The following is a 576,716-nucleotide window of genomic DNA, read 5'->3' on the forward strand; positions in this document are numbered from 1 at the left end:
AAATGGCGCCAAGCGCGTCATACGAAACGCGACTTTGGCGCGAAAGTCGCGTACCGCATGGCCGACCCCACACAGGGATCGGGTCGGGTTTCATGAAACCCGACTTTGCCAAAAGTCGGCGACTTTAGAAAATTACATTACACCACATGAAGAAAAAAAGGTGATATAGCGTCACTCTGCACAGTAACAGGACCGTCCCCCATTTAAAACAGTATACTCAAAAAATAAAATAAATAAATCACTGCAGTAATAATATCCCTTAATTAGCCCCTATGGTAATAATATTCCCCATCCTGGCCACCGTGTGTCTCATTCCTGGCTCCAGCCATATGTTCTCGCATCCTGCCCTCATGAGTATCCATTCTACCCCATATGATCTCCACATCCTGCCCCATCTGTGTCCATCGTATCCATCCTGCCCCATGATCCAATCCCTCCCCATGTATTTTATTCTGCCCCGTGTCTCCAATCATGCCCCGTATCTACATTCTGCCCATGCCTCCAGTCCTGCCCCCAGTGTGTCCAGCATATTACCCCTAGTGTGTCCAGCAATCTGCCCCAGTATGTCCAGCATATTGCCACAGTGTCCAGCAATCTGCCCCAGTGTGTCCAGCATTGCCCCCAGACAGTGTGTCCAGCAATCTTCCCCAGTATGTCAAGCATATTGCCCCAGTGTATCCAGCATTGCCCCCGGACAGTGTGTCCAGCAATCTGCCCCAGTGTGTCCAGCATTCTGCCCCAGTGTGTCCAGCATTCTGCCCCAGTGTGTCCAGCAATCTGCCCCAGTGTTTCCGGCAATCTGCCCCAGTGTGTCCAGCATATTACCCCCAGTGTGTCCAGCAATCTGCCCCAGTGTGTCCAGCATATTTCCCCCAGGTTGTCCAGCAATCTGCCCCAGTGTGTCCTGCAATCTGCCCCAGTATGTCCAATTGTCCACAGTGTGTCCAGCAATCTGCCCCAATGTCCAGCATTGCCCCAGTGTGTCCAGCAATCTGCCCCAGTGTCCAGTATTGCCCCAGTGTGTCCAGAAATCTGCCCCAGTGTGTCCAGCAATCTGCCCCAGTGTCTCCAGCATTGCCCCAGTGTCTCCAGCATTGCCCGTGTCTCCAGCAATCTGCCCGTGTCTCCAGCAATCTGCCCCAGTGTCTCCAGCATTGCCCCAGTGTCTCCAGCAATCTGCCCCAGTGTCTCCAGCATTGCCCCAGTGTGTCCAGCAATCTGCCCCAGTGTCTCCAGCAATCTGCCCCAGTGTCTCCAGCATTGCCCCAGTGTCTCCAGGAATCTGCCCCAGTGTCTCCAGCATTGCCCCAGTGTGTCCAGCAATCTGCCCCAGTGTCTCCAGCATTGCCCCAGTGTCTCCAGCATTGCCCCAGTGTCTCCAGCATTTCCCCAGTGTCTTCAGCAATCTGCCCCAGTGTGTCAAGCATTGCCCCAGTGTCTCCAGCATTGCCCCAGTGTCTCCAGCAATCTTCCCCAGTGTCTCCAGCAATCTGCCCCAGTGTCTCCAGCAATCTGCCCCAGTGTCTCCAGCAATCTGCCCCAGTGTCTCCAGCATTGCCCCAGTGTCTCCAGCATTGCCCCAGTGTCTCCAGCATTCTGCCCCCGGCCCCAGTGTCTCCAGCATTGCCCCAGTGTCTCCAGCATTGCCCCAGTGTCTTCAGCAATCTGCCCCAGTGTGTCAAGCATTGCCCCAGTGTCTCCAGCATTGCCCCAGTGTCTCCAGCATTGCCCCAGTGTCTCCAGCAATCTGCCCCAGTGTCTCCAGCAATCTGCCCCAGTGTCTCCAGCAATCTGCCCCAGTGTCTCCAGCATTGCCCCAGTGTCTCCAGCATTGCCCCAGTGTCTCCAGCATTCTGCCCCCGGCCCCAGTGTCTCCAGCATTGCCCCAGTGTCTCCAGCATTCTGCCCCCGGCCCCAGTGTCTCCAGCATTGCCCCAGTGTCTCCAGCATTCTGCCCCCGGCTCCAGTGTCTCCAGCATATTACCACCATAGACAGACATAAAGAAAAAAAAAAGTTAAATCCTCACCTCTCCCGTTCCCAGCGCAGGTCCGGTGCTCAGCATCTCTCCGGCTCTGCAACGCTCAGGACAGAGAGGCTGAGGGCGCAGTGATGACGTCATCACGCCCTCTGCCCTGAGACGTCGCAGAGTCAGAGGGCGCTGAAGACGCTGCAGCTACCGCGCAGCCACAGGAACCAGGAGAGGTGAGTATAGAAGGGGGGCCCAATGCCAGCGATGGCACCGGGGGGGCCCTGGTCGGGGGGGCCCTGGTCGTGGCGGCAGTCAGCGCCGCCCGAAGATTTAAAGGGCCCGCGTCTGTTTTTTTTTTTTTTTCTTTTTCCTCCTCCTCCCTGGGTCGGGGCCCACCGGACATTTCACCGGTATTCCGGTGGGCCAGTCCGACCCTGCATATATACACCTTTTACGACTGGCATATTATAATATTACAATACCAGCGTGCTCTTACCTGCCTAAGGTATCAGTTTGCAATACTGTGATTACTCCTTTGCATTATGTATTTATTCAATGTTTTTCTGACTGGTGAGGTTATTGTTTATGCCATTGTGCATTTTGACTTGCGCAACCTCGTTCCATACATTTGTATTTAGCATGGCCACGTCCGCTGGACATCTGTGTCAGTAGATGGGGCGCGGCCTCGCTCAACACAAGTGTATAGAAGCGAGGCCACGCCCATTGGACGGGTTCTGGTTGGAAGTATGTATAACACATACATACCCTCCAGTTCCGGCTCAGAAACCGTGGAATCTCCGCAGCACACAGTGCGTGTGCTTGGGGGATTCATAGGCAGGGCTGTGGGGTCAGTAAGCCAAACCACTGACTCCAACTCCACGACTCCACAGTCTACCTCACTGCTGAGCATGTACATAAAGTAGAAGAAACCCCCCAAAAAATGGACACTAGAGCAAACTAAAAATTCTAAGAGTTTATTACCAAGTATTAAAACAAAAAATAATAATACATATTGACGAAGACAAAAAAATAATTAAAAGTGAGAGGCGGCATCAAAGTGCCACGTCAAGGCAGGAGGTATAGAGAAAATTAGCAGCAATAAGCAACAGTGAGCCAGTAAGTCAAATAGTATAAATATATCAATCAAATAAAGTGCAAACACTGATACAAAATTGTTTTCTTAGTAGTGAAGGCTATATATAGAAAGTCATTTAGTATCCATTCATAGTGAAAATAACACATATACATCCTCCTCAGCTATAATTAGAATGCACGTATATACAAAGGCATATAGTAGCATAGGCTCAACTAACTAATCAAATTACAGCGAAGTTAGAAAAAATACAATAAAGTGCGTAATGCATTAATGTGATCATCCCCTGAAGTAGCAGTGTGCGAAACCCGCGTTGGGGTCCCCTTCCTTCCACGTCAATAGCAGGTTTGTCTTAGCTGTTTACACCCGTTTTCTTACTTTTTGCCATTTCATCAATTGCATGCGGAGTTTCTTTATTCAGTTGCAGGGCCTTTGTCTACACTAGGCACTTTTACTTACGTGTACATTCCCTCTGTGCCCTCATTTGGAGGATTATATATGCTACAAGCTAATTGAGGCCATATGACAGACTGCATTATAGCACTATGCACTTCATTACTTTAATGCACTATGCACAATTTTTAGTTTGCTCTTGTGTCCATTTTCTTTTGGGTTTCTTATTCATATTTATGGCAGAGCCTGTGTATTTAATGGCTCCTCTTTTGGTTTATTGCATGTATATAAAGTGCAGCACCGATTCATCTCAATTCAAAGCCCAGATCCTTACATCAGGAACAGAACAGACATTTGTATGACATTTCATAACTTTCCCAAATTCTTATGAAAAAATGTATTATACATCCCGTATTGAACTACTGTACCCAATGTATTATATATTTTAGGAGTTCATAGTTCTGTTCGTAAGTCTGCAGACTTATCGATTTGGACCAGACAACCCCTTTAAGGTATTAACTTACAATGCTGTGACTATTTCTGCATGTACTTTTTTGCATTGTTCTATGCCAAAAGGGATTTTGACATTAACCCCTTAACTGTCCTAGACCAATATGTTTAACTCTTTCCTTAGGCTGAACTACTTCAGATGCAGCCATTCAATTCTTCACTGTTCCAAACCACCATGGTTAACAGCGGCAGATGTTCAGGGCATTGGTCATTCAAGAAATGTTATTTGAATCTGGTGGTGATTATCAGCGGAGAATTTCCTGTACATCGTCTGATTCATTTGTTGCATTGAAACCTACAACTTGTAGTATAACAGTTAAGAAAAGGTCACCATGTAAAGTATCAATCATCATACTGGAATACTGGTAGTAAAGTATGAGCCATGCAGATAAAATGACGTGTCCTGGAGGACACAAAGTTTGATTCTTGGTTTATAGCGGTCATTGTAATTTTACATGTTAAAAAGTCTTGTAATGACATCACAACAGCGCAGATTGCTGCTGATGATGACGAATTTTGCTAAGGATATGTGACACTGTGCAGATACACTGGAGACTTTGTCAGTATTTTGCATCCACAGGTTGCATGTATAACATTAACCTGAAATGCGAGTGTTACGGTACATGTCCCTTTGCATAGGGTGAAATCTGTGACCAAATTTAATGTGAAACATTGGTACAAATTCTGCAGGGAATCTGCAAATGGATTTTTCCTCCTCTGCAGTTTACAGCCAGTGTGCATTTGATTCAGATGTTTAGGGAGTGCTGCCGCTGACCCTATAATGTATTGATTGCTATTTTACAGCTTGTTAGGTGCAGTAATGACCGTCCCTTCTATATGACGTAGTCCAATCCAAGTTATCACTGTACAGGCGATACAATGACATGACTGCATTATAATAATGCAGAATAAGCCATCTGTGGCAGAAAGTGAGGCTCCTAATGTAAGAAACGAGATACGTGCATCGCTGGCATTACACCATCAGAGAGTAGAAGAGTCTGCAATACCCTGGAATCTGCCTGAGTCAGGACAATATTCAAGGAACAGACTTCCAGACAGTGGAAAATGTTTGCCAATCTTGCAATAATTCCTTGTGGTCTCAATGATGTAAAAGGGAATTCACAGATCGGTCGTGGGGATGATGAATAAAGCAGGAATGTTAACCTAGAAGCCAGCAGACAGCACTGGGAACCTCTGCTGAATTATGATAGCTCACGGGCGATATAAAGACGGGATCCCTGGCTGTAGAGGTCTGTTACCATACACACAGCAATGGCTCCAAACACCCACATCCCCTGTGCAATGCTGCAACGTGGTACCTGGTCCCACCTGGTATATGTCAGTGATGGTCAAAATTATATCCTGCAGTGAATGACCTATATACCCTGTACATGAAAACATTTACAGCACATCCTTAATTGAACTACTGTACCCAATGTATTATATATTTTAGGAGTTGGTCCATTTTATACCGATTCCACCAAAATGGAAACCGACTCCACAGCTGTGGACTGCCCGCTGTACAGTTTGGTGGAGGAGGATAATGCTATGGCCTTGTTATCAGGGCTCGGCTTCGGCCCCTTAGTTCCAGTGAAGGTGACATTTTATTCTTCAGCACAAGACATTGTGGACAATTGTAGCTTCAGCTTTGTGGAAACGGTTTTGGGGAGGGCCCTGTTCTCCATGACTGTGCCCAGAGCACAAGCTCCATACAGACATGGAGACTGGAAGAACATGAGCGGCCGCACAGAACCCGGACCTCAGGCCCCCCAACATCAGGGTCTGACCTCACAAATGCTCTTCTGGATGAAGGGATCAAATTTCCCACCGACGCCTCCAAAATTCAGTAACAAAAACTTGAAGAAAAGCGGGAGCTGTTATATATGCAGCAAGGACGACTCCATATTAATGTTTATGGATGAAAAAAAGAAAGTGAGAAAAGCCCCCAGATGATGTGTGTGTGTGTGTGTATGGTGTGTGTACCATATGTATTATTTTTTTTACAGTACATTGTATTATGGATACGCTGATAAATAAAGGCCTATCTCCTGTGTTTTGTAACATCTGTGAACACTTTATATGAATGGGTATACAATCCTGCCCTGTCATATTTTCTAATGCATGTTGTGTGGCTAAAGTTCAGTTTTTCAGATATGGAGCCTCCCTTCCTGCATGCGCAGAGAATGCATTTGCAGAAATCTAGTTAGGCTACGTTCACATTGGCGTTCCGCCAATGTGCGTCGCTGTTGCGCCGGCGACACAGCGGCGACGCAGCGGCGACGCAGCGGCGACGCGCCCCTATGTTTAACATAGGGGACGCGTGCGTCGTTTTGGTGGCGTTTTTCGCCACGTGCGTCGTTTCCGACGCTAGCGTCGGACGCAAGAAAACGCTACATTGTAGCATTTTCTGTGTGTCCGATTTTCGTCAAAAACGACGCACGCGTCGCAAAACGCGCGCGTTTTTGCGCGCGTTTGCGCGCGTTTTTACGTGCGTCGCGCGTTGCGTCGCCGACGCAGGGCGGCGCAACGCTAGTGTGAACCTAGCCTTACTGACCTGCTTCAGCTCTCCTGCGCAATGCAATGTCAGTATATATCTGACTCAAGCTATAAAAAGTGAAGATCTCCATAAACTGTTTATGAAAGATAAATGCTTTGTTCCAGTGTTTGTGTTTGGTGGCCGGTCATTGCCAATGATCTTATGAATACATCTGACATTTCAAGCTTCAGAAGTTAAAGGGGTTGTCCACTACTTTCAGTTAACCCCCAATGTACTGTATCCCCCCGGGGCCCCTAATGAAATTGTGTAAATACCTTCCGTTGCCGTTTTCACCTGTGAGCGGCGCTATGCTGGCGGCTGAGCCTGGGTCACGTGACCCCCAGGCTGCAGCCGCCGCTAATTTCCGCCGGCGTCACGTCAATTTCCAGACTCTGGAATTTGATGTGACATCAGCAGCAGGCGTGGTCCAGCCTCCACAGACAGCAGTCACTCATCAAGAGTGACTGGGCTGTGGGCGGCGCTGGGGGCTGCAGGGCGGGGGTGGGTGGGACAAGGCAGGGATGTGCGGGGCGGGCGCCGGGGGTCTGCGTGCTGGCGCTGGGATGTGCGGGTGCCGGTGGTCTGCGTGCCGGTGCCGGGGGTCTGCGTGCCGGTGCCGGGATGTGCAGGCGTCGGGGATCTGCGTGCCAGCTCCGGGGGTCTGCGTGCCGGTGCCGGGATGTGCGGGCGGTGCTGGGCTCTGCTGGGGGTGTCTATTGGTGTGTGTGTGTCTCTGTGCAGGCATCGTCCGATGGGACTACAAGTCCCATCGGACTTTGCCTGCTACAGTGAAAGTGAGTGACACATTAGCCAATGATGGGACAGTAGTAGTCCCATCATCCTGCTAATGTGTTGAATGTAAAAAAAAAAAAAAAACATACACACATATACAGTACATACAGACATACACCATGCAACATGTGACATCATGCGACATGCAGCATGCGACATTTGACAACATGCGATGACATGCAGCATGTGACATGCGGCATGCAGCATGTGACGACATGTAGCATGAGACATGCAGCATGCGACATGTGACATGCACTGTTATGAACTGGTGGTTTAGGAGCAACATGGGACGAGCTCTGAAGGAGGTGGTACCTGTACTGACCGCAGTCCCTAAGCTCAACACAACACTAGAAGTAGCCGTGGGATGCTCCTGTCACTCCCTAGGCACCTCCTCACAGCCTGAGAACTAACTACCCCTAAAGATAGAAACAGGAAAACTATCTTGCCTCAGAGAAAATCCCCAAAGGATAGATAGCCCCCCACAAGTAATGACTGTGAGTGGAGAGGGAAAAGACATACACAGAATGAAACCAGGATGTAGCACAGGAGGCCAGTCTAGCTAGATAGATAAGACAGGATAGAATACTGTGCGGTCAGTACTAAAAATTACAAAAATCCACACAGAGTTTACAAAAATCTCCACACCTGACTAAAGGTGTGGATGGTAAATCTGCTTCCCAGAGCTTCCAGCTTAACAGAATTAATCCATACTAACAAGCTGGACAAAACATAGAATGCACAGAACGAATAAGTCCACAACATGTGGACAGAAAAGAGCAAAGCAAGGACTTAACTTTGCTGAACTGGTCAGGATATCAGGGAAATCCAAAAGAGATGTGAATCCAACCAGGAACCATTGACAAGTGGCACTGGCTGAAGGAAGAGCCAGGCATAAATAGCCGAGCAGAAAGACAATCAGTGGAAGCAGCTGCAGACTGCTAAATCCAAGGAGCAGCCATACCACTTAAAACCACCAGAGGGAGCCCAGAGCAGAACTCACAAAAGTGCCACTTACAACCATCGGAGGGAGCCCAAGAGCGGAATTCACAACAGTACCCCCCCCTTGAGGAGGGGTCACCGAACCCTCACCAGAGCCCCCAGGCCGATCAGGACGGGCCAAGTGAAAAGCACGAACCAAATCGGCGGCATGGACATCGGAGGCAACAACCCAAGAATTATCCTCCTGGCCATAACCCTTCCACTTGACAAGATACTGAAGCCTCCGCCTCGAAAAACGAGAATCCAAAATTTTCTCAACCTCATATTCCAACTCTCCCTCAACCAATACCGGGGCAGGAGGATCAACCGAGGGAACAACGGGCACCACATATCTCGGCAACAAAGATCTATGGAAAACATTATGAATGGCAAAAGAGGCTTGAAGAGCCAAACGAAAAGACACAGGATTGATAATTTCAGAAATCTTATAAGGACCAATAAATCGAGGCTTAAACTTAGGGGAAGAAACCTTCATGGGAACATGACGAGAAGACAACCAAACCAAATCCCCCACACGAAGCCGGGGACCAACACACCGACGGCGGTTAGCAAAACGTTGAGCCTTTTCCTGAGACAACGTCAAATTGTCCACCACATGAGTCCAAATCTGCTGCAGCCTGTCCACCACAGAATCCACACCAGGAAGGTCAGAAGGCTCAACCTGCCCAGAAGAAAAATGAGGATGAAAACCAAAATTACAAAAGAAAGGTAAAACCAAAGTAGCCGAACTAGCCCTGTTATTAAGGGCAAACTCGGCCAACACAAGAAAGCCACCCAATCATCCTGATCAGCAGACACAAAGCATCTCAAATAGGTTTCCAAGGTCTTATTAGTTCGCTCAGTTTGGCCATTAGTCTGAGGATGAAACGCCGAAGAAAAAGACAAATCAATGCCCATACTAGCACAAAAGGCCCGCCAAAACCTAGAGACAAACTGAGAACCTCTGTCAGACACAATATTCTCCGGAATGCCATGCAAACTAACCACATGCTGAAAAAACAATGGAACCAAATCAGAGGAGGAAGGCAACTTAGGCAAAGGTACCAGATGGACCATTTTAGAGAACCGGTCACAAACAACCCAGATAACAGACATCTTCTGGGAAACCGGAAGATCCGAAATAAAATCCATGGAAATATGCGTCCAGGGCCTCTCAGGGACCGGCAAAGGCAAAAGCAACCCACTAGCGTGGGAACAGCAAGGCTTGGCCCGGGCGCAAGTCCCACAGGACTGCACAAAAGCACGCACATCGCGCGACAAGGAAGGCCACCAAAAGGACCTAGCAACCAAATCTCTGGTACCAAAAATCCCAGGATGACCAGCCAACACTGAACAATGAACCTCAGAAATTACCTTACTTGTCCATCTATCAGGAACAAACAGCTTTCCCACTGGACAGCGGTCAGGCCTATCAGCCTGAAATTCCCGAAGCACCCTCCACAAATCAGGGGAGATGGCAGAAAGAATCACCCCTTCCTTAAGAATGCCAACCGGCTCAGGGACTCCAGGAGAATAAGGCAAAAAACTCCTAGAGAGGGCATCAGCCTTAACATTCTTAGATCCCGGAAGATACGAGACCACAAAATCAAAACGGGAGAAAAACAGGAACCATCGAGCCTGTCTAGGATTCAGCCGCTTGGCCGACTCGAGGTAAATCAGATTCTTATGATCAGTCAAGACCACAACGCGGTGCTTAGCTCCCTCAAGCCAATGTCGCCACTCCTCAAACGCCCACTTCATAGCCAACAACTCCCGATTGCCGACATCATAATTGCGTTCCGCAGGCGAAAACTTTCTGGAAAAAAAAGCACACGGTTTCATCAAAGAACCATCAGAATCCCTCTGAGACAAAACGGCCCCTGCCCCAATCTCAGAAGCGTCAACCTCAACCTGAAAAGGAAGAGAAACATCCGGCTGACGCAACACAGGGGCAGAAGTAAATCGGCGTTTAAGCTCCTGAAAGGCCTCAACAGCCGCAGAGGACCAATTCGCCACATCAGCGCCTTTCTTAGTCAAATCAGTAAGGGGCTTAACCACACTGGAAAAGTTGGCAATGAAACGGCGATAGAAATTAGCAAAGCCCAAAATTTTTTGAAGGCTCTTCACAGATGTGGGTTGAATCCAGTCATGAATAGCTTGGACCTTAACAGGATCCATTTCCATAGATGAGGGAGAAAAAATAAAACCCAAAAAAGAGACCTTCTGAACTCCGAATAGGCACTTAGACCCCATTAAAAAATAAAGCATTATCACAAAGGATCTGGAATACCATCCTGACCTGCTTCACATGAGACTCCCAATCATCGGAAAAAATCAAAATATCATCCAAATATACAACCATGAATTTATCAAGATAATTGCGGAAAATATCATGCATAAAAGATTGGAACACAGATGGAGCATTAGAGAGCCCGAATGGCATCACAAAGTATTCAAAATGGCCTTCGGGCGTATTAAATGCAGTTTTCCATTCGTCACCCTGTTTAATACGAACAAGATTATATGCCCCTCGGAGGTCAATCTTAGTAAACCAACTAGCCCCCTTAATCTGAGCAAACAAATCAGAAAGCAAAGGCAAAAGGTATTGGAATTTGACCGTGATCTTATTAAGAAGACGATAATCTATACAGGGTCTCAAGGAGCCATCCTTCTTAGCAACAAAAAAGAACCCCGCTCCCAATGGTGACGAAGACGGCCGAATATTCCCCTTCTCCAAAGATTCCTTAACATAACTCCGCATGGCGGCATGCTCTGGCACAGACAGATTGAAAAGTCGGCCCTTAGGGAACTTACAACCTGGAATCAAGTTAATAGCACAATCACAGTCCCTATGAGGAGGAAGGGAACTGGACTTGGGCTCATCAAACACATCCTGGAAATCCGACAAAAACTCAGGGACCCCAGAAGAGGGGGAAGAGGAAATTGACATCAAAGGAACGTCACTATGTACCCCTTGACAACCCCAACTAGTCACAGACATAGATTTCCAATCCAGCACCGGATTATGTTCCTGTAACCATTTAAAACCCAGTACAACAACATCATGCAGGTTATGCAACACCAGAAAACGGCAATCTTCCTGATGTGCTGGAGCCATGTACATGGTTATCTGCGTCCAGTACTGAGGTTTATCATTGGCCAATGGTGTAGCATCAATGCCTCTCAAAGGAATAGGGCTCTGCAAAGGCTGCAAGGAAAAACCACAGCGCCTGGCGAATTCTAAGTCCATTAAGTTCAGGGCAGCGCCCGAATCCACAAACGCCATAACAGAAAAGGACGACAATGAGCAAATCAGGGTCACAGATAAAAGAAATTTAGGCTGTACAGTACTGATGGTAACAGACCTAGCGACCCTCCTAGTACGCTTAGGGCAATCAGAAATAACATGAGCAGAATCACCACAGTAAAAACACAGCCTATTCTGACGTCTGAATTCCTGCCGTTCTGTTCTAGTCAAAATCCTATCACATTGCATAGGCTCAGGACTCTGCCCAGAGGACACTGCCATATGGTGCACAGCTTTGCGCTCGCGCAGACGCCGATCAATCTGAATGGCTAGAGACATAGATTCGCTCAAACCAGCAGGCGTAGGGAAGCCCACCATAACATCTTTAAGGGCTTCAGAAAGACCTTTTCTGAAAATAGCAGCCAGAGCATCCTCATTCCATTTAGTGAGCACAGACCATTTCCTAAATTTCTAGCAGTATAATTCTGCCGCTTCCTGACCTTGACACAGGGCCAACAGGGTTTTTTCTGCATGATCCACAGAATTAGGTTTGTCATACAATAATCCGAGCGCTTGAAAAAATGCGTCTACATTCAGCAATGCCGGATCCCCTGATTCAAGGGAAAATGCCCAGTCCTGAGGGTCATCACGCAGCAAGGATATGATGATTTTTACTTGCTGAATGGGATCACCAGAAGAACGGGGTTTCAAAGCAAAAAACAATTTGCAGTTATTTTTAAAGTTCAAAAACTTGGATCTGTCCCCAAAAAACAAATCAGGAGTAGGAATTTTAGGCTCCAAAGCCGGAGTCTGGACAACATAATCTTGGATACTCTGTACTCTTGCAGCAAGTTGATCCACACGAGAAAATAAACCCTGAACATCCATGCCAGAGCATAAATCCTGAACCACCCAGAGATCAAGAGGAAAAAAAAGACAAAACAGAGCACAGAAAAAAAAAATGGCTCAGAATTTTTTTTTTCCCTTTTTTTGAGATGCATTTATTAATTCATTTTTGGCCACTTGTACTGTTATGAACTAGTGGTTTAGGAGCAACATGGAACGAGCTCTGAAGGAGGTGGTACCTGTACTGACCGCAGTCCCTAAGCTCAACACAACACTAGAAGTAGCCGTGGGATGCTCCTGTCACTCCCTAGGCACCTCCTCACAGCCTGAGAACTAACTACCCCTAAAGATAGAAACAGGAAAACTATCTTGCCACGACGATCTCCTGTGGAGAGCAGCAGCATCAGCTGATGTGACTGCTCTCCAGGGGCTCCAGGAATACAATGATGGAGGGTATCCTTCCTCAATGTATTCCTCACAATGTATTCCTACGCCCCTGTGAGAAAATAGTCCCTAGTCTCACTTTTGGCATTGCTGTGTGAGAAAATTCCCACGCAGCAATTGCCATAAAGTGAGACTTTGAACTCTAGTAACCTCTCAGTGATGCACTGCAGGAGCCATTGTCTCCTGTCAGTGTGTCACTGAGGGTCCTATAGAGCAGTGACATCACCCGATGTCACTGTTCTATAGGGGAGATCATTGTGGGACACTCGTTATTAATTGGACTACGTCGGACAGGGAGTATACGGTTTATTATTTTACGTTTTTTGCAGTCGCTGAAGTATGGTGAAATTAAGAATATTAAAATACTTTTTTCTGGCTGTGTCTTTTTTGTTTTTAACTCTTTCACTACTCTATGATTAATAATGGATAGGCGTCTATTTACAATAGCAAGGTGACATTAACCCCTTATTACCACATATCCCACTGCTACACGGGAGTGGGAAGAGAGGGGCTAAGTGCCGAAATTGGTGCATCTCACAGATGCGCCCTTTCTGGGGCGGCTGCAGACTGGTATTTGTAGCCTTTCAATATCCATGGCCCCTCTGTAGGCTATGAATATCAGCCCACAGCTGTCTGCGTAGCCTTTCTGGCTATAAAATATAGGGGGACTCCACGTCATTTTCTTTTTGGGGTCCCCCTATTTTAATAGCCAGTAAAGGCTACGCAGACAGCTGCGGGCTGATATTCATAGCCTGGGAGGGGCCATGGGTATTACCCCCTTCCCATGCTACAAATATTGGCCCACGGCCGTCCGCTTTCCCCCTCTGGCGTAGAAAATTGCGCGGGAGCCCACGCCATTTTTTTTCCGTTTTTTTTAACTGAAACATATTGTTCATTAACCCCTTTCTGCCAGCTGATGGAATAGTACGTCAGCTGGCAGTATCCCCCGCTTTGAGGTGGGCTTCGGCGGTGAGCCCACTTCAAATCCGCAACATGTCAGCTGTTTTCAATACAACAAAAACATTTACATGATTGCTAAACGGCGTAGCCAGAAAGAAAAGGCAAAATTATGGTTTTTTTGGTCGCCGCGACATTGCATTAAAATGCAATAACGGGCAATCAAAAGAACGTTTCTGCACATAAGTGGTATCATTAAAAACGTCAGCTCGGCACGCAAAAAATTAGCCCTCACCCAACCCGATATCTCAGAAAATAAAGACGCTAAGGGTATCGGAATATGGCACAATTATTTTATTTTTTTAATCAAAGTTTGGAATTTTTTTTCACCACGTAGATAAAAAAATAACCTAGACGTGTTTGGTGTCTATAAACTCGTAATGACCTGGAGAATCTTAATGGCAGGTCAGTTTTATGCTGTGTGCACGCGTTGCAGATTTGGGTGCAGAATTTTCTCCTTGCAGAAAACACAGCTGCGTTTTTTATGCATTTTTTTCACATTTTTTGCGCGGTTTTGAAGCAGTTCTTGGTGCGGGTTTTGGTGCGTTTTTGCGCGGTTTTGATTCAGTTTTGATGCAGTATTTGGTGCGTTTTTTTGCATGGTTTTGATTCAGGTTTTTGATACTTTTTTATGCAGTTTTTGGTGCAGTTTAGATGCGGTTTTTGGTGCGGTTTTGGTGCAGTTTTGATGCAATTTTTGGTGCAGTTTTGATGCAGTTTTTGGTGCGGTTTTGATGCAGTTTTTGAAGCAGTTCTTGGTTTCAGTTTTTGCTGCAGTATTTGGTGTGGTTTTTTTGCGTGGTTTTGATTCAGGTTTTTGATGCTTTTTAATGCAGTTTTTGGTGTGGTTTTGATGCAGTTTTTGCTGTGGTTTTGGTGCAGTTTTGGTGCGGTTTTGATGCAGTTCTTGGTGCAGTTTTGATGCAGTTTTTGGTGAAATTTTGATGCGTTTTTAGTACAGTTTTGACGCGTTTTTGATTCAGTTTTTGGTGCGGTTTTGATGCAGTTTTTGATGCAGTTCTTGGTGCAGTTTTGATGCAGTTTTTGGTGAAGATTGATGTGTTTTTAGTGCAGTTTTGATGAGTTTTTGATGCAGTTTTTGCTGCGGTTTTGATGCAGTTTTTGGTGAAGTTTTGATGCAGTTTTGATGCGTTTTTTTTCCCTTTTTTTGAGATGCATTTATTAATTCATTTTTGGCCGCTTGTACTGTTATGAACTAGTGGTTTAGGAGCAACATGGAACGAGCTCTGAAGGAGGTGGTACCTGTACTGACCGCAGTCCCTAAGCTCAACACAACACTAGAAGTAGCCGTGGGATGCTCCTGTCACTCCCTAGGCACCTCCTCACAGCCTGAGAACTAACTACCCCTAAAGATAGAAACAGGAAAACTATCTTGCCACGACGATCTCCTGTGGAGAGCAGCAGCATCAGCTGATGTGACTGCTCTCCAGGGGCTCCAGGAATACAATGATGGAGGGTATCCTTCCTCAATGTATTCCTCACAATGTATTCCTACGCCCCTGTGAGAAAATAGTCCCTAGTCTCACTTTTGGCATTGCTGTGTGAGAAAATTCCCACGCAGCAATTGCCATAAAGTGAGACTTTGAACTCTAGTAACCTCTCAGTGATGCACTGCAGGAGCCATTGTCTCCTGTCAGTGTGTCACTGAGGGTCCTATAGAGCAGTGACATCACCCGATGTCACTGTTCTATAGGGGAGATCATTGTGGGACACTCGTTATTAATTGGACTACGTCGGACAGGGAGTATACGGTTTATTATTTTACGTTTTTTGCAGTCGCTGAAGTATGGTGAAATTAAGAATATTAAAATACTTTTTTCTGGCTGTGTCTTTTTTGTTTTTAACTCTTTCACTACTCTATGATTAATAATGGATAGGCGTCTATTTACAATAGCAAGGTGACATTAACCCCTTATTACCACATATCCCACTGCTACACGGGAGTGGGAAGAGAGGGGCTAAGTGCCGAAATTGGTGCATCTCACAGATGCGCCCTTTCTGGGGCGGCTGCAGACTGGTATTTGTAGCCTTTCAATATCCATGGCCCCTCTGTAGGCTATGAATATCAGCCCACAGCTGTCTACGTAGCCTTTCTGGCTATAAAATATAGGGGGACTCCACGTCATTTTCTTTTTGGGGTCCCCCTATTTTAATAGCCAGTAAAGGCTACGCAGACAGCTGCGGGCTGATATTCATAGCCTGGGAGGGGCCATGGGTATTACCCCCTTCCCATGCTACAAATATTGGCCCACGGCCGTCCGCTTTCCCCCTCTGGCGTAGAAAATTGCGCGGGAGCCCACGCCATTTTTTTTCCGTTTTTTTTAACTGAAACATATTGTTCATTAACCCCTTTCTGCCAGCTGATGGAATAGTACGTCAGCTGGCAGTATCCCCCGCTTTGAGGTGGGCTTCGGCGGTGAGCCCACTTCAAATCCGCAACATGTCAGCTGTTTTCAATACAACAAAAACATTTACATGATTGCTAAACGGCGTAGCCAGAAAGAAAAGGCAAAATTATGGTTTTTTTGGTCGCCGCGACATTGCATTAAAATGCAATAACGGGCAATCAAAAGAACGTTTCTGCACATAAGTGGTATCATTAAAAACGTCAGCTCGGCACGCAAAAAATTAGCCCTCACCCAACCCGATATCTCAGAAAATAAAGACGCTAAGGGTATCGGAATATGGCACAATTATTTTATTTTTTTAATCAAAGTTTGGAATTTTTTTTCACCACGTAGATAAAAAAATAACCTAGACGTGTTTGGTGTCTATAAACTCGTAATGACCTGGAGAATCTTAATGGCAGGTCAGTTTTATGCTGTGTGCACGCGTTGCAGATTTGGGTGCAGAATTTTCTCCTTGCAGAAAACACAGCTGCGTTTTTTATGCATTTTTTTCACATTTTTTGCGCGGTTTTGAAGCAGTTCTTGGTGCGGGTTTTGGTGCGTTTTTGCGCGGTTTTGATTCAGTTTTGATGCAGTATTTGGTGCGTTTTTTTGCATGGTTTTGATTCAGGTTTTTGATACTTTTTTATGCAGTTTTTGGTGCAGTTTAGATGCGGTTTTTGGTGCGGTTTTGGTGCAGTTTTGATGCAATTTTTGGTGCGGTTTTGATGCAGTTTTTGGTGCGGTTTTGATGCAGTTTTTGAAGCAGTTCTTGGTTTCAGTTTTTGCTGCAGTATTTGGTGTGGTTTTTTTGCGTGGTTTTGATTCAGGTTTTTGATGCTTTTTAATGCAGTTTTTGGTGTGGTTTTGATGCAGTTTTTGCTGTGGTTTTGGTGCAGTTTTGGTGCGGTTTTGATGCAGTTCTTGGTGCAGTTTTGATGCAGTTTTTGGTGAAATTTTGATGTGTTTTTAGTACAGTTTTGACGCGTTTTTGATTCAGTTTTTGGTGCGGTTTTGATGCAGTTTTTGATGCAGTTCTTGGTGCAGTTTTGATGCAGTTTTTGGTGAAGATTGATGTGTTTTTAGTGCAGTTTTGATGAGTTTTTGATGCAGTTTTTGCTGCGGTTTTGATGCAGTTTTTGGTGAAGTTTTGATGCAGTTTTGATGCGTTTTTGGTGCAGTTTTTGGTGGATTTTTTGGGCAGTTTAGATGTATTTTAATTTTTTTTGTGTGTGTTTTTTTGCATAGTTTTTGTGCGTTTTTGTATGCGTTTTTGAAAGCTAAATAAAGATGTATTATTGAACAAAAAAAAGATTTGTGATGTCATTATTGTCCAACCTCCTCTTACATTTGTCCAACCCACACTCCATTACACACACAGATAGACAGATAGATGATAGATGAAATGGATAGACAGATCTACATATAGATAGATCTATAGATGCATACATCTATCTATTCATATATTTATCTATAGATATATCTGGATAGATATATCTATTGATAGATGTATGGCAAGTGTAGGGTGCATGTCCTCTGTCCGGATTACATCCGAATTAACTGCAGATTGGATTCTGCGTACTTGTAGTCCCATCGGATGATGCTTGCACACCCCCCCTAAAAGATGCCCCGCACACACCCGAACAGTCCCGCACACACCCGAACACATCCGAACAGTCCCGCACACAACCGAACAGTCCCGCACACACCCGAACAGCCAGGCACACACCCGCACATCCCCGCACACACCCAAACAGTCCCGCACACACCCGAACAGTCCCGCATAGCGCCGCACACATCCGAACAGTCCCGCACACATCCAAACAGCCCGCAGACCCCGCCCGCACACACATACACGCACACAGTCACCGCCCACAGACTTCCATCCTCCCGAACTGCAGCGTTTCTCTGACCAACATCCGCAGCAAAACTGCAGATGTTTTTTACATCTGCGGTTTTGCTGCGAATTTGCCCGACTCAATGAAAGTCTAAGGGTGCAGAAACGCTGCAGTTCGGCACAAAAGAAGTGACATGCTGCGGAAAAAAAAGCTGCGTTTTGGTGCTGCTTTTTCCGCAGCGTGTGCACAACAAGTCTGTGGCTCCCATAGACTTACATTGGTTGTTGTGCACTACACTGATTTGATGCAATTCTGTGCAGCAAGAAACCCTGCGGATCTGGAATCAAATCCGCAACGTGTGCACACAGCCTTAGAATTTAGTGAACCTAGCAAAAAGCCAAGCAAAAAACAAGTGTAGGATTTGCACTTTTTTTGCAATTTCATCGGACTGAATTTTTTTCACATTTTCTGTTACAGGACATGGTAAAACCAATGGTGTCGTTCAAAAGTAGAACTTGTCCCGCAAAAAATAAGCCCTCACATGGCCATATTGACAGAAACATTATGGCTCTGGAAAGAAGGGAAGCGATAAACAAAAAAAGCTCCAGGGGTGAAGGGGTTTAGAAACATGGATATGGACATATCTATGTAAATAGACATAGATATATACCATAGATACATATCTATCTATTATCTATCTATCTCTATCTAGCTATATCTATCCATCCATCCATCTATCTGTGTGTAATGGAGTGTGGGTTGGAAGAGGAAGTTGGACAGAAATGACATCACAAATCTTTTTGAAAATAGAGGGGGAGAGGAGGGAGGGGTTTGGTTGTGTTTTGGAGTGGGTGTGGTAGGTTCGAGCTTAGTGGCCAGTGCAATGCATCATGGAACTTGTAGTATTAGAGCACATTAACTCAGGAGAAAGGAAGTTGTCGATTAACCCTATGAGAGCTGGATCCAGCACTGAAGATGTGCTGCTACAGCATGATAATAGGTAATATTGCTAAAATAAACACAGTGGATGTTTTCAGTGGCACATAATAGCAAGATTCATGAAAAAAAAAAAATTTTTTATTGTAGTGGACAACTTCTTTAAAATACTACATTTTTTTATGTGCACGTTACACAGTGTCAGAAGCAAGCGTTGATCTATCTCATATGTCAAGGTTGGTTATTTTGGGGTAATTGATGGCTACAGTGTGTAGATTGTAGCATATGCACTGTGCTGGTTTGTGGCATTAGATTGTGCCACGTCCACTCTCCGATCACTGGAAGACTGAGTCTCGTGCCTGTGGTGGCATGTGAACATGGAATGTCCAGGGAACGATGGTGACTCTTGATAGTCAGGACTTTTTTCTTGAATAATGTGAAAATGCAGTTTCCAGGAGAAGCTCTGAGATCCCAGGATGTGAGTAAATGTCATGTAAATGTTTAACAACACAATCTGGAAATAAGGCCCCATTACATGGAAAAGTTATTATAAGCAGAGGTTATGGAAAATCCTCTTACAATGGAATGATGCATGTTACAGGGGAAGACATTTTATCCGGAGTAGATGATGGATAGAGGATACAAATAATCATAATAACATCTGTGAAGCCCAAAAAAAAGCATGATTAGCTCACATGGTCTTAATTTGCCATCATGGTTTTTTAGGCCTGGCCTATGCCGTCTTTATCTTTGTTGCCTTAAGAATTTGCAATTCAGCATACTTATTCTCTGCTTATATAATTGGTGTGTCGTTATCCCTTTTACCTGTGTCGAAGTATTGTGTCAGCGTATTATTGTGTTGACGTGTTGTGTCATCCCAATCCCCCGAGTGTTGGCGTCGAAGGTCCGCACCCCAATTGTTGACATGTCGTCCCACGCCTAGTGTGTTGGCGTGTTTTCCCATCATCGAGTATCGATGTGTCATTGTCCCATTTTCCCAAATGTTGTTGTGTCGTCACTCGCCCCAAGTGTCCAGTGTGTCCTTGTTCCGCTTCCCAGGTGTCGGTGTGTTTTCTCGCAACCTGAATCTCGGCGTGTCCTGGTTCCACATCCCAGGTGTCGGCGTGTTGTCTCGCACCCCAAGTGTCAGCATGTCATTTTCCTGCACCCAAAGTGTCTGCGTGTCATTGTATCACTCCCTGAATGTCAACATGTCATTGTCCTGTGTCCTGAATGTTGGAGTATTGGCCAACGCACCGTGAGTCAGCATCTCGTCCAACACCCTGAGTGATGGTGTGTCATTGTCCCATACCCCGAGTGTCGTCCCGTACCCCGAGTGTCAGCATCTCATTTTGCGCCCTGAGTGTTAGTGTGTCGTCGCACACCCTTGAGTGTTGGCGTGTCATTGTCCTATTCCCTAGAGTGTCTGTGTGTTGTTGTCCCATATCAAAAGTGTCGGTGTGTCGTTGACTCATTCCCCCAAGTGTTAGCATGTTGTTGTTCTGTGCCTCAAGTTTCAGCATTTTGTCCGCTCCCCAAAAGTTGGTGTGTCGTCTCACGCCCATAGTGTTGGCGTGTTGTTGATGCTGACCCAGAGTGCTGATGTGTCATTGTCCAATTCTTTTGCATGTTGTTGTTTTGTTGCCCATCATCCCAAGTGTTGGCATGTCATTGTCCCACACCCCGAATGTCAACATATCTTTGTCCTGCTCCCAGAGTGTTGGCGAGTCGTTGTCCTGTCAAGAGTGTCAGCATCTCGTCCTGCACCCTAAGTGTTGGCATGTCGTTGTCCCATTATCAAGTGTCTGTATGTTATTGTCTCATTCGCCTGAATGTTGGTGTGTCGTTGTCCCACGCCCCAAGTGTTGGCGTGTGGTCTCACACTCATAGTGTTCACATGTCATTGTCCCTGACCCCGTGTGTTGGTATGTCATTGTCCCATTCCCCAAATGTTGTGTTATTGCACCACTCCATGAGTGTCAGCATGTCGTTGTCCTGCGCCCCGACTGTCAGTATCTCGTCCCACGCTCCAAGTGTTAGCCTGTTGTTGTCCCATTCCCGTAAGTGTTAGCATATTGTTGTCCATAGAGTTGGCACGTTATTGTTCCTCATCCCCAGTGTTGGCATGTCACTGTCCCATTCCTCCAAATGTTGTTGTGTTGTTTCACGCCACGAGTGACATTGTGTCTTGTTCATATTCCCCGAGTGTAGGCGTGCCGTTGTCCCATGTCCCGAGTATCAGCATCTTGATCCCATGCCCAGAGTGTCTGCGTGTCATTGTCATTGACCCCGTGTGTTAGTGGGTCGATGTCCCAGGCTCCGACTGTCATCATCTTGTCCCATACCCCGAGTGTTGGCTCAAGCCCATAGTTTTGGGGTGTCGTTGTTCCGGACCCTGAGTGTTGGTGTGTCATTGTTCCATTCCCCCGAGTGTTGTCATGTTGTTGCCCCACACTCAGTGTTATTGTCCCATCATCGAGTGTCGGGGTGTTATTGTCCCATTCCCCTGGGTGTCGGTGTGTTGTTGTCCTACACCCCAAGTGTTGATGTGTCGTTGTCTCATTCCCCCAAGTGTTAGCATGTTGTCCCATGCCCTGAGTATCAGCATCTCATCTTGTGCACTGAGTGTTGGCGTGCGTGTCGTCCCACACCACGAGTGTGTCATTTTCCCATAAGTGTGTAATTGTCCCCTTCCCACACATGTTGCCTTGTTGCCCCACCCCCAAAGTGTTGGCAAGTTGTTGTTCCACTCCCCGAATGTCGACATGTCATTGTCCCATTGCTTGAGTGTCAGCATCTCGTCCCCCAACTGAGTGTTGGCTTGTCGTTGTTTCATTCTCTCTTGTGTCAGCATACTGTTGTCCCGTGCCCCAAATGTCAGCATTTCCTCCCACTCCCTGAGTGTTGGCATGTCGTGTTATGCCCATAGTGTTGGCGTGTCATTGTCCCTGATCCCGAATGTTAGCATGTCGTCCCACACCCAGAGTGTTGTCGTGTTGTCCCATCAGCGAGTGTTGATTTTTCATTGTAGCATTTCCCCAACTGTTGTCGTGTTGTTGTCCCATGCCCCAAGCATTGGTATGCAATTGTTCCACGCCACGAGTGTCAGTTTTGTCATTGTTCTACCCCCTTAGTGTTGGCGACTTGTTGTCACGCACCACAAGTGTCAGCATCTTGTCCAACACACAGTCTTTATGTGTCATTGTCCCATTCCCCCAAGTGTCAGCATGTTGTTGTCCCACATTGATGTTGGTGTTTCATCTCACGCCCATAGTGTTGGCGTGTTGTTGTTGCTGTTCCCGAGTGTTGATGTGGCATTATTCCATTCCCTAAAATGTTGTTGCGCTGAGTGTTAGTGTGTCATTGTCCCATTCCCCCGAGTGTTGGCATGTCGTTACGCCAACAATCGGGGTATGGAATGTCAAATACAAATGCCACTAATGCATATCAGTACAGCCTATTTTTAGGGAAAACACCCTATAATGGACCTGAACAGTAACAGGGAACAACTCCACTGTGCAATAAATCCTACAGAAAAAACTCTACGGAGTATCAAAAAACCCAAAAAGATGTAAAAAGCGTAACAAATTTTATTGAATATCATATTCTCACAAAAATAACAAAATTACAGACAAGGGACACGTATAATACATGTACGGCCGGACACTAACACTGCACGTAACACCACGGATATAAAGACAGGGCAATATCTCAACACTGGCTATGAGGAGCACATAGGTCCATAACTAGCTAATTAGTAAAGTGCATAGTGCTCCTAAAGTGCATACATATACCTCCTATCGCCATATAACTATCTTAGTTACACCTAAAATAGGTAAACACAGAAATAGTCACGGTTCTGCCCATCTTACCCAAAACTTGATGGTGCCAGTGTGTGTCCGGAGGCCCCGACGCGCGTTTCGCGTAAGCTTCCTCGGGGGGTCATGTTTGTGTGCCTACATGGGGTGGTATATAAGGACATGAGCACAGCTGCAGCGACTATACCGCATAATCATTGGCGCATGCGCACCGCCATAGTATGGGACGCTCCTAGCATCATCCCCGGCACTTCCGGCGTGCAGAGCAGGAAGAGGGAAAACCCTCCAGACGTCATATCCTGCTCCGCCGCAAAAGGACGCCGGGGACAATGATCAGTAAGTCTCATCGTGGCGCGCATGCACGCGTGCGGTAGCGGCCATTTTACTTATGGGAAGAGCCGATGGGAGCACAGGAAATCCCGATCGTCTTCGGTATATATCATTGTGGGATAAATCAGGGTGGTGAAAAGAAGAGGGGAAGGAACGAAAGAGGTGAGGGGAGGGGAAAAAACAAAAGGGGATAAAAAATATATAAAATATGTATCCCACAGATAAATATGTGCAAACAAACAATGTGGAATTAACATTAATATATAATGTCCTCTATGAAGATATCGGGGCAAACTGGGAAATGTATATATCCACATCTTCCCAGTATATGACAGTAATAGTACAGGGAAACATCCCTCACTCCCTACAATGCATCTTCAGGGAACTAAGTGCAAAAAAAGAAAAGAAAAGAAAAAGAAAAGATGAAGAGAGATACCAGTGTATATCACTGTGTGACACTGAAAGTGTATATGGTGCACATACCTTAAGTTTAAAAATCAAGACCCACAGTGTGCTAAACACATGTCAGTCCATATATGTAAAACTAAGCAACACTTCACAATAGGTGATACACATTGAACAAAAAAGTAGTGTACTTATACATATATAAATCGCATTAAGTGTACAACTATAGACACAGAATAAAACAATAATCCCACATGTATTCCCGCTGCCATCCAACCCCATAAAGCGACGGATGGAACATATAAATACATGATAACTAATTGAGTCCTTCTCCGATCTTTCCAGCCAACACGATGCGCTGCTGTGGAGATGTCCAGATGTAGCATACCACGTCCAGAAGAACATACCATGATGAAGATGGATACGTACAATACAGGTACTACAAATAAACAAAAAATAAAAATAAACATAAAAACACACAAAAATAAAATCCAAACTCGGAGAGCTATAAAGACCCAGCACTTATTGAACTATAGAAACGACGCAAAGCTCAGCTGTTCATTAAGGCCGTATGGGGCCATAGTGCCCAACACAGAAATCCAGCGGCATTCCAGCTGAGCCAACTTTTTCTTTAGATCCCCACCTCTTATTCCACCCCTCACATGGTCTATCCCAAATACTTTGAGGTCCTTGGGATTACACTTATGGAACTGCCTGAAATGTCTCGGTATAGACTTCAAAGGCACATCATCATCCACCTCTTTCGCTGCCATAATGTCTCTGATGTGTTCCCGGGTCCTGACCCTCAACTCACGTGATGTCAGTCCGACATAGGGAAGACCACATGTACAGACAGCCATGTAGACCACAAATGTGGTGCTACATGAGATATAGTCCGTGATTTTAAATTCTTTTTTGCCGTCAGCAGAGGTGAACGATGACGTCCTAATATGGTTACGACATGCCAGGCAGTCACCGCAAGGGAAGAACCCCCACTTTCTTTTCTCAGTACCAAAGATAGATGGAGTTTTAGAAACATAGTGACTGCTGACTAAAATGTCTCTCAGATTTTTAGATCTCCTAGCCGTCATCAAGGGTTCATCCGAGAGACATTTGGCCAGCACAGGTTCTGTTTTCAAGATGGACCAGTGTCTTTTCAAGATGCTTCTCATTTTCCCCCATTGATGGTTAAATGTGGAGATATATCTGATTTTCCCATCATCCTTCTTCTTCATTTTAGGTTGTTGGGAGAGAAGGTCGCATCTTTTCTGATGTTTGGCCCTAGTGAAGCCCCGTTTTATGCTCCTATTACTATACCCACGTGATCGAAATCTCTCCCCAAGGTCCGCAGATTGTCTCGTGAATGCCTCCTCTGTAGAACATATCCTCCTCATCCTCAAAAACTGTCCTATGGGAATGGCTCCAATTGTGGAGCCATTATAGGATGAGGAGGCATGTAGGAGTGCGTTCACCGCGGTTTCTTTTCTGAATACATCTGTACCAATGGAACCGTCAGGCTGAATCTGCAACATGACATCTAGGAAGGGGATGCACACCCGACTAAAGTTGTATGTGAGCCTGATGTTGAGGCTGTTACGGTTCAAATCCTGTATAAAAACGTGAAGTTCTTCAACCGGCCCTTGCCAAATAAACAAAATATCATCAATATACCGATACCACCCCAGTACTTGGGGGGCGGAGTGTGCGCCTCCAAACAGGGTTCTCTCCCAGTATCCCAAAAATAGATTTGCATATGAAGGCGCACACGCCGCCCCCATCGCGGTCCCGCGACTCTGGAGGTAGTATCGGTCCTTAAAAGTAAAACAATTATGAGTAAGGATGAACCGCAGGAACCTCAACACCAGGCCCACCACATCTGGGTCAATGTTACTTGATTCCAGATAGAAGGTGGCAGCCTCCATCCCATCCTCATGGTGAATTGAAGTATATAATGTTTCGATGTCAGCTGTGACCAGTATCATATCTGGTTCCAGCGACAGACCATCTAGTCTCCTCAGGACGTCCGTAGTGTCCCTGACATAGGAGGGCAGAGTCTCAACCTGTGACCTCAGATAGTAATCTATGTATTTGCATACTGGGTCACACAGCCCCCCTATGCCAGAGACAATCGGACGCCCCGGGGGATTCACCAAGTCCTTGTGGACCTTGGGGAGAAGATAAAACGTGGGCATAATAGGACATTCCACTATTAGACCATCGAATGTTTTTTTATTAATGGTACCCTGATATAGAGATTCCTCCAAGATTTCCATCAATTCCCTCATAAATTTAGGTAGAGGATTATGAGGAAGCAGGGTATATGTGTCTCTGTTGCGTAGCTGTTTAAATGCCTCTTTTTCGTATTTATCACTAGGCCAGATAACCATGTTCCCCCCTTTATCGGATGGTTTAATAACCACATCCTTCATGTCCCTAATTTCCCGTAGCGCCTTTCTTTGGTATTGTGTAAGATTGTCTTTCTTATACCTGTTACTGATGGTTTTCAAGTCAGCAGCCACAAGATTGGTGAATATTTCTACCTGAGGGCACAAAGACAACGGGGGGAACGTGGTTGACCTGGCATAAATAGGTGGAGGAGGCATACCTGTGGGAGGGTAGGCAGATTCGTTTTCCAACTCTTCCAGGATGTCAATAGTCTCTTGTTCAGAAACCAGAGTTCCCTCAGACGCAGATCGGGAGTGAAGTTTTTTTAAAACGAGTTTTCGTGCAAATAAATTCAAATCTTTTAATGCTGTAAAGTAATCATAGTTATTGCATGGGGAGAATGAAAGACTGAGACCCAGAACCTCACATTGAGTCTCTGTAAGAGTGTGTTGTGACAGATTTATTACCTCAAGTGTATGGAATGTCGTCTCACGCCCATAGTGTTCATGTGTCATTGATGCTGACCCCGACTGTTGATGTGTCATTATTCCATTCCCTTAAATGTTGCATGTTGTTGCCCTACTCCCTGAGTGTCGCTGTCCCGCGCCTCAAGTGCCAGCATCTCGTCCCACGCCCCGAATGTCAGCATCTCATTCCACACCCCGAGTGTTGGCATGTTGTCATTCCATCACTGTCAGTGTGTCATTGTCCCATTCCCCCCAGTGTCGGCATGTCGTTGTCCCATTCCCTCGAATGTTGCCTCATGCCACGAGTATTGGCGTGTCGTTGTCCTACATCTTGAGTTTTGGCATTTTTCTGTCCAACGCACCGATTGTCAGCATCTCACCACGTGGCCTGAGTATCCGCATCTCCTCTCATGCAGCAAGTGTTGGCTTGTTGTTGTTACTGACACCAAATGTCGGTGTGTGATTGTCCCATTCCCCTGAGCGTTGTCTTGTCATTCTCCTGTGCCCCGAGTGTTGGTGTGTCGTTGTCCCATTTCCCTAAGTGTCAGCATGTTGTTTTCCCGTGCCCCAAGTGTCAGCATCTCGTCCCGCTCTCCGAATGTTGGTGTCATCTCACACCCATTGTGTTGGCATGCTGTTGTCCCTGACCCCGAGTGTTGGCGTGTCATCGTCCCATTCCCCAAATATTGTTGTTGTTGCCCCATGCCCCCGAGTGTGAGCGTGTCGTGTTCCCGTGCCCCAAGTATCGGCATGTTGTTGTCCCACACCCCGAGTGCTGGGCGTGTCATTTTCACTGACCCCAAGTGCTGGTCTGTTGTTGTCCCATTCATCTGAGTGTTGCCGTGCCATTGTCCCATGCCCCAAGTGTCATCATCTTGTGCTATGCTTTGAGTGTTGGCGTGTCATCTCGCGCCCATAGTGTTGGCGTGTCTTTGGCCCTGACCCTGAATGTCAGCGTGTCATTGTCTCTTGTCGGTATGTTGTTGTCCCATTTCCTCAGCATGTTGTTGTTCCATGCCCCGAGTGTCAGCATCTCATCTTATGCCCTAAGTGCTGGCGTGCCATTCCACACACCAGTGTTGGCATGTCGTTGTTCCATCATCGAGTATCGGTGTGTCGTTGTTCCTCGCCCTTAGTGTTGGTATGTTGTCTCATTCCCCCAAGTGTCAGCATGTTGTTGTCCCCTGCCCCAATTGTCAGCCTCTGGTCCAGTGCCCCGAGTGTTGGCGTGTCGTCTCACAACAATTGTGTTGGTGCGTCGTTGTCCCTGAAACTGAGAGTTGGTTTGTCCGTGTCCTATTTCTCCAAATGTTTTCGTGCCATTGCCCTATTCACCGAGTATTGGCATGTTGTGTTCGCACGCCCTGAGTGTTAGTATGTAATTGTCCCTGACCCCAACTGTCCGTTTATCGTTTACCCATTTCCCCGAGTGTCTGTGTGTCATTGTCCCACTCCACAAAGTGTCAGCATGTTCTTGTCCTGTGCTCCGAGTGTCAGCATCTCTTCCTGCGCCTTGAGTGTTGGCGTGTCATTGTTCCATCATCGAGTGTTGGTGTGTCATTGTTCTTTTCCCCCACAAGTGTCAGCATGTTGATGTCCCGTGCCTTGAGTGTCACCATCTCGTCCTGTATTGTCATATCACCGATTGTCGTTGTGTCGTTGTCCCATTCCCCAAGTGTGTTTAACCCATGCTCCCAAGTGGCGGCGTGTCATTGTCCCGTGCCTTGAGTGTATGTCATTGTTCTGCAGGGACCGAGTGTAAGCGTGTCATTGTCCTGAATGCCGAGTGTCAGCTCAGCATCTCATCCCACTCCCCAAGTGTTGATTTGTCGTTGTGCCTGACCTCATGTGTTGGTGCCTCGTTCATTCTTCCGAGTGTCGGTACGTCATTGTCCCAGGCCCCGAGTGTCGGTCTCATTAACCCTCACCCCGAGTGTCGGCATGCCGTTGTCATAAGCCCTGAGTGTCCGCTTGCTGAGTTCTTACTGTATGCCTGTATGTAACATCCACTATATATTGATCGTCTTCTTAACGCCATTCTTTTTCAATTTTCTGGTTTAATGTACATGACACCATTTGTTCTGTATTCTCTAGTCTAACCACGTTCCCGTCCTCGCTGCTTTGGTTGCATCCATTGTAGTGAGCCCACAGGATAATCTTCTCTGTATAGAGAATGTGATTTGGATGTATTTGATGGCCCACATCATTTTGGTCTCTGTTCTCTTATGATCCTGGAATTTGATGGCCGCACACTGGTAGAAAAGCTTATTGGCATCACCATCATCATTGGCGATGTGGCAAGCAATTAGCAACCTATTGGAGCCCCTTTCCTTGTCATATAATGGGTTAAAGAACATTTTGTGGTTGATTCATTTTTTGGTGGGAAGCCAAAAGACGTCTTGTGAGGGGAGAGGTGGTGAGTCAGTGGACGGTCATACTTTCCCACTGACATCACTTAGAATGGTTTAGATCTACAATGAGCGGAGGGGGTGCTGGGGGGGGGGGGGGTAGCTGCTGTTTCTTCTGCTAAGTGAAATCAGACGCTTCCTCTGACGCCTCCTCTTCTCTGCTATAATTTTATCATTTCTTTCCTGGCCTCTCATCCAGATGTTTCCCTGCAGAGAGCCCCCATCCATACATAATACCAAGGGCGTTAGTGGACAGGAAGAGCCGCGTGGCAGTGTGGAATGGCTGCACAGAGGAGGGGCGCCCGGTCCTTCTTTGCTGATTGCTTACATACAGACTGGGCACCTCTGATTGGATAGTGGGTTTCCTGGCACTTGGTCATTATATCTTGGGGGCAACCTCAGTGCAGTGACAGCAAAGATCTGTTCTCTGAATGCAGAAGAAGAAAATATAAATGTCTCCACATTAATTACTGTACAGTGGCCATAACGTCACATGTCGGTCTGCCAGTTAATTAAACCTCCTTCACTGTTCAGTAATATGTATGTAGTTGTATGAATCGTAGTTACCAGTTACCAGACATACAGTATTTATTCATCTCGCTTATATAGCAGCAGAATATACCACAGGGCTGTATATACATCATCATCAGAATCGTTCTCTATCAGAGTGCCACTAAAGTGTGGGAGGAAACTGTATGTTCTCCCCATGTTTGCATGGGTTTCTTCAAAGTCCTTGCAGATGTCATCCTTGGTGGGATTTGATCACAGGACCCCAGCTCTGCAAAGCGTTCATATCCACTGAGCCACTGTGCTGGTAACAACTAAGCCACCGTGCTCCTAATCATAAAACGTCTTGTCAATGGGTCAGATTTGGCTTTTAGAAGTAGGGGCCCAGGGTGATTGTAACTTTTTTAATGTCCGCTTACTGAGCCGACATGCAAGCTTTTTCACCTCATAAGGCTGAGACTACAGACAAATTTCTTTCTTCTACTGAGGACAGTGCATTATTGCATCTAAGTGCATATATGAATTGTTATATGCGACTCTGCAGCGCCTCAATGTGGTCACGAAAGGCTGAAAACTAGACTTCCTTACAATGTTCTGTGCAGAGTCTTGTTCATTTGCTCTTCCTTCCCTCCTAGTAATATACAGTGTGTGTGTGTGTCTGTGTATATGAGTGTGTGTACATACTGTACATATGTACAGTACAGACCAAAAGTTTGGACACACCTTCTCATTTAAAGATTTTTCTGTATTTTCATGACTATTGTTTAATCTGAGCTGCTGTTATCCTGCGATTTCTGAGGCTGGTGACTCGGATAAACTTATCCTCAGAAGCAGAGGTGACTCTTTGTCTTCCTTTCCTGGTGCGGTCCTCTTGTGAGCCAGTTTCTTTGTAGCGCTTGATGGTTTTTGCAACTGCACTTGGGGACACTTTCAAACTTTTCCCAATCTTTTAGACTGACTTTCATTTCTTAAAGTAATGATCGCCACTCGTTTTTCTTTACTTAGCTTCTTTTTTCTTGCCATAATACAAATTCTAACAGTCCTACTGAATAGACTATCAGCTGTGTATCCACCACACTTCTGCTCAACACAACTGATGGTCCCAACCCCATTTATAAGGCAAGAAATCCCACTTATTAAACCTGACAGGGCACACCTGTGAAGGAAAAACCATTCCCGGTGACTACCTCTTGAAGCTCATCAAGAGAATGCCAAGAGTGTGCAAAGCAGTCAAAGGAAAAGGTGGCTACTTTGAAGAACCTAGAATATGACATATTTTCAGTTGTTTCACTTAAGTATATAATTCCACATGTGTTAATTCATAGTTTTGATGCCTTCAGTGTGAATTTTCATAGTCATGAAAATACAGAAAAATCTTTAAATGAGAAGGCATTTCCACCACTTGGGTACTTAGAAATTTATTTTTGCAGATATTTTTTTTTCCTTTTTGGTGTTTACACATTCAGATCAGTAAGGCCACAGTCACACGTTCAGTATTTGGTCAGTATTTTACAATTTTACATAAGCATCTGTAAGCCAAAACCAGGAGTGGGTGATAAATACAGAAGTGGTGATGTGTTTCTCCACTCCTGGTTTTGGCTTATAAATACTGAGGTAACATACTGACCAAACACTGACCATGTGAATATGGCCTAATTGAGAAAGGTCTGAGCTCAAGGTAATTAAGGCTATGTGCGCATGTTGAGTATTTGCTTGCAGAAATGTATGCAATGTTTCTGCATCTCTTGGCAGGAAAAACACAGCAGAAAAAAAGCACGTTTTTGCTGCAGTTTTGGCGCATTTTTGTACATTCCTTTGCATGCGTTTTTGTACAGTAATGAATGCTTTTTTGAGCTAAATAAAGATATTTAAAAAATAGTTTTGTGATGTAATTTTTTGGTTTTAACACCACCTTTTTCATGCTGATGCAGTGGCATCAGGGTAATGGGATTAGGGTTTGGTGTCAGCAGCTGTCATTGACACCTAGCTCTAGTCTAAAGGTACCTTCACACATAATGATTTCGTTAACGATATCGTTGCTTTTTGTGACGTAGCAACGATATCGTTAACGAAATCGTTAAGCGTGACAGCGACCAACGATCAGGCCCCTGCTGGGAGATCGTTGGTCGCTGGGAGTGATCAGGACCTTTTTTTGGTCGCTGATCACCCGCTGTCATCGCTGAATCGGCGTGTGTGACGCCGATCTAGCGATGTGTTCACTGGTAACCAGGGTAAATATCGGGTTACTAAGCGCAGGGCCGTGCTTAGTAACCCGATATTTACCCTGGTTACCATTGTAAAAGTTAAAAAAAAAAACCAGTACATACTCACATTCCGTTGTCTGTCACGTCCCCCGGCGTCAGCTTCCCGCACTGACTGTGTCAGCGCCGGCCGGCCGTAAAGCAGAGCACAGCGGTGACGTCATGTAAACCAATAATTTTAATTGTTGGTTTACATAATCTAGTAACTCATGTCAATTTAACTCTCATCATGAACACTCAATGTTCTTAGTCCCCCCCCCTTTTTTTTCGTTTCTCTTTCTCTCCTTCCCCTTTCTATTAACCCGAATAAAATTGAGTTAAATTGTTATATATTGGGTTTATACAACTATGACAATACCATCAAGGATCTACTCAGGGCCGTATTTGCCACTAGGCACGTGAGGGCACGTGCCTATGGCGGCGACATTGCGGGGGGCGGCACCTGAGCAAGGTGTGTTTTTTTTTAATTTTTTTTTATAAGTCCCGGCCCGGGTCAAAAATGCGACTGACGGCCCCGCCTCCGAGTCCCCCCCGCCTCCGAGTCCCCCCACCTCCGAGTCTCCGAGTCCCCCCGCCTCCGAGTCCCACCCACCCTCCTTGAAGACGATACTCACCTGCTCCAGCGATGCCTGGTCTCAGCGTCTGTAGCGCGTCCTGAGTGAGCGGTCATGTGGTACCGCTAATTAAGGTCATGAATATGCGCATATTCATGACCTTAATTAGCGGTACCACATGACCGCTCACCCAGGAAGAAGGCGCTGCGGCGGGACAGAGCCGGAGCCGGAGGGATGTCGGCGCGGCGTGTGGGACAGGCAGCTGACAGGTGAGTATGAGGGATGAGGGGCGGGCGGGGGGAGGATGGTGAGCCACCCACGCCATGCAAGATGGCCCAGGAGAAGGAGCGGGGGAGGGGGTGGAGAGATGAGCCATGCATAGGGAGGGGGGGAAATTATGAGCGCCATCAGCCATGCATAGGGAGGGGGGGGGATTGTGAGCCATGAGCCATCAGCCATGCATAGGGAGGGATGGGGGGGGAATTGTGAGCCATCAGCCATGCATAGGGAGGGAAGGGGGGGAATTGTGAGCCATCAGCCATGCATAGGGAGGGAGGGGGGGAATTGTGAGCCATCAGCCATGCATAGGGAGGGGGGGGGTGAATTATGAGCACCATCAGCCATGCATAGGGAGGGGGGGATTATGAGCACCATCAGCCATGCATAGGGGGGGGGAAATTATGAGCGCCATCAGCCATGCATAGGGAGGGAGGGGGGGGGAATTGTGAGCCATCAGCCATGCATACAGGGGGGGGGAATTATGAGCCATCAGCCATGCATAGGGAGGTGGGGAATTATGAGCCATCAGCCATGCATAGGGAGGGGGGGAATTATGAGCCATCAGCCATGCATACAGGGGGAGGGGGGAATTATGAGCCATCAGCCATGCATACAGGGGGGGGGAATTATGAGCCATCAGCCATGCATACAGGGGGGATAATTATGAGCCATGCATACAGGAGGAGGGGGGGGATATGAGCCATGGCCATTATACAATATGGAGCATCATGTGGGGCCATTATACAGTATGGAGCATCATGTGCGGTCATTATACAGTATTGAGCATCTTGTGGGGCCATTATAAAGTATGGAGCATCATGTGAGGTCATTATACAGTATGGAGCATCATGTGCGGATATTATACAGTATGGAGCACTGCGCGGTCATTATACAGTATTGAGCATCATGTGAGGTCATTATACAGTATGGAGCATCATGTGCGGTCATTATACAGTATTGAGCATCATGTGCGGCCATTATACAGTATGGAGCATCATGTGCGGTCATTATACAGTATTGAGCATCATGTGGGGCCATTATAAAGTATGGAGCATCATGTGCGGTCATTATACAGTATTGAGCATCATGTATGGCCATTATACAGTATTGAGCATCATGTATGGCCATTATACAGTATTGAGTATCATGTGTGGTCATTATACAGTATGGAGCATCATGTGTGACCATTATACAGTATGGAGCATCATGTGGGGCCATTATACAGTATGGAGCATCATGTGTGGCCATTATACAGTATGGAGCATCATGTGCGGTCATTATACAGTATTGAGCATCATGTGGGGCCATTATAAAGTATGGAGCATCATGTGAGGTCATTATACAGTATGGAGCATCATGTGCGGATATTATACAGTATGGAGCACTGCGCGGTCATTATACAGTATTGAGCATCATGTGAGGTCATTATACAGTATGGAGCATCATGTGCGGTCATTATACAGTATTGAGCATCATGTGCGGCCATTATACAGTATGGAGCATCATGTGCGGTCATTATACAGTATTGAGCATCATGTGGGGCCATTATAAAGTATGGAGCATCATGTGCGGTCATTATACAGTATTGAGCATCATGTATGGCCATTATACAGTATTGAGCATCATGTATGGCCATTATACAGTATGGAGCATCATGTGGGGCCATTATACAGTATGGAGCATCATGTGTGGCCGTTATACAGTATGGAGCATCATGTGCGGTCATTATACAGTATTGAGCATCATGTGGGGCCATTATAAAGTGTGGAGCATCATTTATGGCCATTATACAGTATTGAGTATCATGTGTGGTCATTATAGAGTATGGAGCATCATGTGTGACCATTATACAGTATGGAGCATCATGTGGGACCATTATACAGTATGGAGCATCATGTGGGGCCATTATACAGTATTGAGCATCATGTGAGGTCATTATACAGTATGGAGCATCATGTGTGGTCATTATACAGTATTGAGCATCATGTGGGGCCATTATAAAGTGTGGAGCATCATGTATGGCCATTATACAGTATTGAGTATCATGTGTGGTCATTATACAGTATGGAGCATCATGTGGGACCATTATACAGTATGGAGCATCATGTGGGGCCATTATACAGTATGGAGCATCATGTGGGGCCATTATACAGTATGGAGCATCATGTAGGGCCATTATACAGTATGTGGAGCACTGCGTAGCTATTATACAGTATGGAGCACTGCGTGGCCATATTTTTTTGGTTTTAATTATTGTATATGAAACAGTGTGATCAGCAGTGCTGAATGGGTGTGGTTGGGACTTGGATATGGGTGTGATTAGTTGTGAAATGGGTGTGGTCAGAGGCGTGGCCCAAAATTTGCAACCTTTACACCTTTTTCCCTTCTTCAAAAGTTTGGAGGTATGGTACCGCATTTCCCAGATCACAGCAAGTACCGCAAATCCCATAGGGAATGAATGAAACCAAACGCAGTGTTGCCGTAAGTGATCCGTTACGTGGCAGATGCAGAAAAACTGCCCCGATCTACTGCAAAAGGCGACTTTCACAACAGCGATTCTTGCCAAAGTCACTGCGGATAGTGTCATACTCACCAATGGGGGAGGCAGCACTAAAAGTGCCTAGGGCAGCAGAAACTCTAAATACGGCCCTGGATCTACTATATAATTGTCTAAGGGTCACTTCCGTATTTCTGGGCAATATACTACGTGGCTGGGCAATATACTATGTGGCTGGGCAATATACTATGTGGCTGGGCAATATACTATGTGAACTACGTGGCTGGGCAATATACTACATGGTTGGGCAATATACTACGTGGCTGGGCAATATACTACGTGGCTGAGCAATATAATACGTGGTTGGGCAATATACTACGTGGACATACATATTCTAGAATACCCGATGCGTTAGAATCGGGCCACCATCTAGTATTGTATATTTCTGCTTCTTAATCTGTCATATATTTCTCCGTGCAAGGGAATCCTTGAATTTTGCAATCTTTGTTTTCCAGGTTTAGGCTATGCAGAAAGTGTGCAGAATTTTCCTGAACAAAACCGGACTTTTTCTGCAGGAAATCCGCATGCGTTTTTATCACTTTTTTGTGCATTTTTTTGCGGATTTTTTTCGTTTTTTTTCTGGAGCTTCCCAATGCAATAAATAGTGGTGAAAACTTGAAAAATGCGCAAAATTAATGAGCATGCTGCATTTTTTACCTCGATGCGTTTTTTTCACGGAAAAAAGCGCAGCATGTGCACAAAAATTGCGGAATGCATTAAAAATGATGGGATGCGTATGTATGTGGGTTTTTTTAGTGTTTTTTCAGTGGGAAACGACCGAAAAACGTGAAAAATCCTGAACGTGTGCAAATAGCCTTAATGATGATGTTTTCTGAAATAAAAACTGTTGAAACTTAGAGGAGTTCTTTTGTCAGGTAAAATATTTCACTGACTGTTTTGTGATCGCCTGCTGTAATGTCAGTATTGTCTTTTGCTTCCTCCTCTGCCCAGGAGATGTGGTATGCTCCGTCCACGGTCAGACACAGTCAATTTTTAACCCCTTTACCCCCAAGGGTGGTTTGCATGTTAATGACCGGCCAATTTTTACAATTCTGACCACGGTCCCTTTATGAGGTTATAACTCTGGAACTTTTCAACGGATCATGGTGATTCTGACATTCTTTTCTCGTGACATATGATAGTGGTAAAATTTCTTTAATATTACTTGCGTTTATTTATGAAAAAAATGGAAATTTGGCGAAAATTTAGAAAATTTTGCAATTTTTCAACTTCCAACTGAATTTTCATACCCTTAAATCACAGAGACATGTTACACAAAATACTTTAATAAGTAACATTACATCAACACAATTTTGGAACCAAAATTTTTTTTTGTTAGGGAGTGTCACGGATCCCTTCTCCGTGGTGTCACTTATTCATCACGTGCCTGCTCTCACATGTGACTTGGGGTTGTGCCTGCAAGGGTTAATCTATCTCCCCACTCTCAGTCCAGCATTCAACCTCTGTCCTATGCTGTAATGGGAGCATAAATCACACACCAACCCAGGCAACACACCCGCTCATACACGCTGCCACCACTCACCGAATACACGGGCGATGAGTCCTGGAACTAATAATACTAATAATTTCTATCACTCATAAGGCTCACACACCTTAGGCTATGGATTCTTTTAAAACAATCAAGGTTCAACTTGTTAAAGTTTTATACTTTAATAACAAAAGGTTCAATGCTTACAATAAGAAAAAGGTATAAAATATGATCATAAAAAGACATACAACTTATGCAAAACAGTATAAAATAAAGAGGAGAAACTTACAGAAATTATCTAACTGGTAGTTGCTTTCTGCTCCCTGAGGGTAGGACGATGTAGATTGGATCACACCAGCTTCTCAGGCTGCCCCCATCATGTGAACACAATTCTCTGTCTGCAGCTTAAATTTATAACTTTGGTCTGGAGGTCAGGTTTCTAGACCGGCCCCTCAGGTTAATATCATAATTGCTGGCTTTCTGATTGGCCACGGCCGCGCTACTAATGAATATATTATTTTTCTCTTGAGACACATGTGAAAAGGTTCTCAGGAATAGATACCCTCAGGCCGCAATTAACATCTCCCCTCCAAGACCTAGGAAGTGCCAAATGTTACCTTTCTTCTTGGCCCTAGCTAGACCTCCTGGTGAGATATGGAGACACAATTTCCCATGGAAGTACCTATTAACACCTAGGTGCGACTTGCCTTCAGGACAGATGTTACATTATCACTAGTCACACATATAACCCTGGACATATTTCACTACACACATATAGATATATATATACACATATTTCACCACAGGGAGTTATAAGGGTTAAAAGTTGACCAGCAATTTCGCATTTCTCACTTTACATCAGCACAATTTTGGAACCAAATTTTTTTTTGTTAGAGAGTTATAAGGGTTAAAAGTTGACCAGCGATTTCTCATTTTTAGAACACCATTTTTTTTAGGGACCACATCACATTTGAAGTCACTTTGAGGGGTCTATATTATAGAAAATACCAAAAAGTGGCACTATTCTAAAAACTGCACCCTTCAAGGTGCTCAAAACCACATTTAAGAATTTTATTAACCCTTCAGGTGCTTCCCAGGAATTTTTGGAATGTTTAAAAAAAAATGAACATTTAACTTTTTTCACAAAAAAAATTACTTCAGATCCAATTTTTTTTTTTATTTCACCAGGGGTAATAGGAGAAATTGGACCCCAAAAGTTGTACAATTTGTCCTGAGTATGCTAATTCCCCATATTGACTACTGCAACATCCTTTTCTGCTGCCTCCCTGCTAACACCCTTGCACCTCTCCAGTCCATCCTTAACTCTGCTGCCCGACTAATTCATCTCTCTCCTTGCTACTCCTCCGCTTCTCCCCTCCTCAAATCTCTTCACTGTCTCCCATTCCCTCAGCGTATCCAGTTCAAATTACTAATACTGACCTACAAAGCCATCCATAACCTGTCTCCTCCATATATCTCTGAACTAATCTCCCGATATCTTCCCTCACATAATCTCCGGTCCTCGCAAGACCTCCTTCTCTCCTCCACACTTATTCGCTCCTCATCCAACTGCCTCCAAGACTTCTCCAGAATATCCCCCATCCTCTGGAATTCTCTGCCCCAACACGTCCGACTATCAACCACATTCGGATCCTTCAGACAGAACCTGAAAACCCATCTCTTCAGGAAAGCCTACAGCCTGCACTGACCCCGCTGCCTCCTCATCACTACCGGAGATACCGCCTCACCAACACCGGAGCTCCTGCAACCCTCAACCTATTGTCTCCTTCCACATAATCCTGTATAATCCTGTATAAGTCTGTCATTGTTAGTTTGTTTACTGTAAGTGATATCTGTAACTTGTATGTAACCCATTCTCATGTACAGCACCATGGAATCAATGGTACTATATAAATAAATAATAATAATAATAAACCACTTTTTGGGCGCATGGCAGAGCTCTGAAGGGAAGGAGCGCCATTTGACTTTTTCAACATAGAATTGACTGGAATTAAGATCAGACCCCATGTCGCGCTTGGAAAGTAGACACCATGAGGAACTTATCTAGATGTGTAGGGAGCACTTTGAACCCCCAAGTGCTTCACAGAAGTTTATAATGTAGAGCTGTAAAAATAAAAAATCATATTTTTTTCACAAAAATGATCTTTTTGCCCCAATTTTTTATTTTCCCAAGGGTAACAGGAGAAATTGGACCCAAAAAGTTGTTGTGCAATTTGTCCTGAGTACGATGATACCTCATATGTGGGGGTAAACCACTGTTTGGGCACACTGCAGAGCTCAGAAGGGAAAGAGCACTGTTTGACTTTTTCAATGCAGAATTGCATGGAATTGAGATCAGACGCCATGTCGCGTTTGGAGAGCCCCTGATGTGCCTAAACAGTAGAAACCCCCACAAGTGACCCCATTTTGGAACTAGACCAACTAAGGAACTTATCTATATGTGTGGTGTGCACTTTGAACCCCCAATTGTTTTAATAAAGTTTATAAAATAGAGCCGTGCAAATTAAAAAATCATTTTTTTTCCACAAAAATGATCTTTTCGCCTCCAATTTTTTATTTTTCCAATGGTATCCAGAGAAACTGGACCCCAAAAGTTGTTGTCCAATTTGTCCTGAGTACGCTGATACCCCATATGTGGGGGGTGCACCTTTTGGGTGCATGGCAGAGCTCGGAAGGGAAGGAGCGCCATTTTGGAATGCAGACTTTGATGGAATGGTCTGCGGGCGTCACGTTGCGTTTGCAGAGCCCCCGAGGTACCTAAACAGTAGAAACCCCCCCACAATTGACCCCATTTTGGAAACTAGCCCCCCAAAGGAATTTATCTAGATGTGTTGTGAGAACTTTGAACCCCCAAGTGTTTCACTAAAGTTTATAACGCAGAGCCATGAAAAAAGAAAATCTTTTTCCACAAAAATGATTTTTTAGCCCCCAGTTTTGTATTTTCCCAATGGTAACATGAGAAATTGGACTGCAAAAGTTGTTGTCCAATTTGTCCTGAGTACGCTGATACCCCATATGTGGGAGAAAACTACTGTTTAGGCACACGTCGGGGCTCCGAACGGAAGAAGTGGCGTTTTGGAATGCAGACTGTGATGGAATGGTCTACGGGCGTCACGTTGCGTTTGCAGAGCCTCTGATGTACCTAAACAGTAGAAACCCCCCAGAAGTGACCCCATATTGGAAACTAGACCCCCCAAGGAACTTATCTAGATGTGTTGTGAGAACTTTGAACCCCCAAGTGTTTCACTGAAATTTATAACGCAGAGCCGTGAAAATAAAAAAAAAAATTCCCACAAAAATGATTTTTTAGCCCCCAGTTTTGTATTTTCCCAAGGGTAAAAGAGAAATTGTTGTCCAATTTGTCTGTCTGAGCGCTCATCGGGGCTCGGAAGGGAAAAAGTGGCGTTTTGGAATGGAGACTTTGATGGAATGGTCTGCAGGCGTCATGTTGCGTTTGCAGATATGCCTAAATAGTGGAAACCCCCCCAATTCTAACTCCAACCCTAACCCCAACACACCCCTAACCCTAATCCCAACCCTAACCCTGACACACCTCCAACCCAACTGTAGATGTAATCCAAACCCTAACCCCAACTCTAGCCCCAACCCTAACCCTATCTTTAGCCCCAACCCTAACGTTAGCCTCCCAACCCTAACCGTAACCTTAATGGGAAAATGGAAATACATTTTTTGTATTTTATTACTTTTCCCTAACTAAGGCGGTGATAAAGAGGGGGTTGATTTACCATTTATAGCGGGTTTTTTATAGCGGGTTTTGATGTTTTCAGCGGTACCATGTTTATTTATATCTGTCTTTTTGATCGCGTGTTATTCCACTTTTTGTTCAGCGGTATGATGATAAAGCATTGTTTTTTGCTGATCCCATGTGACGTACTATCCCGTGGAGAGTCAGATAGGCCCAGGTGACCTCGACGGGATAGTACGTCTAAGGTCAGAGGGGGTTAAAATGAACTTTTGTTCGTGGGAAAACACCTTTAATGTGACTGGCTTCCTCTGCCTGTAGACACGTCGCGCATCTGCCGCCAGAATCAGCTGAATGATTCACTGCGCCTGCACGGAATTTGCACAGGCGCAGTCAATCAGACTGCCGCCATCTTTGCGCAGACAGATAGTGGCGGTCACATTAAAACTGTGCATGCGCTCCTCCTGTACAAAGATGGCGGTGGTCAGTGCATGGGCGCTGCTATCATGAAGCAAGTTGAGCACTTTGCTTCAGGCGGCAGCTCATCCCTCAAGCCAGGGGGCGGCAGAGCGGCAGTCAGAACACGTGGTGCTGTTGCCGACTCTCCCTGTAATCCCTGCAGACCCTTGCCTTGCTGGCACTCACAACCTAACTGGCTGCTACGGTAGTGCTACCTTACCAGCAGCAGTGCCCTGTCTCCCGACCCTGGGGACACACATTGCTGATTGCTGGGACTCGCAGAGCAGTAAGTAAACATCTCCTGACTCCTGCCTAGGCTCTGCTGCACGGCTCCATGACTCCGTCATAGTTCACCGCTTCTCTCCAGACTGCCCAGCCCTGTCTCTGCCTGTGTGCACACAGCAGGCAATGTTTGCTCCCACTGGCATCCTGCCCAGCATCTCTACATGCTGCTGCACTGTGCATGTATGTGTATGTAATATATAGCGCTGTTCACATGCACAGGATTATATCTCGGAGTTGCACACTACTTATACAATTGTGTAGTGATACAGCAGCTGTGGGTCTGCCCTCTAGTATATCTATATACATAATTGTCTTAGGGGTACTTCCGTCTGTCTGTCTGTCCTTCTGTCACGGTTATTCATTCGCTGATTGGTCTCGGCAGCTGCCTGTCATGGCTTCCGCGACCAATCAGCGACAGCCACAGTCCGTTTAGTCCCTCCCTACTCCCCTGCACTCACTGCTCGGCGCCCGCTCCGTAATCCCCTCCGCTCACCGCTCACACAGAGTTAATGGCAGCTGTAATGGCCCGCGGTGTAACGCACTCCGTTACCGCTGCTATTAACCCTGTGCGTCCCCAACTATTTACTATTGATGCTGCCTATGCAGCATCAATAGTAAAAATTTGTCATGTTAAAAATAATAAAAAAAACCTGCTATACTCACCCTCCGCCGCCTTTCTCGCTCCTCGCCATGGATGGTAAGTATAGCAGGACTTCAACGGGCTATAGGTGAGTATATGTTTATTTATTTTTTTAAGTCTCTATACTACGTGGCTCTGTGCTGGGCAATATACTACGTGGCTCTGCTATATACTATGTGGCTCTGCTATATACTACGTGACTGGGCAATATACTACGTGGCTCTGCTATATACTATGTGGCTGGACAATATACTACGTGACTGGGCAATATACTACGTGACTGGGCAATATACTACGTTGCTGGGCAATATACTACGTCGCTGGGCAATATACTACGTCACTGGGCAATATACTACGTGGCTGGGCAATATACTACGTGGCTGGGCAATATACTACGTGACTGGGCAATATACTACGTGGCTCTGCTATATACTATGTGGCTGGACAATATACTACGTGACTGGGCAATATACCGTACTACGTGGGCTGTGCTATATACTATGTGGTTGGGCAATACGTGACTGGGAAATATACTGCGTGGCTGGGCAATATACTACACGGCTGGGCAATATACTACGTCACTGGGCAATATACTACGTGGCTGGGCAATATACTACGTGGCTGGGCAATATACTACGTGGACATGCATATTCTAGAATACCCGATGCGTTAGAATCGGGTCACCATCTAGTGTTATAGAATTGTAATGTAACTGTAAATACTGGATGTTATACTGAGGTATCCATTTTTTTCTCCCACCCATAGACTAGAATGGGTGAGTCATTCAATTGCAGAGCCAAATCGCAGCATGATCTGAATTTCTCACGCCGGATCAGTTTGAGAAAAAAAATGTTTCTCTGTGTGGCCCCATTGTATAACATCGGTCAGTGTGCTATCTGATAAAAAAAAAATCATGCCCGATTTATACACTTGTTTGCACGAGCATTGGAGTACTGGATTGTCATTATTGGTTTATTTTCTACATTCCTATTAATATAAAAATACCGCAAGTCATGAAAAACCTGTTTAAGGCTACGTTCACATTAGCGTTACGCTAATGTGCGTCGCTGTTGCGTCGGCGACGCAGCGGCGACGCGCCCCTATGTTTAACATAGGGGACGCGTGCGTTGTTTTGGTGGCGTTTTTCGCCACGTGCGTCGTTTCCGACGCTAGCGTCGGACGCAAGAAAACGCTACATGTAGCATTTTCTGTGCGTCCGATTTTCGTCAAAAACGACGCACGCGTCGCAAAACGCGTGCGTTTTTGCGCGCGTTTGCGTGCGTTTTTCCGTGCGTCGCCGCTGCGTCGCCGACGCAACGGCGACGCGACGCTAATGTGAACGTAGACTAAGCTATCTCAAATTTGGAAGTTCTCCCCTATCTTCTGGATAGGGGATGACTTTCTGTTTGTTGTGGACAGGGCCGCCATCAGGGCATTACCGCCGTGACTGGCGTATGGGGCCCGGTGAGCAGAGGGGGCCCGCATCGGGCCCACTCTTACCTGCTCACCGGGCCCCTACCGGCAGCCGGCGCTACAGCTGTTTAACGCTATTGACGTCATTGTCAGTCGCCGGCGAGTGCACGCTGCAGCTGCAGGGAAGGGGGGGGGGGGTTTGCCAGGGCAGTAAAGCAGGACACAGGGGGGGCAGAACGCTGGACACAGAGGGGACAGAAAGCTGGACACAGAGGGGGCAGAAAGCTGGACACAGGGGGGGCAGAACGCTGGACACAGGGGGGGGGGGCAGAACGGTGGACACAGAGGGGGCAGAAAGCTGGACACAGAGGGGGCAGAAAGCTGGACACAGAGGGGGCAGAAAGCTGGACACGGGGAGGCAGAACGCTGGACACAGAGGGGGCAGAAAGCTGGACACAGAGGGGGCAGAAAGCTGGACACAGGGGGGGGCAGTAAAGCTGGACACAGGGGGGGCAGAACGCTGGACACAGAGGGGGCAGAAAGCTGGACACAGAGGGGGCAGAAAGCTGGACACAGGGGGGGCAGAAAGCTGGACACAGGGGGGCAGAACGCTGGACACAGAGGGGGCAGAAAGCTGGACACAGAGGGGGCAGAAAGCTGGACACAGAGGGGGCAGAAAGCTGGACACAGAGGGGGCAGAAAGCTGGACACAGAGGGGGCAGAAAGCTGGACACAGAGGGAGCAGAAAGCTGGACACAGGGGGGGCAGTAAAGCTGGACACAGGGGGGGCAGAACGCTGGACACAGAGGGGGCAGAACGCTGGACACAGAGGGGGCAGAAAGCTGGACACAGAGGTGGCAGAAAGCTGGACACAGGGGGGGCAGTAAAGCTGGACACAGGGGGGGGCCCAGGGCAGTAAAGCTGGACACAGGGGGGGCAGAAAGCTGGACACACCAGAGGGGGCAGAAAGCTGGACACAGAGGGGGCAGAAAGCTGGACACAGAGGGGGCAGTAAAGCTGGACACAGGGGGGGCAGAACGCTGGACACAGAGGGGGCAGAAAGCTGGACACAGAGGTGGCAGAAAGCTGGACACAGGAGGGGCAGAACGCTGGACACAGAGGGGGCAGAAAGCTGGACACAGAGGGGGCAGAAAGCTGGACACGGGGGCAGAACGCTGGACACAGGGGGCAGAAAGCTGGACACAGAGGGGGCAGAAAGCTGGACACAGAGGGAGCAGAAAGCTGGACACAGGGGGGGCAGTAAAGCTGGACACAGGGGGGCAAAACGCTGGACACAGAGGGGGCAGAAAGCTGGACACAGGGGGGCAGTAAAGGTGGACACAGGGGGGGGCCCAGGGCAGTAAAGCTGGACACAGGGGGGCAGAAAGCTGGACACACCAGAGGGGGCAGAAAGCTGGACACAGAGGGGGCAGTAAAGCTGGACACAGGGGGGGGGCAGAACGCTGGACACAGAGGGGGCAGAAAGCTGGACACAGAGGTGGCAGGAAGCTGGACACAGGAGGGGCAGAACGCTGGACACAGGGGGCAGAAAGCTGAACACAGAGGGGGCAGAAAGCTGGACACGGGGGCAGAACGCTGGACACAGGGGGCAGAAAGCTGGACACAGAGGGGGCAGAAAGCTGGACACAGAGGGGGCAGAAAGCTGGACACAGGGGGGGGCAGTAAAGCTGGACACAGGGGGGCAGAACGCTGGACACAGAGGGGGCAGAAAGCTGGACACAGAGGGGGCAGAAAGCTGGACACAGGGGGGGGCAGTAAAGCTGGACACAGGGGGGGCAGAACGCTGGACACAGAGGGGCAGAAAGCTGGACACAGAGGGGGCAGAAAGCTGGACACAGGGGGGGCAGAACGTTGGACACAGAGGGGGCAGAAAGCTGGACACAGAGGGGGCAGAAAGCTGGACACAGGGGGGCAGAACGCTGGACACAGAGGGGGCAGAAAGCTGGACACAGAGGGGGCAGAAAGCTGGACACAGGGGGGGCAGTAAAGCTGGACACAGGGGGGGCAGAACGCTGGACACAGAGGGGGCAGAACGCTGGACACAGAGGGGGCAGAAAGCTGGACACAGAGGGGGCAGAAAGCTGGACACAGGGGGGGCAGTAAAGCTGGACACAGGGTGGGGCCCAGGGCAGTAAAGCTGGACACAGGGGGGGCAGAAAGCTGGACACACCAGAGGGGGCAGAAAGCTGGACACAGAGGGGGCAGAAAGCTGGACACAGAGGGGGCAGTAAAGCTGGACACAGGGGGGGCAGAACGCTGGACACAGAGGGGGCAGAAAGCTGGACACAGGTGGCAGAAAGCTGGACACAGGAGGGGAAGAACGCTGGACACAGAGGGGGCAGAAAGCTGGACACAGAGGGGGCAGAAAGCTGGACACGGGGGCAGAACGCTGGACACAGGGGGCAGAAAGCTGGACACAGAGGGGGCAGAAAGCTGGACACAGAGGGGGCAGAAAGCTGGACACAGGGGGGGCAGTAAAGCTGGACACAGGGGGGCAGAACGCTGGACACAGAGGGGGCAGAAAGCTGGACACAGGGGGGCAGTAAAGGTGGACACAGGGGGGGGCCAGGGCAGTAAAGCTGGACACAGGGGGGCAGAAAGCTGGACACACCAGAGGGGGCAGAAAGCTGGACACAGAGGGGGCAGAAAGCTGGACACAGGGGGGGCAGAAAGCTGGACACAGGGAGGGCAGAAAGCTGGACACAGGGAGGGCAGAAAGCTGGACACAGGGGGGGCAGAAAGCTGGACACAGGGGGGGCAGAAAGCTGGACACAGGGGGGCAGAAATGCTGGAAACAGGGGGGCAGAACGCTGGACACAGAGGGGGCAGAAAGCTGGACACAGAGGTGGCAGGAAGCTGGACACAGGAGGGGCAGAATGCTGGACACAGAGGGGGCAGAAAGCTGGACACAGAGGGGGCAGAAAGCTGGACACGGGGGCAGAACGCTGGACACAGGGGGCAGAAAGCTGGACACAGAGGGGGCAGAAAGCTAGACACAGAGGGGGCAGAAAGCTGGACACAGGGGGGGCAGTAAAGCTGGACACAGGGGGGCAGAACGCTGGACACAGAGGGGGCAGAAAGCTGGTCACAGGGGGGCAGTAAAGGTGGACACGGGGGGGGGCCCAGGGCAGTAAAGCTTGACACAGGGGGGCAGAAAGCTGGACACACCAGAGGGGGCAGAAAGCTGGACACAGAGGGGGCAGTAAAGCTGGACACAGGGGGGGCAGAACGCTGGACACAGAGGGGGCAGAAAGCTGGACACAGAGGGGGCAGAAAGCTGGACACAGAGGGGGCAGAAAGCTGGACACAGAGGGGGCAGTAAAGCTGGACACAGGGGGGGCAGAACGCTGGACACAGAGGGGGCAGAAAGCTGGACACAGAGGGGGCAGAAAGCTGGACACAGAGGGGGCAGAAAGCTGGACACAGAGGGGGCAGAAAGCTGGACACAGAGGGGGCAGAAAGCTGGACACAGGGGAGGCAGAACGCTGGACACAGAGGGGGCAGAAAGCTGGACACAGAGGGGGCAGAAAGCTGGACACGGGGGGCAGTAAAGCTGGACACAGGGGGGGCAGAACGCTGGACACAGAGGGGGCAGAAAGCTGGACACAGAGGGGGCAGAAAGCTGGACACAGAGGGGGCAGAAAGCTGTACACAGAGGGGACAGAAAGCTGGACACAGAGGGGGCAGAAAGCTGGACACAGGGGGGGCAGTAAAGCTGGACACAGGGGGGGCAGAACGCTGGACATAGAGGGGGCAGAAAGCTGGACACAGAGGGGGCAGAAAGCTGGACACAGAGGGGGCAGAAAGCTGGACACAGGGGGGGGGGCAGTAAAGCTGGACACAGGGGGGGGGGCCCAGGGCAGTAAAGCTGGACACAGGGGGGGCAGAAAGCTGGACACACCAGAGGGGGCAGAAAGCTGGACACAGAGGGGGCAGAAAGCTGGACACAGGGGGGGCAGAAAGCTGGACACAGGGAGGGCAGAAAGCTGGACACAGGGAGGGCAGAAAGCTGGACACAGGGGGGGCAGAAAGCTGGACACAGGGGGGGCAGAAAGCTGGACACAGGGGGGCAGAAATGCTGGAAACAGTGGGGCAGAATGCTGGACACAATGGGGCAGAATGCTGGACACAGTGGGGCAGAAATGCTGGACACACAGTGGGGCAGAATGCTGGACACAGTGGGGCAGAATGCTGGACACAGTGGGGCAGAAATGCTGGACACACAGTGGGGCAGAATGCTGGACACAGTGGGGCAGAAATGTTGGACACACAGTGGGGCAGAATGCTGGACACAGTGGGGCAGAATGCTGGACACACAGGGGCAGAAATGCTGGACACAGTTGGGCAGAAATGCTGGACACAGTGGGGCAGAAATGCTGGACACAGTGGGGCAGAATGCTGGACACAGTGGGGTAGAAATGCTGGACACAGTGGGGCAGAATGCTGGACACAGTGGGGCAGAAATGCTGGGCACAGTGGGGCAGAAATGCTGGACACAGTGGGGCAGAAATGCTGGACACACAGGGGCAGAAATGCTGGACACAATGGGCCAGAATGCTGGACACAGTGGGCCAGAATGCTGGACACAGTGGGGCAGAAATGCTGGACACACAGTGGGGCAGAAATGCTGGACACAGTGGGGCAGAATGCTGGACACAGTGGGGCAGAAATGCTGGACACAGTGGGGCAGAATGCTGGACACAGTGGGGCAGAATGCTGGACACAGTAGGGCAGAAATGCTGGACACACAATGGGGCAGAATGCTGGACACAGTGGGGCAGAATGCTGGACACAGTGGGGCAGAAATGCTGGACACAGTGGGGCAGAAATGCTGGACACAGTGGGGCAGAAATGCTGGACACAGTGGGGCAGAAATGCTGGACACAGTGGGGCAGAAATGCTGGACACACTGGGGCAGAAATGCTGGACACACAGTGGGGCAGAATGCTGGACACACAGGGGCAGAAATGCTGGACACAGTGGGGCAGAATGCTGGACACAGTGGGGCAGAATGCTGGACACAGTGGGGCAGAAATGCTGGACACACAGGGGCAGAAATGCTGGACACAGTGGGCCAGAATGCTGGACACAGTGGGCCAGAATGCTGGACACAGTGGGGCAGAAATGCTGGACACACAGTGGGGCAGAAATGCTAGACACACAGTGGGCCAGAATGCTGGACACAGTGGGGCAGAAATGCTGGACACACAGTGGGGCAGAAATGATGGACACAGTGGGGCAGAATGCTGGACACAGTGGGGCAGAAATGCTGGACACACAAGGGCAGAAATGCTGGACACAGTGGGGCAGAATGCTGGACACAGTGACAGGGGCAGAATGCTGGACACAGTGACAGGGGCAGAATGCTGGACACAGTGACAGGGGCAGAATGCTGGACACGGGAAGAGTGTGAGACCCGGGGGCAGAATGCTGGACATTGGGGCAGAATGCTGGACATTGGGGCAGAATGCGAGACACGGGGCAGAATGGAGACACGGGGCATGATTGGAGACTCGGGGCAGGATGAAAGACATGGGGGCATGACTGGAGACAGATGGGGGAGGATTGGAGACAGATGGGGCAGAATGGAGACACAGGGGGCATAATTGGAGACAAGTGGCAGAATTGCAGACACAGGGGCATGGTTGGAGACATAGGGGCAGAATGGAGACATGGGGCATGATTGGAGACACTGGGGGCAGAATTGGAGACAGATCGTGCAGGATCATGGGGCAGGATGGATATGATGGAGACAGATGGGGCCGGATGGAGAGATCACATGGGGCGATCATATGGGGCAGGATGGGGAGATCATATGGGGCAGAATGGATACTCATGAAGGCAGGATGGGAGAACATATGGCTGACGCCAGGAATGAGACACACGGTGGCCAGGATGGGGAATATTATTACAGTGATGTATTTATTTTATTTTTTGAGTATACTGTTTTAAATGAGGGGGCGGTCCTGTTACTGTATAGAGTGATACTATGTTGCCTCTTTTTCTTCATGTGGTGTAATGTAGAAGTTGTGAAAAATTAAGTAATGTATTCTACAAGCGGAGCTCGAGATAACTGTGTTATTTCCTGCAGAGACAAGTCCTGGCTGGATGAAATGATGGCGGTCTGTGCTGGATGAAAGATGAAGGACTTCACCTAGAGACGTCACTGGTGAGTCAGTGTGTTACCTATACACTGACACTATACACTGTATACTATATACAGAGCTCCTGTGTATAATTTCACTAGTGATCACTGTATTATCTGTACACAGACACTGCATAATAAGTACAGATCTCCTGTGTATAATGGCACTTATGGTGATAGTATTGTGCTTTTTTTTAATTACTGATCAGAATTGTAGTATTCGGTCACTTTGTGGTGATAATATGTGGTCTGGTCATGGTGTTGTGGTATTTGTTCCTTGTATGTGATATTATTCGATCACTGTGGTGGTAATATGTGGTCTGGACATGGTGTTGTAGTTTTTGTTCCTTGTATGTGATATTATGGGGCCCCAAAATTTCTAGTGGCAGCCCTGGTTGTGGACCTTATTGCGGGGACCCCCATGATCCTGAGAAAAATAGCTTTGAAGAGCACCATGTAAACGGAGCTGTGGGCGATCATACACACTGCAGCACCATTCACATGTGGCTCTTAAAATATCTCCTATAAGAGAGTGGTGAGGGGCATGACAAAGTATAGCAAAAATTCACTGATCTGGGGTGGGATGTGTTATAACGTGTTATGTGGGCTGGAGGGGTTTGTGTGGCAGGGCTGCTTTTTTGTCCCAGTCCGGCCCTGCTACAGGACTACCGCTCTGCAGCCATCATTGTCTGTCTGTATGCTTGTGCCAGGCCCGCCATTGCCATTAATGATCCTTGTTCTGGATTCTTCTGTGTGGTTCTTGTATGTACGGTGATGGCGCTGATGTACCGTATTTTCTGGTGTATAAGACGACCCCCAACTTTTCCATATAAAATATGGAGTTTGGGATATACTCGCTGTATAAGATGGGGCTCGTCTTATACGCCCAGTCATCTTATACGGCGTGTGCGGTGCGGATGGTTCCCAGGATCTGAGGAGAGGAGACTCTCCTTCAGGCCCTGGGATCCATATTAATGTAAAAAAAAAAAAGAATAAAAATAAAAAATATGGTATATACTCACCCTCCGACGGCCCGCAGCTCTCAGCTGTGCAAGTGGCGGCCTCCATTCCTAAGGATGCAATGAGCAAAGAACCTTCGATGATGTCACGGTCACGCGACATCATCGAAGGTCCTTCGCTTATTGCATCCTTAGGAACGGAGGCCGCCACTTGCACCGCTGAGAGCTGCGGGTCGTCGGAGGGTGAGTATATACCATATTTTTTATTTTTATTCTTTTTTTTTTACACGAATATGGATCCCAGGGCCTGAAGGAGAATCTCCTCTCCTCCAGATCCTAGGAACCATACAGGACCGCTCCCTGCACACGCCGTATCCGGCGTATAAGACAAGCCCCGACTTTTGAGATGATTTTCAGGGGTTAAAAAGTCTACTTATACGCCGGAAAATATAGTACTTGTGTTCGGACATAATTTTTTCTATTTCTCTAAATTCAAATGACCACTATTGCACAAATGTTTACAGGATAGAAATAAATCTGTATGAACCAGATTAATTTCTACCGATTTAAAAAATTTACTATGGGGGGGGCGCCATTTTGCAGTTTGCCTCAGGCGGCAGAGAGGCTAGGTTCACCCCTGGGTCAGTGAATCATTCGGCTGATCCCGGCGGTGGCGTGTTTGCGACAGTGTTCCGCTGTGTTGCGCTGGTGGTACTACGTAAGAGGCTGCGTACGGCGTATACAGTGTGTGTGTGTGATGCAACGGTGTATACAGTGTGTGTGTGGTGCGATGGTGTTCCGCTGGTGGCACCACCAGCAGTTTCCATATTGAGACACCCATCACTTAGGTGTCCGAATATGGAGGTTGGTGAACTTCCGCTGCTTGGAATTCTGGGATCCGGACACATCTGGACAGAACAGGATGTGAAGACATTACAAGGTAAGTATATATTAAGATGTTACTATGCAGGTCTCAGTGCAGGTCACCAGAGCACAGAGCATTATGGGACTTACTTGCAGTATTTATTTGCACATATTTTGGAGCTCCCACAAAATGTAAGATTATTTCATGGGCGCCCTTATGGTAAAATGTTTGAGAATTACTGCTGTGAGGGCTGTAGAATTGTATGTGCACCTATGGCTGTAACTGGAGCAGAAAACATGATGTAGCTCAAAATCATGAAAATGATTAACATGTTTTAGCTTCTGAAGGATTTTGTAGATTTGTACAGTGAAATGTCTGTTTGTACTTTACCTTATGGAGTCTCCTCTGGACTGTGCTCCTAGGAGCGGACACAGTACTCCTGATTGCATTTAACAAAATTGTGGCGTTTTCAGTGGAAATTGCAGAAATGGATCCAACAAAGTCATTGCTGCTGTATATTAGGACATTTTTCATCTGCATGTTATCTGAACTTCCAAAGGCCCCGCCGGAGTCAGGCAGAGGTCACACAGATGGTTTTATAGCAAAAATAAGTTTTTGTAAACCATGGCGTAGAGGTGTCTGTGAGGATCCCAGCCTAATAACAGAGGTCCTATGTCTGCTGGGACGCAGAGGATTCATCTCTTCTGCTTTCTGTAATGAGCTTTTCTGTTCCCAGCCAGCAAACGCACCAGGACGGAGCTGCAATCTAATACAGCGGACGGCCAAGGCTTTTATTATAAGCAACTCGTTATTATCGGTCTTCTCTGTGCCAGGTTTAAATTGATATTTCTGATTATAAGGATTGAGATATAAATTGTGCCAACACTGCGTTATGCGCGACAGCCTAGAACTCCTGGGACGTGACAGTCTCTTCTGGTCCCCTTTGCTTCTGGACCATCTGTATAACTGATGTGCAGGTAGATACACAAGGACACATTGTGACATTGTCATATTATAGTCAAAGACATTACACGATACCTACCTCATTGTATCTGCGGGAATCGGTGATGATCACTTCATACATTTTAAAGCATTATGTTTTTAGAGAAAAACATCTACCATTCAAATAGCTCCTTATTATTGGGTCGTGTTTGATAAACTAGTGATAGTTAGAATGTAAGTCCGCAAGGACAGGGTCCTCTCCCCTCTGTACCAGTCTGTCACTGTAAATTTATCTACTGTTAATGATATCTATAATTCTGTATGTAACCCCTTTCTTATGTACAGCACCATGGAATTAATGGTGCTATATAAACAAATAATAATAATTTGTTGGTAATTATTTGTATGTATTATGTATATACCGTAGTTAATCCATAACATTACAGGAGAGTGATGCTGCCATCTAGTGTCACTTCTGTAAGTTACATTTCATTTTATGTCCTAGATTGCAAATTGTCTATTCAGAGAGGAAGAGGACTAGAACTCTGGTGACCCGCCTCTCTGAAGAGACAATTTGCATATTTCCCAGAGGAGCATTGCGGTTTTAAGTCTCCTCACATCGACATGCTTAGCATGTCACTCTCCGCAAGGAGAAACGATACTTCTTGGATCTATGTCCTAGAGTAAATTAAAAAGCTTTTTCAATGTAAAAATAGGATGTAGAGGTTAGATAAAAGCTAAAATGATACATATCCTCTCTAACCCTTAGGTTTCAGCATACGAACCTACCTATCTAGTATGTGACGGTACCTTTAGTGTAACGGTACCTTAAGGCTTCTATTTGGCCATGAATTGCCATGGCAAACATCAGGACCACAGAATAATGATCTCAGGGTGCCGATGGAGATAAAGAGGAAGTCCCCACACTGTTAACCATTTATGTGATGTCACTATTGACAGCAGCATCTAAGGGGTTAAACAGATATGGACAGTGCAAACACTGATCGTGGCTGATGCAGCAAGTTGTCAGCTATAGTGGACAGCCGACAGCTGCTGGATGGTCTCCTGTATGGGGATGCTATTCTCTTATATCTCAGGTCAGTAAAAAGACATATTAGTGGTCATTAACCCCTTAATCCCATATGACATACTATCCCATCAAGGTGACCTGGGACTTAATTCCCAGTGACGGGATAGTACGTCATAGCGATCGGCCGCGCTCACGGGGGAAGCGCGGACGATCGCGGCCACGTGTCAGCTGACTATCGCAGCTGACATCGGTACTATGTGCCAGGAGCGGTCACGGACCACCCCCGGCACATTAACTCCTGGCACACTACGATCAAACCTGATCGCAGCGTTCCGGGGGCATAGGGAAGCATCGTGCAGGGAGGGGGCTCCCTGCGTGCTTCCCTGAGACCCTCGGTACAAGGCGATGTGCTCACCTTGTACCGAACGTCTCCTCCCTGCAGGCTCCATATCCAAACTGGCCGCGGGGCTGCATCCGGGTCCTGCAGGGAGGTGGCTTACCAAGCGCCTGCTCAGAGCAGGCGCTGGTAAGCCAGGAGCAGTGCACGTCAGATCGCTGATCTGACATAGTGCATTGCAAAGTGTCAGATCAGCGATCTAACCTTATAACATGATGACTCCCCTCCCCCCCCCCCTCCCCCGGGGAAATGGTATAAAGTACAAAAAAATATTTAGATGTGTAAATATATATATATATATATATATATACATAATTGTCTAAGGGGTACTTCCGTCTGTCTGTCCTTCTGTCACGGTTATTCATTCGATGATTGGTCTCGGCAGCTCCCCTGCACTCACACAGGGTTAATGGCAGCGGTAACGGCCCGGTGTAACGCACTTCGTTACCGCTGCTATTAACCCTGTGTGTCCCCAACTATTTACTATTGATGCTGCCTATGCAGCATCAATGGTAAAAATATGTCATGTTAAAAATAATAAAAAAACCTGCTATACTCACCCTCCGCCGCCTTTCTCGCTCCTCGCCACGCTCCCGGGACCGCTCCATTGCAAGCGGCAGCTTCCGGTCCCGTCCCAGGGCTGGTGTGCGACAAGGACCTGCCGTGACATCACGGTCATGTGACCGCGACGTCATCATAGGTCCTGCTCACACCAGCCCTGGGACCTCAAGCTGCCGCTTGCAATGGAGTGATCCCAGGAGCGTGGTGAGGAGCGGCAAAGGCGGCGGATGGTAAGTATAGCAGGACTTCAACGGGCTATAGGTGAGTATATGTTTATTTATTTTTTTTTAAGTCTCTATACTACGTGGCTCTGTGCTGGCCAATATACTACGTGGCTCTGTGCTGGCCAATATACTACGTCGCTGGGCAATATACTACGTGGCTGGGCAATATACTACGTGACTGGGCAATATACTACGTGGCTGGGAAATATACTACGTCGCTGGTCAATATACTACGTCGCTGGGCGATATACTTCATGGTACATGGCTGGGCAATATACTATTATATTAGCTATTGAACCCGTTCTACGCCCGGGTGGCGAGCATTTATATTGGTATATGGTCTCCATCCTGACATGTGCTGCTCCCATCCTGCGCCTCCATTCTGACATGTGCTGCACCCATCCTGCGCCTCCATTCTGACATGTGCTGCACCCATCCTGCGCCCCCATCCTGTCATGTGCTGCTCCCATCCTGCGCCCCCGTTCTGTCATGTGCTGCTCCCATCCTGCGCCCCCGTTCTGTCATGTGCTGCTCCCATCCTGCGCCCCCGTTCTGTCATGTGCTGCTCCCATCCTGCGCCCCCGTTCTGTAATTTGCTGCTCCCATCCATATGCCCCATATGCTGCTCCATAAAGGTTTATGGCCCCCATAAGATGCTCCATAGTATATGCGCCGTACACTGCTCCATAAAGGTTTATGGCCCCCATAAGATGCTCCATAGTATATGCCCCGTACACTGCTCCATAAAGGTTTATGGCCCCCATAAGATGCTCCATAGTATATGCGCCGTACAAAGCTCCAAAAAGGTTTATGGCCCCCATAAGATGCTCCATAGTATATGCCCCCATACACTGCTCCATAAAGGTTTATGGCCCCCATAACATGCTCCATAGTATTATATGCCCCGTACACTGCTCCATAAAGGTTTATGGCCCCCATAACATGCTCCATGGTATTATGTGCCCCGTACACTGCTCCATTATGGTTGATTGCCCCATTAGATGCTCCATGGTATTATATGCCTCCGTCAGGGCTGCCACTAGAAATTTCAGGGCCCCATACTGGCAAAATTTCCGGGGCCCCCTTGAGACTCCGCCCAGGCTCCACCCCAGCCCCGCCTCCATGCTCCACCCCTGTACCTGTCCATAGTCCCACCACTCTTTCTTGGAAAAACTCCACTTCTCACCTATCACACATTAACAGTTCCCATCACCAGATCACACATATAGCCGGCAGCTTTTGTTTTGGCCAAAAGATTTTTTAAGCCACCAAAATGACAAGGTAGACACTTTTGGCTAGGCCCTACTCTACTGTAACCTATTAAACATTTGTTAAAATATGCAATACAATTTAGGTATATTTTTATTTATTTTTCAATTTTTTAAATGACCTATAATACCACATACAAGGAACAAATACCACAGCACCATGACCAGACACCATATCACCACAGTGACATATAATACTATCTACAAGGCACAAATACTGCCACACCATGACCAGATGACATATTACCACCACAGTGATCGAATAATATCAAATACAAGGAACAAATACCACAACATCATGACCAGACCACATATTACCACCACATAGTGACTGAATACTACAATACTGATCAATAATAAAAAAAAACACACTACGATCACCATCAGTGCCATTATACACAGGAGATCTGTACTTAGTATGCAGTGTCTGTGTACAGGTAATACAGTGATCACCAGTGACATTATGCACAGGAGCTCTGTATATAGTGTATAGGTAATCCAGTGATCACTGGTGACATTATACACAGGACCTCTGTATATAGTATACAGTGTATAGTACAGTGTATAGGTAACACACTGACTCACCAGTGACGTCTCTAGGTGAAGTCCTTCATCTTTCATCCAGCACAGACCGCCATCACTTCATCCAGCCAGGACTCGTCTCTGCAGCAAATAACACCGTTATCTCGAGTTCGACTTGCAGAACACATTACTTAATTTTCCCAACTTCCACATTACACCACATGAAGAAGGCGACATAGTATCACTCTACACAGTAATAGGACCGCCCCCCCCCCATTTAGAACAGTATACTCAAAAAATAAAATAAATACCTCACTGCAGTAATAATATCCCTTAATTAGCCCCTATGGTAATAATATTCACCATCCTAGCCCCCGTGTGTCTCATTCCTGGCGTCAGCCATATGTTCTCCCATCCTGCCCTAATGAGTATCCATCCTGTCCCATATGATCTCCCCATCCTGCCTCATCTGTCTCCATCGTATCCATCCTGCCCCATGATCCTGCCCCATCTGTCTCCAATCCTGCCTCCAGTGTCTCCAATCATGCCCGTATCACCATTCTGCCCCGTCTCCAATCATGCCCCCGTGTCTCAATTCTGCTCCATCTGTCTCCAGTCATGCCCCCATGTCTGTCATCCTGCCCCCTGTGTCTCCAATCATGCCCCGTTTCTCCATTCTGCCCCTGTGTGCAGCAATCTGCCCCTGTGTCCAGCAATCTGCCCCTGTGTCCAGCTTTCTGCCCCTGTGCCCAGCTTTCTGCCCCTGTGTGCAGATTTCTGCCCGTGTCCAGCTTTCTGCCCCTGCGTCCAGCTTTCTGCCCCTGTGTCCAGCTTTCTGCCCCTGTGTCCAGCTTTCTGCCCGTGTCCAGCTTTCTGCCTGTGTCCAGCTTTCTGCCCCTGTGTGCAGCTTTCTGCCCCCCCCTGTGTCCAGCTTTCTGCCCGTGTCCAGCTTTCTGCCCGTGTCCAGCGTTCTGCCCCTGTGCGCAGCTTTCTGCCCCCCCGTGTCCAGCTTTCTGCCCCCCTGTGTCCAGCTTTCTGCCCCCCCTGTGTCCAGCTTTCTGCCCCCCCCGTGTCCAGCTTTCTGCCACCCCTGTGTCCAGCTCTCTGCCCCCCCTGTGTCCAGCTTTCTGCCCCCCCCGTGTCCAGCTTTCTGCCCCCCCGTGTCCAGCTTTCTGCCCCCCCGTGTCCAGCTTTCTGCCCCCCCTGTGTCCAACTTTCTGCCCCCCCCCCGTGTCCAACTTTCTGCCTCCCCTGTGTCCAACTTTCTGCCCCCCCGTATCCAACTTTCTGCCCCCCTTGTGTCCAAAGTTCTACTTACCTGCCGCGCTCCTGCTCTCTCCACGCAGCTGAGGCGTGCACTCGCCGGCGACTGACAATGACGTCAGACGCCGGCGACCTGCACGCTGCGGCTGGTGGCTGTTAACTATTGACGTGACGTCAATAGCGTTAAACAGCTGCAGCGCCGGCCGCCGCTAAGGGCCCGGTTCAGCCTGCAGCTGCCGGTAGGGGCCCGGTGAGCAGATAAGAGGGGGCCCGATGCGGGCCCCCTCTGCCAGTCACGGCTGTTATGCCCTGATGGCGGCCCTGGCCCCCGTACACTGCTCCATTATGGTTGATGGCCCCATAAGATGCTCCATGGTATTATATGCCTCCGTACACTGCTCCATTATGGTTGATGGCCCCCATAAGATGCTCCATGGTATTATATGCCCCCGTACACTGCTCCATTATGGTTGATGGCCCCATAAGATGCTCCATGGTATTATATGCCCCCGTACACTGCTCCATTATGGTTGATGGCCCCATAAGATGCTCCATGGTATTATATGCCTCCGTACACTGCTCCATTATGGTTGATGGCCCCCATAAGATGCTCCATGGTATTATATGCCCCCGTACACTGCTCCATTATGGTTGATGGCCCCATAAGATGCTCCATGGTATTATATGCCCCCGTACACTGCTCCATTATGGTTGATGGCCCCATAAGATGCTCCATGGTATTATATGCCCCCGTACACTGCTCCATTATGGTTGATGGCCCCATAAGATGCTCCATGGCATTATATGCCCCCGTACACTGCTCCATTATGGTTGATGGCCCCATAAGATGCTCCATGGTATTATATGCCCCCGTACACTGCTCCATTATGGTTGATGGCCCCATAAGATGCTTCATGGTATTATATGCCCCTGTACACTGCTCCATTATGGTTGATGGCCCCATAAGATGCTCCATAGGATTATATGCCCCGTACAATGCTCCATTATGGTTGATGGCCCCCATAAGATGCTCCATGGTATTATATGCCCCCGTAAAAAAAAAACCTATCGTCGCTGGGTGCCGAGTGCTGTGTGGGTCAGGTGCCAGAGTTGCCTCTAGCTCAGGCCCCCGACACTTGCTATATTCACCTGGCCCTGATCCAGCGCTGCGTCTGCTCCGTGTTCCGGCTCCTCTGGCTGTGACTGTTCAGTCAGAGAGCGGCGCGCATTAAGCCCGTCATCGCGCCCTCTGAACTGTGAACGTCACAGGCAGAGGACCCGGGAGACGGAGCCGCACGCAGCGCTGGAACGGGGGACAGGTGAATATACTTACCCTCCTGGCGCGTCCCTGTCTCTCCGGTGGAGATCACGGTGTGCGTTCAATGCTTACGCATACCGCGATCTCCTGGGAGCGTCACTCTGTGGGGTCCAGACTGCGCCGGCGCTTGCGCAGTCTATAAAGTTTCGGACAGAGTGACGCTCCCAGCGTTATATTATAGATATATAAAAATTCCTAAATAAAGAAAAAAATATATATTGTTCCCATAAATACATTCCTTTATCTAAATAAAAAAAAACTATAAAAGTACACATATTTAGTATCGCCGCGTCCGTAACAATCCGACCTATAAAACTGTCCCACTAGTTAACCCCTTCAGTGAACACCGTAAAAAAATGAGGCAAAAAACAACTATTTATTATTATACCGCCGAACAAAAGTGGAATGCATGCAATCAAAAACAGATATAAATAACCATGGTACCGCCGAAAATGTCATCTTGTCCCGCAAAAAACGAGCCGCCATGCAGCGTCATCAGCGAAAAAATAAAAAAGTTATAGTCCTCAGAATAAAGTGATGCAAAAATAATTCTTTTTTCTATAAAATTGTTTTTATCGTATAAAAGCGCCAAAACATAAAAAATGATATAAATGAGGTATCGCTGTAAACGCACTGACCCGAAAAATAAAACTGCTTTATCCATTTTACCAAACGTGGAACGGTATAAACGCCCTCCCCCCAAAAAAAGAAATTCATGAATAGCTGGTTTTTGTTCATACTGCCTCACAAAAATCAGAAAAAAAAGCGATCAAAAAAGTCACGTGCCCGAAAACCAATAAAAACGTTAACTCGTCCCGCAAAAAACAAGACCTCACATGACTCTGTGGACCAAAATATAGAAAAATTATAGCTCTCAAAATGTGGTAACGCAAAGAAATATTTTTTGCAATAAAAAGAGTCTTTTAGACTGTGACGGCTGCCAGCCATAAAAATCCGCTGAAAAAACGCTATAAATAGTAAATCAAACCCCTTTCATCACCCCCTTAGTTAGGGAAAAATAATAAAATTTAAAAAATGTATTTATTTCCATTTTCCCGTTAGGGCAAGGTCTAGGGTTAGGGCTAGGGTTGGGGCTGGAGCTAGGGTTAGGGCTAGGGTTAGGGTTGGGGCTAAGGTTAGGGTTTGGATTACATTTACGGTTGGGATTAGGGTTAGGGGTGTGTCAGGGTTAGGGGTGTGGTTAGGGTTATGGTTGGGATTAGGGTTAGGGGTGTGGTTAGAGTTGTGGCTAGGGGTGTGGTTGGGATTAGGGGTGTGTTTGGGTTAGGGTTTCTCTTAGAATTGGGGGTTTCCACTGTTTAGGCACATCAGGGGCTCTCCAAATGCGACATGGTGTCTGATCTCAATTCCATCCAATTCTGCGTTGAATAAGTAAAACAGTGCTCCTTCCCTTCCGAGCTCTCCCGTGCGCCCAAACAGGGGTTTACCCCAACATATGGGGTATCAGCGTACTCAGGACAAATTGGACAACAACTTCTGGGGTCCAATTTCTCTTGTTACCCTTGGGAAAATAAAAATTTGGGGGGCTAAAAAAACATTTTTGTGGGAAAAATGATTTTTTTTATTTTCACGGCTCTGCGTTATAAACTGTAGTGAAATACTCGGGGTTCAAAGTTCTCACAGCACATCTAGATAAGTTCCTTGGGGGCTCTGCTTTCCAAAATGGTGTCACTGGTAGGGGTTTCAATGTTTAGGCACATTAGTGGCTCTCCAAACGCATCATGGCGTCCCATCTCAATTCCAGCCAATTTTGCATTGAAAAGTAAAATGGCGCTCCTTCCCTTCCGAGCTCTGCCATGCGCCCAAACAGTGGTTTACCCCCATACATGGGGTATCGGGGTACTCATGACAAATTGTACAACAACTTTTGGGGTCCATTTTCTCCTGTTACCCTTAGTAAAATAAAACAAATTGGAGCTGAAGTAATTTTTTTGTGAAAAAATATAATAATCATTTTTTTTAAACATTCCAAAAATTCCTGTGAAACACCTGAAGGGTTAATAAACTTCTTGAATGTGGTTTTGAGCTCCTTGAGGGGTGCAGTTTTTAGAATGATGTCACACTTGGTTATTTTCTATCATATAGACCCCACAAAATGACTTCAAATGTGATGTGGACCCTAAAAAGAAACAGTGTTGTAAAAATGAGAAATTGCTGGTCAACTTTTAACCCTTATAACTCTCTAACAAAAAAAAATTTGTTTCCAAAATTGTGCTGATGTAAAGTAGACATGTGGGAAATGTTACTTATTAAGTATTTTGTGTGACATATCTCTGTGATTTAAGGGCATAAAAATTAAAAGTTGGAAAATTGCAAAATTTTCAAAATTTTCGCCAAATTTCCATTTTTTTTTACAAATAAACGCAGATAATATCAAAGAAATGTTACCACTATTATAAAGTACAATATGTCTCGAGAAAACAATGTCAGAATCACCGGGATCCGTTGAAGCATGTAATATAACTTATTAAAGTATTTTGTGTAACAGGTCTCTGTGATTTAAGGGCATGAAAATTCAGTTGGAAGTTGAAAAATTGCGAATTTTTTGCCAAATTTCCATTTTTTTCATAAATAAACGCAAGTAATATTAAAGAAATTTTACCACTATCATATGTCACGAGAAAACAATGTCAGAATCACCGTGATCCGTTGAAAAGTTCCAGAGTTAAAACCTCATAAAGGGACAGTGGTCAGAATTGTAAAAATTGGCCCGGTCATTAAAGTGCAAACCACCCTCGGGGCTTAAGGGGTTAAGGAGTTAAAATGTAAGCAGCCAGTAGCCTCCCCTGGGATCCCTACCTAGTATGTACAGTTAAAACTTAAGATTGTATTCCCATCTCCAAGATCCTATCCCATTATGTAGTAGGTGTAATAATTATATTAGCAAATACCTCCAATTAGAAATGTCCTGTAGTTTTTCTGATTCGCTGTGTCTCTTTCATTAGGTGCATCCATTGTAGGACCTTAGGTATCCATGGTTATGACCACAAGCAACTACCTAACTGTGACTATATTAGTGGTCGTAACCATGGATACGTAAGGTCCTGCAATGCCTACACACAAGGAAAGAGACATAGCGAATCAGAAAAACTACGGAATATTTATAATTGGAGGTATTTGCTAATATTATTATTACACCTAGTACACATTGGGATAGGATCTTGGAGATGGGAATACCCCTTTAACCAGCCTTTCGCATCCCCAAAAATTATTAGTATAATCCTAGGCTGACCATCAAGCAGAATTGCTCTAGTGTCCCATCAGTAAGCACAAGACAGGCTGTGCTAGAGTGATGAGGGTTAGAAATTTGAATATGCATACCGTAATTTTATTATTTTTACTCAATCCTTGCTTATATAAATCTGTTTAATGCTTAAATCGCTGTGCATTTCTGAATAATTTATTTTTAGAATTTATTCACATAAGAACTTGAAATGTCAATGGTAGTGATCATGAGTTACCCTGTATTATACTCCAGAGCTTGCACTTTCTATTCTGCTGGTGCTGTCACTGTATGCGAAGGAAAAAATACCAGCAACCGCTAGGAAAAAATTACATTAAATCTAAAACATCACATTTATTTGATCCATTTAAAATCAGGGAAAGTGAATTTAAACATACATGAAAAGAAAGTGAAAATTACAACATGTCTCCGTGTTCTTGGTCAGGACTAAGAGCTATGGTGGCTCAAAACGCTTAGACCTGGTGTAATTTTCACTTTCTTTCCATGTATTTTTAAATACGCTTTCACTGATTTTAAATGGATCAAATAAATGTGATGTTTTAGATTTAATGTAATTTTTTCCTTGTGGTTTCTGAAATCTTTTCCTTTGTTCATGGCTTAAGCTGCTCAGAAACCTGCCTGACGCTTCCGTACACCGCACCCCAATCTATGGCATTTCCCACACTGGGGAGCCAATGTCAGTTAATTTTTTAACTTCACTGTCACTGTGCACATACATTACTTATCCTGTACTGATCCTGAGTTACATCTGTATTATACTCCCAGAGATGCACTCACTATTCTGCTGGTGCAGTCACTGTGTACATACATTACATTACTTATCCTGTACTGATCCTGTGTTACATCCTGTATTATACCCCAGAGCTGCACTCACTATTCTGCTGGTACAGTCATTGTGTACAAACATTACATTACTTATCCTGTACTGATCCTGAGTTACATCCTGTATTATACCCCAGAGCTGCACTCACTATTCTGCTGGTACAATCACTGTGTACATACATTACATTACTGATCCTGAGTTACAGTGGGTACAGAAAGTATTCTGACCCCTTTACATTTTTCACTCTGTTTCATTGCAGCCATTTGGTACATTAAAAAAAAGTTCATTTTTTCTCATTAATGTACACTCTGCACCCCATCTTTACTGAAAAAAACCCAGAAATGTAGTAATTTTTGCAAATTTGTTAAAAATTAAAATCACATTGTCATAAGTATTCAGACCCTTTGCTCAGTATTGAGTAGAAGGCCCCTTTGGAGCTAGTACAGCCACGAGTCTTCTTGGGAATGATGCAACAAGTTTTTCACACCTGGATTTGGGGATCCTCTGCCATTCTTCCTTATAGATCCTCTCCAGTTCTGTCAGGTTGGATGGTGAACGTTGGTGGACAGCAATTTTCAGGTCTCTCCAGAGATGCTCAGTTGGGTTTAGGTCAGGGCTCTGGCTGGAGCAGTCAAGAATGGTCACAGAGTTGTTCTGAAGCCACTCCTTTGTTATTTTAGCTGTGTGCTTAGGGTCATTGTCTTGTGGGAAGGTGAACCTTCGGCCAAGTCTGAGGTCCAGAGCACTCTGGAAGAGGCTTTCATTCAGGATATCTCTGTACTTGGCTGCATTCATGTTTCCTTCAATGACAACCAGTTGTCCTGTCCCTGCAGCTGAAAAACACCCCGATAGCATGATGCTGCCACCACCATGTTTCACTGTTGGGATTGTATTGGGCAGGTGATGAGCAGTGCCTGGTTTTCTCCACACATACCGCTTAGAATTATCACCAATTTTGTGCCTTGCGCAGGCGTGTACTACGGAGGACAGAGAATGAACTCCAATCCAATATTGCGGCCAGCATGCAGCCAGCGGGTAAGGAAAGGGTTAATCAAACACCTGAAAACTCCGCTCATATGACCAAAAACCGGTCCCGTCAAATTCAGGTGACAGGTTCCCTTTAAGCAGCGTTCTTCCTGCCAACACATTAGGAAATGCAGCAGAATTTTCTCCTGCAAATCCTGAACTTGCGCACATTGCCTTAGTCCCAGTCCTGTGTCCGCCCATTCATTATAAGTCCTTCATAGCATCATAATGAATTTGGGGGTGGGAGAAGACGCAATCAGGACTGAGCATCCTCCGCCACCTCCCAATTCATTACAAGTCCCTGACAGCGTCTCCTCCTACCTTTCAATTAATTATAAAGGGTCCTATGCACCTTACCTTCTCCTCTCCCACTCCGTAATAAATTGTAAGTCCCCAATAGCATCACAATAAATTGTGAGATGGATGAGGACACTATCAGGGGCTTAGCACCCTCCTCCACCACCCAATTCATTTTACATCCATATCTAATGTCCTCCTATCCCTAAGTCCATTATAAGTCCCCTTCCCCATCCCAATCCCCCACATCCCTCATTGTTCTTCTTCCCCATCTTTGTCCTCTAACTCCACCTCTATCATTGCCTTCCCACCTCCCTCACCATTGCCCTCTCCCCCACCTCTATCATTGCTCTCCCCCACCTCCCCCCAATGTTTTGTTAAAAAAACACACCGCCACACACCCCTCCATCTGTTACCCTGCAGCACCATCGTCGCTGGCAGCTTTTTCTCTGACACAGGAGCACGCTGCTGCTTGCTGATGTCATCCAGCTGCACGCCTGTGAAGACAGAGAGCAGAGGACAGATCCCTGCAGTTCAGTCCGCTGCCTTCTGCCATTTTCTTCTGTAGGCAGCGAAGCTGCAGCCACCCGCCGCACACGAGGGCAATCTGTCCACGGGCCCCATGGAACCTCGGGCTCCGATAAACCATCCAGATTGCCCTCAGAATTAGCTGCCCTACAGGGGCCCCCCTCCACCTTCGGGCCCCGATGCAGCTGCATTGGCGGTATGTCCGCCCCTGTTAATTTCTTACTGTTCTTGAGTTATTTCCTGTATTCTCTGTATTCTACTCACTTCGCTGTCACTGTGTACATACATTACTTATCCTGTACTCATCCCGAGTTACATCCTGTATTATACTCCAGAGCTGCACTCACTATTCTGCTGGTGCAGTCACTGTGTACATACATTACATTACTGATCCAGTACTGATCCTGAGTTTCATCCTGTATTATACCCCAGAGCTGCACTCACTATTCTGCTGGTGCAGTCACTGTGTACATACAGTTATATGAAAAAGTTTGGGCACCCCTATTAATCTTAAGCTTAATGTTTTATAAAAATAGTTTTTTTTGCAACAGCTATTTCAGTTTCATATATCTAATAACTGTTGGACACAGTAATGGTTCTGCCTTGAAATGAGGTTTATTGTACTAACAGAAAATGTGCAATCTGCATTCAAACAAAATTTGACAGGTGCATAAGTATGGGCACCCCACCAGAAAAGTGACATTAATATTTAGTAGATCCTCCTTTTGCAAAAATAACAGCCTCTAGTCGCTTCCTGTAGCTTTTAATGAGTTCCTATATCCTGGATGAAGGTATTTTTGATCATTCCTCTTTACAAAACAATTTCAGTTCAGTTAAGTTTGATGGTCGCCGAGCATGGACAGCCCTCTTCAAATGATCCCACAGATGTCCAATGATATTCAGGTCTGGGGACTGGGATGGCCATTCCAGAACAGTGTAATTGTTCTTCTGCATGAATGCCTGAGTAGATTTGGAGCGATGTTTTGGATCATTGTCTTGCTGAAAGATCCATCCCCTGCGTAACTTCAACTTTGTCACTGATTCATGAACATTATTGTCAAGAATCTGCTGATACTGAGAGGAATCCATGTGTCCCTCAACTGTAACAAGATTCCCGGTGTCGGCATTGGACACACAGCCCCAATGCATGATGGAACCTCCACCAAATTTTACTGTGGGTAGCAAGTGTTTTTCTTGGAATGCTGTGTTTTTTGGCACCATGCATAACGCCTTTTTGTATGACCAAACAACTCAATCTTGGTTTCATCAGTCCACAGGACCTTCTTCCAAAAAGAAATTGGCTTCTCCAAATGTGCTTTTGCATACCTCAGCTGACTCTGTTTGTGGCGTGCTTGCAGAAATGGCTTCTTTCGCATCACTCTCCCATACAGCTTCTCCTTGTGCAAAGTGCGTTGTATAGTTGACCGATGCACAGTGACACCATCTGCAGCAAGTTGATGCTGCAGCTCTCTGGAGATGGTCTGAGGATTGTCCTTGACTGATCTCACCATTCTTCTCTGCCTTTCTGATGTTTTTCTTGGCCTGCCACTTCTGGCCTTAACAAGAACTGTACCTGTGTTCTTCCATTTCCTTACTATGTTCCTCACAGTGGAAATTGACAGGTTAAATCTCTGAGACAGCTTTTTGTATCCTTCCCCTGAACAACTATGTTGAATAATCTTTGTTTTCAGATCATTAGACAGTTGTTTTGAGGAGCCCATGGTGCCACTCTTCAGAGGAGATTCAAACACGAGAACAACTTGCAAGTGGCCACTTTAAGTAGCTTTTCTCATGATTGCATACACCTGGCTATGAAGTTCAAAGCTCAATTAGGTTAGAAAACCAAAAAAAGTGCTTTAGTAAGTCAGTAAAAAGTAGGTAGGAGTATTTAAAACAAGAAAATGATAAGAGTGCCCATACTTACGCACCTGTCAAATTTTGTTTGAATGCAGATTGCACAGTTTCTGTTAGTACAATTAACCTCATTTCAAGGCAGAAACATTACTGTGTCCAACAGTTAGGCTGCCGTCACACTATCAGTATTTGGTCAGTATTTTACATCAGTATTTGTAAGCCAAAACCAGGAGTGGGTGATAAATGCAGAGGTGGTGCATATGTTTCTATTATACTTTTCCTCTATTTGTTCCACTCCTGGATTTGGCTTACAAATACTGATGTAAAATACTGACCAAATACTGCTAGTGTGATGGCAGCCTTATTAGATATATGAAACTGAAATAGCTGTTGCAAAAAAAACAATTTTTATAAAACATTAAGCTTAAGATTAATAGGGGTGCCCAAACTTTTTCATATAACTGTACATTACATTACTGATCCTGTACTGATCCCAAGTTACATCCTGTATTATACCCCAGAGCTGCACTCACTATTCTGCTGGTGCAGTCACTGTGTACATACATTACATTACTGATCCTGAGTTACATCCTGTATTATACTCCAGAGCTGCGCTCTCTTTCTGCTGGAGAAGTCCTTATGTACAGTGTATATGTGTAAGACATTTCTCAGATCCTCTTGTATCTTTCATGTATTGTGTTAATTCATTTCCACACTGTAATCTCCTATAACATTGGTTTACCTTGGCACGCAGCCTCATAGAACTATCTGACCTATTTACTGTGTTGCCAAGATGAATGTGATGTGCCTCGTCTCATTGACCGATCTTCCCTCAATATTATCCACTGATGTGAAATCTTCTCATGTTTTAGACGTATTGAGAATTTGGTGACATTTCTCCGGGTGGACTGTTGTGAGTTATGTATCCGCCCATATCTGCACAGCCATGTTAGACTGCCTTTGGGCCATATGCACACACTGGCTATTTTTCACTGTGAATGTCTTAAGGTACCGTCACACATAACGATATCGTTAACGATATCGTTGCTTTTTGTGACGTAGCAACGATATCGTTAAGGAAATCATTATGTGTGACAGCGACCAACGATCAGGCCCCTGCTGGGAGATCGTTGGTCGCTGAGGAAAGTCCAGAACTTTATTTCGTCGCTGGATTTCCCGCTGACATCGCTGGATCGGCGTGTGACGCCGATCCAGCGATGTCTTCACTGGTAACCAGGGTAAACATCGGGTTACTAAGCGCAGGGCCGCGCTTAGTAACCCGATGTTTACCCTGGTTACAAGCGTAAACGTTAAAAAAACAAACACTACATACTTACCTTCCGTGTCTGTCTCCGGCGCTCTGCTTCTCTGCACTCCTCCTGCATCCTGTGTCAGCGCCGGCCAGCCAGAAAGCACAGCGGTGACGTCACCACTCTGCTTTCCGGCTGACCGGCGCCGACAGTGCAGAGGAAAGCAGAGCGCCGGAGGACAGACAGCGGAAGGTAAGTATGTAGTGTTTGTTTTTTAACGTTTACGCTGGTAACCAGGGTAAACATCGGGTTACTAAGCGTGGCCCTGCGCTTAGTAACCCGATGTTTACCCTGGTTACCGGGGACCTCGGGATCGTTGGTCGCTGGAGAGCTGTCTATGTGACAGCTCTCCAGCGACCACACAGCGACGCTGCAGCGATCGGCATCGTTGTCGGTATCGCTGCAGCGTCGCTGAGTGTGAAGGTACCTTTAGTCTTTGTGAAATCTCATTTACACAAGTTGGGTTGTATCTTAGTTGTAAGTATTCTGTGTGGATTTCACAGGACAAATCTGCAGCCATTTCTCTTGTGATCTGGTAGCTCAACTGGTGGAGTGCTGTGGGCCTGGTTTATTGACTGATCAATCCAGAATGCAGGGCTCGTGTGTCTCCTGCTATTATACAGTGGGGCAAAAAAGTATTTAGTCAGTCAGCAATAGTGCAAGTTCCACCACTTAAAAAGATGAGAGGCGTCTGTAATTTACATCATAGGTAGACCTCAACTATGGGAGACAAACTGAGAAAAAAAAATCCAGAAAATCACATTGTCTGTTTTTTTTAACATTTTATTTGCATATTATGGTGGAAAATAAGTATTTGGTCAGAAACAAAATTTCATCTCAATACTTTGTAATATATCCTTTGTTGGCAATGACAGAGGTCAAACGTTTTCTGTAAGTCTTCACAAGGTTGCCACACACTGTTGTTGGTATGTTGGCCCATTCCTCCATGCAGATCTCCTCTAGAGCAGTGATGTTTTTGGCTTTTCGCTTGGCAACACGGACTTTCAACTCCCTCCAAAGGTTTTCTATAGGGTTGAGATCTGGAGACTGGCTAGGCCACTCCAGGACCTTGAAATGCTTCTTACGAAGCCACTCCTTCGTTGCCCTGGCGGTGTGCTTTGGATCATTGTCATGTTGAAAGACCCAGCCACGTTTCATCTTCAATGCCCTTGCTGATGGAAGGAGGTTTGCACTCAAAATCTCACGATACATGGCCCCATTCATTCTTTCATGTACCCGGATCAGTCGTCCTGGCCCCTTTGCAGGTAAACAGCCCCAAAGCATGATGTTTCCACCACCATGCTTTACAGTAGGTATGGTGTTTGATGGATGCAACTCAGTATTCTTTTTCCTCCAAACACGACAAGTTGTGTTTCTACCAAACAGTTCCAGTTTGGTTTCATCAGACCATAGGACATTCTCCCAAAACTCCTCTGGATCATCCAAATGCTCTCTAGAAAACTTCAGACGGGCCCGGACATGTACTGGCTTAAGCAGTGGGACACGTCTGGCACTGCAGGATCTGAGTCCATGGTGGCGTAGTGTTACTTATGGTAGGCCTTGTTACATTGGTCCCAGCTCTCTGCAGTTCATTCACTAGGTCCCCCCCGCATGGTTCTGGGATTTTTGCTCACCGTTCTTGTGATCATTCTGACCCCACGGGGTGGGATTTTGCGTAGAGCCCCAGATCGAGGGAGATTATCAGTGGTCTTGCATGTCTTCCATTTTCTAATTATTGCTCCCACTGTTGATTTCTTCACTCCAAGCTGGTTGGCTATTGCAGATTCAGTCTTCCCAGCCTGGTGCAGGGCTACAATTTTGTTTCTGGTGTCCTTTGACAGCTCTTTGGTCTTCACCATAGTGGAGTTTGGAGTCAGACTGTTTGAGGGTGTGCACAGGTGTCTTTTTATACTGATAACAAGTTTAAACAGGTGCCATTACTACAGGTAATGAGTGGAGGAAAGAGGAGACTCTTAAAGAAGAAATTACAGGTCTGTGAGAGCCAGAAATCTTGATTGTTTGTTTCTGACCAAATACTTATTTTCCACCATAATATGCAAAAAAAATGATAAAAAAAACAGACAATGTGATTTTCTGGATTTTTTTTCTCAGTTTGTCTCCCATAGTTGAGGTCTACCTATGATGTAAATAACAGACGCCTCTCATCTTTTTAAGTGGTGGAACTTGCACTATTGCTGACTAAATACTTTTTTGCCCCACTGTACTTCTGTGCAGATGCACAGTGTACACTGTAGAGTATCAGGCAGCACAAGAAGACACAAACCAGCATTTATCCACCCAATTTCCTATAGATCTTCTCCCGGGAATCCATCATTGTGCATTACTTCTCTCTTTGCCCTGTCTGCAGCTGGGATGACTGGGTGGACGTGCTAGTACAAGTCTAGTCCCCTCCAGCTGTAGCCCTCTAATATACAGGGGGCAGAGAGCTGCTTAAATAAATGAAAACTTTCCAGGAATATCCACCCTGTACTTGAAATACGACACGTTCCATCCGCTCGATCCCCCCTCCATTCCAGCGATCTGTCATCATATTTTAAACTATTCACCCCGACAAATGTATGCTGAGACACATAGCTGAGGTTTCTGAAAGTCTGCGATTTCCAGAATATATAGTCTTATTAACCCACCAAGTGCTGGCACTGGATGTAGGGACATCACTGTTGTTTTAGAAGTATCAGCTGCCTGGGTTATCCTTTATTATTGTCATGGACACTCATTACTCTGCTCCAGCTAAGGCCATGTTCACACAGTGCGTTTTTTACCGCGGAACCGCGGCGGTTTTGCCGCTGCGGTTCCGCAGCTGTTTTCCATGCAGGGTACAGTACACTGTACCCTACCTATGGAAAACAGGACACACTGTGCACATGGTCCGGAAATTGTAAAAAAAAAGACGCGCTGAATAGCTCCCGGAAAAAAGAAGGAGCATGTCAATTCTTCTTCCTGAACCGCAGCGGTTCTGCACCCATAGACCTCCATTGTGAGGTCAAAATCGCAGTAAAACCCGCAGATCAAAAATATATCTGCGGGTTTTACTGCGATTTGATGTGCAGAACCGCTGCAGCAGGAAGTGCGGGGGAGCGGGCGGAAGTGCGTGGGCGGAGTGTGGCTGCCCCCCCGTGCTCCGATCCCGCCCCCCCGTGCTCCGATGCCCCCCCCGTGCTCCGATGCCCCACCCCAGTGCTCCGATGCCCCCCCCCGTGCCCTAATCTCCCCCCCTTATACTTACCCGGCGTCCCGGTGTCCGTCCGGCCGTCTTCTCCCTGGGCGCCGCCATCTTGCAAAATGGCGGGCGCATGCGCAGTGCGCCCGCCGAATCTGCCGGCCGGCAGATTCGCTCCAAAGTGCATTTTGATCACTGAGATATAACCTATCTCAGTGATCAAAATAAAAAAATAGTAAATGACACCCCCCCACTTTGTCACCCCCATTGGTAGGGACAATAAAAAAAATTAAGAATTTTTTTTTTTTTTTTTCACTAAGGTTAGAATAGGGTTAGGGGTAGGGTTAGGGGTAGGGTTAGGGTTAGGGGTAGGGTTAGGGGTAGGGTTAGGGTTAGGGGTAGGGTTAGGGGTAGGGTTAGGGGTAGGGTTAGGTATTTTCAGCCATTTTAGCCCTAAAAAGCTTCCTAGGAAACACACAGTAAAAAAAGGATAAAAAAACGCATCAAAAAACGCATCAAAAAACGCATCAAAAAACGCATCAAAAACGCATCAAAAACAGACAAAAAAAGGACCTGCGTTTTCTGCCAAGAGCTGCAGTTTTTTAAAAAAACTGTCCTGAAAAAAAAAGGATGGAAATCCTGAACGTGTGAACATACCCTAAGATATCTCTGTCACATGTGGTTCTTTCCTTCTCCTATGGAAAGTTACATGACGAGATTCTCATATTAACCAGAATACCTCATTTCTCTCCTTTAGAACATGGATTTCATGCATTTACTGTAAGAATTGTCCATCCTTAAGGTACCTTCACACATAACGATATTGTTAACGATATCGTTGCTATTTGTGACGTAGCAACGATATCGTTAATGAAATCGTTATGTGTGACAGCGACCAACGATCAGGCCCCTGCTGGGAGATCGTTGGTCGCTGAATAAAGTCCAGAACTTTATTTCGTCGCTGGACTCCTGCTGACATCGCTGGATCGGCGTGTGTGACACCGATCCAGCGATGTCTTCACTGGTAACCAGGGTAAACATCGGGTAACTAAGCGCAGGGCCGCGCTTAGTAACCCGATGTTTACCCTGGTTACCATGCTAAAAGTAAAAAAAAACAAACACTAGATACTTACCTACAGCCGTCTGTCCTCCAGCGCTGTGCTCTGCACTCCTCCTGTACTGTCTGTGAGCCGGAAAGCAGAGCGGTGACGTCACCGCTCTGCTTTCCGGCTCACAGCCAGTACAGGAGGAGTGCAGAGAAGCAGAGCGCAGCGCTGGAGGACAGATGGCTGTAGGTAAGTATATAGTGTTTGTTTTTTTTTACTTTTAGCATGGTAACCAGGGTAAACATCGGGTTACTAAGCGCGGCCCTGCGCTTAGTTACCCGATGTTTACCCTGGTTACCGGCATCGTTGGTCGCTGGAGAGCGGTCTGTGTGACAGCTCTCCAGCGACCAAACAGCGACGCTGCAGCGATCCGGATCGTTGTCGGTATCGCTGCAGCGTCGCTTAATGTGAAGGGGCCTTTAGAAGACTGGTCATACAAATCACATATGTATCTCCTGACCTCCCTCCTACAGAGATAACCACTTATCTGTCCAGGCTATGCTGTTGGGACATCCTCATATCTGTTACCCATTGGAATGGGCAGATTAACCAGATGTTTGTCTCACTTGTAAGATCATCTCAAGATAGACTTACGACAATGTTAATGACTGAAACGAAAAATATCCAAAAGTGACGTAATATCCCCCCAAATGCTGCTGCAGGAAAGCCATAATATTTGGGCATCAGTGGGTAAGATTTCTGTATACATCACCCTTCCTTCTATACCTGTTAGGTTTCTGCCCACGATCGGGAATAGTAGCATGTTGGACCCAGCGTATTTTCCTGCATCCAAAACTTTGCGTTCTACATTAACACTTGCCTTTTAGAACTTCTGTATGCGGATTTAGCGCATATAATGACAGACTATTCAGGGAAAGTACACAGAGGAGACAAGCGTCTCCGCTACAGAAATTAACATGCCGCAGCTCAGAAACCCGCACCATAGGTCAGTTTGTGCAGTGTTAAATAGAAGCACAGTGAGCATGGGCTTTCTATAAATCCTATCCACTGTACTTCTAATGTATAACGCAACGTTTTGGACGCAGTGAAAATTTGTTGCTTCCAAAATGCTACTATTCCGGATCGTAGGCACATAGCCTTAGGAAATAGTGCCTTTTGCTTCATAGGCTCTGGATACATTGCCATCAGCTGCCCATTGGGATACAATGATTGTGTACTACATTTTATGGTAACGTAAGCCCGTGTGTGTCCAGCAGGTGACAGCAGAGTAGCACATATACCGGAACACAAGGCTGCTGTGTACAGTCATGGCCAAAATTTTTGAGAATGACACCAAAATTATATTTTCACATGATCTGCTGCCCTCTGGTTTTTATTAGTGTTTGTCTGATGTTTATATCACATACAGAAATATAATTGCAATCATATTATGAGTACCAATAGGTTATATTGACAGTTAGGATGACTTAATGCAGCAAGTCAATATTTGCAGTGTTGACCCTTCTTCTTCAAGACCTCTGCAATTCTCCCTGGCATGCTCTGAATCAACTTCTGGACCAAATCCTGACTGATAGCAGTCTATTCTTGCATAATCAATGCTTGCATTTTGCCAGAATTTGTTGGTTTTTGTTTGTCCACCCGTCTCTTGATGATTGACCACAAGTTCTCAATGGGATTAAGATCTGGGGAGTTTCCAGGCCCTGGACCCAAAATCTCTATGTTTTGTTCCATGAGCCATTTAGTTATCACCTTTGCTTTATGGCAAGGTGCTCCATCATGCTGGAAAAGGCATTGTTGGGCGCCAAACTGCTCTTGGACGGTTGGGAGAAGTTGCTCTTGGAGGACATTCTGGTACCATTATTTACTCATGGCTGTGTTTTTAGGCAAGACTGTGAGTGAGCCGATTCCCTTGGCTGAGAAGCAACCCCACACATGAATGGTTTCAGGATGCTTTACAGTTGGCATGAGACAAGACTGGTGGGAGCGCTCACCTCTTCTCCGAATAAGCTGTTGTCCAGATTTCCCAAACAATCGAAAAGGGGATTCATCAGAGAAAATGACAGTCGTCAGCAGTCCACTCCCTGTACCTTTTGCAGAATATCAGTCGGTCCCTGATGTCTTTTCTGGAGAGAAGTGGCTTCTTTGCTGCCCTCCTTGAAACCAGGCCTTGCTCAAAGAGTCTCCACCTAACAGTGCGTGCAGAAGCACTCACACCAGCCTGCTGCCATTCCTGAGCAAGCTCGGCACTGCTGGTAGTCCGATCCCGCAGCTGAAACAGTTTTAAGATACGGTCCTGGGGCTTGCTGGTCTTTCTTGGGCGCCATGGAGCCTTTTTGACAACAATGGAAGCTCTCTCCTTGAAGTTCTTGATGATGCGATAGATTGTTGACCGAGGTGCAATCTTTGTAGCTGCGATACTCTTCCCTGTTAGGCCATTTTTGTGCAGTGCAATGATAGCTGCACGTGTTTCTTTAGAGATAACTATGGTTAACTGAAGAGAAACAATGATACCAAGCACCAGCCACCTGTTAAAGTGTCCAGTGATGTCATTCTTACTTAATCATGACTGATTGATCGCCAGCCCTGTCCTCATCAACACCCACACCTGTGTTAATGGATCAATCACTAAAACGATGTTAGCTGCTCCTTTTAAGGCAGGACTGCAATGATGTTGAAATGTGTTTTGGGGGTTAAAGTTCATTTTCTGGGGAAATATTGACTTTGCAAGCACAGTAATTGCTGTTAAGCTGATCACTCTGACATTCAGGAGTATATGCAAATTGCCATTAGAAAAAATGAAGCAGTAGACTTTAGAAAAATTTATATTTGTCTCATTTTCAAAATTTTTGTCCATGACTGTACTTAGTCCATGTATACTGGGTGAGATTGATTTTTCAGAACATTTGTGCTCTGGGTGGAATTTCATTTCTTCTACTCGGCAGACATAGATAAATAACCTGGTACAAGTCTTACATTTATGATGTGAATTATCTAGTATATTGGTTTTAGGTTTGCAATGATGCAGTGTCAGAGATGTTTTATGCAAATAGTCTCTTCAGAGAGGAAGAGGACTAGAACAACTCTAGTGCCACCTATTGGAAGTAGCAATCCTAAAAGTCAATGTTGACCCTTTAACGAGCCTTGTCACATGACTTGGGATAAAAGCCAAACCAGAATCTTAATTTGCAGTGTGTTTTGGGGTACTGTCCGTCATCAGTGCAAAGTGTGAGAGCTGGTTTGGCTGTGTGAGAGGCATCTGACTGTGATCCAAGTCGTAACATTTCTCCTTGCGGAGAGTAAAATGTTAAGCATGCCAAAACTAGGAGACTTAAAGCTGCAATGCTCCTCTGGGAAATATGCAAATTTTCTCCAGAGAGGAAGAGGACTAGAAGAACTCTAGCGCCTCCTATTGGAAGTAGCAATCCTAAAAGTCAATGTCGACCCTTCAACGAGCCTTGTCATATGACTTAGGATAAAAGCCTAACCAGAATCTCAATTCTGGTTTATTCCCTTGTGTAATGGATTTTGTATCTGTGGCTGCTCTTCACTTCTGGACACCAAAGTGCAATATTTTCGCCCTTTAAAGCCAGCTTCTAACCAATATCTGCACATCCACTTCATAGTAGATAACATTTTACAAAGCCTTATGCAAATACTGCATAGAATATGTGGAGTAAAATTGACATGTCATGCTAACTTATGCTAATTTAACCTATTCATAGCACAAAAAAATATGTACATCCATCTCAAATTTCAACTTTGCAATGATTTGTCCTTCATGGCACCAAATATCATCAGTAAGGTCTAAGTTTGTGAAATGAATAACAAGAAATAAGCCCTAGTGGAAAGATACTGGTTCCAAAGACGTTTACTTTTGCTGAAACATTTGAGACCTATTTTTGTAACGGGACTTGGGCCTAGAGCAGAATCCCCTGCTGTTCTGGTGAGCCAATTCAACCCTTTATTATACAAGCCAATGGACCCCTTTTCCAAAAGTCTCTTTTATTAGATGCCTTTCATTGCTCCAATTTAGTGCTTCATGTTTATTTCTGGGTCTTGCATCTTTAATTGGTGACATATGAGGGGCGTTTATTAAAGATTTCCCCTGACCCACTTTCTGTGGAGTGAGAGCAATGAAACTTGGTGCAGTTATTAGTCCTTCTCTACATAGGTGCCATCTAGGGACACACACTTCTCCCATCTCTTTAAGCAACTGTAACCACCTCGCTTGTACAAGTCGACAGGTTGCTCCAAAAGCCACATTGTGACTTTGGAAATCAGAGTTTCATCATCTGGAAAATGCTTACCCGTCAAAAATAACTTCATTGTTGGAAAGAGGTGGAAGTCCGATGGTGCTAGGTCAGGTGAATAATGGGAATGTGGTAGAATTTCAAAGCAACATGAGCATGCTGCCATTTGGGCAACATGTGAATTGTGAACTGGTGCATTGTCTTGCAGAAGGCTCATCTTTGGGGAGCATGCCACGTCTCTTGGTTTTGATGGCCTCCTGCAATTTCCGCAGCAGTGAAGCATAGTATGCCACAGTGATCATGGTACCCTTTGCTAGGAAATCCATCAATACAACTCCGTGCTGGTCCCAAAAGACTGTTAGCATTAAAATGCCTGCCAAGGGTTGGGCACGTGCTTTCTTTAGAGGCGGTGAGTCATGATGCTTCCATTGCATCGACTGGACTTTAGTCTCAGGATCTTAGTGATGGACCCAGCTTTCATCCTGTGTGATCAATCGTTTGAAAATGTCCTCCTGGTTTCCATGTCACATTGTCAATAGAGCCTGAGAGCATTCAACTCTTTCCTGCTTCTGGAAAGGTGTGAGCAGCTGAGGAACCCAGGGAGAGGATACCTTATGCATGTAAAGATGGTCTTGGATAATTTTTTCCACGGACCCCACGCTAATCTTGACAGTTTGGGCTTGATGGCGAATGGTTAAGTGGTGATTTCCCAAAATGGCGACCTCCACTTGCTGGATGGTGTGATCATCAATAGCAGAGTGGGGTTGCCCTGGAATAGGAGATGTTTGCACCGAAGTCCGACCACATTTGAATTGACAATGTCAGTTCTTGACTACATCATATGATGGGGAATCATCACCATAAACCTCTTTCGTCTCATCAAACGTCTCCTTTGGTGTGCGACGTTTCAAGTAAAGGAACTTGATGACTGCTCTGTATCCCACTGGGTCCACTATCAAACCTCACACCACTTCAGCACCTGTAAAATCAAGACCATTATCAGTTCTGAGTTGCAAATTGGCACGTAACCTATAGAGACTTACCGTATATACTCGAGTATAAGCCGAAATTTTCAGCCCACTTTTTTGGGCTAAAAGTCCCCCTCTCGGCTTCTACTCGAGTCATACCCAGGGATCGGCAGAGGAGGGGGAGCGGGGGCTGTCTAATTATATTCACCTACTCTTGGCGCGGTCCCTGCTTCTTCCTGTAGTGAGCGGTCAAATGGTACCGCTCATTACAGTAATTAATAGGCGGCTCCACCTCCCATAGAGGTGGAGCCGCCTATTCATTACTGTAATGAGCGGTAATGGTGACCGCTCACTACAGGAAGAAAATGCGGCGCTGGGGAACAGACGTGCAGGGATGGGGCCAGGAGCAGGTAAGTATGACGGGGCAGTGCACGATATTCACCTGTTCCTCGTTCCACCGTCAGCGCCGCTGTGTCTTCCGCAGTGACGCTCAGGTCAAAGGGCGCGGTGACGTGATTAGTGCGCGCCGCCCTCTTCCTGAACGTCGGCGCAGAGGATGGGGAAGACACACCTGCGGTCAGCGGTGGAACGGGAAAGGTGAGTATAGCAAGTGCCGGGGCCCGGAGAGGTGAGTATGTCATTTTTTTATACAAAAGCATATGGCGCAAATATCTCTATGGAGCATCTTATGTGGCCATATGCAGCATTATATGGGGGCAAATATCTGTATGGGGCATCTTATGTGGCCATGTGCAGCATGATATGGGGCAAATATCTGTATGGGGCCATGTACAGCATGATATGGGGGCAAATATCTGTATGGAGCATCTTATGGGGTCATAAACAACATTTGTGGAGCATTATACGGGGCAAATATCTGTATGGAGCATCTTACGTGGCCATGTGCAGCATTATATGGGGCAGTTATCTGTATGGAGCATCTTATGTGGCCATGTGCAGCATATGGGGCAAATATCTGTATGGGGCATCTTATGGGGCCATGTGCAGCATTATATGGGGGCAAATATCTGTATGGGGCATCTTATGTGGCCATGTGCAGCATGATATGGGGGCAAATATCTGTATGGGGCATCTTATGTGGCCATGTGTAGCATGATATGGGCGCAAATATCTGTATGGAGCATCTGTATGGGGCCATGTGCAGCATTATATGGGGGCAAATATCTGTATGGAGCATCTTATGGGGTCATAATCAACATTTGTGGAACATTATATGGGGCAAATACCTGTATGGAGCATCTTATGTGGCCATGTGCAGCATTATATGGGGCAGTTATCTGTATGGAGCATCTTATGGGGCAATAATCCATATTTGTGGATCATTATAAGGGGCAAATGTCTGTATGGAGCATCTTATGGGGTCATAATCAACATTTGTGCAGCATTATATGGGGCATATTTTAATATGGAGCCCATCAAACTGTATGGATCATTATATGGGGCTCCTGATTCAATATGGATATTCAAAAACTTAAACTACTGATGTCTCAATTAATTTTACTTTTATTGGTATCTATTTTTATTTTTGAAATTTACCAGTAGCTGCTCATTAAGTTTTCCCAGTTTTTTTGTGGCAAAATTAGGGGGGTCGGCTTATACTCGGGTCGGCTTATACTCGAGTATATACGGGTATATCATTACACGTGCAGTTTCAGTGTCGTGTGATAAATAGAAGTGGGTCATGGGAAATCTTTAATGAACGCCCCTCGTAGATGGATAGATGACTAGATGGATTAAGGAGGCCATCAGTTTAGCTGTACATGTTGAAGCTTTAAGCCCTTTCTTAGGTCCATGAAAGGAAATAAATAATCTATCCCTTCTCCAGGCTTCCGTACCCGACAGATGTTTAATCAGGCATCTCTTCACGTCTAGAATATGAAGCTTTTCCTCTTTAAGATTTTTAGAATAAGTATAATAGGATGGAAGGACTACCTCATGAGACCTATGGAACCGGGAAGCTATTTTAGGCAAATACTAATTTTAAAACCAGACCGGGCCTTATCTTCCTGGATTTCTGTGAAAGGAGGGCCTACTAAAAGGGCCTGGATGTCACTGGCCCTGAAGGCTGATGTTAAGGCTACTAGAAGGGCAGTTTTTAATGAGAGAATCTTGAGCAATACTGACTCTATGGGTTCAAATGTTAAATCTATCAGGGCTGTTAAGACCAGATTCAAATCCTGCGTTGTTAAATTTTGCCTAAGAATGGGTCTAGAGTAAGCCCTAATAAACTGAGAAATCCAATGATTACCTGCCAGGTCACAATTATATGGAGCCCCAAGAGCCGATACCTAAACATTAAGGGTGGTTGTGGAAAGCCCTGTTCTAGACCCTTGAAATAGCATTAACTGGTACCCCTTCTTCCACTTTTGCTTCAGAAGTGTCCAGAAATTTCCTCTAGATTCTACCATAAATTGTGGTGGTGGATGCCTTTCTACTCTGAAGCAGGGTGGAAATTAAATTAGGAGAACATCTTTTATCTCTTAATAGCGCCCTTTCAAATTCCATGCGATTAAATGTAGACTGAATGGGCTGAAAGGTGGCAGATGAGGTTTAACAATGATAAATGTAAGGTTATACACATGGGAAGAAGGAATCAATATCACCATTACACACTGAACGGGAAACCACTGGGTAAATCTGACAGGGAGAAGGACTTGGGGATCCTAGTTAATGATAAACTTACCTGGAGCAGCCAGTGCCAGGCAGCAGCTGCCAAGGCAAACAGGATCATGGGGTGCATTAAAAGAGGTCTGGATACACATGATGAGAGCATTATACTGCCTCTGTACAAATCCCTAGTTAGACCGCACATGGAGTACTGTGTCCAGTTTTGGGCACCGGTGCTCAGGAAGGATATAATGGAACTAGAGAGAGTACAAAGGAGGGCAACAAAATTAATAAAGGGGATGGGAGAACTACAATACCCAGATAGATTAGCGAAATTAGGATTATTTAGTCTAGAAAAAAGACGACTGAGGGGCGATCTAATAACCATGTATAAGTATATAAGGGGACAATACAAATATCTCGCTGAGGATCTGTTTCTACCAAGGAAGGTGACGGGCACAAGGGGGCATTCTTTGCGTCTGGAGGAGAGAAGGTTTTTCCACCAACATAGAAGAGGATTCTTTACTGTTAGGGCAGTGAGAATCTGGAATTGCTTGCCTGAGGAGGTGGTGATGGCGAACTCAGTCGAGGGGTTCAAGAGAGGCCTGGATGTCTTCCTGGAGCAGAACAATATTGTATCATACAATTATTAGGTTCTGTAGAAGGACGTAGATCTGGGGATTTATTATGATGGAATATAGGCTGAACTGGATGGACAAATGTCTTTTTTCGGCCTTACTAACTATGTTACTATGTTACTATGTAGACTGGCCACTTGAGGCTGGTGCACCGACCCCTAGAAGAGAGTATATGGATTCTCCGGAAGCACCCAAGGTTGGGTCACCAATATTACCCTTAACCAGGAAAACCACAGCCTTCTGGGCCAGAAGGGAGGTATCAGGATAACTCTTGCCCTGTTCTCCGATCTTCCTCTAGACTGCTGGGATTAGAATCACTGGTGGAAAAGCAGAAGCATGGGATTCAGGGAACAAAATCATTTCACCCTCCTGTTTTGTTTGTTTGCAAACAAGTCAATGTCTGGGAGGCCCCACATATTTACAATCTGGTTGAAAACTGAATTATTCAACACCCATTTTCTTTGTTTTAGCTGATTGCAGCTCAGAAAGTCTGCTTTTCAGATCTCTTTGCCCTTTACATGAAGAGCTGAAAGGAAATCATAATTTGCTAACAAATATGGGATTTACTACCTCCATCAAGGACCTGGACCGGGTTCCTCCTTGACGATTTATATAGGCCACCAACACCTAATTGTCCAAGTGGATTCTGACATGGTGACCTTGTAGGGACAATAGTATCTTTCTTACTACTTGTTCTATTGCTACTAGTCCCTTCATGTTCGACAAAACTGCCTTCTTTCTCTGTTGCCCTGATCCCTGGACCACGAGACCTCCGAAATGAGCCCGCCATCCCTTGGAGCTTGCATATGTGGTAATACATTAAACCTTGTTCACCCAAGGCACCCCTCTGGCTAGGTTTTTTATGTTTAGCCATAAACGGCGAGAATGCGCTGGCATCAGGGATAATGTCATCTTCCCTTCTAGGTAACCCTTCCAGGGTGATCTCATTTCTCAGAACGTCCCACTGCAATTCCCTGGTATGAAACTGGGCCCATAACACTGCTGGAATGCATGAGGTCAAGGAACCAAGCAGGGACATGGCTTTCCTGAGAGATATGGTAGGAAACGAACACTTGTGATATCTGGCTGCAAATTTTTTCTATCTTGCTCTCTGGAAGACGACATTCCCGTTTCTTGGAGTCCAACAACAGTCCTAAAAATTCCTAGTCTTTTCAGGGTTCTAATCTTGACTTCTTTAGATTTAAGAGACAACCTAAGCTTTTTAAGGTAGAGATGACCACTTAACTGAACACTGCAGTGGATTGAATTGCCTATAACTAGGAAGTCATCTACATAAGGAGCCCCTAACATGTCTTTTTCCCAAACTTGAGCCATTACCTCAGCAATCCCTTTTGTAAACATCCGTGGTGCCATCGCTAGACCAAATGAAAGAGCTCTGTACTGAAAGTGCCCAACAACCCCACATATGGTTACAGCCGCCCTGAGGAACTTCTGGTATTCCTTGTGTATGGGCACGTGATAATATACATTCTTCAGGTCCAAAGCTGCCATAAAACAATCTGGAAAGAGCATTTTAATTGTTCATTTTATAGACTCCATCTTGAATAACTGAACCTTTAGGAATCTGTTTAAGCTTCTCAAGTGGACTATAGTCCTGTAAGTTCTATCTAGTTTTCTTATTAAAAAAAAAAGATAGAAAACCCCTCCCCTCCTTCTCATATAGGGACCTAGGAGCATAGCCTTTCCACCAGATCCAGGACTTTGGATTCCAAGGCCAGTTGCTCTCTTGGCCGTGGTGGGAGTCAGATTAAACTTTGACGGACTGACTGAAATTCTAGCCTTAGACCTGTTCTTATTAGGTTGAGAATCTCGTTGCTTCTGGATATTTTTTGTCAGGCAGGGAAAAAAAAGGGATAGCCACCCACCCGGGAACAGGAGTCACTGTGAAGATTTGTTACTGTCAAGGAGGAGAGCTCGAAACATAAAGCCTCTGCCTTTTTTTTTTTATCATCCCATCTATCCTGATCTCTGGGGGGTCTTCTCTCTTAAACCTCCTTCCAAAAACACCTCTTATAGGCAGGAATGGACAGATGAGGAAACCCTTTTTTCCGGTCTCCTGCTTTCTGCAAAATATTGTCCAGAGCTGGGCCAAATAGATATTCCCCTTCAGATGGAATAGAGCACAACTTTGATTTAGCCTGAATATCTCCCATCCAGCAATTAAGTGAGAGCCCTACGGCTACATTAAAAAGTGCTGCTGGCCTGGCCGCCAGTCTCACTGAATCGGTTGAAAAATATTTAGAATTGAGAGTCCTCAGTGGTTGATACCTTTTAATGGCTAACTGAAAAGATGCTAACAAATTGCAAGCTTTCGAGACTACACAGGTCTCTTCATCAGGCAAAGACTAAAACAAATTCTGAAGAATCACATATTTATGCACAACATAGTATAGGAAAAAAAAAAGAGGGGAAAGAAAAACCATGGATAAGCCAGGTGACATGTCACCTGGCTTATCCATGGTTTTTCTTTCCCCCATTAAAAGGTATCAACCACTGAGGACTCTCAATTCTAAATATTTTTTCTATACACTGGCTAACACGGTACCAAGATATATTTCTTTCCTGAATCGGTTGAAGCATCCAAAAGGAATGATGCTACCCCCCCTCCCGCATTAACAGAATTGTGGCTAAAACGTTGTCCATAGCCACCTTATCTTTTAGCCGATCTTCTAAGCGATCCAAACGGATCAAAGACCTCACAGTACATACTGCTGCAATTGCTGGTTTCAAGTCCCTAGCTGAAGCTTCCCATGTACTTTTTAAGAAAGCGGTCTGCCTCAAGGGGGATCTTTAGCACCCCCATATCCTCAAAAGTATTTTTTTTTAAATGCTTTTGGTCTATCCACATCTAACTTAAGAGCTTTATCAAAAGAAGATGACAAGGCTTCATCAAAAGGATATTTTCTTTTAAAATTGTGAAGAAAAGGAAACTCCTTTCTGGTTTCTTCCACTCTCTCGACAAGTGCTTGAATCGTTTCGTTTACAGGAAATATTTGACGATTCCTCTTCTCTAGGCCACCAAACATGGTATCCTGCACTGATTTTGTGGGTTTTGGAGCAACCATACCAATCGTGGATCCAACCACCTTCACTACCTTGTCGGTATCCTCTTCACACTCTGTTCAATACAGGACTGACAAAGCCTTTTCTGCTAGGAATTTGACAACACTTCTTTACAGAGTGTGTTTAGATTCCGTTACACATTTATTTCCCTGCCAATAAAATGACAAGAAAGGAACCTGATTATAATGTGAACTTTTCACAAATATCACTTATCACTCGGAGGTAATCAAGGGTACCAAATTTGGAGGAGGAATCATATCAGCTGGTAAATCCCCTCTGGAAGCTGGGGATTCATCCACCTTACTGGAGCCGCGGTTCTTCTGCCACTTGTAGTGCCAAGTCTTCCCTCCGAGCGGCCACCGCTGCCGACCTTCCACCTTCTCTTGGAGCTTAAGGTACCTTCACACATAACGATATTGTTAACGATATCGTTGCTATTTGTGACGTAGCAACGATATCGTTAATGAAATCGTTATGTGTGACAGCGACCAACGATCAGGCCCCTGCTGGGAGATCGTTGGTCGCTGAATAAAGTCCAGAACTTTATTTCGTCGCTGGACTCCCTGGAGACATCGCTGGATCGGCGTGTGTGACACCGATCCAGCGATGTCTTCACTGGTAACCAGGGTAAACATCGGGTAACTAAGCGCAGGGCCGCGCTTAGTAACCCGATGTTTACCCTGGTTACCATGCTAAAAGTAAAAAAAAACAAACACTAGATACTTACCTACAGCTGTCTGTCCTCCAGCGCTGTGCTCTGCACTCCTCCTGTACTGGCTGTGAGCCGGAAAGCAGAGCGGTGACGTCACCGCTCTGCTTTCCGGCTCCCAGACAGTACAGGAGGAGTGCAGAGAAGCAGAGCACAGCGCCGGGGACAGACAGCGGTAGGTAAGTATCTAGTGTTTGTTTTTTTTTACTTTTAGCATGGTAACCAGGGTAAACATCGGGTTACTAAGCGCGGCCTTGCGCTTAGTTACCCGATGTTTACCCTGGTTACCGGCATCGTTGGTCGCTGGAGAGCGGTCTGTGTGACAGCTCTCCAGCGACCAAACAGCGACGCTGCAGCGATCCGGATCGTTGTCGGTATCGCTGCAGCGTCGCTTAATGTGAAGGGGCCTCTAGTTGCTGCTGCTGCTGCTCCTCTTCTGGCACCATACTGTCTGGAGGGACTGCAAGAGCAAAGGGATCCGCTCTACTGGTGGTCTAACCGCATTTTAATGCAGGTCCCACCCTTTTATCCTGTAGGTTTCCTGTCCTTGAAGGGCGGATACCCTCTCCGAGGTGCTGTCGTGGGTGACTGAAAAATGTCCTCATAAAACCATGAGAAAGAAAGACACAGAGACACCACAACCTTGAACTTGTATTTATAAACGCTCGTTCTGTTACAATTCTAATACCAGTATTCATCAAGAAAATAGTCGGATTTCCAATGCTTTTCATGTTGACATTAAAAACGTGTGCAGAAGTGATTCACAGTAAGACCGAGCTGAGCAGAAAGGCAATAATCACATGAACACAGCGTATAGATAGGGCGGTAGGGACAGGAGCCCACGGATACATAGCGAGATCATAACCAGAGAGCTCCAGGGAAGCTGGACACAGATGTCGCCCAATGAGATTCCAGAGCAAAACATCGAGGTGTTGGGGGACCAGTCAAGGCCATCTGTGTTTTAGACTTTGAGGCGCCAGCAAGATTTCTCTCTGATTTTAATAGTGGAAATGTAATTTGTAAACATTCTGTTTGGCCGGTTTCACACTAGCGTTTGTGTCCGCAGCGTAGGGCTGCGTACTTCTTTTCTTCAGATCCGCATCCATCCTGCGTACCTATATTTAACATTGTGTTCGCAGGGACATGCGTTGTATGCAGACGCGTCCCCGTGCGTCGTTTTTATGTGCCTGCCGAACACATGTTGCATTCGGCGGGCATGTCAAAATGACGCACGGGGACGCATCCGCATACAACACATGTCCCTACATACACAATGTTAAATATAGGTACGCAGGATGGTGCGGATCTGAAGGAAAGAAGTACGCAGCCCTACGCTGCGGACACAAACGCTAGTGTGAAACCAGCCTTACGCATGTCTTCTCTGCAGATTTTGTGCACCAGTTATTAAAAGGTTGCATTTGGAGCAGGTGCAGTGGAGGTAGAATTGATGGCAAGAACTTTAAAGAGAACCTTTCACTTTTTATTTAAAGAACCCTTTTATGCACAGTATTACTTTCATGAATATCAAAAGGGGTTTTTCGTTATGAATTTACTAGGTGGACTCTAACTTCTTCTGTAGTGCCCTCCCAATCATTCCAAGAAGGAAAATGAAACGTCTTTTTCAAACTAGTTAATCACTTGATACATAGAATTCTGTCAATGCCAACAGATCCAGAAAAGTACCAGGATCTCTTTAAAGTCTTTAAAAAAAAGTTTCTCTATGATTTTGGTATCATGAGCATCAGCTCAAATACACACAATGGTTAATGATTCTCTGCTGCCATCTTGTGGCCTGTTTTCATTATAACAGAAAAGTGAAAAAACATTCAAACACTTTATCATATTCATGTCACATTAAATGTTGCAGAATCTTGACTGTTGGATTAGGCCTAATGGACTTAGATGATTTGTATACAGATATATGAACAATAAGAAAATAAACTCAATTCATGCACATATGCCACAATCTGATCACTGTTCACCTGCAATGGCAGCCAGATGTCACCTGATAAGAGTAGTACTGATATCTTGGCGTTTGCAGAACATTGAGGAGACTGTATGATCGGATTGTATCAGCAGTTGCCTAGTGACAACATTTTAATTGTTAAAAGTAATATTCTTTCAAATTCTGAAATCAAAACCATAGACTTTGCAACCTTTAGACAGAATTGGCGCCCCCAGTTGTCACACGAAGGCTGGGGCTACATCGCGACATGTGTCATGCAACGACATCAGAGCTTAGTCTTTGCTCTAATAAAAGATAAAATGGCCAAATTGCAGAAATATCACACACGAGTCACATGTGACAGGCATTAAAATTTATAGCATGTCGGATCGAATCGCAACAGAAATTCTAACTCTTTTGGAAACATTTGCAACTGTCGTAGGTGACACAACAGAAGTAGAATCGATTTTACAATGTGACACCAGTCGCCGTGTAGCCTTAGCCTAAGAAGCAATAGTTTGCACATGGTGATGTAGCATTGACGTGGCCCGCTCTCATACAATACTGTAAAACTGCGACACACCCAACCGCACAAGAATCCAGAACACGTGAAAGTTGATACAAAACTGATACAGAGGGATAAAGGTCCATCCAGAATACAAAAATAGATCTTCTTTTAAACTTTGCTGATACAATAGATTTTTTTAATCCTTTCTATGTTTTTTTTTTTTTTACTGTTTTTTTGTTTTACTTTTGTAATACACAACTTTTATTTCATTTTTTTTTTATTTATACATAATATCACAAGAACAACACAAGAAAATTCTCATTGCTGGTGTTCCCCAGAGCGCTCTTTATGGAATCCCCCAGAGTCCTGCTGCATCTCAAAATCGATGCTTTATGCTCGAGCCGGGCGTTCACCCTCTACGGAAATCCTGCTGTACAGCTGAGTGTGCTGGATCCTGTGCATGTGTTATTCCCTATTAGCACATTTGGGCTGTGTGCACAAGTTACGCTTGTTTCGCGTTTTTCCGCTGTGAAAACGCTTACTAAACGCACCCCATTATTTTTAACTGAATTCCGTATTGTTGTGCCCATGCTGCATTTTTTCCGCGAAAAAAAAAACGCATCGCGGAAGAAAAACGCAGCATGTTCATTAATTTTGCGGAATTTCAGCGGTTTTGCCGCTATATAATTGTATTGGGACGCTCCGGAAAAAAGCGCGAGAAAAACGTGCAAAAAAACGCGAGTGGATTTCCTGCGAAAGGAGTCCAGTTTTGATCAGGAAAATTCTGCAATGTGGGCACATAGCCTTAGGGTTGTCACATGTTACAGCATCATCCGCCCGGACAGCTTTAGGCCATGTTTACAACTCCAGTTGTGATAAGCTAGAACAGATCCAGCAGCAAATTAGTTGGCAAAAAAGTTCTGCAGACAACTTTTTAGTCCGTTTTTAAATAACTGATCTCTGCTGGATACGTTTTTTTTAACATAGTAGTCTATGGAAAATGGTTCTGTTAATAAGCCATCCGTTTTTCTTTCATTTGTAACGGATCTGTTTTTTGCTTACTGGATCCAGTAACTGATTGCTACTGGACATGTGAGCATAGCCTTACTCTACTGGGTATGAGCATAGGTCCTGGCTAAAGTACATGAATTTTTCTTCTCTTTAGTTTCTGGTTCTTGTTCTGTATCTACTACGCTGGGTGGAGGAAAGCCACTGATAGAACTACCAGGTGAAACCAACATAAATTTACTCAGCTGTGCCATCAGCATGTGCGAAAGCAAATAAGCAATTTATGTTGTTCCATGTGGGAAAAAAAATCACAGCATGAACGTGTAGATCTTGTGTATATGACGGTGTTAATTTCAAATATAGCAAACAGCATGGCATCTGTTCTCTATGGGCACGAGCCCAGAGCTGCATATTAATGCAGTCATCTCCCAGGTTTATCTGGACATAGCCCAAAGGAGCATGTATGTAAACGGATATCTAGAATGATTAGGTATTAGGGATTGTTGCAAATATCATTTCTGCATATTACAGATGACTACACTTCCGCATATCATTATCCACTAAAGTTTTTTTTAAATGGACTGTGTCAGCACAGAATGACTGTTCAATGCGCTCTGTGCTCCATGGGGGCGGCCATTCATGTATATCCACCTTCAAACATGCTTGTTTTCCCATCTATCCCTGCCCTCCTCTGGTTCTATGAAGACAGGGCTGCCAATCAAAGAAGAGGAGGTGAAGATAGAGGGGAAATGAGTAGGAGAAGGGGCACCGGGCTCCAGTACTTGGGATGAACAGTTATTCTGGGCTGACAGAGCCCCTTTAAAGATGAAAAGGTTAGTATAAGCTGAAAGTACACGGACACCTTCCCTGGCACTTTATTTTTAAAACTTTGGATTAAAATGTATGTTTGCAGTTGTGTTTCATTTACAATGTTGAATACCTTAGCTTTAACAGGACTGTATGCTTCACCTTAAATCACCTCCTGCAGAATGAGTTACCTGAGAAATTGCCGGCGAGCTCTTTCTGATGGTGGAATTTATAGCTCATATTTGTCAGCCTCCTCAACTTTGATATGGTCTCATGTCAATGTATCTCTAGTTATTTTATGACTCTTCTAAAACAAAGCAGCAATAAAGGGGTTACTTAAAAAAAAAAAAATCTGTCCAGAGGAAATGTACACAGCCTCCAGGGTGAAGTACAAATTACACAATTTGGGGTCAGTCCAACAAACTGGCGGTCATTGTCCCTGTAGGCATTAAGGCAAGGTTTTCACATGCACAGAGCCGCTCCATATGGGACAGGATCAGGCTTGTGGCTGTGACTGCACCAAATCGAAGAGGACTTTCTTAAGTGACATGGCTGCATCAGTAAGGCACTGAACGATTAATAGATTCACACGTCGGCTGTAACCGCACACAGGCAGGACAGGAGTAGATGAAGGGGTGGTTACCTTCAGATTTTGGGGAGCAGCCACTGTCTAGGTTTTTTTTTCTTTTTTTAAATCTGCTATGACTCCCAAAATAATACTTATAATCTTGGGTTTTTTTTTTTTGCTTTTTCTTCCCCAAAGTTTTTCAACAATGTGTACAGAACATAACATAATGTAGATTTTATTACTCTTTGCACTCAAATATCTGCACAAATCAGCTTACAATTCCTGCCCGAACGGAGCTGTAAGAACGGTAACTTCGTATTTGAACATGGTGCCATGATTTATATTTTTAACTTTCTAGATTTGTTTGTTCGCTGAATAGGAGGATTTGTGGGTTATGATCCGCGCTGCCAGCTCATCCAGAACAGACAAAACGTACAATTGAACAGTGGTTTATTCTACGCGTTTCGGAGTGCATACGACTCCTTCTTCAGGATGATACCAGTCATATTGCACTCGGAAACACGTAGAATAAACCACTGTTCAATTGTACCTTTTGTCTGTTCTGGATGAGCTGGCAGCGCGGATCATAACCCACAAATCCTCCTATTCAGCGATTTAGCTACGGTCGCGTGTCGACCGGTGGATCTGTGGCAGCTGGCACTATATGCCTATGAAACTTCGACATCGGGTGAGCAGTTACATTACTGGCGAATCTTCTTTTAAATTGTGAGATAAGACACTATCTGCGCTTTTTCTTTCCTACAAGGTATATTACTAGTATATTTGTTTGTCAGCATAAATGGGTATTTCCTTATATATGGGGAAATATATTGTTACTAGAACAAGGGATTGGGGCAATGGCCTAATATTTTGTATGAATCCTGCATTGATTGTCTCAATGTAAAAGATAGTTTCTGTCATGTGATGTATTAGGGGGTTCACGACTGTGGGCTAAAATCACCAGAAGGAGGGCACAATGCACCAGAAGGAGGGCACAATGCTGCTCGACCTGCTATTACTGTGAGGAGCACTTTCTGTGACCTTTACAGATGCATCACAATAAGGTATTCTCAAGTTTGGGATGGCGGATAACTTCCCAACCACTGAAACCGCCACGGAACCCAAAAAGTGGGGCTCTGAAGACCCCTACCTGAATTTAGTGAAGGTGGATCATGCTTAAAAGGACCACAGGAGATTGCCAAGCGTTGTGCTTAGCTGATCTTCGGCGCTCTCATTGAAATGAATGTGCACATAATAATGGAAAAGGCAATAACTAAGCCCGAGAATATCCCTTTAACTACCGATCTCTGGTAACTGTGACATTTCCTATCCACTGAATGTAATGTGTTGCTGACATGTCTGCTGTCACTTTGGATGTCAGCAGAGGTAATGAACGCCCGGCTCTGGTTGGGGGAGTTCCCATGATTTTCCCTGCTTGTTACGACTATATTAAAATAAGCAGAAGAGGTATAACAATGCCATTGATAGCGCTTGACCAGTTGCAGGTAAGAAAGGGACAGGCGACGGGAGGCTTCACAGAAGCGTGCTTTTAGCATTGGCTCAGGTTCTGAGTAACCTGCTCTCCTGCAGAACAGAGAGCGACAATGAAGAAGAGAGAACAAGATTCTTTGGAAAATATACATAGACTATTTTATGCTTTACAAGAAGAAACAAAAAGGCCCGAGTGCAGACCTAAGACAGAAGCCGCTGGATCCCCCTACCCCTCTTGACTGGCAGTATCATGGGCTCAACTCTTTCAACCTGGTTCGTCTATAAATCCAGAGATGCTCAGGTAGCAAAAACTACAAGAGGAAAAAAAACAAAGCGTCCTCTGGTTTCATCTTGGTAAATACAAGGCGGGGACCATCAGTCTTTATGCATATTGATAAATTCCTTAGGATGAAGATTGAATCTGCACTTCCTACAAATAAAATGTTTAACCTTCTCAAGAGGATGCTCAGATCTGCAGCCTACAACAACGGCAGGTAAAAGATAAAAGGCCGAGATGATTAACCAGCCGCAGGGAAGGTGGACCCAGGATTAGAATCGCTGCATAAGAAGTTGTGGTTTTGGTTGTGTGGATCTCGTCTGTCTGAGATTCATGGACTACTGTAATTTCATACGAAAATAATGACTGGGATTTTCTGTCTCTGCCTGTCCCTTCTGTGACTAGAGAGGTTAAGTGATGCTCTAAAGCCCCCTCTAGCCCAAAAAGAATATTGAAAACATTGGACAAAATCCCTGAATTCTACCCGTGATACCCAAAGAGTCATTTTTATTTTTGCTCTCTTTTGATACTGATATTTTTTTTTTCTTTTTTAATATTTTTAGTTTTCTATTAAAGAGGCAGTAAATCCCAGTCTTTGGGCTTCTAAAATTTCTTGAATACATAAAAACAAAAAATTCATTTAATCTGTAGTGCCTTGTTCCAAAAGAGCCTTAATACAAGCTAACCAATCACCCAAATGGTTCTAAAAAAGAAAAACAGGCTGTGGCGCTACTGTACGACAAGCAATTACACCACAGGATAAAACAGTCCACACATCATACTCTCGCCGTAAAATGCAGGTGAGGGGGCACGTGACCAGCTCCGCACCGAGCTGTGCTGTGAGATATGTGGCTTTTTTTTACAATGATTAAGGCCTAACATCCGATATCCCACCTTATAAACTCCACCTGTGGAATAAACTCCCAATATCGTGAGCCTGGCTGGTGATGGACTGTTGACGGCGATGACCCAGCTATGAAAAGGATCAGTTTTTCACAATCCTTGTTCATCATATAAATTCAAAAATAAAAATACATTCACCCTCACAAATCTGTGCGGATTTTCCTGGGGCCAAAAGTTACCAATAACAGCGACCGAAGCTTCAGCAGCAACAACCAAGCCATCTGAAACAAAAACAGAGACCTTTGGGGCGAGCCCGGCCTGTACACATCCCAGGCATCTGTCACTGGATGCTGTTAATGACGGGAGAGCGCACTCCTAGTTCTGCGGATGGACTAAAGGCGCACATGTAACATAGGATGAGGGATCCTGGACGTTTTCTTTTAAGTGTGGAGGGACCACAGTGTCTCTGGAGAGCATCCTATAAGAAGTCTATTGCCCTCGGCACATGGGGACAAACAGACCTTGCTTCTCTTAAGTCATTTGATGAGGCGCTTCCAGCATCTCCATTAAGAAGGTGTCGATAGGTGTGTCTCCTATTAGCTTGAAGAAGAAGAGGTGTTCCAAGCATTTGAGGCCGATGGATCGGAGAGCAGGCAGACGCAACAAAAGCTTCGCAAACCTGAGAAAAGAGAATATATAAAAGTCACAAACTAAAATAAAAATATTTGCATTTAATCACTTTAGTTAATGCTCTACAGTTAGGGGGTTAAGGGATTAGCACCACAAAAAAGGAAAAAAGGGCTCTCACACCTTCAGCATTACATTAATGTACAGGTGCACAAATACGCTATGAGGCCAATATACAAAGCCCCTCCAGGGGTCAGTACCCTTATCCACCCATCTTTTCCATACGCCTCTTTTTTTCCACTCTCCATTCAGATGAGGCCTAGTTTGGCGCATGGAAAGGTAGGACATTATTGATCGGGACCATCCATATTTAGATACACTTTGACATGCTTGGGGCCTTTTGCGCTCTTTGATCAAAAAATGCTAAGTACCTTACGTTTTTAACATTTACAGCAAAATTGGAGTTCATGCATTCATTAGTCACAATGTGCGGACGCATCGTGTATGTATATGTGGGATTAGCACTGTCCCCAATTATCTGTGGCTCTTTTTGGGATATTGTATCCGTACTGATGTATAGTCATCGATGACAAGGTTTATTGGTAACATTGATGTCCGATCTTTTAGGCTACAGCTGGCCAGAGATCTGACTTGGAAGAATAACTTAAGCTTCTTCTTGTCACGGTGCAGATGGTTCCTTGCAGATCCAACTTCCATGAGTTCTGAAACTCTTTAATTGTTAACTCGCTGTCACTGGATCTGAGCCTTTTTTTTTTTTCTATATTTTTTTTTAAATATTTTTCTCCCTGTCATCAAGCAATAGACGTGGTCAGGAGAAAAAAATAAACCAAATCCTTTTACAGATTGGAAACAGGCCAAAGAAAGGGGATCATTTCTGCTGAGTTGTTGAGAATAGAAGTCCGAGCGCCAGGAAAAACAAGACTTTCTGAACGCCATCCAGGAAGCACAACTATAACCTAAAACATATGATGGCCGGGGGAAGGGTCCCATCTCTGTCGGTGCGGAGGCTAATTCTCCTGGTGCTTCCTCGGACAGTGTAGGAGGGAGAGAGGATTATTTTTTTTAGCTGATCATTAATATACTGCTATTATTATATAAACTAGAACAAGACATGAATGAGAACATGGATTAGTGCTTACAAGAAAAAAGTGTTTAGCATACAGATTCATGTTTCTTAGGCCATGTTTACAATACTGAGGGCAAAATACGGTACATTACTTATCTTGACCTGAGTAGATAATCCTGTACTGAGGACCTCCATGTGTTTTCCACCATGACGCTGTTGTCTCTGCCTCTCCAGAGACTAGATACTTTCTACCCTCTCCACACTGGAGAACCGTTCACAGCCCCCTCAGAGGAGGGAAGGCGAAGGTGCTCTGATGGCTTTCTAACATTTTTGCATCTAGATAAAGGGCTTACAGACAGCAAAAATATATATAAAAAAAGATTCTGTCCAGAAGAATGGTATCGCTCATGGATTTAATCTGTGTGCAAACAAAAATGGACTAAAACATGGCGTCACTCATGTGATCCCTGGCACTCAACTGTTCACATGGGGCATGTTTAGTAGCCAGCAATGTCCCTTTATGTAACAGGCGCCATATAATCCAGGATTATTATCTGTGTACTGCACGAATGTTAGTAATTTGTAAGCTAGAAACTTGAGAAAATAAAAACAGGAATATCATCCATATTAACGTTAGAACCAGTGAGTGACCTGAACAGATTGCCTGGATGTATATTGGAAGCAAACCTTATTATATATGAAAAAAAAAAGTTCCGCTGACCCCTCAGCATCCTTGGACAGCAGGATCCACACCGTCACACGGTGCCGCCCTGGCCTGGCGGATACAAGTCCAAACACACAGTCATCTCCAGCGATCTCAGGCAGGAAGGGAAGTATAAAAATGATGCCTTTATTTCTTTCGTTAAAAGAACACATTACAGGCAGTGGATGGTAAAAAATCCGACACGTTGATCATGATTAAGACTCTTTTCAGTTGAAAGGTGTCAGATTTTTTACCATCCACTGCCTGTAACATGTTCTTTTAATGAAAGAAATAAAGGAATAAGTTTTATGCTTCCCTTCCTGCCTGAGATTACTGTGTATTTAAGCTTTATTATATCGCTTGGCATGTGCTGTGATTCCTCCAGTATGAGGTGTTCGTCTGTCCGCAAAGTGGCTGTACGTTTTCTACATTACCAGACAATGTGGTTTATTGTTCCAGTGCATCTAACATCACAAATAAGCAACTTGTTTCTTTTAAAACTCAAGACCGTTTGTGCCTACAGCTCCTATGCAGAGATGTGTTTCCATGGTTACACATCCGGGGTGGTTTGGTCCTGCAGTCCTCCTCCCTTCCATCACTACTTCTCAATAATCCATGGAAGTTAGTTAGGTCCAGGACCAAACTACACAGGGCTTTTTTAGCTATCACCATGGAGCTGCATAGATCTGCATAGGAGCTGTAGACACAAAATGATAGCTCTTTGATTAGGTCTATTTGCAATGATGCTTCACTTCGTATGGAACAAGTAAACGTATTTTAGAGACGTTAACCTTTTCCAGACGTAGAATCGCCCCCTTTTCATTTGTTCGGTTGTGTTAGTAGCTGCCATATTGGTCGTTTTTCAGCATCCAATGTCTCTACTGGTTTCCTGTTCTATTTTTGCATAGGTTGTGACAAGAACTTGACCAGCAGAAAACAGACCAGACCAAAAATACTCCACCTATTCAGGATTTCCTGCCGTGCAGACTGTGAGCAGTGAAAAGTACAGAGAAAGCACAGAACCGTCAGACGAGGGACGGCAGGGACTCACCTTCCCGGCTGCTCCGGGTACTTGTGTTTGCAATAAGCTTCCAGCGATGCATAGACCTTCTCACGTAACGCCTCCACCTCCGAGGGGTTGGAGAGACCTTTAGAGTCTGCACAAAACAGCATCATAGCAGGTTAGATGACACTTCCAATAGAACAGATTTTACCGCTCTATGAGATGCGCAGCTTCCGGATTGGGAAGGATTTCTCCTCAATCACAGAGATAACCGCTCTCTTATCAGATCCATGCAAAGCGGGAGAGAAAGTGACCAGACGCTGAAGCTCCTGGCTAGCTGGAGGACTGTTCAGGTCATGTGGTCAGTCACACTCCTGGGAGGATAAATGTGGTAAGGCATACCGTGTGCGGTAATATATGTGAATAATATACTGACAACAGAGCTGTGCCCTCCAAATTCTACCCAGTTTTCTGCTGTACAAACCCAGGGTGCATCTTATGTCTGAAAACTAGAAAACGATGTCAGGATTTCACAATTTGCGAGTTGGCATAAAATAAAAGGTGAAAAGGAAAGAAATGAAACCTCAGATCTGTTTTCTGTAAATGTTGATACAATAAAACGAGGAGCTGATTGACATGATCTGATGCCGAGTTGGCAGCAATCTCCATGTTGGCTGCATCGCCCGCGCTCTAGTGCCAGTAGAGATGGTGTAAGACCCCTTCCCTTCCTCCCTGTATCACACTCCATATTCGCGCTAGTTCTGCAGACGGCCACGGCTTCATGTTCACGGTTTTTGGCCTCTATTAGTAAATTAGTATTTTTACCTGGGTTGAATAAGACAATCGCTCGTAAACAGCCCAGCTCAGTCTTGTCCATTTGCATATCCCGCATTTTGGAGACCAGTTCTGTGAGGACCCTAAAAAAGATAAAGCGGCAGACGGATTACATATGGGATGGAATTTGTGATGATTTGTAGCACATGGAAAGATCTGTAGTGTGTGACCCAACACTCATTTGTCTATATGAAAAAACAAATAGCAGATTGAGGTTTGTTTTCGTTTTCTATTTTACAGATTTTTGTTTCTAATTATTTCCATTATGATTGAGCTTTTTGTGTGGGGAATAAAACTTTTTAAAATATACAGATGTCATTCTGCAAATCAATTTCCCCTTCAAAAATAAAATTAAGATATACATATTTGGTATGGCCATCTGCCAAAAAGTTTAATCTCAGAAAGAAAAAGAGGTTTGTGATTTCCGTGCTTGCTGATCAATGATGAGACATATATCCCAGATTGTCAAACGGATATTGGCTGATTCTACGCGTTCCAAAGTACAAAATACTTCTAAGACCACAAGTTTAATCTATCAATACATATTACATTAAATGCTGAAGAAAAAAAGAAATTGGAAAACATCTGCCCCCCCAAAAAAAAAGTTTGATTTTTTTAATACAAATTTGGGATTTTTTTTTCAATGCTAAAATAAATAACTAAAAAACTGAACCCCAAAAAAAAACATTGGTGCAATATTCTTTGCAATTTCACTGCGCTTGGATTTTTTTCTGTTTTTCCATGCATTGTATGGTAAAATGAATGGGGCCATTTAAATCTACAATTCTTCTCACAAAAAAACAAGCCTTAATACGACCATGTCATTGGAAAAGTAAAAAAGATACTGCTGTTGGAACAAGGGGAGAAAAAAAACAAAAGTGCAAAAAAAAATGAAAAAATTCCTAGCCATTAAAGGGTTAAGAGGGGATTGCCCAGTAGAGGACAACTCCTTTAAGAGGGAAGCAGAATGTGATGCTTTATGTATAGATACCAGCTTTTTTTTTTTCTTTTGCAGAAATTTTAGTTCATAACGCTATATAGATTTTTGCGGATCAATATATTATTAGATTTCTGTATCGTGGGATACAAATGATTTTTCTTCCTAAACAATTCCACCAGTTCCATCACTATATTAAGTCCCGATATTCCTCAAGTCACAAAATAACAAGTAATACTGTACCGGTCAAAAATTGCGCCAACTCCTGCACTGTGCGCACTGTTGCGGTGGACGTGCAGACCAGTAGCCAGAAGGATCCCATCTTTGACAGCTATTGATCGGTGGGAGAAGGAGGCGATGAGGAGCTCATTCCAGCCTGCACACAGCCAAAAACATTTTATAAGACAGACAGTACCTCCACCACCGTGAGGAATAATTCCCGGCCCATCACACGAGCACCGCACCCGAGACACACTGATCCTAGCGCCTCATTCAGACCTTCTTGAATCACATACGTGTTCGATCAGTACTTTACACAGGGCACGCACCCATTATAATCTATGGAACTGTTCCCATGACGATTTTTTTTTGACGGACTGTATGTTCACAATAAAATATTGGAGATGTCAGCTTTTGATCTGAGCCACGAATCAAAATTATCTATACTAGTTTATGAGTCTGTGAAAAATCACTGATGCTCAAATTGCCAGTGATTAACATTGTAACGAACGGGAAAAGCTTTGCAATTTATTTATTTTCTCATTGACCGAAATTACGGTAAAAACTGACACACCGAGAAAACGGACATCTGAGTCTCATCTGGATTAAAAGAGGCATGAAAACTGACAACCACATTTGTGAGCCTGAACTACGCTCACAGCAGCTGTCACTTCCCTTCCCCCGCTGTTGGCTGATATAGTGCCTTGCGAAATCATTCATCCCCCTGGAACTTTTCAACCTTTTCCTACATGTCATGCTTCAAACATAAAGATACCAAATGTAAATTTTTGGTGAAGAATCAACAACATGTGCAACACAATTGTGAAGTTGAACGAAATTTATTGGTTATTTTAAATTTTTGTGGAAATTCAAAAACTGAAAATTGGGGCGTGCAATATTATTCGGCCCCTTTACTTTCAGTGCAGCAAACTCTCTCCATTGTGGATCTCTGAATGATCCAATGTTGTCCTAAATGCCTAATGATGATAAATATAATCCACCTGTGTGTAATCAAGTCTCCGTATAAATGCACCTGCTCTGTGATAGTCTCAGGGTTCTGTTTGAAGCACAGAGAGCGTCATGAAAACCAAGGAACACAACAGGCAGGTCCATGATACTGTTGTGGAGAAGTTTAAAGCCTGATTTGGATACAAAATGATTTCCAAAACATTAAACATCCCAAGGAGCACTGTGCAAGCGATCATATTGAAATGGAAGGAGTATCATACCACTGCAAATCTACGAAGACCCGGCCATCCCTCTAAACTTTCATCTCAAACAAGGAGAAGACTGATCAGCGATGCAGCCACATGATCACTCTGGATGAACTGCAGAGATCTACAGCTGAGGTGGGATAGTCTGTCCATAGGACAACAATCAGTCGTACACTGCACAAATCTGGCCTTTATGGAAGAGTGGCAAGAAGAAAGCCATTTCTCAAAGATATCCATAAAAAGTGTTGTTTAAAGTTTGCAACAAGCCACCTGGGAGACACACCAAACATGTGGAAGAAGGTGCTCGGGTCAGATGAAACCAAAATCAAACTTTTTGGCAACAATGCCAAACGATATGTTTGGCGTAAAGGCAGCACAGCTCATCACCCTGAACACACTATCCCCACTGTCAAACATGGTGGTGGCAGCATCATGGTTTGGGCCTGCTTTCCTTCAGCAGGGACAGGGAAGATGGTTAAAATTGATGGGAAGATGGATGGAGCCAACCACAGGACCATTCTTGAAAAAAACCTGTTGGAGTCTGCAAAAGACCTGAGACTGGGACGGATATTTGTCTTCCAAGACAATGATCCCAAACATTAAGCAAAATCTACAATGGAATGGTTCACAAATAAACGTATCCAGGTGTTAGAATGGCCAAGTCAAAGTCCAGACCTCAATCCAATCGAGAATCTGTGGAAAGAGCTGAAAACCGCTGTTCACAAACGATCTCCATCAAACCTCACTGAGCTCGAGCTGTTTGCCAAGGAAGAATGGGCAAGAATTTCAGTCTCTTGATGTACAAAACTGATAGAGACATACCCCAAGCGACTTGCAGCTGTTATCGCAGCAAAAGGTGGCGCAACAAAGTATTAAGCTAAAGGGGCCGAATAATATTGCACGCCCCACTTTTCAGTTTTTGAATTTCCACAAAAATTTAAAACAGCCAATAAATTTTGTTCAACTTCACAATTGTGTTCCACTTGTTGTTGATTCTTCACCAAAAATTTACATTTAGTATCTTTATGTTTGAAGCATGATATGTGTGAAAAGGTTGAAAAGTTCCAGGGGTCGAATACTTTCACAAGGCACTGTACAAAGCAGCATTGAAATACAGCAATATGCTGCTGTTCAAGAGGCTAGAAAACCTGGGTGACAAATCCTAGACTTGGTGGCCTTACTTTGCTTTCCCTCAACTCAGCTGCCAGAAATGGCAGACTGGAAGTCTCAAATATCTTAAAAGAAGAGGGACCCCTCAAGGACGTCTATTTACTGGAAGGTCTATGTGACCCCATACATTTTTTTCAGGATTTATTGAAAAATCGTCCACAGTAATTCCTCCACAGATGAATAAAGTATCGATCACTTTTATCACATAGGGTCAGGCCGTTTATACAGAACGCCATGTGAAATTTAGGCTGAGCGAGACGCCTCTCCCCAGTCCTGCTTTTCAGCACGTTTCCCATGTCCGCTCCATTTTCCCTGAAGTGGCGTTTCATCTCCTATTAGAAGACGCATGAGTGGATTCAGCTGTACCGCTAGCTGAATGTTGGGCTGTTAATGTTTCATGTGCGGTCAATCCCTAGAGTCTGTTCCCAGCTCTCAATAATACATTAAGTCACTGGTAAAATCCTGCAGGGAGGTTATATAAAGCAGTGGGCTCCGTGTACTGGTGGGACTGGATCCAGGAACTGGGTTTACAATCCACCAACTGCCTCACAGAGTTATATCAAGGACCGAATATGTGGGTGCCACAAAGAAACTGATTAATCAGCACCAGCGACCCGACTTACCTGCACGGAGCAGAATTACTTGGTCGTCCAGTGGCAATTCTGAGAAGTGGGGGATTCGTTTTGCCCATTCAACCAAAGTGAAGAGCTGCTTGTCGGCTGCTTGGCAAATGTTGGTGACTGGATCGCTGGGCTGGAAATACCAAAAAGTCTGTTAATTATATAGTTTTCTATACCTTGCTGAAGCCTGGTGAGAGATTTCACTGCAGGACTAGCTAAATTTGGAGAAATCTGCTGAGAATCTAAAGTCTGTCTTATACATATATAAAATAAGCGGGGTCTGCAGATAAATATCTTGTGTGTATGGTCTCCTTCCCACCCAACGGATGTGGGAACTATGGTATAAATGCTCATCCCAAGAGAAACGTGTGATACAAACATATTACTGATGTGCAGACAAAGTTTCCATCTCCAGACCTATCAAGATAGATGGAACGAGACCTCGGAGAGATCTGCACAGCACATTTACTCATGCTGAACCGCACTGCACTATTTACTTTTACTGTCACCTCGCAGAAGAGGAGGAAATCCAGCGTGTCACCGTCCTGATAAATTATACAGCACCTCGCCTTTAGCTCAGTCACTGCAACTTCTAAAAATACATGACTGCGTGCTCCATACAAGCTGCACGCGTCTGTCCGTCCCCCGAACACAGAATAGATTCCAATCATACTCGAGCCCTCAGACTTTCTCCATTGGCTAAAGATACAGAAACAAACTGTCCTCTCCTAGCACCCCCGGGGGTGCTATCACCTCTGAGGACAAATGGATGGTTTTCTGCTTTTAACCTTCTTTTCTCCAACCTGGAAGGTTGGTTTGTATCCCCAAATAGGCAGATTGACTGTTCTTTACTGTGTATTGTGGCCTTTATGCTCCAGTCACAGCCTGAGCAAATGGGAAATCAGACTGCTGTGCAAGACAGGTACAAAGTCTACATTTCCCAAAGTCCACCACAGTGGGGTACTCCTTGTACAGACCATGAACTACCAGAGGAGGTGGGCATTCCTTGTGCAGACCATGAACTACCAGAGGAGGTGGGAATTCCTTGTACAGACCATGAACTACCAGAGGAGGTGGGAATTCCTTGTACAGACCATGAACTACCAGAGGAGGTGGGTATTCCTTGTACAGACCATGAACTACCAGAGGAGGTGGGTATTCCTTGTACAGACCATGAACTACCAGAGGAGATGGGAGTTCCATGTACAGACCATGAACTACCAGAGGAGGTGGGCATTCCTTGTACAGACCATGAACTACCAGAGGTGGTTATTCCTTGTACAGACCATTAACTACCAGAGGAGGTGGGAATTCCTTGCACAGACCATGAACTACCAGCGGAGGTGGCACTTTTCATTATATGATTATCACAGGACATGTAGTGACAAGAATACCAATCCAGGAGCCAGACTCTAATTCATCTAAAATCACACACGCTATCCCATCAGCACCAGTGGTAAATTTCTATTCTTTGGTCTGCCAGTAACATATACAAAGAAAGCCAAATGACACCTTCAGATCTACAAACTAGGGTACCCTGATATCTAACATTCTGCCCTAAGTGCTACTTACAGAATTAGGGGTGAGGCCCATGTTGGCCTCAATGTAAGTTTCTGTTTTTGGCTCCACCGCCAGTTCGGCCTCCAGGATTTTCTCCACTGGCATGTCCTCATTGGCGCTGCTGGTGCACTCTACCTCGTTCTCATTGCGGTCTTTCCCTCGCTGCCTCTCCTCCTGCACAGCTGTGCGAAAAGTAACAGAGAAGATGCATGAGGAATAGTGAAGTGTGAAGAATATCAGACTATTAATTGGTAGCAAATATAACAGAAGAACGAAGAACCCCCCCAGGTGCTGATGATGCCCCCTAGTGGGGAGTCCTGAGCGTTACTGTACTTCAATGCAGAATATCACAGAGAACGCAAACCAGGAAAATGAGTGCAGACAGCAGGTGAGCGATCTCTCGGTGAGGACCCTCGGCTCGCTGACTCCCCTACTGCTCACCGGGAGTTCAGTGAGCATCTTTCTTGCATTACATTCTGGAGGAAGTGTGTCTAATTGCATTGAGCATTGTTCTTTGTACCATATGCTGTGACCGTTGTTGATGTTGCGATGCACGCAAGCCAAAGGCTGTTCACTTCTCGCACATATGAACCAAGGGAAAATCCCAGCGCTAGCTGCCTTTCTAGAGACAATCAGCAAATTCCAGTCCTCCCAATTATTTAATAATATGATTACATTTTTGGAGCTGCAGTGCGCTCAAATGGGAGGTTTTTTTTTTTTTGCCTGTTGGGAAATCGTCTGCCAAAGTTCACGGCCTGCTGATAGTATTGGGAAAAGCACGGAGAACAAACACTACATGCTGTAAGATCCAGGAAACAAAATGCAAAAGGGCAAAACTGCTTTCATGTAGCCCAACGATCAAAGTTACCCGGTAGAAGAGTTAAAAGCTATAGTCGCCATAGAAATGCCCATAGAAAACTGACAACGTTTCTAAATACTTTACTTATCACTATTGGCTGTAAAGTTACCCAAAACCTGTAATGGCAGCAGAGAAAACCTTCATAACAGAACTGAAGTAAAAGCAATGTCGGCCGAATCCACAGATATCAACAGTCTAATGTGTTTGGGAGCTCAGGAACATTAATTGTCGCGGGAGGTAAGGATTCGGCATGTGGAATTCAGACTGCAAATCCTTGTGTTCTCTGTAAGAAAAGTCATGGCCAGACATGTCCAACAGCAGCTCCCATACAGAATACAGCAGGCGTGCTCCTGGGCCTGGGGGAGTCGGGTGAGATGGCCACGGGCCGATCCATCGTTCTGCCAACGATGTGTGAGGGGCTTCAGTTGTCTGTCTACAGCTCATACACATGAGCTTTTTATCCCCCATGACACCTCTTTTCCATGGCCAGCAGATGTGTCAGACTTTGTAGAGTCTCTATCAGTTTCTAGAAGTCATCTGTCCAGATAAATAATGGAGGTTGGAATGATGCATGATTGGAGACATCTACACATATCATTGGATATCATATGTGATGAGACGATGGCCGCCGTATTAGGAGTTCATTGTTGGGATAACTGAAATCCTGATCATTTCTATCCATTGTGAAAGCACAAGTCCCAGCAGGTCATGAGAAAAATGACCCTATCCGTGCAACTGTGCAAAACAATTCCCCTCTCATCACACAGAGATCACTTTATCACCAATGTATAATTACACAGAAGCGAATGCATTGACAGAGCCATGTACAAGAGACGAGTCATGCAAGATCGGAAACCTGCCGCTGTTCATAACATGCCAATTAATATTCTAGAATGACATTTCTTGTGCTCTCATCCCTAAAATAAAAAAAACAAACTACATATCATTCAAGTCTCAATTACAGGGTAATATTCCCATGTAGCATAAATTCAGAGTTTTTTCCGGCTTCTTTTTTTTTCAGTAAATCTGCAACGTTTAACAGTTCAAGCTAAACAAATGTGATTTCATGAAAATTCATGTCCACTGCGTTTAAAGATGCTCACCCCCATATGGGAAGCCTGAAATAAAAGATGCAATTGCACTTTTCACATATGTTAAGTGCAGAATCCCAGCATTTGTGTATTAAAAAATGCTTCAAAACTGCATTTAAAAAAAGGAAAATATGTAAAAAGATGCAGCAATAGTCAGATTTCTATTGCCGTTGTTATGGATGGTGGCTGGGAAAAGACCAGCAGAGAAAGAAAAATGTTTTTGCAACTGGGAACAAGTCCTAAATGATATGGGCAAACTTGCATTCATTTCATTTTTATTGTTAATTTGATTACTAAATGCTAAATTGATCTTTAGAAAAATAGTCATCATTCTCTAGTATTTTACAGCTGTAGGGTCTATGCAACTCCAGCATATATCTGGCTGTGCTGCCGGTTATGGCAGGATATCATGTTGCTCCTATGACATACTCCATGTTCCAAATGATTATGCAAATGACATTTTTCTCGGATTTTCCTAAATGGTCGGTGCAAATGACAGTCAGTCTAATAAAAGTCATCACCCGTTAGAGTATACATCAAATTTTATTGAAGAAACCTCCCAACCTACTATATAATTGTCTAAGGGTCACTTCCGTCTTTCTGTCTGTCTGTCCTTCTGTCTGTCACAGATATTCATTGGTCGTGGCCTCTGTCTGTCATGGAATCCAAGTCGCTGATTGGTCGTGGCAAAACGCCCACGACCATTCAGCGACGGCTACAGTCCGGCGGCAATATGGCCACTCCTTCCTCCCCGCAGTCAGTGCCCGCTCCATACTCCCCTCCAGTCATCCAGTCAGCCTTCACACAGGGTTAATGCCAGCGTTACCGGAGCACGGTGTAACGCACTCCGGTTACGCAGCTATTAACCCTGTGTGACCAACTTTTTACTATTGATGCTGCGTATGCAGCATCAATAGTAAAAAGATCTAATGTTACAAATAATAATAATAATAATAAAAAAAAAAAAACGTTATTCTCACCCTCCGACGTCGCGTCCTGTCCGGCGGCAGGTTACGGTGCTAAGGATGCAATACGAGAAGGACCTGCCATGACGTCACGGTCATGTGACCGCGACGTCATCACAGGTCCTGCGCTCATGCCAACCCTGGACCGGAAGCTGCCGTGTGCACCGCACACAGGTGACAGGACTACAAGGCGCCCTCGGAAGGTGAGTATATGTTTCCTTTTTATTTTTTAACCTGTTACATACGTGGCTGGGCAATATACTACGTGACTGGCCAATATACTACTTGACTGGGCAGTATACTGCATGTCTTTGCTGTATACTACGTCGCTGTGCAATATACTACGTGGCTGGGCAATATACTACGTGGCTGGGCAATATACTACGTGACTGGGCAATATACTACGTGGCTGGGCAATATACTACGTGGCTGGGCAATATACTACGTGGCTGGGCAATGTACTACGTGGCTGGGCAATATACTACGTGGCTGGGCAATATACTACGTGGCCCATTGCTTGAAACCTGTGGTCTGCGTAATAATGTGGAACATCATTTTTAAGTAGTTTTCCTTTAATTAGAATCACCTGGAAAACTAATTATCACATGTGTTTAAAATTGATTTCAGTGATCCATTGAGCCCTGAGACACAATACCATCCACGAGTTTATTTGAAAAACAAAACAATTAAATCTTTATGACACTTAAATCCAATTTGCATAATAATTTGGAACATGTTGTAGTTGCATAGGTTGAAAAAAGACCTAGGCCCATCAAGTTCAACCTTTCTCCACCAATTGTACCTTTTGTCACTAATTTAACTATAACCCACAATGTTATGTGTATCAAAGAAATCATACAGCCTTTTTCTAGAAGCTGTTATCGTGTCAGCAATTACTACCTCTTGTGGTCGGCATTTCACAGTCTGACTGCTCTAACTGTAAAGAACCCTTTCATATTTGGCTTCCGGTACTCGCCTTTCTTCCACCTGTAATGAGCGCACCCTGATCCTTAGTATGGTCTTTGTAAGGAAAAGGTTGTGTGCAAGTCCTCTGTAAGGACCACAGATATATTTAGACATATAAATGAGATCTCGGCTGATATAATCTGCTTTCCCCCTCTCTTCTCAATGTTAGAGATGTATCCAGGATAGCAGAAGGTGGTATAATTCAGATAAGAGAATAAAGAAGGGGAAAGCAACCAAGGCTTCACAGAGCCTTGTAGTTAGGGAGGAAAGTGAGTGTGCAGATCATGTATGAACATAATCAGAAGTCAGAGAATCCAGTACAGATACCGCATGGGAAGGCGATGAAACCTTTCTCCGCATCGGTGTCTGTGAGTACAAGAGAGAGAAGACCCTTCATGGGGCAGTAGACCTAGGAATGACGTGCTGATAATACATAAAAGTGAGTGAAGACAGCAGCATCATGGCCACACAAACCTCACATCTTGCATCTGGGATCAACATAATTGCATGAAAAAGGGCTGAAAATGGGAGCAAGTTGTAAAAATGAAGGAATGGGTAAAGATTGGAAACAAATTTTCTGGAACTTTAACCGAATGCGGCTATTAACATGTAAAAATCATTTTAACTTTTTAAGGTGTGAGCAACTGTTGAAATGATCAATAGACTGTAAGCTTGCGAGCAGGACCCTCATTCCTCTTGGTATCTGTTTTGATCTGTGTTTATTGTTATGCTCTAATGTCTATTCTCTGTACAAGTCCCCTCTATAATGTAAAGGTCGGCGCTATAGAAATAAATGTATTATTATTATGGAGGAGACACGATGATTGTGGAAGAGTATCACAATGCTGAATCCTTTAATCATGTTTTATCATATTTCTATAATCTAATTTCTCTATTTTTCGCAGATCTCTCTTTTCCAATAAACTTTGTACGCTGAAGCCGCTGAGAAATCTGGGAGCCACAACTTCCACAGTGTCGCAGCAAGTATGGTAGGAATGTGATAGGGCAAGGCCTTGGAAGCCGGCCACCTTCAGCAGAACACCGAGATCCTGCTGGTGTCTAGGAGTGAGAAGGGAATTCCTCGCAGATGCTTCCTCACAGGGGTCCTGTCAGGAATTAGCCTTGTTATATTGTCACAGACCCCTAATGGGAAGTGACTCAATCCACTCTTATCGCCTATGAGACATGAGGAGCTGCAGTACAAACAAGCGTCTCAGTGTTAATTTACTGTGGCTGACGGCGCAGAGACCTGTTCCCAGACGAAGATCCTTCATTTCGTTGCCCTCCAACCACAGGAGGGGACAAGAACAGTCAGTGTTATTCACATAAAGCAAAAATGATGGAAATCACAGACAGTGGATATTACGGCTGCATCTGGAGGTGATAGGACTCGCTCACTTGCCACCTCTTGTGCGCAGCCACAGACACCTCACCTCACCTGATAGTGAAAGTCGCTATGGACAGGGCATCTACAACGCCTTCCGCTGCAGAAGTGAAAGGCGCTGGATAACCCTTTACTTTCAGCGCAGTCCTTCAACTGCAACTCTGAATTTGATATTTTCTGCTGGCTGAGATTGGTGAAATTCCAGTCTTTAATAATTCCCCTTCAAGCGCCAACCAGAAAAGTTCCAACATTTGTTCCAAGGTATATGGGGTAACATTTCTCATTGTGGAGAGTGACATACCGCTCCTGGCATGCCAATGTAAGGGGGCTTATTCGCCATACAATGCCCCTCTGAGAAATTTGCCTCTTCAGAGAAGAAGAGGATTTGAACTCTATAACGCCACCTGTTGGAAGCAGTCACTATCAACCCTTTAACGGATCTTGCACTATGACTTAGGATAAAAGCCAAATCATGATCTCAATTTGCAATGACAAGGGGCAATACCCCCAAAAAATGTGCCTGCAAATTGAGATTTGACTTATCATAATTTACATTGTAAGACTCGTTAAAGGGTCGATAGTGACTTATAGGATCGCTGCTTCCAACAGGTGGCACTATAGAGTTTAAGTCCTCCGTCTCTGAAGAGTCAATTTGCATATAACATTTGTTCTAGACATTACTCTAATATCTGAGGCTGCATAAGGGCAAAAATAGAAAAGCCCTTGTTATTCAGTCGGGAATTGTGAATATTGCATCCTAGGAAACCTAAGCCACATAGAACCAACAACCTGCAATGACAGTCTGGGTCCCTGCACCACTCCTCACATGATGCTAGACACCGCAAGTCTGCACAATGCTTCCTTCACTCCTGCCGTGTCCATTATTCAGCTGACACTGTGGTAGTGTACGCTCAAGCTCACAAGATCTGACTGGTGACACAAAGTAACCGCAAAGAGAAAAATAAAAGTCAGCAAGAAATGGTCATCCTTCCTCCTCCAGCAAACACATCCAACTCCCTCTCCTCCCACAGCAGCAGCTCTGGGCGATGTGGTCAGTAGGAGAACCTCTAGAGAAATCAGTGAGAACAGCTTCCCGTTTCGCTCCACGCTTCCAAGCCCATTGTCACTTTACTTCATAAGGCAGAAGCTTGGCTGCTGCACCCTAAAATAGGTGGGGGACAGCGGCCTGCATGTGACCTCCGCAATGACTACCACAAACTCATGGCCCCTCGTGTGACTGGGACCACAGACACAGAGAAAAAGCAGCTCCCACTAGAAAACTCAAGTCACAGGCGACCAGAGTGGATGAAGCCTGAGGCAGGGGAGCACCGTCCACAGCAGCAGGCCACATGGCCACTATGTGGCCCAGTGCTCCCCACTCCCACCCATCATCCCAAATTCAACAGCATCTCCAGGATGTAGATACCATGGAATAGAATAGTGTAATGGAGACGGTTGTCTCTTCGATGCCCCATTCAGCAGGCGCAGTGATCTTACCAGATCGTGCCTTCTGCTCAGTCCACACACATCACATGTGTGCTGTGCCGTGGAATAGGTTGGTGCTATAGAAATAGTGATTTATAATAACGATGCCTCCCCTTGTCCTGATAAGGAGTACCTACACGAGATTCTGTACAGACCACTGTCCCTTCTCCCTGAGTATACAAGGAAAGGTGGGGAAGCTAGCATTTCTTTTCTAGAATATACCGTAATTTACTTCTTCACAGCAACAGAGCTGAGGGGTGAGGGCCGACCACCAGACTTCCCTGGGGCTGCAGTCTCAAGCTGTGCGATTTGTCAGATGTGGAGGTTATAATAATGATCTAGTTCAGTCACAGATTTCTCCCACAGTCGCATGTAATCTCCAGGTATTTATGCCGATAATTGCCAGTAAAATTATTATTACATTATAGTCCATTGTTAAACCTTATGACCACATAAAAAGAGGATTTTATTGAAGGTGTCCTTGCTGCACAGACACATCCAGATATCTGTCACTGGGGGGAAAAAAAGAAATGTGGCAAAAAAAGATGTTACAACCAGATATGGATCCTGAGACTGTAAGAGCCAGCACTCCAATAGAAGTGATTGAGGAAAAATGTAAACCGGTCACATGCCCACTAAGCTCCCTGTTCCCCTGTATCACCCACTCTCCAAATGCAAGTTACATATACAGCAGAGACGCACACCACATTTTCTCAAAAAATAAGACAGAGTTTAATATTTTTTTGTTTCAAAAGATGGCTTAAGGTTTATTTTCAGTGGATATCTTATTTTTCGGAGAATAATAGCCAAATAATAAGGTGTATCCACATATGGTACCCCTATAAGGTCCTCTAATAGAGAATATGTATAAAGCCAGGAGAAACCTAATAAATCTGAAACATAACCTTTAATGGCAACCTTCTAAAAACGATTTTTTATGGACAGAATGGTGATAAAGAGCATATAGTGCTCAAAATAACCAGTGCTCAATTAAAAAAATGGTTTTATCTCACCAAATCAGTCGTTTTTCCCGCGGGAGAGTCCTCATATGTTTTTTAGGGGGAGGGGAAACAAGCAGTAAACTATGCTACCCAGTCGTGCCCCTGTATTGCTCCCGCCCTGACAAGGGCAGTCCCCAAGTCAGGCTAAATTGTTGTACCCACCACAACCAAGTCAATTTTCCTACGCGTTTCCTCTCCCATAGGGGAGATTCATCAGGGGAACAAAAAAACGGGGGTATGAATATAATGGGGTATTCTATTTAGGAAGATAGAGCCCTTGCATTGGCAGGTAGCTCCTATGTGTCCAGTGCACCTGGCTTTGGGTGTGGACTATGGTAAGGTATTGTCATGTGTGACACGTACCAGCGATCAGGCCCCTGCTGTGAGATCGCTGGTCGTGTCGGAATGGCCTGGGCCATTTTTTGATCGTTGAGGTCCCGCTGACATCGCTGAATCGGCGTGTGTGACGCCGATTCAGCGATGTCTTCGCTGGTAACCAGGGTAAACATCGGGTAACTAAGCGTAGGGCCGCGCTTAGTAACCCGATGTTTACCCTGGTTACCATCGTTAAAGTAAAAAAAAACAAACGCTACATACTTACCTACCGCTGTCTGTCCTCGGCGCTCTGCTTCTCTGGTCTGGCTGTGAGCGCCGGGCAGCCGGAAAGCAGAGCGGTGACGTCACCGCTCTGCTTTCCGGCCGCTGTGCTCACAGCCAGACCAGAGAAGCAGAGCGCCGGGGACAGACAGCGGTAGGTAAGTATGTAGCGTTTGTTTTTTTTTACTTTAACGATGGTAATCAGGGTAAACATCGGGTTACTAAGTGCGGCCCTGCGCTTAGTTACCCGATGTTTACCCTGGTTACCGGGGACCTCGGGATCGTTGGTCGCTGGAGAGCTGTCTGTGTGACAGCTCTCCAGCGATCAAAACAGCGACGCTGCAGCGATCCGGATCGTTGTCGGTATCGCTGCAGCGTCGCTATGTGTGACGGGGCCTTTAGAATGATCACTGATAGATCATTCTCTTCCCATCCATGTCATGTTATCCGCAGCACATCTGCAGTTTACGTCGGGTGATGGGCTAACGAGAACAATGGCCTTGATTCATTAAGGCTGGCGTTGGACAGTCTTAATGAACGGGGCTGCTAGAGTAAGATGCGCCTAATTCATTAAAATGCTCACATCCCAAATTAGGAATCTTATAAGTGCAGTGCGCCTCCGGCAGAAATATACATAAACATGTATATACAAACGCACCGCACATACATAGACGTGTATATATACACACACAACATATACACTGTTCAAAATAATAAAGAGAACACTAAAATATCATATCCTGGATATCACTGAATGAAATATTCCAGTTGCAAATCTTCATTCATTACATGCATTGAGAACAATAAGACAAACATGATCCATGTAAATCAAAATTAATATCCCTACAACACCTGGGCATGGTCCTGATGAGGCGGCGGATATTCTGAGGGATCTCATCCTAGACCTCGATTAAAGCATCAGTCAATTCTTAGGCAGTCTGTGGTGCAACATGGCGTTTGGTGATGGAACAAGACATGATGTCTCAGATGTGCTCGATTAGATTCAGGTCTGGGGAACAGGCAGGCCTGTCCATAGAATCAATGCCTTCATCCTGCAAAAACTGTTGACACACTTCAACCACATGATGCATAACATTGTCATGCATCAGAAGGGCCCACTGCAACTGCATATGGTCTTACAAGGGTCTGAGGATCTCATCCCGGTACCTAATGGCAGCCAGGGTACGTCTAGCTAGCACATGGAAGGCTGTGCGGCCCTCCATAGAAATGTCTCCCCATTCCATTACTGACCCACTGCCAAACTGTGCTGTAGGATGTTGCAGTCAGCAGAACGTTCTCCATAGCATCTCCAGACTCTGTCACATGTGCTCAGTGTGAACCTGTTCTCAACCATGAAGAGCGCTAATGTCGGATCTACCAATCTTGGTGTTCTCTTGCAAATGCTAATCGCCCTGCACGGATTTGGGCTGTAAGCACAACACTTATTTGTGGACATTGGGCCCTCATACTACCCTCATGCAGACTGTTTCTGATGGTTTGAACAGACATATGGATGTTGGTGGCCTGCTGGAGGTCATTTTGCAGGGCTCTGGCATGGGTCCTCCTGTTCAACCTTACACAAGGGAGGAGGTAGCGGTCCCCGCGTCTCCTGGTGTACTGGCATGCCTCCTGGTATCTGCTCCATACTCTGGACAGTGCTGACAGACACAGCTACACTTATTTTCACAGCTCACATTGATGTGCCATCCTGGATGAGCTGCACTACTTGATTGAGTAACTTCTGTGGGTTGTAGACACCGCATCATGCTACAGTACAATACCTCTCTGGGTGAGAGCAATGATAAAACGCAAAAGTGACCAAAACAGCAGCTAAAAAGGATGAGAACAGAGAAATGGTCTGCAGTTACAACCTGCAGAATGACTACTTTATAGGGATTGCCTATCATTTCTACCTGTTATCTGTTCCATTTGCACAACAGCAGGAGAAATTAATTCACAATCAGTGTTTCTTAGTAACTGGACATGTTTTCACAAAAGTGTGATTGGCTTGGAGTTGCAGTGTGTTGTTTAAATGTTCCCATTATTTTTTTTGAGCAGTGATAGATAGATATACACATATATATATATATATATATATATATATCTATATATCTAATTGTCTAAGGGCTTTTCCGTCTGTCTGTCTGTCCTGCAAATCCCGCGTCTCTGATTGGTCGAGGCCGCGACCAATCAGCGACGGGCACAGCGACGATGATGTCATAAAGGACGTAGACATCCCGCGTCTGATTGGTCGAGGCCGCCAGGCCTCGACCAACCAGCGACCGGCACAGCGACGATTATGTCAAAGGACGTAGAAATCCCACGTTTCTGATTCAGCGACGGGCACAGTATCGACGTAGATGTCATAATGGTTGCCATGGCGACGATGATGTCATAAAGGTTGCCTCGACCAATCAGCGACGGGCACAGTCTGCCGCGAATTCTGGAATCATCATTGTCCATATACTACGGGGACATGCATATTCTAGAATACCCGATGCGTTAGAATCGGGCCACAATCTAGTATATATATATATATATAGAATATAACTCCAAGTAAATCAAGCTTCTGTTAAATTAAACTGTCCATTTAGGAAGCAACACTGTTTGACAATCAATTTCAGATGTTGTTGTGCAAATGGAATAGCCAACAGATGGAAATTATTGGCAATTATCAAGACACACTCAATAAAAGAGTGGTTCTGCAGGTGGGGACCACAGAGCACATCTCAGTACCAATGCTTTCTGGCTGGTGTTTTGATCACTTTTGAATGTTGGTTGTGCTTTCACACATGGTTGCATGAGACGGACTCTACAACCCATGCAAGAGGCTCAGGTAATGCAGCTCATCCAGGATGGCACATGAATGAAAGATATGGGAAGAATTTTGCGGTGTCTGTCAGCTTAGTGTCCACAGGCTGGAGGTGCTACCAGGAAACAGGAAAGTACACCAGGAGACGTGGAGGGGGCTGTAGGAGGGCAACAACCCAGCAGCAGGACCGCTTCAGCCTTTGTGCAAGGAAGAACAGGAGGAGCACTGCCAGAGGCCTGCAAAATGACCTCCAGCAGGCCACAAATGTGCATGTATCTTCACAAACGGTTAGAAACCGACTACATGAGGATGGTCTGAGTGCCCGATGTCCACAGATTGGCGTGTGCTCACAACCCAACACCATGCAGGATGGTTGGCATTTGCCACAGAACACCAGGAATGGCAAATTCGCCACTGGCGCCCTGTGCTCTTCACAGACGAAAGCAGGTTCACACTGAGCACATGTGACAGACATGACAGAGTCTGGAGACACCGTGGAGAGCGATCTGCTGCCTGCAACGTCCTTCCGCATGAGCGGTTTGGCAGTGGGTCAGTAATGGTGTGAGGTGGCATTTCTTTGGAGGGGCATTTCTTTGGAGGGGCACACAGCTCTCCATGTGCTCGCCAGAGGCAGCCTGACTGCCATTAGGTACCGAGATGAGATCCTAAGACCCCTTGTGACCATATTCTGGTGCAGTTGGCCCTGGGTATGTCCTAATGCAGGACAATGCCAGACCTCATGTGACTGGAGTGTGTCAGCAGTTCCTGCAAGATCAAGGCATTGAAGCTATGGACTGGCCCGCGCGTTTCCAAGACCTGAATCTGACTGAACACATCTGGGACATCATATCTCGCACCATCCTCCAACGTCAAGTTGCACCACAGACTGTCCAGGAGTTGGCGGATGCTTTAGTCCAGGTCTGGGAGGAGATCCCTCAGGAGACCACATCAGACGCCTTATCAGGAGCATGCCCAGGCGTTGAAGGGAGGTCATGCAGGCACATGGAGGCCCCACACACTACTGAGCATCATTTGTTTGTCTTGAGGCATTTCCACTGAAGATGGATCAGCCTGTAACTTCATTTTCCACTTTGATTTTGAGCATCATTCCAACTCCAGACCTCCGTGGGTTATTAGTTGTGATTTACCTTGATCATTTTTAGATTTTATTGATCTCAACACATTCCACTATGTAATGAATAAAGATTTACAACTGGAATATTTCATTCAGTGATATCTAGGATGTGGGATTTTAGTGTTCCCTTTATTTTTTGGAGCAGTGTATATGTATATATACACATACATACACACACTGCACATGCATTCCAAACGGTCTCCTCTTCAGCTCTAGATTCCTACAGTTAAGGGACTTTTAGTGACACCTTAGTCACATGACCGTGATGTCATCAAAAATTCTTAAGAATCCTTAAGAAGTCTTAACCTCGGAATAGAAACACTGGGGACCTCTAAGAGAATGGAAGCCCTGCGAAATTGCCCAGTATACTCTCCCCCTAACATCAGATCTATGTACCAACCTATCTCCTGTTCAGTTCCTCTAGACTCCACTCCTGCAATTATGAGACCACTGGTAACATTATGGTGACATGATTGAAGTCACCACAGATCCATAAGCAGTCAAACTCGGAAAAACACTGGGGGCCCTCGTTGATTGCCTACTTTGACTCCTTCTATAACACCGCACCTGACTGTAACGTGGGCTTTTAATTCAAGCATACTCCAAAAATCCAATAAAATCATGCTAGAGCTTATTTTCGAGGAAAAAGTGTATAACGCAGCAGTTGTAAAACGAAAAGTATCCAGCTTCAATCCGTAAAATCACAAATATTTAACTGATAATTAAAATATAAATGGCACCACTACGATACACCTAGGGCATAAGTGTAGTTTTGGATAAGGGGTGTAAGGGAATAAGGAAACCGGACACGTTTTGAATGAGTGCTGTGTTCTAAGGCTCGGTCTGACCAAGTGTATAGTAGTGATGCCGATTCTATATTAATTATGGTGTTTGAACCCCCTAGGTTCAAGCAACATATTGTAATCCGATTTCTTATATTTTATTCTTCTTCTCCGCGTTTTCCGCAATTAATGCGGCCCGAACCGCTCGGCGTAAAGACCCCATTCAGGCGGTGTTTCGAAGCCCTCGGTGGGGACAGGTGTGCTATGTATTTTTGGAGTCAATCTGATTTGTAGTTTAAAAAAAAAAAATTGCATTTTTAAAAAAAATGTTCCCATAGGAATTAATGGTGACCTTTCCATGACCCCCAACTTGACCTTCCAAAGATGGCAGCTATGCAAATGTACGGTGTCCATTTTAGGTCATGATCATTTATGAAAGTCAAACATCAGAATAAAGTGACTATGACACCCGACACTCCGACATTCCGACACCCGACTATGACACCCGACACTCGACACCCGACTGACACCTGACACCCGACTCTGAAATAAATAAATTTTTTATGGTGCACTGCTTGAACCCTCTAGCGTTGCAATCGTCAGCGGTATTATTCAGTGTGAAGGGACCTTAAGGACTTACTAGTCCACTAATTGTACAATTTTATTGAGTAAATAGGGACCATTGCACTGCTATAACAAATGTATGTGACAAGGTTCCCTGATTTCTATAACAAATGTTAGTGGGCTGATTAATAAAAATTGCCTCAGCGTAAAACCATTTTAGTTGTCCATAGCAGCCAGAGGTCAGCTTTCATATTTGAAACTGCTGAGGTAAAATGAAAGCTGACCTCTGATTGGTTGACAGAGCTGTCTGTCAGGCAGTTTCACTGTGTGAGGCCTTCCTAATCTGCTAGTCACTTTCTAATCTAACTTTACTTTCTTACAGTCGACACCTGATACACTGCTGTAAAGCTGGCAGCGCTGTTCAAGCACCATGTATTTCCTTCAGGAAATGCCCATCTAGTTATCAAATAAAAATTTGTGATTTTCCAGACTGAAGCTGGATACCTCTCTTTTTGCAAGCCTTATCCGACATCTGTCAGAGACGTGATTCCTGTGCTTCTCCATATATGAAACTCACTGGGAAGTTTCCAAAAAGGGTGACCGGAATTCCTCTCTAGTTACTTTTATGACACAGCAGTGACATCACCGCCCTCCATATACACATTATACGGCAGTGACATCACCGCCCTCCATATACACGTTATACATTATACGGCAGTGACATCACCGCCCTCCATATACACATTATACGGCAGTGACATCACCGCCCTCCATATACACGTTATACATTATACGGCAGTGACATCACCGCTCTCCATATACACGTTATACATTATACGGCAGTGACATCACCGCCCTCCATATACACGTTATACATTATACGGCAGTGACATCACCGCCCTCCATATACACGTTATACATTATACGGCAGTGACATCACCGCCCTCCATATACACGTTATACATTATACGGCAGTGACATCACCGCCCTCCATATACACGTTATACATTATACGGCAGTGACATCACCGCCCTCCATATACACGTTATACATTATACGGCAGTGACATCACCGCCCTCCATATACACGTTATACATTATACGGCAGTGACATCACCGCCCTCCATATACACATTATACGGCAGTGACATCACCGCCCTCCATATAGACGTTATACATTATACAGCAGTGACATCACCGCCCTCCATATACACGTTATACATTATACGGCAGTGACATCACCGCCCTCCATATAGACGTTATACATTATACAGCAGTGACATCACCGCCCTCCATATACACGTTATACATTATACGGCAGTGACATCACCGCCCTCCATATACACGTTATACATTATACGGCAGTGACATCACCGCCCTCCATATACACGTTATACATTATACGGCAGTGACATCACCGCCCTCCATATACACGTTATACATTATACGGCAGTGACATCACCGCCCTCCATATAGACGTTATACATTATACAGCAGTGACATCACCGCCCTCCATATACACGTTATACATTATACGGCAGTGACATCACCGCCCTCCATATAGACGTTATACATTATACGGCAGTGACATCACCGCCCTCCATATACACATTATACGGCAGTGACATCACCGCCCTCCATATACACGTTATACATTATACGGCAGTGACATCACCGCTCTCCATATACACGTTATACATTATACGGCAGTGACATCACCGCCCTCCATATACACGTTATACATTATACGGCAGTGACATCACCGCCCTCCATATACACGTTATACATTATACGGCAGTGACATCACCGCCCTCCATATACACGTTATACATTATACGGCAGTAACATAGTAACATAGTAACATAGTTAGTAAGGCCGAAAAAAGACATTTGTCCATCCAGTTCAGCCTATATTCCATCATAATAAATACCCAGATCTACGTCCTTCTACAGAACCTAATAATTGTATGATACAATATTGTTCTGCTCCAGGAAGACATCCAGGCCTCTCTTGAACCCCTCGACTGAGTTCGCCATCACCACCTCCTCAGGCAAGCAATTCCAGATTCTCACTGCCCTAACAGTAAAGAATCCTCTTCTATGTTGGTGGAAAAACCTTCTCTCCTCCAGACGCAAAGAATGCCCCCTTGTGTCCGTCACCTCCCTTGGTATAAACAGATCCTCAGCGAGATATTTGTATTGTCCCCTTATATACTTATACATGGTTATTAGATCGCCCCTCAGTCGTCTTTTTTCTAGACTAAATAATCCTAATTTCGCTAATCTATCTGGGTATTGTAGTTCTCCCATCCCCTTTATTAATTTTGTTGCCCTCCTTTGTACTCTCTCTAGTTCCATTATATCCTTCTTGAGCACCGGTGCCCAAAACTGGACACAGTACTCCATGTGCGGTCTAACTAGGGATTTGTACAGAGGCAGTATAATGCTCTCATCATGTGTATCCAGACCTCTTTTAATGCACCCCATGATCCTGTTTGCCTTGGCAGCTGCTGCCTGGCACTGGCTGCTCCAGGTAAGTTTATCATTAACTAGGATCCCCAAGTCCTTCTCCCTGTCAGATTTACCCAGTGGTTTCCCGTTCAGTGTGTAATGGTGATATTGATTCCCTCTTCCCATGTGTATAACCTTACATTTATCATTGTTAAACCTCATCTGCCACCTTTCAGCCCAAGTTTCCAACTTATCCAGATCCATCTGTAGCAGAATACTATCTTCTCTTGTATTAACTGCTTTACATAGTTTTGTATCATCTGCAAATATCGATATTTTACTGTGTAAACCTTCTACCAGATCATTAATGAATATGTTGAAGAGAACAGGTCCCAATACTGACCCCTGCGGTACCCCACTGGTCACAGCGACCCAGTTAGAGACTATACCATTTATAACCACCCTCTGCTTTCTATCACTAAGCCAGTTACTAACCCATTTACACACATTTTCCCCCAGACCAAGCATTCTCATTTTGTGTACCAACCTCTTGTGCGGCACGGTATCAAACGCTTTGGAAAAATCGAGATATACCACGTCCAATGACTCACCGTGGTCCAGTCTATAGCTTACCTCTTCATAAAAACTGATTAGATTGGTTTGACAGGAGCGATTTCTCATAAACCCATGCTGATATGGAGTTAAACAGTTATTCTCATTGAGATAATCCAGAATAACATCCCTCAGAAACCCTTCAAATATTTTACCAACAATAGAGGTTAGACTTACTGGCCTATAATTTCCAGGTTCACTTTTAGAGCCCTTTTTGAATATTGGCACCACATTTGCTATGCGCCAGTCCTGCGGAACAGACCCTGTCGCTATAGAGTCACTAAAAATAAGAAATAATGGTTTATCTATTACATTACTTAGTTCTCTTAGTACTCGTGGGTGTATGCCATCCGGACCCGGAGATTTATCTATTTTAATCTTATTTAGCCGGTTTCGCACCTCTTCTTGGGTTAGATTGGTGACCCTTAATATAGGGTTTTCATTGTTTCTTGGGATTTCACCTAGCATTTCATTTTCCACCGTGAATACCGTGGAGAAGAAGGTGTTTAATATGTTAGCTTTTTCCTCGTCATCTACAACCATTCTTTCCTCACTATTTTTTAAGGGGCCTACATTTTCAGTTTTTATTCTTTTACTATTGATATAGTTGAAGAACAGTTTGGGATTAGTTTTACTCTCCTTAGCAATGTGCTTCTCTGTTTCCTTTTTGGCAGCTTTAATTAGTTTTTTAGATAAAGTATTTTTCTCCCTATAGTTTTTTAGAGCTTCAATGGTGCCATCCTGCTTTAGTAGTGCAAATGCTTTCTTTTTACTGTTAATTGCCTGTCTTACTTCTTTGTTTAGCCACATTGGGTTTTTCCTATTTCTAGTCCTTTTATTCCCACAAGGTATAAACCGCTTACACTGCCTATTTAGGATGTTCTTAAACATTTCCCATTTATTATCTGTATTCTCATTTCTGAGGATATTGTCCCAGTCTACCAGATTAAGGGCATCTCTAAGCTGTTCAAACTTTGCCTTCCTAAAGTTCAATGTTTTTGTGACTCCCTGACAAGTCCCCCTAGTGAAAGACAGGTGAAACTGCACAATATTGTGGTCGCTATTTCCTAAATGCCCAACCACCTGCAGATTTGTTATTCTGTCAGGTCTATTAGATAGTATTAGGTCTAAAAGTGCTGCTCCTCTGGTTGGATTCTGCACCAATTGTACATACACCAGTGACATCACCGCCCTCCATATACACGCTATACATTATACGGCAGTGACATCACCGCCCTCCATATACACATTATACGGCAGTGACATCACCGCCCTCCATATACACGTTATACATTATACGGCAGTGACATCACCGCTCTCCATATACACGTTATACATTATACGGCAGTGACATCACCGCCCTCCATATACACGCTATACATTATACGGCAGTGACATCACCGCCCTCCATATACACGTTATACATTATACGGCAGTGACATCACCGCTCTCCATATACACGTTATACATTATACGGCAGTGACATCACCGCCCTCCATATACACGTTATACATTATACGGCAGTGACATCACCGCCCTCCATATACACATTATACAGCAGTGACATCACCGCCCTCCATATACACGCTACACATTATACGGCAGTGACATCACCGCCCTCCATATACACGTTATACATTATACGGCAGTGACATCACCGCCCTCCATATACACGCTATACATTATACGGCAGTGACATCACCGCCCTCCATATACACGTTATACATTATACAGCAGTGACATCACCGCTCTCCATATACACGTTATACATTATACGGCAGTGACATCACCGCCCTCCATATACACGTTATACATTATACGGCAGTGACATCACCGCCCTCCATATACACATTATACGGCAGTGACATCACCGCCCTCCATATACACGCTACACATTATACGGCAGTGACATCACCGCCCTCCATATACACGTTATACATTATACGGCAGTGACATCACCGCCCTCCATATACACGCTATACATTATACGGCAGTGACATCACCGCCCTCCATATACACGTTATACATTATACGGCAGTGACATCACCGCCCTCCATATACACGCTATACATTATACGGCAGTGACATCACCGCCCTCCATATACACGCTATACATTATACGGCAGTGACATCACCGCCCTCCATATACACATTATACATTATACGGCAGTGACATCACCGCCCTCCATATACACGCTATACATTATACGGCAGTGACATCACCGCCCTCCATATACACGCTATACATTATACGGCAGTGACATCACCGCCCTCCATATACACATTATACGGCAGTGACATCACCGCCCTCCATATACACGCTACACATTATACGGCAGTGACATCACCGCCCTCCATATACACGTTATACATTATACGGCAGTGACATCACCGCCCTCCATATACACGCTATACATTATACGGCAGTGACATCACCGCCCTCCATATACACGTTATACATTATACGGCAGTGACATCACCGCCCTCCATATACACGCTATACATTATACGGCAGTGACATCACCGCCCTCCATATACACGTTATACATTATACGACAGTGACATCACCGCCCTCCATATACACGCTATACATTATACGGCAGTGACATCACCGCCCTCCATATACACGCTATACATTATACGGCAGTGACATCACCGCCCTCCATATACACGTTATACATTATACGGCAGTGACATCACCGCCCTCCATATACACGTTATACATTATACGGCAGTGACATCACCGCCCTCCATATAGACGTTATACATTATACGGCAGTGACATCACCGCCCTCCATATACACGTTATACATTATACGGCAGTGACATCACCGCCCTCCATATACACGTTATACATTATACGGCAGTGACATCACCGCCCTCCATATACACGTTATACATTATACGGCAGTGACATCACCGCCCTCCATATACACGTTATACATTATACGGCAGTGACATCACCGCTCTCCATATACACGTTATACATTATACGGCAGTGACATCACCGCCCTCCATATACACGTTATACATTATACGGCAGTGACATCACCGCCCTCCATATACACGTTATACATTATACGGCAGTGACATCACCGCCCTCCATATACACGTTATACATTATACGGCAGTGACATCACCGCCCTCCATATACACATTATACGGCAGTGACATCACCGCCCTCCATATACACGTTATACATTATACGGCAGTGACATCACCGCTCTCCATATACACGTTATACATTATACGGCAGTGACATCACCGCCCTCCATATACACGTTATACATTATACGGCAGTGACATCACCGCCCTCCATATACACATTATACGGCAGTGACATCACCGCCCTCCATATACACGCTACACATTATACGGCAGTGACATCACCGCCCTCCATATACACGTTATACATTATACGGCAGTGACATCACCGCCCTCCATATACACGCTATACATTATACGGCAGTGACATCACCGCCCTCCATATACACGTTATACATTATACGGCAGTGACATCACCGCCCTCCATATACACGCTATACATTATACGGCAGTGACATCACCGCCCTCCATATACACGTTATACATTATACGGCAGTGACATCACCGCCCTCCATATACACGCTATACATTATACGGCAGTGACATCACCGCCCTCCATATACACGTTATACATTATACGGCAGTGACATCACCACCCTCCATATACACGTTATACATTATACGGCAGTGACATCACCGCCCTCCATATACACATTATACGGCAGTGACATCACCGCCCTCCATATACACGTTATACATTATACGGCAGTGACATCACCGCTCTCCATATACACGTTATACATTATACGGCAGTGACATCACCGCCCTCCATATACACGTTATACATTATACGGCAGTGACATCACCGCCCTCCATATACACGTTATACATTATACGGCAGTGACATCACCGCCCTCCATATACACGTTATACATTATACGGCAGTGACATCACCGCCCTCCATATACACGTTATACATTATACGGCAGTGACATCACCGCCCTCCATATACACGTTATACATTATACGGCAGTGACATCACCACCCTCCATATACACGTTATACATTATACGGCAGTGACATCACCGCCCTCCATATACACGTTATACATTATACGGCAGTGACATCACCGCCCTCCATATACACGTTATACATTATACGGCAGTGACATCACCGCTCTCCATATACACGTTATACATTATACGGCAGTGACATCACCGCCCTCCATATACACGTTATACATTATACGGCAGTGACATCACCGCCCTCCATATACACGTTATACATTATACGGCAGTGACATCATCGCCCTCCATATACACGTTATACATTATACGGCAGTGACATCACCGCTCTCCATATACACGTTATACATTATACGGCAGTGACATCACCGCCCTCCATATACACGTTATACATTATACGGCAGTGACATCACCGCCCTCCATATACACGTTATACATTATACGGCAGTGACATCACCGCCCTCCATATACACGTTATACATTATACGGCAGTGACATCACCGCTCTCCATATACACGTTATACATTATACGGCAGTGACATCACCGCCCTCCATATACACGTTATACATTATACGGCAGTGACATCACCGCCCTCCATATACACGTTATACATTATACGGCAGTGACATCATCGCCCTCCATATACACGTTATACATTATACGGCAGTGACATCACCGCTCTCCATATACACGTTATACATTATACGGCAGTGACATCACCGCCCTCCATATACACGTTATACATTATACGGCAGTGACATCACCGCCCTCCATATACACGTTATACATTATACGGCAGTGACATCACCGCTCTCCATATACACGTTATACATTATACGGCAGTGACATCACCGCCCTCCAGATACACGTTATACATTATATGGCAGTGACATCACCGCCCTTCAGATACACGTTATACATTATACGGCAGTGACATCACCGCCCTTCAGATACACGTTATACATTATACGGCAGTGACATCACCGTGCTCCATATACACATTATACATTATACGGCAGTGACATTACCGTCCTCCAGATACACGTTATACATTATACAGCAGTGACATCACCACCCTCCATATACACGTTATACATTATACGGCAGTGACATCACCGCCCTCCATATACACATTATACATTATACGGCAGTGACATCACCGTCCTCCAGATACACGTTATACATTATACGGCAGTGACATCACCGCCCTCCATATACACGTTATACATTATACGGCAGTGACATCACCGCCCTCCAGATACACGTTATACATTATACGGCAGTGACATCACCGTCCTCCATATACACGTTATACATTATACGGCAGTGACATCACCGCCCTCCATATACACGTTATACATTATACGGCAGTGACATCACCGCCCTCCAGATACACGTTATACATTATACGGCAGTGACATCACCGTCCTCCATATACACGTTATACATTATACGGCAGTGACATCACCGTCCTCCATATACACGTTATACATTATACGGCAGTGACATCACCGCCCTCCATATACACGTTATACATTATACGGCAGTGACATCACCGCCCTCCAGATACACGTTATACATTATACGGCAGTGACATCACCGTCCTCCATATACACGTTATACATTATACGGCAGTGACATCACCGCCCTCCATATACACATTATACATTATACGGCAGTGACATCACCGCCCTCCATATACACGTTATACATTATACGGCAGTGACATCACCGCCCTCCATATACACGTTATACATTATACGGCAGTGACATCACCGCCCTCCAGATACACGTTATACATTATACGGCAGTGACATCACCGTCCTCCATATACACGTTATACATTATACGGCAGTGACATCACCGCCCTCCATATACACATTATACATTATACGGCAGTGACATCACTATTGTAATCACAGGTTTTGCCTTGTGGCTCACTACCTCTCCTTTTAGTCTGAATGGTTGGTTACATTGTGGTTCAGTTTATGTTTCTTACTTGTAGTTTGTTGTTGGGGAATCTCTTGGCGCCAAATAAGTAAGGATTTATTTTAAAGATGTTGTGTCCCATTCACTCCAGATGTACTGCACAGATAGTGCAAATTGTCTCCTTGCCATGTGGGGGAGGGTTCAACAAAAGTTTCAAAAAGTAAAAATAAATTTTTTTGCAAAACATGAAATTGCTGATATATGGACTGTGAGCTCAGGGGAAGGGGTGTCTGTGGGGTTTGCAGGATATATGGGTCAGCTGGAAAAGATTCAGTACAACTTGTATTTTATTCATTGAGAACCCTGGGGTTTGCATGCATAGGAGTCCAGTGGGCGGTCCTATTTGGTGATTGATGTTATTGTTATTGCACCATCTTGAAGTCCTAAAAGGGAGGGGCTGTTTTTGCTGCCGTCAGGTTTCCATTAATCTTTATGATAATGTTACAAAGACATCTATATATTTTGGGGATTGTATAGAAACAGCATAAGAGCAGCATTGTTACAGGGATAACGAGGGGAGATCGCATTACAGCCGCAATAGAGCGCATCATTGTATGTCCATCAGGAGGAGATGGCGCACATTCCTGACCGCTGCAGGTGAGATCGCACTTTAACACCGTACTCCACATAAGATCAATGCGTAAAGATCATGACACAATCACAGGCTGTATGAAGCCATTGTTATAGAAGACAGGTGTATGTGTTCCACGTAGAGAGAATGGTCGCCTGAGCAGATCAGGAATGTTTATCTCCAGCTACAAGTCAGGCACCTACCGTCACCCCATGTGCCATCAGGAAAGGGCTGGGTGTTGGCCAGATTTGTGGGACTTTTTTTTTTTTACCGCCTTAACATCGTGAGCCGCAGGGATTACCAAGTAAAGGTTGAGAATGAATAATTTGGATGGCCCTCTGATGGGGGATTGCGGCACTTTTATGTTGAAGTTCCTTCCTCTGAAGTAATTGCCTTTTCATCCTCCTTTCACACATGTGACTTGGATAAAAACCAACTGTTCAGCTTGAAGAGCGCGTGACTGCGATGCGGCTCCCTGCAAGCACCTTCACGAGCCGAAGCCAGAAACCCATCAGTTCCCATCATTACTTCTCCATCCTGCGGGTAAATATCTGATTGCTTCAAGGATTTCGGTCCCGAGAAAGAAGACTATGAATCAGTGCTATTTCTGGTTAAGCTGTGCCCAGAGACATCTCCGGCCACTTCATATTAAACTTCACCATGCACAGCAGCAGTTTGTGCTTCACAGCTGCTCTTCGTCCACTATGCCAGACATCCTAGTGTCACTGCCCCCTGCAAGCTAAAATCTACTAGTGCTATATAAAGAAAGATTAATATTATAGCGAAGGGTTGTACAGGACTCAGACCCCCACTGTTCTGATGGTGATGACCTGACACCCCATGGATCTTCTGTTTGCAGCTGTAGCTGGGAAACTATAGCGCTATACAAAGTGTAGTGGCCGTTCTCGGGTACTGCAACTCACCTCCTGCTATATCTAAATCCCGCTACTAATAGTTATATCCTGGACGACATATACACTAGAATAATCACATATACTTTGACATGGCCCAATGTTATAAGTTTTAAGGGTTGCTGCATTTATTATGGCAAAACATCAGAAATTTTGGACAGCCATAGGATTGCTGCAGCTAATCCCTGATGCATCCCACAATGATTGACTGCAGCTCTCATCCAGTCCAGAAGAGGAAGCTCAGAGTTTGGTGGAGGAACAAGGCAAGGGTGCAAGACGATTGGTGGCAGTTGTTGGGTGTATAATACCAAGGTCAATAAATTCATTATGTTGGGTTTACATGTGTCAAAGGAATCATTTGACGACCGCCGATTGGCCACGTGCACACTGTCAGCTGTAATGGCCATTTAGATAGGCGGGCCACAAATCTATGTACACAGAACGATTATATTATCGGCAGCACATCTAACTACATAGAGCAAGGCGCTGCCGAGAAGGATGATTTCTAAGCCGGCTTCAGAGAAATCATCGCACACCACCATTGAGCGCTTTGGTGTTTCCTGGACTGTTTAGATGAGCCTACAGTCAGGAACACCCAGTCCCCAACTATCGGCCAGCCCAAATGCTTCACGACACTAGGATCTCCAGATCGTGTGCAGTTCTGTACTAGTCTTGTGGCCGCTGCTTCCACAGTCCCTATATATGATAATGTCCTGTCCGTCCACTCCTGGTCCGTTGATACATCGGTGAGGATAAGACGGCCATTGTGACATACCCTGTGTGCAGTACGACAATATCAGTCACTGGTTGGATTGTGGAGTCTCCTCAAAGCAGAGAAAAAGGCAGAAAATCCCAGCCTGACAAACTCCCTGTAACCAGGTCAGGTTTATATCCAGACCTCCCAAGACGGCTGCAGGGAGCCTGGGAAAGGGCTTCTCGCTGCAGCTTCCTGCTTATTCTAGCTTACTTGTTTAAATCACACAGCAAAACAGCAGGACCCTGAGCTTACATGGGGCTGCTCACTGCTGAGCTGACCTCACGGTCATATATACAGTAACTTCTGCTTCACACCCTGCCTATGTGCTAAGAGAAAGGCGAGCTGTCAGAAGGCCCTACAGCCATCGTATCCCAGACCCCAAACGTTTCTCATGCTGCACCTGTACTTTACAGTCCTTTACCTAACTAATACGCTCTAGCATATGGCCAGGGCGTGACATTGTTATATCTAATGAGCGGTCGGTGGGGACACAATGGTGCCCCCGGCAATGACACAATTTATACTGCATCATCGCAGTGGCTATATGACCAGTGAATGGCTACTTGTGGTGATCGTTTAATAGCCTGGTTAGACAGGCCGACCGCACGGCCATTTTGCACAGAGCTCAATAATAATAATTTTATTACAGATAATAGTTTCTTCTGTTTGTATAGTCTGTAATTGTTATCGGCAGCACATAATGGATACACTGGACGATGTGCTGCCGAGAACGATGATTTTTAAATGAAGCTTAAAATTCATGAACCCAAGAAGCGAGTGTTTTGCTAGTTTGTTGGGTAATTTGAATCGCCGGGAATCTGTGCTCTTAGAAATGCTTGTTCGTGATAATGCAGGTTATGTGTAACTGTGTCTTACCAGTCGCTGTGTAGCCTGTAGTCTAGGATCAACAACCTGCATGACTCCAACTGTTGTGACACTACAGCTCCCAGCATGCCCTTACAGCCGGCTGACTCGCAACAGCTGGTGTTCTGAAGGTTGAAGACGCCTTTTCTAGTCTATAGGAGGCAATTCAGAAGCTCACGATTCGCACACATGCCGATATACAGTATTTATCACAAAACCTCCTCAACTAACTCTGCTGCTGTCCTCCGAGCCCCACTCCTGAAACCCCGCAGATCACGTGTCACTGACATTAGATCGTTAGCTCTTGAGGTCAGAGCCTTTCTTTCCTGACTCATGAGAAGATATTAAGGAGGACTAGATCAGCCAAGGACCCCACGCTGCATCTCGTCGTCTGAGTATCTCGAGTTACTAAGAAGCATCATTCACACAGGACACAGGAAAATTCTGGATGTCTCCTGCCACTTTCGCCTGTTAATTGCTGTGGGACGGAAGCTAAATTATGTGTTAAAGAGACAATAAATCCTTCTGGTAATCTGCTCCAGCAGCTGCTCTGACTTGTGTAATGACAACACTGTGTCAATAGAAAGATAAAGGGCAGATTTATGTCTGCCACATCCTTCCCCGTGGATCCAGAGCAAAGCTTCTAGATTCTCGCTGTTCCAGATATAGGGCTGAAGACTGAAAACTTCTAACCATGCAGAATAGCAGGCTTAAACGATTACCGGAGGATTCCTCCTCGAAATCACGATTTAGGAAAACCATCACTCAGTTATTTTGTAGGTAATGGATTAATTGACCTGTACTGGTGTCACAAGGGTTATGTATAGCGGCAGAACTATAGGACTAGATACTTTATAATCATCTGATGCAAATAACATGCATCTCCTCCAGAAGCTTCGATTTAGGCCCCTTACAATCAGAGTATGTAATAAATGCTGTTTGACAGCCCTCCAGCGACCAAACAGCGATACTGCAGCGATCGGCATCGTTGTCTAGATCGTTGCAGCGTCGCTTAATGTGACGGTACCTTAAGAGATAACAATTATGGGCCCTATACTAAGAGATAACAATCACGGGCCCTGTACTAAGAGATAATTATGGGCCCTGTACTAAGAGATAACAATTGCCGGCCCTGCGTTAAGAGATAACTATGGTGGGCCCTATACTAAGAGATAACAATTGCCGGCCCTGCACTAGGAGATAACAATTGCCGGCCCTGCGTTAAAAGATAACAATAGCGGGCCCTGTACTAAGGGTACCGTCACACTATACGATTTACCTACGATCACAACCAGCGATATGACCTGGCCGTGATCGTAGGTAAATCGTAGTGTGGTCGCTGGGGAGCTGTCACACAGACAGCTCTCCATCGACCAACGATGCCGAGGTCCCTGGGTAACCAGGGTAAACATCGGGTAACTAAGCGCAGGACCGCGCTTAGTTACCCGATGTTTACCCTGGTTACAAGCGTAAAACTAAAAAAAAACAAACAGCACATACTTACATTCTGGTGTCCGTCAGGTCCCTTGCAGTCTCTGCTTCCCGCACTGTGACTGCCGGCCGTAAAGTGAAAGTGAAAGCACAGCCGCTGTGCTCTGCTTTCACTTTACGGCCGGCAGTCACAGTGCTGGAAGCAGACGGCAAGGGACCTGACGGACACAAGAATGTAAGTATGTGCTGTTTGTTTTTTTTTAGTTTAACGCTTGTAACCAGGGTAAACATCGGGTAACTAAGCGCGGTCCTGCGCTTAGTTACCCGATGTTTACCCTGGTTACAAGTGAACGCATCGCTGGATCGCATCGCTAGATCGCTAGATCGGTGTCACACACACCGATCTAGTGATGACAGCGGGAGATCCAGCGATGAAAGAAAGTTCTAAACGATCTGCTACGACGTACGATTCTCAGCAGGATCCCTGATCGCTGCTGCGTGTCAGACACAGCGATATCGTAACGATATCGCTGGAACGTCACGAATCGTACCGTCGTAGCGATCGAAATGTTATAGTGTGACGGTACCCTAAGAGATAACTATGGCGGGCCCTGTACTAAGAGATAACTATGGCGGGCCCTGTACTAAGAGATAACTATGGTGGGCCCTGTACTAAGAGATAACAATAGCGGGCCCTGTACTAAGAGATAACTATGGCGGGCCCTGTACTAAGAGATAACAATTGCGGGCCCTGCACTAAGAGATAACAATAGCGGACCCTGTACTAAGAGATAACAATTGCAGGCCCTGTACTAAAGATACCGTCACACATAACGATATCGTTAACGATATCGTTGCTTTTTGTGACGTAGCAACGATATCGTTAAGGAAATCGTTATCTGTGACAGCGACCAACGATCAGGCCCCTGCCTGGAGATCGTTGGTCGCTGAGGAAAGTCCAGAACTTTATTTCGTCGCTGGACTCCCTGCAGACATCGCTGGATCGGCGTGTGTGACACCGATCCAGCGATGTCTTCACTGGTAACCAGGGTAAACATCCGGTTACTAAGCGCAGGGCCGCGCTTAGTAACCCGATGTTTACCATGGTTACCAGCGTAAAAGTAAAAAAAACAAACACTACATACTTACCTACCGCTGTCTGTCCCCGGCGCTCTGCTTCTCTGCACTCCTCCTGCACTGGCTGTGAGCGCCGGTCAGCCGGAAAGCAGAGCGGTGACGTCACCGCTCTGCTTTCCGGACGCTGTGATACTTTTACGCTGGTAACCAGGGTAAACATCGGGTTACTAAGCGCGGCCCTGCGCTTAGTAATCCGATGTTTACCCTGGTTACCCGGGGACTTCGGGATCGTTGGTCGCTGGAGAGCTGTCTGTGTGACAGCTCTCCAGCGACCAAACAGCGACGCTGCAGCGATCGACATCGTTGTCGGTATCGCTGCAGCGTCGCTGAGTGTGAAGGTACCTTAAGAGATAACAATAGCGGGTCCTGTACTAAGAGATAACAATAGCGGGCTCTGTACTAAGAGATAACAATAGCGGGCCCTGTACTAAGAGATAACAATTGCAGGCCCTGTACTAAGAGATAACAATAGCGGGCCATGTACTAAGAGATAACAATAGCGGGCCCTGTACTAAAGGCCCCTTCACATTAAGCGACGCTGCAGCGATACCGACAACGATCCGAATCGCTGCAGCGTCGCTGTTTGGTCGCTGGAGAGCTGTCACACAGACCGCTCTCCAGCGACCAACGATGCCGGTAACCAGGGTAAACATCGGGTAACTAAGCGCAGGGCCGCGCTTAGTAACCCGATGTTTACCCTGGTTACCATGCTAAAAGTAAAAAAAAACAAACACTACATACTTACCTACAGCCGTCTGTCCTCCAGCGCTGCGCTCTGCTTCTCTGCTCTCCTCCTGTACTGTCTGGGAGCCGGAAAGCAGAGCGGTGACGTCACCGCTCTGCTTTCCGGCTCACAGACAGTACAGGAGGAGTGCAGAGCGCAGCGCTGGAGGACAGACAGCGGTAGGTAAGTATGTAGTGTTTGGTTTTTTTTACTTTTAGCATGGTAACCAGGGTAAACATCGGGTTACTAAGCGCGGCCCTGCGCTTAGTTACCCGATGTTTACCCTGGTTACCAGTGAAGACATCGCTGGATCGGTGTCACACACGCCGATCCAGCGATGTCTCCAGGGAGTCCAGCGACGAAATAAAGTTCTGGACTTTATTCAGCGACCAACGATCTCCCAGCAGGGGCCTGATCGTTGGTCGCTGTCACACATAACGATTTCATTAACGATATCGTTGCTACGTCACAAATAGCAACGATATTGTTAACAATATCGTTATGTGTGAAGGTACCTTAAGAGATAACAATAGCGGGCCCTGCACTAGGAGATAACAATTGCCGGCCCTGCACTAGGAGATAACAATTGCCAGCCCTGTACTAAGAGATAACAATTGCGGGCCCTGTACCAAAGGTACCGTCACACTCAGCAACTTTGCAACGAGAACAACAACGATCCGTGACTGCAGCGTCCTGGATAGCGATCTCGGTGTGTTTGACACGCAGCAGCGATCTGAATCCCGCTGTAACATCGCTGGTCGGATCTAGAAGTCCAGAACTTTATTTCGTCGTCAGGTCGGCGTGTATCATCATGTTTGACATCAAAAGCAACGATGCCAGCAATGTTTTACATGGAGCTAACAACCAGAGAGAACGATAAGTGAGTCGCCGTTACGTCACTGGATCGCTCCTGCATCGTTCTGGAGTTGCTGTGTTTGACGTCTCTACAGCGACCTAAACAGCGACGCTCCAGCGATCGGCTCGTTGTCTATATCGCTGCAGCGTCGCTGAGTGTGACGGTACCTTAAGAGATAACAATAGCGTGCCCTGTACTAAGAGATTACAATTGCGGGCCCTGTACTAAGAGATAACAATTGCGGGCTGTGAGGAAAATGTATGTCACGATAATGTAAAAACCATAGCTGAGGGATTTTTGCACTTCTGACCATGGTCCCAAAAGCATGGCAGCTGTAAGAAAACCCTTTCCCCCCCCCCCCCTCTGAATACAACAAACCAGCCCTATGGCAGACACTGGGTAATTTGAAGCTAGTGTGTGAGCAGGGTGTGGCTTTATACTGCAGGTGACCAATCCTGCAAAGCCACCTGTGGTCCCTCCCTTCTCAGTCAGGAATTTCTTTCTCTCCAGGGTCTGAAAACGTAAAGATCTCTGACCTCAGTGAATATCATTAACCAGCCCTTTGGTGATGTCCCGAAGCTGGATTATATAAGCCCCCACACTTAACCCAGCCGGGAGTCTGAGGTTTTTTGCCTGAGGAGCTGTACTATGCATTGGGATATTTGGGAGCACTGCCTATCAGCATGGTTTTGCCTGAAATGACCTGAGAACATGTGAGTTTTACCTTTTCTCATTTAATCCCTTTATTTTATAATTACTTTGTACATATTTTCAATTGTCTCATATTGTAACATCCTTGTAATATTTTCTATAAACACTGCATAATCTTTCGGATTAAAATATATAAATTACTAGTTTCGTTCTTCCTGTTCTAAAACGTACCCTAAGTTTTCTGAAGGGAATTCCGCTAATGTTTTGGGTTAGCTTTGGACCCGTTTAATCAAAGCTGGTGGCCGCATACCGTGTGCGGTGCCTTTGGGTGTCTTTGTAGCGACTGCGATGTTGATAATTATTGTTCCTGCCTGAGCGAGAGTAGTTATATCGCGTCGCTGCAGCGTGCCCAATAGCCAGTACATAGCAGGCAGACCTTCTGGCGACTAATTACCCTAGGTGCAGTACCTAATCTGACCTGAGGGTAAGGTCAGAGATTACCTGACCTGAGGGTAATACTAAGAGATAACAATTGCCGGCCCTGTACTAAGAGATAACTATGGCGGGCCCTGCACTAAGAGATAACAATTGCCGGCCCTGTACTAAGAGATAACTATGGCGGGCCCTGTACTAAGAGATAACTATGGCGGGCCCTGTACTAAGAGATAACTATGGCGGGCCCTGTACTAAGAGATAACTATGGCGGGCCCTGTACTAAGAGATAACTATGACGGCCCTGTACTAAGAGATCTATGGCGGCCCTGTACTAAGAGATAACTATGGCGGCCCTGTACTAAGAGATAACTATGGCGGCCCTGTACTAAGAGATAACTATGGCGGCCCTGTACTAAGAGATAACTATGGCGGGCCCTGTACTAAGAGATAACTATGGCGGGCCCTGTACTAAGAGATAACTATGGCGGGCCCTGTACTAAGAGATAACTATGGCGGCCCTGTACTAAGAGATAACTATGGCGGCCCTGTACTAAGAGATAACTATGGCGGGCCCTGTACTAAGAGATAACTATGGCGGCCCTGTACTCAGAGATAACTATGGCGGCCCTGTACTAAGAGATAACTATGGCGGCCCTGTACTAAGAGATAACTATGGCGGCCCTGTACTAAGAGATAACTATGGCGGCCCTGTACTAAGAGATAACTATGGCGGGCCCTGTACTAAGAGATAACTATGGCAGCCCTGTACTAAGAGATATCTATGGCGGCCCTGTACTAAGAGATAACTATGGCGGCCCTGTACTAAGAGATAACTATGGCGGCCCTGTACTAAGAGATAACTATGGCGGGCCCTGTACTAAGGGATAACTATGGAGGGCCCTGTACTAAGAGATAACTATGGCGGGCCCTGTACTAAGAGATAACTATGGCGGGCCCTGTACTAAGAGATAACTATGGCGGGCCCTGTACTAAGAGATAACTATGGCGGGCCCTGTACTAAGAGATAACTATGGCGACCCTGTACTAAGAGATAACTATGGCGGCCCTGTACTAAGAGATAACTATGGCGGCCCTGTACTAAGAGATAACTATGGCGACCCTGTACTAAGAGATAACTATGGCGACCCTGTACTAAGAGATAACTATGGCGGCCCTGTACTAAGAGATAACTATGGCGGGCCCTGTGCTAACAGATAATTATGGCGGGCCCTGTACTAAGAGATAACTATGGCGGGCCCTGTACCAAGAGATAACTATGGCGGGCCCTGTACTAAGAGATAACTATGGTGGCCCTGTACTAAGAGATAACTATGGCGGCCCTGTACTAAGAGATAACTATGGCGGCCCTGTACTAAGAGATAACTATGGCGGGCCCTGTGCTAACAGATAATTATGGCGGGCCCTGTACTAAGAGATAACTATGGCGGGCCCTGTACTAAGAGATAACTATGGCGGGCCCTGTACTAAGTGATAACTATGGCGGGCCCTGTACTAAGAGATAACTATGGCGGGCCCTGTACTAAGAGATAACTATGGTGGGCCCTGTACTAAGAGATAACTATGGCGGGCCCTGTACCAAGAGATAACTATGGTGGCCCTGTACTAAGAGATAACTATGGCGGCCCTGTACTAAGAGATAACTATGGCGGCCCTGTACTAAGGCTACGTTCACTGTTGTGAATTCTGTGGCAGAGCTCCCTCCTGTGGTCACAAGTGGTAGTGCGGCTTCTGAGTTTCCTTCCTCAGGTGATGTGGTGAAGTCGTTAGGTGCTGCTCTATTTAACTCCACCTAGTGCTTTGCTCCTGGCCTCCAGTCAGTGTTCTAGTGTTGGTCTTGCTTCCTCCTGGATCGTTCCTGTGGCCTGTCTGCTCTTCATAAGCTAAGTTTTGCTTGTGTTATTTTTGTTTGCTATTTTTTCTGTCCAGCTTGCTTTATTGGTTTTTCTTGCTTGCTGGAAGCTCTGGGACGCAGAGAGAGCACCTCCGTACCGTTAGTCGGTGCGGAGGGTCTTTTTGCCCCTCTGCGTGGTTGTTTGTAGGGTTTTGTGTTGACCGCAAAGTTATCTTTCCTATCTTCGGTCTGTTCAGTAAGTTGGGCCTCACTTTGCTAAATCTATTTCATCTCTGCGTTTGTATTTTCATCTCTACTCACAGTCATTATATGTGGGGGCTGCCTTTTCCTTTGGGGTATTTCTCTGAGGCAAGGTAGGCTTATTTTCTATCTTCAGGCTAGCTAGTTTCTCAGGCTGTGCCGAGTTGCATAGGGAGCGTTCGGCGCAATCCACGGCTGCCTCTAGTGTGGTTGGATAGGATTAGGGATTGCGGTCAGCAGAGTTCCCACGTCTCAAAGCTTGTCCTATGTCTTTTGGTTATTATCAGGTCACTTTGTGTGCTCTGAACTTCAAGGTCCATTGTGGTTCTGAATTACCTAATCATAACAGTACTGGAGGCCCAAAGTACTAATGCTTCTCAATAGAGGGAAAAAAGAAGTTCTGAGACCATTTTTTTTTTCTTTGCACTGTGTTTTGCCTTTTTTTTCCCCTAGACATTTGGGTGGTTCAGGACACAGGTGTAGTGATGGACATTAAAGGTCTGTCTTCATGTGTGGATCATCTCACTGCAAGAGTACAAAATATTCAAGACTTTGTGGTTCAGAATTCTATGTTAGAACCAAGAATTCCTATTCCTGATTTGTTTTCTGGAGATAGAGCTAAATTTCTGAGTTTCAAAAATAATTGTAAACTGTTTCTGGCTTTGAAACCTCGCTCCTCTGGTGACCCAGTTCAACAAGTTAGGATCATTATTTCTTTATTACGTGGCGACCCTCAAGACTGGGCATTTTCCCTTGCGCCAGGAGATCCTGCATTATGTAATATTGATGCGTTTTTCCTGGCGCTCGGATTGCTGTACGATGAGCCTAATTCGGTGGATCAGGCAGAGAAAAATTTGCTGGCTCTATGTCAGGGTCAGGATGAGATAGAGATTTATTGTCAGAAGTTTAGAAAGTGGTCGGTGCTCACTCAATGGAATGAAGGTGCGCTGGCAGCTATTTTCAGAAAGGGTCTCTCTGAAGCCCTTAAGGATGTCATGGTGGGATTTCCCATGCCTGCTGGTCTGAATGAGTCTATGTCTTTGGCCATTCAGATCGGTCGACGCTTGCGTGAGCGTAAATCTGTGCACCATTTGGCGGTATTATCCGAGCATAAACCTGAGCCTATGCAGTGCGATAGGACTTTGACCAGAGTTGAACGGCAAGAACACAGACGTCAGAATGGGCTGTGTTTCTACTGTGGTGATTCCACTCATGCTATCTCCGATTGTCCTAAGCGCACTAAGCGGTTCGCTAGGTCTGCCACCATTGGTACGGTACAGTCAAAATTTCTTTTGTCCGTTACTTTGATCTGCTCTTTGTCATCTTATTCTGTCATGGCATTTGTGGATTCAGGCGCAGCCCTGAATTTGATGGACTTGGAGTATGCTAGGCGTTGTGGGTTTTTCTTGGAGCCCTTGCAGTGTCCTATTCCATTGAGAGGAATTGATGCTACGCCTTTGGCCAAGAATAAGCCTCAGTACTGGACCCAGCTGACCATGTGCATGGCTCCTGCACATCAGGAGGATATTCGCTTTCTAGTGTTGCATAATCTGCATGATGTGGTCGTGTTGGGGTTGCCATGGCTACAAGTCCATAACCCAGTATTAGATTGGAAATCAATGTCTGTGTCCAGCTGGGGTTGTCAGGGGGTACATGGTGATGTCCATGCTGCCGATCTTGTTCGTGCCTTTCGTATGGCTCATCCTGGTCGGCCTGGGGGCTCTGGTGAGGGTTCGGTGACCCCTCCTCAAGGGGGGGGTACTGTTGTGAATTCTGTGGCAGAGCTCCCTCCTGTGGTCACAAGTGGTACTGCGGCTTCTGAGTTTCCTTCCTCAGGTGATGTGGTGAAGTCGTTAGGTGCTGCTCTATTTAACTCCACCTAGTGCTTTGCTCCTGGCCTCCAGTCAATGTTCTAGTGTTGGTCTTGCTTCCTCCTAGATCGTTCCTGTGGCCTGTCTGCTCTTCATAAGCTAAGTTTTGCTTGTGTTATTTTTGTTTGCTATTTTTTCTGTCCAGCTTGCTTTATTGGTTTTTCTTGCTTGCTGGAAGCTCTGGGACGCAGAGGGAGCACCTCCGTACCGTTAGTCGGTGCGGAGGGTCTCTTTGCCCCTCTGCGTGGTTGTTTGTAGGGTTTTGTGTTGACCGCAAAGTTATCTTTCCTATCTTCGGTCTGTTCAGTAAGTTGGGCCTCACTTTGCTAAATCTATTTCATCTCTGCGTTTGTATTTTCATCTCTACTCACAGTCATTATATGTGGGGGGCTGCCTTTTCCTTTGGGGTATTTCTCTGAGGCAAGGTAGGCTTATTTTTCTATCTTAGGCCTAGCTAGTTTCTCAGGCTGTGCCAAGTTGCATAGGAAGCGTTAGGCGCAATCCACGGCTGCCTCTAGTGTGGTTGGATAGGATTAGGGATTGCGGTCAGCAGAGTTCCCACGTCTCAGAGCTCGTCCTATGTCTTTTGGTTATTATCAGGTCACTTTGTGTGCTCTGAACTTCAAGGTCCATTGTGGTTCTGAATTACCTAATCATAACAGTTCACATTAGCGTTTTGCGTGTTTGTGTCGGGTTAGCGTCATGCGCCCCTATATTTAACATGGGGGACGCATGCGTTTTTGTGTGATGCGTTGTGCGACGCATGCGTTTTTTTTGCCGCAAGCGTCGGGCCAAGAAAACGCAACAAGTTGCATTTTTCTTGCGTCCAAATTTCGGCAAAAAACGACGCATGCGTCGCAAAACGCAGCGTTTTTGCGTGCGTTTTGATGCGTTTTCATTTGCGTTGTGCGTTGCGTCGCTGACGCAGCGGCGCACAACGCAAATGTGAACGTAGCCTAAGAGATAACTATGGCGGCCCTGTGTTAACAGATAATTATGGCGGGCCCTGTACTAAGAGATAACTATGGCGGGCCCTGTACTAAGGGATAACTATGGCAGGCCCTGTACTAAGAGATAACTATGGTGGGCCCTGTACTAAGAGATAACTATTGCGGGCCTGTACTAAGAGATAACTATGGCGGGCCCTGTACTAAGAGATAACTATGGGGGGCCCTGTGCTAATTCCTCACATCATTCTCTCCTTGATTCAGAATCGCAGCCGGAGAGCGGAGCGTCATTCAATTATTGCTGCACAATCCGCAGTGTAGCACGATGTGCGCAATATCGATTCGGGTAATCTCGCGTTCTCCATGTAGGTCTCATTTACAGATCATTTTGTCCCTACAATGATAATGGAGTTTTGTTTTGCGTCTCAGACAGGAGTAGATGCGCCGAGGGCAACAAAAATATGTCTGTCTGACAGAAATGGGTGATTTTCTGCAAGTGGCGGCTGTGTTCTGGCCAAAATACAATTTGTACATCTTTGTTTCTCATATTCGGAGCCTCCGTTCACCGGCCCTGGGGAATGAAGCGCTTTATTGCTCTATTGCAGGTGTCTGGTAAATCATTATATAGTGGCAGCCGAGTCCGCACCAGCCTGACAGACTACGGCGACTTGTGGCATCTGGCATGTAGGTTGGTTGTCACTCTCCTGACTACATGGATACATTAAACATATAGGGCCTGATTCATTAAGACTGATGAAGTGTACGTCAGCCCTAATAAAGGGAGCGAGATGCGGCTAATTTATTAGGAAGCACACAGCACTTAGTGAATTAGGTGCATCTTACAGCAATCGTGCGCCTCCGCCAGGAATGTTACTGGGACTGGAGAACATTACTGGTGAAATTTACACCAGTGGCATAAACTTTCATGAATTCAGATGGGCAAAGCAGATCACCACCACCAGATTCGGATGATGGAGGCGACGGACAGTCACTGATGATGCAGGCGGCCACCAGATACTGATGATAGAGGGCGATGGACCGTCACCAGATACTGATGATAGAGGCGACGGACCGTCACCAGATACTGATGATGGAGACGAAGGACGGTCACCAGATACTGATGATAGAGGCGATGGACCGTCACCAGATACTGATGATGGACACGAAGGACGGTCACCAGATACTGATGATGGAGGCGATGGACCATCACCAGATACTGATGATAGAGGCGATGGACCGTCCCCAGATACTGATGATGGAGGCGAAGGACGGTCACCAGATACTGATGATAGAGGCGATGGACCGTCACCAGATACTGATGATAGAAGCGATGGATAATCACCAGATACGGATGATGAAGGCGATGGACCGTCACCAGATACTGATGATGGAGGCGATGGACAGTCACCAGATACTGATGATAGAAGTGATGGACAGTCACCAGATACTGATGATAGAAGCGATGGACAGTCACCAGATACTGATGATAAGAGGCGATGGACCGTCACCAGATACTGATGATAGAAGCGATGGACAGTCACCAGATACTGATGATAAGAGGCGATGGACCGTCACCAGATACTGATGATAGAAGCGATGGACGGTCACCAGATACTGATGATAAGAGGCGATGGACCGTCACCAGATACTGATGATAGAAGCGATGGACAGTCACCAGATACGGATGATGAAGGCGATGGACCGTCACCAGATACTGATGATGGAGGCGATGGACCGTCACCAGATACTGATGATAGAAGCGATGAACCGTCACCAGATACTGATGATAGAAGCGATGGACAGTCACCAGATACGGATGATGAAGGCGATGGACCGTCACCAGATACTGATGATAGAGGCGATGGACCGTCACCAGATACTGATGATGGAGGCGAAGGACCGTCACCAGATTCTGATGATAGAGGCGATGGACCGTCACCAGATACTGATAATGGAGGCAACAGGCAGCCACTCAAATACTGATGATGAAGACGACGGACGGTCACCAGATACTGATGATGGAAGTGACAGATGGCTACCAAATACTTAGGATGGAGGCAACGCATGGTTACCAGATACTGACGATGGAGGTGACAGGTGGCTACCAAATACTGACAGTGGAGACTACGGATGGCCACCAGAGACTAACGATGGAGACTACGGATGGCCACCAGATACTGATGATGGAGACTACGGACGGCCACCAGATACTGACGATGGAGACTACGGACGGCCACCGGATACTAACGATAGAGACTACGGATGGCCACCGGATACTGATGATGCAGACTATACACGGCCACCAGATACTGATGATGCAGACTACAGACAGCCACCAGATACTGATGATGCAGACTATAGAAATACATTAGATACTGATGATGGAGGCAACAGTTAATCACCAAATTCTGAAGACGGAGGCAACGGACAGTCACAGATACTGATGATGGAGGTGACAGGTGGTCACCAGATACTGATGGGATTTATATTTCTCTTTTCCTCAGTCACTTTGCTCATTGATAACATTATACTACTAACATTAGCATATTAACATAATGTTTGGACGCTTCTTGCTCTGCAGCATACTTTCCAGCATATGTCCAATGCTTCTGCAGTCTTGTGTATGTTATATACACGCACGTATCCAGTGTATGTATGACACCAGTATATTGAGCCAGAGTGCACATCTACAAGTGAACGCATTGCAACCCTCATCTGGCCCCAGGATAGCATGGCACTTGGCTGGCCATCATCTCTACCAGGGTCTCCCCCTATTGTATAATATCACTAACAGACTTGATGTCAGCGAGATAATTTACTGGAGGATTGGAGATTTCGCCAGCATTAGTGATTGAATGGGGTATACCTAGCCTCTGCCCGACCACAATGACACACTTTGTATGTCAAGTATTAAAAAGTCTGTGTCTCAGGCTGCAAACTAGTAAACTAGAGGCGGCAGCACTTGGTTACAAGGACACGAGGCCAGTAATAAGTCTCTCTCAGATGGCTACTATTTTACTAGGCCGCCAATGATATACTCATGCAGGTAAATATGGAGATATAATCTAGGGGTGCCTGGCATCACAAGTGTAGCAAGTTAGATAGGTATAGATTATCACCTGATGGGTGGTCAAGATAAGAGCCTCGTGGTGGATGGAGCGGCTGATCTAAATTTCCCTCATTCCTTATCACAAACTTCTTACCGGCAGCCGTCCAGCTGCCTAAAACTACACAAACATTTACAGAGAATTAATGTCAATATGCACAAGAGCTTACATTTCACTATATACAACATTATTAACAAGAGCCAAAAGCCTGCACTGACTGCGGCCGGAAGAAAATCCGCCGAGTGCTAGGAGTAGCCGAGTGGTGGCAGCCCGTGCTGACCGAGCAGGCAACCATAGATATGACATACAAATATATATATACTCTCCTCTTCACACAACCAAATAGTCCACTCAGCTTTTCCAAAGTTATATCTGTTACTGGGAAAGCTGGGTAACACCCCAGATCGGATATCATCCAACTAGTAAGTTCCTAGGTGGAAAATCCACCATTGTGCCTAAACTACTGAGTCTGGAGGCAAAATAGTCACCAAGCTTTCTAACAATCAGATATAACAGGCACTGAAGCAGTGAATATTGGTACTAGTTTTATTTTAGCATTTCTAATAAATGTTTGCATTAGAACAGCAAATTCCAGCTTGTTAATATCCTAATTGTGTGGTTTAATTAGCTTACTGCTAAGACCCCAATGGTAGAACAAATATTGGGGGTCCCTGGAGAGAAATCAGGTCCAACATCCAGGCTCTTACCTTCTCGCTTCATCCCCATAGCAAGACACTTCTGATAACGACAATACTGACAGCGGTTCCTCTGTCGCTTGTCAATCAGACAGTCCTTGTTATCTCTGCAGGTGTAAGTCAGGTCCTTCCGAACTGTCCTCTTGAAAAACCCCTTACATCCTTCACAGCTGTACACGCCATAGTGTTTACCTGCGAGACATCGATGGACGGTGTTATATTCACGCTGACATGAAGATGCAACCAGAAAGTAGCAGGGTTCATATTGATCATTGACTTTTCTTTTAAATCATTTCTACAATATAAGGAAGAATCATTGAGTAGAAAGAATAATAATGTCGCCTATCCATCACTAGAGATCAGCGGTGACATCACTGAGAATGCCTCCTATCCATCACTAGAGATCAGCGGTGACATCACTGAGAATGCCTCCTATCCATCACTAGAGATCAGCGGTGACATCACTGAGAATGCCTCCTATCCATCACTAGAGATCAGCGGTGACATCACTGATAATGCCTCCTATCCATCACTAGAGGTCAGCGGTGACATCACTGAGAATGCCTCCTATCCATCACTAGAGATCAGCGGTGACATCACTGAGAATGCCTCCTATCCATCACTAGAGATCAGCGGTGACATCACTGAGAATGCCACCTATCCATCACTAGAGATCAGCGGTGACATCACTGATAATGCCTCCTATCCATCACTAGAGATCAGCGGTGACATCACTGAGAATGCCTCCTATCCATCACTAGAGATCAGCGGTGACATCACTGAGAATGCCTCCTATCCATCATTAGAGATCAGCAGTGACATCACTGAGAATGCCTCCTATCCATCACTAGAGATCAGCGGTGACATCACTGATAATGCCTCCTATCCATCACTAGAGATCAGCGGTGACATCACTGAGAATGCCTCCTATCCATCACTAGAGATCAGCGGTGACATCACTGAGAATGCCTCCTATCCATCATTAGAGATCAGCAGTGACATCACTGAGAATGCCTCCTATCCATCACTAGAGATCAGCGGTGACATCACTGAGAATGCCTCCTATCCATCACTAGAGATCAGCAGTGACATCACTGAGAATGCCTCTTATCCATCACTAGAGATCAGCGGTGACATCACTGAGAATGCCTCCTATCCATCACTAGAGATCAGCGGTGACATCACTGAGAATGCCTCCTATCCATCACTAGAGATCAGCGGTGACATCACTGAGAATGCCTCCTATCCATCACTAGAGATCAGCGGTGACATCACTGAGAATGCTTCCTATCCATCACTAGAGATCAGCGGTGACATCACTGATAATGCCTCCTATCCATCACTAGAGATCAGCGGTGACATCACTGAGAATGCCTCCTATCCATCACTAGAGATCAGCGGTGACATCACTGAGAATGCCTCCTATCCATCATTAGAGATCAGCAGTGACATCACTGAGAATGCCTCCTATCCATCACTAGAGATCAGCGGTGACATCACTGAGAATGCCTCCTATCCATCACTAGAGATCAGCAGTGACATCACTGAGAATGCCTCCTATCCATCACTAGAGATCAGCAGTGACATCACTGAGAATGCCTCCTATCCATCACTAGAGATCAGCGGTGACATCACTGAGAATGCCTCCTATCCATCACTAGAGATCAGCGGTGACATCACTGAGAATGCCTCCTATCCATCACTAGAGATCAGCGGTGACATCACTGAGAATGCTTCCTATCCATCACTAGAGGTCAGCGGTGACATCACTGAAAATGACACTAGAAGGGGTTCGTACTATCATCACAAAAATCAGATATTACAAAAGCAAACTAGAATGACAGCGTCTAATGGAAACGGACCTCGGCTCATTTCTCAGGGGTAGAAGCTTTTATATACGGTAGATTACATATGTGTTTACAGTTTACCAACTGAAACGAATAAATGTTGGATCTCGGGTCATCAAAACACTGAGCGATAACCTTCAGAGAGACAAAAATCCATTTACCCTGCAATGTTCTCTACCAAACACAAAGAAAAAAAGTCACTACCTACAGTAAAAAAAACATGAAGATACGGACGAAGGATGCAAGCAACGTGCACAGAGAGAGTCAAAATGTGCAGAGCAATCCCAGGCTACAATCGCTGGGAACCATCAGGCCCCGCAGCGTTATCTCGTGGAGGACAGCAAGCACCACAGTAGTCACCAATTATTAATTTGTTTTGTTATATCAGAGTAATACATTTTTTTAGTGCTGTTAGGGAATTGTTAGTTATGGAATTCCCTATCTACACAATAACCTATAGACTGGGTTAGGTTACTACACACTGAAGCCACTGGGAATATCTCTCGTCTACGAGGACCAGGTATGTGGCTGGCATGCCCACGCTCACTGTACAGGACTCCCATGTGGTTTTTTCCTTTTTCACCATTAGTAAAGATGGTGTGTTGTCCATTTGTTAGCAGATGTAAGGAGGGTAGTGGGGCTCTGAGGAATGCACTACAATAGACAGTTCACTTTATCTTCTTAACCACTTGCCAGACACAATGGAGACAGACATGTCAAGAAAGGTCCTGGACCGCTCCATGTGACCCTCACCACAATTCCCCAAGCTACACACAACTTCCTTTGAAGATTTCATCAAAAGTAAAGGATTAAATGCTCTGAATTCAGCCCCTAATCAGATCCTGATAGTTGGAAAAGCATAAATAAAATAACGCGATATCGCCCAAATCAGTAACGAGACACAGTAAAGGTACCGTCACACTGAACGATATCGCTAGCGATCCGTGACGTTGCAGCGTCCTGGCTAGCGATATCGTTCAGTTTGACAGGCAGCAGCGATCAGGATCCTGCTGTGATGTCGTTGGTCGCTGCAGAAAGTCCAGAACTTTGTTTCGTCGCTGGACTCCGTGCAGACATCGCTGAATCGGCGTGTGTGACGCCGATTCAGCGATGTCTTCACTGGTAACCAGGGTGAACATCGGGTTACTAAGCGCAGGGCCGCGCTTAGTAACCTGATGTTTACCCTGGTTACCAGCGTAAAAGTAAAAAAAACAAACATTACATACTCACATTCCGCTGTCTGTCCTCGGTCACTGTTCTGCTTTCCGGCCGCTGTGCTCACAGTCAGTGCAGGAAAGCACAGCGCCGAGGACAGACAGCGGAAGGTAAGTATGTAGTGTTTGGTTTTTTTACTTTTACGATAGTAACCAGGGTAAACATCGGGTTACTAAGCGCGGCCCTGCGCTTAGTAAGCCGATGTTTACCCTGGTTACCGGCATCGTTGGTCGCTAGAGAGCTGTCTGTGTGACAGCTCTCCAGCGACCAAACAGCGACGCTGCAGCGATCGACATCGTTGTCGGTATCGCTGCAGCGTCACTCAGTGTGAAGGTACCTTAAGAGAAGTCAACTGCATGGAAGACAACAATCCCTACCAGAAGGTGACACCAGAGACAAAGTAAGAAGTCAGCAGTGAGAGCAACAATGATCCCTACTAGAAGGTGACACCAGAGACAAAGTAAGAAGTCAGCAGTGAGAGCAACAATGATCCCTACCAGAAGGCGATACCAGAGAAAAAGTAAGAAGTCAGCAGTGAGAGCAACAATGATCCCTACCAGAAGGTGACACCAGAGATAAAGTAATAAGTCAGCAGCGAGAGCAACAATGATCCCTACCAGAAAGTGACACCAGAGACAAAGTAAAAAGTCAGCAATGAGAGCAACAATGATCCCTACCAGAAGGTGACACCAGAGATAAAGTAATAAGTCAGCAACAATGATCCCTACCAGAAGGTGACACCAGAGATAAAGTAAAAGGGCAGCAGCAGGAGCAACAATGATCCATTCTAGAAGGTGACACCAGAGACTTGGTAAGAGGTTAACAGCATGGACAACAACTATGCCTACCAGAAGGTGACACAGGACACAAAGTAAGACAGGTCACTAGAGCAGGTGACACGGAAGACCTGGTAAGAAGGCAACAATCATTGCTGGCAGAAAGTAAGCAAACAAGACATGACCTCCTCCACCTGAGGGTAACATGAGACACGGTCACTAGAGTAAGAGACAATCCCCATTAGAAGATGGCATAAAAGACATCGGAAGAGAGATCACTAGAAAGCTATAAGAACAGGCGATCTACACACAAGACATGATAAAAAGAAGGTCACTAGAGTGGGCGACAAAGATCCTCCTCACAAATATAGAAAGAGACGTCTTCACCTTGTGATCTAAGAATCTGAAGAGATGAAACAGATGGTTCTTTACAAAAGTCTGTCCCAACAATCTATACGTCGTTCACTACACATGTGCACTACACATAAAAGTCAGGATTAGACGAAAAGATGTTGAGAAGCACAGCACTATGTCGGGTATTGTAGCCGGTCTCCATTCATGTGACTAGGACTGACCATAATGCAGGAGAGATATTCAGCCAAATGTGCCGGATTACAGGCTCTATTAATGGCTTTTACTTACTTTGCGCTGTAGACACTTTCTGCGCCTTGTCCGACAAAGAACAAAGCTTTCCGTTTGACAATTTGTAAAACTGTGATGCATATTCCTGGCAGAGAAGAAGTCAGCTAAGAATAGACAGTGTAAGGGTATGTGCACACGTATTCTAGAGGACTGCGGATTTTTCCACAGCAGATTTGGAAAAACCGCAGTGCAAAACTGCTGCGGTTTTTCCTGCGGATTTATCGCGGTTTCTACTGCGGATTCCGCTGCGGTTTTACACCTGCAGTTTTCTATTGGAGCAGGTGTAAAACCGCAGCGGAATCCGCACAAAGAATTGACATGCTGCGGAAAATAAACCGCTGCGCTTCCGCACGTTTTTTTTCCGCAGCATGTGCACTGCGGATTTCGTTTCCCATAGGTTAACATGGTACTGTAAACTCGTGGGAAACTGCTGCGGATCCACAGCAAAATCCGCAGCGTGTGCACATAGCCTAAAAGTTCTCCAGATTTATCACAGCATGAACCACTATAGTAGATCTTTGGCTTTATCAGATTGTGTAAGTTTGCATTAAGAATTACACTCTTCTTAGCCATAGATACATCTTTACCTGAAGATCTGTCCCCACAGATGGCACAGATGTGCTTTGTGAAGGCCGCCATAGCTCCTGAGGGGTGCATTGGCACTTTAAGGATGCCATTTATTCCTGGTGGAGGCTTGATGTCCTCTGTGCTGCTGACTGAATTCATGGGGGAATGCAGCTGAAACAAGAGGCAGAGAAAAAGCAGATATTAATGTTGTGCACATTATTACATTTTACATGATTCAAAACACAATGAGAATCGCTGAAATCCGGTAGTAAATGATGAATAATGAGTAATATTGGTTGACTTTCCCATAGGCTTAATTCTAAAGAGCATTATGCCATGAACAATGTATATTACCTCTACACACCGGTGATAAATATGGAACCACCAAGAATCTGGAGATTGAGGATCTATATCCTACTAGATGGTGGCCCGATTCTAACGCATCGGGTATTCTAGAATATGCAGGTAGTTTATTTATGGAGATTTAAGAATAATGCAATGAATATAAACCATTACATGAATATCTAACTGTATTTAAATAGATCATCGGACGAAAGAAGTACATCAACACTATAATATATTTGTGCCTGGAACTGTGACTGAAAACTTGTTCAGTAAACGTGAGTGAACTATGTGGCACTGTGACTGACAGAACTTGTTCAGTAAACGTGACTGAACTACGTGGCACTGTGACTGACAGAATTTATTCAGTAAATTAGACTGAACTATGTGGTACTGTGACTGACAGAACTTGTTCAGTAAACGTGACTGAACTACGTGGCACTGTGACTGACAGAATTTTTTCAGTAAACGTGACTGAACTTCGTGGCATTGTGACTGACAGAACTTGTTCAGTAAACGTGACTCAACTACGTGGCACTGTGACTGACAGAACTGCGCCTGTTGCTTATTGGTCGCGGGCGGCTGGTGACCAATCAGCGACGCGGGATTTCCGTAACAGACAAACAGACAGAATTAGACGATTATATAGTAGTTGGGCTAAGCAGTACTGCACATACAGGACCGCCACTCCATCGCTGGCTGTGGGGGCAGAGGTCTAACATCCTGACTACTGGGCCCATTGAAGTGAAGTGAGCGGTGAACACCACTGCACGCCTCTGCGCCAATCGATATTTAGCAGTGAATGTTCGCGGGATCACACACACACACATTACCAGGCCATTCACACAGGAGATATTCTGTTCCTGGTCCTAGATCAGGCTTTCCAGTCACAGATAGATAACGCTAATCACAGTATAACATAACTTTCTCACCATTTGGTTTCAATTTTCATTGTTTAAGCTCTTTGCTTGCGGTCAGTGATACGCAAAAAAAACACCATCCAGATGACACAAGTGTGCAGGCCATTAGTGCCGGGAGACCTGACACAAATGTGATGGCTGCACAATGCTTTGTGTGCGCAGCAATGACCGTTCCTGGGCACTGTTCACACCACACAACCAGTCATGTTCTCGCCACCCTTAATCACTGTGCAGAATGTACAATCTGTGAAGAGGGACAATGTGATGAATAGAGGATTTAGCTATGAAGGTGCCAGGGGCAGAGTCCCATCTTCCCCAAAGCAAATACACATAGGAAATGTTGGGAAGAGCGTGACGCCAGCTTTCATTAGTGATCCTTACCGCTTGTGTTTTTACACAAATCCTCATTATATATCAGTCACTTTATTGCCCAAAGTATTTTATGACTCTAAAAATAAAAATTTCTCGTAAGTATTTGTGCCAAGAGGCCTTGTTCACTGTGCCACCATAAAGCCGATGTAACGCCTCTGGGCTTTATAACCCAACTCGCCCGGATGTCCTCCTCGCCTGGAGATCTTACACCATATAAACTTTCGCACCTTCAGAAAGAAAATAATGGAAAAAGCAGAGATGAGAGGCAGCGCGATGTGAGACACACACTCATTGCCTAATCAGCTTGCCCAAGACTGGCAGGCTCTCTGCAACATCAAAAGCAGCTGGACGGCAGCAGCGAGCGAGTGCAGGCGGCGAGGGGGAGACACAGCTCAGTCTAGAGGATCACAGGCCTGCACCAAGTCTGAAGTGGTTTTATCTAATGCTCAGGGAGGGTGATGATTCCATGTCAGGTGGGAGGACTGTACCTAAGATGTGGAAATGATAAGATAATCATCCTCTACATTACTGCACAGCTGCCAGCAGTATGTAGTCAGGATTACACCTCCTGTCTCATCAGCGTTGTGTGACGTACGTCGCAATGCGTCGTTTTGGAGAAAAAACGCATCCTGCAAAGTTGCCCGCAGGATGCGTTTTTTTTCCATAGACTTGCATTAGCGACGCATTACGACGTATGGCCACACGTCTCATCCATCGTGCGACGGATGCGTCGTGTTTTTGCGGACCGTCGGCACAAAAAAACGTTGCATGTAACATTTTTTGTGCGTCGTGTCCGCCATTTCCGACCGTGCATGCGCGGCCGGAATGCCACCCCCTCCTCCCTGGACCTTATCATGGGGCAGCGGATGCGTTGTAAAACTGCATCCGCTGCCCCGTTGTTCATTTTTTTCGCAGTTTGCATCGGTACGTCGGGCCGACGCTAGTGTGAAAGTAGCCTAACCTATAAGCGGATAATAGGCTGGAAAGCACGTCATTGTTTACAGATACAAGTATCCAATTATCAGCACACAAAGTAAAGGGGGAGAGGCACAGAGATACACGTATCCAATCATTACACATGACTAAAGGGTGACAGGCTCTTTAAAAGCATTTTCACCTAATGTAAGCCCCCCCGCTCAAGCCATAAAGCAGTATAGCGGGGGTCTCATGTCCTCATAGACCCTGCTCTGTCTATTTTATTGGGAACTATTTTATGCATTTTTATGATGTTATTGTAATGTCAGAATCTGTGGTAGATTCGTGACAATCTGGTTTCAACCAGTTTTTGAGCGGCAAGTTTGCTGAATTCTCATTGGTGGAGAGCGTTTTTGGCGGTCTTTTTCAAATATTTAACCTGACTGGCGGTTCTGAGCGCCTCAGTTGCTGACGCAAGATTTAAGAAGAGATACCGCGCTGTCATGGAGAAGCTTATGCAGGAGCTTCTAGCCAGGGCCGGGGGTGAAAACGGCCTGGATTGGTTAAAAAGCTGTCTGGCTATGAGTCCCTTGCCGTCAGCCTCCGAAGCCATTCCTTCCCCTCCGGTTCAAGAGCCCCTTCCTCCGTTGCCAAGCCCTGTACCTGCTGCTGTGACTGATTCAAGCTCCGGAACTCGTCCCAGGAAGTCTAGGTCTGTGCCGTCTGCAGCTGCGGGTTCTGCGACTCCCAGGCGTAGCGCTCGGGACGCCGGTAAGAGGCCGCGTCGCTGCACCTCAGACAAATCCCGCAGCCCGGTGCGGGATCTTAGCCGGTGCCCTTAGCGTGAACTTTCGCCGTCATATGAAGGATCCGGAAGGTCAGGTGAGGGGCAGGGCCGTAAAAGCGCCGCGGTCCCCTCCTCTTCTCGCTCCAGAGCGGCCATCTTTGCTCCGGCACAGCAAGGAAGGCCGGCTCCAGCTGTTGCTACACAGTCCTCCGAAGAAGAAGATGATCCCCAAGCAAATTCTCTCAGAGAGCCGCGCTCACCTATTATGGTGGGCTTGAGCGCAAGTGGCTCTGGAGAGCGACGCCGAGACGTTCTGCATTCAAAGGGTGAGTTAACTAACTTCCCTTTTCCTCACAATCAATTGAAGGAACTTATTAAATCGGTTATATGTGAGACCATGGGTAATGTGGGTCTCCCTTCTCCTTTAGTATCTACTAGCATTTCTTTACCTTCAGAAGCGCCTGCCCTTGGTCTTACCCCTTTGAATCCTTTTAAGGAGGCGCTTATGTGCGAACTGTCGCCCCTTGGTTTTCACTTAAGCTCTTCGGTGAAGGAGCTTATTTGGAACAATAATTATATTGATCTATTTTCTCTCCTGCCTCGCAGAGATCAGCCCCCCAAGTCAGATAAAAAAGATGATAGGGCTGACTCTGATGACAGTAAACGTAACATTAGATCTTTTAACAATTGGATACAGGCTTTTGCTATATATGCTGCAGTTTTGGGGGGAAAATCCCCTAATCTTTGCAGCAGCCTGTTTCAGCACGTCGACATCATTTTAGAAGCCTATAGGAATTTTGGAGGTGCTGCTTGGCTTCACTATGATGAGGCATTTAGACACAAACTTTCAGTTCACCCGGAGGTCAAGTGGGGTACTAAGGACATTGGCTTGTGGATTAACCTCATGCTGCCATCGAGAAATGTGGTTAGCAGGCAATCGGTTAATTCCTTTCCTAAAAAAGGCGTCTGCTTCGCCTTCAACGAGTCTTTTTGCAAGTGGAACAACAACTGTAGGTTTAGGCATGAGTGCTCGTTCTGCGGTAACCCCCACCCCATGTCCAAGTGTTTTAAGAAGCAAGCAGCTCAGCAATCTTCAATTAGGGATTCTAACCCAAAAGGCCCGAACGCCAGTGATTCTGGAAAATATGGTCTATTGGCTAAGCAAATTCCCAAACAAGGAGACTAGTCGTCTCCTTTATGATGGGTTCTATTCCGGTTTTTTTGTTCCTCGTTTTGTAGGGAAAGGTTGCACTTTAGTAAAAAATTTATCATCTGTTTCCGCTTTTCCCGAAGTTGTTAGGGAAAAAATTTCTAACGAGTTAGAATTTGGTAGGGTGGCTGGCCCTTTTTCGTCCCCTCCTTTCTTGAATTTTCGCATTTCGCCCCTAGGGGTGGTTCCTAAAAAAGATTCTGGTTCGTTTCGTTTAATCCACCATCTATCGTATCCACCGGGTCAGTCCCTAAACGATGAAGTGGATAAGGATCTGTGTTCAGTATCCCATTCTTCTTTGGACGGCGCGTTAGATCTTCTAAGAAAATTTGGCCCTTTTTCCTTGTTGGCTAAATCCGATATTAAATCGGCTTTTAGGCTCTTACCAGTTCACCCTATGGGTTTCAATTCGTTGGGTTTTCAGTTTGATAACTGTTTTTTCTTTGATAGGTGCCTTCCAATGGGCTTTTCTTTGTCTTGCTTTTATTTTGAATCTTTTTCTGTTTTTCTACATTGGGTATTGCAATCCAGCTGTGTAGAGGCTGGTATTTTGCACTACCTGGATGATTTCCTTTTTGTGGGTCCTCCTCATTCTCGCGTATGTAGGGATACCTTGGACAGCTTCTTACGTCTGTGTGCTCACTTTGGAGTTCCCATCGCCCACGATAAGACAGTCGGCCCATGTAGTCAGATTGAATTTTTAGGTATTTTAATTGACTCAGAAAAAATGGTAGCTATTTTGCCTGAGGCAAAGGTTGCTAAACTGCGAGCATCTCTTTCGGAATTTTTGTCTAAGGAAAAAATTATCCTCAAGGATTTGCAAGCTTTGTTGGGCCTTCTTAATTTCGCCCTTCGGGTTATCCCAATGGACCGTGTATTTTCGAGAAGTCTTTACGAAGCTACTAAGGGGTTTTCTTCACCTAAGTCCCACATCAGGGTCCGATCGGATCTTAAGGAGGATGCAAGAATTTGGCTCTTATTCTTGGCTGACTTTAATGGCAGATCTGTTATTCAGTCTCCTTTTATCAATGCAGATTCCATTCCGCTGGCCTTTTCGGCGGAGGTTTCCTTAGGCGTCGGTCTTTTATTTTCTTCACACTGGGTTCACTTGAGTTGGCCTGACGATTGTAATTTTGTTAAGGTCATTAATAACTCCCTGCTCATAGAGCTCTTCGCGATTTTTTCACTCATTTTTCTTTGGGGCAACGAATTGCAGAATTCAAGAATTTTGTTAAATTCTTCAAACCAGGCGGTCGTTTTTGCTATCAATACCCTTTCTTCAAAGAACCTTTGGGCCGCAAAAATTCTGAGGCAATTAGTTTTATTGTGTTTAAAAAATAACGTTTGGTTGAAGGCAAAAGTGGGTGTTAGCAATTTTAGTAATTGTACGGAGCTAATTTTGAATAGTCAGTGGATTAATTTTTTCCAACAGGTTCCATTAGCGGACAAAGAAGCAACGTTTTGTCCTCCCTCAGTCTGGGATGTGATCTCAGCTTAGTACCGTATTTTATAGAAAATTCATTGTCCAAACGATCATGGGCTGATTATTCAGCCGCATGGAAGAAGTGGACTGATTTTTGTGTTTTGCATGGTTTTGAAGTATTGGTGTCTGATCCTTTCGTGGCCTTACAATTTGCGGAGTCCTTACTCAAGAAGAACTTATCTTACTCTGCAGTGGCGAAATGCTTCGCAGGAGTTTCCTTTTTCTTTAAGGTTCATGGGAGAACTGCTCTAACTGACCTTTTTCTCGTGAAACAGTTTTTGAAAGGCCTGAAACGTGAAAATTTTTTACCTGATTCCAGACGCCCTATCTCATTTTCGTTATTGATAAGCATTTGCTCAGCGCTGACTAGTGTTTGTTCGAATTCGGAGGAAGCTTTATTATTTAATGCCATTTTTTCCATCTGTTTTTTTGGAGCTCTTAGAGTGAGCGAGATAGTATCCTTTAAAAAAGCCGAACCATCTGGGCTCAGACTAGAGGACGTTAAGCTATGCGATTCATCCCTCTTAGTGTTTATAAGGAAATCTAAAACCGATCAGTTAGGAAGGGGTAGTGAAATTCGCTTGAATTCATTTTATGATCCTACTATTTGCCCGGTTCTTAACTTTTCAAAATGGATTGTTAATAGGCCTGCGGTGCAGGGCCCATTGTTCATACACAGGGATAAGTCACCAGTGACGATATTTCAGTTTAATTTTATCCTCAAGAAATGCCTTTCCTTTTTGGGTAAAAGTCACCTCAAAATATCTTCCCATTCTTTTAGGATTGGTGCAGCTACGGAGGCCGCTAGGGCCGGTTTGTCCGATGCTAAAATCAAAAAAATGGGTAGATGGAACTCTAACCGTTTCAAACTGTATGTTCGTCATAATTTATATGCTGACTAATCGTTTATTCTCTTTTAGGTCCAACTATTGTTTGGATTGTTGGCCACTCATTTGTTTTCTGGGCCCAGAAGAGGGCTAGTCAGCGGTCCTATTCGGAGAATTTATCATTTAACCCTTCTATTACTCAGGTCTTCTGGCATAGCATTCGAGGATTGAAGTGGGCTTCCTTAGTTCCTGAGTTAAACAACTGCATGTTGAAATTTCCTTACCCGGATTTAATTATTATTCATCTTGCTGGTAATGATCTGGGTAAAATCAATACGCTTGATCTGTTAGCGACCATGAGGTCTGATCTTATATTTTTGAGGCAAAATTTTCCTTTTTCAAGCCTTGTTTTTTCTGAGATCATTCCCAGACTCTTTTGGCAACAACAGCAATTTTTATTTCGGATAAAATTCGTAAGAGGGTGAACCGTGCCATGATGAAATTTTTTCCTTTGTTGGGTGGCTTTTCTTTTAGGCACGAAGATTTGGAGGGGTTTCTACCCGGGATGTTTAGACAGGATTTGATTCACTTATCCAATATTGGTCTGGATATTTTTAATTTAAATATGGGCAGCATAATCGAAAAATGGCTGTGCGGTGGGGGGGGGCCTCGACTTGTTTAGTCTCGGCCTTGTGGGGAAAAATCACCCATGTATGGGTGGATTTGGACATTTGGAGAATTTGAATTTATTTTATGGAAGTTTATTTATTGGAAATATTTAAGGTATTTTATGTAACCCTGAATAAAACCGCACGGCCAATTTTATGCCACTGTGATATCTGTGTCCTGTGTATTTATTTGGGTATGGGTTTTGTGGGGACATGTAAGCCCCCCCGCTCAAGCCATAAAGCAGTATAGCGGTGGTCTCATGTCCTCATAGACCCTGCTCTGTCTATTTTATTGGGAACTATTTTATGCATTTTTATGATGTTATTGTAATGTCAGAATCTGTGGTAGATTCGTGACAATCTGGTTTCAACCAGTTTTTGAGCGGCAAGTTTGCTGAATTCTCATTGGTGGAGAGCGTTTTTGGCGGTCTTTTTTTCAAATATTTAACCTGACTGGCGGTTCTGAGCGCCTCAGTTGCTGACGCAAGATTTAAGAAGAGCCAACCCTCCCTCCCTCTATATCGTCATTCATCCTGTCGTGTGGTTTTAATTGTGGGGAAAAATCACCCATGTATGGGTGGATTTGGACATTTGGAAATTTGGAGAATTTGAATTTATTTTATGGAAGTTTATTTATTGGAAATATTTAAGGTATTTTATGTAACCCTGAATAAAACCGCACGGCCAATTTTATGCCACTGTGATATCTGTGTCCTGTGTATTTATTTGGGTATGGGTTTTGTGGGGACATGCTATTTATCACCTATCAGACTATACGACAGCAGCGTGTTCTTTATAGAAGATGGAGAGACCTTCCGATGGTTTCAAGGACATGAAATAAGAATGCATTATCGCCTGTTATGTAAGGATGGATGAATGCCACCATGAAGGACACAAGGGCTATACACAAGAAAAGGAGAAACTTTCCAGACTTCAATCTTCAAAACCCGTAATATTAAAATATCACAACCCTGAAACGGGGCTAAAAAGAGCAGCATGAAAAGCCAAAAAAAAGTGCAGAATGCCAGCTGGCTGCTCTTTGAGTGGAAAGTTCAGAGTAACCTCTCCAAACATTTGTAGATCTGATGCAAAAATTTGGTCAATATTCTTCATGCAAATTCACTCTTGAAAATATAAAAGCACCAAAACCAGAGAGGGTCGTGCTGTGGTCTTAGTTCACCTCTTGTAGCATCCTAGGACCGGGAAGCTCTCATGCTACATATCTAGGAGTTACACGTTACTGCTTACTAGTGAATATGCAGATGTCACAGGAGACCATGAAGTATCAATAGGAAGTAGAAGGCCCCATTATAAGACTCCAGCCTGATGTGACGTGAGGGTGGCAAATATACAGCACCTCTATACCTGAACATTATAAATCTAACGCACCAGACACCAAGGGGAAAAATATTTAAGCTAGAAACATCTCTGGTTTTCATTGCAGCTCTGGAGAGACTTATCACTTAATTCTATCCTGCAGCAAGAACGCGCACACTCCTTGCAGCTCCACATGTTATCTGGGGTAAGTGCATTGTTAACAGGTACGATCAGCATCCAGTCCAGATGTGTGCAGGATAATGGCAGAAACTCCCAGAAATGAGAGCTCAGTGGCCGCCAGGGAGGATCACTGCTGGTCCAAGACTGGTGTTCTAGAGACTGACATCACCCGGAACAGAGGAGTGTATGTATGTATATATATATATATATATATATATATATATATAGATTATCACACTTGAAGCCTTTAATAAGTGAACAGTAGATGAGGCAAATACACTAGTCGGCACTTCCTTTCTTCAGTCTGATAGGATGTGGTCCTCCTAGCTGTCCCTAGTACCCTGGGAGCCCCTTCATATTCCAGACCACGCAAGATGTTGTGTGACTATCGCTAATGCTCTTCAGAGTAAGAGACATATGTTGGAGAGATCCAGCACAGCCTTATTGGCTTGTTCTCTGTAATCACTTAAGAAGGTCTATGACATCGGAGGGCGAAAGTCTCAACCATCGTATCTTGCACGCACCTTCCCGATAATCCATCAAAGACACAGAAATCATTATCACAAGATCTGGGGGGCTGTGCCCGCAGCGGTCGCCAGTGTCAGACGCTATATACCAGCGCAGCCTGGAATTGCAGCCCGCGCCCCCCTGGATATGTAGAGTCTTCACATCCGGTAATGGCACTTCTGTAATGTAACCCATGGACCAGATTCAGAGGCGCCTGTTACCCGGATGACACATCGAGCAGCTTCATTAGGAAAGTCCCCTTTTCATTCTCACCGGAGGCTTCCTACCACAGCACTTCTGGAATAACTGAATATACAGGGTCACATATCACAGTTTGCACAGGACTAGAGCAGTCCCAGGATATCTGTGACTTCTGAACCACGTTTGTGGTCTGGCAATATGGATGGCACATTGTGCTAGTAATTTCCATGTAATACATAAAATGAGCCTCCTTATTTAGATCAGGTGCCACAATACCCTTCTCTGCCTGTACCTATCATTCCCACAATGCCCTTCTCCACCTGTACCTATCACTCTCACAATGCCCTTCTCCGCCTGTACCTATCACTCCCACAATGCCCTTCTCCGCCTGTACCTATCACTCTCACAATGCCCTTCTCCGCCTGTACCTATCACTCCCACAATGCCCTTCTCCGCCTGTACCTATCACTCCCACAATGCCCTTCTCCGCCTGTACCTATCACTCCCACAATGCCCTTCTCCGCCTGTACCTATCACTCTCACAATGCCCTTCTCCGCCTGTACCTATCACTCCCACAATGCCCTTCTCCGCCTGTACCTATCACTCCCACAATGCCCTTCTCCGCCTGTACCTATCACTCTCACAATGCCCTTCTCCGCCTGTACCTATCACTCCCACAATGCCCTTCTCCGCCTGTACCCATCACTCCCACAATGCCCTTCTCCGCCTGTACCCATCACTCCCACAATGCCCTTCTCCGCCTGTACCTATCACTCCCACAATGCCCTTCTCCGCCTGTACCTATCACTCCCACAATGCCCTTCTCCGCCTGTACCTATCACTCCCACAATGCCCTTCTCCGCCTGTACCTATCACTCCCACAATGCCCTTCTCCACCTGTACCTATCACTCCCACAATGCCCCTCTCCGCCTGTACCTATCACTCCCACAATACCCTTTTCTGCCTGTACCTATCACTCCCACAAAGCCCTTCTCTGCCTGTACCTATCACTCCCACAATGCCCTTCTCCGCCTGTACCTATCACTCCCACAATGCCCTTCTCCGCCTGTACCTATCACTCCCATAATGCCCTTCTCCACCTGTACCTATCACTCCCACAATGCCCTTCTCCGCCTGTACCTATTACTCCCACAATACCCTTCTCCGCCTGTACCTATCACTCCCACAATGCCCTTTTAGAAACCAAAAATTGCCTATAGGCGCAGCTCTCATCATCATCCATCTGCTTTAGGGTAATTCTGGACACTCCTGATCCATCACTACAATTCCCCATCATTGCTGCTTTCATACTACTACTCCCATCCTCTGCATAGTACATCATCACCATATATCCTCTGTGGCCGTGGTAATTGAGATTTGAGAGCCATGTTGTGGCTCATTAGGGAATATTATTATGACTTGAGGCAGGACGCTGCAGATTACGCCCGGTCTTGTAGAAGGTGCCAATGTCTGGGTGACAGGTGGCAGTCAGCTGCTGGTGCTCTGTTGCTTATTATAGTGTAAGCGCTTTACGTCTGGGAGGGGGGACCTGAGGGGATTTGGACATTTAGATAATCTTTCTGCTCGTCAACCCACCCACCTAAGCAAATCCCGTGTTCATTAACCCCTTAACTAGATTTACTTTGTTACATGAAGATATAATCTGTGCAACATGTTCCAGACAGACGTCAGAGTCCGTCCACACGACTGTAGGTTTTACACAATATGTCAAATCTAAAGGAAGGGTCTAATTCTAAATACATTTAAAAGGATAGATGGATGTAGTATATTGCTCCGTGCTGGCAGCCATATCAAGCAGGAAAATGGAATTTAGTGTCCTAAATACAGTGAATGACAGAAAGTTCAAAACATGTCCTGCCCTCATGATCACTGCCTGTGCAGTATCCCGGATTACAGGACAGGAAGACTGATGTGCACAAGAGAATATTTTCCCCCCCAATTTACAACCTAGAGTTACAACCACAACAAACTCACCTGAGGACTGCTAGTGCCAAAGCCCATGCCCGCTGCGGACTGCAGCGACATTGAGGGCCCCAGAGGCGGGCTGATGACTGAGAACGGTGGACCCATTCCATTGATGGGAGAGCCGAGAGGTGAGTGGAGCTGGGTTGGGGAGCCCAACGATGAGCTGATACCGGAACTGCTGAGCGATGGATGCAGCAGAGGCGTGCTCATAGACCCACGGAGACTCTGAGAGTTCAGGGCGGTGGAATTAACCTGGGTGGAAAAATCTGTGAAGAAAAAAACAAACAAAAACATCAAGATCAGTGGCTGGAGACAAAGCAAAACACATCCTCAAATTTTGAGAGAGAAATCTAGGAGCCCCCATGATTTATGGTTGACCTGGATGCAAAGACATCCAAAGCAACCTAAAAGGCGATCCAGGATGACAAAATGCTCCTGATCATGGCTGCTTTCTTCCTGAAAAAGAGCCACTATTGTCCACAGGTCAGCCAGGTTATTGCAGATCAGTCCCATCCACTTAAGTGGGACAGAAGCACAAAACCAGACCAAACCTATGGAAGTCGCTGTTTGTACAAGAAAGCAGCCATTACTCTACCTCAACTACTACATAGATAAACCTGTTTCTATTGATGTGGAGGGGCTGAGCACATTAGGATACATGTCGACGATGAGGAACTGCCGCAGAATTGACGTTGTGTATTTATGCAGTGTGAAACCCGCAGCGGCCAGATCTTACAGCATAGTGGATGGGATGTCTAGAAATCCCATGTCCACGATGTTTGTGCAGACACCTGCGGCTCACCCGTGGAGACTGACATGTGGCACGTCTTTCAAGGCTGCAGCATGTCAATTTCTCTTGAGAAGATGCTAGTCTCTGCAACAGAAATTACATAAATAGAATGAATTGAATATGGTGAATCCGCACGGTTCAGTGATCACATGCGTTTCTACCCGAGTTCAATAGAAGACTGTGTTTTTGGAAGCAGAGAACATAAGCGGTGTCAAAAGCGCTGCTACTTCGGATCATGGGCATATAGCCTTAAATGTTCTTCAGCTCTGTATACAGTATACGAAGTCCCAGCAGACTGGAAATGTAGCCACTTTGTATAAGGTGAGGAAATACATCCTGGCGCTCAGCCCAGTCCTGATCCCGGTGTGATCAGTTATTAAATCCCTGGATAACTGAGAAATGACGTCAACCCATGCACGGTCTCTCTTCATGTAACACATGCCATGTGTGTCATATGTAAAAGGCATATGCTTTATTTCCCTGCCTGGATGATGTCATGTCATATATTGTTTAGGGCCCAACCTGGGGCCACCTGGAAGGTCACAGTTTGCTGCCTCACCAGCCTGGTATGTAGCATGCAGCCAATATGTTTTTGTGCATTCATCATCTCTATATAAAAGCAATAGTCAATTCTAAACCTGAAATGATAAAGCTATGAGTGCATTTCTGAAGGATGTCTCCAAAAACAAATTATCATGACAGTATATAGAGAGATATATGAGGCAGAGGTTCTGCAGAGGAGGACGCAGACTATGTAATGCCATAGACGTAGGCAATGGGTACAGTCTTGACTTTTCTCTATATGGAACATGGTTCTCCAAGATGGCTAGAACGGTCCACAGTCTCTTTACAATCACTGACTCATTAGAAAGCTATAATATACCAGGTTAATGTTCTTCTCATGACACAATGTGCACAGCCACCACAATGCTTGACAACATGACAGGACGATAATTCTTGTAACACACGGGGCCCTGTCATCGCACTGGAGTATAAATATAAATCGGAGGAAATAGGATATCCATGTATTGTGTAACATTCATCCTACATATACACAGAGGTCCGGGCACTAGAGACAGCGAAAGTCATTAGGAAGGAAGTTAATGTTATATTTTTGACCTCTGAAATCAAAGATTCATTTTCGCTGCACTCACTATTCTGCTGGTGCAGTCACTGTGTACATACATTACATTACTGATCCTGTACTGATCCTGAGTTACATCCTGTATTATACTCCAGAGCTGCACTCACTATTCTGCTGGTGCAGTCACTGTGTACATACATTACTGATCCTGAGTTACATCCTGTATTATACTCCAGAGCTGCACTCACTATTCTGCTGGTGCAGTCACTGTATACATACAGTACATTACTGATCCTGAGTTACATCCTGTATTATACCCCAGAGCGGCACTCACTATTCTGCTGGTGCACTCACTGTGTACATAAATTACATTACTGATCCTGTACTGATCCTGAGTTACATCCTATATTATACTCCAGAGCTGCACTCACTTTTCTGCTGGTAGAGTCACTGCATACATACATTACTAATCCTGTACTGATCCTGGGTTAAATATTGTATTAGACCCCAGAGCTGCACTCACTATTCTGCTGGTGCAGTCACTGTGTACATACAGTACATTACTGATCCTGTACTGATCCTGAGTTACCTCCTGTATTATACTCCAGAGCTGCAATTATTAACGTCAGAATTAAAGTTTCTGTTTTCCCTGTTTGCTCAGTGTCGGCACAGAAGTTTTTCTGGTAATTTGCATGCTGGGAATTGTCTGTATACCACCTACTGTGCAGGAATTGCCTATGTGCACTATAAGCACTAAGCTAATAAGCTGTGTATATGCCTACATGCTAATTGCCCGTTTCCCAATAACAGAACTGTGCATGCAGCACTGGAGTATAATACAGGCTGTAATTTGGAATCCATGTTATAGAAGTCAAGCTAACTTTACATATAAACAGACGATTCCAAAACGAGAAGTTAAAAAATGCAACAAATGTGAAATAAACGACAGACTAGACAATCCTCTGTGGATTCCAGACTGATGCGTTTTGCCTTCACTGACACATTGCAACAGTCAAGAGATAGGTTGATCTATTTATCTCACAGAGGATTGTCTAGACTGGAAATCTGTAACCCCAGCTGTGGGAAGTATTAGCGCTTTACAGCCTCTGGATATAAAAGGAGAAAGTTCAAATTCATCTTGAAAATGAAACACAAATTCCAACTATACAGAAAAGCCTTTTACGCGGAGCTACATTATGGGCCGGTTCTTGGCTTTTTGCACCACATACAGTAATGATGTACAGGGACTGCTTTTCATCAGCTGATGTGCAAGTCACAGGGCGTCTCACCCATCACTAGGTTTCCCATCTATTCCCATCCTGTTTGCAGCGCATGGTAAAAACAAGCCGGCATTAATTATACATGATGTTCTCACCACAAGTCGTTACACAAATGACTAATCCGGTTTGATGGAACAATTTACACTGCACTCATTAATAATGAACATTGCAGCCACATGGATTTCCAGAATTTACCCTTTACCCCATCTTTCAGGAGCCTCATCGTATGACCAGAATTCAACCTGGTAAGAGCCATTGATTGCACTGGTCAATGGCAAATCAGTCATATTCCGGCATAAAAGCCCTTCATCCTACCCTACAGACATGGCAGACAGAAAACCATATTACATACCAGTGTGATAATAACGCCAGTGTGCTGCAGGTGGGCATGCTCACAGCACTGTGTACCACCAAGGTGCCCTGACTCGCGGCTCCGGTAGCCGCCTATATTGTATCAGCTCATTGTATTTACTAACATTCAATTCAGAGTCTCCATCTTCTTCCTAAGACTTTCTAGCCATTGCCAAGTACACCAGATATTGGGAAAGGTCTCGTACTATCAGACTTGTTCCCTATTCTAAGGCATCACTGATCTGAGTAATATCTGACGTTCTACACTTTGAAGCCTGTCATCGTCACCTAGCGGGCGACCCACACACTGACGAGCCTGAGTCCGGAGATCCCTGCGCTATTTATACTCATTTCATAACAACGTCATGGCTAGTTCTTTGACTCCATCCCTGTAGGTGGTAACGAATATACAGCACCATAAGAATTAGATGTTAACCCTTCCACGCCCAGCGTGATCAATCCTCCCGAGCCTTTCCTAAGTTTCTAAGAGAATGACACAAAACTGCACATCCTCTGTTAAACACAATGTCGCACTATTACAACCTGCAACAGTTGCTTCCATAAGTTAAATGGGATGTGTATTTTCGCAACTAATTTTTCTTTCTCGCTAGTCTTCATTCAATAGTGGTCATATGTATACAGCTACAAAGTAGAGCTGTGTGTCTCCATGGTTACAGACTACAAACAACCCATGTGTAGTCTGATCCTGCAGTCATATGTTAGTCCACGTCCCCTGCTTCTTGCTTACCTATGATTTCCGGCTGTGTTCTGCTGCCCAGATGAGAGATCTTGCTCTTCGGAGGTTACACTATCCTGATGACATGCAATGACTAACTGTTGGCTACAGACACCATCATTTTGTCACCCTTCCACCTTGATTATTGAAATCTTTTCAGTGGCTTTTTGGAGGGATGTGCCAAGTGGTTGGTCGCTGCTGTCTCCTTTCGCTTGTGAATGACATGAGACTGAAGTGCTAACCACCAGTGGAATTGCTACATGAGGGTAGATCCGTTTTGCCCTTTTGCATTTTCCAGCCACATTAGTTTTGGTGACATTTAGTCATCAGCATGTATTAACCACAGGTTTATAAAGGAAGGGACATGACGTGAGAGCGGGCAGAAAACAGGAAGTGTGAATGTAGGCAACACTTACAACACGGATCTGTGACACAATGACTGACGCCTGTGAAAACACCTGAACATGTAGAGCCAGGACCGATGACGATGACGCTGGCTGAATATCCTGTGACTGGCGAGTAAGCACAGACAAGTTATCAAAACTGCTGCAAAGGAAAAGCGGAAACATTGCCCATTGCAACCAGATTCTAGCTCTCACTTTTCAGAGGTCCCTTTTGTTTTTTAAGTTTTAAAGATAAAAGCTGATACCAGACAGTTCACATTGTGCAGTAAGTTCGGCTGACGCAGGATTTCTGTTGCAGAGGAGACATAAATGTGCAGTTTGCACTGCCAGGAGTCTGAACTAGGATTTACCCAACTTTCATTTGATCCTAATGTTTTCCATGAATTCTCTGCCTGATTTACACACAGATCGTGCGTGTATTTGAGTTGATGAATCAGCACTGAAATCTGCAAGTAAAACATGTTGTGCGAATATCGCCACAGAGGGACTGCTGCATTTTTCCTTTGCGCCAGTAGGTTTCATATGATCCCTTCCTTAGATGCCATGTATCCTGCTTTACTTACATTTTTTTTTTCACAGTGGATAGCCAGATACATGACCGCCAAGACTTTGATTTAATTTCCCTGTGTGGCCTTCACTATCTGTCATTATTTTTGTAACTTCTATTTGCTTTCCTATGTTTGCTTGCATAACCTGGTTGCTCAGTGTTTGCGTTTACGGAGCCAATTTAGAAACTCAACGAAGTGATCCATGTTGTGTAAGGTGGTCAGGGAGATGTTCCAGCTTCCTTATTCCATCTCCAGTTGGCGATGGTCTCCAGAATGTCCGGCTTCAGGAATTGCACTTCTCGTCAGCCGTGATCTCAGCTTACTTCTGGAGAATGCGCTTGGATATCCCGCCAGTAGCTGAGCACAATCTTACCCACACAGAACCTTCCCTGGAGGATATATCTGGCCACATGAAGCTGAACAAGATTCCAGTTGTGTGCAGAAATGTAATTAATAATTAAATATCACAGAACGGTCCAGCACCATTTTCTACATATCTTGGCACTCTAATTTGAAGCCTGGATCACCACATTGGTCTACTTGTGAGATCATTGGTCGTCCAGGGGATCGATGTTTCAGGAGGTTTGGAAACCATGGTTAGGAGGAGAAAAGATTCCGTCCAGCTTTTGTACTTTTTCTTTTTTTTATTGTATTCATTAAAAATAAATAATTTGCAATCGTTTTACATGGGGGTTGTTGCGTCATGCAGCCTAAATGATGCAAGCAAGTCCAGTATGACCGAGCCAATGCATAAAGTGAGTCTATGCAGGTCAGAAATATTATATATAGGATATTTTGCAAAAATAAAAAGTCACAAAAACAGTTATGGAGAAAAAAAATAACGTTAGTTACTTTGTGCAAAATTAATGAATCATATGCACCATGTTGATGAACTTGGTGCAAAAAAACATCAACCACAAGACAAAAAAATCCACCAATGATAAAATGGGCCCTGATCTTAAGGGTATGTGCACACGTAGGAAAAGAGGTGCAGAATTTTCTGCACAAAATCCGCATCTCCTGGCAGAATCCGCAGCCGCGGATTTGCAGCGGTATTTATGCAGAATTGATGCGGATTTTGTGCGGATTTTCAGCGGTTTTGGGCCACTGCAGAGTTTTAACATGGAGGGGTGCAGAACCGCTGCAGATCCGCACAAAAGAAGTGACTGGCAATTCTTTGAAATCCGCAGCAATTCCGCACTGATTTTTCTGCACCATCTGCACAGCTTTTTTTTTTTTTCCATAGACTAACATTATACTGTACATCACAGTGCGGATCTGCAGCGTTTCTGAGCGGTAAAATCAGCTGCGGATCCGCAGCAAACCCGCATCGTGTGCACATAGCCTTAGAATGGAGTCATTCTTCTTTTTCAAGTTATTCCAAATTCTATTTCTCAAATATTTGTGTGACGGCTCTTGTGGATATCAAATCTGCCTCGTTACATCCAAGCATCCTAAATCTCTGCACGACAACCTCCATGGGACCTGTAATGTTACCGTGGACGTCACCCTGCTTTTCCAATCTCCTGAATGGAGTGGAGGGTTTTACCTTGGCTTGATTTTGCTCCTGTCCTAGGTGACAACCCTCCTTGGGAACTGTAATGGCGTCTTATTTCTCAGAAGGCACATTTGTGTATTCATAACTTTGTACTTGAAGAGAAATCCCAGAATCCGCACAGCAGCACAAAGAAGTTGCAATCATTGTCGGGGCTATTGTAGATGTAATGAGGCGGCGTTTCCATGGAGACAGGCAAAAGGTTCCCAGACGCCTGTAGGAATGAGCCGTCTCGTTCCTGTACAGATATAATTCATAGGAACTCATGTGGAGTCGTGTGCTGCTAACAACAAGTACCACGAACAGTGACAACCTCGAGTGTGAGCCGATGGTCCAAATTATTGCAAAAAAAAAACCCAGCCCAATATATCGGAAACCTGCACAGTGATGTTGTAAAAGCTCAGCGCAGTCCTCAGGCCATCACCACATGTAACCAGCGAGGTTTCAGATCTGGTTACCAGTGATGCATTGCCGGGTCTCAGGCCCCTAATGAGGAGTGGAGAGTTCACAGCTGGGAACATGTCTCTAGAAAGCATCCCGAGTTCTGGGTCGTGATAAATAAGCCGGAGACTTGTGCTGTTGGGTAAATAGAGCGGGGCAAGCCGAGGCCCAGACCTTCTAACCCCATCCCTCCACACGGTGGTCTCTCCACGAAAACATATCAGTTACTGTCACACGGTCTGACACCTCAAATCTGCAAATTGGGAACACAGATGCCCAACCGTGTGCCCTGTGCCCCTCCAGAGATGGCATTACAGCCCATACATGAAGCCTTCCTCTCGTCAGGACAATGAGCCTTATAAAAGGGGAAATAATGTAAAACATTCAGCAAAAGTTTGCCCCTATTGTGCAGTGCAATCCCATGCAGCCAGAGCACATACAGAAAATATATGTGCGCTCATCAGCGCTCCGTTTCACAATCTTCTCTTCTGGTGTAACTACAGGCTGTAGTCTACAGTTCATCCTTAGCGCAGTCATCAGGGATCATGGGGGTTTATATGTAGCACTTTCCACTGCGTATTTGACAATGTGAAAATCCACTGTGCGCAATGGTAGTATCATCTTTTAATGGACTAAAACTCAGCAGCAAACTTTTAGTGTGGTTTTTAGACTACAGAAACTCTGCAGAGGGTCCGCCATTGGGAATATACCCTTAAAGGGGTTGTCTGAAAAGAAAATGTTTTTATTCTTTCTTTAAGGCATGGATTATAATAATAATAATCTGGGAGAGGCACTTTGGCCAAAACGCATGTTGGGGTGGTGGCACCGCAACCTCCAGGTAAATCATGTCCTCCATAGGACTGCTTTGTCAATTGTAATATCCCTCACATTGCTATACATATCTCTGGATATCGCCGTGTTGGTGTCTTCCTCTGTACAAAATAGGTACTATCCACTACTTATATTTCTAGGGATAATTTAGCCACACTCTGAACTCCTGAGCTATTATTATTGTCTAATACTTTACCTGTGTGCAGTTGTGGTGCCACATTCCGGCCATACTTTGTCAACACCCTTCTTACAGTCATCACCCTATTTTATACGAATACATTTTTTTTTAAAATGACTAAATAATGTCTATTCTTTGTAGTCAATCTATGCAAAGAAATATATATCTTACTGTCGGACAACACCTTTAATCCTCCTATCTTGGAAAGAGAGGTCTCCATAGCAATGAGATGATATCAGGCGCTAGTACTTATGCATAGGAGGTGCATTATAGGTTCATGATCAAAGTACAGAATAGGAAAAATGGCGGCGACGGCGTGAGAAAAAATGCTGACCGCTCCAAGTTCTGCACCATAAGACACAAACTATTATAGAAGGTTACGGTACATTAGTAGGAAACCCCAAACTTCTCCTTGTGGACACCATCACTATAACTCCATCAGAAATGTACCAGACTAGTGAGACCCTCATGAATGTTTAGTACCCGCTCATGGCCGCTGTGAATAACTTGAGAATTCATTTTCATAAAGTCACGTCCTGGTAATTGCTGAGCTTTACTAAGGCTGCAGGTTGGCCCCAGGTAACGTTCAGCGAGCAGGGGGTCAATTACACAAATTGCCAGGAGCCTCTAACCCTAAAACCCTTCTATTCCTGACTCTTCCTCTCAGAGAACAGGTCATTGCTGCCCTACAACAAACATAAGACAGGTCCACTCATTAAGCATCGCCCTGCCCCCTCCAGGATCACCCCTGAAGTGCCATGTGGCCAATTAGTACATTTTTACCTTGGTTTTGTGTTCTACATCAGTAGAAACCACAAAACAAAAACTACAGAAACTCATGAGTGAATGAATCAGTGTGCCTCCCCTTACTGATGGCCATCTTTATTTTTCAGCAAACATCATTTTTACAGTCTTTGCTGTAGTGGAAATCCACTCAGCACAAATCCCCGCTGAGCTTGTGCTAACACATAGCAGCCAATCTGAGTAAGCAGAGCTGCACTGTAAAGCATGCAGGAAAGATTACATGGAAATGGAGAATCCTTTCCATACATGTAAATGGGGCCGGTTCTGCAGTGGGTGCGTGGATTTCTGCAAACTTGGCTACAATGAATGAGGCATTTGCAAAAATGTCTCCAATAAATCTGCCATATGTGGATATTCCTTTATGATCTGGAAATGGTGCTTCTTCCTAAGACATGGTCGCTAGAGGCGCGATAATGATATTAATGACATCCCAGCCAGGGAAAGAAAGTGACAGCTGGCGCTTATATTCATAAATGCAAATATACAGAAAAGCGAGGTTCACGGTGACATCCATCCATATGTCTCACTGGATGTTGTCAGATAAAAGAGCGGCTGCTGCTTCTCCCTGCGTATGATGGAGGTTGTGCTCAGCAGGAGAGGAGCTGTAGACTACAAGTTGCAGCATGCCCAGGAGCTTACCCTATATCGCATACCTCCAGACAATGTCTCCATGTGTTCAGCTTTTCTCTGCGACACGTCCCACTATCTACACTGAAGTCACACACGGTCATGACTCGGCTAATGGTTTCCTCATTATGCTGTGGATTTGGCACAGTGTGTAATCGCTCACCCTATGTTATAAAAGGTTGGCAGTGGTATACAATGTCTGTCACACATGGATGTCACACAGCCTCTCCCCAGCCTGCAATGGCTGACAAAGAGCAATAGATAGCATTCGCCTGTGAATAAGTGACGGCCAGGGATGTATCGTCACAGGGACAACTTACAGATCATCCCTTATGGCCGAGACTGGAATCTATAGCATGGGCCACACTGTAGTATCTGTGGTGAATGTGGACACTAAACTGTGCCTGAAAAAAACAGATCAACGCTCCAATTTATGTTTACCTCCAGAACTTAAAAGAACAAAAAAAATAAGTAAAACATTTTTTTCTACGGAAAATTGGTTAGAAAGTAGTGGAAATCCATTTCTAGAAAACCTAGGAGTGAGCAGCTGACCATCAGCTCAGAGCGGGAGCTCCTCCAGGCAAGTACTCTACAGGGATGGAGACCGGCTGCGCTTAGTGAAATCCGCCACAAGAATTGACAAATCGTATATTCTACAAATCTGCAGCTTTACCGTCTGGTGTGGACCGGCCCTAAGCACAAAACCATTCCTCCACTAATCTTCAGTTCAGACTGGTCGTCATGTATGCGCTGCCTGACAACTGCAGGCCTGTAAATGGGGTAGTCAAGCAGAAAGTCCATAGCAACCAGCCTGTCTTGGACCCCTAAGGTGCAGCATTTCCACTTCACTGAGGGCAAAAAAGGGACAGGATTTTTTTTGTTTGAGCCACAAGACACTTCTTGCTTCATGATCTGGTCGCTTCGCTACTTCCTTGGCATTAGATTCTTCTTATCTTTGGGTGTCATGTTCCCTTTAAATCCCACAAAACCATCAATTGGTATAATATTGGGTTATTGGCCTTCAGTGCTCCGCCCCTCCCGTGTGTCATGTCTGCTCTGGCAGCGACCTCTCGTCACCCTGCGCTCCCTCCCCAGTCTACCTTAGTGCGACATGTGAATGGCGGCGTGTTTCCTCAAGGTTGCGCTCTATTGTGACTGACGATCACCCAGAAGGCCAGAACAAGCGGTAACAACATTCAGTTCCCATTTGCTGTTTGTTCCCATGACAACAGCTTACGGACCCACTCACTGACCCAGCGCCCCGTAACAACAATGTACAGGTGTAGAGAGGGGTGAAGGTGTGCACACTCTTACTTTACCTATTCAAGGTGGCGAGACCGGCAATACCATCCCTTCTTCATGATCAGCGCTCCTGTACCTGACCGCCAATATGGAAGTCACATCGGCGATAATGTGCTATCAGTCGGGATAAGTAGGTCACTACCTAGAGCTCCTCACCTATTTATTCCACAGAGATCCAGGGGTTTGGCTGAGCTTTGCCTCAGCTCCATTAAGGTATTATTATTATTTATTAATATAGCAGCATTGATTCCATGGTGCTGTACATGAGAAGGGGTGACATACAAATTACAGATATCACTTACAGTAAGCAAACTAACAATGGCAGACTGATACAGAGGGGCGAGGACCCTGCCCTTGCGGGCTTACATTCTACAGGATGGTGGGGAAGGAGACAGTAGTCAGAGTCAGTGATGGAAATGTAGCTACAAGGTTTACAGGAGTCTCTGGTGGTCTGAGACACACCCCCTGCATTATCATTGGACGGCAGGCTGCTCTCTCCCTCCCCGGCCTCCTCTAATTGGCTGCGGAGTGTAAACATCAGCAGGTGTCAGTGCAGGGACAGACATCCTACACGGAGGAGCATGAGCACTACCCCCGAACCACTCGGGTGAAACACTTCTTTCCCTTGACATCTGCCACTTGCATTAAATGGGTGGGACACCACATGCACATTGGCCAGAGACACCCAAGCTGCCCCTTTCGGTGCATTTCCGTGTACTACATATGGTCAGCCTGGGTAAGAGGTCCCATTAAGTAGGTAGAGACTATGCAGCAGCTTCAAAGACTTAAATTGGTTGCCTTATCATTAATAATGGGTAAAATTGCAAAGTGCTTGTAAAAACAAGCAACTTTGAAATTTTAATCTTATTAAAAAATGTTCTCAAGAAAGGAGGGATTTCAATGTTATTATTTAAATAGAACAGGTCACATTGTACCGAGTCCGATGTGCAGACAGCATTGTGGTATAGAAAAGTAGAGCAGAATGATATCGTAGCTTGCTCAAAAAGATTCAGTAGCAGATGTGCTTTATTCTTTGAGATCCCTTGTGTTTGTCAGTATGAGTCCAGTGGGCGGTCCTAATAGTGATTGACAGCTATCTCAGCAAGCACAGTCATACTGGTAAGCCTGTCAATCACCAAGAAGAACCACCCACTGGACTCATCCATACAATAAGGTATAAAAGGCAAGTTTTACTGAGGCTTTTCCCACAGAGCTGTTCACCCATCTGATCAGTCCCGCCTGCTCTATAGCCAGCTTCCTGCAGGTCAGATCACATTTTCAACAGGACAAGGTCACCTCCATGCTTGTTATCTTGGTTACCAGTCTCCACTGCAGTGCAGGAAAGCTCTCTATGTATATATTTATTTGTATTTTACTCGATTACATAGCACCATTAATTCCACATTGCTTTACAGCTATTATCGGCGCTGTCCCCATTGGGGCTCACAATCTAGATTCCCTATCAGTATGTCTTTAAAGTATAGGAGGAAACTAGAGCATCCAAAGAAAACCCACAGAAACATGGGGAGAACATACAGACTCCGTGCAGATGTTGTCCTTGGTGGGATTTGAACCCAGGACTCCAGAACTGCAAGGCTGCTGTGCTAACCACTGAGCCACCTTATGGCAACATCTGCTGTCCATGTGCACCACAGTCCACACATGCACCTTTTATAGACAATGTGCACATGGATGACTTTCCACATGGACCAACAGTCTGTATGGGGGGGATCCCAGCACGCACTACTTTGGTCCAATATACAGACCACATGTAAATATAAGGCAGCTCCTGCATCCATCCGCTATGTGACTAACACCACAGAGCCAGTCACCTCCACGTAGCGTGGGCTGGTAGAGGTTTAGTATGACTGTCTGAACCTAGGGTAATGAAGACAACTCCAGAAGCTCCACTAGAACAATCCTTCCTGGTGAGAAGGTCTCAACAATAAGTTTATTGCAAAGTGATCAACCCCACCTGGCAGTAGGTGTTTAAGGTTCCAACAGCGCCCCCACAGGGGAAATAAAGCATTGCACTACCTAGGTTAATACGATTAATCCCCAATCCCCACAGTTTTAAGCGTGCCCTAAAAACTCATTTGTTCAGACTGGCCTACCGCCTCAATGCATTAACCTAACGATCCCTGTGTGGCCTATTTATAATAAAAAAAAAAAAAGGTTCCTCGCATCATGTTCTCATACACTTTATGCAGTATTAGCCCTCTGTGTCTGTACTGCTACATACTTAGGCAGGTAACTGGTTCATGCAGCTTTACATGAACACCTGAGCCTTACACTATAGCTGGTCCGAATAACTAAAGCAATTGTTACCATCCACCTCTCGTGTCTCCCCTTTTCCTCATAGTTTGTAAGCTTGCGAGCAGGGCCCTCACTCCTCCTGGTATCTGTTTTGAACTGTATTTCTGTTATGATGTAATGTTTATTGTCTGTACAAGTCCCCTCTATAATTTGTAAAGCGCTGCGGAATATGTTGGCGCTATATAAATAAAATTATTATTATTATTATTATTATTATTGCACATACACACTACTTTGTAGCCATTTTCCACTTTGAGTATGAAAATGGAATTGTGAAGAGAGGACCTCTCCCCCTCTATCCCATCTGCCCCGATACGTCTGTATGCGAATGCTGACCATTGCTGCACTGACGAGAGGGACAATTCTCAATATAAATACAGGTCCCATTGGTGGTTCACCCATCTATTGTATAACTAGTGAATATGGCATAAATGTAGGAGATGGGAATACTCTTAACTCACAAATAACCGATACATTAGCTACATTTCAAGAGGTTTCCCAAATACGGATAGCAATTGACTCGGTTAATAAACGTATGATGAGTTTGGCTGCCGCTTATCTCCCCTGATTAATATAAGTCATTTTGTGTCTATGACCGTCTTTATCTCCGTTATCTGCAGTTCTCCCCATCATATTCTAATAATCCTATATCAGTTATTAAAAAAATTAATCCAAAATTGACAAAACGTTTACTGTCCTCGATATCTAGGTCTAGAAGCACAGAAGACAGCTGCTTCTTCCATTGTTAAAGCACAGGTTATAGGTGAAGTACAGGTCTGAGAATAGTATATGTTACTGGCACAGCATGCTATCACTACACCTGTCAGTACTGAGCTGATACATTGTGACGAGTATACAGCGACTCCCAGGAAACTCTTCCTGCGCACATTATGGGATTTTCCCTGGACCATGTGACAAGCCATCGCCTGAAGCCCACCAGAGCTGTACGCCTGCATGAGACCAACACAATGGAGGAATCACACTACAGGGAGGTGTAAGGAGCGTCCCACTGACACCCCAAGAACAAATCTCCCTGTACTGTACCTGTTGTCAGGACGCGGCGCACGCTCACTGTCACGGTGCTGCTTCCTAACTTGTCAGTAAACCCAAGAACTGCTCAAAGTTTCTGACAACTGATCAGTTCAGCTTCCTCTTCTAAGACAATAGATTTCAAGTAGAAATTGGTGATTAGAGGGAACCCATGTGAGCGGTGTGCAGATAATCATCACTGAGAGGTGACAGACTTACCCAGGGTCACCCAGGGGCGCAGGCTCCGCAGATCTAAACCACAGCTCCCTACAAGGGTGACAAATGATGCCTCTTGGTATTAGCTGCTGTCTGACCTGGGGTGAATTCCAAGAGTGCAGGCAGGGGTTAAAGCCACCAGCTGATGGCTATATACCATGTGCAGGTTTCCTGGAGGAGATGTGTGTGACAAGAGGAATCAGATAAGTCCCCAGCCAAGCCCAGACAAGGACCTCCCACCGTCCAACATCTGCAGATTAAAGAGCTGCTCATTAAGAAGAGTTCTGCCCCCTGCAAACACAGCACTGCCACCATGAGAGGGGCAGCCGCCAGGACAGGCACCCACAACACAGAACCCAGCTCAACAAAACACCCAGATAACCCTTTACCGCTGCCACAGATCACACCAAGCCCCGGCCTCCTCCTCTTAAAGGCCACTGTTGGCTCACCTCTATATGAAGTCAGTGACTATTCAGTCCATGCATTATGTAGCATATCTGCAGGGACGGAGAAATATACGGGACATACAAGGAACCGAGCAAAGGGGTCACAAAATAAAGTGCATTTCACAAGGTCGTCAGCAAATTTACAATGCGGGAGTACTGGGCGAGAAGATTTCACTGCTAAATTTGGGGAAATATAAGCATTTTCTATCATAAGTGACTTATTCTGAAGTTCAGTATAATCCACCATAAACTGCAGAGAGATGTGATACAACGTAATACAACATAATACAGTGTGATACAATGTGGTACCACAAAACAGAATGTGATACAAAGTAATAGATACAACAGAAGGTGATACAATGTGGTTCAACATAATACAGTGCGATACAGTGTGATACAAGGTGATACAACACAAGGTGATACAATGTGGTATAACACAATACAACGTGATACAACGGATATACTACAGAATAAACACTGGATACCTATCTTCACGGAGCTGATAGGGTTCACACTCATCTGTGAGGAAAACGGACAAGTGCAACTCGCTAAAAAATTGGATTGCACTTTGACTAATGCTAATCTACGAGCCACTGCTCATCTGCTTTTTTTTCTCTGCTCAGATCGGGATGAAAAATATCAGAGCATACTACGATTGTGCGCGTATCTTGGACGAGACTTACCAATGCAAGTCTATGGATGGGATTAAAAGAAAATTGCACGGCACTCGAACCATGTGAGTGCCATCCGATTTTTACGCATCAATGTCCTTTGAAAAGCCGTCAATTCATCTGCCGCGTACAGTAAAATCACAGCGTGACCCAATGAAAATAGATATACACACAGACTAGATAGATATAAAGATGTCAATCCATATATAATTAGTACAGTGCTTGTCTAGTTTACTGTACATGTATTATTTTACTTACTAAATTATTTTCTAAAAAAATAAGGCGTGTGATCCCCCGATGTTTTATTAACCAGCAGAGGGATAGTGGACAGGTGGGGGCAGATGTTTATAGCCAGTCAAGGGAGAAATACCCATGGAGCTTCCGAGACTAATATTATCAGCTTGCAGCTGAATACTTAACCTTCCATGGTTATTAAAATGGGGGACCCCCCAAAAAAATCATGTAGGGTCTCCCCTATAATAACCATCAAAAGGCTAGGCAGACAGCTGCGTGCTGATATTAATAGCCTAGGAAGGGGCAATGGATACTGCCCACCTCCCAGACTAAAAAAAAAATCAGCTGTCAGTCACCCCAGAAATGGCACATCCATAAGATGCGCCAGTTGTGGCACTTAACCTTGCTCTTCCCACTTGCCCTGGTGCGGTGGAAAGTGGGGTGATAGTATGGCGTGATTGATGTCACCTTTGTATTGTCAGGTGATTGTAAGGTGACATCAAGCCCCAAGGTCAGTAATGGAAAGGTGTCTATACGACGCCCCCATTACTAACTCATGTCAACGCTGTGAGCTGATGTTTTTAGTCTGGGAGGGAGCCAATATTCATGGTCCCTTCGTAGGCTATTAATATCCGCCCACAGCTGCCTGCCTAGCCTTTACTGGTTATTAATGATAGGGGAGACCCTACGTCATCTTTTTTTGGGGGGGTCGCCCATTTTAATAACCAGAAAAGGCTAAGTTTATTGCTGTGAGCTGATATTAACCCCTTCCCGACCTTTGACGCATACGCTGCGTCATGAAAGTCGGTGCCATTCCGACCCATGACGCAGCATATGCGTCATGGAAAGATCGCGTCCCTGCAGATCGGGTGAAAGGGTTAACTCCCATTTCACCCGATCTGCAGGGACAGGCGGAGTGGTAGTTTAGCCCAGGGGGGTGGCTTCACCCCCTCGTGGCTACGATCGCTCTGATTGGCTGTTGAAAGTGAAACTGCCAATCAGAGCGATTTGTAATATTTCACCTACAAAAATGGTGAAATATTACAATCCAGCCATGGCCGATGCTGCAATATCATCGGCCATGGCTGGAAACACTAATGTGCCCCCACCCCACCGATCGCCCCCTCAGCCCCCCGATCTGTGGTCCGCTCCCCTCGGTCCTGTGCTCCGCTCCCCCGTCCTCCTGCCCGCTCCCCCCATGCTCCAATCACACCCCCCGTGCTCCAATCAACCCCCCCCCCGCACTCCGATCCCCCCCCGCACAGCGATTCCCCCCCCCCCGTGCTCCAATCCACCCCCCCCGTGTACCGATCCACCCCCCCGTGCTCCGACGCCCCCCCCCCCCCTTATACTTATCTGGCCTCCCGGGGACCGTCCGTCTTCTTTCCTGGGCGCCGCCATCTTCCAAAATGGCGGGCGCATGTGCAGTGCGCCCGCCGAATCTGCCAGCCGGCAGATTCGTTCCAGAGTGAATTTTGATCACTGAGATATAACGTATCTCAGTGATCAAAATAAAAAAAAAAGTAAATGACCCCCCCCCCCCCCCTTGTCACCCCCATAGGTAGGGACAATAAAAAATATATATTTTTTTTTTCCCACTAAGGTTGGGGTAAGAACTAGGGGTAGGGTTAGGGGTAGGGTTAGGGTTAGGGTTAGGGGTAGGGTTAGGGTTTCGGTATGTGCACACGTATTCTGGTCCTCTGCGGATTTTTCCGCAGAGGATTTGATAAATCCGCAGTGCTAAACCGCTGCGGATTTATGGCGGATTTACCATGTTTTTTCTGCGCATTTCACTGCGGTTTTACAATTGCGATTTTCTATTTGAGCAGTTGTAAAACCGCTGCGGAATCCGCAGAAAGAAGTGACATGCTGCGGAATGTAAACTGCTGCGTTTCCGTGCAGTTTTTCTGCAGCATGTGTACAGCGATTTTTGTTTCCCATAGGTCTACATTGAACTGTAAACTCATGGGAAACTGCTGCGGATCTGCAGCGTTTTCCGCAGTGTGCACATACCTTTAGAATTAGGCTATGTGCACACGGTGCGGATTGGCCGCTGCGGATCCGCAGCAGTGTTCCATCAGGTTTACAGTACCATGTAAACATATGGAAAGCCAAATCCGCTGTGCCCATGGTGGGAAAATACCGCGCGGGAACGCTGCGTTGTATTTTCCGCAGCATGTCAATTCTTTGTGCGGATTCCGCAGCGTTTTACACCTGTTCCTCAATAGGAATCCGCAGGTGAAATTCGGACAAAAAACACTGGAAATCCGCGGTAAATCCGCAGGTAAAACGCAGTGCCTTTTACCCGCGGATTTTTCAAAAATGGTGCTGAAAAATCTCATACGAATCCGCAACGTTGGCACATAGCCTTAGGGCTAGGGTTGGGTTGGAATTAGGGTTGTGGTTAGGGGTGTGTTGGGGTTACGGGTGTGTTGGGGTTAGGGTTGTGATTAGGGTTACGGCTACAGTTGGGATTAGGGTTAGGGGTGTGTTGGGGTTAGTGTTGGAGGTAGAATTGAGGGGTTTCCACTGTTTAGGCACATCAGGGGGTCTCCAAACGCAACATGGCGCCACCATTGATTCCAGCCAATCTTGTATTCAAAAAGTCAAATGGTGCTCCCTCACTTCCGAGCCCCGACGTGCACCCAAACAGTGGTTTACCCCCACATATGGGGTACCAGCATACTCAGGACAAACTGCGCAACAATTACTGGGGTCCAATTTTTCCTGTTACCCTTGTGAAAATAAAGAAATGCTTGCTAAAACATCATTTTTGAGGAAAGAAAAATGATTTTTTATTTTCACGGCTCTGCGTTGTAAACGTCTGTGAAGCACTTGGGGGTTCAAAGTGCTCACCACATATCTAGATAAGTTCCTTGGGGGGTCTAGTTTCTAAAATGGGGTCACTTGTGGGGGGTTTCTACTGTTTAGGCACACCAGGGGCTCTGCAAACGCAATGTGACGCCCGCAGACCATTCCATCAAAGTCTGCATTTCAAAAGTCACTACTTCCCTTCTGAGCCCCGACGTGTGCCCAAACAGTGGTTTACCCCCACACATGGGGTATCAGCGTACTCAGGAGAAACTGGACAACAACTTTTGGGGTCCAATTTCTCCTGTAACCCTTGGGAAAATAAAAAATTCTGGGCTAAATAATTATTTTTGAGGAAAGAAAACGTATTCATTATTTTCACGGCTCTGCATTATAAACTTCTATGAAGTACTTGGGGGTTCAAAGTGCTCACCACACATCTAGATAAGTTCCTTTCGGGGTCTAGTTTCCAAAATGGGGTCACTTGTGGGGGGTTTCTACTGTTTAGCCACATCAGGGGCTCTGCAAACGCAACGTGACACCCGCAGAGCATTCCATCAAAGTCTGCATTTCAAAACGTCACTACTTCAATTCCGAGCCCCGGCATGTGCCCAAACAGTAGTTTACCCCCACATATGGGGTATCACCGTACTCAGGAGAAACTGGACAACAAATATTGGGGTCAAATTTCTCCTGTTACCCATGGGAAAATTAAAAAATTCTGGGCTAAATAATTATTTTTGAGGAAAGAAAACGTATTTATTATTTTCACGACTCTGCATTATAAACTTCTATGAAGCACTTGGGGGTTCAAAGTGCTCACCACACATCTAGATAAGTTCCTTTCGGGGTCTAGTTTCCAAAATGAGGTCACTTGTGGGGGGTTTCTACTGTTAAGCCACATCAGGGGCTCTGCAAACGCAACGTGACGCCCACAGAGCATTCCATCAAAGTCTGCATTTCAAAACGTCACTACTTCACTTCCGAGCCTCGGCATGTGCCCAAACAGTGGTTTACCCCCACATATGGGGTATCAGCGTACTCAGGAGAAACTGAACAACAACTTTTGGGGTCAAATTTCTCCTGTTACCCTTTGTAAAATAAAAAATTGCAGGCTAAAAGATCATTTTTGAGAAAATAATTTTTTTTTTTTATTTTCATGGCTCTGCGTTATAAACTTCTGTGAAGCACTTGGGGGTTCAAAGTCCTCACCACACATCTAGATTAGTTCCTTTGGGGGTCTAGTTTCCAAAATGGGGTCATTTCTGGGGAATCTCCAATGTTTAGGCACACAGGGGCTCTCCAAATGTGACATGGTGTCCGCTAATGATTGGAGCTAATTTTCCATTTAAAAAGCCAAATGGCGTGCCATCCCTTCCGAGCCCTGCCGTGCACCCAAACAGTGGTTTACCCCCACATATGGGGTATCAGCGTACTCAGGACAAACTGGACAACAATATTTGGGGTCCAATTTCTCCTATTATCCTTGGCAAAATAGGAAATTCCAGGCTAAAAAATCATTTTTGAGGAAAGAAAAATTATTTTTTATTTTCATGGCTCTGCGTTATAAACTTCTGTGAAGCACCTGGGGGTTTAAAGTGCTCAATATGCATCTAGATAAGTTCCTTGGGGGGTCTAGTTTCCAAAATGGGGTCACTTGTGGGGGTGCTCCAATGCATAGGCACACAGGGGCTCTCCAAACGCGACATGGTGTCCGCTAACAATTGGAGCTAATTTTCCATTCAAAAAGTCAAATGGCGCGCCTTCCCTTCCGAGCCTTACCATGTGCCCAAACAGTGGTTTACCCCCACATATGAGGTATCGGCGTACTCAGGAGAAATTGCCCAACACATTTTAGGATCCATTTTATCCTGTTGCCCATGTGAAAATGAAAAAATTGAGGCTAAAAGAATTCTTTTGTGAAAAAAAAGTACTTTTTCATTTTTACGGATCAATTTGTGAAGCACCTGGGGGTTCAAAGTTCTCACTATGCATCTAGATAAGTTCCTTGGGGCGTCTAGTTTCCAAAATGGGGTCACTTGTGGGGGAGCTCCAATTTTTAGGCACACGGGGGCTCTCCAAACGTGACATGGTGTCCGCTAAAGAGTGGAGCCAATTTTTGATTCAAAAAGTCAAATGGCGCTCCTTCCCTTCCAAGCCCTGCCGTGCGCCCAAACAGTGGTTTACCCCCACATATGAGGTATCAGCGTACTCAGGACAAATTGGACAACAACTTTTGTGGTTCAGTTTCTCCTTTTACCATTGGGAAAATAAAAAAATTGTTGCTAAAAGATAATTTTTGTGACTAAAAAGTTAAATGTTCATTTTTTCCTTCCATGTTGCTTCTGCTGCTGTGAAGCACCTGAAGGGTTAATAAACTTCTTGAATGTGGTTTTGAGTACCTTGAGGGGTGCAGTTTTTAGAATGGTGTCACTTTTGGGTATTTTCAGCCATATAGACCCCTCAAACTGACTTCACATGTGAGGTGGTCCCTAAAAAAAATGATTTTGTAAATTTCGTTGTAAAAATGACAAATCGCTGGTCAAATTTTAACCCTTATAACTTCCTAACAAAAAAAAATTTTGTTTCCAAAATTGTGCTGATGTAAAGTAAACATGTGGGAAATGTTATTTATTAACTATTTTGTGTCACATATCTCTCTGGTTTAACAGAATAAAAATTCAAAATGTGAAAATTGCGAAATTTTCAAAATTTTCGTCAAATTTCCATTTTTATCACAAATAAACGCAGAATTTATTGACCTAAATTTACCACTAACATGAAGCCCAATATGTCACGAAAAAACAATCTCAGAACCGCTAGGATCCGTTGAAGCGTTCCTGAGTTATTACCTCATAAAGGGACACTGGTCAGAATTGCAAAAAAACTGCAAGGTCTTTAAGGTCAAAATAGGCTGGGTCATGAAGGGGTTAATAGTCTGGGAAGCTCCATGGGCATTACTGTAACAACCCTGCCGGCATCACTTCATGGCCTTCCATTCCACACCTGCCTGTTACATCTACTCACTCACCCAGTGCCATGCTGTGAGATCTGTCTGCTGCTGGTTCCATGCCATGTGCTTCATGGCGGCCTGCTCTGTGTACACTTCCTGGCTGTGTGCATAGGGGGGCGGCGCCAGCCACTCCGGATTCTTATTGAGACTGTGTGCACCTCCCTAAGGTGCTTCTGGCCAATAGCCTTGAGGCCTCTGATACATAAGGCATCCTCACCCATTGGAGGATGCCTGAGCAAACTATTCCCCTCAGTTTGCATTTGCTACTGAGCTGCCAGGTCGTGTGTTTCCTGTCTCTGAGGGCTGCACTATTGCAGGCCTTCATCTGTGTTCTGTTTGTGTATCCGTGTCCGTTCCTGTCTGTACTCTGGTCTATGTCCGTCCCTGCTCCTTCTTTGTCATTAGTCATTTCCCACTCAGCTGTGTGTACCTCTGCCTTATCTTTCTGCTCTGTTCGCCACTGTCTGTGGCTCTGCTTCTCTCTGCTCGATTCTACCACAACCTGTGGCTCTGTGTCTCTCAGCTTTTCTCTCAGCTCTGCTCTCTGACCTTGCTCCGCTCTCTGTGGCTTTGCTCTACGGCTCCGCTCCTTGCGGTTCCACCTGGCACCGCTCCTTGCGGTTCTACGTCTTTAGCTCTTGGCTCCGCCTCCAGGGTCCCCGCTCTTGGCTCCGCCTCCAGCGTCCCCGCTCTTGGCTCCGCCTCCAGCGTTCCCGCTCTTGGCTCTGCCTCCAGCGTCCCCGCTCTTGTCTCTGCTCTTGGCTCCGCCTCCAGCGTCTCCGCTCTTGGCTCCGCCTCCAGCGTCTCCGCTCTTGGCTCCGCCTCCAGCGTCTCCCTCTTGGCTCCGCCTCCAGCGTCTCCGCTCTTGGCTCCGTCTCCGCTCTTGGCTCCGCCTCCTGCGGCTCCGTCCTTGGCTCTGCCTTCTTCTCTACTCTCTGCTCTGCCTTCTCCTTCTCTGCTCATAGCTCCACCTTCTACTCGTACTCCGCCTCCTGCGATTCAGCTTTTCTTCCACTCTTGCTCTATCTTAATTCTGCAACTTTCCCTACAGGTCTCTACCTGTTCCTTTATATTCTCCAGTCTGAACAGGTTCTTACCTGTTTCCACACATCCATCTGAATACCAGTTCCTACCAGAGTATCAGTCCTGTCTGCCAGTGCCGCCTGTCTGCCTGAGTGCCAGCCGCGCCCGTCTGCCTGCCTGTATCTCCGTCAAGCCAGTCCGCCCGTCAGGGCCTCTGCCATACCCGTCTGTCAGCCAGTGTCACAGCCGTGCCTGCCTGCCCGTGTCTTGTCCCCGGTGGGATCAGCATCCACAGTCCGACTCCACCCTGGAGTGGTACCTGGTAGCTTCCTATTGCACAAGTCTGACCTCACCATCAGAGGCTCCAGCGAACACCTAGGAAGCTACTTAGTTACGCCCCTTCCAGGGAAGTTCGGTCTGTGGTCCAGTGGGGCCACACCCCCAGGTGTCCGCGCCAACCAGTCTCGGCGCGAGCGTTACAGATTGCTCAGGCCATGGTCCCCGCTGAGTCCCATGAGCCGTTGCTCTCGGAGCAAAATTAACTCTCTTCTAGCCTGTATTGGCCCCCAGAAGGTTTTTATACTCAGTTGAAAGATCTGCCTACACCTACTCCTGGTGGTCCACTCATAATCTCTAGAGAGTTGTATGATTACATTGCCAGTAGAGAAAAACTCCTTCCACCTAGATACTATGGGGATCCAGAGGAGTGCATGGAGTTCCTGGAGCGTAGTCTGATGTATATCGAAGCTAATCCTTCCGAATTTTCTTCTGATGAGTTCAAGGTAGGATTTATCTTGTCCTATCTAGCAGGAGATGCATTGAATTGGATGAACCCTCTCTGGGAAGCAAGGGATCCAATCCTCTCAGATCTTGGGGCTTTCCTGGAAGCCTTTGTTAAAGCCTTCAAAGCACCTAAACCTGCTCCTCCTGCAAAGTCTTCCCTCACCAGATCCCAGAGGCGGTCTAGACGAGTTAATCCCCCAAAGAAATCGTCACATCAGACCAAGTCCGTCCAAGACCCACCTGTTCCTCTACCTGTCCCAGCAGCTACCCAAGCAAAACCCCAGAAGGCTGATAAAAGTGGGCTGGCAAAGCAGCAGCCCAAATCCAGCCGCAAGAAGGGAATGCGGCATCGCTGCGGTTGCAAGGAACATCCAGACGGTCTGTGCCCTGTAGATCTAAAACTCCAAAACCCTGGGCCAGCAGGAGAGGCTGCCCTAGGTGAGCGTACCTCCTCTCCATTAAAATCAAAGACTGTCTCTGTTTTCCGGGAGCTTTGGTGCGGTAAAGTCGCCAACCATTCGGAGTCGGTGTGTGGTCTCTGTCATACAGCTCCAGAACCCGGTAAGGGCGTTGTCTGAGGTTGGTCAAGCCCTACTCAAGAGCAGTCTAGTCCTGCAAGGACAACTACAGCTCCAAGTTGGAGCCTTATACACGAAGAAGTTTATCTACCGTATGCTGTCTGTTATGCCTATGGGTCATTCTGTGCCTGGAACTCTACCACCCGCTCTGGTCAAGAGTTCCTGCAAAATACTTCGTTTGAATTTACCCAGTCATGAGAGGTGTCTGGTTCCCATACATCAAGGACAGTCAACTGTGTTGTCTTCTTCGTCAGCTGGTCTGCTAGTCGTCGAGTCAAGGTGTGTTGATGTCACCCAAGATGAGGAAGCGGTGACTATTTCTCCACATGTCTCTTGTGACTATACCAGTAACCTGTTAGTCGTCGAGTCAAGGTGTGTTGATGTCACCCAAGATGGGGAAGCGGTGATTATCTCTCCACACGTCTCCAGTGACTATACCAGGAACCCGTTAGTCATCGAGTCAAGGAGTGCTGATGTTATCAAAGATGGGAAAGCGGTGACAATCTCTCCTCACTACTCTAATGACTATACCTGTAACCTGTTCGTGGAAATACCTCCGCCTCTTGGACGTTTTTTTCTAGATAATCGGCAGAAAATGGTTCCTATGTGGGTGCCTTCATCGTCCATATGGCCGGTTGGTGAAGATTCCAAAACAGAAGTTTTTTCCTGATCCGGTGGAGTTATTATTCTCCACCCTCTGCTCCAGTGATTTTTCCTGTGTTCAGTACTCTGGAACATTTCAGCTACCTGAAAGTTCGTCTCTGGATATCGGGCAGAAGGTGTATCCTGTGAGTGTTCCTTCGGCTTCTAAGTGGCCGGCTGGTGAAGATATCAACCCAGTAGCATCCAAGTCCCTGCTTCTTGTCTACCCAGAGGAAATGGCCCAGTCCATTGAGGAGGCTAACCCTGTTGGGTACAAAGAGACTTTGCTATCCGAGATTTCTGATGAAGCTAACCCTGTTGGGCACAAAGAGACTTTGTCTTCTGAGATTCCTGGTGACCCGTTTGCCTTATCCTACTCTAAAGATGTTATGACTTGGACTGTGAGTGGTTTCTTTCTTCTTCTATGGATCATTTTAGCGGGTTTGAAGAAGAGGGGGCGTAAAGGAGGGGGTACTGTAACAACCCTGCCGGCATTACTTCATGGCCTTCCATTCCACACCTGCCTGTTACATCTACTCACTCACCCAGTGCCATGCTGTGAGATCTGTCTGCTGCTGGTTCCATGCCATGTGCTTCATGGCGGCCTGCTGTGTGTACATTTCCTGGCTGTGTGCATAGGGTGGCGGCGCCAGCCACTCCGGATTCTTATTGAGACGGTGTGCACCTCCCTAAAGTGCTTCTGGCCAATAGCCTTGAGGCCTCTGATACATAAGGCATCCTCACCCATTGGAGGATGCCTGAGCAAACTATTCCCCTCAGTTTGCATTTGCTACTGAGCTGCCAGGTCGTGTGTTTCCTGTCTCTGAGGGCTGCACTATTGCAGGCCTTCATCTGTGTTCTGTTTGTGTATCCGTGTCCGTTCCTGTCTGTACTCTGGTCTATGTCCGTCCCTGCTCCTTCTTTGTCATTAGTCATTTCCCACTCAGCTGTGTGTACCTCTGCCTTATCTTTCTGCTCTGTTCGCCACTGTCTGTGGCTCTGCTTCTCTCTGCTCTATTCTACCACAACCTGTGGCTCTGTGTCTCTCAGCTTTTCTCTCAGCTCTGCTCTCTGACCTTGCTCCGCTCTCTCTGGCTTTGCTCTAAGGCTCCGCTCCTTGCGGTTCCACCTGGCACCGCTCCTTGCGGTTCTACGTCTTTAGCTCTTGGCTCCGCCTCCAGCGTCCCCGCTCTTGGCTCCGCCTCCAGCGTCCCCGCTCTTGGCTCCGCCTCCAGCGTCCCCGCTCTTGGCTCCGCCTCCAGCGTCCCCGCTCTTGGCTCCGCCTCCAGCGTCTCCGCTCTTGGCTCCGTCTCCGCTCTTGGCTCCGTCTCCAGCGTCTCCGCTCTTGGCTCCGCCTTCTCCTTCTCTACTCTCTGCTCTGCCTTCTCTGCTCATAGCTCCACCTTCTACTCGTACTCCGCCTCCTGCGATTCAGCTTTTCTTCCACTCTTGCTCTATCTTAATTCTGCAACTTTCCCTACAGGTCTCTACCTGTTCCTTTATATTCTCCAGTCTGAACAGGTTCTTACCTGTTTCCACACATCCATCTGAATACCAGTTCCTACCAGAGTATCAGTCCTGTCTGCCAGTGCCAGCCGTGCCCGCCTGTCTGCCTGAGTGCCAGCCGCGCCCGTCTGCCTGCCTGTATCTCCGTCAAGCCAGTCCGCCCGTCAGGGCCTCTGCCATACCCGTCTGTCAGCCACTGTCACAGCCGTGCCTGCCTGCCCGTGTCTTGTCCCCGGTGGGATCAGCATCCACAGTCCGACTCCACCCTGGAGTGGTACCTGGTAGCTTCCTATTGCACAAGTCTGACCTCACCATCAGAGGCTCCAGCGAACACCTAGGAAGCTACTTAGTTACGCCCCTTCCAGGGAAGTTCGGTCTGTGGTCCAGTGGGGCCACACCCGCAGGTACCCGCGCCAACCAGTCTCGGCGCGAGCGTTACAATTACCCTCTTCCAAGGCCATAAACATCTGCCCACAGCTTTCCTTCTGCTGGTTAATAAAATGTCATGGGACCCCATGTTTTTTTTTTCTGAAAGGAATTTATTTACTAAAAAAAAAAAAAAAAAAGTACAGTAAAGTACACACACACAAAGCACTCATTATATATCTCGCATAAATATATATAAAATTCTCTCTCTATATATAATATATAGAAAAACAGAGCAGCACAACATAGAGAGTTCGGGTGCAAAAAAGCTCCCAGAGGCAAAGACCAAGCCTTAAATGCAGGAATCAAAAAAACAGGAGCAGTACACTGCTATTAGTGAAAAAAAGAGCTATTTTTATTTAGCGCATGACAGCGACGTTTCGGTCCAAGAAAGTGAACTTTTTTGCTCGAAAAGGTTCACTTTCTTTGACAGAAATGTCGCTGTCATGTGCTAAATAAAAAATAGCCCTTTTTTTTCACTAATAAAAGTGTGATGCTCTCTCAATATATAGATAAAAAAGCAAATTATTTTATTAATTTTTTTATTTATATGTATATATATATATTTTTTTTTTCTTTAAAAAGCGCTATGACTTAGTATGCTGAGGTTTCATTCCTTTGTAACATGCTGTTTACTTGGATCTTTTTGCCTTTACCCAAGAGAGTGGTAGAAGTCATGGATGTGATTATCAAGGCTATACACCTGTTTTATCATTACCAATTGATGTCTAAGGCTAGTTTCACATTTGCGTTTAAAAACGCAGCGTTTTAAACGCAAACGCAGGTGGTGAAAAAAACGCATGTAAACGCGTGCAAACGCTGCGTTTTTGCATGTGGTAAAAAAACGCGGCATTTTGACGCGTTGTCATGCGTTTTTTCCTGCGTTTGCGTTTTTGAAACGCATGATGAGAAGTGTGTGACAGCTGCCAATCATCAAAATCAACTAGAAAACCCACTATAAACAGAAATAGCTAGGGTTAGGGTTAGGATCCTTAGGGTTAGGATCCCTAGGGTTAGGGATGGATCCCTTTATCACCTTTATGGTGGGGGGTGCCTTATCAGTGTGTATTCTTGTTTTTTTCTATTGAAACGCATGCGTTTAAAAACGCAAGCAAACGCATGTGCTTAAAAACGCATGCGTTTACATAAACAGCAATACGTTTTTTTGCGGCAAAAAAACGCCTCTAGAAATTACTACATGTTGCATTTCCGCAACAAAACGCAAGCATAGAAACGACGCATGCGTTGTCAAACGCGGCAAAACGCATGCGTTTTTAATATTAAGTATAGGGAAAAAAAGCATGCTTTTTTTGCGCTAAAACGCAGCGGCAAAAAACGCAAATGTGAAACCAGCCTAAATGCATATTTTTCAATGCCTTTTTTATCTATATTTATATATTTTATCACTTTATGTGATGAATAATTCCTGTATCACTGCCTGCACTTTATGCATGTCAATTATAATGTAAATACATGCTCTTACAATGATGATTAATGTAAATGATTATAATTATGTACACTCTTTATATACCTGACACTTTCACATGTTCACTGCTTGAGAAAGGTTCCTGTTGGGACCGAAGCGTCGCTTTCTGGGCTGATTAAATAGCTCTTTTTCACTACAAACAGTGTGCTGCCTCCAATGTTTCTTTTTTATAATTGAGGTTTGGCATTTGCCTGGGGGGCTCTGCACCCGGACTTTTTCTTTTTCTTTGTGCTGCTCTAAGGCTGCTTTCACACATCAGGTTATTGGTTTCAGGCTAAATCCGGCAAATTTGCTAAAAAAAAACGGATCCAGCGTAAATTGTGAAAAACTGTTGCACCGGATCCGTTTTTTAGCTGGATCCGGCTCTCTGTATTATGCATGGTTTTTGACTGCCTGGTAGGAAGAGAAAGAGAGGGGAGAGAGAGAGAGAGAAGAGAGAGAGAGAGCGAGAGAGAGATTTCGTGCCAGAATCAAAAAACAAAGCTTCTGGGCATGCTCAATGTGTAAAAACGGATTCAGTCGCCGGAAGCGTTCATTGCCGGAAAGTCACTTCAGGCTTTTTCGCAGGACACAAAAAAAGTTGCAGGAGACGTTTTTTGTATCCGGCAAAAAAGCCTGAAGGTACGGATCCGGCACAAAACGGATGAAACGCATGTCCTTCAGGCACAATCCGGCGCTAATACAACTCTATGGGGAAAAAAACTGATCTGGCATAAGAAAAAAACGGATCAAGATTGTGCCTGAAACTGCCGGATTGTGCCTGAAAGAAAAAACCGGATGTGTGAAAGCAGCATTATTCTGTTTTTTTTTTCTAGATAGATAGATGTAAATCGGATACTAGGTGTTATAAATCGGATTCTACTCGCATAGTAACATAGTAACATAGTTAGTAAGGCCGAAAAAAGACATTTGTCCATCCAGTTCAGCCTATATTCCATCATAATAAATCCCCAGATCTACGTCCTTCTACAGAACCTAATAATTGTATGATACAATATTGTTCTGCTCCAGGAAGACATCCAGGCCTCTCTTGAACCCCTCGACTGAGTTCGCCATCACCACCTCCTCAGGCAAGCAATTCCAGATTCTCACTGCCCTAACAGTAAAGAATCCTCTTCTATGTTGGTGGAAAAACCTTCTCTCCTCCAGACGCAAAGAATGCCCCCTTGTGCCCGTCACCTTCCTTGGTATAAACAGATCCTCAGCGAGATATTTGTATTGTCCCCTTATATACTTATACATGGTTATTAGATCGCCCCTCAGTCGTCTTTTTTCTAGACTAAATAACCCTAATTTCGCTAATCTATCTGGGTATTGTAGTTCTCCCATCCCCTTTATTAATTTTGTTGCCCTCCTTTGTACTCTCTCTAGATCCATTATATCCTTCATGAGCACCGGTGCCCAAAACTGGACACAGTACTCCATGTGCGGTCTAACTAGGGATTTGTACCATCCACCATTTGTACCATCCATTTGTTACCATCCACCTCTCGTGTCTCCCCTTTTCCCCATAGTTTGTAAGCTTGCGAGCAGGGCCCTCACTCCTCCTGGTATCTGTTTTGAACTGTATTTCTGTTATGCTGTAATGTCTATTGTCTGTACAAGTCCCCTCTATAATTTGTAAAGCGCTGCGGAATATGTTGGCGCTATATAAATAAAAATTATTATTATTATTATTATTTGTACAGAGGCAGTATAATGCTCTCATCATGTGTATCCAGACCTCTTTTAATGCACCCCATGATCCTGTTTGCCTTGGCAGCTGCTGCCTGGCACTGGCTGCTCCAGGTAAGTTTATCATTAACTAGGATCCCCAAGTCCTTCTCCCTGTCAGATTTACCCAGTGGTTTCCCATTCAGTGTGTAATGGTGATATTGATTCCTTCTTCCCATGTGTATAACCTTACATTTATCATTGTTAAACCTCATCTGCCACCTTTCAGCCCAAGTTTCCAACTTATCCAGATCCATCTGTAGCAGAATACTATCTTCTCTTGTATTAACTGCTTTACATAGTTTTGTATCATCTGCAAATATCGATATTTTACTGTGTAAACCTTCTACCAGATCATTAATGAATATGTTGAAGAGAACAGGTCCCAATACTGACCCCTGCGGTACCCCACTGGTCACAGCGACCCAGTTAGAGACTATACCATTTATAACCACCCTCTGCTTTCTATCACTAAGCCAGTTACTAACCCATTTACACACATTTTCCCCCAGACCAAGCATTCTCATTTTGTGTACCAACCTCTTGTGCGGCACGGTATCAAACGCTTTGGAAAAATCGAGATATACCACGTCCAATGACTCACCGTGGTCCAGTCTATAGCTTACCTCTTCATAAAAACTGATTAGATTGGTTTGACAGGAGCGATTTCTCATAAACCCATGCTGATATGGAGTTAAACAGTTATTCTCATTGAGATAATCCAGAATAATATCCCTCAGAAACCCTTCAAATATTTTACCAACAATAGAGGTTAGACTTACTGGCCTATAATTTCCAGGTTCACTTTTAGAGCCCTTTTTGAATATTGGCACCACATTTGCTATGCGCCAATCCTGCGGAACAGACCCTGTCGCTATAGAGTCACTAAAAATAAGAAATAATGGTTTATCTATTACATTACTTAGTTCTCTTAGTACTCGTGGGTGTATGCCATCCGGACCCGGAGATTTATCTATTTTAATCTTATTTAGCCGATTTTGCACCTCTTCTTGGGTTAGATTGATGACCCTTAATATAGGGTTTTCATTGTTTCTTGGGATTTCACCTAGCATTTCATTTTCATAGAAATCGCATGACACTTTTCTGGACCGAAATCGAACCTTTTTTTTTCACTGTGATGGGTATGATCCTTAACATTATTTGTGTGAGGGAGTTTCAGGTGAATTTGGAACAAGAGATAAAAATCTAAAAGAAAACAAATCACAAATGTACTAAATCATCATTATAATGTGGTGGAGACTGAGTCCAGGGTCATAAATGCCACAAAAATCTTGTTACTTTCCCCTTAGTTCATGCACTTTGTGACTGGGGATAGATGGAGAATTAGGCTATGTGCACACGTTGCGGATTTGGGATGCAGAATTTTCTACACAAAATTCGCATCTCCTGGCAGAAAACGCAGGTGCAGATTTGCCGCGTTTTTTATGCAGATTTTGTGTGTTTTTGTTGCAGATTTTCTGCGTTACTTTTGCGGATTTCTTTAATGGAAGGGTTACAGAAACGCTGCAGATCCGCACAAAAGTAGTAACATGCTCCTTCTTTTGATCCGCAGCGGTTTTCATGCAGATTTTTCCGCACCATTAGCACAGCATTTTTTTTTCTATTAATTTAGGCTAAGTGCACACGTTGCGGAATGGGGTGCAGAATTTTCCGCACAAAATCTGCATCTCCTGGCAGAAACTGCAGGTGCAGAATTGCTGCAGATTTGCCGCGGATTTTGTGCGGTTTTTATGCAGAATTGATGCGGATTTCTATCATGGATGGGTGCAGAAACGCTGCAGATCCGCACAAAAGAAGTGACATGCACTTCTTTTAAATCCGCAGCGTTTCCGCGCTGATTTTTCCGCACAGCTTTTTTTTTTAACCATAGATTTACATTGTACTGTAAATCACAGTGCGGATCTGCAGTGTTTCTGCGTGGAAAAATCTGCTGCGGATCCGCAGCAAATCCGCATTGTGTGCATGCAGCCTTAGGCAGTGAAATATCTCATGGCAAAAGAGGTCTCTGTGCCGCTGCTACATCACCACATAATACAGAAAAATAGAGCACAGAGACCACAATAAGAAAGTCACAAAAGACTGAAATTGTTGGATTTCTTGGGACTGAGCACATTCACCTGCATTTTGCTCCAATGCAGCCAACAACACGGCCGCGGCAACTGTGGCACAACCACACACATTAGGTCAAAGTTGAATTTATTTCAATAGCCGAACATTTGCTATCGATCCAGACATTGCAGATCACATTGGCCGATCATCTGCACTGGCAGGATCGAATGTCTGGAGCCATTAATGTATGAACCTTTGAAGCCCAATTTGTGTAAGAAGAACTGAAAGTTCTTATTCGTTTTTATCCTGTCCATCTTGGATTTGATGTATTTTTCCTATAGTTTTCCTGCACCAAGGAAAATCATTTATATAAAACCACAGACACAATTTTCAGTTGACGAATTTACAGTTTTCCAGAGGTTTTGACAGGTCTTATGTGGGACATAAAATGACAAGAACAGTGCTCCTATACCAGTGATCAGAGTGGGGCATGCGCTCACCTATCCCCTCCTTTAGAGCGAGATTGGACACCGTTCTTGATATATGCTATGAATGCCCGAGACCGTACAACCCCTTCAGGTGGGGTCCACAATAGACATCTGAAGTGTACGGGGTGGTATAGATTACCACCAATGGGGCCAAACAAAGATGGGGTGGAATTGATTTTAACATGGAGATCAGTCAGTGACTTATTTTCTCTCCCTAATGAAAACATGCACATGTTCAGCAGACAGGTATCTGAGATGAATGGACCTCTTTGGGGTCTTTACACTGTATAGGCTCCACAAAAAAGAATTATTGAAAGTATCAAGAGAAGGAAACCCAAGAACTTAGATACCAATAAGCACATCTGTCCTGTAGTCCACTTCTCTGGGCAGAATCCAATGTGAGGAATTTTTCCAGAATACACACAGTAAAGAAACGAAGCACGCTCGCCCCTTCCCTCCAAGTTCACGAACCCTACATGTATCTGAAGAAAGGAGGACACTAGACTGGAAGCAAACCAGAGTCACTGAGCAAGGAGCTAAATATACACCTCCAGCAAAGAAAGGAAAAGGGGAAATAGTGATGATACCTCAGCACATTCTTGGGCTGGTTGTGCAACCGTGTCCAGGGCGCAGTGTGCACTCATTGTATAGAACATATGCGAAGAATGTAACACGAGGAGGCAGAGGAGGTCCAGCTCCATTGCTGTCTAATCAATAAAACCAGAAACTCCTCTGTGAGGAGAGAAAACACCCCGAGACCCCAGATCCTAATAAGAAGCAGATGACGGCGCTGCAATGGGGGAGGAAGGATGGCACTGGAGAGATGGGAATAACACAAGAAAGAAGTCAGCAACGGTGCAGAACAAGGCCATGATCCAGGGGCCCAATCTAGATGTCAGAGAACTAAGGAGTCATAGCGGGTCCCTGCAAAGAGGTCCCTGCAAAGAACGCCTAACGTTACATGCTGGGTGATGTAGTTCCATCGGTAAACCAACATTAATGCCTTACAGCATCACTTGGCTGGTCCCCAGGCTCTCCAGTGGCGTTTATATGTAGTGACATAACTAGATATAACTGGGGAGAGAGAGACTAGCTGACAAGTTAGGACAACACAAAAAAGCACCAATATTAATTGATAACGTTTTCAGAAAGAAATATATATATTTTTATAATTTGTTTTATAGTCCCTCCCATACTACTGCTTATTAGGGTACATTCACACAAGACGTATCTGCTGCAAAGTCTACAAAGCAGAAAATTCACAGCAGCAAAATTCTCATCAAATGGTGCAGGTTAAGCAGCGAACGTCTGCAGTATAAATGGTCATGCAGGATGGAAAACTTGTTGAGTAACTGATCCAGGCAAACATACCCAAGATTCTCCAAGAACCCGGGAAAACAAATCTACCTGAAAGTTGGACAGAGAATCCCTACCAACAGGGCAGAAGACATTCATTACTAGTTATAGGCTTGGCTCCTAATATAGTAGTCTAAGGCTACTTTCACACATCAGGTTTTCGCTGTGAGGCATTGCGTTTCATCCAAATCTGCCGCTTCCTGGAAAAAACGTCCATAGCAAGGTTTTTTGTCTCCGGCTAAAAAGTCGAAAGCGCCGGATCCGATGCTTCCGGCTGTTTGCTACAATGGAAGCCTATGGGAACCGGAAGGTGCCGGATCCAGAAAATGACGGATTCCGACTCCGAATTCCGTTTTTTTTAAATTGAGCATGCTCCAAATTTTTTTTAGCCAATAATCTAGATATGCTAGCCAGATCCGTCGCAACAGTTTTTCACAATCTGCGCCGGATCCGGTTTTTCCAACATTCACCGGATTGCCTGATGCAAAAAACCTGATGTGTGAAAGTAGCCCAAGTCTATGCAACAGTTGTGTACTATGCAGCACCCACCCCAACACCCGGCCTCCCGCTGGAGGGCACTAAATGTGTAGGACATGACTGTTATTTGAGCTTATAGACCCTGTGAGGCTCTTCAGTTTGTCACTTTTCTGATTTATGGCGTTAAAGCGAACCTGTCAGCAGGACTTTTCTAAGTAAACTACAGGCACGGTCATGTTGATGTTAAACTGATTTAAATGATACCTGGGGTGAAGAAATCAGTCTTGTGGTTCTTGTGTAATCAGTGTTAGAACTTTTCAGTTAATGAGATGCTCGTGACCCAGGGCAGGACTGTAGGCAGAGTCTTATCTTCTTTCTCTAGGCCAGAGAAACCAAGGAAAGGCCTATCCACTGGCCTTTTCCTTGGTTTCCCGGGCCTAAAGCAGGAAGATAAGACTCTATATACAGTCCTGCCACAGAGCACTGGTATCTCATTAACTGAAAACTTCAAACACTTATTACACAAGAACCACAAGACTGATTTCTTTTCCCCACATATTTTAATCAGTCTAACAGTGACAACATGACAATGTCTGTAGCTTACTTATCACAATGTTGCTGACAGCTTCACTTTACAACGTCACTTCACTTTACACCTTTGCAACGTCTTGGAATAGCTCCATTGTCCTATACTGTTGGTCTGGTCGGTCCTCAAATCCCCCTCTTTTGCCACCTACCATGGTACCCCCCATGTCTGCACCCTCAAAAGAAAATATCCTCTCTTCTTGCAGTCAGCAACCAGATCCACTGCCATACAACAGCTCAGGGGCAGGGGAAACTCTGGAGGATTGTAATCAAGTAAAAGCAGTCTGACTGCCAGGTCCCACACAAATATAAAAATATTTCACACCTTTTGGGTCCTACACCAATCTAATTTTGCCAAAGGGTGATTGGCAATGACCACTGCTGCCTGACACTGCTGGCCTTCTGGATTACCATTGTAAAATCTACATACATGTCTTGTCAATAGTAAGGGGACAGTGGAGGTCAACTTTACAACTATTTTTATTGTTCATGTACATTCCGTACATTCATGTACATAGCGCTTCCGTGTATGGTGCCATAATCTGGAAATGTACTCGTTAAGAAGCAATGGACATAAATTCTGAGAAAAGACTTTAATATGAAATAGGAGAGACACAGAGGTGTGGTGCGGCCACACATCTCAATGACTCCATCAACATAGAGGTTTGGTTGTCAGCTTTAAGGCTTTGTAGATTAAAACACTTTAAACTATAATACAAAAACTAATGGACAAAGCAATGGAAAACACACACATGCAAAATATCCTCCGGCACATACAAATGATGTTTAAGTCGGTCATTTGCATCCTATTATGTACAGGACGAACATTAACAAACATATTAAAATGACTCCATGCAAAAAAAAAAAAAGTCAAAGGTGTTAACTGCATGAAAGTGCTGAGCCACCAATACCAAAGGGGCAGAGTCACCAGAGTGCGGCAATGCCCAGATAACCATAGCATAGTGCCCAGATTACCAGCGGTCATGTCTGCTGGAAAATATGTGCAACTATGTATTGACCAGATCAGATGCTGTATTTTCAACTTTATCTTCTAGTCTATATAAGAAGTCTACACATCCATGGTTTTTGTCAAGTAAAAAAAAAAAATCCAATCGTGAAGAATCTTTTCAGCACGTTTTCCACCTTTAGGTTATGTTCACACGTTGCCTTTTTGCTTGTTTTTTTTTGCTGCTTTTTCATGCAAATTAAAAACTATGTTTTACAGTAGTAGCAAAAGTTATTAAAATCTCAGAAATCACATGCACACTGGTTTTTTCCTGACTGAATTGCAGCTTTTATTACCAAGAGAAAGCAATGAGTAAGAAAAAAATGCAGGTATCAGGTTTTGCTTTGTTTTTGGTGTAGAAAACTCAGGAACAACAGGCACTAAACTGTGTCGGCATGAAAAACGCAGCAAATCCTGCTTTTGCTTTTTACTGCCAAGAAGGTTTTGCCTGCAGAAAAAAATGCAACGAGTAAACATATCCTTAATGTTGCCCATAATCCGTACAAATCCATTAAGAAACTGAAATAATTTTGAGGGGAAGACTAAAATAGTATGGTTGCATAAGTGTGAACAGCCTCATAGAATTGGTTAATTCTAAACAAAATCACATTTACACCCATGCAGCATAATAGTCAGTGCACCGCCACGTCTTATACAGGGATTATGATTAACCTCATAGAAAGTGTCGCTATTCTAGGAGGATTTTCCTGACATATTCTGGTACGAAAACAACTGACAACACAGCAAAGGATCTCAATGTGCAATGTCATCAGTCAGTAGGGGGGAAACACATTTCTCAGGCATTAGCTCTACCATAGATACTGTGAAGATGGCATCAAGAAGTACCTTAAGCTTGATGAAAAGACAAGGAGGCTGACAAGAGGTCAACAACAACATTAAAGGAGCTGCTGGAATTTCTAGCAAGTCTGGGTTGTGTCTTGCATGTGACAACAATCTCCCGAATTCTTCATATGTCCGCTCTGTGGGGTACAGGGGCAAGAGGAAAGCCTTATCTTACAGAGAAAAGTATCCAAGTCACTCCATGTTCTGACAAAACTTCCCTCGCGTCTGCCAAAAGCAAGCTGGAAATGTATTATGTCTGATCGGACCAAGGTTGAACTTTTTGGTAAAAATTCCAAAAGGTGCAAAGCCAACACTGCACATCACCAAAAGACCACCATCCCCATAGTGAGGCATGGTGGAAGTAGCATTATACTTTGGGGTTGTCTTTCAGCAGCTGGGACTGGAGCTTTAATAAAGCTGGAGGAAATTATAAGCAGCCCCAAATTGGATCAATTTTAGAACAGAACCTTCAGGACACTTCGAAAAAGCTTAAGATCAATTTGACCTTTCAGCATGACAATGACCCTAAGATTCACCAGAGGATGCAAGTTCTGGAATGGCCCAGCCTGAGTCAGGACCTGAACCCAAGTGACAAGCTGTGGTGACCTGAAGAGGGCGCTATACACAGGACATGCCTCTGCAATTTGAGAGATGCGGCACCACTGAAAGGAGCAGGCAAAGACCAATTCTAGATGTGCTGCACTGATAGACTCCAACCCAAAAAGACTGAATGCTGCCAGAAATTCATAGGGGACTGCAAAAAGGTATAATGTAAGGGTGTGCAGATTTATGGAACCACATTATTTTCTTTTTCTATTCAAAAATATTTCAGTTTATTTCCCAGTGGATTTGAGCTGATTGTGGTATTGGTATTACATACCAAGAACAATCATTTCAGAATTATTTACACATTTAATGGCACCCATAATTAGCACAAATCTAATGAGAAATAGACAATTATTTCAGTATAATATGATTCTTCTGGTATGATATTTTCACAGGGGTGTGTAGAATTTTTGTATCCAATGGAACACCACATACACACAAAGCTGCAATGAATATAGCTGGGGATTTGTATAAGAGACAAGTGATAGTTAATACCCGGAGACGCCCACCCTCCCCTTACCATGGCCCTTGCCCCCAATCACACAGTCCTGGAGGGAGGTTCAGAAGTATACCAATTTCCTATCCCTCTATTCCCTTACATTCCTATTCCAGGCTTCAGTCTGCACTCCTCATATATATCATGAGTCACATGGAGGCGAAACGCCCAGTGTGAGATCCTCTCGTGTAGGAATAATACCCTCATCATCATTATTTATTTATGTTCCGCAGCTCACAGCCATAGGGAAAACTCTTCGCGCCTACACTGTATGACATATACCAAAGACGTACTTTAGATAAGCGGCATAGGTGCAAAAACTGAGCAGTCAGTGGCCATTGTATTCCTTAAAAACAGGCGCAGATTTGGAGGGCGAATCCTGTGTGCACGGTGTTCTCAATAGCCGACTCTTTTTGGGAACATGCGACATGTCAGTTTTGTTATAGGGGATGGCTGGGTGCTCAATTTGAAGATAGAAATGTCACATAAAAGGAGATTTAATAATTGTCAATGGCTGCGCTGCAACAGACGAGTTGCAAAAAAATTGGCCCCAAGACACATCCAACTAGTACAGACTTCAATGTAAGTCGCGTGCAATCTCTCATTAACTATATTACATGCTTTCTCCTTTTCTTCAGATTTATAATGCTAACAATGGCAAGAAATGTCTCATTTCCAGTGAAAGACTTGGCCGGCCGTCCTCCCGATTCCTGTCCTGGAGCGGAGCCACAGACTACAATGTGGTTTCAATTACCAATAATCTACATGGAGGAAAACTGAAGAGCAGAACAGTTGTCGGCCTTGTAAGTATCACAACAGTCATAGGAAAAGAAGAGGTTAACCCCTGGAATCCATGACAAGGAAAAGTCAGGGCACAGTGCAGTAACACAGACTCTCCTGGAGGGGTCAGCGCAGATTCCAAGTTCAGTGACAAAAAAAAAAGAGCAAAAATTGATCATATGGTAAAAAAAAACTGAAAACTAAAAATTGTTTAGCTATTTTTTTTTTTTTAAATAGGGTGGAGGTGTGGGGGTTACAGCGAGGGTGCAGCAGTGGAAGCATTCTTTGAATCGCCCTGTAGCTGTGCAGAACTCTTCTTTCCCATAAGGCTGTGGTAATGTGAGGCAGACAAGCGCAGCGCAGGATTGGCAGATCTTCGCCATAGACCATAGTGTGGACGTTTTCCAAATAGGACAGAAAAAAAGAATGGGAACTGAGGCGCTGGAGTGTGCGGCCTGCATGTGCTTGTCTGTGTGTCTGAGACAGTCCCATGATCAAAGCCTCCAGTCCCTTCTGCTCCTTCACATCACCACTTCTCAAGAGCCTGATTTATGGCTGCAGAGGGACTTCCAGTCCTGGCTCCCACCTGCACATTCCTGCTGCTCTGCATGTCTCTGCCTGAGAGGCCAGAACACTTGGCTCTATAGGGCCAAAGGGAACTACAAATACCAGCATGTCTCAGATACATTCTGGCGTACTATATTGATAATGATTAAAGGGGTTTCCCATAAATCATTTTCTGAACAAAAGTACTGAAAGGGTGTGACTTGGGTCTTTAAAGCAGAACATATAGCTCTTTCATGTCTTTGCAACTCCCCTTCCTACTGTAGCTGGGGCCACTCTGGCCTGGGTCAGACTCCTGACATTATATTGCCTTATACCACCCCTGAAGAGGGAAACTTCTCAGCTGTGCTCCTCTCCTGACAAGCAGGCACAAAGCTAGCCCTATCACTGCTTTGCAATGAACCTAGGATCAACATGCAGAGACCGGTCTGTGAGGAGTCTGACTGAGCATGCGTGTCCTCCAGCACTCTGCTCAATAAGTGGAGGTGACTAACCATGTGTGTCCTCCAGCACTCTGCTCAATAAGTGGAAGTGACTGACCATGTGTGTCCTCCAGTACTCGCTCATTAGGTGGAGGTGACTGAGCATGTGTGTCCTCCAGCACTCCCTCATTAGGTGGAGATGACTAAATATGTGCGTCCTCCAGCACTCTGCTCAATAAGTGGAGGTGACTGAGCATGTGTGTCCTCCAGCACTCTGCTCAATAAGTGGAGATGACAGAGCATGTGTGTCCGCACTCGCTCATTAGGTGGAGGTGACTAAATATGTGTGTCCTCCAGCACTCACTCATTAGATGGAGGTGACAAAGTATATGTGTGTCCTCCAGCACTCGTTCATAAGTTGGAGGTGACTAAGTGTGTGTGTCCTCCAGCACTCGCTCATAAGATGGAGGAGACTAAATATGTGTGTCCTCCAGCACTCTGCTCAATAAGTGGAGGTGACTGAGCATGTGTGTCCTCCAGCACTCTGCTCAATAAGTGATGACTGAGCATGTGTGTCCTCCAGCACTCGCTCATTAGATGGAGGTGACTAAATATGTGTCCTCCAGCACTCACTCAGTAGGTGGAGGTAACTAATGTGTGTCCTCCAGCACTCACTCAGTAGGTGACTAAATATGTGTGTCCTCCAGCACTCACTCATTAGGTGGAGATGACTAATATGTGTCCTCCAGCACTCACTAGGTGGAGGTGACTTAATATGTGTGTCCTCCAGCACTAGGCTCATAAGGTGGAGGTCACTGAATGTGTGTCATCCAGGATTAGACTCATTAGGTGGCTGTGATTGTGTGTGTTCTCCAGCACTAGGCTAATTAGGTGAATGTGACTGAGCATGTGTGTCCTCCAGCGCTTGGCTCATTAGGTGGTTGTGATATAGAAGATGCTAAGCACAGCCTAAATAGGGGAGGTGCACAGTCATAGGTGCCCAAACCTGAACGTATACAATATAAAGTGACTAGCACACTCCAGGGTGTTGTGATGCAAAAAAGTGGGGATTTATTACATACAGTAAATCACAAACGTTTCGGTCGATACTGGACCTTCATCAGTGTGCTAGGTATAATTGTATACTTGTATGGCCCCAAAAACAATAGAATACTCGGATTTGCATCAATCAGACATGCTGGAAAGAAAAAAAAAAGCAACAAGCCGGGAAGAAACAGAACCAGGCTGGTCAACTGACGGTGAGTCAGAATATTCTGACTCACCGTCAGTTGACCAGCCTGGTTCTGTTTCTTCCCGGCTTGTTGCTTTTTTTTTTTTCTTTCCAGCATGTCTGATTGATGCAAATCCGAGTATTCTATTGTTTTTGGGGCCATACAAGTATACAATTATACCTAGCACACTGATGAAGGTCCAGTATCGACCGAAAAGTTTGTGATTTACTGTATGTAATAAATCCCCACTTTTTTGCATCACAACACCCTGGAGTGTGCTAGTCACTTTATATTGCATTAGGTGGTTGTGACTGAGTGTGCGTGTGTCCTCCAGCATTAGGCTCATTAGGTGGTGGAGGTGACTGAGTGTGTATGTGTCATCCAGCACTAGGCTCATTAGGTGGTTGTGACCGTGTGTGTTTGTGTGCCTTCCAGCACTCCGCTCATTAAGTTGAGGTGACTGAGTGTGTGTGTCCTCCACCACTAGGCTCATTAGGTAGTTGTGTGTATCCTCCAGCACTAGGCTCATTAAATGGTTCTGTGTGTGTCCTCCAGCACTAGGCTCATTAGGTGGTTGTGCGTGTCCTCCAGCACTAGGCTCATTAGGTGGTTGTGCGTGTCCTCCAGCACTAGGCTTATTAGGTGGTTCTGTGTGTGTCCTCCAGCACTAGGCTCATTAGATGGTTCTGTGTGTGTCCTCCAGCACTAGGCTCATCAGGTGGTTCTGTGTGTGTCCTCCAGCACTCACTCATTAGGTGGAGGTGACGAAATATGTGTGTCCTCCAGCACTAGGCTCATAAGGTGGAGGTCACTGAACATGTGTCATCCAGCATTAGACTCATTAGGTGGCTGTGATTGAGTGTGTGTGTGTCCTCCAGCACTAGGCTAATTAGGTGGTTGTGACTGAATGTGTGTGTCCTCCAGCACTAGGCTAATTAGGTGGATGTGACTGAGCATGTGTGTCCTCCAGCACTTGGCTCATTAGGTGGTTGTGACCGAGTGTGTGTGTGTCCTCCAGCATTAGGCTCATTAGGTGGTGGAGGTGACTGAGTGTGTGTGTCGTCCAGCACTAGGCTCATTAGGTGGTTGTGACTGAATGTGTGTGTGTGTGTGTGTGTGTGCCCTCCAGCACCAGTCTCATTAGGGGGAGATGACAGTGTTTGTGCTCCAGCACTCCGCTCATTAGGTTGAGGTGACAGTGTGTGTGTCCACCACGAGGCTCATTAGGTAGTTGTGTGTAGCCTCCAGCGCTAGGCTCATTAGGTGGTTGTGTGTAGCCTCCAGCACTAGGCTCATTAGGTGGTTGTGTGTGTCCTCCAGCGCTAGGCTCATTAGGTGGTTGTGTGTGTCCTCCAGCCCTAGGCTCATTAGGTGGTTGTGTGTGTCCTCCAGCGCTAGGCTCATTAGATGGTTGTGTGTCCTCCTGCGCTAGGCTCATTAGGTGGTTGTGTGTGTCCTCCAGCGCTAGGCTCATTAGGTGGTTGTGCGTGTCCTCCAGCGCTACGCTCATTAGGTGGTTGTGCGTGTCCTCCAGCGCTAGGCTCATTAGGTGGTTGTGTGTGTCCTCCAGCACTAGGCTCATTAGGTGGTTGTGTGTGTCCTCCAGCACTAGGCCCATTAGATGATTCTGAGATTTCATATAAACATAAATTTTCAAACCACAGAATCTTGCAGTGCAGTGGCACATAACTAGTCGGAAGTATTTTATTTTATTTATTTATTTATTTTTGGGGGGGGGGGGAGGGGAGGATAAGATGATAGATACAGAGGAAAGCTTTAGGGTATGTTCACACGTTCAGGATTTCCATCCTTTTTTTTTCCTGACTGTTTTTTAAAAAACTGCAGCTCTTGGCAGAAAACGCAGGTCCTTTTTTTGGTCCTTTTTTGGTCCGTTTTTGATGCGTTTTTTGATGCGTTTTTTGATGCGTTTTTTTGATGCAGTTTTCTAGCCAGAGTCTGTGTGTTTTCTAGGAATTTTTTTAGGGTTAAAATGGCTGAAAATACCCTAACCCTACCCCTAACCCTACCCCTACCCCTAACCCTACCCCTAACCCTAACCCTAACCCTACCCCTAACCCTAACCCTACCCCTAACCCTAACCCTACCCCTAACCCTACCCCTAACCCTACCCCTACCCCTATTCTAACCTTAGTGAAAAAAAAAAAAAAATTCTTTATTTTTTTTATTGTCCCTACCTATGGGGGTGACAAAGGGGGGGGGGGGGGGTGTCATTTACTATTTTTTTATTTTGATCACTGAGATAGGTTATATCTCAGTGATCAAAATGCACTTTGGAACGAATCTGCCGGCCGGCAGATTCGGCGGGCGCACTGCGCATGCGCCCGCCATTTTGCAAGATGGCGGCGCCCAGGGAGAAGACGGCCGGACGGACACCGGGACGCCGGGTGAGTATAAGGGGGGGAGATTAGGGCACGGGGGGGGCATCAGAGCACTGGGGGGGGGGGCATCGGAGCACTGGGGGGGGGCATCGGAGCACGGGGGGGCGGGATCGGAACACGGGGGGGGCAGCCACACTCCGCCCACGCACTTCCGCCCGCTCCCCGCACTTCCTGCTGCAGCGGTTCTGCACATCAAACCGCAGTAAAACCCGCAGATATATTTTTGATCTGCGGGTTTTACTGCGGTTTGGACCTCACAATGGAGGTCTATGGGTGCAGAACCGCTGCGGCTCCGGAAAAAGAATTGACATGCTCCTTCTTTTTTCCGGGAGCTATTCAGCGCGTCTTTTTTTTTACAATTTCCGGACCATGTGCACAGTGTGTCCTGTTTTCCATAGGGTACAGTGTACTGTACCCTGCATGGAAAACAGCTGCGGAACCGCAGCGGCAAAACCGCCGCGGTTCCGCGGTAAAAAACGCACTGTGTGAACATGGCCTTATTAGTCTCTTCCATTCTGGAACTGGCCTTATGTTTGGCAAATACGGTAATTATGAAAGCAGTGGTCGCACACCACCGTAAGCAATATGTGTGATCATATCCTGACAAGGCAAATTAACTAATTAAATCTTTAGCGACGTGACACAGGTGGCCGAACCATACACCAACTCCTTTTATCCTCTGTAGCTGCCAAATCCGATTACTGCCTGTTAGAAAATCAATATACAATGGGTCCCAAAGCATCTGTTACCCTGCTGGTCCAGAATGCCCATGTTATCACACCCCAGAAAAGATGCAAGAGCAGTAATGACCATAATTATTCCCTTCCTGGATAATATGACTTGATACGATCTGATGCTTTGATTCATTAAAAACTCTAAAAACAATAAAAAGATAAAAATCATATAAAAATGCTACATGGGAAAAAGAATAGAAAGGGCTCATAAAAAAATGACAAGAAAGAATATTAAGGCTATGTGCACACGATGCAGATTTGGTGCGAATCCGCAGCAGTTTTCTGTGCGTTGTACAGCAAAATGTAAACGTATGGAAAACCAAATGTGCAGTGCACATGCTGCAGAAAATTCTGAGCGGAAAATTCCGAGCGGAAACGCTGCGGTTTGTTTTCCGCAGCATGTCAAAAGTTTGCGGATTTGCTGCAAAAAACGCAGCGCATTTGCCAAATGAAATTATGTCAGAAGGAGAAAGTGTGTGTGGATGGAGAATCTAGAATAGAGCCCGTCTTGGTTGAAACACATCAACAATGGAAGTTGGACTTGAAAATTAATTAGCATTAATATAGCTTTATTGAACTTACAAATACGCAAACAGAGCCACATATAAATCCGCATGTAAATCCACATCAAAAACACATGAAATCCGCACAAAAAAACGCGCGGAATTTACACTGTGTTTTCTGCCAAGAGATGCAGAATCCGCGCAGAAATTTCCACGGGCAAATCCGCAACGTGCGCACATACTGTAGCCTAAGATGCAAACCGTAAATGGGAAACAAAGTGAAAACAATAAAAGATTTGGAAATGGCTATTCCCTTGGCGGAGTGGTGGAGTACTGATGAGCGAATATACTCGTTACTCGAGATTTCTCGAGCACGCTCGGGTGTCCTCCGAGTATTTTTTAGTGCTCGGAGATTTAGTTTTTCTTGCCGCAGCTGAATGATTTACATCTCTTAGCCAGATTGATTACATGTGGGGATTCCCTAGCAACCAGGCAACCCCCACATGTATTTATGCTGGCTAACAGATGTAAATCATGCAGCTGTGTCAACAAAAACTAAATCTCCGAGCACTAAAAAATGCTCAGAGACAACCCCCCCTCCCCCCCCGAGCGTGCTCAGGAAATCTCGAGTAACGAGTATACTCGCTCATCACTAGTGGAGAGCACTCCAGTTGGGCATTGATAGTTAAGCAATTGCCTCCTCTCCACAGGCAGCGCTTTAGTGTTCACAGGATGATGCATGTCCCTGGAGATCCGTTCAGTAACCTCTCCCTCTGCCGCGCCGTCCTTATCTGGACTCTATGTACGGGCTGTGACGCCACAATTGTCATACAATGTTACAGCACAGTGATAACGTACAGTAAAACATTAATATCGCATGGTCATGCACTCAATCATTAATAACCTTGAATATTTAGATTTTTCTTTTCTTTTTTTAAATATACAAATCAGACATAACAAGGTGATAAGACTGGAAACGGTTTACAGGGAACAAAGAGGCTAAGGAGAAATAAATAAATAAGCCAAGGAAAAGCAATGCTCCACACAAATACCAAAAAAATAAAATTTAAGGCGAACAATAAAACGTCTGACGGATGCCTCTGACTGACCGTGAGGTCCCATCAGCTTCCTGCAGTGTCTGCGTCACTTTTTTCGGGTCCAGTTTCTTTCACATTTGTTAGTTTGGTGCATTTTTCTAAGTAAATCTCCCAATAATGCTCAAATCATAAGTTAAAACATAACCTTCTATAGATTTCAGTATAAAATCTCAATAGAGAATCACATATAATTTCTCGGTCCACACCCCATAAAAAGACATGGGTAATTATTTTATACTAGATGGTGGCCCGATTCTAGCGCATTCTAACGATTCTCACCGTGTAGTTAAAATAAAAAATAGTTACTCACCCACCGGGGTCCAGCGAAGCTGTGCCGATGCACGCGCGGCTGCCGCCATCTTTCTGTCCCAGGATGCATTGCGAAATTACCCAGATGACTTAGCGGTCTCGTGAAACCGCTAAGTCTTCTGGGTAATTTCACAATGCATCTCTGGGAACGGAAGTTGGCGGCAGGCGCGAGCGCATCGTCAGATGATGGAAGGTGAGAATAACTGGTTTTTTGATTATTTTTAACATTAGATCTTTTTACTATTGATGCTGCATAGACAGCATCAATAGTAAAAAGTTGGGGACACACAGGGTTAATAGCAGCGTTAACAGAGTGCGTTACCCGCGGCATAATGCGGTCCGTTAACACTGCCATTAACACTCTGTGAGCGGTGACTGGACGGGAGTATGGAGCGGGCGCCGGGCGCTGACTGGACAGAAGTAGGGAGGGACTAATTCTCGGCCTGACTGTGCCCGTCGCTGATTGGTCGCGGCAGCCAGGACAGGCAGCTGGCGAGACCAATCAGCGACGCGGGATTTCCGTGACAGACAGACGGAAGTACCCCTTAGACAATTATATATACATAGATGAAGAAAGAGGGAAGAAGTACTTCACCCTAGTAGGTTACTATAATGACCCTTCCTAACAGTGGAGGTTGGCACCCTAAACCTGCGCACTGGCACCCCCACTCAACGTAGACTCTCCCTCCCTTTCCCTAGAAAACCCTATAAATAGATAGGGTGCACAGAAAAATCACAATAGTAATATACCCACATCAAAAATAGAGATTGTCAAAAAAAAGCAGATATATTTTAGGGTATATATTCCCTCCAAGACTTTATAGGTAAGTCTCCCCTTGTGGGATCTTTTTTCATACCAGTATGTTCTCCTGAAGAACCATGATGGATATGCTGGGACATTGTTTATCTTTACCCCTACTATGTGATTTGAATATGGTGCAATAGGATCTGTATACTATTTACTTTATTGTTATTATAAGGGAATAATTCTTTTTCTGGGCAAGGTGCAATCTGTAAAATTTGTATATATGAAATATGGCACAATAATTGCCTACGATGGAGTCATTGGCATATTTGTATCTGTACATCTATGATTTTTGAAGGATACTGCTCCCATTGTTCCCGCCACAAGTCTTGGAGGGAATACCCTAAAATATATCTGCTTTTTTTGACAATCTCTATTTTTGATGTGGGTGTATTGCTACCTCCCTCTCTGATATATTGCACGTACCATATGGTGTATCAGAGGTTGGACACTATTCTACTTCATATGGTACTATTGTGATTTTCTGTGCACCCTATCTATTTATAGCAGGGGTCCCCAACTCCAGGCCTCGAGGGCCGCCAACAGTGCAGGTTTTCAGGATTTCTTTAGTATTGCATCGGTGGTAATGTGATCATCTGCACAGGTGATGATTCCAACCCCTGTGCAATACTAAGGAAATCCTGAAAACCTGCACTGTTGGCGGCCCTCGAGGCCTGGAGTTGGGGACCACTGATTTATAGGGTTTTCTAGGGATAGGGAGGGTCTAAGTTGAGTGGGGGTGCCAGTGCGCAGGTTTAGGGTGCCAACCTCTGCAGGTAAGAAGGGTCATTAGTAACCTACTAGGGTGAAGTACTTCTTCCCTCTTTCTTCATATAAAATAATTACCCATGTCTTTTTATGGGGTGTGGACCGAGAAATTATGTGATTCTCTATTGAGAATTTATACTGAAATCTATTAAAGGTTATGTTTTTATATATGATTTGAGCATTACTCGGTGATTGTTTAAATTTTGGGTGTCTCCAATATTTGAAAAATTCGGTGACTAGATAAGAAAATCTCCCCCAGTATCCATGATTTGGTGCCGCGAGATGCACCCTCCGCAGCCGTACTCGCAGCCTGGGGTCTCCAGGTCGCCTGCTGGTTGCACATTTGCCCAGTTTCAGACGGAGACGGACATGTGACATTGATGAATGCTTTACACTGCAGCGCCGGCGAGTCGCATGGTTTGATGAAGAGGACGGCTGTGTTGCAGGAAACCGGTAGGTGCCAAGATTTTTAATATTGTATTTCTTGTCCTTGTGTAGAATGTAGATTAACCCCATCACCCGGTGACACCATGACAAAGAACAGCTCCACATTCAGAATCAGAGGGCTTTTCATCTTTCCATAACACATAGATATTAACATCTGAGAGCCCGGAATGAAGAACCAGCAGATTTGTATGAGGTGCAGCCTGGGTACAGGTGGTCAGGGCTCCAGGACAGATGTCCATCGTCAGTCTCATAAAGCAAATATGCAACATTTTTTAGGAAAACTGATAGAGGCCGCCTCCATTACTTTGTACAGAGATGTTGTCCCTCAGCTTTCCATGGCACCTGAATGGTAAATCTATATCTAGTAAAGTGAAACATCGACTGTGACAGTAGAGGGGACAGGTTCCTTATTTCCTTACAATCTTAAGAATCTATTTATCAGTCTAAACTGACGATTCTGAAGTGACCGGCCAACCACCTAATAACTATGGGAATGTCCTGACTCCCCACTGTCAATAGGTTTTGAAGGGAAAAAAGGTCAGACATGTTGAATTTCAATATGTCCCATCTTTTATTTTCAAATGAAGAAAAGTCAAAGGTGTTTTAAGCAGACAGAAGTATCAGGCACAGGATTATACCCATCCCCCTATTGAAAACACATACGGTATATTCGGCTAAGCTGAGCATGCATATGTATGGGAAAATCCATAGTAATAGATTCCAGGTGAACGTGCATGTTTAGAGGGGTGTTGCGAATAATAGCTATTAGAGAAGCAGAGTGAATGACTGGTCAGGAATATTAGCTGTTCAACATGCTGGAGGTGCAAGGGTATGAGGAGGTCAGGAGGAATAGTTATGGGCTGAGAGAAATATGCAAGTGAATTCGTGTGTATGGAATGTCGGGAGGATTAGCTGTAGCCGAGCATTGCGTTCATCTACAGGGGTAGGACCAAGCGAAGCGTGCATGTGTATGGCAGGGTTGGGAGTTTCAGCTGTTGGCTGAGCATGGGCAGTGGGGACAAAAGTATTTAGTCAGCCACCAATTGTGCAAGTTCTCCCACTTAAAAGTGGCAAGAGCATTGAAGATGAATCGTGGATGGGTCTTTCAGCATGATAATGATCCCAAGCAACCACCAGGACCACGAAGGAGTGGCTTCATAAGAAGCATATGAAGGTCCTGGAGTGGCCTAGCCGGTCTCCAGATCTCAACCCCATAGAAAACCTTTGGAGGGAGTTGAAAGTCCTTGTTGCCCAAAACATCACTGCTCTTTAGGAGATCTGCATGGAGGAATGGGCCAGCATACCACCAACAGTGTGTGCCAACCTTGTGAAGACTTACAGAAAACGTTTGACCACTGCCATTGCCAACAAAGGATATATGACAAAATATTGAGATGAACTTTTGTTAATGACCAAATACTTATTTTCCACCATAATTTGCAAAATAAATCTTGCCAAATCAGACAAAGGTGATTTTCTGGATTTGTTTTCTCACTTTGACTCTCATAGTTGTGGTCTACCTATGATGTCAATTACAGGCCTCTCTCATCTTTTTAAGTGGGAGAACTTGCACAGTTGGTGGCTGACTAAATACTTTTTTTCCCCACTGTATGTGTATGGGAGCTGCGAGTAACGACTTTCGGGTGAATGAGTATGGGGGTTAGGAGTAACAGCTGTTGGCTGAGCATGCATGTGTATGAGGGATGGAAGTAAGGCCCCTTTCACACATCAGTTTTTTGCAATCCGTCAAATTTAAAAAAAAACGGATCCGGCGACTGATGCCGCCGGATCCGTTTTTTCTCAGACTTGAATTAGCGACAGATTGCGACGGATGGCCTCACTTTTCATCCGTCATTCGCCGGATCCGTCGAAAGTTGGCCGGAGACAATGGACAAAGTAATGTTTTTTGTGTGTGTCGAAAAAATGGACAGCGATGGATCTGTTGCCATCCGTCGTTTGCTAGAATGGAAGCCTATGGCGTCCGGAATTGTCAAATGATGGAATACGGCGATGGATTCCGTTTTTTTATCTGAGCATGTTCTGATCCAATTAGCCAGATCCACTAGTCGGATCCGTCCAAAAAACGGATCAGTCGCATCAGTTTTTCACAATCTGCGATGGATCCGTCGACCCAACGGATTGTGACTGAAGGCAAAAAACTGATGTGAAAGGGGCCTAACAGCTGTTGGCTGAGCGTGCATGAGTATGGGGGATGGGAGAAACAGCTGTTGGTTAAGCGTGTATGTGTATGGGGAATGGGAGAAACAGCTGTTGGTTGAGCATGCATGTGTATGGGGGATGTGTTATGAAAGGTAATTCAGTACCACAATGGACATAGAGGTCAGCGCACATACAGTGACCTGGCAATAACCCAAAAAACAAGAACGAGCTCTGAGACGTGGGAACTCTGTTGACCGCAATCCCTAATCCTCTCCAACAACACTAAAGGCAGCCGTGGATTGCGCCTAACGCTCCCTATGCAACTCGGCACGGCCTGAGAAACTAGCTAGCCTGAAGATAGAAAATAAGCCTACCTTGCCTCAGAGAAATACCCCAAAGGAAAAGGCAGCCCCCACATATAATGACTGTGAGTTAAGATGAAAAGACAAACGTAGAGATGAAATAGATTTAGCAAAGTGAGGCCCAACTTTCTGAACAGAGCGAGGATAGGAAAGGTAACTTTGCGGTCAACACAAAACCCTGCAAAAACCACGCAAAGGGGGCAAAAAGACCCTCCGTACCGAACTAACGGCACGGAGGTACACCCTCTGCGTCCCAGAGCTTCCAGCAAGCAGTAAAAAACAAATTGACAAGCTGGACAGAAAAAAACAGCAAACAAATAGCAAAGAGGAACTTAGCTATGCAGAGCAGCAGGCCACAGGAACGATCCAGGAGGAAACAGGTCCAAAACTAGAACATTGACTGGAGGCCAGGATCAAAGCACTAGGTGGAGTTAAATAGAGCAGCACCTAACGACTTCACCACATCACCTGAGGAAGGAAACTCAGAAGCCGCAGTACCACTCTCCTCCACCAACGGAAGCTCACAGAGAGAACCAGCCGAAGTACCATTTGTGACCACAGGAGGGAGCTCTGCCACAGAATTCACAACAGTTCCCCTCCTCTTGAGGAGGGGTCACCGAACCCTCACCAGAGCTCCCAGGACGACCAGGATGAGCCATATGAAAGGCACGAACAAGATCGGGAGCATGGACATCAGAGACAAAGACCCAGGAATTATCGTCCTGAGCATAACCCTTCCACTTAACCAGATACTGGAGTTTCCGCCTTGAAACACGAGAATCCAAAATCTTCTCCACAATATACTCCAAATCCCCCTCCACCAAAACCGGGGCAGGAGGATCAACAGATGGAACCATAGGTGCCACGTATCTCCGCAACAATGACCTATGGAATACGTTATGTATGGAAAAAGAATCTGCAAGGGTCAGACGAAAAGACACAGGATTAAGAACCTCAGAAATCCTATACGGAACAATAAAACGAGGTTTAAACTTAGGAGAGGAAACCTTCATAGGAATATGACGAGAAGATAACCAAACCAAGTCCCCAACCCGAAGTCGGGGACCCACACAGCGTCTGCGATTAGCGAAACGTTGAGCCTTCTCCTGGGACAAAGTCAAATTGTCCACTACATGAGTCCAAATCTGCTGCAACCTGTCCACCACAGTATCCACACCAGGACAGTCCGAAGACTCAACCTGCCCTGAAGAGAAACGAGGATGGAACCCAGAGTTGCAGAAAAACGGTGAAACCAAGGTAGCCGAGCTGGCCCGATTATTAAGGGCGAACTCAGCCAAAGGCAAAAAGGACACCCAGTCATCCTGATCAGCAGAAACAAAGCATCTCAGATATGTTTCCAAGGTCTGATTGGTTCGTTCGGTCTGGCCATTAGTCTGAGGATGGAAAGCCGAGGAAAAAGACAAGTCAATGCCCATCCTACCACAAAAGGCTCGCCAAAACCTCGAAACAAACTGGGAACCTCTGTCAGAAACAATATTCTCTGGAATGCCATGTAAACGAACCACATGCTGGAAAAACAATGGCACCAAATCAGAGGAGGAAGGCAATTTAGACAAGGGTACCAAATGGACCATCTTAGAGAAGCGATCACAGACCACCCAAATGACTGATATCTTTTGAGAGACGGGAAGATCTGAAATAAAATCCATAGAGATATGTGTCCAAGGCCTCTTCGGGACCGGCAAGGGCAAAAGCAACCCACTGGCATGAGAACAGCAGGGCTTAGCCCGAGCACAAATCCCACAGGACTGCACAAAAGTACGCACATCCCGCGACAGAGATGGCCACCAAAAGGATCTAGCCACTAACTCTCTGGTACCAAAGATTCCAGGATGACCAGCCAACACCGAACAATGAACCTCAGAGATAACTTTATTCATCCACCTATCAGGGACAAACAGTTTCTCCGCTGGGCAACGATCAGGTTTATTAGCCTGAAATTTTTGCAGCACCCGCCGCAAATCAGGGGAGATGGCAGACACAATTACTCCCTCTTTGAGGATACCCGCCGGCTCAGATACACCCGGAGAGTCGGGCACAAAACTCCCAGACAGAGCATCCGCCTTCACATTTTTAGAGCCCGGAAGGTATGAAATCACAAAGTCAAAACGGGCAAAAAAACAACGACCAACGAGCTTGTCTAGGATTCAACCGCTTGGCGGACTCGAGATAAGTCAAGTTCTTATGATCAGTCAAGACCACCACGCGATGCTTAGCTCCTTCAAGCCAATGACGCCACTCCTCAAATGCCCACTTCATGGCCAGCAACTCTCGATTGCCCACATCATAATTTCGCTCAGCAGGCGAAAACTTCCTGGAAAAGAAGGCGCATGGTTTCATCACCGAGCAATCAGAACTTCTCTGCGACAAAACAGCCCCTGCTCCAATCTCAGAAGCATCAACCTCGACCTGGAACGGAAGCGAAACATCTGGTTGACACAACACAGTGGCAGAAGAAAAACGACGCTTCAACTCTTGAAAAGCTTCCACCGCAGCAGAAGACCAATTGACCAAATCAGCACCTTTCTTGGTCAAATCGGTCAATGGTTTAGCAATACTAGAAAAATTGCAGATGAAGCGACGATAAAAATTAGCAAAGCCCAGGAACTTTTGCAGACTTTTCAGAGATGTCGGCTGAGTCCAATTATGGATGGCTTGGACCTTAACAGGGTCCATCTCGATAGTAGAAGGGGAAAAGATGAATCCCAAAAATGAAACCTTCTGAACACCAAAGAGACACTTTGATCCCTTCACAAACAAAGAATTAGCACGCAGGACCTGAAACACCGTTCTGACCTGCTTCACATGAGACTCCCAATCATCCGAGAAGATCAAAATGTCATCTAAGTACACAATCAGGAAATTATCCAGGTACTCTCGGAAGATGTCATGCATAAAGGACTGAAACACTGATGGAGCATTGGCAAGTCCAAATGGCATTACTAGATACTCAAAATGGCCCTCGGGCGTATTAAATGCAGTTTTCCACTCATCGCCTCGCTTAATACACACAAGATTATACGCACCACGAAGATCTATCTTGGTGAACCAACTAGCCCCCTTAATCCGAGCAAACAAATCAGATAACAATGGCAAGGGGTACTGAAATTTAACCGTGATCTTATTTAGAAGGCGGTAATCTATACAAGGTCTCAGTGAACCATCCTTCTTGGCTACAAAAAAGAACCCTGCTCCTAATGGCGACGATGACTGGCGAATATGCCCCTTCTCCAAAGACTCCTTCACATAACTCCGCATAGCGGCGTGCTCAGGCACAGATAAATTAAACAGTCGACCTTTTGGGAATTTACTACCAGGAATCAAATCGATAGCACAATCACAATCCCTATGCGGAGGTAGGGTATCAGACTTGGGCTCATCAAATAAATCCCGGTAATCAGACAAGAACTCAGGAACCTCAGAAGGGGTGGATGACGAAATAGTCAGAAATGGGACATCACCATGTACCCCCTGACAACCCCAGCTGGACACAGACATGGATTTCCAATCTAATACTGGATTATGGACTTGTACCCATGGCAACCCCAACACGACCACATCATGCAGATTATGCAACACCAGAAAGCGAATAACCTCCTGATGTGCAGGAGCCATGCACATGGTCAGCTGGGTCCAGTACTGAGGCTTATTCTTGGCCAAAGGCGTAGCATCAATTCCTCTCAATGGAATAGGACACTGCAAGGGCTCCAAGAAAAACTCACAACGCCTAGCATACTCCAAGTCCATCAAATTCAGAGCAGCGCCTGAGTCCACAAATGCCATGACAGAATACGATGACAAAGAGCAGATCAAGGTAACAGACAGAAGAAATTTTGACTGTACCGTACCAATGGTGGCAGACCTAGCGAACCGCTTAGTGCGCTTAGGACAATCAGAGATAGCATGAGTGGAATCACCACAGTAGAAACACAGCCCATTCAGACATCTGTGTTCTTGCCGTTCAACTCTGGTCAAAGTCCTATCGCACTGCATAGGCTCAGGTTTAAGCTCAGGTAATACCGCCAAATGGTGCACAGATTTACGCTCGCGCAAGCGTCGACCGATCTGAATGGCCAAAGACATAGACTCATCCAGACCAGCAGGCATAGGAAATCCCACCATGACATCCTTAAGGGCTTCAGAGAGACCTTTTCTGAAAATAGCTGCGAGCGCACCTTCATTCCACTGAGTGAGCACGGACCACTTTCTAAATTTCTGACAATATACCTCTATTTCATCCTGACCCTGACACAGAGCCAGCAAATTCTTCTCTGCCTGATCCACAGAATTAGGCTCATCGTACAGCAATCCGAGTGCCAGGAAAAATGCATCGATATTACTTAATGCAGGATCTCCTGACGCAAGAGAAAATGCCCAGTCCTGAGGGTCGCCACGCAAAAAAGAAATAACGATCCTAACTTGTTGAACTGGGTCACCAGAGGAGCGAGGTTTCAAAGCCGGAAATAGTTTACAATTATTTTTGAAACTCAGAAATTTAGTTCTATCTCCAAAAAACAAATCAGGAATAGGAATTCTCGGTTCTAACATAGAATTCTGAACCACAAAGTCTTGAATACTTTGTACTCTTGCCGTGAGCTGATCCACACATTAAGACAGACCTTTAATGTCCATTGCTACACCTGTGTCCTGAACCACCCAAATGTCTAGGGGGAAAAAAAGGCAAAACACAGTGCAAAGAAAAAAAAATGGTCTCAGAACTTCTTTTTTCCCTCTATTGGGAATCATTAGTACTTTGGGCCTCCAGTACTGTTATGAAAGGTAATTCAGTACCACAATGGACATAGAGGTCAGCGCACATACAGTGACCTGGCAATAACCCAAAAAACAAGAACGAGCTCTGAGACGTGGGAACTCTGTTGACCGCAATCCCTAATCCTCTCCAACAACACTAAAGGCAGCCGTGGATTGCGCCTAACGCTCCCTATGCAACTCGGCACGGCCTGAGAAACTAGCTAGCCTGAAGATAGAAAATAAGCCTACCTTGCCTCAGAGAAATACCCCAAAGGAAAAGGCAGCCCCCACATATAATGACTGTGAGTTAAGATGAAAAGACAAACGTAGAGATGAAATAGATTTAGCAAAGTGAGGCCCAACTTTCTGAACAGAGCGAGGATAGGAAAGGTAACTTTGCGGTCAACACAAAACCCTGCAAAAACCACACAAAGGGGGCAAAAAGACCCTCCGTACCTAACTAACGGCACGGAGGTACACCCTCTGCGTCCCAGAGCTTCCAGCAAGCAGTAAAAAACAAATTGACAAGCTGGACAGAAAAAAACAGCAAACAAATAGCAAAGAGGAACTTAGCTATGCAGAGCAGCAGGCCACAGGAACGATCCAGGAGGAAACAGGTCCAAAACTAGAACATTGACTGGAGGCCAGGATCAAAGCACTAGGTGGAGTTAAATAGAGCAGCACCTAACGACTTCACCACATCACCTGAGGAAGGAAACTCAGAAGCCGCAGTACCACTTTCCTCCACCAACGGAAGCTCACAGAGAGAACCAGCCGAAGTACCACTTGTGACCACAGGAGGGAGCTCTGCCACAGAATTCACAACAGGGATGGGAGCAACAGCTGTTGGTTGAGCATGCATGTGTATTGGGAATGGGAGCAACAGCTGTTGGCTGAGCGTGCATGTGTATGGGGGATGGGAGAAACAGCTGTTGGTTGAGCGTGTATGTGTATGGGGGATGGGAGTAACAGCTGTTGGTTGAGCGTGCATGTGTATGGGGAATGGGAGTAACAGCTGTTGGCTGAGCGTGCATGTGTATGGGGAATGGGAGTAACAGCTGTTGGCTGAGCGTGCATGTGTATGGGGAATGGGAGTAACAGCTGTTGGCTGAGCGTGCATGTGTATGGGGAATGGGAGTAACAGCTGTTGGCTGAGCGTGCATGTGTATAGGGAATGGGAGAAACAGCTGTTGGTTGAGCGTGCATGTGTATGGGGAATGGGAGTAACAGCTGTTGGCTGAGCGTGCATGTGTATGGGGAATGGGAGTAACAGCTGTTGGCTGAGCGTGCATGTGTATAGGGAATGGGAGAAACAGCTGTTGGTTGAGCGTGCATGTGTATGGGGAATGGGAGTAACAGCTGTTGGCTGAGCGTGCATGTGTATGGGGAATGGGAGTAACAGCTGTTGGCTGAGCGTGCATGTGTATAGGGAATGGGAGAAACAGCTGTTGGTTGAGCGTGCATGTGTATGGGGAATGGGAGTAACAGCTGTTGGCTGAGCGTGCATGTGTCTAGGGAATGGGAGTAACAGCTGTTGGTTGAGCGTGCATGTGTATGGGGGATGGGAGTAAGCTGTTAGTTGAGCGTGCATGTGTATGGGGGATGGGAGTAACAGCTGTTGGCTCATCATGTAGGCTGAGTGTGCATGTGTAAGGAAAGTTGGGAGTACCAGCATTCGGCTAACATCTAAAGTGCATGTCTGGCTTAAAAGAACATCAGACAAGCATGGCGGCTGCCAGTAGTAAGGATTCGGGGGCAGGATGGCTGATGTGCAGACATCTCTATCTCACCCTTTCCCGACATCTGAACGGCACGACACATTTATGGGAGTGTAAGTATCCATCTCCGTTATTTCAGTTTCCTCTCAGTCTGAAGAACAGATTCCCAGCTATTAGGGAGTAGATATCTCAGGGACAGGATTTGTTCTTTCAGGCCAACTTCATCATCTCCATTTTCCTCGTTCCGGATGCTCTACTTAAGGTGTGTTCACACTAAGGTTTTTGCTTAGCTTTTGGATCAGAAAATCTCAAACTCCACAATAAAAATGTGTGGTTTTTGAACTTGTCATGGTTTTTTTTTTTTGGAGAATTTCTGCTTCAAGAACTCAGTAAAAAAAAGCTCGGTGTGAACACACACTAACCATAAACCCAAGGCCCTTGTTCATACTGAGCTGCACAGAGCTTCCATATGGCATCATCGGAGATTGGGATCCGGGAGGAATGCCGTGGCCTTTCCAAGGGTTTGGAGAACAGGATATTTTATGGACTGCTTCCATTAGTGAGATGATGTCTGCAGACGTCCACAGAACAGTGTGAGCACAGGTAAATTACTTCCACTATTGGCGACTTATACAGCTTTGTCTCTTTTCACTGTATAAGTAGTTGATGCTGTGAAAACCAGTCAGGAATATGAGGCAGATACATGGCAGTGAGCGCACATTTTTTTCACACACCGCCGATATTTACAGGTCTGAGTGTGAAAGGCTTCAGCATTACAGGATATTGACGTGAAAGCTTTTTGCACAATGGTTGCTGAGAATTCAGCTGTTGCAGTAAATGTCCTTGTGATAAAGTCTCATGACTCCCTCACCATTAGCAGCCGCAGCAGATGACCCTCGCACCCTCCACAGCACAAAATACAGCAGCCACTAACCCAAGGACTCGCGCTGAAACCACCAGAGAGGCGACTGAGCGGCTCCGAGCTCCATGCCGGTATACAATATCAGAATAATGTGAGAAATCTAAAGGATATGACTCTGCACAAAGGAAGAGGTCCATACAGCCATGGAAGGGAAAGAACAAGAGCGGCCGTACAGAATCCGAACCTCAGGCCACCCAAGAATGGAGATAGTGAGCCCGGCCTCCCCCAACATCAGGGTCTCGCCTCACAAATGCTCTTCTGGATGAAGCGGCAAAATTCCCCACAGACATCCCCAAAATCTGGTAGGAATCCTTCCCTGAAGAGCGGGAGCCGTTCTATCTGCAGAGGGGGTGCCCCATGTTATGTCTATGGCTGTAGGATGGGACGTTATAAAGCCCCCTGTAGGGGAATGTGGAGAGGGCACATACGTTTCTCCATATAGTGCTTGTGGAGTTACGTTGGTGCTTGTGATACAAATAATACCTAGGGGCTAGGGGCAGACGACTGAAATCCCCAAGACAAACACTACACAGTTCTCTACATGGGGAATTGTATGGAACGATGGTGAAAGGTTTTCTGGATTTTTTCTACATTGGGCAGAGTAGGGACTGTTGTAAGGAATAAGTACTCCTTACACTCTATTTCTCCAGTGCTGCCACTCCGGTGGTCTCTGCCAGGGGAGGCAGTGATGACGTCCTGTCTAGCATTCATGTAATCGCTGCAGCCAATCACTGGCCTCAGTGGTCACATATCCGGAGTCCAAATGTCACTACTAAGCCTGTGATTGGTTGCATCATGTAAATGATGGTCTGGCTCTGATTGCTTTCAAGACCAACAAGGACCCCCACAGAGGCAGCACTATGAGTGTATTAAAGACATGTTTATTTCTTCTTTTTTTTTTTTTACCATATTCCCAATTATAAGAGGGTGTTCACACTTATGCAACAACATTATCGTAGATTTATTTATTTTTTTCCCCCTCAAAAAATGAATTCAGTTTATTTCTCAATGGACTTGTACAGATTATGGGCGACATTATAGATGGTAAAAGTTCTGAAATTATTTTTCTTGATGGGGTCTTTACATGACAAAAATCTGGCATTTTACCAGTTGTGTAGACTTGTTGCATTCACTATATCATTAGTAACATATAGGTTTCTCTAGTGCAGGGAGAGCCGGGTCTCCCCCCTACAGTCATTAGCAGAGACACACAAGTGTCTGAAATACATGAAACGGGGCCTTTCCCTAAAGAGTCAGAGAAGCCGACGTCCCCGCGTGCTGCTCATGTCACAGCATATTCTGCCAGAGAAGCCGACGTCCCCACGTGCTGCTCATGTCACAGCATATTCTGCCAGAGAAGCCGACGTCCCCACGTGCTGCTCATGTCACAGCATATTCTGCCACTAGTGTGTAAATGTGATTTTCTGCAACCTATGTTACGACTATTGTACAGTGTCATTTGGTTGTGCCATGATTAATCAGATTTGGTCCATTACATGGCGGTCACGGTTGTGAGAGTGGAGTCACCTCTGCTCCTGCCTCTCACTGATCTTCTATACAGTTGTATCACAGGCCCTATTTAAGTGAACGGGGCCCAATTTAAGGGAATAGGACCTGTGATACAACTGGTCACACATAGATAAGGGGAGACCTGCCATTGCAGGGTGCTAATTTGTATGGATTACTTTGGAGACACGTATATCTCTTTCCCACTTATTGCATAATTTTTTTTTATTCCCCTGAAGAATCCCCTTCATTGGGGAAGAAACGCGTAGGAAAAATACATTCATTGAGTGTTGGTTGCCATCCCATAACAGCACATACTAGGGGACTGTCCTTGTAAGGACGGGAGCAATGCAGGGGCACGACAGGGAATCATAGAAAATCCCCTCCCAAGCAAGTATACTGGATCATTTATCCTGCTCCTGTCTATGGTGAACCTGTTATGGGAAAACATCTATTGGTGAGACCAAACCAATTTTTAAAATGAGCACTGTGGTATGCACGAGCACTTTATTTGGTTTTGTTTTTGTGTCACTGTCCTATTGGTCCGTAGGAAATTTTATTATTTTTTTTAAATAAAAGTTATATTTTATTTAATTGAAAGGGACCTCTCATAGCTATACTCCAACAAACTATTGAAGCAAACATAAGACTATCTGTAAAAAAGCAAAAGTTCAAAAGATGATTCCACAAAGGGATAATGATCCTAAACACACGTCAAAATCTACGATAGACGACAACAAAAGGCACAAACTGAAGGTTTTACGATGGCTCTCACAGTCCCCTGATCTGAACATCATTGAAAATCTGTGGCTAGACCTCAAAATAAACATAAGGATGAATGACCTCGGGGAGAGCAAAACATTCAACACCGCGGAGACACCATCACGTGTTTCTCAACGCAGTGATCCAGAACACTGCCCCCATCCCTTATGGGAAATATGCAAATGCATGTAGAAAAGCCGTGGAGACACCATCACGTGTTTCTCAACGCAAGCAATAATAAGCCAGGTCTTTCACCGGGAAGGAACAACCACGGGAAGAGCAGCATCCAAAAAGGAAAACCACCTATGCCAAAACATGGTATCCATCCACAGACAGCTGTTTCGGGGTATTTGCCCCTCATCAGTGTGGAGTAGGAAACTGGCTATTAGGAGCAGTGCCTGGTAAAAGGACTATAAACATAAGTATGAATGACCTCGGGGAGATCAAAACATCCAACACCGCGGAGACACCATCACGTGTTTCTCAACGCAGTGATCCAGAACACTGCCCCATCCCTTATGGGAAATATGCAAATGTTCCTTCCCGGTGAAATACCTGGCTATTTATTGCTTGCGTTGAGAAACACGTGATGGTGTCTCCGCGGCTTTTCTACATGCATTTGTTAGTGCTCGGAGATTTAGTTTTCATCTTCGCAGCTGAATGATTTACAGCTAGTAGCCAGGCTGAGTACATGTGGGGGTTGCTTGGTTGCTAGGGAATTTTCACATGTAATCAAGCTGTCTAGTAGCTGTAAATCATTTGGCTGCGGGCGATGAAAACTAAATCTCCGAATACTAACAAATACTCGGAGACCACCCGAGCGTGCTCAGGAAAACTCGAGCAACGAGTACTCGCTCATCACTATTAGATACCATAAAAATAAAAAAAATAGACCAAAAGGGTTGCCTGACACGGCCCTAAAATAGGCCTATCACTCACACCTGCCTGACTGTGGAGGTTGACACCCTAAAAGCAGGGCTCCCCAATCTGTAGCTCGGGAGCCACATGTGGCTCGCGGCCGCATGAATTGTGGCTCGTGACTGTCTGCCACATGTGAAGACCACATGCCACATGTGAAGACCACATCTCAAAATGGTGAATTTTGTGAGTAGCCCTGCACAGAATTGCAGATCTGGATGCACATTTACTGGTCTTAGGGGTTTAGAGATGTTTTAGGTATGGTACGCTGGAGGTTTATACTACCTGTTAGAGGAGGTGCTCAAAGTTGGATGTGACAATGTGTTGGGAGAATACTGAATGGAGGTATTGTGGGAACCCCTGGATCTCAGTGTACTGCTCTGGAGTGATTTCTGTGGAAAAGCTTTGTTTATAATTATACCTGTAATGGGGGCTTTAGTTGACACTACTTTGAAGGGGGTGGGAGCTGGATGTGGCTCGCGACCCTCTCTGTGCTGAATGTGGCTCGCAACCCTCTCTCTAAGCTGAATGTGGCTCTCAAGGTCAGAAAGGTTGGGGACCACTGCCCTAAAGAATGATTTTTTGGCACCCCCATTCACCATGGACTGTCCCTCTCTTCCCTACAGTCGCCCTATCAATATAAGTGGGAAATCAATATAGCAAAGCGCAGGAATGAAAAACAGATAGAAAAATAACACAAATTTCTGTTTGGACCCTGTGAGGCACCTATAGATAACATGAAAAAATACACCAACAGCTTACATGCATTCAAAATATTACTTATCAAATAGCAATTCGGTCCGCAATAAGCTGAATATGTATATTAGAGACCCACCATACACTGAGACATCCTCAATGATGCTGACAATTTCTAAAGCCTAGGGTGCCAACCTCCACAGTCAGGCAGGTGTGAGTGATAGGCCTATTTTAGAGCCGTGTCAGGCAACCTTTTTGGTCTATTTTTTTTATATTTATGGTGTCTAACCATTTAAAATACTGGGTGTATGTTTTTATATTATATTAATAAAGGTAAAGTTTTAAAAGTGATTGTATTTGAGCTCTTTATTTTACACCAAGGAAGAGAATCATCGAAAGAACAGGGAAGCATCCTATCTAAAGGAGCTGAAATACAATATATAAGGGTCTAGACTTGAGGAATAGATGTCAGGTGAGCTAAGCGTGCATGTGTATGTGGAAGTTGGAAAGAATATACCGGTATGTTGGCTGAGCTCTGCGTTCATGTGTACTCTGGGTCAGGAACAAATAAATGTTGGCTGAGCTCAGTGTGCAGGTGTATGGGGGGTCTGGAGGAATAGATGTCGGCTCAGCTCAGTGTGGTGGTGTATGGGGGGGGTCTGGAGGAATACATGTCGGATGAGCTCAGTGTGCAGGTGTATGGGGGGTCTGGAGGAATACATGTAGGCTGAGCTCAGTGTGAAGGTGTATGGGGGGTCTGGAGGAATACATGCTGGCTGAGCTCAGTGTGCAGGTGTACGGAGAGTCTGGAGGAATACATGTTGGCTGAGCTCAGTGTGCAGGTGTATGGGGGGTCTGGAGGAATAGATGTCGGCTGAGCTCAGTGTGCAGGTGTATGGGGGGTCTGGAGGAATACATGTCGGCTGAGCTCAGTGTGCAGGTGTACTCGGAGTCAGGAGGAATACATGTCGGCTGAGCTCAGTGTGCAGGTGTATGGGGGGTCTGGAGGAATACATGTCGGCTGAGCTCAGTATGCAGGTGTATGGGGGGTCTGGAGGAATAGATGTCGGCTGATCTCAGTGTGCAGGTGTATGGGGGGTCTGGAGGAATACATGTCGGTTGAGCTCAGTGTGCAGGTGTATGGGGGGTCTGGGGGAATACATGCTGGCTGAGCTCAGTGTGCAGGTGTACGGAGAGTCTGGAGGAATACATGTCGGCTGAGCTCAGTATGCAGGTGTATGGGGGGTCTGGAGGAATAGATGTCGGCTGATCTCAGTGTGCAGGTGTATGGGGGGTCTGGAGGAATACATGTCGGTTGAGCTCAGTGTGCAGGTGTATGGGGGGTCTGGGGGAATACATGCTGGCTGAGCTCAGTGTGCAGGTGTATGGGGGGTCTGGGGGAATACATGCTGGCTGAGCTCAGTGTGCAGGTGTACGGAGAGTCTGGAGGAATACATGTCGGCTGAGCTCAGTGTGCAGGTGTATGGGGGGTCTGGAGGAATACATGTCGGCTGAGCTCAATGTGAAGGTGTATGGGGGGTCTGGAGGAATACATGTTGGCTGAGCTCAGTGTGCAGGTGTATGGGGGTCTGGAGGAATACATGTAGGCTGAGCTCAGTGTGAAGGTGTATGGGGGGTCTGGAGGAATACATGCTGGCTGAGCTCAGTGTGCAGGTGTATGGGGGGTCTGGAGGAATACATGCTGGCTGAGCTCAGTGTGCAGGTGTACGGAGAGTCTGGAGGAATACATGTCGGCTGAGCTCAGTATGCAGGTGTATGGGGGGTCTGGAGGAATACATATAGGCTGAGCTCAGTGTGCAGGTGTATGGGGGGTCTGGAGGAATACATGTCGGCTGAGCTCAGTGTGCAGGTGTACTCGGAGTCAGAAGGAATACATGTCGGCTGAGCTCAGTGTGCAGGTGTATGGGGGGTCTGGGGGAATACATGCTGGCTGAGCTCAGTGTGCAGGTGTATGGGGGGTCTGGGGGAATACATGCTGGCTGAGCTCAGTGTGCAGGTGTATGGGGGGTCTGGGGGAATACATGCTGGCTGAGCTCAGTGTGCAGGTGTATGGGGGGTCTGGAGGAATACATGTTGGCTGAGCTCAGTGTGCTGGTGTATGGGGGTCTGGAGGAATACATGTAGGCTGAGCTCAGTGTGAAGGTGTATGGGGGGTCTGGAGGAATACATGCTGGCTGAGCTCAGTGTGCAGGTGTACGGAGAGTCTGGAGGAATACATGTCGGCTGAGCTCAGTATGCAGGTGTATGGGGGGTCTGGAGGAATACATATAGGCTGAGCTCAGTGTGCAGGTGTATGGGGGGTCTGGAGGAATACATGTCGGCTGAGCTCAGTGTGCAGGTGTACTCGGAGTCAGAAGGAATACATGTCGGCTGAGCTCAGTGTGCAGGTGTATGGGGGGGTCTGGGGGAATACATGCTGGCTGAGCTCAGTGTGCAGGTGTATGGGGGGTCTGGAGGAATACATGCTGGCTGAGCTCAGTGTGCAGGTGTATGGGGGGTCTGGGGGAATACATGCTGGCTGAGCTCAGTGTGCAGGTGTACGGAGAGTCAGGAGGAATACATGTCGGCTGAGCTCAGTGTGCAGGTGTATGGGGGGTCTGGAGGAATAGATGTCGGCTGATCTCAGTGTGCAGGTGTATGGGGGGTCTGGAGGAATACATGTCGGTTGAGCTCAGTGTGCAGGTGTATGGGGGGTCTGGGGGAATACATGCTGGCTGAGCTCAGTGTGCAGGTGTATGGGGGGTCTGGAGGAATACATGTCGGCTGAGCTCAGTGTGCAGGTGTATGGGGGGTCTGGAGGAATACATGCTGGCTGAGCTCAGTGTGCAGGTGTATGGGGGGTCTGGGGGAATACATGCTGGCTGAGCTCAGTGTGCAGGTGTATGGGGGGTCTGGAGGAATACATATAGGCTGAGCTCAGTGTGCAGGTGTCTGGGGGGTCTGGAGGAATACATGTCGGCTGAGCTCAGTGTGCAGGTGTATGGGGGGTCTGGAGGAATACATATAGGCTGAGCTCAGTGTGCAGGTGTCTGGGGGGTCTGGAGGAATACATGTCGGCTGAGCTCAGTGTGCAGGTGTATGGGGGGTCTGGAGGAATACATATAGGCTGAGCTCAGTGTGCAGGTGTATGGGGGGTCTGGAGGAATACATATAGGCTGAGCTCAGTGTGCAGGTGTATGGGGGGTCTGGAGGAATACATGTCGGCTGAGCTCAGTGTGAAGGTGTATGGGGGGTCTGGAGGAATACATGTTGGCTGAGCTCAGTGTGCAGGTGTATGGGGGTCTGGAGGAATACATGTCGGCTGAGCTCAGTGTGCAGGTGTATGGGGGGTCTGGAGGAATACATGCTGGCTGAGCTCAGTGTGCAGGTGTATGGGGGGTCTGGAGGAATACATGTCGGCTGAGCTCAGTGTGCAGGTGTACTCGGAGTCAGGAGGAATACATGTCGGCTGAGCTCAGTGTGCAGGTGTATGGGGGGGTCTGGGGGAATACATGCTGGCTGAGCTCAGTGTGCAGGTGTATGGGGGGTCTGGGGGAATACATGCTGGCTGAGCTCAGTGTGCAGGTGTACGGAGAGTCTGGAGGAATACATGTCGGTTGAGCTCAGTGTGCAGGTGTATGGGGGGTCTGGAGGAATACATATAGGCTGAGCTCAGTGTGCAGGTGTACTCGGAGTCAGGAGGAATACATGTCGGCTGAGCTCAGTGTGCAGGTGTATGGGGGGTCTGGAGGAATACATGTCGGCTGAGCTCAGTGTGCAGGTGTACTCGGAGTCAGGAGGAATACATGTCGGTTGAGCTCAGTGTGCAGGTGTATGGGGGGGTCTGGGGGAATACATGCTGGCTGAGCTCAGTGTGCAGGTGTATGGGGGGTCTGGGGGAATACATGCTGGCTGAGCTCAGTGTGCAGGTGTACGGAGAGTCTGGAGGAATACATGTCGGTTGAGCTCAGTGTGCAGGTGTATGGGGGGTCTGGAGGAATACATATAGGCTGAGCTCAGTGTGCAGGTGTATGGGGGGTCTGGAGGAATACATATTGGCTGAGCTCAGTGTGCAGGTGTATGGGGGGTCTGGAGGAATACGTATCGGCTGAGCTCAGTGTGTATGTGTATGGGGGGCCTGGAGGAATACATGTCGGCTGAGCTCAGTGTGCAGGTGTATGGGGGTCTGGGGGAATACATATCGACTGAGCTCAGTGTGCAGGTGTATGGGGGGGTCTGGAGGAATACATGTCGGCTGAGCTCAGTGTGCAGGTGTATGGGGGGTCTGGAGGAATACATGTCGGCTGAGCTCAGTGTGAAGGTGTATGGGGGGTCTGGAGGAATACATGTCGGCTGAGCTCAGTGTGCAGGTGTATGGGGGGTCTGGAGGAATACATGTCGGCTGAGCTCAGTGTGCAGATGTATGGGGGATCTGGAGGAATACATGTCGGCTGAGCTCAGTGTGCAGGTGTACTCGGAGTCAGGAGGAATACATGTCGGCTGTGCTCAGTGTGCAGGTGTATGGGGGGTCTGGAGGAACAGATGTCGGCTGATCTCAGTGTGCAGGTGTATGGGGGGTCTGGAGGAATACATGTCGGTTAAGCTCAGTGTGCAGGTGTATGGGGGGTCTGGGGGAATACATGCTGGCTGAGCTCAGTGTGCAGGTGTATGGGGGGTCTGGGGGAATACATTCTGGCTGAGCTCAGTGTGCAGGTGTACGGAGAGTCTGGAGGAATACATGTCGGCTGAGCTCAGTGTGCAGGTGTATGGGTGGTCTGGAGGAATACATGTCGGCTGAGCTCAGTGTGAAGGTGTATGGGGGGTCTGGAGGAATACATGTTGGCTGAGCTCAGTGTGCAGGTGTATGGGGGTCTGGAGGAATACATGTCGGCTGAGCTCAGTGTGCAGGTGTATGGGTGGTCTGGAGGAATACATGTCGGCTGAGCTCAGTGTGAAGGTGTATGGGGGGTCTGGAGGAATACATGTTGGCTGAGCTCAGTGTGCAGGTGTATGGGGGTCTGGAGGAATACATGTCGGCTGAGCTCAGTGTGAAGGTGTATGGGGGGTCTGGAGGAATACATGCTAGCTGAGCTCAGTGTGCAGGTGTACGGAGAGTCTGGAGGAATACATGTCGGCTGAGCTCAGTGTGCAGGTGTATGGGGGGTCTGGAGGAATACATGTCGGCTGAGCTCAGTGTGCAGGTGTATGGGTGGTCTGGAGGAATACATGTCGGCTGAGCTCAGTGTGAAGGTGTATGGGGGGTCTGGAGGAATACATGTTGGCTGAGCTCAGTGTGCAGGTGTATGGGGGTCTGGAGGAATACATGTCGGCTGAGCTCAGTGTGCAGGTGTATGGGTGGTCTGGAGGAATACATGTCGGCTGAGCTCAGTGTGAAGGTGTATGGGGGGTCTGGAGGAATACATGTTGGCTGAGCTCAGTGTGCAGGTGTATGGGGGTCTGGAGGAATACATGTCGGCTGAGCTCAGTGTGAAGGTGTATGGGGGGTCTGGAGGAATACATGCTAGCTGAGCTCAGTGTGCAGGTGTACGGAGAGTCTGGAGGAATACATGTCGGCTGAGCTCAGTGTGCAGGTGTATGGGGGGTCTGGAGGAATACATATAGGCTGAGCTCAGTGTGCAGGTGTCTGGGGGGTCTGGAGGAATACATGTCGGCTGAGCTCAGTGTGCAGGTGTATGGGGGGTCTGGAGGAATACATATAGGCTGAGCTCAGTGTGCAGGTGTATGGGGGGTCTGGAGGAATACATATAGGCTGAGCTCAGTGTGCAGGTGTATGGGGGGTCTGGAGGAATACATGTCGGCTGAGCTCAGTGTGCAGGTGTATGGGGGGTCTGGAGGAATACATGTCGGCTGAGCTCAGTGTGCAGGTGTATGGGGGGTCTGGAGGAATACATGTCGGCTGAGCTCAGTGTGCAGGTGTACTCGGAGTCAGGAGGAATACATGTCGGCTGAGCTCAGTGTGCAGGTGTATGGGGGGTCTGGAGGAATACATGTCGGCTGAGCTCAGTGTGCAGGTGTACTCGGAGTCAGGAGGAATACATGTCGGCTGAGCTCAGTGTGCAGGTGTATGGGGGGTCTGGGGGAATACATGCTGGCTGAGCTCAGTGTGCAGGTGTACGGAGAGTCTGGAGGAATACATGTCGGTTGAGCTCAGTGTGCAGGTGTATGGGGGGTCTGGAGGAATACATATAGGCTGAGCTCAGTGTGCAGGTGTCTGGGGGGTCTGGAGGAATACATGTCGGCTGAGCTCAGTGTGCAGGTGTATGGGGGGCCTGGAGGAATACATGTCGGCTGAGCTCAGTGTGCAGGTGTATGGGGGGTCTGGAGGAATACATATAGGCTGAGCTCAGTGTGCAGGTGTATGGGGGGTCTGGAGGAATACATGTCGGCTGAGCTCAGTGTGCAGGTGTATGGGGGGGTCTGGAGGAATACATGTCGGCTGAGCTCAGTGTGCAGGTGTATGGGGGGTCTGGAGGAATACATATAGGCTGAGCTCAGTGTGCAGGTGTATGGGGGGTCTGGAGGAATACATGTCGGCTGAGCTCAGTGTGCAGGTGTATGGGGGGTCTGGAGGAATACATATTGGCTGAGCTCAGTGTGCAGGTGTATGGGGGGTCTGGAGGAATACGTATCGGCTGAGCTCAGTGTGCAGGTGTATGGGGGGGTCTGGAGGAATACATATCGGCTGAGCTCAGTGTGCAGGTGTATGGGGGGCCTGGAGGAATACATGTCGGCTGAGCTCAGTGTGCAGGTGTATGGGGGTCTGGAGGAATACATATCGGCTGAGCTCAGTGTGCAGGTGTATGGGGGGTCTGGAGGAATAAATGTTGGCTGAGCTCAGTGTGCAGGTGTATGGGGGGTCTGGAGGAATAAATGTCGGCTGAGCTCAGTGTGCAGGTGTATGGGGGGTCTGGAGGAATACATGTCGGCTGAGCTCAGTGTGCAGGTGTATGGGGGGTCTGGAGGAATTCATGTCTCCTGCGCTCAGTGTTGACAACGCTTTCTATTGGACAGACACAAAACTGCAGAACTTGAATGGAGTTTTGTGTCGATAATTTTCTCCCAGCAGTGTTCAGCTAAGTGCAGGGACCAGGAAGGTTAATAACCCTATTAGCCTGCAGATTACCCCCATATGTGCAGGTTAATAGCCTTCCCTTTAAAAGCTGTGGGGACCGATCTGCCCTGGTGGCTAGTCGGACTGGCAGGTACCCTGCAGCTTCTTCCCACCCACTGCTAGTGACTCACAGGTATCTCCCTATGCACGCGGAGAGAAGCGGGCAGAGAAAAGCTACCGGGGACTCGTCTGCCTGACTAGTCTCCTGTGCAGATCGGTCCCCGGTGGCTTTTAAAGTATGTTTTTGTATGAAACTCCACAGCGTCTGACCTTTATACATTCATGGCTGAAATCATACAGCTTGTGCCGGATCCATGCGGCCCGTGGATCATACAGCATGTGCCGCTGTCAGGTTCCCTTCATCTTCTCTGCAGACGTACTGTACCTGTAAGGTCACTTATAGAAAGGAAAAAAATGTCTGAATGGTAATATGAAACTACCAGGAATAGAACGAGATTCTCACGGCCGCCTCGGCAGATTATGGTCTACAGATTGTCACAAAATGACGATGAACGCGCTTCTTACGGAAATAAAGTGGGGGAACTTATTATTTACTGTGATTTTAACAAATATAACATTAAAACTCAGTTTCAGCCACAATAAAATCTGTTCCTCAGAAAGGGGTGCGGAGACGACGATCTTTGGACCACGAAATCTCTGCTTGGTGTCTTTCGCTCTAACCATATTTCCTCAATATACGGCGTGACTCATACTGAGAGACATAGAAGAACCCTTAGACAGCTGCAGACAGCGTGTGATATGTATCGGCCTTATTTACAGGCAGTGCTGGAGATCAACACCCAGAGGTTTGGGTGGCGGGGCACAAGGAGTGGGCTGGAGGCAGAAGAAAACATGGAGGATTCTCACGTTCGCATGACAAAAGGATGGATGCACCCATCCCTGTACCTAATCCTCACAAATCCCCCGGCTGTCCTGATATAACACCGTCCTGACGCTACAAGTTACACAATTAACCCCTTAATGTCACAAGAGCTGGTAAGCGTCCCACCTGGCCTGATAACCGCCTCCCGCCAGACCATCTTTATTTTTAGAAAGAGTATTAAGTCATCTGCGTCATTGACACTCAGATTCCCACGTGAATATTATCTGTTCAGAGCATTCTGGCAGAATATGAGCGACAGCTCTGAGGTCTCAGTCACTGCTCGGTATCTAATCTAATGAAAGAAGAGAGTCCTAAAATTCTGAGGGCAAGAGACCATCTCATCAGATCTGGCCACAGATCCCTGATCGCGCATTCACATTCGTTTCTGACCAATTATCTGCTCGTTGTAATTGGGTCTTTCTGTTCACATCTACTTAGAACTTCACATCAAAAGTAAAAATGAGGAAATGCTCCCAACAAACACGTGTGACATACACCGCCATACATCCATACAGTAGTGAAGCACCCCTCTAACGAGAGCTTCAGCTCGTATTTACACATGGAAGTAGTGATATGGCTGAATAGGCGCTTGTTCACCTAAATAGTTGCCACCCTTTTTTGTAGAGATCCGATGTGCCACGGTATGAGAAATCTACCAAAGGAGCCATATGCAAATCATACTATGTGCAGTGGGGGGGTGTCACTGCAGTTAGATCTGGTTCCAGAGCACTGACACGCCCCCAGTGCACTTCCAGCTTCATTAGAATATGCCTTCTTCACTATTTATTTATGACTGGCACATCAGATCTAAAAATATATATATATATATATATATATATATATAATTTTTATAAGCGATGACAAGCGCCTACACGGCAATAGTACTACAACCATGTGTAAAAATAAGCTGCACATTCCATTGAAATATAAGCATCTGTAATAGTGACCATTAATAGGCCAGTTTCATGTGAGTGTATGATGGGACAAATATTTCAGGTACAACCACTGTCGGTTCAGGTCCTCAGACCCATGGTTGGGCCTGGACTTTCATCCATCATGAATGGCTCCAATGTACTTCTAGAAAGCTTGTGTGAAACTGGTCTACAGTGGTTTGCAATGGTATTCACCCTCCTTGGCATTTTTGGTGTTTTGCTACCTCACAACCTGGAATTTCACTTTTTTTTTGAGGGTTTGCATCAGTTCATGTAAAGAACATGCTTACAACTGTGAACATTTGGTTTTCTTTTTACTGTGAAGAAAACAACAAATAGGACAAAAAAAGTGAGAAAGTCAGTGTGCATAACCATTCACACCAGGTCCTACTTTGCAGAGCCTCCTTTTGCAGCACTTACAGCTGCAAGTCACATTGAATAAGTCTCTATGCGCTTTCTATATCTGGCAACTAGGATTTTTGCCCATTCATCAAGGCAAAACTGCTCCAGCTCCTCTAAGTTAAACTACGTGCACACGTTCAGTATTTGTTCAGTATCTTACCTCAGTATTTGTAAGCCAAAACCAGGAGTGAAAAAATATAATAGAAACACATCACCACTTCTTTTCTTTTTTTTTTTTTAATTACTTAGGTAAAAAATTCACCAACTACTCATCGTGTGCACGTGACCTTAGATGGCTTCCCTGGTGAACACAAATTTTCACGTCTGACCACAGATTCTCAATTGCATTAAAGTCTGGGCTTTGACTAGGTCATGCCAAAACACTTACATGTTTCCCCTTAAACCACTCGAGTGTTGCTTTAGCAGTATGATTTTGGTCATTGTCTTGTTGGAAAGTGGACCTCCGGTCCCAGTCTCAAATCACTGACAGACAGATTTTGCCATCTTCCCCGCCCCTGCTGCTGAAAAATATCCCACAGCATGATACTGCCACCATGTTTCACTGTGGAGATGGTGTTCTTGGGGTGATGAGCTATGTTGGTTTGGCGCCAGACTTAATGTTTACCTTGGTGGGCAAACAATTACATTTTGGTCTCATCTGACCACAGCACCTTCCTCCATAGATTTGATGAGTCTCCCACAAGTCTTTTGGCAAACTCAAAAGAAATGTTACAATTGGTGTGTAAATAAAGGTTTTTCCCTGCTTACACTTCCATAAAGACCACCTCTATGGAGTGTGCGGCTTATGGTGGCCGCATGGACAGACATTCCAGTCTCTGCTTAGGAACTCTGCACCTCCTTCAGTGTTACCTTTGGTCTCTGTGCTGCCTCTCTGATTAATGCCCTCATTGCTGAGAGCTTTGGTGGGCTGCCCTCTCTTGGCAGCAATATTTAAACACAGGTCACAAAATAGGTAAAGAGACAAGGGTTGGAGGTGAATACTTTCGCCAGCCACTGTATATAGTCTCTGTAAAGCTGCCCATACACACGGCTGGCCACAGTCATAGACTGTCACAAAATAAGGAGAGATCGCCAGCACAGGAGTAGGGAGTAAAGAGTCCTTGGAGGTTGTGTAAAGTCCTAATCAATCTACCAGCACCCATGATAATCCAGCATGTCTGATGGCTAAAGGTAAGTGCTAAATTTATGATCTTGTACAACCCCTGGCAAAAATTATGGAATCACCGGCCTTGGAGGATGTTCATTCTGTTGTTTAATTTTGTAGAAAAAAAATCAGATCACAGACATGGCACAAAACTAAAGTCATTTCAAATGGCAACTTTCTGGCTTTAAGAAACAAAAATGTGGGAGTCAATAATGATTACTTTTTGTAACCAAGCATAGGAGAAAAATTATGGAATCACTCAATTCTGAGGAAAAAATTATGGAATCAAGAAAAAAACAAACAAACAAAACTCCAAAACATCACTAGTATTTTGTTGCACCACCTCTGGCTTTTATAACAGCTTGCAGTCTCTGAGGCATGGACTTAATGAGTGTCACACAGTACTCTTCATCAATCTGGCTCCAACTTTCTCTGATTGCTGTTGCCAGATCAGCTTTGCAGGTTGGAGCCTTGTCATGGACCATTTTCTTCAACTTCCACCAAAGATTTTCAATTGGATTGAGATCCGGACTATTTGCAGGCCATGACATTGACCTTATGTGTCTTTTTTCCAAGGAATGTTTTCACAAATTTTGCTCTATGGAATGATGCATAATCATCTTGAAAAATGATTTCATAATCCCCAAACATCCTTTCAATTGATGGGATAAGAAAAGTGTCCAAAATAGCAACATAAACTTGTGCATTTATTGAAGATGTAATGACAGCCATCTCCCCAGTGCCTTTACCTGACATGCAATCCCATATCATCAATGACTGTGGAAATTTGCATGTTCTCCTCAGGCAGTCATCTTTATAAATCTCATTGGAACGGCACCAACCAAAAGTTCCAGCATCATTACCTTGCCTAATGCAGATTCGCGATTCATCACTGAATATGACTTTCATCCAGTCATCCACAGTCCTCAATTGCTTTTCCTTAGCCCATTGTAACCTTGTTTTTTTCTGTTTAGGTGTTAATGATGGCTTTCGTTTAGCTTTTCTGTATGTAAATCCCATTTCCTTTAGGCGGTTTCTTACAGTTCGGTCTCCAATTTCCACCCATTCATTCCTTATTTGTTTTGTTGTGCATTTCCTGTTTTGGAGACATGTTGCTTTAAGTTTTCGGTCTTGACGCTTTGATGTCTTGACGTTTTTTTGTTCTACCAGTATGTTTGCCTTTAACAACCTTCTCATGTTTGTATTTGGTCCAGATTTTAGACACAGCTGACTGAGAACCACCAACATCTTTTGCACCATTGCACGATGATTTTCCCCTCTTTTAAGAGTTTGATAATCCTCTCCTTTGTTTCAACTGACATCTCTCATGTTGGAGCCGATTAATTTCAGTCCACTTGGTACAACAGCTCTCCAAGGCATGATCACTCCTTTTTAGATGCAGACTAATGAGAAGATCTAATTTGATGCAGGTGTTATTTTTGGGCATGAGTGATTCCATAATTTTTCTCCTATGCTTGGCTAAAAAAGTAACCATTACTGACTACCACATTTTTTGTTCTTGATTTCTTTTACTGTTTATTAAAGCCAGAAAGTTGCCATTTGAAATGAATTTAGTTTTGTGCCATGTCTGTGATCTGCTTTTTTTCTACAAACTGAAAGAACATCCTCCAAGGCCGGTGATTCCATAATTTTTGCCAGGGGTTGTAGATGATTCCGAGAATTGGGCTACAAAAATCCTATTAATATGAATTAAACGTGCGATTACTACTCCATTCACCTTGATGGGACTTTATGAGGGATACTCCACAAGTGTGGCCACTACTCCTTTCACTTGCATGTGTGACCACCACAGCAATAGATAATAACAGGAGCAGATCTTATGCTACTGCTTCATTCACACAAGGGACTTTGTGACCCCTGTACTGGATACTGGCGGGACATGATTTATGGGGGGGGTGGCAAGGTATTTGGGAACTTCCCAAGCAGTTTCTAAATAAGTAGGCCTGAAAGGTCTTCAACACGAAGTCTGTGTGTGTGGTGAAATATCATCCCCGAAGAGAGACAACTTCATCCCATCAGTCCTGTCCATGATTAATGCCTTCACATTCTGCTTCATTTATGATGATACATATTTTCGGTTTACTTGCTGTTTACCCGTCCCCCACGTGTCGCCATTATCTGGCGGATCAGAACTGGGATTGAACCGATGACCTTGAAGTGACACGGCGTACGGCGGTGCCAAGTCGGTGACTCATGCTCAGCCTCTCGTGCCTCCGCTCTGTAAGTTAAACTCATTTTTCACATCACTTTCCTCGCTTTCTGCCATTAATCAGTCTTCAACTCCTCAAACCATCACATCCCATTTTCTGTAATCTCCCCACCTTCGTCTGGTTCATATTACTGCGAGCTCATGAAGACCCCAGAACTCGCTCATATTACCCGCAGGGGCTCCTCCATATAGGTCCACTGTAACTTCAAACAATGGGGGAAGGAATTTACTAGAATTTCTATTCGCCATCCACGGGGTTTTAAAGGGGACTTGTCCCACCATTATTTAGGCTGAGTGAACAGTGATATTAGAACTACAACACCCAGCATTTTTTCATAATGTGATTGTTTTTTTTTTTGCCTCCTTTTTCATGGCATTGTAGTCACACAAGAAGATATCAGTAATGTGTACAAAATACCCAGTGACGTAAAGAAGCTGAATCACAACCGGAACATCAGGTTCATAGACAAACAATAGTGCCACTCGTCAAATGACCCTCGCTTCCACCAGGATGGGGAGTTAATGAATAGGTTCTCAAATAGCACTGCATGAAATGGAAGTGAGGGCCGCAAAGCATGCACAATACAGAGCGTCCATCCGTCCACCGACCGCAAACTGTTCATGCATGTGCTGATGGCAGAGTGACCAACCATGAATGCACAAACGGCAGAGCATGCAACCAAGGGCAAGAGGCACAGCGCCCGTCCATGGGCAGGAGGGCACAGCGTCCAACCACAGGCAGGAGGGCACAGCGTCTGTCCATGGGCAGGAAGCGCAGTGCCCGTCCATGGGCAGGAGGCACAGCGCCCATCCACAGGCAGGAGCCACAGCGCCCATCCACGGGCAGGAGGCACAGCGCCCGTCTATGGGCAGGAGGCACAGCACCTGACCACGGGCAGGAGGCACAGCGCCCATCCACAGGCAGGAGGCACAGCGCCCATCCACGGCAGGAGGCACAGCACCCATCCAGGGGCAGGAGGCACAGCGTCCATCCAGGGGCAGGAGGCATAGCGCCCATCCACAGGCAGGAGGCACAGCGCCCATCCATGGGCAGGAGGCACAGCGCCCATCCACGGGCAGGAAGCACAGCGCCTGACCACGGGCAGGAGGGCACAGCGCCGTCCACGGGCAGGAGGGCACGGCATCCATCACCGGCAGGAGGGCACAGCGTCAATCCACGGGCAGGAGGCACAGCGTCCATCCATGCGCAGACTGTAAAATGTCCAAATATGTGCAGATGGCAGTGTTCATAGCTCCTAACATAAGACTGGTGGCTACACGCAGATGTTGGGAGTTGTCGTTTTGCAACAGTTGGAAAGACACAAGTTGAGATCCACTGCTGGACATTAAGGAAAGGGTCTAATGTAATGTCCATAGCATAAATGTGCTGCTAAAATGGTGCTAGTGGTAACAATGGGGGTTGTAGCTTTGTAATAGGTCATAAGCCAGAGATTGGGAACCACTGGTGTACACAAGGAGAAAAAAAAAAACTATGAACCAACCAAAAAACACAAATTTGCTGCTACAAATTTGCCATTTAATATTGCAGTAGACGTCTGGGAAGGTGACATCCTGGGATCAGCAAAGAGACTAATATTACTGGGTCTTGGGAGACAGATGCCAGTAATGGACAGAAGAAAAAAATGTAAATCCATCCGGCAACAGATGTGGCGATCAGATTTCTCAATAGTAACATTTACAGTTTGCAGACAGAATGCCTTCCTCCGGCATTGCAAATCTCTGCGTAACGTCTCGTGAGTTATCGGAAAATCCCCTTGAAGCTTTGTGGGGAGCAGCTGCCGGACAATGTCTGTCCTGAGACTACTGCAGCTGGATCAAATTATAAAGGAGGGTTTAACTACAACCCCCACAAGACGCTAAGAAACGGTATCAGCAGGCCGGAGCTGTCGTATGTCGCGGTATCACTTGCATGGTCTATAGAGAAAGGACACATCCTCTTCACGTGCCATCATCATGCCATAGAGTGACTGAAAACGAAGACAATCCTGTCACATGTGCTTACATCCATTATCAACGTAGTGAATTGTGAAAGTCTAAACACACAGGGAAGAGGAGGCTATGGTCACATCTAGCGGCATTGCGGAAGATTTGCCATTCTGATTCACGGGCGGGAAATCTCCAGCAAAATACAGCAATTGCAGTAACAAGAACACACAGGACGGGGAAAAATATACACTTGGTTCAGCGGAGGTCGCACCTTGTAACACATTCTAAAAGGTGTATACTTTGCTGTGGCCAACCCTTGGCCAGGAGGTGGTAACCTTATTAGCCTCGCTTTGCCCTCCTGCAATGACATTTCATCCTAAAATGATCCGAGACCAGCAAAGGACCACTGAAGCATTAGGAGAGGGCCCTACATAGATGTTTTTTTTTACTTCTGCTGGAAAACTTGTGGCAAATTCTGGGGCCGATTTCACTGTGGATTCCTGCTGTATTGCTGTGGAAATTAATGATAGGAGCATTCTTGCTGCCATATTTTCAGTCCATGTTTCATTTAATAATTTCAAGATCAAAAACAGGATCTGATCCGATCATAGGAAATTTCCATTCTTCTCTGGTGGGATTCGTTCCTGTTTTTTTGGCCTCATTCAGCGTTTTAATGGGTGTTCTTTACAAGAATGCACTTCATTTAGTGCTTACTTATTTCACAAAATACTGCATAACCTATGTATCAAAGCTGGAAATAAGAGGTAGCATCTTGTTGGAATAAAACTTTCACATCACAAGATTTAAAGGGAAGGTGCCAACGATAGGATTCCCTCCTGGCATTGGGCCACGGTAGGGGAGTGGCTGAAGGAAAACTAGGCGGGCACTGCATTGCGCTTGGTATATAGGGCTCATATAAAGCTGTGCCCATGTAAACCCTTTTTAATCATTCACGCGGGAGATTTTTCAGTTCTCTCACATCAGCTTTGACCTGAAATTCTGGACGCCTCACAAAATCCAACCAGGCAATGCTACATTTAAATTCTGTTCGGAATATGCCTCCTGCTAGGATAAAGCAGCCGCAAAGTCATTAGCGGAGGCTGCACGGAGATAATTACCCATTGCAGAATCCTCCATGCAGCAGCTCACAGTCGTTATGACAGATAACGTGGAACAGACAGATGTAATTTCTGGGAGAGCGTTTACCGGACAAGAGACTTACATTAAATTACTGGTTTTCTTCAATGTGCTCCAAGGAATAAACCAGGAGATAAGACGCTAATTGGGTTTTTAACTTTCGCTTTCAGCTTCCCGCTGTAATCTGCACAAGCCAGAAATGCTGTGCCAGGTTATAAAAAACAGCTGGAGCAGACGCAGAACAATGGCGGCAACATCAGCATGCCTGAGAGCCACAGGCTGGGGGCCACAGCTGTACATGAATAAAGTAGACTGAAGGACCGTCACAGGCCACAAATTTGCTGCCAAGCAAGACGGTGGCGGTGCCATTGGATATATGAGGCATGCTAGGATTTGCTGTTTTGCAACAGCCGGAGGGCCACAGGTTGGGGGCCACAGATTTACATGAAAAAGCAGACTAATGGACGGGTTGTATTGTATGCTGGGAGTTATAGTTTTGCAACAGCTAAAGAGGCATCAGTATGTCTTTGGAATAGAGCGGGAAACCAGAGACCCCGGCGGAAACCCCTACAAACATGGAGAGAATTTGCAAACACTGTGCAGATGTTGTCCTTGTTGGGATTTGAACCCAGGACCCCAGCGCTGCAAGGCTTAATTTATATTTATATAGGAGGCCTTATGGAATATTACAGTGGTTCGATGCCTTCTATAATGATACATTAGTGTGGCCTATAAAAGTGTATGACGCGTTTAATCTGACGCTATCATTTTTAGCAGTGTCACAGACTGGAAAATTTATGCAAATGAAAGGATAAGTAATAAGCGTGTGCAGCGTTAGCTCATTCACCATTTTACGGCATATTAAACAAGCATCTCGAGGACAGTTTTCCTTTAAGGGACGCTGAAGAACTCGTAGACTTGCAAGAGTCTGCAGCTCTGAAAATGAAGAGACACACACTTGACTACCCTGCGGGAAGCCCGGGATACAACAGTCAGGGGAAATTATTGCACAAATCAAGGCCCTCTGCCAGCGCTTTAATGAGTCTTTCTGTAAAAGGGATGTAAATCTGTGTGAGCCTCTTAACAGGCCTCAAGGCTGGTAATCCCTTAATAGTACACAGCAAAATAAAGGAACTCAACCTTCCCGGACAAGTTAGCCCTGATCACAGGCTGTATGCTGAGGATACTTAAGAAGGCCCACCGCAGGACGGGAGAAGTGATTAAGACGCAACTGTTCTGCGCCTGCCAGGCCCCATTCACTGCACTGTCTACACAAACAGCTCCTCGGTTGCCTTCTCCTCACTAAGTACAGACCATAGGCAAGTGCAGAAATTCAGAGAAGCTACTCAGAGGCCTCCTGATTAAATGAAGCCAGGAGCCAAAAATTTAAATAAAACGCCTGAGACACTCCATCACGCAGTCAACATCACCAAGGAAAATTTAAGAGCCAAACGTTAAGGCGACTATTTATACAGAGTTGTCCATTTAGTCTCCCTTGGAAATGGGTAGCAATAAAGTGTACATGAACCCTAAACAGAGAAAGTACATTGCTAGCAAACAAGGAGAAGCCAGCACCAAAACAAGGGGTAAGAAACTGTCCCAAAAAGAAACCAGCACCAAAAGAAGGGGTAAGAAACTGTCCTAAGGAGAATCGAGAACCACAATAAAGGGGTAAGGAACTGTCCCAAGGAGAAACCAGCAACAAAACAAGGAGATAAGTAACTGTCCCAAGAAGAAGCCTGCCCCAAAACAAGGAGGTAAGGAACTGTCCCAAGAAGAAACCAGCACAAAAACAAGGGTCAAGAAACTGTCCTAAGGAGAATCGAGAACCACAATAAAGGGGTAAGGAACTGTCCCAAGGAGAAACCAGCAACAAAACAAGGGGTAAGAAACTGTCCTAAGGAGAATCGAGAACCACAATAAAGGGGTAAGGAACTGTCCCAAGGAGAAACCAGCAACAAAACAAGGGGTAAGAAACTGTCCTAAGGAGAATCGAGCACCACAATAAAGGGGTAAGGAACTGTCCCAAGAAGAAGCCAGCAACAAAACAAGGAGGTAAGGAACTGTCCCAAGGAGAAACCAGCACCAAAACAAGGGGTAAGAAACTGTCCTAAGGAGAGGTCAGCACCACAACAAGTGGATAAGGAACTGTCCCAAGGAGAATCGAGAACCACAATAAAGGGGTAAGAAACTGTCCCAAGAAGTCAGCACTACAACCTGGTGGTAAAAAACTGTCCCTAGTAGAAGCAAGTAATAAAACAAGGGGTAAGAAACTGTCCAAAAGAGAGGCCATACCAAAGCACTTTGATCATCACCATAGGTCCCTCTCTCACGAGCATCGTGGACCAATAATGATATTTGCACATAGCATAACATTAATGAGGGAGGGAAATTATTCCCACATGTGGAACACTTTAAATTGCAATCTTACTATACACTTAAATACAAAAGTTACAATTACTGAACAGAGACATATTGGTGGATACAAAAGCTCAGACTGTGAAATCTTATGGGCACACATGGGTGGCCCAAGAATATTTTCCTCTGGTAGGCCCAATGACCCTATATACTGGATATCATACATACAGTAATGTCACTTGCCAATAGTGTACTGACAAACACCAATAGGTCTCTTCGCACAATATAAAACACATTGTAAATTTTAATAAATTCCAAATGGATTTTAATGTAAGAGTGGAATTACCCAGTCTTTCTTCTGGTGTGGAACCAAAATTCCAGAACTGATCCCCTTATTGTGCATGGCGTCATTTTTGGCACCCAGTGCATCAGACACTAAATTAAAAACACTGAACGGAGTATGACGCTGGACTGGAGCACGAAGTGTGCCACTACTTCATCAACTGAGTCAGTCCGATAAATGTCAGCAAACCGAGTGCACCATGTAGCTAGATAGGAGACGCGACATTAACGTTTACCTTTGCAGCCCCCAATATTGTGACAATAGAGTATCAATTGAGGGAATGATTTTCCACCTCCTCTGTTTCCCCTACACTTTTCGCAGTCCCATCCCACTTTTTGCTCTTTTCCAACAGAAATTATTAGCAGCAGGGGAACCAATATGGCAGCTCCCCGATGCGCTAATGAATTGTTTATTAAATCTCAGAGGAACTCTAGCCTTATAATTACAGAAAAATGTAGGTCATTGACTTCCACAAGATCATTTCACCTCGGTGTAAATAAAACCTCCCTTCACTGGGGGAAAGGAATGTTTCCACTGATAAAATCCAATTTTGCAGCTTTATACGACGGTGGACCCTGAGCACATCCTGCGTCTGCCGGAGGGGAGAGGACGAGCGTCCAGGACAGAGCGCATTTGTTTATTTCCAAGTGAGTCGGCTCACACGCAAACACAAGTCCATATGTCCAGCAACGTCACATTCACTTTCTAAATACGCAGCGTCGCAGCTCTCTTAACGCCGTCCAGCTCTTGCTCCCGGTCTGCTGCTTCCAGACAAGCTATTTTGGGGACATCCTTTATGAAAGCACCTCTCCAGGCCAATTCCTTCCCCACGCAGTGGATTGATTTCTGCAAGGACATCCTGCTTATAAAACCATTAGCTGCGCCTATAAAAATAACGAGCTCGTGTCTGAAAGTCGATGAAAATGCAAAATGTACCAAAAGGTAAATCTATACAAAGAAATCTCTCTTTACGTTTAAGTAAGGGTGACAACTTATTGTAGCCATTCCAGTGCCTATAGAGGTCGTCAGCAAGCCATATACCTGTGTTACAGTGTAGCTATACCTCAGCCACGCTTCTTCTCCACTGCTGTCTTGTCCGAGTGGAAGGGCCAATCTTTACTGTAGTTGAGATTTCATATTTATGAACAAGGAGACTCAGGATGAGCAATGCTATTGACTAAAACAGATAGGGAAGCGTCACAAAGAGAGGCATTGCAAGAGGACGCAGAATTACAAATTCAATGGTAAAAGGAACCAGACAAGAAGCAAAATAAAAAATGACTACGTATCAAAATAGTGTGAATATCCAGCGAGGAAGATACAATGTACCGCAGAGCCTGCGCATATCTACATTACAGGGATACTAGAGGAAAGGAAGCACGGGATTAATGCCAGCCCATGATTCAGGCACATACATGGATACATATCATGAAATGCTCTTTTCTGTAGGAGACGCTGATCATCTTGAGCAATCGTGGTCATAAGCCTCTCGCTCTGCAAACCTCACAGACCACAGGATTCTGGGGATGAAAGATCCGAAGGTTGAAAAGTTTAGTATCAAAGGATTTACCAATGAAGAGCCATTAAGATATTTATCTTATTCAGACTATAGGCCTCGCTTTCCATAAGCACCACATGGTTCTGATTTGCAGTTGGAGCCGGGAAGGGTGAACGATTGAGGGGCTTGAAGTAAATGGTAAACTCCTGTAACTGAATTACCATCGTAATGGAATCAATTTTTGCTGTTGCATCACTACGTCTTATACTGATCTTTATATAAAGTTCTCTAATCCTCTTCCTCTCTGAAGAGGCAATTTGCGTATTTAATTTCCCAGAGGAGCATTGCACGGTGAATGCTCCTCCGTACATTGGCATGCCAGTACCGGTATGTCACTCTCCACAAAGAGAAATTATACCCTTTAGACCTCAGTCAGAGCCTCTCACCTAGCCAAATCAGTTCTCATACTTTGCACTGACAAGGGGCAATACCCCGAAACACTGTGCCTGCAAATTGAGATTCTGATCTGGCTTTTATCCTAAGTCACATTGCAAGCCTCATTAAAGGGTCGATAAGGAGGGCGTTAAACTAGAAGAGGGGACGGGAAGAAAAACATTAGACTTGAACAAAGAAGATCCAGGAAAACATACTCAGAAGGGAGGTAAGAACATTTCTAAAACAATCCACAGCGAGGAGATTGGAACAAAACAAAATCCTCTAAACTGCATGCTCGCAAACGCCAGAAGCCTGACAAACAAGATGGAAGAACTAGAAGCAGAAATATCTACAGGTAACTTTGACATAGTGGGAATAACCGAGACATGGTTAGATGAAAGCTATGACTGGGCAGTTAACTTACAGGGTTACAGTCTGTTTAGAAAGGATCGTAAAAATCGGAGAGGAGGAGGGGTTTGTCTCTATGTAAAGTCTTGTCTAAAGTCCACTTTAAGGGAGGATATTAGCGAAGGAAATGAGGATGTCGAGTCCATATGGGTCGAAATTCATGGAGGGAAAAATGGTAACAAAATTCTCATTGGGGTCTGTTACAAACCCCCAAATATAACAGAAACCATGGAAAGTCTACTTCTAAAGCAGATAGATGAAGCTGCAACCCATAATGAGGTCCTGGTTATGGGGGACTTTAACTACCCGGATATTAACTGGGAAACAGAAACCTGTGAAACCCATAAAGGCAACAGGTTTCTGCTAATAACCAAGAAAAATTATCTTTCACAATTGGTGCAGAATCCAACCAGAGGAGCAGCACTTTTAGACCTAATACTATCGAATAGACCTGACAGAATAACAAATCTGCAGGTGGTCGGGCATCTAGGAAATAGCAACCACAATATTGTACAGTTTCACCTGTCTTTCACTAGGGGGACTTGTCAGGGAGTCACAAAAACACTGAACTTTAGGAAGGCAAAGTTTGACCAGCTTAGAGATGCCCTTAATCTGGTAGACTGGGACAATATCCTCAGAAATAAGAATACAGATAATAAATGGGAAATGTTTAAGAACATCCTAAATAGGCAGTGTAAGCGGTTTATACCTTGTGGGAATAAAAGGACTAGAAATAGGAAAAACCCAATGTGGCTAAACAAAGAAGTAAGACAGGCAATTAACAGTAAAAAGAAAGCATTTGCACTACTAAAGCAGGATGGCACCATTGAAGCTCTAAAAAACTATAGGGAGAAAAATACTTTATCTAAAAAACTAATTAAAGCTGCCAAAAAGGAAACAGAGAAGCACATTGCTAAGGAGAGTAAAACTAATCCCAAACTGTTCTTCAACTATATCAATAGTAAAAGAATAAAAACTGAAAATGTAGGCCCCTTAAAAAATAGTCAAAGATAAAGCCGTGTGCACTACTACTAGTGGTGCCCAGGTAGGTTCCCACACCATGTGATACTAAAAGAAAGAACCTGGCACTCAACTTAATGCTCGTGAGATTTTAATGGTAGTAGCCAAAAAAACGTTTCGGTCCTATATCTGGACCTTCATCAGTTACGTAATATGATGAAAAAGTGAATGACTGTAGTGTCATATAAGGCACAGCATGGTCTGCGTCTGGTATTTGCGCAGATAGGTTTAGGCACACAGACTGGACTTATTAACGCTGATAGGTGCTGTGCTTGTGTCCAGACACGGAATCCCCGCTTGTCTCTTAAAAAATAGTGAGGAAAGAATGGTTGTAGATGACGAGGAAAAAGCTAACATATTAAACACCTTCTTCTCCACGGTATTCACGGTGGAAAATGAAATGCTAGGTGAAATCCCAAGAAACAATGAAAACCCTATATTAAGGGTCACCAATCTAACCCAAGAAGAGGTGCGAAACTGGCTAAATAAGATTAAAATAGATAAATCTCCGGGTCCGGATGGCATACACCCACGAGTACTAAGAGAACTAAGTAATGTAATAGATAAACCATTATTTCTTATTTTTAGGGACTCTATAGCGACAGGGTCTGTTCCGCAGGATTGGCGCATAGCAAATGTGGTGCCAATATTCAAAAAGGGCTCTAAAAGTGAACATGGAAATTATAGGCCAGTAAGTCTAACCTCTATTGTTGGTAAAATATTTGAAGGGTTTCTGAGGGATGTTATTCTGGATTATCTCAATGAGAATAACTGTTTAACTCCATATCAGCATGGGTTTATGAGAAATCGCTCCTGTCAAACCAATCTAATCAGTTTTTATGAAGAGGTAAGCTATAGGCTGGACCACGGTGAGTCATTGGACGTGGTATATCTCGATTTTTCCAAAGCGTTTGATACCGTGCCGCACAAGAGGTTGGTACACAAAATGAGAATGCTTGGTCTGGGGGAAATTGTGTGTAAATGGGTTAGTAACTGGTTTAGTGATAGAAAGCAGAGGGTGGTTATAAATGGTATAGTCTCTAACTGGGTCGCTGTGACCAGTGGGGTACCGTAGGGGTCAGTATTGGGACCTGTTCTCTTCAACATATTCATTAATGATCTGGTAGAAGGTTTACACAGTAAAATATCGATATTTGCAGATGATACAAAACTATGTAAAGCAGTTAATACAAGAGAAGATAGTATTCTGCTACAGATGGATCTGGATAAGTTGGAAACTTGGGCTGAAAGGTGGCAGATGAGGTTTAACAATGATAAATGTAAGGTTATACACATGGGAAGAAGGAATCAATGTCACCATTACACACTGAATGGGAAACCACTGGGTAAATCTGACAGGGAGAAGGACTTGGGGATCCTAGTTAATGATAAACTTACCTGGAGCAGCCAGTGCCAGGCAGCAGCTGCCAAGGCAAACAGGATCATGGGGTGCATTAAAAGAGGTCTGGATACACATGATGAGAGCATTATACTGCCTCTGTACAAATCCCTAGTTAGACCGCACATGGAGTACTGTGTCCAGTTTTGGGCACCGGTGCTCAGGAAGGATATAATGGAACTAGAGAGAGTACAAAGGAGGGCAACAAAATTAATAAAGGGAATGGGAGAACTACAATACCCAGATAGATTAGCGAAATTAGGATTATTTAGTCTAGAAAAAAGACGACTGAGGGGCGATCTAATAACCATGTATAAGTATATAAGGGGACAATACAAATATCTCGCTGAGGATCTGTTTATACCAAGGAAGGTGACGGGCACAAGGGGGCATTCTTTGCGTCTGGAGGAAAGAAGGTTTTTCCACCAACATAGAAGAGGATTCTTTACTGTTAGGGCAGTGAGAATCTGGAATTGCTTACCTGAGGAGGTGGTGATGGCGAACTCAGTCGAGGGGTTCAAGAGAGGCCTGGATGTCTTCCTGGAGCAGAACAATATTGTATCATACAATTAGGTTCTGTAGAAGGACGTAGATCTGGGGATTTATTATGATGGAATATAGGCTGAACTGGATGGACAAATGTCTTTTTTCGTCCTTACTAACTATGTTACTATCATACTATGTTCTAGGATTGTGGCATCCGACAGGTGGCGCTATAGAGTTCTAGTCCTCTTCGTCTCTTAAGAGGCAATTTGCATATTTAATTTCCCAAAGAAGCATTGCACGGCGAATAAGCCTCCTTACATTGACATGCCAGGGCAAGTATGTCACTCTCCACAAGGAGAAATGGCACCCGTTAGACCTCGGTCCAGAGCATCTCACCTAGCCAAATCAGATATCATACTTTGCACTGATGAGGGACAATACCCCGAAACACTGTGCCTACAACTTGAGGTTCTGATTTGGCTTTTATCCTAAGTCACATTGCAAGGCTCGATAGTGATTTGTAGGATTGCTGTTTCCAACAGGTGGAGCTCTAGTGTTCTAGTCCTCTTCCTCTTTTAACAGGCAATTTGCATATAGAAAAAGGAAAAATTCATCATTCATTACCACGAATGCTTCCATGAAAAGCAAATTAACTAAAGACATATATTATAAATGGCCATGATGCACAAGTGGCCCCATCTTCGCTGTGGTGGTGGAACCTCCAGTGTAAACCCCAAGGCATTGAGCTCTGGGACTCTGACTGTTCCCGTTGAATGAAGTGGATGTTGAACTGCAGAAGTGGTTTGGCTTACCTACTCCACAGCCCTGACTGCATTCATTTGCAATCTTTCCTGGCACAGTTGGCAGCAGTATGCCAGGTGAAGTGGATAATTGGCACATCCACGTCAGGAAGAGAGAGGGGCTACTGATGCTGCACTGATGGCAGGTATCGGCAGGTGTGTCTGTGCATGCTCGGCAAGTACCGAAAATAAAAAAAGACGTGTGCACAATGCCTGCCACCTGTGTACGAGACCAGCCAGTGGCAGCATCTTGGCTTCTGCTGTAAAAGAGAGTTGCTGGGTAAACTAAATGATTTTCTGAAAAATTGCAGATTATTCACTATCCAAAGGACAAGCAATAATAGCTCACTGATCACTAGGGCCCAGCTGCCCGGCGACCCAGAGAAAGGGGCTCCAGAACTCCAAAATCAGGGATGAGCCGAACCCATCTTGACTGGAGGGAAAGCGCGCATACTCTGCAGCTTCATTTATTCTGAATGAAATAGTGGAACTCGACTTTCTCTAACACTCACGGACAGCAAATGGAGAGAAGGCCGAGCACAAACACTTCTGCTTCATTCAAGATGGGGCTCTGCAGAGCTCCCTCTTTAGGATCAAGAACCATGTTCTCAGGATCAAAGGGGTCTCAGTGGTCAGACCCACAGAGATCCGCAAGTTATATGAATAGGGGATGACGAGAAATGTATCAATTGTGAATAGAATCATTGAGGTCCCCATGATCGTTCCCCTACAGATAGTAAAAAGACGATACATCTTAGATATATAACATGATTTTACGAGAGAATAAAGAAGAAAATACTTTTACTGGCTTGATCGGAGCTTTTGAACGGGATCATTCTCGGTTTTAGAATAATGCAGTAACAAAGTTTCATTCTCTTTTTTCCTATGGTAATTAAATCCACAACATTTCACAATGAAGCACGTGAGTCCGGGAGGAGCGGACGACCGCTATTTGCGGGTTTTGTTGTATACATGTAAAAGGTAGCAAAGCGATTCTAATGCCCGCACTATGACTAGCATGGAGGACAGCAAGTTTACAATCAGCGATGTGGATCTGACAGTAGGGAAACCTGTAATACAGCGTGACATGTGCAGCAGAGAGGGGCGAGGAGGTGACCTGCTGAATTCTGACCCTGCAAGAACACAAATCAGCAGCCATCACAGGATCAGCCAGCAGAGAGGTCACAGCTCATTAACTATGAACCTGAGCGTGCAAGGCTTGTGTCTCCAACACAGAGGAACGGCCCAGCTCACACCTCTGGAGATTTACTGAGGGGCTACAGGCCAGGGGGTCAGCAAATAACCACTTATATGGAGGCAACAGCTGAATAATCCAAAAGTGGAGAGAGGAATTTATGTATGAAAGCAGAACAAACACCACCAGGCCAAGAAGACCTCGTAATAACGGAGGAAATAATTACAACATGCAACAAAGAGTGGTCATTACCTCATTAGCTAATTGGAAACTGAAAAAGGATCCCACTGAGTAATATTTCTCTCCACAGGGGGCGATTACTAAGGGGTTTACACAATTTATTTACCTAGATTTTAGTGTTTTTTTCTTCTTCATAGGAGACAATGTTATCATAGCATTATCATAGCAGGGTACTACAATCACTGCCATAATACTGCTCTATATGCAAGAATATTATACTAATATTCCTGCCCATAGGGGCAGTATTATCGTAGTGATATTATTGCACATAAGGGTATTATTATAACAGTTAAATGCTTGTAAATAGGGGGCAGTATTATAGTAGTTATATTCATCTACATAGGGGCAGTATTATAGTAGTTACAGTCATGGCCAAAAGTATTGACACCGCTGCAATTCTGTCAGATGATACTCATTTTCTTCCTGAAAATGATTGCAAACACAAATTATTTGGTATTATTATCTTCATTTAATTTGTCTTAAATGAAAAAACACAAAAGAGAATGAAGCAAAAAGCAAAACATTGATCATTTCACACAAAACTCCAAAAATGGGCCAAGCAAAAGTATTTGCACCCTCAGCCTAATACTTGGTTGCACAACCTTTAGCCAAAATAACTGTGACCAACCGCTTCCGGTAACCATCAATGAGTTTGTTACAATGCTCTGCTGGAATTTTAGACCATTCTTCTTTGGCAAACTGCTCCAGGTCCCTGATATTTGAAGGGTGCCTTCTCCAAACTGCCATTTTTAGATCTCTCCACAGGTGTTCTATGGGATTCAGGTCTGGACTCATTGCTGGCCACCTTACAAGTCTCCAGTGCTTTCTCTCAAACCATTTTCTAGTGCTTTTTGAAGTGTGTTTTGGGTCATTGTCCTGCTGGAAGACCCATAACCTCTGAGGGAGACCCAGCTTTCTCACACTGGGCCCTACATTATACTGCAAAATTTGTTGGTAGTCTTCAGACTTCATAATGCCATGCACACGGTCAAGCAGTCCAGTGCCAGAGGAAGCAAAGCAACCCCAAAACATCAGGGAACCTCCGCCATGTTTGACTATAGGGACCGTGTTCTTTTCTTTGAATGCCTCTTTTTTTCTCCTGTAAACTCTATGTTGATGCCTTTGCCCAAAAAGCTCTACTTTTGTCTCATCTGACCAGAGAACATTTTTCCTAAACGTTTTAGGCTTTTTCAGGTAAGTTTTGGCAAACTCCAGCCTGGCTTTTTTATGTCTCGGGGTAAGAAGTGGCGTCTTCCTAGGTCTCCTACCATACAGTCCCTTTTCATTCAGACGTCGACGGATAATACGGGTTGACACTGTTGTACCCTCGGACTGCAAGGCAGCTTGACCTTGTTTGGATGTTAGTCGAGGCTCTTTATCCAACATCCGCACAATCTTGCGTTGAAATCTCTTGTCAATTTTTCTTTTCCGTCCACATCTAGGGAGGTTAGGCACAGTGACATGGGCTGTAAACTTCTTGATGACACAGGAACATTCAGGTCTTTGGAGATGGACCTGTAGCCTTGAGATTACTCATGCTTCCTCACAATTTGGTTTCTCAAGTCCTCAGACAGTTCTTTGGTCTTCTTTCTTTTCTCCATGCTCAATGTGGTACACACAAGGACACAGGACAGAGGTTGAGTCAACTTTAATCCATGTCAACTGGCTGCAAGTGTGATTTAGTTATTGCCAACACCTGTTAGGTGCCACAGGTAAGTTACAGGTGCTGTTAATTACACAAATTAGAGAAGCATCACATGATTTTTCGAACAGTGCCAATACTTTTGTCCACCCCCTTTTTTTTATGTGTGGTGTGGAATTCTATCCAATTTGGCTTTAGGGCAATTCTTTTTGTGTTTTTTCATTTAAGACAAATTAAATGAAGATAATAATACCAAATAATTTGTGTTTGCAATCATTTTCAGGAAGAAAATGAGTATTACCTGACAGAATTGCAAGGGTGTCAATACATTTGGCCATGACTGTATATTCATCTACATAGGGGGCAGTATTATAGTAGTTATATTCATCTACATAGGGGCAGTATTATCTATATACATAATTGTCTAAGGGTCACTTCCGTCTGTCTGTCTGTCCTTCTGTCACGGTTATCCGTTCACTGATTGGTCTCGGCAGCTGCCTGTCATGGCTGCCGTGACCAATCAGCGACGGCCACAGTCCGATTAGTCCCTCCCCTACTTCCCTGCACTCACTGCCCGGCGCGCGCTCCACAATCCCCTCCACTCACCGATCACACAGGGTTAATGTCAGCGGTAACGGCCCTCGGTGTACCGCACTCCGTTACCGCTGCTATTAACCCTGTGTGTCCGCAATTATTTACTATTGATGCTGCCTATGCAGCATCAATAGTAAAAATATGTCATGTTAAAAAATAATTTTAAAAAAACCAAAAAAAAAAACCTGTTATACTCACCCTCCGCCGCCTTTCTCGCTCCTCGCCACGCTCCCGGGACCGCTCCATTGCAAGCGGCAGCTTCCGTCCCGTCCCAGGGCTGGTGTGCGACAAGGACCTGCCGTAACGTCACGGTCTTGTGACCGCGACGTCATCATAGGTCCTGCTCATACCAGCCCTGGGACCGCAAGCTGCCGCTTGCAATGGAGCGATCCCAGGAGCGTGGCGAGGAGCGGGAAAGGCGGCGGATGGTAAGTATAGCAGGACTTCAACGGGCTATAGGTGAGTATATGTTTATTTATTTATTTTTTTAAGTCTCTATACTACGTGGCTCTGTGCTGGCCAATATACTACGTGACTGGGCAATATACTACGTGGCTGGGCAATATACCGTACTACGTGGCTCTGCTATATACTATGTGGCTGGGCAATATACTACGTGACTGGGCAATATACTACGTGACTGGGCAATATACTACGTGACTGGGCAATATACTACGTGGCTGGGCAATATACTACGTGACTGGGCAATATACTACATGACTGGGCAATTATACTATGTGACTGGGCAATATACTACGTCGCTGGGCAATATACTACGTGACTGGGCAATATACTACGTGACTGGGCAATATACTACATGGCTGGGCAATCTACTACGTAGCTAGGCAATATACTACGTGGCTGGGCAATATACTACGTGGCTGGGCAATATACTACGTGGCTGGGCAATATACTACGTGGCTGGGCAATATACTACGTGGCTGGGCAATATACTACGTGGCTGAGCAATATATTACGTGGCTGGGCAATATACTACGTGGCTGAGCAATATACTACGTGGCTGGGCAATATACTACGTGGACATGCATATTCTAGAATACCCGATGCGTTAGAATCGGGCCACCATCTAGTAGTAGTTATATTCTTGTACATAGGGAGCAGTATTATAGTAGTTATATTCTTGTACATAGGGGAGTAGTATTATAGTAGTTACATTCATCTACATAGGGGCAGTATTATAGTAGTTATATTCATGTACTTAGGGGCAGTATTATAGTAGTTATATTCTTGTACATAGGGGCAGTATTATAGTAGTTTTATTCTTGTACATATGGGCAGCGTTATAATAGTTATGTTCTTGTACACAGGAGAAGTATTATAGTAGTTATATTCTCGTACATAGGGGCAGTATTATAGTAGTTATATTCTTGTACATGGGGGCAGTATTATAGTAGTTATATTCTTGTACATAGAGGGCAGTATTATAGTAGTTATATTCTTAGACATAGGGACAGTATTATAGTAGTTATATTCTTGTACAAAGAAGCTGTATTAAAGTACTAGTATTCTTGCACATAGGGGCACGACATTACACTTTACCCCGTACCGGAAGTCCGCTGCCTCGGAGTAACCCTTGACTTTGCCCTGTCCTTCAAACCGCACATCCAAGCTCTTTCCACCTCCTGTCACCTCCAGCTCAAAAATATCTCCAGAATCTGTCCTTTCCTCAATCGTCAATCTACTAAAATTCTTGTGCATGCCCTCATCATCTCCCGCCTCGACTACTGCAACATCCTTTTCTGCGGCCTCCCTGCTAACACCCTTGCACCTCTCCAGTCCATCCTTAACTCAACTAATTCATCTCTCTCCTCGCTACTCCTCCACTTCTCCCCTCTGCAGATCTCTTCACTGGCTCCTATTCCCTCAGCATATCCAGTTCAAATTACTTATACTGACCTACAAAGCCATCCACCACCTGTCTCCTCCATATATCTCTGAACTAACATCCCAATATCTTCCCTCACGTAACCTCCGGTCCTCCCAATACCTCCCACTCTCCTCCACACTTATTCGCTCCTCACCCAACCGCCTCCAAGACTTCTCCCGAATATCCCCATCTTCTGGAATTCTCTGCCCCAACAAGCCCGACTATCAACCACATTCGGATCCTTCAGACGGAACCTGAAAACCCACCTCTTTAGGAAAGCCTACAGCCTGCACTGACCCCGCTGCCTCCTCACCAGTACCGGAGCTACCACCTCCCCAACAGCGGAGCTCCTGCAACCCTCAACCTATTGTCTCCTTGCCCATCATCCTGTAGAATATAAGCCCGCAAGGGCAGGGTCCTCGTCCCTCTGTATCAGTCTGTCATTGTTAAGGTACCGTCACACTGAACGATATCGCTAGCGATCCGTGACGTTGCAGCGTCCTGGATAGCGATATCGTTCAGTTTGACACGCAGCAGCGAACAGGATCCTGCTATGATATCGTTGGTCGCTGCAGAAAGTCCAGAACTTTATTTCGTCGCTGGACCTCCTGCAGACATCGCTGAATCGGCGTGTGTGACGCCGATTCAGCGAATGTCTTCACTGGTAACCAGGGTGAACATCGGGTCACTAAGCGCAGGGCCGCGCTTAGTAACCCGATGTTTACCCTGGTTACCAGCGTAAAAGTAAAAAAAACAAACACTACATACTTACCTTCCGCTGTCTGTCCCCAGCGCTGTGCTTCTCTGCACTGGCTGTGAGCGCCGGCCAGCCGGAAAGCAGAGCGGTGACGTCACCGCTCTGCTATCCGGCCGCTGTGCTCACAGCCAGTGCAGGAAAGCACAGCGCCGGGGACAGAGAGCAGAAGGTAAGTATGTAGTGTTTTGGTTTTTTTACTTTTACGATAGTAACCAGGGTAAACATCGGGTTACTAAGCGCGGCCCTGCGCTTAGTAACCCGATGTTTACCCTAGTTACCGGCATCGTTGGTCGCTGGAGAGCTGTCTGTGTGACAGCTCTCCAGCGACGCTGCAGCGATCGACATCGTTGTCGGTATCGCTGCAGCATCGCTTAGTGTGACGGTACCTTTAGTTTGTTTACTGTAAGTGATATCTGTAATTTGTTTGTAACCCCTTCTCATGTACAGCACCATGGAATTAATGGTGCTATATTAATAAATAATAATAATGGGGGCAGTATAATAGCTATATGCTTGTACATAGGAGCAGTATTATAATAGTTTTATTCTTGTACATATTGGCAGTATTACAATAGTTATATCCTTGTACACAGAAGCAGTATTATAGTAGTTAGATTTTTGTACATAGGGGGCAGTATTATAGAAGTTATATTCTTGTACTTGTACTTGTAGGGAGTAGTATTATAGTAGCTATATCTTGTGCAAAGGAGCCGTGTTAAAGTACTTGTATTCTTGTACATAGGGGCAGTATTAAAGTAGTTAGAATTTTTTACATAGAGGGCAGTAATCTAGAAGTTATATTCTTGTACTTAGGAAGTAGTATTATAGTAGCTATATCTTGTGCAAAGGAGCCATATGAAAGTACTTGTATTCTTGTACATAGGGGCAGTATTAAAGTACCGTAGTTATGGCAGTATTATAGCAGTTATATTCTTGTACATAGGGGCAGTATTAAAGTAGTTACATTCTTATACATAGGAGCAGTTTTATAGCAGATATATAGGTTTTAGACAAAGTGTAGTAAGAATCTACAAAGCTTTAAAAAATAGTGTTAATAGTGTATTTTATAAATTAAAATTTAAAGTGAATGAACAAAAATGAAATCTAATCCCACTAGCATTTGGTGATCACACGTCGCCTTCATCACTGCTTCTCTGTCACTTGCACACAGTTTCTGAAATAGGCAGCAGGTTGTTGCAAATATCTTGGAGAACTGACTTCAGATCTTCTGTGTATGAGGCTGGTGTAGATCCTTCAGTCTCTTCATGTGAGCCCAGAAAGACTGAATGATATGAGATCAGGGATTTGCGGGGCCGTATCATCACTTCCAGGAATACTTGTTCTTAAACGGGTTGTCCAACAAAGTACATTTTAATCAGTAGATCTTGAAATAATAAATTCTACAATTGGATGTGTTAAAAAATGTTCCTGTGCGGAGATAATTTTCTAGATATGCCCCTGCTGTGTACTGTGTAATAGCTGTGTCTGACCGTGCAGGAACATGGACTGATCATACCACAGCTCCTGGGCAGGGGAGGAAGCAAGAAGAGTATAGACATTATTTATTTATTTTTATAGCACCCTTGATTACATGGTGCTGTACATGAAGGGTTACATACAAAATACAAATATCACTTACAGTAAAACTAACAATGATAGACTGGTACAGAGGGAAGGGCACCCTGCCCTTGCAGGCTTACATTCTACAGGACGATGGGGAAGGAGACAGTAGGTTGGGGGGTTGCAGTGGCTTCGGTGGTGTTAATGTGGCAGGTTGTAAGCTTTCTTGAAGAGATGGGCTTTCTGTTTCCGTCTGAAGGATCTGAATGTGGTGGATGATCGGACGTGTTGGGGCACAGAATTCCAAATGATAGGGATATTCGGGAGAAGTCTTGGAGGCGACTGGGTGAGGAACAAATGAGTGTGGAGGAGAGAAGGAGGTCTTGGGAGGACCAGAGATTACATGAGGGAAGATTTTGGGAGATTAATTCAGAGGTGTACGGAGGGGACAGGCTATGGATTTCTTTGTAGGTCAGTGTTAGTACTTTGAATTTTATACAATGGAGAATTGGGAGCCAATGAAGGGATTTGCATGGAGGGGGAAGTAAGGGAGTAGGAGGATAGAAATGAATTAAGGTACCGTCACACTAGACGATATCGCTAGCGATCCGTGACGTTGCAGCGTCCTGGCTAGCGATATCGTCCAGTGTGACAGGCAGCAGCGATCAGGCCCCTGCTGTGCTGTCGCTGGTCGGGGAAGAAAGGCCAGAACTTTATTTGGTCGCTGGACTCCCCGTAGACATCGCTTAATCGGCGTGTGTGACACCGATTCAGCGATGTCTTCGCTGGTAACCAGGGTAAACATCGGGTAACTAAGCGCAGGGCCGCGCTTAGTAACCCGATGTTTACCCTGGTTACCATCCTAAAAAGTAAAAAAAACAAACGCTACATACTTACCTACCGCTGTCTGTCCTCGGCGCTCTGCTTCTCTGGTCTGGCTGTGAGCGCCGGGCAGCCGGAAAGCAGAGCGGTGACGTCACCGCTCTGCTTTCCGGCCGCTGTGATCACAGCCAGACCAGAGAAGCAGAGCGCCGAGGACAGACAGCGGTAGGTAAGTATGTAGCGTTTGTTTTTTTTACTTTTTAGGATGGTAACCAGGGTAAACATCGGGTTACTAAGCGCGGCCCTGCGCTTAGTAACCCGATGTTTACCCTGGTTACCGGGGACCTCGGGATCGTTGGTCGCTGGAGAGCGGTCTGTGTGACAGCTCTCCAGCGACCAAACAGCGACGCTGCAGCGATCCGGATCGTTGTCGGTATCGCTGCAGCGTCGCTTAGGCTACGTTCACATTGGCGTTCCGCCAATGTGCGTCGCTGTTGCGCCGGCGACACAGCGGCGACGCGCCCCTATGTTTAACATAGGGGACGCGTGCGTCGTTTTGGTGGCGTTTTTCGCCACGTGCGTCGTTTCCGACGCTAGCGTCGGACGCAAGGAAACGCTACATGTAGCATTTTCTGTGCGTCCGATTTTCGTCGGAAAACGACGCACGCGTCGCAAAACGCGCGCGTTTGCGTGCGTTTTAGCGTGCGTCGCCGACGCACGGCGGCGCAACGCTAATGTGAACGTAGCCTAAGTGTGACGGTACCTTTAGTCGAGCAGCAGAGATAAGGACGGACTTGAGAGATGCAAGAGTGTTAGAAGGTAGGTCACAGAGGAGTATGTTGCAGTAGTCATGGCAGATTATGAGGGCATGCACAAGCATTTTAGTTCATTGAGGGGTGAGGAAAGGAATGATTCTGGAAATATTTTTGAGCTGGAGGCCACAGTAGTTGGTAAAAGCTTGGATGTGTGGTTTGAAGGACAGGGGAGAGTCATGGGTTACTGAAGCAGCGGATTTCTGGTACAGGGGAAAGTATGATGTTATTTATTGTGATAAATCAGGTAGGGAAGATACGCGAGATGGAGAAAAGATAACGAGTTCAGATTTGGCCACATTGAGCTTGAGAAACCGAGAGCAGAAGCAGAAGGATATGGCGGATAGACACTCCGTGATTCTGGACAGCAGAAAGGTGACGTCTGGGCCAGACAGGTAGATCTGAGTGTCATCAGCGTACAGATGAGTTGTCCCAGGCCAATGGTACAGATCGAGAAGAGTAGGGGTTCTAAGATAGAGCCTTGAGGAACTCCAACAGAGAAAGGGCAGGATGAGGAGGTAGCGTGGGAGTAGGAGATGCTAAATGTGCGGTTGGTAAGGTATGAGGAAATTCAGGAGATCAAGGTCTTTGACACCAAAGGAAGAGAGGATCTGTAGTTGGAGGCAGTGGTCAAAAGTTGAGGACAGGTCAATAAGGAAGAGCATATAGAATTGTCTGTTAGGTTTGGCTGTAAATGAGTTGTTAAGTAATTTTGGTGAGGGCAGTTTCAGTATAATGGTGGGGACGGAACTCAGATTGTAGGTCGTCTAAGAGCAAGTTAAATGAGAAGTGGGAGAAAGATCAGAGAGAACATGCTGCTCAAGTTGATTGAAGCAAATGGGAACAGGGATACGGGGCAATAACTGGACATAAAGGTCGGGTCAAGGGATGGATTTTTGAGGATAGGTGTGATTGTGGCATTATAGCATGGGCTTGCATATGCTGCTTTCTGTGAAGCAAAACATATTTAAAAGCATGAAGGGAAACGTTTTACCTCACAGAAAGAATCAGCTGTGATCCAGTGTTGTAATATCTGTAAACTCTTTTGCTTCCTCCCCTGCCCAGGAGCTGTGGTATGATCAGACCATGACCATGTTCCTATATGGTCAGACACAGCAAATACATAGTACATAGCAGAGACATGACATTTGCTGGATGTTTGGAGTTGTTGCCCAGATGAAGAATACATTTCAAGCCAATCAAATGCCTCCTTGATGGTATTCAATGATGGGTAAGAGACTGACTGGATTTCTCTGCATTGAGGACACCATTAACCCTAACTAAATCATAGGCTCCATTTGCAGATAGACAGCCCAACACCTGCCAGAACTTACACCATGCTACACCGCTCCTGCAGACCCGCATTACCCACATTATTCTACCACTCTCCAACCCCTCAGTGAAAAAAAAGCTTTCTAAAAAAGCCAAGCATTTCACAATTTGACTCATCAGTCCAGAGTACCTGCTGCCATTATCCTGCCCCCATTCCAATATTGTTTTGCACACGAGTTGTTTGGCTTTGTTTTCATGTCCAATATATGTTTATTTGTCCTCAATTCTTTCACGAAGATGATTTCGGATCAGACTACTCAGAACAGTGGATGGATGTAGTTGGGTCCCAATGGTTACTGCCAGTTCTGAGCTGACGGCACTTTTGAACATTTTCTGATTTTGAAGTGACGTAAGCATGCTGTACCTTTCTCCTGCTTCACTACGTTTCCTTGGGCAACATTGAGGACTGTAGAAGCAGTGGCAGGCCATTTTTTGGTGTGTTCACATCTTGAAAACACAGTCTGCCTTGAACTCTATGCCTTGGAGAAACCTTGCTGATGTAGTATAATTAGCTTGTTGCAGAGCTCAGTATCGCCATGGTGAATAACCTGTGACATGAAGCGGTCTTCCACAATCTCACCTTTGCAGTAATTTAGCTGTTCCTCGCCCAGTTTTAGGCCTCTGATGCGGTTTTAGTTAATGACTATGCTTTCATATGAATATGAAAATGATGATCATTATCACCCGTTTGGTATAATTGGTTACTCATACACAACTATAATCCTACAAAGTCCCTTACTTTGTGCAAGTGTTCCTGGAAGAAGTATTGAAAGCAAAGGGCAGTCACCAAATATTGATGGGATTTATAATTCTCTTTTGTTCATTCACTTTGCATCATGAGAATTGAAAAATACGTAGGAGGAAGTATTAAAGTAGTTATATTCTTGTACATATGGGCAGTATTATAGTAGTTATATTCTTGTACATAGGGAGCAGTATTACAGCAGTTATATTCTTGCACACAGGAACAGTATTATAGTAGTTATATTCTTGTACATAGGAGGCAGTATTACAGCAGTTATATTCTTGCACACAGGAACAGTATTATAGTAGTTATATTCTTGTACATATGGGCAGTATTATAGTAGTTATATTCTTGTACATAGGGAGCAGTATTATAGTAGTTATATTCTTGTACATAGGGGCAGTATTATAGTAGTTATATTCTTGTACATAGGGAGCAGTATTATAGTAGTTATATTCTTGTACATATGGGCAGTATTATAGTAGTTATATTCTTGTACATAGGGAGCAGTATTATAGTAGTTATATTCTTGTACATAGGGGCAGTATTATAGTAGTTATATTCTTGTACATAGGGGGCAGTATTATAGTAGTTATATTCTTGTACATAGGGGGCAGTATTATAGTAGTTATATTCTTGTACAAAGGGAGCAGTATTATAGTAGTAATATTCATGTACATAGGGAGCAGTATTATAGTAGTTATATTCTGGTACATGGGGGGCAGTATTATAGTAGTTATATTCTTGTACATAGGGCAGTATTATAATAGTTATATTCTTGCACACAGGAGCAGTATTATAATAGTTATATTCTTGTACATAGGGGCAGTATTATAGTAGTTATATTCTTGTACATAGGGCAGTATTATAATAGTTATATTCTTGCACACAGGAGCAGTATTATAATAGTTATATTCTTGTACACCGCGGCAGTATTATAGTAGTTATATTTTTGTATACAGGAACAATATTATAGTAGCTATATTCTTGTACATAGTAGTTAATCTTTATTTATTTTTTATATATATATATATATAGTAGTTATATTACTGTGTACATTGAAGTATTATAATAGTTATATTTGTGCATATAAAGGACAAGGCATGCTAAGAGAATATGTGACTGATACTTTGAAAAAGGGAAAAGGATTTTATCAAACTCAGTTTTATAAACGGTTTTCGGTAGTTTTTTTCCATTCTGGCCAGTATTGATAGCAGTTGGAATTATTCTTTAAATTATTGAAGCCTTTTTATGCATTTGTCTTCAGTAAAATAACATTCCCAGTCCGCTGCACATTGCTTTGTCATATGTTGCAGACCTTTTTGGCAGTTGCTGAGCTAAAAATGGCTGCCACCTTAGCTTCGCCATCGAAAACAGTCTGGTCACCAAGCAACCGTCCAATTTTAGAAAGTTGGCAAAAATGTGAAGACATCAAACAGCAAACACAGGTGCAAAAATCTGCCTGATCATCTTGCTCATTCCCCCCCTCCTTCCACATCACCATGCATCTGCTGCCATGGGGAATTCTGGGAAAAGAAACATGCAAATAAGCCCAGGTTTTTAATCTCGCTCCAAGTCCCATTTGCTGCAGTAATCAGTTTGTAGAACACAGCAGGATGAAACAGGACGCGGCCGGGGAAGATGGTCCCGATAGCAGCTCTGACCTTTCATATTTAATGCATTAAACATCTCTACTTTGCCGTTTGATGTTTTGCTCTCCGTAGTTTCCAACACGTGCTCCCATCATGGGGTAGTTATGACGGCTTCACCCCCTCGGGTCCGCTCTTACAAATATGCGGTTGAGCAACATTCTCTATGTTTTAGCTAAGGGACAAGCAGGCCGGCCGAGGTGTCATCCGCGGCCCTTCTCCGCATCCGGAGCCCTGCTGTCTTTTCTGTCCCAGTTATGGCTAAAATCCCACAGGGCCAATATAAAGGAAGAAAAAACAAAACAAGAGGAGAAACAAAGTGTAGGCGAATGAGAAAATATGACAAAATCTGAGAAAGGCAGACACAGACTGGGCAGACGGAGATGTGAGAAGAGGGTGTTAATCAGCTGAAAAGCAGAGACGGCCAGTAATGGAAAAGAACTAGAGAAAAAAAATAAAAAGGAAAACACTCATATGGTGCGGGCAAAACATGACAAAACAAGATGAAAACATTCACTTAGCACTAGTCACATATACATGTATGCAAACGCAGGGTGCGTCCTGCGGGCAGCCTGGCCTTATAGAAATATACAAAACATACAGAACATAGAAAACACACATGCCTACCGTTGTACGATACAATGGTAGGATAGTCACAGAACTTTCCCTCTAAAAGAAAAGACAAAAAAAAGACAAAAATCATCAGTAAAAGTGCGTGTGGACGACGAGCATTACAGCTGCAGTTCTTAACAGTTAGGGCATGTGCACACAGGAATAATCGTGATGGAAAATCCGCTGCGGATTACAGTAGGAGCAACGTGGGTGCTTTTATTAGTTGTTTTTTAGGACTTTTAGACAATCTCATGCAGAAACTGCACAGACTATCCACAGGGTAAAAACGATCGATGCTGCAGAAATGAAATCTACCTCCTGCAAAAGTCACGGCGGATGTAAAGTGTGCAATGTTACAATGTATCTGCAGCAATCTGTGGCGTAGCTCTATAAGGGACATTTCTACTATGGAGTTTCTACAGGAAAACAAACATCAAATTGTGTTCATTTTGCAGTGGAAACACTGTAGACTGGCAGCAGATTTCAGCATTAAATTGTCAGAATGTAGATCTCAAATCTGCAGCGTGCGATTTCATAAAGTCACATCCATGATGCTCATAGTGTACTAGCTGGGGAGGACATTGGAAAGCTAGGTGACAATCACAGTGGTGGCATTCAGTGCAGCAATAATCACTCAGCTTTCCCAGACACAGATACATTAAAATGGAAAGAAACTGCAAATTATCGATAGTATCTGACGGCAAAAGACAAAAACACATTTGCACCATAATTGTGTATTGCTTGATCACTTGTCGTACAGATGCAGGAAAAATATATATCTTTGTACCGTGTTAGCCAGTAGATGGAAAACATATTACAATCTGAGAGTCCTCGGTGGTTGATACCTTTTAATGGCTAACTGAGAACATGGGCGTTTGTTACCATCTTTTCAGTTAGCCATTAAAGGGTATCAACGACTGCGGACTCTCAGATTGTAATATTTGTCATATTGAGCCCTTTATTCTTTGTTACATTTAAGTTATACATAGGAAATTGGAGACACAATTGCTGAACTCTACTAAATGATATGGCATTTTATTTCAATAAAAGGGTTAAAGCGATGGCGGGTTGGTGGGGGTAGGGGCTTGTCAGTCTCCCTGTGACGACGGCCAGCACGCCCCAGTGTAACATTTTCCAGATGTGGTAGACAGAAGCAGACTTGTTCCGTGCACACTGGAAGCTGAGATTGCCCGGAGATAATTGGGAATTCCTGAACAGAGGCCAAAGTCTGCTTATAGACCCTTGGAAGACATAGGACACGTCGCTGCTAGGGAAACCGCAGGGTGGAACCGGAGCACTAAAGAAAAGGATCCTATAAGGATCTTGTTTATGGACAGAAGACCTGGTCATACAGGTAAACGATACAATATATATTGAAAACTAATATTAAACACCCGGGAAATCAAAGTCAGTATCTTATCAAGGTCACAAAATAAACTGCGGCCAACCTTTCTGCTCTATTGTCTACTTCATCCACAAACACTGGAAAGTGCACTCATACTTCATAAATACGAAGTTCTCTCTCCCTGTCAAGAACATAGGCACAGAAAGTACTGTCTTCTGGTTTCTTCCTGTAAAAAACACAGGTACAGATAGTACTGACTACCTGTGTCTCCATGTCAATAATGTAAGCACAGAAAGTACTGCCTCCCTGTCCTTTCCTTTAAATAATGCTTGTACAGACAGAACTGCCTGACTACCCCTATCAATAATGTGGACACAAAGTCTCTCTGCCTCTCCCTGTAGATAATATAGGCACAGATAGTACTGCCTATCGGTCTCCCTGTCAGTAATGCAGATACAGATAGTACTGCCCCCTTGTCAATCATGCAGGCACAAGTAGCACTGTCCATGTCTCTCATAATAAACTATAGAGGTACCGATAGTACTGCCTCCATGTCTTTTCCTATTAATAATGTAGGCACAGAAAGTACTGCCTCCCTGTCTCTTCCTGTAAATAATGCCAGCACAGAAAGACTGCCTGTCTCTCCCTATCAATACTGCCTCCTTGTCTCTTCCTGTAAATTATATAGGTACAGCTAATACTGCCTCACTGTCTCCCAATCAATAATGTAGAAGAAAGTACCCTTGTCTCTTCCTGTAAATAATGCTGGTACAGACAGTACTGCCTGTCTCTCCCTATCAATAGTGTAGGCATAGAAAGTACTGCATCCCTGTCTCTTCCAGTAAATAAGGCCAGTACAGAAAGTACTGCCTGTTTTCCCTATCAAAATTGTAGGCACAGAAAGTACTGAATCCCCTCTCTTCCTGTACATGATATAGGTTCAGATAGTACTTCCTCCCTGTCTCTCACTGTAAATCAGCTAGGTACAAGTAGCACTATCTCTATGTCTCACAGTAAGTTATATAGGTACAGCTAGTACTGCCTTTCCATATCTTCCTACAAATGAAGCAGGTGGTACGTATAGACAATAATTCCTCCCCATTTTTCCTGTAAATTAGGCACAGTTAGCATAATTTCCTTTTTTTCTCCCGGTTAAATATGTTGTCACAGATACATATTGTCTCCGTATCTTTCTATACTTAATAAAGGAATAACTAGTACTAGTTACCTGTCTTTTCAACTAAATAATGCAGAAAATGCTACATCACCTTCTATACATAGACTGTGCTGCCTCACTGTAAAATAGCTACAAATGGTACTGCCTCTCCATCTCCCTATAAGTAAATGGTGACGGTACAGATAGTGCTGCTTTGCTCTGCTGTTGGTTCAGATAAGTACTGCCTCCTAGTCTCTTCCTGTAAATTATCTAGGTACAGACAGTACGGCCTCTCTGCCTCTTCCAGGAACTTACATAGGTACAGATAATAAAGGCCCACTCAAGATTACAAAGCTTTCCATGCAAACTAAGCCATTTACGGAACAATGCAAAAACAAGAAAAGTTAATTATGATTGATTTTAGAAAGTCTGGAAATTTCACTCAGTGTTTCTAAACCTATAACCCTTGACAAAAACTGGTTCCACCTGTTCATGTCATTAGCCACGGGCTAATCGTGGGTCACAATAAAGGCAGCAGACACAGAAGCTGAATTACCCTTAGTTATACAAGTCCCAGACACAACTCTGTGCTATATATGTGGACTATTTATTATATCCAGAAAATCCAAACAAAGGGTGTGAAGACTATCCACAGGTACAGAAGTCTTCAGTGACAAGGACACCGTCTGCCCTCCTCTGCTATGCCAGGTCATCTGCAGGTAATGTGTCCTGTGAAACTGGCGCTTCCAGCGTGCACCCTAAGGGTACCGTCACACAGTGGCATTTTGATCGCTACGACGGCACGATTCGTGACGTTCCAGCGATATATCCGTGACGTTCCAGCGATCTCGCTGTGTCTGACACGCTCCTGCGATCAGGGACCCCGCTGAGAATCGTACGTCGTAGCACATCGTTTGAAACTTTCTTTCGCCGTCTAGTGTCCCACTGTGGTGGCATGATCGCATGGTGTAACAAAGGTGTGCACGATATTGTATACGATGTGCGCATAGTAACCAACGGCTTCTACATCGCACATACGCCATGAAATTATCGCTCCAGCGTCGTACATTGCAAAGTGTGACAGCAGTCTACGACGCTGGAGCGATATTGTTACGATGCTGGAGCGTCACGGATCGTGCCGTCGTAGCGATCAAAATGCCACTGTGTGACGGTACCCTTACACACCGAAAAGCTGGTGACAAATCCTGTTTTACACCATTTGAAATACTTCTGAGCTGCTGGGTTTGTATACAATAACATCAGTCAGTATATTTATACACCCACTTAGAGGGGTAGGAAAAATCAGAATTGTGGAAGCAAAAAAATAATTTTAAAAGATTTGGGGGAAATTTGTTTCACATTCAAAACACAGAAAATGAGCATCCATCTATCCAAAAATTTGCATCATTTTGACCAACAGAGGGGCAAGGCTTCTGCAACCACAAAGAGCAACATGAGGGGGTTTCTGGTGGAGCAAGCTTCATCCGGGCCAGCTTAACAGTGATAAGGTAGACCCATCAACTGCACGTGGGAACACAGGAGAGGAGCGTGGGAACACAGGAGAGGAGCGTGGGACTGTGAGATAGGACCGGACATGGACTTACCTCCCAAAAGATATCTGCCCCCGTGCTACCTGTACACCCATTTTGTTAAATTTCCGATTGTAAGGCACTTTTAGGTCCAGAAGCTTCCTTTAAATCACTGATCCAGCACCTCAAAATCACAATTTGCATTGGTTAAGGTTGCACACCCATCAAAATGTCCAGTATAAGGTACAATTTCTCCGGCAACAAAACATAGTACAAGTGTCATCTGTGTTTTTCATCGGTGTTTGGTCCATCTCAGTTTTATCATCAGTGATTTTCACATTTGGACAAACAACAAAGCTTCTCCAATCCACTGCAATGTTAATCACAGACAGTACACTGATGGCATCCGTGTGATGTCAGAGATTTTCAAGGACCCATAGACTTGTATGGGTCACTTTGATCCTTAATCAATAATTTATTACAGACCGCTTGGTCCACCAAAGAACACGGACATGTAAAGAGCCCCATAGACCACAATGGGCACAAGTTCAATCCATGAAATACACAGACAGAAAAATGTCCGTTCTGAACGAGGCTTTAAACTTCACCATGAGGGTATAAACTTTTGCTACCAACGTAAATTTTGTCATGACAACGCCCACCACGATCGTTTTGTACATCTCTTGCTTTAATGCATCAGAATTTGCTTCCAGCCGTGAAATAAACATATAATCATCTTGTTCCACCCACGGAGGGCTCCCCACAGTGAGGGTCATGCTCCTGGTAAAGAGATGTCGTATGCGTTGAATGACATGCTTTCTTTGGATAAATTTCGTTTTGCACTTGAATTTACTACTTTACGCATTAAAAAAAGCCATCAATCAGCGCGTTCTGCAAAAATACGTCCCTGTCTGTGAACAGCTCCGCGGTGCAGCACAATTCCCCGTGGCAAAGACACAAATCATGTTGAATCATTTAATAGGTGAAAAGCAATTAAGGTTGTGAAATAAACAGTAATTAGGAGCTGTGCTAAGGTGAGTCCCTGCACATTGCAACGTTAACCCCTTCACACTAGGATGGGAGGCTGCACATACATGCACAGAGACATACTGATTAACAAGCCTTGTGCGATCTACTCTGACATCTGCACCACGTCCCATTCCGTGCATCGACGGTTCTGCTCTCTATTACTATATTACACAACTACAGGACTAGAAATATAATAGTACATGAAAGCAGGGCTCAAAGTAAGAAAATATCTTATCAGGCAATGGAATGAGAATCCCTAGGCTGTGTGCACACTTTCCAGATTTTTCAGGTTTTTTTCTCGTTTTTTGCTATAAAAACGTGATAAAACCGTGAAAAAACGCATCCATTAAGCATGCTAAAAAATAGAATACAAGCCGCAATTTTTGTGCACATGTTGCATTTTTTTCCGTGAAAAAAACGCAGCGTGTTTATTAATTTTGTGGATTTTTTGCGTTTTTGTCACTATATATTGCATTGGGGAAGCTCCGGAAAAAAACGTGAAAAATCCACACACAAAAACGAGCAAAAAAAACGCATGCGGATTTCCTGCGGAAAAAGTTCAGTTTGGGTCAGGAAATTTCTGCAAAGATTCCTGACGTGTGCACATAGCCCTAGACTTCTGCTGCAGATCGGCACACAATCCACAAGTAGCATCGACTGTCTTTTCTTGCACAGAAACAGCCTCAAATTCATTCAGAAAAAAAACTGCTACTTGGGTGTGGGGTGGATTTTACATACGGTATATTTAGACATCCTTAAAAAAAAAATGTGTGAACATGGCCTTAGTTTACTAGACAATATGGAGTGACATCTGCATCAAGGGCTTTACCTAGGGCAGTAAAAAAAACAAATAAATTATATTTTATAAATAAATTATATATATGTATATATTATACACATACATACATGCATTCATACATAAGTACATAGACACACACAAACACAGTGGGTAAAATAAGTCACCAATTATCTGAGTAAATATATTTCTAAAGGTGCTAATTGACACAAAATTCTCACCAGATGTTGGGAACAACCCCTCCAAGCCACACAGGAAAGGAATCAAACCATAGATGTCCATAAACTAGGTTTTGTGTAATAATGAGAAATGACATAGGGAAGAAGTATTGAACACGCTTACTGAAATTCATTTAATACTTCGCACAAATGCCTTTGTCGGTGATGACAGCTTCAAGACTCATCCTGTATGGAGAAACTAGTCGTGTGCATTGCTCAAATATGGTTATGGCCCATTCTTCAACACAAACACTCTTCACATCCTGAAGGTCCCGTGGGCTCCTTCTATGAAGTCTAAGCTTTCGTTCCTTCTATACATTTTCTATTGGATTCAGGTCCGGTGATTGGCTGGGATATTCTAGCAGCTTATATTTATTTCTGAAACCAATTGAGAGTTTCCTTTCCTGTGTGTTTGGAATCATTGTCTTGCTGAAATGTCAAACCTCGTTTCATCTTCATCATCCTGATAGATGGCAGCAGATTTTTATCAGGAATGTCTCAGCACATTCATCCATCCTTCAATTATATAAAGTTTGCCAATGCATATGCTGAAAAACAGCCCTACACCATGATGTTCCCACCTCTAAACTGCACTGTTGGTATGGTGTTTTTGGGGTGATATGCAGTGTCTCTTGGCATCCATCCAAAGAGTTCAATTTTGATCTCATCTGACCAGACTATATTCTCCCAGTATTTCACAGGTTTATTGATATGCTGCTGAACAAGCTTTAAACGCGCTTGAGCATGTTTTGTGTTCAGCAATGGAGTCTTACATGGTGAGTGTGCACACTGTCCATGGAGTTTGAATGCATTACTTATAGTTTTCCTTGAAAGAATTGTACCTGCTTGTAACGGGGTCTACCAAGCTGGGGTACCTGGTTCAGTACCACCCCATGTTTCAGGAGGTCCACTCTGCTTTGGCTGGAGTCTGAATGAAGGACGCTGGCTGGAATTGCTTGGTTACATGGGCGCATAGAAAAGATCACTGCTTCTCCACGTATTTCCAGTCTGACAAAACTTTACTCACAGGACACAGAATATATCACACAGATACAAAGGGCAGGCCAATAGAAAAGCGGCAGGCCAGACATGCATTACAATAGCTGCAGGTGGCCAGAGCCTGCCGATATTTACTGTGGGAATTACAAAGGTGGGGGGGGGGGGCGGACAAAAGGGTAATATCGTGTCCCCTCTGCCCAGGGCGCAGCCTGGGGGCTGATGCATTAGGGACATGCATCTCACCTGGAACCTATTATACATACATATAACTGCACAACACATTCTGGGTGCGGAGTGGTTCCGTAACACGTAACACTGCTGATTCTAGTTCTTTCGGTAGCTTTCCACAGGTGATCATTAGCTCTTGCACAACTTTTCTGATAATTCTTTTCACTCTGTCTGAAAAATTTTGGGAATCACCTGATTGTGGCTGGTTTATGGTGAAATTATTTTCTTTCCACTTGAAAATTATCACCATACAGTGCTCACTGGCACTTCCAGTAGTTTAGAAATTCTTCTGCAACCAATGCCAACAGTATGTTTGCAACAATAAGGCTGCAAAAGTCTTGAGATAGCTCACTGGTTTTACCCATCATGAGATGTTTCTTGTGTGGCACCTTGTTAAGGAGACACCTTTTTATAGGCCATCGGTTGAACCAGTTGATATTTTTCACTAAGCGGCAGGATTGCTTTCTAATTACTCATCAGATTTCAGCTGGTGTTATGACTATCCATGACTTTTTGCACCTCTCCAATACTTTTTCCCTGTGTAATTTCTCATTATTGCACATAACTTAATTTATGGATATCTAATTGGTTACGTGTCCAATACTTATTTCACCAGCTACATTCACTGCTCAAAAAATAAAGGCAGCACTAAAATGCCACATCCTAGATATCACTGGATGAAATATTCCAGTTGCAAATTTTCATTACATAGTGGAATGCAATGAGAACAAAAAATTATCAATGTACATCAAAACTAATATCCCATGGAGGTCTGGATTTTGAATAATACTCTAAATCAAAGTGTAAAATCAAATTAGAGGATGATCAACTTCAGTGGAAATGCCTCAAGACAAAGAAATGATGCTCAGTAGTGTGTGTAGCCTCCACTTGCCGGTATGACCTCCCTACAACGCCTGGGCATGGTCCTGATGAGGCGGCGGATGTTCTGAGGGATCTCCTCCCAGACCTCAATTAAAGCATCAGTCAATTCCTAGGCAGTCTGTGGTGCAATGTGGTGTATGGAACGAGATATAATGTCCCGGAAATGCTAGATTGAAAACAGGTCTGTGGAACGGGCAGGCCAATCCATACCATTAATGCCTTCATCATGCAACTGCTGACACACTTCAACCACATAAGGTCTAGCATTGTCACGCTTCAGAAGAAACCCAGGGCCAAGTGCACCTGTATTCAGTCTCACAATGGATCTGAGGATCTCATCCCTGTACCTAATGTCAGTCAGGCTACCTCTGGTTAGCACATGGAGGGCTGTGTGGCCCTCCAAAGAAATGCCTCTCCACACTGACCCAGCTGCCAAACCGGTCATGTTGAACGATGTTGCAGGCAGTAGAAAGGTCTCCACAGCGTCTCCAGAATCTGTCACGTACTCAGTGTAAACCTGCTCTCATCCGTGAAGCTCACAGGGTGCCAATGTCAAACCTGCTAACCTTGGTGTTATCTGGCAAATGCCAATCGACCTGCACAGTGTTGCACTGTAAGCACAACACCCACTTGTGGACGTCGTGCCCTCATATCACCCTCATGGAGTTTGTTTCTGACAGTTTGAGGAGACGTATGGATGTTAGTGGCTCGCTAAAGGTCATTTTGCAGGGCTCAGGCACTGCTCCTCCTGGTCCTCCTTGCACAAAGTAGGAGGTAATGGTCATGCGGCTGGGTTGTTGCCCTCCTAAGGCCCCTCCACATCTCCTGGTGTACTGGCCTGTCTCCTGGTATCTGCTCCATGCTCTGGACACTGGGCTGACATACACAGCAACCATTCTTCCCACAGCTTGCATTGATGTGCCATCCTGGATGAGTTGCACTACCTGAGCCACTTGTGTGGGTTGTACAGTAGACACTGCCTCATGCTACTGTACCTCTAGGGGTAAGAGCAATGACAAAATGCAAGAGTGACTAAAACAACAGCCAAAAATGAAGAGAACAGAGAAATGGTCTGTGGTCACCCCCTGCAGAACACTCCTTTATAGGGGTTGTCTTGATAATTTCTACCTGTTGTCTGTTCCATTTGCACAACAGCAGGAGAAATTGACTTACAATGTTACTTCATAACTGGACAGCTTGATTTCACAGAAGTGGGATTGACTTTTGTTACATTGTGTTAAGTGTTCTTATTTTTTTGAGCAGTATTATATATATATATATATATATATATATATATATATATATATATATATATATATATATATATATATATATATATATATATATATATAATATATATATATATACTAGATTGTGGCCCGATTCTAACGCATCGGGTATTCTAGAATATGCATGTCCCCGTAGTATATGGACAATGATGATTCCAGAATTCGCGGCAGACTGTGCCCGTCGCTGATTGGTCGAGGCAACCTTTATGACATCATCGTCGCCATGGCAACCATTATGACATCTACGTCGATACTGTGCTCGTTGCGGCCTCGACCAATCAGGGACGCGGTATGTCTACGTCCTTTATGACATCATCGTCGCTGTGCCCGTCGCTGATTGGTCGAGGCCTGGTGGCCTCGACCAATCAGAGACGCGGGATTTCTATGTCGATACTGTGCCTGTTGCTGATTGGTCGAGGCCACCAGGTCGAGGCCGCTGATTGGTCGAGGCCGTCCTTTATGACATCATCGTCGCTGTGCCCGTTGCTGATTGGTCGAGGCCTGGCGGCCTCGACCAATCAGAGAGGCGGGATTTCCAGGACAGACAGACAGACGGAAAAACCCTTAGGCAATTATATATAGACTAGATTGTGGCCCGATTCTAACGCATCGGGTATTCTAGAATATGCATGTCCCCGTAGTATATGGACAATGATGATTCCAGAATTCGCGGCAGACTGTGCCCGTCGCTGATTGGTCGAGGCAACCTTTATGACATCATCGTCGCCATGGCAACCATTATGACATCATCGTCGCTGTGCCCGTTGCTGATTGGTCGAGGCCTGGCGGCCTCGACCAATCAGACGCAGGATGTCTACGTCCTTTATGACATCATCGTCGCTGTGCCCGTTGCTGATTGGTCGAGGCCGCCAGGCCTCGACCAATCAGAGACGCGGGATTTCTACGTCGATGCTGTGCCGGTCTCTGATTGGTCGAGGCCTGACGGCCTCGACCAATCAGAGAGCCGGGATTTCCAGGACAGACAGACAGACAGACAGACAGACAGACAGACAGACGGAAAAACCCTTAGACAATTATATATATAGATACACACACTGCGTGCAGAATTATTAGGCTACTTTCACACTAGCGTCGGAATGTCCCCGTCGCAATGCGTCGGGGAGAGATTCCGACGCTAGCGTTTAGCGCATTGCACAATGGAGGCAGCGGATGCATTTCTCCGGCGCATCCGCTGCCCCATTGTAAGGTGCGGGGAGGTGGGGGCGGAGTTCCGGCCACGCATGCGCAGTCGGAAAAAGCGGTCCGTCAGGAGCAAAAGACGTTACATGTAGCGTTTTTTTGCTCCCAACGGTCCGCAGAAGCACGACGCATCCGTCACTCGACGGATGCGACGTGTGGCAATCTGTCGCAAATGCGTCGTCAATACAAGTCTATGGGGAAAAAACGCATCCTGCAAGCACTTTTGCAGGATGCGTTTTTTCTGCAAAACGACGTATTGTGACGGATTGCAGAAAACGCTAGTGTGAAAGTAGCCTTAGGCAAGTTGTATTTTAGAGGATTATTTTATTATTGATCAACAACTATGTTCTCAATCAACCCAAAAGACTCATAAATATCAAAGCTTAATATTTTTGGAAGTTGGAGTGGTTTTTTTTTTAGATTTTGCTATCTTAGGAGGATATCTATTTATGCAGGTAGCTATTACTGTGCAGAATTATTAGGCAACTTAATAAAAACCAAATATATTCCCATCTCACTTGTTTATTTTCACCAGGTAAACCAATATAACTGCACAAAATTTGGAAATAAACATTTCTGACATGCAAAAACAAAACCCCCCAAAATTAGTGACCAATAAAGCCACCTTTCTTTATGATGACACTCAACAGCTTTCCGTCCATAGATTCTGTCAGTTGCTTGATCTGTTTACGATGAACATTGCGTGCAGCAGCCACCACAGCCTCCCAGACACTGTTCCGAGAGGTGGACTGTTTTCCCTCCCTGTAGATCTCACATTTTATGAGGTACCACAGGTTCTCTATGGGGTTCAGATCAGATGTACAAGGGGGCCATGTCATTATTTTTTCTTCTTTGAGACCTTTATTGGCCAGCCACGCTGTGGAGTAGTTGGAGGCATGTGATGGAGCATTGTCCAAGAAAAACATGATTTTCATGCAGAACGATAACGACCTCTTCCTGTACCACTGCTTGAAGAAGTTGTCTTCCAGAAACTGGCAGTAGGTCTGGGAGTTGAGCTTCACTCCATCCTCAAACCGAAAAGGTCCCACAAGTTCATCTTTGATGATACCAACCCATACCAGTACCCCACCTCCACCTTACTGGCGTCTGAGTCGGAGTGCAGCTCTCTACCCTTTACTGATCCAGCCTCTGGCCCATCCATCTGGCCCATCAAGAGTCACTCTCATTTCATCAGTCCATAAAACCTTTGAAAAGTCTTAAGATATTTCTTGGCCCAGTCTTGACGTTTTATCTTATGTTTCTTGTTCAGAGGTGGTCGTTTTTCAGCCTTTCTTACCTTGGCTATGTCCCCGAGTATCGCACACCTTGTGCTTTTTGTTACTCCAGTAACGCTGCAGCTCTGAAATATGGCACAACTGGTGGCAAATGGCATCTTGGCAGCTTCACGCTTGTTTTTTCTCAATTCATGGGCAGTTATTTTGCGCCTTTTTTGCCCAACACGCTTCTTGCAACCCTGTTGGCTATTTGCTTGATTGTTCGGTGATCACACTTCAAAAGTTTGGCAATTTCAAGACTGCTGCATCCCTCTGCGAGACATCTCATAATTGTGGACTTTTCACAGCCAGTCAAATCTCTTTTCTGACCCATTTTGCCAAAGGAGAGGAAGCTGCCTAATAATTATGCACATCTTATATAGGGGTATGATGTCATTAGATAACACCCCTCCTCATTACAGAGATGCTCGTCACCTGATTTACTGAATTGGTAGTTGGCTCTCAAGCCTGAACAGCTTGGAGTAGGACAACATGTATAAAAAAGTATCGTGATCAAAATACAACCCGAACTTTGAAGCCACGGTTCTCACAGTAGGTGGAGGGTTCAGCAACCAATAAGCGATAAATGGCAATTTTGGGGATGCAAAGGGTCACCGGGCCACCATGCATAACAATATACGTCATATGGGCTTGGTTATCAAATAAATGTCCACTTGTTTTGCAGATGTTACTAGCAAAAACTGCAACTTTACAACCAAATGCAGCCATCCACAGTATATAATGCATGCTGACCCAGGTGCGGAGGCAATGAAGCCATTAGGTGTCTCTAGAATCGATAGAACTGATGCTGGATTATCAGATATTCTGGACTAGCAAACTATTACGGAAAACTAGAATAATATTTGCTTGCAGGGTATAGAAAAAGGAAGATCAGGGATATGATGTATTACCATGTCATCTAGTAATATATTTAATTTATCAATATCTAGTTTTATATTTAATCCTGATGGTTAATCAGAAGAAATTCCTAAATGAGCCCTATGTATTAGGCCTCCTTCACATGTACGTGTCTCCGGTATGTGTGGCATCTGTGTTTTTTTCCACAGATGCCATACATACCCATTATAATCTATGATAATCTTCATATGTCTGCGTTTTCAGATAGATCGTGTGTCCATGTGAACCACACGGAGACTTGACTTTTTTCAAGTAGTACGAATGATAATGGCCAATACTATGTCTCTGTGAAAAACATATACAGCACACGGATGGCATCCATGCGCTGCACATGTTTAACACTGCATGGTATAGGAGAAGCTTTGTCATTTCATTCTTTCTTTATGGCACACTGAACAAAAACACTGATGACACAGGTACGGTACTTTTTTTTACGGTACTGGTTTTATACGGACGTGTGAAGGGGGCCTTAGCAGACTTTCTGGATTAAAAGAAGCCTGGCCATTTCAATCATCCTGAAAAGAGTTAATGGAGCTTTGACACAGTAAAGGGTTAATTACTCACAAAATTAAATCCTGCAAATGAGCCTGCGCCCCCCGACGTCACTCAACTCTCGCGGCTGCGGTTAAAAATTCATTAATGACAGCAGATTAGTATTATGTCTCTGTCTTAATTAAAGAGGGCCGTGGAACAGCATTTTACACAGTCATGTCATTTCCTAAATGACACAGCTTCATTACAAAAGGAACTACAACCGCGCAACATGACACACTCTCCTTTCTCTCCCCGCGATGACAGCCGGGCCGCAAGCGTTAATTTTTAATTCACCAGCATGAAATATTCAGTCTCCCCAGTACTGTGGATAATATTTCCGGAGGTAAGTGGCCGTCAACGTCCCTCATTTGGAAAAAGGATTCGGTTGCTGATTGTTCAGAAAAAAACCTCCGCAGTCTGATCCTCCATATGGTTGTACGATTTCAGGGTCATGTTCTGATGAGGGAGAGGATGGACAGGCACCAATTGAAGACCACAGAAATTTTCCCTCCAGAGATTATCTTAATGGATAATCACATATTTGCAAAATTCCATTAAAATGTAGGAAAAAAATATGAGAAAATGAAATAGTATGGTGACAGGAGTGCCAATGCCATAAAGGGGTTTACTGCACCCATGAATAGAACTGTCAAGGACCTTCTTATCGCACTGGTCGCTGTGGTCTCCTTACTATATGCTCTTCTCATAGAGGGCTACACATCCCCCTGTATAAATACGTATAGCTTGCACATTCACAATGGCAGCTGAAAGTTATCCTAAAATAACAGGTTCCTCCATAGGACTTTATGAGCATCAACTACCATCTCCTTTCTCATTAATGCGAAGATCTGTTTTCACTGAAGACACATTTTATCTATGAATTGAGAATTTTGAGAATGAAAGCAGCGGATTTCTCTAATAAGATACACTGCTTACAAAAATAAAGGGAACACTAAAATAGATATCGCAGAATGAAATATTCCAGTTGCAAATATTTATTCCTTACATAGTGAAATGCGTTAAGAACAATAAAACATAAAAATGATCAATGTAAATCAACATTAATATCCCATGGACATCGTGATTTGGAATGATACTCAAAATCAAAGTGGAAAATCAAATTACAGGCTGATCCAACTTCAGTGGGAATGCCTCAAGACAAGGAAATGATGCTCCGTAGTGTGTGTGGCCTCCACATGCCTGTATGACCTTCCTACACAGCCTGGGCATGGTCCTGATGAGGCGACAGATGTTCTCCTGAGGGATCTCCTCCTAAACCTGGATTAAAGCATCAGTCAACTCCTGGACAGTCTGTGGTGGATGGAACAAGACGTGATGTCCTAGATGTGCTCGATTAGATTCAGGTCGGGGAATGGGCGGGCCAGTTCACAGCATCAATTCCTTCATCATTCAGAAACTGCCGACACACTTCAGCCACAAGGCCTAGCATCGTCATGCATCGAAAGGAACCCAGGGCCCACTGCACCTGCATATGGTCTCACAATGCGTCTGAGTGTCTCATCCCAGTACCTAATGGTAGTCAGAGTACCTCTGGCTAGCACATGGGAGGGCTGTGCGGCCCTAAAAAAAAATGCCCCCTCCCCACCCAACTACTGACCCACTGCCAAACCAGTTATGCCGGAGGATGTTGCAGGCAGAACATTCTCCATGGCAAATGCCAACCGCCCTGCGTGGAGTTGGGCTGTAAGCACAACACCCATTTGTGGATGTCAGGCCCTCATAACACTCTCATGGAGTCGGTTTCTGACAGTTTGAGCAGAGACATTGATGTTAGTGGCCTGCAAGAGCTCATTTTGGAACTGTTCCTTCTGTTGCACAAAGGAGGAGGTAGAGGTCCTGCTGCTGGGTTGCTGCCCTCCTAAGGCCCCTCCATGTCTCCTGGTGCATTGGCCTGCCCCTGGTATCTGCTCCATGCTCTGGACACTGTGCTGACAGACACAGTTACACTTATTGCCACAGCTCGCACTGATGAACCATCCTGGATGAGCTGCACTACATGAGCAACTTCTGTGGGTTGTAGATACCATCTCTTGCTACTGTACCTCTAGGGGCGAGAGCAATGACAAAATGCAACTTTGGCCAAAACGACAGCCAAAAAGGATGAGAACAGAGAAATGGTCTGTGGTCACCTCCTGCAAAACCACTCATTTGTAGGGGTTGTCTTGATAATTGCCTATCATTTCTACTTCATGCCTGTTTAATTTGCACAACAGCAGGAGAAATTGATTCACAATCAGTGTTGCTTCATAACTGGTTGATTTCACAGAAGTGTGATTGACTTGGAGTTATATTGTGTTGTTTAAGTGTTCCCTTTATTTTTTGAGCAGTGTATATAAGGCTGGGTTCACACTGCGTTAGTGTGACCCGTTTAACGAACTACGTTACACCGCGGCATACTGCGGTGTAACATAGTACGTTAAAGGGAACCTGTCACCCCGAAATTCGCAGGTGAGGTAAGCCCACCGGCATCAGGGGCTTATCTACAGCATTCTGTAATGCTGTAGATAAGCCCCCGATGTTACCTGAAAGAGGAGAAAAAGACGTTATATTATACTCACCCAGGGGCGGTCCCGCTGCTGGTCAGGTCGGATGTACGTCTCTGGTCCGCTGCGGCGCCTCCCATCTTCATTACAAGACGTCCTCTTCTGAGCTTCAGCCACGGCTCCGGCGCAGGCGTACTTTGCTCTGCCCTGTTGAGGGCAGAGGATAGTACTGCACTGCGCAGGCGCCGGAAAGGTCAGAGGTCCGGCACCTGCGCACTGCAGTACTTTGTCTGCCCTCAACAGGGCAGAGCAAAGTACGCCTGCGCCGGAGCCGTGGCTGAAGATCAGAAGAGGACGTCTTGTAATGAAGATGGGAGGCGCCGCAGCGGACCGGAGACGCCCATCTGACCTGACCAGCAGCGGGACCGCCCCTGGGTGAGTATAATCTAACGTCTTTTTCTCCTCTTTCAGGTAACATCTGCGGCTTATCTACAGCATTACAGAATGCTGTAGATAAGCCCCTGATGCCGGTGGGCTTACCTCACCCGCGATTTTCGGGGTGACAGGTTCCCTTTAACGCCGCCATTACTTTCAATGGCGGACGCATTGCTAGCGCACGCCCACAATGGGCGTGCGCTAGCGATGTGCCGTCATTGAGTGACGGACCCGAGACGCGGGCTGCAGCGTTTCCGGGTCCGTCACTGCTAGCGCAGATGGAGCTAGCAGATGCTCCATCTGCGCTAGCGCAGTGCAAACGTCGGCACTTGCGTTAGTGCAGTCCGTTTAATGGATGTGTTGAACGGATTGCACTAAAGCTGTGTGAACTTAGCCTTAGAGAGTTTGTTGTCCCATGTACTACCAATTTATGAAAAAGTGTTAAAACATCAGCTACTCTGAGTTTTATGTCAGAAAACGTCTCAAATTCTGATGCAGATCTCCACCTGCTCATCGGAGGTATAGATTTCTTTTGGACAGTCTAAAACTACACCACATTTTATTCAGTTGCCTGCATCTATTATTAAATTTGGTGAGATTTGGGCCAATGCCTTTTTTTTCAGACAGGTATATAATATAATACACCAGTTGAATCTTCCTCTCTGTTTTTGTGCAGGTAGCATGCGGGACAGGTGAATTGTGACCGATTATTGTTGAGACCACAGAGTCCGGTTTGGGATTGCAATGAAAGATTCAGCCCACAAAGAATAAATCTGCTTCACATCATTGTCATCCTTCGATATCTCCACTTATAAAATAGCTCAACTTTTTTTTTTTTAGTAGCAACCCAAAAACGCTGGCACTCTCACTACATGGTTCCTGGCATTTGCTGAGCTCTGTCCTGCAGGATCATATAATTAGGGGTAAGAAAAAAACAAAAACCCTCAAGGTCCTGAGAACCTCCGGCTTCTAAATAACGGGGCTGGAATTTCTCAGGACCTGTTCACTTGGTTCTTTTACCCCTTAATTATACGATCTCAGAGAACCAGCGCAAGTGATATTAAGTGAAGTGAGATTTACGCCCGGCAGGAGAAGGATGTGGCACCGTGACATATCGAAGAGTCCTCACATCATTATTCAGCCTGCTATCACAATGAATGATGGCCTTGTATTTTCACAGATTCAGCAATAGCCTGGGAATGTCGCTCAGACAGACAGGGCACAAGAATAAAGTAGCTCAGAAAACAAACAAGATTTATAGACCTCCATGTCGGTCTCCAATGAAAAACGGTAGTCGCCAGTGCATCAGAACAAAAGTGTCCAGCGGCATAGATCACCATAGGCTGTACCGCCATCTCTCCGGGTATGAACATGTTATATCCCAGGATCCTCCGCGGCAGCATGTTGGCATTTGCTATGCCCACGGCATTACTCAGTGGTGGAGAATGTATATACGCTTTGTATGTTCTTTCTATAGCGCCGTACAATAGGGAGAACTATACAGAGCGTGTAAACACTCGCTGGGGAGATGTCAAACACAGACAGGATGTCATTTTCTACCACCCATAGTGCAATCAAGTCAGACAAGTCCTGGATTCATACTGATTTTAACTCCATACATGCCAGCGTCAAGCAATAATATTTCTGATTTAGGCAATTTACAGAAAATTTACTTGCAACTTCCTGTCGTGCAAATGCTCTAAAGTTGCCAATATTTCAACCAGGTTGCAAGCAAGATACAGGTACACATCTCTTATATTGTGGCCTTTGATGCCAAAGGGGATTTGCAACCAGTGGCCAATGATCCAGCAGATGTGGATCTCGACGGCCACCGCACAAAAGTCTCAGTAGATCATGAGCTGCACCACAAACCTATTGACAACTATTAGCTGCAATGTCACAGTAAGACTCTGCAATCTTCATGTCGTGTGGCCAATGTCGCATGAACTGGAACATAAAACTCTTCATGTATCTGGCTGTGCTATAGCAGAAGTTTACCTTGTGTTGTATACGGTAGCTGCCAAATTATGAAGCAGGCCAAGGGCATCCCTGAAGAGAGCGGACAGCATATGGGGGATAATCTGGATGGCAGAGAGGTAACATGTTGCTTGGGTTAATCTTGGGGATATTGTGAGACATTGAGGCCTTAACGGTTGACTTGTGGACACCGACGATAAACGGAGGATGATGGAGCATAATCCAGAAGTGACATGAGGACGACGAGATTAACCTGTTATGTCAGCAGGTTAACAAAATAAGTCTGTACTAGATAGAAACCAAAACTAAAGCCCAAGCTGATGAGACATGGTGCAATGACACCGACCCTCGGGTTAAGGGATAATGACACTGACCTTCGGGTTAAGGGATAAGTACACCGACCCTCGGGGTAAAAGATAATGACACAGACCCTCAGCATGAGGGATAATGTCACCGACACTTGGGGTAAGGGATAATGACACCGACCTTCGGGGTAAGAGAGATATTGACAGGACCCTCGGGGTGAGGGATAATGACCCCGACACTCGGGGTACAGGATAATGACCCTGACACTCAGGGTACAGGATAATGACCCTGACACTTGGGGCGCAGGATAAGGACACTGATGAAGTGCGCGTTGGGATACCGGACAGTGTGATCCGTTACACTGGTGCATTTACTATGGCGTCCCCTTGTGAATGGGTATTCTTGCACTACTGCACTTTAATACACTTAAGGGGTTCCTTGTGGTTATGCATTGATATTTATTTCTATTTAATATTTGGTTATTTCCTGTGGGGTCATCGAATGAAATAAGATTTTTATCTTGGATACATATATATTTTTCAGACAACTATGTCTTTGGATCCCTGACCATATCTGTGACTTTGTGCAGTTGGTTATTTGGTTATATATTCACTCCCTTGCCCTTTCTGTTTTATGATTGTTATATATTATATTCTCTTGCCATAATGTGAATTACTGTTGACCACACTGCCATTTCTATTCTGTTTTATAGTGTGTTTTTATAAAAAAAAAAAAAATTGTCTTCAGTTCTTGTGTATTGTAAATAAATAATAAAGTTATATTTATTAATGGTTCTTATTTTTGGCTACTTTTCATTATTATAAATTTTGATGCAATATTCATAGATTTATATCTGTATGTGGGAACACTATCAAAGTTTTGGTTAATAAAAATCACAGAATAAGTCTGTACTGGATGCCAACCAAAACTAGAGTACAAGCTGATGAGAGAGAGGTAGGGTACAGGAAAATTACACCGACACTCGGGTTAAGGGATAATGATGCTGACACTCAGGGTACAGTATAATGCCACCAACACCTTGAGTACAGAATAATGACACTCGGGATGTGGGATAATGACGTTGATACTCGGGGTACAGGATAATGACACTTGGGATTTGGGATGACATTGATACTCGGGGTACAGAATAATGACACTCGGGATGTGGGATAATGACGTTGATACTCGGGGTACAGGATAATGACACTTGGGATTTGGGATAATGACATTGATACTCGGGGTACAGAATAATGACACTCGGGATGTAGGATAATGACGTTGATACTCGGGGTACAGGATAATGACACTCGGGATGTGGGATAATGACGTTGATACTCTGGGTACAGGATAATGACACTCGGGATGTAGGATAATGACGTTGATACTCGGGGTACAGGATAATGACACTCGGGATGTAGGATAATGACGTTGATACTCGGGGTACAGAATAATGACACTCGGGATGTAGGATAATGACGTTGATACTCGGGGTACAGGATAATTGCACTTGGGATGTGGGATAATGACATTGATACTCGGGGTACAGGATAATGACACTCGGGATGTGGGATAATGACGTTGATACTCTGGGTACAGGATAATGACACTTGGGATGTGGGATAATGACGCTGATACTCGGGGTACAGGATAATGACACTCGGGATGTGGGATAATGGCGTTGATACTCGGGGTACAGGATAATGACACTTGGGATTTGGGATAATGATGTTGATACTCGGGGTACAGGATAATGACACTTGGGATTTGGGATAATGACGTTGATACTCGGGGTACAGAATAATGACACTTGGGATTTGGGATAATGATGTTGATACTCGGGGTACAGGATAATGACACTTGGGATTTGGGATAATGACGTTGATACTCAGGGTACAGGATAATTGCACTTGGGATGTGGGATAATGTAAGCCCTCCCCCACCCCCACCCCCGCGTAAACTGCAAATAAATAAAGCGGGGGTCTCATGTCCCCATAGACCCTGCTATGGGCTTATTTTAATAGTTCTTTTTATTTATGGGAATGTCAATTTCAGTCAGAATCTGTGTGATTCGTGACAGACTGGTTTTTGCCAGTTTTTGAGCGGTATTTTTTGCTGCAATTTCATTGGTGGAGTGTTTTGGCGGTTTTTTGTTTATTTATAGATCTGATTGGCAGCTGTCATTACCTCAGTTGCTGGCGCAAGAGCAACAAAGAGCCCACCTTCCCTCCCTTTATGTCGTCGTTCCTCCTGTCGTGTGGTTTTAATTGTGGGGATAAATCACCCATGTATGGGTGGATTTGGACATTTGGAATTTTTGGAGAATTTTAAATATGTTATATCGGAAGTTTATTTATTGGAAATATTTTATGGTATTTTATGTAACCCTGAATAAAACCGCACGGCCATTTTATTTCCACTTTAATTAACCCCTTCGCGCCAAGCGCCGTACTAGTACTGCGCTGCCGGCACTGCATTTGTCTCGCACTGAGCGCCGCGGTGATCAGGTGCGGGTGTCAGCTGTATATGACAACTGACACCCCGCAGCAATGCCCACGATCGGCGCTATCGCTGATTGCGGGCATTTAACCCCTCTGATGCCGCTGTCAGTAGTGACAGCGGCATAGAGGGGGATCGCGCAGGGACGGGGGCTCCCTGCGCTCTCCCACCGGAGCAACGCAATGAGATCGCGTTGCTCCGGTGACCCGGAAGGAGTCCCCGGATCCAAGATGGCCGCCGGACTCCTTCCGGGTCATGAAATGACCTAGCTAGCCGGCGCCTGCTGAGAGCAGGCGCTGGAAAGCCAGCTAAACTGCCTGTCAGATCGTTGATCTGACAGTGTGCTATGCACAGTGTCAGATCAACGATCTGATCTAATACAGTGATGTCCCACCCTGGGACAATGGTAGAAAGTTAAAAAAAAAAAAAAATAGAATGTGTAAAAAAAAAAAAAATCCCCAAATAAAAAAAAAAAAAAACATTTCCCAATAAATCCATTTATTTATGTAAATTAAAAAAAACCAATAAATGTACACATATTTGGTATCGCCGCGTCAGTAACGACCCGCTCTATAAAACTATCCCACTAGTTAACCCCTTCAGTGAACACCGCAAAAAAAAAAAAAAAACAAGGCAAAAAAACATTGCTTTATTATCATACAGGCGAACAAAAAGTGGAATAACACGCGATCAAAACAACGGATATAAATAAGCATGGTACCGCTGAAAACGTCATCTTGTCCCGCAAAAAAAAAGCCGCCATACAGCATCATCAGCAGAAAAATAAAAAAGTTATAGCTCTCAGAATAATGCGATGCAAAAACAATTTTTTTTTATATAAAATAGTTTTTATTGTGTAAAAGCGCCAAAACATAAAAAAAATTACATAAATGAGGTATCGCTGTAATCGTACTGACCTGAAGAATAAAACTCCTTTATCCATTTTACCACACGTGGAACGGTATAAACGCCCCCCCTAAAAGAAATTCAGGAATTGCTGGTTTTTGTTCATTCCGCCTCCCAAAAATCGGAATAAAAAGCGATCAAAAAATGTCATCTGCCCGAAAATGTTACCAATAAAAACGACAACTCGTCCCGCAAAAAACAAGATCTCACATGACTCTGTGGGCCAAAATATGGATAAATTATAGCTCTCAAAATGTGGTGATGCAAAAACTATTTTTTGCAATAAAAAGCGTCTTTTAGTGTGTGACAGCTGCCAACCCTAAAAATCCGCCAAAAAAACGCTATAAAAGTAAATCAAACCCCCCTTCATCACCCCCTTAGTTAGGGAAAAATAATAAAATGTAAAAAAATGTATTTATTTCCATTTTCCCATTAGGGTTGGGGTTAGGGCTAGGGTTAGGGCTAGGGTTAGGGTTAGGGCTAGGGTTGGGGTTAGGGTTTCAGTTATAATTGGGTGTTTCCACTTTTTAGGCACATCAGGGGCTCTCCAAACGCGACATGGAGTCCGATCTCAATTCCAGCCAATTCTGCTTTGAAAAAGTAAAACAGTGCTCCTTCCCTTCCGAGTTCTCCTGTGTGCCCAAACAGTGGTTCCCCCCAACATATGGGGTATCAGCGTTCTCAGGACAAGTTGGGCAACAACTTTTGGGGTCTAATTTGTCCTGTTACCCTTGGGAAAATAAAAACGTGGGGGCTAAAATATCATTTTCGTGGAAAAAAAATATTCTTTATTTTCACGGCTCTGCGTTATAAACTGTAGTGAAACACTTGTTGGTTCAAAGCTCTCACAACACATCTAGATAAGTTCCTTGGGGGTCCAGTTTCCAATATGGGGTCACTTGTGGTGGGTTTCTACTGTTTAGGTACATCAGGGGCTCTGCAAATGCAACATGACACAGTCCATTCCATCTAAGTCTGCATTTCAAACGGTGCTCCTTCCCTTCCGAGCTCTGCCATGCACTCAAACGGTGGTTCCCCCCCACATGTGGGGTATCAGCGTACTCAGGACAAATTGGACAATAACATTTGTGGTCCAATTTCTCCTGTTACCCTTGGGGGAAAAAAAATTGCGAGCTAAAAGATCATTTTGTTGAAAGAAAAAATGATTTTTTAATTTTCACAATGCTACATTCTAAACTTTAGTGAAACAATTGGGGGTTAAAAGTGCTCACCACACATCTAGATAAGTTCCTTAGGGGGTCTTCTTTCCAAAATGGGGTCACTTGTGGGGGGTTTCCACTGTTAAGGCACGTCAGGGGCTCTCCAAATGCGACATGGCGTCCGATCTCAATTCCAGCCAATTTTGCATTGAAAAGTCAAATGGCACTCCTTCCCTTCCGAGCTCTGCCATGCGCTCAAACAGTGGTTTATCCCCATATATGAAGTATCGGCGTACTCAGGACAAATTGCACAACAACTTTTGGGGTCCAATTTATCCTGTTACCCTTGGGAAAATAAAAAATTTGGGGCAAAAAGATCATTTTTTGTGAAAATTAATATAAAATTTTTTTTACGGCTCTACATTATAAACTTCTGTGAAGCACTTGGAGGTTCAAAGTGCTCACCACACATCTAGATTAGTTCCTTAGGGGGTCTACTTTCCAAAATGGTGTCACTTGTGGGGGTTTCCACTGTTTAGGCACATCAGGGGCTCTCCAATCGTGACATGGGCTCCGATCTCAATTCCAGCAAATCTTGCATTGAAAAGTCAAATGGCGCTCCTTCCCTTCCGAGCTCTGCCATGTGCCCAAACAGTGGTTTACCCCCACATATGGGGTATCGGCGTACTCAGGACAAATTGTACAACGACTTTTGTGGTCCAATTTCTCCTGTTACCCTTGGTAAAATGAAACAAATTGGACCTGAAGTAAAAATTTTGTGAAAAAAAAGTTAAATGTTCAATTTTTTTAAACATTCAAAAAATTCCTGTGAAGCACCTGAAGGGTTAATAAACTTTTTGAATGTGGTTTTGAGTACCTTGAGGGGTGTAGTTTTTAGAATGGTGTCACTTTTGGGCATTTTCTGTCATATAGACCCCTCAAAGTCACTTCAAGTGTGAGGTGGTCCGTAAAAAAATGGTTTTGCAAATTTTGTTGCAAAAATGAGAAATCGCTGGTCAACTTTTAACCTTTATAACGTCCTAACAAAAAAAAAATTATGTTTCCAAAATTGTGCTCATGTAAAGCAGACATGTGGGAAATGTTGTTTATTAACTATATTATGTGATATAACTCTCTAATTTAAGGGCATAAAAACTAAGAGTTTGAAAATTGCTAAATTTTCATAATTTCCGACAAATTTTTGTTTTTTCCACAAATAAATGCAAGTCATATCGAAGAAGTTTTACCACTATCATGAAGTACAATATGTCACGAGAAAACAGTGTCAGAATCACCAGGATCCGTTGAAGCGTTTCAGAGTTATGACCTCATAAAGTGACAGTGGTCAGAATTGTAAAAATTGGCCCTGTCACTTAGGTGAAAACAGGCTTTGGGGTGAAGGGGTTAAATCTGTCTCCAGTGTGTTTATTTGGGCATGGGTTTTATGGGGACATGACGTTGATACTCGGGGTACAGGATAATGACACTTGGGATGTGGGATAATGACGTTGATACTCGGGGTACAGGATAATGACACTTGGGATGTGGGATAATGACGTTGATACTCGGGGTACAGGATAATGACACTTGGGATTTGGGATAATGACGTTCATACTCGGGGTACAGGATAATGACACTTGGGATGTGGGATAATGACGTTGATACTCGGGGTACAGGATAATTGCACTTGAGATGTTGGATAATGACGTTGATACTCGGGGAACAGGATAATGACACTTGGGATATGGGATAATGACGTTGATACTCGGGGTACAGGATAATGACACTTGGGATGTGGGATAATGACGTTGATACTCGGGGTACAGGATAATGACACTTGGGATTTGGGATAATGACGTTGATACTCGGGGTACAGGATAATGACACTTGGGATGTGGGATAATGACGTTGATACTCGGGGTACAGGATAATGACACTTGGGATGTGGGATAATGACGTTGATACTCAGGGTACAGGATAATTGCACTTGGAATGTGGGATAATGACGTTGATACTCGGGGTACAGGATAATTGCACTTGGGATGTGGGATAATGACATTGATACTCGGGGTACAGGATAATTGCACTTGGGATGTGGGATAATGACGTTGATACTCGGGGTACAGGATAATTGCACTGACAATTGGGGTTCAGTTTCCCCTTGTACCAGATGCCAACCATCTCCATATTAAAAACATCACAGTTGTTTGCTCATTTTCGTCCAGGATGGGAAAGGAGGGAGAGCTGAGCTCTTTATATCATGACAAGGGCTTCTTCTTCAGTGACAGCCGCTACAGTAGAGAGACGAGGAAAAAGGCGAACACCAGAGGAGAACAGTCAACGCTTCCTCTCGAATCGCTGATCCTGTTTTCAGGAGCACAATCTACAGATGACAAAATTTACGAGGCATTGTGGGAAATTGACAGCTCTGAAATGCCTTTGGCCAATCGCATTATCCAGCTGAGGCGCTTTATGCTGAGCGCTTTGCTCTTTTCTTCTCTCTTATATAATAAAAAAAAAAAAAAGGAAAGTGAAAAAAAGAGCGGAGACAATGGTCTTTATGAATCCGTCTACAGATCAGCAATAAAACTTTCATCTTTTCCCGAGTGCAACGTTTCATAGACAAATGACCAGAGTGAAAACTGAAGCCAGAAGACGCCAGAGGAAAGTCAGACAAACGTGGCCTTGCATCTCTTCTTAAGCTGCAGAGACATTCCAAAAAAACCCGAAGAAACTGGTCAAGCATCAGTACCGCAATTTCACAGAAAATTGTGCAGTTGATGTGGTCAGTCGTAGCTTAATGGACATGAAAAATTGAATGGAAAAGGAAGCACTACAATAAGACGTTGCTGTAACCCAGGGATGGACCCGGCACCACTATATAAAAGTGTAGTGATACACTGTGCCACGTCCTGCGGATAATGGGGATATGCAGTAACTTTGGTTGCACAGAAGCAAATTGATGAAAAAAAAACATTTGTACAACTGATGCATTATTTTATTTTACAACCATATCGCAGCTGCAAAACAAACACAAACTAGCAGATTTCAACCTGTGACCAAAATCCAGCAGTTGTGGGTTGTTTTATTTTTTATTTTAAAGTGTTGTGTCCAGATCGTATCAGGTTGCTGATCTTAATTCTGCTGAAAGTAGTTAGATGCTATTGCACAATTCAGCATTGCAATCTTCAGCTCATGATAGCAATGTCGCTGAGTAGCTCTAGACCAGGGGTGGGGTACCTCAGCAACGCTGCGGCTCCAGTGCAGGCGTACTTTGTCTGCCCTGTTGAGGGCAGAGCAAAGTACTGCAGTGCGCAGGCGCCGGGCCTCTCTGACCTTTCCCGGCGCCTGCTCACTGCAGTACTTTGCTCTGCCCTCAACAGGGCAGACAAAGTACGCCTGCACCGGAGCCGCAGCGTGAAGACAAGAAGAGGACGTCATCGTAAGCCGCGACGCCCATCGGACCAGAACAGGACCAGGACCTACCCGGGGTGAGTATAATCTAACCTCTTCTTCTCATCTTTTAGGATACATTGGGGGCTTATCTAGAGCATTACAGAATGCTGAAGATAAGCCCCTGATGCTGGTGGGCTTAGCTCACCTTCGATTTTGGGGGTGACCGGTTCCTTTAATAAAGGCAGACTGTGTGAACAGGGTATTAAACAATGTGCTTTTGATGCACACTCAACGATAAGTATGTTAGCTCAGTGCAGACAGGGTGAAGTGCTGCCGAGAACAATCAGCTTTTGTGCAGCACAAAAGATAATTTCTCAGACTCCTAAAGGTACCGTCACACTCAGCAACTTTGCAACGAGAACGACAACAATCTGTGACGTTGCAGCGTCCTGGATAACGATCTCGTTGTGTTTGCACGCAGCAGCGATCTGGATCCCGATATGACATTGCTGGTCAGAGCTAGAAGTCCAGAACTTTCTTTTGTCGCTAGATCGGCGTGATTCGTCATGTTTGACATCAAAAGCAACGACGTCAGCAATGTTTTACATGGAACGAGAAGTGAGTCGCCGTTACATCACTGGATCGCTCCTGCATCGTTCTGGAGTTGCTGTGTTTGACGTCTCTACAGCGACCTAAACAGCGACGCTGCAGCGATCTAGTTTAGGTCAGATCGTTGTCTATATCGCTGCAGTAGTTACGCATGCAGAAAATACATTTTACTACAGATACTGTAAATGTGCAGAAAATCCACAGCAATTCCTACACAAAATCTGATACAAGACTGGCAGATTTTACCCCATACAGAACATGCTGTGAAAATCTGTTGCTTTTATGCACCTGAATGAACATGCTCAGAGTTCTAGTAGATTTTTTTCATCTCCACGTAAATGGGGTTCATATTAATATGTTATCTCAAAGCTGCACTGCAAATCCGCCAGAACTGAAAGTAATGGAAGTGGGGTTTTTTTAACCTTTGCACATTACATTTTAGTGTCCCTTAAGCCCCAGATCGACCAATCACAACTGATCTACAAATCAGTGTTTTCACCAGGAAAAGTGTTTGCTCCACCCGACCCATCCTTCCCTGCGGCTTTGCGCCTGTCACACTTTCTCTTTTCACAATTAATAAGGATTTATGAGGAGACAAAATGTCACTGCACCCAGGGTGTTTCAGAAAGCAGGAAACTTAAATACCGAGATATTTAACCCTATCACATCGTATGTGCTGCACCCTGGTGAAGAAGAGCAGACAAGGAAAACTGGATATGACGCATAGCCCCGGCCTGACGGTACAGTGACAACCCACCATAATCCTCAGCTAGAAGAGCAGCCCCAAAGCAGCTGGAACATCAAGAAACGTCCCACGTTCTCTCAATGGACCCCTTTTCCTTTAATTGGTAAACATCCTCAAACAGACGCTTCCAAAAAAGGAGGAGGAAGCAGGATGCTGGTTGCAAATGCTAAAGTTATGCCAGAAATTTTATGGGGGAATTTAATGGTTAGATTTAAAGTGGAATTTCACAGTAATCTTCAGATTTGTTACAGAGACTGTGATCTGGGACATCCATCTACTCACCTAACGAGGAGGACTCACAGCAAATTCTTTACTGCTACAACGAGAAAGAAATATTGCTCATCTGAAAGGAAGAAATCTTGCAGATCTATCGTATTCACTATAAGGGTGTGTTTGTGTCATTTTTGGAACTCGGGTTGGGTGAAAGTATTGTTTCTCCTTGTGGAGACCACTAACTGGCATATGGAGACTTGGCCAGGCAGTGCTCCCTGGGAAGGGATATGCAAATTACTGCTTTTCTAGAGAATAAAAAAAAGCTGGCTCTAGTGCTAACTTTTGCGGAATCCATCCTTTAGTCAGTTTCTGTCCCTTTCACAAGCTTTGTAACAGGACTTAACATATTTACTTAACCCCTTCATGACCCAGCCTATTTTGACCTTAAAGGGAACCTGTCACCCCGTTTTATGAGATTGAGCTATAAATACTGTTAAATAGGGCCTGCGCATCTCGGCTTTGGGAAAATGGCCGCCGCGATCTCTAATGCGCACGCGCGGCTGCGCGCGGCCATTTTCCTGAAGCCCCGTGCAGCAGAGTACTCCATCTGCGCACGCGCCGCCCCAGGAAGATGGCCGCCCCCACCGATGCAAGGGATTACAGCGCAGATCGCGCGCTGGGTCTTCACGTGGGCGCAGGGAAGTCGGAACTCTGGACATGCGCACACCACTACGCCACCAACGGAAAGCTGGGGAAGAAAAGAGCGCTGTGAACACGCCCACCTGACCAGACCAGCCTGATTGACAGGCGAAAACGGCGACTTTGGTAATGTATTTCTCAGCATACATGGGGAATCAGGGTACACTACATACACTATAGTAACACACAGCGCAGGCCCTATTTAACAGTATTTATAGCTCAATCTCAAAAAACGGGGTGACAGGTTCCCTTTAAAGACCTGGCCTTTTTTGCAATTCTGATCAGTGTCCGTTTATGAGGTAATAACTCAAGAACGCTTCAATGGATCCTAGCGGTTCTGAGAATGTTTTTTCGAGACATATTGGGCTTCATGTTAGTGGTAAATTTAGGTCAATAAATTCTGTGTTTATTTGTGATAAAAATGGAAATTTGGCGAAAATTTTGAAAATTTCGCAATTTTCACATTTTGAATTTTTATTCTGTTAAACCAGAGAGTTATGTGACACAAAATAGTTAATAAATAACATTTCCCACATGTGTACTTTACATCAGCACAATTTTGGAAACAAAATTTTTGTTTGCTAGGAAGTTATAAGGGTTAAAATTTGACCAGCGATTTCTCATTTTTACAATGAAATTTACAAAACCATTTTTTTTAGGGACCACCTCACATTTGAAGTCAGTTTGAGGGGGTCTATATGGCTGAAAATACCCAAAAGTGACACCATTCTAAAAACTGCACCCCTCAAGGTGCACAAAACCACATTCAAGAAGTTTATTAACCCTTCAGGTGCTTCACAACAGCAGAAGCAACATGGAAGGAAAAAATGAACATTTAACTTTTTAGTCACAAAAATGATCTTTTAGCAACAATTTTTTTATTTTCCCAATGGTAAAAGGAGAAACTGAACCACGAAAGTTGTTGTTCAATTTGTCCTGAGTACGCTGATCCCTCATATGTGGGGGTAAACCACTGTTTGGGCGCACGGCACGGCTTGGAAGGGAAGGAGCGCCATTTGACTTTTTGAATGAAAAATTAGCTGCACTCTTTAGCGGACACCATGTCGCGTTTGGAGAGCCCCCGTGTGCCTAAAAATTGGAGCTCCCCCACAAGTGACCCCATTTTGGAAACTAGACGCCCCAAGGAACTTATCTAGATGTATAGTGAGCACTTTAAACCCCCGGGTGCTTCACAAATTGATCTGTAAAAATGAAAAAGTACTTTTTTTCACAAAAAAAATTCTTTTAGCCTCAATTTTTTCATTTTCACATGGGCAACAGGATAAAATGGATCCTAAAATTTGTTGGGCAATTTCTCCTGAGTACACCGATATCTCACATGTGGGGGTAAACCACTGTTTGGGCACATGGTAAGGCTCGGAAGGGAAGGAGCGCCATTTGACTTTTTGAATGAAAAATTATCTCCATCGTTAGCGGACACCATGTCGCGTTTGAAGAGACACTGTGTGCCTACACATTGGAGCTCCCCCACAAGTGACCCCATTTTGGAAACTAGACCCCTCAAGGAACTTATCTAGATGCCTAGTGAGCACTTTAAACCCTCAGGTGCGTCACAAATTGATCCGTAAAAATGAAAAAGTACTTTTTTTCACAAAAAATTATTTATTTTCGCCTCAATTTTTTCATTTTCACATGGGCAATAGGATGAAATGAATCCTAAAATTTGTTGGGCAATTTCTCCCGAGTACGTCGATACCTCACATGTGGGGGTAAACCACTGTTTGCGCACACGGAAGGGAAGGCGCGCCTTTTGACTTTTTGAATGGAAAATTAGCTCCAATTGTTAGCGGACACAATGTCGCGTTTGGAGAGCCCCTGTGTGCCTATGCATTGGAGCTCCCCCACAAGTGACCCCATTTTGGAAACTAGACCCCCCAAGGAACTTATCTAGATGCATACTGAGCACTTTAAACCCCCAGGTGCTTCACAGAAGTTTATAACGCAGAGCCATGAAAATAAAAAATAATTTTTCTTTCCTCAAAAATGATTTTTTAGCCTGGAATTTCCTATTTTGCCAAGGGTAATAGGAGAAATTGGACCACAAATGTTGTTGTCCAGTTTGTCCTGAGTACGCAGATACCCCATATGTGGGGGTAAACCACTGTTTGGGCGCACGGCAGGGCTCGGAAGGGAAGGCACGCCATTTGGCTTTTTAAATGGAAAATTAGCTCCAATCATTAGCGGACACCATGTCGCGTTTGGAGAGCCCCTGTGTGCATAAACATTGGAGATCCCCCACAAATGACCCCATTTTGTAAACTAGACCCCCAAAGGAACTAATCTAGATGTCTGGTGAGCACTTTGAACCCTCAAGTGCTTCACAGAAGTTTATAACGCAGAGCCATGAAAATAAAATAAAAAAATTCTTTTCTCAAAAATGATTTTTTAGCCTGCAATTTTTTATTTTCCCAAGGGTAACAGGAGAAATTTGACCCCAATATTTGTTGTCCAGTTTCTCCTGAGTACGCTGATAACCCATATGTGGGGGTAAACCACTGTTTGGGCACATGCTGGGGCTCGGAAGTGAAGTAGTGACGTTTTGAAATGCAGACTTTGATGGAATGGTCTGCGGGCATCATGTTGAGTTTGCAGAGCCCCTGATGTGGCTAAACAGTAGAAACCCCCCACAAGTGACCCCATTTTGGAAACTAGACCCCCCAAGGAACTTATCTAGATATGTGGTGAGCACTTTGAACCCCCAAGTGCTTCACAGACGTTTACAACGCAGAGCCGTGAAAATAAAAAATCATTTTTCTTTCCTCAAAAATGATGTTTTAGCAAGCAATTTTTTATTTTCTCAAGGGTAACAGGAGAAATTGAACCCCAATAATTGTTGCGCAGTTTGTCCTGAGTATGCTGGCACCCCATATGTGGGGCTAAACCACTGTTTGGGCACACGTCGGGGCTCGGAAGTGAGGGAGCACCAATTGACTTTTTGAATACAAGATTGGCTGGAATCAATGGTGGCGCCATGTTGCGTTTGGAGACCCCCTGATGTGCCTAAACAGTGGAAACCCCTCAATTCTACCTCCAACACTAACCCCAACACACCCCTAATCCTAATCCCAACTGTAGCCATAACCCTAATCACAACCCTAACCACAACCCTAATTCCAACCCTAACCCTAAGGCTATGTGCCCACGTTGCGGATTCGTGTGAGATTTTTCAGCACCATTTTTGAAAAATCCGCGGGTAAAAGGCACTGCGTTTTACCTGCGGATTTACCGCGGATAGCCAGTGTTTTTTGTGCGGATTTCACCTGAGGATTCCTATTGAGGAACAGGTGTAAAACGCTGCGGAATCCGCACAAAGAATTGACATGCTGCGAAAAATACAACGCAGCGTGTCCGCACTGTATTTTCCGCACCATGGGCACAGCAGATTTAGTTTTCCATATGTTTACATGGTACTGTAAACCTGATGGAACACTGCTGCGAATCCGCAGCCAAATCCGCACCGTGTGCACATAGCCTAATTCTAAAGGTATGTGCACACGCTGCGGAAAACGCTGCGGATCTGCAGCAGTTTCCCATGAGTTTACAGTTCAATGTAAACCTATGGGAAACAAAAATCGCTGTACACATGCTGCAGAAAAACTGCACGGAAACGCAGTGGTTTACATTCCGCAGCATGTCACTTCTTTCTGCGGATTCCGCAGCGGTTTTACAACTGCTCCAATAGAAAATCGCAGTTGTAAAACCGCAGTGAAATGCGCAGAAAAACTGCGGTAAATCCGCGATAAATCCACAGCGGTTTAGCACTGCGGATTTATCAAAATCCACTGCGGAAAAATCCGCAGGACCAGAATACGTGTGCACATACCGAAACCCTAACCCTAGTTCTAACTCCAACCTTAGTGGAAAAAAAAAAAATTCTTTATTTTATTATTGTCCCTACCTATGGGGGTGACAAAGGTAGGGGGGTCATTTACTGTTTTTTTTATTTTGATCACTGTGAGGTTTTATCACAGTGATCAAAATTCACATTGGAACGAATCTGCCGGCCGGCAGATTCGGCGGGCGCACTGCGCATGCGCCCGCCATTTTGGAAGATGGCGGCGCCCAGGAAAGAAGACAGATGGACCCCGGGAGGCTCGGTAAGTATGATGGCGTGGGGGGGGGGAGAACACGGGGGGTGGATCGGAGCATGGGGGGGTGGATCGGAATACGGGGGGTGGATCGGAACACGGGGGTGGATTGGAGCACGGGGGTGGATCGCAGTGCGGGGGGGATCGGAGTGCAGGGGGGTTGGATTGGAGCACGGGGGGTGGGATTGGAGCACGGGGGAGCGGACAGGAGGACAGGGGAGCGGACAGGAGGACAGGGGAGCGGAGCACAGGACGGAGGGGAGCGGACCACAGATCGGGGGGTTGGGGGGGCGATCGGTGGGGTGGGGGCACATCAGTGTTTCCAGCCATGGCCGATGATATTGCAGCATCGGCCATGGCTGGATTGTAATATTTCACCAGCTTTTTCAGGTGAAATATTACAAATCGCTCTGATTGGCTGTTGAAAGTGAAACTGCCAATCAGAGCGATCGTAGCCACGGGGGGGGGGGGGGTGAAGCCACCCCCCCTGGGCTAAAGTACAACTCCTCCTGTCCCTGCAGGCCAGGTGAAATTACAGTTAACCCTTTCACCCGGCCTGCAGGAGCCCAATCCGGCCATGACGCATATGCTGCGTCACAGGTCGGAATGGCACAGGTTTTCATGACGCATACGGTGCGTCAAAGGTCGGGAAGGGGTTAAACTATAGTTTTTCTCCAAAAGTAAAAAAAAAAAAAAAAAAAAGACACCCATCTGCAGAAAATGTTTTTGCTTTGAAATGATTAAAACATGAGATTGTGACTTTCTTCACCAAAGTGCAAAAACATGCAGCCTGCCACAATAAAAAAGTGCAAGTCCAAGAGCCGAGTGCCCCTTATCTAACTTTACGCATCCCTCTGGATCAGGAGGCAACAGCAAGGATTGGGGATAGGTGGTCATCCTTCGCTGAAGGTTGAAGAAAGTCCATTTTGCTTGAGGCTTCCCCCCTGGTGTCTAAAGAGAGCCTCAGTCTCCAAAGGAAGAGGGGGGATAAATGGTTACAGGGCGTGAAGAACCTGATGGACACGCACCTACTAGACCTCAGAAGAGAGGCATCTCATTTATGTCCCTATTCACAATAGAGGAGGGGATTGGAGGGCTGATTTTTAAAAAGTTCTAGAGGTTACTGTTTCTCCTCGTGGAGAGTGCCAGACGTCTAGGCCAAACAGTGCTCCATGGGAAATAGGTTTTGTAAATTAGCTCTCATCATTTCTCAGAAAGGTGCTCATAGAAATCCATTTGCTTCCCACACCAGTCCCATTCAGATGGAATAAGTAAAAAATCAAGTCCTTCGATCTACAAGATTTACTGTAATCTCCTGAAGGCAAATTATAGCAAAAACAATGACAATGACCCATTGGGTGAAAAGTTGCCAGAATGGGAAGAATTATTTTTTGGTTGATAAGTGCAGAAGACCAGCCCTACAATCTCTATGTTAAGCAATCTTACAATGACTCTTCTTGGCCAGGGACATACCATGATAAAGGATCCTATATTCCCTACACTACAGTGTAAGTACTACATCTAACTACCCGGGTACGGCTCCAGTGGTCACGATACACACTGGGGAAGCATCAGACGTCAGACATGGCGGGAGGTCCTCGTCCTCTAAGCTTTCCTGCTTCAATGAGGCAACGGTAATTAAAGACTGCTGTCATGATTCATGGAAGAGAAATGAAAATGTGTCTGGTCATTCCACAAGTAAATTACTGAAACAAATGTTCTATCCTGTGGTCCTCATCTCCGGGACTGACAGGCGTCAGAAGGTGGTCCCTAAATAGTATTTGGGTAAGTCCCTGAGCAATTCATGTGACTATATCCTGGGGCCTAGATGGAACTGTAGTAAGCAGACTTCTGACTTTAGATACCTCAACTCAGCAGAGTGTGTGATGGACCAGATATCTAACTCTGGAGGTTAATATCACCCAGTATAGGATTAGATACACAGCTCAGCACACAGTATCACATTTAATGGTTTAGGTCAGTATTGGATTAGATATGTATCAGTCATGAGAATATACATTCATTATATGTTTTCACTACTTTTGGCCCCTATAACCTTGCGGCCTTTGATGACTTTGGGAACTCAGAGCAAGTGACCTACAGTCATTATGTTGCTTTAAAAACAAAAGTCGATGTAAACCAAAATGGATACAAAGCTTTATAGGATTCCATCCGGAGCCGCAGTAACACTTATTATAATGCAGCGGCGGTGGAGATATGGAAGGCAGGGGAGCGACTGGATCATCTCTCAGCGCTAAACATGTAAATTAGTCATTAGTGCATTGCTCGCAAGCGGAGGACAATTTTCTTTTTATTCTGTTTGTGCTATTTTCCTCCATAGAGCGATCTGCACTAATTCTGGCACATGGAAGTGACTCGAAGACTGGGGATGGGAGTTTTACAGCACCCAGAGAGCAATCTGAATGGCTGCGATGATTTTATTACCAGGGAAAAGAGACATGAAAGGATCAGCTGGAGTTATAGGGTCTCCAAACACAAGAGTGAGAAGTGGAAGGTGGAGAAATCACAAAGACACAGGACAAGCAAAACCAGAAACAGACCCCCAAGTGCAAGGAATTTCAAGTTTAATGACCCCCAGAGAGCAATTCGCAGCACCGCAACAATGTAACAATCCTGAACACAAAGCAACATAAGGACAAAGAGAATACACTTCCTTCATTGTCTGGAAAAGGCACTTAATGGCAGAAAAGAGCGTCCATTCACTGTCAGAGGCCAAAGCCATTCCGATGACCGTCACTGACAAGCAGAGTGGCAACTAAACTCATGGACTAGCACCGAGCTGCACAATGAGGGTGCAGTAAAGCACATGAGACACAAAATCATCCACCGATAAAACTCCATAGATATGGCTGATGTCACTGTGGAGTTCGGTGAAACATTTTAATGCGCCATTAAGAACAATGTTTGCCACCTGACTCTCGCCCGTGGTGTAAGCTCCGATATTGCACGTGATAAGCTTTTCTGTGTGGAGAATCACACATGTGGATTGTGCGTTGGATTTCCTTTGACTTTCCTTATACCCTAAAGGGTATCACCCGATGGTCTTGTGCGCTTTTGTTCCCATGCAGTTTTTCTATCAATGTTTCTTTTTTTTCACCTCCACCTAATGAGCTGACTGCTGGAGGACACACACGCTCAGTCACAGCTACCTAATGATTCTGGACCTGGTGGACACACACGCTCAGTCACAACTACCTAATGATCCTGGACCTGGTGGACACACACGCTCAGTCACAACTACCTAATGATCCTGGACCTGGTGGACACCCACGCTCAGTCACAGCTACCTAATGATCCTGGACCTGGTGGACACACACGCTCAGTCACAACTACCTAATGATCCTGGACCTGGTGGACACACACGCTCAGTCACAGCTACGTAATGACCCTGGTGCTGGTGTACACACACGCTCAGTCACAACTACCTAATGATCCTGGTGCTGGTGGACACACACGCTCAGTCACAACTACCCAATGATCCTGGACCTGGTGGACACACATGCTCAGTCACAGCTACCTAATGATCCTGGTGCTGGTGTACACACACGCTCAGTCACAACTACCTAATGATCCTGGACCTGGTGGACACACACGCTCAGTCACAGCTACCTAATGATCCTGGACCTGGTGGACACACACGCTCAGTCACAGCTACCTAATGATCCTGGTGATGGTGGACACACATGCTCAGTCACAACTACCCAATGATCCTGGACCTGGTGGACACACATGCTCAGTCACAACTACCTAATGAGCCTGGTGCTGGTGGACACACACGCTCATTCACAGCTACCTAATGAGCCTGGATCTGATGGACACACACACTCAGTGCCAATTACCTAATAATCCTGGTTCTGATGGACACACACTCAGTCAGAAGGACCTAACCAGCAGAGAACCAGTGGACATACATGGTCAGAAACATCCACCTAATGAGCTGAGTGCTGGAGGACACACAGGCTCAGTCACAACCCCCAAATGAGCAGAATGCCAGTGGACATTGCCTTAAGCAGAAGGAAAAAAAGAGTTCATTCTTGGGCCCTCTGGTTGGATTCTTCCATAGCAGCCCCTCTATTGACCATAACAGATACTGACCTTCCTTACTGAGTCTAGAATTGCCCTTTACTTTCTACCTCCTCAGTATCATTGTTTATTTGTTTTAGGTCCGTTGCTTGTGTCACTAAACACCTTCCCCCCTACACTTGGTTGTGTTTGTATTTCCCCTTAGGCTACTTTCACACTAGCGTCGGGCTCGGCCCGTCGCAGTGCGTCGGGCCGAGGTTACCAACGCTAGCGTTGTTTGCGCCGCACAACGGGTGCAGCGGATGCAGATTTTCATCGCATCCGCTGCCCCATTGTGAGATGCGGGGAGGTGGGGGAGGAGTTCCGGCCGCGCATGCGCGGTCGGAAAAAGCGGTCCGTCGGCTGCAAAAAACGTTACATTTAATGTTTTTTGCTCCCGGCGGTCCGCCACAACACGGCGCAACCGTCGCAAGACGGTTGCGACGTGTGTCCATACGTCGGTAATGTAACTCTATGGGGCAAAAACGCATCCTGCAAACAACTTTGCAGGATGCGTTTTTTCCCCTAAACGACGCATTGCGACGTATTGAAAACAACGCAAGGGTGAAAGTAGCCTTACAAGAAAATGAGAGTTTGGACTCAAGTTGTTGCAGTTCAAACTGTTTAGCTCTCATTTCTGTGGTTTTAATTTGATATGTGTTGCTGATCTGCGACTCTTTGCATTTATTGTACTCTGCTATGTTTTGCTCTCAATAAAAGATTTTGGATAAAAATAAAGAATTCCAGTGGACACACATGGTCACGTCCACCTAATAAGCTACGTACCAATGGATACATAAGTACAGTCTCCTCACAGCCAGGTCGCTAACAGCGATCTTCTGTTTACTGCAGAGCAACCTATATAAATAAATCTCTGCCTGCTCCACGTCAACTAGCCTTCCATGATCCTCAAAGGACTCCCTAAAAAAAGTCACTTGTGTCTTGAACCCGACAGTTCTTGCTTCGATAGATGTGCAATTACTTATATAACAGTATCCAACGTGCAAAGGGGGTCCAAGCAGTCGAGTATTACCTGAGCACCAGGGGTACCCACTTTGCAACACACAATTAATTCCTGATTAATCTTTTAGGGTTCATACTGGATCATAACTATTTCCTCTTTGACGGTAAGTTCTACCACCAGCTCAGGGGCACAGCAATGGGGAGCCCGTTTGCCCCCACTTATGCTAATCTGCTCCTGAGCTGGTGGGAGGACACCATCATATTTCAGGACGAGGATATCACGTGGTGCCCAGGATTATCTTATGGGCGGCACTACACTGATGACATCCTTACTCTGTGGTCGGGCGACAAAAGATCCTTTGAGGAATTTGTGGCACATTTAAATATAACAATCGTGGCCTCAGATTTACATGTGAGGTAGGTAGGGACAGCATTCCCTTTCTAGACATCTTCATTGCGAGGGGTGCAGATGGCCATCTGGGCACATCGATCTACCAGAAGCCCACAGCATCTAACAGCTTGTCATCCTCTCAACCTCAGGAAGGGTATCCCCAAATGACAATTCCTGAGCCCAAGAAACTGCTCTTCACTAAGGGACTTTGAATCAAAGGCTGACAACCTAAAAAGGAGTTCAGGAACCGGAGTTATCCCACACATATAATTGATAAGGGGTACAGACATGTTGTTGAATGTAACTGGTCGGAGCTCCTAGTTCCCAAAGTGAAAGGTGCTGCCTATGATGTCACTCGAGCGATAGGCACATTTGACGACCAAAACAGTCGAATCATGAATATTTTGAGGAGACATTGGAGCACCTTAAGGGCAGACCCAGATATTTCAGACCTTATTACCCAACAGCCAATGGTTAATTTTAAGAAAGGGAAATCGGTTTGTGACACACAGCCACTATAGTGCCCCTAAACCAACAGGCACATGGCTAGACCAGACACTCACATGTGCGGCTCCTGCGGTTTATGTAAATATGTCAAAATATGCAACACTTTGAGGGTATGTGCACACGTCAGGATTTCTTGCAGAAATTTTCCTGACAAAAACAGGACATTTCTGCCAGAAATCCGCATGCGTTTTTACCGCATTTTTGGTGCGTTTTTTCTCAAATGCATAGAATTACGGGAAAAACGCAGAAAATCCGCAAAAATAATGAACATGCTCATTTTTTCACCGCAATGCGTTTTTTTCGCGGAAAAAAACGCATCCATGTGCACAAAACATGCAGAATGCATTCTAAATGATAGAATGCATAATGTATGCGTTTTTAATGAGTTTTTATAGCGTTTTTAGCACTAAAAAAACGCAAAAAAACCTGTACGTGTGCACATAGCCTTACAAGCGCTGCAACAGGGAGGACATATAACATGAAAGATTTTGCTAACTGCAAAACAGCAGGAGTTGTATATATGTGCAACGGTACATGCCCTTTCGACTATGTGGGCAAAACTAAAAGACAATTATAATTAATTTTTAATTACAAATAATTTTAAATAATTATAATTAAAAAATATACAGTACATATTAATATATGGGCAACACGGTGGCTCAATGGTTAGCACTGCAGGCTTGCAGCTCTGAGTCCTGGGTTCAAATCCCACCTTGGACAACATCTGCAAGGAGTTTGTATGTTCTTCCCGTGGTTGCGTGGGTTTCCTCCGGGTTCTCCGGTTTCCTCCAACATTCCAAAGGCATAATGATAGGGAATTTAGATTGTGAGCCCCATCGGGGACAGTGATGACAATGTGTGCAAACTGTAAAGCGCAGCGAAATGTGTTTGCGCTATATAAAAAGATTACTACTATTATTATATGGACATATATTTTACTAATACATTACAAATGACAAGGCTTTATATTCTCACATACTAGCCACCTTCTCATTTGCTTTACTGTAGACGTTTCCTTTCATCCTATGGAACACCTGCCAGACTGGTCCTACGTAGCCACATCCATATAGAATTTTTTGTAATTTTAGCCTTGCCAGCTGCAGCCATATCTGTATCACATGCAGACATTATTCGTGCCTTTGTGTTGCGTGCAGGCTGCAAGTCATGAAATCATTTAACTTAAGGATTTGTTTTCAGCAGATGGCTTTGCAGAGACGCAGATAAACTGGATGTTTGGGGTAATGTTCAGAAAGCAGCATCATACATATATAAACATCTTTCGATCTTCGCATCGATGGGACAGGAATTAGGCATAAAGGTGAAGGCTGCAATGTAACTTTTTTAAAGCTATTTTGAAATTTCAGCAAAAAAGAAGAAGAATAGGTTCTAAATTTGTGTGCTGTCAGTCAATATTACACATATATTTGCAGCTTATCTATATATAGTACGTGTTCAGATGGACAAGTGTCTGAGCCGACGCCATCAGGCATGCAAAACTTTGTGAAACACAATAAACAATTTTGCCAGTTTTCATACATATTCTGCAAATGGTTAAATCCACAGTAACAGATCTGGCCTGCTGCTGAAACACAGGAAGAAGGCGCTGACAACTTGCAAGGAGGTTTTCAGTAGGACCTGGCTGGAGGCCTGGGCTTGTTGGTCCCTTATCTAAGGATTCACTTCTCTGGTGGATAATAAAGAGCGGGGGAGAGGGAAAGGAGAAGCACAGCGAATAGTATCCATAATCACAGCCAAAGTCAGCACGAGATGGCGACACGAGTTATCCAGCCACCTTGTGTCATCGATACAGAAGGTGTGAAGACAGGGCTCAAGAAGAGGTCACATTTCAGACTGGTGGCCTAAAGGCACCACCACTCATCAAACCTAAAAAGTGTATTTCAACCAGATAAATCCACAGGTCAACTGTGCAATAAGGATTATGTTATATTACATTTTCTATACCAAACAGAAATAAATGTCAAAAGCAAATTAAAAATACTTTCACTATAGATCAGCGGTGACATCACTGAGTATGCCTCCTATCCATCACCGGAGATTAGCGGTGACATCACTGAGAATGTCTCCTATCCATCACTAGAGATCAGCGGTGACATCACTGAGAATGCCTCCTATCCATCACTAGAGATCAGCGGTGACATCACTGAGAATGCCTACTATCCATCACCGGAGATCAGCGGTGACATCACTGAGAATGCCACCTATCCATCACCGGAGATCAGCGGTGACATCACTGAGAATGCCTCCTATCCATCACTAGAGATCAGCGGTGACATCACTGAGAATGCCTCCTATCCATCACTAGAGATCAGCGGTGACATCACTGAGAATGCCTCCTATTCATCACTAGAGATCAGCGGTGACATCACTGAGAATGCCTCCTATCCATCACTAGAGGTCAGCGGTGACATCACTAAGAATGCCTCCTATCCATCACTAGAGATCAGCGGTGACATCACTGAGAATGCCTCCTATCCATCACTAGAGATCAGCGGTGACATCACTGAGAATGCCTCCTATCCATCACTAGAGATCAGCGGTGACATCACTGAGAATGCCTCCTATCCATCACTAGAGATCAGCGGTGACATGACTGAGAATGCCTCCTATCCATCACTAGAGATCAGCGGTGACATCACTGAGAATGCCTCCTATTCATCACTATAGATCAGCGGTGACATCACTGAGAATGCCTCCTATCCATCACTAGAGATCAGCGGTGACATCACTGAGAATGCCTCCTATTCATCACTAGAGATCAGCGGTGACATCACTGAGAATGCCTCCTATCCATCACTAGAGATCAGCAGTGACATCACTGAGAATGCCGCCTATCCATCACTAGAGATCAGCAGTGACATCACTGAGAATGCCTCCTATTCATCACTAGAGATCAGCGGTGACATCACTGAGAATGCCTCCTATCCATCACTAGAGGTCAGCGGTGACATCACTAAGAATGCCTCCTATCCATCACTAGAGATCAGCGGTGACATCACTGAGAATGCCTCCTATCCATCACTAGAGATCAGCGGTGACATCACTGAGAATGCCTCCTATCCATCACTAGAGATCAGCGGTGACATGACTGAGAATGCCTCCTATCCATCACTAGAGATCAGCGGTGACATCACTGAGAATGCCTCCTATTCATCACTATAGATCAGCGGTGACATCACTGAGAATGCCTCCTATCCATCACTAGAGATCAGCGGTGACATCACTGAGAATGCCTCCTATTCATCACTATAGATCAGCGGTGACATCACTGAGAATGCCTCCTATCCATCACTAGAGATCAGCGGTGACATCACTGAGAATGCCTCCTATTCATCACTAGAGATCAGCAGTGACATCACTGAGAATGCCTCCTATCCATCACTAGAAATCAGCAGTGACATCACTGAGAATGCCTCCTATCCATCACTAGAGATCAGTAGTGACAACACTGAGAATGCCGCTTATCCATCACTAGAGATCAGCGGTGACATCACTGAGAATGCCGCCTATCCACCACTAGAGATCAGCGGTGACATCACTAAGAATGCCACCTATCACTAGAGATCAGCAGTGACATCACTGAGAATGCCGCCTATCCATCACTAGAGATCAGCGGTGACATCACTGAGAATGCCGCCTATCCATCACTAGAGATCAGCGGTGACATCACTAAGAATGCCGCCTATCACTAGAGATCAGCGGTGACATCACTGAGAATGCCTCCTATCCATCACTAGAGATCAGCGGTGACATCACTGAGAATGCCTCCTATCCATCACTAGAGATCAGCGGTGACATCACTGAGAATGCCTCCTATCCATCACTAGAGATCAGCGGTGACATCACTAAGAATGCCGCCTATCACTAGAGATCAGCGGTGACATCACTGAGAATGCCTCCTATCCATCACTAGAGATCAGCGGTGACATCACTGAGAATGCCACCTATCCATCACCGGAGATCAGCGGTGACATCACTGAGAATGCCTCCTATCCATCACTAGAGATCAGCGGTGACATCACTGAGAATGCCTCCTATCCATCACTAGAGATCAGCAGTGACATCACTGAGAATGCCTCCTATCCATCACTAGAGATCAGCGGTGACATCACTGAGAATGCCTCCTATCCATCACTAGAGATCAGCGGTGACATCACTGAGAATGCCTCCTATCCATCACTAGAGATCAGCGGTGACATCACTGAGAATGCCTCCTATCCATCACTAGAGATCAGCAGTGACATCACTGAGAATGCCTCCTATCCATCACTAGAGATCAGTGGTGACATCACTGAGAATGCCTCCTATCCATCACTAGAGATCAGCGGTGACATCACTGAGAATGCCTCCTATCCATCACTAGAGATCAGCAGTGACATCACTGAGAATGCCTCCTATCCATCACTAGAGATCAGCGGTGACATCACTGAGAATGCCTCCTATCCATCACTAGAGATCAGCAGTGACATCACTGAGAATGCCGCCTATCCATCACTAGAGATCAGCGGTGACATCACTGAGAATGCCTCCTATCCATCACTAGAGATCAGCAGTGACATCACTGAGAATGCCTCCTATCCATCACTAGAGATCAGCGGTGACATCACTGAGAATGCTTCCTATCCATCACTAGAGATCAGCAGTGACAACACTGAGAATGCCTCCTATCCATCACTAGAGATCAGCAGTGACAACACTGAGAATGCCTCCTATTCATCACTAGAGATCAGCAGTGACATCACTGAGAATGCCTCCTATCCATCACTAGAGATCAGCGGTGACATCACTGAGAATGCCTCCTATACATCACTAGAGATCAGCAGTGACAACACTGAGAATGCCTCCTATCCATCACTAGAGATCAGCAGTGACAACACTGAGAATGCCTCCTATCCATCACTAGAGATCAGAGGTGACATCACTGAGAATGCCTCCTATCCATCACTAGAGATCAGCGGTGACATCACTGAGAATGCCTCCTATACATCACTAGAGATCAGCAGTGACAACACTGAGAATGCCTCCTATCCATCACTAGAGATCAGCAGTGACAACACTGAGAATGCCTCCTATTCATCACTAGAGATCAGCAGTGACATCACTGAGAATGCCTCCTATCCATCACTAGAGATCAGCGGTGACATCACTGAGAATGCCGCCTATCCATCACTAGAGATCAGCAGTGACATCACTTGGGATGCAGCTTACGAACTCCTTCTGGCTGCAGGGTTGACTTCCCACAATATTTATCTATAGTTCTTAGAGGTAGGTGAGGAGGCTCAATATAACCCTGGTGATATACCCTGGGTGCAGAGGAACATCTGGGGTGATGCCTACAACTCATTGACCTCTTCAGCGTCATTACCCCCCAGACACACAAGCACGGTGTAGCTGGCAGCCAGGCTGGATGTCATGTGGAGCAAATGGGCTAATGTTTGCTCCACCTAATACTCCTGTATTGTATAGTAATGCAGCCTGCAGCCATCCAGCATTGCTGAATGTTAAAGTACCGTACTTGGAAATAAAGGCATCCTGTGCCTACATTTACCCCTTCAATCCAAGTATCTGTATATGCCACACAAAAGAGCCATCATGCAGGAAGCCCATGTACAGTAATGAGACTGACGAACACACAGGGCTGTTCATTCACCAGGACATTGTCCAGGCCACTAATTCTCCTAATTAATTACCGTACTTCCTCATTCGCTGTCTTATTATCATGATGCTTCCGCATCAGGTGACATGTCGGGGGGAAGGGGGAATGAAGCTGCAATTTCTATATCTTCCCTAAACATACAAATTTAGTGGATGAAAATCTTAACTACAAACTTTTAATTTGTCTTTGGTAGATGATGTACAATAATAAATTGTATTGTGGTACCGTGTTAGCCAGAAAAATTGATGTGAATATTTTCCTGCCAAATGATGACAGAAGTATTCTAGGAGTGATACCTTTATTGGCTAACCAGAATATAATATGTTTGCAGCTTTCAGGGCACAGTGGCTCCTTCTTCAGGCAAGATTACAAATCTTGTATCCAGCACGAAATGAGAAAAGCTACTAATGTGCAAGAGGAATAGAAAACTCTCACACCCAGTTCTGATTTCCTCATTTATTTATTTATTTTTAATTTTAATTTTTTTTTTTTTTTTTTTTTTTTTGGGGGGGGGGCTTTTAATGAGTCCATTCACCTGGATTTCCCCATGCACAAGCTCAGCTGACAACTGTTCCTTCTGACCACTGAGATACTTGTGCATTAGGCACATGAATGCTCAGCTGATGACACGTGTGATCTCATTGTGGAGAGGGGAGAAAGCTGCAGCCAAAGACCTCTCCCCCGCTCCACACTCCTCTGACGCCTTCTTATGACAAGAAAGGATGAAATCTTACAGGTAAGAATAGAGGATGCAATCAAACAGCCCTATCCTTTCCGATTAACGGCCAACCCCAACATTAAATCAGAAGTCCCAACAAAACAGCAAGTTTGGATGCCATTCATCTAGTGTGTAGGGGCTTTATGATGAGATGAATCTGTGCTGCACTTTATGAACATGTCAGTATTGAAGAATGCATGAGGGAATTAGAGTCAAGGAAACTGAGGAGTCGGAAGTTTGGCTTATCGACTCCACAGCCCTGGCTTCAAGGTGTAAATTATGACCATAACCTTACAACCCTTCCTTCAGGTCTCAAACTAAATTGATTTATGTATAGTTCATGTATATTGCTGCTTACTACACAAAAATTATACCCAGAACTAAAACAAAATCATTTACTGTGGTGAAAATGCTGATATTATAGTCGTGCCATTAGCTGCCGTAAGAGACTCCAGATTTGCTATCTACTGGGTGGTCTCCTTACGCTTAGCAAGAGCAGAATCTGCAGAGTTTAGGGTATATTCTACTGTATATGTCTATACATTCTATGGCTGGCAGGGTAAACACATATATACAGTATTTCACTAGTGGTCAGCAGGGTATATATGCATATACAGTATATGGCCAGTAGAATATATACAGTGTATGAACGGTGGCCATCAGGAAATGATGCTCAATAGTGTGAGTGGCCTCCACGTGCCTGTATGACCTCCCTACAATGCCTGGGCATGCTCCTGATGAAGTGGCGGATGTTCTCCTGAGGGATCTCCTCCCAGATCTGGATTAAAGCGTCAGCCAACTCCTGGACAGTCTGTGGTGCCACATGGCATTGGTGGATGGAACAAGACATGATATCCCAGATGTGCTCGATTGGATTTAGGTCCGGGGAACGGGTAGGCGAGTTGACAGCATCAATGCCTTCATCTTGCAGGAACTGCTGACACATGAGGTCTGGCATTGTCATGCATCAGAAGGAACTCAGGGCCCAGTGCACCTACAAATGGTCTCAAAATGGGTCTAAGGATCTCATCCTGATACACCTAATGACAGTCCGGGTACTTCTGGCTAGCACATGGAGGGCTATGTGGCCCTCCAAAGAAATGCCACCCCACACCATTACTGACCCACTACCAAACACGTTATGCTGGAGGTTGTTGCAGGCAGCAGAACGTTCTCCATGGCATCTCCAGACTCTGTGACATGTGTTCAGTGTGAACCTGCTCTCATCTGTGAAGAGCATAGCGTGCCAATGTCGAATCTGCCAATCTTGATGTTCCACCCTGCACGGTGTTGGGCTATAAGCACAACACCCACTTGTGGACATCGGGCCCTCATCCCACCCTCATGGAGTCTGTTTCTGACCGTTTGTACAAACAGATGTTTGTGGCCAGTTGGAGATCATTTTGCAGGGCTTTGGCACTGCTCCTTCTGTTCCTCCTTGCACAAATGAGGAGGTAGCAGACCTGCTGCTGGGTTCTTGCCTCCAACGGCCCCCTAGAGGTCTCTTGGTGTCTGCTCCATGAACTGGACAAGGTGTTGACAGACACAGCTACCCTTCTTGCCACAGCTCGTATTCATGTGCCATCCAGGATGAACTGCACTACCTGAGCAACTTCTCTGGGTTATAGACACCGCCTCATGCTACTGTATAGTACCCCTAGGGGTCAAAGCAATGACAAAATGCAAAAGTGACCAAAACACCAGCCAAAAAGGTTGAGAACAGAGGAATGGTCTGTGGTCACCCCCTGCAGAACACTCCTTTATAGGGGCTGTCTTGCTAATAGCCTATCATTTCTACCTGTTGTCTGTTCAATTTGCACAACAGCAGGAGAAATTGATTCACAATCATTGTTGCTTCATAACTGGACTGGTTGATTTCACTGAAGTGTGACTCACTTGGACTTACATTGTGTATATGTACATTGTGTTGTTATAGTGAATATATATTCACTATATATACACATACATACACACACATACACACCGAATATATCCCTCCCCTTTGGCATTCTTCGTGTTTTGCTACCTCACAACCTGGAATTTCATTGCTTGGTTTTTTTGAGGGTTTGCATCAGTTCATGTATTCATGTATAGAACATGCTTAAAACTTTATATTGTGAAGCAAACAACAAATAGGACAAAATAACTGAAAATTCAGTGTGCATAACTAATCACTCCCCTAAAGTCAGTATTTTCTAGAGCCTCCTTTTGTGGCAATTAGAGCTGAACGTCACTTTGGAAAAGTCTCTATGAGCTTTCCACATCTTAAAACTGAGATTTTTGCCCATTCCTCAACGCAAAACTGCTCCAGCTCCTTCAAGTTAGATGGTTTGCGCTGGTGAACAGCAATCTTCAAGTCTAACCACAGATTCTCAATTGGATTAAGGTCTGGGCTTTGACTAGGCCACGACAAAAATATTTACTTATTTCTGCTTAAACCACTCACGTGTTGCTTTTGCAGTATGCTTTGGGTCACTGTCTTGTTGGAAGGGAAACCTTTGCCCCAGTCTCAAATCACTGACAGACAAACACGTTTAGCTTAGGTAACGTTCACATTTGCGTTGTTGGGCGCAGCGTCGTCGACGCAACCAACAACGCAATACACACCGCTGCGTTTTCTGACGCATGCGTTGTCATAAAGTACCAATGTTCCTGAGGTTTGGCGCACGGAAAACACTACAAGTAGCGTCCTCCGCGCCCTGTCTGGTGCGTCAAACTGATGCATGCGTTGTAAAACGCAATGCAACGCATACCGGCGCATGTCCATGCACCCCCCATTTTAAAGATAGGGGCGCATGACGCATGTGTCGGTATGCGTCAACGACGCTGCGCCCAACAGCGCAAATGTGAACGTAGCCTTAAAAGGAACCTGTCACCCCCAAAATCGAAGGTGAGCTAAGCCCACCGGCATCAGGGGCTTATCTACAGCATTCTGGAATGCTGTAGATAAGCCCCCGATGTAACCTGAAAGGTGAGAAAAAGAGGTTAGATTATACTCGCCTGGGCGGGCGGGCGGGCGGTCCGATCCGATGGGCATTGCGGTCTCGTCCGGGGCCTCCCATCTTCTTACGATGACGTCCTCTTTTTGTCTTCACGCAGCGGCTCCGGCGCAGGCGTTCTTTATCTGTCCTGTTAAGGGCAGAGCAAAGTACTGAAGTGCGCAGGTGCTGGGCCTCTATGACCTTTCCCGGCGCCTGCGTACTGCAGTACTTTGCTCTGCCCTCAACAGGGCAGATAAAGTACGCCTGCGCCGGAGGCACAGCGTGAAGACAAGAAGAGGACATCATCGTAAGAAGATGGGAGGTGCTGCACCGGACCGCGACACCCATCGGACAGGACCGCAGCGGGAACACCCCTGGGTGAGTATAATCTAACCTCTTTTTCTCATCTTTCAGGATACATCGGGGGCTTATCTACAGCATTCCAGAATGCTGCAGATAAGCCCCTGATGCCGGTGGGCTTAGCTCACCTTCGACTTTGGGGGTGACAGGTTCCCTTTAAGAATATCCCTGTATTTCACACCATCCATCTTCTCCTCGACTCAGACTGTTTACCCTGTCCCTGCTGCCAAAAAACATCCCACAGCAAGATGTTGCCACCACGTTTCACTCTGGGGATGGTGTTTTTGGGGTGATGAGCTGCGTTGGTTTGGAGTATGGTATATATATCTATATGCAGTATATGGATGGTGGCCAGAAGGGTATATATCTATATATAGTACAAGGCCGGCAGGGTATATATGTTTGTACAGTATATAGCAGTCAGGGTATATAATAATATTTATTTTTATATAGCGCCAACATATTCCGCAGCGCTTTACAGTTTTGCACACATTATCATCACTGTCCCCGATGGGGCTCACAATCTAGATCTATATATGTATATACAGCATAGGGACGGTGGCCATATACATCTATATACATTATATGGCCGGCAGGGTACCGTATATATATATATATATATATATATATATATATATATATATATATATATATATATATATATATATATACACACATACAGTATATGGCCGGGAGGGTATATCTATATACAGTATATGGCCGGGAGGGTATATATATCTATATACAGTATATGGCCGTCAGTGTATATATGTTTATACAATATATGAACGGCAGGATGTATGTATGTATATATATATATATATATATATATATATATATATATTTACAGTATATGGCCGGCAGGGTGTATATCCATATACAGTATATGGCTGTCAGTGTATATATGCTTATACAATATATGGCTGGCAGGGTGTGTGTATGTATGTATGTATGTATATATATACACACACACAGTATATGGCCGGCAGGGTGTATATCCATATACAGTATATGGCTGTCAGTGTATATATGCTTATACAATATATGGCTGGCAGGGTGTGTGTATGTATGTATGTATATATATATATATACACACACACACACACACACAGTATATGGCCGGCAGGGTATATATGCATATACAGTATATGGCTAGTGGCTTGCATTGAACACTCACAGGCTAATCATTAACTCCAGCAACATGAAGACATCCATGTCAGCAGTACACAGCACATGACACTGTGGGGGTAGTTGAGGGGGGCAGTGAGACACAACGCCCTTGTCACAATTAACAAGCCTGCAAAAAAGAAGCATTGTTTATCATTGGCAAGGCTGCTCCGATACAGCCAGATTCAGAGCGGTCAGCAGGCTTTAATAATATCATCAAGCTCTGTAGGAACAGGTCTAACTCCGTGTGTAACTTCTGTACGAGGTGCAAATGATAGGTCGTCCGTTGAATATACAGTGTGCACACATTACTGTACACAGCTCGCTGATCAGAGGGGTCACATTCACAATCCGGAGGGATTCCAGCTGTAATACATATTGGGAGATATAGCCGTGATAAAGAGAGTGTACAATGTGCCATGACATTCACAGGCTTTTACCCCTGCAATATCGTCAGCAGCAAAATCTGTGGGAAATACTGTGATAAAAGGAACACACCTGCGACAGTGCTGACAATGCGCAGAATGCTCATATTTCTGGGCCATACCAGTAACATCTGCCCGCTCCTGTAATCTGCTGTGGATTTTACTGGTGCCAATTTGCAGCAATTTCAACTACCGTAGTTTGGATTTACCCGAACAGTACCGTTACAAGAGATAGAGAGACCGGCAAGTGTTTCTGCAATTTTCCTTTGGAAAAATCTACAGTACAAAGTAAAGAGAGAGAAAATGTCCCTAAATTGTATCTGCGTGCTGTGGAATCACTCCACTTGGAAATGGGCCTGTGGTTTAGAATATCACATCCCCAACATGGCAGCTCCTGAAGGAACACAGGTTTGTTACGGACTCCCCAGATGAGTTCAATGGAGGAGACGAAATCTGCAGGTAAAGTGTTTGCAGCAGATGATCAGCAGCGTGAGGCAATGGAATGGGATTTTTAGAATTCTTGGGAAGATGTGCAGTTTTGGTGAGGATTTAGATGGATGGAACCACAGTAAAGCCTACTTCAAACTAAACGGAAGTTTGCACAACTGCTTTGCATTGATATCATCGATATCACGAATTACAAAGGGCCAAATTGATGCTTTGAACAGGGAAATTATGAGAAACTGGTGACAACTTGGGTTTGCGCATGGGTGAACAGAAATTAGACTGCAGGCTCCCTCAGTAGGTGAGCCCATGTGTATAATCAGGTTTTGGCAAAATATGTATCAGGGCTAATAAAAAAAAAAAAGAAGGACGTATAGTCAGTGCAGGGCCACAGCCAGGGTATCTGGCCCGAGCGGCTAATGTTGTGTTCATCACAAATATAGACCATAGCGGTGAGAGCGACGACAGACGTCTCTTGCCATCGTAACTGCTGGCGTTCTCCAGCACTGATGAGGTTAACAGGCCCGACGTGGGAATGTTCGCTGCTCGTACTGAGAGCGGCTTTTGTCAAGGAAGTCAACAAGAGCCGACTTGTAGCGGTGGCTGACGTTCCTGCGTCCTCAGCGTGATCGCCCTGGGCGGCATTCTGAGCCAAATCTGACATTTTATTCATAAATATATATAATATATATATATATATATATATATATATATATATATATATATATATATATTATTCACACAGTAAAGTGAGGAGAGCTGCAGGAATGAGTGCTCTCATCCCAAGGCGATGAGGGGAAGGGGCGGACATCCTTCATCACGTCAGACTGCAATGTAAAGATTGAAATCAGTGGTCTCCTACCTGTGGATTTCCAGCTGGTGCCAAACTCCAGACATAGCAACTGGAGATATTAAGAAAAAAGGAGCGCACTCAGCTATCTTAGGTTGGTGCTGGCTGTACTTGGGAAAAACCCAACAACAAGTCCAATATAGAAAAATCAGCCGCACTCTTATGGTATATCTTTGCAAAAATGTGATGTATTTATTCACATGTGTTGAGACAAAATTTTCATATATATACACACACAGCAGGGAGTATAAACGAAGTAGTAACGTTTCGACCCTGCCTCGGGTCTTTCTCAAACTGCGTTTTCTAGATAGTGTGAAAAATAAGAAGTGTGGTCCCTTTAAGGGCTCCTATTGTTGTGGTGTCAGGTCTTCCTGCTTCTGTGGGCGTGTGTCAATTTTTCACACTATCTAGAAAACGCAGTTTGAGAAAGACCCGAGGCAGGGTCGAAACGTTACTACTTCGTTTATGCTCCCTGCTGTGTGTGTATATATATGAAAATTTTGTCTCAACACATGTGAATAAATACATCACATTTTTGCAAAGATATACCATAAGAGTGCGGCTGATTTTTCTATAGCAACTGGAGAGACACCAACTACGGTCAGGATGCTGGGAGATGTAGTGCTCCGACAGCTGGTGAGCTTTAGGATTGGGTGGGATGCTGAAGGTTGCAGCACTGCAGCAATTAGAGAGACTAATCAAGTGGCTGTTGTGCTGGGAGTTGTAGTTTTGGAACAGAATGGAAATCTCAGATTTGGGTTGAAGGTGGCTGGCGTTATGCAATAGTCGGAGCGCCTTTGCGATGGCAATGCTGAATGTTGCTGATCTGCAGAAATTACCGAGACAGATTTTGGAATCAGGATGTTGAAAGTTGTGGTATTGCATATTGCTGGAGCGTTTCTTGCTTCCGATGGCGTGAGGGACACTGTAGGCTTGCAACAGTGCGAGAGTCTGGGGATGGGTTTAGCTTGCTGGGAGTTGTAGTTTTGCAGCAGATAGAGCAACTCAGGGTCACAGTTTGGGAAGAGGATGCTGGGAGTTGTAGTTTCATTAAAATGCTGGATGTTGAAGCTGCACAAACCCACGAAAGCCTGGGAGTTGTAGTTTTGTCACAGCTAAAGGGCACAGGGCACAGCTATGGATTATGGATGGTCACCGTACAGTTACTGCGCAAGTGACTCAATATTAATAAAGACGAACAGAAATATTAGATGATTTATGGCCAATTGCAAAAATATTGTCATAATGAAGCAAAGACGCACATTATAAATATCTAAAGCAGGAGATTTATTGCTCTACATCATGATGACGTCAATACTGATATTCTATTAGCAGAGTCTGTTGGGACTTGTAGTTCTGGGACTGACACATTCTACACAGGTGAAAGTTTGTTGAGCTCTATACACCGTGTTTGGCATCTTTACACCAAGGTGAAAGTCCAGGGCTGGCGTGTTGGGAAGAGACTTTAACCTAATAAAGCTATTCTTGTTATGCAAGAGAGTACAAACATATTGGGAAACCAAGAAGAGAAACATCAGATACTATATAAAGACCTGGAAATATCACTGCACGCCATGAACGTCACACAGCACTGCTAATATGATGGAAGTGACAGTAGAGTCCACCGCACTCCCGACATCTCAGACATCATGCCTAGAAGTACGAAAACATAAGGGTCCATACTGCGTTAGGGCAGTCCGTTCAACGCATGCTGTTAAAGATCGCGTTATGCGATCGCGCTAGCGCAGATGCTCCATCTGCACTAGCGGTGAAGGACCCCTAAACTCTGCAGACCGCGTCCGAGGGTCCGTCACAGAATGACGGCACATCGCTACTGCATGCCAAATATGACACGCGTTAGCGATGCACTACATAATTGCAGTCAACGGGTGCGTTAACGCATCCGTTACATAGTGCTAGTGCCGCTATGTAGCGGATGCCGTCAGCGCATTGCCATTAACTCAATGTGAACCTGGCTTAACCTGCACCCCACGTACACATGGCCGAGTGCTAGCTTCTGTAACGTAGCATTTATGGTGCATGCGCATTAAAATATGCAGTATATTGCAATTCCAGCATCTGGCTTCCAGGGTGCATGTCCTAAATAAGTCGAAGGTAAAGTATGCTGGGAGAAGTAGTTCTTTCAATCATAGCTTACAGTTCCTGATACTCCTGATTCCTCAGCTGGGTATGAACACCAGGGACACACCAAATTCACAGACTGAAAAGTGTTATATAGATAATGTGACATATAGGCCATTCAATTTTATTTTTAAATCAAGAACCCCGCAAATCAAGTCCCCCCACAAACATGTCGTCCATTCCCTCCAACATTGACAGATTCAGCCAACAGTGTAATGTTTATGCGGGACCCCCAACTCTCCTCCAACAGATGATGTCAGGGGAAGATAAGGATCCAGCATATCCGATCACTCGGTCCACAGCTATCTATAGTGCATGGAGGGCTTTAGGAGAGATCTTGCAGCGGATTTCACTCTCTGCAATACAACACATACAAATTTTGCTGTAGAGGAGTAAAATCCAATAGAAAGGTTTAATTGCATGTGAACACCATTTACAATCAAGTGGTCGCAGCACTAAAAAACACCTGCACCAGGATGTCTAAAAGATCCAGACCAAATGCAAAGGAAGACTCAAGCTCAAAAGTGGGCCCCTGGGAGCAAGTGCACTCGGCAATATAAGGAGCTTCCATACAAATGAATGGAGAGAGTTGCGAGTGCACAGCTACTTCTGTATTACAAGATCCGGCGTCCTATCGAAATACAAGCAGATTACAGTGGAGGGATCTGCATACATTAAACATTTCATGTGCTATGGATTTGCCATAAATGTCTCAATCTGAAATGAGATAACCCCTTTAATTACGGATGTACTGCATCTCTTCGAGTGTGAATATAGCTTTACTTTTCTCTCTTGGTTGAGATATCCTGAGATGACATTACTTTGTGCGGCATTGCTTACAGTAGCATGTAAAGTACCCCTGGTCAAAATTACTGTTATTGTTAACAGTTAAGCAAGTTGAAGATGAAATGATCTCAAAAAGACCTAAATTTAAGATGACACTTTTTTTTTATTTTACACACAAAAAAAAAATATATTATATGTATACATATATATATATATATATATATATATATACACATATACATATATATATATATATACACATATACACACATACACATCGTATATATTTACATCTTTTACATTTTAAAAATTACAAAAAGGAAAATGCATATTCTGCATGGTTAGTACCTAGTAGCACCTGTTTTTGAGAGTACCACAGCTTGTAAACGCTTTTTGTATCCAGACAAGAGTCTTTCAATTCTTGTTTCAGGGACTTTCATCCATTCTTTCTTGAAAAATTCTTCCAGTTCTGTGAGACTCCTGGGTCGTCTTGCATGCACGGCTATTTTGAGGTCTAGCCACAGATTTTCCATGATGTTCAGATCAGGGGACTGTGAGGGCCATTGTAAAACCTTCATCTTGCGCCTTTTGAAGTCGTCTATTGAGGATTTTGATGTGTGTTTAGGATCATTAGCCATTTGTAGAAGCCATGCTCTTTTCAACTTCCGCTTTTTTACAGATGGTGTTATGTTTGCACCAATAATTTGTTGAAATTTCATTGAATCCAGTCTTCCCTCTAGCCGTGCAATGTTCCCCGTGCCATTGGCTGCAACACAATCCCAAAGCACGATTGATCCATCCCCATGCTTAATGCTTGTCAAGAAGTTCTTTTACTTAAATTCTGCGCCCTTTTTTCTCCACACATAGCTCTGATCATTGTGGCCAAAGCGTTCTATTTTCACCTCATCAGTCCACAGGACTTGTTTCCAAAATGCATCAGGCTCGTTCAGATGTTCTTTTGCATACTTCTGACACTGAATTCTACGCTGAGGACGCAGGAGAGGTTTTCATGAAAAATTGGTCATCTTTCACAAAAACTACAGACCGGTAAGTGCACACACATCTGAACAATTTCTATTACTCCCTAGATGTGATTGTCGCCTCCTGATGCAGCCGTGATCACGTTATAGCTATCGATATCACTCTTATAAGACATTGCTTTATTCCTGAAGTCTGGAAGCAAACATTAGACAAGAATATGCATCTGCCTCCAGGTCAGTATTAGGCAGGGGTGGTGGGTGCACCAGGACTCCAAATGCGCTATCTCCACCATTGTGTACAATCAGAGCCTGCAGTATATGTGATCCAGAAGTGATAGGTTTGTTTCTTTCATAGTGTACACAATTTCCTGGCAAACAATAGGAGCTAAAGCTACGGGAGGTCTTAAATTACATTTACACAGGTCTAATCCTTTACAATATCTATTACTGCATCTAAATCCCAGGCCAGCTGTGAGTGATCACAAATAGGTAATGAGTCTAACGATGCCATTAAGATATTGCAGAGATTCTAGAGCGGGTTTTTAGTATGCGGAACCCGAGAGGCGCTGATCGATAGGGGAGCGGGGCTGAAGTTACACCAGAAACTCTACCTTCTTTATAAGCGAGCAGTCGCTCCGCGTTATTGGCGCCGATGCCATCACAAGTATTTGTGGCGTATACAGGACACAGTCCGGGTTCTGCCCTGCTTTCCAGCGACAGAATGGACACTTTTGTGTCTGTTCTTGATGAAAATCTCAGGGGCCTCGGGTTAAATAGCTTATAGTTCAGAGCCAATTTAACGAGTTGGCACATCAAGCAGGGGTCTGATGGGCCTGTGTTTCCTCTGAATTGCTCTCTCATTCAGAAAGTTCCTGGAATCTGAGTCTCTGGTTGTGGCAGGAGAGGAGAAACCTTTGCTTTTGGATCAGGAGAGGGTATTGAGCAGCGATCAAAACAATGTATCGCCCACTAATGCTGCAGAGGTGACCCCCATACAGCAGAGGATGGCAGTATTATACATGGTGCAGATACAAGCCTACATATCTATGATTATGGATACAAGGCTGCACATCCATCATTCACAGATGATAGCGGCAGGAAAATACTAGACGGGTTAGGTCCTGTTCCCATCATGCTGCCTTTGCTTTGCGTATATATGGCAGGAGATGCTCCCGATGTATAAAGTATGGTACCTAGAGGCCATAATGGCTGCCTAAGAGTAGAGTCTGACACCTATTGACTACTAAGAGTTGTTTAACGGCGCTTTGTCATGACATATCCTTTAAGCAGATGCCATTATCACCGGTGGGTGCTGGATTCATCCGTTAAGCATCTGTATAATGCATGTCATCATAGACCGATCCGTTTAATGGATATGTCTATTGAAAAGCTCATGACGCCCGTGTTTAATGGTGACCGTACAACCGCATGCATCACCCACAATCATCAAATTTAGTGAAAAGGAACTAAAGACAAGAGAACGGTTATAAAGTGTCCAAGAAACCTTCCCATCCCACAGATGTGCATCTCCAGCGAGCACCGTTTTCAGCTGCGCTGCAGCAGCTGTGTCTGAACTGACTGCAAAATCCAGGAAACGCTCATCAGCATAAAGGAGATTACATGGCAGATGCGTTAGAGATGAGCGACATACAACTGCGCTTTCCAGAATTACAATAATTATTCTCAGCGGTAAAAAAACAAAATCAAGATTATTCTTTTGGCTTATTTGTTTGGTGCAATAACAATGAATGTATTTTTTCTGGCCGCACAGATGCCAAGACCCAGTACTAGTCTATGAGTCTGTGAAAAACACGTACAGTACACGGATGGTACCTGTGTGCCGTCCGTGTGTAACACTGCAGAGTATAGGAGAAGCTATGTCATTTATTTCTTGCTTTATTTATACCGGAAAAACACTGATGGAATACACAGATGTCACCGATACCGCTTTTTCACATACATGTTTAAACACGGACATGTGAAAGACTAGATGGCCATATGAGCGCTCACATAGTTTTATGTTCTAGTCCATGTCTGAAATAGAAAAATTTGATTAACTCCATAAAGGAGAGCAAGAGATTGCATTTTTGGTACACGGTAAATGCTAAAGACAGACACTGCATCTTTTGTTTGTTTTTTAACTTTCTTTTCTCAGTATTTAGCCTTTTGATAAAACCAGAGCATTAGAAGGAGCCATGGTAGGCACAGATAAGGCCGAAAAAAAGACAGATAGATAGTAAAAAACATTACATAACAAATCGTAGAGAGCTGTGGTGAACACAAAAACGGGCTGACACAAAACTATCCAAGAAAGTCAGGCAAAACACCACAGTTTAAAATTTCCTGTGGGTACTACATGAGCAAGGTGTATCCTGGTATAATGACTAGCGGTGCATGTGACGGATCCTTTCCCAAAGTATCAAACTCAGACAAATGGAAATATAAACAAACAATATTGATACAATAATAATAATAATTTTTATTTATATAGCGCCAACATATTCCGCAGCACTTTACAATTAAGCGGGGACATGTACAGACAATAAATTCAGTACAAGTTAAGACAATTTAAACAGTGACATTAGGGGTGAGGTCCCTGCTCGCAAGCTTACAATCTACAAAGAAATGGGGGGACACAATAGGTGAAAAGTGCTTGTTATTTCAGGTCTGGCAATTATAATAAATGGGGATTTTCATATGAAGCTGCATGATCCAGTCATCAGCCCGTGTGTTTAAGTGCAATAGTCAAGTATCAAGTGCAGTTATCATGTGTATGGAGGGTGTGGAGACAGATGAATAGTAGGGTGCAGATTCACATGCCGATAATATTTGGAAGGAGGGAACAGGACAAAGTTAGTTTACTGAGTAGTTGATGTGGTAAGCTTGTTTGAAGAGATGGGTTTTTAAAGCGCACTTGAATAGGTCGGGGCTAGGTATCAGTCTGATCGTCTGGGGAAGTGCATTCCAGAGAGTTGGCGCAGCACGGGAGAAGTCTTGGAGACGGAGGTGCGAGGTTCGGATTACGGGGGATGTTAGTCTTAGGTCATTTGTAGAACGGAGGGCACGTGTAGGGCGATAGACGGAGATGAGGGAGGAGATCTAAGGCGGTGCAGAACTGTGGAGAGCTTTGTGGGTGAGAGAGATGAGTTATATATGTCAACATTGTTTCACCACTATTGTATCACGCCGTGAATGGGGCAATTAATGAAAACTTTTAGCATTGTATATGCAGATATACAGTAGTGTTCAAAATAATAGCAGTCCAATATGACTATCCAGATTAATCACTGTTTTTTTTTGTAAATTATAACACCACGTCACACAGTTTACCAGTTGGCGCAGTAGATTGTAAGAAAACCACCAGACTCCGCATTCATGAGCTGCAGGTTTTTGGAGTCTGTTAGAATAATTAATTGAAAGGGGTGTCTTCAAAATAATAGCAGTATGGAGTTCAATTAGTGAGGTCAATCATTCTGTTAAGAATCAGGTGGCCTTTATTTAAGGGTGAAGCCAGGATATATTATACATACATTTCTCCTTGAAAGCCTAAGAAATATGGGCCGTTTGAGAGATTGTTCAAAAGAACAGCGTACTTTGATTAAAAAGTTGATTGGAGAGGGTAAAACTTATAAAGATGTGCAGACAATGATCGGCTGTTCAGTGAAAATTATCTCCAATGCCTTAAAATGGAAAGCCAAACCAGAGAGACGTGGAAGAAAACAGAAGACTACCATTCTAATGGATGGAAGACTAGCCAGAATGGCAAAGGCTCAGCCAATGATCAGCTCCAGGATGATCACAGACAGTCTCAAGTTACCTGTGAGGACTGTGAAAGAAGACGCCGCTGTGATGCTAATCTCTTTAGGCTACTTTCACATGTCAGGTTTTTGCGGTCAGGCACAATGCGGCGAGTTTTGAAAAAAACGGATCAGTTTTTTTTCCACCAAATCTGTTTTTTCTCAGAGTTGTATTAGCGCCGGATTGTGCCTGATGGCCACACGTTTCATCCGTTTTTTGCCGGATCTGTCAAAAAAATTGTTTCCGGCGGATGGAGAAAACGTACAGAGGAACCTTTTTTCCTGTCCGGCGAAAAAACGCCCAGTGACGGTTCCAGCCATAAACGGATGAAACTAAGATGAGAAATGATCAATCTGGCCTCCGAATCCGGTTTTTCATGCATTCTCCATACAAACCGAGCAGAAATCGAGCAAAACGATCCAGCAAAAAAACGGATCCGTCGCATCAGTTTTTCACTATATGCGACAAATCCGTTTTTTTCAAAATTTTGCCGGATTGTTCCTGAAACATAAAAACTGATGTGTGAAAGTAGCCTAAGCAAGAAGTCCCTGCAAAGTCCCACTGTTAAAAAAGTAAAACAACACTTGTACCGAAGCGGATACAATTTGCCAAAAAATATATCAACTGGCCTAAAGAGAAATGGAGCAACATTTTGTCAACTGATGAAAGTAAAATTGTTCTTTTTGTCTCCAAGGGTAACAGACAATTTGTTAGACGACCCCCAAACTCTGCATTCAGGCCACAGTACACTTTGAAGACAGTGAAGCATGGTGGTGCAAGCATCATGATATGGGCATGTTTCTCTTACACCATGCCAAACCTATTTACCTCAAACCAGGGATCATGGACCAGTTTTCATCGATTAAAATACTTGAAGAGGTCATATTACATTACACTGAAGAGGATATGCCCTTGAAATGGGGGTTTCAACAAGAGAACGACCCTAAACACACCAGTAATATTGGTTGCAGTCCAACACAATTGAGGTTATGGAGTGTCCAGCCCAATCGCCGGACCTTAATCCGATAGAACATATGTGGGGGGACATCAAAAATGCAGTTTCTGAGGCAAAGCCAACAAATGCTAAAAAATTGCGAAATGTAAGCCAAGCTTCTCACAAAATTACAATATCATAAAAGTTCATTTATTTCAGTTTTTCAATACAAAAAGATAAACTCATATATTATATGGAGTCATTACAAACAGAGTGATCTATTTCAAGTGTTTATTTCTGTTAATGTTGATGATTATGGCTTACAGCCAATGAAAACCCAAAAGTCATTATCTCAGTAAATTAAAATACATTATGACACATCTTGAAAAATTATTTTAAAATCCGAAATGTTGGCCTACTGAAATGTATGTTCAGTAAATGCACTCAATACTTGGTCGGGGCTCCTTTTGCATCAATTACTGCATCAATGCAGCGTGGCATGGAGGCGATCAGCCTGTGGCACTGCTGAGGTGTTATGGAAGCCCAGGTTGCTTTGATAGCAGCCTTCAGCTCGTCTGCACTGTTGGGTCTGGTGTCTCATCTTCCTCTTGACAATATTCCACAGATTCTTTATGAGGTTAAGGTAAGGTGAGTTTGCTGCCAATCAAGCCCAGGGATACTGTTGTCTGTAAAGGCCCCGTCACACATAGCGACGCTGCAGCGATACCGACAACGATCCGGATCGCTGCAGCGTCGCTGTTTGGTCGCTGGAGAGCTGTCACACAGACCGCTCTCCAGCGACCAACGATCCCGAGGTCCCCGGTAACCAGGGTAAACATCGGGTAACTAAGCGCAGGGCCGCGCTTAGTAACCCGATGTTTACCCTGGTTACCATCGTTAAAGTAAAAAAAAAAAAAAACGCTACATACTTACCTATCGCTGTCTGTCCTCGGCGCTCTGCTTCTCTGGTCTGGCTGTGAGCACAGCGGCCGGAAAGCAGAGCGGTGACGTCACCGCTCTGCTTTCCGGCTGACCGGCGCTCACAGCCAGACCAGAGAAGCAAAGCGCCGAGGACAGACAGCGATAGGTAAGTATGTAGCGTTTGTTTTTTTACTTTTAGGATGGTAACCAGGGTAAACATCGGGTTACTAAGCGCCGCCCTGCGCTTAGTTACCCGATGTTTACCCTGGTTACCAGCGAAGACATCGCTGAATCGGCGTCACACACGCCGATCCAGCGATGTCCACGGGACCTCAACGATCAAAAAATGGCCCAGGCCATTCCGACACGACCAGCGATCTCACAGCAGGGGCCTGATCGCTGGTACGTGTCACACATAGCGAGATCGCTACTGAGATCGCTGTTGCGTCACAAAACTTGTGACTCAGCAGCGATCTCGCTATGTGTGACGGGGCCTTAAACCAGGTATTGCTACTTTTGGCAGTGTGGACAGGTGCCAAGTCCTGCTGGAGAATGACATTTCCATCTCCAAAAAGCTTGTCGGCAGAGGGAAGCATGAAGTGATCTACAATTTCCTGGTAGATGGCTGCGCTGACTTTGGTCTTGATAAAACACAGTGGACCTACACCAGCAGATGACATGGCTCCTGAAACCATCACTGATTGTGGATACTTCACACTAAACCTCCAGCAGCTTGGATTGTGGCCTCTCCACTCTTCCTCCAGACTCTGGGACCTTGATTTCCAAATGAAAAGCAAAATTTACTTTCATCTGAAAACAACACCTTGGACCACTGAGCAACAGCCCAGTTCTTTTTCTCCTTGGCCCAGGTAAGACGCTTCTGGGCTTCTGGCATCGTCTATTGGTCATGAGTGGCTTGACACAAGGAATGCGACACTTGTAGCCCATGTCCTGGATACGTCTGTGTGTGGTGGCTCTTGAAACAATCACTACAGCAGCAGTCCTCTCCTTGTGAATGTCCTCCAAATTTTTGAATGGCCTTTTCTTAACAATCCTTTCAAGGCTGCGGTTATCCCTGTTGGTTGTGAGTTTGGTTTTTGGGTTTTCATTGGCTTTAAGCTATAATCACCAACATTAACAGAAATAAACACTTGAAATAGATCACACTGTGTATAATGACTATATAATATATGAGTTTCACTTTTTGTATTGAAGAACTGAAATAAATGAACTTTTTGATGATATTCTAATTTTGTGAGTAGCACCAGTAACAGCGGTCTACAAATATCTGAAGGGATGTCACAGTGTAATTGGGTCATTCTAATTCTCATTTGCACTGAAAGGGAGAAGATACAGGTTACATATTATAAAAAACTTTTTGATCAACGAGTGCAACAGCGTTTTTGACCACTTCACCCTTTTCAACCTGCAAAAATCCTACAGCATCCTTGAATTTTCTTTGCTTTTTGTTACGCCCCACTGTGCCACAAACGAGACTACCCTGGAAGGGGTGTGACTAAGCAGCTACCTTGCTGTTCACTGGTGCCTCTGATGGCGAGTTCAGGCTTGTGCGGCAGGTAGCACTCCAGGGCGGTGTCTGGCTGTGGCTGCTGATCCCACTGGGGGGTGGAGCGCTAGGACAGGAGCAGGCAACGGGCTCGACTGGTAGACGGGCACGGCTGAGACACTGGCAGGTGGACACGGCTGAGACACTGGCAGGCGAGGTACTGACTTGGTAGGGACAAGAATATGGGCAGGTATATGGAAACAGGTAGGGACCTGTTCAGACTGGAGGGTATATGGCAACAGGTAAGGACCTGATCCGCAGGTTGCAGAATGGAAGTAGAGCAGGACCGCAAGGTTGCAGAGCCAAGATGCTGGTTGCAATGCAGCGAGCTGAACCGCAGGGAGCGGATGCAAGGCAGAACCGCAAGAGGCGGAGCAAAGACCAGAACTGCAGGAGGCAGAGCAAAGACCAGAACCCGAAGGAGGCGGAGCAAAGCCAAAGGAAGCAGACCAAAGAGCAGAGCCGAAGGAGGCGGAGCAAAGAGCAGAGCCGAAGGAGGCGGAGCAAAGAGCAAAGCCACTGGAGGCGGAGCAAAAGCGCTAGAGGCTGAGCCAAGAGCAGAACAGCTGGAGGCTGAGACAAAAGCAGAACCGCTGGAGGCGGAGCAAAGAGCAACACCGCTGGAGGCGAAGCCAAGAGTAGAGCGCAGGAGGTGGAGCCAAGAGCAGCGTGCAGGAGGCGGAGCCAAAAGCAAAGCGCAGGAGGCGGGGCCAAGAGCAGAGTTCAGGAGGCGGAGCCAAGAGCAGAGCGCAGGAGGCGGAGCCAAGAGCAGAGCGCAGGAGGCAGAGCCAAGAGCAGAGCGCAGGAGGCGGAGCCAAGAGCAGAGCGCAGGAGGCGGAGCCAAGAGCAGAGCGCAGGAGGCGGAGCCAAGAGCAGAGCGCAGGAGGCGGAGCCAAGAGCAGAGCGCAGGAGGCGGAGCCAAGAGCAGAGCGCAGGAGGCGGAGCCAAGAGCAGAGCGCAGGAGGCGGAGCCAAGAGCAGGAACATAGGAGCTGTAGCTAAGAGCAGAATCGCAGGAAGCGGAGCTAAGAGCAGAACAAGTGAACAGAAAGAAACACAGCAGAATAGGAAAGGCTACAGACAGGGACACTAATGGACACAGGAATAGAACTTGGTACAGACACTGGGTGGCAGAAACAAGAGTCACAGGGACAGGCCAGGGTACGAAGCCCCTCTGGGTGGCTGACACGAAAGATAAAGCAAGGCAAAGGTACAGGCCAGTGTACAAAGCCCCTCTGGGTGGCTGTCAAGAGAAATAGCGAGACAGAACCTGGCACCTCAGCAGCAAGACACTGAGGAAGTAAGTTGCTCAGGCATCCCCCTCGAGGTGGAAATGCTAAGTACCTGATGCCTCTTGGCAATTGGCAGGGGACACCTTAGGAAGGTGCACACAGTCTCTATAAGAGCCAGGCAGTGCCGGCGCCGCCTCCCTATGTACAAAGCCAGTAAGTATGCAGAGAGCAGGCAGGAGACAAGAGGCACCCAGCATGGAGCCAGCAGAAGACAGAACTCCCAGCATGGCCCGGGATAGTGAGTAAGTTGGTGTGTAAGGCAGGTGGGGGATTGGTGGCCATGCAGTGATGCCGGCAGGGTTGTTACACTTTTGACATAAATAAAAAAAAAAATAAAATAACACTTTTGACATACCCCCAAAATTAATTTTTTACTGCTTTTGCTCTACCTTGCAAACCTCACCATTACTGGCTTCAGCTCTTCTGACGCTTGCCATGCAAACAGCATTATATTCTTCTTTATATATGCTCCCCTCTTTTCATTTTATATACAGTTTTTGTTTCTTTATAACAAGAGAATAAGTTATGTGCTTATCCATCCTTCTTTCTTTAAATGCTTCCAATTCTTCCTTCTTTTTGGGATTGTTACCGATTGTGCAGTGGGAATTTCATTTAGAAAAATCTCCCATCCTGCTTGAACATTTCTGTACTTAAGAACATCCAGCCATTGGAACTTTACTCTCTTAGGCTATGTGCACACGTTGCGGATTCTCTGCGGATCCGCAGTGTTTTTTGAGGTGCAGAAACGCTGCAGATCTGCAATTGATTTACAGTACAATGTAAATCAATGAGAAAAAAAAAATGTTGTGCACACTTTGCGGAAAATCCACTGCGGAAACGCTGCGGTTTAAAAGAAGTAGCATGTCGCAGCGTTTTTGTACCTATTCCATTATAGAAAACCGCAGGGGTAAAAACCGCAGCAAAAACGCACAAAAAAACGCTGCGGAACCGCACAAAAAAAACGCAGGTGCGTTTTCTGCCAGGAGAGGCAGAATCCGCACCAGGAATTCCTAAGCCTAATCCGCAACGTGTGCACATAGCCTTAATGAGTCCATTAAAATCTGTGATTGCAATCATTTTCAGGAAGAAACTGAGTATTATCTGACAGAATTGCAGGGGTGTCAATACTTTTGGCTACAACTGTACAAAGCAACACCTCCTCCCTTCTTCTTAATCCTGTTTCTAATAAGTTGTAGCCTTCGAGGTTTGTATGCCAATCGTGTACCATCCCACCAAGTTTCAGTTATGCCTATGACATCATATCTCTTTTACTATGTTCGCAGCTCCAATTCTCCTTGTATGCCTCCCCATGCTCTGTGCATTTGCATAGACACATTTTAGTTTGTAGTCGGTTTCTCTTGCTCCTCTTTTTTCATTTTGTTGTTTTTGTTCTTTATTTTCTTTTCTAATACCAGAGTTTTCAAAAGAATTCATTAGCTGCATATTTTTCCTGGCCATATATTTCCCATCCCTTATTGCCCTAGTTTAAAGCTCTCCTGATGAGTGTAGCAAGGCATCCTCTACCAAGTATGTGTTTTCCCGTTTTCGTAAGATGCAACCAATCTCTAAAGTAGTCCATCATACAGGTAATTCCCTCCGTGGTCAAGAAACCCAAAACATTGCTCACAGTACCATCGACGTAGCCAGTTGTTCACCTGTAGAATCCTGTTCGATCCCCTTGGTTCATGTCCATCAACTGAGAGAATGTATGATAAGACGACTTGCGCTCCAAGTTCCTTCAATTTCTGGCCTACATCTTTAAAGATTCTGCATATAGTTTTCAGGTCCTTTTTTGCTGTGTCATTTGTGTATTAATAAACATGGGTAGTTGTTTGTAGCACTGAAGAGTCTTAATATACTATTAGACAGGTCTTTGATTTGGACGCCTGGAAGACAGCACACTTCTCGTACGGTAATGTCCAGTCGGTAGATAGTGGCTTCTGTTTCTCTCAGTAGAGAAACCCCTACGATTACCACTCTCCTTTTCTTCTTCACCACAGCTTTTTAGATCTCCAAACAAGTCAGCGACAAAGTTGTTGAAAAGTACAAGTCAGGGTTGGGTTATTAAAAAATAGCCCAATCTCTGATGATCCCCCGAAGAGTCACCAAATCCATTAACATTAAACGGAAAGAACATGATACCATAACAAACCTGCCGAGAGGGCCTCCCACGAAAATGCTCAGCCCTGGTAAGTAGAGCATTAATCAGAGAGGCAGCACAGAGACCAAAGGTAACCCTGAAGGAGCTGCAGAGTTCCCAAGCAGAGACTGCAGTATCTGTCCATAAGACAGCAATAAGCCATACACTCCGTAGAGGTTGCCTTTATGGCAGAGTGTGCACAAAAAAACATTACCTACATACAAAAATTGTAAGGTTCTTTTTCAGTTTGCCAAAAAACATGTGGGAGCCTCCTCAAACGTATGGAGGAAGGTGCTGTGGTCAGATGGGACCAAAACTTTTTCTCCACCAAGATAAACACTATGTCTGGCACCAAACCAACACACATAATCACCCCAAGAGCACCATCCTCACAGTGAAACATGGTGGATCAGCATCATGCTGTGGGTTGTTTTCGGCAGCAGGGGCAGGGAATATGGTCCAAGTCAAGGGGAAGATTGATGGTGGGAAATACAGGGATATTCTCCGGTCCTTTTAAGACCTCCTTCTCTCCTCCACGCTTATTCGCTCCTCACCCAATCGCCTCCAAGACTTCTACCGATTATCCCCTATCCTCTGGAATTCTGTGCCCCAACACATCCGGTTACCCAGCACATTTGGGTTCTTCAAAAGAAACCTGAAAACCCAGCTCTTCAAGAAAGCTTACAACCTGTAATGACCCCACGACCACCTCAACACCATCGGAGCTACCGCAACCCTCGACCTACTGTCTCCTTCCCTACAATCCTGTAGAATGTAAGCCCGCAAGGGCAGGGTCCTCGCCCCTCTGCACCAGTCTGTCATTGTTAGTGTGGTTTACTGTAAGTGATATTTGTATTTTGATGTAACCCCTTCTCATGTACAGCACCATGCAATTAATGGTGCTATATAAATAAATAATAATATTCTTGATCAAAACCTGTTTCAGTCTGTCAGTGATTTGAAACTGGGACGCAAGTTCACCTTTCAAGACGACAATGACCCAAAGCACTACAGTGGTTTAAGGGGAAACGTGTAAATGTTTTTGGAGGGGCATAGTCAAAATGAAAGCCCTTAATCCAATTGTGAATCTGTGATCAGACATGAAAATTGCTGTTCACCAGAGGAAACCATCTAACTTGAAGGAGCTGGAGCAGTTTTGCCTTGAGGAATGGGCAAAAATCCCAGTGGCAAGATATGGTAAGCTCATAGAGACTTATCCATAGCGACTTGCAGCTTTAACTGCCGCAAAAGAAGGTTCTACAAAGCACTGACTTCCGTGGGTGAATTGTTATGCACACTAAAGTTTCAGTTATTTTGTCCTATTTGTTGTTTGCTTCACAAAAAAAAGGAAAACCAAATGTTCACAGCTGTAGACATGTTCTTTACATGAACTGACACAAACCCTCAAAATAAAAATAAAATTTCAGGTTGTGAGCAAAACACGAAAAATGGCAAGGTGGTGAATACTTTTGCAAGCTACTTTATACTCTTGTTCTCAATTTTTTATGTAAAAGCAATGAACAAACAAAAGGAAGAAAAATACAATTTTGCTGGTAACACAATGGTTGTGATTGGGACAGCGAGATGGAACAAGAAGCTGAACTCTACACTGGCAGTGACATTGCCATCAACCCATTATAAAGTCCTGTCCACCTTGGGTGGGGGGGTATGAGAGCATTGCTCCCAATCATTATCTAGAAGGTCACATTATTAAGTACTTTAACCCCTCTGTGACCTTGGACGTACTATCCCGTCGAGGTGCCCTGGGCCTATCTGACCCTTGACGGGATAGTACGTCCTGCCCTTTAATGCGATACCGCGACTTAAGTCGCGGTGATCGCATTAAAATTCCGACGCCATCTCACCTGGGGGGAGATGGCCTCGGCATCCAGGGCATTGTCGCCGCCCACCCGCCCTCTCGATCGCTGTGATTGGCTGTTCAATTCTGAACAGCCAATCACAGCCATTCTCATTGTTTCAGCCAATCGGAGCGGCTGAAACAATGAGGTCACAGGCTAGGATCGAGTACCGATGTACTCGATCCTAGGTCCGGTGCCTGGCAACGCCAGGCACCGGCAAGAACAGCCCGGATTGGCGCGATCGCCGATCGCATCGATCGCGCCAATCGCAGGGCACCGCGCGGTATTACCGCGCTGTGCCCTGCCGGAACCTGCGTGGATCGGTGCTCTAATAGCACCGATCCTAGGATAGGACACAGTGCAGGCCCAGAAGGGCCTGCAGGAGCCGATTGGCGCGATCGATGTCATCGTCGATCGCGCCAATCACAGGGCGCAGCGGCGATCACTCTGTGACCGCTCTGTGCCCTGCAGGTGACCTGGCTGTGACCTGCCTAGGATGGCGCGAACAGATCCGATCCTAGGCAGGTCACAGCCAGGTCACCAGGAAAGCTCTGATTGGTGGGATCGATGTTATGGTCGATCCCACCAATGACAGGTCACAGCAGCAGCATGACCGCTCTGTGACCTGTCTGTGTCACCTGCCTGACCTGTGTATGACCGCTCTGCAGGGTCCTCATTCTAGCTGAGGATTCCTACAGAGCGGTCATACTGCTGGATCTCCCTGCTGGATTTTGTGCCTGGATCTCCCTGCCGTGCTGGGTATTGTGGTGCCACAGCAGCCTGTAGCACCACAATCCCTGCTAAAGAAAGAAGACAACTAAACGTAAGTTTTATCCCTGATCCCTGCCCAATCCCCGTTCATCCACCCCAATCCCCGTTCATCCACCCCAATCCCCGTTCATCCACCCCAATCCCCCCTTCCCCCTCTTTTTACCCCCTCCACCCCCATTTGTGCCGCCTCCGTGCGCACATTTAGTAGCCGCCGAGCGTTGATTGGTGACGCAGTTCACCGATCAACGCTCGCGCTCGCTTTTTTTCCCTCGCCCCCGTTGCGCCAACTCCGTACACACATTCCGCAGCCGCCAAAGTTTGATAAGTGACGCAGTTCACTTATCAGAGTTTGTGCCTGCCGTTTTCCTTTTTTTTTTTTCACCCCCCTTTTGCGCCACCTGACTACAACCGTACGTTTTGATCACTGATCCCTGCCCAATCCCCACTTCCACCCCCATCTCCCTTCCCCCTCTTTTTACCCCCCTTTGCACCTCCTTCCGTGCGCCCATTTAACAGCCGCCGAACGTTGATTGGTGACGCAGTTCACCGATCAACGCTCGCGCTCGCTTTTTTTCCCTCACCCCCGTTGCGCCAACTCCGTACACACATTCCGCAGCCGCCAAAGTTTGATAAGTGACGCAGTTCACTTATCAGAGTTTGTGCCTGCCGTTTTCCTTTTTTTTTTTTCACCCCCCTTTTGCGCCACCTGACTACAACCGTACGTTTTGATCACTGATCCCTGCCCAATCCCCACTTCCACCCCCATCTCCCTTCCCCCTTTTTACCCCCCTTTGCACCTCCTTCCGTGCGCCCATTTAACAGCCGCCGAACGTTGATTGGTGACGTAGTTCACCGATCAACGCTCGCGCTCGCTTTTTTCCCTCACCCCCGTTGCGCCAACTCCGTACACACATTCCGCAGCCGCCGAAGTTTGATAAGTGACGCAGTTCACTTATCAGAGTTTGTGCCTGCCGTTTTCCCTTTTTTTTTTTTTCACCCCCCTTTTGCGCCACCTGACTACAACCGTACGTTTTGATCACTGATCCCTGCCCAATCCCCACTTCCACCCCCATCTCCCTTCCCCCTCTTTTTACCCCCCTTTGCACCTCCTTCCGTGCGCCCATTTAACAGCCGCCGAACGTTGATTGGTGACGCAGTTCACCGATCAACGCTCGCGCTCGCTTTTTTTCCCTCACCCCCGTTGCGCCAACTCCGTACACACATTCCGCAGCCGCCAAAGTTTGATAAGTGACGCAGTTCACTTATCAGAGTTTGTGCCTGCCGTTTTCCTTTTTTTTTTTTCACCCCCCTTTTGCGCCACCTGACTACAACCGTACGTTTTGATCACTGATCCCTGCCCAATCCCCACTTCCACCCCCATCTCCCTTCCCCCTCTTTTTACCCCCCTTTGCACCTCCTTCCGTGCGCCCATTTAACAGCCGCCGAGCGTTGATTGGTGACGCAGTTCACCGATCAACTCTCGCGCTCGCTTTTTTCCCTTCAGCCTTTTTGCGCAACCTCCGTACACACATCCCGCAGCCGCCAAACTTTGATAAGTGACGCAGTTCTCTTATCAGAGTTTGTGCCTGCCTTTTTTTTTTTTTTTACAGGTTTTTCTTCTCCTTTTAGCATTTTCTTTTCAGATAAGTTTGCACACATCACTATCCCCCCACACATACACATACAGTTATCAATAAAGTGCACCCAATCACCATATTCACACAAAAATGTCCCGCTCGTCCCGTTCGTCCCAACAGCGCTATTCATTGGAGGAGGCATATGCTTTCCTTGCCTCCGACACTGATAGCGAGGGAGAGGATCCCACTTTTCTTCACTTTTCTGATTCTTCATCCTCTTCCTCCTCCTCCTCCTCTTCCTCCTCCTCCTCCTCTTCCTCCTCGGGTCCTGCGGAACCACCACGCAGACGCCCCAGGACAGAAGATGAGGCAGCCCCCACCACTCCTGAACCAGCGCTCCCCACTGCGGAACCCACATGGACCTCGCCCCCCGAAAATTACGAGCCACTGATTCCTGATTTTGTGGCAGAATCAGGAATCAAGTTTGACACCACGGGCCTCACAGAAACAGACTTTTTCAAAGTCTTTTTCTCTGAGGATTTTATTAACCTCATGGTGGAGCAAACTAATTTGTATGCTCGTCAATTTTTGGAGCAAAACCCCGGTACATCATTTTCCAACTGGTCTCCTGTAGACGCAGTTGAAATGATGCAGTTTTGGGGCCTGGTCCTCCACATGGGGATCGTGAAGAAGCCAGAAATGCGGCAATATTGGAGTGTAGATGTTTTATATAACACTCCAGTATTCCGAATGGCCATGGTTCGGAGACGTTTTGAGGCCATCCATAAATTCCTGCATTATTCCGATAATGCACAGTGTCCCGCACGAGATGACCCCAACTTTGACCGTCTGTTCAAAGTTCGGCCGGTCATCGAACACTTCAACAAAAAGTTTTCTGAAGTGTACGTGCCCAAAAGGGACATCTGCGTGGATGAGTCCTTGGTCCATTTTAAGGGGCGGCTCGGATTCCGTCAATACCTGCCCAACAAAAGGGCCAGGTACGGAATCAAACTCTACAAGCTGTGTGAGAGTGCCTCAGGGTACATCCACAGGTTTAGAGTGTATGAAGGGAAGGACAGCAGGATTGAACCCCCTGAGTGTCCTCCTGTCCTGGGAGTGAGTGGGAAGATCGTGTGGGATTTGGTGCACCCACTGCTGGATAAAGGTTATCACCTCTATACTGATAACTTTTATACCAGCATCCCACTCTACAAATCCCTCTCTGCGCGAGGTACCGCAGCCTGCGGTACTGTGCGCAAAAATCAGAGAGGCCTCCCAAAGACGCTACTTCGGCAGATGCTCAGAAAAGGTGAGAGCAAGGCCCAATGTAGCGACCACCTGCTGGTGGTCAAGTACAAGGACAAGAGGGATGTCCTTCTCTTGACCACCATACATGGTGATGGCAGAGCCCTCAGCACTGTACGGGGTACCTCTACACAGGTCTGCAAACCGGACTGTGTACTGGGCTACAACAAAAGCATGGGGGGGGTTGATCTCTCTGATCAACTCCTCCAACCATACAGTGCTTTGAGAAAGGCCAAGGTGTGGTACAAAAAGTTGGCCGTCCACATCGTACAAATGGCAATGCTCAACGCTTTCCTGCTGTTACGATGTGCACGCCACACCGATACGTCGTACCTTCAGTTCCAGGAGGTAGTGGTTAAGGCCCTGATATTTGGTACTCCGGAAGGAGAGGGCCCCAGTACTTCCGGAACTGAAGGTGCTCGTATCGTACCAGGCCAGCATTTTCCGGGGGTGGTCCCGCCAACCGGCAGAAAAGGTAAGCCGCAAAAAAGGTGCCGAGTGTGTTACAAAAGGGGAATACGCAAGGACACCATTTATCAATGCGACACCTGCCCCGAAAAACCTGGCCTGTGTATGAAGGATTGCTTCAGATTGTACCACACCTCCATGCACTACTAATTTACTTTACAAGAAAGCGTACATTAGTTCCAAAAAGGGGGCACATCTAGATAAGTTCCTTGGGGGGGGTCTAGGTTCCAAAATGATGTCACTTGTGGGTTTTTTTTACTGTTTAGGCACATCAGGGGCTCTGCAAACGGAACATGACGACCGCAGACAATTTCTGCATTCCAAAACGTCACAACTTCCCTTTCGAGCCCCAACGTGTGCCTAAACAGTTTTTTCCCACATATGGCGTACCAGCGTAATCAGGACAATTTGGACAACAACTTTTGATGTCCAATTTCTCCTGTTACCTTTGGGAAAATTAAAAATTGGGGACTAAAATATCATTTTTGTGGGAAAAAATAGGATTTTTTATTTTCACGCCTGGGCATTATAAACTTTAGTGAAGCACGTGGGGGTTCAAATTTCTCACCACACAACTAGATAAGTTCCTTAGGGGGTACAGTTTCCAAAATGGGGTCACTTGTGGGGGGTTTCTACTGTTTAGTCACATCAGGGGCTCTGCAAATGGAACATGATGCCAGCAGAACATTCCATCAAAGTCTGCATTCCAAAACGTCACTACTTCCCTTTCGAGCCCCAACGTGTGCCCAAACAGTAGTTCCTCCCCACATATGGGGTATCAGCGTACTCAGGACAAATTGGACAACAACTTTTGGGGTCCAATTTCTCCTGGTACCCTTGGGAAAATTAAAAATTGGGGACTAAAATATCATTTTTGTGGGAAAAAATAGGATTTTTTATTTTCACACCTGGGCATTATAAAGTTTAGTGAAGCACGTGGGGGTTCAAAATTCTCACCACACAACTAGATAAGTTCCTTAGGGGGTACAGTTTCCAAAATGGGGTCACTTGTGGGGGGTTTCTACTGTTTAGTCACATCAGGGGCTCTGCAAATGGAACATGATGCCAGCAGAACATTCCATCAAAGTCTGCATTCCAAAACGTCACTACTTCCCTTTCGAGCCCCAACGTGTGCCCAAACAGTAGTTCCTCCCCACATATGGGGTATCAGCGTACTCAGGACAAATTGGACAACAACTTTTGGGGTCCAATTTCTCCTGGTACCCTTGGGAAAATTAAAAATTGGGGACTAAAATATCATTTTTGTAGGAAAAAATAGGATTTTTTATTTTCACGCCTGGGCATTATATACTTTAGTGAAGCACGTGGGGGTTCAAAATTCTCACCACACAACTAGATAAGTTCCTTAGAGGGTCTAGTTTCCAAAATGGGGTCACTTGTGGGGGGTTTCCACTGTTTAGGCACATCATGGGCTCTCCAAACGCGACATGGCGTCCGATCTCAATTCCAGCCAAAGTTAGCTTGAAAAAGTCAAACGGCGCTCCTTTCCTTCTGAGCCCTGCCATGCGCCCAAACAGTGGTTCCCCCCAAATATGGGGTATCAGCGTACTCAGGACAAATTGGACAACAACTTTTGGGGTCCAATTTCTCCTTTTACCCTTGAGAAAATAAAAAATTGGGGACTAAACGATCATGTTTGTGGAAAAAAATAGGAATTTTTTTTTTCACGCCAGGGCGTTATAAACTTTCGTGAAGCACTTGGGGGATAAAAGTGCTCATGACACATCTAGATAAGTTCCTTAGGGGGTCTAGTTTCCAAAATGGGGTCACTTGTGGGGGGTTTCCACTGTTTAGGCACATCAGGGGGTCGCCAAACGCGACATGGCGTCCGATCTCAATTCCAGCCAAAGTTAGCTTGAAAAAGTCAAACGGCGCTCCTTTCCTTCTGAGCCCTGCCATGCGCCCAAACAGTGGTCCCCCCCCACATATGGGGTATCAGCGTACTCAGGACAAATTGGACAACAACTTTTGGGGTCCAATTTCTCCTTTTACCCTTGAGAAAATAAAAAATTGGGGACTAAACGATCATGTTTGTGGAAAAAAATAGGAATTTTTTTTTTCACGCCAGGGCGTTATAAACTTTCGTGAAGCACTTGGGGGATAAAAGTGCTCATGACACATCTAGATAAGTTCCTTAGGGGGTCTAGTTTCCAAAATGGGGTCACTTGTGGGGGGTTTCCACTGTTTAGGCACATCAGGGGGTCGCCAAACGCGACATGGCGTCCGATCTCAATTCCAGCCAAAGTTAGCTTGAAAAAGTCAAACGGCGCTCCTTTCCTTCTGAGCCCTGCCATGCGCCCAAACAGTGGTCCCCCCCACATATGGGGTATCAGCGTACTCAGGACAAATTGGACAACAACTTTTGGGGTCCAATTTCTCCTTTTACCCTTGAGAAAATAAAAAATTGGGGACTAAACGATCATGTTTGTGGAAAAAATAGGAATTTTTTTTTTCACGCCCGGGCGTTATAAACTTTCGTGAAGCACTTGGGGGATAAAAGTGCTCATGACACATCTAGATAAGTTCCTTAGGGGGTCTAGTTTCCAAAATGGGGTCATTTGTGGGGGGTTTCCACTGTTTAGGCACATCAGGGGGTCGCCAAACGCGACATGGCGTCCGATCTCAATTCCAGCCAAATTTAGCTTGAAAAAGTCAAACGGCGCTCCTTTCCTTCTGAGCCCTGCCATGCGCCCAAACAGTGGTCCCCCCCCACATATGGGGTATCAGCGTACTCAGGACAAATTGGACAACAACTTTTGGGGTCCAATTTCTCCTTTTACCCTTGAGAAAATAAAAAATTGGGGACTAAACGATCATGTTTGTGGAAAAAATAGGATTTTTTTTTTTCACGCCCGGGCGTTATAAACTTTCGTGAAGCACTTGGGGGATAAAAGTGCTCATGACACATCTAGATAAGTTCCTTAGAGGGTCTAGTTTCCAAAATGGGGTCATTTGTGGGGGGTTTCCACTGTTTAGGCACATCAGGGGGTCGCCAAACGCGACATGGCGTCCGATCTCAATTCCAGCCAAATTTAGCTTGAAAAAGTCAAACGGCGCTCCTTTCCTTCTGAGCCCTGCCATGCGCCCACACAGTGGTCCCCCCCCACATATGGGGTATCAGCATACTCAGGACAAATTGGACAACAACTTTTGGGGTCCAATTTCTCCTTTTACCCTTGAGAAAATAAAAAATTGGGGACTAAACGATCATGTTTGTGGAAAAAATAGGAATTTTTTTTTTCACGCCCGGGCGTTATAAACTTTCGTGAAGCACTTGGGGGATAAAAGTGCTCATGACACATCTAGATAAGTTCCTTAGGGGGTCTAGTTTCCAAAATGGGGTCATTTGTGGGGGGTTTCCACTGTTTAGGCACATCAGGGGGTCGCCAAACGCGACATGGCGTCCGATCTCAATTCCAGCCAAATTTAGCTTGAAAAAGTCAAACGGCGCTCCTTTCCTTCTGAGCCCTGCCATGCGCCCAAACAGTGGTCCCCCCCCACATATGGGGTATCAGCGTACTCAGGACAAATTGGACAACAACTTTTGGGGTCCAATTTCTCCTTTTACCCTTGAGAAAATAAAAAATTGGGGACTAAACGATCATGTTTGTGGAAAAAATAGGATTTTTTTTTTTCACGCCCGGGCGTTATAAACTTTCGTGAAGCACTTGGGGGATAAAAGTGCTCATGACACATCTAGATAAGTTCCTTAGGGGGTCTAGTTTCCAAAATGGGGTCATTTGTGGGGGGTTTCCACTGTTTAGGCACATCAGGGGGTCGCCAAACGCGACATGGCGTCCGATCTCAATTCCAGCCAAATTTAGCTTGAAAAAGTCAAACGGCGCTCCTTTCCTTCTGAGCCCTGCCATGCGCCCACACAGTGGTCCCCCCCCACATATGGGGTATCAGCGTACTCAGGACAAATTGGACAACAACTTTTGGGGTCCAATTTCTCCTTTTACCCTTGAGAAAATAAAAAATTGGGGACTAAACGATCATGTTTGTGGAAAAAATAGGAATTTTTTTTTTCACGCCCGGGCGTTATAAACTTTCGTGAATAACTTGGGGGATAAAAGTGCTCATGACACATCTAGATAAGTTCCTTAGGGGGTCTAGTTTCCAAAATAGGGTCACTTGTGGGGGGTTTCCACTGTTTAGGCACATCAGGGGGTCGCCAAACGCGACATGGCGTCCGATCTCAATTCCAGCCAAATTTAGCTTGAAAAAGTCAAACGGCGCTCCTTTCCTTCTGAGCCCTGCCATGCGCCCAAAAAGTGGTTCCCCCTCACATGTGGGGTATCAGCGTACTCAGGATAAATTGGACAACAACTTTTGAGGTCCATTTTCTCTTTTTACCCTTGGGAAATTAAAAAGATTATTGCTGAAAGATCATTTTTGTGACTAAAAAGTAAAATGTTAATTTTTTCCTTCCATGTTGCTTCTGCTGCTGTGAATCACCTGAAGGGTTAATAAACTTCTTGAATGTGGTTTTGAGCACCTTGAGGGGTGCAGTTTTTAGAATGGTGTCGCTTTTGGGTATTTTCTGCCATATAGACCCTTCAAAATGACTTCAAATGTGAGGTGGTCCCTAAAAAAAATGGTTTTGTAAATTTGGTTGTAAAAATGAGAAATTGCTGGTCAAATTTTAACCCTTATAACTTCCTTGAAAAAAAAAAGTTTGTTTCAAAAATTGTGCTGATGTAAAGTAGACATGTGGGAAATGTTATTTATTAACTATATTGTGTCACATAACTCTCTGGTTTAACAGAATAAAAATTCAAAGTTGGAAAATTGTGAAATTTTCAAAATTTTCGCCAAATTTCCGTTTTTTTCACAAATAAACGCAAGTTATATCGAAGAAATTTTAGCACTATCATGAAGTACAATATGTTACAAGAAAACAATCTCAGAATCGCTAAGATCCGTTGAAGCGTTTCGGAGTTATAACCTCATAAAGGGACAGTGGTCAGAATTGTAAAAATTGGCCTGGTCATTAACGTGCAAACCACCCTTGGGGGTAAAGGGGTTAAAGGAGAGGAGGGATGACTGGGCTTCTCTCTTCAGCTTCTCTCTCACAAACAATAGGAATTAGCTTAGCTCCTAAACCACAAACAGTGTCTACATTAACATATAAACTGGTTTAATTGGACCATCCTTTTAGTGGTCTTTTTTCCCTTTGGTAAACTACAACCTCCACTGCCAGGATTAGTGAGAAGTTGAGTATGTGTAAATTCTACCTAAAACCAATCCTGTAATTTATATAATCCCAGATCCTAGAATAATCATTTCCTTTTTAAATTGGGGTCCTCACATTGAACCTGCATGGGTGGTAGTGTGCCGCCAAACCGCTTGTGGATTACCATAGAGCAGTATCAAGTACAAGTGAAGCACATGTTTTGTTTTTTTTTGTTTTTTTTTTTAAGGCTCACATCTACCTTTTGGCACATTACTGCCCACTGCCTCAATAGAAGCGATTGTGTAGGCGAGGCATCTGTCCATCTTCACAAAACCCTCTTCATATTCCCTGTAGTAGTTCTTGTATCCTTCATGAACCAGATTAGTCTGAACCGATATGGAGCGCTGCAGAACAAGGATCAGAATAAAACAAAATTATTTTGCTTAGAAAAAAACTTGTTTCATTAGTAACTGAAGCTGCGTCTTTAATAGTCTTATCCAAACCACAGAAAAAATAAGGGTTATTTTCACTATTTCCAACATCAACCAAGATAACCTGCTAGAATATAGACAGATTTACACTACGCTGCTATATCAAAGAGATCCTCCAAAACTGCATTAAATAGCTGCGTGCAAATTCCTGGTAGAAGGAATCCTTATAGGTCACTGATGTACTATAAAGCGATCAAAGAGGTTTCTGCAGGGGGCCCAAAAGAAAAATCCCCAATTTATGTGGGATTCCCAGTGGCACCGACCTCACAGGAGCCTTGCAGATCAATTGACTATTTAAAAAAAAAAGATCTACTAGTCTGAAAGACAAAAAAAATGGAAAAAACTTTCTAAATAAAAATATGTACAAATAAAAAACCTGCACGTATAAATAACAGCCCATCACATAAATAAACTCAGACTTGCAAACGTATGGAGAACCTACAGGAATTTGAAATCGGAAGGAAAAAAAAATAACCAAACAGCCTCAATATATCCAAGCAAAACATCCATTCCTAATTCTGCTAGAATAAGAGCCTCAATAGCGCAATAATAACATAGGCATAAAAATGCCCAAGTCTTAAAAATGCCACTCTGGTGAGAGATGGCGCTCTGTGACTTCTCCATTGTAAAAGTACACTTAAGAGAGGGTCCTTTCAAGGTCATGTCTGAGGTCACCCACTGCGACAAAAGAACACTGGGCCCTACACATCTCACCCACAAGGGCTGTTCAGTGGAAGAAAGGGCAATGTGGAAAAGCGGAGATGATCTCCATGGAGTGAAAGGTCAGAGATGTCAAGCTGCGTTCCCTCCTTATGTCCCAACGTGGAGGGAATTCATGGTCATTACGAAGAAGCAGGAAAACAGAAGGAAGAAATTGAGAAGTGGAGCGAGTCTTTATAAATAAGAAAATTAAAAAAAATTTATGTCTTTTTTTGCATTTGAATGATGACCAATTTTGTTTTAGTCTTTGATTTTTCAGTTTCATTTTGCTCTCGGCAGCAGCGATGTCTTCATTTTGCTCTCGGCAGCAGCGATGTCTTCATTTTGCTCTCGGCAGCAGCGATGTCTTCATTTTGACTTCCTCACACCTGCTCGCTCACACCAATTCATTCCAAGTCCTTTTGGTCCATTTCATGCTCACTGGGCTGCAGAGCTAAACAAACAATTTATAAAATTCAATGACCAATGTGATAGAAGTGTTAACCCCTCCGGGTGGAAAAGAGAATGCCCAAGGTGAGATGGAATAGAAGGAGTTAATGCATCACCTCGGATAGATGCCTTCCTGGCGAGACCTGGGAGGGACTAAAATAATGGCGCAAATGCATTACTATAAAATCAGAGTAAAGTAAAGAGCTGCCTGGACAACGGAGATAATGGAGGTCAATTATTACTGGTCAGGAAATGCATGAACAGCGCTGAATCCCATCAGGTCAGATTAGATTATATCAGGTGGAGCTGGCCATAGCATGCAGTGTCCAACACCCCAATATTGGGCCCCATTGGTACACATATCATTAGAGAAGGGTGCTCTGTGAAGAAGTGCAGAGTGTAGAGGTAACCAGATGACTATCATGATGGGAAATCAATGGGGCTCAATGGCTCAGTTTATTGAGGTAAGTCAGCCCTCTCCTCTGTTGGTGTGTTAAGGAGAAGGGGGCTGGCTTAGTTACTGAAATAGGCAAATCATCCAGCACTGATGACCTGCCAACATGGGAAACACTTTTACGTGTCAAGAGCAAACTGGCAATGGAGCCAATTTATCCAATTTATGTGCAAATTTGATCAGACATTGGAAAATAACCCAAAAAGTAACAGAAAAAGAAGCGCATTTCTAGATGCCCTGGACACCTCGGTTCCCTATAAACATTACACATATTAAGAGCTGGTTAACAAGTGACAAGTCATCTACATATTTTCTACCGGCGATTAACATCTGGGTTGTTGTTTTTTTTTTAGGTTTACAAGACTTTGTTCAGCAATGCATCAATCATATCCTAACGCCCAAAATAAGGAACAAGGCTACTAAACTCCACAAATCCACAGCGATGCACCTGAGTATATGCAATAATGGAACAGAATAAATCCGCGACCCCTTGACTGGCGATGCTGCCCCCATTTGTCTGTTATGTTCTCTCTTTTCTTTTCCTAATAGAAATGTCATCTTTCCATTTGTATCCACGTAGCAACGGCTGCAAACACTGCAGCAGGACGAGGAATGAATGCTCCAATTAGGAGGCACAATTAGCAGAGAAACGTGCAGGCTAATAGATGGAATCTGCAGCGCTATTTTAATTCAAAATCATAACGGCGACGATCAATGGACTGTAAACAAGAAGCCGATAAGGCATAATATTCTCACCGAACCCAGGACAACTGGTCCCTGCCTACGATGAGGATATTAAATTGCATTTAACTGGTAAAAGAAACAGCGTCAGGTCACAAATGTGCAAAAAAACACACAAAGCTCAGTACTAATTAAACCAAATATTAGAGGACATGGCAAAGGGACCCTCAACTCCTGCTTCCAGTAAGGGTGCGTTCACAAGTAGCGGATCTGGTGTGGAAAAAAGTCCAGGAGCAAATCTACAGAAAGCTGCATTCAAAGTATTAAAGAGGTGCAGCTTTGAAGCTTTGTATGCTCTCCTCCGGACGGACAGTCCGATCACCCGGTATTCCTGCTCACAAGCGAGAATAATTGGCATCAGAAGTCACAAGTAACACGAGATCAAGCTTTATATAAAAATTGTCTTTTTTTTTTTTTTCTTCAGAAGCAAACCGGACACATAGGTATGTATAAAACCTAATTTGCAGCATACGGGAAGTTTTGCATAGTCTGACCTAATCTGCAATTTTAAATTGAGCCACAGTTTCCATTTTTTCAAAACTTCATCCAGTGTGTTGCTATTTTTGTCCACAGCAGATCTTTTCTCTAAAAAATTCTGGCCATGTGGACGTTCCCTCTTAGTACACGAGCTCCTGCTAAGATCAGACCAATGCATTCAGCGCCATTTATATTCCAACATGCAGTGAATAGAGGAACATCTACAATGTATGATGAAAACAAAACAAATCTAATAAACATTTCCAAGGCCACTTTACCCACTTTATCCATTTTCTTCATAGCATAAAATAAAGTTTATTGCAAATTGGCAGCAAAACAATGCCGAAGTGCCAGACAATTACGGGGGTGACTGTGAGCAAACCATCTACAAGAAGGTCAATGTGCAAATGGTTTCTAAAGGAGGAACTTAAAGGAAATGACTACAGAAGTGAAGGTTAGGTTGCCATTTAAAGGGATGAAAGCTGTATCTACGCTATAGAATAAGAGACATTGAGAGAAGCTAGGTAAAACGAAGCAGATTATAAAGAAGCTGCCAGGGATGATCAAATAATGATGCAGAGCGACTGAGAAAACCGAAGAGAAGCATGCCATTATTCCCAGCACTGAAATGTATATGAGCAAAGAAAGAAAACGCCAGCACTACAGGAATATACAATGATAATGTGAAAGTCATAGAAACTCCAGAGCTGAAGGAAAGGTCAGAAGAATAAAAAGATATCACCGCCATATACACTCATCAGTCATAACATTAATACCACTGACGGCTGATACAAGGTGACAATGGTGCCTGTGCCCACAAATATCATCAGCCAGTTCTAGAAGTTAATGTGTTGCAAAGTTTTGGAAATTTAAGATTCAGAGCAACAAGGGGCAAAGTAATGACTAGAGGACCTGGTTAAAGCATCTCCAAAATGGTGGGTCTCACAGGATGCCCACAATATTTGGTGGGTCCCACGGGGTGACCTCGGTATACGGCGGGTCTCACGGGGTGACCTCGGTATACGGCGGATCTCACGGGGTGACCTCGGTACACGGCGGGTCTCACGGGGTGACCTCGGTACACGGCGGGTCTCACGGGTTGACCTCGGTACACGGCGGGTCTCACGGGGTGACATCGGTATACGGCGGGTCTCACGAGGTGACCTCGGTATACGGCGGGTCTCACGAGGTGACCTCGGTAGACGGCGGGTCTCACGGGGTGACCTCGGTAGACGGCGGGTCTCACGGGGTGACCTCGGTAGACGGCGGGTCTCACGGGGTGACCTCGGTAGACGGCGGGTCTCACGAGGTGACCTCGGTAGACGGCGGGTCTCACGGGGTGACCTCGGTATACGGCGGGTCTCACGGGGTGACCTCGGTATATAGCAGGTCTCACGGGGAGCCTCCAGTATATGGTGGGACTCACAGGGTGTATACGGCAAGTCTCACAGGGTGCCCCCGGTATATGGCAGGTCTCATGGGGTGCTGTCACATATAATTATAAAGTGTCAGATCACACAGAGTATTGTAGCTGTAATAGAAAGGTGTATAGATGCAGACCGGTCAGATTGTCCAAGTTGCTACCCACCTACTCCGTTTGAAGAGGAAAAGCAAAAGACCAAGGAGCTTGCAATCTGTCCTACTCAGTAACCTACAGAAAATTCACTGCAAGTCACAATCTATTATGTGAGGTTTGATTTACTCAGTTTCTCTCACTCTTTTACACCTATCGTGAAGGAGCCAGTGGAGATAGCGATCAATCATGGCAGCTGGATAAAATTGCTGTAATTCTGGAATATCATTTCATGAGAATTTAATTGAAGAGGTCAATAAAATCTCGTACAGAGGGTAATGCAAGAACCACATGTCCAGATGCCGATCAGGTACAATCCAATCATGGATGAGAGAAGACCAGAGGCCGTTGACATGAAGCAACTGTCAATCATGGGATGCTCATACGCCGGCGGATTTCTGCGGATGTCTCATTCATCAGAATTAGGATGTTTTGGAGGAAAGTAGATAGATTTCTGCAAGCTCCAGAAGTCTTTGGTACAGCAAGTGGCTGGGCAGAAAGTGACATACAACACAGATATGCTGTACGGGCAGCGCCACGAGCAAATTCTCAGTAGCAACTTTGAAATTTACAGCAAGTCAATTTTTTTGCGCATGTCAACCACTGCGACAATATTTGCATGTAACATCTGTGAATCAATCTGCGGCTTAACTGTGAAAAATCTGCAGGTGCACATAGCCTCAACGGGTCCGTCAGAAAGACGGGCCCAGTGCACACGTTTTCCACAATCTGCACAGGATCCGTCATTTCAACGTCTTAACGGATTCTGTGCAGATTTGGAAGACAGAAGTGTGAAAGTAGCCTTAGACTCATGGGGGTTGTCACCCAGCTTTACTGAGAGCCTGCATGACATATAAATCTGCATTTTAACCTTCTCAGCTCGGTTTCTTCTGACGTTTTGCCTTCCTAGGTTTCAATCTTCACCGCAGGGCTCACTTTTATCTTCATTACATAAAAGCACTTGATAACAGGCGCTAGTGGCTCCATCAAACATAGGACCAGACAAAATGTGGAAAAAAAGAAAGATGTGAATGATTATTTTTTTTTACTTTTTAATCCGGTTATTGAAGCTGCACTCTATGAGGCCTCCAAGAACAGCTCTGGAAGTTTTAGAAAATCGAGTCCATGCTCAATTACCCCCATTAGCCTGTGAACCGGGGCTCTGAGGACAAGAGCCGGTGTCAGAAAGGCACATTTCAGCAGGTCAACCTAAGAACACAAACAGGAAATCTTGGAAGGTCCCTTTTTATAGAGTCCATGTGCCTTTAAGTGCTCTGCCTTCCTCCACAAGAGGCTGCAGTCACAAGACTCTGCTTTAACCACTAAACCGCACCTCTTCCTGATCACACAAAGCCTGAAGTTTTATAGCTGCAGAGCTTTCCTCCACAGCTTCACAAGTTTGGTTACCACTGCACAAGTTTATAAGAAAAAAAAAAATCACAGCTCCGTCCATAAAGAGAAAAGTTTCTGAAAATCTCTTTAATCCAGGCTCAATGGGGAAAAAAAATTCACACAATAAGCGTACAACACATATAAATCATACTCTATAGAAAGTCATCAGATATCACACTAATTATAGGGTCTAAGGCGTTCATCCATTGTCGGGAAACTACAACTTCCAGCATGCCATGAAATACATGATGGGGACTTCGCAAGGGCTGGAATATGCCCACTTGCAGTGGATTTAAATGGTTAATAATGGCCCTTAATCCTTATGATAGGCCTCTCCTTGAATTCTGTAGGCGGATATTCACAGGATCAGTGAGACCACCAGCAAAGTTATCACCTGTAGATGCCAGGTAAGTTCCTAACTGGGACAATATCTTTAATAAAGGCTGAATGAAGACAAGCCTACAACCTGCAGTAACCACCGATTGACCAAACCGCTGCACGGCCAGCTCTACCCTCACCTACTGTATTCTCACCCATCCCTTGTAGATTGTGAGCCCTCGCGGGCAGGGTCCTCTCTCCTCCTGTACCAGTTGTGACTTGTATTGTTCAAGATTATTGTACTTGTTTTATTATGTATACCCCCCCTCACATGTAAAGCGCCATGGAATAAATGGCGCTATAATAATAAATAATAATAATGAGCAGATTTCATATAGAGTACATAGTTACATAGGTTGAAAAAAGACCTAGGTCCATCAAGTGTGTGTGTGTGTGTGTGTGTGTGTGTGTGTGTGTGTGTGTGTGTGTGTGTGTGTGTGTGTGTGTGTGTGTGTGTGTGTGTCTCTCTCTCTCTCCCCGGAAGAGAAGCTGTTGACTGAGCTGAAAGTACAAATATATAGGAGGGTGGTGGGGATTAGGTTTGTGTCAAATGTGACTTTCAAAGAATATATAATAAATATCCGACCACTGGGGACCATGAAGCTTACTAGATTGGTGGTGGGGGGTCTCAAAGCTCCTGCTCCTTCTCACTGAATGACCACAGAAAAGAGGGGTTACATGAATTGACAAAGGAGAAGGATCTTCTGCCACTTCATTCTAGGTTCTAGGTCTATAGAGTGGACAGATTATGGTGCTTGGCTGGTTATGTCAGCCCCATAGACATTTCGATAAACAGACCACTGGTTTGTTCTACATCCACTAGTTGCAATACTACATCTGTACACATACATCCATTATAGGGCAGAGCACTGATCCCAACATCCATCAAAGAAATCTATTTCCAGCTGCGTTACAAGGTGAAATAGAAGCAAGTTTTACAAACTGTAACTCACAACAGAAGAAAGCGTTGGAGAAAAGCTGGCAATCCGTCAAAAGTTATTTAGTTAAATATTTATTATTGTGACCACAAACGGGAAGTCGTTTATTTCCATTCACACCAGAGACACACAGATCCTGCATGCGGAGAGGGGTGAATGAATGGGGCATCCAGGGGTAAGACGTGACAGTCAGTTGTGGTAAAACCCCTGAACATTAGTAATGATCCAGCCACTAATGACGATTATTATTGATTAGTTATTTACTTTGGATATGTGATGGGAATTCGTAATAAATATCTGTACATGTAAACCTGCCTAGTGCTCTCGTTATCTGCCTTTCCTCACAGCACAGAGGCCTCACAGTAGTACTGAAAAAATTAATATATTGGTCCCAGTAACCCATTTTATAGACTGGTGTGGTCATCAATATGTAGGACAGGTAATTACTTACACTGTGTTCCACATTATTATGCAAATTGGATTTAAGTGTCATAAAGATTTAATTGTTTTGTTTTTCAAATAAAACTCATGGATGGTATTGTGTCTGAGGGCTCAATAGATCACTGAAATCAATCTTAAACACATGTGATAATTAGTTTTCCAGGTGATTCTAATTAAAGGAAAACTACTTAAAATGATGTTCCACATTATTAAGCAGGCCACAGGTTTCAAGCAATATGGGAAATAAAAAGGATCTCTCTGCTGCTGAAAAGTGTTAAATAGTGCAATGCCTTGGTCAAGGTATAAAAACATTAGATATTTCACAAAAACTTAAGAGTGATCATCATACTGTGAAGAGATTTGTGACAAACTGAGCACAGACAGAGTTTATGCAGATAAAGGCATAATGAGGAAGGTTTCTGCCAGACAAATTCATTGGATTTAAGGTACTGTCACACTAGACGATATCGCTAGCGATCCGTGACGTTGCAGCGTCCTCGCTAGCGATATCGTCCAGTGTGACAGGCAGCAGCGATCAGGCCCCTGCTGGGAGATCGCTGGTCGGGGAAGAAAGTCCAGAACTTTATTTCGTCGCTGGACTCCCCGTAGACATCGCTGAATCGGCGTGTGTGACACCGATTCAGCGATGTCTTCACTGGTAACCAGGGTAAACATCGGGTAACTAAGCGCAGGGCCGCGCTTAGTAACCCGATGTTTACCCTGGTTACCAGTGTAAAAAAACAAACAGTACATACTTACATTCAGCTGTCTGTCCCTTGCCGTCTGGTTCCTGCACTGACTGCTGGCCGTAAAGTGAAAGCAGAGCACAGCCACAGTGGTGAGTCACCGCTGTGTGACTCACCGCTGTGCTGTGCTTTCACTTTCACTTTACTGCCAGCAGTCAGTGCAGGAACCAGACGGCAAGGGACAGACAGCTGAATGTAAGTATGTACTGTTTGTTTTTTTACGCTGGTAACCAGGGTAAACATTGGGTTACTAAGCGCGGCCCTGCGCTTAGTTACCCGATGTTTACCCTGGTTACCGGGGACCTCGGGATCGTTGGTCGCTGGAGAGCTGTCTGTGTGACAGCTCTCCAGCGACCAAACAGCGACGCTGCAGCGATCCGGATCGTTGTCGGTATCGCTGCAGCGTCGCTAAGTGTGACGGTACCTTAAGAGAGCAGCTGACAAAATACCATTACAAAGCAGCAAACAGTTATTTGAAGCTGCTGGTGCCTCTGGAGTTTCTCGAACCTCAAGGTGTAGAATCCTTCAAAGGCTTGCTGCGTGCATAATCCTACTATTCGGCCACCCCTAAACAGTGTTTACAAGCAGAGATGGTTGCAGTGGGCCCAGACATACATGAAGACTAATTTTCAAACAGTCTTGTTTACTGATGAGTGTTGAGCAACCCTGGATGGTCCAGATGGATGGAGTAGTGGATGGTTGGTGGATGGCCACCATGTCCCAACAAGGCTGCGATGTCAGCAAGGAGATGGAGGAGTCATGTTTTGGGCCGGAATCATGGGGAAACAGCTGGTAGGACCTTTTAAAGTTCCTGAAGGTGTGAAAATGACCTCTGCAAAGTCTATGGAGTTTATGACTGACAACTTTCTTCCATGGTATAAAAAGCAGAAACGTGCCTTCAGGAGCAAAATCATCTTCATACATGACAATGCACCATCTCATGCTGCAAAGAATACCTCTGCGTCATTGGCTACTATGGGCATAAAAGGAGATAAACTCATGGTGTGGCCACCATCTTCCCCTGACCTCAACCCTATAGAGAACCTTTGGAGTATCATCAAGCAAAAGATCTATGAGGGTGGGAGGCAGTTCACATCTAAACAGCAGCTCTGGGAGGCTATTCTGACTTCATGCAAAGAAATACAAGCAGAAACTCTCCCAAAACTCACAAGTTCAATGGATGCAAGAATTGTGAAGGTGATATCAAAGAAGGGGTCCTATGTTAACATGTAACTTGGCCTGTTAAGAGGTTTTGGAGTTAAATAGCTTTTTTTGTTCAGTAAATGTGACCTCCTAATGCTGCAAATTCCACAAATGAGCATTTTCTGTTCTTTAAAACATATCAAATGTTTAGAAATTCTACTGTGCCTAATAATTTGGAACAGTGCATTTTGAGTCTTTATTCATTTTGGAGATTATACTGTTATCATTGGGAGCTTTCTTCAATAAAATTCGATGTATACTCTATTGGGTGATGACTTATTAGACTGACTGTCATTTGCACCGACCATTTAGGAAAATCCGAGAAAAATGTCATTTGCATAATAATTTGGAACATGGTGTATATGCCATGAAACCTAACATAACACACGACCATCAAGCTCCTGTGTTGTGGACTCCTCCATGAGCATCGGGCCTTACAAAAAAGCAGCACTATGATACTGGGAGGAACCAACAATCGGGCCTGGGTAAATAAGACAGCAAAACACTGAAATGACACCAAACCAGGGAATCGAAGGCTTCAAACATGAAAAGGAGTATGTCATTCGGCTGAAAACCAAAGTCTAGCAGCCCTCTGAGGAAAGGGATTGGAATATTCCCCTTTGGATCTGGCGAAGTTCTGCTCCGTACAGAATCCAGCTCAGAAAGGGTTAACGCTGGTCGCTGAATTGGCAAGATGGCCTTGAACCCTGGACTCCTATTTTTTTCTTTTTTGTATATTCACGTGTGTGAGATGAAAGTCCAGCCATACCCTCCTCTACTACGTACAGGATCAGCCGCTCTGCGTAATGCAATACACACCGGCGCCGATTTTGGAATCAGAGGTGACGATTAACACACAGATATCAGCAGATACACTACGGTTCCAAAGTTTAGGGTCACCCAGACAATTTTGTGTTTTCCATGAGAACTCATACATTTATTAATCAAATGAGTTACCAAATGAATTGAAAATCTAGTCCAGACATTGACAAGGTTCGAAAAAAAGATTTTTATTTGAAATAATAATTTTCTCCTTCAAACTTTGCTTTTGTCAAAGAATGCTCCCTTTGCAGCAATTACAGCATTGCAGACCTTTGGCATTCTAGCAGTTAATTTGCTGAGGTAATCTGAATAAATGTCACCCCATGCTTCCAGAAGCCCCTCCCAGAAGTTGGTTTGGCTTGATGGGCACTTTTTGCACCATACGGTCAAGCCGCTCCCACAACAGCTCAATGGGGCTGAGATCTGGTGACTGTGCTGGCCACTCCATTACACATAGAATACCAGCTGCCTGCTTCTTCCCTAAATAGTTCTTGCATAATTTGGAGGTGTGCTTTGGGTCATTTTTCTGTTGTAGGATGAAATTGGCTCCAATCAAGCTCTGTCCACAGAGTATGGCAATGCATTGCTAAATGGGGCGATAGCGTTCCTTATTCAAAATCCCTTTTACCTTGTCCAAATCTCCCACTTTACCAGCACCAAAGCAACCCCAGACCATCACATTACCTCCACCATGCTTGAAAGATAGCGTTAGGCACTCTTCCAGCATCTTTTCAGTTGTTCTGGGTCTCACAAATGTTCTTCTGTGTGATCCAAACACCTCAAACTTGGATCCGTCTGTCCATAACACTTTTTTCCAATCTTCCTCTGTCCAATGTCTGTGTTCTTTTGCCCATATTAATCTTTTCCTGTTATTAGCCAGTCTCAGATATGGCTTTTCTTTGCCACTCTGCCCTGAAGGCCAGCATCCCGGAGTCGCCTCTTCACTGTAGATGTTTACACTGGCGTTTTGCCTGTACTATTTACCAAAGCTGCCAGTTGAGAACCTGGGAGGCATCGATTTCTCAAACTACAGACTCTAATGTACTTGTCTTGTTGCTCAGTTGTGCAGCGGGGCCTCCCACTTCTCTTTCTACTCTGGTTAGAGCCTGTTTGTGCTTTCCTCTGAAGGGAGTAGTACACACCGTTGTAGGAAATCTTCAGTTTCTTGGCAATTTCTTGCATGGAATAGCCTTCAATTCTAAGAAGAATAGATTGTCCAGTTCCACATGAAAGTTCTTTTTTTCTGGCCATTTTGAGAGTTTAATGGAACCAACAAATGTAATGCTCCAGATTTTCAACTGGCTCAAAGGAAGGTCAGGTTTATAGGTTCTCTAATAAGCCAAACTGTTTTCAGCTGCGCTAACATACTTGCACAAGGGTTTTCAAGGTTATTCTAACCATCCATTAGCCTTCTTACACAGTTAGCAAACACAAATTACCATAAGAACACTAGAGTGATGGTTGTTGGAAATGGGCCTCTATACAGAGAGAAGATATTGCATTACAAACCAGACGTTTGCAGCTAGAATAGTCATTTACCACATTAACAATGTATAGAGTGTATTTCTGAATCATTTAATGTTAGCTTCATTGGAAAAAAACTGTGCTTTTCTTTAAAAAATAAGGAAATTTCTAAGTGACCCTAAACTTTGGAACAGTAGTGAATGTTGGAAATACTGCAGAAAACCAGAGATTTCTATACGGAGGTCAGCAGCCATACTGGAAACTTTTTAAGAAATAGTTTTACCCAAAAGGCAATATTACCACTCTCTGACCAAGGTTGGATACTGTTAGGCTATGTTCACACGTGTTTTTGCTGCATTTTATTTTCTGCTGCTAAAACCTGTTCTCTTAAGGTACCTTCACACATAACGATATTGTTAACGATATCGTTGCTTTTTGTGTCGTAGCAACGATATCGTTAATGAAATCGTTATGTGTGACAGCGACCAACGATCAGGCCCCTGCTGGGAGATGGTTGGTCGCTGAATAAAGTCCAGAACTTTATTTCGTCGCTGGACTCCTCCTGACATCGCTGGATCGGCGTGTGTGACACCGATCCAGCGATGTCTTCACTGGTAACCAGGGTAAACATCGGGTAACTAAGCGCAGGGCCGCGCTTAGTAACCCGATGTTTACCCTGGTTGCCATCCTAAAAGTAAAAAAACAAACGCTACATACTTACCTACAGCTGTCTGTCCTCCAGCGCTGTGCTCTGCACTCCTCCTGTACTGACTGTGAGCGTCGGTCAGCCGGAAAGCAGAGCGGTGACGTCACCGCTCTGCTTTCCGGCCGCTGTGCTCACAGTCAGTGCAGGAGGAGAGCAGAGCACAGCGCTGGAGGACAGACAGCTGTAGGTAAGTATGTAGCGTTTGTTTTTTTACTTTTAGGATGGATCGTTGTCGGTATCGCTGCAGCGTCGCTTAATGTGAAGGGGCCTTTAGCAGTTAAGAAGCTGCTTACAAAAAGCAGGCTTTGCTGCTTCCTTCTCTGTGTTTTTATCAGATACATTTGTCTCTTGCGCATGCTGATAAAAACATAATGCCACTGGCCATGTTCACACAGTGCGTTTTTTACTGCGGAACCGCAGCGGTATTGCCGCTGCGGTATTGCCGCTGCGGTTCCGCAGCAGTTTTCCATGCAGGGTACATAACAATGTAACCCTATGGAAAACAGTCACTGCTGTGCACATGGTCCGAATTTCGTTTAAAAAGCCGCGCAGAATAGCTGCGGCAAAAAAGAAGGAGCATGTCACTTCTTTTTCCTGAACCGCAGCGGTTCTGCACCCATAGACCTCCATTGTGAGGTCAAAATCGCAGTAAAACCCGCAGATCAAAAATATATCTGCGGGTTTTACTGCGATTTGATGTGCAGAACCGCTGCAGCAGGAAGTGCGGGGGAGCGGGCGGAAGTGCGTGGGCGGAGTGTGGCTGCCCCCCCGTGCTCCGATCCCGCCCCCCCCGTGCTCCGATGCCCCCCCCCCAGTGCTCCGATGCCCCCCCCGTGCCCTAATCTCCCCCCCTTATACTTACCCGGTGTCCGTCCGGCCGTCTTCTCCCTGGGCGCCGCCATCTTGCAAAATGGCGGGCGCATGCGCAGTGCGCCCGCCGAATCTGCCGGCCGGCAGATTCGCTCCAAAGTGCATTTTGATCACTGAGATATAACCTATCTCAGTGATCAAAATAAAAAAATAGTAAATGACACCCCCCCCACTTTGTCACCCCCATTGGTAGGGACAATAAAAAAATTAAGAATTTTTTTTTTTTTTTTCACTAAGGTTAGAATAGGGGTAGGGGTAGGGTTAGGGGTAGGGGTAGGGTTAGGGTTAGGGTTAGGGGTAGGGTTAGGGGTAGGGTTAGGGGTAGGGGTAGGGTTAGGGGTAGGGGTAGGGTTAGGGTATTTTCAGCCATTTTAGCCCTAAAAAGCTTCCTAGGAAACACACAGTCTCTGCATAGAAAACTGCATAAAAAAAGGATAAAAAAACGCATCAAAAAAGGACAAAAAAAGGACCAAAAAAAGGACCTGCGTTTTCTGCCAAGAGCTGCAGTTTTTTAAAAAAACTGTCCTGAAAAAAAAAGGATGGAAATCCTGAACGTGTGAACATACCCTTAGTGAGTTTTCTGCACCAAAAACACAGCAAAACCTGATACCTGCGTTTTTTCACTTATTGCGTTCATTGGTGAAAAAACACTTAAAGGAGTGACAGGCTGCAGTTTTAAAAAACGCAGGAGTTTCCCCAATTCATTCAGGAAAAAAAAACAATGTGTGTGCATGAGATTTCTGAAAAAACGCAGCTTTTGCTGGTACTGTAAGGCTATGTGCACACGTAGGAAAAGTGGTGCAGAATTTTCTGCACTAAATCTGCATCTCCTGGCAGAATCCGCAGGTGCGTTTTTTGTGCGTATTTTGTGCGGTTTTTGTGCAGATTTTACTACTGTGGATTTCTATAATGGAGGGGTGCAGAAACGCTGCAGAACTGCACAAAAGAAGTGACATGCACTTCTTTGAAATCTGCAGTGTTTCTGCGCAGATTTTTCTGCACCATGTGCACAGCTTTTTTTTTCACATTGCTTTACATTATACTGTAAATCACAGTGCAGTTCTGCAGCGTTTCTGCTGCAGAAAAATCTGCTGCAGTTCTGCACTAAATCTGCACTGAATCTGCATCGTGTGCACATACCCTAAAATACAGTTTAAAGGGAACCTGTCACCCCCAAAATCGAAGGTGAGCTAATTCCACCAGCATCAGGGGCTTACCTACAGCATCTTATCTCGCACCTCTCTGACCTTTCCCGGCGCCTGCGCACTGCAGTACTTTGCTCTGCCCTCAACAGGGCAGAGCAAAGTACGCCTACACCGGAGCCGCAGCATGAATACAAGAAGAGGATGTCATCATAAGAAGATGGGAGGCCCCGGACCGGACCGCGACGCCCATCGGACCAGAACCGGACCGGGACCGCCCCTGGGTGAGTATAATCTAACCTCTTTTTCTCATCTTTCAGGATACATCAGGGGCTTATCTACAGAATTACAAAATGCTGTAGATAAGCCCCTGATGCTGATGGCCTTAGCTTATAGGCGATTTTGGGGGTGACAGGTTCCCTTTAAAATTTGCATTAAAAAATGCAGCAAAAATGCAATATGTGAACATTTGCAGGAACAAAAAGCAATTTGACAGTCATGTATGAACACTAGTGATGAGCGAACATGCTCAGATAAGGTGTTATCCAAGCATACTCGGGTGCTAACCTAGTGCTTTCAAGGTGCCTGAATAATATGTTCGAGTCCCCGCTGCTGCATGTTTCGTGGCTGTTCAACAGCTGCAACATATGCATGGATTGCCTGTTTGTTAGACGATCCCTGCATGTGTTGCTGCTGTATAAGGGTATGTGTCCACGTTCAGGATTGCATCAGGATTTGGTCAGGATTTTATGCAGGTAAAATCCTGAACAAATCTGCACCTGAGGTCACTGGCAGGTCACCTGCGCTGTCCTTGCGTTGTTTCTGCAATGTAAGGGCATGCTGCGTTCTAAAAAGACGCGCCGCATGTGCGTTTTCGCGGGTCTGCCGCCTGCGTCTTTTACTGCATAGTGGAGACGGGATTTCATTAAATCCCCTCCACTATGCTGTAACATCTGGACGCTGCGTTTTTGACGCTGCGGCTCAACGCTGCGTCAAAAACGCAGCATTTCCTGAACGTGGAAACATACCCTAAGGGTGCGTGTCCACGGTTCGTAATGACGGCGCTTTGGACGGAGCGGAAAACCAGCTCCGCACAAAGCGCCGCCCCCTTCTGTACGCATGGTGATCCCGGATGTGTTCATTGCACACATCTGGAATCTCCGCACCCCATACATAGGGCCCTGTGACTTACCTTGCGGCGACGCTCCGTCGCCGCAAGGTAAACAGACATGCTGTGTTCTAAAAAGACGCGCCGCATGTCCGTAAACGCAGGGCCGCCGGGTGCGTGTTTGCACGCATAGTGGAGACGGGATTTCATAAAATCCCCTCCACTATGCTGTAACATCTGGACGCTGCGGGTTGAACGCTGCGGCTGTACGCAGCGTTCAATCTGCAGCGAATCTGGATGTAATCATGAACGTGGACACATACCCTAACAGTCACGAGACATGCAGAAGCGGAGATTCGAACATATTATTCCAGCACCTCGAAGGCACTCGTTTAGCACCCAAACATGCTTGGATAACACCTTATCTGAGCATGTTCACTCATCGCTAATCAACACCATACACAGATGAACCCATAGGACTTAGACTTAGGGTTCATACTCACTTGCGTGAAATACGGCCGAATCTTGCATGGTAACGCCCGACTCTGCCGCTGGCACTTGGGAGCGGAGCGTGCAGCTCCATGTATTGCTATGCGGCCGCACGTGTCTGCGGCAGAGCCGGGTTTTAACATGCGAGACTCGGCCGTATTTCACGCAAGTGAGTTTGAGCCCTTAGACTGCACTTGTCATATTGTTTAGGCCAGTCGCCTGGCGCACACCCCAAACACCCTAATATTGAATAAATCCCTGGCATCCTTTCTCGAGGACAGACGCATCTTCACCTTTAATAATCCCATAAAGCTCCTCAGATTGCAGCCACATCCACGTGACGCTACTTTCAACCCCAAGCGTTTAAATTTAAAAAAAAATTCTCAAATATTTATATGACGGACTTGAATAATAATCTAGGATTTCAGGCCAGACTGAATAACATGCCCTATATATCAGAGTGAATAACGTGCCCTGTATATCCTGAGGCTCTGCCAAGTCGAGATGAATGCAGAAGTGTTACTACCTAAACATTTAAGACTGTAAACTCTCGGGATTATTCAGTATTTTCTATGACGTTTCCCCGCTAAAATAAAAAAAGCTCCCTAAATATAAGTCTAGTTTTCTATAAACCCACTAGATTAGCGCTTCCATACCAGTATTATGCACACTGGTTCCTGTACTCATTGGGTGGGGGTCTCGATAAATTGTGGGGTCTGAATTAATCTTTACTATATGGGGGTCTAAATTAATTTGAGGTCTAACAAGTTTAAATTCATTTAGAACTCTATGGCCTAAATTATTTGTCGGGTATGACGCTTTTGAGTCCGAATTCCCTTTGCTCTATGGTTACTGGAACCTCAATACCCCTGGGGTCTAATGGGTCAGGGTTTTAAAGGGAACCTGTCACCCCGTTTTTTGAGATTGAGATATAAATACTGTTAAATAGGGCCTGCGCTGTGCGTTACTATGGTGTATGTAGTGTACCCTGATTCCCCATGTATGCCGAGAAATACATTACCAAAGTCGGCGTTTTCGCCTGTCAATCAGGCTGGTCTGGTCAGGTGGGCGTGTTCACAGCGTTCTTTTCTTCCCCAGGTTTCCGTTGGTGGCGTAGTGGTGTGCGCATGTCCAAGGTCCGGATTCCCTGTGCCCACGTGAAGACACAGCGCGCGATCTGCGCTGTCATTCCTTTCATCGGTGCGGGCGGCCATCTTCCTGGGGCCGCGCGTGCGCAGATGTAGTGCTCTGCTGCACGGGGCTTCAGGAAAATGGCCGCGGGATGCCGCGCGTGCGCAGAAGAGATCGCGGCGGCCATTTTCCCAAAGCCGAGTTTGCATCTCGGCTTTGGGAAAATGGCCGCCGCGATCTCTTCTGCGCACGCGCGGCATCCCGCGGCCATTTTCCTGAAGCCCCGTGCAGCAGAGCACTACATCTGCGCACGCGCGGCCCCAGGAAGATGGCCGCCCGCACCGATGAAAGGAATGACAGCGCAGATCGCGCGCTGTGTCTTCACGTGGGCACAGGGAATCCGGACCTTGGACATGCGCACACCACTACGCCACCAACGGAAACCTGGGGAAGAAAAGAACGCTGTGAACACGCCCACCTGACCAGACCAGCCTGATTGACAGGCGAAAACGCCGACTTTGGTAATGTATTTCTTGGCATACATGGGGAATCAGGGTACACTACATACACCATAGTAACGCACAGCACAGGCCCTATTTAACAGTATTTATATCTCAATCTCAAAAAACGGGGTGACAGGTTCCCTTTAATTAATTGTGGGTTCTGACATCTAATAAAAATTTTGCCGTGTGGGGTTTGAATTGCTTCTGGGCTTTTGTATCTGCTATCTGAATTAATTTTGGCATCCAAACTAAAGTTAAGGTACGGTGTTTGGGGTCTGAATTAATTTGGGGCTTCGCATCTGAAATAATTGCAGGTTCTGACATCTGGAGTCCAATTACCGTAATTGTGGGGTATGATGTTCGGTGTCTGAATTAATTTTGTGGTTTGACGTCTAGGGGTCCGCTGTGATTTTGGTGTCAGGGATCTGATTTCGAGGTCTATCCATTTTGTAGTTCCCCTGACCGCTCTGCCTTCCGGTCTTCACTGTAGGCACAGAACTGTGTTTATGAAGCAGGTACCCCTGGATGTACAGATCTATAGTTCCCTCGTTTTTTTGGCGTTGCTCATCAGGGAGCGTTCAATAATCATCATCTGTGGTTTCCCACTGAAACAGAGTATTGAGGTAGTTGTACACTAGAGTAACGCTACTGTCCAGTATATACACAGTAAAGCATCATTACAGAAAGTGCAGAACGTGACGCTTCTCTCGGTCCCTGCTGGTATTACAAACCATCAATAGTTTATTTATACCGGTGACGAGCAATGAGATACGGAACTGTCGAAAAGCAACGTGATACATGGCGTGAGGCGTTTGATGGAAGTCTTGGCATGCTCCGCACTTCTACTGGTGACAGTCTTTATAGGGGGTTCAGATGGTTCTGCCTGGCATTTACACTCACGAGGTAAGGGCCGAAAGGAGAAGGAGAAGAGGGACAAACTAAATAATTCAGCCAATGGGGCACGGATATACTGCTGCTATGGCTGACTTTCTATAAGCAGCACTTGACACGATGCAGCCGTGATCACATTACTCTGGCACAGGTCGTAAAGAAAGAAACCGGAGAAGCAACTTTCATTTTGTTTTGTTTTTCGCGAGTGTAATTCTTTGCCTTAGTGCCCTATTAATGTAATGTAAATGGCAAGTATACTTCTAAGGCTACTTTCACACTAGCGTTTTCTGCAATCCGTCACAATGCGTCGTTTTGCAGAAAAAACGCATCCTGCAAAAGTGCTTGCAGGATGCGTTTTTTTCCCATAGACTTGTATTGACGACGCATTTGCGACGGATTGCCACACGTCGCATCCGTCGAGCGACAGATGCGTTGTGCTTCTGCGGACCGTCGGGAGCAAAAAACGCTACATGTAACGTTTTTTGCTCCTGACGGACCGCTTTTTCCGACCGCGCATGCGTGGCCGGCACTCCGCCCCCACCTCCCCGCACCTTACAATGGGGCAGCGGATGCGCCGGAGAAATGCATCCGCTGCCTCTATTGTGCAATGCGCTAAACGCTAGCGTTGGAATCTCTTCCCGACGCATTGCGACGGGGAGATTCCGACGCTAGTGTGAAAGAAGCCTAAGCATAACCACACACATTAGTCTCACCTAGGGGACATCTGCAGACATTACACAGATTAACATGCAGATTTACTGCAGCTTTTACCTCACGTATTGGCAATAGATAAAATCCGCCCATAAATCCGCCTGTGCTGCAGATTGTAAGCCTGCACACCGCTCTACATTAGGCTATGACAACCACATCCATGCCTGAAATCGCTACAAATTTAGTTCAGGCTATGTGCACACGTTGCGGATTAGGCTTAGGAATTTTTGGTGCGGATTCTGCATCTCTTGGCAGAAAATGCAGTTGTGGATTTGGCGCTTTTTTTGTGCGGATTTTTTGCGGTTTTACTGCGTTTTTTCCCTTTCCAGATTTCTATAATGGGATGGGTACAAAAAAGCTGCAGATCCGCAAAAAAGAAGTGACAAGCTACTTCTTTTAATCCGCAGCGTTTCCGCACGGAATTTTCCACACGATTAGCACAGCATTTTTTTTTCTCATTGATTTACATTGTACTGTAAATCACTTGCAGATCAGCAGAATTTCTGCACGGTAAAAAACGCTGCGGATCTGCAGGAAATCCGCAACATGTGCACATAGCCTTGGAGAATCCACATTGCAAACCTGCAAAGTCTGAACACGGCCTGACAGCATCAGGACTCCACAGGTGCTGGATGAAGAGATACTGGATTACCAGACATTTGCAAAAAGCACGAAAACTACCATTATCGAGGAAAACTTCAAGAGCAGCTAAAACCAAACACAAATGCGTAGTATTCCTTCTAACGAGACCAGTGTACCAATCGGTTTTGTGCATTCAGTCGTCGGGTGAATTTCCACACAGCAGATAAAGGCTATGTGCACACGTTGCGGATTAGGGTGCAGAATTTTCTGCACAAAATCTGCATCTCCTGGCAGAAAACACAGGTGCAGATTTGATGCGTTTTTTGTTGTGGATTTTCTGCAGATTTCATGCGTTTTTTTTACCCCTGCAGATTTTTATAATGGAAGGGTGCAGAAACTCTGCAGATCCGCACAAAAGAAGTAACATGCTCCTTCTTTTGATCCGCAGCGTTTTCCATGCAGAATTTTCCGCACCATTAGCACAGCATTTTTTTTCCTATTGATTTGCATTGTACTGTAAATCACTTTGCGGATCTGCAGCGTTTCTGCATGAAAAAAAAACACCGCGGATCCGGACTAAATCCGCATCGTGTGCACATAGCCTTAGGGTATGTGCACACGTTGCGGATTAACCTCTGGAATTTTCTGTGCAGATTCTGCATCTCTTGGCAGAAAACGCAGGTGCAGATTTGATGCGTTTTTCTTGCAGATTTTGTGCGGTTTTCCTGCGGATTTCATGCGTTTTTACCCCTTCAGATTTCTATTATGGAATGGGTGCAGAAACGCTGCAGATCCGCACAAAAGAAGTAACATGGTCCTTTTTTTTAATCTGCTGCATTTTCCGTGCAGATTTTTCCGCACAGCATTTTTTTTTGCCATTGATTTACATTGTACTGTAAATCACTTGCAGATCTGCAGCATTTCTGGGCGGAAAAAAAAACGCTGCAGTTCTGCAGGAAATCTGCAACGTGTGCACATACCCTTAGGGTATGTGCACACGATGCAGATTTAGTGCAGAATTGGTGCAGAAGATTTTTCTGCTGCAGATCTGCACTGTGATTTACAGTACAATGTAAATCAATGTGAAAAAAAAAAGCTGTGCACATGGTGCAGAAAAATCTGCGCAGAAACGCTGCAGATTTCAAAGAAGTGCATGTCACTTCTTTTGTGCAGTTCTGCAGCGTTTCTGCTGCAGATTTTTCTGCACCATGTGCACAGCTTTTTTTTTTTCATATTGATTTACATTGTACTGCACAGAAACTGCACAGAAACTGCACAGAAACTGCACAGAAACTGCACCAAATCTGCAGATGCAGATTTATTGCAGAAAATTCTGCACCACATTTCCTACGTGTGCACATAGCCTAAAGCTTCATTCTTGTGAATCAGACTGCAGAAATCCATGCACCTGCTGCAAAAAAAGCGGGGAAGATTTTAAGGCTATGTTCACACTTTGCAGATTCCACTGCGGATTTTTCCACAGCAGAATTCCAAAATCCGCAGTGAAAACCCGTCGCGGTTTTTACTGCGGATTTATTGCGGTTTTTACTGCGGTTTGTTCTGCGGATTTTCATCTGCAGTTTCCTGTTGGAGCAGGTGAAAATCCGCAGAAAAGAAGTGACATGCTGCGGAATTTAATCCGCTGCGTTTCCGCGCGTTTTTTTCCGCAGTATGTGCACAGCGTTTTTTGTTTCCCATAGGTTTACATTGTACTGTAAACTCATGGGAAACTGCTGCAGATTCGCAGCGGTCAAATCCGCTGCGGATCCGCAGCAAAATCCGCAAAGTGTGAACATAGCCTTATAATGAACACCCGAGCCTTACACTATGGCCGGTCCGAATAACTATAGCATTTGTTACCATCCACCTCTCGTGTCTCCCCTTTTCCCCATAGTTTGTAAGCTTGCGAGCAGGGCCCTCATTCCTCCTGGTATCTGTTTTGAACTGTATTCCTGTTATGCTGTAATGTCTATTGTCTGTGCAAGTCCCCTCTATAATTTGTAAAGCGCTGCGGAATATGTTGGCGCTATATAAATAAAAATTATTATTATTATTATTATAAATTTCTGTATCATCTCTGCTGCATGTGAATTCACCTTCCAGGGAACAAGCGCCAGAGTATCAATCAGTTACTTCACTGTCGGTTCAGACTGTTGACCTCTGGGCTAATTTAGGTGACACAACAGGAGCCGAACTTTCTTACCAGTATTACGGCTGAACCACGGCAGCTAGTGCCAACTATTGGAGCCGCAGTTGGGCTAGGATTTGCAGCCATAATATGGATTAGAAGATATGGTTACGATAAGGTCATATGCATACGGTGGTGTTCACATTTGCGACATTGCAAATTGCGACATGTTTGGAAAAAAGCGCAGACCAGCATGCAGCGCCATTGTTCCCCACCAAAACAAAAGACCCCAGCATTATAGTCAAAGGGGTCGACATGCCAAGATTGGTGTCCATTACATCCTGCATAAGGCGGTTCCATCAAGTTGGGGCTTTTTGGCTCCTATGACGGAGCAGATGAATAAAGTTTACAAAGCCTGTGTGAACCTATCTCAACACAGAAGCCTGTGGCGGCTCATTGGGCGATGGCCGAGGCACGATGCGCCTCACTGCTCACATCATTGTCAGCTATTTTAATGGATATGCCACAATATCATAAAGCCTGGAGCAAAATAGTAAACACACGACAAACTAGGCAGCCCCCGAGTTCAGACCTGCGCTCATGATCTGCAGCCGGTGAATAGGCTCCATTCCACTTCATATCGTTTCATGTTCTAACATCATGTGATGTTCGGAAGCCCAAAAATATCCAAAAAGAATCTTTACATCAACGCTTGTGTGTTGGACTCCACACCAGAACAAACACCTGAGAGCGAAGCACAAAACTGTTCCAACAAAAAAAAGAGCAAAAAGTCAAACAAAACTTGTGCGCAGCATTTCACGACAACAGCAAGCGACAACCCCGAAACCTGCGAGCGGCGATCGCTCGCTGCGACCTAGGAGACGCGCAGGGAATTCCACGTCTGGATTTTGTGGAAACTTTACGGGTCCTCAGGGACAGAGATTTTAGATACAAGAACTGAAGCATCGCGATACAACAATCACACAGACGTGTAATGAGAGGAACAATGGGCATCAATACTCTGTATCTGCACTAAATCACGGGAAATGCATCTTTACATCAAATTACAGCGTGAAAGCGCCAGATCGAGCCCCACAACCGAGCTGCTGCGGAACTACAACCCCCAGCAAGTTCTAGCTGCTGCAAGCCCTTATGGGGGGAGCTGTAGATTCATCATAGTGCTGATCTGATTGTGTCCGGATACTGAAAATTAGAAACAAGCCTAAACCCCAAATGCCAGCGCTGCCAGTAAGCGCCAAGTCGGGTTACTAGTGGGCGGCACTGATCAGATGTGAAAGGCGCTAAATTCGTCAGCCTTGAGGTTTTATGTGTTTTTCTCATATTCTGGGGTTTTTGTAGAAGTCTCGTACAAACCACAATAAGACAATTCGGGCACAAATGAAGTGATACCTGGGCACTGAGCGGGCGAGGGTGGTAGACTGTGACTTGACAGGTCGGGGGGGGGGGGGTCTTTAGAAATCATTTAGTCTTGGCTCTCAGCCCCATGTTGTTGTTTAACACTGTGCTGGGTCTGGGGAACGTGTACTGGATCCAAGTGAAAATTAGGTCTTTGGCATGTCAAGGGTTAATACCTACTGAAAACAATGACACCCACACACAGAAGTTCTACAAAACCAGGAGGCAAAGAGTTAACAGAGTATTAATGGCATCCTGCAAAATTATTAAGCATTAGAGGAGTTATTGGGGGCATCAGGAGCCCCTCACCCCCACCCCCTGCACACCTCTCCCTGACCCTAAACCTGCACTTAACCCCGCAGAAGGAAGTTTGGCACCAGAGCCCATCTCCTGCCCCAAAGCTGGACTAGAACTTGGGCACATGGAGGAGGTGGCCCCCGGCAGTGCCAGGGGCCCGGGAGAAGGAGGCGGCAGGCGGAGGGTTAAGAGGAGCGCAGCGCCCGCAGAATGCAGCCCAGAGATGCACTCACCCAGCGGCAGGAAATGCTTCGTGTCCATCGCTGCTAACTCATGCCCGGCGAGGAGTGAGGGAAGGTCGGGCTCGCTGAGGTGCACGGCTCGGGGCTCCGGGGGGTAAGGACGCGGGGTCCCGGGGGGCGGCAGGATCCAGAGCCGGTGAGGCCGCGGCGGACGAGTTGTAGCAAAACTCACCAACAATGTAAGAAAAGTGTCTCCAGCTCCACTCACTGCAACAGCGGGGCCGCGCCAGGGGGGGAGCGAGCAGCGACCTCTGCTGCAGCGACCGGGACCTGCAGCCGCCGACTGCTCGCACACACCCCACGGGAGACGGGGCGCACCCCAGGTGTCACAAGGGAAAGAGGGTGCACCCCACTGTCACAGGAAGAAGAGGGTGCACCCCACTGTCACTGGAAGAAGAGGGTGCACCCCACTGTCACTGGAAGAAGAGGGTGCACCCCACTGTCACAGGAAGAAGAGGGTGCACCCCACTGTCACAGGAAGAAGAGGGTGCACCCCACTGTCACTGGAAGAAGAGGGTGCACCCCACTGTCACAGGAAGAAGAGGGTGCACCCCACTGTCACAGGAAGAAGAGGGTGCACCCCACTGTCACAGGAAGAAGAGGGTGCACCCCACGTGTCACTGGAAGAAGAGGGTGCACCCCACTGTCACAGGAAGAAGAGGGTGCACCCCACTGTCACAGGAAGAAGGGGGCGCACCCCATATGTCACAGGAAGAAGGGGGTGCACCCCACTGTCACTGGAAGAAGAGGGTGCACCCCACGTGTCACTGGAAGAAGAGGGTGCACCCCACTGTCACAGGAAGAAGAGGGTGCACCCCACTGTCACAGGAAGAAGAGGGTGCACCCCACTGTCACTGGAAGAAGAGGGTGCACCCCACTGTCACTGGAAGAAGAGGGTGCACCCCACTGTCACAGGAAGAAGAGGGTGCACCCCACTGTCACAGGAAGAAGAGGGTGCACCCCACTGTCACTGGAAGAAGAGGGTGCACCCCACTGTCACAGGAAGAAGAGGGTGCACCCCACTGTCACAGGAAGAAGAGGGTGCACCCCACTGTCACAGGAAGAAGAGGGTGCACCCCACGTGTCACTGGAAGAAGAGGGTGCACCCCACTGTCACAGGAAGAAGAGGGTGCACCCCACTGTCACAGGAAGAAGGGGGCGCACCCCATATGTCACAGGAAGAAGGGGGTGCACCCCACTGTCACTGGAAGAAGAGGGTGCACCCCACGTGTCACTGGAAGAAGAGGGTGCACCCCACTGTCACAGGAAGAAGAGGGTGCACCCCACTGTCACAGGAAGAAGGGGGCGCACCCCATATGTCACAGGAAGAAGGGGGTGCACCCCACTGTCACAGGAAGAAGAGGGTGCACCCCACTGTCACAGGAAGAAGAGGGTGCACCCCATATGTCACAGGAAGAAGGGGGTGCACCCCACTGTCACAGGAAGAAGAGGGTGCACCCCACTGTCACAGGAAGAAGAGGGTGCACCCCAGGTGTCACAAGGGAAAGAGGGTGCACCCCACTGTCACTGGAAGAAGAGGGTGCACCCCACGTGTCACTGAAAGAAGAGGGTGCACCCCACTGTCACAGGAAGAAGAGGGTGCACCCCACGTGTCACTGAAAGAAGAGGGTGCACCCCAGGTGTCACTGGAAGAAGAGGGTGCACCCCACGTGTGACAGCAAGGGAAAGAGGGTGCACCCCATATGTCACTGGAAGAAGAGGGTGCACCCCACATGTCACAGGAAGAAGGGGGTGCACCCCACGTGTCACTGGAAGAAGAGGATGCACCCCAGGTGTCACTGGAAGAAGAGGGTGCACCCCATATGTCACTGGAAGAAGAGGGTGCACCCCACGTGTCACTGGAAGAAGAGGGTGCACCCCACGTGTCACTGGAAGAAGAGGGTGCACCCCACGTGTCACTGGAAGAAGAGGGTGCACCCCACGTGTCACAAGGGAAAGAGGGTGCACCCCACTGTCACTGGAAGAAGAGGGCGCACCCCACGTGTCACAGGAAGAAGAGGGCGCACCCCACGTGTCACTGGAAGAAGAGGGTGCACCCCACGTGTCACTGGAAGAAGAGGGTGCACCCCACGTGTCACTGGAAGAAGAGGGTGCACCCCACGTGTCACTGGAAGAAGAGGGTGCACCCCACGTGTCACAAGGGAAAGAGGGTGCACCCCACTGTCACTGGAAGAAGAGGGCACACCCCACGTGTCACAGGAAGAAGAGGGCGCACCCCACGTGTCACAGCAAGGGAAAGAGGGTGCACCCCACATGTCACTGGAAGAAGGGGGTGCACCCCATATGTCACTGGAAGAAGAGGGTGCACCCCACGTGTCACTGGAAGAAGAGGGTGCACCCCACATGTCACAGGACGAAGAGGGTGCACCCCACATGTCACTGGAAGAAGGTGCACCCCACGTGTCACTGGAAGAAGAGGGTGCACCCCATATGTCACAGGAAGAAGAGGGTGCACTCCATATGTCACAGGAAGAAGATGGTGCACCCCATATGTAACTGGAAGAAGAGGGTGCACCCCACATGTCACAGGAAGAAGGGGGTGCACCCCACGTGTCACTGGAAGAAGAGGATGCACCCCATAAGTCACTGGAAGAAGAGGGTGCACCCCACGTGTCACTGGAAGAAGAGGGTGCGCCCCACATGTCACAGGACGAAGAGGGTGCACCCCACATGTCACTGGAAGAAGAAGGTGCACCCCACGTGTCACTGGAAGAAGAGGGTGCACACCACGTGTCACTGGAAGAAGAGGGTACACCCCACGTGTCACTGGAAATAGGGGGTGCACCCCAGGTGTCACTGGAAGAAGAGGGTGCACCCCACGTGTCACAGGAAGAAGAGGGTGCACCCCACGTGTCACTGGAAGAAGAGAGTGCACCCCATATGTCACAGGAAGAAGAGGGTGCACCCCACATGTCACTGGAGAAGAGGGTGCACCCCACATGTCACAGAACGAAGAGAGTGCACCCCACATGTCACTGGAAGAAGAGGGTGCACCCCACGTGTCACTGGAAGAAGAGGGTGCACCCCATGTGTCACTGGAAGAAGAGGGTGCACCCCACGTGTCACAACAAGGGAAAGAGGGTGCACCCCACATGTCACTGGAAAAAGGCACCCCACATGTCACTGGAAGAAGAGGGTGCATCCCACGGTACACAGGTTTAGGAGCTTGCACCCCACCTGTCACAAGGGAAGGAGGCTGCACCCCACATGTGACACAAGGGAAGAGGCTGCATCCCACATGTCACAGGGTTAGGAAGGTGCACCCCACATGTCACAGGGTTAGGAGGATGCACCCCACATGTCATAGGGTTAGGAGGATGCACCCCACATGTCATAGGGTTAGGAGGATGCACCCCACATATCACAGGGTTAGGAGGCTGCACCCCACATGTCACAGGGTTTGGAGGATGCACCCCACATGTCACAGTGGAAAGAAGATGAATCCCACGTGTCACAGGAGAAGCTGCACCCCACATGTCACAGAGGAAGGAGGGCACACCCCACATGTGACAGGGTTAGGAGGATGCACCCCACATGTCACAGAGGAAAGAAGATGCATCCCACATGTCACAGGGGAAGTTGCACCCCACATGTCACAGAGGAAGGAGATGCACCCCACATGTCACAGAGGGTTAAGAGGGTGCACCCCACATGTCACAGAGGAAGGAGGGTGCCCCCCACATGTCACAGAGGAAAAGGGGTGCACCCCACATGTCATATGGGAAAGGCGGTGCACCCCATATATCACACAGGAGATGGAGACAGCCCTGCATCCCCAACCTCACAGAAGAAAGAGTGCACCCCACACGTCTCATGGGGGGGTGCAACCCACGTCACTCAGAGAAAAAGGGTGCACCCCACGTCACACAGAAAAATGGTGCACCTAACATGTTACACAGGAAAGAGGGTGCACACCACATGTGACATAGGAAGGAGGATGCACCCAAGATGTCATACAGGAAGGAGGGTGCACCCCACATCCCACTTGTGGATGGGGTGCACCCCACATGTCATACAGATGATAGGGTGCACCCCATATGTCTCATAGGGGTACAGGGTGCATCCAACATGTCACACAAGAATGAGGGTGCTCCCTACATTTCACACAGGGTGCATGATCTTCCTTGCAGTAGCCCCACATCTGTCAGATTGCGGGGCATCTCCTGTGTACAGTGCCCTCTTCAGGGTACCACAGATTGTCACTTGGATCTAGGTGTGGGCTCAGGGCTGGGCCGTTCCAGAACTTCCATCTTCTGGTGAAGCTATTCCTTTGATGACTTTGAGGTCGGTAGGGTCATTTTTGAGCTGAAAGGTGAAATTCCAGTTTAGCTTCAGCTTTTTAGCAGAGGCCTGAAGATTTTGCTTCAAAATGTACTGATATTTGGACTGTTCATCATTCCCTTGACTAAAACCCCAGTTTCAATTGCGGAAAAATGACTCCAAAGCACAATCCTGCTTGCAACATGCCTCACTGTGGGGATGGTGATCTACTGGTAATGCACAGTGTTGACTTTGCACCTTTTGGAATCAATAAGACACCTATCCATTACTAATCCTAAAGTTTGTAAAGGGTTAAATAAACACACACATGCAGAATAAAGTATTTTAATGAAATGTAAGAACACACAGTGTTGCCATCTTTATTCTTCTGCCAATCCCTCGATCTCCTGTAATAAATAATTAAAAAAACAACAATATACCCATACCTGTCCGGCGTACAGTCAGTCCCACGGCGTAATCCATATCTGGGGGATATATAGTCTACAACCGGGAGCAGTGCTAATGCTGCCGGCCCGGCTGTAAACTACTGGGGAATGAGTGAGAAGCTGCCGGCGTCAGCATTAGTGATGTCAGCGCAGCCTCCCAGCCTGACCTGCGATGAACTCGGCAGCGTGGTAAAATGAACTGTCAGGCTATGTGCACACGTAGAATGGTCCACTGCGGATTTTTCCACAGCGGATTTGATAAATCCACAGGGCAAAAACACTGCGTTTTTCCTGCGGATTTACAGCCGTTTTTGTGCGGGTTCCACTGCGGTTTTACATCTGCGGTTTTCTATTATGGAGCAGGTGTAAAACCGATGCGGATTCCGCACAAAGAATTGACATGCTGCGGAATGTAAACTGCTGCGTTTCCGCGTGTTTTTTTTCTGTAGCATGGGCACAGCGTTTTCAGTTTCCCATAGGTTTACATTGTACTGTAAACTCATGGGAAACTGCTGCGGATCCGCAGCAAAATCCGCATCACTTTCTCACGCTGAAGAGTTCACCTTGGCTCAGGCTGGGAGGCTGCGCTGACGTCACTGATGCTGACGTCGGCAGCTTCTCATTCATTCCCCAGTAGTTTACAGCCTTTTAATTGAAAGAATGACACAGACTCCTTTAATAAATCTTAATTAAACCATACTTACGACCTTGCCCATTCCCCCAACGTCATTGTCTTCTGCAAAAGCGTTAAAAAAAGAAACAACAATATTCCTCACCTTTCCACAGAGAAGATGATTTGTTCCACGACGGGTCCAGCTCCGCTACATCTAGATGGCAGGCTGCATGATGCGACCACACAGCCTGTCATCCAGCAGAGAAACTGGGCAACATCTGCTACCGCTGCCCAGTGTCTCCCGGTGAACTCCTAGTCCCTGTCTGAGCGCACCGTGAGTGTGAGAACGTTCTCCTGCTTGCGGTGCTATCAGGTCCTAGAAGTTCACAGCCAATGAACTCATTTCACCTATCTGACATCAGCGAGTGCGCCTTGGGAAAATTTGATCCGATTCGAGCTGGAAAAAAAGCCGCAGATGAACACACAATTATACAATAACATTGGTTTGAAAGCAATACAATTTTTTTATCCGATTCATCCGATTTCATCGCAAGTGGGAGTGAGCCCTAAGAAAAGGCTTCCTTCCGTCTTGCCACCCAACCCCACAGGCTGGACATATGAAGAATACAGGAGATTGTTTTCATATACAGGACACAACCAGGACAGGACAGAAATATGTGTAGCTCTTTTAATGTTGCTGTCGGCCTCTTGGCAGCTTCCCGGACCAATTTTCTTTTTGTCTTTTCATCAATTTTTGAGGAACGTCCAGTTCTTACATAATGTCACTGTTGTGCCAAATTTTAGCCATTTCTGGATGACGTCTTCACAGTGTCCATGGGTGAATCTAATACCTGGGAAATGTTTTTTTGTATTTTCTCCTGAGATTGATAACAGAGCAATGGATGTCACTGTGCAAAGTTCTCAGCTGTTTACTGACCAGAAAATGTCAGGAAAATCCTCCTAGAACAGCAGCACTTTCTCTGGGGTTACTCAGAATCGCTGTAAATTACGACGCCCGTGCACCGACTACTATGTAACATGAGGGCAAAGGTGATCGGCTAATTCTGAAAACAATCGCATCCTCATTTATAAAGAGGGTGCTCACAGTTATCCAACTAGATTTTAGTTGGGTTTTTTTTTCTGCCTCAAAATCATTTACCGTAAGTTTTGGTTCTTTTAACTGGATTTGTACAGTCCATGAGCGGCATTAAGGTGGACAAAGTCCTGAAATGATTCTGGTGAGATTTTGTTCCTATAAAAACCTGGCATTTTGCCAGGGGTGTGTAGACTTTTTATATCCACTGGACATCATACGTTACATACAGTATAAGACAACACAACTCCATCATATACAATGTGTCACACATAGTACTTTATACCATATTTAACATCATGCATCATATATAATGTATTACAGAAAAGTTATGACGTATGGCATTGGATGTGTATACAGTGGTGCCCATCAGAGGTATAGCTCAGCGAATACTCCCGCTGTACACCTCCAACATTTGAGTCTAAGGAGATGTCAGTATACCCATCCGGAGATCACACATTGGCGTGAATACTTTTAAAGAAAATAATGAACTGTAAGGCTATGTGCACAAGTTGCTGATTAGGCTTAGGAATTTTTGGTGCGGATTCTGTATCTCTTGGAAGAAAATGCAGCTGCGGATTTGACATGTTTTTTTGCGTGAATTTGTTGCGTTTTTTTGCGGATTTGATGTGTTTTTTTACCCCTGTGGATTTCTATAATGGAATGGGTACAAAGACGCTGCAGATCCGCAAAAAAGAAGTGACATGCTACTTCTTTTAATCCGCAGCGTTTCCGCACGGAATTTTCCGCACCATCAGCACTGCGGGGTTTTTTTTCTCATTGATTTACATTGTACTGGAAATCACTTGCGGATCTGCAGCGTTTCTGCGTGGTAAAAAACGCTGCGGATCCGCAACGTGTGCACATACCCTAATTATGTCCGATTCTCAGCTCCAGTGGAAAAACCACAGCGGGCTTTGGAAGGAGGTGGATAAATTACTTGAACCCCGTCCTTGGAGCCTTTACTCACTTTCACATTCGTTGCTAAAGTCAACCATCCTTTTTGCAGTTCTGTTGTACTCCGCACTTATGTTTGCCCCCAAAATTGGACTTACTATGTTCCTATTTTGTGCGCACAGCCACAAAAGGGAGCTGTCTAAGGGTATGTGTCCACGTGCAGTAAACGCTGCGTGTTTGACGCTGCATAGGGACGCAGCGTCAGACACGCAGCGTCCAGATGTTACAGCATAGTGGAGGGGATTTAATGAAATCCCGTCTCCACTATGCGTGGTAACACGCACGCGGCGGCCCTGCGACTCCGGACATGCTGCGCGTCTTTTCAGATAGCAGCATGTCCGTATATCTTGCGGCGACGCTGCGTCGCCGCAAGATATAGCACAGGGCCCTATGGTGGGGAGCGATGATGCCGGATGTGTGCTGTGAACACATCCGGCATCATCGCGTCCCAGAAAGGGGGCGGGGCTTACCGCAAAGCGGCTAAGCCGCTCCGGCGATACCGCCGGCCATCCTGAAAGTGGACACATACCCTAAAAAATGGAAGAAATATTGCAGGCACCACTTTTTTCATTCAAATTTGTAGCAGTATTCTGTCACGTTTCGCTTTGAAAATCTCCCCCATTTTCTTTGCCGATATGTGGCTAATATATTGCAGTATTACAACATAGTGATGGCAGTATTTGGTGGTAACGTGACCTGAGGTTCCTCATGCAACTCAAGGTGTAAATATGAGAAAAAGAAGCCCCTAAAAGTGAGTGGGAAAGCGGGAATGTGACACGAACGTATCAGAGAAGGAAGTTGCCCATAGCAACTAAATAGAAACTGACGTATGTCACCGCATATACCATTGTAGCTGGAGTTTCACGCTGACCCCAGTGAAGGGGAGTGGGTTTTAAGTGCAGCCCTGCATTGAGAATGTAATCTGGTTGCTACGGGCAGTAGTACTATATCTATTCCAATTGTAGAGAAATAATATTTCCTCTTCACTTATGGCACTGACAATCAGGCACTGGTAATCTATCCTAGCTATTGAATTTTCAACACCATTTTTGTAGTGAGAGATGTTTGTTTTTTGTTTTTTTTATAGCTCCAGTTTATGTATTGAAAAAAAATAAATCTTTTTGGAATAAAATTGGGGAAAAAAGTATATAAAGCCAAACATCTCTGCCATTATTTGGGGGTTTCGATTTTACTGTGTTTACCACCAAAAGGTTTGTCCAGGTCTTCAGTCCCTCTATGATTGCATACATGCCGTCTAATGACCTCCCTCTCACACCGACGATGCCGGGAATCGCGACAGTGTGTGCACTGCACGCTGACACAGTTCAGCAGTCTGCAGTCACTTGTGCAGACATGTACTACGGAGGACAGAGAATGAACTTCAATCCAATATTGCAGCCAGCATGCAGCCAGCGGGTAAGGAAAGGGTGAATCAAACACCCAAAAACCCCGCCCCTATGGCTGAAGATTGTTCCCTCCAAATTCAGGTGACAGAGTCCCTTTAAGGAAGATCACTCTAAGGCCGGGATCACACATGCGAGATATACGGCCGAGTCTCACATGTTAATACCCGGCATTGCCGCCGTCACTCAGGCTGCATGTATTGCTATGCGGCCGCACGCTCCGCTCCTGAGTGACTGCGGCAATGCTGGGTATTAACATGCGAGACTCGGCCGTATATCTCACATATGTGATCCCGGCCTAACCATCATTTTGCAAAACCGTTCATGAGTTATTTATAAACCACTGTCCTAGATTTCAAATTTACCGCTATTCCATATATCTAATTCAATTAAAACCACCATGTGGTATGGTATTAATAGATATTATTCTTACAGGCTGTTATTTATTGCTGTCGATCTTTGCATATTTGTATCTGGACAGTCAGTATGTGATCCACTACTGTGGGATTCCTAATCTAATCTCCCCCTCTATCTTAATATCGCTGCTATAGCTCTCAAGCCTATAGATTCATTCTAATGTCTCTTGCTCTGTGTGGCCGCAGACCATCGCTCATTGCTTGTCATGACTGCTCCACAACTCGCTATTTAAAATATATAACCAGCTGCCTCCCCAACATGTTTCACCATTACTGGCGTCTTCAGGGGAATGAGGCTGCAATGGCCACTGGGCAAAGCCCTCCAGCTCATATAAGGTAGGTTGTGATGTCATAAAGTACCACTAGATGAGTTTGCTAGATTGACCAATCCTGAGACATTTTTGATAACAAGAAAGGTTTGTCTGATTAGTATTGGGATATGTGAGTCCTCATGTTTTAGCCTATTGAGATGATTATGCTCTAAGATGGACTCACCTGTCCAATCATAGCATCCTTCCGGGCAGGGCCGGCGTCAGCACCCGGCACAGCGGGCAAATGCCGGGGCCCTGGGGAGAGGGGGGGGGCCCACTCATGCTGTCATAGATACAGCTGGGAGAGCAGAGCAGGAGATAAGTGCTCTCTCCCCCCACAAAGTCACTGCTGGCTGAGTTCTCTTAACCCCTATGTGCCAGCTCTGACACAAGCATCTTCTCACTCAGTCAGTGCAGCCAGGCAGGCACACATAGGGGTTAACAGAAGGCAGCCAGTGTGACATTGTGGGCGGAGAGAGCACATTCTCTGCTCTCCCCCCTGGGTGGCTGCAGACAGTGCTGAAGTTTATCAGGCAGATTCCTAGGAGCTCCGTCCTACTAGTGCCTGAGTGAGTGCTATGGTATCTGTAATGTCCACACGGTGTAAGGAATTTAATAGAGAGTAAGCTTTAACTGTAGTTTATTCTTCTCGTTTCCTCCAGCACACAGCATAACAGCAGCATAACATTTTCCTCCTCAGGCCAGAACTGAAACTGAAACTACTCTCAACTCCCGCCCTCGCTTTCTTAAAGAGACAGATCTAATTCTTATACATTACATCATCCCCTTTTTTTTTTTTTTTTTTTTTTTATATACATATATTAGCAACCTAAAACAAATATTGACAATGTAACAACACAAAAATGTCCAAGAAAAACCATATGTCTGTATTGTCTTATTCCCCTTTTTTTTAAACTATATCTCTTCAATAAGTCTCGATGGAGCCCTTCTTTCCCGTGTAGGGTAATGTCTGCGTTCATTGGCGGTGTCCAGTGCTGACGGATCAGTCACCTCTTGTTGGTCCTCTCCACCGTCGGGTATCAAATCTTCCACTGGTGGGAGTTCATTACCATTGTTCTGCAGTATGATTTTAAAATGTGAGGAATTTCGAGTGATGGAGTGTCCGTCTCGCTCAGCCGTGACCATACTGCCTTTTCTCTCAGTAACATTATATTTTGCAGGACTATATACAGCTGAGGTTTTGTTGGTTGATTTTTGACGCACAACAACCATATCACCTCTTTTGATGGCACATGGCTGTGCCCGTCGCCTTCTGTCTGCATAATGTTTCATGGCTTGCTTGTTAAAGAAATCCGTTGATCGCACTGAAGAGTCATTTGGTAAGGGATGACTGGTCACATCAGGGATCCGTGTACGAAGAGTTCTGCTGAACATTAGATGAGATGGCGCAGCATTAGTAGTGGAATGTGGCGTGTTGCGGTAATTGCGCAGGAATTTGTATAGTGACTGTTTAAGTGGGGTGTGCTCCAGGCTAGCTGCCTTGATTCGTTTCCCCATGGTGCGCATGAAACGTTCTACGATTCCATTAGCTTGCGGCCAGCAAGGTGTGATTTTTCTGTGGCCGAACCCCAAGTATTCAGAAAACTGTGCAAACACATGTCCATTGAATGGAGGTCCATTATCTGTTTTGACCACTCTTGGAATGCCATATGCAGAGAATATGTCGTCCAGTTCTGGTATGACACTATTAGCAGACGTTGAAGAGATGAATGAAATGACAGGGTATCTAGAATATTCATCAATTGTTACTAGAATGTATTGGCCATTTGGTAATGGTCCATATATGTCGACTGCCACTTCCTCCCATACAGCAGTGGGTAACGGAGACATTTGTAATGGCTCTAGAGTTGATGATGGAGTAATTAATTGACAAGTGGAGCAATGTCCAATCTTCTCTTCCACCAATTTCTCCATATTTGGGAACCACACTTTTTCTCTGAGTAACTTTTTTGTGCCAACAATTCCTAGATGACCTTCGTGTGCTATCTGTATGACTAGGTTGCGCAAGGCCTTAGGTACAACCAGTTTGGTACCACGAAGGATGAGTTGATCTTCAGTGACTGATAATTCCTCACGTACATTTGAAAATAGTTTTAACTCTTTCAGATCAATCCCATCTTCAGGAAATTTTTTCTTTTGAATTTCATGCCACCTTCTATTTTGAATAATTTGTATTAAGGCACAGAGTGTCTTGTCACTTGTTGTCGTATTCACAAACTGATCAACAGAAAGTGCTTTTGGCACGGCGTGAGCTGCAACAAAGTGGATGTATTCTTCAATGGAGGAATGCACAGGTAAATCATCATTCGTGGGATGTCTTGAGAGATAATCAGCCGGATTGCTGTATTTTCCAGGTTTGTGAACAATTTTGTAATTATAGTCCTGTAGACGTAGACCCCATCGTTCAATCCGTGCCGGCATTTTAGCTCGGGGATTTCCAAAAATTGTAAGGAGAGCTTGATGATCTGTGACAATGGTGAAGGGAGCGCCATAGAGAAATAAGTGAAAGTGTTCACATCCCCAGACGACTGCCAAGCTTTCTTTTTCAGGTTGTGAATACTTTCAGTGCTTGTTAAGCTTTTACTTGCATAAGAAATGATGTGGGGACTTTGATTGTCATCCTTGTATTGTGCTAAAATTGCACCCAGTCCCACGGGACTAGCATCCACAATCAGTTCGGTTCGAAGAGCTGGATCAAAATAGGCCATGGTGGTTGTTGAGCAGAGTTCCTTTTTGATGGTTTCAAAAGAGGCCTGACAGTCTTGGGACCATTGAAAAACGCAATTTTGTTTCGTAAGTTCCCTTAATGGAGTGCTGATTGTCGAAAAATTTGAAATATATCTAGCACAGTAACTTGCCATTCCAAGAAAAGAGCGCACTTCACTGGCATCCTGTGGAATTGAAGCTGCTCTGATGGATTCCACTTTCTTGGGATCAGATCGTACTCCTTCCGCCGAGAAAATGTGACCATAAAACTCCAATGAATTTTTATCAAATTCGCATTTTTCTTTGTTTAAAGTGAGTCCAGCAGAGAGCAGACATTCAAAGATAGCATATAGAGCACGATTATGTTCAGCTTGAGTTTTCCCAAAAACCAGTATGTCATCACTGTAATTAAAGGCATTTGGAATATGTTGAATGACGCTCCTTATCGTATCTTGAAAAATTTCTGCTGCTGAGCAGACCCCAAACGTCAATCTTTTGTATCTTCTGAGACCCACATGGGTGGAAAATGTTGTTAAGTATCTGGATTCTGGACTCAATTCTAATTGATGATAGCCCTTATTGAGGTCGAGCTTTGAAAAAACAGTTGCTCCATTTAATAAATTAATAATGTCATCAATTGTGGGTGAGATGTGTCTTTCCCTTTGAATAGCAGTGTTGGGCAGGCGCATGTCAACACACAGTCTTACCTGCTCTGGAGTCTTTGGTTTTGGAACTACCACAAGTGGAGAGACCCACGGAGTGGGACCAGAAACAGTTTCAATGACATCATCATCCATGAGTAATTGGAGTTCCTTTTCTACCTTCTTTCTCAGGTGAAATGGAATACGCCTGTGAGCCTGGGCTACTGGACGGACACTGTCATCCACATGAAGATGCACTTGAGAGTCCTTTAATTTTCCTAATCCACTAAATAGGGAGGGAAAACTATTCACCATGGCTTGTACATCCAGGTCCGCAGGGTCGGTTATGGTATGAACAATCTGGATGAGTCCTAGCTTCAAGGCAGTGTGATAGCTGAGAAGACAGCCTCCGGATCCTTGTAATGTGTGAAAAGTGGTTTTCTGCCTATTTTCTTTATAGCTAAGTTCAGCATCAAATTGTCCCATTGTAACTAGAGGTGTTTTAGATCCATATGGAAAGATTTTAGTATGCACTTGCTGTAAGACTGGCTTTGTTTTCAACTGTTCATAAGTATTGCTGTCTATAATATCCACCGAAGCTCCTGTATCTATGATAAAGGTGATATCCGTGTTGCAGATGGTGAGTGTAATACATGGAGACTGCACTGAGCCAGTGGCAGACGTCGTGAACACATAGTTCTCAGCCACAGACACTTCTCCTATATCCTGATTTACCATTTTTATATTTGCAGGCTTTGTAATTGACAGAGGAGACTTGTTGGGCGCTGATTTGCACACAACTGCAAAATGGTTCCCTTTTCCACATTTACTGCAAGTTTGTCCTATAGCTGGACATTTGTTCATGTGCTGAGGGAAATCTTGTCCACATCTATAACATTTCTTCTGTTGCGGGGCCTGCTTGCCTTGTGCACTGTTATGTTTGAGATTATGCACATGCAAATTATCCCCACTCTCCATTGCACTTGCCTGATGATCTGCTATCTCTATAGCACGGGCCATCTTGAGTAAATCATGCAGAGAGAGATCCTGCTGCAGAGCTTTACGCCTTATGGTATTAGACGAGCAGGTGACAATTACTTGAGTTAGGATTTCATCATCTACGTCAGTAAATGCACACCCATGTGCTAGTTCTTTTAGCCGGGTGACATAGGTGTCTATGGATTCTTCTGGAAGCTGCTTAGCAATCCTGAACTTGTATTTTTCATATCTGATGTTTTGTTTAGGGTTGAAGTAGTCAGTGAGAGCTTTGGAGCATTTGCTGTACGTGTCTGTCTCCGCTGCTGGTAATGTGCTGTATATGTCATAGACTCCTGTGCCAGCACAATGCAGGAACACGGCTTTTTTTCTGTTCTCCTCTTTTATATCTATTGCTTCCAGGAAATTCTCAAATCGATTTAACCATTTTCTCCAGTTATGAGAGAGATTAGTGACATCAGTCATATCAAACTGTGGGAACATGTGCAAGTATTCAGCCATGATGGAGTCTCTCAGTGGCGCTGGCGTGTGAAGCAGTAAAGCAGGGGTCAGTACTCACAGAAGCAGGTGATTCTATCCCATCCTCGTCGCCAGTTGTAATGTCCACACGGTGTAAGGAATTTAATAGAGAGTAAGCTTTAACTGTAGTTTATTCTTCTCATTTCCTCCAGCACACAGCATAACAGCAGCATAACATTTTCCTCCTCAGGCCAGAACTGAAACTGAAACTACTCTCAACTCCCGCCCTCACTTTCTTAAAGAGACAGATCTAATTCTTATACATTACAGTATCCAGCAGTGATTGCAGTTGGACTTGTGGCTCAGTCTGCTGCTGTCTTTCTCTGCTGCCTAAAAATGTGGGTGATGTCTGGAGGAGCAGCTGGTGGGGTGCAGCCTGTAGCCGCCCAGCTCACCCAGAATACATGCATGCTGCACCAAACCTGCACCAGTGGGGTAGGAAGAAGCTTAACCCCTTCCCATCTGTATGAAGGTTATAGCTGAACCTTAAAGATAACAATCCGACCCGCATAAATGGGGTTAACCAGATGCCAGGAGGAAGGGGAGCTGCTGCCATGGATAACACTGAGCTGTGGGCTGTAGGTTGGGGCCCCGTGGCCCCAGGCTGGTGACTGGAGGGACTCTGCCCAGTGCTGGCATGTGGGTGATTTCTGCTCCGGAGTCTCAGCTTCTCTCCTCCAGGTCACACTGTGCAGTCACAGCAACATTGGTTGTCTCTGTCCAGGTCCCAGCAGCTGCCACTGCTCCCACCAAGGACATGGCATCACTTAACCCTTCCCCTGCAGCCACCGGCAACAAATCCACATTATTCCTTGATTAAATCAGGTTCCAACCCAATAGAGGAGCAGACATTTCCTGCTGCCATTAGGGTCTGGGAGGGGGTGACATTGGCTGCCCTGCTACTCTGTAGTGGGGGGTGACAAGTGTAACATGGGGTAACGATGACAGAGAAATGCACAGGATAATAGTGAGCGCGACAGAGGGCAGTGTATGGTATGGAGCAGTCAGGGGGTGGGCTGCAGGATCCCCCCATACTGTACATGACTGCTCGGGACAGGGAGGCGTTTAATGAGCTTCTAATGACGGGGCACTAATTGGGTCATTAGGGTTTGTGGAAAGGATTCAGCATCAGGTCCCTCATTAATGCCCGAGCCGCCTGTTACTTTGTAGCACAGATCTGTTGGGGCCGCAAAACCAAACAACGTTGTTTATGTAGAAAAGTCTTTGTTTCATAGAAAAACTCAAAACAGAAAAGCACCTCTCCTGTATATATACACTGCACAGCACCTTTCCTCCTGAATATATACACTGCACAGCACCTCTCCTGTATATATACACTGCACAGCACCTTTCCTCCTGTATATATACACTGCAGAATCTACAATAGCTGTCACTCATGTAAGAAGTGAAATCTGGCATTGTACTATACATTTCTCTGCCGTATCTGTGCATCATAAATCGGGGTATGTGTTAAAGGGGGGGCCCACTGAGACTCTTTCGCCCGGGGCCCTCGAAAACCTGGAGCCGGCCCTGCTTCCGGGTAAACTTATCATCTGTCCAATGCAATTGACTGGCGCCATCAAAAGGCCAATCGGAGTACCCTTTCATGGCACATTATGAAGCTGTGTGTATGTCCAGTTTAAGGACCTGCCGTATTTGCTTGATTTTAGATTTGCCCATTTGTGTCCAGGACCTGCAAATAGGGAGGTCCTTATGGTTTTATAAATACACTTTATTATATTTAAATTGTCAAATAAAAGTTATTTTTAGTTACATTATAGACTCTTTAGTTAAGGTCCATTTGCCATTGTCAATTTGTACTTAAGTATTAGTGCAATACACACAAATTTTGGTCACTTTTCATTCAATTTTTGGGGGGGTGGGAAGGCAAGCTGACCAAAAGAGAACAGCAGTTGTGGCATTTCTCTTGTTATTATTTTCACATCATGCTCGCTATATCTGATAAATGACAGGATATATTAGAGCACTGGTTCGTACTGGAGACCCCAACCTAATCAATTCAGTACCCCAATTAAAAGAGAACATTGGATACTCTCCTCCCGTAGTGACGGCGTTCCTGCAATGGTGGCACCGTTATTCCAGGTGGGTGATGTGACATGGCTACCACAGCCAATATTGCATTTTGTATCTGCACTCATTTTCTGAGTCAAAATGTCACGTCTTATAACTTTTCCACTGATAATGGTGCAGGTTGGAATATGGCGGCTCCCAGAGACGGGGCTTTGGTTTAGCAATTAAAGCATCTGCTTAATAAATCTGGCCCCGTAACCCTTTTAGTATTGACTGTAGCGGGTGGAAGGAGCGAGCATTAAACATAAAACAGATTTATCGCTTCCACAATGTAATAATCTTCTAAATTATTGTAATAGATATGTATTTAAACATAAAGCAGATGTATGGGCTCCGCGCTGCGCTGTAACGTGAGGCTTTTGGAGGAATGTACATTGATTTTAGTTGAATTTTTATTTATTTCATTTTTTTTTTTTTTGCTCGGAGCGTTCAGACCGGGGGTCTCTGGTTTAGGTTATAAACTTCATAAACAGTTTAGTTCTAAGTGGAAATTTGTCAGAGTGGATTTGAGGCCGAAGGTTTTTCATGGAATGAGCATTAATCACAGGAAAAATGCTGCATTTACAGGAAGCCCGGACCCTGCGCTTAAAAGCCTATTTTTACTCCTGTGTGCTGCTACTCACTGCTAATGGTACATAAGCTAGAAGAAATAATGGAAAGAAATTATATTCTGCTGAACACGAACACAACTATTCTGTGGTGTGCGGGATTTGTCACAAGAGATCTAGATTGTCAAATTCATCTGTTCACAAAAACCAATGGGACCTCAATCCATGCTCCATACATTTGGGTTTGGCTGTGATTTTATAGATGCAAAATAGTATGGTAAATCCTGAATGAGAAACCTGCATCATGAAAGGTAAAGGTCACTAAAGAAAATGGTGTGATTGAGTGCAAAGGTCAACACTCGGGGAGCGGGACACGGACACTCGGGGAGTAGGACAACAGCACGCTGACATTTTCGCTAAACAGCCTGTGCTGGCATGATTTTAACGGCACTGAACAATTTAAGGGTATGTTCATGTTTTGTTTTTTTTCTGGCAAGTTTGGAGCAAGTCCGCTCCATAAAAGATAGGGAAAAAAAAACACAAGAATCTTCCTATACATTTGTATGGAAAATAACTTTCTGTTCACACATTCAGAAATGTGTGTCTCTTATAAACGATTCAGACTTTAAAAAATCTCAAGTGGTTTAATTAAGTGCGTGTGTTGATGCAAACAACTGGCTAAGACGATGGTGCAGACAACAAGGATTTGGATTCCTGGACCACGGTGTGAATTATTGGTATGATGGACTCCTCGCCAGAGACGGACTACACCTCAACAAACCTGGGAAACACACATTCGCCAGAAGACTCGCTACACTCATCAGGAGGGCGTTAAACTAGAAGAAGAGGGGACGGGAAGAAAAACATTAGACTCGAACAAAGACGACCCAGGAAAACATACTCTGAAGGGAGGTAAGAACATTTCTAAAACAATCCACAGTGAGGAGATTGGAACAAAACAAAATCCTCTAAACTGCATGCTCGCAAACGCCAGAAGCCTGACAAACAAGATGGAAGAACTAGAAGCAGAAATATCTACAGGTAACTTTGACATAGTGGGAATAACCGAGACATGGTTAGATGAAAGCTATGACTGGGCAGTTAACTTACAGGGTTACAGTCTGTTTAGAAAGGATCGTAAAAATCGGAGAGGAGGAGGGGTTTGTCTCTATGTAAAGTCTTGTCTAAAGTCCACTTTAAGGGAGGATATTAGCGAAGGGAATGAGGATGTCGAGTCCATATGGGTTGAAATTCATGGAGGGAAAAATGGTAACAAAATTCTCATTGGGGTCTGTTACAAACCCCCAAATATAACAGAAAGCATGGAAAGTCTACTTCTAAAGCAGATAGATGAAGCTGCAACCCATAATGAGGTCCTGGTTATGGGGGACTTTAACTACCCGGATATTAACTGGGAAACAGAAACCTGTGAAACCCATAAAGGCAACAGGTTTCTGCTAATAACCAAGAAAAATTATCTTTCACAATTGGTGCAGAATCCAACCAGAGGAGCAGCACTTTTAGACCTAATACTATCTAATAGACCTGACAGAATAACAAATCTGCAGGTGGTCGGGCATCTAGGAAATAGCGACCACAATATTGTACAGTTTCACCTGTCTTTCACTAGGGGGACTTGTCAGGGAGTCACAAAAACATTGAACTTTAGGAAGGCAAAGTTTGAACAGCTTAGAGATGCCCTTAATCTGGTAGACTGGGACAATATCCTCAGAAATAAGAATACAGATAATAAATGGGAAATGTTTAAGAACATCCTAAATAGGCAGTGTAAGCGGTTTATACCTTGTGGGAATAAAAGGACTAGAAATAGGAAAAACCCAATGTGGCTAAACAAAGAAGTAAGACAGGCAATTAACAGTAAAAAGAAAGCATTTGCACTACTAAAGCAGGATGGCACCATTGAAGCTCTAAAAAACTATAGGGAGAAAAATACTTTATCTAAAAAACTAATTAAAGCTGCCAAAAAGGAAACAGAGAAGCACATTGCTAAGGAGAGTAAAACTAATCCCAAACTGTTCTTCAACTATATCAATAGTAAAAGAATAAAAACTGAAAATGTAGGCCCCTTAAAAAATAGTGAGGAAAGAATGGTTGTAGATGACGAGGAAAAAGCTAACATATTAAACACCTTCTTCTCCACGGTATTCACGGTGGAAAATGAAATGCTAGGTGAAATCCCAAGAAACAATGAAAACCCTATATTAAGGGTCACCAATCTAACCCAAGAAGAGGTGCGAAACCGGCTAAATAAGATTAAAATAGATAAATCTCCGGGTCCGGATGGCATACACCCACGAGTACTAAGAGAACTAAGTAATGTAATAGATAAACCATTATTTCTTATTTTTAGTGACTCTATAGCGACAGGGTCTGTTCCGCAGGACTGGCGCATAGCAAATGTGGTGCCAATATTCAAAAAGGGCTCTAAAAGTGAACCTGGAAATTATAGGCCAGTAAGTCTAACCTCTATTGTTGGTAAAATATTTGAAGGGTTTCTGAGGGATGTTATTCTGGATTATCTCAATGAGAATAACTGTTTAACTCCATATCAGCATGGGTTTATGAGAAATCGCTCCTGTCAAACCAATCTAATCAGTTTTTATGAAGAGGTAAGCTATAGGCTGGACCACGGTGAGTCATTGGACGTGGTATATCTCGATTTTTCCAAAGCGTTTGATACCGTGCCGCACAAGAGGTTGGTACACAAAATGAGAATGCTTGGTCTGGGGGAAAATGTGTGTAAATGGGTTAGTAACTGGCTTAGTGATAGAAAGCAGAGGGTGGTTATAAATGGTATAGTCTCTAACTGGGTCGCTGTGACCAGTGGGGTACCGCAGGGGTCAGTATTGGGACCTGTTCTCTTCAACATATTCATTAATGATCTGGTAGAAGGTTTACACAGTAAAATATCGATATTTGCAGATGATACAAAACTATGTAAAGCAGTTAATACAAGAGAAGATAGTATTCTGCTACAGATGGATCTGGATAAGTTGGAAACTTGGGCTGAAAGGTGGCAGATGAGGTTTAACAATGATAAATGTAAGGTTATACACATGGGAAGAGGGAATCAATATCACCATTACACACTGAACGGGAAACCACTGGGTAAATCTGACAGGGAGAAGGACTTGGGGATCCTAGTTAATGATAAACTTACCTGGAGCAGCCAGTGCCAGGCAGCAGCTGCCAAGGCAAACAGGATCATGGGGTGCATTAAAAGAGGTCTGGATACACATGATGAGAGCATTATACTGCCTCTGTACAAATCCCTAGTTAGACCGCACATGGAGTACTGTGTCCAGTTTTGGGCACCGGTGCTCAGGAAGGATATAATGGAACTAGAGAGAGTACAAAGGAGGGCAACAAAATTAATAAAGGGGATGGGAGAACTACAATACCCAGATAGATTAGCGAAATTAGGATTATTTAGTCTAGAAAAAAGACGACTGAGGGGCGATCTAATAACCATGTATAAGTATATAAGGGGACAATACAAATATCTCGCTGAGGATCTGTTTATACCAAGGAAGGTGACGGGCACAAGGGGGCATTCTTTGCGTCTGGAGGAGAGAAGGTTTTTCCACCAACATAGAAGAGGATTCTTTACTGTTAGGGCAGTGAGAATCTGGAATTGCTTGCCTGAGGAGGTGGTGATGGCGAACTCAGTCGAGGGGTTCAAGAGAGGCCTGGATGTCTTCCTGGAGCAGAACAATATTGTATCATACAATTATTAGGTTCTGTAGAAGGACGTAGATCTGGGTATTTATTATGATGGAATATAGGCTGAACTGGATGGACAAATGTCTTTTTTCGGCCTTACTAACTATGTTACTATGTTACTATGTTACTATGTCACGGATCCCTTCTCCGTGGTGTCACTTATTCGTCACGTGCCTGCTCTCACACGTGACTTGGGGTTGTGCCTGCAAGGGTTAATCTATCTCCCCACTCTCAGTCCAGCATTCAACCTCTGTCCTATGCTGTAATGGGAGCATAAATCACACATCGACCCAGGCCACACACCCGCTCATACTCGCTGCCACCACTCATCGGATACACGGGTGATGAGTCCCGGAACTAACAATACTAATAAGAATATGTCTATCACTCATAAGGCTCACACACCTTTAGGCTATGGATTCTTTTAGAACATTCAAGGTTCAACTTGTTAAAGTTTTATACTTTAATAACAAAAGGTTCAATGCTTACAATAAGAAAAAGGTATAAAAATATGCTAATAAAAAGACATACAACTTATGCAAAACAGTGTCAAAATAAACAGGAGAAAAACTTACAGAAATCATCTAACTGGTAGGTTGCTTTCTGCTCCCTGAGGGGGGGGGGGGGTGAATGGAGTTGGTGGAACACATCAGCTTCTCAGGCTGCCCTCACATGTGAACCCCATTCTCTGTCTGCAGCCTAAATTTATAACTTTGGTCTGAGGTCCGGTTTCTAGACCGGCCTCCCAGGTTAATATCATAATTGCAGTCTATTTGATTGAGCACGGCCGCTCTACTAATGAATATATTATTTTCTCTTGTGAAAAGGTTTTCAGGAATAGCTCACCTCAGGCCGCAATTTAGCATCTCCCCTCCAAGACCTAGTAGGTGCCAAATGTTAGCTTCTTCTTGGCCCTAGCTAGACCTCCTGGTGAGATCTGGAGACAGAATTTCTACTAGTCCCAAGGAAGTACCTATTAACACCTAGGTGCGACTTGCCTTCATGACAGATCTTACATTATCACTGGTCACACATATAACCCTAGACATATGTCACTACACACATATAGATATATATATACATACACATATTTCACCACAGCGTGGACTGTTCTTCAGGCATTTTCTGGAAAAAGACCCTCCCTACATTATAACAGTAGTCAATGGAAAGGAAATATCCATAAAACACCTGGGTTATCTTTTAATTGCTTAATGAATTTAAAAGAAAAAAAACTTTAGAAACCACCAATAATTTGGAGCCCAAAAATGCTGACATAGTAATGGCACAAAAAAAATGTTAAAGCGTGTCATAAAACAAACAAAAACCGCTTCAGGCAAACAAAAGTGAGAAAATGCCAGACATAGAGTGATTCCTAAAGTGTCTTCTGCTTGAAAAACAGACATCATTGATAGCTAGAAAAATACATAGGCCCCCGATTCCTTAAGAGCAGCATTTCATGTGCCAGTCTTAATAAGTGCAGGAGTAAGATGCGTCAAATTCATTTAGAGGCGCATGTCACTTAAAGCGTTGTCAGGTCCAAAACAATAAAAGTCTGCAGTCGCTCTGTGCTCAGAAATCGGTGAATCTCCGCAGGGCACAGTGCGTGTGCTGGGGGAAATCATAAGTCTCCAGTCACACAGAAGGACTGCAGACTTATCAGTTTGGACCAGGCAACCCCCTTAATGAAGTTAGTGCATCTTATAAGTGGTGTACCATTTCCGCCACTTTCCGTCAATTTAAGGGCAGCTGTAGACACACACCAACTCCTCCCCGGGACAACCAATTTTGGAAGAGCCGCTTTAAACTGGTGTAAAAACGTCAAAGGTTGCAAAATGACTTATACGCAGTGATCCAGAACACTGCCCCATCCCTTATGGGAAATATGCAAATGCATGTAGAAAAGCCGCGGAGACACCATCACGTGTTTCTCAACGCAAGCAATAAATAGCCAGTTCTTTCACCGGGAAGGAACAACCACGGGAAGGGCAGCATCCAAAAAGGAAAACCACCTATTCCAAAACATGGTATGCATTTGCATATTTCCCATAAGGGATGGGGGCAGTGTTCTGGATCACTGCGTTGAGAAACACGTGATGGTGTCTCCGCGGTGTTGGATGTTTTGATCTCCCCGAGGTCATTCATACTTATGTTTATAGTCCTTTTACCAGGCACTGCTCCTAATAGCCAGTTTCCTACTCCACACTGATGAGGGGCAAACACCCCGAAACAGCTGTCTGTGGATGGATACCTTGTTTTGGCATAGGTGGTTTTCCTTTTTGGATGCTGCCCTTCCCGTGGTTGTTCCTTCCCGGTGAAAGACCTGGCTATTTATTGCTTGCGTTGAGAAACACGTGATGGTGTCTCCGCAGCTTCTTTACATGCATCTGCATATTTCCCATAAGGGATGGGAGCAGTGTTCTGGATCACTGCGTTGAGAAACACGTGATAGTGTCTCCGCCGTGTTGGATGTTTTGATCTCCCCGAGGTCATTCATCCTTATGTTTACAGGTATCATAGTACAGCCTCTATAGTCTGATATATAGGACAATGTTTCAACTTACTGACAGCAAGCAGAGATGTTGAAATGATGACGTATTTGAAAAAGAAACACAAAACTAAGAAATTCAGGACTTTGTACAAGTCTTCATGTAAATGCATTTGGAGAATTTGTCTCCTTACTCCCCTCCACTGAGGCCGCCTCGCCTCTTCCCCTCTTATCTACCGTCCTTATTACTGGCTCTTCCTAATAAGATGATTATATATTGATCACAGCCAGGACTTCCAGATTCTCTGATCCTTTTCTAATTTTGTTCTCTGCTGGATTTGTATTTTCTTATTAATTTGTTCTTAATTGAACATTTCTGAAGATCTCCCCTCTTTGTCCCCCCTCTCCTCCAGTAATGGATGTAATCAGGTGTATATAATATACGCTGTGTATACAGTACGTACTGTTATATATTCACCTAGCTGCCATTTACCACATCCAGCTGCTCCTCTCTGCTGTGAGGGACATTTAAAGCCGGCCTCCACCCAAAAATCAGAAATGTTATGGGTGTAGCTGAACGAGTATAATATAATAACAAGATATTACTCACTTCCTTTACACCGTTTTGATGGACCCAGAGCCAAGAAACCGAATGAGAAATGGATTAAAATGTGCTTTTCCTTATAGTTCTTAGCGCACTTATGGTAGATTATTGGGCTATTTAGTGATGTCATCACCAGGGGCGGCGCTGACAACCTCTCCCACGGTGTACAGGCTGGTTGTCAGCAGTAATAGTTATTGGTAGCGTAGTATAAAGGATAATTCAGACGTCAGTATTTCATGTATGATGTGTTTTGGTACAGATGGGACGTGTCTATTATAGTCTATGGGTTTGTTCACATGTTTGTAATTTTGCAGACTGAGGGTTTGGCATCAACATATGGAGACAAGACATGGATCAAACACCTGCCAATGCGTGTCTATGGGTTCATGAGAAATATCGAGCAGCACTCTGATGCCATCCGTGCGCCGGCTGGTGTTCACCAACTTTTTTATGACGGACGTTTGAGAAATCTACAAGAAAAAGCAATTAAACTCTCATGGTAAAAGCCAACATTGACCAATTCTGATCCAAAACAAAAATCATTCATTTTTTTTGCATATAATAAAAATCACGACACCTAAAGTGTGTGGATTATCATGGTACAGGAAAGATACATATCTTGGTACCGTGTTAGCCAGTGGATAGAAAAATATGTAGAATTGAGGGTCCTCAGTGGTTGATACCTTTTAATGGCTAACTGAAAAGATGGTAACAAATTGCAAGCTTTCGAGACTACATACGTCTCTTCATCAGGCAAAGACTAATACAAATTCTGAAGAATCACATATTTATGCACAACACAGCACAGAAAAATGCCTTTTGGGCATTAGTAACCAAAAGAGACCCCAAAACATCCCTCCGTCCTGGTTACAGAGGAGGATTGCGAAAATTCAGTTCACTAGCTGAGAAATAAAACCGCCCTCAGAACCTTCACAGGGAGAGCCATTTATTTTCTTAACTAATGTGTTTAGAGGGCGACGTATGCTCTGAGAAAACACTTCTCCGTAATATGATTATAATGGCCTGTTTATTTTTTTAATAGACCTTTCAGACAGGTTAACAAAGAATACTTTCACCCCGCGCTGAACAACAATGTCAGCGTCTGTTTGGCAGACCGTACCGGTAATATTTATGTATCAGGCGCAGTCGGCACTGAGCGGCCGGGAGAATGCTGCCTGTCAGACCCCTCATGCCAGGACACATTATGTGGGGGAGATGCAGGGGGATTTAAGGATATAAGACTGTATAGGGAAATGCAGTAAAATTCCATTAATCCAGCACAGGAGCAGAGGTAGCAGTTACAACAGAACTCAAGTACCTAGAGGAGCCCAAAGATCACGACTGCCTCAGAGATACCAGTATTACAATGGCACATGGTAGGACCCTGACCCAGCAGCTACGTCACTAGTCTATGCCCACTGGACCAGAGCCCGGAGAATCTCCTAGCCACCATCATCCGTGCCACTGCTTCTGGTTAATAAGCCTGCATTGACATCATGCATGCGTCACATCACAACGATGTCATCACCCTGGACCTTATAATTCAAAGAGAATCTGGAGATTCCGGCCAGTAGGAGGAGATAACTGAGGATCTGGTTTGGCAGTTGTGGACTCCCAATGTGGCCACTGGACCAGGGTCCTGCAGAAATGTTTGCTCTATTCTATTCAGCAATGCATTTTTATGCTATATAGAATAGCGCCGATTTCCAAGTGACATCCCACCGAAAAAAATGTATGTGGGAAACATTCATCACCGTAATCCTCTACATAAGCGTGGAATTGACACGTGCTGACATATTAAAATTAAATTCGTGATCTGATCTGTTGCTCTCTGTTATCAGCCATTTCAGTCAATGCAAATGTTGAAGGGCCACTGGTAGGAGACCAAGACTTTGAGACCAAGTGATGACAGTCTATAGAGCAGTGGTTTCTAATCCGTGGCTATCCTGCTGTTTCACTAGAACTCCTAGCATAGTTTTGAACCGTTGGAGAGCCACTGTTTAGAGACCATTACTCTAGAGCAGGGATGGGGAACCTTTTTCCATTTGGAAATTTCTACCATAATTCGGGGACCACAAAAAAATGATCAACTTGAAAGTTACCCCGGTATATTTAGTCAAACAATTACCGTAATTACGGTAACCACCCTTAATGTGAAGGCTGGAGCTGCTTCTCTTTGGGGCAGCTGTGATGTTAGGTAATACTGATCATGTTGCTTCTCACAGCTGCTTTTCCAGGTTTGTGTTGGCCAGGAGAGCAGTCAACTTTTTGTCACAAGTTTTGTAATACATCACATAGGAAACGCTGGGACAAATGTATATACATCACACAGGAGACGTTGAGACTGCTGTATCTATATCACATAGGAGACACAGGGACTGTTGTATAAGTCACAGGGACCGCTGTATATACATCACACCGGAGTTCCTGGGACTGCTATATATACATCACACAGGAGACACTGGGACTGCTGTATATACATCACACAGGAGATGCTGGGACTGCTGTATATACATCACATAGGAGAAGCTGGGATTGCTGTACATACATAACATAGGAAACATTGAGACTGCTATATATGCATCACAGGAGAATCTGGGGTCATATAAATTACAGGAGGGGCTGGGGTGCATAGACATCACAGGAGATGCTGGGACATATTCATCACCGGGGAGGCTGGGGGGAATAGACATCACTGAGGGGCTATATACATCACTAGGAAGCACAGACAGCACTGGGGGTATATATGTCCCTGGGGGGAATATACATCACTGGTGGGGTCACATACCTCACTGGGGGCTATATATATATCACAGGTGGGAGGGAAATGCAGTACTTGGGGGATATACAACACTTTTGGGGTAAATACAGCCCTGGGGAATATACACATCACTTGGGGGCACATACAGCCATGGGGGGGGGATATACAGCACTGGGGGAGGGGGATATACAGCACTGGGGGGACAGGCATCGCCGGGGAGGCACATACATCACCAGGGTGGGGGGTCATAGATCACCGAGGGGCACATAGCTAGACAGGACAGAGATCACAGGGGGCACAGAGATCACATGGGAGCACAAATATCACAGGGGGTACATAGCAGGGGGGCATAGGGATAACAGGGGACACATAGATCACAGGGGGCACAGAGCTGGGAGGCACGGATATCACGGGTGCACATAGCTGGGGGGCACAGATCACAGGGAGGCATACACTTGGGGGGGCACAGATCACAGGGGGCATATAGCTGGGGGGCACATATCACAGGGGGGCATATAGCTGGAGGGCACAGATCACAGGAGGCATATAGCTGGGGCACAGAGATCACGGGAGCACAAAGCTTGAGGGCACAGAAGTAACGGGGGTATATAGCTGGAAGGCACAGAAATCACAGGGGGCACATAGCTGAGGGGACAGGGATCACAGGGGGACATATAGTTATGGGGCACAGAGATCACAGTGGGCATATAGTTGGGTCCACAGAGATCACAGGGGGGGGGCACAGATTACATGGGGTGTTATGATTAGGTGGCCTTGGAGCAGCATGAGAACTTTCACTGGAGAAGGTGGCCACTATACTGACCGCAAACCTGAACTTAACACCGCAACTACAAGTAGCCGTGGAGTGTACCTAACACACCTAGACACCTCGTCACAGCCGGAGGACTAAATACCCCTAAAGATGGAAATTGGAATACTATCTTGCCTCAGAGAAAATCCCCAAAGGATAGACAGCCCCCCACAAATATTGGCGGTGAGTCGGAGAGGAAAAAACATACACAGGCAGAAAAAACAGGATTTAGCACAGGAGGCCACTCTAGCTAGATAGGACAGGATAGGACAGAGTTCTGTGCGGTCAGTATTAAAAAAACCTTCAAAAAATCCACAGCAGAATATACTAAAAACTTCCTACATCTAACTAAAGATGTAGGAGTGTATATCTGCAACTCCAGTGAATCCTACAAACAGAGCAGGAATAAACTGAAACAAGCACACAGCAGTGTGCCACAGATACAAAAATGAAACACTTATCTTTGCTGAATTTGGCAGCAAGCAGGAGAAGCCAGAAAGAGATCCAATACTTCACAAGAAACATTGACAACTGGCAAGGACTAAAGGATCCTGCACACCTAAATATCCCAGTCAGAATTGTAATTATCCGATACATCTGGCCAGGACTGCGAGTCAGAGACAACTGCATTCCCACCAACAACCACTGGAGGGAACCCAAGAGCAGAATTCACAACAGTGGGGCACATAGCTGTGAGGCACAAAGATCACAGGGTGGCATATAGTTGGGGGCACAGATCACAGGCGGCAAAAAGATCACATGAGGGCACATAGCTGGGGGGCACAGAGATCATAGGGGCACATAGCTGAATAGCTGGGGGGCACATAGATCACAGGGGGGCACATATCACCAATAGAAAAGCACAGAGATCACTGGGGAGGCACAGAGCTGCCGGCACAGAGATCACTCTGGAATTAGCAGCAGCTCATCTTCAGGAACAGGAGAGCATTGGGCACTAACCCCACCCACCCAGGCATTAACCTTGCCAACCCAGACAACGTCATCATTCATGTGCAGGGCAGGAAGTGTTCTATAATGAACGCTCCGTGCCATGCACTTGGGGGTTAAAGGGCCGGCAGCTGGTAGGATACGGCTGCCACCCGAGCATTGGGGACTCCGGGGATCTGCCTGCGGGCCACATGAAAAGTCTCCGCTGGCCGCATGCGGCCTGCAGGTCGGAGGTTCCCCACCCCTGCTCTAGAGGGTCCCAGCACTACAAATACAGTTAGGTTCTGAAATATTTGGACAGTGATTTAATCTTTGTGATTTTTGATTATTTCTCAGCATGTTTTGAGTCATTGTCCATCTGTCCTGTGAAGCGCCGTCCAAGCAAACTTGCTGCGTTTGGTTGAATCTGAGCAGAAAGTATCGCTCTGTACACTCCAGAATTCATCTGGCTGCTTCTATCTTCAGTCACATCATCAATAAACACTAATGACCCATCGCCACTGGAAGCCATACATGCCCGCGCCATCACACGGCCTCCACCATGTGTTACAGAGGGTGTGCTGTGCTTTGGATCATGAGCCGTTCCAAGCCTTCTTCATACTTTATTCTTCCCATCATTCTGGTACAGGTTGGTCTTAGTTTCAACCGTCCACAGAATGGTTTTCCAGAACTGGGCAGCTTCTTTAGCCGTATTTTGGCAAAGTCTAATCTGGCCTTTCTATTTTTAAAGCTAATTTATGGTTTGCTCCTTGTGGTGAACCCACTGTATTTGCGCTCATGAATTCTTCTCTCTATGGTAGACTTAGATACTGAGACATCTACTTCCTGGAGAGTGTTCTTCACTTGGGTTGATGTTGTGAAGGGGTTTTTCTTCACCATGGAAAGGATTCGGGATCATTCACCACTGTAGTCTTCCATGGAAGTCCAGATCGCTTTGAGTTCCCAAACTCAGCAGTGCGCTTTTTTTTTTCAGAATATACCAAACTGTTGATTTGGCAACTCCTAATATTTCTACTATCTCTCCGATGGATTTTTTTCTTTTCTATCAGCCTGATGATGGCCTGCTTCTTTTCCATTAAGAGTTCCTTTGACCGCATGTTGTGGATTCACAGCAACAGAATTTAAATGCAAATGCCACAGCTGAAATCAGTTTCAGACCTTTTATCTGCTTAATTGATGATGGCTTAACGAGAGAATAGGCCATGCAGCCCATTAAAGAGCTTATGAGATAATTGGTCAATTACTTTTGGTCCCTTGAAAAAGAGGCAGCTACATATTAAAAAGCTGTGATTCAGAAACTTACTCCAATTAGGATGTGAATACCCTCAAACTAAAGCTAAAGGCCCCTTCACATTAAGCGATGCTGCAGCGATACCGACAACGATGTCGATCACTGCAGCGTCGCTGTTTGGTCGCTGGAGAGCTGTCACACAGACAGCTCTCCAGCGACCAACGATCCCAAAGTCCCCGGGTAACCAGGGTAAACATCGGGTTACTAAGCGCAGGGCCGCGCTTAGTAACCCGATGTTTACCCTGGTTACCAGCGTAAAAAAAAAAACAACCACTACATACTTACCTACCGCTGTCTGTCCCCGGCGCTCAGCTTCTCTGCACTCCTCCTGTACTGGCTGTGAGCACAGCAGCCGGAAAGCAGAGCGGTGACATCACCGCTCTGCTTTCCGGCTGACCGACGCTCACAGCCAGGACAGGAGGAGTGCAGAGCACAGCGTCGGGGACAGACAGCGGTAGGTAAGTATGTAGTGGTTGTTTTTTTTTACTTTTACGCTGGTAACCAGGGTAAACATCGGGTTACTAAGCGCGGCCCTGCGCTTAGTAACCCGATGTTTACCCTGGTTACCAGTGAAGACATCGCTGGATCGGTGTCACACACGCCGATCCAGCGATGTCCACGGGAGATCCAGCGACGAAATAAAGTTCTGGACTTTGTTCAGCGACCAACGATCTCCCAGCAGGGGCCTGATCGTTGGTCGCTGTCACACATAACGATTTCCTTAACGATATCGTTGCTACGTCACAAAAAGCAACGATATCGTTAACGATATCGTTATGTGTGAAGGTACCTTAAGAATCAGCACTTTAAGCCCATATTGATTATATAACTATATCTTGAACTTTCTTTCGTAAACAGGTAAAATGGCAAAACTTGTCACTGTCCAACTATTTCTGCAAGTAACTGTATGTGTCATAAAGTTGTGGTCTCCAACTCTTGCAAAACCTCAAGTCCCAGTGTGCACAGCTGGGAAGCCACAGGTTGGAGACCACTCCTTTATGTCACATCTCCGGCACCTCTGGGACTGGCCCTTTAAGTTCGGCCTTTATACATAACAGGCATTCTTAGTGGGGCTCCTGTGGATGAGGCACCATAAGGGCTTTTGTTCTGGATGTTGGTGTGTGCACATACATTTTAATTGTGTCCTTCTGATTGATACTGCATGTTCCAGACGGTGTAAGGCAACGGCTCTGTGCCACACTGCGGATCTGCAATTGCTGTTCGGCTCATTATATCCTAAATGGCACTTATACAAGACTATGGATCAGCGGCAGCTATATTTAGAGTAGATGAGGTTATATAACAGAAACAAATGTCCAGACAGGAACGCCGGAGGGACGCGCGGAGCAACGCTGTACATTCCTCCCGCTTTGTAAAACCCTCGCTCATACTTACATATTTATACTATGGGCTTATATAGGCTATAAATCTCCAGGAAACAACCCAGGATAATGTATGTGGAAAAGTAAGCCACGGTTTCCCATATAGGACATTCATTTTTATGAACGAAAGAATGAAAAGAGCAATAAATCAGCGCCACCTAATGGTCACATTACTATGATATGTGATGACTGACATTACTATAATATTTCAGCTTTTTCAGCAATACTTGGTGTCATGACTTTGCAATCACACCCTATATGATTTTTTTGCAGAATTATTACTGCAGTCACCAATTTTAAAGGGAACTTTTCAGCTTGGTAAATGTTGCACTATTTATGGGCAAATTGATATAAGGACGTTGTAGGAAAATGTACAGTATATACTGCAATAACTCATTAAAAGCTCCCCTTATTTTGGGTTCAGGAGTCCTGGGGTGAATGACAGCCTTGCTTAAAAAAAAGTATACATACAGAGATAACTATCCATCACTGATTGGGATTGCCCACTGGGCTCTTAAGCCTAGAAAAAGCAGGATTTTCAATTAAAAGTAAGTATATGTATGCCAAAACCAGGAGTGTAACTTCCAGAGAAAAACTATAATTGAAATATTGACATCTGTTCTGTATTTTGGAGATACACGTGGTTTAGGCCTCTTTCACACTTCCGTCTTTTCAGATCCGTCACAATGCGTCGGCGCGACGTATCGACGGATGCGTCAAATATAGTGAAAAACGGATGCAACGCATCCAGTATTTTGACGGATCTGCTAGACGGTTCCGTCGAAAAACTGGATCCGTTGCATCCGTTTTGTCCGTCTTTACAATCCGTCTTATCTGTTTTTTTGACGGATCCGTTTTCCATACCTCCAAATGGGAGGCTCCCAAATGTGATTGGCTACTGGAAAATAATGGAAACCTATATATTGAGGGTTTTAACACCCCATCTTTGAGAGGGTTTAGAGCAAGTGGCAGAAATGGAAGGATTCATATTGTGACCATCTATGAATCTATCCATCAGGCGGGCTGCTGGCAGGCTTCTTGCTTGTAGGCTTCTTATGGCACATTGAGGAATGAAGCCAGGTTTATATAGATTTGGGGCTGTCCGGCCAATTGGCTACAAATTCCTGATTCTGAGAATGCTCAGTGTAAAAAAACGGATTCCAGCGCTGGATTCCGTCATACGACGTCTCACGACGGATCCTGCGTCCATAGACTTCCATTCTAGTCAACGACGTATGCCGCAGGATCCGTCGCGACACGTTTTCCCGACGCAGACAAAAAACGTTAGGCCTCTTTCACACTTCCGTTGTTTGGCCAACGTCGCAATGCGTCGTTTTGGAGAAAAAACGCATCCTGCAAAGTTGCTCGCAGGATGCGTTTTTTCTCCATAGACTTGCATTAGACTTGCATTAGCGACGCATTGTGACGTATGGCCACACGTCGCATCCGTCGTGCAACGGATGCGTCATGTTTTTGAGGTCTGTCGTGACAAAAAAAGTTCCATGTAACGTTTTTTCTTCCGTCGGAACCGCCATTTCGACCGCGCATGCGCGGCCGGAACTCCGCCCCCTCCTCCCCGGAACTCATAATGGGCAGCGGATGCATCTGAAAACTGCATCCGCTGCCCACGTTGTGCACTATTTGCACAACGTCCGTCAGTACGTCGGGCTAATGGTTTGCGACGGCCCCGTACCAATGGAAATGTGAAAGAAGCCTTACATTGAATGTTTTTTCCAGACGACTGTCCGCCAAAACACGACGGATCCGTCGCACAATGGATGCGACGTGTGGCCATCCGTCACGCGATCCGTCGCTAATACAAGTCTATGGGGAAAAAACGGATCCTGCACATTTGCAGGATCCGTTTTTCCCAAAACGACGCATTGCGACAGATCTGAAAAGACGGAAGTGTGAAAGAGGCCTTTTAATACGTCGCAATGCGTCGTTTAGGGGAAAAAACGCATCCTGCAAAGTTGTTTGCAGGATGCGTTTTTGCCCCATAGAGTTACATTACCGACGCATTGCGACGTATTGACACACGTCGCAGCCATCTTGCGACGGTTGCGCCGTGTTGTGGCGGACCGCCGGGAGCAAAAAACGTTAAATGTAACTCCTCCCCCACCTCCCCTCACCTCACAATGGGGCAGCGGATGCGCCGGAGAAATGCATCCGCTGCACCCGTTGTGCGGCACAACAAACGCTAGCGTCGGAATCTCGGCCCGACGCAATGCGACGGGCCGAATCCGACGCTAGTGTGAAAGTAGCCTTAGGCATACAAACACTGATGTGTGCATAAGATCTTAGGCAGGGTTTATATGTTGCATACTTGGTGTAGATTTTACATGTGGATTTCTAAGCTTTTTTATATTCAAAATCCATGCATATTTTCCATACTTAATAATGTGTTTTCTGTTGCAGAATTGCACTAAAAAGGTGCCTTTCTGCTACAGAAATTGATGTGATATAGATTTGAAAAATGCAAGTCAATTTCTGCACGCATTCAACAAAAAACAGCTGCATGTAGAAAGATGAGGTTAAGTTTAACCACATTCATTTTTCTTGCAACATAAAATGCTGTGGATTTTACGTGCAGACAACTGCATGGAAAATCCACACCAATTATGCAATGTGTGAATCCAGTCTAATGGCATCAAAACAGCCCCACAGACAGTCCCCACAGAATGAGCTTGCACACTTGCAAGTGGTTGTCTGAAATATAAAAAGTCCTGATTTCGGATACTCGAGGTGGCTTATTGTTATGGGTATTATGTTACCACATTCATGTTCGATTATGATCATGTCTTCAACCCTTGGGACTCCTATGGATCTGTATCTGGTTCTTTAGCTTTGTCTCAATCACTGGCAGTAGTAGGTACATATGGATCAGTCCCTGTGCCAGGCAGATATTGGTGCGCTTTTCACATCACAGCTTACCCTTTGCAATACATAAGGTAATATCCCTGGATTTGCAATTAGTTCATGTTAATTCTACAGTGGAAAATAGTTACATGTCCCAGTGCAGACCACCATGCTGCACCACCTTCTGTAGCCCTTTTACCTTCTCTTCTGAGGGGTTTTAAAGCCACAAACATCAGGTTCTGGGGTAACTGCAGCCCTCTCCATGGCTACCTAATGAAACCCCTCAGATTTCCTGCTTTTTGGCAGCTGGTCCTACACTGCTACAGGATCAATAAGTATCGCGTATATGAATTGTCTATACGCTCCACTTCTATTGTTACTTGCCCAGACCTATAATCTGATTATCCAGTAATCTCTGCAATTTCCGCTTTATTGATTAGTTGGTAATTACCATCATAATCTAATTCCTCCAATTATCAGTAACAACGGATAATAATTAATAAATGCAAAAGCTTGAATTGTCTCTCATCTGAAAAAGTCAGGTTGGTTGGAAAAATAAAAATATGATGGGTTTTAGTCACACATAAACCAGTATCACACATGGTTCGTTTAGATGCACTCATGATAGATTTAGGTAAACTAGGGTTATAGATACTAGGCTTAGATAAACTAGAATAACACAGGAGAGGATACAGTAGGGAAAATTAAGTATTTAGTCAGCCACCAATTGTGCAAGTTCTCCCACTTACTGTAAAAAGATGAGAGAGGCCTGTAATTGACATCATAGGTAGACCACAACTATGAGTCAAAATGAGAAAACAAATCCAGAAAATCACCTTGTCTGATTTGCAAGATTTATTTTGCAAATTATGATGGAAAATAAGTATTTGGTCACCTAAAAACATGCAAGATTTCCGGCTCTCACAGACCTGTAACTTCTTCATTAAGAGGCTCCTCTGTCCTCCACTCATTGCCTGTAGTAATGGCACCTGATTGAACTTCTTATCAGTATAAAAGACACCTGTCCACAACCTCAAACAGTCACACTCCAAACTACACTATGGTGAAGACCAAAGAGCTGTCAAAGGACACCAGAAACAAAATTGTAGCCCTGCACCAAGTTGGGAAGACTGAATCTGCAATAGGCAAGCAGCTTGGTATCATGAAATCAACCGTGGGAGCAATAATAAGAAAATGGAAGACATACAAGACCACTGATAATCTCCCTCGATCTGGGGCTCCACGATCTAGATCTCACCCTGTGGGGTCAAAATGATCACAAGAACGGTGAGCAAAAATCCCAGAACCACACGGGGGGGCCTAGTGAATGACCTGCATAGAGCTGGGACCACCATAACAAAGGCTACCATCAGTAACACACCGCCAGGGACTCTGATCCTGCATTGCCAGACATATTGCCCTGCTTAAGCCAGTACATGTCCAGGCCTGTCTGAAGTTTGCTAGAGAGCATTTGGATTATCCAGAAGAGTATTGGGAGAATGTCATATGGACTGATGAAACCAAAATAGAACTATTTGGTTGAAACAAAACTTGTCGTGTTTGGAGGAGACAGAATGCTGAGTTGCACCCAAAGAACATCATACCTACTGTGAAGCATGGGGGTGGCAACATAGTGCTTTGGGGCTGTTTCTCCGCAAAGGGACCAGGGCGACTGATCCGTGTACATGAAAGAATGAATAGGGCCATGTATCGTGAGAATTTGAGTGCAAACCTCCTTCCATCAGCAAGGGCATTGAAGATCAAATGTGCACGGGTCTTTCAGCATGATAATGATCCCAATCACACTGCCAGGGCAACAAAGGAGTGACTTCATAAGAAGCATATGAAGGTCCTGGAGTGGCCTAGCCGGTCTCCATATCTCAACCCCATAGAAAACCTTTGGAGGGAGTTGAAAGTCCGTGTTGCCCAGCGACAGGCCCAAAACATCACTGCTCTAGAGGAGATCAGCATGGAGGAATGGGCCAACATACCACCAACAGTGTGTGCCAACCTTGAAAAGACTTACAGAAAATGTTTGACCACTGTAATTGCCAACAAAGGATATATAACAAAATATTGAGATGAACTTTTTTGTTAATGACCAAATACTTATTTTCCACCATAATTTGCAAAATAAATCTTGCCAAATCAGACAAGGTGATTTTCTGGATTTGTTTTCTCATTTTGACTCTCATAGTTGTGGTCTACCTATGATGTAAATTACAGGCCTCTCTCATCTGTTTAAGTGGGAGAACTTGCACAATTGGTGGCTGACTAAATACTTTTTCCCCACTGTAAGTGTCACGATCCATTTTTGGATTTGTGCCAGCTCTGGTTCCACTATGTTTTAAATGTAGCTATTTTCCTTTCAGGCCAGTGGGGGTTAATGTCAGTTTCCCCTGCTGGCAGCCTGCTGCAACTGCAGAGTTGCTAGGTCAGCTGATGTGGGTTGTGACCACTCCCACCATCCTTTAAATGGACACCTGATGCATCAGCTGACTTTTGGTGATGGAGTTTCTTTATGGAGACCAGCATTGCAGTTGCACCTCTCTGGTGTGAGCTACTTCTGGAGTTTGGAGTCCTGTTTCTGTGTCATCTGCGGTGTGGAGCTTGGCAGCGGAGTCTGGAAGCTAAGTGTTGTGTTTATACCTTATATGTCTTGTGTTGGTCACCACTCCCTGTGTTGTACCATCAGTGCACTAGCCAGGGCTAGCCAGGGTTTCAAGGTGAAAGCGAAGGTTGAGGTTCGTGATGGCGGCGGGGGTAAGGACCCATCTAGGGTGTTAGGGGAGTGCAGGGACAGGCTCAGGTTGGAGCTCAGGAGGTGTCCCATCCATCATTCCCTATTAATAGTGCCTTCCTCTCCCCTATACCATCCCATTGATATGTGTTGTGCCGTCCGCTTACCAACCCCCTGGTGGAATCATGACATTAAGAGTGTCAGTATCATATGTGAGATGCTAAGGCCATGTGCACCCTTTCAAAATATGGTCAGTATTTTACCCCAGTATTTGTAAGCCTAAATCAGGAGTGGAACAATCAGAGGAAAAGTATAATAGAAACATGTCACCATTTATGCATTTTTCACCCACTCCAGGGTTTTTCTTACAAATACTGATGTAAAATATTGACCCAATACTGAACGTGTGAGCATGGCCTTAGATACAAAATTATGTGTGTAGGCTAGGTGTGACATGTCGTAGGCTTAGATACACTAGCCTCACACATTATAGGCTGAGATACACTAGTGTTGCCATGATATGTATAAATAACATGTTTGGATACCCCAGTATCCCAAGTTAGATTCATTAATATTAAATATTATTGGACTTTATACACTCCTGTATTGCTAGCATCCCAAATAATAGGCTTCTATCAATTTGTATAAGAAATAATAGGTCTCCACACACAAGAACCACGCACGATAAGCTTAGATGCTTTAGTATCTCACATGATAGGCTGCAATGGTTCCGCTGACCGGCCACTTTTTATCTCAGTATAGTAATTACATATAATAGGTTCAACTACAAGTAATTAAAGATCAACGAGCTGCAGAGATTAACACAAAGATGATCACTGGGGATTTGTATTCTGAATATAATGTGAACAGAAGGTCCAGGATAGGCTATTGATCCATCAAGTCTGACTTCTGTCACTGTGTATCACAGCAGGTGGGAGCTGGGAACTTGTATTTCCATTAGAAAATCCCTGATTTAGATAGTTTGGGACCACCAGGAACCCAATAACAAAGTATGTACTGCCAGATAGGGGGCTTTCACATTGCGCATACTGTATCTTCACGTTTGTTGATCCCGTCAGGGCTTGCATCCGCCTAGGAGTCCATATACTTTTTTTTTTTCACAGGGGCCCTTTTCTCTCTGTGTCTACCCCTGTATTCTGTGCTGGGCACGATCTATTCTGTATGTGATCTATGCAACTTACATATTGTGCAGTTACAGTAGTGTTGAGCAGTGCAACGCTTCTGCATTATTGCTGCACTCCTAGTGAGCATAGGGTGCCCCCAACTAAGACCCTTCATGCCTTCAAGTTATCCTCCATATTGCAGAATCAGCAATAGCGCAGTACCCTTTTAAGTCCCATATGATCAGACAGACATCAGTCTCGGATTGTATAAGTGAGATAATCAGGATAAGACGATCATTTTGAACTCTTCCCTATATGAATAGTCTCCTTTTAGCTGTTTTCAGAGAACTGTTTATATAGGTCAGCACTGTGCAGTTTGTGTCTGGGCGGCATTCACCGGATATCATGAGATTAATTTAATGGATGACAATGGTCCCTTTATGCTCTTTCCTACAATTTTGATGGACATGCTCATAAATACTTAGTGATTTTTTTTTTTTCCACACATTCCACTGTCACATTTTCCTTCGTTGGCTCGTTCAGTGCCAGCCTTCATTGCAAACTTCATCAGTGCCAGCTAAGAAGCATCATGGGAGCAATGTATCAATACTAGTACAAAGGAAAAGTTGAGTACCTAGAGATGCACATGGCCGCGGCAACTACCATGTACCAGTTTTGCAATATTTTCCCCATGTGTGCAAGTGTGTAACAACCGCGATCGGAGAGGAAGCAACCGGGCCCGTATGGGTGGGGACCAATGCGGGTGAGCAGTCTAACGATGTCAGTAGAAACTTCAACTGGATGTGCGTATGAGGATGCACAGGATAAGGGACATATACCAGAATGGGGGATGTATATATCAGGATGGGGCCCAGTATAAGGGACATGTACTAGGATGGAGGATATATATATATATCAGGAAGGGGCCCAAGATTAGGGGCACATATACCAGAATTGGGCCCAGGTTAAGGTGCATATATAGATCAGGATGTGGGATATATATACTAGGATGGGGCCCAAGATAAGGGACAGATATACCAGGATGGAGGACATATATGCAAATCTTGCTCTGGGGCCCATCAGACTCTAGTTACGTCACTGCATGTGTGGCCCTATGTGAGATGTGATATGACTGATTGTGATTGATTTTCATCCATTTATGTTCATTTATTTGCACCTCTATATGAATGTGAATTAATCTGTCTACAAGTTCTTATCACTAAATTAGAATATAATCAAAAAGTTAATTTGTTTCAGATCTTCAATACAAAAAGTGAAACTCATATATTATATAGACTCATTACAGAGTGCTCTATTTCAAGTGCTCTATTTCCGTTAATGTTGTTGATTATGGCTTACAGCCATAGAAAAACCAAAAGTCATTATCTCAGTTAATTAGAATACTTTATAACACCAGCTTGAAAAATGATATTAAAATCCGAAATGTTGGCCTACTGAAATGTATGTTCAGCAAATGCACTCAATTCTTGGTTGGGGCTCCTTTTGCATCAAATACTGCATCAATGTGGTGTGGCATGTAGGCAATCAGCCTGTGACACTGCTGAGGTGTTATGGAAGCCCAGGTTGCTTTGATAGCAGCCTTCAGCTCATCTGCATTGATGGGTCTGGTGTCTCATCTTCCTCTTGACAATAGCCCATAGATTCTCTATGGGGTTACGGTCAGGCGAGTTTGCTGGCCAATCAAACTCAGTGATACTGTTATTATTAAACCAGGTACTGGTACTTTTGGCAGTGTGGACAGGTGCCAAGTCCTGCTGGAGAATGAAATTTCCATTTCCAAAAACCTTGTCGGCAGAGGGAAGCATGAAGTGCTCTAAAATTTCCTTGTAGATGGCTGCGCTACCTTTGGTCTTGATAAAACACAGTGGACCTACACCAGCAGGTGACATGGCTCCCCAAACCATCACTGATTGTGGAAACTTCACACTAGACCTCCAGCAGCTTGGATTGTGGCCTCTCCACTCTTCCTCCAGACTCTGGGACCTTGATTTCCAAATGAAATACAAAATTTACTTTAATCTGAAAACAACACCTTGGACCACTGAGCAACAATCCAGTTCTTTCTCTCCTTGGCCCAGATAAGACGCTTCTGGCTTTGTCCATTGGTCATAAGTGGCTTGACACAAGGAATGCGACACTTGTAGCCCATATCCTGGATACGTCTGTGTGTGGTGGCTCTTGGAGCAATGACTCCAACAGCAGTCCACTCCTTGTGAATCTCCCTCAAATTGTTGGCCTTTTCTTAACAATCCTTTCAAGGCTGCAGTTATCCTGGTTGCTTGCAAACTTTTTTTCTACCACACTTTTTCCTTCCACTCAATTTTTCCATTCCATTAATATGCTTGGATACAGCACTCTATGAACAGCCAGCCTTTTTAGCAATGACCATTTGTGGCTTACCCTCCTTGTGGAGTCTGTCAATAACTGCCTTCTGGACATCTGTCAAGTCAGAAGTCTTCCCTATGATTGTGGAGCCTACTGAAACAGACTAAGGGACCTTTTAAAATGCTTAGGAAGCCTTTGCAAGTGTTTTTTGTTAATTATTATAATTTACTGAGATAATGACTCTTAGGTTTTCATTGGCTGTAAGCCATAATCACAAACATTAACAGAAATAAACACTTGAAATAGGTCACTCTTTTTGAAATGGCTCTATATGAGTTTTACCTTTTGTATTGAAGAAATAAATTAACTTTTTGATGACATTCTAATTTAGTGAGAAGCACGTGTATATGTTAATGAAGACTGTTGTGACAAAGTCACTGGCAACGTGCTGGAGGGGAGATATGTCGCTGAGGCTATTGGCTTCAGTGATTTGAAACCCACACATTTTGCTCCAGCGCACTAAGTGTTGAGAGTGGTTAATCAGCCATTTTGTTTAAGGTCTGTGTTTTTGTGGACAACCATGGAGCGGATGGGAGGTTGTCCACCTTATCTCGAACCTTGGGTGTGGTCTGGGGCTTAAATAGTCGGCTTCCAGAGGCATTAAGGGTTCAGCGTGTTTGGAGAGAGTAACTCCAGGAAAGTGCTTGCATTGGTGCTAAACTGAACCATGTGTTTTTGCTAGATGAAAAAACAAAATGTAGTCAGCTCACCTCTCCGAGTACGTAATTCCCAATACAAGTCCAAGCCTCGCACGGAACAGAGCTGAGGAGCCACAGCAGACTCAGGGAAAAAAGGGAGTGGTGATCCAGCGATGTAGGCTAGGTGCCCTTTTTAAATAAAATAGAACTTTTATTGAGCCATTTAAAAGAAGCATTTGGTGCTTAATCCACATATAGGCACATGGTTGGCACAGATACACAGATGCTATAGTAAAAACCAATGTGTTTCGACTTGTGTCTTAATCATGGTTTTACAGGCGGCTAAGTAAGATGCCCATCATATCGCCATCTACATTTGATCTGCAGAATGTATCTTGAATATGTTTTGATTAATCGACTGAGTTCTGCAATTGCAGGAAAAAGACCCCTGACTTGATAACTGTTTTCTGGCAGTGTGATTTACACTGGCATTATAGAAGATCAGTCTCTGGAGAGTAAGATATGAGCTCTGGATGGAAAATGTTAGAATTGATACCAAGTAGGGCAATGATGACACTTTGTGCCTAGGGCCTCAATGGTCAGAAATTTAGTTTCCATCTTGTCTGTGGAAATGAGCTATTGTGGCTCAAAACTCAAGGGCCATGGTACAAAAGCTATTTCTGGACTCCACACCTCGACATCAATGACGTTGGGTGCGGCAGGAGATGATGATAAGTAGTGTAATAAAAGTGTTCATTGCTATAGTAAGGTATTTACTTGTAGTGTAATAGAAATGTGTCATAGCAACTGTGCACTTAATACATGTAGCGCGGCTGCAGAAAAGCCGGTGGCTCCTATGGCGCAGCACAATCTGTATCTGACATTATAAGAAAAGACGTAGTTAGTGCGGTCTCTGAATACGCCATTGTCACAGGGCATAGACTAGGGTAGTACCAACAAAGAGGCAGTACTATCTTTAGCCATATCATTTACAGGGCGGTAGTACTATCTATAAGGAGGTGGTACTATCTACAGTATAGCTGCACCATTTACAAAGCTGTAGTAGTATTTAGAAAGAGGCGGTACTATATATAGCTACAGTTGTGTGAAAAAGTGTTTGCTCCTTCCCGATTTCATATTCTTTTGCATGTTTGTCACACTTAAAGAGGTTGTCCACTACAAACTATAATTCCCCCACCGATTTACCCGAACTTGGATATCTCCTGAGGGGAATCCGGACCTTGCCAGGCGGCCGCCTGGTGACGTACACTTCCTGTTGAGGCCTGTCACGCTCGTCTCAGCAGCCTCTCTGCAGCACATCTGCTTCACTCTCTTCCTGGTGCCAAATCTGACTGTGGTATCGGACGCAGGGTTTTTATAGCAAGAAAGTCATTCCTGTGGGTAAACGGATCAGGTCCAGCACACAAAGACGCTCCCCTTGCAAATCTTCCAGCACAGCTTGGTTCCGCTTAATTTGCCTGGCCAGCAAATGGCCGTACCTCCTTATTAATGGTACATCCTGTAAGGGCTCTTCAGAGATATTGCTTCTTCTTAATACATACACACTGTGTGATATCCCCACAGTGAATTCCTCCACAGTACTCTTCACATTCACAGTATGATGACCCTACTGTACCTCACCTCAACTCCTCTGGCGAAGTATGGTGACCCCAACACAGAATGATCCCCCAACTGTGACACCTACACAGCACTTCATGCAGTATAATGGGTCTATATAAAGTATAGTGACCCCCACATAGCCCTCTAAATATTATAATGGCACCACATAGCTCTCCAAATTATATAATGGCCCCCATATAGTATAATGGATACAATAGTCCTCCATAGAGTATACTGCACCCCATAATCCTCCATATAGTATAATGTACCCCATAGTCCTCCATATAGTTTGATGTAACCCCCATAGTCCTCTGTATGGTATGACTACCAATAGTCTTACATACAGTATAATGCACTGCCTATAGCCCTCCATACAATATAATGCACTCTCCATGGTCCTCCATTCATTATTATGGCCACCACAATTTTTTAAGAAAATAATACAACATTCTCCTTTCTTCCTCATTCCCCCGATGCTCCGGTCTCTTCAGCGAACCCTCTGAAGAGCCACACATCACAGCACAGAGGGCGCCATGTAATGACATCATCACGCCCGCTGTGCTGAGACATCAGACGCCAAGGAAGAATGATGTAGGAGGAAGTGTCAGCTGACGCTCACTCTTTCATCATTTACTTTCAACTATTTTGGCATCCAGGATACTGATACAGTTGAACGTGCGATGACAGACCCCATAGCAGCTGTGTGGCCTGTATTATTATTATTATTATTTATTCATATAGCACCATTAATTCTATGGTGCTGTACATGAGAAAGGGGTTACATACAGGGTTATAGATATCATTTACAGTACACATATTTATGATGACAGACTGGTACAGAGGGGAGAGGACCCTGTCCTTGCAGACTTACATGCTACTGCATTCCACTGTACTGTGCATAGATGATCTGCAAAAAGGCAGCCCCAGATGTGCAGTTGGAGCGCCCCCGTGGTAGAGCAATGGGGTACTTGGCACCGGGTCCTTCGGTTCTCAATGGGGATGTCACGGCGGCTGACCCGGTCCGTGGCCCTAGGGGACGTCCGTTGAAGATGTGTGTGGGGAAAGGTCTTCAAAGGGATAGTGTTCGTGACGCTGCTTAGGGGTCCGCTGGGGTGATGTTAGGGCAGCTAGATGGTAGACCTTCCCACAGGTGAAGTGTATCCACAGGGCTTCCCAGAGTGTAGTTGGTAGATGGTGGATGTTGTAAGGTGCAGAGAATAACGAGGACACAAGGTTGCAGTCTCTTTACCTTTACTGAAGGCTTCAACATCCACAGTCCAGGGCACGAGACCACAGGGTAGACAGAGTCCGGCCAGTCTGAAGGCACATCCAGAGTCCCCTTATCCAGGTGGAATTCAGTAGCCTTCCTAGTAGCGCCTGGGTGTTGTAGTACCTCCCTGCTGAGCAACTTGGTGAGCTCCTCACAACTGTTGTAGATGTTCTAGATGTTATTCCTTCCTCTCTGTCCCCCAGATGGTGTGGATAGGACAAACCCGTATGACTGATGGCCTGAGGCTTGTTTATAGGGACCGTAGAGACGCCCCGACCCCCACAATTTGCCACCGTGTCTTCTTAGGTATTAAGGTCGGGCAGCCAACTTGGAATTGACTGTCCTGCCGGTCTCTGAAGTAAAGCGTAGAGTCTATTACTCCCTCGGTGTTCCGGCCACCGGCTACGTGCCTCAGAAGGAGGCAGCCTCTCTCAGGGCAGAACTCCTTCTGGTTTTCTTCTCCTTGTGCTATCACTTCGTGTCTCACTCTTTACAATACAATTCTTTTCGTATCCTTTCTTAGGATGCTGCCGCACGTGGGGCAGGCGCAGCTCCGTGTCTTTCTATCTCGGCCTCTGACAGGATCCCACCCCTGTATGGGGCCCTTTGTCTGCAGCTTTGTGGTGTTCCTCCTTTCCCACTGTCTGCCTGACAGGAACTGACTGGGTGAAGCCCAGGCAGCGTCTGACTAACTTTCTATCCAACCCACCAGTTTTACCCTAATGTGAGGAGTGCCCTAGTAGATAGGAGCAAGGCTCCCCCTGGTGGACTGGAGTGTGAAGTGTAGTGTATGGTTTGTGATACCTGGCAAGGTGAACTCCTTTAGTGCCATCAGATGTAATATCACTCCCCTTGGTGGAAGAACAACATTACTGCAATGCTCAGGACTCTGTGGCGCTGCACTCCCATCATTTGCAGGTGTATCTGTATAACGGTTTACAATCATAATCAGTGTACATCACAATATATGGATACAGGATGGCTGGCTCCACACAGAAAGGTGACTACCACACAGTAGCAAAGCACACATATTGTGACCACCTTACTTTAGCCTGGGCTGTTGCCTTGCACTGATACTGCTGTTTTTAACCCACATTCTTATAACATATTTTTATAAAGGTTTTTGCTAATTTTTTTAATATGTTTATCAAAAATACATTAGAATTTATGGAAATTTACTTGTGACGGTTTTGCAAGCTTTATTCTTGACATTCAATTCTGAAAACCTCTCTGCCTTCCAGACAGCGCAAATAACTGTTTGTATAACACAGATCCAAGCAGGCAGGCAATTATTCAGTGGCCTATGGTTCACAGCAGATAAGGACGGATTAGATAGGTGTTGAATTTGGCTTAAGGTTCTGTATGATAATTTCCTGTTCTGTATCTGAGCTGGGAGGACAAAGCCACTGATGGAAACAGGCACAGTATTCCATGTACATGTGCTTTCAGGAGGCTATATCTATGACCCAGGCTCCCAGCAGTTCCAGCTGTGGGAGTGCTGGACGGCTCTTTGGCTGGCACAATGACAGTAGAATTGAGTGAAGGAGACGCTTATGGACCTGCAGCTTATTTTCATATCTCCATAAATAACCCCAACAATCCCTTTACTTATGTCTGCAATTAGCAACACAAAAAGTAACTCGCATCTGTTTTTTTTAAACCTGAGGGCCAACCAATATGGCCGCCATTACATATTCCTAAATAACTAATCCATTCATATCGATGTTTGGCTTCATACACACTTAGATGCGCATGCTTAACGTTGTGTGCACTCATTAGCTATAGCTAACTAAAGAGGACCTATTGGCTCTGCTTGCAAATCTGTTTTATTTAATTCATGCATTACCCATGACATAAAAATCCTAAAGCATCTTGTATTCGAGAAATACATAGCCATGTTCTTATGTTAGTCCTCTTGAAAATGTATCACTATGACTATTGGATATTACCACTCAACTTGTCAAAAGTGGCATCCTTATACGCTTTTGATACTGTCCAGTAGGTACTGGCTGTCACGATCAGCTGTGGCCGCCAATGTGGCCCACCCATAGACGCCCCCAGGCCGACCAACCTCAGAAGGCGTGGGGCGTGCGTCCCCCCGGGGACGAAATACGGACCCTTTAAACCACAAAGGGGGACCCGGCCTACCCGAACTAGGGAAGGGCAGCGACCGGGGTTCTGTGGCAGCTGAGCATGTGACAAGGAAAGAGACACGTAGGACTTGATTACACCGCACAACTTCAGGTATAGAGAAAGTAAAGTTTACTAAAGTAAAGTCACACAGTACATAAACAAAACATAACGATGTCAGGCTCCCGATTCCACACCTCAGAAGGGTACCACCCAGTGGACCCCAAGGCACCAACGGATCACCGAGGCGCACATAGGCGGGACATCAGGACACAGGCAGGACATCAGGATACACGAGGACATAAGGGCGCAGGCAAGACATCAGAATACAGACAGGACAAAACAGAAATCAAGGCAAGGACTTTGGTACCAAAACATAGACAGGAGAGGTGCAGGAACAGAAACACATAGCAAAGTTCAAGAGCTTTGTGAGTGTAGCTCAGCCCCGCCCATAGGGCAGGGGAGCTTTATATATGAGCTGCCCCTCAGCAATTGGCTGGGGACAACATTTGAAGTACACACCCTAACCCTGATAAAAGCAGGGGAGGTGTGACCGTGCATGCCCTAAGCACAAACAGAAACCATTACAGCACACATTGAAGGATCTGAGGCTCAGGGCACCTGGCTGAGACTGCAAGCACTGAACCAAGTGGAGAGTCATGCAGCAGCTGCAAATAACCTCACAACCCGCGGACAGCTTCAAAGCAGCAACCAGGGACCGCACATGAGGAAGGTATGCAGTAGGGCAAATACCTAAACACCCATGTACGACTGCGCAGCAGAGCAGGGATCTGAGAAGGCTCCATTAAGGTAAAAGCCAACAGTATCCCAGCTCAAATTAGGGGGAAAAGAGTAAAGGGTTAAAGCAAACATATGCATTGTCATGCCAAAAACCAGAAACAGACAGAATGGCATGACACTGGCATCTAGAGATGAGTGAACCTTTCAAGGTTCGGTTCGGATCGGCAGACGTCCCAAGGCAGTTGACTGATTAATTGACCCATATTATAAATTTGACAATGGCTCAACAGTAGTCAGCGATGGGACATGCATGAGGTATCAGGCTCTGGGCCAGCATTTACAGCTTTGAATTTAAGTTTAAATTAAGATGAGGTGGGTGAGGGATCGGTGTAAACCTGCTGTGCTGAGAGCCCCGATACCTCATGCAACAGCTCAAACTGTTTTTCTGTTCAGCCACTCCCCGGTTGACACAAAGATCAGGTTTGAAGACTACTATTGTTAAAAACATTTAAGGATAGTAACACAGGTAGTTGACTGAAAGTGCAGGCCTTAAGAGCAGCCTGGGAGCCCTACTACTATAGGCAGCACACATGAAGGAGATCCAACTTGGAGTCCAAACATTTAAAAAAAATATTGCCACACACCACTAAAGTGGCATTCCGCGTCTCCCTCCTGCTCTCCAGCTGTTTCTAATTTGATCGGCTGACCTAGCCCTCTTTCTACAGGATTGCCTGTCTACCCAAATAAAAAAATTTTTTTATGCAATATCTTTCTCTCAAGGGTTTATTTCACATACCCTTCTCCGACTAGCTATAGAGCACACTGATGAAGGTCGTTTGCAGACCGAAATGTTTTGTTAACATTGTGAATACTGTATGTATTAAACACTTTGTTGCATCAGACTCCCCAGAGTGTGCCTAAGTATATATTTATCGTATTTTATGGTCTGGGCACCTACTATCAGGCATCTCTAACATTGGGCTGTGCTGACCATTTGCTGTACCAAAACCTCCAAGACGTGACAGGCGAGCTCAGGCCACTCTTTAATTTTTGAAGACCAAAATGCGAAAAGGTCCAAACCCCCCTGACGGCATTGATATTGAGCTCAAGATACTCCTGTACCATCCTCTCCAGTCGTTCACAACGTGTCAGACTTGTACTCTGTTCTGCTGGTGCACGGGCTGGTCTAAAAAAAGGGGGAAACGACTCACAGAAATTGCTTCTGCTACTTACACTACTGCTGCTGCTAATGTTTTTGTGTTGGCGACTCGATGTTCCCGGGGTTGGAAATTTATAATATAACTGCGATGCACACTGTGTACCTCACTGCTGTCTTAGGGAAAACCACTCTTAAGATTGTCTACAAGCATATTTTGTTACTCCAGCATGCACACATTCCTGTTATGACCTGGTGGTCAGGACAACAATGGACCTGGTGGTTAAGAGCACACGGAATGACCTGATAGTTACTGATAATATAGGACGAGCTCTGGGACGTGGGAACTCTGCTGACCGCAATCCCTAATCCTATCAACCACACTAGAAATAACCGTGGATTGCTCCTAACGATCCCTATGCAACTCGGCACAGCCTAAGGAACTAGCTAGCCCTAAAGATAGAAAAATAAAGCCTAGCTTGCCTCAGAGAAATTCCCCAAAGGAAAAGGCAGCCCCCCACATATAATGACTGTGAGTAAAGATGAAAATACAAACACAGAGATGAAATAGATTAAGCAAAGTGAGGCCCGACTTACTGAACAGACTGAGGATAGGAAAGGTAGCTTTGCGGTCAGCACAAAAACCTACAAAAAGACCACGCAGAGGGCGCAAAAAGACCCTCCGCACCGACTCACGGTGCGGAGGCGCTCCCTCTGCGTCCCAGAGCTTCCAGCAAGCAAGACAAAAATCAAAATAGCAAGCTGGACAGAAAAATAGCAAACCAGAGAAAAACAAGCAGTCACTTAGCTTCTGCTGGGAAGACAGGTCACAAGAACGATCCAGGAGTGAACTAGACCAATACTGGAACATTGACAGGTGGCATGGAGCAAAGATCTAAGTGGAGTTAAATCGAGCAGCAGCTAACGAATTAACCTCGTCACCTGTGGAAGGAAACTCAGAAACACCCACAGCCACCAGAGAAAGTCCATGGACAGAACCAGCCGAAGTACCATTCATGACCACAGGAGGGAGCCCGACAACAGAATTCACAACACGTTCCTTTCCAGGGGGAAGAAGCTTCTGGCAAAACGGACTCTTGTACCGTGGATCTAACAGAGTGGTAACCCAGTAGTCAGCACTATTTCTAACTTTAAGAATATGGGAATAATGTTGCAGATAGTGCAGCAAGAAGGTGCTCATGTGCCGAGTGGTTCCATGCGGTCCAAGTCCATGATGTGTTGGTGGCGAGGTAAGACTCAAACTAGCTTCCTCAGTCCCCTCTGACAACCATGGAAGTTAGGTAGGGTTAGGGTTAGGGTTAGGATCCTTTAGGGTTAGGAGTAGGGTTAGGGGTAGGGTTGGGATCCCTTAGGGTTAGAGGTAGGGTTAGGGTTAGGATCCCTTAGAGTTAGGGGTAGGGTTAAGGGTAGGGTTAGGGTTAGGATCCCTTAGGGTTAGAGGTAGGGTTTGGGGTAGGGTTAGGGTTAGGATCCCTTAGGGTTAGGGTTAGCGGTAGGGTTAGGGTTAGGATCCCTTTAGGGTTAGGGTTATGATCCCTACCCCTAACCCTACCCCTAACCCTAACCCTAACCCTAACTATTTCTGTTTATAGTGGGTTTTTTTACTTTATTTTGATGATTGGCAGCTGTCACACATTTCTCAGCATGCGTTTAAAAAACGCAAACGCATGAAAAAACGCATGTAAACGCGTCAAAACGCCGCGTTTTTTTTCACCACATGCAAAAATGCATGCGTCAAAAAAACGCAGCATTTGCACGCGTTTACATGCGTTTTTTCGCGTTTTTTACCGCAAAAACGCACCCAAAAAAACGCAAATGTGAAACCAGCCTTAGAGATATTGTTATACCTTTTGCATCTTCCTCTGCTTCCACCTCTTCCTCTGGGACCAGCACCTCTTCCTGCAGATTATTCAAAGTGTTCTCCATCATGTAGATGACCGTAAAAGTGATGCTGATGACAGCATAGTCAGTGCTAACCATCTTAGTAGCCATTTTGAAACTGTGCAGAAGTGTGCCCACTCCGCAAGTGTGATTTGCACCACGTCCGTACTGCATTGGCCCAGGCTTTGCAAAAGGACATACTGCACTAGAGCTCGTACCTGCTGCCACAGTTGCTACAACATGTGCACAGTGGAAGTCAAATGTGTCAGCACATCGCATATCAAACAATTAACCGGTATGCAGAAAGACCTCTGTAGCGATGAAAGTTGATGACCTGCAGGATGCAAACAGCAGAAGTGAACACAAAACGACCATGCTTTCTCCATCAGCGCATCCATGTCGGAATAGAGGAGGAGAAATTGCTGGACCACCAGGTTGAGGATGCGAGCCATGCAAGGCACTTGTGTGAGGTTGCCCCGGAAGAGGGCTGCCACGAGGTTCACACTGTTATCGCACATGGCCTTCCCTGGCTCCAGGTTTGGTGGAGACAGCTATTGCTCAAACTCTGCCTAGATAGATGTCCACAACTCTTGAGCTGTGTGACTGTGGAACGCCCGCCAGGGCTGTGGGGCACTCGGGCACCCAGGGCCATGGACAGGGTCGCCGCCATGACATGTCCCCTTAAGTATTGGACCCGGTACCATGTAAGAGGGAAAGTCTTTTAGGGGGTTTATGAATAAAGTACGTGATGGTATGGCAGCTAGATGGTGTAACTTCCCACAGGTGAAGTAGGTCCCCAGGGCTCCTGGTGTATAGGTGAAGATGGTAAATGGTGTCATGAAGAACGTGAAGACAGGTTTGCAATGTCTTTACCTGGTTTACTGTAGCTTCCGGCAACCGCAGTCCAGGGCACCGGACAACAGGTACAGGTAGAGTCCAGCCGCCTTGGAGGCGACTCCAGGTGCTCTCACCAGGTGGAGATCAAAGCCTTCCTAAAATTGCGGTGGTGATGTGGTTCCTTACTGCCTAAGGCTTCAAATAAGGTCCTCACAGTTCCTCTCTGTCCTCCATAAAGGTTAGGACACAACCCATATGACAGGTGAACTGGGCCGTTTTACAGGGTCTCTATCATGACCCGGGCCCTATAAATGTCACTGTGTCTCCTGGGTATCAATGCGGAAGGTGATCTACAATCCAGCTGTCCTGCCGGTTTCTGCTATGCCACTATATAGTTCAGCACGGCCACGGTCTTCTGGCTACCGGAATCTGCACTAGCCAGGGAGGTAGCCACTTCTCAGCTCTGTTACACTGGCTCTATTCTCCTGCACTTCTCCCTCCTGCAATCTCTTCTGCAATCTGTCCTTTTGCCAGGATTACCCTCCGCTCCTGAATTGGCGAGAATCTTCATTGCTCATATCTTCCGGATTCATGGTTTTCCGTTGCACATAGTTTCTGGTAGAGGAGTCCAATTCACCTCTCGGTTCTGGCGGGCTCTTTGCAAACTGATGAATGTTACTTTGGACTTCTCCTCTGCCTACCATCCTCAGACCAATGGACAAGCGGAGCGCACAAATCGGATTCTAATGACTTATCTCCGTCATTTTTCCCAACGTGACCGCGATGTCATCGAAGGTCCTTCACTCACTGCATTCTTAGGAACGGAGGCAGACGCTTGCAGCGCTGAGAGCCAGGGTCCGTCGGAGGGGTGAGTATATCCATATTTTTTATTTTTATTCTTTATTTTTTACATGAATATGGATGCCAGGGCCTGAAGGAGAGTCTCCTCTCCTCCAGACCCTGGGAACCACACGCCGTATAAGATGACTGGGCGTATAAGATGACCCCCGTCTTATATGGTGGGTATATCCCAAATTCCATATTTTATATGGAAAAGTTGGGGGTCGTCTTATACGCCTAGTCGTCTTATACACCAGAACATACGGTAATTTCTATATATAATATTTTCTCTTGTGTTTCCTTTTTCACACATTACTGATGAATACCTGTTTGTTTTGTTTATTTCATGTTTCACCTTACAGTTTGTTACATTTTTATATACTGTATATAAATCTCATCATACTTTTCAGTATCTAATACTTTATTGTGTCTTACTTAACTTTGGAACATATCAACAGACATTTATGCAAGGCTACTTAATATGTTGTAAGGTTGCCAGAGCTATGATGTCTAATCTCCCAGTGGTACTAGAACGGTGGAGCTTCACTTTGTCATAGTCAAATATCATATGGGAAATTACGGTAAGTTCTCTACTTACAGGCATTACTGTGTCTCATTGAAGAGGTCTGCATGCCTACTGTTCATATTGCAGGTACCTGTTGCCATTTACCCATTAGGCTAAGTATTTCTGTGCACAAAAAAATGACGCAGCGCATTACTGTTCTAGCAAATCGTATGGAATTTCTATAAATCTCATTCATAGCCACTGTGCCTTTTTTATACCGTTGAAACTGATTCAACAGGTCAATTTCTCTTGTGGCAAATATGTGTTTTATTTGCAGATTTTGCCAATAGACATAAATAAGATGAGTTAAATCTGCAAATAATCCCCCCTCCCCCCCAAAAAAAATATCATATTTCCATTGTGGTATCACAACAAAATGCGTGTAATCTGCACTTGACTTTATCAATAAATTTTAATCAAAGTTAAGTAACAAGAATTTTCCAAAACAATGCAGCTTTATTTAAAACATGACCAATATAAAAAAGGACAAAGCTATAGCTAAAAAAAAAGAAAGACGCAATAAAAATCCATGTAAAAAAATGCACTGAAATAATGCAAGTAATCTAATCTGATGAAGGAACGCTATGGGAAATCTGCACCATATCCTCATCAGTGGAACTTAGGCTTATACAGTATGTTATTATCACCTCAATATCATGTGGTTGCTGTGAGGAAAATAAAGTAATGTAGTATAATTTTAGTATGGTATCCATTGTTATGCCTTGGTAGCAATGGATGTGGAAACAACTGAAAAACTGTTTTACTGTTGCTATCAACTCTAATGCAATTGTCAGTTCAAAATAACACATGTGCAATCGACACTCTGCTGCCCGTCAGTCGGGCAGCACCCCCATACACATTAGAGAGTCAGCCGAGCCCCTTGATATTGGCTGATTCAGGCAACACCAACATTAGTCTAATGTGTATTGTGACCTTTAACCATTGTGGTCCTTGTGCATATTTCAGATATGCCCAATTATGATGACATTTACTATTTCCCCTGTACTGTCTAATGAGGTCCAAGGAACTGGATTGCTATTCTGGGTTGTCTAGCTGAGAGAGTAAACACAATGCTGAAGGCTATTCCTGAAGGTACCTTCACACAGAACGATATCGTTAACGATATCGTTGCTTTTTGTGACGTAGCAACGATATCGTTAAGGAAATCGTTCTGTGTGACAGCGACCAACGATCAGGCCCCTGCTGGGAGATCGTTGGTCGCTGAGGAAAGTCCAGAACTTTATTTCGTCGCTGGACTCCCTGCAGACATCGCTGGATCGGCGTGTGTGACACCGATCCAGTGATGTCTTCACTGGTAACCAGGGTAAACATCGGGTTACTAAGCGCAGGGCCACGCTTAGTAACCCGATGTTTACCTTGTACCCTGGTTACCAGCGTAAAAATAAAAAAAACAAACACTACATACTTACCTACCGCTGTCTGTCCCCGGGGCTCTGCTTCTCTGCACTCCTCCTGCACTGGCTGTGAGCGTCCGTCAGCCAGAAAGCAGAGCGGTGACGTCACCGCTCTGCTTTCCGGCCGCTGTGCTCACAGCCAGTGCAGGAGGAGTGCAGAGAAGCAGAGCGCCGGGGACAGACAGCGGTAGGTAAGTATGTAGTGTTTGTTTTTTTTACTTTTACGCTGGTAACCAGGGTAAACATCGGGTTACTAAGCGCGGCCCTGCGCTTAGTAACCCGATGTTTACCCTGGTTACCCGGGGACTTCGGGATCGTTGGTCGCTGGAGAGCTGTCTGTGTGACAGCTCTCCAGCGACCAAACAGCGACGCTGCAGCGATCGACATCGTTGTCGGTATCGCTGCAGCGTCGCTTAGTGTGAAGGTACCTTAAGAAAGCTTTAAGTTTCAAGAGAAAACAAAACAGAAAATAAGTACAAGCCATTTTCCTGGATCTAAAAGGGACAGGTCCATCCTTGTTCTTGCATCATAGTGGGTCAATTGCCTTCAGAACTTGTATTCTATGTGACTTGCTATGGGGCCCTGGGAGAGATTCAAGATTTTTTTAAATTTTAATCTATTTAATAGGTGTTGAGAACCTGCAAAGGAACGTGATAGAGGCTGCAGTGTTCTCAAATGTTCATGATAATTGGTTGAATGCACCTCCGATCTCAGTAGTTTAGGAGAAGGATGGTGTCACGAACTGAAAGGAGCCTAATATTATTTTGCGTCCAAGCTGCTGCAGCCACAAGCTGACTGTATATGACCAATAGCTACACAATTTGCAGATAAAATTGAAGAATTGCCTTTGAAACCATGTGGCGACTGGCCAGGGCCGGCGTCCACACTCAGGCAAGTGCTGTGGTCCTGAGCGGGGGGGGAGGGGGTTCCCACTTGCCTTCGGGGACACCAGTGCGCTACCGGGACCCGGTGACTGTTCCTTTCCCAGTGCCTGAAAGAGGGTATCCCCAGGGATACGGGAAAGGGAACCAAACACTAGGGAAGGGAGGAGTGGAGACCCCTAGGAAGATCTAATGTCACCCTGTCTGCCCTATCATCCCTATATAGGTTCCACACCTATCGCCAAGCAGGATACCTAATCCCTGCCTGATACTGACGATAAGACCTGCATCGTGAAGGACAGGATAAGCGCTACTCAATCACCATTAACACTAAAGACCGATGGGATACACAAACAAGGGGGAACATTTAGTTTGAGTAGACTCGGAGAGAAACACGAACATCCTCCAAACACCAGAGCGGTGTTTGAAGCTCCAATCCACAACAGGGAATTGGAAATATAAATATCAACCGCCTCTTCCAGCAGCAAGCTGGGAGTTATTGACACCCCGATCCAGGTGTGTCAACTAGAGCCAAGGGAGGTTACCACTGGGTCCTAAAGTCAGAAGGCCCAGGAAGAAATCTGCAAAGCAAACTGCTGAGACCTTCTGCAGTCACATGCAGAGCGACGGTCTGCAGGCTCTGACACACCCGTGACAGACGCTGAGGAGTCCGGAGCACAGGCAGCGGCGAGAGGTGACTATTTAATTTTTTTAAAGTTTTGAATCATTATATATGGGGCCCATTATACACTGGAGCATCATCTATGGGCCGATCATACAGTGGAGCATCATATATATGGGGCCCATTATATATGGAACATTATATGATGCTTATCATGAAGCATAATATGAGGCCCGTTATATATGGAGCATTGTATGAGGCCCATTATATATGGAGCATTATATTGGGACTATTCTGTATGGAGCATTATATGTGGCTCATTCTGTATGGAACAATATATGGGGTCCATCATATACTATATGAAATATTACATGGGACCCATTATGTATGGAGCAATATATGGGACTCATTATTCTTTATACAGTATGGAGCAATGTAAAGGGGCTCATACTGTATGGAGCAACATATAGGGTCTATTATATACTGTATGGTGCAATATATGGAGCTCATTATTCTGTATGGAGCCTTATATGGGGCCCATTATTTTGTTGAGCGCAATGTATGGTGCCCATAATACTGTATGGAGCAATATATGGGGCTCATTATTCTGTATGGAGCACTATGTGGTGCCCATAATACTGTATGGAGGTAACTATACTGTCCTGTTTCTGACACATTGTAGCATTTACAAATGATATCACTCATGTAATGTAAGAAGTGAAATCTTTGGCAATCTTCTATACCTATATTTCTCTGCTGTATCTGCACATCATGAATTGTGGTATGTATGAAAGGGGCCCACTGAGACTCTTTTGCCCAAGGCCCACGAAAACTGGAGCCGGTCCTACGATTGGCAAGTACACCTAGGAAAGGTCTCAACTGCATTAAGCTTTAGAAAAAGAGCTTAGGCAATTGCATTATGCCAGGCAGTAGCCTAAAAGAAAATAACCGGCATCTACAGCCAAGGACATGGACTTGTTTTTTCGATCCATGAGTGGGGGAATTTATTAATACCTTGAAATGTTACAATATATAACTGCAGTCTGCAGGCGTTTCTGAGAACCAGGACATTGTTTCTGCTGGTAAGAACACAATTCCTGATGTCTACAAATGTGTTATGCGTGGGACCCCTGTCCAGGATCCCAGGTCTGAAAGAGTAATTAGTTTTGACTCCAATGGACTGATGACATGTTGTTGTTATTCACAGTTTATGGAAGTATATTCAATAATTTGTCCTAAAGTATGTGACTGTGTAAAGTGTTGTCAGCCTGCATACAGTATATTGGAAACTCACTCCTAACAGAATGCATGTAGAGAGGTTCCTGGGTTTAGAAAATGGAAATGTCCTAGGATTTCACATTATGTCCGGTTCAGAGGAAGCTCTAAAATAAGCAACCCAAAAATGGGGACTAGAATTGTGACCTGATGGTGGCCTTCCTATGAAACACAAAAGAGAACCAATTTTCTTTGAATGTATCTCAAAATAAAGATGTGAACTGTGCTGTTCCTGGCCTCAGCTCCGGGCCCGTGGGGAGACATTGAGTAGGAGATAACTCAGGGCGATGTCTGTCTTCTCTGTGATATATTGATAGACACTGTCAGTCGCCTGTTATTGCTAAATAGATCTTGTCCAGATGATTCGCAGCAATGCTACAAAGCCACTGGTACATAGGATTCCCATAACCTATACTGGTCCGATCTCCTGTCTATTGTGGTGGTCTCTTCTTTGCTTTCAGATGAGCTTCTTGCTTTTTGGTTTTCAGACCATATGTGTCTATGGTAGAAAAACATCCAGATCAGCTGCTCTGCAGAAGGAAGAAGACTGTCCTAGTGCCTTGTAAATGTAGCTAACTCGTAAGTCAATATCCAACCCACCAGAAGAGCTAATTTGCATGTTTATTTTCCCCAGGAAGAAAAATGGACAGGGCTATGGCATAGTCCCAAGGCATCCATGCAAAATTCTGCATATATATGATGCCCCCTCGTTATTATTATTATTATACATTTTTATATCGCCATTTATTCCATGGCGCTTTACATGTGAATACGGGGCAAATATAGACAAATACATTAAACATGAGCAAAAAACAAGGCACACAGGTACATAAGGAGGAATTCCTAATGTTACATGAAGCCTTTGGATGCAATTTTTGGACTTTTGTAGTATAGGAAGACTTGTTATTGGGGGCAGCGGCATGCTACTGCTATGATCACCCCTACAAGTGGGTGAGATATCGTTTCATGCAGCACTGTCAGTCGCTTTACAAGTGGGTGAAGCTTTCGGATGACTCCCTGTTTAGTGCTTTCATCTGTCTGCTGAGCGATGGGGATATGCCTGCAGGGTCCTGTCATTGATTATCCACCCTAGGCAAGGAAGGATGGAGCGTGTGATCCGCTTCAATTACAGACAACACATTAGCTGCAGATTGCTAATTTCTCCACGTTCTGCTATCGCTAAGGCGGGATTCGGATTTCAAAGTTCTGGAGGCAAAAGAGCAACCATCAAAAGGAATTTTTTAAATAACTAGAGCAGATTTTTATTTTTGCACTTAATAGTATATCTATGAAAGGAAAGGAAAATCCGACTACTCTTATAACGCTTTATTAACCAAGTCACTGCAGAGGACAAAACAAATCAATTAAAAAGCTGTAAGTTTCAGCATCATTACATTTGGCTGGGGTAATGTATTTTTGATAGAAAGCGATGATGTCCAACACACAAATTATTTATCGGTATTTTAGCACTATCCTCTGCTGGTTCCTGTTTATTTTTTAGCTGGCATTAAACTGTAACTGTCATTATACAATATATATATATGTTTTTATGTTCTAGGCATTTAAATAGCTGCTCATCCGTAGGGTGGGGGTCACAGTGCGGTGTAGGAGCTCTTTGGTTTGTGCTGCATAGGAGAGCGGCGCACTTTAGAGCGGAGATTTGTGCGATTAGTGAAAGTCTCAGGACCCAGACCTCCACTAACCGGCAACTATTTGTGATGTGTAAATAAATAAAAGACATGTCTAATGACTGAGCTAATATTCCCCCACCCACACACACAAAATAGGTAGCTGTCAGCCAAACATTCATTTGGCCTATTGTTCAGCCGACAGCTATCATTCCTGTGTCCCCCCCACACAGGAACACTCCACCAAGAATTCCTATATTCTCCAAGAGAGAGTCGCTACCAGACCCCTTTGATGGTGACTTGTCCTGCGGAGACCAAAATGACGGTTTATTGTGACTCTGCCATCACCTGTAAGAAGAGTTGGGAGCCCTCCAAATATATTAGACAATCTCCTCTAATGTGTGTGTTGGCCCTTAAGGTACCGTCACACTTAGCGACGCTGCAGCGATACCGACAACGATCCGGATCGCTGCAGCGTCGCTGTTTGGTCGCTGGAGAGCTGTCACACAGACCGCTCTCCAGCGACCAACGATGCCGGTAACCAGGGTAAACATCGGGTAACTAAGCGCAGGGCCGCACTTAGTAACCCGATGTTTACCCTGGTTACCATTCTAAAAGTAAAAAAAACAAACACTACATACTTACCTACAGCCGTCTGTCCTCCAGCGCTGTGCTCTGCACTCCTCCTGTACTGTCTGTGTGAGCACAGCGGCCGGAAAGCAGAGCGGTGACGTCACCGCTCTGCTTTCCGGCTGACCGACGCTCACAGCCAGTACAGGAGGAGTGCAGAGCACAGCGCTGGAGGACAGACAGCTGTAGGTAAGTATGTAGTGTTTGTTTTTTTTACTTTTAGGATGGTAACCAGGGTAAACATCGGGTTACTAAGCGCGGCCCTGCGCTTAGTTACCCGATGTTTACCCTGGTTACCAGTGAAGACATCGCTGAATCGGTGTCACACACGCCGATTCAGCGATGTCTGCGGGGAGTCCAGCGACCAAATAAAGTTCTGGACTTTTTTCCCCGACCAGCGACAGCACAGCAGGGGCCTGATCGCTGCTGCCTGTCACACTGGACGATATCGCTAGCGAGGACGCTGCAACGTCACGGATCGCTAGCGATATCGTCTAGTGTGACGGTACCTTTACACTTTAAAGGGAATGTGTTGCAAAGAACAGCTGCAAATAACATTGATCACAGATGACTGTGGTGGGTGTGATGATCAGTAGGGGTCCAAACTGTCCAACCCCTCAGAGGCACAGCAGAAGATAATAGCAAGGTGATTTCTGATTGTAGCTATTGGCAGCACATTGTCCTGTGTAAACAATAGTTCTGCCCTATAACCATAGTTCTGTGCTAGTGGCAAAGACCCCAGTGTCTGATTTCTCCTACTTCTGCACTGTTTAGAAGCACTTCACCTTCATATTAAATGATGCAGGTTTCTTTTAGCAGTTCAGGGGTTAATCTACTTAGTTGATAGCTCCTGCAAGCTTTCCTACATTATCAGCTGTTCACTGTTAGCCACTCCCATCTCATATATAAACTGGGTCCTGGCCATCACTCATTGTCAGAGCTAGGTTTTGAGGCATGGCTTGTGATTGTTATTGCAGAAGGTGTTTGGTGGATTTATCTATTTTGATTGTGTGACAATTCCCTTTCTTCTACTTTGGTTTAACCCTATTCTCCTCTCCCTGGTGCATTTCTCTGTTGTTTGTGTGAGTATATTTGTATGTTTGGTATTTTTTGTTATCCCTGTTCGTATTACCTTGTTAGTCTGGTGTATTACGGTACATTACTACCCCCCTCTTCCCTAGGTGTGGGAAGGGCATAGACTGAGGGTGGATTCAGGAGCTATGTAAGGTACGTGGTCCTAGCATCTTCACCATCAAAAGTAAATCAGGGAACAGGGCGAGCTAGGGCACCCCTAGCGTTAGGGACAGGGAAAGAGCCCCTGGTCTTGGGACAGCTACAAGGTGAGGGACCAGTGCAGGACTGCCCCCAAATATTGACACTTGCTGCAGTAGGCTGGGAGGTTGACCCAAGGGTTTGATAATGGTATGAGGAGTGCAGCATGCCTATCTGTCCTCAGAGGCTTCATGAAGGTCCAGTCCATTTCCCTCTCCACTATGTATAGTATACCACTGACATGAGCATTGCCTCCATTCATTTTATCAATTAGCGGAGGTTCAAGCTTGTAGATCCCAATTAACACCATCTTATGATGTGTCTTAAGGGTACACTATCCCTTTAAAGGGTTCTCCTCTGCTGCAAACAAATCAGCAACCGTATAATGAATGTGCCCAGTCATCCAGCTTGAGACCAACTATGGTGACAATGGGAGTCCTAAGTGCGCTCTCCCTTCAATGCCTTCCATATTCCCTAATGGAGAGAATGGAAAACTTTACAATAAACGAATCCTGTACATGATGGGAGTTATTCTAATAATAGGTAATATACCACCATACATCTCAACGAAACAGAGAACCAAAATAATCCGCATTTCTTTGTTTATGAACAATAGATGTTGACGGATGAGTCTTTCCATCAGAGTTTGCATTAAATGGATTATCTATCCGGGTTTCACAATGGTTAATGATTACCATGCCGCCGAAGAAAAAAATAGAAGTCCTGCTTCTCCATTATATGAAGCCCATCACAATGCTACTCCTTTTTTCTCATCTTGTACCAAAGGGATGAGCTGCTAGGAAGAGAGCAGTATAGGGTCAGAGATGGGTCACCCAGGCACTGTCATAGAGCACCAATAGCAGGCCACCTTCCATCTTTAGACAGGACCCTCGGCTTCATGCTGGGGGTCCAGCCTGGTGTGAAAACCGAGCTAAGACCAGGACAAAAGCTTCTATTTATCAGCAGTTGTGTGACAGCCGCAAATGATGTGGACTTGATGGATAAATGCTTCATGCGGAGGGACCACAAAACGGCTCCTTCTGCCTTACTGTGGGATTGGAAGGGCAAATGCTGTGAGGTTACTATAATGACAGCCCTCCTTGCCCCAATTACAGTATCCCCACAAGATGAATAGGTTTACTATGTGTATGAAATAATGGCTGCTCCTCTTAACATTGCATAAAGAACAATTACTTAGTGTATATCTGGTGCTGCTCAGATAACATAATATACCGTAATAATATGGCAGACCCTCACTAAAGTCAGTTTACAAGTCCATGGAAGAATATCTATTACAGTTCTTATATTAAGTCTTCTGGGTAATGGCTACGTAAGCAATTCCCTAATAAGTGGTGAACCTATTCTTTTATAGGTCATCATCATTTAGTTGTTTGGAGAGTTGTCTCCCCTGATTTAAACTGGCCCTGGAGTTGTCTGCCCATGTCCCCCTCACACTGCCCAGGCTACATTCACTTCTGTGTAGAGCAGGGGTGTCAAACTGCATTCTTCGATGGCCGCAAACAGGTCATGTTTTCAGGATTTCCTTGTATTGCACAGGTGATAATTTAATCACCTGCACAGAATGATTCCAGCACCTTGTGCAATACAAGGAAATCCTGAAAACATGACCTGTTTGCGGCCCTCGAGGAATGCAGTTTGACACCTCTGGTGTAGAGGGTCTGTCGCAGATTCCATCACAAAAGCTGGAGAGGTATCTTGAAAAGGTGGAGCTCATGATGCACCCTATTATCGTCCATAGGTATGAAGTTTTTTTTTTCCTTTTTATGTTCCAGAAATATGAGTTCACATATGAACCTAGACATAGTCTTGCATTAGCGCTCTCATAGTGCTGTGTCTACAGGGCTGTATTAGTCAGGCAGACAGCACCCAGCGGGTGTATATCAGTATAAGGGTTGGAGTTGTGTAGAGGACTATGATATCTCACCGAACAGTCATACTAAGGAGGTCTATGGCTCCTTGGTGCTGCTGGCTCCATTACTTGTACAAATCAGGAATACAATACAGATACAATGTGATCATCTCCTGACTATGCAGGCTCTTGCCATCCGAGGGTTCGCATTTAAGTTCTCCTGGTGACCTTGATTGACCTGTTGAGAATGACTGTGGGACTTTCTTATCTTATTATCTTTCAGACCCCTACGCTCATAAAGTTCTCCCTGACGATTAAGAGCTTTGATTTTACTGTCTAATCCAGGGGAGTGGTTGTCAGATCGTTGACAGGACTGACAAAGAAGCGGAGATTCATAGGCTTGGGGCTACGGTAACCTCAGGTGATCCAAAGACCAAGAACCACCATTTAGAGCTTAGCGAGTCGCTTGCATCCATTCCCAGAGGAGTCAATGTGAGGCCGGGTTCACGTGGTTGTCTTTAAAGGTGAGTTGGGTTTTCTTTTTAAGATTAAAGCGCATTGTTATTGAACTTCAGATGTCACCGCACGTAATGACACCATGTCACAAGCATTCTGGAAAGAAATTCACTGGGGTGGTAGAAGTAGCTCTCCAGTGCATACAGCACCTTAGATCCCAGCATCCTGATCCCAGATGAATGTGGTCTAGATCAGAGGTGTCAAACTGCATTCCTCAAGGGCCGCAAACAGGTCATGTTTTCAGGATTTCCTTGTACTGCACAGGTGATAATTTAATCACCTACACACATAATGATTGCAGCACCTTGTGTAATGCTAAGGAAATCCTGAAAACATGACCTGTTTGCGGCCCTTGAGGAATGCAGTTTGACACCTCTGGTCTAGATAGTTTGGGTTCAGTAAAACTACATTTTTGATAAAAGATTGGATTTGATGTCTTCTGATACACTGCAAAAAAAGGACCCCCAAAGAATTACAACGAGAGTGAAATTTTCACATCCCCCCCTCCCTTGATGCTGTGACAGTGTTAAGAAGATGCCGCATTCCCAGATTGAGTCCATTGTGAGCTATGACGATGGCACAAGACACATGGCGGCTCTTGGGATTGATATAAAAGGGGGTGAAGGGGGGAGGACACTTGAAAAATGATCTTTCCCCCTTTGTTCCGCTGCTTGTCTTGGAACTGGCCATATGAATAGAGGGGACTTGGCCCCCTGATTTTATCCCCTTCTCTGGGTGTTGCTATGCAGAAGACATTTGCCATCGAAAGAAAAGAAAAATACAAACTGTGTGTAGTGCATCTGTTCCTCAGATCTCGCTTTCAAGTCCTCGCCTTCCACCCTCCCCTCTTTAACTAATTAGATGAAGATTCAGTGGGCTTGGTGGGTCTCCGCCGATCTCTCGTCCCTCCCTCCATTCTCAATTTGCCTGGAGCTGATAATTTAGACAATTAGACAATATGCACAAACTCTTCCCGAATCTCTTCTGCATTTCAACAACAGCTGTCCTTTTTTATTACGCTATTAGTAGTAGTACTATTTGTGGGTACTTATGTATAATTATATTCCTGGTGCAGATAAGTACGTCAGATGGAGAAAAGCAAACTGCAAATACATCCGCAATGCACATCAGATGATAATAATACTCTTCCCATTCAGAGCCTTCTATAGCATAGTATACGGCTCATGGCTGACAATACATCCCATTTGCAAGAGTTGGGTGACAACTGCCTAGCAACACATCTCTCCTCCAGAGGTGGTCCTACTGCATCTCTGAGTGTGCATGTTACTCATTGCCCCTTAATCCATGCGTCTTGCATTGAAAGAATGACAGCTAGTTGCTAGGAATGTAGCCCGGGTATAATAGGAGGATGTGAGATTGGTAGTAGCACATCCACCTGCACGTTCCAAGATCACATGGTATATATGAATCCTGTCTGCTATAGTCAACAAACTACGTTGTGCCCTGCTACTTGGATGGGAGACATCATTGCACTGCCACCTGGTGGTGTTCACTAGTACTACAATTTCCTAAATACTCCATCCTGCTCCACAACTCAAGGCATCTCCACCCTCCCTTTCTCTTTCTGGCCAAGCCTTAAGAAGTTAGTTATTTGCCCTACTTCGCTTGATGTATTCACAAATATAGAGATGGCAGGGTCTAACATAGTATAACAAAAAGTATCTGAAGGGAGTTTGATAGCCTCCATACACATTAGCTCTAACATAAACAGGGTTAAAGGCACACCACTGGTGGAGCAGCATTTTTGGAGCCTTTGGTTGGATGACAATGGATAGTTTTACAACAGCCGACACTGTTAGGAAACAATGAAGACAATACGCATTGCTAATAATGTGATTATTATTTCTGCGTTTCCATCTCTGCACACTGAGCAGCCGACTCGCTTGTGTTCCAGATGTAAATCTCTGCAGGGATTTTTCTGTCTAATTACCGCGCGCTGTATGTACCAATCACGCGGTCGCAGTGCAGGAGGGACGCGAGGATCTGGAGTGATTATTGGATAATGTCGTTTGCTTTGTGTATCCAGCAGTTGTCATGTATTGAAGTACGGGAGCAGGCTGCGTCCGACATCTCTGCACAGTTGTGTGCAGGTGGCAGCTGTCTGGGTGTAATGGAATTTCAATGGAATTTTTCACAGGCTATTGAAAAGTCCTTTAAACCCAAAAGATAACATCAACCATTTCTTCTCTTGCGGTATTGAGGTTCGTAGGAGGAGGTCCCGCTTTTTCCTATTGCCACAATGCACGGCTGCTTCAAGGGCATAAATGCTTCAACTCTTCGGCAACATTGAAATGATCAGATGCCAAGCTGCCAGTCTGGCAATGCAAAACGCCAGTCCTAATGAATCGGGTCCAGTGGGTTTGACTGATCCAAAGTTGCACATGATGACTTTCTGGCTGACTACATCTGCATTTTCACCTACATTTAGCGGTCTAATTGGGGCTTACGTCCAAACCCTCCGCAAAATAAAATTTGGGTGCATGGGTAAACAGGGCCAATGACTATAATGGTGCAGAGTCAGTCGGTCGGTCTTGTATCATTTTCGGGTGTATATGCCTACTTGAGGTGGACACCCAGACACAATCTACAGTACTACAGAGATCGGATGTAAGCCCTGATGGGACCACTGAATGTGGGGAAGAACACAGCATGAAAGGGGTCTTAGGGAAGATTCATGTCCATTTACACTGTGCGGTTCAAAGTATTAAATGACTGCCCACCGGCAACATGTTTGCTGTGCAATGTCATCTTCAATGTATATAACAATGTCCACCTCTTTCGCTGAGTGGTGTAGGACACACATGCCCAGTCACCTCTACCTAATAAGCTGAGTGCTGGTGGACACACACGCTCAGTTGTCTCCACTTAATGAGCCAAATGCTGTTGGACACATACGCTCAGTTACCTCCACTTAATGAGCTGAATGCTGGTGGATGCACACGCTCAGTTACCTCTACCTAATAAGCCGAGTGCTGGTGGACACACACGCTCAGTTACCTCCACTTAATGAGCCGAATGCTGCTGGACACACATGCTCAGTTGTCTCCACTTAATGAGCCAAGTGCTGGTGGACACACATGCTCAGTCACCTCTACCTAATGAGCCGAATGCTGGTGGATACACACGCTCAGTTACCTCCACTTAATGAGCCGAATGCTGGTGGACACATACGCTCAGTTACCTCCACTTAATGAGCCGAATGCTGCTGGACACACATGCTCAGTTGTCTCCACTTAATGAGCCAAGTGCTGGTGGACACACATGCTCAGTCACTATCCTCACACTTTGGTTTCATCGCAGTGATGCTTTATTCCTGCTTTCTAGCGGCTTGCGAGGAGAGGAGCACTGCCTCTGCCTTGTATGTGAGTATAGCTAACCAGTCTCATTTTATATAGGAAGTAAGTAGAACCTACATTTACAGCTTCCAGTGGAGAAGGAAACTTGCTGCGATTTCAGCGATATTGGCGCTGGTCTCCCAGGGCTCGTGTGACGTTGTTATACCACATGAGCACTGCAGGCAGTCAGCGAATCCTAAAGTGCTGCTGATCTCACACTTCATCTGGACATCTAACGTCCATAATTTTATTTATTGATTTTAGCCATTTATACAGTTCAATTAAACCCATAGAGCTTTACAGGCATTGTCATCACCGTCCCTTTTGGAGCTCACAATCTAAATTTCCTATAAGTAATTTGTTGCAGTGTGAGATGAACCCGGAGAACCCATAGGAAACCCATGAAAACATAGGGAGAACATACAAAGTCCTTGCAGATGTTGTCCTTGATGGAATTTGTGACTAGGTTGAGTGTGGTGGACTGTGCTGTTGTGTTCCTTCCATGTCAAGTGATACAAATCTGAATATTTTTTTTACCCGATGACTTTGGATTTTTTTTCTTAGTTTTTTTTTTTTTAAGTGCTACTTTAGTGAATTACAAAAAAGTTTTGCATATGTATCTTTATTAGTTAATTTTTTTATAGATTTCTTCAGTTTTGAAAAAGTCTGAATTTTAGGCTTGTATTGTGTTACATTTTGTCATAATATCTTGGGTTAAAAATAAGATTGTTTAAAACGGTACAGGCTTTATAGTGAATCTGTCACCAGGTTTGGCCGATAAGAGATACGGCCATCCCCTTTCAGTGCTGATAGGTACCGCATTCTATAATGCTGTATATCTGCCCCCAACCCGACCTGGAAGAGAAGAAAAATAACTTTTATTATACTCACCTGTGGGGCGGTCCGGTCCGATGGGCATAGCTAGTCTTGGTCCCATCTTTTTACGATTCCCATCCTCCTGCTTGCTTCGTGTGGATGACGCGTCCCTTTGTCATCCACACAGTCTCCTCAGCACAGTGCTCCGGCGCAGGCGCTCTTCTCTGCCCTCTCGAAGGCAGAGCAAAGTACTGCAGTGGGCATGCACTGGTGCTCTTTGACCTTTCCCGGCACCTGCACACTGCAGTACTTTGCTCTGCTCTCAACAGGACAGTGAAGTGCGCCTGCGCTGGAGCACGGTGCCGAGGAGATACGTCACCCACAAGAAGCAAGCAGGAGGGCGGCATCACAAGAAGAAGGGAGGCGCCAGACCAAGAAGTGCGACACCCATCGGACCGGACTGACCCGCAAGTGAGTTGGGGGCAGAAATTCAGGATCATAGGATGCTGCATATCAGCTCTGAAAGGTGATGGCCGTATCTCTTATCGGCCAAACCTGGTGACAGGTTCCCTTTAATTTGATATGTCACAAGATTATGTTTGTTGTTATTTTGTTTTTGAGAAGCCAAATTCAAATTTTGGGTGAGTAACTTTGAAAAACAGTATGTTAAAAATTTTAAAAAAAGACATGCGTGACTTGAGTTCTTGGTTACATTTGTACAATGATTGAAGTTGGGCTTTCCCTGGGATCATATTTTTAAGTGTGATTTTCTAAATACAGTCTCATCGTAATCATATGTTTGATACTAAAGTAAAAGAAGCAATATTAAATATTTAAATATACGTATCTACATTTTTTATTATTATGTCACTATTTATGTCCTTTTTTCAAGTTTTTAAACAGAGTATAGTAATTAAATCATCAAGTTTTAAAATGAAAACAAAATGAACTAGTCTGAACAATTATATAGTAGATCTTTAAGGTACCTTCACACTGAACAACTTTAGGGCAGTCCCACACGTCCAGATAATTCCGGTACCGGAAAAATCGGTACCGGAATTATCCGTGTCTGTGTGCCCGTGCGTTTCTGTGGTACATCAGTGTGGCACACATGCGGCACACGTGTGCCGCCCGTGTGCCCACTGGGTACCACACACACCGTGCAGGAGACAGCGCTAAAGTTTAGCGCTGTCCCCTGCATCTGGTGCTGAAGCCGCGATTCATATCTTCTCTGCAGCAGCGTTTGCTGTAAAGAAGATATGAATAATCCTTTTTTTTTTTTGTTTCTCGTGTTTAAAATAAAGGTCCATATATTTTAACCCCTTCACGACTTTGGACATATCCATATGTCCAGGTCACCTAGTACTTACCAACCTTGAACATATGGATATGTCCAGGCGATTTTGTGCACACAGGGGCTGTGCACGCATAATCAACACCGGGTGTCAGCTGATTCATACAGCTGACACCTGGCACTCAGTGCCAGGAGCGTTGCTCACACCATTCCCGATACTTTAACCCCCTAAATGCTGCGATCGCAGCATTTAGTGAGCAGGCAGAGGGAAGAGAGCCCCTCTGCCTTTTGATCGTTGCTTTGGTGACTCACTGTTGTCATGATGATATCCGGGTCACCGGGTACTAGCAAGATAGATCATGCGCAGTGCATGATCCAAGGTTTGTCTGCAGGACTGACAGGCTATAAGGTATAGCAAAAAACAAGCTGTCACATGACTCTGCCGGCAAAAATATGGAAAAATTATAGCTCTCAAAATATGGTGATGCAAAAACTTGCTTTTGCAAAAAAAGTGTCTTTTAGAGTGTGAAAGCAGCCAAACATACAACCAATATAAATCAGTTATTGCTATAATCGTATCAATAAAGTCGTCTAAATGCTTGTATCACATGAAGAATTACGTAAAAAATAAATACAATCATTTCTTCTCCTGCTGTTGATTTGTTCATTCTGCCTACCAAAGATCGCAGTAAGGCTCGGCACACATTTATCCTGTGGTCTGCGCTGAGCGCTTGCATCGGAGTTTCCATGTAAATCTCTGAAATACGTAATTCAGTTGGAACCCCCAGGCAAAAGATTCCCTATAATGAGGCTGATAGAGACACTATTGACATTCTCTGGCCTGTGATCCAGCGGTGTCCATCTTTTTAGGCATGCATAAAAGTGCAGTCGAGAAATGTACAGAGCAAAACGGCAACACTCACCGGTCCAGGTGTGCTTCAAATCCTTTATTGAAGCATTAAAACAAAGCCGTCTTGTTCACGGCCCGGGATGGTGAAACAGGGAAGGAGGTGAGCAGGATGTGACGACGGCCGTTTCGCGCCTACGTCAGCGCTTCCACCCGTGGAAGCTCACCTCCTTCCCTGTTTCACTATCCCGAGCCGTGAACAAGACGGCTTTGTTTTAATGCTTCAATAAAGGATTTGAACCACACATGGACCGGTGAGTGTTGCCGTTTTGCTCTGTACATTTCTTGATTGCACACTTGTTTCATACGAGCACCTCTACCTGTTGATCAGGCTCCTGTCCATACATCCGGACGGACGGACTGCAGTCAGGCTCTGATCCGTTAACAGCTGTGCGGCTTTGCTTTTTTCTAGTTTGGACATAAAAGTGCAGTTGGCCACAGATTTGTGCACTTCTGAATGGCAGGAAACCGCTGAACAGAGAGCAGACGGAGTCCAGAGTAACTCTGCTGCCTCATAGTGAATGGCTCCCTCGGTGGTTGCATCTGAATCACATCACTCAGAAAAATTTTGGGCTAAATCATTTTTGGGTGAAAAATATTTTTCCTTATTTCCATAGATCAACGTTGTAAAATTCTGTGAAGCACCTGTGGGTTCAAGGTGCTCACGATACATCTAGATACATTTCTTGAGGGGATTTTCCACTGTTTAGGCACATCAGGGGCTCTCCAAACTCGATATGACACCAGCAGAACAATTCCATCAAAGTTAACATTCCAAAACGTCACTTCTTTTCTGATCACCCAAAAGTGATGTTCCTCCAAATATGGGGTATTGGCATGTTCAGAAATTGCACAACAGATTTTGCGGTCCATTTTTTCCTGTTACCCTTGTGAAAATAAAAAAATTGGGTCTAAAGTAAAATTTTTGTGAAAAAAAGCTAAATGTAAATTTTTTCTTCCACATTCCAAAAATTCATGTGAAACACCTGAAGGGTTAATAAACTTATAGAATGAGGGGTGCAATTTTTAGAATGGTGCCACTTTTGAGTATTTTCAAAGTCACTTCAAACGTAATGTGGTCTCAAAACAAAAAAGATTTTGTTTAACCCCTTCAAGACGCAGCCCTTTTTCATTTTTGCGTTTTCGTTTTTCGCTCCCCTCCTTCCCAATCCCAGAGCCATAACTTTTTTATTTTTCCGTCAATATGGCCATGTGAGAGCTTATTTTTTGCGGGACGAGTTGTACTTTTGAACGACACCATTGGTTTTACCATGTCTTGTACTAGAAAACGGGAAAAAAATTCCAAGTGTGCTGAAATTGCAAAAAAGTGCAATCCCACACTTGTTTTTTGTTTGGCTTTTTTGCTAGGATCACTAAATGCTAAAACTGACCTGCCATTTGATTCTCCAGGTCATTACGAGTTCATAGACACCAAACATGTCTGAAAAAATTTTTTTTCTCCAAGTGGTGAAATAAAATTCCAAACTTTGCTAAAATAATTGCGCCATTTTCTGATACCCGTAGCGTCTCCATTTTTCGTGATCTGGGGTCAGGTGAGAGCTTATTTTTTGCGTGCCGAGCTGACATTTTTAATGATACCACTTTTATGCAGATACGTTCTTTTGATCGCCTCAGCCTGTTATTGCATTTTAATGCAATGTCACGGTGACCAAAAAAAACGTAATTCTGGCATTTTGAAACTTTTTTTCTCACTACGCCGTTTAGCGATCAGGTTAATCCTTTTTTTAATTGATAGTTCGGGCAATACCAAATATGTGTAAGTTTTTTTTTAATTGTTTTATTTTGAATGGTGCGAAAGGGGGTGATTTAAACTTTTATATAATGTTTTATTTTTTTCATATTTTTTAAAAAATTTTTTGTAACTTTTGCCATGCTTCAATAGCCTCCATGGTTCTGCTACATAGCATCATCAGATCGCTGCTATGTAGCTGAATTACAGGCTTGCTATGAGCGCCGACCACAGGGTGGCGCTCACAGCAAGCCGGCATCAACAACCATGGAGGTCTCAAGGATACCTCAGGTTGTCATGCCGACGCATCACTGACCCCCAATCATGTGACAGGGGTCGGCGATGCGAGCATTTCCTGCCGCGCGGCCGGAAGCGGTAGTTAAATGTCGCTGTCAGCGTTTGACAGCGGCATTTAGCTAGTTAATAGCGGCAGGTGGATCGCGATTCCACCTGCCGCTATTGCGCACACATGTCAGCTGTACAAAACAGCTGACATGTCGCGACTTTGATGCGGGCTCACCGCAGAGCCCACTTCAAAGGGGGAGACACGACATGCGCAGTACTAGTACAGCGCATGTCGTGAAGGGGTTAAAAAATGAATAATTGCTGGTCACCTTTTAACCCTTATAACTTTCTAACAAAAGAAAATTATGTTTAAAAAATCATGCTGATCTAAAGTAGACATGTGGTAAACGTTATTTATGAATATTTTGTGTGACATAACTTTGATTGAAAAAAAATAAAAATTTGAAATTTGCAAAAGTCATATGACAAGTTTTGTTAAAAGGTCAACATTGACTGTTACGATTGCTACTTCCAATAGGTGGCACTAGAGTTCTAGTCCTCTTCCTCTCTGAAGAGACAATTTGCATATTTCCCAGAGGAGCATTGCGGCTTTGAGGCTCCTCATCTCGACATGCTTAACATGTTACTCTCCGCAAGGAGAAACGATACTTCTTGGATCCCATTTTTTTCATAAATAAACAAGTGTTCTCCAGAAGCGGAGACAGCATTCCAGGAACTGAGCCAGTGTTGTTGGCACCGGATGTCTCTAAGGAGTTTGTGGTCCAGAGATGGACGCGTCAGATATCGGGCTGGGCGCTGTGCTATCACAAGAGGTGAACGGGGAAGAGCACCCCATAATGTATCTAAGTCAGAAGCTGTCATCCTGTGAGAAGAATTACTCCATAGTGGAGAAGGAATGTTTGGCCATCAAGTGGGTGTTGGATACTCTAAGATACTATCCCTTAGGCCGAAAATTCAGGCTAGTGTCAGGCCAAGCCCTGCTGAGGTGGATGAGGGAGAAGAAGGGGAACAATGCCCAAGTGACCAGGTGGTTCCTAGCTCTTCAGGATTTTACCTTCCATGTAGTCACAGAGCTGTAGGAGAGATCAGCGCAACATAGGGACTTATCCAAGCGATATGACAGGTGGTATAATCAGAGGAAACTCACCTTTTGAAGTATTTTGAAAGTATGTCATATGAAAATTAGCTGCAGCAGATGCACGGGTCAGCAAGTGACCATAAGACATCAAAGGGTGAAAGGAGGGGTTTGTGGATGGTTTCTGCGCTTGCTGATGGTTAATGAGACATATATCCCAGGATATTGAAGGAAATGGTGGTTTATTCAAAGCGTTTCAAAGTACAAATGACTTCTTCATCAGGAAAGACCACAAGATGTGGAAGAAACTTTCCATGTAGGACATAGGCCCAGGTAACTGCATGGAAATGTTGAAAAATATTTAGAATTGAGAGTCCTCAGTGGTTGATACCACTGAGGACTCTCAATTCTAAATATTTTTCTATCCACTGGCTAACACGGTACCAAGATATATTTCTTTCCTGTATGGAAATGTTGACGCACTGTCAAGGATCCACAGTTTGATGGTGGAAAGTGCCAAGTCCCGAGGCTTTGGGCAGAGGGGATAATGTAAGATGGCTGCCGGACAGGTCCCTGAGGGGAGATTTTATGTGTATCATCGAGGTTGGTAGCTTTGGTGATGTAAGCACGGGAAGCAGGCTCCAGCACGTCGTATAGTGCTGAGAGAGTTAATAGGGCGTATCAGGGCCAGGTTTACCCGCAGTCAAAGAAATGTGTGTGACTGCCTGCTCACATATACCCACCCTGTGGGCGTGGTATAGGAAATAAAATGCAAGCCAGTTCTCTCATTCAGTGTCTGTGTCTGGAGGTCTGTACATCTCCAGTGTTGGTCTTTGCTTAGGACTCAAGAACTGGACACTAATTCAAGCTGGCAAACCCGCAATACTGTATGGACTATTTACTTAGTATTTTCACTTTGTGCCAGGAAAGGCTGTCTTTTGTTTGGTTTCCTGAGCGGTTTATGAAGTCTTAATAACACAGACTTGACATATTACTGAAACCGCTTGCTGTGCCTACCTTAAATGCAACCAAGTGAGTCGAAAGCCTACAGGAGAAACAGTGTGCCTTGAAAGCCCTGGAGTATACAACACAGGATGGATGCTGTGTGGAATAATGTTTCATACTGGAAAGGAAACGTCTATAATACTTTGTGCCCACCATCCCTTATGTATAACCCTTACTAAGTTTGACTAAAGTAAATGAACGTGGGGCCCTCATAGCACAGGTCCACACACCCAGCTGAGACCCACACTTTCGTGTATAAGGTACCGGGCCGCTATAGACAAGTGCTTCGCCCAAGGTAACCGGCCTGTGCCACGTTACACTAGGACCGCAGCGCTGCAAAGCAACAGTGCTAACCACTGTACCACTATGCTGCCCAAAAATGTGAGTGAACCAGCCCAATAGCGTCTGCAGTGATCACATAGCATAACGATCCCTGTGTGGCCTATTTAAAGAAAAAAAAAAAAATCAGGTTCCTCGCAGTATGTTCTCATTCACTTTATGCAGTTAATAGCCCTATGTGTCTGTACTGCTACATACTTAGGCAGTTAACTGGTTCATGCAGCTTTACATGAACACCCGAGCCTTACACTATGGCTGGTCCGAATAACTATAGCAATTGTTACCATCCACCTCTCGTGTCTCCCCTTTTCCTCATAGTTTGTAAGCTTGCGAGCAGGGCCCTCATTCCTCCTGGTATCTGTTTTGAACTGTATTTCTGTTATGCTGTAATGTCTATTGTCTGTACAAGTCCCCTCTATAATTTGTAAAGCGCTGCGGAATATTTTGGCGCTATATAAATAAAAATTATTATATTATTATTATAAGGCTGGGTTCCAAGTGACCAGGTGGTTCCTAGCTCTTCAGGATTTTACCTTCCATGTAGTCACAGAGCTGTAGGAGAGATCAGCGCAACATAGGGACTTATCCAAGCGATATGACAGGTGGTATAATCAGAGGAAACTCACCTTTTGAAGTATTTTGAAAGTATGTCATATGAAAATTAGCTGCAGCAGATGCACGGGTCAGCAAGTGACCATAAGACATCAAAGGGTGAAAGGAGGGGTTTGTGGATGGTTTCTGCGCTTGCTGATGGTTAATGAGACATATATCCCAGGATATTGAAGGAAATGGTGGTTTATTCAAAGCGTTTCAAAGTACAAATGACTTCTTCATCAGGAAAGACCACAAGATGTGGAAGAAACTTTCCATGTAGGACATAGGCCCAGGTAACTGCATGGAAATGTTGAAAAATATTTAGAATTGAGAGTCCTCAGTGGTTGATACCACTGAGGACTCTCAATTCTAAATATTTTTCTATCCACTGGCTAACACGGTACCAAGATATATTTCTTTCCTGTATGGAAATGTTGACGCACTGTCAAGGATCCACAGTTTGATGGTGGAAAGTGCCAAGTCCCGAGGCTTTGGGCAGAGGGGATAATGTAAGATGGCTGCCGGACAGGTCCCTGAGGGGAGATTTTATGTGTATCATCGAGGTTGGTAGCTTTGGTGATGTAAGCACGGGAAGCAGGCTCCAGCACGTCGTATAGTGCTGAGAGAGTTAATAGGGCGTATCAGGGCCAGGTTTACCCGCAGTCAAAGAAATGTGTGTGACTGCCTGCTCACATATACCCACCCTGTGGGCGTGGTATAGGAAATAAAATGCAAACCAGTTCTCTCATTCAGTGTCTGTGTCTGGAGGTCTGTACATCTCCAGTGTTGGTCTTTGCTTAGGACTCAAGAACTGGACACTAATTCAAGCTGGCAAACCCGCAATACTGTATGGACTATTTACTTAGTATTTTCACTTTGTGCCAGGAAAGGCTGTCTTTTGTTTGGTTTCCTGAGCGGTTTATGAAGTCTTAATAACACAGACTTGACATATTACTGAAACCGCTTGCTGTGCCTACTTTAAATGCAACCAAGTGAGTCGAAAGCCTACAGGAGAAACAGTGTGCCTTGAAAGCCCTGGAGTATACAACACAGGATGGATGCTGTGTGGAATAATGTTTCATACTGGAAAGGAAACGTCTATAATACTTTGTGCCCACCATCCCTTATGTATAACCCTTACTAAGTTTGACTAAAGTAAATGAACGTGGGGCCCTCATAGCACAGGTCCACACACCCAGCTGAGACCCACACTTTCGTGTATAAGGTACCGGGCCGCTATAGACAAGTGCTTCGCCCAAGGTAACCGGCCTGTGCCACGTTACACTAGGACTGCAGCGCTGCAAAGCAACAGTGCTAACCACTGTACCACTATGCTGCCCAAAAATGTGAGTGAACCAGCCCAATAGCGTCTGCAGTGATCACATAGCATAACGATCCCTGTGTGGCCTATTTAAAGAAAAAAAAAAAAATCAGGTTCCTCGCAGTATGTTCTCATTCACTTTATGCAGTTAATAGCCCTATGTGTCTGTACTGCTACATACTTAGGCAGTTAACTGGTTCATGCAGCTTTACATGAACACCCGAGCCTTACACTATGGCTGGTCCGAATAACTATAGCAATTGTTACCATCCACCTCTCGTGTCTCCCCTTTTCCTCATAGTTTGTAAGCTTGCGAGCAGGGCCCTCATTCCTCCTGGTATCTGTTTTGAACTGTATTTCTGTTATGCTGTAATGTCTATTGTCTGTACAAGTCCCCTCTATAATTTGTAAAGCGCTGCGGAATATTTTGGCGCTATATAAATAAAAATTATTATATTATTATTATAAGGCTGGGTTCACATTGTGTTGGTGCAGTCCGTTCAACGCATGCGTTAAACGGACTGCACAAACGCTAGTGCCTTTTAAAGATGGCGTTATGCAATCGCGATAGAGTAGATGCTCCACCTGCGCTATCGGTGACGGACCCAGAAATGCTGCAGACCGCGTCCGAGGGTTCGTCACAGAATGACGGCACATCGCTAACGCATGCCAATTATGATATGCGTTAGCGATGCGCTACATAATGGCAGTCAGTGGGTGCGCTGAAGCATCCGTTTCATAGCGTTAGTGCCGCTGTGTAACGGATGCCGTCAGCGCATTGCCATTGACGCAATGTGACCCTGGCCTAACACTATCACGAGAGGTATCTGTTCTTTTTATTTAACACTGGGGAATATATTATTTAAGAAAGGGTTATCTAAGTAGTTGACCTTTCCATTAAGGAGGGCTAGATTTACAGCTACCAGAGGGCGAAGGGGAATGACTGGAGGTATTGTAGAGCAGGGGAATGAAAGTGCATGAAAAGGGGTCTTGAGAGTTGAAGGCAGAAAAAAAGATCTATGACGTGGACAGCAGCCAGTAGGTACAGAGAAGAAATAATTATGAAAAATACACAATGTTTATTTAATACAATGGCTAATAATCTTTTTGGAATTTTATATGAACTCAATTTGTGAGATAACCCTTAATTGCATATAGCTTTTCACAGGCCAGTGTGACTATAGAAATATGTATGCAGTCAGCGCCCCCTGGTAACAGATGCAGGTAAGCAGAAATGTATAATTTAAAAAATATTGGTGGTAGTTTCTGTTTACTTAAATACATGTATTTTGGGCTAAAATCATTTTTGCAATTCGCTTTAATTAAAAATGATGCACTATTTTCCTTCTATTGCTTCTGCATTGCACTATATATTGCTACCTGCAGAATGATTTAACAGAGTCCATATCTCCCCACTTTTAAAAAGAACAAAAAAAAGAGGCACAAACTGCATGACAATTTATAGTTCACATTAAACCAGTACCCTAATCTTGCCCAGTTCTGTAGATGATCATGTACCCATACAGAAATATTCTCCTTGTGAAGACCATTAGCGTTCCCACACAGTATGATGCCCCACAGTGCCCATGACACAGTATTATGTGTAGTGCACATAGAGACACATACAAACAGCTCTGCCACATCAACATGCACAACTCTGAAATATCACAATCCAAGAATTATTTATTATATATTAAAACTGGTTTGAATCACTGACTGGTAACCAGCTTACGATTTTACTTAAGAAATGCTTTGTCCTAATTAATTTGCCCAGCACTGTAGCTGACAACTTGCTGCATCAGCCACAAACAGTGTTGGTACCGATTTATGGTTGTTTAACCCCTTAAATGCTGCTGTCAATAGTGACTACAGCATCTAGATGGTTAACAGATTATGGGGGCTCCCTCTTTAACCCCAGCGGCACCCTGAAATCTTGAATGTGTGGTCCTGATGATTTCCATGGCAATTCATGGCCAAGTAATGGTCTAAGGCTATGTGCACACGCTGCGGATTTTGCTGCGGATTCGCTGCAGTTTTCCCTGAGTTTACAGTATCATGTAAACCTATGGAAAACAAAATCCACAGTGCACATGCTGCGGAAAATACCGTGCGGAAACGCTGCGTTGTTTATTCCATAGCACGTCAATTCTTTGTGCGGATTCCGCAGCGGTTTACACCTGCTCCTCAATAGGAATTTGCAGATGTAAAACCGCAGGTGGAATCCGCACAAAAACCACGGAAAAAAACGCCGTAAATCCGAGGTAATTCAGCAGGAAATCTGCAGAGCGGATTTACCAAAATCAGTGAGGAAAAATCCGCACACCTTTCCGCAACGTGTGCACATAGCCTTAAAATCTTCCAGCTATAGCGGTCTGTTCAGAAGTTATCAAAATATAGGTGTTAAAAATAAACTCTTTCATTCCTTTCATGCCACTTTGCATTAATTCCTGAAAAGCTCCTGAAGGGTTAACTAACTTACCCGAAACCAATTTTGAATATGCTGAGGGCCACCGATTTTAATCCCTTCCCGACATACGCCGTACATATACTGCTCTGCGGGAGATGCGTTCCCACAAAGAGCAGAATATCTATGGCGGCACGATCGCATGGCCTCACGATGAGCGCCGCGGTGATCGCGTGCGAGTGTCAGCTGTATGTGACAGCTGACACCCCGCAGCAATGCCCACGATCAGTGATAACACCGATTTCGGGCATTTAACCCATCTTATGCTGCTGTCAGTATTGATAGCGGCATAGAGAAGCATCCATCAGACCAACGCGATGCGATCACGTTGGCCTGATGGTCTCCATTAAGACCACAACACAGAGATGGCCGCGGAGTCCTTCAGGATCAAATCGCTGATCTGATACTCTGCTGTGCACATTATATAGTGATGTTCCAAACGGGGATAATGTAAAAAAGCTTAAAAAAAAAAACAAAACAAAGTGTAAAAACATTTTTTTTTAAATCCCTAAATAAAGAAAAAATAAATAATTATTTTTCCAATAAATATATTTGTTGTTTATGTAAATAAAATAAAAAAAACAATAAAAGTATACACATATTTGGTATCGCAGCGTCCGTAACGACCCTCTCTATAAAACTGCCCCACTAGTTCACCACTTCAATGCAAATAAAATAAATAAAAAACGAGGCAAAAAACAATGCTTTATCATCATACAGCCGAACAAAAAGTACTATAATCATCCTCACCCAGAGAATAAAGCTGTCTTACTAATTTTACTCTACATAAACAATGGTTGGTGCAATCAGGGGCATGTGACTGTAAGGGAGCGCCATTGTTGTCCGAACATTGAATTGCTAGCTGTTGGCCTCAGACCTTACTATATTCCTAGAGAATTCTCGCTTGTTACTGCAATAGTGTTGTACATACCACCAACTGCAAACCATGAGGCTGCAGGTGAAGTGCTGTCAGGAGTCATTGCCCGGCTCCAGATGAAACACCCCAACTCGCTTACTGTAATCTCTGGGGATTTTAACCGGGCTAAAATGTCTACTGCCTTACCTAAATTCTATCAATTTGTTAAATGTACAACACGTGACAAAATTACGTTGGACTTACTCTATGCGAATGTCAAGAATGCTTATTCATCCTCTACCCTGCCGCCCTTGGGGAAGTCTGATCACAATCTTGTACTATTGTCACCAGTCTACCAACCTGTTGTTAGAAAACAGCCTGCTAAGATTAAATCAGTTAGAATGTGGAGTCCAACAAATGAACAGGCTTTACAGGATTGCTTTCATCTTACAGACTGGGATGTGCTGCTTGGGACAATGGACGAGTATACAAATGTTAATGAAGTGGTTGGTAGAGTGACTGACTACATTAACTTCTGCACTGATATGTTGGTGCCGACTAAAAAGATTAGGTGTTTTGCAAACAACAAGCCATGGATAACAAAGGAATTGAAGCATTTGCTCAACAGGAAAAAAAAGGCATTTAAACTGGGTGACAAAGAGGAAATTAAAATGATACAGCATGAATTGAAGCATAAAATAAAGGAGGCCCAGGAAGCCTTCAGAATTAAACTTGAAAAGAAACTGTCCCACAATAATACCAGAGAGGTTTGGTCAGGAATGAAATTACTGACTGGGCTTAAAGTGAGGCCTGAAAATGATCCAGGAACAATGGACAAGGCTAATGAGATGAATGAGTATTTCAATAGATTTAGCAGTACATGTGTACTGCCAACTGATAGTGGATGGGAACTGGGTGCAAATTCTGCGACATCGATATTGAAGGATGAGCAGACCAATTTTAGAGTATCCGAAAATGATGTGAGGAGGCAGTTTAAGTCACTTAACATTGGTAAAGCTGCAGGACCAGATGGACTCAGCTCACGTGTCCTTAAAGTTTGTGCAGACCAGCTGTGTACTGTCTTTACGCGCCTATTTAATGGAAGTCTACAAACACAGAGGGTACCAGTGTTATGGAAAACTTCCTGTCTGGTGCCGGTACCCAAGACGACTTCTCCTGCAACCCTAAATGACTATCGTCCTGTAGCCTTAACATCTCACGCTATGAAGGCCTTGGAAAGATTAGTGCTTGCTCACTTAAGACCGAGGGTCAATGCTTTTATCGATCCCCTTCAGTTTGCCTACCGACATAGATTGTGGGTGGATGATGCTTTCCTTTCTCTGTTACATAGGGTACATTCATTTCTGGAGACTGACGGAACCACGGTGCGAGCGATGTTCTTCGATTTCTCGAGTGCATTTAACTCCCTGCAGCCACTTTTACTACACAAAAAGATGGCTGATATGAAGGTTGAGGAGGGGATGAGAAATTGGATAACTGACTACCTATCAGATCGGCCACAGTTTGTACAGATGGGAGCAGTGGTGTCAAGCAGATTACTGAGCAGTGTTGGTGCCCCCCAGGGAACGGTGCTTGCACCCTTTCTATTCACACTGTATACTTCAGACTTTCAGTATAAATCTGAACTTTGCCACCTTCAAAAATTTTCGGAAGACTCTGTGGTTGTGGGATGCATTAGGGGAGATCAGGGGGATGAGGAATATAGAAGGGTGGTGTCGAATTTCGTGGATTTGTGCAATGGTAACTATCTACAACTAAATGTTAAGAAAACTAAGGAGTTGGTGGCCAACTATAGCAGGATAAAGATGGAATGCTTACCGATCACTATTGCTGGTCAGCAGGTAGAGCAGGTGGAGAGTTACAAATATTTGGGGGTCCATTTGGATAGCAAACTGGACTGGAGATGCCACTCAGAGTTTGTCTACAAGAAGGGGATGAGCAGACTGTATTTCCTAAGGAAACTGAGGTCTTTTAATGTGTGTAGCAAAATGTTAGAAATGTTCTACCAATCTGTGGTGGCAAGTGCCATCTTTTTTGCAATCACGTGCTGGGGTAGTAGTGTGCGGGCCTCTGATGCTAATAAGCTGAATAAGATTATTAAGAAGGCAAGCTCTGCTGTCGGCTGTAATCTGGACTCTTTTGGGGAGGTAGTGGAGAAAAGAACTCTGAAAAAGTGTATGGCTATTATGAACAATAATGCACATCCACTATATGAGCTATTCATGAGACAGAAGAGCACCTTCAGCAACCGGCTTATACTTCTGAAGTGTAAGAAGGAAAAATATAGGAAATCGTTTGTGCCAACTGCCATGGGAATGTACAACAATAACATTAGGGTTAAACCACCAAGGTGAATGTCTACTTATTTCTCTACATTTCAGTTCACTTGTTGTGTATGTCCTATTCTAATGTATAATGTTCTTCTGTCAACAAACTGTCATGTCAACTATGTAATTCCTTTATGATTTTTATGATTTAAGTCGTGCTGCTATGATACCATAATTTCCCACGGGATCAATAAAGTGTATCGTATCGTATCGTATCATAATTTTACCACACACAGAACGGTATAAAAAACAAACAAACAGCAATTCCTGAATTGCTGGTTTTTGTTCATTCTGTCTCCCAAAAATCAGTATAGAAAGCGATCAAAAAATGTCATGTGCCCGAAAATGGTATCAATGAATACATCAGCTTGTCTCGCAAAAAAACAGTCTTCACATGACTCTGTTGGCAGAAATATGGAAAAATTATCGTTCTCAAAATATGGTGATGCAAAAACTAGTTTTCGCAATAAAAAGCGTCTTTTACTGTGTGACAGCAGCCAAGCATAAAAACCCAATATAAATTTGGAATCACTGTAATCGCACCGACCACCTGCTGTTGATTTTTTTCATTCTGCCTCCAAATATCGCAATAAGGCCGGTTTCACACGTCCTGATATTTCTGGTACCGGAAAAAACGGTATCGGAGATATCTGGGTAAGGCCTGTTTCTCACGTCAGTGTCTCCGGTAGGTGAGGTGACAGTTTCCTCACGTACCGGAGACACTGACACACATAGACACATAAAAATCATGTCAGTGTTCGTGGGAGTGCACGGATTACACGGACCCATTAAAGTCAATGGGTCCGTGTAAAACACGTACCGCATACGGACGTTGTCCATGTGCCGTGCAGGAGACAGCGCTACATTAAGCGCTGTCCCCCCCACTGGTGCTGAAGCCGCGATTCATATCTTCCCTGCAGCAGCGTTTGCTGCAGAGAAGATATGAATAATAGTTTAAAATAAAGATCTATGTGCCCCCCGCCCTCCCACCCCCTGTGCGCCCCCCCCGCTGTTCTGAAAATACTCACCAAGCTCCCTCGTTGGCTGTCGCTGCTTCCTGTTCTGGCCGCATCTTCTCCTGTACGCGGTCACGTGGGGCCGCTCATTTACAGTAATGAATATGCGGCTCCACCTCCCATAGGGGTGGAGCCGCATATTTATTACTGTAATCGGCATCGACATCATTCTCCCCAGCTCTGTCGGCGATCGGCGCAAGCAGAGGAGAATGATGAGAGTTATATTAAAGTCCGAACGGTGACAGCAGGTGTGGGCTTTTGGGACAATTACTCCCATCATTCGACACCTGGTGCCGCTAATAACAGTGACAGCAGGAGCAGATGATAGGGGTAATCCTCAGCCGCCACTTGCGACATAATAAAATAAATGAATGAAAACCCCGACGTGGGTTCCCCCCTAATTTCTTGAACCAACCAGGCAAATCTCACAGCTGGGGGCTGCAACCCCCAGCTGTCAGCTTCAGCAAGGTTGGTTATTAAGAATAGAGGGGTCCCCACGCTGTTTTTTTAATGATTTAAATAAATAATTTAAAAAACGGCATGGAATCCCCCCCATTTTTGACAATCAGCCTTGCTAAAGCTCACAGCTGGGGGCTGGTATTCTCAGGCTGGTAAGGGGCCATTGATATGGGCCCCCCCAGCCTAAAAACAGCAGCCCGCAGCTGCCAAGAAAAGGTGCATCATCGCCCCCAGCGGCCTTTTTCCCAGACTCCATCGCTCAGGAAACCATGGAACTGCGGGGGGCTCTGGCCTTACACAAAATGTTGGCAGAGCTGCCCTCAGCAATGGAGACACCCGCAGCAGCACAAGACACCCCCGCAGCAGCGCCAGAAACCCCTGCAGCAGCGCTGGACACCTTCGCAGCAGTGCCGGACACCCCCACAGCACCCGCAGTGGCGCGCCACACATTGGAACACCCCCTCATCCCAGCCTGCGGCCTGCAGCATCACCCCAGTCCTGCCTCCTCCAGCAGCAACCCTGGGACCCTGCTTCACCGCAGCCACCACTTCCAGTAAGCAGTAAGACGCATGGATTATAAGAAGCACCACCATTTTATTAAAAAAAATGTTTTCCTATTTTTCTCCTCAAAATTTGGGGTGCATTCTTATAATCAAAAAAATACGGTATCTTAAAAGAAACAGAATTAAGGTGGACCTATAGTCTGGGCACTCCGAGACCTCATGGAGTCAATGTTGATTTTAAAATACATAATATTCTATGATATGAGGTCCCTTTGACCAGTGAAGACTAGTTGGCTCCTTTGAGGTGTAGGTGGTGTTATTCTCATACTTATTTTTATTATGATTTGTTTTACTATCTGTAGACATGCAATAGACTCACTTAGATATTTGCTATTGTGGACTAATGGATTTTTGTGTATTTACATTTCTTTAGGGGATATTTTTGAAACGTCTGAAACTTCCCACGGAGAATCATGATATCCTCCTTTAATGCTTCTGAATTTTCCGTTTTTTATTTCCTTTGACAAATCCAGCATGGCTATCCCGGCAAGCACACACAAGCAAACACGTACACCACTTGTTGCCTGTGTCCTGCTCCTCTGAAAGACATGTGACCCAAGACTGTCATGTCAAAAGGTCCTGATGGAACGCCCACCAGGGCCATGGGGTACTCGGTACCGGGTCCGGTACTTAAAGGGGATGTCACGGTGGCGGCGACCCGGTTCGTGGCCCTGGGCGCCCAAGTAAAAGGGAATGTCCTAAAAGGGGTTTTGAATAAAGTTTGTGTTCATGACGCCACCTGTGATTCTTGGTCAGAGGTGACCGACTCTGCTTAAAGGGGTCCACTGGGGTGATGTTATGGCAGCTAAGATAGTATAACTTCCCACAGGTGAAGCTGAATCCCCAGGACTCCCGGTGTGTAGATGGAGATGGTGGGTAGTGTTGAAATAAGTGGAGGACACAGGTTTGCAGTCTCTTTACCTCCTTTACTGAAAACTTCAGGCAGCCACAGTCCAGGGCACCAGATCACAGGTACAGACAGGGTCCGGCCGGCTTGGAAGCGAGTTCAGAGTCCCCTTTACCAGATGCAGTTAGAAGCCTTCCTATTGGCGCTGTGGTGTAGTCCCTTGCTGCCTGTGGCTTCTGTCAAGGTCCTCAATGTTCTCCCTGTCCTCCATAAAGGTGGGACACTAACCCGTATGACAGGTGGCTCGAGCCTTTTTACAGGGTCTCTATCACGAACCGGGCTTTATGCGCCACTGTGTCTCCTGGGCATTAGGGCGGAAGGTGACATGTAGTCCAGCTGTCCTGCCGGCTTCTGCTGTGCCTCTTAGAGTCCGTCACAACCTCGGTCTTCCGGCTACCAGTATCTGCGCTCTGCGAGGAGGTAGTTCAGTCGCAGCTATTCTCCCCAGGTTTCACTCTCCTGTGCTCTGCTCTCCTGCACGCTCACTACAAGCTGTTCTTCTTTCTGTGTTATCTCTGTCAAGGAGCTGCAGTACCCTCTTGGCTGTCCTCTCTGCCTCAGATTGCTCCAGTCTGCTGTCTGGCACTCACTGACTAACTTTCCCTCCAGACCAGAATATTTATATAGGGAAGTTCCCCTGAAACCCTGGTTCAGAGCTCCCCCTTCTGGCCTGGAGTGTGATCATGTTGTATGTTTGTGTTTACCTGATAAAGAAGATCTTCCCTTGCTTCCAAGCATGACATCACTCTCCCCGTGAGGAAAGCAATGCCACTGTAACAACCAGGACCCTGGGGTGTTACACTGGCAAGACCTTTCATTAACCTTTCATTAACTACAAAGGCTGATCGGTGGATTGAGGATTTGATGGCTCCCTGTTCCAGCATTAAATTCAACTGTATCTGTCCTGATACAGCTCTCAAAGTTTGGAAAAGTCCCGTTAGATCCGGGATAGCTGGGAGGTATGATTCAGTATCACAAAAAGCTTTATAACTCTTATCTACTTTTGAGCTGTATATAGTATATACCTGTTGTATGTCATCTCCTCCTCTATATACCTATGTGTCATCTCCTCTTTTATATAGTATATACCTGTATGTCATCTCCTCCTGTATATAGTATATATACGTGTGTCATTTCCTCCTGTATATAGTATAAACCTGTAAGTCAGCTCCTCCTGTATATAGTATATACCTGTGTGTCATCTGCTCCTGTGTATAGTATATACCTGTGTGTCATCTCCTCCTGTATATAGTATGTATATAATATGTACCTGTATGTCATCTCCTGTATATAGTATATACCTGTGGGTCATCTCCTGTATATAGTATATACCTGTATGTCATCTGCTCCTGTATATAGTATATATCTGTGTGTCTTAACCTCCTGTATATAGTATGTACCTGTATGTCATCTCCTCCTGTACATAGTATATACCTGTGTGTCATCTCCTCCTGTATATAGTATATACCTGTGTGTCATCTCCTCCTGTATATAGTATATATCTGTGTGTCATCTCCTCCTGTATATAGTATGTACCTGTATGTCATCTCCTCCTGTACATAGTATATACCTGTGTGTCATCTCCTCCTGTATATAGTATATACCGGTGTGTCATCTCCCCTGTATATAGTATATACCTGTGTGTCATCTCCCCTGTATATAGTATATACCTGTGTGTCATCTCCCCTGTATATAGTATATATGTGTGTGTCATCTCCTCCTGTATATAGCATATACCTGTGTGTCATCTCCCCTGTATATAGTATATATGTGTGTGTCATCTCCTCCTGTATATAGTATATACCTGTGTGTCATCTCCTCCTGTATATAGTATATATGTGCGTGTCATCTCCTCCTGTATATAGTATGTACCTGTATGTCATCTCCTCCTGTACATAGTATATACCTGTGTGTCATCTCCTCCTGTATATAGTATATACCTGTGTGTCATCTCCTCCTGTATATAGTATATATCTGTGTGTCATCTCCTCCTGTATATAGTATGTACCTGTATGTCATCTCCTCCTGTACATAGTAGCGACTTTTGTGAGATGAGTTTTGTGTGATGACATGCGTGTAGCAACTTTTTGTGTGTCGAGTTGCATGTGACAGGTTAGTGTAGCAAGTTGTGTTCAGCAAGTTTTCCGCATGGCGAGCTTGGCGCGTGGCGAGTTTTATGTGTGGTGCGTTTTGAGTATGGGCAAGTTTTGTGTGAGGAAACTTTTGCATGTGTTGCAACTTTTGTGCATGTGGCAATTTTTCCTCCGTGTGTGCAAGTTTTGCGTGTGGCGAGTTGTGCATGAACCTAGTTTTGCATGTGGCGAGTTTTGCGCGTGGTGAGTTTTGAGCGGCGACTTTTGTGTTTCAACTTTTATGTGGCGAGGTTGGTGTATGTGTGGTGAAAAGTGTGCTGAGGGTGGTATATGTGTTCAAGCACGTGGTAGTGTGTGGCGCATTTTGTGTGTGTGTTTATATCCCCGTGTGTGGTGAGTATCCCATGTTGGGGCCCCACCTTAGCAACTGTACGGTATATACTCTTTGGCGCTATTGCTCTCATTCTTTAAGTCCCCCTTGTTCACATCTGGCAGCTGTCAATTTGGCTCCAACACTTTTCCTTTCACTTTTTCCTCATTATGTAGATAGGGGCAAAATTGTTTGGTGAATTGGAACGCGCAAGGTTAAAATTTCGCCTCACAACATAGCCTATGACGCTCTCGGGGTCCAGACGTGTGACTGTGCAAAATTTTGTGGCTGTAGCTGCGACGATGCAGATGCCAATCCCGGACATACACACATACACACACACGTTCAGCTTTATATATTAGATATATATATATATAGACTGTATATGTCAGTGAGATATATATATATATATATATATATTTATTTAATACAGCGCTAGGTAGCAGAAAAGCCGGTAATTCAATTGCCGGCTTTTGCGTCGTCGTTACCGAACCCGACAGGATATGAGACATGGTTTACATACAGTAAACCATTTCATATCCGTTAGATTATTATATATACCTCACTATAAATGGTAGAAGTTTTTGTGTGTAAAATTTGGGAGCTGTAAGTGTTAATTTAAAGGGTTAATTCACAGAAACAACACACAATTTTCTCCGCCAGTGAGGGAAAGCCAGTGAATGAGGGCAGAAATTAATAGCCTAGAGAGGGACCATAGTTATAGCCACCCCCCCCCCCCCCCCGGCTAAAAACATCTGCCCCCAGCCACCTGTTGTGAATTCCGCTCTTGGGCTCCCTCCGGTGGTTGTAAGTGGCACTTTTGTGAGTTCTGCTCTTGGGCTCCCTCCGATGGTTTTAAGTGGTATGGCTGCTCCTTGGATTTAGCAGTCTGCAGCTGCTTCCACTGATTGTCTATTCTGCTCGGCTATTTAGCCTGGCTCTTTCCTTAAGCTTGTGCCACTTGTCAATGGTTCCTGGTTGGATTCACATCTCTTTGGATTTCCCTGTTATCCTGACCAGTTCAGCAAAGCCTAGTCCTTGCTTGCTCTTTTCTGTCCACAGGTTGTGGACTTATCCGTTCTGTGCTTTCTATGTTTGTCCAGCTTGTCAGTGTGAATTAATTCAGTTAAGCTGGAAGCTCTGGGAAGCAGATTTACCCTCCACACCTTCAGTCAGGTGTGGAGACTTTTGTAAACTCTGTGTGGATATTTTATAGTGTTTTATACTGACCGCACAGTATTCCATCCTGTCCTATCTAGCTAGACTGGCCTCCTGTGCTCATCCTGGTTTCATTCTGTGTATGTCTTTTCCCTCTCCACTCACAGTCATTACTTGTGGGGGGTTATCTATCCTTTGGGGATTTTCTCTGAGGCAAGATAGTTTTCCTGTTTCTATCTTTAGGGGTAGTTAGTTCTCAGGCTGTGACGAGGTGCCTAGGGAGTGTCAGGAGCATCCCACGGCTACTTCTAGTGTTGTGTTGAGCTTAGGGACTGCAATGGTAACTATCTACAACTAAATGTTAAGAAAACTAAGGAGTTGGTGGCCAACTATAGCAGGATAAAGATGGAATGCTTACCGATCACTATTGCTGGTCAGGAGGTAGAGCAGGTGGAGAGTTACAAATATTTGGGGGTCCATTTGGATAGCAAACTGGACTGGAGATGCCACTCAGAGTTTGTCTACAAGAAGGGGATGAGCAGACTGTATTTCCTAAGGAAACTGAGGTCTTTTAATGTGTGTAGCAAAATGTTAGAAATGTTCTACCAATCTGTGGTGGCAAGTGCCATCTTTTTTGCAATCACGTGCTGGGGTAGTAGTGTGCGGGCCTCTGATGCTAATAAGCTGAATAAGATTATTAAGAAGGCAAGCTCTGCTGTCGGCTGTAATCTGGACTCTTTTGGGGAGGTAGTGGAGAAAAGAACTCTGAAAAAGTGTATGGCTATTATGAACAATAATGCACATCCACTATATGAGCTATTCATGAGACAGAAGAGCACCTTCAGCAACCGGCTTATACTTCTGAAGTGTAAGAAGGAAAAATATAGGAAATCGTTTGTGCCAACTGCCATGGGAATGTACAATAATAACATTAGGGTTAAACCACCAAGGTGAATGTCTACTTATTTCTCTACATTTCAGTTCACTTGTTGTGTATGTCCTATTCTAATGTATAATGTTCTTCTGTCAACAAACTGTCATGTCAACTATGTAATTCCTTTATGATTTTTATGATTTAAGTCGTGCTGCTATGATATCATAATTTCCCACGGGATCAATAAAGTGTATCGTATCGTATCGTATCATAATTTTACCACACACAGAACGGTATAAAAAACAAACAAACAGCAATTCCTGAATTGCTGGTTTTTGTTCATTCTGTCTCCCAAAAATCAGTATAGAAAGCGATCAAAAAATGTCATGTGCCCGAAAATGGTATCAATGAATACATCAGCTTGTCTCGCAAAAAAACAGTCTTCACATGACTCTGTTGGCAGAAATATGGAAAAATTATCGTTCTCAAAATATGGTGATGCAAAAACTAGTTTTCGCAATAAAAAGCGTCTTTTACTGTGTGACAGCAGCCAAGCATAAAAACCCAATATAAATTTGGAATCACTGTAATCGCACCGACCACCTGCTGTTGATTTTTTTCATTCTGCCTCCAAATATCGCAATAAGGCCGGTTTCACACGTCCTGATATTTCTGGTACCGGAAAAAACGGTATCGGAGATATCTGAGTAAGGCCTGTTTCTCACGTCAGTGTCTCCGGTAGGTGAGGTGACAGTTTCCTCACGTACCGGAGACACTGACACACATAGACACATAAAAATCAATGCATCTGTTCAGATGTCATTGATTTTTTGCGGACCTTGTCTCCGTGTGCCAAACACAGAGACATGTCAGTGTTCGTGGGAGTGCACGGATTACACGGACCCATTAAAGTCAATGGGTCCGTGTAAAACACGTACCGCATACGGACGTTGTCCATGTGCCGTGCTGGAGACAGCGCTACATTAAGCGCTGTCCCCCCCACTGGTGCTGAAGCCGCGATTCATATCTTCCCTGCAGCAGCGTTTGCTGCAGAGAAGATATGAATAATAGTTTAAAATAAAGATCTATGTGCCCCCCGCCCTCCCACCCCCTGTGCGCCCCCCCCGCTGTTCTGAAAATACTCACCAAGCTCCCTCGTTGGCTGTCGCTGCTTCCTGTTCTGGCCGCATCTTCTCCTGTACGCGGTCACGTGGGGCCGCTCATTTACAGTAATGAATATGCGGCTCCACCTCCCATAGGGGTGGAGCCGCATATTTATTACTGTAATCGGCATCGACATCATTCTCCCCAGCTCTGTCGGCGATCGGCGCAAGCAGAGGAGAATGATGAGAGTTATATTAAAGTCCGAACGGTGACAGCAGGTGTGGGCTTTTGGGACAATTACTCCCATCATTCGACACCTGGTGCCGCTAATAACAGTGACAGCAGGAGCAGATGATAGGGGTAATCCTCAGCCGCCACTTGCGACATAATAAAATAAATGAATGAAAACCCCGACGTGGGTTCCCCCCTAATTTCTTGAACCAACCAGGCAAATCTCACAGCTGGGGGCTGCAACCCCCAGCTGTCAGCTTCAGCAAGGTTGGTTATTAAGAATAGAGGGGTCCCCACGCTGTTTTTTTAATGATTTAAATAAATAATTTAAAAAACGGCATGGAATCCCCCCCATTTTTGACAATCAGCCTTGCTAAAGCTCACAGCTGGGGGCTGGTATTCTCAGGCTGGTAAGGGGCCATTGATATGGGCCCCCCCAGCCTAAAAACAGCAGCCCGCAGCTGCCAAGAAAAGGTGCATCATCGCCCCCGGCGGCCTTTTTCCCAGACTCCACCGCTCAGGAAACCATGGAACTGCGGGGGGCTCTGGCCTTACACAAAATGTTGGCAGAGCTGCCCTCAGCAATGGAGACACCCGCAGCAGCACAAGACACCCCCGCAGCAGCGCCAGAAACCCCTGCAGCAGCGCTGGACACCTTCGCAGCAGTGCCGGACACCCCCACAGCACCCGCAGCGGCGCGCCACACATCGGAACACCCCCTCATCCCAGCCTGCGGCCTGCAGCATCACCCCAGTCCTGCCTCCTCCAGCAGCAACCCTGGGACCCTGCTTCACCGCAGCCACCACTTCCAGTAAGCAGTAAGACGCATGGATTATAAGAAGCACCACCATTTTATTAAAAAAAATGTTTTCCTATTTTTCTCCTCAAAATTTGGGGTGCATTCTTATAATCAAAAAAATACGGTATCTTAAAAGAAACAGAATTAAGGTGGACCTATAGTCTGGGCACTCCGAGACCTCATGGAGTCAATGTTGATTTTAAAATACATAATATTCTATGATATGAGGTCCCTTTGACCAGTGAAGACTAGTTGGCTCCTTTGAGGTGTAGGTGGTGTTATTCTCATACTTATTTTTATTATGATTTGTTTTACTATCTGTAGACATGCAATAGACTCACTTAGATATTTGCTATTGTGGACTAATGGATTTTTGTGTATTTACATTTCTTTAGGGGATATTTTTGAAAAGTCTGAAACTTCCCACGGAGAATCATGATATCCTCCTTTAATGCTTCTGAATTTTCCGTTTTTTATTTCCTTTGACAAATCCAGCATGGCTATTCCGGCAAGCACACACAAGCAAACACGTACACCACTTGTTGCCTGTGTCCTGCTCCTCTGAAAGACATGTGACCCAAGACTGTCATGTCAAAAGGTCCTGATGGAACGCCCACCAGGGCCATGGGGTACTCGGTACCGGGTCCGGTACTTAAAGGGGATGTCACGGTGGCGGCGACCCGGTTCGTGGCCCTGGGCGCCCAAGTAAAAGGGAATGTCCTAAAAGGGGTTTTGAATAAAGTTTGTGTTCATGACGCCACCTGTGATTCTTGGTCAGAGGTGACCGACTCTGCTTAAAGGGGTCCACTGGGGTGATGTTATGGCAGCTAAGATAGTATAACTTCCCACAGGTGAAGCTGAATCCCCAGGACTCCCGGTGTGTAGATGGAGATGGTGGGTAGTGTTGAAATAAGTGGAGGACACAGGTTTGCAGTCTCTTTACCTCCTTTACTGAAAACTTCAGGCAGCCACAGTCCAGGGCACCAGATCACAGGTACAGACAGGGTCCGGCTGGCTTGGAAGCGAGTTCAGAGTCCCCTTTACCAGATGCAGTTAGAAGCCTTCCTATTGGCGCTGTGGTGTAGTCCCTTGCTGCCTGTGGCTTCTGTCAAGGTCCTCAATGTTCTCCCTGTCCTCCATAAAGGTGGGACACTAACCCGTATGACAGGTGGCTCGAGCCTTTTTACAGGGTCTCTATCACGAACCGGGCTTTATGCGCCACTGTGTCTCCTGGGCATTAGGGCGGAAGGTGACATGTAGTCCAGCTGTCCTGCCGGCTTCTGCTGTGCCTCTTAGAGTCCGTCACAACCTCGGTCTTCCGGCTACCAGTATCTGCGCTCTGCGAGGAGGTAGTTCAGTCGCAGCTATTCTCCCCAGGTTTCACTCTCCTGTGCTCTGCTCTCCTGCACGCTCACTACAAGCTGTTCTTCTTTCTGTGTTATCTCTGTCAAGGAGCTGCAGTACCCTCTTGGCTGTCCTCTCTGCCTCAGATTGCTCCAGTCTGCTGTCTGGCACTCACTGACTAACTTTCCCTCCAGACCAGAATATTTATATAGGGAAGTTCCCCTGAAACCCTGGTTCAGAGCTCCCCCTTCTGGCCTGGAGTGTGATCATGTTGTATGTTTGTGTTTACCTGATAAAGAAGATCTTCCCTTGCTTCCAAGCATGACATCACTCTCCCCGTGAGGAAAGCAATGCCACTGTAACAACCAGGACCCTGGGGTGTTACACTGGCAAGACCTTTCATTAACCTTTCATTAACTACAAAGGCTGATCGGTGGATTGAGGATTTGATGGCTCCCTGTTCCAGCATTAAATTCAACTGTATCTGTCCTGATACAGCTCTCAAAGTTTGGAAAAGTCCCGTTAGATCCGGGATAGCTGGGAGGTATGATTCAGTATCACAAAAAGCTTTATAACTCTTATCTACTTTTGAGCTGTATATAGTATATACCTGCTGTATGTCATCTCCTCCTCTATATACCTATGTGTCATCTCCTCTTTTATATAGTATATACCTGTATGTCATCTCCTCCTGTATATAGTATATATACGTGTGTCATTTCCTCCTGTATATAGTATAAACCTGTAAGTCAACTCCTCCTGTATATAGTATATACCTGTGTGTCATCTGCTCCTGTGTATAGTATATACCTGTGTGTCATCTCCTCCTGTATATAGTATGTATATAGTATGTACCTGTATGTCATCTCCTGTATATAGTATATACCTGTGGGTCATCTCCTGTATATAGTATATACCTGTATGTCATCTGCTCCTGTATATAGTATATATCTGTGTGTCTTAACCTCCTGTATATAGTATGTACCTGTATGTCATCTCCTCCTGTACATAGTATATACCTGTGTGTCATCTCCTCCTGTATATAGTATATACCTGTGTGTCATCTCCTCCTGTATATAGTATATATCTGTGTGTCATCTCCTCCTGTATATAGTATGTACCTGTATGTCATCTCCTGTACATAGTATATACCTGTGTGTCATCTCCTCCTGTATATAGTATATACCGGTGTGTCATCTCCCCTGTATATAGTATATACCTGTGTGTCATCTCCCCTGTATATAGTATATACCTGTGTGTCATCTCCCCTGTATATAGTATATATGTGTGTGTCATCTCCTCCTGTATATAGCATATACCTGTGTGTCATCTCCCCTGTATATAGTATATATGTGTGTGTCATCTCCTCCTGTATATAGTATATACCTGTGTGTCATCTCCTCCTGTATATAGTATATATGTGCGTGTCATCTCCTCCTGTATATAGTATGTACCTGTATGTCATCTCCTCCTGTACATAGTATATACCTGTGTGTCATCTCCTCCTGTATATAGTATATACCTGTGTGTCATCTCCTCCTGTATATAGTATATATCTGTGTGTCATCTCCTCCTGTATATAGTATGTACCTGTATGTCATCTCCTCCTGTACATAGTAGCGACTTTTGTGAGATGAGTTTTGTGTGGTGACATGCGTGTAGCAACTTTTTGTGTGTCGAGTTGCATGTGACAGGTTAGTGTAGCAAGTTGTGTTCAGCAAGTTTTCCGCATGGCGAGCTTGGCGCGTGGCGAGTTTTATGTGTGGTGCGTTTTGAGTATGGGCAAGTTTTGTGTGAGGAAACTTTTGCATGTGTTGCAACTTTTGTGCATGTGGCAATTTTTCCTCCGTGTGTGCAAGTTTTGCGTGTGGCGAGTTGTGCATGAACCTAGTTTTGCATGTGGCGAGTTTTGCGCGTGGTGAGTTTTGAGCGGCGACTTTTGTGTTTCAACTTTTATGTGGCGAGGTTGGTGTATGTGTGGTGAAAAGTGTGCTGAGGGTGGTATATGTGTTCAAGCACGTGGTAGTGTGTGGCGCATTTTGTGTGTGTGTTTATATCCCCGTGTGTGGTGAGTATCCCATGTTGGGGCCCCACCTTAGCAACTGTACGGTATATACTCTTTGGCGCTATTGCTCTCATTCTTTAAGTCCCCCTTGTTCACATCTGGCAGCTGTCAATTTGGCTCCAACACTTTTCCTTTCACTTTTTCCTCATTATGTAGATAGGGGCAAAATTGTTTGGTGAATTGGAACGCGCAAGGTTAAAATTTCGCCTCACAACATAGCCTATGACGCTCTCGGGGTCCAGACGTGTGACTGTGCAAAATTTTGTGGCTGTAGCTGCGACGATGCAGATGCCAATCCCGGACATACACACATACACACACACGTTCAGCTTTATATATTAGATATATATATATATAGACTGTATATGTCAGTGAGATATATATATATATATATATATTTATTTAATACAGCGCTAGGTAGCAGAAAAGCCGGTAATTCAATTGCCGGCTTTTGCGTCGTCGTTACCGAACCCGACAGGATATGAGACATGGTTTACATACAGTAAACCATTTCATATCCGTTAGATTATTATATATACCTCACTATAAATGGTAGAAGTTTTTGTGTGTAAAATTTGGGAGCTGTAAGTGTTAATTTAAAGGGTTAATTCACAGAAACAACACACAATTTTCTCCGCCAGTGAGGGAAAGCCAGTGAATGAGGGCAGAAATTAATAGCCTAGAGAGGGACCATAGTTATAGCCACCTCCCCCCCCCCCCCCGGCTAAAAACATCTGCCCCCAGCCACCTGTTGTGAATTCCGCTCTTGGGCTCCCTCCGGTGGTTGTAAGTGGCACTTTTGTGAGTTCTGCTCTTGGGCTCCCTCCGATGGTTTTAAGTGGTATGGCTGCTCCTTGGATTTAGCAGTCTGCAGCTGCTTCCACTGATTGTCTATTCTGCTCGGCTATTTAGCCTGGCTCTTTCCTTAAGCTTGTGCCACTTGTCAATGGTTCCTGGTTGGATTCACATCTCTTTGGATTTCCCTGTTATCCTGACCAGTTCAGCAAAGCCTAGTCCTTGCTTGCTCTTTTCTGTCCACAGGTTGTGGACTTATCCGTTCTGTGCTTTCTATGTTTGTCCAGCTTGTCAGTGTGAATTAATTCAGTTAAGCTGGAAGCTCTGGGAAGCAGATTTACCATCCACACCTTCAGTCAGGTGTGGAGACTTTTGTAAACTCTGTGTGGATATTTTATAGTGTTTTATACTGACCGCACAGTATTCCATCCTGTCCTATCTAGCTAGACTGGCCTCCTGTGCTCATCCTGGTTTCATTCTGTGTATGTCTTTTCCCTCTCCACTCACAGTCATTACTTGTGGGGGGCTATCTATCCTTTGGGGATTTTCTCTGAGGCAAGATAGTTTTCCTGTTTCTATCTTTAGGGGTAGTTAGTTCTCAGGCTGTGATGAGGTGCCTAGGGAGTGTCAGGAGCATCCCACGGCTACTTCTAGTGTTGTGTTGAGCTTAGGGACTGCGGTCAGTACAGATACCACTTCCTTCAGAGCTCGTCCCATGTTGCTCCTAAACCACCAGGTCATAACAGCCACCCCAGAATAGGCACATCTGTAAGATCCGCCTATTCTGGCACTTAGCCTCTCTCTTCCCACTCCCGTGTAGCGATGGGATATGGGCTAATAAGGAGTTAATGTCACCTTGCTATTGTAAGGTGACATTAAGCCTGGTTAATAATGGAGAGATGTCAATAAGACACCTACAGTTAGGGCCAGAAATATTTGGACAGTGACACAAGTTTTGTTATTTTAGATGTTTACAAAAACATGTTCAGAAATACAATTATATATATAATATGGGCTGAAAGTGCACACTCCCAGCTGCAATATGATAGTTTCCACATCCAAATCGGAGAAAGGGTTTAGGAATCATAGCTCTGTAATGCATAGCGTCCTCTTTTTCAAGGGACCAAAAGTAATTGGACAATGGACTCTAAGGGCTGCAATTAACTCTCCCTCGTTAACCTGTAATCAATGAAGTAGTTAAAAGGTCAGGGGTGGATTCCAGGTGTGTGGTTTTGCATTTGGAAGCTGTTGCTGTGAGCAGACAACATGCGGTCAAAGGAACTCTCAATTGAGGTGAAGCAGAACATCCTGAGGCTGAAAAAAAAGAAAAAATCCATCAGAGAGATAGCAGACATGCTTGAAGTAGCAAAATCAACAGTTGGGTACATTCTGAGAAAAAAAGAATTGACTGGTGAGCTTGGGAACTCAAAAAGGCCTGGGCGTCCACGGATGACAACAGTGGTGGATGATCGCCGCATACTTAATTTGGTGAAGAAGAACCCGTTCACAACATCAACTGAAGTCCAGAACACTCTCAGTGAAGTAGGTGTATCTGTCTCTAAGTCAACAGTAAAGAGAAGACTCCATGACAGTAAATACAAAGGGTTCACATCTAGATGCAAACCATTCATCAATACCAAAAATAGACAGGCCAGAGTTAAATTTGCAGAAAAACACCTCAAGAAGCCAGCTCAGTTCTGGAAAAGTATTCTATGGACAGATGAGACAAAGATCAACCTGTACCAGAATGATGGGAAGAAAAAACTTTGGAGAAGAAAGGGAACGGCACATGATCCAAGGCACACCACATCCTCTGTAAAACATGGTGGAGGCAACGTGATGGCATGGGCATGCATGGCTTTCAATGGCACTGGGTCACTTGTGTTTATTGATGACATAAGAGCAGACAAGAGTAGCCGGATGAATTCTGAAGTGTACCGGGATATACTTTCAGCCCAGATTCAGCCAAATGCTGCAAAGTTGATTGGACGGCGCTTCATAGTACAGATGGACAATGACCCCAAGCATACTGCCAAAGCTACCCAGGAGTTCATGAGTGCCAAAAAGTGGAACATTCTGCAATGGCCAAGTCAATCTCCAGATCTAAACCCAATTGAGCATGCATTTCACTTGCTGAAATCCAGACTTAAGACGGAAAGACCCACAAACAAGCAAGACCTGAAGGCTGCGGCTGTAGAGGCCTGGCAAAGCATTAAGAAGGAGGAAACCCAGCGTTTGGTGATGTCCATGGGTTCCAGACTTAAGGCAGTGATTGCCTCCAAAGGATTTGCAACAAAATATTGGAAATAAAAATATTTTGTTTGGGTTATGTTTATTTGTCCAATTACTTTTGACCTCCTAAAATGTGGAGTGTTTGTAAAGAAATGTGTACAATTCCTACATTTTCTATCAGATATTTTTGTTCAACCCTTCAAATTAAACGTTACAATCTGCACTTGAATTCTGTTGTAGAGGTTTCATTTCAAATCCAATGTGGTGGCATGCAGAGCCCAACTCGCGAAAATTGTGTCACTGTCCAAATATTTCTGGCCCTAACTGTATCTGTTGTGAATTCTGCTCTTGGGCTCCCTCCGGTGGTTATGAGTGGTAGTGCTGCTGTCTTTGGATCGCAGCATTTATCAGGTGTGTCCATTTATTGCAATTTGGGCTGGGCTATATAGTCTTGCTTGATCCTTTAGTCAGTGCCAGTTGTCCATTGTTTTTGGAGGATTCACATCCATACCTGGTCTCTCCTGTTTTGCTGCTCATTTCAACAAAGATAAGTTTTGACTTTGTTTTTGCTGTCCACATGCTGTGGACCTTATAGTTCAGTGCATTTTCATGTTTTGTCTTGTCCAGCTTTGTCTGTGAAGGATTTTTTGCAGCCAAGCTGTGTCTCTGGAGATGCAGATATACCCTCCATGTCTTTAGTCAGATGTGGAGATTTGTATTTTCTGTGGTGGATATTTTCTAGTGTTTTAATACTGACCGCATAGTACTCTGTCCTATTCTTTCTTTTTAGCTAGTATGGCCTCCTTTGCTAAATCCTGATTTCAGTCTGCGTATGTCATTTCCCTCTCCTCTCACAGTCAATATTTGTGGGGGCTGTCTATCCTTTGGGGATTTTCTCTGAGGCAAGATAGTTTTCCCGTTTCTATCTTTAGGGGAAGTTAGTTCTCAGGCTGTGTCAAGGTGTCTAGGGAGCGTTAGGTACATCCCACGGCTACTTCTAGTTGCGGTGCTAAGTTCAGGTTTGCGGTCAGTACAGGTACCACCTTCTCCAGAGTACGTCTCATGCTGCTCCTCGGCCACCAGATCATAACAGTACAACTGGCCAACAATGAGTTAAACGCATCTCAGAAGAAGGGAAGGAAAGTGCTGAGCCATTTTTTTTTCTGTAGTCTGTTTTGCCTTTCCTTCCCTCTTTACCTCTGGGTGGCTCAGGAGTTGGGTGCTGGCATGGAGGTTCAGGAATTGGTTTCTCGTGTGGACCAACTTGCTGCTAACTTGCCAACTTGCTTGCTGCTTTGACAGGGTATTTCCGATTATATCGTTCAGACTCCGGCATTAGAGCCTAGAATTCCAACTCCAGATTTGTTTTTTGGGGACAGATCCAAATTTTTGAGCTTTAAAAATAACTGTAAACTGTTTTTTTTGCTCTGAAACCCCGTTCTTCTGGTGATCCCATTCAGCAGGTTAAAATTGTTATTTCCCTGTTGCGTGGTGATCCTCAGGATTGGGCATTTCCCTGGAATCTGGGAATCCTGCTTTGCTTAATGTAGACACCTTTTTTCAGGCGCTAGGGTTATTGTATGATGAACCTAATTCTGTGGATCATGCAGAGAAGACCTTGTTGGCCCTGTGTCAGGGTCAAGAAGCAGCAGAATCGTATTGCCAGAAATTTAGAAAATGGTCTGTGTTGACTAAATGGAATGAGGATTGTTATGGCTGGCAATCAGGCAACACAGCGTGCAGTAATCAGCGCACATACAGAGATCTGGCAATAACCAAAAACAATAGGACGAGCTCTGAGACGTGGAATCTCTGTAGACTGCAGTACCTGATCTATCCTCACACAACTATAAGCAGCAGTGGATTGCGCCTATCACTACCTATGCAACTCGGCACTGCCTGAGGAGCTGACTAGCCTGAAGATAGAAATACAAGCCTGACTTACCTCAGAGAAATACCCCAAAGGAATAGGCAGCCCCCCACATATAATGACTGTTAGCAAGATGAAAAGACAAACGTAGGAATGAAATAGATTCAGCAAAGTGAGGCCCGATATTCTAGACAGAGCGAGGATAGCAAAGAGAACTATGCAGTCTACAAAAAACCCTAAAACGAAAACCACGCAAAGGGGCAAAAAGACCCACCGTGCCGAACTAACAGCACGGCGGTGCACCCCTTTGCTTCTCAGAGCTTCCAGCAAAAGTTAAAAGCAAGCTGGACAGAAAAAACAGAAAACAAACTAGAAGCACTTATCTAGCAGAGCAGCAGGCCCAAGGAAAGATGCAGTAGCTCAGATCCAACACTGGAACATTGACAAGGAGCAAGGAAGACAGACTCAGGTGGAGCTAAATAGCAAGGCAGCCAACGAGCTCACCAAAACACCTGAGGGAGGAAGCCCAGAGACTGCAATACCACTTGTGACCACAGAAGTGAACTCAGCCACAGAATTCACAACAGTACCCCCCCCTTGAGGAGGGGTCACCGAACCCTCACCAGAACCCCCAGGCCGACCAGGATGAGCCACATGAAAGGCACGAACAAGATCTGGGGCATGGACATCAGAGGCAAAAACCCAGGAATTATCTTCCTGAGCATAACCCTTCCATTTGACCAGATACTGGAGTTTCCGTCTAGAGACACGAGAATCCAAAATCTTCTCCACAATATACTCCAATTCCCCCTCCACCAAAACAGGGGCAGGAGGCTCCACAGATGGAACCATAGGTGCCACGTATCTCCTCAACAACGACCTATGGAATACATTATGTATGGAAAAGGAGTCTGGGAGGGTCAGACGAAAAGACACCGGATTGAGAATCTCAGAAATCCTATACGGACCAATAAAACGAGGTTTAAATTTAGGAGAGGAAACCTTCATAGGAATATGACGAGAAGATAACCAAACCAGATCCCCAACACGAAGTCGGGGTCCCACACGGCGTCTGCGATTAGCGAAAAACTGAGCCTTCTCCTGGGACAAGGTCAAATTGTCCACTACCTGAGTCCAGATCTGCTGCAACCTGTCCACCACAGAATCCACACCAGGACAGTCCGAAGACTCAACCTGTCCTGAAGAGAAACGAGGATGGAACCCAGAATTGCAGAAAAATGGAGAGACCAAGGTAGCCGAGCTGGCCCGATTATTAAGGGCGAACTCAGCCAACGGCAAAAATGACACCCAATCATCCTGGTCAGCGGAAACAAAACATCTCAGATATGTTTCCAAGGTCTGATTGGTTCGTTCGGTCTGGCCATTAGTCTGAGGATGGAAGGCCGAGGAGAAAGATAGGTCAATGCCCATCCTACCACAAAAGGCTCGCCAGAACCTCGAGACAAACTGGGAACCTCTGTCAGAAACAATATTCTCAGGAATGCCATGTAAACGAACCACATGCTGGAAGAACAAAGGCACCAAATCAGAGGAGGAAGGCAATTTAACCAAGGGCACCAGATGGACCATTTTAGAAAAGCGATCACAGACCACCCAAATGACCGACATTTTTTGAGAAACTGGAAGGTCAGAAATGAAATCCATCGAAATATGTGTCCAAGGCCTCTTCGGGACCGGCAAGGGCAAAAGCAACCCACTGGCACGTGAACAGCAGGGCTTAGCCCTAGCACAAATTCCACAGGACTGCACAAAAGCACGCACATCCCGTGACAGAGATGGCCACCAGAAGGATCTAGCAACCAACTCCCTGGTACCAAAGATTCCTGGATGACCGGCCAGCACCGAACAATGAAGTTCAGAGATAACTTTACTAGTCCACCTATCAGGGACGAACAGTTTCTCGGCCGGACAACGATCAGGTTTATTAGCCTGAAATTTCTGCAACACTCTCCGCAAATCAGGGGAGATGGCAGACACAATGACTCCTTCCTTGAGGATACTCGCCGGCTCAGATAACCCCGGAGAGTCGGGCACAAAACTCCTAGACAGAGCATCCGCCTTCACATTTTTAGAGCCCGGAAGGTATGAAATCACAAAATCAAAACGAGCAAAAAATAACGACCAACGGGCCTGTCTAGGATTCAAGCGCTTGGCAGACTCAAGATAAGTAAGGTTCTTATGATCAGTCAATACCACCACGCGATGCTTAGCACCCTCAAGCCAATGACGCCACTCCTCGAATGCCCACTTCATGGCCAGCAACTCTCGGTTGCCCACATCATAATTACGCTCAGCAGCAGAAAATTTCCTGGAAAAGAAAGCACATGGTTTGAACACTGAGCAACCAGAACCTCTCTGTGACAAAACCGCCCCTGCACCAATCTCAGAAGCATCAACCTCGACCTGGAACGGAAGAGAAACATCAGGTTGACACAACACAGGGGCACAGCAAAAACGACGCTTCAACTCCTGAAAAGCTTCCACGGCAGCAGAAGACCAATTAACCAAATCAGCACCCTTCTTGGTCAAATCGGTCAATGGTCTGGCAATGCTAGAAAAATTACAGATGAAGCGACGATAAAAATTAGCAAAGCCCAGGAATTTCTGCAGACTTTTTAGAGATGTCGGCTGAGTCCAATCCTGGATGGCCTGAACCTTAACCGGATCCATCTCGATAGTAGAAGGGGAAAAGATGAACCCCAAAAATGAAACTTTCTGCACACCGAAGAGACACTTTGATCCCTTCACGAACAAGGAATTAGCACGCAGTACCTGGAAAACCATTCTGACTTGCTTCACATGAGACTCCCAATCATCTGAGAAGATCAAAATGTCATCCAAGTAAACAATCAAGAATTTATCCAGATACTCACGGAAAATGTCATGCATAAAAGACTGAAAAACAGATGGAGCATTGGCAAGTCCGAACGGCATCACCAGATACTCAAAATGACCCTCGGGCGTATTAAATGCCGTTTTCCATTCATCTCCCTGCCTGATTCTCACCAGATTATACGCACCACGAAGATCAATCTTAGTAAACCAACTAGCCCCCTTAATCCGAGCAAACAAGTCAGAAATCAATGGCAAGGGATACTGAAACTTAACAGTGATCTTATTAAGAAGGCGGTAATCAATACACGGTCTTAGCGAACCATCCTTCTTGGCTACAAAAAAGAACCCTGCTCCCAATGGTGACGACGATGGGCGAATATGTCCCTTCTCCAGGGACTCCTTCACATAACTGCGCATAGCGGTGTGTTCAGGTACGGACAAATTAAATAAACGACCCTTAGGGAATTTACTACCAGGAATCAAATCGATAGCACAATCACAATTCCTATGCGGAGGTAGGGCATCAGACTTGGACTCTTCAAATACATCCTGAAAGTCAGACAAGAACTCTGGGATGTCAGAAGGAATGGATGACGAAATAGACAAAAATGGAACATCACCATGTACTCCCTGACAACCCCAGCTGGTTACCGACATAGAGTTCCAATCCAATACTGGATTATGGGTTTGTAGCCATGGCAACCCCAACACGACCACATCATGCAAATTATGCAGTACCAGAAAGCGAATAACTTCCTGATGTGCAGGAGCCATGCACATGGTCAGCTGGGCCCAGTACTGAGGCTTATTCTTGGCCAAAGGTGTAGCATCAATTCCTCTCAACGGAATAGGACACCGCAAAGGCTCCAAGAAAAATCCACAACGTTTAGCATAATCCAAATCCATCAGATTCAGGGCAGCGCCTGAATCCACAAACGCCATGACAGAATACGATGACAAAGAGCACATTAAGGTAATGGACAAAAGGAATTTGGACTGTACAGTACCAATAACGGCAGAGCTATCGAACCGCCTAGTGCGTTTAGGACAATTAGAAATAGCATGAGTAGAATCACCACAATAGAAACACAGTCTGTTCAGACGTCTGTGTTCTTGCCGTTCTACTTTAGTCATAGTCCTGTCGCACTGCATAGGCTCAGGTTTACTCTCAGACAATACCGCCAGATGGTGCACAGATTTACGCTCGCGCAAGCGACGACCGATCTGAATGGCCAAGGACATAGACTCATTCAAACCAGCAGGCATAGGAAATCCCACCATTACATCCTTAAGAGCTTCAGAGAGACCCTTTCTGAACAAAGCCGCTAGTGCAGATTCATTCCACAGAGTGAGTACTGACCACTTCCTAAATTTCTGACAATATACTTCTACATCATCCTGACCCTGGCATAAAGCCAGCAGATTTTTCTCAGCCTGATCCACTGAATTAGGCTCATCGTAAAGCAATCCCAGCGCCTGGAAAAATGCATCAACATTACTCAATGCAGAATCTCCTGGTGCAAGAGAAAACGCCCAGTCCTGTGGGTCGCCGCGCAAAAAAGAAATAATAATCAAAACCTGTTGAATAGGATTACCAGAAGAATGAGGTTTCAAGGCCAAAAATAGCTTACAATTATTTCTGAAGCTCAGGAACTTAGTTCTGTCACCAAAAAACAAATCAGGAATCGGAATTCTTGGTTCTAGCATCGATTTCTGATCAATAGTATCTTGAATCTTTTGTACATTTACAACGAGATTATCCATTGAGGAGCACAGAGCCTGAATATCCATGTCCACAGCTGTGTCCTGAAGCACTCTAATGTCTAGGGGAAAAAAAAGACTGAAGACAGAGCTAAGAAAAAAAAATGATGTCAGGATTTCTTTTTTCCCTCTATTGGGAATCATTGGTGTGGCTCCTTGTACTGTTATGGCTGGCAATCAGGCAACACAGCGTGCAGTAATCAGCGCACATACAGAGATCTGGCAATAACCAAAAACAATAGGACGAGCTCTGAGACGTGGAATCTCTGTAGACTGCAGTACCTGATCTATCCTCACACAACTATAAGCAGCAGTGGATTGCGCCTATCACTACCTATGCAACTCGGCACTGCCTGAGGAGCTGACTAGCCTGAAGATAGAAATACAAGCCTGACTTACCTCAGAGAAATACCCCAAAGGAATAGGCAGCCCCCCACATATAATGACTGTTAGCAAGATGAAAAGACAAACGTAGGAATGAAATAGATTCAGCAAAGTGAGGCCCGATATTCTAGACAGAGCGAGGATAGCAAAGAGAACTATGCAGTCTACAAAAAACCCTAAAACGAAAACCACGCAAAGGGGCAAAAAGACCCACCGTGCCGAACTAACAGCACGGCGGTGCACCCCTTTGCTTCTCAGAGCTTCCAGCAAAAGTTAAAAGCAAGCTGGACAGAAAAAACAGAAAACAAACTAGAAGCACTTATCTAGCAGAGCAGCAGGCCAAGGAAAGATGCAGTAGCTCAGATCCAACACTGGAACATTGACAAGGAGCAAGGAAGACAGACTCAGGTGGAGCTAAATAGCAAGGCAGCCAACGAGCTCACCAAAACACCTGAGGGAGGAAGCCCAGAGACTGCAATACCACTTGTGACCACAGAAGTGAACTCAGCCACAGAATTCACAACAGAGGATGCCTTGGTGGCAATTTTCAGAAAGGGTCTTTCTGAATCCATTAAAGATGTTATGGTGGGGTTCCCCACGCCTGCTGGCCTGAGTGATTCTATGTCTCTGGCCATTCAGATTGATCGGCGCTTGCGCGATCGCAGAGTTGTGCACACTGTGGCGTTGTCCTCCGAGCGGAGCCCTGAGCCTATGCAGTGTGATAGGATTTTGTCTAGAGCTGAACGACAAAGATTCAGGCGTCAGAATAGGTTGTGTTTTTATTGCGGCGATTCTGCTCATGTTATTTCTGATTGCCCTAAGCGTACAAAGGGAATCGCTAGCTCTGTTACCATCAGTACTGTACAACTTAAATATCTGTTATCTGTGACCTTGATCTGCTCATTGTCGTCATTTTCTGTCATGGCATTTGTGGATTCAGGCGCCGCTCTGAACTTAATGGACTTAGAATTTGCCAGACGTTGTGGTTTCCCCTTGCAGCCTTTGCAGAATCCTATTCCTTTAAGGGGCATTGATGCTACACCGCTGGCTAAAAATAAACCTCAGTTTTGGACACAGCTGACCATGTGCATGGCGCCAGCCCATCAAGAAGATTGTCGTTTTCTGGTGTTGCATAATTTGCATGATGATATTGTGCTGGGTTTTCCATGGTTACAGGTACATAATCCGGTGTTAGATTGGAAATCTATGTCTGTGACTAGTTGGGGTTGTCAGGGGGTTCATAATGATGTTCCTTTGATGTCAATTTCCTCTTCCCCCTCTTCTGAAATTCCTGAGTTTTTGTCAGATTTCCAGGATGTATTCGATGAGCCCAAATCCAGTTCCCTTCCACCGCATAGGGACTGTGATTGTGCTATTGACTTGATTCCAGGTTGTAAGTTCCCTAAGGGCCGACTTTTCAACCTGCCTGTGCCAGAACATGCTGCCATGCGGAGCTATATTAAGGAGTCTTTGGAGAAGGGGCATATTCAGCCATCTTCTTCACCATTGGGAGCAGGTTTTTTTTTTTGTTGCCAAGAAGGATGGCTCCTTGAGACCCTGTATTGATTATCGCCTCTTGAATAAGATCACAGTCAAATTTCAATATCCTTTGCTTACTGATTTGTTTGCTAGGATTAAGGGGGCTAGTTGGTTTACTAAGATTGACCTTCGAGGGGCATATAATCTTATTCGTATTAAGCAGGGAGACGAATGGAAAACTGCATTTAATACGCCCGAAGGCCATTTTGAATACCTTGTGATGCCATTCGGACTCTCTAATGCCCCATCTGTGTTTCAGTCCTTCATGCATGATATCTTTCGGAGTTATCTTGATAAATTCATGGTTGTATATTTGGATGATATTTTGATTTTTTCCGATGATTGGGAGTCTCATGTGAAACAGGTCAGGATGGTATTTCAGATCCTCCGTAATAATGCTTTATTTGTGAAGGGGTCGAAGTGCCTCTTTGGAGTGCAGAAGGATTCTTTTTTGGGCTTCATTTTTTCTCCCTCATCTATAGAAATGGATCTGGTTAAGGTTCAGGCTATTCATGATTGGATTCAGCCCACATCTGTGAAGAGCCTTCAGAAATTCTTGGGCTTTGCTAACTTTTATCGTCGCTTTATTGCCAACTTCTCCAGTGTGGTTAAACCTCTAACCGATTTGACCAAGAAAGGCGCTGATGTGACGAATTGGTCCTCCGCAGCTGTTTCTGCCTTTCAGGAGCTTAAACGCCGATTTACTTCTGCCCCTGTGTTGCGTCAGCTGGATGTTTCTCTTCCATTTCAGGTTGAGGTTGACGCGTCTGAGATTGGGGCAGGGGCCGTTTTGTCTCAGAGGAATTCTGATGGTTCCTTGATGAAACCGTGTGCCTTCTTTTCTCGGAAGTTTTCGCCTGCGGAACGCAATTATGATGTCGGCAATCGGGAGTTGTTGGCTATGAAGTGGGCATTTGAGGAGTGGCGTCATTGGCTGGAGGGGGCCAAGCACCGTATTGTGGTCCTGACCGATCATAAGAATCTGATTTACCTCGAGTCTGCCAAACGACTGAATCATAGACAGGCTCGATGGTCCCTGTTTTTCTCCCGTTTTGATTTTGTGGTCTCGTATCTTCCGGGTTCTAAGAACATTAAGGCTGATGCCCTCTCTAGGAGTTTTTTTTCCTGATTCCCCTGGGGTTCTTGAGCCGGTCGGCATTCTGAAGGAAGGGGTGATTTTTTCTGCCATCTCCCCTGATTTACGACGGGTTCTTCAGGAATTTCAGGCTAATAAACCTGACCGCTGTCCAGTGGGGAAACTGTTTGTTCCTGATAGATGGACTAGTAAAGTGATTTCTGAGGTTCATTGTTCTGTGTTGGCTGGCCATCCTGGGATTTTTGGTACCAGAGATTTGGTTGGTAGGTCCTTTTGGTGGCCTTCTTTGTCGCGGGGTGTGCGTTCTTTTGTGCAGTCCTGTGGGATTTGTGCCCGGGCTAAGCCTTGCTGTTCCCGCGCTAGTGGGTTGCTTCTGCCTTTGCCGGTCCCTGAGAGACCTTAGACGCATATTTCTATGGATTTTATTTCAGATCTTCCGGTTTCCCAGAGGATGTCGGTTATCTGGGCGGTTTGTGACCGGTTTTCTAAGATGGTTCATTTGGTACCTTTGCCTAAATTGCCTTCCTCTTCTGATTTGGTTCCGTTGTTTTTTCAGCATGTGGTTCGTTTGCATGGCATTCCGGAGAATATTGTGTCCGATAGAGGTTCCCAGTTTGTTTCTAGGTTTTGGCGGGCCTTTTGTGCTAGGCTGGGCATTGATTTATCTTTTTCTTCCGCATTTCATCCTCAGACAAATGGCCAAACCGAGCGAACTAATCAGACTTTGGAAACTTATTTGAGATGCTTTGTGTCTGCTGATCAGGATGATTGGGTGGCTTTCTTGCCATTGGCCGAGTTTGCCCTTAATAATCGGGCTAGTTCTGCTACCTTGGTTTCGCCTTTTTTTTGTAATTTTGGTTTTCATCCTCGTTTTTCTTCAGGGCAGGTTGAGCCTTCTGATTGTCTTGGTGTGGATTCTGTGGTTGACAGGCTGCAGCAAATTTGGGCTCATGTGGTGGACAATTTGGTGTTGTCTCAGGAGGAGGCTCAGCATTTTGCTAACCATCGTCAGTGTGTTGGTTCCCGGCTTCAGGTTGGGGATTTGGTCTGGTTGTCTTCCCGTCATGTTCCTATGAGGGTTTCTTCCCCTAAGTTCAAGCCTCGGTTTATTGGTCCTTATAGGATTTCTGAGATTATCAATCCAGTGTCTTTTCGTTTGGCCCTTCCTGCCTCTCTTTCCATCCATAATGTTTTCCATAGATCTTTGTTGCGGAAGTATGTGGTGCCCGTTGTTCCCTCTGTTGATCCTCCGGCCCCGGAGTTGATTGATGGAGAGTTGGAGTATGTGGTTGAGAAGATTTTGGATTCTCGTTTTTCGAGGCGGAAGCTTCAGTATCTGGTCAAATGGAAGGGTTATGGCCAGGAGGATAATTCTTGGGTTGTTGCCTCCGATGTTCATGCTGACGATATGGTTCGTGCCTTTTATTTGGCTTGTCCTGGTCGGCCTGGGGGCTCTGGTGAGGGTTCAGTGACCCCTCCTCAAGGGGGGGTACTGTTGTGAATTCTGCTCTTGGGCTCCCTCCGGTGGTTATGAGTGGTAGTGCTGCTGTCTTTGGATCGCAGCATTTATCAGGTGTGTCCACTTATTGCAATTTGGGCTGGGCTATATAGTCTTGCTTGATCCTTTAGTCAGTGCCAGTTGTCCATTGTTTTTGGAGGATTCACATCCCTACCTGGTCTCTTGTGTTTTGCTGTTCATTTCAACAAAGATAAGTTCTGGCTTTGTTTTTGCTGTCCAAATGCTGTGGACCTTATAGTTCAGTGCATTTTCATGTTTTGTCTTGTCCAGCTTTGTCTGTGAAGGATTTTTTGCAGCCAAGCTGTGTCTCTGGAGATGCAGATATACCCTCCATGTCTTTAGTCAGATGTGGAGATTTGTATTTTCTGTGGTGGATATTTTCTAGTGTTTTAATACTGACCGCATAGTACTCTGTCCTATTCTTTCTTTTTAGCTAGTATGGCCTCCTTTGCTAAATCCTGATTTCAGTCTGCATATGTAATTTCCCTCTCCTCTCACAGTCAATATTTGTGGGGGGCTGTCTATCCTTTGGGGATTTTCTCTGAGGCAAGATAGTTTTCCCGTTTCTATCTTTAGGGGAAGTTAGTTCTCAGGCTGTGTCGAGGTGTCTAGGGAGTGTTAGGTACATCCCACGGCTACTTCTAGTTGCGCTGCTAAGTTCAGGTTTGCGGTCAGTACAGGTACCACCTTCTCCAGAGTACGTCTCATGCTGCTCCTCGGCCACCAGATCATAACACCTATCCATTATTAATCCAATAGTAGGAAATGGTTAAAAACACACACACACACACATTAAGAATAAAGTTTTTTAATGAAAGAAACACACAGGTTGTTTTACCATCTTTATTATATGCTCAATCCAAAGCGAAGCCCTCATTCTTCTAAAAAAATAAAAATAAAAAAACAACAATATCCCATACCTGTCCGCCGTGCAGTCAAGTCCCACAATGTAAATCCATCTGAAGGGCTTAAATACATTTACAACCGGGAGCGCTGCTAATGCGGCTGCTCTCGGCTGTAAACGATGAATGGAATGCAGGGAACGGAGCTTCAGTGACTAGCGGTGCTGTCACCGAAGCTGCGCCCCCTGGCGGCAAGAACTCACTTGAACTGTAGCGTGAGAAAATATTCAGAAACTTTCCCACGCTGGTTGGAATGCATAAAAATGTAAAGTTTCTGGGAGAGAGTTAGAGAGCATATAAAGAAAACTTTAAACGTTGACATCCCATTAACATCAAGCTTCATTCTACTTTATCTGGATCCTTCAAATTTACACTTTAAAAAAGGCTCACTGATACCTCACCTGCTCAACGCAGCTAAAATAACTATCACAAGACACTGGAAAGATGTAGAGACCCCTACTTGCAAAGAATGGATAAAAGAATCCAACCAAATCGGTATATACAAGAAAATTAGGCTTTCAGGATCTAAAAACCAAAAGACTTTAAATGCACGGATAGCCTGGTTGAACGCCTCAGAGGATCACCAAATAAGCACAACCCTTAATCCTTAATTTCTGTTTCCCTATAAATTTCTTCACTTTCTCTTTTTATAGCCTGTTCTGTAATGTTCATGCTTTGATTAGAGTTTGATCTCCCAAATCGCTTAGTTAATCTCTATATTTTAAGCAGGACTTTCTGACTCCCTATCCCTCCCTTTCCTTCCCATGTTCCTCCCCACCACTGCCCCTTGTTTTCTAAACTCTTCTTACAACCCTTTTGGTTCGCAAATCCGCAGCCTTGTAATGTTATCGTTGTGGTTTATTATGATTTTTTTTTTGTTTTTGTTTTTTTTTCTTTTACTATTTCTGGAAAATATATACCCTTATTTAATAATAATAAATAATCTTTATTTTTATATAGCGCTAACATATTCCGCAGCGCTTTACAGTTTGCACACATTATCATCACTGTCCCCGATGGGGCTCACAATCTAGAATCCCTATCAGTATGTCTTTGGAATGTGGGAGGAAACCGGAGTGCCCGGAGGAAACCCACGCAAACACGGAGAGAACATACAAACTCTTTGCAGATGTTGTCGTGGGTGGGATTAGAACCCAGGACCCCAGCGCTGCAAGGCTGCTGTGCTAACCACTGCGCCACCATGCTGCCCAGACAGGAGTTTTACCCTTTTTTCCTTTCCTGTTGTATAATTGAAATTTTCTAAATAAAGAATATATACAAAAAAACCCACATCTAACGTTATTAGTGAGGAATATGTAAAAATCTAATGAATACGAAATGGTTTACTGTATGTAAACCATGTCTCATATCCTGTCGGGTTCGTTAAGGACTTAGCAAAAGCCGGCAATTGAGTTACTGGCTTTTCTACTATCTATCTCTGTATTAAATATAAATATATATATATATATATATATACTGTATTTTCTGGCGTATAAGACTACTTTTTACCCTTGAAAATCTTCTCAAAAGTCGGGTATCGTCTTATACGCCATGTGTCGTCTTATAGGGCAGGTGCGGAGTAATCTGCGGTCGCCACATATTGTGGGGGGAGCGACCCCAATGACAAGGAGAGGGGGCACCTCACCGGGAAGGTGTAAGTGAAGCAGATAAGGAGATAATAGGATACAAGGGCGAGCCAGATTAGTGAAAGAGGAGTGTTTTTCTAGGCACAGCACCGCTCTCTCTCTCTTTTTTGCATACCCCTGGCATCCCAGACGCTGACAGTTTGCTTCACTTACACCTTCCTGGTGAGGCGCTCCCTCACCTCGTCATCGGGACCACTCCCCCCCACTATATACTTCGACCGCAGATTGCTCCGCACCCACCCTATAAGACGACACCCGGCATATAAGACAACCCCCGACTTTTGAGAAGATTTTATATTTTAACTGGAAAAGTTGGGGGTCGTCTTATACGCCCAGTCGTCTTAGACGCCGGAAAATACGGTATATATATATATATATATATATAGATATATATATATATCTATATATATATATATATATATACATACACAGTATAGACCAAAAGTTTGGACACACCTTCTCATTTAAAGATTTTTCTGTATTTTCATGACTATGAAAATTGTACATTCACACTGAAGGCATCAAAACTATGAATTGACACATGTGGAATTATATACTTAACAAAAAAGTGTGAAACAACTGAAATTATGTCTTATATTCTAAGTTCTTCAAAGTAGCCACCTTTTGCTTTGATGACTGCTTTGCACACTCTTGGCATTCTCTTGATGAGCTTCAAGAGGTAGTCACCGGGAATGGTCTTCCAACAATCTTGAAGGAGTTCCCAGAGATGCTTAAAACTTGTGGGCCCTTTTGCCTTCACTCTGTGGTCCAGCTCACCCCAAACCATCTTGATTGTGTTCAGGTCTGGTGACTGTGGAGGCCAGGTCATCTGGCGTAGCACCCCATCACTCTCCTTCTTGGTCAGATAGCCCTTACACAGCCTGGAGGTGTGTTTGGGGTCATTGTCCTGTTGAAAAATAAATGATGGTCCAACTAAACGCAAACCGAATGGAATAGCATGCCGCTGCAAGATGCTGTGGTAGCCATGCTGGTTCAGTATGCCTTCAATTTTGAATAAATCCCCAACATTGTCACCAGCAAAGCACCCCCACACATCACACCTCCTCCTCCATGCTTCACGGTGGGAACCAGGCATGTAGAGTCCATCCGTTCACCTTTTCTGCATCGCACAAAGACACGGTGGTTGGAGCCAAAGATCTCAAATTTGGACTCATCAGACCAAAGCACAGATTTCCACTGGTCTAATGTCCATTCCTTGTGTTCTTTAGCCCAAACAAGTCTCTTCTGCTTGTTGCCTGTCCTTAGCAGTGGTTTCCTAGCAGCTATTTTACCATGAAGGCCTGCTGCACAAAGTCTCCTCTTAACAGTTGTTGTAGAGATGTCTGCTGCTAGAACTCTGTGTGGCATTGACCTGGTCTCTAATCTGAGCTGCTGTTAGCCTGCGATTTCTGAGGCTGGTGACTCGTATAAACTTATCCTCAGAAGCAGAGGTGACTCTTGGTCTTCCTTTCCTGGGGCGGTCCTCATGTGAGCCAGTTTCTTTGTAGTGCTTGATGTTTTTTGCCACTGCACTTGGGGCCACTTTCAAAGTTTGCCCAATTTTTCAGAATGACTGACCTTCAATTCTTAAAGTAATGATGGCCACTCGTTTTTCTTTACTTAGAATTTGTATTATGGCAAGAAAAAAGCAGCTAACAGTCTATTCAGTAGGACTATCAGCTGTGTATCCACCAGACGTCTGCACAACACAACTGATGGTCCCAACCCCATTTATAAGGCAAGAAATAACACTTATTAAACCTGACATTGCACACCTGTGAAGTGAAAACCATTTCCGGTGACTGAAGCTCATCAAGAGAATGCCAAGAGTGTGCAAAGCAGTCATCAAAGCAAAAGGTGGCTATTTTGAAGAACCTAGAATATAAGACATAATATCAGCTGTTTCACACTTTTTGTTAAGTATATAATTCCACATGTGTCAATTCATAGTTCTGATGCCTTCAGTGTGAATGTACAATTTTCATAGTCATGAAAATACAGAAAAATCTTTAAATGAGAAAGTGTGTCCAAACTTTTGGTCTGTACTGTATACATATATATATATATATATATATATATATATATGTATGTATATATATATATATATATATATATATATATACATGTCTCACTTACATATATATATATATTTATATATATATATATATATATACCTATATCATGTGTAGACATTTATTTTATCTATTCTAACCTATCAGTGTGATTTTACTGTACACGGCACTGAATTATTGTTTTTGCGCCTCTCACTGGTCCGTATTTCTCTCTAGGGTGACGCCAGCCTAACTTGCTCTCCTCTACTTAGAATGCTGCTACAGCTAAAATAAGGCAAGTTTCCTAGGATAACATCAAGTTTTCATAATTGTCATATGAGATATGCTCAAAAATATTATGCACCTAAAAGTTGAAAATTCACTTACATTTCTGGGATTTAGTTTGTTCATTAAACCAGGAGAAATGAATATGAGGCAGCTAATACGACTGCGTTGTAGGGTCCATAATATGCCTCAGCCCCTTACATTTCTACTGTACCATGGAACAGATTCAGTAGGATCTACTTTGATCATCTACCTCCAGATTTTTACTGTTAAGTGCTTTATTTCCAAAAAGTTACTGTGCCCCTCATCCCCCAGGTCCAGAGAAATGTGTTTAATTGGTTCAAAGTGAGGATTGTATGAGTCGTCCACTGCGATTCTTTAAGTGTAACCTGATGACAGAATTTGCATGCCTGCAAATGTCAGACAAAGTTCACAAAACCATGTGAAATTAGTTAAAATTTAACCCACAGCCTGCGCGAGGCCGGGTGCATGCTGGGAAAGTCACTGTACGGGTTCCAGCTTGTTCTGGCGTTTTTTTGGGGATGAGACTGAGGAGGATGAGAAGAACAAGCTCCCCTTTAAAAGTCTGCAGGCAGCCAGTAGCATCTAGTATCAGGACTGCTCCTGCTGCATATATTTTGGGAGGGACATAGTCCGCCTCCCTGCTACTTTGGTATAGTCACAGTGATGCGATGGAGTAAGCCGATATCTGACTCATAATCGCTCCAAGTCTTCTGTCAATTCATTTTATCCCTTTTTTTTTCCAATACTGATCAAACTGCATCCAGACATGGCTCAAATGTGCGTCACATACCAAAAACTGCGCAAAGGAACTTTTTTAGTCACACTACTGTTAGGGCTATCCTCATAGAAATATCACAAGGTTTATATAAAAAGAAGCAAGGGGATTTCTGGCTTCAAACCCTACCCCTACACTTTTGTGGGGGGGTTTAAACAAATCGTCCTTTACTTCCCCTTCCCGGGACCATCGCTGAGTCTCCACCGCTGCTCCTGGTGTCTGTTATAACGTCATAGTCAGTATCTGAGCTCAGCGAGTCTGCCTGAGTGGACGGCACGAGTTGCTGAACTCGCTGATTGTCTGCCATGCTGTGGAGGTGACGTCATCGCTGCAGACAATAACAGACACCAAGAGCAGCGTCAAAGACTCAGCGGTGGACCTGGGGAAGGTGAGTAAAAGACAGTTGTTTGGGGGATTTTTAAACTACAGCAAGGGGACAGGGATTGTCTTAAACTGGAAAACCCCTTCAAATATTGTATAATGAAAAGTTATGCAACTTTCCTATAGACTTACGGTAGGTTAATCATTTGTGGGTTTTTTTTATATTACTTCTTTTTTTTGTCTTGTGGTATTTGTTATTGATATTGTGCGCTACTTTTAAAAAAAATTGTGAAAAAAACAAGGGTTGATGACTTTTGTGCAAAATCAAAGATGCTAATTTTTCCGCGGTCTTTTTGCTCTAAAAAGGTGAAATAAAAGGTAAACTTCACATGATCCTTTAAAACGTGACCGTCTTCATCTGCGTATCATTACAATTAGGCCAGTCTCACACTTCCAGATAATTCCGGTACTGGAGAAAACTGTACCGGAGTTATCCGTGTCCGTGTGTCCATGTGCTCATGTAGGCCATCCGTGTGGGATCCGTGTGATGTCCGTGAGTACCTTTTTAAGGTCCGTGTGCTGTATGTGTGCTGTCCGTTTGCTGTACGTGTGTCCGTGTCCATGTATTGCAACAATTTTTACAATTTTAACCCTATGACTGGAAAAACGCACACGGACAGCACACGGATGGCACACGGACAGCATCCGTGTGCGGTATGTGTTTACACGGACCCATTGACTTTAATGGGTCCGTGTGATCTGCGCGCTCCCACGAACACTGACATGTCTCCGTGTTTTGCAAACAGACACACGGTCCGTGAAAACACGCTAACATGTGCAGAGACACATTTATTTTAATGTGTCTATGTGAGTCAGTGTCTCCGGTACGTGAGGTAACTGTCACCACACGTACCGGAGCCACTGACGTGTGAAACCGGCCTTAGACAGGTTTTGTACTCTATTATGGTACTTGAGTGTATTTGCGAAAAAAATATTGTTATATTTTGAAAAGTCGTAAATGATGAATTAGCCTAAAACATGAATTAGCCTAAAACATCTGTACAAAAATTGTACCAATTATTGCAAACAAAAAAAAGTACAAAGCCAAATAAAGTTACGGTAACTTAAAAAAGGCACAGCAAAATATTTAAAAAAAATAAAATTTTTGCTACAGGCAAAAGATGCAAAGACTTTGATGGCCTTACTGTTTCAATTTATCACCATTTACAAGACTTCTGCTTGTTGTCAGTGAATGGGACCATTCAGGTTTATGGTTCGAGCTAAGAGTTTGATACGATGTAACTTAAAGTGGTTGTCTACGACTAGCACAACCCCTTCTTAAACTAAATGTTCGCCCTTGATAAAATAATGAAGCTTATACTCACCTCCCATGCCGCCACCGTTCCCGCGATGTCGGCACTCGCTCTCCCTGGGGCTGTGATGCGGTGTTGTGACACGCGACACCGACGCTCAATCAGTGCTGGCGGCCCTGTCTCCGCCTTTGTACAAACTGATCCAGGGCTGCAGCTCATCCCAGACTTCCTTTTCATATTCAGTTTGTCCAAAGGCAGAGACAGTGACTCCTGCGCTAATTGGGCACCAGGCATCACGTGTCATGCCACCGCATCATAGCCCTGGGACCACGAGTGCAGACACCGCTTTAATGGAGCCTGCACTGGAGGTGAGTATAAGCTTTATTATTTTATTGGGGCCGAACATTTAGTTTAAGAAGGGGTTGTCCTAGTAGAGGACAACCCATTTAACAAAGCAATCACCTATCAGCGGAACACATCAGCAGCACAAATCTTTTTCCTATCTTGCTTGCTACAATATGTATGCCCACCCTTACATATATATTAAAGAGGTTGTCCACTACTTTAACATTGATAATCTGTCCTTACGGTAGGTCATCAAAGTCTGGTTGGGAGGATACAATACCTGGCACCCCCCTCTTATCAACGAAGGTACCCGGTGCCACACCCCCACGAACAGACATTGATCACCTACCCTAAGGATAGGTCATCAATGTTAATCCCTTCACGCCACAGACCATTTTCATTTTTTCACTTCAGTTTTTTCCTCCCGTTCTCTCCAGAGCCATAGCTGTTTTATTTTTCTGTCTACATAGACATATGAAGGCTTGTTTTTTTGCAGGACGAGTTATTCTTTTTGCAGGACAAGTTATACTTTTGAATGACAGCATGACACTGTCATTCAAAAGAATTCTGACATTGTTTTTTGGGAATTGTTTTTACGATGTGCATTTTGTGGTAAAAATGACCATGCAATATGATTCTCCTGATCAATACGATTACGGCGATACCAAACATGTCCAATTTTTTTTTAGTGGTGAAAAAAAATCTTAAATTTGCAAAAACATTTTTTTGAGTTGTGTCTTCATTTTTCGAGACCCATAACATTTTTATTTCTCATGCGATGGAGCTGTGTTATAGCTTGTTTTAAAACTTTTTCTGATTTTGTGGGGGCTTGAAAATGCGATCGTCCGATCGCTTGTGCTATATGCAGGGATGCTTTAGCATTGCTGCATGTAGCAGAAATCACAGTGTCCTTTGAAGTTCTGCCACAGGCAGGGTTTCAAAGGAGTTCCCTAATGACAGTCATGGGGGTCATCGGCGACCCACGATCATGTCACGGGTGCGCCCATGTGCAGAGGTAAAGACATGTGCACTCATCGGCGCAAGATAAATGCCGCTGTTAGAGATTTAACAGATTAACAATCACGGGCGCATGTCGTGAAAGGGTTAAAGTCGTGCAAAACCGTCAGAATTAGGTATGTTGACTGTTATTGTGTCCTGCATGATAGTCACGGCCTCTCGTGCGGTCCTTCGGGAACAATAATTGCCCACCCCGGCGTTTGACTATGTGAACATGACGTCTGCAAACCTGGCAAATTTTTCAGAAGATAAACCCTTCAGGACACTCCGGCGTATTGTCTTGAAACATCTTTTTATGCGTCTTTTTGGTTGTTTTTTCAAACATCTCTTGGCCACTGACTTTTTATTTCAGATCATACTTAAGGTATACACATAATGGCCACTTAACAACTGCGCCTTTTAACGGCGGTCATTAAGGGTGCTTATTCCTCAGCGCAACTTTTTATTGGCGCTGATGAATAAGAGAATAGCGCCGCCGAGCTCAGCAGCGATTCCCATGGGTGTCAGCTGTATGTGACAACTGTCACCCTGCAGTATTGGCCCCGCATGGTTTTGTGACTGATTGAGAGTGCATGTGAGCATCAGCATGTGAGCGTGAGTGTGTGAGCATCAGCGTGTGAGTGTGAGTGTGAGCGTGAATGTGAGCATCAGCGTGAGCATTAGCATCTGAGCGTGATACAGCGAGCAGCACCAACTAACAGAATCCTTGCTGCCTGCCATCCTCGGTGTCCGTTTACTTGTCAGTATAACTTTGCAATCACTAACAAAATGGCTCCGCACTGTGTTCCTAAATGTCATCCTCTCTTATCCCTTAGCAAACACCCTGAAGGGGAGGAGAGGAGTGATGTCACACACATGGGTACAGATTCAGCCCATAATTACTGCAGTGCAATAATGTGAGCTAGTTGTACAAAAGGTTTTTGTGTCAAATTTCAGTAGCTGCTCCCCTAGTGTTTAAAAGTAGAAATACCAAACCTTTTAAAATTATTTTTAATATTTACTAAATTATAAACAAATGATAATATTTTTTAAGAAAGTTTTAGCATTAATTCTTAAAATGTTTCAATTGCTGAAATTTTTTTTTATGGCACCTTCCCTTTAAATACCCCTGTCAATTGCATCCGCTGTATTAAAGCTGTTACAAGGGAGTCACAAGACCCCCTTAAACTATCGGACTCTCGCAATGAGAATCGCAGGTCTCGATGGTTACCATGGTACCCTGAGGTCATGTGATGACTTGAAACTCATAGGCCCCGATGCGAAAGCTCCAACGGGGTCCCCACATAATTTAAATCTTTAATAGCAATAGTATTTTTATATAGGCCAAAGGGACTTTTAGGGCCCCTAGGCTCCAGGGCCCTACCCCTGTTGTAGTCACACCCCTGGTGATGACCCCAGGGTACGGTGGCCTGTGAAATACAGCTCTAAGCTGGCTCTCACAAACACAGTGAATGAGACACTGACAGTCTTTATGCACTGCTGTACATGAGCACAGCAGTGTATAAGACCAGTGATCAAAATAAAAATTATACATGTCACACAGTGAAAAAGTGTAAAAAAAAAGTTAAGTAAAATATGTAAAAAAAAGTTTAAAAAAGCACACACCAAAAATGTCACTTTTTCTTCATAGTGAGTCACAAAAAAGTGATTAAAAAGCGATCAAAAAGTAGTATGTAAAATAAAATGGTACAAATAAAAACGCCAAACTGTCCTGAAAAAACAAGCCATAATATGGCTAATTCGGCAATAAAATAAAAAGGTTACAGCTCTCAGAATATGGCGATGCAAAAACAAATTAATTTTTCTAAAATATTGTTTTTAGCTTGTAAAGTTAGCAAAGCATTACAAAAATACAAATCTGGTATCGCTGTAATCGTACCGACCCGAAGAACAAATCAGTTTTATCACTTTTACTGCAAAAAAAAATAAAATAAACCAGATGGGAATTTCCTGAAGGAAATACATGGTGCTTGAACAGCGCTGCCAGCTTTACAGCAGTGCATCAGGTGTCGACTGTAAGGCTATGTGCACACGTCAGGATTTCTTGCAGAAATTTCCTGAGCAAAACCGCACATTTTCTGCAAGAAATCCGCATGCGTTTTTTTCATGTTTTTCTCGTGTTTTAGACGCATTTTTTGTACGTTTTTGACTCGTTTTTTGTGTGTTTTTTTGCGTTTTTTTTCGGAGCTTCCCAATGCATTAAATAGCAGGGAAAACGCAAAAAATCCGCAAAATTAATGAACATGCTGCGTTTTTTACGGCGATGCGTTTTTTTTGCAGAAAAAAGCATCATGTGCACAAAAATTGCGGAATGCATTCTAAATGATGGGATGCATAATGTATGCATTTTTTATTCGTTTTTATAGCGAAAAAACGCTAAAAAATGCAACGTGTGCACACAGCCTTAGAAAGTAAAGTTAGAATATGAATGTTGTGTATAGCGAAGGCACAACCTGGGATGGGTTGTATATGCAGCCAATGGGAGTGATGTAGTGATGTCACCATCATATAATATTGGGTGCAGGCGCACAGCACATCGGTAGCCACTTAAGCCAATTGGTAGCCATTTTGGCACATTCGGCACCTTGGTAGCCACTTTGGCCACTTAGTACCCACTTTAGCACATCCAGCACCTCGGTAGCCACTTTTGCCACTTGGTAGCCACTTTGGCACATTCGGAACCTCTATAGCCACCATGGCCACTTGGTAGCCACTTTGGCACATTCGGCACCTCAGTAGCCACTTTGGCCACTTGGTAGCCACTTTGGCACATTCGGCACCTCAGTGGCCACTTGGTAGCCACTTTGGCACATTCGGCACCTTGGTAGCCACTTTGGCCACTTGGTAGCCACTTTGGCACATTCGACACCTCTGTAGCCACTTTGGCCAATTGGTAGCCACATTGGCCACTTGGTAGCCACTTTGGCACATTCGGCCCCTCGGTAGTCACGAGTCAGAGTCACGAGTCAGTCACATTATTCTGATGTTTGACTTTGATAAATGATCATGTCCTAAAATGGACACCGTACATTTGCATAGCTGCCATTTTTGTAAAGTCAGTGCACCTGCGCTGTGGCTTCAGTCAATGTCAGTTGGGGGTCATGGAAAGGTCGCCATTAATTCCTATGGGAAAATTTTGCTTAAAATGCGATTTTTAAAAAAAAATACAAATCGGATCGACTCCAAAAATACATAGAACACCTGTTCCCACCGAGGGCTTCGAAACACCGCCTGAACGGTGTCTCTGCACCGAGCGGTTCGGGCCGCATCAATTGCGGAAAACACAGAGAAGAAGTAGAGTAATAATAAAATATAAGAAATCAGATTACAATATGTTGCTTGAACCTAGAGGGTTCAAGCACCATAATAAAACTAACAGAATAGCTGGGTTTTATTCATTCTGTTTCTGAAAAATCTGAATAGAAAGCAATCAAAAAATATTATGTGCCCCAAAATGGCACCCAAAAAAATATGCAACTCGTCCTGCAAAAATTAAGCCCAATTCACAAAAAATACAAAAGTTACCAATTCTCAGAATATGGCGACAAACAAAATACTTTTTGTAAAAAAATTTTTTTTCATGTATGATAATAGCAAAACCTAAAAAAAGATACAGTGCCTTGCAAAAGTATTCGGCCCCTGGAACTTTTCAACCTTTTTCCACATATCATGCTTCAAACATAAAGATACCAAATGTACATTTTTGGTGAAGAATCAACAAGTGGAACACAATTGTGAAGCTGAATTAAATTTATTGGTTATTTTAAATTTTTGTGGATATTCAAAAACTGAAAAGTGGGGCGTGCAATATTATTCGTCCCCTTTAACGTAATACTCTGTTGCGCCACCTTTTGCTGCGATTAAAAAACACAAATTTGAGCAGGCACCATCCACCTACATGAAAAGGACAGGGAAGATCACCTGATGCATATTTGTAACGACCAACAGTAAAAAGAGAGAAAGTACATGCACCAAAAATAATGGGATCACCACACCAATAATATTTAGTACGAAAAAATGCAAAAAGTTTTATTAATTAACAGCACCACACAAAGACCGTAATTTAAAAACAATTAAAAAGCCTCCATGAACAAACTGGAGGGTTAAGAGTCCATACAGAATATGAGTTAAATGCTCAGAAACACACTGCACAGTCTGTATCAGCTATTATACATATACATTTCTAGAGGTGACAAAGCTGACAATACTATAAACCAAACAATATATGCATGCTGTATTCCCCCTTTCAGAAGCAGTAAAGCAGGGTTTTATCCAGATATTCCATTCAAATTGGGGGCAGTTAGCATAATCGTACGGCAATAACACCCACAGCATCCAAAGTACATGTTTAAAGATTAAATATCCAAATAGTCCCAGTCTCAAAGAGATCACGCCTACGGACCCGATATAGTGTCCCCACACTGTCAGGCAGGTCACCTAGATATTTGGCAAAGCAAGCTGTGGCAATGTTAGACCCACGCGTATCGACGCTTAAAGCGTCTTCCTCAAGGTCCACAGTACTATGGTGGTACTGTATCAGTTTAAATACTTACTCCTAATTCATTCATACATACCAGGTGTGCAGCATAATGGCGGCGGAAACAAAGCCAAGTGTACCAGTCCGGCGTGTTGTAATGGCTATTGCGCAAGTGCTAGAATCCCTGAAATACCAAAAATCTAACCCTGATGTATTGTGCATGCGTGAGGCAGTCACCATGGCACCCAAAACGCATTATAAATATAGCCGACATGTTGTAATAGCTATTGCGCAAGTGCTAGAATCCCTAACATACCGAAAGTCTAACTCAGGTGTACTGCGCATGCATAAGGCAGTCACCATGGCACCCAAGACGCATTACAAATATGTCTCGGATGAGCAAAAATACAGACTCCCTGCACTGTGATAGGGCTCCATCACAAGCGATGAGACCCCTCCTGCATTATATGCACTAAACTCTAGAAAGAGAGCATATCTAGTCACGGAGGTTTGGGACTCCAACCCCAATACTCTGTGCATGCGTGAAGACATCACCATAGCAACCAAACCTCATAACATGTACGCATAGAAAAGGTGAGATGTTTAACTGCAGTAGGTCTCTGCTATAAACGGCGAAACAGCAATCACGTTATGTGCTCTAGGTTATGAGAGAAAGGTATTTAAGTTCATAGAAATCACACCCCTTCGCATACAGATTTTATCAGAGGGCTGATTTAGCCGAGGATCCAAGTCCAGCGGGCTGCGCATGCGCGGTAAGGGATAGCATGGCCATAACCAAACAACACAACACATTTCATGCAGACACAACATGAGGGGAACAGAGCTTTCTAGCTTTGTATGATACGGTATGTCTCTGCTACATGCATACACACTCTCCTCAAAAGGGCCCACTAAGGTTTGAACGAATATTAACAATGGTTGTGGCACCGATACAAGGAGATTGTTATAGCTAAAAAACATGGATCATAGCTGTATGATAGTCCACTAAGAGATTATACATTTTTATAAATTGTTGGTGATTTCAATTATGGACAGTGCATAGGATAATGCAGAAATGTAGTTATATAAATCTTGTGAGGCATAAAGATGTGGTGCCCCACAGAAAATCTATTACATCCAACACGTACCCAAACCCTGAGAAATAATTATGATATTACGTAAGGGAAACACCTCAAATGTCCAACAACAAGGTTTCTACAAATAGGGGAGAGGGGGAAACACAGCATGCACATATAAGAACAAGATGTATATTTTTCCTTATGTAATCTATATATTTTTGAATAAACTCCATTTCTCCCTACACAACATGATACACTGATATGGTGATGTTATCCCAACCATATTGTATATGTCCATAGGGGTTTTTTAGAACCGGTCTTGAAGTAGGTCTTTATCCATCTTCCATTCGGAAAACAACCGGAAATAATGTTGAGAATTATTCCAAGATCCAGGTCAAAAAATATAGAAAGATCTAAAAAAGGAGGAGAAATAATTATATATGTGCATAGCCAAACCCCACCAGGCACCCAGACCAATGTACCCATGGTAATCCACAAAGATAAATGGGGCCAAAGTCATTACAGTTTTTTGTAGAACCCCGTATACAGTAGTTCCTCATTCAAACCTACTGGTGCCAAACTCTTTAGTTCAAAAATCCAGTGGGATTCCCTTCTCAGGAGTTCATCCGTAATTCTGCCACCCCTAATATTCAAATTAACACCCTCCAACCTCATAACCCTAAGAGTTCTGGGGATACCATTGTGATGGTCTAAGAAATGGGCCACCACCGAAGTGATCTGTTTACCCTTCTCTCTGTCCGTTCTAGCCGTGGAGATGTTGGATACGTGCTGTTGAACCCTGTAACATAGTAACATAGTTAGTAAGGCCGAAAAAAGACATTTGTCCATCCAGTTCAGCCTATATTCCATCATAATAAATCCCCAGATCTACGTCCTTCTACAGAACCTAATTGTATGATACAATATTGTTCTGCTCCAGGAAGACATCCAGGCCTCTCTTGAATCCCTCGACTGAGTTCGCCATCACCACCTCCTCAGGCAAGCAATTCCAGATTCTCACTGCCCTAACAGTAAAGAATCCTCTTCTATGTTGGTGGAAAAACCTTCTCTCCTCCAGACGCAAAGAATGCCCCCTTGTGCCCGTCACCTTCCTTGGTATAAACAGATCCTCAGCGAGATATTTGTATTGTCCCCTTATATACTTATACATGGTTATTAGATCGCCCCTCAGTCGTCTTTTTTCTAGACTAAATAATCCTAATTTCGCTAATCTATCTGGGTATTGTAGTTCTCCCATCCCCTTTATTAATTTTGTTGCCCTCCTTTGTACTCTCTCTAGTTCCATTATATCCTTCCTGAGCACCGGTGCCCAAAACTGGACACAGTACTCCATGTGCGGTCTAACTAGGGATTTGTACAGAGGCATTATAATGCTCTCATCATGTGTATCCAGACCTCTTTTAATGCACCCCATGATCCTGTTTGCCTTGGCAGCTGCTGCCTGGCACTGGCTGCTCCAGGTAAGTTTATCATTAACTAGGATCCCCAAGTCCTTCTCCCTGTCAGATTTACCCAGTGGTTTCCCATTCAGTGTGTAATGGTGACATTGATTCCTTCTTCCCATGTGTATAACCTTACATTTATCATTGTTAAACCTCATCTGCCACCTTTCAGCCCAAGTTTCCAACTTATCCAGATCCATCTGTAGCAGAATACTATCTTCTCTTGTATTAACTGCTTTACATAGTTTTGTATCATCTGCAAATATTGATATTTTACTGTGTAAACCTTCTACCAGATCATTAATGAATATGTTGAAGAGAACAGGTCCCAATACTGACCCCTGCGGTACCCCACTGGTCACAGCGACCCAGTTAGAGACTATACCATTTATAACCACCCTCTGCTTTCTATCACTAAGCCAGTTACTAACCCATTTACACACATTTTCCCCCAGACCAAGCATTCTCATTTTGTGTACCAACCTCTTGTGCGGCACGGTATCAAACGTTTTGGAAAAATCGAGATATACCACGTCCAATGACTCACCGTGGTCCAGCCTATAGCTTACCTCTTCATAAAAACTGATTAGATTGGTTTGACAGGAGCGATTTCTCATAAACCCATGCTGATATGGAGTTAAACAGTTATTCTCATTGAGATAATCCAGAATAACATCCCTCAGAAACCCTTCAAATATTTTACCAACAATAGAGGTTAGACTTACTGGCCTATAATTTCCAGGTTCACTTTTAGAGCCCTTTTTGAATATTGGCACCACATTTGCTATGCGCCAATCCTGCGGAACAGACCCTGTCGCTATAGAGTCCCTAAAAATAAGAAATAATGGTTTATCTATTACAGTACTTAGTTCTCTTAGTACTCGTGGGTGTATGCCATCCGGACCCGGAGATTTATCTATTTTAATCTTATTTAGCCGGTTTCGCACCTCTTCTTGGGTTAGATTGGTGACCCTTAATATAGGGTTTTCATTGTTTCTTGGGATTTCACCTAGCATTTCATTTTCCACCGTGAATACCGTGGAGAAGAAGGTGTTTAAAATGTTAGCTTTTTCCTCGTCATCTACAACCATTCTTTCCTCACTATTTTTTAAGGGGCCTACATTTTCAGTTTTTATTCTTTTACTATTAATATAGTTGAAGAACAGTTTGGGATTAGTTTTACTCTCCTTAGCAATGTGCTTCTCTGTTTCCTTTTTGGCAGCTTTAATTAGTTTTTTAGATAAAGTATTTTTCTCCCTATAGTTTTTTAGAGCTTCAATGGTGCCATCCTGCTTTAGTAGTGCAAATGCTTTCTTTTTACTGTTAATTGCCTGTCTTACTTCTTTGTTTAGCCACATTGGGTTTTTCCTATTTCTAGTCCTTTTATTCCCACAAGGTATAAACCGCTTACACTGCCTATTTAGGATGTTCTTAAACATTTCCCATTTATTATCTGTATTCTTATTTCTGAGGATATTGTCCCAGTCTACCAGATTAAGGGCATCTCTAAGCTGGTCAAACTTTGCCTTCCTAAAGTTCAGTGTTTTTGTGACTCCCTGACAAGTCCCCCTAGTGAAAGACAGGTGAAACTGTACAATATTGTGGTCGCTATTTCCTAGATGCCCGACCACCTGCAGATTTGTTATTCTGTCAGGTCTATTACATAGTATTAGGTCTAAAAGTGCTGCTCCTCTGGTTGGATTCTGCACCAATTGTGAAAGATAATTTTTCTTGGTTATTAGCAGAAACCTGTTGCCTTTATGGGTTTCACAGGTTTCTGTTTCCCAGTTAATATCCGGGTAGTTAAAGTCCCCCATAACCAGGACCTCATTATGGGTTGCAGCTTCATCTATCTGCTTTAGAAGTAGACTTTCCATGGTTTCTGTTATATTTGGGGGTTTGTAACAGACCCCAATGAGAATTTTGTTACCATTTTTCCCTCCATGAATTTCGACCCATATGGACTCGACATCCTCATTTCCTTCGCTAATATCCTCCCTTAAAGTGGACTTTAGACAAGACTTTACATAGAGACAAACCCCTCCTCCTCTCCGATTTTTACGATCCTTTCTAAACAGACTGTAACCCTGTAAGTTAACTGCCCAGTCATAGCTTTCATCTAACCATGTCTCGGTTATTCCCACTATGTCAAAGTTACCTGTAGATATTTCTGCTTCTAGTTCTTCCATCTTGTTTGTCAGGCTTCTGGCGTTTGCGAGCATGCAGTTTAGAGGATTTTGTTTTGTTCCAATCTCCTCGCTGTGGATTGTGACGTAGTTCTTGAGTAGTCTGTCCAACATATATCTTATTGCAGCCACAAATCAGAGCATAGATCAAATTCTGTGTGCGGCAATTGAAGAAAGATCTCGATGTCTCCCGTGAGGGTAAAGATGGTAATGAAATTCCAGCATCAGCTATCATATAAGGGCATATAGAACACCCTCCACATGGGTATGATCCAGTAACTGGGTGATCCACATGAATTCTGGAGATAGCTCGTCTGAAGTGGCTCCCAGACAGACAAACCTTCAAATTCTTTGCTCTCCTAGCCACTATTCTTGGTCTCTTTGGGATTAGTGACTTAAGCCTTAAGTCACTCAACAAAATCTCCCAATTGTCTTCCATTATCCGACGAATATCCCCCAATTGGTTGTTAAATTGTGTTATCAGACTGGGTATATTCACGTTTGACCTTTCCCGTAGTCTTAGGTAGTGACGTCACCGCTGTGCTCTGCTTTACGACCGGCGCTGACACAGTCAGTGCAGGAAGCTGACGCCGGGGGACGTGACAGACATCGGAATGTAAGTATGTAGTTTTTTTTTGTTTTACTTTTACAATGGTAACCAGGGTAAATATCGGGTTACTAAGCGCGGCCCTGCACTTAGTAACCCGATGTTTACACTGGTTACCCGGGGACTTCGGCATCGTTGAAGACAGTTTCAACGATGCCGAAGTCGTTCCCCTGATCGTTAGTCGCTGGAGAGAGCCATCTGTGTGACAGCTCTCCAGCGACCACACAACGACTTACCAACGATCACGGCCAGGTCATATCGCTGGTCGTGATCGTTGGTAAGTCGTTTAGTGTAACGGTACCTTAAGTAGTCTTGATTGGTCATGAAAGTCCGATAACCAGCTGCAGTTCCTTCTAAGATGTAGGAATTGGCCTTTCGGGATACTGTTCCGCAGATGACTCGGGTGGAAGCTCGAATAGTGTAATAGATTATTGGTAGCCGTATTTTTCCGAAAGAGGGTGGTGCAGATCCGGTTATCCTGGATCATGATTCTCAAGTCAAGGAAGTCGACCGAGCTGGTTGAGAAATGAGAAGTCAAGCGAATGTTCAAACAGTTACTGTTAAAGGGCCACTGTCACCCCCTCCAGCCGTTATAAACTAAAAGAGCCACCTTGTGCAGCAGTTATGCATTATGCACAGTGCGGGGCTTCCCAAGGTGGGTGGCCGCACTGGCCGCACTGGCCGCACAGGCGCAGTCTGCAAGCCTGGCTGTGACGTCAGACGGCCAGAGCTCACTGCGCCTGCACCAGACAGTACTACACAGCGCAGGCACTGGATTTCATGCGAAAACAGTGCAGAGGGGGTGGCGCCTGGCGCCCCTGAAGATCTGAGTGACAGCAGTGTGGCGTTTCAAGCAGGGGGGTGAGGACCTGCCTCCCTGTCTAAAGACAGGTATTTTGGAGAAGTTATAAAATGCTTTATTTTGGGAATAAATGCACCAAAAACTAAAAGAGCCACCTTGTTAGAATGCAGCATTACTGCTGCACAAGGCGGCTCTTTTAGTTTATAACGGCTGGAGGGCGTGACAGTGGCCCTTTAAGTTCTCCAACAAAATTCTCCTAGCTTTCGGCTGAACCTGTCCATAAGATAATAATGTCGTCAATAAAACAATACCACTTGAGAACATGACTGCAGAATAGCAAATTTTTCTTAACCTGTGTCTCCTCCCACCACCCCATAAACAGGTTCACATATGAGGGCACACATCTGGCCCCCATAGCGGTGCCTGATACCTGTTTATAAAAAGTCTATAAAAAATAAAGTAGTTTTTCTCCAAAATCATTCTTAACAGATCCAAGATAAATGAATCATGTCCTCTATTCCCTGTTGAGAATTTGTCGAAAAAATAAGCTACATGTTTGATGTTCGTGTAGAGTGCTTCCACATCAAGTGTGGCTAGAATGGTGTCATCTAGTATTTCCAGGGGATCCAGCTGCTGTATTAGAAATGATGAGTCACGTATGTAAGAATCCAAGTTGAGGACAATAGGCTGCAAGAAAAAGTCCAAGTAAATGCAAGATTTTTCATATAAGCCCCCAATCCCCGAGACGATAGGTCTGCCCGGGGGGGTTGGCCAGGGACTTGTGCACTTTTGGGAGCATGTAAAAGGTTGGGATTACTGGGTATTTAACTGTCAGGAACTCAAGTTCTTTTTTATCAATAATGCCACGAGAATGGGCATTGGTTAATAATCTGTCCAGGCCGGATTTGAAGAATACCGTTGGGTCAGAAGGTAAGGCAACATAGTGCTGAGTATTACCCAATTGTCGTTTAGCTTCCAAGCAATACATTTCTTTAGGCCACAGCACTGTGTTGCCCCCCTTATCTGCCTCCTTGACCTCAAACAGATCATTTGATCTTAATTCCCCTAGGGCCTGTTTCTCTTCCCTAGACAAATTATTACAACTATGCCTATCAGCCTTCAAATTCTGAATATCTCTACTAGTTTTGTAAAAAAAAATTTGTATAGCTGGGAAAAGTGAAAAAGACGGTGTCGCCTGAGATGGCAAACGACCACTGAATTTCCGCCTACCTTGGTTATTTTCGTTCTCATCCAGCAACTCAACCAAGTCCCGGAGTGCTTGTCTATCCAAATCCATTAGACCATCCATCGTGGATGGATTCTGGTAGAGTAGCTTAACCCCTTTACCCCCAAGGGTGGTTTGCACGTCAATGACCAGGCCAATTTTTACAATTCTGACCACTGTCCCTTTATGAGGTTACTCTGGAACACTTCAACGGATCCTGGTGATTCTGACATTGTTTTCTCATGACATATTGTACTTCTTGATAGTGGTAAAATTTCTTTGATATTACCTGAGTTTATTTGTGAAAAAAAGGAAATTTGGCGAAAATTTGGAAAATTTCGCAATTTTCCAACTTTGAATTTTTATGCAATTAAATAACAGAGATATGTCACACAAAATACTTAATAAGTAACATTTCCCACATGTCTACTTTACATCAGCACAATTTTGGAACCAACATTTTTTTTTGTTAGGGAGTTATAAGGGTTAAAAGTTGACCAGTAATTTCTCATTTTTACAACACCATTTTTTTTAGGGACCACATCTCATTTGAAGTAATTTTAAGGGGTCTATATGATAATACCCAAGTGTGACACCATTCTAAAAACTGCACCCCTCAAGGTGCTCAAAACCACATTCAAGAAGTTTATTAACCCTTCAGGTGTTTCACAGGAATTTTTGGAATGTTTAAATAAAAAGGAACATTTAACTTTTTTTCACAAAAAATTTACTTCAGCTCCAATTTGTTTTATTTTACCAAGGGTAACAGGACAAAATGGACCCCAAAAGTTGTTGTACAATTTGTCCTGAGTACGCTGATACCCCATATGTGGCGGTAAACCATTGTTTGGGCGCATGGGAGAGCTCGGAAGGGAAGGAGCGCCGTTTGACTTTTCAATGCAAAATTGACAGGAATTGAGACAGGACGCCATGTTGCATTTGGAGAGCCACTGATGTGCCTAAACATTGAAACCCCCCACAAATGACACCATTTTGGAAAGTAGACCCCCTAAGGAACTTATCTAGAGGTGTGGTAAGCACTTTGACCCACCAAGTGCTTCACAGAAGTTTATAATGTAGAACTGTAAAAATAAAAAATCATATTTTTTCACAAAGATCATCTTTTTGCCCCCAATTTTTTATTTTCCCAAGAGTAAGTGAAGAAATTGGACCCCAAAAGTTGTTGTACAATTTGTCCTGAGTACGCTGATACCCCATATGTGGGGGTAAACCACTGTTTGGGCGCATGGGAGAGCTCAGAAGGGAAGGAGCGCCGTTTGACTTTTCAATGCAAAATTGACAGGAATTGAGATGTGACGCCATGTTGCATTTGGAGAGCCACTGATGTGCCTAAACATTGAAACCCCCCACAAGTGACACCATTTTGGAAAGTAGACACCCTAAGGAACTTATCTGGATGTGTGGTGAGCACTTTGACCCACCAAGGGCTTCACAGAAGTTTATAATGCAGAGCCGTAAAAATAAAACAAAAATTTTTTTCCCACATAAATTATTTTTTAGCCCCCAGTTTTGTATTTTCCCGAGGGTATCAGAAGAAATTGGACCCCAAAAGTTGTTGTCCAATTTGTCCTGAGTATGCTGATACCCCATATGTGGGGGGTAACCACCGTTTGGGTGCATGGGAGGACTCAGAAGGGAAGGAGCGCCATTTGGAATGCAGACTTAGATGGAATGGTCTGCAGGCGTCACATTGCGTTTGCAGAGCCCATAATGTACCTAAACAGTAGAAACCCCCCACAAGTGACACCATTTTGGAAAGTAGACCCCCTAAGGAACTTATCTGGATGTGTGGTGAGCACTTTGACCCACCAAGGACTTCACAGAAGTTTATAATGCAGAGCCCTAAAAATAAAACAAAATTTTTTCCCACAAAAATGATATTTTAGCCCCCAGTTTTGTATTTTCCCGAGGGTAACAGGTGAAATTGGACACCAAAAGTTGTTGTCCAATTTGTCCTGAGTACGCAGATACCCCATATGTTGGGGTAAACCCCTGTTTGGGCACACGGGAGAGCTCGGAAGGGAAGGAGCACTGTTTTACTTTTTCAACTCAGAATTGGCTGGAATTGAGATCGGACGCCATGTCGCGTTTGGAGAGCCCCTGATGTGGCTAAACAGTGGTAACCCCCCAATTATAACTGAAACCCTAATCCAAACACATCCCTAACCCTAATCCCAACGGTAACTCTACCCACACCTCTAACCCAGACACACCCCTAACCCTAATCCCAACCCTATTCCCAACCATAAATGTAATCCTAACCCTAACTTTAGCCCCAACCCTAACCCTAACTTTAGCTCCAACCCTAACTGTAGCCTTAACCCTAGCCCTAACCCTAACCCTAACCCTAACCCTAACTCTAGCCCTAACCCTAACCCTAGTCCTAACCCTAACCCTAGCCCTAACCCTAATGGGAAAATGGAAATAAATACATTTTTTAATTTTTTTTATTTTTCCCTAACTAAGGGGGTGATGAAGGGGGGTTTGATTTACTTTTATAGCGGGTTTTTTAGCGGATTTTTATGATTGCCAGCCGTCAGACACTGAAAGACGCTTTTTATTGCAAAAAATATTTTTTGCATTACCACATTTTGAGAGCTATAATTTTTACATATTTTAGTCCACAGAGTCATGTAAGGTCTTGTTTTTTGCGGGACGATTTGACGTTTTTATTGGTAACATTTTCGGGCACGTGACTTTTTTTATCGCTTTTTATTCCGATTTTTGTGAGGCAGAATGACCGAAAACCAGCTATTCATGAACTTCTTTTGGGGGAAGCGTTTATACCGTTCCGCGTTTGGTAAAATGGATGAAGCAGTTTTATTCTTCGGGTTAGTACGATTACAGCGATACCTCATTTATATCATTTTTTTATGTTTTGGCGCTTTTATACGATAAAAACTATTTTACAGAAAAAATAATTATTTTTGTATGGCTTTATTCTGAGGACTATAACTTTTTTATTTTTTTGCTGATAATGCTGTGTGGCGGCTCGTTTTTTGCGGGACAAGATGATATTTTCAGCGGTACCATGGTTATTTATATTGGTCTTTTTGATCGTGTGTTATTCCTCTTTTTGTTCGGCGGTATGATAATAAAGCGTTGTTTTTTGCCTCTTTTTTTTATGGTGTTCACTGAAGGGGTTAACTAGTGATATAGTTTTATAGGTGGGGTCGTTACGGACGCGGCGAAACTAAATATGTGTACTTTTATTGTTTTTTTTTATTTAGATAAAGAAATGTATTTATGGGAATAATAATTTTTTTTTCATTATTTAGGAATTTTTTTATTTTTTTTTACACATTTGGAATTTTTTTTTAAACTTTTTAACTTTGTCTCGGGGGGGGGGACATCACAGATCGGTGATCTGACAGTTTGCACAGCACTCTGTCAGAACACCTATCTGACTTACAGCGCTGCAGGCTTACCAAGCGCCTGATCTGAGCAGGCACTTGGTAAGCCACCTCCCTCCCTGCAGGACCTGGATGCCGTGGCCATCTTGGATCCGGGCCTGGAGCAGGGGGAGGCTGCGGGGGGCTCAGGTAAGCCCACAGGGAGCCCCCTCCCTACGCGATGCTTCCCTATACCGCCGGCACACCGCGATCATGTTTGATCGCAGTGTGCCGGGGGTTAATGTGCCGGGAGCGGTCCGTGACTGCTCCTGGCACATTGTGCCGGATGTCAGCTGCGATAGGCAGTTGACACCCGGCCGCGATCGGCCGCGCTCCCCCCGTGAGCGCGGCCGATCGCTATGACGTACTATCCCGTCGAGGGTCAGATAGGCCCAGGGCACCTCGACGGGATAGTACGTCTAAGGTCAGAGAGGGGTTAAAAGTCAATTGCCTACAGAATAAATATAAGTCTTTTATCAGCTCAAATTTGTCAAGGGTGCTCATTGGGGAAAAGGAAAGGCCCTTGGCCAACAGGGATTTTTCAGCATTTGATAGAGTGTAAGAGGATAGATTAATGATGTTCAACTCACCCATCCCTTCACCCAGTCGGTTTGATTGTAGTGTATCATCCTCTATCGTTTGCGGATGTTGTACCGGGTCACTCGTTTGAAGCTCGGTGACCAGTCCCTGTGACGTCCATTCCTCTTTTTGCGGCCCAGTGTGCTTCCTTCTGCCCCGTCGGGGACCGCTTTCGCGGTCGATGGTATCGGTCGATAAAAAATCACTTGAGACTGTCTTCCAGTTTCCAGCATCATTATTAGTGATCTTAGTTTGTTGTCTCCTATTAGTCATTCTCTTGTTGCCCTGATGAGTCCATCTAAAGGTCTTTCTCTCCGCATAGTCAGTTTTGTCCCTTTGGAATTTATCCCATTTTCCCCTGATAATATCCTTCTCAAAACGGTCAATAACCAATTTCAATCGGTCCTTAAAGGGATTCACCATATCCTTTTTATCAAATGTATCAAGTCTCCCTTCCTTGCTCCTGATCTCCTCCTTCAGGTTAGAAAGTAACCGATGATCATGATCAATGAGCATATCCATATGCATATATGAACACCTGTGTAGGCCCTTCTCCCAAGTATCCTTAAATTCCAAATCAATATCTGGACCCGTACGCCTCTAGGTACCAGATTCTGTTTTTATATTCCTCCAAAGTTTTGATATTCCATTATGTCTTGGTGAGGTTCTTATGCAGGTTACGATTACAGCTGCAAGTTGCTTGGGGTATGTCTCTATCAGTTTTGTACATCAAGAGAATGAAATTCTTGCCCATTCTTCCTTGGCAAACAGCTCAAACTCAGTGAGGTTTGATGGAGATCGTTTGTGAACAGCAGTTTTCAGCTCTTTCCACAGATTCTCGATTGGATTGAGGTCTGGATTTTGACTTGGCCATTCTAACACCTCGATACGTTTATTTGTGAACCATTCCATTGTAGATTTCCCAATCTCAGGTCTTTTGCAGACTCCAACAGGTTTTCTTCAAGAATGACCCTGTATTTGGCGCCATCCATCTTCCCATCAATTTTATCCATCTTCCCTGTCCCTGCTGAAGAAAAGCAGACCCAAACCATGATACTGCCACCACCATGTTTGACAGTGGGGATGGTGTGTTCAGGGTGATTAGCTGTGTTGCCTTTACGCCAAACATATCGTTTGGCATTGTTGCCAAAAAGTTTGATTTTGGTTTCAACTGACTAGAGCACCTTCTTCCACATGTTTGGTGTGTCTCCCAGGTGGCTTGTTGCAAACTTTAAACAACACTTTTTATGGATATCTTTGAGAAATGGCTTTCTTCTTGCCACTCTTCCATAAAGGCCAGATTTGTGCAGTGTACGACTGATTGTTGTCTTATGGACAGACTATCCCACCTCAGCTGTAGATCTCTGTAGTTCATCCAGAGTGATCATGGGCCTCTTGGCTGCATCTCTGATCAGTCTTCTCCTTGTTTGAGATGAAAATTTAGAGGGAAGGCCGGGTCTGGGTAGATTTGCAGTGGTATGATACTCCTTCCATTTCAATATGATCACTTGCACATTGTTCCTTGGGATGTTTAAACTTTTGGAAATCATTTTGTATCCAAATCCAGCTTTAAGCTTCTCTACAACAGTATCACGGACCTGCCTGTTGTGTTCCTTGGTCTTCATGATGCTCTCTGTGCTTCAATCAGAACCCTGAGACTATCACAGGGCAGGTGCATTAATACGGCGACTTCATTACACACAGATGGATTATATTTATCATCATTAGGCATCTAGGACAACATTGGATAATTCAGAGATCCACAATGAACTTCTGGAGTGAGTTTGCTGCACTGAAAGTAAAGGGGCCGAATAATATTGCACACCCCACTTTTCAGTTTTTGAATTTCCACAAAAATTTAAAATAACCAATAAATTTCACTCAACGTCACAATTCTGTTCCACTTGTTGTTGATTCTTCACCAAAAATGTACATTTAGTATCTTTATGTTTGAAGCATGATATGTGGAAAAAGGTTGAAAACTTCCAGGGGGCCGAATACTTTTGCAAGGCACTGTATAAAGCTGGTATCCCTGTCGCACCGATCCGAAGAATAAATCCGCCTTATCACTTATACTGCATGGTGAACCGCGCAAAAAATAAAAATAAGAACTATTCTTGTACTGCTGTCTAATTGCTTATTCTATCTCCCTAAATATTTGAATAATGCTTGGCTTACATTTATCCTGCGCTCTCTTCTGAGTGCTTATGTGGGAGTTTCTGTGTAATTTCCCCAATACCACGATTCACACAACCCTGGATGGATCCACTCACTTATGAGGCAGATGGAGTCACTTTGGACTGGTCTATGTTCTGACGGTGTCTCATCATTTTAGGCATCTTTTTAGCGCACAAGTATTAGCAACCACAGATCTGTGCAACCCTAAAAAGATGGGTAACACGGGAACAGACGCTAAATGGACTCCAAAATGGCTCCATCTGCCTCATGGTGGGTGATTCCTTCTGAATCATATTTTTGTGGGATTTACACGGAAACTCCCATGTAAGTGCTCAGCATAGAGCTCAAGAATGTGATCCCAGCCTTATTCTGGAAGTGATCGAAAAATATTATGTACCCCAAAGTATTACGAATAAAACCCCTAATTTATCCCGCACAAAATCAGCCCCCACTCAGGTCAGTCATATGTAGCTGGAACTATAGTCGGTTACCACGTTACTGCTAAAACAAAGACTCTGGAAAAGCAACATGGCCACCACCCCACAAATAGAATGTAGTGAACTCTGAGCTACCAAATCCAAGTACTTCCTCCTCCTGAGCCCTCCTGTGCCTAAACCATAGTAAGTGGTCACATGTTTGGCATTATTGTAATGGAGAGAAGGCACTCAATTTACGGGTGCGTATAGCCACAAGCTGGGCACAATGTATGGGGCACTAGAATATACGGGGGTCTACACTGTATGGGGACACAATGTATGGGCACTAGACTGGCAGATTTGCAATTCTCCAGAAAAAAAGCCGTGGATGTTGTAAGGGGGTTACCTTCTCTGCTCCGTGCCTGGAACCACTTAGCTGTGCAGCAGGTTTTCCTGGGGAAAGACTTAGAGGCCGGGACAGGAAGGAAGGCGGGCTGAGAGAAAAAAGAGGCGTGCTTTCCAGGGCTAGAGCAGCGTGCACAGCAGAGAGAGCAGAGTGTGCAGCAGAGAGAGCAGCGTGTGCAGCAGAGAGAGCAGCGGATACAGTGGATAGAACAGCACGCAGCTGCGCTCCGAGGAGGAGAGAGAGAGCTCCCAGTCGGAGGACAGAGACAGGAAGATTGTCCAGAAAGACTGCATCTTGTGAGTATGTGAAAGCGGACTCTGCTGTGACTGGAGAGGTGCGCCCTGATGCTCGTGCAAAGACATTGACCCGTGCAAAGACAGTGACCCGTGCAGAGACAGTGGCCCCTAGCACCCACGGCATTAGTGCAGAGCCCCTGATTCCTGTTGGGAGACCCAATAATAGACTGAGCATCGTTCTCCTGAGATAGGCTGCACTGTTGAGGCAGAAGACTCAGAGCACAGGGGACCCCGTTTGCCTAGCATCCCCTCTACTCACCACAGTAACCCCTCAAACCCCAGGTTGTGGGTTCCCAGAGACTACACAGCTCATGGATAACAGAGGGACAACAAGTGCCGGTGTTTCCCATCGCCTACTTTGGAGAAGACGACCCTACAAGCAAGTCCTCATCAGACTGATAAGAGTTTATCTCAAGAACTTCCATTTACTTCTGTTATACTGCTTCCCATATGTTTTGCACCGTTATTTCTGCAGTTTATATTCTACTGTTTTCTCCCTGTGAGGAGAATATCGCCCCTGTTAATAAACCCCCCTCAACAGTTGGTCTGTCTGTTCCGTGGTGACATAGTCTACCCTGCACCCTATTACACTTGGCGTAGTCGGCAGGATTTCACACGATAGCGTGGAAAGGGCAGACCAAGCAGTTGGGGAAGCTCCCAGGTCTAGCATTTCCCTGGGAGCCATGTTGAATAATTTGCCAAGGTTCACTGGGAGCAATGTGATGCTGTGGAGCTGGATGGAGCGTATCCGGGGAATGATGCAGATGCACCCCATGACACCAGCCCTGGAGGCAGAAATTGCATTGATGGCCCTGGAGGGGGAGGCACGGGATTCAGTCATGCATAGGTCTCCCCGGGAGATAGATACCCTAGACAAAGTGCTGCACATACTGGAGGAGACGTATGGGGACCCCACTGATGTAGGGGAATGTTATGAAAGGTAATTCAGTACCACAATGGACATAGAGGTCAGCGCACATATAGTGACCTGGCAATAACCCAAAAAACAAGAACGAGCTCTGAGACGTGGGAACTCTGTTGACCGCAATCCCTAATCCTCTCCAACCACACTAAAAGCAGCCGTGGATTGCGCCTAACGCTCCCTATGCAACTCGGCACGGCCTGAGAAACTAGCTAGCCTGAAGATAGAAAATAAGCCTACCTTGCCTCAGAGAAATACCCCAAAGGAAAAGGCAGCCCCCACATATAATGACTGTGAGTCAAGATGAAAAGACAAACGTAGAGATGAAATAGATTTAGCAAAGTGAGGCCCAACTTTCTGAACAGAGCGAGGATAGGAAAGGTAACTTTGCGGTCAACACAAAACCCTACAAAAACCACGCAAAGGGGGCAAAAAGACCCTCCGTACCGAACTAACGGCACGGAGGTACACCCTCTGCATCCCAGAGTTTCCAGCAAGCAGTAAAAAACAAATTGACAAGCTGGACAGAAAAAAACAGCAAACAAATAGCAAAGAGAAACTTAGCTATGCAGAGCAGCAGGCCACAGGAACGATCCAGGAGGAAGCAAGTCCTATACTAGAACATTGACTGGAGGCCAGGATCAAAGCACTAGGTGGAGTTAAATAGAGCAGCACCTAACGACTTCACCACATCACCTGAGGAAGGAAACTCAGAAGCCGCAGTACCACTTTCCTCCACCAACGGAAGCTCACAGAGAGAACCAGCCGAAGTACCACTTGTGACCACAGGAGGGAGCTCTGCCACAGAATTCACAACAGGGGAACTTCGCATGCAACTGTTTCACCGGGTACAAAGAGAGGGGGAGACCGTGACCCAATTCATGAATGCCCTACAAGAGCTCCACACTGCTATTAGATGGAAAGATGGTGTAGGTGTAGGGCCAGTTTATGTGGTGCTTGGGGATCAACTGGTGACGGGACTGCGTGATGCAATTATGAAACAGGCACTGTGAGAGCGCATGTAGGTGAAGCCAGACATTACTTTCTCCGAAGTTGGCAGCGAGGCACGTGTGTGAGAACAAGAGCAGGGAGTGACAGGGCCAGTGGTGAGGGTACGGAGCGGGGAGGTAACCACCACAGCAGACAATATCTCTCAATGGGTGGAGGACCTGAGAATGGAGATAAAGCAGGTCCGTGAAGAAATGGCGGTCTCAAGAAGATCTCTGGCAGTAGGGTCCAGCCCTTTGGTGCGAGGCAGAGAAGCTGCCCCCCGAAAGGAGTGTGAAACTACCAGGAGGAGAAGCCCTTTTACATGCTACACCTGTGGAGAGCCCGGCCTCATCACCCAGTGGTGTCCCCGCCGAAGCCGACCATCCCCGCGTCCTCCTTTAAACTAGGTGGCTCCCAGCTTGAGGGACGTCACTCGGAGTATGGAGAACAGAAGAGGAGTAGTAAAAGTCCCCCCAGCCTTGTTTCCAAGTGCCCCCTGGTCTGGGCAGAAATCAATGGAAGAGCGGTGCGGTGCCTGGTGGACACAGGATCACAAGTGACCACCATGCCTGAGGGATATTTCCGCCGTCACTTCACGGAGGCGCTACATCCCGAATGGGGCCCTGTGATGAAACTCATGGTGGCCAATCACTTGCCCATCCCGGTCGCAGTGGTGGTATGGATGAACATAGAGGTCTGCGGTAAAGATGTCGGGAGAAGAGGAGTAGTATTGGTGGATGGAGAAGTAGCTAAAGACCATACCGTGACCCTTGGCATGAATGTGTTAAAAGACCTCGGGAGCCTTCTTTTGAACAAGTCCCAGGAACAGTTCCTACAACAATGGAGCGACCAAACACCCCAGAAAAGGGTTTTTCAACAGCTGATACGGACAGCCCTGCGGCGTGGAGACCGAGTGTTAGTGAGGGAAAAGCGCCCACACAACAAATTGGGGTACCGGTGGGAGAAGAGGCCGTACCGAGTGAAGCGGCGGCTTGGCAACGGGAGTCCCGTTTATGAGGTTCAGCCCGAAACAGAAGAGGGGACCCCAACCCGCACACTGCAAAGGAATATGTTGCGTCCATGTTTGTCTCCAGATCCTGAATCAGTTCAATTGGCCCCAGTGCCCTCACCGGCTGCGCCAGCGATCAATGTTGATGTGGAAGACGAGGAAGACTCCCAATTTCTCCCAGGGAACCCGGAAACAGAGCTGGTGCCTGGAATTACCAACGTATCAGAGGAGACCTTGACCCCCCACTCCTCCTACAGCAGTTGACATCACCGTCTCTGCTGATTTGAGACACTCTGAACGTTCAACGGCTGGTGTACACCCCATTCACTACAATCAGGATGAGTTCATCTGGCAGCAGATTGTGCAAGGACTGGAAGATTGCCAACAGGAACTTTGGGAACTCTCGCCCATAAAATGGTGAGGAAAAAGAGGGGGGAATGTAAGGGGGTTACCTTCTCTGCTCCGTGCCTGGTACCACTTAGCTGTGCAGGTTTCCCTGGGGGCAGACTTAGGAAGGAAGCCGGGCTGAGAGAGAAAAGAGGCATGCTTTCCAGGGCTAGAGCAGTGTGCACAGCAGAGAGAGCAGAGTGTGCAGCAGAGAGAGCAGTGGATACAGCAGACAGAACAGCACGCAGCTGCGCTCCGGGGAGGAGAGAGAGAGCTCCCGGTCGGAGGACTGAGACAGGAAGATTGTCCAGAAAGACTGCATCTTGTGAGTATGTGAAAGCGTACTCTGCTGTGACTGGAGAGATGTGCCCTGATGCTCGTGCAAAGACATTGACCCGTGCAAAGACAGTGACCCATGCAGAGACAGTGGCCCCTAGCACCCACGGCATTAGTGTTGAGCCCCTGATTCCTGTTGGGAGACCCAATAATAGACTGAGCATCGTTCTCCTGAGATAGGCTGCACTTTTGAGGCAGAAGACTCAGAGCACGGGGACCCCGTTTGCCTAGCATCCCCTCTACTCACCACAGTAACCCCTCAAACCCCAGGTTTCGGGTTCCCAGAGATTACACAGCTCACGGATAACAGAGGGATGACAAGTGCCGCTGTTTCCCGTCACCTACGTTAGAGAAGACGACCCTACAAGCAAGTCCTCATCAGTCTGATAACTGTTTATCCCAAGAACTGTTATACTGCTTCCCATATATTTTGCATCGTTATTTATGCAGTTTATATTCTACTGTTTTCTCCCTGCGAGGAGAATATCGCCCCTGTTAATAAACCCCCCTCAACAGTTGGTCTGTCTGTTCCGTGGTGACATAGTCTACCCTGCACTCTATTACACTGTTACAAAATAGTCATTGCAGCCGAATAGGAATTCATTGAGACGTGCCGTTTCTACAATGGGGTAACTTTTGGAGTTTTTCTGCTGTTCTGGCACCTTTGGGGCTCAGCAAATATCGCCTGTAAACTATTTTAGCAAAATCTGTGCTCCAAAAGCCAAATAGCGCTCCTTCCTTCTCCGCCCTGACATGTGGCTAAACAGTAATTTTGTAAAGTAAAGTCAAACAGTGCTCCTTCCAAGTCCAACCGAGCGCCCAAACAGTTGTTTTCCTCCACATATGGGGTATCGGCGTACTCAAGAAAAATTGTGCAACAAATATTTGGATACATTTTCTCCTGTTACCCTTGTGAAAATAAAAAATTGAGCTAAAATTAAATTTTTGTTGGTAAAATGTGAGTTTGTATTTTCACAGCACTACGTTATAAACTTCTGTGAAGCACCTGGGGGTTCAAGGTTCTCATGACACATCTAGATAAGTTCCTTGAGGGGTCTAGTTTCCAAAATGGTGTCACTTGTGGGGGATTTCCACTGTTTAGGCACATCAGGGGCTCTTCAAATGCAACATGGCGTCCACTATCGATTCCAGACTTTTTTGCGTTCAAAGTCAATTGATGCTTTTTCCCTTACAAATTCTTCGGTGCACCCAAATAGTAGTATTCCCCCACATATGGGTTATCGGTGTGCTCATTGTACAATTTCTACTGTTATCCTTGTGAAAATAAAAAAGTTGGAGCTGAAAGTACATTTTTGTGGGTAAAATGTGATTTTTTTTTATTTTCACAGTTCTACGTTATAAACTTCTGAGAAGCACGTGGGAGTCACTTGTGAAGGGTTTCCACTGTTTATGCACATCAGCGGCTCTCCAAATGCGACACGGCGTCCGATCTCAATTCCAGCCATTTTTGTGTTCAAAAAGTCAAACAATGCTACTTCCCTTCCTGCCGTGCGTCCAAACAGTTGATTTTCCCCCACATATTGGGTATTGGCATACTCAGGAGACATTGCACAACTAGTATTAGGGTCCATTTTCTCCTGTTACCCTCATGAAAATAACAAATTTGGAGCTAAAGTAACATTTTTGTGAAATAAAGTTAAATGTTTATTTTTTCCTTCCACATTTCTTTAGTTGCTGTGAAACACCAGAAAGGTTCATACATTAATTAAATGTGGTTTTTAGAATGGTGTCATTTTTTTAGTATTTTCTGTCATATAGGCCCCCCAAAGTCACTTCAAATGTGATGTGATCCCTAAAAAAATGGTTTTGTTAATTTTGTTGAAAAAATTAGAAATTGCTGATCAACTTTTGACCCTTGTAACTTTCTAACAAAAAAAAAATGTTTAAAAAATGCAGATGTAAAGGAGACATGTTGGAAATGTTATTTTCATCTTATTAACTATTTTGTGTAACATAACCTTCTGATTTAAGGAAATAAGAATTCAAAGTTTGAAAATTGCAAAATTTTGAACATTTTCGCAAAATTTCCTATATTTTCACAAATAAACGCAAGTCATATCAAACAAATATTACCAATATTATGAATACAATATGTCACAAAAAAAACTTATGTGGTAATAGCTAGAATGTTTCAATGGAATCAGTGGAATCCGTTGAAGCATTTCAGTGTTATTACCACATAAGGTGACACCGGTCGGATTTAAAAAATTTGGCCTGGTCAAAATTGGCTCTGTCAGTAATGGGTTAAAGAAGCACTCATCCTATCAAAGTTTGTATACTCCTAATACATTGCAATCAGCATCATATATAGCACTGTGTACTTACATTTGCTAATTTTGCCTCTCTACCCAGCTATTTCTTCTCATTTCTTTTCTCTATTTAGAAACAGGAAGTCTCTTGTCCCTGCAAGTACCCCCCCTCCCTTCATTTAACCCCTACCCCGGCGTGGACTTTTGCAGTGAGTTTTGACTTTTGACTCATACAGAGAATTGACTGCTGGTTTCTACATAAGGCTTAGAAGGATTCAGTTAGTCCGTTTTTAATCACGTGATATCATAGACCTAATGGAAAAGGGAAGAATTAGCTGGGTAGAAAGGCAAAATTAGCATTTTGGACGTACAAAGTGCCAAAAATGCAGCACAAATGCAATAAGATTGTTATTGTGTAGTTTGGTGTGGAATTCTGCAGAAAACAAAAAGCACAGTATTTATGCAACGCGTGGCCATGGCCTTAGACACCAAAAAGCCTGATGTCGTGTAGTGAAGCTATATGAGGATGAGAATGTTCTGGCTCTTATGACTGTGAATAACTTTAAAAAAAATCCATAGGTTCCAACTAGTGATAAGCAGAATACATAGATGACATCGCGCCGGCCCTGGCTAATCAAAAGCCTGCGCCGGATTGTGAGAGATTTGTGGCGGAGATTTGTCCCATCCAGCTGCCAGGTACCACTGATCTGGACGCTGAACCTGAGTTCTGTGAATCGATCCGCTCATCTCTATTGCCAACTGTCCCGGATGCAGCGGACTGTTCCGGATGTGGGTTTGCGTCCTGCAGTCTCTGGCATCTGCTGAATATCCCTCAAGGCCACCGCCCCTATGACATCTCCTCCGGCTGGGGTAGAAAGAAATAGCAAATGGGTGTGGATTGGAGTGTGGCCATAGGCATGGCCAAAATGTATCCCTTTTTCTCTTCTTAAACAGGAGGTATGGTATTGCTAATCCATCATATACAGTATGATACTGTCTGCTGTCTAATCCTATCCTGTGTGATGCTGTCTGCTGAGCTGTGTATCTAATCCTATGTTGTCTGCTGAGCTGTGTATCTAATCCTATTCTGTGTGATGCTGTCTGCTGAGCTGTGTATCTAATCCTTTCCTGTGTGATACTGTCTACTGAGCTGTGTATCTAATCCTATCCTGTGTGATGCTGTCTGCTGAGCTTTGTGTCTAATCCTATCCTGTGCGATGCTGTCTGCTGAGCTGTGTATCTAATCCTATCCTGTGTGATACTGTCTGCTGAGCTGTGTATCTAATCCTATCCTGTGTGATACTGTCTGCTGAGCTGTGTATCTAATCCTATCCTGTGTGATGCTGTGTGCTGAGTTTTGTGTCTAATCCTACCCTGTGTGATACTGTCTGCTAAGCTATGCATCTAATCCTACCATGTGTGATACTGTCTGCTGAGCCTTAAATCTAATCCTACCATGTGAGATACTGGCCTATTGAGCTATGTATCTAATCCTATCATGTGTGATACTGGCCTATTGAGCTAAGTATCTAATCCTGCCATATGTGATGCTGTCTTCAGAGCCATGTATCTAATCCTACCTTGTGTGATACTGTCTGAAGAACTTCTGTATCTAATCCCATCATGTGTAACACTGTCTGCTGTATGCAGTCCTATTATGTGTGTCTGTGAGGCTGAGTATCTAAACTGACAATATGTGATACAGTCTCAGGGAATCAGAAAGAGCTATTATATACATTGTGATGCAGTGACCCCTGTGACAGCTAGGGTGCGCTGTGAGTGCTCCTTGGGATGTGCATGGAGGCATATCTATTGTGATAGTCATGGTGAAACAGTGACTGGCTGTGTTGTGAATGGCCGATATGTGTCGCAGAGGGAGTCTGCGTAGTAAGTCTGATGCAATGTTGTTGTTCTGGGACCTGTAGTCCCTCAAGAGTGTATATGTATGGTGTAGCTGTAAGGGAGACTTACTAGGCTAGTTGTGTGAGATGGGCGGGACAAACTAGCCACGCATCCACACTCCCACCCAGGAAAGTGGTTAAGGATATATAATGTGACCAGGGTGTGGGTCACATGTTCCCGTGTGGTTCCAGTGGAAGGTCCTGGAGAGCCTGTGTGTTGGGAGGTCCTGGGAGTAGGACCGGATCCCTGAATAGCACACTGAACCACCTGTGTTGGATTTCCTGGGAGTAGGAGTCCTGAATAGCACATGATGGGGCTTTGGACCTGGTGAGCCTGGTGTGTTGGATGTCCTGGGAGTAGGAGTCCTGAATAGCACACTGAACAACCTGTGTTGGATTTCCTGGGAGTAGGAGTCCTGAAGAGCACATGGTGGGGCTTTGGACTTGCTGGTGACCTGGGGTGTTGGACGAGGTCCTGAATAGCACCTGGACAGGTCACATGTGCGGTTCATGTGGGGAAGCTACCGTCCTTCGGTGGGTCTGGACTGACTAAGATATGCCGCCCAGGCAAGTTGTTGATCCCTGTGAGGCAGCTTTCCCGGAGGAGTGGACTGACAAGAAGTCAGCAGGTGGAGCAGGAGCTCCCGTCAGGTACCTATACAGACTGTTGGTGCTTGTAATGTTCTATGAACTGTGTCGTCTCCCACGGTGATTGAACGGAGTGAGGTTCGGCATGTTTAAAGACCGCGACCCAGTGTCATCTGCGCTGTATGTGACTTGGGACATTGCTCAACCTTACGGCGTACGGACACCCATGGTAACTGGACGAAGTGAGAGGTCCAGCATGTTTAGTGTCCGTGAGTCAAAGCCGTATATGAAGTGTACAAGATAAAGCTGCAAGTTAATATCACCAGTTGGTGCCTATTGTGTTCTATGGAATGTATAATATGGACTGTGCATAACCCGGTTTATGACCCTTTAATAAACCGCATGGACTGTTTTGTGTTCAAAAATCGTGCCTGACTACGTTAATCCCGTGCCAAGCGAGTGTCCCCCAATACACTTAGTGAGAGCAATCTTACAACATATTTTATCTATCTGGATTGAGCAGCTGCTCTGATACATGGAGCCAGATATGTGTCTAGCTACATGTAGTACATTAAGTAGATAGACGAGAGATACTGCGCAGTCTATTCACTGTCACACAAGTGGCAGATGCCGGAGCTGAGCTGCCGTCCACCCTCCATTATTATAGGTCAGTTAAAAGCATTTAATACAATTATGTACAATACGGGTTAAATTCGCTATATTTTATTTTTTACCATCGGCTTCACACAAAAGCCTCATTCATGTGGATTTATGAGTCATCCTGGCCTGGTTTGTGGAATGTGCAGGAATAGGTGGAAATGAACAGTTTTCAGCATAATAATCATAAAAAAAAAATATAGCAAATGGGAGGACCACTCAACATTCAGGAGACGGGGCCTTAATGGATCGCTGTGGAGGCGCAGTGTACAAAGCACGGAACATTCTATCACAAGGGCACAGGGCTTAGAAGGCAATGCATTAAATTGCCCTTAACCCATGGCTGGCCAAAGAACTGAATAAAGTCTGAATGGACAGTGTATACAAGGTGCAAAAAAAAAATCTATCAGAAAACTAAAGTCATACTATGAATTTTAATCCTACAGCGTGAATGTCTTAATGAAAGGGACCAAGCTACTCATAAAGTTCAGAAATTCACGTAGAAAACATTCAAAGTCCCTGACACCACAGATCAAGTATAACACCAGCTGCACATAAAGCTCTGGCAAAAATTAAGAGACCATTGCAATATGTTCAGTTTGTTTGATTTTTCTCTTTATAGGTATATTTTTGAGTAAAATGTACTGTATATAATCGAGTATAAGCTGACCCGAGTATAAGCCGAGACCCCTAATTTTGCCACAAAAAACTGGGAAAACTTAATGACTCGAGTATAAGCCTAGGGTGGAAAATGCAGCAGCTACTGGTAAATTTCAAAAATAAAAATATATATCAATAAAAGTAAAATTAATTGAGACATCAGTAGGTTACGTGTTTTTGAATATCCATATTGAATCAGGAGCCCCATAAGATGCTCCATACAAAATACACCCCATATAATGCTCCATAAAGTTTATGATGGGCCCCATAAGATGCTTCATACAAAAATATGCCCCATATAATGCTGCACAAAGGTTGATTATGACCCCAGAAGATGCTCCATAGAAACATTTGCCCCATACAATGCTGCATAAAGGTTGATTATGGCCCCATAGAAAATGTGCCCCATGTAATGCTGCATAAAGGTTGATTATGGCCCCATAAGATGTTCCATAGAAACATTTGCCCCGTATAATGCTGCATAAAGGATGATTATGGCCCCATAAGATGCTCCATAGAAACATTTGCCCCATATAATGCTGCATAAAGGATGATTATGGCCCCATAAGATGCTCCGTAGAAACATTTGCCCCATACAATGCTGCATAAAGGTTGATTATGGCTCCATAAGATGCTCCATAGAAAATGTGCCCCATATAATGCTGTATAAAGGATGATTATAGCCCCACTAGATTGTGGCCCGATTCTAACGCATCGGGTATTCTAGAATATGCATGTCCCCGTAGTATATGGACAATGGTGATTCCAGAATTCGCGGCAGACTGTGCCCGTCGCTGATTGGTCGAGGCAACCTTTATGACATAATCGTCGCCATGCTGTGCCCGTCGCTGATTGGTCGAGGCAACCTTTATGACATCGTCGCCATGCTGTGCCCGTCGCTGATTGGTCGAGGCAACCTTTATGACATCGTCGCCATGCTGTGCCCGTTGCTGATCAGAGACACGGGAATTCCAGGACAGACAGACAGACAGACTGACAGACAGAAAAACCCTTAGACAATTATATATATAGACTAGATTGTGGCCCGATTCTAACGCATCGGGTATTCTAGAATATGCATGTCCCCGTAGTATATGGACAATGATGATTCCAGAATTCGCGGCAGACTGTGCCCGTCGCTGATTTGTCGAGGCAACCTTTATGACATCATCGTCGCCATGGCAACCATTATGACATCTACGTCGATACTGTGCCCGTCGCTGATTGGTCGAGGCCGCCAGAGACGCGGGATGTCTACGTCCTTTATGACATCATCGTCGCTGTGCCCGTCGCTGATTGGTCGAGGCCTGGCGGCCTCGACCAATCAGAGACGCGGGATTTCTACGTCGATACTGTGCTCGTCGCGGGATTTCCAGGACAGACAGACAGAAAGACAGACAGACAAACAGACGGAAAAACCCTTAGACAATTATATATATAGATATATACGTGTGTCATCTCCCCTGTATATAGTATATACCTGTGTGTCATCTAGATTGTGGCCCGATTCTATCAATCGGGTATTCTAGAATATGCATGTCCCTGTAGTATATGGACAATGATGATTCCAGAATTCGCGGAAGTCTGTGCCCGTCGCTGATTGGTCGAGGCAACCTTTATGACATCATCGTCGCCATGGCAACCATTATGACATCTACGTCGATACTGTGCCCATCGCTGATTGGTCGAGGCGAATTCGCGGCAGACTGTGCCCGTCGCTGATTGGTCGAGGCAACCTTTATGACATCATTGTCGCCATGCTGTGCCCATCGCTGATTGGTCGAGGCCTGGCGGCCTCGACCAATCAGAGACGTGGGATTTCCAGGACAGACAGACAGACGGAAAAACCCTTAGACAATTATATATATAGATAAGATACTCCCTATGGGAGTGGAGTCGCGTCCATATTCATCACTTTAATGAGCGGTACCACGTGGTGGGTGAACACAGGAAGAGCTGCTGGCGCCTAGACACCATCGGAGAAACAGGGAGGTGCAGAGACCGCGCCGTGAGGGTGAGTATAATGTGACAGCTGCCGCTCCCCATCCCCCGCTGACCCCCTGGGACAATGACTCGAGTATAAGAAGAGAGGGGCACTTTCAGCCTATAAAAATGGGCTGAAAATCTCAGCTTATACTCGAGTATATACGGTAAATATTCTATAAATTCTATATTCTATAAACTTCTGACAAAATGTCTCCGAATTTCCAAGCAATAAATTTTTTATTTTTTTTTCTCACAAAGAAAAATGGTCAAAATAAAAAAAGTGTTTTCAGACCTCAAATAAAGCAAAGAAAACAAGTTCATAGTCATTTAGAAACAACAATATTAATATTTTAACTCAGGAAGGGTTCAGAAATCAATATCTTGTGGAATAACCATGAATTTTAATCACAGCTTTCATGCGTCTTGGTATGCTTTCTACCAGTCTTTCACACTGCTTCTGGCGCAAAAATGTAAGCAGTTCTTCTTTGTTTGATGGCTTGTGATTATCCATCATCCTCTTGATTACATTCCAGAGGTTTTCAGTGGGGTTCAGGTCTGGAGATTGGGCTGCCCATGACAGGGTTTTGATGTGGTGGTCTCTTAATTTTTGCCAGAGCAGTATCTAGACAGCAGATACCCAGGTTATACCATCTGTACATATCTAAATATATGTAGGAGATGCCCAGGTTATACCAGCTGTACATATATAATTATAGACAGCAGATACCCAGGTTATACCAGCTGTACATATCTAAATATATATAGGAGATGCCCAGGTTATACCAGCAGTACATATATAATTATATATAGGAGACCCTTTGGTTATTGCCAGCTGTACATATATAATTATGTGCACGAGATTCTCAGCTTATACCGGCTGTACATATAAAATTATTTACAGGAGATGTCCAGGTTATACCTGCTCTACATATATAATTATATACAGGATATGCCCAGGTTATATCTACTGTAATACCGTATGTAATTCTATACAAGAGATGCTCAGGTTATACCAGCTGTACATAAATAATTATACACTGAAGATGCCCAGGTTTTACCAGCTGTACATATATAAATTTATACACGAAATGTCCAGGTTATACCAGTTATTTGTATAAACTTTTATACAGGAGATGCCCAAATTATATTGGCTGTACATACAGTACAGACCAAAAGTGTGGACACACCTTCTTATTTAAAGATTTTTCTGTATTTTCATGACTATGAAAATTGTAAATTCACACTGAATGCATTAAAACTATGAATTAACACATGTGGAATTATATACTTATCAAAAAAGTGTGAAAAAACTGAAATTATGTCTTATATTCTAGGTTCTTCAAAGTAGCCACCTTTTGCTTTCATGACTGCTTTCCACACTCTTGGCATTCTCTTGATGAAAAAACACCAAAAACAGGCAAAGATGCTTACCTGTCTAAATAGGCCTCAATACAAATGCACAAGCAGGGTGCAGCGGACCCAAACAAAATAGCAAATGCACAGGTGCAATACCTAATGAAACAGCCAGCCTTCAATAAGGGTTTGGCCCTGTGGTACACCAATGCACTAAGATAAAATACTCTGCATGTGGCGTGTTCACACAAGGAATACAAAGCATCTGGCTACAGCCTATTAACCCCTTCATGACCCAGCCTATTTTGACCTTAAAGACCTTGCCGTTTTTTGCAATTCTGACCAGTGTCCCTTTATGAGGTAATAACTCAGGAACGCTTCAACGGATCCTAGCGGTTCTGAGATTGTTTTTTCGTGACATATTGGGCTTCATGTTAGTGGTAAATTTAGGTCAATAAATTCTGCGTTTATTTGTGATAAAAACAGAAATTTGGCGAAAATTTTGAAAATTTCGCAATTTTCACATTTTGAATTTTTATTCTGTTAAACCAGAGAGTTATGTGACACAAAATAGTTAATAAATAACATTTCCCACATGTATACTTTACATCAGCACAATTTTGGAAACAAAATTTTTTTTTGCTAGGAAGTTATAAGGGTTAAAATTTGACCAGCGATTTCTCATTTTTACAACAAAAATTTACAAAACCATTTTTTTTAGGGACCACCTCACATTTGAAGTCAGTTTGAGGGGTCTATATGGCTGAAAATACCCAAAAGTGACACCATTCTAAAAACTGCACCCCTCAAGGTACTCAAAACCACATTCAAGAAGTTTATTAACCCTTCAGGTGCTTCACAGCAGCAGAAGCAACATGGAAGGAAAAAATGAACATTTAACTTTTTAGTCACAAAAATTATCTTTTAGCAACAATTTTTTTATTTTCCCAATGGTAAAAGGAGAAACTGAACACGAAAGTTGTTGTCCAATTTGTCCTGAGTATGCTGATACCTCATATGTGGGGGTAAACCACTGTTTGGGCGCACGGCAGGGCTTGGAAGGGAAGGAGCGCCATTTGACTTTTTGAATGAAAAATTGGCTCCACTCTTTAGCGGACACCATGTTGCGTTTGGAGAGCCCCTGTGTGCCTAAACATTGGCGCTCCCCCACAAGTGACCCCATTTTGGAAACTAGACCCCCCAAGGAACTTATCTAGATGCCTAGTGAGCACTTTAAACCCTCAGGTGCTTCACAAATTGATCTGTAAAAATGAAAAAGTACTTTTTTTTCACAAAAAAATTCTTTTCGCCTCAATTTTTTCATTTTCACATGGGCAATAGGATAAAATGGATCATAAAATTTGTTGGGCAATTTCTCCCGAGTACGCCGATACCTCATATGTGGGGGTAAACCACTGTTTGGGCACATGGTAAGGCTCGGAAGGGAAGGCGCGCCATTTGACTTTTTGAATGGAAAATTAGCTCCAATTGTTAGCGGACACCATATCGCGTTTGGAGACCCCTGTGTGCCTAAACATTGGAGCTCTCCCACAAGTGACCCCATTTTGGAAACTAGACCCCCCAAGGAACTTATCTAGATGCATAATGAGCACTTTAAACCCCCAGGTGCTTCACAGAAGTTTATAACGCAGAGCCATGAAAATAAAAAATAATTTTTCTTTCCTCAAAAATGATTTTTTAGCCTGGAATTTCCTATTTTGCCAAGGGTAATAGGAGAAATTGGACCCCAAATGTTGTTGTCCAGTTTGTCCTGAGTACGCTGATACCCCATATGTGGGGGTAAACCACTGTTTGGGCGCACGGCAGGGCTCGGAAGAGAAGGCACGCCATTTGGCTTTTTAAATGGAAAATTAGCTCCAATCATTAGCGGACACCATGTCACGTTTGGAGAGCCCCTGTGTGCCTAAACATTGGAGATCCCCCAGAAATGACCCCATTTTGGAAACTAGACCCCCAAAGGAACTAATCTAGATGTGTGGTGAGGACTTTGAACCCCCAAGTGCTTCACAGAAGTTTATAACGCAGACCCATGAAAAAAAATATATATATTTTCTCAAAAATGATCTTTTAGCCTGCAATTTTTTATTTTCCCAAGGGTAACAGGAGAAATTTGACCCCAAAAGTTGTTGTCCAGTTTCTCCTGAGTACGCTGATACCCCATATGTGGGGGTAAACCACTGTTTGGGCACATGCCGGGGCTCGGAAGTGAAGTAGTGACGTTTTGAAATGCAGACTTTGATGGAATGCTCTGTGGGCGTCACGTTGCGTTTGCAGAGCCCCTGATGTGGCTTAACAGTAGAAACCCCCCACAAGTGACCCCATTTTGGAAACTAGACCCCGAAAGGAACTTATCTAGATGTGTGGTGAGCACTTTGAACCCCCAAGTGCTTCACAGAAGTTTATCATGCAGAGCCGTGAAAATAATAAATACGTTTTCTTTCCTCAAAAATAATTATTTAGCCCAGAATTTTTTAATTTTCCCAAGGGTAACAGGAGAAATTTGACCCCAATATTTGTTGTCCAGGTTCTCCTGAGTACGGTGATACCCCATATGTGGGGGTAAACTACTGTTTGGGCACATGCTGGGGCTCGGAATTGAAGTAGTGACGTTTTGAAATGCAGACTTTGATGGAATGCTCTACGGGCGTCACGTTGCATTTGCAGAGCCCCTGATGTGGCTAAACAGTAGAAACCCCCCACAATTGACCCCATTTTGGAAACTAGACCCCGAAAGGAACTTATCTAGATGTGTGGTGAGCACTTTGAACCCCCAAGTGCTTCATAGAAGTTTATAATGCAGAGCCGTGAAAATAATAAATACGTTTTCTTTCCTCAAAAATAATTATTTAGCCCAGAATTTTTTATTTTCCCAAGGGTTACAGGAGAAATTGGACCCCAAAAGTTGTTGTCCAGTTTCTCCTGAGTATGCTGATACCCCATGTGTGGAGGTAAACCACTGTTTGGGCACACGTCGGGGCTTAGAAGGGAAGTAGTGACTTTTGAAATGCAGACTTTGATGGAATGGTCTGCGGACATCACGTTGCGTTTGCAGAGCCCCTGGTGTGCCTAAACAGTAGAAACCCCCCACAAGTGACCCCATTTTGTAAACTAGACCCCCCAAGGAACTTATCTAGATATGTGGTGAGCACTTTGATCCCCCTAGTGCTTCACAGACGTTTACAACGCAGAGCCATGAAAATAAAAAATCATTTTTCTTTCCTCAAAAATTATGTTTTAGCAAGCATTTTTTTATTTTCACAAGGGTAACAGGAGAAATTGGACCCCAGTAATTGTTGCGCAGTTTATCCTGAGTATGCTGGTCCCCCATATGTGGGGGTAAACCACTGTTTGGGCACACGTCGGGGCTCGGAAGTGAGGGAGCACCATTTGACTTTTTGAATACGAGATTGGCTGGAATCAATGGTGGCGCCATGTTGCGTTTGGAGACCCCTGATGTGCCTAAACAGTGGTAACCCCTCAATTCTACCTCCAACACTAACCCCAACACACCCCTAACTCTAATCCCAACTGTAGCCATAACCCTAACCACAACCCTAACCCCAACACACCCCTAACCCTAACCACAACCCTAATTCCAACCCTAACCCTAAGGCTATGTGCCCACGTTGCGGATTTGTGTGAGATTTTTCAGCATCATTTTTGAAAAATCCGCGGGTAAAAGGCACTGCGTTTTACCTGCGGATTTTCCGCAGATTTCCAGTGTTTTTTGTGCGGATTTCACCTGCGGATTCCTATTGAGGAACAGGTGTAAAACGCCGCGGAATCCGCACAAAGAATTGACATGCTGCGGAAAATACAACGCAGCATTTCCGCGCGGTATTTTCCGCACCATTGGCACAGCGGATTTGGTTTTCCATAGGTTTACATGGTACTGTAAACCTGATGGAACACTGCTGCGAATCCGCAGCGACCAGTCCGCTGCGGATCCGCAGCCAAATCCGCACCGTGTGCACATAGCCTAATTCTAAAGGTATGTGCACACACTGCGGAAAACGCTGTGGATCCGCAGCAGTTTCCCATGAGTTTACAGTTCAATGTAAACCTATGGGAAACAAAAATCGCTGTACACATGTTGCGGAAAAACTGCACGGAAACGCAGTGGTTTACATTCCGCAGCATGTCACTCCTTTGTGCGGATTCCGCAGCGGTTTTACAACTGCTCAAATAGAAAATCGCAGTTGTAAAACCGCAGTGAAATGCGCAGAAAAAACGCGGTAAATCCGCCATAAATCCGTAGCGGTTTAGCACTGCGGATTTATCAAATCCGCAGCGGAAAAATCCGCAGAGGACCAGAATACGTGTGCACATACCGAAACCCTAGCCCTAACCCTAGCCCTCACCCTAACCCTAGCCCTCACCCTAACCCTAACCCTACCCCTAGCCCTAACCCTAACCCTACCCCTACCCCTAACCCTACCTCTAACCCTACCCCTAACCCTAACCCTAACCCTACCCCTAACCCTACCCCTAGCCCTAACCCTAGCCCTAACCCTAACCCTATTCTAACATTAGTGTTTCCAGCCATGGCCGATGATATTGCAGCATCGGCCATGGCTGGATTGTAATATTTCACCAGTTATAATAGGTGAAATATTACAAATCGCTCTGATTGGCAGTTTAACTTTCAACAGCCAATCAGAGCGATCATAGCCACGAGGGGGTGAAGCCACCCCCCCTGGGCTAAACTACCACTCCCCCTGTCCCTGCAGATCGGGTGAAATGGGAGTTAACCCTTTCACCGGATCTGCAGGGACGCGATCTTTCCATGACGCCACATAGGCGTCATGGGTCGGATTGGCACCGACTTTCATGACGCCTACGTGGCGTCAAAGGTCGGGAAGGGGTTAATAACGCCCTACGGCGGGCTGCCCAGTGCTAAAATGCATCCCGTGTGAACAGAGGCCACAGTGTACAGAACAATTTGGGCCCAGCTGCACCCTGCCAAAAATATACGCGCAAAAAAAAAAACCATATAAATATATGTAAGGTATTAGTTGATATTAGGGCCATAATATGGAAGCTGGCAACCCACGCCAAGGGTCCTTACGTATTGCCACTCCTACTCTAACATGAAAAACACCAAAAAAGGACACCCTGCACCCTGCTTGTGCATTTGTATTGAGGCCTATTTAGACAGGTAAGCATCTTTGCCTGTATTTGGTGTTTTTTCTTGAATGTGTCCTTTTTTGGTGTTTTTCATTCTCTTGATGAGCTTCAAGAGGTAGTCACCGGGAATGGTTTTCACTTCACAGATGTGCCCTGTCAGGTTTAATAAGTGGGATTTCTTGCCTTATAAATGGGGTTGGGACCATCAGTTGTGTTGTGCAGAAGTCTGGTGGATACACAGCTGATAGTCCTACTGAATAGACTGTTAGAATTTGTATTATGGCAAGAAAAAAGCAGCCAAGTAAAGAAAAACGAGTGGCCATCATTACTTTAAGAAATGAAGGTCAGTTAGTCCAAAAAATTGGGAAAACTTTGAAAGAGTCCCCAAGTGCAGTTGCAAAAACCATCAAGCGCTACAAAGAAACTGGCTCACATGAGGACCGCCCCAGGAAAGGAAGACCAAGAGTCACCTCTGCTTCTGAGGATAAGTTTATCCGAGTCACCAGCCTCAGAAATTGCAGGTTAACAGCAGCTCAGATTAGAGACTAGGTCAATGCCACACAGAGTTCTAGCAGCAGACATATCTCTACAACAATTGTTAAGAGGAGAGTTTGTGCAGCAGGCGTTCATGGTAAAATAGCTGCTAGGAAACCACTGCTAAGGACAGGCAACAAGCAGAAGAGACTTGTTTGGGCTAAAGAACACAAGGAATGGACATTAGACCAGTGAAAATCTGTGCTTTGGTCTGATGAGTCCAAATTTAAGATCTTTGGTTCCAACCACCGTCTCTTTGTGCGACGCAGACTCTACATGCCTGGTTCCCACCGTGAAGCATGGAGGATGAGGTGTGATGGTGTGGGGGTGCTTTGCTGGTGACACTGATGGGGATTTATTCAAAATTGAAGGCATACTGAACCAGCATGGCTACCACAGCATCTTGCAGCGGCATGCTATTCCATTCGGTTTGCGTTTAGTAGGACCATCATTTATTTTTCAACAGGACAATGACCCCAAACACACCTCCAGGCTGTGTAAGGGCTATTTGACCAAGAAGGAGAGTGATGGGGTGCTATGCCAGATGACCTGGCCTCCACAGTCACCAGACCTGAACCCAAGGTCAGTGAAGGCAAAAGGGCCAAAAGGGCCAACAAGTGCTAAGCATCTCTGGTAACTCCTTCAAGATTGTTGGAAGACCATTTCCGGTGACTACCTCTTGAAGCTGATCAAGAGAATGCCAAGAGTGTGGAAAGCAGTCATCAAAGCAAAAGGTGGCTACTTTGAAGAACCTAGAATATAAGACATAATTTCAGTTGTTTCACACTTTTTTGTTAAGTATATAATTCCACATGTGTTAATTCATAGTTTTGATGCATTCAGTGTGAATTTACAATTTTCATAGTCATGAAAATACAGAAAAATCTTTAAATGAGAAGGTGTGTCCAAACTTTTGGTCTGTACTGTATATAATTCTATACAGGAGATGCCCACGTTATATCAGCTGCAAATATATAATTAAATACAGGAGATATCCAGTTTATACCAGCTGTACATATAAAATTATATACATGAGATGTTCAGGTTATACCTGCTGTACATATGTAATTCTATTCAAGAGATGCCCCGGTTATACCAGCTGCACATACATAATTATATTCAGGACATGCCAAGGTTATACCAGTTGTACATCTATAATTATATACAAGGAGTGGCTTTATATATAACAGCTGCAATATCTTTAAGGTCAGATTCAAACTACAATATTGGGAATCTCACCAGTCATGTCTGGAAATTGGGGACTTGACTGGCCCTGTGTACAGCTATCTATGCTCTTCCACATTGCGGACAGGTGCTAGAGCTGTCTTTACATTGCATGAATTATTCTGGTCCATAAAAAGGACCAAGGTAGAGCATTCTGCCATTTTTTTCCATGTAGACGATCTGTCTACATGTAAAATAGGCCATGTGCACTGGCACACTGACTATAAAGTGGCTGTCTCTTCTCTGTGTGTGGCCCGTGGTGTGAACAGCCCGATTATACGCTCATCTCACTGAACCCTTACTCAGTTATGTTATATGTACTCTTGGGAATCAGGTTTCCTGTATTCTGATTTATTAATGTGATAAGCCTCTGATCTCCTGGACATTATGTGTTGCTGCATTTTTAGAATGTGCCATGTAATATTTTTTGGTGACTTGCATTTGTGACAAAATTTGGAATCTGCTCTCCATACAACGGTAAAACTCAATCTGAATATGAGTTAAAATCATGAATTTCACAAAATCTTCTATGAGCTGCAGATAGTTTCTGTCCCTTAAGTCTCTGCAGCCATGTAATATGATTTAAGGGCTGAATACCTTGTACAGGACCTGAGATGTTCGTCATTCCTCATGGATTAAATTAGGATGTAGTGAGCAGCTCGAAGATCAAGGGTAGAGAGCTCTGCAACGGGTCCTCAACTTTCTGTAACCCTAAAACTGCACCATCAAAGGTCTCAACACCTGCAATGACTCTTATGATGGAATGTACAATATGTGTTGAGGAATAGATTGCATAGGTGAAAAAATACACGTATATAATACATAGAGAACACGACAACATTTTTTATTGGAAGCATGCAGCACCTATATGGAATTCTGTCCTACTCTTCATAATAATTTAAAAATACCCTCTGCTCACCTAGTATAACTGTTATATATTCTCAACAGAATATACAGTTAGGGCCAGAAATATTTGGACAGTGACACAAGTTTTGTTATTTTAGCTGTTTACAAAAACATGTTCAGAAATACAATTATATATATAATATGGACTGAAAGTGCACACTCCCAGCTGCAATATGATAGTTTCCACATCCAAATCGGAGAAAGGGTTTAGGAATCATAGCTCTGTAATGCATAGCGTCCTCTTTTTCAAGGGACCAAAAGTAATTGGACAATGGACTCTAAGGGCTGCAATTAACTCTGAAGGCGTCTCCCTCGTTAACCTGTAATCAATGAAGTAGTTAAAAGGTCAGGGGTGGATTCCAGGTGTGTGGTTTTGCATTTGGAAGCTGTTGCTGTGAGCAGACAACATGCGGTCAAAGGAACTCTCAATTGAGGTGAAGCAGAACATCCTGAGGCTGAAAAAAAAGAAAAAATCCATCAGAGAGATAGCAGACATGCTTGGAGTAGCAAAATCAACAGTTGGGTACATTCTGAGAAAAAAGGAATTGACTGGTGAGCTTGGGAACTCAAAAAGGCCTGGGCGTCCACGGATGACAACAGTGGTGGATGATCGCCGCATACTTAATTTGGTGAAGAAGAACCCGTTCACAACATCAACTGAAGTCCAGAACACTCTCAGTGAAGTAGGTGTATCTGTCTCTAAGTCAACAGTAAAGAGAAGACTCCATGACAGTAAATACAAAGGGTTCACATCTAGATGCAAACCATTCATCAATACCAAAAATAGACAGGCCAGAGTTAAATTTGCAGAAAAACACCTCAAGAAGCCAGCTCAGTTCTGGAAAAGTATTCTGTGGACAGATGAGACAAAGATCAACCTGTACCAGAATTATGGGAAGAAAAAAGTTTGGAGAAGAAAGGGAACGGCACATGATCCAAGGCACACCACATCCTCTGTAAAACATGGTGGAGGCAACGTGATGGCATGGGCATGCATGGCTTTCAATGGCACTGGGTCACTTGTGTTTATTGATGACATAAGAGCAGACAAGAGTAGCCGGATGAATTCTGAAGTGTACCGGGATATACTTTCAGCCCAGATTCAGCCAAATGCTGCAAAGTTGATTGGACGGCGCTTCATAGTACAGATGGACAATGACCCCAAGCATACAGCCAAAGCAACCCAGGAGTTCATGAGTGCCAAAAAGTGGAACATTCTGCAATGGCCAAGTCAATCTCCAGATCTAAACCCAATTGAGCATGCATTTCACTTGCTCAAATCCAGACTTAAGACGGAAAGACCCACAAACAAGCAAGACCTGAAGGCTGCGGCTGTAAAGGCCTGGCAAAGCATTAAGAAGGAGGAAACCCAGCGTTTGGTGATGTCCATGGGTTCCAGACTTAAGGCAGTGATTGCCTCCAAAGGATTTGCAACAAAATATTGAAAATAAAAATATTTTGTTTGGGTTATGTTTATTTGTCCAATTACTTTTGACCTCCTAAAATGTGGAGTGTTTGTAAAGAAATGTGTACAATTCCTACATTTTCTATCAGATATTTTTGTTCAACCCTTCAAATTAAACATTACAATCTGCACTTGAATTCTGTTGTAGAGGTTTAATTTCAAATCCAATGTGGTGGCATGCAGAGCCCAACTCGCGAAAATTGTGTCACTGTCCAAATATTTCTGGCCCTAACTGTATGTCATGATCCAGGTCGGGATTTGCTTCTTGCTTTTCTTTCCCCGGCCTGGTTATGTTGGGGTTAACCTTTCCTGCCTCTCTTTGGTTCGTGGGTGGCTATTTATTGGTGCTATTTCTGGTAGCATTTGTCAGTGATAGTTCCAGTCTCTGGCTTGAGCAGCTGACCCGTATACCCTAGTGATCCTTCTGCCTCTGACTACTTATATTTGTGCCTGACCCGTTCCCTATCCCTGACTTTGTGTGTATTTGGTGGTTCCCTACAGTGTATGACTCGGCTTGAATTCTGAACTGTGCCTCCTGCTTTTTGTCTCTGTTACTATGTTTCCCCTCTAGCTTTGAATCTTTGGCTCGTACCCTGACTACGTCTTCTGTCTCACGTTTTGGATCCTGCGCTCCCGTCTGAATCCAAATTCTGGCTTTGTCTCTGACCAGGGGTATTGCTGTGACCTCTGGTACTTCATCTTCCTGTTTGTTACTGACCGGCCTGTCTGACTACTCTGCCGCCTCCTAGTGATGCTCTGCGCTTTGCATTGTGGTGCTACAAAGTGAGTGCTAGCTTTTTCCCCTTACCTGCCCCCCAGTGGGGGCAGCGTGCAACTGCCTTGCAGTTGCATTACATTATCACTAACCCAAGCATTTAAAGGGGATTTTGCACTTTTTTTCCTTTCTCTGGTATGGATCCACTCCGTACTCTGGCGGACCAAGTGGCTAACCTTTCTCAGATGATGAAGGAGTTATCTGTGGAGCACCGGGCTTTGGTTACTTCCCAGCAGCAGGTGCAGAGGGAAATGACTGAGACAGTTAAGATAGCCCCGGGGACTCCCTCCATCAGTAAGTCTGGTGAGGTGACTGATGTGTCTCTGCACTCTCTTGAACCTTCGATGAAACTCCCTGACACCTTCTCTGGCGAGAAGGAAAAGTTGCGCATATTCAGGGAGGGTTGCAAACTGCTATTTTCCCTTAGACCCCGATCTTCAGGGGATGAGAGTCAGCGGGTGGGGATAATTATATCTTTATTGAGGGAGGGTCCACAGTCATGGGCTTTTTCCTTACCCTCGACCGCCCCTGAGAGAATGTCTGTGGACAGGTTCTTTGAGACACTGGGCCTCATCTATGATGAACCAGACCGAGTCAGATTGGCAGAGGACACAATTATGGGTCTATCTCAAGGAACGCTCTCTCTGCCGAATGGTACTGTTAAGAGTTTTGGTGATGGTCCCCAGAGGTGTCCTGGAACGACTTAGCATTCAGGTGTCAGTTCCACAGAGGACTGTCTGATCATTTAAAGGATGCTCTGGCTCTTCATCCTCCTCCCAACTCTCTGGAAGAGGCCATGACTCAGGCCATTTGCATGGATTGGAGGTTACGGGAGAGAGGAGTAGTGCATTGGGAGGCTCCTTTCCTTCCGGTTAAGCTGGAACCCTCACAACCTTCTGAGCCCATGGAAGTAGGGGTCATCCTTATCAAGGAGAAGGAGAGGAGACTTTGTTTTTACTGCGATGACCCAGGACATAGGAAAAAGGACTGTCCCTCCTGTCCTCCTACTCCCAAGGTGTTGGGAAATGCCTAAGTCTGGGTAACTACCGAGGAGGTTGACCAGACTCACAGGTAGCTTTTTCCTCATTCCTTAAAGTACTGTTAAAAGTGGAACTTGGTGTTGAGAACTGTTTTACTTCCACTTCGGCTTTTGTGGACTGTGGGTCATCCCTGAACCTGATTGACTCTAAACTCTAAACTGGTGGCCAGCTGTAAGTTATGGACAGTTAGGTTGGAGACTCCCATAAAGATTGTAGACATTGATTCTACACCCTTCACCTAGGACAGTGTCCATTTTATTTCTGAAGTATTCATCCTCAAGGTGGGGGCCCTACACCAGGAGCAGATGTCTTGTTTTGTCTTGGATAATCTCCCTGCTGGTGTGGTGTTAGGGTGTCCTTGGTTACTTCTGCATAACCCAATTATTGACTGGGGGTCCTGGGATATTGTTAAGTGGGGACCTAATTGTTCTGAAAATTGTCTTACTACTATGTCTATGTCAGTCTGGAGGGTATTCCGAAGTACCTGAAGGACTCTGAGGATGTGTTCTCCTAAAAAGAGGCTGTGATTTTACCACCACACCGTCCATTTGATTGTACTGTTGGCCTTATTCCCGATGATAAATTGCCCAAGGCCCGTTTGTATAATCTGTATGGTCCTGAGCGAACCGCCATGAAAGAATACATCTCTGAGAGTCTCCGTAAAGGACATAATCGCACCTTGGTGTCTCCTGTGGCGGCTGGGTTCTTTTTTGTAAAAAAGATAGTGGTTTGCGTCCATGCCTCGATTTCCGAGAGTTAAATAAAATTACTGCGAGGAATACTTACCCCTACCACTTATCCCTGAATTATATAACCAATTGTCTGGGGCCAAGTGGTTTTCCAAATTGGATCTCCGAGGGGGATGAGTGGAAAACTGCATTCTCACCTCTGGAGGGTTGCTTGAAAATTTGGTTATGCCTTTCAGTCTGACTAATACGCCAGCAGTTTTCCAGAATTTTATCAACCATGTCTTTTCTGACTTCCTTGGGCACTTCATGGTAGTTTATCTACATGACATTCTGGTGTACTTTGCGGGGAAACAGGCCCACATAAGTCATCTGTATGTTGCTCTCCAGAGGCTCCGGGAGAACTGTCTTTTTGCTAAACAAGAGAAATGTTTGTTTTTGGTTCAGGAATTGTCCTTTCTGGAGTTCATCTTGTCTGCTGAGAGGTTTTTTATGGACCACAGAACGGTTCAAGCCATTTTAGACTGAGTGCAACCCAGAGATCTTGAAGGCCTTCAGTGGTTCGTGAGGTTCACTAATTATTATAGGAAATTTTTAAGGGGGTTTTCTGAAATTGTCAAACCCCTCACTGATTTGACCCAAAAAAGATCTGATATCAAGAGTTGGCGTGCTCCAGCCGCAGCGGCATTTTCGGCTTTAAAGAAATGTTTTATGTCTGCCCCTGTATTGATTCAACCTGATCCATCTGAACCATTTATTGTGGAGGTGGATGCCTCGGAGGTGGGGGTGGGGGCGGTATTGTCCCAGGGACCTACCACCTTGACCAATTTAAGACCTTGTGCCTTCTTCTCGAAGAAATTCTCTTCTGCAGAAAAGAATTATGCTGCACGTAACAGAGTTACTAGCCATTAAACTGGCGTTTGAAGAATGGAGGCATTTTTTGGAGGGGGCGGTCCATCGAATCACTGTAATTACAGATCATAAGAATCTGGCGTACATCGAGTCTGCTAAATGGATGACACTGAGTCAGGCGAGATTGTCACTTTTCTTCTCACGGTTTCAATTCTCTATTACCTTTCGACCCGGTTCTAAAAATGTCAAGGCTGATGCCTTGTCTCGTAGTCTGGACCTGATATCACCTACTGAATCTCCTTCCTCCATTCTTCAGCACAGTGTAGTGGTGGTTGGGGTATCTTCGGTATTGGACCAGGAGATTCGTGAGGCCTAATCTCTTGCCGGATAATAAGCTCTTTGTGCCCATACAATTTTATCTCAGGATACTCCGAGAGTTTCATGATTCATCCCTGAGTGGGCATCCTGGAATCTTGGCTAACCATAAAGCTGTCCCTAGGTTGTTTTGGTGGTCCTCATTGGCCTCGGATGTGGTGAAGTTTGTGTCATCCTGTGATGTATGTGCTCATGCTTAGAACTCCCATAGCCGGCTGGGTAATTGGTGCCATTGCCAATTCCTGATAGCCCATGGACTCATTTGTCCATGGATTTTACCGATCTTCCTCGGTCATTTGGGTGGTGGTAGACAGATTGAGCAAGCAGGCACATTTTGTACCTTTAACAGGTCTACCTAATGCAGAGACATTAGCTAAATTGTTGAACATGTGCTGCGGTTGCATGGTGTGCCTGTGAGTGTGGTTTCAGACAGGGGAGTGCAGTTTGTGTCCAAGTTTTGGAGGGCTTTTTGTAAAAGGTCGGGTATCTGTTTGACCTTTTCTTCAGCATATCATCCTGAGACTAATGGTCAGACACAGAGGTGCAATCAGTCCCTGGAACAAATCTTGCGATATCTGACCACAACTCGGCAGGACGATTGGTGTTCCTCTTTGCCTGTGGCTGAATTTGCTTTTAGTAATCACATTAATCAGTCCACTGGCACATCCCCTTTCTTCTGTAATTATGTGTTTCACGCTCATTTTGGGAAATTTTCCCGACTGGATTTAGGGTGTCCAGGGGTGATCTAGCTGTTCAATGGTTGGGGGAGGTGTAGCAGGAGGTTCAGAGGAGCACTGGGGAGGCTCAGGGGAGGTATAAATTCTTTGCTGACAAAAGACGATCTGTGGGGCCAGTATTCCGGGTTGGGGATAAGATATGGTTGTCCACCAGGAATATTAAGCTTAAAGTTCCTTCGGCTATATTGGGGCCAAAGTTCATTGGCCCTTATGAGATTATGGAGGTATTCTATCCTGTGGCCTTCTGTTTATGCCTTCCCAATCACTACGGATCTCCAACGTGTTCCATAAAGCTCTTTTGAAACCGTTGGCTCCTGCTTTCCGTCTCTGTCACTACGTTTCCCGTCTGGCTTTGACTCTTTGGCTCGTACCCTGACTACGTCTCCTGTCTCACGTTTTGGATCCTGCGCTCCTCCCGTATGGTTCCGATTTCTGGCTTGCCTCTGACCACGTGCATTGCTGTGACATCTGGTACTTCGTCTTCCTGTTTGTTGCTGACCGGCCTGTCTAACTACTCTGCCGCCTCGTAGTGGCGCTCTGTGCTTTGCACTGTGGTGCTACACGGTGAGTGCTACCTTTTTGCCCTTACCTGCGCCCCATGGTGGAGGTAGCGTGCAACTGCCTTACAATTGCATTACAATATACAAGAGAATGTGAGAATACCACCTATCCATCACTAGAGATCAAGGGGGACATCACTGAAAATGCCGCCTATGTATCACTAGAGATCAATGGTGACATCACTGAGAATATCGCCTATCCATCACTACAGGACAGATATTGCTTCAATCTAGCTAGCTGCTGTTGCCCCGTGTATATGTGTGCATGTAGCGAGCGGAAGGTTTCCACAAGGTCTTGTAAATTGTTTGATTCTACAAGCGAGTCAACAGCAGTAAAATCTGACTTTGAACTGAAAACCTTTATAGGAGATGGTCGTCTCATAAAGCTTTATGTAATAAACATGGAATATTGGTTTAACCCTAATCTGGCACATTCATCTGGCTGTGGGACATTTTGAGACTCATTGTCACAGACCCTAACTTCCTAGAAAAGATAGAAACCGGGTCAGGCACAAAGGACGGAGGAGAGGAAGTAGATTTGTTTCTAGAAGTTCAACTTGTGCCGTCTATAAAACCTGCCAGTTGTGAATGGCTGTCTGTCAGGCATGCCAGGCATAAATTTCAACCAGAGGCGACTGGACCTTGCATAGACTATTTTCTTGACTATGAAAGGAAATCGTCATTATCTAAAAAAAATAGCTGTTAGGGAGGTAGTTGAGAAAGTGTCTAACTCAGTTTGACTTGAAATATTTCCTATAAGACCCATTTGTTACCTACAGTTTATACACCACATGTATACAAGTTATTCTAATAACCCCATTTACCTACAGAGACCCATTTTACTAATCTGTTTTGCTCATTTAAGAAATTGGCATGCTTCTAAGGAAATGACTGTGGTAAATGTGCAGAGAAAAGTTGATTGCTGTCACCGTTTGCTGTGTAAATTATTTAGTCATATGTATAAAAATGTATAGAATTAAGTTATCCCCTCTAGTTTGGATCCAAAGTTTACTTTATGAATGTACAATGTGAATATATAACAGGGGATTTGAGCTTAAAAGGCACCCTGATTCTGTATTAGGAAACAATATTAAAATGAAGATTCATTTACAGGAATTGTTTTGTTTTTGGATGTAACTGTTGCAATTTTATGTGTCATGTTCTATGCAGACAAGGCGTGATTGCACCATGTTTACTATAATTATGGGCTGAACTTTTCATTGTTCTCCATCTTTTTAAACTTTTTCTCTAAATTGTTGTTAAATCAATCGAAAATTGTTGCTAAATCAGTCGAAAGTTTAGGATTATGTTTGATGAATCTTTTTCAGCCCACGGTGTTTATGATGAAGAGACCTTGCCTTCAAGAAGGATGTAAGAGAGGATATGGCGCTAAGGTGACATCACCACTCACTATAGGACCAGAGCGGCGTATTAATACATACTCTTAAAAGGAATATGGAGGCTGAGGTCGCAGATGCGAGGGTTAAGACAAGCAAGGAACTTAGATGTTTTTTTTTACTGCATCCCTCTGTAATAACATTAGATACTAAGGAGTAATGTGCTTCTTGTGATTCAAGTGCCTTGTTTTTGTTCTTAAAAGGTTTTTCCATGGAGATTCTGGAGAGGTTTGCATTTGATGCTGTTGCCCCAGCTTTATTTAGACAATTAGGCAACTGTTTTTTTTTGTCTGTGGGAGAAATACAGAGAGACTATAGAACAGATTTCTACAGTCCTCATTCTGGATGTGCCCCTATCCCTCATTCCCGCAGTCCATATCCTTCAATTCCTTATTTTCCACTTGCTTTGGCAAAGCTAATATGTATTTGCTCTTGCTAATAACGTATCTTTGAATGTCTAGCTAATGTAAAACATATCAATCTATTTACCTGATATCTGTCTATCATTATATTTATTTGGTAAATCTTCATTTCCATATAAGAAAGGTTTGTCTCTGTGAGCAGTCGGCAGGATTCGGGGACCTGTACAAGCATCTATTTGCTAAGAGATCTATCTCGGCAATTTAATTTACTGTCTATAATTTGCATTTGTTACATAGTATCTTCTGGTTTCTAAGCAACATACTAGAACACGTCATCAGGATGGATGGGAGCTGGACATCTACTTGGCGTTCCATTTCGGATTGTATATATAGATACATATGTCAGGTTACGTATGTTACAGCAGGAAGAGTTCTGACCTCGGTGACCTCCTGACGACAATATGGCATTATATAGACCCGGTAGAGTGGCAGACGCTGTCTGGAGATTTACCCTGTCTGGTTATTTTATTTCCCTCCCATAATCTTCTCCGTTTAACACCTGCTCTTAAATGATTATGCTTTTTATGACCAGAGAAAATGCTCCTGCATTATCAACCATTGTAAACCGGCACAAAAATAACATTAGGTAGATGAAGTATGTGCCCCCAGGTGGGGGAGGCAACGTGTACATGACTTAGGATGATATTCTTTGTACAGGCGGTGATGTATGGGATTAGAGTAAAAACGAATATGATAAAATAAACATTATATCAGACAAAGAAAACATACTGCCACTCCCTGTAGGTGACGACACCATGGAAAAACCGCAGCCACAAATACAGCTGACGCCTTACCTGACCCAGGCCTAAACCACTAGGAGAATGTCCACTGATCTGCTTTCTTATAGGGATTGTGTTATCAGGAAATGAATAATTGTCTACATCTTGTTGTTTAACTAGTTCAAGACCGCGCCATTAACCTCTGTTCCCAATCAAGCACATTTTCAGGGTTTTTCTTACATTTGGTTTAAAGAGCTGTATTTTTTTCTGATTCAGATATTCAAATCATTTTTTAATACTTTTTTTCATGATATATGTGATGTCATTTTTTTGTCTTTTCATACTCTTTTTTTTGCCAATATCAGTAAAAAAATAAAGTGAATATGTTTTTCACAGTTTTTATTTATTTATTTATTTCATTTTACAACCGCAAAGGACCACTGAAGTACATTTTAAAATTTGTTCACCTTTCCATAATAATCATTTTTATATATATCGGACATTTTTTTTAATTTATTTATTTTTTTAATGTATTTCACATACAGTGGGGAAAATAAGTATTTGATACACTACCGATTTTGCTACTTTTCCCACCTACAAAGAATGGAGAGGTCAGTAATTGTTATCATTGGTACAATTAATAATAATAGTAATAACAATAATCATTATTTTTTATACAGCGCTAACATATTCAGCAGTGCTTTACAGTTTGCACACATTATCACTTTAAGGCCGGGATCACACACAGCGAGATACGGCCGAGTCTCGCTGGTTAAAAACAAGCTCTGGCACCGGCACTCCAGAGCAGAACGTGCGGCCGCATAGCAATACATGGAGCCGCACGCTCCGCTCCGGAGTGCCGGTGCCAGAGCTCGATTTTAACCAGCGAGACTCGGCCGTATCTCGCTGTAGTGTGACTCCGGCCTAACTGTGAGAGACAGATTTAAAAATGAAAAACAGAAAATCACATTATATGATTTTTAAATAATTAAATTGCCCTTTATTGCATGACCTACCAACCAGCAAGAATTCTGGCTCTCACATACCTGATAGTTTTTTTCTAAGAAGCCCTCCTACTCTGCACACATTACCTGTATTAATTGCACCTGTTTGAACTCGTTAAAAGACATGTGTCCACACAATCAATCACACTACAACCTCTCCACCATGGCCAAGACCAAAGAGCTGTCTAAGAACAACAGGGACAAAATTGTAGACCTGCACAAGGCTGGGATAGGCTACTGGACAATAGGCAAGCAGCTTGGTGAGAAGGCAACAACTGTTGGCACAATTATTAGAAAATGTAAGAAGCACAAGATGACTGTCATTCTTCCTCGGTCTGGGGCTACATGCAATATCTCGCTTCATCGTCTCATGAGACAAGGATGATTCTGAGAAAGGTCTGGAATCAGCCCAGAAATACATGGGAAGACCTGGTCAGTGACCTGAATAGAGCTGGGACCACAGTCTCAAACATTACCTTTAGTAAAACACTATGCCATCAGGGATTAAAATCCTGCAGGGCCCGCAAGGTCCCCTGCTCACTCCAGCACATGTCCAGGCCCATTTGAAGTTCGACCATCTGGATGATCCAGAGGAGGCATGGAAGATCATGTGGTCAGATGAGACCAAAATACAACTTTTTGGTATCAACTCCACCCGCCATGTTTGGAAGAAGAAGGATGAGTACAACCCCAAGAACACTATCCCAACCATGAAACATGATGGAGAAAAGATCATGGTTTGGGGTCGCTTTTCTGCAAAGTGGACAACTGCACAGTATTAAAGAGAGGATGGTTGGGGTCATGTATTGCAAGATTTTGGCCAACAACCTCCTCCCCTCATTAAAAGCATTGAATATGGGTCATGGCTGGATCTTCCAGCATGACAATGACCCAAAACACACAGCCAGGGCAACTAAGGAGTGTCTCCGTAAGAAGTATTTCAAGGTCCTGAAGTGGCTTAGCCAGTCTCCAGATCTGAACTCAACAGAAAATCTTCGAAGGGAGTTGAAACTCAGTGTTGCCCAGCAACAACCCTGAACCCTGAAAGATTTGGAGAAGATCTGCATGGAGGAGTGGGCCAAAATCATTGTTGCATGTTCAAACTTGGTCAAAGACTACAGGAAATGTTTGACCTCTGTGCTTGCAAACAAAGGTTTCTGTACCAAATATTCAGTTCTGTTTTTCTATTGTATCAAATACTTATTTCATGCAATAAAATGCAAATTAATTATGTAAAATCATATAATGTGATTTTCTGGATTTTCTGGCAATCATATGACTGCTGGGTCTGAATGGGGAACTCCTGTTAGTGCTTCCCATATGGTGTCTACTCAGTGCTTGTTTAATAACGTTTATATAACGGAAGGCAAAGACAGAAATAAACTGCTCCTGCCTTCTTTATGGTGAGTCTGGCTATTTCTGACAGCCGACTCCCCGCTCTACAATGCAATGAAGTGGTTAAAAAGTTCTTGGTTTTGTTATTCAATTTTCTGTGCCACAGTCTGTAAAATAAATATATTTTGAAGACTGATCTGGGGGCTATATTTATTCTGGTGTATGTACAGTTGCATGAAAAAGTGTTTCCCCTTCCTGATTGCCTCGTCTTTTGCATGTTTGTCACACCTAAATGTTTCAGATCAACAAACAAATTTAAATATTAGACAAAGATAACACAAGTAAACAAAGAGCGCAGGTTTTAAATAAAGGTCTTTATCATTAAGAGAAAAAGAAATACAAACCTACAGTGCCCTTTGTGAAATAAGTGATTGCCCCTTCCCTCCTAAAACCTAAATTAACTGTGGTTTATCACATCTTTGGGAAGCTGAGTTCAAATTCCCTAGCTACACCCTGGCCTGATTACTGCCACACCTGTTCTTAATCAAGAAATCACTTAACTAGGACCTTCCAAAGTGAAGCAGACCAAAAGATCCTCAAAAGATAGACCTCATGCTGCAATCCAAAGAAATTCTGGAACAAATGGGAAACAAAGTAGTTGAGATCTATCAATCTGGAAAAGGTTATAAAGCCATTTCTAAAGCTTTGGGACTCCAGCGTAACACAGTGAGAGCCATTATCCACAAATGGTGAAAACATGGAACAATGGTGAACCTTCCCAGAAGTGGCCAACCAAAATTACTCCAAGAGCACAGCGACGACTCATCCAAGAGGTCACAAAAGTCCCCACAACAACATGCAAAGAACTGCAGGCATCATTTGCCTCAGTTAAGGTCAGTGTTCTTGACTCGACTATAAGAGAGAGACTGGGCAAATATGACCCACACGGCAGAGTTCCAAGATGAAAATCACTGCTGAGCAACAAGAACATAAAGACTTGTCTTAGTTTTGCCAGAAAACATCTTGCTGATCCCCAAGACTTTTGGAAGAATACTTTGTGCACTTTTAACCCCTTCATGACCTTGGGATTTTTCGTTTTTCCGTGTTCGTTTTTCACTCCCCTCCTTCCCAGAGCGATAACTTTTTTATTTTTCCGTCAATTTGGCCATGTGAGCGCTTATTTTTTGCGGGACGAGTTGTACTTTTGAATGACATCATTGGTTTTAGCATGTCGTGTACTAGAAAACGGGAAAAAAATTCCAAGTGCGGTGAAATTGCAAAAAAAGTGCAATCCCACACTTGTTTTTTGTTTGGCTTTTTTGCTAGGTTCACTAAATGCTAAAACTGACCTGCCATTATGATTCTCCAGGTCAGTATGAGTTCATAGACACCTAACATGACTAGGTTATTTTTTACCTAAGTGGTGAAAAAAAATTCCAAACTTTGCTAAAAAAAAAAAAAAATTGCGCCATTTTCCGATACCCGTAGCGTCTCCATTTTTCGTGATCTGGGGTCGGTTGAGGGCTTATTTTTTGCGTGCCAAGATGACATTTTTAATGATAGCATTTCGGTGCAGATGCGTTCTTTTGATCGCCCGTTATTGCATTTTAATGCAATGTCGCGGCGACCAAAAAACCGTAATTCTGGCGTTTTGAATTTTTTTCCCGCTACGCTGTTTAGCGATCAGGTTAATGCTTTTTTTTAGTTGATAGATCGGGCGATTCTGAGCGCGGCGATACCAAATATGCATAGATTTTATATTTTTTTTTATTGATTTATTTTGATTGGGGCGAAAGGGGGGTGATTTAAACTTTTATATTTTTTTTTTTTTTTAACATTTTTTTCAACTTTTTTTTTTTTTACTTTTGCCATGCTTCAATAGTCTCCATGGGAGGCTAGAAGCAGGCACAACGCGATCGGCTCTGCTACATAGCAGCGATCTGCTGATCGCTGCTATGTAGCAGAAATGGAGGTGTGCTGTGAGCGCCGACCACAGGGTCGCGCTCACAGCCACCGGTCATCAGTAACCATAGAGGTCTCAAGGACCTCTATGGTTACAATGGAGACGCATCGCCGACCCCGGTCATGTGACGGGGGTCGGCGATGACGTCATTTCCGGCCGCCTGGCCGGATGCGGTAGTTAAATGCCGCTGTCTGTGTTTGACAGCGGCATTTAACTAGTTAATAGGTGCGGGCAGATCGCGATTCTGCCCGCTCCTATTACAGGCACATGTCAGCTGTTCAAAACAGCTGACATGTCCCGGCTTTGGTGCGGGCTCACCGCGGAGCCCTGCATCAAAGCAGGGGATCTGACCTCGGACGTACTATCCCGTCCGAGGTCAGATAGGGGTTAAAGGCAAAAGTTGAACTTTTTGGAAGGTGTATGTCCCATTATATCTGGTGTAGAATTAATACAGCATTTAAAAAAGGAACATCATACCAACAGTAAAAAAAAAATAGTGGTGGTATTGTGATGGTCTCAGGATGTTTTGGTGCTTCAGGACCTGGAAGACTTGCTGTGGTAAATGGAACCATTAAATCTGTCGTCTACCAAAAAATACTGAAGGAGACTGTCCGGCCATCTGTTCATGACCTCAAGCTGAAGCGCACTTGGGTTATCCAGCAGGACAATGATCCAAAACACACTAACAAGTCTACCTCTGAATGGTTTAAGAAAAATAAAATTAAGACTTTGATGTGGCCTGGTCAAAGTCCTGACCTTAATCTGATTGAGATACTGTGGCACGACCTTAAAATGGCGGTTCATACTCCGAAACCCTCCATTGTGGCTGAATGACAACATTTCTGCAAAGATGAGTGGGCCAAAATTCCTCCAGAGCGTTGTAAAAGACTCATTGCCAGTTATTGCAAATGCTTGATTGCAGTTGTTGCTGCTAAGGGTGGCCCAACCAGTTATTAGGTTTAGGGGAGAATCACTTTTTCACACAGGGCCTTGTAGGTTTAGATTTGTTTTTCTCTTAATAATAAAGACCTTAATTTAAAAACTGCATTTTGTTTTTACTTGTGTCATTTTTGTCTAATATTTTAATTTGTTTGGTGATCTGAAACATTTAAGTGTGACAAACATGCAAAAGAATAGGAAATCAGACTGATGTTGATAGATACTGTGTGATTTAGAAGGATTGGATGGATTTCCAAAACTCTGACGTCTACCATCTAGCCCCCAACTAAGATTATCCGGGATGTCGTCACAGCAATGTTCAATAATCTCTATTGATTGGTGGTCCACTCCCTCCCGTTCTTTATCTTTCATATGGAAAACACATGTTTGATCGGGATATTGATGGAAAATATACCCCCAATGTGCTGTAGTTATGCATAGATTCATAGTTATTTTTTACCCACTGTACTATTTGTATTGTATTTTTTCGTACTTTCTAAATAGAAAATAAAAAACTTGAATTTGAAAAAAGAATAGGAAATCAGGAAGTGGGCAAACACTTTTCACACAAATGTATTTAAGTTTCATTCATTTGGGGGGTCTAAACCCCAGGCACTAGGGTCAGATAATCTCACTGAAAGCTTTCTATTTCCTATAACTAGAACATATTCACTACTTGCTCAGCTGTGTGCAGAAAGAATAGCCTGTTATTACATCTCCACTGAGGTCACTTGTAGCACTGCCATTCTATTTTGTGACACTGAGACCTTTTGATATTTGTAACCTACAGAGCCCGTATTGCTATTGATACTTGTCAGAATATACAGTGGAGGGAGGGGTGAAGTAATAAATCAATGTTTGCTCTAAGATACATCACATTATGCTGTCCTACCACCTGGAAAATCAGTAAATGGGCTTTTGGTTCATTTCCTTTAATAAATGCTGAAAAATAATGCACAGAAATTGAGCTGTGTTTTCTCAGAGCAAATAATTACACTAATTAATTTTGTGGCACGGGGACGTTGTACCTGCAGGGATAAATGCGCAGGGCTCCTGTTTAGACATTAATTTATTATATGAGTTTTAAGGCACAGCTAGAGTAATGAAGGGCAAAAAATCTACTGATGAGTTACAGTAGGTACGGAAAGTATTCAGACCCCTTAAAATTTTTCACTCTGTTTTATTGCAGCCATTTGGAAAATTCAAAAAAGTTCATTTTTCTCAGTAATGTACACTCTGCGCCCCAACTTGACTGAAAAAAAACAGAAACGTAGTAATTTTTGCAAATTTAATAAAAAGGAAAAACTGAAATATCACATGGTAAGTATTCAGACCGTTTGCTCAGTATTGAGTAGAAGCACCTTTTGAGCTAGTACAGCCATGAGTCTTCTTGGGAATGATGCAACAAGTTTTTCACACCTGGATTTGGGGATCCTCTGCCATTCTTCCTTGCAGATCCTCTCCAGTTCCGTCAGGTTGGATGGTGAACGTTGGTGGACAGCCATTTACAGATGTCTCCAGAGATGCTCAATTGAGTTTAGGTCAGGGCTCTGGCTGGGCCAGTCAAGAATGGTCACAGATTTGTTCTGAAGCCACTCCTTTGGTATTTTAGCTGTGTGCTTAGGGTCATTGTCTTGTTGGAAGATGAACTTTCAGCCAAGTCTGAGGTCCAGAGCACTCTGGAAGCAGTTTTCATCCAGGATATCTCTGTACTTGGCCGCATTCATGTTTCCTTCAGTGGCAATTAGTCATCCTGTCGCTGCAGCTGAAAAACACCCCCATAGTATGATCCTGCCAACACCATGCTTCACCATGTTTTCTCCACACATACCGCTTAGAATTATCACCAAAAAGGTCTATCTTCTTCTCATCAGACCAGAGAATCTTATTTCTCATAGTCTGGGAGTCCTTCATGTGTTTTGTAGTACACTATATACGGGCTTTCTTATGTCTTGCACTGAGGAGAGGCTTCCATCTGGTCACTCTGCCATAGAGGCCCGACTGGTGGAGGGCTGCAGTGATAGTTGACTTTGTGGAACTTTCTCCCATCTCCCTACTGCATCTCTGAAGCTCAGCCACAGTGATCTTCGGGTTCTTCTTTACCTCTCTCACCAAGGCTCTTCTCCCATGATTGCTAGACTGCCAGATCTAGGAAGACTTCTGGTGGTCCCAAACTTCTTCCATTTAAAAATTATGGAGGCCACTGTGTTTAGGAACCTTGAGTACTGCAGAAATTCTGTTGTAACCTTGGCCAGATCTGCGCCTTGCCACAATTCTGTCTCTGAGCTCCTTGGCCAGTTCCTTTGACTTCATGATTCTCATTTGGTCTGACATGCACTGTGAGCTGTGAGGTCTTATAGAGGCAGGTGTGTGCCTTTCCCAATCAAGTCCTATCAGTTTAATTAATCACAACTGGCCTGCAAAGAAGTAGAACCATCTCAAGGAGGATCACAAGGTAATGGACAGCATGTGACTTAAATATGAGTGTCTGAGCAAAGGGTCTCAATACTGATGACCATGTGATATTTCAGTTTTTCTTTTTTAATGAATTTGAAAAAAATTACTACAATTCTGTTTTTTTTTCTGTTAAGATGGGGTGCAGGGTGTACATTAATGAAAAAAATGAACTTTTTTTGAATTTACCAAATGACCGCAAAGAAACAGAGTGAAAATTTAAAGGGGTCTGAATACTTTCCCACTGTATGTGCAGCTAATAATCCCAGCAGACTTTGCTTCTGAATCTCAAAGGCAATACCAGCTTTAGTAATGTCAGCAGCACTGTATGTTGGTCTTATTGTAGAACTGTATGTATGCTGATATTACTTATATTTACAGTATATAGTGGTGGTAGCACCGTTGTTTATATTATTTGAGCACTTTATGCATGGTGGCATTTATTACTTACATTTGCAATGTATGGTGTTGTCACCCTGTGACGGACTTTCAGTTAGAGAGGGGGCCTCAAACCGTCTCAGGATTTCACAAGCAGAGACTGGAGTATCTGTCCCTATGACCACAATAAGCCGTAAGATCCACAGATGTGGCATTTATGGCAGAGAAAACTTTACTTATACACAAAAATTGTAAGGTTCATTTTGAGTTATGCAAAAAGACATATGGGGTCACCTCAAATGTATGGATGGAGGTGCTGTGATCAGATGAGACCAAAATTTAACTTTTTGTCCAGCGAGATTGACAGAGTTTGACCTTTCTATAACACAATGACCTAAAGCATACTGCCAAAGCAAAATTGAGTGGTATAAGCCTTTCACGACCATGGACATATCCAGAAACGAGATACTTACCGACCTGGGACATATGGATACATCCAGGCGATTTGTTCAGCCAAATCAAAATGCCAAGTCAACCTGTCATTGGCTACAGCAGGACAAAGTGAAGGTTCTGGAGTGGCCATCTCAGTCTCCTGACCTCAATATCATTGAGACACTCTGGGGGATCTCAAGAGCGCAGTTCATGCTGGACAGCCCAGGAATTTACAGGAACTGGAGTCTTTTTCCCAAGAAGAGAGGGCAGCTTTACCATCTGAGAAAATAAAGAAGCTCATCCACAACTACTATAAAATACTTCAAGCTGTCAGTGATGTTAGAGGGGGCAATACACAATATTAAGAAATGGGCTATGTGAACTTTTGATCAGGGTCATTTGGATGTTTTGGGTTGTCATTATAATTTAAAAAGATAAAACACAGTAGTTTGACAATAAATGGCTTTACCCAACCACTAATCATGAGTGGAGAAAAAGTTTTGGTGTTATCATTCATATTCTCTGAAAAAAGGCAAGAAAGCAAAAATTCTACCAGGTCATTTAAACTTTTGAGCACAACTGTATATATACACATATACTGCTCAAAAAAGTAAAGGGATCACTAAAATATCACATCCTAGTGTAAGGAGGCTAATGGTTGCATAATCAATGGGAGGTATGTGTCACAGGGATGGCTGCTCCCTGTGATGTAACCCGGAGTATTTTCCTTTAGTGCACGTAAGCACTAGGATGTTGTTTGGTGCAACTGGGTCCGGGATGCGGGTAGCTATGAGAGCTGGGCGGGTCTGGTTACCCACATACCTCACCAGTGGGTGTGGTTACAGCCTACATAATGGATGCTGTTGTTTGGCACATGGTCGGTGTTTGGGGAGGGAAAAGCCCTGCAGTGTGTGGCTCCAGAGCGAGCTTGAGTGCTGGACATTGCCCAGCCTGTGTGCCCACAGGCCTGAGGGAGCAGAACCCGACTAAGGACATTTTGTGTTGTTTTTCCAGCTCTGAAGGCCATTTACCTTTTGTTGTTGCTTAGGGGTTTATGGAGCAAATAAACCCACATGGACTTTTTAAAGAAACACGCCTCCTGTCTTCCTCCTGCCGCACCTGAGTGAGTACAATCTCTACACTAGATATCACTGAATTAAATATTCCAGTTGCAGATCTTTATTCATTACATAGTGGAATGCGTTGAAAACAATAAAACATAAAAATTATCAATGTAAATCAAAATTAATATCCCATGTTGGTCTGGCTTTGGAATGATGTGGAAAATCAAATTAGAGGCTGATCCAACTTCAGTGGGAATGCATCAAGACAAGGAAATGATGCTCAGCAGTGTGTGTGGCCTCCATGTGCCTGTATGACCTCCCTACAACACCTGGGCATGCTCCTGATGAGGCGGCAGATGTTCTCCTGAGGGATCTTTTCCCAGATCTGGATTAAAGCATCTGTCAACTCCTGGAAGTCTGTGGTGCACTGTGGAGTTCGTGGATGGAACGAGACATGATGTCCCAGATGGGCTCAAGTGGATTCAGGTCTGTGGAACAGGTAGGCCGGTCCATAGCATCAATGCCTTCATCATGCAAGAACTGCTGACACACTTCTGCCACATAAGGCCTTGCATTGTCATGCATCAGAAGGAACCCAAGGCCCACTGCACCAGCCTATAGTCTCACAATGGGTCTGAGACTCTCATCCTAGTACCTAATGGCAGTCAGATTATCTCTGGCTAGCACATTGAGGGCTGTGCGTTCCTCCAAAGAAATGCATCCCCATACTATTACTGACCAACTGCCAAACCAGTCGTTCTGGAGGGTGTTGCAGGCAGCAGAACGTTCTCCATGGCATTTCCAGACTCTGTCACATCTGGCACATGTGCTAAGTGTGAATCTGCTCTCATCCGTGAAGAGCACAGGGCGCCAATGTCGAATCTGCCAATCTTGGTGTTCTCTGGCAAAAGCCAATTGCCTTGCATGGTGTTGGGCTGTAAGCACAACACCCACTTGTGAACGTCGGGCCCTCATACTACCCTCATAGAGTCTGTTTCTGACAATTTGAGCAGACACATGGATGTTTGTGGCCTGCTAGAGTTCATTTTGCAGGGCTCTGGCACGGCTACTCCTGTACCTCCTTGCACAAAGGAGGAGGTAGCAGTCCTGCTTCTGGGATGTTGCCCTCCTACGTCCACGTCTCCTGATGTACTGGCCTGTCTCCTGGTATCTGCTCCATGCTATGGGCACTGTGCTGATTTTGGTGCACCTTAGGGGCTCTGCCAATGTGACATGGCACCCTCAAACCAGTCCAGCAAAATCTGAACTCCAATATGATGCTTCTTCTCCTCTGGGCAGCAAAATCTGAACTCCAATATGATGCTTCTTCTCCTCTGGGCTTTGCACTCTGCCTCAGAAGTAGTTTTTGACCACATACATGGTATCATCGTACTCAGGAGAAATTGCACAACACATTTTGGGGTCCATTTTTTTAGTGCTTTAATTTGAAAATTAAAATGTTTTAAGCTAAAACAACATTTCTGGCAAAAATATATTTTTTATTTCATTTTCACAGAACATTGTAAAATTCTGTGAAGCACCTGTAGGCTCCATGTGCTCACCACACATCTAGATAAATTTGTTGAGGGGTCTAGTTTCCAAAATGGGGTTACTTGTGAGAGTATTCCATTGTTTAGCTACATCAGGGGAACTCCAAACCCGACATGGTACCCGCTATTTATTCCAGCACATTTTGCATTGAAAAAGTGAAATGGCACTACTTCTTTTCCAAGCCCTGCTGTGCGCTCCAACATTAGTTTTCCTCCAGCATATTGGGTATTGGCGTACTCAGGAGAAATTGTACAACAAATTGTATGGTGCAATTTCTCCTGTTCCCTTTATGAAATTGCAAAGTGTAGGGCTAAAAATATTTTTCTGGGATTTTTTATTTTCAAGGATCAACGTTATAAACTTCTGCGAAGCGCCTGCTGTTCAAGGTGTTCACCACGCATCTAGATAAGTTCCCTGAGGGGTCTAGTTTCCAAAAGGGTGTCACTTGTAGGCAGTTTCCACAGTTCCACTAGGCACATCAGGGGTTCTCCAAACGCGACATGGTGTCAGCTAATTATTTATGCAAATTTTACATTCAAAAAGTCAAATGGCGCTCCTTCCCTTCCGAGCTTTGCTGTGCGCCCAAACAGTAGTTTGGCATACTCAGGATAAATTGCACACCAAGTTGTATGTAGCAGTTTCAACTGTTATCCTTGTGAAAATGCAACATTTAGGGCTAAATACATTTTTTTTGTGGGAAAATTGAGATTTTTTTTATTTTCAAGGCTCAACGTTATAGGGTATGTGCACACGTTGCGGATTTTGCTGCGGATCTGCAGCGTTTCCGCAGCTGCGGATCCGCAGCAGTTTCCCATGAGTTTACAGTACAATGTAAACCCATGGGAACCAAAAACGCTGTGCCCATGCTGCAGAAAAAAATGCGCGGAAACGCAGCGTTTTATTTTCTGCAGCATGTCAATTCTTTGTGCGAAATCCGCAGCGTTTTTACATCTGCTCCAATAGAAAACTGCAGATGTAAATCCACAGCGGAATCTGCAATAGAAAACGCGATAAATCCGCAGGAAAAACCGCAGCGGTTTTGCCCTGCGGATTTATCAAATCTGCTGCGAAAAAATCTGCAGTGGACCATTCTACGTGTGCACATACCCTTAAACTTGTGTGAAGTAACCTGGGGGTTTAAGGTGCTAATTATTGCAGAACATTTTACATTAAATAACTCAAATGGTGCTCTTTCCCTTCCAAGCCCTGCAATGCGCTTAAATAGTGGTCTCCTCCCTGCATATGGGGTATTGGCATGCTCAGGAGAAATTGCACAACAAATTTTGGGGTCTATTTTGTCCTGTCACTCTTGTGAAAATAAAAAAAATTGGGTATAAAGTAACATTTTAAATGTTAATTTTTTCCTTCTATATTTCATTAACTCCTTTGAAGTACCTAAAGTGTTAATAAACTTCTTGAATGTGGTTTTGAGCACCTTTAGGGGTGCAGTTTTTAGAATGGTGTGTGTTAGGGGTCGAGTTCCCGCCTCTGCACAGGGGGAATCTCAGGCCATCTCCGCTGCGGTCTCCCATTTTTCTCCTGCTGCAGTGGAGCCTGCTCAGCAGAGACGTCGGTCCCAGCGTCTCGCTCAGTCTGACTCTGTACAAAGAGTTACCACTGCTTTTCCTGCTTCTGCCATTGAAGTCAGTGCTGGGCAGCGGCGAGCAGACGCTTTTGGGACTAAGTCCTGCTTTTCTTGTTCTCAGCATGCCCAGAGTAAGATCTCTCAGTGGAGATTGAGGGTCACATGATCAGATACTGCAGCTAAGGCCATTGGTCCTTCAGGAAGGTCCTGTAGGTGCTCACGCTCTGTGGCAGCCTCTCATTGGTCCTTCTGGGAAGGTCCTGTACGTGCTGCAACTATTTAAGGTTTGCATGGCCATGCGCTAGTATTGTTCTATGTTATGTGCTTTGCGCCAGTGTGGTCACGTAAGAGTGTGTTCAGGGACCCGGCTGAAATAAGCCCCTAGAATGCTGGCACCTCCGGCGAGGAGATTGTGTTTGTATGTATTCAGGGACCTGGCTGAAATAAGCCCCTAGAATGCTGGCACCTCCGGCGAGGAGATTGTGTGTTTGTATGTATTCAGGGACCTGGCTGAAATAAGCCCCTAGAATGCTGGCACCTCCGGCGAGGAGTTTTGTGTGCATGCGTGACCACTGACTGCTCTCTGTTTGGGCAGTTAGCCTGTGCCTCTGTGAAGTCTAACAGGGCACAGTGCTTTGCTTTCACGGCTACTCGGTGAATTAACTGAGTTAGTCCATACCGCCATATAGTGCCGCCGTTTGCTAGCAGCAGGTTCTCCTGCACAGTGGACCCCGAGCTGCGAACGCACCAATAACAATAAAAACATCTATATTTACTCGGTGCGTTTCGCTAGCCCTAACAGGTGTTACTTTGGGGTATTTTCTGTCATATAGGCCCCTCATAGCTACTTCAAATGTGAGGTGGTCCCTAAAAAAATGGTCTTGTAAATTTTGTTGGAGAAATGAGAAATCGCTGGTCAATTTTTAACCCTTATAACTTCCTGGCAAAAAAAAATTATGTTTAAAAAATTGTACTGATGTAAAGTAGACATGTTGGAAATGGTATTTATTAACTATTTTGTGACATATCTCTCTGGTTTAAGGGCATAAAAATAGCATCTTTGCCAAAAATCTGTTTTGTTTTCATAAATAAATGCAAGTCATATCGAACACATTTTACAATATGTCCCGAAAAAATAGTCTCCTAATCAGTGGGATCCATTGAACCGTTCCACAGTTATTACCTCATAAAGTGACACTGCTCAGAATTGTAATATTTTGCTGGTAAGGAAGGTGAAAACAAGCTTGGCTAAAGCGATTAAGCAGAATTGTGGAAATGTTTTGGTGAGGCCCAGACCTTAATCCAATTTAGAATCTGTTGTCAGACTTGAAGATTGCTGTTTATCAGAGGAAACCATCTAAAGGTACTGTCACACTAGACGATATCGCTAGCGATCCGTGACGTTGCAGCGTCCTCGCTAGCGATATCGTCCAGTGTGACAGGCAGCAGCGATCAGGCCCCTGCTGGGAGATCGCTGGTCGGGGAAGAAAGTCCAGAACTTTATTTCGTCGCTGGACTCCCCGTAGACATCGCTGAATCGGCGTGTGTGACACCGATTCAGCGATGTCTTCACTGGTAACCAGGGTAAACATCGGGTAACTAAGCGCAGGGCCGCGCTTAGTAACCCGATGTTTACCCTGGTTACCAGCGTAAAAAAACAAACAGTACATACTTACATTCAGCTGTCTGTCCCTTGCCGTCTGGTTCCTGCACTGACTGCTGGCCGTAAAGTGAAAGCAGAGCACAGCCACAGCGGTGAGTCACCGCTGTGTGACTCACCGCTGTGCTGTGCTTTCACTTTCACTTTACGGCCAGCAGTCAGTGCAGGAACCAGACGGCAAGGGACAGACAGCTGAATGTAAGTATGTACTGTTTGTTTTTTTACGCTGGTAACCAGGGTAAACATCGGGTTACTAAGCGCGGCCCTGCGCTTAGTTACCCGATGTTTACCCTGGTTACCGGGGACCTCGGGATCGTTGGTCGCTGGAGAGCTGTCTGTGTGACAGCTCTCCAGCGACCAAACAGCGACGCTGCAGCGATCCGGATCGTTGTCGGTATCGCTGCAGCGTCGCTAAGTGTGACGGTACCTTAACTTAAAAGAGCTGGAGCAGTTTTGCCTTGAGGATTTGGCAAAAATCCCATTAGCCAGATGTGGAAAGCTTATAGAGACTTCTCCAAAGAAATTTACAGCTGTAATCGCCACAAAAGGAGGCTCTACAAAGTACTGACTTTATAGGGGTGAATAATTATGCACACTTAAGTTTTCAGTTATTTTGTTCTATTTGTAGTGAGGAAAATAAGTATTTCATACACTGCCGATTTTGCACGTTTTCTCACTTACAAAGAATGGAGAGGTCTGTAATTTTTAATGTAGGTACACTTCAAGTGTGAGAGACAGACTCTAAAGAAAAATCCAGAAAATCACATTGTATGATTTTTACATAATTCATTTGTATTTTATTGCATGAAAAAGGTATTTAATGCAATAGAAAAACAGAACTTAATATTTGGTACAGAAACCTTTGTTTGCAATTACAGAGGTCAGACGTTTCAATTAGTTTTTGACTACGTTTGCACACACTGCAGCATCGATTTTGGCCCACTCCTCCACATAGATCTTCTCCAGATCGTTTAGGCTTCAGGGCTGTCACTGGGCAACATTGAGTTTCAACTCCCTCCAAAAATGTTCTATTGGGTTTAGGTCTGGAGACTGGCTAGGCCACTCCAAGTCCTTGAAATGCTTCTTACAGAGCAACTGTTTAGTTTCCCTAGCTGTGTGTTTTGGGTCATATTCATGCTGGAAGATCCAGCCACGACCCATCTTCAATGCTCTTACTGAGGGAAGGAGGTTGTTGGCCAAAATTTTGCGCTACTTGACCCCATCCATCCTCCCTTCAATGCGTTGCAGTCATCCTGTCCCCTTTGCAGAAAAACATCCCCAAAGCATGATGTTACAAAGTTGGGATGGTGTTCTTGGGGTTGTAGTTATCCTTCTTCTTCCTCCAAATACGGCGAGTGGAGTTGATATTCAGAATATTCAGTTCTTTTAAATATCGGCACACGTGACAGCCGGCCCCAGCAGGAAGTCTCCGGCTGACACTTGCACTACTGAAAAGGAATGGATACTCACCTGTCATGATTCCAATGGCAGGGAATCACAAAAGGACAAGCACCAACGAGCTCTAGGGTGATGGAACCTGAGCTGACCGCGACCCTAAACCTGAACACACAAACAACAATAGCCGGGGAACGTGCCTACGTTGATCCTAGACGTCTCGCACCAGCCGAAGATCTAACTTCCCCTATTAGAAGAAACACAGACCTCTCTTGCCTCCAGAGAAATACCCCACAGAAATAGCAGCCCCCCACATATAATGACGGTGAAATGAGAGGAAGGCACATACACAGTATGAAAACAGATTCAGCAAAATGAGGCCCGCTAAAACTAGATAGCAGAGGATACAAAAGTAAACTGCGCGGTCAGCAAAAAACCCTTCAAAAAACCATCCTGCAATTACTTGAACTCATGTTCCAACTCATGGAACATGAGGAGCAATTACAGCCCACTAGAGCAACCAGCAGCAAAGAAACAATTATATGCAAGCTGGACAAGACAAAAATAAAGCAAAACGTGGAACAAGAAAATCAAAAACTTAGCTTGTCCTGAAGATTACTGAAGCCAGAAGCTGAGGTAACAAACACTCTGATAACCTTGATAGCCGGCGGGGAAATGACAAGAAAGCCCGGTTAAATAGGAAACTCCCAAATCCTAATAGAACAGGTGGACACCAGAGACAGCAGAACACAAATCACCCAGTACCATCAGTAACCACCAGAGGGAGCCCAAAAACAGAACTCACAACAGTACCCCCCCCTTGAGGAGGGGTCACCGAACCCTCACGAGAACCACCAGGGCGACCAGGATGAGCCCTATGAAAAGCGCGGACCAAATCATCAGCATGAACATCAGAGGCAACCACCCAAGAATTATCCTCCTGACCATAACCCTTCCACTTGACCAAATATTGGAGTTTCTGTCTGGAAACACGAGAATCCAAGATCTTCTCTACAACATACTCCAATTCTCCCTCCACCAGCACCGGAGCAGGAGGCTCAAGCGAAGGAACAACAGGTACCTCATACCTCCGCAACAACGACCGATGGAACACATTATGAATAGCAAACGATGCCGGGAGATCCAAACGAAACGACACAGGGTTAAGAATTTCCAAGATCCTATAAGGACCGATGAACCGAGGCTTGAACTTAGGAGAAGAGACCTTCATAGGAACAAAACGAGAAGACAACCACACCAAGTCCCCAACACGAAGTCGAGGACCCACGCGGCGACGGCGATTAGCAAACTGCTGAGCCTTCTCCTGGGACAACTTCAAATTGTCCACCACATGACTCCAAATCCGATGCAACCCATCCACCACCATGTCCACTCCAGGACAATCAGAAGGCTCCACCTGACCAGAGGAAAAACGAGGATGAAACCCCGAATTACAAAAGAAAGGAGAAACCAAGGTAACAGTACTAGCCCGATTATTAAGGGCAAACTCGGCCAGCGGCAAAAAGGTAACCCAGTCATCCTGATCAGCAGAAACAAAACACCTCAAATAAGTTTCCAAGGTCTGATTAGTTCGCTCCGTCTGGCCATTCGTCTGAGGATGGAATGCAGACGAAAAGGACAAATCAATGCCCATCTTAGCACAGAACGTCCGCCAAAATCTAGACACAAACTGGGATCCCCTGTCAGAAACGATGTTCTCCGGAATCCCATGCAAACGAACCACGTTCTGGAAAAACAGAGGGACCAACTCAGAGGAGGAAGGCAACTTAGGCAAGGGTACAAGATGAACCATTTTAGAAAAGCGGTCACACACAACCCAGATGACAGACATTTTTTGAGAGACAGGGAGATCCGAAATAAAGTCCATGGAAATGTGCGTCCAAGGCCTCTTCTGGATAGGCAAAGGTGACAACAATCCACTGGCTCGAGAACAGCAAGGCTTAGCCCGAGCACAAACCTCACAAGACTGCACAAAAGAACGCACATCCCTCGACAAGGAAGGCCACCAAAAAGACCTGGCCACCAAGTCTCTAGTACCAAATATTCCAGGATGACCTGCCAACGCAGAAGAATGGACCTCGGAGATGACTCTACTGGTCCAACTATCCGGAACAAACAGTCTCTCAGGCGGACAACGATCAGGTTTACCCGCCTGAAACTCCTGCAAAGAACGTCGCAAGTCTGGGAAGACGGCCGACAAAATCACCCCATCCCTAAGGATACCAGTGGGCTCAGAATTTCCAGGGGAGTCAGGCACAAAACTCCTAGAAAGAGCATCCGCCTTCACATTCTTTGAACCTGGCAGGTATGAAACCACAAAATTGAAACGAGAGAAAAACAGTGACCAACGAGCCTGTCTAGGATTCAGACGCCTGGCAGACTCAAGGTAAATCAGATTTTTGTGATCAGTCAAGACCACCACACGATGTCTAGCACCCTCCAGCCAATGACGCCACTCCTCAAATGCCCACTTCATGGCCAAAAGTTCCCGATTACCCACATCATAATTCCGCTCAGCGGGCGAAAATTTTCTAGAAAAGAACGCACATGGCTTCATCACCGAGCAATCGGAGCGTCTCTGTGACAAAACCGCCCCCGCTCCAATCTCGGAAGCATCAACCTCAACTTGGAAAGGAAGCGAAACATCAGGCTGACGCAACACAGGAGCAGAAGAAAACCGGCGTTTAAGTTCCTGAAAGGCCTCCACAGCCGCAGGAGACCAATCAGCAACATCAGCACCCTTCTTAGTCAAATCCGTCAAAGGCTTAACAACACTAGAAAAATTAGTTATAAAACGACGATAGAAATTAGCAAAGCCCAAGAACTTCTGCAGACTCTTAAGAGATGCAGGCTGCGTCCAGTCACAAATAGCCCGAACCTTGACGGGATCCATCTCAATAGTAGAAGGGGAAAAAATATACCCCAAGAAACAAATCTTCTGGACTCCAAAGAGACACTTTGAGCCCTTTACAAACAAGGAATTAGCCCGCAGGACCTGAAACACCTTCCTGACCTGCTGAACATGAGACTCCCAGTCATCAGAAAAAAACAAAATATCATCCAAATACACAATCATAAATTTATCCAGATATTCACGGAAAATATCGTGCATAAAGGACTGGAAGACTGAAGGAGCATTAGAAAGTCCGAAAGGCATTACCAAATACTCAAAATGGCCCTCAGGCGTATTAAATGCGGTTTTCCACTCATCACCTTGCTTTATTCGTATAAGATTATACGCACCCCGAAGATCAATCTTAGTGAACCATTTAGCCCCCTTAATGCGAGCAAACAAATCAGTCAACAAAGGCAAAGGATACTGATATTTTACGGTAATCTTATTCAAAAGACGATAATCTATACAAGGCCTCAAGGACCCATCTTTTTTGGCCACGAAAAAAAAACCTGCTCCCAAAGGGGACGAAGATGGACGGATATGTCCCTTTTCCAAGGACTCCTTAACATAATCCCGCATAGCAGTATGCTCTGGCACTGACAGATTGAACAAACGACCTTTAGGAAATTTACTACCAGGAATTAAATCTATAGCACAATCGCAATCCCTGTGAGGAGGAAGCGAACTGAGCTTAGGCTCCTCAAAAACATCCTGATAATCAGACAAAAATACAGGAACCTCAGAAGGAGTAGATGAAGCGATAGAAATCGGAGGTGCATCATCATGAACCCCCTGACATCCCCAGCTTAACACAGACATTGTTTTCCAGTCAAGGACTGGATTATGAGTTTGTAACCATGGCAGACCAAGTACTAGAACATCATGTAAATTATACAATACCAGGAAGCGAATCACCTCCTGATGAACGGGAGTCATACGCATGGTCACTTGTGTCCAGTACTGAGGTTTATTCATAGCTAAAGGTGTAGAGTCAATTCCCTTCAAAGGAATAGGGACTTCCAGAGGCTCAAGACTAAACCCACATCGCTTGGCAAATGACCAATCCATAAGACTCAGGGCAGCGCCTGAATCTACATAGGCATCGACGGAAATGGATGATAATGAGCAAATCAGAGTCACAGACAGAATGAACTTAGACTGTAACGTACTAATGGCAACAGACTTATCAACCTTTTTTGTGCGTTTAGAGCATGCTGATATAACATGAGCTGAATCACCACAATAAAAGCACAACCCATTTTTCCGCCTATAGTTTTGCCGTTCACTTCTAGACTGAACTCTATCACATTGCATTGTCTCAAGTGCCTGTTCAGAAGACACCGCCAAATGGTGCACAGGTTTGCGCTCCCGTAAACGCCGATCAATCTGAATAGCCATAGTCATAGACTCATTCAGACCCGTAGGCGCAGGGAACCCCACCATAACATCTTTAATGGCCTCAGAAAGGCCATCTCTGAACTTTGCAGCCAGGGCGCACTCATTCCACTGAGTAAGCACTGACCATTTCCGAAATTTTTGACAATATATTTCTGCTTCATCTTGCCCCTGAGAGAGAGCTAATAAAGCTTTTTCAGCCTGAATCTCCTGGTTAGGTTCCTCATAGAGCAAACCCAATGCCAGAAAAAACGCATCCACATTAAGCAACGCAGGATCCCCTGGTGCCAATGCAAATGCCCAATTTTGAGGGTCACCCCGCAGGAAAGATATAATAATCTTAACCTGCTGAGCAGGGTCTCCAGAAGAGCGAGATTTCAAAGAAAGGAACAGCTTGCAATTGTTCCTAAAATTCAGAAAACTAGATCTATCTCCAGCAAAGAACTCTGGAATAGGAATTCTAGGTTCAGACATAGGAGCATGTACAACAAAATCTTGTATATTTTGAACCTTAGCAGCAAGATTATTCAAGCTGGAAGCTAAACTCTGGACGTCCATGATAAACAGCTAAGGTCAGAGCCATTCAAGGATTAAGAGGAGGAAAAAAAAAAAAAAAAAAAAAAAATCAGCCAGGCTGCAATTAAGGCTAGGCAGCAACCTCAGAGGAGAGAAAAAAAAAAAAAAAAACTTCCTCAGACTACTTTTCCTCCTACTTCAGCCCAAACATTTTGGCCGGCTATACTGTCATGATTCCAATGGCAGGGAATCACAAAAGGACAAGCACCAACGAGCTCTAGGGTGATGGAACCTGAGCTGACCGCGACCCTAAACCTGAACACACAAATAACAATAGCTGGGGAACGTGCCTACGTTGATCCTAGACGTCTCGCACCAGCCGAAGATCTAACTTCCCCTATTAGAAGAAACACAGACCTCTCTTGCCTCCAGAGAAATACCCCACAGAAATAGCAGCCCCCCACATATAATGACGGTGAAATGAGAGGAAGGCACATACACAGTATGAAAACAGATTCAGCAAAATGAGGCCCGCTAAAACTAGATAGCAGAGGATACAAAAGTAAACTGCGCGGTCAGCAAAAAACCCTTCAAAAAACCGTCCTGCAATTACTTGAACTCATGTTCCAACTCATGGAACATGAGGAGCAATTACAGCCCACTAGAGCAACCAGCAGCAAAGAAACAATTATATGCAAGCTGGACAAGACAAAAATAAAGCAAAACGTGGAACAAGAAAATCAAAAACTTAGCTTGTCCTGAAGATTACTGAAGCCAGAAGCTGAGGTAACAAACACTCTGATAACCTTGATAGCCGGCGGGGAAATGACAAGAAAGCCCGGTTAAATAGGAAACTCCCAAATCCTAATAGAACAGGTGGACACCAGAGACAGCAGAACACAAATCACCCAGTACCATCAGTAACCACCAGAGGGAGCCCAAAAACAGAACTCACAACACTCACCGCTCTCTGGGATGAATGGTCCCGGTAAGTATTCTGGCAGCTGTGCTCTGCTTGTGAGCAGCGCATGACGTCCCTGCCATGCGTTGCTTACAAGTATTAAGCAGCTGCTGGCACTGGAGCAGGACACTGCGAGGGAGCGCCGTGTAGGTGAGTGTAATGGTTTGGGTTTTTTAATCTTTCCTGATGGGGCCATGCATACCAGGAACGGAATGGGGTCAATTATAAAAGAAAAAGGATGGGACCAATCAAACCAGGACCGTGATGGGGCCAATCATACCAGGACTGGGATGGGGTCGTGTATACCAGGACCGGGGTGCCAATCATACCAGGATAGTGATGAGCGGGCCATGCACACCAGAATAGGGATGAGGGGGCCATGTGTATCAGAATGGGGATGAGGGGCCATGTGTATCAGAATGGGGATGAGGGGATCATATATACCAGGATAGGGGATATTACAGTACAGAATTGACCTTTTTTTTTTTTGCTTCAATTTTTTTTCCCTAATTTCCTCCTCTAAAACCTAGCTGCGTCTTATAGTCCGAAAAATACGGTATATATACAGTGTATAGTGGCAGCAGGGCTGTATGATACTGTTACTTAAACAATCATGTGGAAGTTTTATTTGCCCCAAATATGGATTTATTATGCAAGAACAGTCTTGCACAACTAGGCACTATGAGGTATTTGGGCACCGGTGCTCAGGAAGGATATAATGGAACTAGAGAGAGTACAAAGGAGGGCATCAAAATTAATAAAGGGGATGGGAGAACTACAATACCCAGATAGATTAGCGAAATTAGGATTATTTAGTCTAGAAAAAAGACGACTGAGGGGCGATCTAATAACCATGTATAAGTATATAAGGGGACAATACAAATATCTCGCCGAGGATCTGTTTATACCAAGGAAGGTGACGGGCACAAGGGGGCATTCTTTGCGTCTGGAGGAGAGAAGGTTTTTCCACCAACATAGAAGAGGATTCTTTACTGTTAGGGCAGTGAGAATCTGGAATTGCTTGCCTGAGGAGGTGGTGATGGCGAACTCAGTCGAGGGGTTCAAGAGAGGCCTGGATGTCTTCCTGGAGCAGAACAATATTGTATCATACAATTATTAGGTTCTGTAGAAGGACGTAGATCTGGGGATTTATTATGATGGAATATAGGCTGAACTGGATGGACAAATGTCTTTTTTCGGCCTTACTAACTATGTTACTATGTTACTATGAGGTACACCTATGTGTACCCTATGTGACACTACAAAATATAGTTGGGGTGTGTCATTAGGAGGCACTACAAAAGACACTGTACAACAGAAGGCTAGCAAGGATACCTGTATATTTATATGGCTAAAGAACTACAAACATTAATGTTTGATATCTATAAGATATCAAAATATCTATTGTTATTTAGATTTGTCCTAAGAAACATACATCTATACACAGCCTTGAACTGGCCCACAACAGAACAGGTGAACCCCTAAGTGAGCCCCTCTGTTGGAGTGGATCCAACATCACATGATATGAGCAGTAATTGCCACAGAACACTAGATGCACAGAATAAGGTTGGTTTCACACTAGCATTTGTGTACGCAGCATAGGGCTGCGTACTTCTTACCTTCAGATCCGCATACATCCGCATCCGTCCTGCGTACCTATTTTTAACATTGTGTACGCAGGGACATGCGTGGTCATGCATTGTATGCAGATGCATCAAAACTCCGCACGGGGATGCATCCGCATACAACGCATGACCACGCACGTCCCTGCGTACACAATGTTAAAGATAGGTACGCAGGACGGAGGCAGATATATGCGGATCTGAAGGTAAGAAGTACGCAGCCCTATGCTGCGTACACAAACGCTAGTGTGAACCTAGCCTAAGACTGGTTTCACATAAGCGTTTGTCTGGGCTGCGGATGACTGCGTACTTCCTCCCTTAAGCTCCGCCTACTCTGCATGCGTCCTGCGTACCTAACGCTAATGTGAAATCAGCCTAAGTCAGCCTCTCAACCGTCATTCATCAGACTGCCCAGTTTAGAATTTTATAGAAGCGTAGCCAAATTTGAGAATGAGTAAAATGTAATATTTGCATGTAACTGGACATTGAGCCCCCAGAGTCAATGTTACTGGTGGGACCTTGGCACCCCAGTTCAACACTGGGTACACAGCAGTTGATAGAAATTTCCAATCTCTCTTATGAAAAAGCAGCGTGACAACTAATAAAGCTGCTCAGAAGATATTACTCAACTTTCCCAGAACCACAAACAGATCTACCAAAGTAGAAGGCAATAAATGATCCATATAGATTGACACTTAGCTTTTTCAAAACTGACGGAAGACAATTTAGAAACATATAATTCCAATATTTTAAAGGGAAATCTCTTCTAATACGCAGAAATTGGGACTAGTTCCAATAATAAAATATTAGAAAAATTTGCAGCACTGTGGTGAATAGGGTTAAACGATCTAAGTCAATATGTCAGCCAGATGGTGGAATGTAAAATTATCCCACTTTACATCTGCCTAGTTGCTCCCTGCTATTTGTTTTTGCTTTGCTGGTCGACTGTGATGAATTTCCCAGTTGTCTGCTGCAAATCTTGAACTTGGGTCCTTAAAACTTGCGTGACAAGAGAGCGTTGGGGGAATTCAGTGGCTGCCGCTGCACAGACAGATGAGCAGCTTCCACTGACATCTGTGAGCAGAGGAAGGAGGGGGCAGCCAGAGCGCAGTATGGAATCAAATCGTATGAGTCATCTGTCCTTGTCTAATCTGCTCTGAAATCGTTACCAATTAAGCTCAAGGTTTTCTTTGAGCAAAGCTGGTGAACACCCTGCATGGGCCCCAAAGATGAGACCACCAGAAGAGAGAAACCCCACAAATAAGACAGAGAAAAGCTGTCTAAGGTCAGGGCCGGTATACAGAGGAGCTGACTGACATGTGGACCTTAAATAGAAAGAGATATAAATATTGTGCGCATATACTGCATACACAGTAATGGTCAAAAGTGTTGGCACCAGTAGCGTAGCTACCGGGGGGTAGAGGGGACCATGGCCCCGGGCCCTGTGCTCTGAGGGGGCCCACCCAGAGCTACGCTATGTAACTGTATCGGTGTGCACAGCACGCCGATACAGTTACATTCTGTGGAAGAGCAGGGAGAATCTCCATGCTCTGCCGCCCGGCCTCTATGGGGCCCCTGAGCAGGCACAGCGGGGCCCCGGTGTCAGCAGTGGGCCCCTCGCCGATCATCGCAGGTACAACTGTATCAGTATCTAGTCGATACAGCTGACCACATTGATGAGAGGAGGGTTATGCTCCCTCTCCCATCATTGCCCTGTCAGCATCTGATGTCACCGACGCCACCACTGACAGCGAGCGAGATGATGTCACTGCTCGGCACCCACCGTCCAGAGGTGTGCGGGTGAGCAAAGCAGCGGAGGAACCCGGAGGAAGAGAGGTGTTTTTTTATGGGGGTGCATCATGCTATACAGGCTGCCTATGGGGGTGCATTATACTATACAGACTGCCTAAGGGGTGCAATATGATATACAGGCTGCCTATGGGGGTGCAATATACTATACAGGCTGCGTATTGGGGTGCAATATATTATACAGACTGCCTATGGGGGTTCAATATGCTATACAGGCTGCCTATGGGGGTGCATTATACTATACAGGCTGCCTAAGGGGTGCAATATACTATACAGGCTACCTATGGGGTGCAATAAACTATACAGGCTGCCTATTGGGGTGCAATATACTATACAGGCTGCCTATGGGGGTGCATTATACTATACAGGCTGCCTAAGGGGTGCAATATACTATACAGGCTGCCTATGGGGGTGCATTATACTTTACAGGCTACCTATGGGGTGCAATAAACTATACAGGCTGCCTATTGGGGTGCAATATACTATACAGGCTGCCTATGGGGTGCAACATACTATACAGGCTGCCTATGGGGTGCAATATACTATACAGGCTGTCTATGGGGTGCATTATACTATACAGGCTGCCTATAGGGATGCATTATACTATGCAGGCTGCCTATGGGGGTGCATTACACTATAGAGGCTGCCTATGAGGGTGCATTACATTATACAGGCTGCCTATGGGGATGCATTATATTATAGAGGCTGCCTATGGGGGTGCATTATGGAATGACCGCCAGGGCTGTGGGGTACTCGGTACCTGGTCCGGTACCTAAAGGGAATGTCACGGTGGCTGCGACCTGGTCCATGGCCCTGGGCGCCCAATTTAAGGGGAATGTCTTTTAGGGGTTTTATGAATAAAGTTTTATTGTTCGTGACGCCACCTGTGGTGTTGGGTCAGTGGGGACCGACGCTGCTTAAAGCGGTCCTCTGGGGTGATGGTATGCAGCAAGATGGTGACGCTTCCCACAGGTGAAGCAGGGTCCCCAGGGCTTCCCATGTGTAGGGCACCGATGGTGTGGTGGATGGTATTTCTTATTTTTAGTGACTCTATAGCGACAGGGTCTGTTCCGCAGGACTGGCGCATAGCAAAATGTGGTGCCAATATTCAAAAAGGGCTCTAAAAGTGAACCTGGAAATTATAGGCCAGTAAGTCTAACCTCTATTGTTGGTAAAATATTTGAAGGGTTTCTGAGGGATGTTATTCTGGATTATCTCAATGAGAATAACTGTTTAACTCCATATCAGCATGGGTTTATGAGAAATCGCTCCTGTCAAACCAATCTAATCAGTTTTTATGAAGAGGTAAGCTATAGACTGGACCACGGTGAGTCATTGGACGTGGTATATCTCGATTTTTCCAAAGCGTTTGATACCGTGCCGCACAAGAGGTTGGTACACAAAATGAGAATGCTTGGTCTGGGGGAAAATGTGTGTAAATGGGTTAGTAACTGGCTTAGTGATAGAAAGCAGAGGGTGGTTATAAATGGTATAGTCTCTAACTGGGTCGCTGTGACCAGTGGGGTACCGCAGGGGTCAGTATTGGGACCTGTTCTCTTCAACATATTCATTAATGATCTGGTAGAAGGTTTACACAGTAAAATATCGATATTTGCAGATGATACAAAACTATGTAAAGCAGTTAATACAAGAGAAGATAGTATTCTGCTACAGATGGATCTGGATAAGTTGGAAACTTGGGCTGAAAGGTGGCAGATGAGGTTTAACAATGATAAATGTAAGGTTATACACATGGGAAGAGGGAATCAATATCACCATTACACACTGAACGGGAAACCACTGGGTAAATCTGACAGGGAGAAGGACTTGGGGATCCTAGTTAATGATAAACTTACCTGGAGCAGCGAGTGCCAGGCAGCAGCTGCCAAGGCAAACAGGATCATGGGGTGCATTAAAAGAGGTCTGGATACACATGATGAGAGCATTATACTGCCTCTGTACAAATCCCTAGTTAGACCGCACATGGAGTACTGTGTCCAGTTTTGGGCACCGGTGCTCAGGAAGGATATAATGGAACTAGAGAGAGTACAAAGGAGGGCATCAAAATTAATAAAGGGGATGGGAGAACTACAATACCCAGATAGATTAGCGAAATTAGGATTATTTAGTCTAGAAAAAAGACGACTGAGGGGCGATCTAATAACCATGTATAAGTATATAAAGGGACAATACAAATATCTCGCTGAGGATCTGTTTATACCAAGGAAGGTGACGGGCACAAGGGGGCATTCTTTGCGTCTGGAGGAGAGAAGGTTTTTCCACCAACATAGAAGAGGATTCTTTACTGTTAGGGCAGTGAGAATCTGGAATTGCTTGCCTGAGGAGGTGGTGATGGCGAACTCAGTCGAGGGGTTCAAGAGAGGCCTGGATGTCTTCCTGGAGCAGAACAATATTGTATCATACAATTATTAGGTTCTGTAGAAGGACGTAGATCTGGGTATTTATTATGATGGAATATAGGCTGAACTGGATGGACAAATGTCTTTTTTCGGCCTTACTAACTATGTTACTATGTTACTATGTATGGCAAAGAATGAGGACACAAGTTTGCATTCTTTACATGGTTTACTGATGATAGCAGTCCTCAGTCCAGGGTACCAAGTGCAGGGTAGCTGTGGTCCAGCCGGCTTGGAGGCAATAGGGGATCCCTCTCCCAGGTGAGGTACATAAAGCCTTTCCTACTTGCGCTACTTTAGTTTCGAGGTCCCTACCGCTTGAAGCTTGGTTGCAAAGTCCCCTCTCTCCTGTCTGTACAATAGGCAGTGCGAGACGGTTTATAGGGTCTCTATCACGACCCGGGCTCTCATGTTACTACTTCACCTCAGACTTGATGCGGGCAATTGACATACAGTCCTATGCCCTCTGGTTCTGTAACCTGTCCTGGAAAATAACTGGCTCCCAGTACCCAGTTTTTGCGCTCTAGCTCTGAGGGTGCTGTTCCACTGTTCCCCTGCTGAGCCTCTTCCTCCTCTGTGCTCCTTTCGTCTAAGCTCATCCACTATTCAACTCCTTCAAATTCTCACTCTTTCCTGGGGTTGCAGCTCCCACGTGGCTGCTGGGCCCCTGTGTCTGTTTCAGACATCATTCTCCTCTCACTCTCTCCTCTCGACTGTCTAACTCCTCCTCCAGACCAGGAAGCCTAATGCTAAGGGATGCTCCCCTGAATCCGGGTCGTGGGCTCCCCCTTCTCACCTGGATTCAGATTGTGTTGAATGTGAGTGCCTTACCTGGTAATGAGAATCCTCCTTGCCTCCAAGCGTGATATCACCCTCCCCGAAAGGAAGGCAGCATCACTGTAACAACTGGTTACCTGGGGTGCTTCACATTATATTATACAGGCTGCCTATGGGGGTGCAATATACTATACAGGCTGCCTATGGGGGTGCAATATACTATACAGGCTGCCTAATGTGGTGCATTTTACTATACAGGCTGCCTATGGGAATGCACTATATTATACAGGCTGCCTATGGGGTGCAATATACTATACAGGCTGCCTATGGGGTGCATTATGCTATACAGGCTTCCTATAGGGGTGCAATATACTATACAGGCTGCCTATGGGGGTGCATTATACTATACAGGCTGGCTATGGGGATGCATTATACTATGCAGTCTGTCTGTGGGGGTGCATTACACTATAGAGGCTGCCTATGAGGGTGCATTATATTATACAGGCTGCCTATGGAGATGCATTATACTATAGAGGCTGCCTATGGAGGTGCATTATATTATACAGGCTTCCTATGGGGGTGCAATATATGATACAGGCTGCCTATGGATGGGGGTGCAATATACTATACAGGCTGCCTATGAGAATGCATTATACTATACATGCTGCCTATGGGGATGCATTATATTATACAGGCTGCCTATGGGGGTGCAATATACTATACAGGCTGCCTATGGGGGTGCATTATACTATACAGGCTTCCTATGGGGGTGCAATATACTATACAGGCTGCCTATGGTTGGGGGTGAAATGTACTATATAGGATGCCTATGGGAATGCATTATACTATACAGGCTGCCTATGGGAATGCATTATATTATACATGCTGCCTATGGGGATGCATTATACTATACAGGCTTCCTATGGGGGTGCAATATACTATACAGGCTGCCTATGGGGGTGCATTATACTATACAGGCTTCCTATGGGGGTGTAATACACTATACAGGCTGTCTATGGTTGGGGGTGCAATATACTATACAGGCTGCCTATGGGAATGCATTATACTATACACGCTGCCTATGGGGATGCATTATATTATAAAGGCTGCCTAAGGGGGTGCAATATGCTATACAGGCTGCCTATGGGTGTGCATTATACTATACAGGCTTCCCATGGGGGTGCAATATATGATACAGGCTGCCTATGGTTGGGGGTGCAATATACTATATAGGATGCCTATGCATTATACTATCCAGGCTGCCTATGGGAATGCATTATACTATACAGGCAGCCTATGGGGGTGCAATATACTATATAGGCTGCCTATGTAGCTGCATTACACTATAGAGCAGTGGTTCTCAACCTTTCTAATGCCATGACCCCGCAATACAGTTCCTCATGTTGCGGTGACCCCCAACCCAAAAAATAATTTTGGTGGCTACTTTAAAACTGTAATTTTATTAGTTATGATTCGGAATGTAAATATCTGATATGCATTATGTATAGAGGTAATACAGAGATCACTGGTGACATTATACACAGGACCTCTATATAGTATACAGTGTATAGTGTCAGTGTATAGGTAACACTGACTCACCAGTGACGTCTCTAGGTGAAGTCCTTCATCTTTCATCCAGCACAGACCGCCATCATTCCTTCCAGCCAGGACTCGTTTCTGCAGGAAATAACACAGTTATCTAGAGCTCCGCTTGCAGAACACATTACTTAATTTTTCACAACTTCTACATTACACCACATGAAGATAAAAAGGCGATATAGTGTCACTCTGCACAGTAACAGGACCGCCCCCCCATTTAAAACAGTATACTCAAAAAATAAAATAAATACATCACTGCAGTAATAATATCCCTTAATTATCCCCTATTATGCCTATGGTAACACTATTCCCCACCCTGGCCCCGTTTATCTCATTCCTGGCTCCAGCCATATGTTCTCGCATCCTGCCCTCATGAGTATCCATTCTACTCCATATGATCTCCCCATCCTGCCCCACCAGCCTCCATCGTATCCGTCCTGCCCCATGATCCAATCCTGCCCCGTGTCTCCAATCATGCCCCGTATCTACATTCTGCCCATGCCTCAAGTCCTGCCCCCAGTGTGTCCAGCATATTACCCCCATGTTGTCCAGCAATCTGCCCCAGTGTGTCCAGCATATTACCCCCAGTGTCCAGCATTGCCCCAGTGTGTCCAGCATATTACCCCCAGTGTGTCCAGCAATCTGCCCCAGTGTCCAGCATTGTCCCAGTGTGTACAGAAGTCTGCCCCAGGGTCTCCAGCATTGCCTCAATGTGTCCAGAAATCTGCCAAAGGGTCTCCAGTATTGCCCCAGTGTGTCCAGCAATCTGCCCCATGGTCTCCAGTATTGCCCCAGTGTGTCCAGCATTCTGCCCCATGGTCTCCAGTATTGCCCCAGTGTGTCCGTCATTCTGCCCCATGGTCTCCAGTATTGCCCCAGTGTGTCCAGCATTCTGCCCCATGGTCTCCAGTATTGCCCCAGTGTGTCCAGCAATCTGCCCCATAGTAGTCTCCAGTATTGCCCCAGTGTGTCCAACAATCTGCCCCATGGTCTCCAGTATTGCCCCAGTGTGTCCAGCATTCTGCCCCATGGTCTCCAGTATTGCCCCAGTGTGTCCAGCAATCTGCCCCATAGTAGTCTCCTGTATTGCCCCAGTGTGTCCAGCAATCTGCCCCATGCTCACCTGTATTGCCCCAGTGTGTCCAGCATTCTGCCCCATGGTCTCCAGTATTGCCCCAGTGTGTCCAGCAATCTGCCCCATGGTCTCCTGTATTGCCACAGTGTGTCCAGCAATCTGCCCCATGGTCTCCAGTATTGCCCCAGTGTGTCCAGCATTGCCCCCAGACAGTCAGACATAAAGAAAAAAAAAAAAAAGTAAAATCCTCACCTCTCCCGTTCCTAGCGCAGGTCCGGTGCAGCCAGTCAGCGTCTCTCCGGCTCTGCGACGCTCAGGACAGAGAGGCAGAGTGGCGCGCACAGTAGTGACGTCATCGCGCCCTCTGCTCTGAGACGTCGCAGAGTCAGAGGACGCTGCAGCTGCCGGCGCCGCAGGAACCAATAGAGGTGAGTATTAGAGCGGGGGCGGGGCCCGGGGGTGGGGGGAGCTGGCCCTGGTCGTGGCGGCGGACGGCGGCGCCCGAAGATTTAAAGGGGCGTCTTTTTTTTTTTTTTTTTTTCTTCTTCTCCCCCCTTCCTACGCCACTGGTGGCGACCCCTGTGTTTTGGTCGTTCGACCCCCCTCGGGGTCGCGACCCCCAGGTTGAGAACCGCTGCTATAGAGGCTGCCCATGGCAGTGCATTATACTATACAGGCTACCTATAGGGATGCATTATACTATACAGGCTGCCTATGGAGCTGCATTACACTATGGAGGCTGCCTATGGGGGTGCATTATATTAGGGGCTGCATTATACTATAAAAACTTCCTATGGGGATGCATTATATTATGGGCTGCATTATACTATATGGGCTGCCTATGGGGGGTAGATTATACTATAGAGTCTTCCTATGGAGAGTGCATTATACTATATGGAGGCCTATGGGAAGTGCATTATACTATATTGAGGATTGTCTGGTGTGTTATACTATATGGAGGCTATCTAGGGGGTCATCATACAGTGTGGAGATTATTGTTAGAGCTATCAAACAGTTTGGAGGATACTAAGGGGTCAGTATATATAGTGAGGGGGCATTAGACTGTATAAGAGAGCATCATATTGTGTAGAGGGGAGGTTTAAAGGGGGGAGACTCAGGACATTATTAAATGTAAAGTGGGCACTTATTGTTATAGGGGAATTCAGGTTATTGGGACTGTCAAAGGAGCATACGGGGCAATATTACTTTCTAGGGAAAAAAATGTGGGCAATGTTTTCTGGGGCACTTGCACCCGGCATTACTATATTCTGGAGGGTTGCTTTAGAATTTAGAAGGCACATAGTACCACACAGCAGGTAAAGTAATAGGAACACATACGGCAGCAGCATTGGGGTATCAGCAGGATGAGCAGTTTGTGTAGGTTGGGAATAGTCCCATTGGGGATGGTGCTGAAAATATGAGAAGTGAAATGTGTCTTTGTTGTAATCTCTGCAGCCGAGTCCTGGCTGGAAGAAGTTGTCATGTCGGTCTGGGCCAGATGGACGTGAAAAGTGAGCGATTCAATCAGAAAGAACACTAGCTGTAAGTCACTATCTTTAACTGTGCTGTGATCACTTGTATGTTCTGTAGGACTGGTATCACTGACCATATGGCGGTAATGTCGATATTGGTCTTTATATAGAGATTATTTTCAGTAACAGCGCGGTCATCTGCTGAGGTTCTCCTCCACTATAGGCTATGTGCACACGTAAGAAAAGAGGTGCAGAATTTTCTGCACAAAATCTGCATCTCCTGGCAGAATCCGCAGCTGCGTTTTTTATGCCTTTTTAGTGCGTTTTTTGTGTGGATTTTGTGCAGTTTTTGTGCAGATTTTACCACTGCAGATTTCTATTAATGGAGGGGTGCAGAAAAGCTGCAGAACTGTACAAAAGAAGTGACATGCACTTCTTTGAAATCTGCAGCATTTCTGCACCATGTGCACAGCTTTTTTTTTCTCACATTGATTTACATTGTACTGTAAATCACAGTGCAGTTCTACAGCGTTTCTGCGCAGAAAAAAATGCTGCAGTTCTGCACTAAATCTGCATTGTGTGCACACAGTTTAGGGTGCGACAACTAGTTGTAATCAAAGTTACCTGGTTAGGGCCCCACTCAGAAGCTTTGCCCCCCCTGAACCAAAACCCTAGCTACGCCTCTGGTTGGCACCCTTGAAATTAATCCAGAAACTAAAGTATTTCTCCCAGAAAATTATTTCAATTACATGTTTTGTTATACACGTTTATTTCCTTTGAGTGTATTGGAACAACACAAAAACGAGAAAACAAGGCAAATTGGACATAATTTCACATAAAACCCCAAAAGTGGGCCGGACAAAATTGTTGTCACTTATCCAAAAATATGGGTAAACAATTCTGTTTCAAGTATGTGATGATCGTTCAAACCCACCTGTTGCAAGTAACAGGTGTGGGAAATATGAAAATCACACCTGAAACCAGATAAAAAGGGGAGAGATTTACTCAATCTTTGCATTGTGTGTCTGTGTGTGCCACACTAAGCATGGAGAACAGAAAGAGTAGAGAACTATCTGAGGACTTGAGAACCAAAATTGTTGAGAACCAAAATTGTTGAAAAATATCAACACTCTCAAGCTTAGAGGTCCATCTCCAGAGATCTTGATACTCCTTTGTCCATGGTACGCAGCATAATCAAGAAGTTTGCAATCCATGGCTCTGTCGTTAATCTCCCTGAGTGTGGATGGCAGAGAAAATTTGATGAAAGGTTGCAACGCAGGATAGTCCAGATGGTAAATAGACAGCCCCAATCAAGCTCTAAAGAAATTCAAGCTGTCCTGCAGGCTCATGGTGCATCTGCGTAAGAGCGAACTATCTGTCGACATGTGAATGACATGAAACGCTATAGCAGGAGATCCAGGAAGACCCCAGTACTGAGAGACGTAAAAAAAGCTAGAATGCAATTTGCCAAAATGTACATGAGTAAGCAAAAATCCTTCTGGGAAAGTGTCTTATAGCAAGATAATACCAAGAAAGAGCTTTTTGGTAAAGCACATCATTCTACAATTTCACAGTAAACTAGTATCTATGGTTTCTCCAAAAATTATAGTTTAATATTTCACTGACTAATCCAATTGGAGTGAGAAAAACTATATTATTACGACTTAACTTTTAATAATATAAATTTATAACATTCCCTTTAATATTAATGTAAAAAAAGTAAAAAAAATATATTTAATATTTAGTAAACTGCAATAATTGTGGTATTTTCTGTGGGGTCGGTTCGGGTCCAATGGGCGTCGCAGGTCCGGAGCCTCCCATCTTAATGCGATGACGTCCTCTTCCTTGCTTCTGTCGCAACTCCTGCACAGGCGTACGCACAGGCATACTGATTTGCCCTGTTGAGGGCAGTGTAAAGTACTGCAGTACGCTGTGTCTATGCAGCTTTGTTAATGTGTGCAAACTGTCAAGCGCTGCGGAATATGTTAGCGCTATATAAAAATAAAGATTATTATTATTATTAATAATGCGTCTCGCTTTTATTAATTGTAATACACCCCAGTGATCTCATGAAACATACTGATTTGATTCCTCTGTCATCACATGTTTAGCAGCAAACAGCCATGAAAAAGAGTCCTAGCAGATGTCAGCTAACTGACGGCTGATATCCCCTTGTATTTTGCGTTTCACTGTTCGGAGGCAATTTTCCGTCTAGTGAGCTGGCACGAGGGCCTGAGGACTGACAACTACAAGCCAAACAAACCCTGGGCAGTAAACCAAGTCATTATTCCATGTCAGTGGAGATTGTCCATCCATTCCTCTTAAACAGAATTCCAATATGTGAAACAATTTGCAAGCAGATATGAGCACGCGGAGACACTGGAAATATGACCGCGTGGAAAACAATAGAGATGTGAGCATGTGGGACACGGTAGCACTAGTTATCAAAATATTGTTGAAAACACCCCTCCAAAAATTGCTATATGAATATGTGGATTTCCCATAGAAATCAATAGTATTTGAAGCAGTTTTGAATTCAGATTGTACAGCTGAAAAATCTTCCAAATCCAAGTGAAAAAAAATGGATGATGCTACAATGTCATTTGGTTTACAAATTAATAAAACAAATATTCTAAAAGCTTTAAAAAGTGATAACATTTACATTTTAGTAATTATTAAAATGATTTACACTTATTTCTTAAAGGGTTTTTTTTCTTCATATCATATTGCTATTTAGTTTTCTTTTTTTATCAATATTTTTAATTATTCAATATTTTCTGTAAAAACATTGCTTTTAATGTCTGAGATTCCATGTATTATACCTGTAAGTCATTTGTACCTCTCTGTAACTATCACATCTGTTCCCAATAAAAGGACATATATTTTATGCTTCGAGATTTTCTTTGAAAATAATTGAATTTTTTTTTCTTTTTCCTCCTCAAAACAAAAATAAAGGGGTGAAATGTCTTATTTTTCAAATGTCTTTGCTTTCCAAATTATCAAATTAATCTGTGTGATTCTGAATGACAGAACAAAGGCAAGGAAGGAGATGAAACTCCCAGTCTATGCGCAGGGATGCGCTGACATCTGGCTATCGCCACACATCTTCACATATATTAGCCAATTGTGTCTAGATAAGTAGAGGACAATGCTCTGTGCTGGTCATTACCATTTTTCTTAACTCCACTTATCCAAACTGCTAAAAAGATCCAGAGCCACTGCAGACAATTAGGCTTAAGGGAAGCAATATATCTCAATAAGTATCAGGCAGAGTTTCCCTCTCCCTGCTTGAAAGAACATATATAATTTGATTGGTTGCTGAGCTCATTCCCTCTGGGGAATTCTAAAGAAAATAGCTTTTTTTTTTAAACACTAACCAGCACAAACCTCCTGCTCTGTGAAATCAAATGGGAGGTGAGAGATCGACATCCGTAAAAACTTAGGAGATTCTTAGATTGTTGGCATATAAGTAATTATACTGAGATTATTTTAGTATGACAGAAATAGATACTCATTGATATTTATTTTTAATATGACAGTTTCCTTGTATTTGTGTTGGTAAAAATAGAATCTTTCTTCTAAATATTCAATATGTTTGCAAAGAGCAGATTGTGTGCATCACAAAAAATCTCCACCCAATATGAAATGAACGCACCATGACTGATGTAAAAGAAATGGCACATGGAAACGATTTACTTTGGTGTGCATGCCTCAACTTTGACAAATATAAGTGTACAACTGTACCAATTTTTGTGTGTATACCGGTATATTCTAAATTCAATTAGAGCAAAAAAAGACAATACAACTGTGACTAATATTACATGACAAACTGGTCCGACTGATAAAAATTATTGAGGGGTGCCCCTAAGGAGGAGGTCAAATATTGTTGCAAATTGTTACATTTAGTTTTAAACCAATTTATTGGTTTGATCCCAGAAGTCAGTTATCATCTTTAAATCGTACAAATGATAAGTAACTGATTGCATGGGGTATGTCTGCTGGTGCCTAAGGCTGCCGTCACACTAGCAGTATTTGGTCAGTATTTTCCATCAGAATTTGTAAGCCAAAACCAGGAGTGGGTGATAAATGCAGAAGTGGTGCATATGTTTCTATTAGGCCGGGATCACACATGCGAGAAACACGTCCGTGTCTCGCATGTGAAATCCAAACTCTGGTGCCGGCACTGTGGAGCAGAGCGTGCGGCCACATAGCAACACATGGAGCCGCACGCTCCGCTCTTAGCTTAGCTTCAGGATCCTACTCTGACCCGGGCACGAGAAAGTATGATGGAAATAAATGGAGTGGCTCAACAACCGGGTGCCAAGGCAGTTTTTCCCCGCATGTCTATCCACTGGGAATTGTTATACAGGAAGGATAAAATCCGGGATGAAGTGGTGGGACAACTGGTAGTGCCCCAATCTTATCAGGCAGTGCTCAAAATGGCTCACACCCACATGCTGGGAGGACACTTGGGGGCCAATAAGATGTGAGAGCGCATACTACAGTGTTTTTTTTGGCCTGGGATTTATGCTGAGATCCAGAGGTATTGTGAGTTCTGTCCCGAGTGCCAACTTGCCACACCCACTGCGCATTTGCGAAGTACATTGGTGCCTTTACCCATTATAGAGGTACCATTTGAGCGTATAGCAATGGATCTGGTGGGGTCTATAGTGAAATCCGCCCGTGGCCATCAACATGTTTTGGTCATAGTGGACTATGCCACACAGTACCCAGAGGCGATACATCTCCGCCACACCTTGGCAAAAGCAATAGCCCTTGAGCTGTTTGCCATGTTTTGTCACCTTGGGCTACCAAAGGAAATCCTCACAGATCAGAGGACTCCTTTTATGTCCAAGGTGACCAAGGAGCTATGTACGCTGCTCCGGATCAAACAGCTATGCACATCAGTGTACCACCCACAAACCGAAGGGTTAGTAGAGAAGTTTAATAAAACTCTTAAGTCTATGCTTAAAAAGGTAGTCTCTAAGGACGGGAGAGTGTTGTGAATTCTGCTCTTGGGCTCCCTCCGGTGGTTATGAGTGGTAGTGCTGCTGTCTTTGGATCGCAGCATTTATCAGGTGTGTCCACTTATTGCAATTTGGGCTGGGCTATATAGTCTTGCTTGATCCTTTAGTCAGTGCCAGTTGTCCATTGTTTTTGGAGGATTCACATCCATACCTGGTCTCTCCTGTTTTGCTGTGCATTTCAACAAAGATAAGTTCTGGCTTTGTTTTTGCTGTCCACATGCTGTGGACCTTATAGTTCGGTGCATTTTCATGTTTTGTCTTGTCCAGCTTTGTCTGTGAAGGATTTTTTGCAGCCAAGCTGTGTCTCTGGAGATGCAGATATACCCTCCATGTCTTTAGTCAGATGTGAAGATTTGTATTTTCTGTGGTGGATATTTTCTAGTGTTTTAATACTGACCGCATAGTACTCTGTCCTATTCTTTCTTTTTAGCTAGAATGGCCTCCTTTGCTAAATCCTGATTTCAGTCTGCATATGTCATTTCCCTCTCCTCTCACAGTCAATATTTGCGGGCGGCTGTCTATCCTTTGGGGATTTTCTCTGAGGCAAGATAGTTTTCCCGTTTCTATCTTTAGGGGAAGTTAGTTCTCAGGCTGTGTCGAGGAGTCTAGGGAGCGTTAGGTACATCCCACAGCTATTTCTAGTTGCGGTGCTAAGTTCAGGTTTGCGGTCAGTACAGGTACCACCTTCTCCAGAGTACGTCTCATGCTGCTCCTCGGCCACCAGATCATAACAGGAGAGACTGGGACATCTTATTGTCCTATCTAATGTTCGCTATCCGCGAGGTACCACAGGCATTTATGGGTTTCTCACCATTTGAGCTATTGTATGGCAGGCATCCGAGGGGGCTGCTCAACTTAGCTAAGGAGCCAACTCCACATCGGAGTGTGATTGAGCACGTGGCAAGCATTGCAGGACTGGATTGCGGCAGTCAGGCCCATAGTAAAGGAGCATTTGATGATGCCAAGGCCGCGCAGAGCTGCATGTATAATAAAAGAGCCACGGTCAGGTCCTTTAAAGAAGGGGAGCGGGTGTTGGTACTATTGCCCACCACGGTGAGTAAACTCATGGCCAAGTGGCACGGGCCATATGAGTTACGGGTAAAGTTTGGAGAAGTGAATAATAGAGTGTACCAGCCCAGAAAGAGAAAACCCAAACAATTGTACCATGTAAACCTGCTAAAAGCCTGGAAGGATCGGGAGTGTTTGGTCATGGAGGCGACTTCGGTCATACCAATGGGGAACCCTCTAGCACCGGCTAAAGTTGTGGCCGGGGATCAGGATAAAATAAATAACGCTCTCACCAAACAGCAGCGATGAGCTGCTCGGGCTCTGGTGCAACAGAATACGCATGTACTCTGAGAGCAGTCGGGGAGGACCTTGGTGATCCAGCATGACATTGTCACCGAGCCCCGGGTAAGGGTACAGATGAAACCGTACTCAGTGCCAAAAGCCCGGAGGCAAGCCATCGTGACCAAAGTGAAGCAAATGCTTCAGAGGTGAGTAATCGAAGAATCACGGAGTGAGTGGGCTAGCCCCATAGTACTAATTCCAAAGCCAGATGGGTCATTACTCATTACGTTTTTATAATGACTTCAGAAAATTAAATGAGGTGTCCAAGTTTGACCTCTATCCAATGCCCAGGGTGCAGGAGCTAATTGAGAGACTGGGGAGGCCCAATACTTCACCCCTCTCGATCTCACCAAAAGTTACTGGCAGGTCCCACTGTCAGAATTGGCGAAAGAAAAGATCGCTTTTATAACGCCAAAGGGTCTCTTATCATTATGTTGTCTTGCTCTCCGGATTACATGGGGCTCTGGTCACATTCCAGAGGCTGTTGAACATAGTATTAGAGCCTCATCGGAAGTACGCGTTGGCATATTTAGATGACATAGTCATCTTTAGTACCAACCGGAATACCCACCAGTCCCAGGTACAAGCAGTGCTGGATTCTCTCAGAATCGCTTGGTTAGTGGCGAACCCAAGAAAATGTGCGGTGGGACTCACGGAAGCCCGGTACTTAGGATATGTGATTGGCCGTGGGGTTATCAACTCCAAATAAACAAGATCCACGCCATCCAAAACTGGCCCAAGCCGTTAAGTACCAAATAGGTGAGGGCATTCCTTGGCATCATTGGGTACTACCGCCGGTTTATACCCAATTTTGCTGGGAAATTGGCACCCCTAACTGACCTGTTAAAAGGTAAGAAGTCGGTTATGGTCCAGTGAAATCCTCAAGCGGAGGAAGCATTCCAGTTCCTGAAATCTGCATTGTGTGGACAGCCGGTCCTCATCATTCCAAACTTCAAGGAAATATTTATCGCGCAGACAGATGCCTCAGAGGTAGGTCTAGGAGCGGTGCTGTCGCAGGAGGTGAACAGAGATGAACACCCAATCACCTACTTGAGCAGGAAACTGACCCAGGCGGAAAAAAATTATAGCTTAGCGGAGAAGGAGTGTTTGACGATTAAGTGGGACTTGGAGTCCCTACGCTACTATTTGCTCGGGCATCAGTTTCATTTGATAACAGAGCATTCACCCCTCATCAGGATGAGCACTGCAAAAGAGAGGAATGCTCGACTCACCAGAGGGTTCCTGTTCCTACAAAACTTTAGTTTCTCAGTGGAACATCGGGCAGGGTAGTCGCATGAAAATGCGGATGCCCTGTCACGGGCCCCCTTGTATGGTGATAAATGTTCAACCCCACAAGTTTGAACAGAAGAGCGGTATGTGAGGCAGTGACAGGTGTTATATGTAAGGGTCGCTATATGTCCCCCATGATGCGCATAGAAGCATATTAAGAGTGCTTGGCAGTCACAGGTATAGCTGTGATTGCAGTGCAAAATAAAAATAAGTTTTGTCTTGGGCAAGCTATATGCCCAAGGCAGATTTCCAGGCATGGGCATTTATTTTTGGAGCGAAGTACAGAATGGTAGTGGGGCAGTTTGCTTCCTCCAAGCCGGGTCTTATAAGTGCCCCATGGCCACAGATTCCAGTTAAAAACACTAAAGTAAAGGGTTTGGATGTGTGAGTCTTGGTTTGAAAACTTGCCAAGCAGGTTCCTCTGCAAAGCTCAGCCTGTTTGAGGTTACCCGGAGCCAAAAGGCCTGGCACTCCTCAGCGTAGCATGGTGGTGTAGTTTCCCACGGCAACAAGTCTCAGTTACGGACTACGATCCGGATGATACCATTTGTTTTCATTTGTGAGTATGTTGGATATTAAAGAGACCTTTGTACGAACTTTCCTGTGGTCACTTCCTGTCTGTCACACTGCACCAACCCCACTGCACTACAATATACAAGCACCAGTTCTCCTGTCCTGGAGCTGTGGTCGATCATATGCACTGCCGCGGCATTCACATATGGCTCTTCAAAGAACTTTGTTAATAGAATGGTAAGAGGCATGACAATGTAAAAGCAAAATTCACTGTTTGGGGCTGATGAGTGTTATAGTATGTGCGCTGGTGGGGTTTGTGTGCCAGGGGTGCTTTTTGGTTTCAGTCCGGGCCTGGCGCCAGCTATCTATTCTAGCCAATTTTGCGCTCCAAGAGTTAATTGGCGCTCATTCCCTTCTGAGACCTACCATGTGCCGAAACAGTAGTTTTCAACCACAGATGAGGTATCGGTGTACCCAGAAGAAATTGCAGAACAAATTGTTTGGTCCCTTTTCTCCCGTTACCCTTATGAAAATGAAAAATTTGGAGGTAAAGCAATTTTTTTGTCCGAAAAAGTAAAATTTGAATTTTTTACTTACATACTGCTTGAATTCCGTTGAAGTCCCTAAAGGATTAATAAATCCTCTTGGATGTGGTTTTGAGTACTTTGGGGGGTGTAGTTTTCAAAATGTTGTCACTTTTGGGTCTTTTCTGTCAAATACGCCCTTCAAAGCCACTTCAAATGTGATGTGGTCCCTAAAAAAATAGGTTTTGTGAATTTTGTTGGAAAAGGTTAAAATTGCTGCTAAACTTTTAACCCTTCTAACCAAAAAATAGACTTGGGTTAATAAGCAGCATGGAACGTTACTAAGTGCAGAATTTCATTGTTTGAAACATGTTTAATGGACTCGTTTCTTTTTTTTGTTAAACCAAATCCCAGAGGTCTCATTTATTTGTTAGTGTTTATTTTATGGTCACTTTCTTCCATATTGCTCAGAGTTGTTTCTGCAAACTACTTTGGATGAAGAAAACACAAAGAAGTGTCCATTTCTAGTCTGCACAGTAAGCGTGAACTAGAAAAGGTTGATCTGCCTCATTAACTCTCATCTACTAATTGATTTTCTTTTAAATGTAACTAAGGGGGTTTGGTGATAACATTTGTAATTTGAAAATCTAATTAAACAACAAATACCTGTGGAGTGAAGTTACCCTATTAACAGGACAACCCTCCGCTTCACCGACACTCACAGAACTAATGCAAGACTTTCAGCAAGAATAAGGAGCATGGTATAAGGGAACAGAAAGACAATATAAAGTCAATAGTTATTGTGTATGTGCTACTACAACAGGATGTATCCATAACTCATTGCTCATCTACCTTACAGAACTGCTGAGGACAAAGATCTCTTTTGGCACCTAAAAGGCAATCTGTCCGGGAGCTCCCACACAGTGGCATGCTGCTAGTAGCTGCACACCATGCGGCTCGTGAGAGAGAGAGGCCTAGCACCGCCCCCCGCATCGCGCATTCAACTTATCGGCATCATAATAATAATAATAATCTTTATTTATATAACAACATATTCCGCAGCGCTTTACAGTTTAACAGTTTCAAACACAAAAGTCATAAGTAACAACGTTAACAATACAATAATTAAAGCAAAATAAGACGACACTGCTCGTGAGAGCTTACAATCTACAATGAGGTGGGGGAGATACAAAGTACAGGTGTGTATTTACAATGATGTATTTAAAATCATGGTCCAGCCATCTTCAGGGGTTGGGGAATAGATGGGGATAGTGAATGGGCTACACACACACAAACATAACATAACTTTGATTAGTGAACGTGATAGGCCGCTCTGAACAAATGTGTTTTGAGCGAGCGCCTAAAACTATGCAAATTGTGGATGGTCCTAATATCTTGGGGTAGAGCATTCCAGAGGATTGGCGCAGCACGGGAGAAGTCTTGTAGTCGGGAGTGGGAGGTACGGATTAGTGCAGAGGTTAGCCGAAAGTCATTTGCAGAGCGCAGTGGTCTGTTAGGCTGATAGACAGAAATGAGGGAGGAGATGTAAGGGGGTGCCGCACTGTGGAGAGCTTTGTGGGTGAGAACAAGTACTTTGAATTGTATCCTGTAATGAATGGGCAGCCAGTGTAACGACTGGCGAAGAGCGGACGCGTCCGAGTAACGATTAGCCAGATGGACGACCCTGGCTGCTGCATTAAGGATGGACTGGAGAGGGGAAAGTCGAGTGAGGGGGAGGCCAATTAATAGAGCGTTACAGCAGTCCAGGCGGGAGTGGATCAGGGCGACCATGAGGGTTTTAGCTTTCTCCATGGTGAGAAAAGGGCGGATTCTAGAGATGTTCTTTAGGTGTAAGCGGCACGAGCGGGCAAGAGATTGTATATGGGAGGTGAAGGAGAGATCGGAGTCAAACATAACACCCAGACAGCGCGCCTGCTGCCGGGGTGTTATTATGGTGCCACCCACGGAGAGGGAAATGTCAGATTTAGGGAGGTTAGTAGATGGTGGGAGCAGAAGAAGTTCAGTTTTGGAGAGGTTGAGTTTCAGATAGAGAGCGGTCATGATGTTGGAGACTGCGGACAGACAGTCAGTGGCGTTCTGTAGTACAGCGGGGGTAAGGTCAGGGGATGACGTATATAGTTGTGTGTCGTCGGCATAAAGATGGTACTGAAAGCCAAATCTGCTGATGGTCTGTCCAATTGGGGCCGTGTAGAGAGAGAACAGAAGGGGGCCAAGGACTGAGCCCTGAGGTACCCCAACAGTGAGAGGAAGAGGAGATGAAGTGGAGCCAGAGAACAGAACACTGAAGGAGCGGTCGGAAAGATAGGAGGAGAACCAGGAGAGAGCAGTGTCCTTAATGCCTAGTGACTGGAGCCTAGAGAGCAGGAGAGGGTGGTCAACAGTGTCAAAAGCTGCAGAAAGGTCGAGAAGAATGAGCAGAGAGTGGTCACCATTACGTTTTGCTGTCAGAAGGTCATTGGTCACTTTGATGAGTGCAGTTTCTGTCGAATGTAGGGGGCGGAAACCGGACTGTGAAGGGTCTAGGAGGGAGTGAGTGGAGAGGTAACGGGTAAGGCGGGAGTATATCAGGCGCTCCAAGAGTTTAGAGATGAAGGGGAGATTGGAGACCGGTCTGTAGTTGTTTGTGCAGGATGGGTCAAGGGTGGGTTTCTTTAGTAATGGAGTAATGATAGAGTGTTTGAAGGAGGAGGGGAAAATGCCAGAGGAGAGGGAGAGATTAAAGATTGTAGTTAGGTGACTTGTGACAACTGGAGAGAGAGACTGGAGGATATGTGAGGGAATGGGGTCGGTAGTGCATGTAGTCAGACGAGAAGAGGAGAGGAGCTTGGAGACTTCTTCTTCTGTGATGGGATCGAATGTGGAGAGTGAGCCAGGGGCAATGAGGGGAGGGATGGGAGTCACTGAACTTAGTTGTTGGGAGCGGATTTCCTGACGGATATTGTCTATTTTCTCTATAAAGTGGGAGGCCAGGTCACCAGCACAAATATCTGTGATAGGGGCTTGTGCTTTTGGCCTGAGGAGGGAGTGAAAGGTGTCAAAAAGTTTCTTGGGGTTGTTGGATAGTGAGGAGATCAGAGTGGTAAAGTAGGTCTGTTTAGCGAAGTGAAGGGCAAAGTTATAGGTCCTTAACATAAATTTGAAGTGTATGAAGTCTTCTGGTGTGCGTGTTTTCCTCCATAAGCGTTCAGCACACCTAGAGGATCGCTGGAGAAATCGGGTTTGCGATGTGAGCCAGGGCTGTTTTATTCTGTGTTTGGAGGTCCTGAGGGTGAGGGGAGCTACTTGGTCAAGGGTGCTTCTAAGAGTGTCATTGAAGTGATGTACCGCCAGATCAGGACAGGAAAAGGAAGAGATTGGGGACAATGATGAGCGTAGGGAGTCTGAAAGTGTAAGAGGGTTAATGGCTTGTAGATTTCTGACTGAATGGTGTGTAGGAGGGTGCTGGGGTGAGCGAGGATATGTGAGTGTGAAGGAGAGAATGTTGTGGTCAGAGAGGGGAAGCGGTGAGTTATCTATGTAGGAGATTGAGCAGAGCCGGGCAAAAACCAGGTCCAGGGTGTTACCGTCCTTGTGTGTCTCAGAGGTTGAGAGCTGTGAGAGGCCGAGAGAAGTGGTTAGTGACAGAAGCTGGGATGCAGATGTGGAAGTGGGGCTGTTAATGGGGATGTTGAAGTCTCCCAGGATAAGGGTTGGTAGTTCTGAGGACATGAAGTGCGGCAGCCAGGCAGAGAAATGGTCCAGGAAGCGGGTGGGTGAGCCTGGGGGCCGGTATATGACAGCTACTCTGAGGGAGAGGGGGCGAAAGAGCCTGATGGTGTGGACCTCAAAAGAAGGGAATGAGAGTGATGGAACTGAGGGGATGACCTGGAAAGTGCATTGTGGGGACAGAAGTATGCCAACTCCACCACCAGGTCTGTTTGTTGGTCTCGGGGGAATGGGAGAATTGTAAGCCACCATGGGTAATGGCAGCAGGAGAGACAGTGTCAGAATCCTGAATCCAGGTTTCCGTGAGGGCCAGCAGATTCAGAGAGTTTTTCAGAAAGTAATTGTGTAGGAAAGGAAGCTTGTTATAGATGCTGATGCAGTTGAAATCAGTGATGGAGGAGAGAGCCTCAGATGATGCTCTCTCTCCCATCACTCCCCCCTCTGCCTCTGATTCAGCGTGTGCCAGTAGTAGAGCTGAGACACTCTGCAAAAGCCAGAGCAGTGGGGGAATGAGGAGGAGAGGTACAATATAATAGAACAACCTCCAGCACTCTCATAAGGAAAAAAAATTCTTGTATCAATGATGAATTCTTTATTATGATTTATTAGTTCTGGGAGTTCATAGCCATGACAACAGGATATAACAGAAAATTTTCCCAACGTTTCGACCATAAAATGGTCTTTATCAAGGGTACAATATATATGAAAGAAACATAATACAGTATAAGTACAAAACAATAAAAAATCAATTATAAAGAATCAATTATATAAAGAACAAAATAATTCTTATGATAAGCGTAAAATACAATACTACTGATACGCAATACCCATTAATTTCCATATATGTGAACTCTCAAAAAAAGGGAAAAAACGAAAAATATATATAAATAAATATGCATATGTACAATATACAATATATTCAAACCAATAAATTTTATATACTCTCTGCTCCAGAAACTATATGGGCAAAAGAAAATATGGTTCAAAAACCCCAATATATCAGGATAAGTAGTATTGAAAAATGTATAATCCCTTTAAGAGGTCAGTATCGTGAAAAATCTGGTGAAAAACTAAACATGCTAATTAACAGCGTGATAGCACCGCAATCCACGGGTCCTACGTAAGTTACGTGGTATATCAGCCACGATATAAATAACATAAACGAGCTAATGGAAATGTATCCCCAACAGTGGGCCCGAAGGACCGAATGAAAGAAATAAATAGCAAACAGAAAGATCCACAAGTGCTAGTAGAAGTAATGATATTTACCTGTGTAAGAAGCAAAGTTCCAAAACGGCAGTCCCAGAGCAGCGATATACCGGTGTAAGAGAGGACCTTATATAGGGCAGTGATGTAATATCCTGCCTGTCATGTGATGAAACCGAGAGGCCCCGAAACAAGCCGAAGTGAAGTACAACGTAGTGCGCATACGTCGTAGCATAACTAACCAAACGTGAACCGAGGCAGGAAAAGAAAAGAGAAAGCGGCACAAGCGCAGAAGAGTAAAGAAGCATAAAGAAGTGCGCATGCGTCCAAATATAAATCCGGAAATTACTGATATGAGCCGAGGAGCGCAAAAGAGAAGCAGAGAAGGGTGAAATAATGCGCAGCCGCAGACGAATGAAATATATGAAGTGCCGCTAAGCGCTACTTAGAAGAATGCTGAGCAGGGAAGGAAAAAAAAGGGAAGAAAAAGGGGGAAGGATATGCCAGGAAAAAAGGAGAAAAGGAAAAAAAAGGAGAAAAGGAAAAAAAGGGGGGGATACATTACCAGTGCATTAAGAGACCTATAATAATAAAGAAACAAAAAGAAAAAATTAATATAATATAAACAAGGTTTGAACAATACAGTATATACCAAATAATACAATTAATAACTAATCTCATATTCCCTATTTAGCCCCCACGGTTCCAGTGTTTGTAACGTAAAAATCCAATAAGATTCCCTAGATTTAAGTCTCCTAATCCTATCTCCCCCTCGTCTCGGCAAAGCTATGTGTCCTATAACCTGATACTTCAGTTGTGACACGTTGTGTCCAGCAGTAGCAAAATGTGCTGGGATAGGCAACATAAGTTTCTGACACCTAATGGTGGATTTATGCTGAGATATACGGTCTCGGATATGTTGGGTAGTTTCCCCAACATATCCGAGACCGCAGGGACACTTGATCAAGTATACAACATATGAAGAATTACATGTGAAAAAACCATCTATATTGAACAACTTCCCAGATCGGGGGTGTGAGAAAGTCTCGCCCTTTGTAATGTTCGAGCATTGTAAACAGTGAAGACAAGGGAACGTGCCCCGTTTCTGTGTGGCCAAAGTCCTCTGTATATGACTAGGTTTGTCAGAACCAATGTCAGCTCTCACCAAGAGATTTCTAAGATTAGAGGGTTTTTTATAACACATAATTGGATTGTCCTTAAATTCGGGTATATTAGGATAAGCTTTACCCAGCAAATCCCAATGACGTAAGATACAGTTTTTGATCTTATAAAGATAAGGATGAAATGTGCTGACAAAGGGTATTCTCTGTCTCCCCGGACTTTTTTTGTTCTTAGTAATGTTAATTCTGGCCTTCTGAAGTGTTTTTAAAGGATAACCACGCTGTAAAAATTTTGCTGACATCTCCTGATGTCGTATAGCCTGTTTGTCTTCGTTAGATATTATCCTTGATAATCGATGATACTGAGAAATGGGTAAAGACTGTTTAACATGTCTAGGATGACAACTGCTATAATGCAATAAACTGTTCTTATCGGTGGCTTTGCAATATAGATCCACATCAAGATTACCGTCAGCTTCCAATGTTATCATAGTGTCCAAAAAATTAATAGATGTTGTACTTTTCTGTATAGAGAACGATAAATTAGGCACACAGGAATTTATATCGCTAACGAACTGAAGGAGAAGATCCTCATCCCCCTTCCAAATCATAAAAACGTCATCTATATACCGTTTCCAGTATATAGAATGTTTCTGAAATAATGAATGTGTATAGACATAAGTCTCCTCAAAAGCCGCCATAAAGATGTTTGCATATGGTGGTGCCATATTTGAACCCATGGCCGTCCCAGTCTTTTGTATATAGTATTGATCACCAAACAAGAAAAAATTCTTGTGTAAAACAAGAACCAATAAATCCACACAAAACTGAAGTTGATCAGGAGAAAAATTAGTATATTTAGTCAAGAACCACTGGACTGCTTCAATACCCCTTTTATGATTAATACACGTGTACAGACTATTTACATCTAACGTAACCAGTGTACACCCAGAGGCCACTGGGGTAATGGTATGTAATTTGGAGAGAAAGTCTGTAGTGTCCTTGAGATATGAGGAAATATTCAGTAATAAAGGAGTAAGGATGCGGTCCAGGGTAATGGCAAGAGGGGAGAGAAGTGAATTAGTTGACGCCACAATGGGTCGTCCTGGTGGATTCATTAAATCTTTATGTACTTTTGGCAGTATATAAAACACCGGTATCATAGGTTGAGTATTAATGAGATAATCACTAAGTTTGACATCAATCATACCTTTGTCTTTGTATTTTTCCACAGTCTGGCGTATCTCTCTCGCTATATCAAAGGAGGGATCTCTATCAATTGGCTGGTAAGTAGTCCTATCACTAAGTTGCTTTTGTATGATAGAAATATAATGAGATTTGTCCATGACAACTATAGAGCCCCCCTTATCGGCGGGTTTAATTATTATCCGCTTATTCTCTTGTAAGCTTCTCAACGCCTCAGTTGTGGCGTCAACTAATTCACTTCTCTCCCCTCTTGCCATTACCCTGGACCGCATCCTTACTCCTTTATTACTGAATATTTCCTCATATCTCAAGGACACTACAGACTTTCTCTCCAAATTACATACCATTACCCCAGTGGCCTCTGGGTGTACACTGGTTACGTTAGATGTAAATAGTCTGTACACGTGTATTAATCATAAAAGGGGTATTGAAGCAGTCCAGTGGTTCTTGACTAAATATACTAATTTTTCTCCTGATCAACTTCAGTTTTGTGTGGATTTATTGGTTCTTGTTTTACACAAGAATTTTTTCTTGTTTGGTGATCAATACTATATACAAAAGACTGGGACGGCCATGGGTTCAAATATGGCACCACCATATGCAAACATCTTTATGGCGGTTTTTGAGGAGACTTATGTCTATACACATTCATTATTTCAGAAACATTCTATATACTGGAAACGGTATATAGATGACGTTTTTATGATTTGGAAGGGGGATGAGGATCTTCTCCTTCAGTTTGTTAGCGATATAAATTCCTGTGTGCCTAATTTATCGTTCTCTATACAGAAAAGTGCAACATCTATTAATTTTTTGGACACTATGATAACATTGGAAGCTGACGGTAATCTTGATGTGGATCTATATTGCAAAGCCACCGATAAGAACAGTTTATTGCATTATAGCAGTTGTCATCCTAGACATGTTAAACAGTCTTTACCCATTTCTCAATATCATCGATTATCAAGGATAATATCTAACGAAGACAAACAGGCTATACGACATCAGGAGATGTCAGCAAAATTTTTACAGCGTGGTTATCCTTTAAAAACACTTCAGAAGGCCAGAATTAACATTACTAAGAACAAAAAAAGTCCGGGGAGACAGAGAATACCCTTTGTCAGCACATTTCATCCTTATCTTTATAAGATCAAAAACTGTATCTTACGTCATTGGGATTTGCTGGGTAAAGCTTATCCTAATATACCCGAATTTAAGGACAATCCAATTATGTGTTATAAAAAACCCTCTAATCTTAGAAATCTCTTGGTTAGAGCTGACATTGGTTCTGACAAACCTAGTCATATACAGAGGACTTTGGCCACACAGAAACGGGGCACGTTCCTTTGTCTTCACTGTTTACAATACTCGAACATTACAAAGGGCGAGACTTTCTCACACCCCCGATCTGGGAAGTTGTTCAATATAGATGGTTTTTTCACATGTAATTCTTCATATGTTGTATACTTGATCAAGTGTCCCTGCGGTCTCGGATATGTTGGGGAAACTACCCAACATATCCGAGACCGTATATCTCAGCATAAATCCACCATTAGGTGTCAGAAACTTATGTTGCCTATCCCAGCACATTTTGCTACTGCTGGACACAACGTGTCACAACTGAAGTATCAGGCTATAGAACACATAGCTTTGCCGAGACGAGGGGGAGATAGGATTAGGAGACTTAAATCTAGGGAATCTTATTGGATTTTTACGTTACAAACACTGGAACCGTGGGGGCTAAATAGGGAATATGAGATTAGTTATTAATTGTATTATTTGGTATATACTGTATTGTTCAAACCTTGTTTATATTATATTAATTTTTTCTTTTTGTTTCTTTATTATTATAGGTCTCTTAATGCACTGGTAATGTATCCCCCCCTTTTTTTTCCTTTTCTCCTTTTTTTTTCCTTTTCTCCTTTTTTCCTGGCATATCCTTCCCCCTTTTTCTTCCCTTTTTTTTCCTTCCCTGCTCAGCATTCTTCTAAGTAGCGCTTAGCGGCACTTCATATATTTCATTCGTCTGCGGCTGCGCATTATTTCACCCTTCTCTGCTTCTCTTTTGCGCTCCTCGGCTCATATCGGTAATTTCCGGATTTATATTTGGACGCATGCGCACTTCTTTATGCTTCTTTACTCTTCTGCGCTTGTGCCGCTTTCTCTTTTCTTTTCCTGCCTCGGTTCACGTTTGGTTAGTTATGCTACGACGCATGCGCACTACGTTGTACTTCACTTCGGCTTGTTTCGGGGCCTCTCGGTTTCATCACATGACAGGCAGGATATTACATCACTGCCCTATATAAGGTCCTCTCTTACACCGGTATATCGCTGCTCTGGGACTGCCGCTTTGGAACTTTGCTTCTTACACAGGTAAATATCATTACTTCTACTAGCACTTGTGGATCTTTCTGTTTGCTATTTATTTCTTTCATTCGGTCCTTCGGGCCCACTGTTGGGGATACATTTCCATTAGCTCGTTTATGTTATTTATATCGTGGCTGATATACCACGTAACTTATGTAGGACCCGTGGATTGCGGTGCTATCTGTTATGGCTGGCAATCAGGCAACACAGCGTGCAGTAATCAGCGCACATACAGAGATCTGGCAATAACCAAAAACAATAGGACGAGCTCTGAGACGTGGAATCTCTGTAGACTGCAGTACCTGATCTATCCTCACACAACTATGAGCAGCAGTGGATTGCGCCTATCACTACCTATGCAACTCGGCACTGCCTGAGGAGCTGACTAGCCTGAAGATAGAAATACAAGCCTGACTTGCCTCAGAGAAATACCCCAAAGGAATAGGCAGCCCCCCACATATAATGACTGTTAGCAAGATGAAAAGACAAACGTAGGAATGAAATAGATTCAGCAAAGTGAGGCCCGATATTCTAGACAGAGCGAGGATAGCAAAGAGAACTATGCAGTCTACAAAAAACCCTAAAACGAAAACCACGCAAAGGGGCAAAAAGACCCACCGTGCCGAACTAACAGCACGGCGGTGCACCCCTTTGCTTCTCAGAGCTTCCAGCAAAAGTTAATAGCAAGCTGGACAGAAAAAACAGAAAACAAACTAGAAGCACTTATCTAGCAGAGCAGCAGGCCCAAGGAAAGATGCAGTAGCTCAGATCCAACACTGGAACATTGACAAGGAGCAAGGAAGACAGACTCAGGTGGAGCTAAATAGCAAGGCAGCCAACGAGCTCACCAAAACACCTGAGGGAGGAAGCCCAGAGACTGCAATACCACTTGTGACCACAGAAGTGAACTCAGCCACAGAACTCACAACAGCTATCACGCTGTTAATTAGCATGTTTAGTTTTTCACCAGATTTTTCACGATACTGACCTCTTAAAGGGATTATACATTTTTCA

The 576,716-nt window shown here is 44.9% G+C and overlaps 1 protein-coding gene across 4 annotated transcripts; it reads right to left on the reverse strand.

Annotated features, from left to right (window-relative positions):
• Nucleotides 1-91,228: 91,228 nt before the first annotated feature.
• On the reverse strand, nt 91,229-360,084 carry RXRA (retinoid X receptor alpha). 4 transcript variants are annotated; one of them, XM_069747493.1, is made up of 12 exons: nt 359,868-360,074; nt 258,156-258,197; nt 158,099-158,355; nt 146,393-146,543; nt 141,338-141,517; nt 140,643-140,750; nt 101,506-101,675; nt 99,937-100,066; nt 96,954-97,086; nt 95,765-95,856; nt 94,988-95,093; nt 91,229-92,198 (listed from the first exon to the last, which is right to left on the reverse strand). In XM_069747493.1, the coding sequence occupies exons 1-12, from the start codon at nt 359,893-359,895 to the stop codon at nt 92,051-92,053; spliced, it is 1,545 nt and encodes a 514-aa protein (XP_069603594.1). In that variant the 5' UTR covers nt 359,896-360,074; the 3' UTR covers nt 91,229-92,050. The 4 variants fall into 4 exon arrangements, with proteins under 4 accessions (XP_069603594.1, XP_069603592.1, XP_069603591.1 ...); XM_069747491.1 differs by lacking the exon at nt 140,643-140,750 and having other exon boundaries at nt 359,868-360,084; XM_069747490.1 differs by lacking the exon at nt 258,156-258,197 and having other exon boundaries at nt 359,868-360,032.
• Nucleotides 360,085-576,716: the final 216,632 nt, after the last annotated feature.

Source organism: Ranitomeya imitator, chromosome 2 (assembly GCF_032444005.1).
Source record: "Ranitomeya imitator isolate aRanImi1 chromosome 2, aRanImi1.pri, whole genome shotgun sequence".
Lineage (NCBI taxonomy): Eukaryota > Metazoa > Chordata > Amphibia > Anura > Dendrobatidae > Ranitomeya > Ranitomeya imitator.

Coding starts and splice junctions, on each gene's coding strand:
- RXRA (XM_069747493.1), bottom strand. CDS start 359,895: ATGGACACGAAGCATTTCCTGCCGCTGG. Junction 100,067..101,505: donor TGGGCCTCACCCCTAATTCT/GTAAGTAGCACT, acceptor TGGTATTTCCAG/CCCAGCGATCCAGTCACCAA. Junction 92,199..94,987: donor TACCCGGAGCAGCCGGGAAG/GTGAGTCCCTGC, acceptor CTCTTTTCTCAG/GTTTGCGAAGCTTTTGTTGC.